Source organism: Thunnus thynnus, chromosome 10 (assembly GCF_963924715.1).
Source record: "Thunnus thynnus chromosome 10, fThuThy2.1, whole genome shotgun sequence".
NCBI lineage: Eukaryota > Metazoa > Chordata > Actinopteri > Scombriformes > Scombridae > Thunnus > Thunnus thynnus.
In genome coordinates this window covers 20,556,660-21,133,375 of record NC_089526.1, presented here as the reverse complement: position 1 = coordinate 21,133,375, position 576,716 = coordinate 20,556,660, and the positions used below count along the sequence as shown (strand labels likewise).

The following is a 576,716-nucleotide window of genomic DNA, read 5'->3' as shown; positions in this document are numbered from 1 at the left end:
TAAAATAAATTTTGACCTACTGTAGCAGAGAGATAGAAGTTGGGTGATGGCATACAGTGTTAATACATGTGTTAAATAATAAACTGTATCGGTAGCAATAAAAAAATAATTAAAATGGTAAAATCCTAGCAATCATGCTGGCTTTGACTGAAAAAGCTGTAGCAGCATCATAAGATACAACTGATGCTTCTGTTTCATCTGTCTTGCTGCAGGTATCTCCTCCCTCGGTGCTCAGTTTGCCAAACTTCGTATGGGGCTCAAGCATTTAAATTTCTCCAAAACCTCACTATCACCCAAAGGTATGTGCTGTCTTCCCCTGTCATTTGTATGTATGCAGTTGTTGAAATGGGTGGATGGGTTAATGGAAACATTTTGCTGTTTTGAATTGGAGTTGATTGATTCAGTAACATATGGAAAAATAATATAATTATTGCATTGTGATCAGCTGGCATTACTGTTTGTGTTTTTATTTTCATTCTCCTCTACAATCAGGTGCAATTCACATCCTCCACTAATCAGATTGCACTTACAGCTGTGATGCTAATTAAACTTAATTATTGCACTGTTAACTGCATGTGAGCGAGAGGAAGACAGAAAATTACGTTTTTTAATATGTGGGATTTGCAGAATGCGTGTTTTCATTTGCTTAAACGCTGCTCACTAAACCACTTTACCTCATTCATCAGAGCTGCAACCTCTTGGCATGATGGAAAAGTCCTTCTGCATTAATGACCTTTAATGAAATGCCATAAAGAAGCTGATTGTGCAGAAGCTTTCAGCTAAAAAAATGCAGAGGATGTGTAGTTGTTGTTGTCATAATTTTCTAGATTAAATGTGGTTGTTGTCAACAGTCACTTACAGGTGAAATTTCCTCTTGGTTCTCATCCAAAGCAAGCGCTCCAGCACCTGGCACTGTCTTTTAGGGATACACTGTAAACATGCTTTGCTCTCAGGCAATCAATAAAGAGCTATCATATTCCACAGTGTAGGGTTAGTGAGAGAGCTGCTTTAACTGAGCCCTGCTCATCTTGCTGAAGGCCCAATCCATAATCCAAACCCCCAAATGCCCCAATGCTCAGAGCAAAGGAAGAGGATTGAGGACATGATTTTTTTCTTTTTGTAGCACTGATTTGGTTGATGTAGCTTGTAATTGAGCAGATTAATCTTTTGCTCAGTTCAATTTCAGTTTAAGTTGAATGTAACCCAAAGGTGTTGAAATATTTGCATCTATTGCAATAATCTCCAATACTATTTATTTTACCTTTTTATTTCTCTCATCTTTCCTGCATCACACTGTTTTTCATCTCTTCTCATCTGTCTAGTCAAATCAGTCACTTCACAGTCATGCCATGATTTACTGGCAGACAGCGTCAGGAATTGACAAAAGTGCAAGTTCAGTGTGACAGCCATGTGACAGACGTGACTCGAGTCGGTGATTGTACGCATAGTGTGTCGATGTCACGCGCACACACTGTGCAGAAGACACGCTCACATTTTCTCTCTCTCAAACACATCCTTATCATTTGAAGCATTTTGTTAGGTTGCGTACAGTTGTTGTACCAATGTTTTAAAAATGATTAAGTACAGAATTATGCCTTTATTACATTTATTTCTTTATGTATCTTTACAACATAAAAATAAAGCCTCATACTCAACATAGCTTGACACTGGCAAAGGCATAGCTTTACATTTACACAACCATGAGAATGCATATACTTTTTACTTTCCATGCATTCCCTCTGTAGTCTGATCCTTTTCTTTCCTGTCTTCACCCACTGCTCATTTCCTCTGCTATTTCCTCCAATACACTGTCAAAACATCAAGTGGAGATTTGATAGTTGTTATAATGCTGACGCTGCTTCTGTATGTGTATGTGTATGTGTGTGTTTGTGTGTGTGTGTGTGTGTGTGTGTGTGTGTGTGTGCATGTGTGTGTGTGTGTGTGTTTTAGGGGTGAACAGCCTTTGCCAGTCACTGAGTGCCAACCCATCCATCCCCAGCAGCCTGGTCCATCTGGACCTCTCAGGGAATATCCTCCGAGGAGACGACATGCAGGTACACACACACACACACACACACACAGCTTCTCACTCATCTTAAAGCTAGTATCGATAACACTTAATTGATTGAAACAGTTCAGTGCTGCAGTTGTGAGGAGGCCTTTTCAGACTGTTATAAATCAGTTAGCATGTCACTGTGCTGGAGAGCATCGACATCTGTTCAGTGACAGGGACTTGGGAAAAATGCTCAACTGTAAGGCTGCAAATCACAGTCCAGTGTAACAGACACAATCACATCCATCACAGTGATATACTGTATTTGTAGCTGGGAAGCAAATCATAAAACATACAGACAGAAGTTATTGTCATCAGTGACAGAAAGTATGATTTAATTTACATTGTGCAAGAAAACACTTACTCCTATTACTGGTGTAGCTGGATTACTAAACAAAGAAATTAATGGTTTCTGTTTTTCCCCCCAATACCCTGAACATGATAAGCTGATATCGGAAATGAATGAATGAAGATTTTTTACTCAACTAGACTATTAACATCATTTTCAATTTAGTTTGAGCTTTAAATGAACGTGATATAGGCTCCATCAGTTTGTAGAAAGACACAATCACAGTGATATGTTAAAGATCAGCATCTAACAAATGATCGGACAGATATGTAGACATGAAATTTGTGAAATATTTGATGGAGGTTTGATGTGGGAAATCAGAAATGATGGAAAGGCTGGAAAATAGTTAACTGACACAAAAGCACTGATACACGAACACATTAAGAAGCATTTGTTATCATGGTCGACACATGCATCAAATTACAAAGATATTTTGCAGAACGGTGATCACATCTCTCTACAGTACATTAACAAGGCATCTGTTTGTTTTTTTAACAATTTGTGCTGTGTTTTGTTTTTGTTTTATGCTTTTTTTTTCCTAGCATTTCTACCATTTCCTGGCTCAACCCAACAGCCTGGCAACCCTTGACCTCTCCAACACCGACTGCTCATTGGACCAGGTGAGTCAGGAGGCATGCTTATATGATATACTGCTTTGTGTTATAGGAATAAAGTAGCTAAATTAGAAGATAAATGGGTAAAGATGAATAAAATTTTAAAAAAAAATACAGAATTACTTTCTGTAAATAAACAATGCAATTAGAGTTGTACCTAATTATATTGCATTGTAAGATGTGTTATCCATTGATATCTGTGTCGCATTGTATGTAATCCAATGGTATACACCCACTCAACCTGTGTTGCTATTCACTGCTTGTGTAGGGGTCTGAATACTGTATGTGATGTATTGACGTTGGTCTGAGAGCCAAATACAGCTTATTGATTAGTCTGAGATGTAGCCAGCTGTCAGTCTGTCACAGAAGATATTGATTAGCTGCTCAATCACGTTCTGTCTTTCTCACTAAGAGCCAGATATAAATATATTTACACACTTTTAAACACACAAGACAGATACAATGAGATGAAGAGAAAGGGTTTTAATGTGTATAGAAAAAACAAAACAAACAATACTTGAGACGTTTTATTCAGTTATGAAGTGAGGATGAAATTGTGTGTCTGTTTTTTCCCAGGTTTGCTCTGCTCTTTTGCGAGGCTCAGTCCAACACCTCTCTGTTCTCAACGTGTCAAAGAGCATCTTCCCTCACAGGTGAGAACCCATCTGGGTTTCATAAAATAGGTATCTGACGACAAGGGAAGCACATTAACCAGTGTGGATCACACAAATTGACTTGTCTGCTTGCACCCTTTTAACCCTGCGATGTTAAACAAGATGTCATCCATCTTTTGATACACTTAGCTGACCCATTTACACATCTACCTCCTCCTCCAGTCACCCTGAGTTCTGTATTATTATTTTTTAAATACCTACACTTTATGGGCTAAAACCATGCATGCATTTCAAATGATGTCTTGCAGAAGTAGTCTGTTTCTCAATAAAATCTTATCCACAGCTGCTACCTGCATCTTTTTGTAAATTTGGGACATTATTACGATGTCAATTTATAATTGTCAGTTGCATTCCAAAACTGTTTTCATATGAAATCATCTCCTGCACATTATTATTCATCAAGTGATTTCTAAAAGAACAATAACCTGTCAGACTTTGCCATAGCACTGTGCAGTGTGTTTCTAATACAGCATCCCACCAGCTGTGATTTTGTCATCTCAGCTCATTGTGGTTCTGTCCATGCACGTCTTACAAAGTTTGTTTTGGCCCCAAAAGGCAGATATGACTTGACATGACAGACTTTTTACAGTACAGTAGTTCCCAGTAGCTGGAAATGCAGTCACTACCTTGGTATGCGACACCTTCTGGTGGCCAAGTGCCATTACAAACAAGAAAGATGAAATACAGGATAGGTGAGTGCATACATTATGTGTAACAGATGGGTGAGGGGTGGAGTTTTCTTCCAATTATTATCTCTCTTTCCAGTGTGTCTCAAGGGAGTTGAGGACTTCATCAAGGGATGAGGGGAGCAGAGGATGGGGGAAGGGGGGTTGGAGAGGGAAGATGAGCAGAGAAAAGGTGAGAAGAGGACACGAGTGTAGCAGAAATGGGTGTATAAAAAGGGAATGGAGGCAAGTGGATAGTGTGGATGAGGTGAACAATTGACAATGCACACAGCACAGTGGCAGAGGGTTATTTTTATCATTGTCATTTAATATCCTTGAGTTGTAGAAGCTAATAATGTATCCAAGACTTCAAGTGCTTCAGCTTTTGAAAATCCCCTCTGTATCTTTTGTTTTGTTTTGTGGAACATTTTCTCAAACAACAGATCAAACCTAAAATGGATCACAGGTTTTCAGGCCATGACAACTTACCCTGAATGTGGGTTGAATGAACTACATCACAGAGTTTTATAAAAGAGGTTTAAAAATTGTCGGAAAAGTTGACATGTTGTATTTGAAGTCCTTGGCATATCCCTCTGGCATTGTTTTATTTGCTGCTCTCTCTCTCTCTTTGTTTCTGTAGGAAAGGCAAAGAGGTGCCTCCATCATTCAAGCACTTCTTCAGCAGCGCCATGTCTCTCAGCTCCATCAACGTGTCAGGAACGAAGCTGCCGCCAGAGGCCCTCAAGTGAGACAACGATTCACTCACATTTAGTGTATCTGAGGAGCAGCTCCTTCTGTCCTTCATGTTCTGTAAATGCTGCAAATGGTTTTAGCTGTAAATCTTTGTAAGATTTTCAGGTAAAAATAATCACACAATGGAGCTGCACCACACTGACAAAACAAAGACAAATATAGAGATGAACTGAAAAATATAAAGCCTTTTCTTAAACAGTACTCAGTCCAGAGAAAGTGAAAGTCACAAATAGGTTTGACCTGCTACCTAAACAATTTCTATATGGTTTTCATCCTCACCAGCTACGATTATTATACTTACAGTAAGTCTGTGGATCTGTGACCAATGTTAAGTTACATGAAGAAAGAATTTCAAAAGTCAAAATTATATCTCTTGATACCTTTCCAGTTTTTCATGATTTCTGATTAATCTTAATGTTTTTAATTGCATGTAATATTGTAGAGCTCTACTGCTTGGCCTGGCCAGTAACCCCAGTCTGAAGGATGTGTCTGTTGACCTCAGCTGCTGTGAGGTAAGACCCATGGAGATGCACTGAACAGTCATTTCCAAATTATTTTATTTAAATTGAACATATAGTATCTTTATATCTTCAATTTGCACATTTATACCCTTCTAGCAGGGCATCATTCTCTTGTAGGTACACTCTCACTGGTTGTGAGAGTGTACCTACTCTCACAATTTTGCAATGTAGTGATTCCTGTCGATGTGTGAAAGCAGTAATATTCATTAGAGATGACTTAAGTGTTTTAAATTGATGAATGCATTGACAAAAGTGTTTTTCCATGAGCATTTGCAGAGGACAATAGGTCTAGATCCCACAGCTACAATTAAATGTCATGCACAGCACAGTGATGCTGATGGTAAATCTGTTCAACACAAAGGACTCCTGTTTTATTATGAAAGCACATTTTAAGTACAATGCTCCAAAATACTGTGAAATCTATCTAGTGGATTTTAGAGGGGTTTCTGTGCTATACTTCATGTTTCTAGTAGTTGTAGCATATGTTGAAGTGCCCGTGTCGGCTAAACTTTGGTGAGTGTGGTTTTTAATAGTTTGGAGGTAATACTCCTCCAAAGCAATCAGCTTTTTTAGGATCCACTCCAAAACCATTTGACAGGCCAGTGACACCGCTAAGAGGCTATATAATGGAATACTTGGCAGACAGCAGGTGGGGGGTGGAGAGGGGAGTGAGGGGGGGCGGTCTCTAATTGTTTCATCACATCTCTCTCTCTCTCTCTGTCTCTCTCTCTCTCTCTCTCTCCTCTCTCTCTCTCTCTCTCTCTCTCTCTCTCTCTCTCTCTCTCTCTCTCTCCTACTCACACACACACCAGTCCCTTCAGCCTTCATCTCCACTCCTGCTCAAACAAGAACAAAAAGACAGCTTGCTGCAAATTCAATGGGATTGCTAAAGATAACACATGAATACAAATTACACAGGAAATCCAATTCCAGATTCCCATAGAAATCTTCCCAGATTGAAGCTGCGGGGGGAAATGATGCGTTCCGTCCTTTCTCGAAGCCTTAATGAACCGTTGGGTGGAGGCAGCAAAAACTGCTCTCTGAGTGGGCTGACAGTGTGCAAAATAGGGACTGCGTATGACTCCCTGTTGACTGCGTTTGTGCAAATCTGTGTGTCAGTGGTTTGTGTGCAAGTGTTTGAATAGGAGTATGATCATTAACCATCTGCGTGTTTTGTTGCTGGTAATTGTTGGCTTGGCTCTGACATGCTTTTCTCTCTACTTAATGCCTCTGTAAGCTTGGCCATTGTGTAAGTACTAACGTGCTCACTCTTAATAATTAACTGCTCGTTTCTCCTCATTTTTAGTTTGCACGCCTGTTTTATCAGATACTTAATTTTCTCATCATCACTGTCATTTTTCCATCAACATTTCACATTCATTAATTTCATAAAAAGATTAATAAGAGGTTATATCCAGAAGCTTCCATCTATGTTGTTATTTTAAATTATATGTCATTTTCCATTTACCATGTTTAAATGATAAATCACACATTCCAAGCCTTCCCGATATGATTCCATCAGTAGTTGCATGTTTTACCTGAAGAAGCTTGTGCGTCTTTTAGTTTGAAACCATCTCCTTTATTGTCTTTACAGGTGCACACAGGTTCAAAGATCCTTGATTGTTCTGCTGTTAAATTTGCACATTGAAGCTTTTCTATAAGCACTATAACCTCTTATATGCATCTACTTTGCAGTCATAGTGTAGAAGTTGCTAACTACTGCCATGGTCCAGCAGCAGTACAGCAAGCAGTAGAGGAATCACATTTTAACATTTGTGTCTTTGTAGCTGTGTATCTAAAGTTTGCCTTCTTGTCTTTACAGTTGCGATCTGGAGGTTCTCAGATCCTTGAAGGCTGCATTGCAGAGATCCCAAACATCTCAAGCTTAGATATATCTGACAACGGTGAGATGGCAGCCAACTTTTCAACTTTCAATAACCCTAACACCTCATTGTTACCCAAATAATATCAACAACACTCAATAACAAAAGTCAATATTGATTAGTCAAATGTAGTATCGTTTCTAACTTGTGTTTTTCTACCTCCAGGCCTGGACTCAGACCTGTCCACTCTGCTGGTGTGGTTGGCCAAAAACCGGTCCATCAGACACTTGTCTCTGGGCAAGAACTTCAACAACATCAAGTCCAAGTAAGAATGAAGGGCGAGAGGAGAGGATGTGGAGCTGGTGTGTGCTGTTGGGCTTAGTTATGATTTAGCTTGATACCAACCCCACTCCAGATGCGTGTTACTAGGCTTTTATAATTGACTAATTAAACCATGCTGTGCAGTTTTAAACTCATTTCTCATTTTCTCATCACATCTCTGTGAGTTTCTTTAATTCCACTTCTTGTCTTTCTTCTCTCTGATTTAGAAACCTCGCTCCAGTGTTAGACAGCCTGGTTCATATGATTCAGGAGGAGGAGTCGGTGAGTTTTTCATTTCCTTCTCTGTCTGGTTTTGTGAGGGACAGTAGCTTAGTGGTAACAGAGGCCTTCCTCCAAACAGATGCTTTAGGTTCAATGCGATATCAGCCGGCACCCAACCAAAGCATAAAGCATCCTTGGGCAAATCACTGAATCTGCACCAGCTGCTCTATTGCTGACCTCTGACCCCTCCAGTGGAGGATGGTGTGAATAAAATTTCCCAATATTGATCAACTGAGTCATATTAAACCAAAACCATCTGGTTTAAGTATGTGAGTGTTCATGCTTTAGTGCGTTCTCGCTCAGTCAAGTAGCAGCTGCATAAAGCTGGGTGTTAACTTTTTGTTAAATTTAACCCAAAAATAAATTATTTAGCTATGAAATAGTTGGGACCATGAGTCGTCCAATTAAACTACAAAAGGACCCACCCAGGTATTGTACATCATAAAAATATGTTTTTAGTTCACTGCTGTCAGTGATTTTATATTTCCTGACATACACATGGATTATGACAGAAGATTTTATACTAACTGGCAAGTACTGTAACATTTTACATCCTTATTACTCTCAGCTGATGGTCATCATCTATACATCATCTAGTGAGAATTCAAAAATCATCGAAGCCTCTACAGCCTTCTGTCCATTGGATTTTCTCTCTTTGTGTCTGTCAATGTCTAATGGCAGATTATGAAAGAAAACCTGCAATGAAATGAAGACAGCTTCTTCTGCTTGTAGCTATCTCCCTTCCTTCCTCCTCCCCTCAATCCATCTAACTCGTTTTATCTCTCTCTCCATCATGGAAGCCGTAACACAGCCCCGATGCCTGTCCTTCTTTGTCTCCCACAGTGCTGGATGTGCTAGATTGATAGTCCTATTGAACTGCTTTGTGCTGGATTGGTCTCTTGGTGCTTGTAGTGCGTGTGTGTGTGTGTGCGTGTGTGTGTGTGTGTGTGTGTGTGTGTGTGTGTGTTTCATTATGTGTATGAGACGATGGCGTAGGGATATGAGCTGGTTATCTGGCTGTGCAGACGGATGCTAGAATACAAAGAAAGAAGGAAGGGATGGAGGAACTTAATGAATGGATACTGAGAAAGAGATAGCAGGAGGTTGAAGGTGTTAGGCCAAATTATGTTTTGATGGTGGATAGAGAGGAAGAGGAAAAAAAATAAGGTAGAAAGGAGAGTTTTGTAACATAAACAATAGAGGTAATCTCTGAAGGGTTTGTTGGTTTTGTTAAAAGAAAGAGTTCAGGGATTGTTTAGACAAGGGGCCCATGAAAAAAATATCTAAGGTAAAGTGTGTGTGTGTTTTGGGTGTGCGTGTGTTTACGTGCATGTCTCACAGTGTGTGTCAGTTAGAGAGAAAGAAATGTGTAACCTGAGCTGACGTGCAAACACCGATAAAAAAAAGGCCTGTGGAGATAACAAGTTGCAAATTCTATTCAACAGCTCATCTTTTCTTCTGCCGTCATGCATAGCCTGTAAAAACACACATAAACACACACTCACACACAAAGTGGGAGACACAGCTCCAGGCAGCACATTTACCCTGCTGTGTTTCCGTGTCCTGGCCTGAGTTCAGGCTGTTAGACCCGCGATGTCTCCTGGCTGCCAGAAGATAAACAGATACGCAAACTGTATTATGTGTTTCAGTGGTGAAAAGGCATCATCTGCTCCATTAAAGGAATAGTTGAACATTTTGGAAAATATGCATACGTGATTTTCTTTCCAGGAGAAAGCTGATATCACTGTGATATCTATAAACAACCTCAAATTCCTCTGTACAAGATTGGAGAAGATGACAAGAGAGGTGTGAAAGTAAAAACAATAAAGAATAATTGTACAACCTCTATTTTCCTGAATTATGGTAATGATAAAATCATTGTGTTTAAGAAAGACTCTCTGCAGTGGTATTGAAGAATGTAGTGGAGAGATATGATGTTACATTGCTGAAGACACACTGAAGGATAACTTAGATCCGTTACAACATTAAACACAATTCATCATTTAATGGATGGATATTAAATAGGTTAATTTGTCTCTGGTATAAGGTCACTTTTATTTCTGTGTCTTGGATTACAATTTCTCATTTTCTCCTTTTTATTAAACAAGATACGTATGTGTATCCTGAGTAATGATTTCATAGTTTTAGTGATAATAAAGGCTGAGAATATGAACTGCTGAGAGTCAGTTGCTTCAGCCATAAGGAAGGATGGGAGTTGTATTTTTGTTGGCTCATCATACAGATGTTGTCACTGTGAACTTCCTTTCCTCTACATTTATTGCTAGATCCAGATGTTATAGGCGCGCTGCTTCTGCTTTTCTGATATTTTTAGGCAGAGTTTTTAATTCTTGTGTAGGTGTAAGAAACAGTGCAGGAACCCAGTGATAGGGATCTTGTTCCTTCTTTACAGCACTGAAGACATAATTAGCTACTGTGGCTACTGGTGCATAAACTTGTATCTATTTAAATTTGCATGTTTAATGTCTGCTCCGTGGCCCACAGGAGCACATGCAGGCAGTAAATAATTCTCTCTGCATCCTCAGACAAGACATAAAAAAGTAATTTTCTGCCTTTATAACCATGTTGATATTATTGCTCATCACCACACACACGCACTCACCACCACACATGCATTGCTGCCCAAAATAATCTATTTATAAAATACAGCTCTTTATCACCCCCCTTCAAAAACAAAAGCTTAAACGAAGAGGGAAATACTTGTTACTATCACAATTCACATAAAATTCATTACTTTGTTTCCCCTCCTCTGTTTATGTCACGCACAAAACCTACACAGATAAACAGATGATCACTGGGTTTAATCTCTTGACTTGTTTTTTTTTTTCTTTTTCATCAGTTGCTGAGCTATAAAACCACTGGGCTAACACAGTGTTTCTTGCATTGCTGTGTGCATTTGCATCCATGTGTAATCACAGAGCACCACATATACCGTACCTCCACACTGTTTTAATCTATGTTGAGATGAGAGGCTCCTATTCAGAATAATGTATTCTGTGCTGTTAAAAATGCTACACAGTTATTATTTTCTTAGAGTGATTTCTAATTTTTACTGAGCATGAAGTGTCTAATCGCTGTAATGCCTACAAAAAGCTAACACAAAAAGGAAACATGTATGTCAGACAGTGAAGACAGTTATTGAAGGCAGATCAGAAGTCTCCAGCTGTGTAGATGACACGCATGTCAGCAGCAGCTCAACACTGGTGAACAGACGGGCTCTGCTGGAGATTTGTAAAACCTCGTATCGCTCTCTCATCATAAGGAAATCCACTTGATCCAGTGCTGAATGTTTTATTTTGCCTCGTGAGCTGTGGATGATAATATCTCTGACATTTTAGAGCGGTCTCTTGCAATTTGCCTAAAATATTCTTACAGTCCACTTAATCCTCTGATAAACCTCAGATAAATGTTTAATTGAAGTTTGCCCTTTTGAGACACCAGCCCCTCCGGGAATTTTTTTTTTATAATTACTGGTATATTTGTGAAAGATAGAGTTAGGACAATCCATTTTGAAAATTCAGATTTTTACTGTAGGAAAGCTTCTATAAACCAGGTAATGACAATGGCTTAGTTAACTACTTATTGTAGTCAGCAAGTGAATCCTTGCAGCTTATGAATGTAATGTTGTTGTAGTTTACAGGGATTTTAAGAAGCTGTAGAGACTTTTCTAATGGTGTCAGAGTTGCTGTGAGGTCTGACTGTCATGGGCAACTGTACACTTTCTCAAGGGAAGTGCCAAAGATCACAGGGTGGGAAAAGAGAACAAACAGAGTCAGCATTAAAATAAATAAAAAAGAAGACACAAGGGAACCAAATGTCCATAGACAGTGAATAAATTCAAGGACACTTTGACAGGAAAACAAGCTGCCAAAAGGAATATTAATGCTCTGAATGACATAAATTACAATAGCTTTTGTTAAAGTTGGCAGTGATTTACAACAAGGGCCAAAAAGACCCTTTCAAATGCTCACTGGTGGTGCCAAAGCTGAATACACACACACAACTGGAAGGCAGCTCATCAGTTCTGCCTGTATTATATAGTCTGCAGGTGGCAGATAAAACTAAAGACTGTCCAACTTTCCAATAACACTGCCAGAGACACACTAGATAGAACAGTCAGTCATAAGATTGTATTTTACCCTTTTATTTCTTGTATGGGGTAATAATATATTTATATATGATAATGTTTTTCTTTCTCTTTCAACACCTTTCGCTTTTCTCCTCCTCCCACCCTACATGTACACTTTCTTCTCCCTCAATCCTTCCCTCCCCAGCCCCTCACCTCTCTGTCTCTAGCAGACTCCAGACTTAAGAGTGATCTGACCATCGTTCTGAACGCGCTCGGCAGCAACTCCTCTCTCACCAGACTTGACATCAGCGGTAATGCTATGGGGGACATGGGAGCAAAGATGCTGGCCAAGGCGCTGCAGATCAACTCCAAACTCAGGTGAGTAAATGCTCAGGGGTCACAGGCTAAGGTCTACTTATCCTACTGGCCCCCTTTGTAGCCCTGGATTTTGATTCATTTATGACGCCACTATTAACAAGTTGACTTGCTACTGCACAGTAGATCCTAAGACTATAAGTAGTTCCAGCATGTAAGGCAGCTTTATTAGTACAGCACCCTTCAGACACAGAGGCAAATCAAAGTGCTTTACAAAAGGTGAAGAAATGCATTTTAACAACATTTAAAAACACAATAAAGCTACATAAATGCAACTAAAATAGGGGAAAAATTAGATAAAATTAAGTAAAATACACATAGACAAAAATAATAACAGACCAGAATTACAGTTATGGTGCAGTCACATATATTTAAGTTGCCTGATATTGTGTGGTCACAAAGCTTCCCAACATGTAGCTTAAGATTAACGCCATTTGAACCTACGTGCAATTACATTGTAAGAAATTAAATTATCTTCTGTAACTGCACCTTTCTGTTAAAAAACAATTGTTATATAGCACAGTGTGTGCTTCTCTGTGCAGGACTGTGATCTGGGATAAGAACAACACCAGCCCTCAGGGTCTACAGGACGTAGCAGCTGCTCTAGAGAAGTAAGTAGCTTTATCTGAATATGTGTACAAATTCATACATTGATATGAGACCATGCTGATGTATTACAGCTCTAAATGTTGAAATCCTGTGATTGTAACAGTGCACTTTTGTACCTTTATTCTAACGGTATACATACATTGTGCTACATGAAAACTGCTGAGGGGATGGATGTGTGGTTAGGTGTTGCAGCCTGGATGTCACTTTGCTTTGTGCTGAGCGGGAGGAAACCTGGAGGTGTGTTTAGACAGGAAGAGTGGGAGAGGGGATGAGAGAAAGGAATCCAGACAAGCAAGAAAGTGACAAACAGAATACAACAACAAAGACACAACAGCAGAAGAAGAGATGCTGAGGAAGGAAAAGTGAGAGAACAGATTAAGAGAGACAAAATTGAGAGAGAATAAATCAGGTTTTTGGCGACAGTTGCTTTTGTCTGTGGATTTGAATGTTCAATTTTCTACACATGTGAGATGACATGTGCATCTAACTAAATTTGCTTCTGGGACACATCTGTACATCCACGTCTCTCTCCTCTCCCATCTTTTCTCTCTGTTTATCATATTCTCCCGGCAGCACATTTCCCCATTTCCTCTCTGAGTCTCTGTATTGCATTATTGAAATGACAGTTTTCATTTTCTTCTGGCTCCTGTTCTCTATTCTGTTCAGCAGTACAGCTCTGTGTGCCTGTGTATATTTTTCTGCCCTTCAGTCAATTTCCTCATGTCTCTTGTGTTCTATTTTGTCATAAAATCTTTCATAATGCTTGACATTATATTCCTCAAAGGTTTCCCCAGACTTTCAGCACTGCTAAATAATATGTGCAAGTCGACATTTTCAAGTGAATATAGACAGTGTATATTTTTCAAAGTCTGCTATATTCACCAACATCTCAAGCTATAGTATGAATGGTTTTCAACCATTACAGACATACTGTACATTTCAAGGACATACATTTAAAGCTTGGTAGTGTAAATAAAAGCATATATGATAAGGACAGCACAAATATGATGTGGCAGCATCGAACTCTGAGTTTGTTCCATGTGCTTGCAATTGGATCAGTAGAGAAAAGGGTTCATATAAAATGCCGCATATTTCTATTTTCACTTTATTTGCCTCTCTTGCTTTTCCTTTGCCACCAAATGCCCTCTATTTTATTTTATCTGCTTTTCTCTCTATTTTTCTTTTTCTATTAATCCCGTCTCCTTCCATCCCCTCCTTTCCGCCATCATGATATGAATATTAATGCTATGTGGTGACCCCTATTTCATGATCAATAACCTCTCTAATGGTGCCAATTCATGGTTCTGTAATGGACCAGTATGAGAGCAGCTGAGGTGCCAAGCCACATCTAGTGCTATCTCAACCTTGTTACCACAAATGCACACACACACACTCACACACACACTCTATCTCTCTCTCTCTCTCTCTCTCTCTCTCTCTCTCTCTCTCTCTCTCTCTCTCTCTCTCTCTCTCTGTCTCTCTCTCTCAGACACACACAGCAATCAAGGGTTCATTTAGCTACATTTCCTGGAAATCCCCCTAATTTAAATCTTTAAATCTGATTTTAATCACGCTCAGATATTAAGAATTCCACATGCTTCATCCGCTCTTCATCTTTTGAAATTTCAGATTATGCTAAGTATTCACTTGAGCACATATTTACTGTTTATGTCATGGTTCAATACGCATAATGGAAAATTATCCTTGAAATTAAATAGAGAGACAGATATTGACATCTTAAATTATAAATGAATATATCAAGAAACACCACAAATGGATGCATTTCACTATATGTTTTCATATTACAATGAGTAAAATTACAAACCCTGAACAGTGCATTGTATTGTATTATGCCATATGTGTGTATTCAAATGCATCATTTTCCTTCATGTTTATACAAATAGAGTATTTGCCTCTATTTCTGCACATCTCTACACCCACGTCTGTGTATTTTCCCCCTCCCTCTATAATGTGAACTAAGTGCTGAATAATATCCTCTGGCTGTGTGTCTGTTAGGAACTTCACTATTCGTTTCATGCCCATCCCCATCATTGATGCCTCCCAGGCTCTGAAGGCCAGCCCTGAGAAAACAGAGGACGCCTTGCTAAAGGTATGCTAACAATTCCCATCAGGCCTCCATCTGTCTCGCAAAAGTGGTACTAGGTTTTCATATTGTATAAAAGGCTGGAAACTAATGGTGGTTAAAACTTCAGGGAGAATCCAATTGAATAAATTGACTAACAAAGTTATACATCACTTTCCCTTTGGTTTATTATCATGACATCATCTTTGTGTTTCCTCCACAGATTGAAAATTATCTGTACAGGAACCACGAAACCAGGAAATACCTACAGGAACAGGCCTATCGGCTTCAACAAGGCATTGTAACCACAACTACACAGCAGGTGTGTAAACAAACTGAGACACACACAAACACAATTATTACAGACTTCATATGCACTGTAATCTTTGACCACAACTAAGCTACAATTGTTGAAGTGCCATTTAATACCTAGAAAGAAATATTTTTTTAAAGCTCATTGCACTCTCTCCCCACTTTGGTATTTCTGTCGAATTTCATCAACATCATGTGTAGACAAAGCTAATTTTCTTTGACCAGTGTATTTAATAAATATAGTTATGTAGAAATTAGTGTTAAATCAGTTGGTCTACCTCCACAGTGTCACACAAATAGAAGTGAGGTGAAAGTAGCTACTAGTTGTTGTTGGATGTAATATTTTCTATATATATAGGTATTAAATTAATACAACATAATGAACCCAAGAGTATCTGTGTGTCCAGTGATGCTAACTTTTGTCATAAAAACACACTAAGCCTTTGACATCTCACATACAGATTTTTATGTCTTCTTGTTCTTTGTTTTCTAGATGATTGACAGGATTTGTGTGAAGGTGCAGGACCACCTGAACTCTCTGAGGAACTCAGAGACAGATGCCATTGTGGAAGACGTCAGATCAGCAGAAAGCCTCATCAAAGATGCTAGGAATTCTAAAACGGTAAGGAGATACATGTTTTATGAAAGAGCACATTTGAAGATTTGTTTTCTAGCACTTTTTAAATCTTATTTAAAAAACAAAAACATATGAAAAGACATCTTTATATGCTCTTGTTTTCTCTCCTTCACTCTCCTTTCTCCCTGTCCTCCTCTCTGTGTCTTCCCAGCTGCTCCCTAACCTCTACCACCTAGGATCTGCTTCCAGAGAGGAGGTGAACAGCTCCTCAGTGGGACCAATTCAGGAGAAACTGGAGTCTATGGCTGGGGAGGTGACTACTGTCATGGACCAACAACTGCAGGTAGGGTTATCACTTTTAATAAAGAGATGATAGAAAGATGCTTTCTTAAACTATGAATTGTAGCCAGCAAAGACTTGGAATGTAGTTTTTACTGCAGATGTGGAACATATCATATCATCATATATATTTGTAGTTTTCATGGTTTGTTTTTAATGAATAGAAGAAAAAATGTACTGTAATTGTTGGTGGATTATTAGTCTGCACACACTTGCATATCCACCTACACCCTTTTCTTCACTCCTTCCAGACACTGTTGGAGTCCATGATGGATGCAGCAGAGTCTCTGTGTCCCCATGTGATGAAGAGGAGTAATCTACGCTCAGATCTGGTGAAAGCCAGCTCAGCCAAAATGGTCGTACCCAAGAGCTTTGTCACTAAAACCCTCCTGGAGCAGTCTGGCGTTGATATTATCAACAAGATCAGGTGTGTGTGTGTGTGTGTTTGTGGTGAGGATGAGGGCTGTACATGTAACTGAGATATCTCTGTGGTTATGTTTGGATCTCTTTGTACTTATCTTGTATCTCCTCTCAAAGTCTTATGTCACCCTCTGACCCTAATTGTCTTCCTCTCTGCGTGTCAGTGAGGTGAAGCTGAGTCTAGCGTCCTTCCTGTCCGATCGCATTGTCGATGAGATTTTGGAAGCTCTTTCCACTTCACAACACACACTGGTAAGACTGCAATCAATCAGAGCTTTAAACTGACTCAGTTCTTACAGTGGTTCATTCACAATGACTCACAGAAAGCAAAGCATTATGTTGATTTAGGATCACAGTTTAGAGTTTATCTCTGTGTCCCTCTTGTCTTCCACTCTTAACCTCTTCCTTTTAAATCTCCATTATTCTCACCCCATGTTACTTCATCCCTCCTCTCCACATCACCTCTGCTCTGTTTCCTCTCCTCTCTCAGGCAGACCATCTGGTGCGGCGAGGTCGCCCCTTGGTGCAGCAGGAGTCGGTGGATCTGGACGTTCCAGAGGAGAAGATTCCTAAAAGGGCATCAACTGAGATCCTGGAGGCTGAGAGGCTGGAAGATCTGGAGACATGCATGGTAGGTTTGAGGACTGAGATGGTTAAGGGATAAGTTTGTGAGAGTGTGTGCTGCATACTTGGAAAGTCGATTGGGGAAGGTTTAGACTTTGTAGTATTCTTATTTGTGAAGATTTTGATTCATAAACTGGTCCTCATGTGTTTTTTAATCTGGCAGGATTCAGATTAAAGTGAATTGTGTTGTAAAATAAGGCTGCAGTCAGCAGGAAGCTGCATGTTCTTATGTCTGTGTCCCTCTCTGTTCCTCTGGTCTCTTACTAAATAGATGTGCTGTTCCCTCTTTTCATCTTCGATCCCTCTGTGTTCTATCTACCATTATCGTGTTTTACATAAAAGGTGCTTTTCGGGATCATGGCTGTCTCCCTCATTTTTCCTCTTTTTGCCTTCATCAGGCCTTACTGTGTGTTGTCTTTCTTTCTCTTCTCTATCTTCTTTTCCTCTCTTCCTCCTTCTCTTTCCACCTTTGCTCCATGGAGACTCTGTGCTGCACCAGTGTAAGTAATTCTGGACTGTCCTTCCACACTCTCCTTTCTGTCTACTTTCTTTTTGTCTTACTGTTCTTCCCCTTGTCTGTCTCACTGTAGCTGCCTGCTATACTGTCCTCTGTAATGTTTTCTACAGTAAAAAATAGCCTCCTGTATTTGGGTATTTGATCCCAATGGTAGAAAAACTACAGTATGAGTATAGTAGGGCATATATATTATCTATCATATCCTTACCCACTCTCTGAATTATATTTTACACTGTTGAATGCTGATGACTGAAAAGTTACATTTTTCTTTATGCATCCAGCCACATTCCACTGCTCCTCTCATCAATGCACTCAATGTCTGTCATCACCACCTTGTAAATGTGGACAAATAAATATGCAACATGTGTTAGGTTGCTACTGTCACCAATGTGCAGTATGAAGACAGTAGAAATATGTGTATGTCTCTTTATAACCCAAACAGCTTTCCTATTTCTCTCACTTTACATTTTAGGAACTTGGAATTTTTAACTTAAGAACGTAAGAATTAGATCAAGAGGTCCGTTATTCTAGTTAATACTGCCATCTTGGCTGTTTATACATCTTACTCATGAAGTTTGAATGTGGACATATGATCTTAATGCCATCCTTCCTGAAACCTCTGAAAATGTATCTTTTATATATACGCATTACAATAAATATATATACTGTATGTGATAGGGATATCAATAATAACCTCTACAGATTTGTTAATAATTATATCTTGATAAAATAAACTGATGTTTGGTTTTGCCGACAATAATATGTGCAGTCCTGTTCACTCAGGATATTTTCTTTCTGTTTGTGCACACACACACACACACACACACAAGAACAAACATGGATTATCAAACTTAAAGCACAAATTTGATCTGATTATCTGCTTCTCTTTCAGATGACTCCAAAATCCAAGAGGAAAAGCATCCACAGCAGAATGCTGCGGCCAGTGTCTCGTGCCTTTGGTAAGAGATTATCACATTTTGTATGACATTAAGCTGTTTTAGTACTACCACTTTGTACTATAAGAGATTTACTAAATGGGTTAAGGTGGCATGCTTAATTATTCTGTATTTGGTTTTTCAAGTAATTCCTTAATATTTATTGAAAGGTGAGAATACACCTAAACATTCAACATATACAGTATCCAGTTACAAACATTTTAATGACCGCCCAACCAACAGAGATGGAGTTTGACCTGGACAAAGCCCTGGAAAACGTGCCTGTTCATGTGGAGGACACACCAGCTTCATCTCAAACTCCACCTACTCCATCTCAGGCATGGCCAAAACTGGAGAAACGCCTGCCAGGTGTGATGGTGGAGCTGCCATCTGAGGAGGAAAAAAAGCTGCAGCACTTCACTAAACTAAGACCTCGGAGGAACAAGAAAACACAGTCCAGCAAAGTACCTGTAAGTAAAGCTTAGCAGAAAAACACATTGTTTAAAGTTCAGTATGGCTAGCCAAAGACATTAGTAGCCCCTAAACAGGCACACTTAAATTAACTTGCAAGATACAATTCAAACAGAAGATTTACACTTTTGTTTTTTTACAAACATGGTGTCAGATTCTTCAACTTCTTCTTTCAGCAAATCAACAGTGCTCCATCTCAGGATGGAGAGCAGAACGGCCTCATGGGAAGGGTGGATGAAGGCGTGGATGAATTCTTCTCCAAAAAAGTCACCAAGATGGATTCCAAGTAAGGACTATACTGTATTTGATGATTTTTCCAGTGGAGACATATTAAAGTGGGCTCTGGTGTTGAAATACATGTAATTATAATAATACATAATATTTAATGGTGTGAAAAGAAAACAATTTCAATCTTGTATTTATCACTCAGGTTTCATAAACATTTTAAGTCTTTGTCCTTCTGAACATTTATCTGTCTGTTTCTCCTCTCAGACGTCTGAAGAGTTCAGAGTCTCAGGATGGAGAGAAGAAGAAGAGTAAAGGAGGATTCCTCAACCTCATCAAACGTTCTTCTAAATCTGACAAATCTGACAAATCTGATAAATCGGACAAATCAGATAAGTCAGAGAAAAACCAGGTGTCCAATCCATCCTCGGGTACATCCTCAGCCTCTATAGGCTCAGCGCCACCTTCCACCATCCCTGAGGAGCCCTCCTCACCAAAGGTGGCAGTAAAGAGCCCAGCACCTGAGCTGAAGTCCAGGTATAACTGAACAAGCTTTGTGCTGTTCTTTTTCTTACGTGCCTTCAGATTTAAAACGGTAAAATTACCCATCAATCATTGCTATCTCCTCTGCAGAGATGCCTCTAGTCGCTCGCAGCCTGCAGACTACAGCAGCAGCTCAGATCGGTCGGAGGAGGTGAGGACGCCGGACTCCATAGACGAGCCATGGGAGGCTTCAGACGGCAGGGGCAGTCCCCAGGGCGGCAGGCGGTACCCAGGTGTGCAGATGATGGGCAGCGGCCTCCTGGCAGAGATGAAGGCCAAGCAGGAGAGGAGAGCGTATAAGGTGAGGTGATGTGGTTTGAGCAGAAAACACTGGGGTCACAGGAAAGCAGGCAAAGAAAGGAAGAGAGATGGCAGAAGGCAACATGTGCCAAAAAGATTTGAACCCTCAGGGGAAAGACAAGATAATAATGCAGACTGCCGGTCCACTTACTACCTTCTTTTGTAGCTTTTGACCATTTTACATCAACTTTTAGGTCAATATGGACGAAAAGGCCTCAATGTTATCAAAATCATGGGAAGTTTTAACATCTGCAATTTGATGGCAATGATGGAATGGCAACTGAGCAAACTCAATCTGCTGATGAGGACTATGTGATTTGGTCAAAAGCTCCAGAACTAGCAAGAAGAGGATCTTGAGCTGAGATTGTTTTATTGGTAAGACCCTTGTTTTCATATGAAAAAACAAAGCAAAAATAAATACAGTAAACATGCCACAAAAGAAGACCGAAAAAGAATGTGACAATAGTAAAATACAATAAAATAGAAAATGATTATTGTAATATGTTAAAATTGAGATAATAAACGGTCTTAAACTCAGTAATTGCATTTTAGGCAAGAGTTTGCAAAGTTCAGTGGTACCCAGGGTCAGACTGGGACAGAAAAACAAAGACTTGCTGCTGCTGCTGGGCCAACAACGTATCTCTCTCACTCTTGTTTTTATATAATGGGCTGCTCAAGCGGCCCACATAGCAGCCGGCCCACCAGGATTTTCCCAGTGCTCATGATGGCACAACGAGATTTCCATCTGTATATCTGAGACTTTGGAAGAAGGACGCTTTAATAAAAGGAAGATATTAACTCCATTATGTAAGCCACATTCAAGCAATAAAATAATAATCAAGACAATCTCATCTTAAAATCTATTCTTAAATCCAACAAAAGATTTTTCCACATCAAAAACAGAAATTTTCTTTTTCAACATATTTCTATTAATTGATGTCAAAAACCATGTGACAGATTTCCCAAGACAACGCAAAGATTCATTACAAAATAAAGTTTCCTCAGTAGTCGTACAACATTACTGAGATAAGTGGTGAGATACTGAGAGATCCTATTCAAATAAAGACACATTCAATATTGTTGTGGTGACAAAGAGCTATAGGTGGTCAGTTTCCACTTGTCACAGCTGTTTTGTTCAACATTCCACTAACTGAATTCCAGCTGGGAGGACATGCAAAATGAGAGGCATCTGCAGCGTGCCCACATGGCAGAGAGTGTGTTTGTATGAAGCAGAGTGTGTGTATCTTCAGGCTAGTCATAGCACCTGGCAACATGCTGATTTAAAAAAAAAAAAAAAAAAAAAAAACTCTTCTCAACCAGACAATGCAGTGAAAGGAGGAGGAGGGAGTGGGAAAGATGGAAACATGAACAGCAAATGGACTGAATGAAAATAAGAAAGAAGACTGATATGCAAATTTCATAAATAAATATGACATAAATGTCTTGGGATTTCACCTACTTTAAATTCCTAAATTCCAAATGTGTTCTCAGTTCGCACATCTTCTTTACTCTCTCCTTTTCCACTTTTAATTGTTTATTTCCTAAAAAGCATAAAACAATAGAAAGAGCGTTTACAATTTGAAATTAATCATAGTGTGATTCGAGGGAAAGCATTTAAGCGAGATAACGTGTATCTTTAAAATGTGAGTTGGTCTTGGCACCTGGGTGTGTGTGTTCACTCGATGTATAATTGGTCTCTAAGTCACTGCACTGCAAACTTTCTGTGTGTGTGTGTGTGTGTGTGTGCAGTAAGAGGTTTACAGGGCTTGTGGCAGGTTTTTTTCTGACCTTGTACGGTATCAGTGGCACTAAAGCTTCTCGAGCCATCTGCTTGTTCTGGCTGGCATCCAACTGTGTATGTGTGTGTGTTTGTGTGTACATGTGCATGTATGTGTGTTTCTGTGTGTGCAGGTAAAATGGAGAGAGCTACTCAGGATGCAGGTCATCAGTAATACAGAGCTTGGGTGTGCAAGCTGTACCCACAACATTTTCTAATACAAAAGCGCCCCCTTCTGTTAAAATGCAGAATCAAACCCCACACCTCTAAAATCTGTTGTCAGGTTAAAAAATTGAAAGCAAAAACAATTTTGTCTAAGGAACAAAAAGTAATGGTTATTTTTACGTTATGTTCAGATTAGCAGCAATGTATCGACACTGTTTTTAAGTTATTTAAATGCAAAATTGACTGTAAAGTACCAATAGGGATAATGTTAATATTTTGTTAAGTGTTTAAACAAGCATTATTTTTACACTAAAGTATATACTGGAGGTTAAAAGTGATGGAGCATTTTGTCCTTATGTCTCTTCCAGTCTTCCAGCCCCGACAGACCTGACAGTAATGCAACAGGTGAGTTGTTAAGATTTATTTGTGTTAATATACTCAATATTAAATTCAAGTTAATTTTATCTCAATTAGTAGACTATTGAGATAAAATTAACTTGGGAAAAGAAAACTTAATCCAGTATTATCACCATATTCTTGGTTCATGCAGAACCAGTTCTTGCAGCTGGTCTTACTTCACATTGGGATTACTTGTTCTTTCTCAGGCAGCTACTGAATAAACATAAATTAAATTATTACATGCATTTTTTTTTTTTTTGGTGTGGCAGCAGCCAAGCCCCAGCCCACCACTCCAGAAAGTAGGTCTCCCAGTGGCTCCGTCAATAAACCTGACCCTCCGACAGGTTCTCCAGAGAAGACCCCACCTCGTGGTGAGACCAAACCTGAACCGGCCCCTCGTCTCAGGGCTACGTCCTCTTCGAATTCTCCCGGGGGACCAGTAAGTCCCAAACCGCCAGTGCCACAGGGAGCGAAGCCTGCCCTGGCAGCCAGACCCACCCTCCCACAGAAGCCGAGGAACCCCAGTAGCAGCAGGAGCATAGGTACTGTCAAAGCCTCTTTAAGTAAAAGTTAAATATGATTTCAAATTGAGCTACTGAGAATTATACATGGACATTTTGTTTTCTCCAGAACTTGTTCTGACAATGTTAGATTTGTTAAAAGGAATATAGACAACTTTTAACACAGTAACCATATTTTGTCCTGCATTGAGATTATATGGCAAACTGGACAGAATATTCATTTTCAGCTGTTTTTTCTTGATCATCTTTCTAATAGATGAGAGCTCAGATTCCCCCAGCAGTGGCAATGTGTCTCCTAAGGTCACAGTTCTCCCTCCCACGCTGAAGAGGGCGCTATCAGAGAAGGAGAAGGAGGGCCAGACCAGTCTGCATCCTGGAGGCTCTGCCAACAAAACCACTCAGGAAGGTGGGTCATAAAATCTGTCATCTGTCTGAGCTTGTATGAATCTTTGTTGAGCCTAATCTAATGATGCTGCGGTGGCAGTGTTGCTTATAAATAAATGGATTTTGAGCTGCAATGAAAGTGCAGATGACCAAAAATAAAATTCAGCACTTAATGTCTTCTTACTAATGCATGGCAGCTGGCTTTTTAAAAAAAATCTCTTTTGGCCACAGGTGTTAGATGGTAGATGTTTGATGTCACTGTCAGGATGTGACAGTTCCCATTGAGATTGACTTTTGTCTATGTGTCCATGTGCAACATGACAATAATCACGCTGATAGATTTGGGTCACAACTCTCGCTCAATCCCACTTCCTTAGCCTGGCAGCTCAGTGATTTTTGTGTGTGTGTGTCTTTTAAATGTACTGTTTTTAATTGTACAGTACAGACAACACTGCTTCTATATCATTTGAGATTTGATGATGTCTGGAACGCTGAACCTGACTCATTATTGCCACTTGATGAAGGGTTCAATAAAAAATAAAGACTGGGTTTTTGGGGGTTTTTTTGTCTGACAGCAATGTAAATATCACTACATATGCAAAGAAGTGTGTGCTTCAGATCATTCAACTTATGACAGTATAAGCCACAAGGTGGCAATATACACAAGAGAAGAGTCTACACGTTTTAGAAATGCCTACAAAAGTTCTACAAAAACGTTCTGCTAAAATTTTCTACACGTAGTAGAAGATCAGCTCAATTGTCTACGTATGTATGTGATTTATACTGAACTGCAATGGTTTCTCAGATCCAGGGGTAAATATCTGTCAGTTTCAAACATCATTTAAGCCCTGTCCCTTTCCTGTCTGGCTTTATTTTTATGCCTCCACGCTGGCGACAGCTGTGGCCAAAGGCATTATGTTTTCGAGTTGGCCGTCCATCCCATTTTCATGAACTCGATATCTCAGGAACACCTGGAGGGAATTTCATTACATCTGGCACAAATGTCCACTTGGACTCAAGGATGAACTGATTTAGAATTTGGTGGTCAAAGTTTAAGGTCACTGTGACCTTAAAAACACATTTTTGGCCATAACTCAAGAATTCATATGCTAATTATGACAAAGTTTCACAGTCTCTAAGAGACAGATTGTTTCTCACTGGAAATTATTTACTGGAATCATACATGTCAATATAGTGATGACCTCCATTTTCCCAAAAAATACACTTAATACCTTTTATTAAATTCCTTCAAAGTCTTCACTACAAATATTATGAGTCTGGACAGACATTAATGTAAACTGCAACTTGACTGGTATACAACTGTGGGACAGTATTTCTAGTTCATTTAATGTGTCTATAAATCAACAGGATTAATTTAGTTATCCATGGCCAGATTCATGTATATTAATTTGTTTCACGTACACACTTATGTGAGTTGTAGCCTGTCCCAGTGTGCATAGGGCAGAAAATAGGGAAATATTCTAGACGGGCAGACCACCAGTCCATCACAGTGACAACAACAAGATTCACAACTTTGACCGATTTAGTTCTAAAATTTCCTGAATCGATATCATTTGGTTTATAGATAAAGGTTGGGTTCCTGTCATAGGTGGAAGTCAGAAAGAGAGGGCCAAGTGTTTCTCCCTAGCTCATTTAATTTTTGTTAAGGGTTGGTGTCCTATAAGTCTAAGTATCTAACTGTATTCATGTAGTTCTTTTTTCAGCAACAGTTTTCATCATGTTGGCCTTTTTCAAGCTGCTTCAGTCAGCAGGCTCCAAAAATATGAACACACTATTGGTATCACTTGGGAGTTACTTGCATGTGCCTTCCTTGTATAGTTTTCAGATTAGCTACGACAGCTGGGTTTCTTCTCTTTGGATACTCAGTTCAGACATTTTCCTAAAACTGCACAGATGAGATAGGATTACGGTGTTTCTTAGTAAGGGAAACTTCATGCCCATTCATGTATGTATCTACATGTATTCCAACTGGCAAGACTGGTAACAAAAGATGACCCTACAGCAGCAACATACTTAAATTTACAGCAATATATATCAATAAATATGTCAAAATATTTATATTTCCTACCTCCCTTCACCTCTTATTTATCTTTCTAAGAAATTCCAGCCCTTGCTGTTTTCTTCATCTTCTCTCCCTGTCTTTGTTCAGTGAAGGCAGCGTCTGTGTCAGACTCGGTTCAGCGACCCAGCCCTCTCCGCACCAACTCTGAGGATCATGGCCCCTTCAAGACCAAGGACCAATCTCCAAACCCAGACAAGGACAAAGCAGCGTGCAAGAAATCCACAGACTCTGGGGAGGAAGCAGACAAAGACTTTATTTTAATATGAGTAAGATGCATTCACTGCAAAAACCTGTTGACAAGCCTCACGTTTTCCTTTAGAAAAACACCTAAGGGGGAATATAATCAACATGTTTTCATTTCTATTAGAAGTTGTACCCGTAGGTCCTGTTTGACCGTAAAGTACAAATCATGTTTGGTTTGCAGAAAGACCTGCTGTAGTATCAGTTAAATACACGGTTTCCAATTAAATTTAATTTGAATATCTATGATGACATAGACATCACATCATGTCACCTAGTAAACCAAACTGTGCTATATTTCCTAAGAGCTTCCTTCTCATACAGTAAACAGTCTTTTCTCATAATCTGGTATCAAGCTTGTTCCTACTCTTTGCTGTCAGGTGAGAATCTCATGTCTCCAAATGAATAAAACTTTTCAGGATTTGAGAAAATAGGTCACATGGATCTTGGGGTGATCCGGCTCATTCGGGCAATGAATAACGAAATCTGAAGAAGACCACTATAAAAGAGGCCACGATGCTTTCAGGAAACAGTAATATTTTGTGCAAGTGACTGTGGTTTCAAAGACTGAGAGAGGCTGTGAAACTATGAGTGTTAATCTGAAATCACTTTCTTTAACTAATAATCTAACATCTTGTTTCTATTTCTTGCAGTAGCTTGTCTCCCAGGGACCAAACACACATTAACAATACCACTATCACTGTACTGTACTTGAAGTCTAATATACACAACCAGGCCTGGACCAATGGCATTTTCTTTCCTTGAATATATTTGTATAGATTTTTCTAAATGATATTTTCAGTATGTGCAAGTTACTTTTCCTTTGTTTTCTCCGGACTTCAGAAGTTACTGAACTCATTATGCAATTCATCATTTTTACAGGAAACTACAGGTTCAGCTGAGAATCTCAGCACAAACAAAAATCAGAAATACACATTTCATATAGCTTGCCTAAACAGTAAAACTGAGTTATTCAGCGGGGGGCAGACCAGACTCTTCACTGAAGGACTTTTTATTGCCAGACCAGCAGCATCAAGCAATCCCAAGCCTCCGGGTCTTAACAGCTGACTGTATCAAACACCCCCCACTGGGCTCAAGTTTGTCTGTCTGTGTAAGAGTTGGAGTGACCATATGAAGTGTTGGTGCTTTTAGAGGACTGTGGTACACTTTAAACTTCCAATCAATCAATAAGGCTTCAGTACTGTTAACAAACACTGTTTTATGTGTTTAGACACTATGGGAAAAAAATCTTATGTTAGCCTTTAACTGCGGTCATTTATTTTTACTGTGTTCATATAAATTGAAGTGACACTCACTGCAATTCAGAGTGCCATCACAAATATTTCAGCTCGTATTTCTCTGGTGTCATTTGTCAAATGAATTTAAACTAAATTTCCAACAACTTCCTTTCTAGCTCAGAACAAACAAAATTATTGGGAAAAAAAAGACTCTGAATTGCTCTTAAAGACACTTTAAGACACACACTAACTTCTGATAAAATACTGATATCTTAATGAATATTCCCCTAATGTGTTGATGGTCCAATGAAAGCAAAGAACTTATCAAAAAGAGGAACGTCAAAAGGTAATCTGCTTGGGAGGCACTGTCATTTGCTTCCTATTTCAATAGCTAATTTGAGCTAGATTTTTGACAATAACCTCTTCAGTATGTTCTTTGTGTAAAAGTGGGACACTGAGGGAACTCCAGCCTTCAAAACACTCTTTTCAGCATCTCCTAGAGAGTTTTACTTCAGAGCTTTCAGATTCATTTGACTTTCACTTCCTTCAATTCAGGACAAAACATTTCTAAGGCATTCGAACAACAAGGAAATTGTGGCATGAGTATTGCTTTTGTGAAAAATAATCGAGAAAGCAGTGCCTGAAGTGAAAGTGGACTGTGGGTAGCTATATGTGTATACCGTTTTCAGGACCTCAGTGCTTCACCACAACAACAGCACAGGTCTCAGGCTTTTCTCTCTCTTTCTCTCTAGCAGGAAATGCTCTTTTCACACTGCTAGACAGTCTGCAATAATCCTCTAAAACTGATTTTGGCAAATCATCTTATTTACAACCTGTAGGCTTTTCTTTCTTTCTTTTTTACTCATTTGTATAAATGGGGGAAGAGAATGCGAGATCCAAATTGGATTGGTTTATCGTATATCAACTTTGGCCACTGTTCTTCTACTTATTATTTTGACCATTTGGTGTTTGTGTGCCAAGCCAACTAAGCATTAATGTTAGATATACAACCCACTCAGTGCAGCAGACCTCAGCTCTTTATGCGCAGTGTGAAAGGGGCACACCTTGCATTTTACTGAACTGTTCTGTACAAGTCTAATTCCAGTCAGGGCCTAAGGTCTTACTGTTCTTTTCCTATGGTGTCTATTGATGTCTTTTTGTAGAGTTATGATTAGGTTTTGCATCTTTATCACTAATAATGGCTTGGAAATAACACTGTTCTCGCTGTACATAGTTTTATCTGCCTCTGATGTCAACAACTGCTTTGAATTTTCAGTCTAACTCCCCGACTTTTTGCCTGAAAATCAGGTTCAGAATACTAAAAAAGAAAACATACACTACCACTTTGCAATACACTTAAAGCAAACACATGTGGCTGTTTGCTGTTCCTGATGCAAGGAAATGATCTGGACATCCTTGACTTTTTTTTTTTTTTTTTTGCTTTCTGTGTGGGGTTTCAGAAGCAGCTGGCTGTGTTTCTGTCATGTTGTGTGAAAGACTGATGATTTCCCTTTATAATCCTGAAAAATGAGCATCCACTTAATTTCTGTTGGCACACAGTGGGGAAAGTGAAAATAATCAGTAGCATCAAGTCTAGACTCCTAAGTCTACATGTGTGTGTGACTGCATGATGTGGCTGTGAGTTGTACTGTATGTATATATGTGCTTTCATAGGTGTGTGTATATATATATGCACATGTAATATACACACTGTGATATATTCACACGCCTATGTGAACGCAGCAAATCCTATATTGTTTTGGTACTAAGTACATTACTATACTAAGGGTTTGTTTGTAACTTATTTGGAATGAAAAAAAGCAAACAGTGGCCGGTGATGTCTTCATCCTTTGTTGTTTTTCCTCTCACATGTACATTGTGTTCATAAAAGTAGAAATTAATTCTTTCTATGTATTGATTTGTTATTAATTTAATGTTACCATCATGATTCAAAAAAAGAAATAATGCAAAACAATGACTGTTTTCCTTGAGCCGGAAAAAAATGCATAAATACAAATGACGTTAGCTCATTATCAGTCTTATTTGTTCCATTTTTATGGTCATGGATCAATATGTTTCACTAAGTCATTCTGCTGGTGTTGGAAATTTCTTCATGCGAATATTAATATTGATTAAAATCATTTTACAGGCTTTAAAATGTCTGCATTGTCTCCTTTGTCAAATCTCCAGTGTCTGGACTATCACAAAATCTTCTGTTTTGTAGTGTAACAATGCAACCACCAGATGGCAAATACAACGCTACACTGTGCACTCTCTTGTGCTCTCTCTCTTACACACACTCAGAGGAGGTGTGGTTTCCACTAAGTCAAAAAGAGCATATGTCAACCAAGCAAGCCATTGAAACAGTGCAACACAGTTGGTGAGATTAGTCTTTTCTTTACTTTGATGTGTGAAAGTTGTTAGTTTTTCTTCCCTTTTCTCTACTGAAATGGAGAGTGCTTTTGATAACCTGGATGCAGCTGGTTTCCTGGAAATCTGGCAACACTTTGATGCTGATGGTGAGAACAGTTTAGTTTTTTCTTCATGTTTAGTTTTTGTCTTCATAAGCATGCTATAGACAGATAGTACAGTACACAATTATAATTGTTTTTCCACTGTTACTAGATATGAGGGAGAAAAAGGCTGTCCTTATTTGTGATGATAAATTCATGAGTCTTGGTTGTAGGAAGTAATTTAAGTTCTTAGTATCATTTTGTAGTCTTAGTATCACAAAAAACATTTGAAAGTAACTATGTCTGATGTTTCTGTGTATGAAGATGGCAATGTCTCATGTAAAAATTAAATACAAGAAGAAATGAGCAATTTCACATAGATGCCATTTCTGAAAGGGGCTTGATACAGAAATAAAGTGCAAAATAATTACCTCAAAACTTAGAATATGAAAAGTCACTTCTCAGTATTAGGTCTGAGTAGTTCTCACTATTTGAATTTTAAAGAAAATTCAAACTTGAATCACTGAATTTACAACAAAAGGACTGGTGCAAATGTGTTTTTTTATTTAACAGATAATGGCTACATTGAGGGCAAAGAGCTTGATGAATTTTTCCGTCACATGATGAAGAGACTGGGTCCACAGGTAAGTTAACTTTATTTGGATGAATTCATCTGCAACTTGTGATTATAGCAGTTCAGTAAAATGCACATCAAGGCAGCCGAACAGGTACAATGCCGCAGAAGGCAACATGATTTAATTTCAGTCTGATACTGATGGATGCATATGATACTACTATACTGCGTCAATTTATATACCACATCAATTACACTACTACTTGAGGTATAAGGAACATATATTGTTGTTTCAAATGACGATGTTAATTGTAACTTGCCAGTTGAAATTTGCCACTAAGTTCAATAATAATATGATGCAAACTCATTTTCTCATGTTTATGTTGGGTGTTTCATGTAACACATGATTTGTCAAAATTAAGGCCTGAATCATTGAGAAATACAATACATCTTTGCAGCACTTCTGATCTCTGCTGTGTGGGCAGCTGAGCCTCTTCGCAGTTATCTGGATGGGTGGGGTGACTGTAACGATATTACAGAACACAATTAAAGAGCTCTGGTCATTGTCAGAAACTCGGCAAAAGGAAAGCCCTTGACTCGGTTAAAAATTGACCTGGAGAAAGAAAAAAAAAAGAGTATGTGTCTGTGTCTTGTGTTTGTGTCTGTGTGTCTGTATCCTGTGTTTGTGTCTGTGTGTATATAAATTAAATGTTTACTGAACAATGTTAAATGCTGTGACACAACTGAAGATTGAGCTCTCTCCTTGACCAGTTAGAGCAGAAACTCAAATGAACACACAACTACAACAACATGTTCTATTGTGTGTGTGTGTGTGTGTGTGTGTGTGTGTGTCAGACTCCCTTGGATACTAATGGGGCTACACTAAAACAAGCAGACCACATGTCACTTTGTCTTTCTGATGTTTGCTTTCCATCATTAATGCCCCCAGGATAAGTGCTGTGTTTTGTAGTTCCTGAGAAATACACAAAACACTAGTCATTCTATTCAGTCTATTATATTCTATTCAGCTGTTGAAGCATTAACCATATGGTGCCTGTATAGTTATATTTTCTTAAGTGCATCATATCGAGTATTTATGCAGACTTTTCTACATGAAATTACAACTGTGTCATGTGAAAAAGAATTTCCATTTGATATACTTTCATCTTCCACATCTTTGTAGAAAATACATGATTATATTTATGCAGTGGGAAAACTCTATGTTTTTCAACCTAAGTGTGCATTAAGTGTTGTATGTAATTTCTCTATTGTACATTCAGTCAAATATTTATACATGTGATACAGAATTTTTGCCTAGCAACAGGATATTGCTGGTGCCTGAGAGAAAGATGGCGCTGGAGATAAATACTTCTCTTTCTGTAATGAGTGAGCGCCTGGCACCTTGTAGTCTGCAGACTGTGTGCTCTGCACTGCATGAAGTGATGATTCAGACCACAGATCAACAGGTTTCTATAGTTACAGTGCAGCAATCAAGGGTTTGCAAAGAGACCCTGGAAGATTTGCAGCTGAATATATTCTAAAATACTTGAACATCTTAAAATATTTTAACCTTCAGCAGCTTTAAACCTCTGTCTGAGCTCTGGTTGAGAGAGAAGCTGTTCTACACAGGAACAGAAAACCTGATTCTTAACTCAGATAAGCATGCAACTGACTGTATCTTTGCAGCTTTTCAAATTATCTTTTGTAATAATCTCCAAGAATATATTTTTCACATGCTTAACATGCTTAAAAGTTTCCGGAGTAAAAGTAGTTCCTGACTCTTTCTTATCTATCTCCAAGAATATATTTTTCACATGCTTAACATGCTTAAAAGTTTCCGGAGTAAAAGTAGTTCCTGACTCTTTCTTATCTACAGCATATGAGCGAGTTACACAGCAGATTATATAGGTTTCATATATTTCACTGACTGAATGAGTCATGGAGGCAAATGTTTGATGTGTAAAGCCTTGTACTCTTTGTTCTGTGTATTAGAAAGAATGGTTATGCCAAGGACATGTCGCTACATAAACTCTTTACTAACTGGGTTAGCCTGAGTTTGAGAAAGCAGACCTTAGGAAGAAAATCGGATATCACAGTATCCATGGTGACATTCCTTAAAATAACTGTGACTCACAGTAAAGTGCTTGTCCTTCAATGTCATTCTTTTTCATTTCATTTTCCCATGACATAAATCTGTGTCCACATTAATACATGTAATATATCAATGTTGTATTCTAATATATTGTGTCTCTGCAGGAGAATGTGACTGAAGAGAGAGTTCAGAGACTGAAGCAGAGATTTATGTCCGCCTACGATGCCACCGCTGATGGGAAACTACAGATTCAGGAGGTACAGTATTTCCTTAACATAAAATGCCAGTATGTGAATGAAAGTGAAATAGGAAGCAATAGGATTTTGTTATATCTTTGTCTTTCTGTATATATATTTGAGTCTGCATGTGTGAATCTGGTTTCATGCTGCGGAAGTGGTGATTAAGCACCCACACCCTCACCGCCTATTCAAGATAAACTGCATTTAGTCCTGTACATTCACCCTCTCATCTCTTCTATGTGTACTCCTTCAGATTTATGGTTCACATTAATAAAAGCAGACAGGCTCCAACACCAGCCCTCTGTCTTGCTCTCTGTCAGACAGCATTTAACCTTTTCACGCTAATTTGGCCTTTATTGTCAGTCTTCTTCCTCTCCTCAGTCTCCTCTCTCTCTGACTTATCTATTCCACTCACCCCTCTCTCTTCAAATTCTACTCATACCTTCTTCTTCCACCATATCTCCTCTTCATCTTTTATTTATTTCTTGTATCCGTGACAATGATACAGCTTGTACCATATTCAGGCAGAGCAAAAACTAATTTCCGGGGACCGCCAAGAGTCATTCTAAGCCATCATGCTGACAGACACAGTCAGTCGGAAGTGAACAGCACTCAAACCATTTGTTCCATACAATACATGATATGCATGTATGTGAAATACCACAATTTACTCTATCTACACAGTATGCATTATGTATGACATTCTCAAGTGACATTTTGATTGGAGTCAATTCATCTGATTTAATCAAACTTGACTGACAACATCTGATGACATTGTTCTCTCAGTCTCCACTCTGTGTAATTGATGCAGTTCCTGGCACAGCAGAAGTGCTTCATCAGTTCTTTCTGGCGGGAAAAAAAACTTGATCAGGCCAATCCCCTTAATGCATTGTACTCACAGACCCCAAATGGTTTGACTTTTACTCATAAAGCTAGGAAAAAATCAATACGTGTCTGCCATAAGTAGCCTGTTGAAGACACTGATTTACGGTGGCTGATGAGGGTACAGCCCAGTGTGGTCAAAGCTCTTTGTTGCTTCATTTGAAGCTATAGTACTGTACACGTCATGCCAACTCAGGACACATTGTTCTCTCCCATTATCTATTTCTATGCCTCAATTCAGAGTATTCAATAGCCAGTAAGAATTCCCGATCTCATACCAGTGCTCTCTTTTTCTCAAATTTAAAATCTGTATACATACCTGTGTGGAACTCATTGGGATCTTTTTATGTAAGCTACAGTAACATTAGGCCAGGGGCTGCTTTGGTGCACTGACTGCAACTGAATTTCAGAATGACAAAAGAAACTAATTCAGCGAGTTGGATCGGTGCAACCCCACTATGAGAATTTACATTCATGCAGTGAAAAGTATGAGCAAGATATCTCTCTACTGAGCGGTTAGTGTCATCTTAATCATTTGTAATGCTGTTTCCCCATATTGTCACTTCTGCTCTACAGACAGCATTAGGAAGGAAGTCAGCAAGTGTATCTTAAAACCACAGTAGTTCCTCTAGTTCAGTGTCTTAAAACTGATCTATTAAACAGCACTTTGACTAACTATCACACAAGAAAATAACGTAAAATGACAAATGTTTATTTAGTCTGTAAATAGTAAATTTCCTCACCATTGTACTTTTATACTACTACAGGGTAAACAACATACCATGCATTTATTGTACTTAAGCATAATTAATAGTAATGATTCCTACCAGGGAAATGTATTTTCTCTTAACTCTAATTTCAACAGCAGTCCTGGATCTTGCAGGGACTGAGGGTTTCACCCTGCCATCCACATTTTAACTACCATGCACACTGTCCAGTCTGGTGTAAGCCATCTTCTCACATTATTAAGGGGACACTGTGTGCTTTGAGTGTACTGTATTCTGTTCACAAGGTGCACTTTCTTTTGTATTTGTATATTGTTGAGTCACAAGTTTAAGTATTAATTGCCAGCAACTGCTCATCTGAACTGTTCTGTGTGTGTGACAAATTAACATAAAACTGCTAAAAACTACTAAACTACTGTACAAAACTACACAAATATGCAAGGGACATTTTGACAAGCAACCTCCTGCAGATCAGCTAATGAATGAATGAATTTCGTCTATTTTCGTCCAATGTGGACATCTATATGTCCTGGTTTCCATTCCATGATCTTCCATAGGATAACTACTATCTTGGCTTGTTCTTATTTATTGGTTAATCATCTGGAGATAAATTAATAGCCAACAACATCAATTGTGTAAGTCATTTATCAAGCAAAAATGCAATTTGCTAGTCCCATTTTCTCAATTTCCTGTTCTTATTGTAAGCTGATTTTCAGGTTTTGGGCTACTGATCTTACAGGCTGTGGGAAATTATGATAGGAACTTTTCACAATTTTCTCAAATTTAAAAGACTAAATAAACTGAACAAAATGACAGATAATTCAATTATAAATTAGCCCCACTTTTATTAATGCTCCAACTGAGCCATATTGTCTGAAAACTCCCTACAATGTCAAAACTTTTTTTAGTTTGTTCGTTGGTATTTCATCCCTGAACATTTGGCTCATCTGCTGTTGGCATCACTGTTGGTGCATTGCGGCTTGTTCAGACTGCAAGCTGTACTTCGGCTGTGTGACCCAAATGGCCGCAGTATCATCTTGTATTTTAATTAGATTAATGATGGGGGCCCAGTTTAATCTGCTAATGGAGAGCTGATATTATTAAAGAAGAACAGTCAAGAGCGGGGCAACATGCTGTGGAGAGGAGCCAGGAGGAGCTGGTGTACAGTAGTTAGATCATCCCTAGTGATGTCTAACCAAACAGATAGTTTCAGATTTATCGGGGGAGGTTTGGAAAATTCTGTGTTTGAGACTTCTGCTGCCACCTTAATATAATAGAGGTGAACTGAATCTAAAATGTTATTTAAAAAGTCAGCAGCAAAGCCTCTTTCCTCTTAACAGTGTCACAGTCCTGATAATCCATAGACCTTAGTGTCAAGTGTTTCATTGGATTTATTTTTTCACTAGAAAACATCTAATAAAAAAACTCTCCCTCTAATACAAAATCATAGATTGCAAGCCCAGACTGTTGTGAAGTTTGTATGGCTGGTGTGAGCTCGGTGGTTATTGTTGGTTATTGGTTATTGACAAGACTTAACTGGTCTGCTCTGACCTCTGCCTTGTTTTCCAGTTGGCCAATATGATCCTCCCTGAGGATGAGAACTTCCTTTTGGTTTTCCGCAGAGAAGCTCCTCTCGACAACAGCGTTGACTTCATGAAGGTAAATTCACAGACTATACCAATTATTAGGTTATATATCATATATATTATAAAGGTTATAATATAACCTATGCTGATATACAGTACCAAAAACCACCAAAAGTACAGAGGTATCCTGGTGGGCCAGTGGTCTGACAATATACTATTGTGTCTAGCGCTGCAACAATTAATTGATTAATCGATTAGTTGATCAACAGACAATGAATTGGCAACTATTTCGATAATTGAATAATTATTTTACTAATTTTTTAATCAAAAACACAAAAAAATTGCTGGTTGCAGCTTCTCGAATGTGAGCATTCACTATTTTTGACATTTTATAGACAAAACGATTCAGTTGATCAATTAAGCAATTAATTGATAATGAAAATAATTGTTAGTTGCAGCCCTAATTATGTCCCAATTTCCATACACGGCAGATACAAAGATATAAACCCGAGTACCGATTGTAAATTCTTTTTGCGTAAAAAAATGTTTCATAAATGTTGATAACTATCGATGTTAATTCAATAGTTGTTTGATTTTGTGAGTTTTTGAAAAGTAAGAACTTAGAGGAACAGTGCAGTGACAACACTGATAAGACACTAGGCCACACATTAACTCCTTCCTGCATAATCAGTCAAACCAGATCAGCCAACAGCCAGCCTGTTCTCATTTTTTGATGAGTATAAGAGAATGTATCAGTGACTTGGGGTTTCAACACATACAAAGAATGAGGAAGTCTTCTGACAGCCTTAAAACTGTGAATTCTAAATATTCATTGAGAAAGCTTAACATTGAGACAGGAACCATGCATCTGAAACAGTGTTGGGGTAACGCGTTACTGTAATCACATTACATTCGTCTGTAACTTAGTAATGTAACATGTTACTGTTCCTAAGTTCAGTAATCACATAACAGTTACTAATCAAACAATTATGCCCTTACTTACATTACATAAGTACTCTAATTATCTGCAGAATGGGTGGATAGAAAAAAATAATCAAACATACCTTCTCATGCACACTTGCCTGACTAGAGTTTGTGCAGAAGATAGGACAAAAATGGCAGAGCGGTCTACAACTTTTTAAGGGTGGAGATATGCACATTACTTCGACTTTGTTGTGCAAAAGGACAAGAATGTGACGGTAAAGTACAAACTCTGCCCAGGCACAACTATCCACTGCTGTGAGAACAACATCAAATCTCTCCAAGAATCTGCAAAGGCAACATGCTAACACAAAGCTAGAAGTGAAAGACCCCCTGACCCAGAGTGATGCTCAAGCTGAGTGTATGCCAACCCCAACCAAACAGCCAAAAGTTGATTTTCAACAGGTAACAAAAGCAGAGATGAACAGGCTTGTAGCATAGTGAAGGAAATGTTGCCTGTTTCTATAGTAGAATCAACGTCTTTCAAAAACATACTCAGCAAAATACAGATAACAGGGAACGGATGGCCACTATCAGACAGGAAAGGCTATGATGAGAACTGAGCTAAAGAAAACATTTGTAAGCTGAGAGTATGTGTCTACTACCGCTGACTTTTGGACTAGCCACAATAAAAACTTCCTAGGAATAACTTCCCACTGGATTAACCCAAGCAATTTCCATCATGGGAAAGCTGCAATTGTCTGCAGAAGAATTAAAGGATGACACACATAAGATGTTGTAGCTGAAATTAAACAGGTTCATTCAACTTATGGACTATCACACAAAGTCACCGCAACTGTCACAGACAATGGGTCGAATTTTATCAAGGCTTTCAAGATGTTTGAGCCTACAGCATCAAATTCTGATGAGGAAGGGCATGAAGATCAAGATGTGACATTCACAGATGTTGGAGTGTTTTCTACTGACCCAGAAGGACAGTTTTCTCTCTCCCCTTGCTTGAGATGTGCATCACACACACTAAACGTAATTTCAAGTAATGATGTTGACAAATGGCTGACAATGACTAATTGTCTAATGACTTGTACTAAGACCAGCCGTTCTGCAGTGGCCTCTGATCTCGTTGAGGATATGTGTAAAAGAAAACTCATCGTGCCAACAACAACAAGATGCCCTATCCCACTTCACTGATATTCCCATCCCAGAGTTGAACACTCCTGCTGGCGACAAGGTATTAAAGCCATCACTGAACAGGAGTATCAATTCCTTAAGGAATGCTGCACAGTCATGAATCCACTCACTGTGACACTGGACATATCACAAGGTGAAGATAACTGCTACTATGGCAGTCTCCTACCAACGAAATTCTTATGTCCAAGACACTGGCACTGTGAAACGGGCTCTCCCAGATTTTTTTTTTTTTTTTTTTTTTTTGTGAAACTGCAGATTTAGGTCACAATCCCTCCTTAACTCACATGATGCTTGTACTGAGTTAATTAATCTTCTAGCAATACATTCATGTGCATGTGCAGCGTTGTGATATGGAAATATGCTGCTTTAGTCAAAGATACATATGAATGATAAATATGAGCATAAGCCTACATACAGTCGTCCTGCATCTATGTAGTCTGCATTTCTTTTAGATTAAGTTAGACTTGATTCCAGAGCTATTCTGTGGCTTAACTGTAAATAGCCAACCTTATCCAGTCTTTCTATATAGTAGGCCATCAAGATGTGATTTGCATCTGTGTTGGACAGCTAAGATGCTCTTCTTGCTGCTATCACATTGAAGAAGTTAAAAGCATGGTGGCTGAGAGAAGAGGAGAGGAGAGAAGCCCTGAGAACACTGCTGACTATTGAGTATTGTGCTTTCCCCCACGATGAGTAGACCCCCACCTCCAGCAGCAGTGAGAATGACTTCTTTGCTTTCAATGAGGAGGATACAGCTTCCTTCAACTCCGACAATGAAGTCATTGAATATTTGAAGTGGGGATGAGAGATGGAGATCCTGAACTTTTTCCCTACAATAAAGACTATATCCATGAAATTCAACACTACGATGCCGTCTAGTGCACCCATGGAGAGTCTCTTCAGCCCCCTTGACTCTGTTTGGCTCGTTAAATGCAGTTCATATGCCATTTAAACATGTTCTTTTTTTCTTTTAAGTCTTTCATCATCTAATGGTGTTACGAAGGCGAGTCTCTTATATTATTTTATTTATTGATATATTATTTTGAGGCAATTAATATTTTTACTAGGCTGTGTTAGGAAGGCCAACCTCTTTTGATAAAGAAAGGCCTGCTTGAAAGGCCTGCCTTGTTCTGACCACAACATTTTTCTGTGAAGTGCTCTTTCAGCTGGTTTTCACCAACTTTGCTGTCAGCATTGTGGTATTACTTTATTAAAGAGCCTTTAAAGCAAGATGTTGTGTATGCCCTCTTTATTAGGACAGGGTTTGTGCTGATATGTGGGAATATGTAAGGTTTAACGTTGTATTATTAACTGGCAACTGGCAATGCTGCAGAGTAACACAAAAATAATGTAACTTATTACTTTTCATAGGGAGTAAATAAGTAAAGTAATGCATTACTTTTTTTAAAGTAACAAGTAATGTGTAATACATTACTTTTTAGAGTAACAACCCCAACACTGATCTATAATTGCTTTACGTTGCATGGAACCATTTGTTGATTCACCCTCTACTGCCCACTATAGATATGGAGGAAGTACGATTTGGATTGCAGCGGCTACATCTCAGCTCAGGAGCTGAAGGTAAGGTTGCAAACACACACAAAAGAACCAATTACAGGTTTCTTTTCTGTTCAAGGAGCCACTCTGAGAGGTGGCATTGGCAGAGAGTGACAGTAACTTTCAGACACTATTTCCTGTGCTGTCATACTGTTTGTCCTTTTCAACTACTGACAAGACAAGACTTTTTACTTTACAATAAAGATTCTTGGTAGATGTTGAGAGGGAGGCATTTAGTCAAGTCTAATAAAGTATTAATGGTTGTGGCTGGTTTGGAAAGGAAATACTGGCATTAGACATTCCTTCATTGACATGAGGGGGAAATATCCTTTTTTTGGAAATAGTGAAATCTGTGTAACAACATAATTTATTTGAACTCACTGGATTTGGTTGTTTTACTGTCTGATTGTAAGATAAATATCTTTCTCAGGCCTTCCTGAAAGACCTGTTCCAGCAGCACCACAGGGAAGTGTCATCTGACAAGCTGGAGGAGTACACTGACGCAATGGTAGTAATACAATTCTCTCTCTCTCACTCAATCTGTCTGTCTCTCTCTCTCACACACACATGCACACACAATCATGCAAGAATCCTGTACTCCACTCATCAAATGTTTATTTCAAATAAAGGCTATATAAGACCAAATGAAAAAGGTAAATACAATGACCTTATTCCTCCTAACAACTCCCAAATTAAACTGCTGTCCCAAAGACGAAAACCACAAATTGTTCACAGGGACTGTGATAGATTATAGTTAGATTATGTGTTATAGATTTCAGTTTGGAAGAGACTGACTCACACTCAAAGCCAGATAGAAGGTCGACTTGGTTGATGAGTCTCAGGTGGTGTGAGGTGATATTTTTCTGCTTCTCAATACATCCTATTTTTCTTGCAGATGAAAATCTTTGACAAAAACAAGGATGGCCGTTTGGACCTGAACGACCTGGCCAGGTATTTTCCAGAGAGCTACTATTTCAAGTGCCAGCAATGTTTAGAAGCAAAGTTTCTGTCACCTCTGATTGTCTGTAATGTATTACACAACACAGGTGGTGCTATAAACCTACTGTATAGTATTTCTGTTGCCAGTAAACAGTGATTTGATCAAATGCTAACACAAAACCTTACTTTGTTTATCCAGCTTTTGTTTTGAGATGTCTTGAAGGTGAATATGGTTCTGATATTTTTATGTGAAAATGTTACATCATTTATTATGTATAAATTCGTTTAAGTACATTTAGGGCCACTACATTTGATTATTTTCATTATGGATTAATCTGTTGACTATTTTCAATTAATCAATTAGTCGTTTGGTCTATAAAATGTCAGAATGTGTAAAAAATTTTGATCAGTTTTCCACATCGTGACATTTTCAAATGTCTTGTTTTTCTCAAACAATCAACAACCAGAAAATATTAATTTGATGTATATTCTATTCATTTGAGAGACTGAAACCAGAGAATTTTGACTTTTTTTCCTGTAAAAAAATGACTAAAAACAATTAATCGATTGTCCAAATAGTTGGCGATTAATTTTCTGTTGATTAACTAATGGATTAATCATTGCAGCTGTAATTAAAAGAAGAAAAAACATACATCTGTACCAATCTGTGGTGAATAATACTTTCAAGGAAAAGTACATGTAAACATTGCTCCATATACATAGATCCACACTCTTATTTTAAGTGTGATTCTGTATCTTTCAAAGAAAAGGAAGTGATTATTTCACCATAACAGATATTTTTCTCTGTGATAGCTCAAACAGTTTTGCAATGTGACATTAGAATATGTATTTTTTTCCTATTAGGATCTTGGCTTTACAGGAGAATTTCCTGCTCCAGTTCCAGATGGACGTACGTGTTTTGTTTTTGTTCTTTATAACATTTTGGCAAATGAAAACATGAGGATAAATTATGTGATGAATTCTCCTCTGTCATTTTTATCTTTATCTTCTTGATTTGTAAAATCTCATCTCCTCTCGTCTTCTCCAGGCCTCCAGTAAAGAGGAGATGAAGAGAGACTTTGAGAAGATATTTGAGCATTATGATGTTGTAAGTACAGTAATACACTGGGAGACAGATGAGGACTTTCATAATCTCATTATACCAAAGCTAATGATTGTTGTGTTTTGCAGGAAGGAAAATGTATTTTGCATTTTCCTTTACAGGACAACCTCTATAATGTGATCATCATGTTTCCAATTTGCAGTGCTTGTACACGCTTGTTCAGTTTGTGTCCAAAGGTTGCAGGTTCAGGAAATGATATGTTGATGAGGAGGACAACTAACAATCTCCCTCAACTTGTTCTTTTCAAAAGGCATCCATGGGCTAAGCACACCCTGGTGCCAAAAGAGCTGCTCAATGGCCAGTTGTATTACTAGTATTACTGCCTGTGGCCAGTTTACTTTTACTGCCAGTTTCCATGAGTTTTGTCTTTGACAGAATGTGACATGAGACATTGCTTCAATATAATTTTCTCTATTCGTTTATCAAAGTCTCTTATCTAAAGGACAATTCTGCTCCAACAGCACAAGGGGAGTTATTTTTTTATACAGTGATGGAAGCAGATATCACTGCCACTAAATGTTTTCCATTTCCAATTTATAACACTTTCACATTTGCATAGTGTGTGGCAGTGTGCATTAGAGGACTTCTATTAGCTCCCTGATTCCGGTAATGAAACATAATGAAATAAAACACCGATTATGTTGTCAGGTCATTCTTGGGGATGAGGAGTTAACTCTTTCAGACTCATTCACCATATAGCTCTGGATAAGAGTCAATAATTCCTATCAGGAGTCACTGATAAACTTCCTCTACTCAGTACAATCATATTTATGAGCTTGTCTATTTTGTCAAGTGGTGCACTGAGCAAACTAATAGTCTGTCTAAAACCTTTTTAGTCAGTATGCAGAAGTGACTTGTGTCCTTTGGTTTCTGCCAGCTTTCAGTCAGCTTTGGTTTCTCATCTGTGACTGTGCTAATGAGAATCTGTTTAAAACAAATCTAGCACACAAGTCTGTGAGTGACATGTTTGACACAATGTTTGTGTTTTCAAGAATTTAACAATACTGCAGGTGGCACTTTCAAGTTTTGCAATAGCTGATTCAAGTAAACAGCAGGCCTTCACACAATCTCTCTACTGGAGAGGGTGAAAACATACTGAAATTTACAAATTTCAACTTTAAAGAGTGTAGGTCTTCCAGCAAGACCATAATCTCTCATTTGTTCATGTATGAAACTTCTTTTAAGCAAGTGTTTTTGCAGTACTGCATTAAGAAGGAGGGACAGAAATGTCATATTTCTCCTGAGGTGTGTGACACTGTCAATTAGCGCTGCTGTACTTTTGCTTCAAATCATACTGCACTGTATGCACCCTGTAGGTATATTAAATGTAAATATGATTATCTTCTGTACATTGCTGAAAGCATAGTCCAGGGTGTTTACCCTCTCTCAAATGTATGCTGGGATGTGTTTCAGCCCCACTAATGACCCTGAGGAATACACCTAGGAAAGGAAAGCTAATGAATGACTGAGTATTGTGAGTGGGATGTGAATTATGAGAAGTAATTATATCATTTTTCTTTCTTTCATCCTTTTTCTTTTGTTCTCTTTTTTCTCTAGAGTAAGACAGGAGCGCTGGAGGGTCCTGAGGTGGACGGCTTGGTCAAAGATATGATGGAGCTGGTCAGGGTAAGACACCATTGCTGCTGTTGTTTAGTATCTGAATTTCAGAAAGCATGTTCACTCAGATCTTGACTGAGTTTAATGAGTATGAACTCATTAGAACAGCACTGGTTTCTAACACTGACAGTGCACAAATTAGAGCTCAACAGATAGAAACAACTTCATGAAAAGGCTAAAAGGCTTGCACATTACCAACACCACATTTCCTGTGTAATGACTTTTAACTCGCCCTCCCCTCCCTCTGTCTGTTAATGTACTGTTAATGTCTGTTTTCTTCCCCAGCCCAGCATCACAGGTCCTGAGCTGGACAAGCTGCGAGCCGTTCTGCTACGCCACTGTGACGTCAACAAGGATGGAAAGATACAGAAAAATGAGCTCTCTCTGTGTCTGGGAGTCAAGCTTAAACCTTAGTTACAATTATAGTATAGTATGATATTATGAAACACTGACGCTGTATTTGTTGTATAGTTAATCAAGTGTGTACTGGGAGTGAGCTAATGGTAGAATGCTGTGTTTTGATGCTGATCAGTCTGATTATTGGATTATTTAAGGTCAATATTCATGTAGCATTATTTGATTTTTATTTATGATTTATGATACAAACACAATTTGATGCTGTTGGATTAAAAGAAAATTAAACGACTGTAAATCTATTACTTTAAGTGACAGTGATTCTTGTGCATGTTATAGGCCAAAAAAAAGAATGAGATATGAATGTTTTTGGGGGGCTTTTTGGCTAAAAAAAAAATGTCTGTGCTGTGAGATTTGTGGTAAAATGATCAGTTTGTCTGTGGCTTTTGACAAGGTAGAAAAATAAGTGTTTTTTTATTGTAATATAAAGTTTTCTTCTCTTAGTTTGAAGCTGCAGGAACGTTGGCCATTATTGATGTTTGGCCATTTGCATGATTCTTGCATGAAAAAAAAAAAAAAATCTGAAGTATGTTGTTCATTGTCCTGTTACCATTATTTGCTGTTTAGAAAATACATTATTATGACAAGTGATGAGCATATTGATTTTTATTTAATTTTTTTGTTTGTTTGTTTGACCGTGCAGCTACTATAATATACTATAATATAATCTTAATAAGTTAAAAAAAACTTAAAACATTAGTACATTGACTAAAGATTATTACTTTTGGAGTAATTAGCAGTTTTAAGTAGCACTCATGCCTAAACAATATAGTCATTAGTCATTGTTCTATCATTTAATAATCTTAAAAATCAGCTCTGATCATGACATACTCTTATTGTTTCATTACCTCTAGAGCTAACTATTATTTTCAATGTCAAGTAATCAATGACAATAACTTTTTTACGTAACTGATGATCAGATTAGTTACGGATTAATTTTCTGGTTATCAACTAACCGTTAACTAATCGTTGCAGCTCTACATTGCTACATTGTCCAAGAGTACACTTTGACAAGAAGCTATGTGTTTTGGTATTTGCTGTATTATCCATCACTATAATTGCAATAATTATATAACTAATTAAAAACAAAAAGCTGAGTTGTTGGTGTTTTGAAAGCTTTTGTCATGTTCAACTCATTGTAAATGATGTTTGGCTGAGTGCAAAGAATGAATTATAATAAAATTGTTGTTTGGATTTCACATTCTTCATGCAATGACTCATTAAATATCTCCCTCAAACACATCAATGCGGACAATTTTTCAAGAGACTGATGAGTCACCAGGAGTGAAGGACAGTATTGTTTGTATGGAGAACCTTCTGGGTAGTATAATTTGATTTTATTGACTCATCATTACCATAGATCCATCAAAAACAAAAGAAAAAAAACGGTGCTCCTGGTCATGTAAGCTTGATATTCTGTTAAACCAATATAGATTTAGAAATGTAGAAGTTGGCTTCAGCCTAAACATTTGAACAGAACCTTTTAATTTCTATCAGATACACTTTCAGGCAGGTCATTGTGACTGGTCCTGTGAGATGCAACAAGCTTTCAGGGCGAGTCTTTGTTTGTGAAGTAGGAGCCAGACAAAGAAAACCAAAGCAGTTAAGGAGATGGAAACCCCTCCGGCCACTAAAAGGGAGCTAATGGTGCAGATCTAAAAGCTTTACTCCACCTCAAACTGCCTGATTGCCCTGTGAGTCTCCACAAAGCTGTGGTGGTGCGTGGTGCTCTGTCTATGTGTATGTGTGTTCATTAAACAGAGGCATGACTACAAACATTAAAAAGAGAGACTATACATGGTGTGTTTAGATACAGTAAAAAGATACACTTGTGTGAGTGTTTGCATGCTGTGCTGTACAGTTAAGGGCTTATAATTGTGTGTATTTGTGTGGGCAGAGCAGCTGCTACACAGCTGCTGCAGAACAAACAGTTTCCCATTTCGGCTGAAAGCTTTGCCTTGAACTGAATCACAGGCCTCATTTACACTGGAGGTTTAACAGCTATTGTGGTGTGTGTGTGTGAACATAGAGTGTGACAATTATAAATGCAAAGTTGTAGTACTCTAATGGATGCAGGATCAATACTGTACTGCCTTTTTTCGCTAAAATACTACAAATAAAAAATAAGATTTCACAGTCAAATGAAAGATGAGATGAGCTGCTTTTCCTGATTTTATTCTCTTTAGACAAATCTGTTTTCCCATCTTTAAAATAAGAGGTTTTACTGTTTTATAACTCTTTTACAGCTGGTCCATTCCCTGTTAGATGAAGGTTTGTTTTAGACTTCAGAAATGACAGTGCTTCCAGACTGTCTTGTGGACTATGTCACATTAATGTCACCGTATCTGCTGATATTTCGCGATTGCCAGTCAACCAGGAAGATCTTAAGTCATACACAGTAAGCCTAGCTTTACGTCTTTTTACCCCTGCTGTGAAATAAATTCAACCCCTTTCTAAAGCTTTAGCCTATAATGATTATATTGTACAGACAGCAGCCTCTCACAATGTGAGGTGACAGCTACAATTACAATCAAACTTCTTTTTTACATACCCATGTTTTTTCCCTGTTTAAATAATATCCAGTCTATGACATTGTTTCTTTTCATACAGTGGTGAAGTGTTGCTTTTAAACTGTGGCCTCACAGCCCTGAAATAGAATTGCTCTGAGCTACAAAACAGGTTATCAAGCAGTTAAGCCAGATAAAATTTTTAAGTAATGACCCTGTTGGATGCATTTATTTAGTGGTGTTCCACTGCTGTCACATTAGCAAGCGCTCCACCTAAGGCTTTATAGCTCTAGTGCGTGATCTCTTGCAAATGAAAGAGGAAGACAACACAAATGTGACAAAATCGAGGAAAGTACAGCGGGGAGCTATGGTCAAACTTAAGAGCATGATTTGTAACTTATAAGACTAAATACACATTATAATTGTGTTAATACCTTTGATTTATTTCTTCATCATCATCATTTATATTTAGGATCCCTCTCTGAGACCATGTTAGATTACAGTAATCTTTTTCATTCCTTTCTATTGTGGCCTGATTTGATGAGAGTTTGAGAAATATAAGCAGCCTTAGGAGCTGTTAGAGAGCAGAGCTGGTAAGGTAACGTGTTACAGAAAGAGCTTGTTAGCAACCTTGGTCACTTCTGTCTGTCACCACAATGTGTCGAGTCCCCATCCACTGAAAATTTGTTTTGCTTATTGTTTGACCTTTATTGAGCAGAATTTGACACCAGATGGTTGTTTTCACATTCATCTGCAAAAGCAGGTCAGAATATTAAATCTGAGTTTAAGACATGTACCTATGATTTGCAACATCACAACAAATTTTGAGCCAATCATGGTCCAGTATGCAATTTGAAGCCTTCAGTGCACATACACCAAGAATGGACTTTTCAGTGAAGTAGGAAATATCTTGTGTCAAACAGAAACTAAAAATTATAAATATCAGCATAATCATAGATTCTGAATTTTTCAATAAATGAGAAAAAGTGGATGTAATTTAAAGAATTTCCACTGAGATTATTCAAAGTATTTTATATGTTTTAATTTTGCATGTGTGTCTAGTATATTCTTCGTATTCAGTTTGTAATCATTCAATAGCTATTTTCTGAGTGAGAAATCATCAGACTGTTGCTGGTTTATTATTGATAGATGAACAATTATATTGTGCTTCCTATGAAGCTGATGAATTTTCACATGAATTGTCATTTACTCTTGACTTTATATGGATATAAATATGGATGCACACTGTGTGCATTATTTTAACCTTATTACAAGACTACATGTTAGTATTATGCAAACTGAGGGGACTCTCAGTATATCAATAATCAACACCTGTAAATTACTAGAGGTCATATAAAGCCTGCAACTGTTTACCCAATATTGGTGTGTTTGCTGGAGGTCCTTTTATTATTAAGGCTGCATCTGTTGAACTAATAATTGTCTGAGTGTGTTTGTGTGTGAGTGAGAGAGAGAGAGAGAGAGAGAGAGAGAGAGAGAGAGAGAGAGAGAGAGAGAGAGAGAGAGAGAGAGAGGGAGGGAGAGAGAGACAGAGAGAGAGAGAGAGAGAGAGAGAGAGAGACCCTCCCTCTCATATTAAAAATCTTTAGTAATGCTGCCCTCTAATGGCCAGGCTGAGGTGTTGCAGTCCATGAATTACATTTTTTGATTAAAATAAATATAGTAAGTACAGTGAGAGTTTCTCTAGAGACATAGAGACATCCCTGCAGATTAATTTGCATTCTGTTTTCTTGCACATCACAAATCATAAAAATAATAATAATAAGAGATTGACAGTGGTATTTTGGACTTGAACAAAAAGTTTAAAATTGTGTTTACTTCTTATACTCAAAATTAAAACATGTCTGCATTAGCCGAACTACTTAGTGAGTTGGTTCATTTTTATCCTCAGAAGATGGTACTATACCTCTAAACTTGGCCATTTGATGGGAACTGAATTCACTCTCTGAACATGTTCAACAAAGGACTTTTTGAACATATCATGTATTTATGTTGTTATTGTTCTAAAATGTATAATTTTACCCACAGCTGTAGATTCACATAAAACCACTGATGGTTCTGTTGTAGAAAAACTGTTTTATATGAACAGCCACTGTCCCACTCATCCTGAAACAGAAACAATGTCTCTCACACATTTCACACAATTTTACAGTATTTTCTTCAAAATTAAAAAGAATTCAAAAACTTTCTTCTGGTTTGCTGCATGAAGCTGATGTGTGTCTATCTATGCTTGTGCCTGTGCAATGAGTCAGCAAATAGTCACATTTATCACATTTATAAAAGGTCATGGTACCAGGCTCCTCACAGAGACAGACGACTGACGCCTTTTTGTGCCTCCAAAGGTTGCTGACTGAGTAAACAACAAATAAGACAGATGCTGTAAATTGTAACCCTTAAAAGTCACCCTCCGCCCTCCTTTAAAGTTGCGTTTCTGTCCTTCTCCTAGGTGAAACCTAACATTGCCATTCCCAAAATGCCATGGCTAAATGGAACATGGAACCTATAAGCTGAATTGTAAACATAATTCACAATGTATGGATCTGCTAGGTCATTGGTTTCCATGGTTGCACCTGAGCACGTTCATGATCTTTACAACAGAAGGTCAGTCAAAGGAAAAATATGTTTTGGCTACAAGATCTTTTATCCTAAGTCAAGTAAAAATAGCATGTATAAGTGACAGTTAGATTGAAAAGTGAAGAGTGGGTCTACTCCTGACCTCTATCCAGCAACTGCCCCTCTTAATCTACAAATGTTTGTTTTTTGGTTGTTTTGTTGTTGTTGTTGTTGTTGTTGTTGTTGTTGTTGTTGTCTGAGTAATTTCTTTTTCTTTTTTTTTAAGATTGCCCTGAATTTACATTTCTTTACTTTACATTAATTGCTATAATGGATCTGATCTAAGGGAGGCTGTTATTGAATTAACTGTCTGATAAATTAGGAGACTTCAGCCCAACACAGACATATGCTGAAGTCTTTCAGATGCTTTGGCATGGCAACAAAAAACAAATTAAAATGAACCATCAACAATTGTTAAATGTATGATATCTGATAATATTTGATAAATGAGAAGCTAAATCCTGTATAAAAAATGAACATTTTGCTCCAGTAAAGGAGCAAGAAGTCTGGAGAGGGTTACAGCTAAGAGATAGTGACATGGTATTCTACCAGTTCTTTTTTTAACAGGATTACTAGTATTACTATTTCTGTAACAATGTAAGCACAAGTACGTCACACAGCACTTTAAAACACTGTGACAACATGTAAACTAAGTAAAGGAAGCAGTATTTAAAATGGCGTTGAGTAAATATTCAGAGGGGCCATGGTGTTTTCTTGGAAAGGTCTCTGAACTTGCGTCATTTTCTACACAAATGGGACAGTCTAGCTGACAAACACATTTACATTAATTTCCCCAAACAGACCAGGAAGTAGGTGTGAAAGTTACTGCATTCTTTAAACTGGAGCAAAATGTGACGAAGCCAAAGACTCAAACCAGCTGGACAGTGAAATTCTTCGTTTTTATTCCAAATACTTTGAAATTGGGTGGGATGACTGGGCAAGTATTACAAATAAGCATCAAGTTTATCTGAAGCAAGCAATTAGCAACAGACCTTTAAATATGACATTTATGGTACATAACTATTTAATGAAATATGTGCAAGGTGCCAATTAAAGCAGTAAACATCTTAAAGTTACACAAAGTCAGACTTGCGGTGACATCACAGAGCAAATGGCTAATCTATCTGCACCAGCCCTTTAATCAATCAAGGCCAATTATGAAGTCCTTTGAACAAATGAAAAAGGAATTTAATCTCCTGCAGACAGATTTCTATAGATATTTACAACTTAGACATTTTCTACACAAAAAAAAAGATGACCTTGATAAGATCCAAGCTCCTAAGGCAGTTGAAAGGCTGTTGATTAATCTACAAATTAATAATTCAATGGGCAAAACCATTTCCAGTATTTATGGTCCATTTTTAAACAACGGTTGAGACTGACTCCCACTATGTTAAAATAAAGAGACCTGGAATGAGATCTGCTCAGGGGCCCACATGGTCACCAGATCAAATACATTGAGAGAGTTCAGATGGAAACTTATTGTAACCTTCTTTAGAACATCTCATATAACATGTAAATTTGATGCATCTGCGTCTGGTGCTTGCTGAAGGGCATGTGGGGAGGTGTCAGCTAACTATGTGCATATGTTCTGGGCGTGTCCAAAGCTTAAGACCTATTGGAACAACATATATTTAATGCTCAGGGATGTTTTTAACATTGACTTACCCAGGGACCCCGTGGTAACACTACTTGGAGTGATACCTGACAGTATTGAAAGATAGGCACATACTTACCTTCTTCAGATTCTATTGCAGCAGCTATCAAATGTATCACTATTTCTTGGCTAGATCCAGATCCCCCTGCTCATGCAATCTGGTTACATAAACTATAGGAATTGTACTGATTGTACTGTATGGAGCAGATCACTCATTACTAATGCTTACAGAAACTCACATTTGATAAGACCTGTTAACAGGCCTGATCCTAGACGATTGTTAAACTGTTGTCTTTTTGTATACTACTATTTGTCTACTACTACTATACCCTGATATAGTTATAACCCCTTTTTCCTCATGATTTTACTGTTATTATTCCTATTTTTATTGTTTTATTGCCACAATTATTAATCTTACTTTTGTCTCCCACAAGCATGAAATGCAACGTGAGCTGTATGTGATTGTGAGTGCGTAGAGGGAAGATGTGGGAGAGTGTGAGGGAGGAGGATGGGGGTGTTCAAGGTGACAGTGTATGTTTTTATGCTTTCAGTGTTATCCTGAATTTGAGAATAAAAAAATAGTTTAAAAAAAAAAGTTACACAAAGTCACAGACACAAAGATTACCCAAAGGATGATAACAGTTGATCTTACTATAAACATTAGACTCTACAGTCTGTGATCTGATCCTCCTTCCAGAATGAAATATTTGTGTTTCATCTTTCCAGTCAGGCCTCCCTGGGTTTGTTCTGTTTTTGGTGTTCTCTGTGCACTGCTAAAAATAACACCTGTAAAAATGTGGCCATAAATTTTAATATTTTTGTTTGTTTTCATATGAGATCTCCCCCAAGTGGCAGCCATGTGTTCGGTCCTCCAACTGAGGAGAAATTCACACAAACATCATCATGGAACAGATGCAGGCTGCTGAATAACTGCGAACACTCGACTTGGTGTCCTGTCAGAGCAGCAAAGAGAAACTTGACAAGAGATAAATGGGAGATTGTAAATCATTTGTTAGCTTGTGGCTACAGGTACCAATAACTGATGAGTATGTGAATAATATGTATTTGACTTTGTAAGAGGTTTCCACAGAGACTATAGCACAATGCCATGAGTAAACTGGACTATTAGTCTGAGGAGCTCCACAGCAGCAATGCACAGAGCTGGCCGCTTTTCACAAGGGCACAAAAGTAGTTTTGAAGTGAGTACAATTTTTCAAAGACACCACTTTCCACTTGCATGAAGCATTTTAGTCTAGTGCTGGTTTCACAAAGACAGACTTTGACTATGGTTTACTTAGATCTAACTAATAGTCAGATTTCAGATAGACATCTACTCACCCTTTGCACAAAGCTGTCTAGTTTTTGTCATGAATTCTGGTTAACAGACAAAAAATAACTGATGACAAATCCTCGCTGCTGTATATTTCCAACAGGTTACTGCTTCTGCTCACACTACAACATGTAAGCAAACCACAAACTGTGAGCCATGTTTTCCTCTTTTTATATTTGGTCAGCAAGTGTTACTTATAGTTACCATGGAAACATGGCTATTAGCTCTGAGTTATCCTGGGGGTAGGTAACTTTTTAAGCTTAAAATAGTCAGTCTTTATTTTTGTAAGACTGTCTAACTTGCATTTGTCTAGTCTATGAGTAGAATAGAAGAGTCTGGTCTAACACTACAAACCAGCCTTTAGTGTTCCTCCTCTTCCACCCAGAATGCTCTGTCTGCTCTAACAGGACATAAAGCCTTTTGACATCCCTCTCGAAATGCATCCTATGAATTTTCCATAGTACATTTCCATGATTTATTAGCAGAGGCTTCATATTGCATCTATCCCATAGACTGTATGGTCTATCCACTGCCACCCACCGTAAGATACAGCTGTCTCTGTCCCAGAGTCTCAGCTCACGTACAGTGGCGTACAAAAAATAAACCCTGGGTGAGAGATTTGTGGTGGCCTCCCAAGCTTTCAAACCCACCGCCTGACTGCCACTTGGCCAGCAAATTGAAATCACACAATTTCCTATGTGAATCTGTGAAGGAAGTAATATAAACTAATGAAATGTGCACGGGGGGAGAGGAGGGAAAAGAGAGAGAGGTTAAGATGGAGGAAGAAAAAGAATGAAAATGAAAAGAGATTCTAAGAGTAGCAACCACACTCTTTCTTCAGGACCTTTCAACTCTCCCTGAACCCAACCAGAGCCTGAGATGAACTCCCAGTGAAATGCAAACTGTCTCCAAACAATCCCTGTAGCAACATCTGCAATGCTTTAACTCACTGGTTGTATAGCCCATTAAGTTGACATTTCCATTTTGTGTCTAGCAACACGGACAGACCAACAATGATTAAAATTCCTTTCAGGAGATGTCATGTGTAAGCCAGTAACAGTGGCTGTGGGGTTACGTGCCTGAAGACTGGAAGCCAATGTTTAATGATGCGAATACAACAATATTTTGTCTAAAGGAAATGCTATTTTAGTCATGTGGAATGATACAAGTTATTAGTCTGGGTTTCCTTTCGAAGATAACTGATCAAACACTCGAATCCCTGGTGTTTAAATTCTTTGATTTACTTCTCAAATGTTTCTGTATCACACACAGTCAAAAGGAGACTATTTTATCATTTTTAAGAAACCATCAAAACATATGATGTCATGCAGGAAATAAGCGGCCCAAGAATCCATGCCTGTAATTACATCATTCGTCTACAGAGAATTCAGTCACTGTCAAAAAGCCAAATTTGGACTTTTGTTCATAACTGTTGTTGTACATAACTGATCCACACACAGTATGACTCATCCCAGATGGTTTTTTCAGTGTTGAATGTTGTTAGGATTCTTCAGACAGTTAACCTATTAAGCCACAGAATTTGAATGAGACATTAAAATGGTAATTCATTTAAATCTTTTGAAGCAACACTTTTTTTCTGCAGTGAAGAAGATAAATGAAAATAGAAAAAAAGACCTTATGAAGTGATAATGCTATTTGACTTACTGAAATACAAAAAACATATAACAAACTGAATACTTTCAAAAATCTAGCCAAGACAAACTTCTTGGTCAAAATTTCTATTTAAAGCTTTGTCTGCTGCTTCAGTTTATGCGTTACACCTGCTAAAACACAAGTACAGCAGTTCCATGATATGCAATTTTTAATGCTGTTTTTGTTTTCATTTGTCCAAGTTTTAGTCTGTGATTAACTGCAAAAATGAGGTCTCAGACAGTGCTGTTTCCAACAGTTACTGACCTTTGTAAGTCGTCATGTATTTTTTTTTTCATACATTTCTTTTTTTCTCTCCAACAAGGATTCCTTTTATGTGGGTCTTTCTGTATCCTGGACTAATACTGAGCTTGCAAGCATGGATTCATGAATAAATATTTGTACATTTTAAAATACAAACAAAACTTTTCCTTCCAAAAGACTTTTGTCTTTCATCCGAATTATGTTATTGTTGCATTGGAATTATTAGGAAAATGTTCCTAAATGAATAGTGGGCTCTAAACTATTGATAAAGAGAGCAAAATACTGACAATAAACTAAAATATAAAGATAATGCATGTGAACAGAATATGTAATTATGGTTTTTATAATTCCCTCAAATTTCAGTTGTGAACAGAACAAAATGCCATCAGTCAAAGCACAAATGAGAGGCTGGATCCTGCATCAACTTCGCCACACAGACTGTTGACCACGAGGGTTACTGTTACTGTAGGATTTGTAGCAAAATCCTTAATGATGTTAGACTGTCTGTGTAAACTCTGAGTAAATCAAGGTGACTTCTCAGAGGCGGCATCCACTGTGTGGCCTGACGACTTGGCAAAAGGCTTGATGCCCTACAGCAGAGTCCAACACCAACAGCTACCGGGCCAACACGCTAAGTGTTAGTTAGCTGTGACTGTGTGATCTTTCTTTGTTTAGAAAAGACTGTGTCAAACCTCAATTGCAAGTGGTAGATAGGCGTTCCTACCATTGGAGGATAAAGTGCATTTTGGGGGTAAACATAAGATGAGCGTGATAATAACACATGGTGTCATATCTCAAACAATTAGTGGTACACAGACCCCCTCTGGACAAAGGAAACAGCCACAGAAAGACTGGAAAGTGTCTACTCAGCCTTCACACTGTCCACTGCATGTGTCTCTGTCATTCTTTTTACGTCTTCCTCACATCCCTCCATCTTCATCTCCATCTACCACTCTGTTTTCTTCCATATGTTCCTCCTGTGTGCCTCCAGTTGCAGAGTTGAGTGCAAATATTTCACAGATACCATGAATGTGCGTATGCAGACTTTCCACCTCATTCCTGGGAGATATCACACTTTGCCATACTGTGCCAAGCTGTCACACAGCAAATAAGCCCATAATGTTTAGTTTTCCAGGATGTACATGTGCATTCTAGGCATTTTCCCAATGCTCCTCAACAGAGAAAGTCACAATCAAATAAAATCACGTTCAAATTTTCAGGGTATTCTGTGAGAAAAATAGAGGCATAGAGAGTATTTTGTACAAAAGTTATTTTAGATTTTAGTTTTTGCTGCCACTAACTAAGACCCCATTTACACTTAAATGGATTGGATAGTTATAAGATATCAAAAAACATAAATGTAAATGCATCCAAGAAGCACTTGAGATGGATTGAAATCCAATTGCTCAAACAAGATGATAAAACTTTTGTCTAGCTCCTAGTTCACACGATTCATCCCTGTGTTTGTGTTAGTTTATAGATAGCTGTTAGCTCGCTAGCTAAACTGTTATTGTTGCAACTAAACTTGCAACTAAAGTGTGGAAGTTATTCTTCTTCTGGTATTTTTGGCAGTTACCACAACAGCTTCAGGAATAGTATTACCACCATCTGGACTGAAGTACAGTAGAGCCAACCCTGATTTGCGGATTGCACTCAGATTTGTGACTGAACTGTGTAATCTATGTGAGCTATCTGTGATCTTTCTAAACAAAAGTGCATTAAATCTCCACTGGATTTTATCCAGATACGAGATGCTTGAAATGACAAGCGTAAATGGGGCCAAAGGGTTGCTGAGAGAAGGAGCCTCAGATGCTAAAGAACTGTTTTGAGGGTTAATAATCAAATGAATCAAATATATTTTGAAGAGATTGATTGAAACTGGGGAGATAAACAATTCAAATGTTTCCTTTAGCCTGTGAACAGCCATGTTTTCAGGTATATGAGGCTGTTGCCTGGACCGAACAGCACATGCTGGATGACAGCAGTGAACCTGACAAATGTAGTTGGGTTCAAACTAGAATATCATGGACTTAATTCATCTAAATTTTTTCAGTACTAGTTTGATCCAAATGATCGATAAAACCCAAACTATATCTGGTCTTTAACAGCTGTGAAAATGTCCATGGTATGTCCTGGACTGTCTCTCTACATGGCTGCAGAACAGAGACAGATTTTACTTGAAAAATACCAAAGTAGGAGCACTAAGGGAGTAGAAATCCACACAGAGTCAGCAAACACAGCCAGGCTGTGAAGTTTGACATTCTTCAACTTCCACTGGCAAACTATTTGAACAGCATTGAATCAAGACTTTGGCCAAGCTACCTACCATTTGCTGGTATCATAAGTCATCTAGAAAGCTTTTCTTATCCCCACTTCCTTTCTCTCTGTCTCTTGTTCACTTACTGAGTGAGTGAACATATATAGACTGTGGATGGACAGAAAGCGCAGACCAAGAACTATTTGAGGTGTTTGGAAGTGAGATCTTTCATTGATGAGGGAAGAAATTTGGAAGGAATTTGATTTGGATTTCAAACTTGGACCTGCATCAAAACATTATCCATAACAGCTGGCTTGCTGTTGACAGTTTCTAGGTCAAATATTTTAAAATTTTGACTTCACTGATAGAAAGAAGATATGTAGCAATAGACAAATATTTTTAAAATGAAATGTCTGGCAGTGATTGTAACCACATGGTACATGTCAAGTATGAAGTATAGAAATGTTGAACACTGATCTGTAACATTGTACGCCTATTTAAATTTTTTTTTCCACATGTATCAGCTAAAATTCAATACTAAATACTATGATGTTTTCTTAAAAGCTGACACATTCTTGCATCTTCTCAGGAATCCATGAAACTTCAACCTGAGCAGTTTGTCTAATCAGCCTGGATAACTGAAAACACCTGTGAGGGTATGCAGGGACCTTAATGAGGCCTGATGCTAATTAATTTCTTTAAAGTTTTACCTTAAAATAAATACAACAAAATGAAAGTGCCTGTGCACATTAAATCTATAGTCTATAGTCTACCTTTGAAACATAAGGGCTTTACCATATAGAAGAAAGAAAAGGTAATCATTCAATTTTGCAGAAGTGTAAACATGTGAGAAGTTTGATTTCACACACAACTATACATTTAAAACACAAACACCCACACTACAGCTTCTCTAACGTCCACTTCATCTCTTCAAAGTCTTTCAGATTTGGATAAGAGGGCACAGATTCCCAACACAAAGGCCTGTGAGCCAACACACAATGCAAATCAACCTCTCCCTCAATATTAGTAGCCATGCTGTTTGCCAAAAAAAAACCCAGATGTCCAGTGCAAAAACAACATATGGCAACATCAGACAGCTGTATGAGAAAGTTTCATTCATGAGCACGATGCATGTACAGGATTTAATAAATAAAGAAAAATTAAAGGAGACACCACAACTTGCTGTCAATGCATGCCACTGAATTACACTGATGACAAAATGTTGTATTGTCCATTTATCAAACACCAATTAGCAAAGCTTTGACCCGAACAAACAGTTGCACTGCCATTAAAGCAACTGTAAACATTAACACAGTAACAAAGCAAGCTGTCTTACCATGAGACAAGTGAATATTATGAAGAATTTGACCATTCTGATGGCAGAGTTTTTAGTTTGTGTTGCTGTGGGGTTGCTGGTGCTGCCACTGTCTTTGTTGAGAGTACCACTGGGTGGCGCTCATATCACAAATGCAGACTGTAGATATGTGGATTTTTATGTTATTTCATTCAGTTATTTATTTGGTCACTGGTGGTGCAGCAGAAAAAGCTGAAAACTCAACAATTCACAAAGCCCCCGAAGTCCTGTAAGATGGTATTTTATATATTTTGTGTGTGCAACATACATTTCGCGCACAAATTATTATCTCATGCACAATAACTTGCATCGTGATCTTGTTTGAACAACATAACAATATAATCTTTTGGGACTACTCATTCATTAAGTAGGAAAAGCATGTTGCCTTGTTTGCCTTTTGTGATCTGCTTGTTTTTTCTTTTTACCTTCACCCTCCATTAAGTGATATTATCATTATAGAGACACAACCCATGAATACGCAATAAATTTTAAAGCTACTTGCAGCATGCAGTTGTTTCTAACCCTAAACTGTTACATTGATTTTTTTGCTCAGGATCCGCAAGTCCATCCACATACATCTGCTCAGAAGAAACCATCACAATCTCTGACCAGATGTGTTGACCGTAGTGTCAGCCCCCCCACTGATTCAAGCTACCGATGAACCAAAGTTTCCACTGTGTAGCTATTTAAGGAAGCAGTAACTATCCTCCTGGGAATAACAAGGTTTTCCACCGTGACTCTCCAGGAAGAGCTCGGGGAGAGAGGTCAAAGGGTCACCACCCACTGTCAGTCTGTCAGTGCCTCTAAAGGGAACCTGTAGGCCTCGTGTAATAACATGAATATCCAGGACTCAAAAAGGGAATCCCCAATAATACCCAAAATAGAAAAAATCAAGGTGTGTATGCAAGAAAATTGTTGTTAATGACTGACTCTTAATAATCTTTTAAATTAACAAGTATAGATTCTAAGTTGGACGCCATATCTAGATATATAAATAAAGGGTTGATTTATTTCTGCAGAATATTATATTGCAAAAGGCTTGAACTCCTCTATGTGATTCCTCTTTGACAGGATCTCACAATAAAATGTGACTCTCGTCTTTCTCCAGCACTCTGGGCGATCTCTCCAACATTCCTTCCTGTTTGTCGTCATGGTGCCAGCAGGACAGCTCCGCTATATAAGGTCCTCCCCTCCTGAGTCCTGAGCCAGAACGACAAAGAGATTACAACCTTCTGCTACACCACCAGCCGGAGAGGAGGGAAGATTCAACCCTGAACCAAAGGACTCAAATCAGACAACTGAACAGTTTCTTGACTACAGATATTTTTGATTCTGCTCTACTTCACATGAAGATGGTCTGTCTGTCTTACAGAGTGCTTTTTGTCTTCTGCTTTACAGCACAGGTAAGTGTTACAATAATTACACTACAAAATGTATGTGTTTTTACTTAGTCTTTTACATTGAATCTGTTCACTGTTCTTATGAAATATGTATCAAGCTCTGAGATTATTTTTCAATCAATAATTTTATGAATTTTCATAAAGTCAATTGTAACTTTAGGAGATGAAAGTGACCGTAACCCCAGAGCACTGAATTATATCTTCATTTGCTTAGTAAAAACATGTTTTATTTGTTTTATTTTACCACTTTTATCCTCATTAAACATCACTTTGACTAAGCAAGACATTGTAGTAACTGTGATTTAAGTTTACTGAAGTTATCATTTGCCCTACTGCTAATGATAGCTGTGTAAAATCCACCAGCTTACAAAATGTTAACCTGCCTTCATATCTTGTAAAATTATGATAAGAGAATTTTCATATTTACCAAAACCATTTTTTTCTCTATGTAATATTTTATCACAGTTCAACAACAAAATTAACTTTCTTTTCCACCCAGGTGTTTGCATTAGTGCAGTCCCAGGTGTGCCCTCAGAGATGCCAGTGCCCTAAAGAGCCTCCGATGTGTCTCCCTGGGGTGCCCCTGATCCTTGACGACTGTGTTTGCTGCTTGGTGTGCGCTCGTCAGAAAGGACAGATCTGCTCTGAACTGAACCCCTGTGACACACGTAAAGGGCTGCAGTGTGACTACACAGCAGATGTCCATAAGAGAACTGGTATCTGTGCTGGTGAGTGATCTATTGCTAGTGATGACATTCACAAATAAAGCTTTTTCTCACGTTAGAGTCCAACTCTAACTAAGAAGCATCATGTTGTTGGCATATTCTTTTTTAACACTATTGAAGATTCACAGTTTTTGCAATTTGAAGAACTTGGTTTGTATGTTTGTGCAGTTATCTATCCATTAAACCTAAAAACGTACATTTCTCAGCTTTCTCAGAGATATAAATGTAAAAATGTAAAAATATTAAATCCATGCTCACAGAATGGACATGAAGCCAAACTCCTCACTATTTCAATAAATGAGGAATTATTTATAGAGTAAAATAAACCCATTATGCCACTTTTCCCTACTTCTGTCCTCCAGCTCATGAGGGAGATGTCTGTGTTTTGGATGGTTCAGTCTACCAGAACGGCCAGACGTTCTTCCCCAGCTGCAAGTATCAGTGTATGTGCCGTGACGGGCAGATTGCCTGTGTGCCGCGCTGCAAAGTGGACGTGATGCTGCCTGGGCCAGACTGTCCCATGCCACGGAGGGTCCAGATACCAGGAGAGTGCTGCGAGAAGTGGGTGTGTGAGCCCCAGGCTGAAGCCAGTGCACTGGGCGGCTTTGCCATGGCAGGTGAGAAGACTGGAAATACAGTGAGATGGGATTAGACCATATACACATACAAAAAAGGTTCCTGGCCCATTCCTCTCTGACGTTGGTGTCACTCCAGTGTGAGACACAAAGCTGAAAGGTTATGTACATTCCTCTGACCTGTCAAAGGAAAGGGTGTAGGAACTAAGGAAGGAAGAAGGAAAGAGGAAAGTAAAGAAATAGAAGACAGATTGATAGTGATAGGTGTGATAGATCTGCAGTCAGCTGAATCCAAACACAAGTATTTCAAGGATTGTGTTGCCCACAGGTTTTCACAGGATATGCTTTAAAACATTTATTTACAGAGAGTTTGCATACCAGAAAAAGCTTGACAGATGTTTCCTCTTAAAACTGAGCACTTAAAATTTCTGAAGATTGGCAAGTTCAACCTTCACTTTCAGTAGAAGGGGAAAGACATTAATAACACTTCACAACTGAGCCGACTTACCATACTGCTTTGTGTTAATTTTCACTCTCCCTTCACTTTCAAGTTTTCTACTAACTAAGCAGCTTAGTTTACTTTTTAAATTGTGGGACAGTTTTACAAGAAGATGTGTTGTTTAACCCACTCTCCTCTGTCCTGTGTGTCCCTGTAGCCTATCGTCAGGAGGAAACAGTGAGCTTTGATGGCTGGGACCCCAGCCTGAACTGCATTGAGCAGACCACAGAGTGGGGTGCCTGCTCTCAAACCTGTGGCATGGGAGTGTCCACCAGGGTCACCAATAAGAACCGCCGGTGTGAACTGGTGAAGCAGAGCCGGCTGTGTATGATCAGACCCTGTGATGACCAGCAGGACCAGACACAGCTGACACAGCTTGCACCAAAGGTACGTTTTGCGCGGTTCTTTGGAACAACCTGGACGCCATATTCTTCAGGTTCTTTATTAGATGCCTGTAGCATGAAAAAACATAGACTAATTTACTTTTTGTTTAGTACAACCCGGATTTTGTTAAAAAAAAATCACATTTATTTTAGAAAAATATAACATACATTCATTCAGTGAATTGCTCTTTCCCTCCCTGTAGAGAGGCAGTAAATGCCAGAGAATGGTGAGGAGCAACAAGGCCGTCCACCTCTCCTATAAGAACTGCACCAGCGTCCAGGCCTACAAGCCTCGCTACTGTGGCTCCTGCACAGACGGCCGCTGCTGTACCCCCCACAGAACCAAGACCGCTCTGGTGGAGTTCCAGTGTGCCAACGGTAAAACCACCAGGAGGCCGGTCATGGTGATCCTGACCTGTGCCTGCCACAACCACTGCCCACGTGACAACACTGCATGGCAGCCATCAGAGCTGGGATACAGTGGAATGAGGTTATAGGTCACATCTGGTATCATAATGTCATAAGGTTATTCTAAGATAAAGTAATGAAGAGGTTATAATGAATAGTAAGTTTGGATAGTCGCTGATGACTGTCTGTAAATCCAGGAATTCCTCTGATATGGGTTGAAGGACAGTAGTATTGTCCTTACTTTAAAACATGAGTTGTATCAACTCTAATTTTAGGTAAAAAGAACACTTAAACTTTGCATATAACTTGCGACATATCCATGGTGGCAAAACAATGTTATCTGCTTATTATGGTCTGAATCATGCTTGCATTCATAGAAATGACTATCCTTTTATGAGGCTGAGATCATAGAGAATCAAATAGCTCCCTATCTCCCCCTCCTGGAGAGGGAATGAATCGTGTAACATCCTGTGGACAAATTAGTGTCATTATTGTCACTACTGCTCAATAGAATCAAAGCACTTAAACATAGTGATTTATTGATTCTCTCCACTGGAGATCATGTAGGGTACACTACTAGCCATTCATAACGGACTTCAGTTGGTTATTGGTTGAAGGTGCTCTCGCTGTAGGTAACTTCAAACAACCTCTGTTCAAGAGATCAACTTGTATGAAGGTGTACAGTCACAGGGTAGTGCAGACATACAGGAGTATTATGGTTGACTGAAGCCTTCTAACCCGATTTTGAGAACGTATCTTCATGTAATGTATTTCAGAATAAATTGAGCTCTTACTGTATTATGAGACTTTGACAAAAAAACCCAATAACAATACTGTACTGTAATCCTGTTATTTTCAGCTTGATAAAAGAAAGATGGAGCAAGAGAGCAGGGATAAAGGATTATATGTTAAGCTGTTACCTTCATCTTTTACTGGCGCTGCAGTGAAAGGTTTCCAACTATTGGACACATTTTTTAAATAACTGGACTGTGTACTTTGACCTGGTCCACAACAAGGGCTCAACCTATGGAAGAGGGGTCATTATTGTGACTTTGTGTCATTTCTAACATCTGCCTGAAATCCTTCCCGTTTCAAAATGCATTATATCCATGAATGCAAATGTATGTTTTTAGGTTATTAAGTGATACTGTTTCTCTGTTTTTTGTTAAAAGTAGTGCCCATGAGCAACACTTATTTTATAATGACAAAAGTTTTGTAAATACTTGCTGTATAGCTTTTTTTTTTTTTTTGACTGAGTGTGTATCAAATACACAGCTTTAATCCGTAACAATGTAAAAAATAATTGCATATATTGGTGTGTGGTATCATTTTTCTTACTACTTGAATTATTCTTCACATTGCTTGTTCCTGTATCTGTCTGTCTGCAAAACTCAACATTTGTAAATAAATGTGTATTTTTTGTATCGAAGTTTGAATCTCTTAATTGTGATTGATCAAGGAAGTCATTATGAAGTATGAAGAGACAGGACCTAAAACGTCTTGCTGAGAGGGAGATATTGTAAAGGTATATGATAAATGAGGAGGGGCAAGTAAATGAAATGGTCTGTAAACTTTGTGTAAAGCTTATAGTTTCTCTCAACAACTGGCCTCTTGTGTTGTCTGATGTATGGCAGATCATTGCTCTACATCACTGTTGTTATGTTATAAATCCTATTTTCATGGATGTGCTATGTAGATTTTAGGTCAGTGAAATGTATGTCAAGTGTTGCCTAACACTGATCAGTATGGCCAACTCATCACTTTTTTCAAAGCTTGTTTAGCCAAAACCTTTGGTCTCGGTATTTCATAGTAAAAAAGGTCATAGAAACACATAAGAATCAAATATATATTAGTATACTAAATATAATTGTTTTTACTGAGATAGACTTATATACCACAATGCTTTGCCTGGAGATGAGCATATTGTACATTTAGACGTATCTGCATTTGGGGTAGACCTCTTCCTGGAGATTCAACACTCAAGGATGTTCATGCTATCACATACGACCCAAGAGCTAAACCTCTGAGCCCCAGTGATGGTACGTTGATGTGACATTTTGACCTCCCCCCCGAACCCTACCTCGTGAGGTCATACGGAAACCCCCGTTATCCCCTGTAGGATTGTTTCTGCTTCTTTAAATAGCTTCACAGTGGGAACTTTAGTGAGTAGCTTGAATCAGTGGGGGGCTGACACTGTGGTCGACACATCTGGTCGCATGTTTATGGCTTCTGCTGAGCAGAGGTGTGTGGTACAAGTTAGTAATGTTTGCAGATATACAGCAGGTTTTAAAGCTCATTCTCGTGTTGCACTCACTACTGTATGTCAGTGGTAGCTGGCAAGGCAATGTCAGTCTGTCTCTATCTAAACAATTATAGGATGGATTGGCACTGAATTTTGTAAACACATTCATGGTCCACAGAGGATGAAGCCCTCTGACTTTGGTGATGTTCTGACTTGCCATGTATTTCAGCATCTCTTTGATGGATTGGCACAAAATGTTGTCCAGACATTTATGGTTCCTAAGTGACATATCCTAATGACTTTAGTGATCCACTGACTTTTCCTATGGTGCCACCATGAGGTTCACATTTGTGGTTTTGAGTGAAATCTCATGAGATTGTCATGAAATTTGGTCATGACCCTCAGATGAAGTATAACTTTTTCTCACCATCATAACCCTTTAATTTGAGCAAGACTTGTCAGCCTCAGCAGTATTTTGTGTTTTAGGGCTAATTAGCAAATTTTAGCTCACTACCATGCTAAACTGAGTTGGTGCACATAATAAACATGATACCAGCTAAATATCAGGGTGTTAACATTGTCACTGTGAGAATGTTAGCATTTAGCTTAAAGCACCGCTGTGGCCTCACAGCGCTGTGAGCATGGCTGTAGACTCTTGTTATGAGATGAGATTAACACACTATCATTGTTTTACTCTATTTGTATTTACTCTATTACTCTAAATGAACATTTAACAAAATCCTCAAAGGGCAAATTTGCACATATCAAACATTCATATTGTAGTAAGGAACATTATATCTTGTCAAATGCATCTTTTCTTTTGCTTTTTTCTCTGAACAGATTTGAGAGGTACAGTAGCCTATCGCTTAATCAAAACTGACTTTGTGATTATGAGTGTGATCATGTCTGTTGTAAGCAGTTTGATACTCCTAATCTGGTTCGCTGACAATCTGCCACACTGAGTGGCTGAATAGTAGCTGGATGAATTTCTGCTTAACAGCCTGGCTGCCACTGCCTGGACGATTGGTTGACTGATGGACTGACTGTTACCTGATGGACAGACTTATTGACTGCGCCTGGCTGTAAAAAGTTAAATATTGAACCAGCTGAGTAACCACCAAGCTGCAGCTCAAACTTCATGACTGAAGTGTTTGTAGGTCATGTTTTCTTTCACGCCTCCCTGTCTGAACTATTATGGGGCTCAAACAGTGACAGTTAAATTGTAATTGTAATTTTCACTCTAGAACTGTTTACGTCACTTTATTAAGATTTAATATTTTTCAGGCAAGAAAATAACCATGTAGATTTCCAATATATGTGGTCAGTTTATCCAAATAACACCTGTTTTTAAATCTGCTGCAACGTTTTGGAGCCACTGGCCAGTTGAGACCAGCTGGTCATCTCACCGCAGCATTTTATTTTTGTTGCCAAAATTTAAGTGTCACTGTTCTAGCCTCATAAGCTATCAGCTGACAGAGCAGACCTGGCCGGTCTCAATTTTGTAACGCTTAGTTCATCTGTTCATTAGTTCATTCCTGGAAGAGTATTAAACCTGGATTTCAGGTATGAGTGGAAATGTGAAATGCTGGGTGTGTTTGGGGATACTGGATTATAAAATGTGACAAAAGTAAACCATCAAAACTCATTAGTTTAGGACTGGAATGCTTTGAAACTGAAAGACCTTGTTTCTATCTTTAAAACTTGTAACCATATCAACAGGTTACACAAACGACACAAGATTTAGAGTTTATCATAGACATAAAATATGTGACCATCTGATTTAGTAACATTTGGAGTTAAACATCTACCCTTAAATCCTGTTTATCCCATTTCAGGGCTTCTCTGATTTTCCCTCCATACTACTTGAGGAAAAAAACATCATCATCACAATAAGAGTTTTGTGTAGTATCAATGCTTTCTGGCCACAGTCCATCACTGAAGCTGGGCTTTACTCCTCCACCACACCACCAGCATCCTCTAAATGGGGGGATTCTACCTCTCCCATCGTCATGAACCTGTGTTTAATGAAGATGCATCAAGTTGATGGGGTCTAATTGCCAAAGTCTTTTTCTGCTGGTAACCTGGTAACCTCTCCTGATTGAACTGACAAATACAACACATATCATTCCAGTGAGTGATGGATCCACTCTACATCAGTCTCCAGTCTGTGCTGCTCAACAGTTTGGTTGTTGAAGAATGTCAGACTTCACAGCACGTCTGTGTTTGCCGTCTGTGTACTTTTTTATTTACTCTCCTTTTTTCTACAGTCTCTCTTATCTCCACTGTCATGAGGAGGCACACAGGACAGTCATAAGTGTTAGACTGAAAAAACCTCTCTTTTTTCAAATGGTGGAAATTGCTACACTTGAAAAAGATAAGGCAACTGAAATGAATTAGAAATGAAAGAAAAAAAGAAAATTCTATTGGACCAATCTTGTAATGTCCAGTGTTTGTAGCTCACTGATCCCTCAATGCCTCCATGTGACCAACAGCCTAAACAATACACCAAGGTTTTGTTGCATTGGTATATTCATAAACTCATAACATGGTGAACCTGTTAATTTAGTTATATCAGATATTTTAAAGCCCCTATAGCCTATTATCAGTTTAGAGTCAGACTTTGAGGAGCTAAGCAGCTAATTTACCTAATGTACAAGTTTAAGGCTTGTACATGACCGCTCCTGCTGACAAAAACCTAATAAAGAGTCCAAATGTGGTGGCTAAGTGTGCAATGAAGTATTTCCTCTGTATAAATTGTCATGTTATATCTCTACCTGAATCTAATAGGGAGTGAGAACAACTGTTATTATGATTTAGTAGATTGCTCCCTCTAGTGGTGTATTTGAATAAAGCCTCTGTCACAATACTCAACACTTTTTTACCAGCTAAACATTATACACTGTTCATACTCTAAATGTGTAGAGTGTTTGATTCATTTCAGAAATTTCAGAATGACATCATATTTGATAAAGAAGGGCAACTTTATTTACATAAATTCTGTATATCAAACACCTGGTATTCAATCCCAATTAACAAAACAAAAATACAAAAGTCTAAATACAATTTCAAAAACATTCATATTGTTAATGAAACTTCAATTTTGTTATATGTGATTAAGTGGCAGATGAGTTTGTGACTGGAAGGAGATGCTGGTTTTATCTGTCCCTGCCTCTGCAAGTACATCCACCACTGTAGCAGTTTTTAAGCTGTTGTACAACATATTCCCAATACATTTTATGTGTTAACAAGGCTTTTGTTAAATGAAAAATTATGTGTATTTACAAAAAATATATATACAGATGAAAGATAAACATGATACTTCATCTCCAACAAATATCAAAAAGCCATTAAAGAGGGAGACAGCAATTAATTCTAGTCAAACTGAGCTTACTCACAGATGTATGCATGGCCCGGTTTTCCAAAATATCCATGAGCTGGGTTTAACATGATCAGATTCGACTAGATTCAGATTTCATCATAATCTATTTCTACTCTGTTTTGTATGTGTCGACAATGACAAGGACAAAGACAAAAAAAATAAAGCTAAATAAGGCTTCCATAAATTGTGCCCAAATATACTTTGCCTTCTGAGCCATCTTTCGTAGCTTCTGTTCCCAGTTTTCAGCAGGTGAGAGGACCAGAGGGGCACAGTTTAGACCATGCTCAGTAAGACCGGGGCTAAAGAATAGGATGATTTTGTCACTGAATTTGCAGCCAATAAAAGAGTAGATCAGAGTTTCGGTGTCTGCATCATAGAAGGACACCAATCCCTTCTCATAATCCACAAATAACCAGACTCTATCAGGATTCCTTATCAAGTAGAGGTGGACAGGGATGTTATGTAGAGCCATGCAGTTGGTGTTATTCCTTAAGCTGATGTTCGAGTTTCTATTCCTGAAGTTAGGTTTGAATGTCTTCTTTCCACGCATCGACTCTCTGACTACTCCTAAATGCCAGCCTGTTTTCCACTTGGTCTGAACCTCAATGTAGAATCGCCTGTCAAAGAGGCCCCTCTCCTGTCCACTTCCAGGGACACAGGAACATCTATTGATTTCGTGAGGGCCTTCATTAGGAGCTTGCAACTGATTAGACACAACACTGTTTGCTATTGCTTCATCCTTGTCTTTCCTTTTGGTCTGCGCTGCTACTTTCTTCTTCTTAGCCTTCTTGTGTCGCTTCAGTTTTATGTACTGTACTTCTGACTTTTCCTTTTCCTCCTGAGCCTTCTTCTCTTCATACTCTTCCTCTAAAGGGACTGTATCGTGTGCCCTATGTTCTGTACAAAGGGCACAAACATGGGTCAGGTCATCCCTGCAGAAGAGCTCTAAAATCCTGTTATGCTTCTTGCATATTTTGTCCTCCAGCTTCTTCACAGGATCAGTCAATTTGTGTCTCATTAAGGCCGCAACTCTCTGATGAGGCTCTAGGTGTGTCTCACAATAAGAGGTCAAACAGACCAAACAGGTCTTTGAGGCTTTGAACTTGTTGCCAAGGCAACAGTCACATGGAACCTCTCCTTCTTTGACTGGGTAATCATTTTTAGCTGTCACACGATGTTTCTTGAAATTCTCCACAACTTCCCTAAATTCTGTGTTAACGCAAAGTTTGAGCCCCTTGTTGAACTTCTCATTGCAAAGTGGACATTGACACCACTCTTTGTCCTTCCAGTGCCTGCTGATACAGGCCTTGCAGAAGTTGTGTCCACATGGAACAGAAACGGGCTCTGTGAAAACCTCCAGACAGATGGAGCACAGGAACTGATCTTCAGACAGGAAACTGCTGGCTGTGGCCATATCTTATCTGAAGGAGAAGAGAAGAGGAGAGGTCTTTCAAATGGCTCTGAATAAGGCAAAGAAAATCATTAGAACTTACAATTTCAAAACACAATAAAAAAGGGAAATCAATTCAATTATATTGAAATAAAAAATAGATCAAGACCTAACCTAGAGTGAGCCATTTTACACAACAAACAATCATGACTGAAAAAGAAATCTGAACTATTGTTCATATAACAGATGTTATATTGATATTCTCTGGTGGCAAAATGATCATAAAGTGACTGATATGACTCTTGTGATGCTCCCTAATGAAGTTTCATAAGAATGTGTAATAAAAGTTTACAATATTCATCAAGTAAACATAATTGACAGCAGCCTGTCCTGTATCTGTATTTAGGTGCATGGAAAATGACATGAACAATTAGATTACGTGTAATATCTATGAATATTCTACAATATCAGAATATTATCAGGTATATAAACAGAGTTGAACTTCACCTTCTTGTATGCAGATTATCTGCTGTGCTGCCTCTCTGAACTGTGTTTACCAGTTACTCAGGTTTGTACAGAGCAACAATGTTAAGTTTCATTTCCCTGTAAACGATGCAATGGTGTGACTCCTCCCATCTACTCTTTCCGCATGACATTAACCCCTTTGAGCCATGTTAAACAAATATGACATGAAATACAATGTGATTGTGAGCATAATTCCTAATAATAAAGATAGTTAACAACCCTTAACTGACTCCTTCCTTTGGGAAGTTTTGTGTGCCTCAGTGCAAATACTGGTTCACTAAACTATAACAGCACCGACTCAAACCACAAGGAACAGCTGGGCCTGCCTCAGACATTCAAAGGAAATCAGGCTCCTAAAATTAGCTGATGCTACAGTATTTGTTAAGTCTTCGCTCTTAAAAGGGTTAAGTTGAAACAAGAGGCATTTCCATGTTTTGTTCACTGGAATAAGATGATTCACTCCACAAATGTTTTGTCTTCCATCTGCACGTTCGGTCCAGTTTTTAATTGAGTGGTTGTTCAGTCACCTGTTGATGTTGTGTGATTAGTGAATGAGTGTGCAGGAGGTTTGGCTGCTTGCTTGTGACAATTTCTTCAGTTTTTTTTTTATGCTGATCTGTATATTGAGTAATAAGCTTAAAGTAACTACAATAAGAAGTGTTAACATGTCAGCTTTTTAGACTATATTTTGTATGTCGTGCATATAGAGAAGTGTGTAAGTCTTATATTTGATACATGCATTAATACTTTCTGATGTGAACCTACACTTTTAGATCTGTGAATGTTTCTAGTGCTCACTCTTTCTAGTGTTCAGCACTGATCTGTACCTGTATCAGATTATAAACTTTGTGGTACTTTATATATTTCTGTATACTAAGAAAATACATAGGAAACATGTAAATCATGTGATATGTTGTCTGTTTCTGATGAGAACATAAATCTGTTGTCACAATAGAACAATACTATAAATCTGAATTTAACTTTGTCGGTAAAATCACACATTCTGAACCACTACATGGTTAAAATGAGCACTTCCTTGTTTAGAAAAAATGTGTATATGCTAAATATCTTTAAAGAGGCAGCCTTTTCATGACTCAGAGGTTTTTGTTTATGAAAGCAAATTGTTTTATTGGCATATAAAATTTCTCCCCACGCCTCCGATTTCATCAGGTGGGGGACAATGATATAGTATAAGTTTTCCTCCTGTCCTCCCCAATTTTTTGAGTCACCAGTCACCACTGTTGTAGACAGAAATATCATGTCTGAAGTGTTTGTAGGTCATGTTTTCTTTCATGACTTGAGTCTCACCTCATGAGTGGAAATGTGAAATGTGTTTGGAAATACTGTTTTGTAAAATGTGACAAAATTAAGCAAGTTTTAAACCACCACAACTCAATAGTTTAGAAAATGTCTTTTGAAACTGAATGACTTCTTAATGATTATGTTTGTTACGGCCTCACCAAGGTGCATGGACACGTAACATTGTCAAATGTGAAATATATTTCTATCTTTAAAACTTACATTCATACTAGCAGGTTACACAAACAACACAACATATACTGTTGAGTTTATCATATGTTACGTTTCTCCACATGCATAAAATCATAAAATATGTTGGCACCTTATTTCAGGAACATTTCGAGTTCACTATTTACACTTAAAGGACGGGTTCACAACTTTTCAAGTCTTTCTTAAAACAATAGTCAGGTGCCCAAATGAACATTAAAATAGGTTTTCAAATTATCATCACATTGAGAGATTTGTCTAGTATGAATGCTGTCTGACTGCAGTCCATTTAATGAAGCTTTGGGGAAAAGAAGATGTCCTCCCTCTCACTTTTCTTCCTATTGGGAATTACAGCTATTACAATAGTGCAACCCACCACATCACCACCTCCAGGATGCTCCTGGAGATTCAAATGAGAGGTTCCATCTTCTATCTGCTGGCTTTACTCCACCACCTGTAGCATCGAGACCTCTCACATCGTCATGGCCATGGGTCTCAGAGAAGATGTATCATGTTCATGGGGTCTTAGTGACTAAATTCTTCTCTGTAGGTAACCTCAGTAAATATTGTTGTCTCTCCTGATTGAACTGACAAAGACAACACACATCATTCCAGTGAGATATGGATCCACTCTACTTCAGTTTTCAGTCCGTGCTGCTCAACAGTTTGGTTGTTGAAAAATGTCAGACCTCACAGCCCGGCTGTGTTTGCCATCTGTCTAGTTTTTTAATTACTCTGCTCTTTCCTACAGTCAGGAATCTGACGGTCATAAGTGTTAGACTGGAAAAAAAAAAATGGTGGAAATTGCTTCACTTGAAAAAAAAAGTAATGTAAAAAAATATGTAATATAAGAAATTTCCATTCATAGGAGAAATCTTGTAATGTCCATGTCATGTATCATGTTTTATGTCTAAGTGAATCTAATAGGGAGTGAAGTCAACTGTTCTTGTGAGAAATTTAGTAGATTGCTCCCTCTAGTGGTGTATTTGAATAAAGCCTCTGTCACTATCTTCATTACTAGTCATATCTGTATTATTATCATGGTTGTTATTGTTATTATTGTTGTTATTATGCTTCTCTGTGTCCCTCTCCCCCCTCTCTCCCCCTCCCTCCTTCTTTCTCTCTCAACCCACCTGGTCAAAGCAGATGGCCGCCCACCTAAAGCCCAGTTCTGCTTGAGGTTTCTTCTCATTAAAGGGGAGTTTTTCCTTGCTGCTGTCCCCAAGTGCTTGCTCATGGTGGAAAGTTGGGTCTCTGTAAATTAAAGAGACCTGCTCTAGACCTGCTCAGTGTGAAAAGTGCCCTGAGATAACTTTTGTTATGATTTGGTGCTATATAAATAAAATTGAATAGAATTGAATTGACTTAAATATATAACTCTCAACACTTTTTAAGCATTATAAACTGTTCATACTCTAAATGTGTAGAGTGTTTGATTCATTTCAGAAATGACACCAGCATCATATTTGATAAAGAAGGGCAACTTTATGTGCATTAATTCTGTATATCAAACACTTGAAATTCAAGCCCAAGTAACAAAACAAACATACAAAAGTCTAAATACAATTTCCAAAACATTAATATTGTTGATGAAACTCTGCCATTTTGTGTGATTAAGTGACAGATGAGTTTGTGAATGGAAGGAGATGCTGGTTTTATACCTCCTTCCTCTGCAAGTACATCCACCACTGTACCAGTTTTAAGCTGGTTTACAACATATTATACATGTATATATATACATATATATATACATATATGTATATATACATATATACATACATACATACATACATACATACATACATACATACATACATACATACGTATATATGTGTGTGTGTGTGTGTGTGTATGTGTGTATGTATGTATGCATGCATGTGTGTGTATATATATATATATATATATATATATATATATATATAGCCTACAAATACACATGCATACACGCGAATACACAAACCAGGCACACTAGCCTTCAGGTAACATATGTTATGCACATCACAGCCAGTCTCCGTCCCTTCAGTTAGCCAGAATGAAGCTGAGTCCAGGAGGATCTATCACGTCTACCACAGGTTGCCAGATCTTAATAAATCCAAGCATATTGTCATGCAGGGCAAATGTTAGTCTTTCCAGAGACAGTATTTTAAATATTTCCCCGTACCAGCCCTCTAATGTGGGACTGTCCTTACAGATTCAGTGTTTAAAAATCACTTTCCTTGCTATATACAACAATATCCTAGTCAGTTTAGCATTATGTCTCCTTTCAGTACTGTCCACATCTGCTGCCAATATACAGTGAATAGGTGGATTATTTTGTCCTTCACTTCTTTCCAAAAGTTCTCAATCTTTGGACATTTCCAGAAAATATGGATGTAGGTACCAACCTCTGTGTTAGATTTCATACATGTGCAAGATATTATTAATAGATTTTATGAGTTTAAAAGGCTTTTGTTAAATGAAAATGATTGGTGTTATTACAAAAGTACATATATACAGATAAAACTTAAACATGCCACTTCATCTCCAACAAATATCAAAAATACATTACAAAGGGAGACGGTGATTATTTTCTTATTATCAAACTGAGCTTACTAAGATGTATGCATGGCCCAGTTTCTCAAAATATCCATGAGCTAGGCTTATCATGATCAGATTTGACTAGATTCAGATTTCAGATTTCATCAGAATCTATTCAACTCTGTTCTTGTATGGATGTGATGACATTACTAATAACAAGGATAATGCCAATAATAATAATGTATAATAAGGAATCCGAAGATTGTGGCGGAATATCCTTTGTCTTCTGAGATGTCTTTTGTACCTTCTGTTCCCAGTTTTCAGCAGGTGAGAGGACCAGAGGGGCACAGTTTATACCATCCTCAGGGGGACCGGGGCTAAAGAATGGAAAGATTTTCTCATTGAATCTGCAGTCAGTAAAAGAGTAGATCAGAGTCTCAGTGTCTGCATCATAGAAGGACACCAATCCCTTCTCATAATCTACAAACACCCCGACTCTGTTAGGTTTTCTTTTCAAGGAGAGGTTGATAGGGGTGTTATGTAGAGCCCTGAAGTTGGTGTTATTCCTCAACCTTATGATCCAGATTCCATTCCTGGAGTTAGGTGTGAATATCTTCTTCCCACGCATCGACCCTCTGACTACTCCTAAATCCCAGCCAGTCTTCAATTCAGCCTGAACTTCATAGTAGAATCTCCCTTCAGAAAAGCCCTTTTTTCCCAGGACGTAGGCATATCTGTTGAATTTAAATGGGCCGTCACTGTCACTCCAGCAAATGTGAGGAGGTTGCACTTGTTTAAAATCCTCAGAAATTACGAGCAGGTCGCTTGCAGTGTGCGGATCAAATGTCACGTCCACTGTATACTGCCGCCGAATTGTGTCCAACTTGATGCCTTCGGGCAGGGACTCTAGATCTGTGACTGTCTGGGCTGGTTTATTCACTGTTTCAGTTTCGTCAGCAAGGATGTTATCAAAGCTTCCCCTTAAATCTTGTCCAACTTGTGTCATCTCTTTGCTGAGTGTCTCCTCTAGCTGTACCAGAGCTCTTCTCACTGCCTCCACATAGTGCTGACTGTTGATACTGATGTCAGACCAGTTCTTGGTGTGTGAAGAGGAGGAGGTGAAGGACTGGAAGCTCTTGATGAACTGGAGGTGATCTTCAATGTGTGAGATGCCCTCCAGCCTTGTGCTTCTCCGCTGGAGCTCAGTGATTTCCTTCTCCAGCTCTGTGACCAACATGTCACCCTGTCTCTCTACTGCTCTTTGCTTCTCTTCAATCACCTGACAAAACTTAGACAGGTGTCTGTGAATGGAGGCTACTAAAACATTTAAAGTCTGAACACTATTTGCTATTGCTTCATCTTTGTCCCTCCTCTTGGTCTGCACTGCATCCTTCAGCTCCTGAACCTTCTTTTGTCGCTCTTGTATCATCTCCTCTACTTCCATCTTTTCCCTCTCCATCTGAACCTTCTCCTCCTCATACTCTTCGTCTAAAGGGACTGTATCGTGTGCCCTATGTTCTGTACAAAGGGCACAAACATGGGTCAGGTCATCCCTGCAGAAGAGCTCTAAAATCCTATTATGTTTCTTGCATATTTTGTCCTTCAGCTTCTTCACAGGATCAGTCAATTTGTGTCTCATTAAGGCCGCATCTCTCTGATGAGGTTCAAGGTGTATCTCACAATAAGAGGTCAAACAGACCAAACAGGTCTTTGAAGCTTTGCACTTGACGCCACGGCAACAGTCACATGGCACCTCTCCTGCTTTGACTGGGGGATTATTTTTAGCTATGATACGATGTTTCTTGAAATTCTCCACAACCTCCCTGAATCCTGTGTTAACACAAAGTTTGATCCCCTTGTTGAACTTCTCGTTGCACAGTGGACATTGACACCACTCTTTGTCCTTCCAGTGCCTGCTGATACAGGCCTTGCAGAAGTTGTGTCCACATGGAACAGAAACAGGCTCTGTGAAAACCTCCAGACAGATGGAGCACAGGAACTGATCTTCAGACAGGAAACTGCTGGCTGTGGCCATATCTTATCTGAAGGAGAAGAGAAGAGGAGAGGTCTTTAAACTGGCTCTGAATAAGGCAAAGAAAATCATTAGAACTTACAATTTCAAAACACAGTAAAAAAGGGAAATCAATTCAATTATATTGAAATAAAAAATAGATCAAGACCTAACCTAGAGTGAGCCATTTTACACAACAAACAATCATGACTGACAAAGAAATCTGAACTATTGTTCATATAGCAGATGTTATATTGATCCTGTCTGGTGGCAAAATGATCATAAAGTGACTGATATGACTCTTGTGATGCTCCCTAATGAAGTTTCATAAGAATGTGTAATAAAAGTTTACAATATTCATCAAGTAAACATAATTGACAGCAGCCTGTCCTGTATCTGTATTTAGGTGCATGGAAAATGACATGAACAATTAGATTACACGTAATATCTATGAATATTCTACAATATCAGAATATTATCAGGTATATAAACAGAGTTGAACTTCACCTTCTTGTATGCAGATTCTCTGCTGTGCTGCCTCTCTGAACTGTGTTTACCAGTTACTCAGGTTTGTACAGAGCAACAATGTTAAGTTTCATTTCCCTGTAAATGATGCAACGGTGTGACTCCTCCCATCTACTCTTTCCACATGACATTAACCCCTTTGAGCCATGTTAAACAAATATGACATGAAATACAATGTGATTGTGAGCATAATTCCTTATAATAAATTAAGTAATTGACAATCCTCCACTGACTACTTCTTTTGGGAAGTTTTGTGTGTCACAGTGCAAATACAGGTCCATTAAACTAAAACGGCACCGACTCAAACCACAAGGAACAGCTGGGCCTGCCTCAGACATTCAAAGGAAATCAGGCTCCTAAAATAAGCTGATGCTACAGTATTTGTTAAGTCTTCACTCTTAAAAGGGTTAAGTTGAAACAAGAGGCATTTCCATGTTTTGTTCACTGGAATGAGATGATTCACTCCACAAATATTTTGTCTTCCATCTGCACGTTCAACACCACAAGTTTATATTTGTAATTATGGTCGCTTGAATTTCGATGTTGAACTTCAGAGGTTATGCCTTAAACCAGTTAGAAATTGATAATGTCACATTTCACCTGATGAATGAGTGTTATTGCCTAATGAAAAATATGAAGCTGAAGTTGTGTATTGTATGTCAAATACATTTTCACCACCAATACACTAAAATGTGTCTGCAATTTGCTTGTATTTTTTCTACTAATGGATACCATGCCACTCCTGTAATCATTTAATGCACAATAATGTTATAAAGTGTTGTATTAATTCCAATCATGAAACCTGATTAAAATAAAGAATATATACTCTTGGATTATATCTGTAGATCTGTGTCAGATCGCCTGTTGGGACAGCTGTGACCAGTGCCGCTATCCAGTGTGTTAAAAGTCTTGCAAAGAGACTGGTTGTCTGTGTTAAAAACTTGATCTCAGAAATGGAAAGTCTTCTTCGACTTCAGGAAGTCTGTGGATTCCAGCAGCAGCAGCAGCCATAACTGAGACGCTGCCAGACCAGTTTCATACCAGGTTCAACGTGACATCTGTAGTGACGTCAAGCTTGAAGTCCAGAAGTCCTGCCTGGTTTGTTTGGCTTCTTGTTGTGACACTCACCAAAAGTCAATCATCCAAAAAACGGTATTTTAATCATTCTTTTGAATATGAGGGATAAAGAAGTGTAGTATCTCATGTCATTTTTTTAACTAGTAACATTGTGTGTTGTCATATGTTAATGCCTTTAATTATACTAACCTTGAATACACAATACCTTTTTACTTTGCATAAATAAAGGTTATGGCATATTTTTGAAAAACTGCTCAAGCAATATTGCATTTTATGGACCTGTATGCCAAGATATTTTACGTACTTGTCCTGTTGTGAGTCTGCCAGCCATCAACTGTCTCATTTCTGCCTGTTATACCCTCTGTGTCCTGCAGTAATCCCCAGTGTTTCATTCAACGCCACCTGACTGCCTTCCCAATCTACTGATAAATCCCCCAGCAAACATACCTGCCCCTTGTTCCCTTCCAGATATTGTACAGTCAGTCTTAGTGGTCCAGTGTGTCTGTTCCTGTTTCCCTTTCATGATATTTCCCTGCTTTTTAAACATTTACCTGTCTGCATACCTTTCCCCTTTTCCTTTTTGGCCTGTCTTGACTGTCCACAGGTTAACAAATCCTGCTTTGAACCATCAAACCACGCTTTTATCTGCCAGTCTCTGAGTTGTGTATCTGAGTGAGGTGGTGAGGGAGAGAAGACAGGAAAGGATAGTTAGACACAAGGACAAGGCCCAAATAGGAAAATTAAAATCATTAAATGCCACAGCTATATGGACTAATGCAAACTGAGGCCTATAGTTTTGCTCTAAGGAAAGATTTGCATATCAGTCATTAATTAGATAAAGTCAAAGTTAAAAAAAAACAGAATAAAAGTTTGCAAAGCTTTAGTTATTCTCTGTTAAACATGTAGATTCAAGGGTGTCTGCAGTCTAGTATACTTGTTCTGGTTTATCTGAACAACATGGCAACACCATTTTTATTTGAAGTTTTATCACCTCCAGTATTTCTTCAGATAACATCAACTGTATCTGCTTCACAAGCTTTTCTTACCTGTAGAAATCTTGGTAATTGTCCTGCGGCAGTCGTTCAGTTGTTATTGAGTGTGACCTCCTACCTGTGCTAACTAAATCTCATTTAAATGTGTTATTTTCAGTTCACAAACAGCCCACTCATAGTATTGTTTTGTACTGACCTGCTGATATGATTTCCGATGTGCTGTCTCTTGTAAACATTGTTGATATACAGTATGTTTGTGCGGGTTCGTCTGTTCCACACCATCAGGTGCAGATAAAATCACAACTATTCTCTTTTTTTTCATTTAAACATGAAAGAGAAGCTACAAACATCAATGACTGACTTCCTGATACTTCAACTGCTGATCAACACATAATTGTTTTTCTACAAAAATATCCTCAATCGTTTATTCACCTGTAAATGCAGTCTCTCTAATGCTACCTCATGGCTTTAATGTTAAATACTAAAAGAACTAATAATGTGGGATGCAGTTTACGGGAGAAGAATTTTTCTCTATAGTCTCATCTGTGAAAACGAACACGGTTGGACCAATAACGACACTGACGCTCATGCCAGTGAAACATAATGTGAAGAGTATGCTTCAGTAACAATGTGAAGGCACAGAGCAAGCATTGATAAAGAATGGAAAGGAACAAGTAGAGCTAAAAGAAGCACGCAAAGAATCTGCAGTCTGTTTTTCTTAAAGCAGAAGGGTCATAACATTTATCATAATTCAACAGAAAACAAAACCCTTCAAGCAGAAAGCTTGCAACACCATCACTGAAGTGCTCTTCAGCATGACGGTTCACTCTCTTCCAAGACCTGCAATACAAACTCATTGTATGAGGGTTTGTTTGAGTATAAGCATGTGTCTCTCTGCAGCTGCTCCCTGCTGCATAGAAGAAGTGTGTACTCAACGAATGAGGATTAAAAAAAGGTTCATTAACAACCTTTAAATACCTTTAATAAGATTGCATTCTCTGTTTGTTTGTTTGTTGTGAAGGTCATTATCACAACAAAGAATTCCATCTGATAGCTAATTTCCATATAAAAGTAAAAATCAATTGTAGCTCCTACACCTCATTAAACCAAAATATTCTTAGAATTTCTGGTCTCTTTCTCAAAATAAATGAGCTAATCCCCTCTTTGGTGCAGTTCAGTAGTAAGGCAGAAGCATGCCTGTGCATTATTATACAGTTTGATTAATCATGGAAAATACAATGACATATACATATATTTAATTATGATTTTGATTATGATTTTATATAATGCTCTTATTTCCCATATATTTGCATACATCCTTTAATAAGAATTAAAATCTAGAACAACTATTGTTTTCAACTCATTTAAATTCATGATAATAAACGAATAATGATAAACTCATTATGCAATTGTTAGAGCACAGAAACTGTTGCTCAAATTAAGAGAAAATACAAAAGTTAATTTTTTGCTTTGCTTAAAGGATAGGTTCATAATTTTTAAAATCTGGCCTAAAACAACCGTCAGGTGCCCAAATTAATATTAACACATGTTTTTCTTGCTGTAATCATTCCTCCTGTTCATACTGTCTTTTAGAACATATAATGCTCTTATAATGTAAATGATGGGGAACAAAATCAACAGCACTTGTTCTATGCAAAAATGTATTTAAAAGTTTATTTGTTTATTTGTCCAAATTAGTCAAATCAAGTCAATATCAATATATATCAATATATCTTTCAAATTCATTGTCTTTTTATGCAGAATTCCCTCTTTTTTACTAGTCTTCTACCACAGCTGAACAGGAAAACAGTTTGTGAAGATGCAAAGAGGTAACTTTTGCTAAAAAAAAAAAAATACTTTAACTGTGGAAGATATCTACTTTATTTGACCAACTCATATTATCTTCAGATAAACTTTTAAGTATATTTTTACTCAAAACAAGGACTATGGATTTTGTCCTCCATCATTTACACTGTAAGCACATTTGGAGGGGATCCTCTAGTAGTCAGTATGAACGGGGGGAATGATTACAGTAAGCAAAACATGTTTCAACGTTCATTTGGGCACCTGACTGTTGTTTAAGGACAGACTTAAAAAATTGGGAACCTATTCTTTAAAGGCCTGTGGTCAAGTCATAGATCTGCACTGTAATCTCAATATTTAGCATGAAGGTGTAGCTCAAATACACAAATATGTATCTCGATTATCTTTTTTTGTGAAAATGTTCATATAAATAAACATCCTTATCAAAAATATATATTTTACATTTAAATTATGGATTATTCTATAGGATTTGGGAAGTAAATATATATGGTAATATTTTTGTCAGTCAACATGTAGTGGCCTCAGGATATAAATTTAGCTACTGCTGTATTTCTAGAATAGAATAAATTTTATTGCACCGGGGCAGGAAATGTGTCTTTGTGCCACTGATATGATGAGTAACAAACTAAAAGAATGAACATAATGCACATAAAATAAAGAAATACTTACTTTTATTCACTCACACTGTTGTTTTTTGGCAAAAGTGAAGATGAAAATTAGGCTGATGGCTGGCAGACTATACTCTGAAGACTGAATTTTTCCCTTTTAACACACACACACACACACACGCACACACATACATCACAAGCCATCAACTATACATACATACACGCAAAAGTTGATTCAATTTATGTAATTTAAATCTCCCATCATGGAGATATTTTTATGCACTTTGTTCATTATACTGATTGCACTTGATGCAAAGGATCCAATGTGTATCTTTTGGTTCCAGAGGGGCTTTACTGGTTTTCATGTAATGCCAGGACAGACAAACAGTTTAAAATGTGACCAGCAGGTGTCATAACTACATTGCTCATAGATCACTGTGAAGCAAGGTTTCCCTCAGCCGTTTATTAAACAGGATGTCATGCTTCAGTGAGAAAGCTGTTACCCAAAGTACAGGAAAATGCATATTTATAGATCTAGGTGTCCTTCGATCCAAAATCCTGTTCAGTAGTGTTGAGGAATATTAGTGGTGGAGAAACTTCTGGGCCTTCACTGAAGCCACAGCTGCTTATTAGTTTTTTCCTAATGTCATCATGTCCTGTTGGCTGACTGTAGTTTGCCCGTATCATCTGTCTGCGTCTTCTCTCAGCCTCCCTGTCCTCATCCCTGTGAAGGACCACCGGTGGCATCAAGCGGCTCCAGTCATCACTGACTGCACCTTCATTTCACTTATTTGAACTCTCACGAGCCAATAAGGTCAACAGGGCACGAGGATGTCCTTTGGAATAACAATAAAGACGGAGAGCAAAGCCTCGCAGGGGGGTCTTTCCATGTCAGAGCTTCCTAACAAAACGCCCTCTCTTTCTCTCTTTTGAAACATCAAAACCGGCACAGGCGCATTCCTGTACGCGCGTGACCGATCTCACTACTCCAACGTGAACGCGGTCAAGTACGGCGGAGTGGGACTCACCGGACATTTGAAGACTGTAGACTTCAGATCAAGTCAAATTTTTCCGACAAGTCTAATTTTTTTTTTTCAAACATAGGGCTATTACAAAATAGGTGTAATTCTCAAAAATCTTTACCATCAGTGAACAGATGCTCTCTTCATCCTATGTAGTCAAAACCCATTAATCATATATCCTATGATTCAACATAATGAATATTAAAATATGCTATGTATGTAAATTTTATCAATATAGTGCACATGAAGTTAATAAAATATTAGATTTTTATGAACGTGATTATGCTTATTATTTACCTCTAAGTCAGTTGTCACGTCTCAAATGTTGTGGGGAAATGATGAACACAGTTTGTGCATGCAGGATCTGGAGATGGGATCGCCTGACGGCGGGGGGAGCAAACTCCACCCATCAGATAGGATCTCTGGCAGGCGGAGCGGTGGGCAGCCTGTGCCGAAAGGGCTCAGGCTGGTTGGAGGGGACGCTTGACAAGTCCCGCAGAAAACTTGAGAGGGGCAAAGTCCAGCCTGAGTGTGAGGGAGACAGAGTGGAAGTTAATGTGTGAGAGCGTGCTGGGCACAAAATCACATGTCATTTTAAAGAAATGCTCCAAAGATGGCGGTGGTAATTGCGACTGGAGTTTCTGGTGCCTCCGGAGTGCAAAAAAGTGGATTTCTGGAGGTTTTGGTGCGGGAGCGGTGGCACAAAGTTTTGGTCAACTTGAACGAGGAAGCGCTCACGTTAAGCTGCGAGGAGAGCTGCGTTAACGACAATGTCAACTCTAACGGCGTTACCAACGGATCTTACCTCGACAACAATAACACCAACTCCAACAACGGCCCCCAAACTGTGCGCACCGCGTTCACGGACCTACCGGAGCGAGTGCCCGAGGCGATCGCCAACAGAAAGCGGTGCGTCAAGGTGGCCAAGCAGGAGGTCGGGGGACTCGGGATCAGCATCAAAGGTGGGAAGGAGAATAAAATGCCCATCCTCATCAGTAAGATATTCAAGGGGCTCGCAGCGGACCAGACTCAGGCTCTGTATGTCGGGGACGCCATCCTGTCAGTGAACGGCATGAACCTGCGGGACGCGACCCATGACGAAGCTGTGCAGGCGCTGAAACGGGCCGGGAAAGAGGTGACTCTGGAAGGTAAGCAGGCTGGGCAGACCGTGTGTGAGACAGGATGACTGAAGCGGTCAGATTCAGAGGCGGATCGAGGAGAGGTGATGGGTCAGGGACTCCCAGACTTTTTCCATGTACATACATGTCCCAAATCATTTAATGAACTCCCACAAGATAAGATGTTGTTTTAGGGATTCCACGTGTGCTTTTGCTTTTATGGATGTCTTGTAGTGAGGGTTTGTACAGCATACCTAGAGAGACAAGAGATGAGTGTCAGATCTCAGGAAAGTCAAGGTCAGTCTGTGTTTGGAAAATATTTCAGAAATGTTGGTGTATTTCAGCCCCAAACGTAATGTAACCCTCAAGGGAACTCTTGACCTTGCTATGGGAACCTCGTCTTTCAGTGAAGGAAACATCTATTGTAGGGTTGAGAGTAGAGCTGCAATCAATTAATCACCAACTATTTTGATAATCGATAAATTGTTTGGAGTCATTTTTTAAGAAATAAATGTCCAAATTTTCTTCTCTTCTCAAATGAAAATATTTTTTGGTTTCTTTAGTCATAGACTGAATATCTTTGGGTTGTGGACTGTTGGTCAGGACAGAACATTTCAAGATGTCATCTTGGGCTCTGGGGAACATGATTGACATGTTTCACAATTTTCTGGCATTTTGTAGACCAATCAACTATTCGATTAATCGAGAAAATAATCAATAGATTAATCGATAATGAAAATAATCGTTGGTTGCAGCCCTAGTTGAGAGTTTTCAGGTTTCCATCAACTGATTTCTCACCTCAAATGGCTGCCTATTGCATTCACTGCTGTTGGCTGTTGGAGATTAAGAATATCCACGGTCAGTGGTCCTCAATCCTGGACCACTGGATACAAAGTACTGCAGGTTCTCTATTGTACCTGCCAGTTGATTGCATTCATTTAGTGTCCACGGTATAAATCACTCCCTGATTAGACGAGCAGAATGAAAAGCAGCAGGGCTCTGAGTGCTGAAGCCTGGGAGTAATAACCCCTGCTGTAAAAAGGCATTGGATGATATGAAAATCTCATGTCATGATTATCCTGGCCAAAACAATTGCGATTCAAGATATTATCCTGATAATCATCAAAATATGCTTAAAACTCTTAAATGGCACTAAAACATACTGGAATCACTTCACCTTACATTTTGTTAAGAAACAAATATTTTTATTGTGTCACAGAAAGGACACACATCCTTTTTTTTTTAGTGAACATCCTTTTTAGTGAAAAAAACAATCAAAGGTAAATAAAAGGTAATATACAGCTTTTTCAAGTCACTCACATGAGGATATTCATGATTATCCCCATTATGGAAGTTCACCACAGTCAACTTATCATGAGTGTTTTAAATCATATATCTTCCCATCCCTAGCTGTAGGGGTTGTGATTTATTTTCCATTAGAGAAAGGAGGAACTGGTTAACAACTAAAGCCAAGAAAGAAAAGATGATATTTGTTTTGCACCAGCCAGTATTAGTCATATCTCATCAAATGTGTTTTCTTATTCATTTACAAAGTCACAATTCATTGTTGACGTACAATCTCTCCCACGGTACCAAATTGAAGAGAAGTGAAACTTTTTTTTCTGGCATTTCTGCAATTTTATTTAATTCTGAGCAGGAGAGGGGAAGACACTGTACTTATTAGGTGTATGCAATGCAGCTTTACCATCAGGACAAGCTTGGTTTATGCAATATTGGAAAACAAGTGACTGACTGGCTGCTTTTTGCACAAAAGAACGCTTCAGATTTCTAAGGAAAACAGTTATTATGCAATCATGGAGGTTCCATGGGAGAAACATGCAAGATCAAACTCATAAGGCCTCCCTTTCCCCCCCTTTCTTCTCTAAGCAAGGCCACTCAAACAAATCCAGGTCTTCATTTCCTCAAGCGTCTCACACATGCACTTAAGTGAAGGCACGCGCACTTACTTTTATTCACTCACACTGTTGTTTTTTGGCAAAAGTGAAGATGAAAATTAGGCTGATGGCTGGCAGACTATACTCTGAAGACTGAATTTTTCCCCTTTAACACACACACACACACACACACACACACACACACACACACACACACACACACACACTCACACACCGGAAAACGTTTCACACAAGTGTCCACTTCTGAGTTTTTAATTCCTGTTCCTGTGAGGACTCTTGGACCCAAAACAGTAAGAACAAAGTGTCTCTCTCTCAGAGATACATACACATGCATGCAAACATGGTGATGATCCTTCCCACGGGTACAAAGGGGCTACACTGCAGAGGGAAAAACAGGTCCCAGCTGAAAACTTACAGAGATAAGAAAAAAAAAGGAAAGAGGGAAGGGAGCAGAGAAAAACCAGGAGGGGGGTGGAGCTGAAATGTGAATTTAATAGGGAAATGCTGAGAGGGAGAGAGATAGAAAAAGACTGAAACAGAAGGACAGCCAACGAGGGAGGCTAAGCTGATATAAAGATGACAGCGAGGGTTACTGTAACTTCAGGGTAACGGAGAGGCAGAAGTTCACCCCAGTTGCACTCTCACAGGGATCATTTGCATTTAGGAAAGCAGTGAAACATGGAGGAATAGTACAAAGTGTGTTTTCAATGGGTTGCATGGATCTCTAGGGGCCATGAGAGACACTTAATATGTTATCAAGCATGTAATGTTTCATTCCGAATTTAAAAAAATGTGAGCAGTGATATTCCCTTTATTCCACTTATTCCTTACTGTAAACCATCTTCTAAGATGTGAGAGAAGCTGTGGCATACAAGGAAAGAGATCAGGAGGAAACATCTGATTCGACTGTTAGGAGAGATAGTACACGTCTCATGGGAGAGGACTGTGCGTCTGCATGCCTGCGTATGTGTACAGGGCACTGTATTTTTGTGTATTTGTGTGTGTGCAAGTGAGTGTGCTGTGTACGTGCATGTTTCTGTGTATTTTACTAGCCATCTTGGAAACTCATTAGGAAGATGGTAGACAAATTGAGCTAAAATAGACAACAGCCGTTCTCTCCCACCTGATGCAGGCTGTAAGGGGGTAGCAGATCGATCCGGTGCTTAAAACCGCTCTCCAAAAAGAGGACCAGGGTTCAAGTCCCCATGTCAGAGAGCAGCTGCTTTGTTTAAGTGTCCCCCAAGCAAGACTATGACTCTGCTGGCTCTGTTCTATGGCTCAGCATGCAGTCTGACAGGCCAAAAGTGAATTTTCCCTATGGGGATCAATCAAGGCTCTGCAGCTGTGTCACAAAGCTCCTAGCAACCACAGCCGGTGCCATTATGGAGGTCCAGTGAAGGACTGGTTTTACTGCGGTGAGACGTTCACATGAAAGATTGTTAGTGAGCTAACGAGGTCCAGCTGGAACACTACCTAATCAGGTCACCTTTAATTCACAGCGTACAGTACTGTAGGTTATAAAAAGGCCACGCTTAGACAGTTTGCTGTGTGTTGCATTCACAAAAGATATTTTGACATGTCACAGTAGGAAAAGCACAGGTGTAAATAATAGAATTAATGATGGCTTAACTTTATTTAGTCTCTTCAGTTTTGGTACCCTGTTATTGTGCACATTCTTCCTACAGTATATGTCTTCTGAAAAAGAAAAAGGCCTATTCTGTGTTCCAAGGTATGTGCAGGCAGGATTTGAACTTCTCTCAAGATTGTTTTTTTTTTTGTTCTACACACAACTTCTTGTTTGACGTTTTGTGTGTACAACTGAGTGCAACACCATGAATGCCTCTGAGGAAAGACTGTCTGACAATCCGCACTGTTTCTCCCATTTTTACGGTTCAATTCAAAAAGACATATAAAATAGTGTAAAAGAGTTCTTGTAGAGAGATTGGGAGGCAGTGCAATGTGGCTTTGGCCTAGGAGGAGGCCATGACAGCAGCTTTTCACCTCGTGTTTGAGTGTGTTTGGGTATAAACACTTTTGCATTTAGATGTGGTCAGACAATATCTCGTACAAACCAGTTTGTTTCAAAAGTACAGAACACTTAAACATCAGAAACATCGCTGAGGGATTCTGGTGTGCAGGTCCTGCCTCAAGCTCCAGTTACACCTGCATTCCATGCAGCCAAACAACAGCCCTTCTTTTTTTGTATCATTTTATTTTGCCATATAAGTATATTTTCTGAATGACAGGTCAAGACCCCCCCCCCCCCCCCCCACCAAACTGGCTGCACATTGGCAAGCCTCACAGTTTCACAAATCAAAGTTCATTCAGATTGAATTCTGCTCAAAGCGAAAGAGGCAGGTCAATTCGCAACTGGAAGCAAATATGTCTCACCCTGTTACACATAGACATGAATGAGAAGTGAATTTCGATCTGACTGTGCCATCAGTCTCCCTCCACTCCTGATAAAAAAGTCCCCATCTAGACAACCTGTGAGGTGCCCTGGGTGGCAACATCAGGACATAATAACGTAATCCCTTTGCTTGCCAGTCGTCATAACTTCATAGGGCAGGAATGAGAGAAACAGGTGTCAACGTTGGCCAAGAGGAGGTCACACAAGGATAAGTGCTCTTAATTGTCCACAGCTGTTATTGTTGCACGGTTTTGTTTTCCTCCTATTGTATGCATTTTTCCATTGTTGTTTTATGCAATGATGATTGATATTTCAGTCCAACCATGTGGGTGCTTAATTTTCCTTCTGAGCATGAACGGAAATTGGGTAAGATAAAAACAAAAAGATGTGAACAATTCATGTGGAGAATTGTGTGGTTTAGTTCACTTGTATTTATGAATAACAATCACTAGTCTAACGTGAAAAACTTTCTAACTTTAGGTTACTGAGTGTTTTACAGACAGATAAGAGAAATTGATTATATCTAACCCACACAAGGAGAGATCAGATTAGTATTACATATCATTATGTAATATTTTAAATGATATTTGTTTTTGTATTGGTTGTATTGTATAGTTTTTTTTCCAAATATAAGTGGATTTAATGCTGCAAGCAGCAATGAACGGGCCCTCACATCTTGTGTTGGAGGGAGCGGCAGCCGTGGTATCGAAATATTATTTCCTGTGCGTGGTAAGTGGCACTGGAGATAACATACTGGAAATTGTGTATACATTTGATGTACTACGTGTCATTTAGGTTTCACTTCCTGTTGCCCGTAGGCGGTGCTACACAAGTGGATGCAGCAATACATTTAGTGGGGATCGCCTGACATGCATATGCATTTTTCATGAATATTGGATGTTGCATGAAGGAGTTAAATATCACTTCCTGTGTCCACCATGTGGCGCTAGAGAACACCCACTAATTATACGTCATGTTGCTGTACATCCATGGATGTATTATAGGAGTTGGATAGTGAACCAAAAATGGCACCCATTCAGTTCAATAAGAATTGCTCGGCTGGTGCAAATGCCAAAAAAAATTTCTAGCTCCATGCTTCCATGTTGTGTGGCCCACTGAATATGCAAAGTAATGTTTCCCCCACAGGCCCCACCCACTAGTTCCTGCTTAGCCCATAAACTTTACGTTGTGATGACATCACAGGATTTTAAATTGCTTTTCTTGGCTCGAGGAAATTTTACAAATATAAAACCTCCAAAAATTTATAGTAGAAAGAGTCATAATGCATAACTTGTTTTCAGTTTGAGGTGTCCTGTCAACAATTTTACAAACATCACTTTTACAAAGGTGGCCTTTGGGAAATATGCTTTTTGGGCAGTGAGTGGCCGTTGGGAAAAAACTGGCTGCAAGGCTGAGAGGTGGAGCCCTATCCAGCTCTTAATAGACATCCATGTGTGTATCATGTGTAGACCACACAATATAAATTTCATGTAAATTGGATGATGTTTGTCACACAAGATTGCCTTACTGTTGTCAGTAGGCAGCGCTATGACTATGACTCAATATGGACATGTAGATGTCTTCAGGCTTGGACTCTTATCCAGCGTGTGAAAATTGGGGCAGACTGGACAATGTAAAGTCAAGTTACAACAGCTTCCTCTGTCATGGTGAAACATGCAAATTTTCTGCATTGCCATGGTAACAGCTTTCCACGAAAACTCCAAAGCTTCTCAATTTGGCATTGTGAAGGTCTTGAGATTTCACTGACTAAATTTAAGGTGGACCTGTTGAATCCTCTAGGAGGAGTTTCAAAAAGTCCGATACCTGTAAAGTGCCTAAAATGGCATGTTGTCACATGACCTATGACATCATCTTTGGAGGTATCAACTATTCCTTCACAATTTAGTGTCACATTAGTCTGAGGGTTATACTGACTAAATTTCAAATGAATCCAATAAACCCTCTAGGAGGAGTTTGAAAAATTTTGTATAAAATACAGGAAAAATGCACAAAATTCAAAATGGCCAACGGCCGGTTGGGTGAAGCTAATGAAAGCCAATGTGAAATATGTCCAAGGCTAAAAGTAATTACCGGGCGTTATAGAGCCAACATGCCACACACAAGCCCAATTGTCATATCAAATCAAAATATTTACTAGTTCGAACATGGGTTTTGTGAGTTTTTGTGCATCCTAAAGGCCTCAAAATGTTAGTAAAATTAAAATTGACACACAAAGTCCAAAATGGCTGACTTCCTGTTAGGCAAAAAAAAATTTTTTTTAATGTATTATGTCCAGAATGATGTGAGCAATGATCCCACTGAATTTCATGAAAATCACAGCAACTTTATCCCAACATTGCATTATTTGGGGGTGCCATGGAGCCCACTGGCCACGCCCGAGCCCATTCACTACAGAAATTTGCAGTTTTCGCCAGTTCTGACATGTGTGCCAATTTTTGTGAGTTTTCGAGCATCCCAAGCCCCTCAAAAATGCAGTGGTGTAGGGGAATAATCTCTACAAAAACAAATTTGTAATCTCTACAAAATGGTCCCTAAAGAAGCAAGAATCATTCCATTGTAAGAACCATATATATTTCTTTGTGCCACTGGAATACAGTTGGGGTCTTAGCTTTTATCCACCAGAGCAAAATGCACTGTCTTGCTCACAGAAGAAGCTTTTTTTTATCAAAGTGTACTGTCCAGAAATGAAGTCCAAGCCCTCAGAATAATGTCCAAGCAAAAACAGTCCTGCTTGTATTTTAATTTCCATATGGAAAATGGCAGTGTTCCCTTCTTATTCTTCCAGTATCAGTTCCTTCCTGTCTAGTCCAACTCCAGTGTCTCCCTCCCATGTACTAATTATTTTATCAATGTTGTTCTGGACAAGAGCCTGTAACTTCTGTTAAAATAAAGACATTAATTTCTTTGAAATATCTGAGGTAAGGAGAAAGTTGTCAATGACAGGTTTATCAGCAGATGTAAAAAATAGAATGAAGAATTTGTAAATATGCAAAAAAAATGCTTGGGGAATTCCACTGTCAGATTATTTATTGAGAACATTTATGTATCACACTAACGGAAAGTGTTATCGTTCATCAAACAAACTGTAGGTAGAACAAAGGCTTCCCAAGGTTCACTTACAGCTAAGAGGCTAAACTAATTTTCACTGGCCTCAGAGTAGTAGAGGTTGTTTTAGTAATACATGGTGTTGTAGAACTAGTACTAGAAAACTTTTACATAATTAGCATTTTTATTATTTGTAAATGAAAAGACTATAATTTTGTAATGCAAACAAAGTTACTGACAAACTGAGGTGAAGTGGAGCATGTAGTGGCTAAAGACACCAACATTGGAGTGGGGAGACCAAAACAGAGCTAAAAGGGGAGTTAATATTGGACTTACAATTGTCAGGTTGCCAGAAACACAACTTTGAATAGATGCTATTGTGGCTCTGTGTCTGCTGGATGTGTAAACAGGAAACTGTTCGCTAACAAGTGTGCCATATAAACTTAATATGGTGATAATATGTGCAAGTGACCAAGAACAACAAAATTAATTCATCTTTAAAGCAGCTGTAATCAATCAGATTTTATAAGGGTAACAATATAACAATGTATTAAATGAGAATGTGTGATGTGAGAGGTGTCGCTCGTATTGATGAACCTGCAGAGAATCATCACGTGAAGCTGCAGCTCTGCTCAGCTTTACAGAACTTTATGGCAAGTTTCAGCTTCAGTTTCAGAGTTTTGACTCACTCTCACCGCGCATAGTGTTTTTGGCTGCAGCTGGCAGCTGTTTTCAGAGAAAAAAACCCACTGTACACTACCTGCTCAGCACTAAACAGTAAACAGACACAGTTAGTTTAGCAGCTAAAGAGCCAGCTATTTCCCTCAGCACTTACATTCACCAGGTGGTCAGAAACACAACTCCTTATGAATGATAATTTTGCTCTATAGCTGGAGGATGTGTAAATAAGCAACTGTTTCCTTCGCCATATGAACTCTGAAAGTGGTGATATGTCAGTGTTGTGATCACAACTTGTTTCCGCTGCCTCAAAGTGGCCAAAAAATCAGTTATTGCAGTTTCAAGTAAGAGTTCAGTTGCCAAATCTACATTTTTGTCACTGTAGCCTATAAAGATGTAGATAGCTACTGTGTGAATAGTAGTGAACAGTAGTGAATATGTACCCCAATATTTGATGGAAATTATGTCAGGACCCTATATTGAAGCAATGGAGATTTTTTTGGTCAGAACTGATTAATAGGATGGAAAATGGTGGGAGAAAACAATGAGGGAAATATTACACTCACACAGCATTTCACGGTATTATTTACAAGCATATAGAGAACTCCAAATCAAGCCTAAACATGAAAGAAGAAAATAAGAATGACAAGTCAGAATACAATAAAAACATGTGTCTCACTTCAACAGACAGGAAATGAGTCAGAGTTGTGTGAGCTCTCCTTTTGAGCTCTTAACAAGCTGTACCTGTCACCACTTGACATCTGGATGGGTCTGTGTATATGTGTATATATGTACCACCGTCAGCTGTATGATGCAGAGTGTGCATGTGTCTGTATGCATGTGCCTACTTGTGTGTGTGCGTGTGTCATTGAGTCTAGTCATCAGCAGGGTAGTCGAGATTGATGTTACAGTCAGTGTGTGTGTGTGTGTGTGTGTGTGTGTGTGAGAGAGAGAGAGAGAGAGAAATAGGAAGAAAGAGAGAGATGTGTCTACCACTTGACTGTTTATGTCATTAGAGAAGCTATCATCTCCTCCGCTACTCTTTGCAGAGTCTGACTCAGAGCAGATGATGGTGATGATAATAACAACAGCTGTGGTGTTGCAGTAGTGATTGTTGTGGCGAAGATAATAGAGTGAATCATTCATTCTTCTCCTCTGCGAATGTTTATACAGCCGGAAAAAAAAGCAGAAACCCTGAGCTTAAGCTGGTGTAATCATTGTTTTTGTCTATTATATTTGTTTTGTCCTAGTTTTCTGGTAATGGTCATCATAAAACTGAGTTATTGTTCAAGTTTACCACTTGAAGTGGAAATTTAAAAAACAGTGTGACCAAAAATGACCCATAATAAAAGTCTGTTAGACTGTTACGCAGCTCCGCTGGCTTCTGTTGAATTCATGTCACTGTTGATGAGTCAACAGCCTACCGGGGGAAAAAAGCCACCATCTGCTAACACTTTCTGTGGTTTTGAGGAAGTATGGTGGTTTAAGTTGCCGTTAATGGAAATAATGTGACATGTACCACACAATTCTCTATTTTAATGCCTGATGATAATTAAGATATCATGCCTTTTACTTTTTCCACGTTTTTTGAGAAGAGTGAGTTATTTTATGAAAACATCTTTTTGGCAATAGGAAGAGATGCCTCTGCAAATTTTGGGCCTTCTTAAGCAAACACTGAAGAAGCACCTTGTTAGTTTGTGTAGTTTATAAGCAGCAGATTTTAAGGTTTTTGCTATGAGGATGATGCACTTACTTTCTATGGAGGATGAATGCAGTAATTGACTGTTCGTTAAGTCTCCTTATCACTAATGTCTTGTCAAGCTTTCTGCTCTCGCATGGCAAATATGGCAGATTTACCACGCAAAATGTTTTGAACAATGGATCCTTGATTTCAGACAGAGGTAGAAAAAAGCGAGCTTTTCATTTCTAGCTGTTGACTGTTGAGTTTGGCTGAAATTTCCAGCTGAAATGACAACTGTTGCTGCCAGCTTTTATCTGTAGCTAGCTATGAGTTGGTTGATAATGCTTGGTTTCATGCTGACTCATTTTAAACATAAATCTTAAATTGTGAAAGGAGTCTGAAATATGGCAACAGGCTTTTTTTTGTAACCTGTAACCCCATAAACTAATGTAGTTATCTAATGGTGTGATCCTTGGCCTCAACACTATGTAAGAATATGTGGAATGTGAGTTGGGTTTTTTTTGTTTACCATATTGGGGAAATTCATTTTGGCTCCATTCAGATTATTGTTTAGTGAAATGGAGATATCACACTTAACCTATCCTTCTGAACACACTGTAGTCTAAACATCCACCGTATTTGCTTCTGCTTATTTGATTTTTTGCAAACAAGTGTCATCTGTCTAGTTCCTGTCTGTGTTCACAATTCAGTGCACGTGTGTGGCTACTAGAAACTGAAATTCCCACGTTCACATAGTCATCAACCTACTTAAACCCAGAACAATATATTATGATGTTCAGTATTATACAGAAGAGCTTTGACATTCATTTTCTTTAATATAGAGCTTCTAAAGTAGCATGCAAGTTCACTGTCACTATCCAACATAAACAGCAGTATGTTGAATGTAAAAATAAGGAAAATAAAAGAGAAAGCTCTAGCTGAGAATTAGCTAGAGCTTATTATAACTGTTTGACATTAAAGTTCAGTTTTAATAAGTACTCCTACCTACGCACATTCAAATTTTTGTCAAATTCCTTCTGTAAAAAAGGACCTTCACCTCATTCAGTGCTCATTGTTCAGTTAAGGCGATATTTGAACTCTTTTGGTTCAAATCTTACAAAAAGATGCCTTGAGGGTGGATTTGTAAAGGCCCTTTGTGCTGCTGTATCCAGCTACCTGCCCGGTGCCTACAAGGAGTGAAAGCCTTCATTCTGTAATCAGAGGAGTCCTTTTTTCTTTTCTGCCTCTTTGACCTGGTCTGTTCTCTTTCCAGCTCCTACCAGTGTTAAACCTTCTATCTTCTCTTTCACAGGCTTAATGAGAGGAGGTTTCTTTTTTCATTTGGTACATTTTCTCACCAGATAAAGATCGGAGCATATGGTAAGAAGTTCAATGACTTCAGACCTCATTAAACATTTGTAAGGACCATTAGGTGAAGAAGACACAATGAGACAAATATAGTCATTACACCTGATGTTGTAGAGTAGAGAGTATGTGAGTGTGAAGGGGGTTGTGCTGCATAAACACACATGGTGAGGAATGCGACTGAGCGAGTGTGTGTGTTCATTGTGAACGTGTGTGGTAGACACATATTGAAATCCAGGGCTCCACTGTCAACACCACTTCTGAAGAAGTAAATTTCCACATTTGTAAAATGTGTAATTGAATGGGGTTAAGTGCAGTTTTGAAATGAGTGAATGATGTTTAACCGTCATCAACAGAAGTGAATGGGATTTTTAATGGGGAGTTGAGCAGCTGGGCTTTGGTAATTCACTGTCATTCTTACATCTGCATCACACTGCTACAGTAAGCTATTGTTTCTAAATGAGATGGAGAGTAGTCACAATGAAAAAGACTGAGCTGTGTCTGTATGTGCATCCTCCAAGTTTATAGAAAAAGGGAAACAGAAAAATTCAATCAGAAGTGAGGGGGAGGGCAACCTCTGATTTGGATCTTATGGTTTGACTTATGTAACAGCAAACCAGCTGCTCTCAAATCAAGGCTTAAGTAGAACGAGCGCTGCATCCTCTCCAAGTTCTTATTGTGCTATTGAGGTTATTGTACAGAGTTGGCTGAGTCGGTGCTGTAATGGAATAGAAACATGACTCAGGGGAATGGACACACATTTACACACTTCCAGCGTAACGATCGCCTGGACTCCACCCCATTTATTTTCCCCTCCTCTGGAAACACTTACAGCTCTATTTCGGGGCACAGTGACGCTGGTCAATGAGTTTACATTTCCTATTGCCAGGCTGTCTTTGTAAATGTTAACTGAAAACAAATGACCTACTGTACTAGATGTAATATTTGCGTTATAGCTACTTATATACCCACCATACTTTCAGTTTCATTTGACAATCATTGTTGCCAAAGTAAAAATCCTCCCTTATCTTTCTCTCAATTAGGCTGTTGGGCTGTTTATTTTCATTACAAATGAACTGATTAGTGGTTTAAAATGTAAAAAAAAGAGTCCATCACAATATCCCAGAGTCTTCAAACTGCTTGTTTTGTCCAACGAGCAGTCCAAAACCTAAAGATAATCAATTTACAATGACATAACAGATATAAAAGCAGCCAATCCTTACATTTAAGAGACTGAAATCAGAGAGTATTTGGCATATTTGAATTGTGATTAATAAACTCATCGTTTTTTCTTTGCCTCACTCCACAAAGTATTCAAGAAATAGTTTGGCATTTTTGAAAATACCCTTTTTGATGCTCTTGCTTATTTTGCTTTCTTGACAGTGCTTCACTTAATGTAATAGTTTTGACATTTTGGGAAATATGCTTATTCACTTTATTGCAGAGAGTTGGATGAGAAAATTTATAGCACTCTTATGTCCATAAAGTAGATATGAAGCTACAGCCAGCAACTGAATATCTTAACTTAACATAGAGACTTGAAGCAGCTACCATAGCAGCACCTTTCAGGCTCACAAATTAACACGTCATATCTTCTTTGTTTAATCTGTAGAAAAAACACAGAAAAACATATTGTGTGCTTACGGCCGGGTGGGGGTTATGTGCAGGAATATTTCTTGTTCGGGCACAGTGACTTCCTGGCACCTAGTCATCCTCATGAGGTTGATAAGCAACCGGCAGATATTTCTTTACCTTTGGATAGAGCCAAGCTAGCTGTTTCCTTCTGCTTCCAGTCTTAATTCTAAAATAAGATAATCTGCTGCTGGCTGTAGATTCATATCTACCGTACAGACATGAGAGTGGTATAAATCTCCTCATCAAACCCTCTGCTAAAAAGCCAATAAGCAAATTTCCCAAAATGTCAAATTATTCCTTTAAGTGAAGCCCTGTAAAGTCAAACAAGTCTTTACATTCAGTATTATCAGCAGCTTACCACGATCTGATTTTGCTTCTGTTTGACACTATCATGAGTTTGATATTGATAGCAGAAGTTTAATAAAAGGATTACAAGCGCGTGTATGTGTGTGTGTGTGTGTGTGTGTGTGTGTGTGTGTGTGTGTCATTTAATGTCCAAAGTCCAGCAATAATGCACACACACACACACACACACACACTATGTTGATCTAAGACATGTGTTCCTGGTGTTACCTTGTGGCATACTGTGTACAAAATCCCAAAGTGAGGACTGGTCAGAGTGTTCTCATTTCGCAAAAATGTCCTCACACACATTCTATTGCACACTTTGTGGATCTAAGGTATTTCCTTGTTTACCTTCCTTATGCTTCACAACATAGAAGATGAGGCAGACTGTGTGTTTGTGCCGCTTTCTATTTGCACAAGTGTTTCTCAGTTATTAAAATCTTGTTACTTTTTCAGATTCGATAGTTTCAATCCATTGAATTAATTTGTTATGATGTGGTTTAACAAACCCATCAGCCGTTTTTCGGTCTTCCTAATCTGATAGCCGCATATCTTGACTGTGTGGGTTATTCTTCTTCTGTGCAATTGGATCATATCGTCACTGGAGGGCCATTGAGGATACTCTCACATCACCCCCGTCTCCTCTGTGTTATGTGTCAGCCTGTCATCTCTCCTCTACAGGTTGGCGGTTAGGCTTGTTACACAGTCTCATAGGGGTCTATCGTACTTCTCCAAAGAATAGTTCACATACTGGATTACAAATGCCATATGCCAATTATATGCGGCACGTACAGTGGGATATGCCAATTAAACATCTATGGCATACCAAGGATTCAGAACATTCAGGACATAGAGAGCATACTGAGCACCCACATTATATCTGCCTCTCTATTTCTGTCTTTCACTGAAACATGTGTCCTCTTTTATCATTCCCTCTCCCCATCTCAAACGTCTTATAAAAACACAAGCTGTTTAAAATCGCTATCAAGCCTCCAGTGATTCAGGGTTTAACAAGTAAAGCTGTCTGTTTCATTGGTTGGACAGTTTCTTGCCCGGCAGCATCAGCTGTGACTGTCCTGACAGGAAATATTGGGAGGCTTTGGGACGACACCTCAGTGTATTCAGAGCCATAATTCTGATGATGCCACCTGCCTGTAGCAGCAGAGACAAAGTGTGAATCATTAGTCCAACTTACAGCAAGAATACTTGCGTTTTGAGGAATTAACTGGGAGGTGAAGAGCCACCTGAGTCTGTTTTGGCTATTAGCATTTTGAAATTTGCTGTTATCATTTCAAATTGAAAGCAGACATGTGCCAGCTCATTGTAATAGCGCGACAAAAGGTAATCACTTCAACAAATGAGCCTCCTGCTGTCTGTGCAGCAAATATGAATTGTTTTAGTTTGAATACAATCCAGTGATAGAATAACATGTAGTTTGTAACTTGGTTAGGTCTACTTTAAAGGTCCAGTGTGCAGAATTTAGTGTGTATCTTTTAATTATTGTATAAATCCATGAAAATAAGAATTGTTGTGTTTTCGTTACCATAGAATGAGCCCTTTATATCTACATAGGGAACGGGTCCTCCTCCAGGGAGCCCGCCATTTTCCACTGGCATGTTTCTACAGTAGCCCAGAACAGACAAACCAAACACTGGCTCTAGAGAGGGCCTCTCACGTTTTTCGGAAGTTCCACAGCAACCGTTCTCCTACACACTTGGAAGGGGAGGGTGAGGGGAGGGATATTCATTTGGTTGCAATCTGCAGCCTCACTGCTAGATGCCACTAAATCCTACAAACTGGTTCCTTAAAGAGCTGGTATTGTGGGAAACAAGAAAAATTAGCTTTGGGATGGATTAAGGTGATGGCGGGGACCTTCCAATACTGTAAAATTACTCAATTCTATCTCCTCTGTCTTTTTAAGTTATTTGAAATTTTGAGCGAGTGTTGCGGCGAAACCCGTCAGTACATCACATCAGAACGACAAATCAAGTACGCAGGAAGCTTTAGCATAAGTCTACCCCTGCTGTAACTTCTGTAGTCGGAGTTTGCATTTCAGCCAGTTGACAAGCAAAGCAGAACACTGAAATTATGCTGTTGCTTGTTGTTCAGCAGCTAAAAAGTCTTTGCAGCCTTCCAGAAAATGGAAATTTACTTCAGAAATGGCTGAAATTCATTTTTGGAGACAATCTTCCCCATTATCAGCAAGTGGTTGTGTGTGTGTTCCGCACATTTTACAGCTGACTGTCTGCTGAACAAGACTCAGGATTTTCAACTTTTTCATCTTAAATCTTTGGATGTTTTAAAACAAACGCACTTGTAAACATTATTTCTTTCTGTTACTCAGCTAAAGGAATATAATTTATATAAAAAAACTAAATCTAATAAAAAATCTGTGCTTAAGCTAAGCTAACAACCTCTGGCAATGTTTGAAAAAATGACTTTTAATTTGTTTGGAAACTTAGACATGATCTTACAGTTCTGAATCATCCTTTTGAAATCTTAACTGTGCAACAGCAGGTTCTTCCCCTTCATTCAGGGTCAGACTCAAGTTCATAGACCGCTATATACTGTCTTATGTCTCTAGCTGCCGCCATTACTCCAGATAAAGATGTATGGAACTTGCATTATTCATTAGTTAGTACTCCAGTTGGCTGGGGGGGCACACCTCCAGCCAATCAGATTAGGTGAGAACAGAGGGGATATTGACTGTAAGGAAAAATGGATTTGGAGAAATCTAAACAACTTTTGGTGAATAAAATGTCACAAATATGTTTAAAATACTCAGTATTTACAAAAAAAAAGAATCAAAAAAGGCCAAAATACCAGATCTTTAAAGAAAATCTATTCAGCTGTTCTTGCAAACCTGAAACAAAACACCAAAGGAAAATACAAACTTCTGCTATAGCCATAAGTTTTGTTACTAAAGAAATGTAAGTTTCATTGGACTACCCACACATCTTTGTGGGCCTTTTCAGCAGAGTTCAAGTGTCATAGCTGTTGCTGAGAATTATCACACTATCTGATGCCCTGGCTGTGATGGTCTGTGATACTTACCAAACACCTTGGTGGTACAGTAATAAGCTGTTTCTATTTCAGCTGTGTATCACACATCTGTGGTATCCCCACATCCTTCCTCCTAACACAGAGACAGACTACGTTTAAAACAGCAAGTTTCTCTTTATTTACTGCTGAAGTGCACATCAAAAGATTGACTCAAGGTTAAAAAACAGACAGACAGATTCTAAGATTTTAATTGGGCTTTGTGTAAAATGATGTTAAAACAATGCCAGAGCCAAGTAACTTTAGTGTTACAGATGTGGCCTTGATGAAGTTTAAATCCTATGAATGTGATTATTTTCAAATCTAATATTTAAAATAATTTGGGTAGTTGTTATATTGTGCCACTTGATGAATAATAAAGAATGTTTTTTCTTATTAGCAATATAATCATAATTAATTCATAAAGCATTTTATAAGACAAAGGTTAGATCATACTGTTGTGTAAAGAAAGGAAAGTGATTTGTAGTTAACAGTATGAATTTACTGAGTGAGTAGTCTGTGTGCAAGAATTGACACATTGCACCCAAAGAGAGAGTGGGTGAAAGACTTTCAATACCTCAAACAATGGAAGGCTTTATTCTGTATCTGTATATTTTGCCAATGTGTACTGTGTTCAAATGAATCATCCACCCTGACCAAAAGTACCAAAATCTCAAAAATGTTCTACTTTCATGTCTGTGTTCAACCTTTAGCATGGCTTATGCTGAAAATCTCTTTCTTTCCCTCCTGTCCAGTCAAATACATGCGCGAGGCAACGCCGTACGTCAGAAAGGGGTCCCCTGTGTCAGAGATCGGATGGGAAACCCCACCTCCTGAGTCTCCCCGCCTTGGCAGCACTCCCATCACCTCCTCTTCTGACCCTCTGAGCTCTCCTCCCCAGCCCTCCCTGTCACTGCAGGGTGACAGGAGGTGCCTACCACTTAAGATGTGTTATGTGACCAGAGCCATGACCACACCAGACCCTGAGAACAGGTAGGTGAGACACACACACACACACACAAACAAAACAGAAGCAGATGGCAGATTCTGTCATTTTTTCATTAAATATTATCTGTCTGCTCTTTGTACCTCTGCTCCTCTTATACTTGTTGCTTTTCATTCACAGACTAAGAACAATTTCATACAATGATTAACCACTCACATACTGTAGTTAAGGCAGCTTACTCCCTTTGGACAGATTATCATGTGAATGTAGAATATGTACAGTGTTGATATATGGCCTCTAGGCTCTGACCTCTTCACTCCTCAAAGGGAAAGCCCCAGCTCAGCACAGCACTGAGTGGGGATTGGCAATAACTTCCCCCCAAACGGAAACATTTACTTTATTCTTTATTCTTTTTTCAGATCCCCACTAGTTTCCGCTACTGCAGCTGCTTATCTCACTGGAGTCCATATAAAATTATACAAACACTGACAGCATACAGACATACAAACATCAACTGACGCCCAGGCAGTCTAGACAAAAATTACATCATTAACAGTCAAGTCAAAGTAATCAAATTATCAGATAACTTAAACAATGCATGTACAGAGGTTATCAAACAAACTAATTAGTCGAAATCCCAAAACAAAATCATCATCATCAACTCTGAGCTCAGTTGGATGCTGCGGTGGACAAGGCAATTATAAAATGCTAGTATGTGGACAGCAGCAGCAGTAGTTACAGCGTTGCTTTCAGGTGAGCAGTGTAGCAGGCAACAATATATCAGCCTTTGAGGAAACATGGAACATATTCATTAATCACCTAAAACTCCACCCAGAATCTAATCCAAATCAATAACCAAAGCCAGAGCCACGTACATGACCACATATCAGACCACATACCCAACCAATAACATTTTTTTAATTTAATTCATGTTATTTTATTTAATTATTTAATTCACTTTTCCTTTCCATTTTTTTGTTTGTTTTTTGTTTTGTTTGTCTTTCTTTTTTTTTTTTTTTGTTTCTTTGTTTTACTTCTTCCCTCCCTGCTCCCTCACATTTCAGTTATACATATATATCATCAATATGTATCATAATAGGCTAATTATTGTTGTTTAGAAACTAAATATCTTTATCATTATTGTTATTATTGTTATCACTACTATTGTCATTTATGCCAGATACTATGAATTATACTATTATTATTGTTATCACTATTATTGTTATTCCAGATATGATCAATAATGCTATTATTATTATTGTTGTTGCTGTTGATGTTATTATTATTATCATAATCATTATTATTATCATTATCATTATTATTATTATTACTGCCGTTGTTCTGGTCCTTGAGTGTGGTGGTGGTGGACGTAGAGGCAGTCGTAAGTCTGGGTAATGTCATATTTGCAGGGCAGTGGGGGGCGTGGGGCAGGGGGCCCGCCTCTCCTGACTCCTTGCCCTCCGGTGGTATGGCCGCGGTCCTTGAATTTATGGTCACCTCCCACTGGACAAACTCTCTCCCAAAGGGTCTCCAAAACAGACAAGCAAACAAACAAACAAACAACAAAAGACAGAGAAGGGGAGAAGGGGAAAGAAGCAAAACAAACAAATACTATAGGAGGAATACCCCTTAGCTGGTCTCAGCTGGTCTGGTCCCTGGGCTGTGGCTGTGTTGCTGGGGGGGGCTGGCTGTCGTGTGGGAGGGTGATGGTGTCCTCCCCTCCTTGGGCTCTGTGTGTTTGGCTCCACCCCCCATAGCCATATTAATTTAATTTAATTGATATAAACTCAAATAGATATAAATTGATATAAATTAATATAAATATCTAATTATTTAACCCATTTTGCTGTTATTGTGGCTGCCTCTGCCGCCATAGGATACTATCAAACAGACTATTATCATTATTACTATATGTTGTTGTATTATTGTTATTATTATCATTATTATTATTATTATAATTATTAAGGCTCTCACTTTTTCTTTCTTCCCCTCCCTTTCTCCCCCTCCTCTCTCTCTCTCCTTTTCTCACTTTCATTCATTCACCCCCTTTTCCCTTTTCCCACAATCAATCCATATTGCTTAGTTGCTCTCTACATTTACTATCTTTTTCATTGTAATATGATGTTGTCATTGCTGTTGTTTGTCATTATTTTTGTTTGTTTGTTTGTTTGTCTATTTGCTTGATTTGTCTTTTTTTTCCCTTTCCACTATGTCTCGTTAACAGTATCACCAATAAAAAAAATTTTAAAAAGGGGTGAGAAGAGCACTAATGGCTTAAAATGAAAAAAGACTAGCAATATTGTATATTTTTCCTATTATCAACCAATCTTGTGAAAAGACAAAAGCATACAGTGAATTGATCCTACTAACAAGTAGTACCTGTGTATCCAGAGCCCAACAGAGTTTATTCCTCTGTACCATAGACTTCCATTATTATCCCAAAACTATTAAAATCCACATGAATGAGACTCACTGTTGAAATGGGATATTTGATCCTCAATTACTATGAAAATGGGCATTATTATTTATTTTTTGTCAATCCCACAAACACCATTCTGATGCTTTAAATGCTAGCACTCCAAATATGTATTAATCCACCACTGAAAATAGTCCCCTACAAATGCACTATTTACTGCTGTTTGACTAATGTTTGCAAAAAACTACAGTGCCCAGATGTTTTGCAAAATTAGTGGCCTTTTTTTTTTTTTAAATGTCTATGTCTATGACCCTGTTTTTTTAAGATTTAGAAGGAACTAATGGACTTGAGGCTGAGTGCAGTGACAGGGAAGGGAAGTTGAAAAGTATTGAGACAGAAAGACTTTTGGATAGCCATATCATTTACATACATGATCATGAAAAGGGCGCGTTGGATGTATGTTGCAATAAGAAGAGTCTGCCATGTGAGTGTAGTGGTGGTACAAGTTGTTTTCTTGATATGTGTTTTTGTGTCAGGCCTCCCTTAGATCGGCCTCTAAAGTTGATTGTCCTGATTTGAAACACTAGTCCCAATTAAAAGGTAGTAGAAGAGGATGGCAGTTTGCTGAAAGGCCGAGTTTTAAAGTAAAATAAATAATTGCACAGTAGTTACGAAAGTGAAGCTTCATTTTCAAGCTGATTGCCTGAACTAGCTGGCGGGCTGCTATTCTGCCATTGTCGTTGCCCAAAGTTCAAGTATGAAGCAACCAAAACATGACCTGCTCTTTAACTCAACAGTGTGACATTGATTGAATAGAAAAGTCTTCTCCTGGGTCTCAAGCCCTCTCCTGCTATCCTGAGGGGATTACTCACTAGTGTTTTTCAGTTGTTCTTAAAGACAGACGTTTGAAGTAGCACTAAGATAATTCTCAGTCAGCGGGGGGTGGTCTGTTAGGAGGTGTCGTCAAGTTAATTGGTTGGTAATATGACAATGGCCCAATCGAGCAGCATGGGGGCAGAAAGCGATTTACTGTTTCAACTCTTTTGGTGTCACAGTCTGTATACACTGTGTTCTTTCTGTCCCTGTTTTCTCTCCCTCTATTACTCTCTTACCATTTTCTTTCCCTTACCGCTTGTCATCACTTCGTCCTCTCCTTTTTTTTTCATGATCTCCTTCTGTGTCCCCTGCTTTCCCTGCTATCTTTCTCTCTGTATCTAAGTTTGTTCAGTTTAAATTTCTTTGTCAGCATTAATGTTGCACTAAATATACTGTCAAGACATTTAAACGCATCAGGATTTGATTAAAACCAAGGATGGAAAGCAAGTGAATGAATCGATTTGTTTTCTTTACTCTCTCTCTCTTGTTCAAAGTGTCTCTTTCTGTCCACTTTTCAGTGTTTTTTTTTTCAGTGTCTCTCCATCCTTCTCTTCCTCCACTCATGTGTGTCACCCTGCATATGTATGATATTAGAAGTCTGAGATAGTTGAACCTCACTAAACTTCAAAGCTTCAGGCGATGGAGAAAACATCAAAGTCAAGTCGAAACAGTGAGCAGTGACTTCAGAGTTTCTCGGCCCGTATAGGCGTCATTAGACTGCTCAGTGCTCAAATTGTAAAATGTAAATGCCAACATGCACAAACAATCAATAACACAAACACAACTGAAACACTCAACAAAATGAAAAATAAGAACATCATCCATAGACAGAGCAAATGGTTCTCTACCAGACGAAGCTTATTTTATTCCTTACTAAACAAAATTAAATAGTAAAAACGCACATTTTTCTTGACAGAAGGAAAAGCAACTGTCACCTCTCCTTGCTGGGCATATGTACAGTCTGTAGAATAAGTTATTGACAGATATTGTATCCATTAGCCAATTACTGTACTTCCTGCCTGTGGCAGTATGATCATGCTTGACCACTTCAAATGCAGACAAGGAACTGAGGTCAAATTGTGGAATTCCTATTTTTGAGGCAGATAAGTCAGTAGTTTGAGAAATAATGTGTATGTGGCATGGCTGAAGCTAAGCTAATGTGCAAATGTTTTATATAATTTATAATTGTTGTTCTAAAGCTGTGTTCAGACAGGAAGCAAAGCAAATTTATGCTTTGGAGAAGGAGGTTGCGCTTCAACAATGGGATTCTCAGTGGAGTGCTAAACCCAAAATCCAATTGGCATGATGCAAATTTATGCTTTGCATCATTCATGCGAAACATTGTCAACTCACACAGACACATTTGCGAATCAGTTCTCACCGCCCTAGATAAATTTATGTCAAATTGCATCTTTCAATTGACTTCATGTGAACTTGTGACTAAAATTAATATCCTTCTAAAATTAAAATTTTTCTCTCTTCTATTTCTTAAAATTAAATTGCTTAAAAACAATGTGCAAATTAGTGAGTGAGCTTTAGAGGTGTTTTTTCGGCGTATTTTTTACATTTTGATAGAGCCAGGCTAGCGGTCTCCCCTGCTTCCAGTCTTTATGCTAAGCTAAGCTAATCGCCTCCCATGTAACCTGGGAAAACTCAAGTTTTTTTTAAATGCTGACATATGATTTTTCCTGCTGCATTTATGAGAGTTTGAACTCAATAATCAATAGGAAGCAGCTTGGTGTCAACAGCTTTTACAGTTTGATATGAAAAGACAAGTTTGGACTGAAAATGTTCATAATGTTGAAGACTGTACACATGTAAAAGCTTTTAAAGACATTAGTGAGGATATAGCTGTAGTTAGACTTTACTAAGCATAAAATTGTGGTTGAACCAGTTAATCCTAGATATTAATCTGTGTAACTAACAAAGTTTTCCTGGAAATGGAAACAGGTTACATAACAAACACAGACAAAAGTATGAAACCAAATTCAATCGCTTTCAAAATTCCCAGAAACGGTGAAAGTGAAAGACTCAGCTGTACTCTCACATATCTCAGTTAATATATTAAACCCTTTAAGAGCACAAAAGGGTTGAACATTCACTTTGTTGGCCGTAACTTTGACTTTATTGGTTAGCCGGTTGTACAAGAAGTCAGGTTCAATATCTCATCTTGTGACATGTGCCAAAGTGAGTTTTTGCTTTGCCCAGATAACACTGTGTTTTGTGGTTTGATAAAACTCTAGGGCAGATTCATAGACACACATAAAGTCCTTTGCCAAATTTACCTTGACCCGCATGTTTTTTTATGAAGTTCCTTCCTAATCCTCGCAGCCAGGACAAATTCCTCTTGGACTCACTGGTAAATATTTAGTAAATGTTTAAATGGAAGGACACCCAAGTTGAAATGTCGTCTGTTACGCCAGAAGTTAAAGATTACAGGGCAAGATTAAATTTACTCTCTGTGTTCCTTATTTTACGGCTGAAATGTTTTAAGAAGCTTTATGTTAAGTGACAGGGAAATCTGGTTTGTCTTGTTGTTTTTTACTAGACTCAGTTCCATGTGGCATCCTTCTGAGGAATTCTCTCTTCATTTTAGCAGATGTTTAAACTGTGTATAAGGAAAGGAGGGGCACAGCGATGAGAAGAGATGATAAAAGACGATTCAAGAGGAGTGAAGGAGACGAGAGGAGAGACTATCCAGAAATCAGTTTAATCATCTTTACTAAATTATTATGCTTCTCCACCTTAGCATACACCGTATACAAAGAAATAAAGTCAGGCTTTCTGTGACATTAGTGATATATTGAAATATGATATGAGTGCCTCATTATCATTTACAGTGTGCATTTAAAAATGTTATGAGGAGGCTTGGAGAGACAGGATAAGAGGAAGTGAGAAGGGTTGGAGGAGGAAAAGGAAAGAAGCGGAGTGAAGGAAAGCAGGAGATGAGTAAAGATAAGGAAAAGGAGAAGACAGAGATGTAAAGAGACAAGAGGAGAAAAAGAATTAGCTCCTAAAATGGATGAAATCTATCTCTTTTTTTTTCTTTCACCATTAGTCTGTGTCATTACGAAAGCAACAGACTTAAAAAACCTCAGTGTCAGCATGTGAGACTTGAATATCCACAGAAAACCTTTAAAAGCGGAGAGATGACTCGCAGCAGAACCAGCATGGTTCCTCACAGTATGACATTTTTCTACAGTATGTCAGTTTAACCTTGACAAGTTTTTGAAAGGATGAAAAGATACACTCTTTCTAATTCTCCTTCTCACACCTGGGTCAAGTGCAAGCCTGCATACTATGAGATGATATGATAAGATTACTCACATACTGGTGCAGGAGAATCTGCCTTACAACTGTAATGATAGAACCTGTTACTGTAGCATCTTTCTTTTTTAGTTTTTAGAGTTTTAACTTTTACTCCTGCATCGTTGGTTTGATGTGGAGAACCTATTTGTATTCCACATTTCATCACATCTTTTACCTTTCTAAACATGCAGCTCTCAACTGTTAGCCCTGCCCATTTACAGCATTTTTAAAATGGCTGCAGATCAGCCGAGAGAGGGCACTTTGTGGCACTGTGACACTGGCCCAATATTTACACACACTTCAGTGTAGGAAACATGATTGTGTTGGAGCCAAGGCTGTAGACCTGAGATGCGAGAGTTGGACTTGGTGAGACTTATTCTGAACCACTCTTCCTTTAGTTGAGACTGAGGTTGAATACCGGGAATTTTTTCCAGAATTTCTCTCCAAAGTCTGGTTTTGTTTCCTGGGAGAATTATCTGTGGGGTCACTGGATTTTAGCATGTGTATGCTTGTGTGTCTGTGTATTCACATACTATGTGTACACTGGAACACCAATGGCAAAATGGCAAAATATTCTAGATTAAGTAAAAGAAGGGAAGTGCAAAATCTGTAAAGGTAAATGGTTCAGCTCAATAGGGACAACAAGAACTCCATCTTAGAGCAGAAGGGCTGATTGCAGACTGGTGTCCAACAAGTAGAGCATCAAGTGCATAAAATCCTCCTAATGTTACAACTAACCTAATAACCTCAGGTCAGAGCAGTAAAGATGGTCCAACACCTTTGTAAAGCCACTTGGATGTAAAACAGGTGAGAAGGCTAAAAGAATTAAAGCATCACAGCAAAACGTTCAACTCTACTTGAGACTTGACTGCCAGAGGACTTAACTTGACTTGATACTCAAAGGCAAAAATGTAATATTTTAATTATTGACCTGGTAAAATCCCAGAACATAAAGTAAATAAGTAATACGGCAATAGGCAGGCTTTGCATGGCTGCGAATATTCAAATTTTGCATTGCATTTATTTTGCATTTTGCCTTTGCATTGAAAGAACCCAAATAAAGTAAAACACACTATTACACAGCTTTAAAAGGAACGTGTTCAAATGTTCTGAGACCTTAAACACTTGTGAGCGACTCGCAATTCGCTTATGAGACTTGATTCGAACCTTGCTTTGTCAAGACTTAAAAACAGCTCTGGTTGCAGCCAGTCTGTGCAGTAGTGCAACAGAAATTATTCCATGTTGAGTCATCATCTGGATTTAGGCAGAAGCACGGTGGGCCAAAACAGACAATAAAGCGACTAATTCTAACCATATTTGTGTGCTTTTAATGTCATCTCATCTGTCAGCGCATTTAATGAGATTAGGGTTTAATTTGAAATAGGCTTATAGTTTGCTTTATTTTATTGAAGACACAAGCATTTCAGCAATAATGTCATTAATGTTATTTACTTTAAAATTTATATTTTGACATTTCTGTCATGGGACTGGTGTTTATGTACACAGGATTGTTCAATGAATAGAATACAATCACTGCATAAATCACATCTGTATGCTGGAACAGACCTACCAAGCTTGGATCTGCATATTTTATATACTGTATATGGTGATAATCCTGTGAGAACAACTACCCTTTGATCAAGTGACGGACTGATCTCCATTCAAGCAGGACCAGACTTATATAATTCCATACATTCAAGTCCATCTCGCGGTCATCTAATTAATGTGCTGGTCCCTAGGTGATTCCCCATGTTCATGGGCCATGCCATGCAAGCCAGAGATGCTAATGTAGCCCCAATATCACTCTGAAACTTTGCCAGAAGATGGCAGATAATGTTCTCTCGAGGTCTAGTACTATATAACGTCAGGGGGTCATGTTGCTGCTGAGAAAAAACACCATCCTTTCAGACTGCACACAACACAAACACACATCTGGAGTCCCTCCACCTTCCTTTCCTTCTGCTCTGCCCTGTCCTTAGTCAACTCGCCTTTTATAGGCATTAGTTCTATTTTTAACCCAGAGCAACACCTGGAGCTGGTCTAGATGATCTCTCCTATCTCTGAGGGTTTGATGGAAGAGCAGATTCATCACATTCACTGGGGCTTTTCCAGGTCCCCAGTGTTGGCGAATAAAGAAAGCTGCAAAGAAAGCATGTTTGCAGAGTTGAAACCACCCTCGGTTTGGAGTAGTTTTTCTCCTAAGCCACTGGGGCCACTTGGACAGTAAAGTTCTGTTAAGAGAGATGTTAGATTGTTTCAGAGTTGGCGGTACAGTAAACAAAATGGACAAAGAATGTAGTTTCATTCGTGTTGTGAGTTTTGAAGTTGAAACCGTACCGTGTACTCCCTGAAAATTGCCCTGGGTAACCCCTGCAGCATTTTCTTACTGACTGCACTCATTTCATTCACCAAACAGCAGCTCCAGGTATCAGGAGTTGATGGTGTGCTGTCTGAAATCTTACTTCTTTATTTTTTTGCCTTACCATATATGTTGTTGTGCTACAAATACTGATCGTACTGGCATTGATCACACTCACAAATGAGTATGTAATACTTTTAATACTGTACAGCAGCAGAAGGAAACCCTAGGCTTTCTTCAGTGTTTCTTATGTGAGTGTAACCCCTATTAAACAGCAACCAGGGACTGCCTGTGATGAACAACCAGCTGATACAAATCATCAAAACAACATCATCAAAAGACAAATACTAGTAAGAAAAATACTAGTCAGAAAAATTAAGTCATAAGAAGAAATATATCACATTCTGTTATTGCAACAACCAGATAAGTGACCAACTGATTTACACACTAACAATAAGAAAATGCAGGTATGTACATATGTAAACTCATCATGTGCACAACCTCCATAGAAAATACAAATCAATATACATCAGTAATACCCATCTGTATTCATAAAAAAACAGGACAAGAACAATTCATCATTTAAACCCTTACGATACTCTGTAAATGGTGTATCTAATAGGCCTCTCTTTGGAGAAGGTTCCTCTCCCTGTCTCCACCTCTCAACAGAGGCCTAACAGCCTCAATATCCATGAACCTACAAACTCCATGGCCAGCAGAATAAAAGCGTCTGGCTACAGGAGACCTCTCATCCCTATTTCTGATGCTACTCTTATGCTCAAAGATCCTCCTAATTCTCAATTCCCTTTTCGTCTTGCCCACATAGAAAAACCCACAAGGACATTTCAATGGTAGACTACATGTGTGGTCCTACATGTGATTCTACCCCTGACTTTCATTTTCCTGCCCATGTGGGGATGTAAAAAAATGGTCCTCTTTGATCATGGCATTACAATTCACACGGTTTGAACAAGGAAAATTTCCCGGGGAAAGAGAGAGAGAAAGAGAGCTTAAAAAATGTGTAGGCCTAACATACGTGTCTGCCCCTCAAATTACTTGATTGCTCAGTAGCGAATATGGGAGGGTTAACAAATTCTCGGTCAACAATGGGGTCACTAGACAGAATATCCCACTGTTTTCTGACAACAATTTTAACCAACTGAGAAACAGGTGGTAGTAGTCAAGTCGGCAGCCATTACACTCTAAAGACATTTGAGTTGAGCCAGTTCTCTTGATCGATCACAGAAGTATCTGTACTTCTCACTTGAGCTTCTGATTCCACATTCTGTTCGTTTTCACTGCTCAAACCTCCTGAGACAAACACACTGAGTTCATATTCTTCAAACATGGCCAAATCTCAGCATGAGGCAGCCAATAGAAGAGTCGTTTACCATGTTTTGTCCTCTAAGCTTGTAAAAATTGGAATATCAGTCTTCACTTTGCATATTTTTACTTACTTTACCTTACAAAAAGGACAGTGGACACTTGTTTTAGCATACCTGTTTAGAATAGTTTTTGCAGCTCTCTAATTTCACTGATGCTACAGTACGAAGCACATTGCAGTATGCACTGTAAGGGCTGCGACATGTACCTTTTTAAAATTCACATTTACTGAGCACACAATCAAAGAGCCGTTCAGTGAGATAGTAAGACATCCTACTGATGTATTTCTCTCAAGGCCAGAAATACTCCCATATGATATAAGGAGATTAGTTATGGAAATTTAGTAGGAGACAGCATTGTGTCAAATGGCCCACAGAGAATACATGAGCAATGCCTTTTCCTTTTTTTATGTTTTGAATTGACTTGAATAAACTCAAATTTGAGTGCACTACATTTCATTGTTCTGACTGAGTCTCCATTTTCAAGTGAATGAAACAAACGAGCATCTGCCGAAGCTGAAACCTAAAAAGAGAACATTTGGTAAAGCTATGGGTCTCAGTCCAAATTGGGTCAAATTAGGCCTGCCTGATAAGGTTAGCAGTCGCTTTCCAGTATTCAAAAACAATTTTGAACTAGAAAAGTTTAGAACAACCCTCCTTCCCTGTGATAACATAGAGGTTAAAGCATTTTAACTTTTCTTATCTCCTCCTCCAGACAACTGGAGCTGCATTCCCCTGACGCCAGGCACACCGTGGTGCTGCGGTGCCCAGATCAACCATCTGCCCTGGCCTGGTTCTCTGCCATGCACTCTGTCACATTCACTCTGGCACAGGTCTGTCTTTGATTTCATTGATTTTACAGGTAATTATCATCCTCATGCGACTATTAGAGTGAGATATTTCAGTGATTACGTACAGTGGCTACTATTCAGCTTCTCAGAGCTGCTTTAAATCTAATGTGTTCTGAACAATCGTATATATACTAAAAATTGTCATCCCACCACAGCGGGCGCTGGCAGAAGTCATCCAGAACACAGCCAGGACAGGGGTTGCTGGCAGCAAAGAGATACGACACCTGGGATGGCTGGCAGGGAAGGTAGGTAGGAGTTTGTGTGTGTGTGTGTGTGTGTGTGTGTGTGTGCTCAGTGCTTCTAATTTTAATGGGGTGCCTTCTGTCTTTATGTGCTCCTGCACTCTACTCTAGTTCTAGCTTTGAGAAGACCAAGTTGAGTTTTAGAACTTGAAAGCGAGGACATTTTTATCAAGTGAGGACATTTTACCTGGCAAACTACTGTTTAATTGTAAATACTTTTAGGGCTCTTTTGTGTGAAACTTATAGATGACACGATATTTGCTTGTTTTATAAGATGTGGGTTTTATTTTAGACATAAGTTTGAAGGTTTTGTTTCATTTGTATTTTGTTACTTAATTGCTCATTTCCAGATTTACTCTTAATGGTCTTGTTTTTAGGTTTGTCACTTATGATCAGTTAATCAATTGCATTTACATTGTCATGCTAATGGCACAGCTCTAGGCGTGACAGTGTCGGTTGGTATAGCTCCACCACTTTGGTCCAGACTGAAATAACTCCACAATGCAAAGGTGGACTGTTATGAAATATTGTAACGACATCCATAGCTTCCAGAGGATGAATCATCATGGCATTGGTGATCTCCTGACTTTTCCTCTAGCACCACCATAAGCATCCTATTTGTGTTTTTGAGTGACATTTCTTGACAACTATTGGGTGAATTGCCATTAAATTTGATAGTGAATAGTGAGTTTGTGTCAAAAGTGTTTTCAACTGTTCCGAGCTGCTGGGTGAAAAGCTGGCTGTCATCGAGAGAAGCGAGACCAGATAATCGTTCAAATTGGGACACACTATTGAACAATCTTTCCTCCGAGATATTCATGACGCTGCACTCATTTGTACTTTAATAAAAAAGTGACGGAAGTAATTGTGTGACAAAATGAAAAAAGAGAGCTTTTTCATTCTGTCACACAATTACTGACAGAATGAATTTAAATATGTCTTTCATATGTTGTCTGCTGTTACCTGTCAGACTGTGCATGGCCAAGAGACATCATGCATAAGATCAGACACTGGATTTAGGTTCACTTGAGGATAAGGGTCGGGGCTGGCACTATGTCATTGAGGGTCCTCACAAGTATAGAATTACATCTGTGTGTGTGTATATGTGTGTGTGCGTGTGCGCGTGCACCTTTACACATGTGTGCATACATCTTTGAAATTCACACAAGCAAGAACACACACAGCTAAAGCTTCACTCTATTTCATACACAGACACACACCTGTACACACACACACACATACCTGTCTAGTATAGTCCTCATGAATTTGCCAATATTTGATCCTTAAAATGCAGTACAATACTGTTACTTAGCAACATATTCTCATTATGTTAAACAGCTGACCCTTGACCCTCTTAATCCCACGATATGATTGGCTGAGGCAGAACTTCAAAGAGCAGCTTAGGATTCCATGGCTGGGCTGCAGATAAGCTCTCATAATGAGAATAGTTATGGAGCATTGTAAAATGAAATACAGGGCTGTGTGTGCGTGTGTATCTGTGTGCTCTAAGTTAAGAGATTAACAGTGTGTGTGTATGTGTGTATGAAAAGCGATGAGGTTTGCTTAATAGGAGGGATGGGTGGGCGAGGGGGCACAGCAAAGCAAATATGTAGAAAGTGTATCTGCACCTGCACACCAGCCACCTTTATTTTTAGCTAATTTCCCACCAGGTACACAATATAGAGCATCCATGTAACTGCCTTATAACAGCCCACATTAGTTTCTCCCTTCAATAAGATCTTGAGAGTGAAAGAATAAGATAAATAATGTTTGCATAGCCAGCCACCCATGGATTATGTTGAGAGGTGGCTTTTACATATTTAACACACACACACACACACATACTATTCCTCCCTTTGACATAACATTAGTCGCATAAAACAACTCGCTGCTGCACATCCATTGATATCTCTGATAAAATACCTGCTTCCACCTAAGGAAGATTTTAGTGTTGGTGACAAATAGAGGAGAGCAATCCTGCAGCGTCAAAGTAATGGAGGTTGTGCTTTATTCAAATTCAAATTGAGCAGCTTTGCAGGATTGATTAATGGCTTGAAGGATCCACTGCAATTAGATTAGAATCCAAGTAATCACTTATTAAATTCATTCATCAACTAAATTCAAACTTTTACTGGGTACACTATCACAATAATTTGCATATGTTTGATATAATTATAGAAATTCATACTTAAGACTCATTTGCGGCCACTGGTGAGACTCAGTAAGCAATTTTAATATATTACTTTAAGCAGTGTTAATTTATGTACTAAACAAAACAGTGAAATAATCTATTGACAAAAATTCAGACAGTTAAATAGCTGAATACAGCAGTCACCCCATGACCTGCACAGGATACATTAAGTGGGTACAGAAAATAGATGCATGGATACAGCCGTGTCATTGTTTGTTTGTTTGTTTGTTTGTTTGTTTGTTTGTTTGTGCTGCAGACAGAGAGTGAGAAGGAGTGCTGGAGGCCAGTGCTGGTGGTGGTGACAGAGAAAGACCTGCTGCTGTACGACAGTGTACCACGAGGCAAGGAGGCCTGGCAGAGCCCGGCACACACTTATCCACTACTAGCAACACGGTAGGTCCACATTTAAATCCACAGAAGTCACAAACACAGTTATTGCACTTCAAAATATTAAAGATACATTGTTCCATTGTCATGTTATAGTATGAAAAATAAGTCATAGCTTGATGTTAAAACCAACACACACGTTGTATATCTATAGATAATTGATATTACTAAATACCATTGCACTGCTGTGGTCCAGACTTGAATATCTTGACACATTTTGAATGGATTGCCATAATGTTTGGTACAGACATTCATGTTCCCCTCTGGATGAATTTTAATTACTTTCTCTCTCACTATCTCTCAACTTTTCATTTAGCACCATTGTCAGGTCAAATTTTTTTTTCAATACTTTGGTTTATGAGCAAATGCCTGCAGAACTAATGACAATCCCCATCAGCCTCAGCTGCACTTTGTGTTGTGCTGATTTGCTTGTCAGCAAATGTGAGCATTGCTAACACACTAATCTAAGATGGAGAACTTGGTAAACGTCATGCCTGCTAGACATCAGCATGTTCACATTGTCACTGTGAGGATGTTTGCAAGGCTTTAGCCATCTTACAGAATTGTTTACCGTGACTATAGACTTACAGTCTTGTTGAAGTAACTCTTGCACAGCTTGTGATGTGTCTTTTGTAACTTGCAGCTTAGTCCTTGATAATAGTTTTGACCACCAGTTTTTATGAAAGTCAGTTCAAGATGTGATGAACTGTTTGATAGGAAAATACCACAGTGAGGAAAAAATATCCTCATAACAAGAAAGTGTTAGTTAGAAAGTTTCTCAAGTTTTTCTTTTCATACAGCAAGACAATAATTTCTATTGTAGTATGGCAACTGTAATTTAAATATTCTACACTATATGACAGTGTATGTGTTTCTCCAGTCTGGTCCACTCTGGCCCTGACCGAGGCTCACCTCACTCTGGCACGGAGCTGTTCTTTGCCACTCGGACCGGCACACGCCTCGGCATCGAGACATACCTCTTCCGAGCTGAGACCACCAAGGATCTGTCCCTGTGGACTCGACATATAGTCAACGGGTGTCACGCTTCAGCTGAGATGATCAAGGAAGTCACTACAAGTGAGTCCAGATACATTACACATAAACATGCGGATTCACTATCACAGCTTTAAAATGGATAAAGACATGTAGAAACAAACACACTCTGACACTATAAACTGTGACAGGAACACTCAAACATGTAGCTGACAGATAAAAGCACGTGTATGGAGTCAACTGAGCTGCACAGGTCACTGTGCTGGATTCTGTGATGCCTCCTCGACGTGTTCAGGCGTGCTGCAGCAAAACATATCCTGAGAGATTTAAGAGGCTGCAAGGGTAAGTACTGCCTGAGGTCTTGCAAGCCTAAAATAACGTCTAAATCCAGCGTATAAAGCCAAATTTATACATACGCACATACTGCACAAGCTCTCACGTCCACTCGTACACTGAGATAGAAGAGGGGTTGTGATATAATATGACAGCCATATGGAAGACGCGGACAAAGCACTTGCTATTTATGGAAAGGAATGCTATTCGTGTATGTGTGTGTGTGTGTGTGTGTGTGTGTGTGTGTGTGTGTGTGCGTATAATGTTTGGCATTGCATATTGGCTGTCCAGGGAATTCCAGCAGAATACCCCCCTCTCCGTCTTTGCTTCCCTTTCTCTCCAAGCACAAAATGTCCTGGGAACTGCATTTTTCCCCTGGGTCCCCCTCCTCTCCCCATCTATAAAAACACTGTGCCAAATTAAGTTTCACTTCAGACTCCACTCATATACGAAACGGAGTGTATCCAGCAGCCAATGATGCAGGGTGTCAACTCCATACCCCCTCTTTCTCACTGCTGTTTCCACATCGTTTGGCGCCACCAAACTCTCGTTAAAACTCTTCGAAATCGTCTCCGCAACCATTGATCCAGGTGTAAATGTTACGCTGTGATGAGCATAGCAAGGCTTCGTTCACGTCTGTAGGGCTCGGTTTGAATTAAACACTATCTAAGGTGTGTGATAATCAGATTTTGTATGTCATGGTTGTTAGCAGGAAAATGTGAATGTTAAAAGGACATCTTATTGAATGCCATGACAAAACGCTGTCTAGACTGAAACAAGCTGCTCAGTATTGACATGGTGTAGCTTTTGAGGCACTGTCACAGTAGGATCAACAGATAAAGTTTATACCTCTGTTTATTGATTTTTTTTTTTTTTTTTTAAATTCATTTTTTTTTGTGGCCACTTAGGGACAGCGGAAACAAGCTGTAAACACAACACTGACGTATTTTCACTTTTTAAGTTTTTATGTTGATATGGCAAACTTTCCAGCATACACTTGCTTATTTACATATCCAGCAGATACAGAGCACAAGAGACGTTTTTAGGTGTAGGTGTGCTGGAGGGGTGTCAAAGATAAGGAAGAAATATTTTGTAGTTAGTTACGGTCACACAATGTACTTTTTAAAGACCGTCACTGACATCCAATTCGTACATTTTGCTGTTAAAAAAATCCCTCTGCTCACTCTGTACTACCTGATGCTGAGAGTCTATAGGGAGTCTGTAGAGGGGCACTCATTGGGGCTGACGCTCCCTGTCATATCATGAACTGTGCTTGCTGGCTGCTGCTTGTTTTGCAACCCTGCAGTTAATTTGCTCACATCATTGTGAAAGAGTCACGTATGAGTTACCAGGTTACTTATTTTCCATGTAAACATCATAATATGATCCACAGCAGGATAAGACCCATAACCAGGATATGATTAATATGTGCACAGGTGCGTCCTCAACTCCAGTCACGTAGTAATCAGTAAGTCAGTAGGTTTAACTAAAGGATAGCTTATAATTATAAATGATTACACCCTGAAAGCTGAAACAGAGTAAGGATTTACAGATCAGGACCAATAAATCCAGGCATTTTGATTAATAGTTATTGGCTATAAATCCAATAATCCATTAATACTCTGACCACACAGCATTGTCAGTAAGTGACCAAAAAAAAGCCAAAAATATATAAAAACAGCAGTCAGTAGTAGGAAGCAGAAGTGAACCAGTTACACAAAAACACCAGAACAGATACTAAATGAACCTTAGTCTGCTGTTTGATGCTGAACGGATAGTGTGCAGTGAGTTTTCAGAGTTTTTCCTGCTAGTATGTCTGGAAGTGATGAGAGTGGGAGAATGAATCAAAACTGTAAAACTAAAACAACAAGCTGACAGATGCTGACAGGCTCGATAAAGCCCTGTAGTTTTTCTGTTGGTCCATCAGTACGAGCGACACCTTTCATGTTGTCATTTGATTCATTGTTAATATAAGAATATTTATCACAGCATCTTTAAATTTATAATTCTGATTTAGGATACATGTCAGTGACACAGGCCAAAAGAATGATCAAAGATGAGAATTGTTTTGAAACCCTATTGCTCACTATTGAATTTCTGCCTGAAATAGATCCCATAACTTTCCTGAAACAGATTGATGTTAGCACCGAGCCCTCGGTTTCTTGTTGTGGAAGTAGGAAAGTAATTTACACTTGCCCGAGGAGGAGTGTGATAATGCATACCAAAGTGCATTCGCTCATTTTTCAGCACTGCCACTTGAGGAGTCATTGCGCTGACCTTGTCAGCTTTTCATCTGTGTTACATTCTGATAAATCACTGTGATGGTTTATTCACTGTCATGGCTCATGATAAAGATTTGCTCTGAAGATAGATTAACTCTCAATCACTCACCGGGCAGCAGGTCATTCTTGGAGGGATTTTAAAGGGGACACTTGGCCTGCTGTCGTTTATGTTATTATTATGTCTAAGGTGGCTTAAACTTCAGAGGTCATATTGATATTTTCAGCAATTAGCTCGATAAGGTCCTGCATATCATACAGTCATAATGTCAAGGTTTGAACCTTGCTTATGTTTACTGCATATCTATTTTTCTGTTTTGATTATCTGTCTTCACTGCAGTATTAACCAATTTAACAAAAATCAATAATCTGACAGCCCTGTGCAGTGTTTCATGAGGTAGAGGTTTATTCTGTTCAAAAACCAAAGTGTCAAAACATCAAGTCAGGGTTTAGGCTGAGCTAAGCTAACCAGCAACTCGAAAACACCAGACCAAATCCTGTGGTTAGACTGTTTTCTCATCAGCTATTTCCGAGGTCAAGAAAGAACTTTGAGCTACAGATTCAACACATAATTTTATGATCAGTTTCAGATGTATCTGCCATTAATTCCACTTCACTTGATTCCTGTATTAGCACAGGCTTGTCGTTAATGTTGTTGTCAAAGGTGACAGCTGTATAACATGTTAGATTGTTTTAGAGGTTGACTGGGACCTCCTTAATGAACGGGTAAACAGCATAATGCCTTGTGGCACTCTTTTATCACAGTGGTTGTGGAAAATTAACATAATTAACCTGCTGTGACACCTAAAATGTAGTGCCATGGGATGCAGTTTAAAAACATTAAGTACTTTACCTGCTGCTAATGTCATTTACAAGCTCAAAACATGACAGTGAAAACTGAGTTCCTGTCCCATAATAACCTTTTAGCAATTCCACTTGTCGTTCGGGTAACCGAATTAGTGCCTCCCTCCTCTTTCATTGTCTCTCTCCTTCCCTCATTCATTTCATTTCCTCTCTCTGTCTCTCATCCCGTCAGAGTTATTACTCTCTGCCCTTCTCAACCTCCTTCTGTCTTTTCCACTCACCGTCAGGCTGATAGAAGGGCTTTTGTTGCAGCCTGAAAAGCCTCTTTCTCTGTGTGTTTGTGTGTGTGCTTGTGTGTGTGCGTGTGCGTGTGTGTGTGTGTGTGTGTGTGTGTGTGTGTGTGTGTGTGTGTGTATGTGTGTGCTCTGGTGGGAAACCCTGCTTGCCCCACAGATCAAGGTTAGATAGAAGAGTAGAGTTTCACTTTTAATTTTCGCTCATGAACACAACAAAGACAACGCACTCTTTGCTTCATTTACAACTGTTATGCCATTAGGGAGACATTTGTCTCGCCAAATTGTTTACACATCATTAGAATAAGAGTTGTAAGATTCATTTTTCATCATGACAGGGTGGTCTTCAGGGTTCGAGGGATATTATACTGCATATTTAGCGGTGTGTATTTGTTTTTCTGTTTGATTCAGTTTCCCTCCTATCAACATTACTTCCTGAAGTTGTAATCAACACACCAGTGTTGTTTTAGTGTGTTTGATAAGGAGAGGCAGGATTAATATTCCACACTGCTCCTGGCACAAAACTGACATTAGCACTTCCTATGTACTGTACTACTCCCAACACCCCACCTGACCAAAGTGGTTTGACGATACTGTTGCTTCTGTGGTGTTGCAATTTAAAAATATGCTGAATATTTTCCAATAGATTAGAAGTACAAGAATGTAATGCAGTAGTTTTTCACATTATATAAGCAGGGGTTAGACAAGATAAGGTAAAGAAAAAAGACCTTCAAGAAAACAAAATCAGCAGAAACACTGCTACAAAAGTTATATTTGTTTGCATGACAATTAACAGTATTTGTCAATCCATAATATTCAGTCCAATTTGAGAGATACTGAAACAAATGAACATCTCTGTGATTTTACAAAGAAAGTTTAGTCACAAACACTTCTGTTAATAAATATGTATTATTATTTTATAGCAAATATCTATACAGTTACATTTGGCTCAGCACTCTGAGTAGCAACAAGGATTCAGTTTCAAGAACTAATCCACTTTAATACACATTCATGAACATTACATCTTAGTTAAATCAGCCCTAACAAAAGCTTAGTACTTGAAGAAGAAGTGTGAGATGGTGGAGGAGGAAGTGCAGCAGCATACAGTAGTTGGTATTGGCGTATCAGTAGGTAAATAGTGAAACGGAAACATGTGGTTATAATGGCCACACTAAACACCTGCATGAATGTGATTGGACATTACTAGTCAGCTGGTAGTCAAGCAGCCAATTAAAGATGGTGAAGGATGAATGAAGAAACTGATGCAGTATTTCATGAGGCAGAAGGAAAATACACTGATCTTGTAAAACATTCAAAACTCTGGTTGAGAAAACAACCATGAGGTACATTTAGTGAATGTTCTCAAGCTTTTTATTATATCACATGATCTTCATTAGCATATGGAGTTTGCCCAGTTATCATGGAATCAGGAAATATGCTTAATTGCTCTCTTGCTGAACGGAAGATAAGAAGATTGATACCATTCTCATGTTTGTATGGTAAATATGTGTTTAATCTGTACAAAACCAAAGTGTAAAAACGTTCAGCTCCATTTACAAATATCAGACTACCCTCTTGACATCATTTTTAAAATTGCAGTTTCATTTTACCAGTGCACCTGCAATTTGGGCTCTGACGAATTTGCCTCTTTGACACCCTGTTGGTTGTCTCATTTTGCTTTGAAAACTTTCATATTAAAGTGCTAATTACCATACCTCCTTTACAGCTGACTAAATGTTGCTAATTGGCAATCAAACTAATTTGACCCACCTTTGTAGTGGTGTTTATGATTGGGGGTAACTTATTTCAACGCAAGAACATTCGTGTTAGTTAGTGATGAAATTGTTAGATTTTCATACATTGTTAAACTGTGCGGAACACAATAAAGCACCAAAAATTCCAGTCACAGAAAATCAAAATCAATTCAGCATGCATTTCTAAGACTTGATAGCATTACTGTGCAGCACAAACCATCCATCTGCCACTCTGTGCAGGGTAAATTAAACTATTTGCAAAATCTGTTTGACCATAGGCCTGGTGTGTGTGTTACTGTGTACACATTTGCCAACCTTGGTTTCATAATCGCCTTTAGATAAAGAGCCGAACGAGGAAGGGATTTAGGTGTGTATGGGGCGATTAGCGAGGTTTGACTGACAACACGGTTAAGTAGTCAAAGAATCAGCCTGTTGATAGTCGGACAAAAGAGGCTGAGGCAGGCCACAGAGAGCGACAGCACACACATATAACACACACACACGCATAGGTATTCTGTAGCCCTCAGGAAGACAAGACACACAAATATGCATCTCCATCTCTCTTTCTCATGCAAGCTAGAAAATACATTCTCACTGTCATATGTACACATATGCAAACACACAAACCGCTCCCTGTAGGTGCCATACACACACACACACATCCTGTTCAGGCTGTCAGCAAACAATGGAAAGATAACAACTCTCTTCTCACTTGCTGTCTCTTTGTCACACAAACACTCTGCTCGGTAGATCAGATGTCGTCAAGAGAGAAGAGCTTATGCTGTAAATGAAGTTTTCAGAGTGCGGCCTTCATGTCTGCCGAGAGGGAGGGATCTCTGCTGTCAAGACACTGAAAAATAAGAATAAATGCAGCTATATCACACTGTGTGGAGATGAGACGGGTCTGTCATGAAAGCAGAGGAAAGTGATGTGTAAATTGGGAGAGTAGATAAAGATAGTACACTTAGCTTTCAGCCCAGACACACGCTGTGAAAAGAGATGAGAGCGGGAGTGAAAGTAATGGGAAATATTGTTGAACGGATAAATGACACTGCGCTTTCAGCAGGATGGTCTCCATGTGAAGAGAGTAGTCTGCCGCTGAAATGTGGTAAAGTGTAATGTGTAATAGACATAGGACACACGAGTGGGAACAGAAGGGCCCTTTTGATAGATAACTAATGTATTAACAGTTGCTCTCAGTTGTCACAGCAGCAGAAAAGATACAAGACAACTGAACACAACAGAATGGTACAATGTGTTTTAACAAGGAGAGCATGAAACTACACACCGTTGCTTAGCTAAAACTAATGCTGTGTTAATAACCCTCAATCATATAAATGAGGTGGAAAAAATATTAGAAAAACCTTTCAATATAATACAATTCTACAGCACCACAAACAGACTCCAAAACAGATATAATGTTGAATTAAAACAGTTTCAAGAAAAACTATATTAAAACCTTCATCAAAGTAAGATTTGTGGGATTGCTGCTAGCTAGGTAAAGCTAATAAACTAGCAACTGAGAGTAAATGCTTCCTGAGCAGTAAGAGTCAAGAATATGATAGTTATGAACAATAGATGATAACAGTAATTAACACCAACTGTACCAATCATTATTCTCTCTGAAACTGAAGAAAGGTCAACTGATGTTTTAAAGGAATATTTGGACATTTTGGAAAAATTCACTTGTTCAATTTCTTGCTGAGAGTTAGATGATCAATGCCAATTTCACACCTGTTCAGTAAATATGTAGCATTAGACAACAAGTATCTCTGACCAAGTAATTTGATTAGACAAGAGGCATCTCATGAATGCTGATATAGAGGACAACAGCACTGGGACTTTTAACTATACATGTGTCACTCCGTTTTACAGTTGTTCTAATAACTGTTAATTACATTAACGGTTGTTATTTAGCTTAGATTGTAACAAACTTTGCACCACAAAGATGAACATATTTCCACAAATTTGATTTTAATTATGAATCGTCATCAGAAGAGGACAAATGGGAGGAGAGAAGCCTAGATACTTCAGTGCAAACCTCCAGGCGTGCTCATATGACATCATCCGACCTAGACAAGTTTGAGAAGAGCAAAAATGAAGCTAACAAACAACATGGTCTTTGAACTGCTTTCAGACTTGGCTAAGTCTCAAAAATGTAAACCTCAACATTCAGTCCATTAAGAAGACAGAGCTGAATACAGTTGAGGCAGTTTTATGGATCCATCCGGGCAACTAAAGGGGTGCTCAACAGCATTAGCAGCTACCTTGGGCTTCGGCCTGGTTTAAATCATTATGTCAACGAGCCACTGGTTAGCCGTTCATGGAATTTAATGCAGGACCCAGAATTCACATCAGCTAATAATGTTTTTTAAGGTGTTGTAAAAGAGATTAGAAGGGCAGGAAAAGAAAGAACAACACACGACCCCCCAATTTCACCTGAACACCAGCATCTTAAAATATTCTGTAACACTAAGTCCAGACATTCCAAAAGGTTTACTGAAAAAGGTCTGGTATGATATTCAGTTGCACTTCGGACGCGGAGGCAAATAGGGGAATCATTCATCCTAAAACATGACAAGAATGGAGCAAAGTATTTCACCAAGACATTTAACAAAGGAAAAAAACCACTGGAGAGAGACAGAGAAAATCTGAGGGGTGCTATGTTTGAAGAATGGGGAAATCTTCTCTGCCAGGTAGCATCTCTTGAAAAATTCCTGAGCAAAGTTCTGCCTGGTGCAAAAGCCCTCTGTCTGCAGCCCAGGAGGGTAACAGCTCTGACAGACAGCGTCTGGTATACCGCTGTTCCCCTGGGAGTAAACCAGCTGTCACAGATGTTACCCAGGATGTGCAAAGAGACAGGGAGACACACGTCTTACACCAACCACAGCCTGAGAGCCACTGCCATACAGAAACTGTCTGATGCAGGACTCGAGGCGAAGGAGATCATGGCAGTGAAGAAAGAAGAAACTGAAGATACTTGTTTGTCTTGCAAGTCTGAAAGCTCACTAAAAAGTTACTGGAGACCATCTATGGAGATCAGGAAACGATGGAGCAATGTACTGTCTGATCAAGCTGTTAACTCATTGGAGTCACACACCACCAAAGCGGCTGTCAACAGACTCTTATTTCACTGGTTGCACAATAAATGGAAACATACAGATAAATGTACATGATACAAAGTAGCTTGCCTGTGGTAACATGTAGACCTACACAAATTAGCAAGCTAATGTGCAGGAAAATGTTTTATGTGTTGCTTGGCAGCAGTCCAGTCGTGGAACTATTTGTGTTGGTGGAGGCAAATAAATGATTAAATAATCAAACCGATCATAATATCTTGTCACTTATTACTGTTAAGTAATAAATGACGCTTGTAGAACTGTTGTATAAAAGCAATATCACACTCAAGGTGGTGCTAAATATCAGCACAGCTGTTATTTGGTCGTAGGTATGAGGCACAGGCCAAGTGCCGAGTGCCGAAAGTAATCATATTATTCAGTACAACAGCACTCCCTCTCATGTGATACTGCTTAAGTGACTCCCTGGAGTTTCCACTTATTGCCTGGCAACTGAACCCAGTAAAGAAATAGTCTGGCAATTGTCATTTTTACACTTCAGTTTTTGTACAGATTAAACAAACAAATTATACCGACTTAATTAAGTAGCTTAGAGGTGCTGATAGGTGGACTTTGTGACCTTTGGACAGAGCCAGGCTAGCTGTTGTCCCCTGTTTCTACTCTTTATGCTAAGCTAAGCTAACCGTCTCCTGGCTGTAGCTTCATCTCTACCATGTAGACGTGAGATGTGAGTTGTTTACATGGTGTAGGATTGGTTTAGTGTTAATGCCCTTTTTGGCACCGTTTTTTCAGCTCATATTTTCTCTTGTTGTTGAATATTCCCAGAAGCAGACTGATCTGTCTCAGGCTTTTCCAACCATATGATCACAGCATGTCACTAAATCAGCTGAAAAATAAATTGCATCAACTTTATTCATCTTTTTATATATTAATATAGTTATAATATAGTTTAATTTAGTTATAGAAACATCCCATTCACATGAATGAGAAAGTGTGTCCAAATTTTTGTCTGGAACTGTACATAAGACATTAATCATATAGAATGGCCCTGTCCTTCCAAGTCACATATTATTTCTTAGGTAGTTTGGTACACACAGTTCATCTTTGGAGCACTGGAAAGCACAGCCTGTAGGGCTCATACATTGTAATTTTTTCAATTTCAACAGAGACCACTCAGATTAAATATTTTTCCCACATTTGGACAGCAGTTTGAATTGAATGAAAGTGACCTAATGTGGTGTGACATTTTCTCAAGAAATCTGAGACATTTTTAAACAGCTAACATAATCCAAACAATGTCAGTTGATAATATCCCTTTTCACTCGTAATTAAACTGAGTTTAAATGTTATTCTTTTTGCCTTTAGGAATATATTAATAACTGTCCCTGTAAGTTTTTTTTTTTTGCTTCACTGATGGAAAAAATGATATCCAATATCAAGCTTACTTTACTGTGGACATGTACAATCCACAATAAATATAACCAGTTCATACCCATTCTCAGGGGTTTCAGAAAGCCTTCTGGGAAATGAAGCAAGATATAAACTGGAGTACACGTATATCAGACAGGCAGTGGGAAAGTGGTACAACTGAAAGTAAATTACAGTACTTCATCACAAAATAACTCCTGAAAAAAAATCAACTTCACACATCTGAGGAGGCTTTCTACAAACAGGGATTAATAGATTTTTTAAGTCCACAATATGCAATTAAAAGTATACTGTTATTTACACAAACAAGTGTGATTAATAGCCTAACTTTGGCCTCTCAGTGTAATTAATTACTCTTTAATGTACGTAGCAGGACAAGGATTCACATTCTGATTTGCACTTTAGCTCCTATTTCTGTTATGCACACATTATTAATACATGGAAATATGGATTTGAACAGGAGGATTTGTTCATGAGCATCTTGTTAGAAAACAATACAAAATGAAGCTCTACAGTCAAATAGATTAGAGCAGTGGTTTTGAAACTTCTTCTTATCAAGGATCCCTAAACTAACACAAATTAGACCACAGACCCCCATCTGGTAAGCTTTTTGCTTTTAGATGTTTTATTATGGAAAATGTATGAAACCCATGACCAAAATAATCACACATTCTGTAATTATATTGAAAATAAATGATTACCCTTTTTGCTGGGGATCCCCTGGAACACTCTCAAGCACCCCTGGGTGTCCCTGGACCCCACCTTAGTTTTCACACTGCATATTCTTAGCCCAGGACTATCCTTAGCCCTGGGCTAAGAGTTGACCCTGGGATAACTTAGCCCCTTTTCACACACACATTGTTAACCCAGGGTTAACCTAAACCAAGGGCTATATGATTCACACTTTACTTCTACTAGCTCTGGGTTAAATGTCCGTTGGCACACATGACTAATGTTTACATTATAGAATGACACATGACTAATCCACAACTTTATCCCTGTTTCACACTAGCAACTTCGGGGCAAACCTTGCTCCGGAGCAGGGCCAGCAAGCCCCAGGCTAAAGTTGGGGTTAGCCCACTTTGGAATGTGGCAGGATTGTGCCAGTGTGAAAGCTTTCTTAGGCTGGGGCTAACAGCTTTCTTAGCCTGGGGCGAACAGCTCCATTAGCCTGGGACTAAGAAGGTTTCTAAGAATGCTTTTAGCCCTGGGCTAAGTGCAGTGTAAAAATCCCTTTCGAGAACCACTGGATTAGAGAAATGTATTAGCTTGAATTCTGTCTTTCTATCTTTCAGGTTGTCTTTACCGGGGTCAGGAGTGCCGGCTGGTGATTCACTACGAACAGGGTTTCTCTGTGTTGGCTGAACCCAAACTTGGAGATGGGGAGAATGGGGAGGAGAGAGGAACTCACACTCCTACCAGACCACGAGTACTCCTCTCCTACCCCTACGAAAAACTAAAGATGTCCTCAGATGATGGAGTTCGTATGCTCTTCCTTGACTTTGGAGGGAAAGAGGGGGAGATTGTGAGTGTCTTCTTACTTCAAGCATTATGTTTTGACACAGACAATGCAACAAGACATGTTACCCAGCCACCTAGCACTGACAGAAACTCAATTGGCCTGTGTTTTGTCCTCCATGATCATGATCCGCTTAATTCAAACAGGGTGAAAAATCAGTTTCTGCTGACAGAAAAACATTCACCTGACAAAATTGTAACTTTATTAAAAACAACTGTTGGTGATGTACAGTCTTGGATCCATTTTATCTATCTATTTATCTATCTATTGTGTACAACTGGGTGAAGACAGATGATGTTTATGACAATGACAATGACAATATTGAAGCCTTTTTTGTTCAGCTACAATAGAAGAAACATCACTTGAGTGACAAGCTAATGTTACTAAGGCAGTAACATTTTTACAAAAGCAACAAACAGCCTCACCATTATCCACAATTTTCACACTTATCACATTGAATCCACAGTGCTTCCACATATTTATTCTTAGATGGTTTGGGTACACACAATGCATTTTTGGAGCACTGGAAAGCACAGCGTGTAGTGCTCACACATTGTGAATTTTGAATATGAGCACAGACCACTCAGATGAAATATTTTTAAATATCTTAACATAATCCAAACAATTTCCGTTGATAATATCCCTTTTCATCTGTGGTTAAACTGAGAAATGTTTTTCTTTTTGCCTTTAGAAATACATTAATAACTGTCCTTTTAAATTTTTTTGCTTTACTGTTGGAAACAACAAAATCCAATATCAAGCTTACTTTACTGTGGTCATGTACAATCCACAATAAATAGAACAAGTTCATGTGAAGCAAAATATAAACTGGAGTACAAGTATATCAGACAGGCAGGGGGAAAGTGGTCCAACAGAAAGTAAATTACAGCACTTTATCACTGAAATAAAATGAACTTCACACGTCTGTAGGTCTTACATGGTAAGAGCTTTGAGAGTGGAGTTTCCTTAAAAAAAAAAAAAACTGTCACATACTGTAAGAGTTTTAATCTGTTTACACTGCTCAGCAACTCACTGTGGGGCCACCCTCAAAGTAATCAGGACCAGTTATATTCAGCCCCTACTATCCAATATGTGTGGAATTTTTGTATTAAAAATTTCAGTTTTTAATCTCTTAGATCTCATTTGACAACAGATGATGAATATTATGTGGTTGTCAGGAGGAGGAGCTCGAGTAGCTCTTTTATAACAGTCACATGGCACTTATACAAACAGCTTTTACCCAGAAAAACAGCATTGATGTTCCATCATTCATAAAGCCATAGCACTGTGATTTACTGTATGATGGGAAATAAAGTGACATTTAAAACTAAAATATTTACTCTCTAGGTTTATGGGATTTAGAAACATAGAAACACATTTTATCTGAACGCCACAATCTGTAGGTATAACAGTCCATATACAGCTCTGTTTAAAACCTCTGTCAGATACATTCATTTTTGACTGCCCAGTTTATGCTGAAGGCAAATAAGCAAAGACTTGGGAGCTTTGATTCAAACCCCTCTGTTGGCTACCTTAGCAGGATAGATTTTGGATTCTGTAGCATTTCCGAATCCCAGCACAGTTAAAGACAAGGCTTTATAAAAAATCCCAAGGCACTTATGGATGTGGCTGATGGCTCATTAGCTCAACATTTGAAAGTGGAATCAGCCGGGTCTATTTTTTCAGAGTGTTGAATATACTGTCATTATTTGGCAGGAACTATGTATGTCTAAATTTGTCTCAGTCACAACAGTTGACAGTTTATCTCCCCAACACAGAGTCTGTTTTAGTTTCTAGAGCTTAGTCCGAACCAAACCATTGATCGTGGCTTGGAAAGCTAAATATTATATGCACCAAGGCGCTATGGTTTAACAGCAGGGCGAAGAAAATAACAATACTAAGGGTGTATATGCAAGCAGCTTTTTGAGGTTGCAATTAGGCACAGCAGTGCTTTGATCTAAATGCTAGCATCAGCATGCAAATAGTAAGAATGCTAACCTGATGATTTAAAGCAAATACACTAACCATGTTTATAGCTTAGCATGTTAGCATGCTAACATTTGCTTATTAGCACTCAACTTAAAGTACAGCTGACGATGATGGTAATGTCATTAGCATGCAGGCGTTTGGTCATAAAACAAAAGATTTAGACGTGATGATGATTTATCCTGACTTGGGCATGACTGTCTGTACCAAATTTCATAAATTTCCGATAGTTGTCAAGACATTTTCCTCAAAATCATAAATGTCAACCTCATGGTGGCGCTAGGGGAAAAGTCAGGGGATCACCAAAGTCATTAGGATTCATACTCTGGCCTCCATGGATGTCTGTACCAAACATTGCCACCCCAAGAGCCACGTCGCTAGCATAAGTTATCCCCAACTGACTTTTTGGATACATAAGACTTTTGTTGCCCAGTTGTAATGTGTAGATATACTCATATTTCATTGCACAGTTTACTGGAGAAGTAGCAGTAGTCACTAAAAGTTCCTCAGTGTTTCATCTGACAGACCAAACAGTAGTTTAAGTGTGAATTTATAGGTTCAATCTCCCTATAGGTCTTAGAAACAGGATGTGAGTCATTGCGCCGGTAAAATCACTGTTGATTCAGGCTATGAAAAGAGCTTTGTTCAAAATGATGTGGTGTTTGTGTGTATACAGTGCTTAGCTCCAGCTTGGACTGTCTAATCCTTGCCTCATGGGGAACTGTTGACTATGGAGTTAGGTTTGAATATATTTTTATGGTTTTATGTGTCTTATAAACCCCCTTTCTTTTACTTCCCTACTGTGCCTCCTTCCCTCTTTGTCATCCTTTCAGCCTTAATGAATTCTCAGATCTTTTAATCATATTCTTTCCTCTTTATCCCTGTCATGTTATCCAATATTCTGTCTTTTAATTCTTTTGTTTTCTCATCCTCCTCCAGCAACTGGACCTCCACTCGTGTCCGAAGCCAATTGTCTTCATCCTCCACTCCTTCCTCTCTGCTAAGATCTCCCGCCTGGGTCTGGTAGCCTGACAGCCTCTCTGAAGGGACATTTCACCTGCTTTGAAAACAGAAATCCACCGTGTTTCTCCACCTCTCTGCAGGCCGCATGCAGTGCACCTCGTTAAACTCCTATAGCGGGGGACCCAAGCTGAGCGAATGTAGCCTCTCTCTGAAAACTACTCCAACTCCAAGTTAAAGAAACACTGGAGAAACCAATCCAGATTGGTTTTGCTTTGAGTGGAATGTGCTCTTGATGGACAGGTTTTTTAGGTTTTAAACCTTCCCTTTTAAGGGCTGCGATGACTTAAGTGTTGACTAAGGAACCACAGAAGAAAACATGGACTGTCACTGGACTTGAAGCAGAGGGATGGTATGATGTATATAGAGAAGGACACACTGAAAGAAACAGATTGGGCATTACTGTCACGTCCAGGGTTGGAAAGACTGGATACGTGCAGCAGGGGTTGAGATGAATTCACTTTTAATTCAATCAAAATGTAATGGCAAACTGCCTTCCATTTACCAATTATATAATTTATTCACCATCAGCTCTGAAAGGACACTCTGTATTTAACTCTGTCATTTTTCTTCACCAAAAACTTTAAACATTTGTCTTTGTTAGTGTCCCCTTGAGATGTCTTGTTAGTTATGTCACTATTCATCATTGAAACTGGGAGGCCCGACTGGCCGCACAGTTTCCCACAATGTGACAGCTGACTCAAATTCAAAATGTCACAGTATTTCTTTAACAGGTTGCATACAGTAACCATGTTGTGGTCATAGTATTTCAGTGTGCAACTGAGTTGACAGTGATCCAATGTCAGCTCTCATGTCTTGAATCATGAAAAACATTGGCATCATTTACATCATTTATAACTTACTCAACCATTCTATTTTTTGTTGTCACATTTGTTTTTCTGATGCATTTAACTTCCACAGTAAAACTTAAAATACATGCAAGTTCATGATTAGGATATCAATAGGTATTAATAATACCACAACTAAATGATGAGATAATATTAAGGATACTTTGGTTAACATGTTTTGGATAATTTTAAGAAATAATTGAAGATTTATTACATACATCAATACATTTATTTGTTTTCTTGTTGAGAGGGAGATGAGAAAATCGATACCGCTATCATATTTGTTAAATATAAGGCTACTGCCAGTAGCTGGTTAGCTTAGCATAAAGACTGGAATGGGGGGAAAAGCTAGTCTGACTCTGTTTGAACCTGTTAACAATCAACAGTCATCGTTAATAATTCATTAAATGCAAAACGTGTTTTTTTTCTCAGTTTAAGTTTACTTTAACAATATTTACTGCACAATCCCAACAAATTAGGTATGTGAAACATAAAATAATGAAGCACAAATAATTTAAACAAACAAAATAATAAAATGACAAGACTGTTACTTGAAATTAATGCTCTTTTCTGCCTGTCCTTATTCAACAAATGGCCAAAGGAAACAAAATCCTACTGACCAGCACCTCTTAAGCTCATTAATTAACAAGTTATATCTTCTTAGTTGAATCGGTACAAAAACTAAAGTGTACAACAAAAAATATTTAAAAAACAGCCAGGATATGTTGACAGCGCTAATTCCAAGAATTTGCTGCTCCTAGACAAGAAATAGTACGGCACGTAGCTGCCTGTGAAATGACAAATTGTCATTTTTACACTTTATTTTTTGTCCAGCTACCAGCTGTAGACTTATATTTAATGGATAGATGTGAGAGTGATTTTGATCTTCTCACCTAATTCTCAGCAAGAAATCAAAGTGTATTTCCTAAAATGTCAAAATCTCCAGTCTGCTCAGACATGATGATGCTGTTCACTCCTTCCTCCTTCATTTCAGGGAGGAGAGTGACTGTTCATGCTTTTAAGCCTGATTTACCAACTGAAATCCTTCTAAATACACATTGAATAACTGAGGATGCTAAACTAACAAACTGAAGTCATGTTCTGCCCCATCAAGCTAACATCTGCCAAAAATACATCTAATATTCAAATTGAAAACTGCCACATGAACTAATGATGCCACAATTACCCAATGAAGTATTATTCATCTATCAATACACAGTAGCAAGATAGCCATCATATTAGTCTTCAGTTCTGCTTCAATCCTGCAGCAGCCAGTGCAGGTCTTTTTGTCTTGGATGTTACAGTATGCAGCATTAAATCTGTGCGCTGCACTGTCTCTGACATGGCCAGCTGCCAGGTCTTTCCTTGTGCCTTCAGATGACTGAGAGGAAAACAAAAAATTGAATTTTGAAAGAAATAAATCACAGGATGAGCATGGAGCAATGATGTGACTACTGTGATGGCTACATTTCGTTATGAGCACAGATTCTCAGCCAGCAGTAATTTTGTGTTTTCTCTCTTTTTCATACACACGTTTTCAATGACCATTTACATACACAGTGACACTGTAAACAATGATTTACACATTGTAATCATACCACACTGTAGAGGAAATATCATCTGTTTTGTTGTTACTAAAAGATAGTGGCAGCATTGTAACACTTATGTTAAGCGACAAATCCAGCACTTACTGATAACCTCAAGTGGAGAAAAGCTCTGTGAGTAAAGGCTGCTTTGATATGTAGAATACTCCGATGCCTTCGGCAGCTACTGTACTGTCACTCAGAATGATAAAGCTTAGTTTTGAACTCAAACGGTGCACATAAATCATGTATTTAACAAAAGTGACAAGATGAGTTTGTCTTTATTGTCTTCACTTGTGATTTATTAATTTCCTATTCTATGAGCTGGGGAAAATTTTGCTTTCAGTTCAATCGCATTAAAGTGTGCATGACATCTGTAAATTGTTTGCTAATTATATTGATGATTCTTAATTATTTTTAATATGATACTATTATTGGAGGGTAGGATATTCAGATTCACAACAAGAACATTTTTTTTAAATTTTGCGGACAGTTGAGATGAAAGGTGGTATACTAATTTACTGTGGTTTAGCGACTGTTCAGCTTGATTTGGGAAATTTTTTCACATGTCATGCATGTGTCTTCAGCCAAAGAACTTGAAGGTAATTGAGTTGCTCAACACAATCGTAACTCTTGACATTGTTTACTTGGCTCCTAGGTAATGAGCTGGCAACCTCTCTCTCTCTCACACACACACACACACACACAGACATACACGGATGGATGGACACATTCATGTTTTTAAGGGTAAGGAGTTTAACCCTCAAACACCGTCATTACTCTTGACATTGTTTACCATTTGACATTGTTTACCAGCATATTTCCGTCCTCTCTGTGTTTATCACTGTTCCCCTTCTGTTCAGGCTTTTAGTGAATCAAGTCAGACTCTCAACGGGGCGCTAAACGTCTGCAGATAGCAACTGTTGCATAATATGAAAGCAAAGCACAAAGAAATCTCTCCAGGTCAACTTTCCCACGGGGACAGGTAGAAAGCAATGTTGGCCTACCGAGACTGTTAATGTGTCGATCTTAAGACTGAAAACACACACACAAATGGACCCACACTGTTACTGTTGCACACATACACACACACACAGATTCACTCTCCCTAATAATCAGCTTTCCCAGATAGCAAGAAAGGGGGCCATATTGACTCAGACTGTCAGCTTTTCATTTTGAGAGGCTGGATGAGAGCCAGATCAATTAGCAATCAGCCAAAATTGCGTGTGTCAAGTGTGTGAGTGTGTGTCTACATGTGTGTGAGCTAATAAATACCCAATCATGTGCGCACAGTGGATACTTCTCTCAGTGACATGCAAATCCATTAGTTTTTTGTTTGTGTGTGTTTGTGTGTGTGAAGGGGCCCTGAATGAAAAGCTTTTCTCTTGGCTCAGTCTCTTGTTGCATTCCTCCCCTGTGGCAAGTCCTCACATGTTTTTTGGACTTCCTCTGTGTGTGTATATGTTTGCATGTGGTTGCATGCAAGTGTATTGCTATGTATGTATGCTTTAATTTGGGGAAGGGAGAGAATGGGGTGGGCAAAGCAGAAAAAGGATGGTGGGAAAAGTATGCAGCAAAAGGAGAGGCTAACAGGTCCAACTTCAGCTGAGCACACATTTCAGGATGATTTGTTTTAAACCATTTTCCAAGCGTTAATTTTCCTTCAAACCCGAACAGTACATACACACTTTAAGGGCAGTTAATGACACACATTTCCCATACAATAAGTCTGTTTTCTGGGTTCATATACCTTTTCAAAAGTCATGCGTGTTTTTGCTCAGGAGTTATCTCATTGTCTGTCTATTTATCCTCCAAAGTAAGCATATTTATACAGTTAGAAAATGAGGAAGAAAGAGGGACAGACAGACAGAGCTTGCAAAAACAGAATGCAAAAAACAGACCTGAACCTTAACTTTTGAGAATTGAGCAACATTTAGCAAAGCAGAGGATATGACAAAGTTACATAATACACTGCAAGGACCACATACACACATACACACACAAGGGCTGCCAGCATACACTGAAAGTGCTACACAGTGTGTCTGAAAAAACAAGGTCAATCACTTGTTCCAACATAAGGTTGTTCTAGAAGGTTCTTTTCAGAGAATTGATTCTCATAAACCTCTCTTTTTTAATCTCTATGATCGAAACCATTTCAGACATCCATCTTTTAAAAGGTAAGGAGGTGAATGTGTGTGATAAAGTGCCTTCTGCAATTTTGCATCTGTCACACTGAAGATATGACACATAAGATATGTCACACTGAGTGACATATCTTGTGTAATCTGGACTAAACATAGATATACAAGCATGGAAACTGAGTCAGGAGGATGCCTGAAAATTTTTGGGTTCTTATTTAAATGTAAAAAAAAAAAAAAAAAGTACGCTATGTTCCTTTAAAGAATTGAAGGGAACACAGATAAAACTCAGCATCACACAGATAGCAGTCACTTCCATGTCCTGCTGAATGCTGAAATATGAAGATCTGCAAAGTGTCACAAATATACAGCGTGTTTGAAGACACCCACTGGGGGTAGGCTATTTGTCGCAGACTTTGCCTAGCCTATGCTCATTTTGTCCAATTTCAGTAATTTTAGGAGGAATTTTATGGGATCAAGATGGGGACTGAGCTGCCCAACCTGTCACTAAAAAAAAAAATTCCTTAATGCACTTGCAAGTCATGCCTAAAAAGCTGTCACACACTTGGCTGGCGTGTCTGCAGGTGTACAAACATATTTTACTTGATCAAGCTTTTTTCTATGCTGCCCTTTAGTGAGTCATGCAGTTGCTCTTTCAGGGCCGCCCTGGTTAGTCTACTAGTTAAACACATTCCGCATTACTGCAACATCAACAGTCAGGTGCACATATGAACACAAAAGAGGTTTTCCTCGCTGTAATCATTCCTCCTGTTCATACTGGCTATTAAAAGATCCCCTTCAAATGTGCTTTCAATGTAAGTGATGGGGGACAAAATCCACAGTATTAAAGTCGATCTGAAGCTTATATGAGTCTTCAGCAGTCTGAGTTAGTCATATCAAGTGGATATCTGCCACATTTACAGTCTTTTTAGCATCAAACTCCCTCTTTGTGTTTCTCAGACAGTGTTTCCCTGTTTAGCTGCGGTGGAAGGCAGTAACAAAAAGAGGGACTTTGGCACTAAAAAGACTGCAATGTTGAAAGATATCTAGTTGATGTGACTCATTTGGACGGCTGAAGCTTCATATTAGCTAAACTTTTAAATACATTTTTGCACAGAAGAAGGGCTGTGTATTTTGTCCCCCATCACTTACGTTGTAAACACATTATGAAGGGATCTTCTAATAGCCAGTATGAACAGGAGGAAAGATTATGGCAAGAAAAACCTATTTCAGTGTTCATTTGGGCACCTGACTATTGTTTTAAGACAGACTTGAAAAATTGTGAACCTTTAAACCACCTGCAGTTGACACTTAAATGTAGCCAGGCCACACAGTATTTTGGCGTGATTGAAATACTTTTTAAAATGCAAAATATAAAACATTATTCAATAAAAAAACAATGATGATACTTAAAAAAAGAAAAAGTCAATCATGTAACCCCTGAAAATGTGGTTTTGTCCAGACCAATTGTCTGTCTCAGACTACAGTAGACCAGACTGTCTCTGCTGTTCAGTAACTCAGGGATTGATAGTGTCATGATCAATAATTAAATATTAAGAGACATTTAATTGATGCATAGTCAAGTTGGTCAAATACATCAATAAATAGCTACATTTAGCCACTGTACAAAGACCAAATCAGTGTTTATGCATTTTGCACTGACCCACCAATCCAACCTATTTTTACATAATTTAGTTGTGTGAAGTGAAACCTTGTCAATGATGAATATATTTCATAAATGCTTCACTTTGTCTATATGTACAGGAACGTTGTTGTGAGGTTGTTGCACATAATTAACTCTTAAAAACAAAACTTTCAAGAGTTCATGATATCATAAAGATGCTGTGGAACTAATGTCTCACATTAATTCTGCTGAGAAATTAGGTCATTTAACAGAGTTGAACTGAACAGAGGGCAAGTGCTGAAGCAAGCTCTGAGTCAAGAAAATCAATTTTTAAAGTGATCCAAAGAAACTTTAAAATCAAACCGTGTAAGGTAAGTAAGTCTGCTTTTCTCTATGATGTTGCAACATTTTTGAGCTCCAGATATCCTGATATAACTCACAGCCAGAGGAGGAAAGAGGAGAGAAATCTGCAAAATTGAGATCACAAGATTAAGAGTAAGTCAAAAGTGGCCACCTATTTTCTCCTATCCTAAATTTAATCCTAGTAAAGGTTCAGAGAGATAATGTGTTTTCCTGTGAAATATGTAATGAAACAAATTAAGCACTTTTTGGTCCCCACTTCACTTTCAGTTGCCTTTGAAAAAATAAATACACTCATGGACAGTTCATCTTCATCGTCTTCCCCTGAGACCTGCCCTAAAAAATCCAACCATGGCTCCAACTCCCCAAAAGGCATAAATTCCTGCATATTCTGGGAGAGAGTGGCTTTGGAATAGTGATCAAATGTGTGACACAGGAAACTCAGACTGTGGCTGTAAAGATCGCCAGACACCACAATGATTTGTGCCAGGAGGTAGAACACTAATAATTTTAATTTTACAGTTGCAAAATGGACCACATGTAAGCACCCTCACATTCAACACTAGCAGCCTGTGTGAAATTCCAGCTGTTTCCTGGCGAAGGATTGTATGTCAAATGCTAGACATACGCCAGATGTCTGCTCGAAAAAAATGACCTTGTTTGCCTGATATTACGGGGGAGAACTACTAGTAGTGACTTTTATGTTGTTGTTGTTGTTTGTTGTTGTTAATGGCTAATCAGTCCTTGTGAACAAACGAATAAACTTGTCATGTTTCCTCAGGCAAACATGATAAATGGTCCTCATGCGCCACAACTTAGACAAGTTTAACATCATTAAGTTTTATAATGAGTTCTTCATGAACAGCAGGATTAGTCTGGCATTTGAGATGTTGGACATCAGCCTACAGGAATACCCACTGGATTTAGGGAGTCCTAAGCATCTGGCGGACATCACAACCGTCATCCAGCAGGTATGGCATCAGCTAGAAAGCAAAACTTAAAGCTTTCACACCGTGGTCCACACTGACATTGTACTTATTCTTGTCCTAGTTAAGTTTTATGATTTAAGCACTTTGTAAGTTTTGCTCAGAATCCTGTTTTCTATAGATACATTTTATAATTATTAGTAAAATTATTACTTGCAGATGGCCACAGCATTCGATCCCCTCAAGAGAATTGGTGTGATCCATACAGACGTGAAACTAGACAAAGTCACCATGGTGGATCAAGTGAGGCAGTCAGTGAAGGTGAAACTGATTGACCTCGGCTTGGCTATTTTCAGATCACAAGCCAAGGCGGGCAGGGTTCACCAAACACCTTGCTTTAGGCGAGGAATGGATCATTTTTGAAACTGAGAAATCTTTAATCAGGGCTCAAACTTCTCATCTGCAGTAACAGCTTTGTACTGAAGCTGGAGCTATGGCGAAGGTTCAGTCAGGAAGACTATCTTTGCATAAGCCTGTAGTTATATTTCTCATACCATCAGCCTTTCACATCTCTCACACATGCTCACTCATAATTTCCTTTACTGTCATTATTCGGGGCTGTCCATTGAGCTATCAGCTGTTCACACCAGCCAGTCATCTATCCAATAGCAAGGTGACACACCTCCATTGTCAGCCTATCATCTTGTGGCTGTCTTTTTAAATATGTTTTTCTCCCTCTTGCTTTCATGCTACCGTCATGCGCGCCCCACCACCTTCCCATCACCACCAACTTTCATAGTTTCATCACTTCATCACGTCATCAAACTCATCAGCCTTATCAGTCTCAGCGGAAGTCATCAGCCACCACAACCACCAGTGTCAGGACTCCATGGGGGGATTTATCTTGCTGCTGCTCAGGACTGATGTCCCTCGATTACAAAATCTCCCTGTAGAGTCTAAGCACCAAAGACTTTTGACAAGACTAATCATCAATATGATCTGAATAATAAACAATTATCTTTGCTTCATTCACTTGTCTCTCCTGATTTAACTAGTTTGGAACTATGTTTTCTCATTCCTTGTAATATTTTTCCCCCACATTCAGGGCTCCTGAAATTATTTTGGGCCTCCCATTTTCAGAGGCCATATGCATCTGGTCACTGGGCTGTGTGATGGTGATCATGATGTATGGCTTTATTCTCTTCCCAGGAAGAATTGACTATGACACAGTAAGTAATCTACTATAAGAGAGCACTCTGCTTGCGTCCTACTGTATTCCTAAAGGTGTGTTCACACAGAAAGCAAAGCAAATTTTCACCTCACATCATTCACGCAAATTTGACCGCTGGCCTGTTTGTGTTTATTCGCCCCAAACAGCTAACATGCCAACGCTGTAGCTATCTAGCAACAGATGCACCAACTGTGTTTGTCGGAGTGTGTCCATCTGTTTGTGTTTAGCTCAACACACATGTCCGACTCAAGCAAACTTGCATCTTTCCATTGACTTAAAATTTTCATCGTGAATGGCTTCATCTTGCCACCTAAAGAATAATTGGGTCGTCAAGGAAAATTATGATTAGTGGAGTAAACTGGCCATTATGAAAATAATGTATCCTTTAAGTAGGCTGAGCATTATGAAAATAAAGCACACTTAAAGGTCCCATGAAATGAAAAATGCATGTTCCCAGTTTTGACTGTGTCCCTGTGTTAACTGTTCATTCATCTCTTGTTATATGCCAAATATCTGTCAACAAATCAGTATCAGAGTATTATTTATTTATTACATCAAAGTATGGCTGAGGTCTAATTCATTCAACTCTCCCTCATCCTCCTCCTGATCTAACAACAGGTGGTGGAGGTGTGAGTGGAGCTAACAGTCCTCTGTAGCTCAGTTTCTCTCTGCAGCTGCATATCAAGCTCAACTCTGTAAGACCTGCCCACTTTTTAGTGTTGTGGTCCGATCAAATGCGAAGGATTTGATTTAAGTCCCTCTTGTAACTGTACACCGCTAAAATACACTGTTTCATTTGGAACTACATCACAGTACAGAAGCTAAAGACACTCTAACTTCCCTTTCACTGGGACTTTAAAAACATGTTGTAGTTGTTGTAGCTGACATTATTCCATTCGGTTGATTTTGGTACAGTAGTACTCATTAGTTTGCACTTTAGATTGTTTGGGTCGGTGCAGTCTAAGCTGTAACCTTGATCCTACAACAATTTGTGAAGTATAGGTCATGTTGCAAGGCTTATTTACAATTAAAACAAGTGTATGGATTAAATTTTTATTAAGGATGCATTATTAATGTATGTATACTGTATTTTCTAAATTGGTTTTATGTTTAGGCCTGTCCAAAGCTGTATAACATGCTAAACAAAATGCTAGATGTATAGTAGCTAACTAACTGGAGACATACTTAGCCATCTCAACCTTGTGGTGTAGTAAAACTTTAAAAGAAAATCATTAGAGTATTTTTTATTCAAAATGCGTTTACAACCATTTAGCTTGGATTAACTAATCACTTGTAGAGAGGGAGATTAGCATTAGGTTACCGAATGATTACAGAATGCCAAGAAGAGACAAACTCTGAAGACAATACAAAGGGATCTTAAAACTGCAGCTAGAGGCAGCGAGAGAGGAGATGAGTGAGATAAGGTATATTTGCATTAGCCATTAGCAATTAGAGGGATTCCCAGTGGTAATTAAACCTCTGCCTAGGCATGTTAAAAAGTTTTTTTTAAATGTATCCTGTCATGAAATCTGGAAGAGAACCTTTTGAGTAACCCTGCTAAGAGACAAACAAACAGAGGGGGTGGAGAGAAGTGAAAACACCTTCCTTGGTCAGACTAAAAACATATTAGTGCAGTTCTAGTGCTGTATGTCAGTTCCTTACCACCCCAAGGAACTGGAAAGGCATGACAAATGACAGAGCTGCCCAGTCTTTCAAGGATGTTTGCCAATTCTATAACACGGAGAAAGACAGTATTGTCACTGCACTTAAGGTGTTCCACTCTTCTTATACTCTCCCCACCAGCAATGTCCAAGCTATGCTTATGTGCCTTAAAGAAAATGATGTGGACACAGTCTTACCAAAGCCGGCAAAAGAGGGAGAAGGATGTCCCAATTGACCATAACGAGGTCATTAACTTTTACATGGTCAACTCATGGTCAAAAGAGTTCTCCTTTTATTTCCCCAATCTGGCTTCTCAAAACAGCTAATTCTCAAAGTGTTAATAGTTCCATGTTTTTAATGCAGATGTGTTTGAGAAATAAAAATTTAAAATGTTACCCATTCCCTTTAAGTTGTATTACAGAGATGTTTACAAAGTAGATGTTTAAAAAGTAAATCCTTTTTAACACAGGTGTTGTTTTCCTTATATTCTGAGTCACCCATAAAATGTCAATCTTAACCAGGGGTGCAGCCTTTTTACTTAACATGTACCGTTGTTCTCTGCTGATGGAGGCCCATTGAATGTATCAGGTGCCCTTTATATTTTTATATCTTTTTTGATATTTTGTGACATGACATATGTTATAACATATTTTCTCATTATTGTGAGGTTGCCAGGCAACCAGTGGAGACTTTGTAAGTCTCTGCAAAACCTCATTTTTACATTTCTGTTTGTGTGCAATTTAAACAAACATGATATAATGTGTTAATGAATAAAACTTAGAGGTTCTGGTAGTCAGATTTTATTACCTTTGGGCAAAGCCAGGCAAGCTGTTTATAGCTGTAATATTTATCATAGTGAAATGAGAGCGGTGTTGATCCTCTCATCTCATTCTTGGCAATTGAAAAAGCAAAGCAACACCAATAAGCATACTTCCCAAAATATCAGACTATTTCTCTAAGCCAAAAACAACTTTTTGAAAAGTACCATTATATCGTGATTACAAATTACTTCTCTCATTATCTCAGAAAAGGTTGTTTTCTCAAGATAATGAAATAATTACCTGTTATCTCAAAATAATGAATACTGCTTTCTTGAGATAAAAATTTTATCATGTCTGCATGAACAGATATGTCTTGGCTTATACTGTACATCAGCTGATTTGAGCTGATAACTTCAGATCCAGGAGATCCCATTATCGATCTGTGCATCAGAGTGTAGGCTAACGCAGAATTGCACTTGTTGGAATTACCATTTAAATCCGACTGAGATTAAATTACCTTTTTAGTCTACTACAGCATACATATCTGCTTTGTAAAGCACATGCCCTGTGTTCATCAATCATAAGGGGGAAATCTATGGAATACCATTCTGTTGTCCATCTATGTGGATTGATAACTTATTTCAATACAGCCAATCAAATCTTGCATGAAGTAATGACATCAGTGTTCGATCACAGGCAGGACAGACAGTCACACTGAACCAGACATCAGCCTGCCATTACTGTAGCTTTCCTGCAAAAGTCTTCTTCTTATCTAACTTACTAACATGAACACATGTCTTGTCCTGCACTTTAGCTGGTTGAGCGAGCCACCAAACAAACATTTACTGGGGAAAAGTACACTGCTAAAGTCAGTTTGCAGGCTACCAGCTATTAGCTGCTCAGCTGCAGCACATTAAACAGCATTCGGTCAACAATGGAGGTCTACGGCACAGAGGAATAAAATATATCAGGCTTTGGATACACACACAATACTTGTAGGTAGGATAAATCGTTGTTGGTTTGGCTCTTCACATGAGATTTGTTGACAATAAGAAAAATATGGAAAATTGCCAGCCATATCCTTTAAAAACAGAAAAATTTGGTATCTTCTATAATGAGAAAATATGTTATAACATATGTCATGTCACAAAATATCAAAAAAATATAAAAATATAAAGGGCACCTGATACATTCAATGGGCCTCCATCAGCAGAGAACAACGGTACATGTTCAGTAAAAAGGCTGCATCCCTGGTTAAGATTAACATTTTATGGGTGACTCAGCATATAAGTTGTGTGTATATTATATATAATATACATGGTATGACTATGAGTGGCACAGATCACAAATGACATGTTTCATGGCCATGGAACAGCAATGTTTAGTTTATGCTGCAACTACAACAACTGACTATAACCGCATGCTAATATTAAGTTGCCAACGTTAGCTTAGTTGATTCCCCCTGATGTATTTAATTCTGTATAGTGTTTATATAGATTTATATTTAAATGTTGAATTGTATCAAATTTTGCATAATGCAGCTAACACTGCCAACAGCTGGCTCTACAGTATTCTCTCAAAGATTTCCAGTATCTAGCCAATAGTTTTGTTGTAGCAGCATTTTACACAAAATTTTGAGCTATGCCTTCAAGTAACACCCTTTTCTCTTTGCTATTTTTCAGATCTGTTGTGAAAACAGCAAATGTGCCGGCAACAAGCAACAACTACCACAGCCAAGCCCTCTAGAAATCAAAAGACAAGTTTATTCAGGTAGTAAACTCAATGCAACTAACAAACTTAGTGTACGCAGATATAAATAGTGTCATCAGATTTGCCTGTGCAATATTCCACATTTATCATATAGCAATAACACAAGAGAACGAGGTTGGCCACCCAACAAATTATTATGAGATATAGATACTGATAGCAGGAAAAACAAAAGCTCTATCCTCCTCTTTTGGTTGCACAATGGTTGGCGCACTTCCTTTATGCCCTAAAACGAGCCTTCATTGTCCCGGGAGATCATACCTGCTGGCAGACAGAATTGCATAGTGAAAGCGAGGCTTATAGGAAACCAATCTAAGCACCGATGGTGTCATTATTCTATAGCCATTACACTGTGCAATCAATATTTACTTCATAATGATAAGTTAAGGCAAAAAAAGTTGTCTATTTCCACTTTAAACTGTGTACTCCTACTAACTGTACACAACCTACCCTTTCGTTGGCAGTGAGGGAGAGACACTGTGTCTCCCTTTCTTTCTCTTCATTACACATGGAAATACAAAGTGCCAGTCTCTGGGAACATGATGATAAAAGAGATGTGGTGTGTGTGAGTGAGACAAAGGAATGTTTCAGGATGCCTTTGCCAAGTCCCCGCAGCACCCCTGAATGCACCTCCATCTCTCTCTCTCACACACACACACACATATTGGGAGAGTGTTCTTTGTTTTTTCCTCTGTCCTGCAAACCTGTGCACAGGGATAGATAAATGTGTGATAAGTGTGTGTGTGTGTGTGTGTGTGCCTTGCATTCTTGCATAAGTGAATGGATCCCATGGGTATGGCACGTAGTCATGAAACAGTACCAACTGGAGTTTGAAGTGGTGATGGTTTGGTTCAGTTTGAACACCAAAGGAACTTCAAGGAGACAAGATTATTTGATCAGCAGAGCAGTGTTTCAACTGGACTTGTATTCTTGTTACAGAATACCTTCTTACTGACATGCAAGCAAGATATATCGTGTTAGTAGTGAGCTTTAGAGGTGCTGGTAGGGGGATTTGTTCCCACAAAGCCAGGGTAGCTGTTTCCCACCACTTTAAGTTCCCAAAATGTCAAATTATTCCAGTTAAATGAAAAAATAAAGCTTTTACTAAAATAAAATAAAGTTTCAGCTGTGTGAAAGAAGCTGGTGAGGTGTTGTCTGGTCACGGTCAGGCTGGTCCAGTATTGTTTTCCAGAGGAAAGTTTTGGAGCAGATGGTGTCTGGCTGCACAGGCTAGATGGCAGTCATGATTGTAATTTAAACGTAATGGCTCCTCGTTTTCATCAAGTCTTATAAAACCTTTGTTGATGTGTATTTTTTGTTGTTTTGTCACCAAAATGAGCACTGTCACGCACTGCTGCATCCATACAAAATTAGCCCCCTATCCAAACTGCCAGACAAAATTAAACACACACACACACACACACACACACACACACACACACTGTGGCTGCTGAAGTGACTTCCTATAGTCTGTTCAGCACTAATTACTGTTCTATAAAATGTACAAGCGCAGCAGTCTGTGTCAGCCTGTTTCTCCTGGGACCGCCGTTTCTTTCAACTTCCCGCTCATTACTGTTTGAGTAAAGGTACGGTGTATCAATCATCGCTCTATGAGGTCAAACTTCAATATGGCTGCCTAAAGACTACAGCAGGCCCTTCTGATTGTAATGTTGGTAAAGTGTCATTTCCTGACCAATCCTCTTATTGTTTATTTCAGTTTATGTACTGAATGTTACAATGTATTTTTACTTCATGTAGATCAAATTATAACCCACACAAACATATACAATATGTTGCAGGGCTGTATTTCAGGGAATTTGGGGGTTTAATGACCAGAAGAGAAATGATGATTATATATCTTTAAATCTGTTTAAATCGACTGTTCTTAGGGGGGGAAATTAAATAAAGTGAAAGATAAAGTTTTGATTTTAGTAATAAACAAGTTCACCATCACATTTGTATTACCACTTCTAAACCTGTCAATGTTCACACTGATTGTGTTAATATCATAAAAATATAAGAATTGATGTTCAAATGAGACAAAATTATATTATCTTGAAAATGTTGTCATTTTTTGATGCTATTCCCAAAGGAGAGACAGGACTGTTTCTTAAAGAAAAAGCAGAAATACAGCAGGGAAGTAAAGCTTTTCTTTCTGTATTGTTGTTTTGTCAAGAAACTACTGTTGTGACAGATGGATTTACTGAGGGACCACACAAGGTAATACCATACTGAATTAATTAGCTCTTATAGATACACAATACTGATCTGAGAAGCCACACTTACACACTGTTGTCATGAAGACAGATATTCTGTTTTTTCATATCTTTGGTTTTTCTAATGAAACAGTTTAGAAATAAGACAGAAGACTGTCTTTTGCTCTCTGACCTCTCGTCCCTCTTCGGTTGTATAAATGTGCTGCCTATTTTTCACATTACACAACTCTCTACTTTCATTTTCTCATCCCTCTATCAGAAAAGAGACCTCAGGTCCCCTGGATGCAGAACCTCCCACAGCCATTAATATCATTTATTTTACATGTTGTAACAAGCAGCGGCGACAACAGATGGCCAACTCATCTAGTCTGTGCTGTAGTCAGTTAATGGGCCCAACAGAACATGTCAGTAAATCATTTAGGGTGCAGAGATTCAAACCAAGAAACCTTGTCTGCTATAACAATGTGACACATTATTCTCTTTAAATGTAATATTGGGTCAAACACGACCCTATCTATCAGTTTTCCTCCAGTTTTGTGTTTGTGTCTTTCTTTGAAATTGATACATATCCTGACATTGTCTTGTGACACAGTCCTAAAGATAAAAAGTGTTTTAGTCTACTAGTCATACAAGGAGACTGATGCTAGATTATTCTTATCACTTTGTACCAAGGACTAGTGATAAGTTGCTCCTCCACTACACAGCAACAAAGTATTTTCCTTCTCTGGTTATTTTCTACCAATGATTTTGTCATGCAGATGTATGAGGTACAATGTAAACTCTATTATCTCCACTGTTGGTCTACTGAGATACAACTAGAACATGCAAATAAAACCCTTTTTATTATCTGCACACACACTGACAATCGGTCATGCTCCCACACACTGATGGATACACACTGTGGCCTTTCCCACAAAAAAATGCACACACAAAAATGTCAGACTATGCAGTTTACATGACCTTTTAATACCCCTTTAATATCCCTGCTATGAAAAAACAGAGACTGATGTTGATTCTTAGCTATCAGCTGACTCAACAGTAGCGCTACATGGTGTCACTTTCCTATTTTTCTGCAGCATATTACTACAGTAGGTTATGTTAGTGCAGACCCTGACATTGAACATAGACTTGTTTTCACAGTGTCAATGTCACAAAACACACATCATGTTAAGTTGGTTCCATGAACATTACAATGAGATAAATTTACTCCCCTGTCAGATCTCCTTACAAAAGAGCACCTTTGGGATGAGTTAGAACAAGAGATGTGCAGCATGAATATGCAGCAGCTGTGTGAGGCTATTGTGTCAACATGGACCAGAATAACTAAAGCAGTTGTCCCCAACAAGTCCCAGTCATGCCCGACTCCACCCATCATGTTTCAAATGTGTGCTTTTGAATGGATTATATATTGGATGTTATTTATAGAAAAGTAGATATTGTTACAATATTTTTTCATTGACATTTCAAGACATTGTCCATCCACTAGGGTCACACACACACAGGGCTGGAACATATTCCAGCTGGTGCTGGGTGAGAGGCTGGGTACTCCCTGAACAGTTTGCTAGTTTATCACAGGACTTTTAACTTTTTTGCTCATTTAGTAACTAGGTTTCACATATTCTCAATCACAGCATGTGGTGTTAGGTTGTTAAAACTGACTCAGGTTGGTGGGAGGTGAGTCCAGAAGTCTACTTATTGCTCTTATGACAAACTAAACCTCATACTTTTATTTTTCCGAATTAGCTGAGCTACTCCACAAACACCACTGCTCTAAGGAATGTTTCCAGCACCTTGTTGAATTCAGTCTACAAAGGAGGTCCTACCCATGACTACAGATGTGTGACCAATGAAATGGCCACAGTACCAAAACACAAGTAGGTTATTCTTGTTCACCCAACAGTGCATCAGCTATCCCTACCTGGCTGAGCAGAACATCGCCTCTCATGCATAACAATGAAACATGTGCAGTGTGTAGACATCTCATTCTACCAGGTAGTACAATGGCAAGTGACACTAAAACAAGCCACTATTCTGTAGTTCAACTTCACACAGAAAAAACAGATTGTTTTATATTGACTTGGCATGAGAGAGATTTTTTTAGTGCTTAGAGTTCCTGATCGGTCTGTTGTGACGACACACTTGTAGGAACAGGACAAATCTGACTGTCAGTGATAATCAGCATATCACAATGTGCCGCACTGCTCATGGCTGTATTTTAATTGTCTGAATAACAGCTACTATCCAGACTGGGCTGTTATCTGTGAGCACTGATAATGTAATACGTATTTCTCAGAGAAAACACACACATACACTCATATCTTTTTCCTTAACACACATACACACTCGCTTTCCCACAGCAACCTGCTCAGGTTGTAATCAGAGTGACAAACTGCACAAAATAAGATGTAAAAAACACTTTATTGTGTTACAAACAGTAAAATATGAAACAAAGATAAAATATGTACATAAATCCATAAAAATATTGTATTTAGAAACAAAACGAACAGGCGGGGGAGGATTTAAAATTACATTGGAAAACAACCACAAAGAAATAATGACTGCAACCTGCTGTGTTTCCGCCAACATCGAAACCCTCGTGGCCTCTCAGTGACTGCAGCCAGAGCTGCGTGTACTATGCTGATTTGTACCCAAGTGTTATTCTCTTTTTCTGTGTCAAAGCTCTGGAGCTCTTGGGAGAATATCAGGGTGAGAGTACACACAACTGCAAACCAAGTAAAGCTCAAAAATCTGGATACAGTTGAAAAAAAATTATATGCCATTATCATTTCCTAAGTGAGAGAAACAAAAAATAAAGGATTACGGTAATTAAAACAAGCTTAATTAAATGATTTCAAACTAATTGTGAAGGCTCAAAGAGAAAACACAAATTCATGTGTTGAAATGTGACATAAGATGAACTTTTTTCTTTTATTTTTTTTTTTAAATGGTGGAACCCTGTTTTACCAATGAAAACAATAACACAGAAGAACAAGATGTTGGTTGAACTAGTACTAGTAGAACTATTTTTTTTTGGATTCGTTAATGTCAAAAGAGATTGTTTCTTCCGCTTTTTCTTCAGGTACATTTTCACTTCTTTGAGGTCTTCTCCAGCACCCAGTCAATGACCTACAATAACAGGAGATATGTTATAAAAAAGTAAATTTAAAGGCTTCTGCTGTAGCATACAAATACATCAAGTTGAAAATCATTGGTGTTTGGTATAGAGTGCTGCACAGGCCAAAAGCCGAGACGTGAACAGGTACCCAAGCTTTAAGTTTCAGACCTGACCCAATTGAACCCGCCTGGTTTCGCAGAATTTGAGACCCAACTCTGACCCGATAACAGAGGCTATATTTGTTTTTATTATTACTATTAGTTTACCTTCAAAGACGAAGTTAAAGGCTTTTTCACACATAGTAAATAACTAATCTGACAACACCCCAACACAGAAATATGGCACAAACTCCCACCAGCACAAAACATACAACATAACTATAACTTCCACCAGGTGATTAGCTGTAAGTTTAGTAGCGATACACACACTGCAGGCAACTACCAGCATGTAGCATCTCATAATAATAAATTATCTGCCTTAACTTCAACTTCACCTTTTCTGAATATTGGCCAGATGAACATGGCTTATAACCCAAAACACCTTCCCCAGCTGAACTTGACAACAATCCAAACAGCTCTAACAGAACAGAATTTCGTATCTGCGATCACAATGCTCGGAGAGTCGGAGTTGTGGAGGAAAGTTGAAGGTTTTTATCCGTTGTCACAATGAGGTTATAATGTCCCCACAATGCAACAGCCCTCTCCGAATCAACCGGGATTTTAAGAAGCTCCCCTTTTGCAAGTTTCTGCTTTATTTCATCTATTACTGACCACTAGTTAGCAAGGCTGCTAACGCATTGGCTATGCTCTGTTTATCTTCCCTGCTTCCCAGAGGGCGTTGTGTATAGGTTTACAACACATGAAACACATCAATGCAGACAATTGGCAGTTGATTAAATAACATTTGTCGGGATCTGTTGGATTCAGGTCAGGATGCTGTTAGGTGGCGTTACCTGTTTCACGTTGCTGTTGGCTGCCTTCTTCATCTCATCGTGCAGACCGCGAGATGTCTTCAGATCCTGGGATCAAACAACAAAGAGGAGGATCAGTCTTTTTGACACAGTAAGGTATATCCACATGGGCTTTACACCAACTCAACATTGAAGTCAGAGCTGAATATAATTGAACTAGGGAAAGAAGTTAGAACAGAGTGGGGAAAAAGAAAAGTGTCAAATCTGTAAGACGCAGTAGTCTATTTAGAAATTAGATGAAAATGTCTTAAGTGGAAAAAAACAGCTAAACAAGGCAACGGTATCTTCAAACTGCTCATATTAAAGTGCTGATTTGTTACAAGGATCTATAGCAGACACAACATATGGTCAAAATTACAATCCGTACAAATAAAGACAACTTCACTGTCAAAGAGAGGACAGTGCTGACTGTGTGGGCAGTAAAAAGACTAACCTTGAGATAGAATTTCGAGATATCAAACAGTCTTTTGCTGCAGGCCTCAAAGCATTTATGCTCGACAGTGATCCCGTGGTGTTTCAGTGTTTTAGCTACTACCTCCTGCAGCATCTGAGGACACAAAAGACAGACATACACAGACACAATTGCATTAGCACAATAGTGAAAACATTTAATCTAGTTCTGTTTATTCCCTCACCACCCGACGTCACCCCGGCTCAGAGAAACTAATTTTAGCAAGGCTTCGTTTTTAAAAGGAAGGAATGTCAAAATGTCTTGTCCTTGCATAGAGCTGCACCCCTTTACATTCACAGTATGAGCTCTCAGATACAAACATACAATATTTTACTGGTAACGTCAAGGGTGAAAACACATTCCTGAAATAAATAGATGTGCCTTTAATCTTGTCACAGCGAGGGAGCACCATAAATTATTGTGAGGAATCATTGGTGCCATTCAGTCTCACGAGGAGTAGAAAGGCAGCTTTTAATCTCTGTCCTGAATAAACTGCTATCATTATTTCTGAATCGTGTGCCAACTGTTCTTTCCTATACTTGGGTTTGGATGATAAGCCTGTTTGCATAGTAATCAGAAATCAGAACAAGTCAAGGTCGGGATGCAGACTGTGAGCTGTGCATTGGACAGAAAGAAGGGTGTGCAGGTGTTAGTGTGTGTGTGTATGTCCATGTATGTGTTTCTGTGTGTACATAGAACAAGCAGCAGGTGATGATAATGATAATAGTACAGTTGTTCAAGCACTTTTGCCATAAAATTATGATGCAGCGCAAAAATTCACAATGCAAAACATAGATCACTGATCTTAGCTGAACATATAGCTTTGATTTCAGATTTTGTAGATTTTTCTTTATTCGTTGCTAAAAAGATGCATATTAAGGAAACTTCACCAACACTGAAATGTTATTGCGAATTGCTAATTTGTAGTGAGATGAAATACAGTAGTGTGCCTTCATGGTCACTGTCCGTTACCAAAGTGCCTCCAAACAATAGAGGCACCCAAATTACTCCCAGAATACACTTGATTGCTCCTGACCAAGTAAGCTAACCTCTGTAGGAGTCTTGCTTTCTTTTCTGTGGAATGTTACAAAGATTGAATTTTTTTTTATCTTCTCTCAGGATATACTGACCTTTCTCACCCCTCCATAGCAAGATGTCAGTTTGACACTTTAGAGAACTATCACTGAGGCTCAAATAACCTTTGGGACCCCTGCTGTGTCATGAAACGAATTTATGACACCCGACTGGGGCACTCACACAGTCTTTCTATTGATTCTTCCGAATCAAGAGAACCTCAGTAGGAACACACACAAAAGGATTAACAAAACTTTTGCAGTAAAAAAGTCTTTAGGTTTGATTAGTGATTACACGCCTCATCAAGTCGGTATTGAGATTAAAACAACCCTGCAATTGTTTCTCTCTCCATGCCTCGTCTTCCCTCTGACACACACACAGACACACACAGACAGACACACACACACAGACACAGACACACACACACACACACACACACACACACACACACACACACACACACACACACACACACACACACACACACACACACACACACACACACACACCTCGATCTCTCTCTCCTCACCTTGATGTGGTCTTAGATAAGACATTTGTCAGGCTGGTCATAAATTACCATTGACTGTGTAAAAGATGGATGTCATGACATCTCGCCAAAAGTGAAGCCAAAACATCTTAATCGCCCCCCTGGTGGCTGTCTGCAGCACAGGTCATAAATCCCGCCCCCTCCATGTTAGCGGATGGGACATGCGCCAAACCAAAAAAAAATCAAAGTACATGTCAAATAAATTTCTCCCAAAGATGTTTGTCCAAGTGCTCATTTTTCTGATGTTTTTTTTTTTCATTAGTTATTTGACAATATAAAACGGGGGTGTGACATCATGATTGACAGCTGTGACAGCCACTCTCAAACCTCCGTCAATGTCCGCCCAACTCTACAGCGCAGACTGTGGCTCTAAATGATATCACACAAGTAAGATGGCAGCTCCCAGAAAGGAGATCTTTCATCTTCAGTTTTGCATAGCAGTAGAAGTGGAGACGTGTTGTTCATATTTATATACAGTCAAAGTAAATTCTGGCTACATTCTAGAGTTTGAATTAACCCTGTTATTTACTTTCTTTAAGCCAAAGTCTGAATTAATGTAACCCAGCTGTCCAGCTAAAATCCAGTTAATATTACTCAGCAAATGTTTTCATGTAAGATGTTTCAATTCTGACGTCTGTGTGATATAAAATGCAGTTCTCCGTTCATAGATTAAATGCATTAAATTCATGGACAAAATAGATAAAAATACATAAAGTAATGGACATGGCCACTATGATGTCACTCATTGGTTTGTGGACTCTCTCGTTTTGAAGCCTCAAGTTCATGGATGTGTTATAAGAGCTGGTTACCAAACCAAAAATGGCACCCATTCAGTCAAATAACTGCTCACATGGCACATACACCAAAAAATGTTTCTAGCTTCCAGGTTTGCTTCCACGTTGTGCAGCCCAATGAATATGCGCAAAACCGTTTCTCCCGCTGGCCCCACCCGCAAGTTCCCACTCGGCACATAGACTTTACATTGTGATGATGTCACAGATTTTTAAATCACTTTTCTCAGCTCGAGGAAAGTTTTACAAATATAAAACCAACATTGATCAAAAATCCATATTAGAAAGAGTCATAATTGGCATTGTTTGCAGTTCGAGGTGTCCTTTCAACAGTTTTACAGATGTCTCTTTTACACCAGTGGTCTACAGGGAAAATTCTTTTTGGGCCGCAGGGGGATTTTTCGCTGCGATACCACGAGTGGCCACTGGGAAAAATTGGCAGCAAGGCTGAGAGGCAGAGCCCTATCCAGCTCTTATTATACATCCATCTTTGAGTTTGGCATTTTGACCGTTGCCATCTTGGATTTTTAGAGCCAGAAGTGATGAGAAGTGACCATATTCGGATGATAGGGTGGAGCTGACACTAACGCTAACTGCTAGCTTGGTTAGCACGGTGCATTTATATGGTTAACTGTGATAATGCTCACAGTAATGCTAGTTTTTGCTAGCAACAAACAGGCTTAAAACCATTAACACAAAATGTGCTTACCAGAAGAACTAAACAGCCGACTCCTTAGAGGATCTTTTAGTACAACCAAACGCTGAACAAGACTTTTTTAGGCAACCAAAATGTTACAATTAACTTTCATGTACTGAAAACACACTGAAATAGCAATGGCTATGGCTACAGCTACGCCTAAACTCTGTGAATCTGGGGTTACACTATGGTTACGTTACCTAACGTTGTCACCGTGGTAGTGACTTGTCAATCGTAGCCACACCCTACCCTGCTTTATCGTCAAATTTAAATTAAATAGGACCATAATTTATAAGATGAACATCATGCTATATTGAAGAAGACTTGAAACTAGTGATTGAGACCATAAACTCATTAGGAAAATGTTTACTGAGGTAATAAATTAAGTGAGCAGTAGGGTCATTTTCTCATAGATTTCTATGCAATCGCACTTCTTTTTGGTGCCAGTGGAGTCACCCCCCGATGGCCATTAGAGAGAATGCAGATTTAGGGCACTTCTGCATTGGCTTCACTTTTCAGACCCGGAACTACTCGCTTGATTGAATTACAGCGTGGCCACATTGCCACCCATTGGTCATCTCTTAGTCTTTAAGTCTTTGAAGACTGAGCACAAAGTATGATTATGTAAACTGTATTTTATATTACTATGTAATCAAACTGATTGCTGTTTTAACTTGTTTTTCATTTATTAGTAGTATGTTGTTTTCGACAAGTGGTGAGGAACTACCATCTAGACTGTGGATAGTTTAGTTCCCTGTAATACTGAGCATAGTTAGCGATTCTGTAAAGACTGCAATTTTATTTTATTGTGTGATCAAATTAGGGTTGTTTAAATACTGTGTTGTTTTTCTTTGAATGTTTGAGTGATGTATGGTGTTATGCGATTCATGTTTTACAACCACTTGCTCATGAGCCATGGTGAATTATTGGAAGTTGTGACACAGTCGCATTAATGTTGGATAAGTTTAATAACCAAATTGAATATAGTTAGTCAAAAGGAAAACACACACTGCCTTTCAGACAAAGGACCAGGAGCATTTCACCGATTTTAGCACAAAGTAGCGAGCCTCCGCCCCAAAACATGCCACTGCCTACCAAACAGGCAAAACAGCTGGGACTATTGTCTTGCTTCTTCTCTCCTGTCTCTGGAGACACACGTCGTGTCTTGGAGTTTTCCCGCCATTTTATTTTTCTTTGTACTTTCTTTGTCTGTTACCATGTGGTCTCTTAAGTTTAAGTCTTAACTGGCATCTGTTTCTTTTCGCCCAGTTGTGCATAGGATTTTAACTTTAATGCAAGAAAGCTTGATTTTTAACATTCTTTCGTGCTTAGTAGCTTTGAAGTAGTTTTGCTCGGCCACCAAAGTTGTTTCTTTTATTTTGTTATTTATTTAGTTAGCTATTTAGTTATTTTGGTGAGGAAGTTTAGTCTTAGTTATTCAGAGCCCTAGCCACCACACTCAAGACGATGGACTCACAGAAACTCATTCAAGGACATAACCAACTTTTGCTGACTCAAAAAAAGGAGAGGTTAAAGGAGCTCTTATTACTGACATCAGCTTTTTTCTTTTACAGTATGTATAGAAGCATTTGTCCAAATGCTGTCCGTGAGCAAGTCTGCAGCTCTCCTTCTTTGTATGGAAGTATGAATGAAGCTTAAGTGTTCTCCATTCTTCCTGTAAACCTCTATGTGAAGGACAGCGTCCTTGAAATGCACAAACAGTTCTCTTTTGATGTGCTGGGATGAGGTCTTGCTTTTCAGGTGACGCTTCTTCTCATTATGTTGTTTCTATTTCACAATTCTTAAAAGCATGAACATGTTTTCAAAAGAGAAATTAATCATTATGTGTAAGGTAACAATACTAACTTATATGTTAAAAAAATAAAATAAAAAGCACACCATTCCTTGTAAACTATAACACACTCACCCTGTTGTGTTTCTGGGAGCGTGACTCCTTGGCAAGTTTGTCCTCTGTTTGTCCATGATGTGTCTTCTGTTGTTGGGATTTGGGTTTGTCAGCAGAGGAGACATTCACCAAACCTGGATAGTAATATCAGGAAAATCAGCCATAAAGCAATGCAACCATGGCAATGCAAATTCCATATTACTGGCATACTATGTCTGAACAGACGAACATTTAATATAAAATTAAAGAGATACATAAATAACAAAAAACAACAACATAATAAGTCAAGTTTTTATTACTAAAATTAACTCAGAAATAAAACAAATAAATACTAATAGTAAGAATAATAGAAGAAAAGTGGTCCCAATAGTGTGTGCTTGATTGACTCCTCGAATCTCCTGCTAGCTTTGTTTCACCTGTTAGGGTGGAGAAACTTTCAACTTCATCATTCTAGCTGGTACATGGAGGTTGTTCCTGTAATTCCCAGCACAGCCCCACCATGGCTCACACCCAGTGTAAAGCAGGAATTCAACTTCCATTTGAGGTTTGGTTGTTTTATTTTACCTGAGGTCGTCCGTCTTGCAGCCGAAGAGGAAATGGAGGAGGTGGAGGTGGACTGGGATCTGCTCGGCTGCTGCCGTAGAGACCTGATGGCAGGATGTGTCCCACTGCTGCCGCTACTCTGAGAACAGAGGGAGTCGCTGCTCTCTGACTTCACCAATCTGAATCATTCAGACAAACAGATAAGGACACGAACATGGCAAACATCACTTACACTACAATGATGACATTCCATGTGAAGCACAAACACAAGATCCACTCAGTTCACCGACACACCGATCCATCCATTCATGCAAATCAAAGGAGGAATTTTGAACATTTTTAAAATATTTGAAGTTAAAACTAATCTAATTTAAGCCCACTTGAAGCATCACTCAAAGTCATTTTGGACATTTGTGGAATGGACAAACAGTACAGTAAACCCATCATACCTTTTGCGAGGATAACCTCCAATAATGTCCGTGTCCCAGGATCTGCGTTTGAGTCGTGCTACGTCAGCATTCTGCAGAGTCTCTCCATCAGGTACACTTCCTGGTTCTGACATCACAGCAGGGGAGGGGGCGGGGCTGAGGGCAAAGGGGAGGGCACAGGGCTCCTTGGAGCAGGTGGTTTGGGTCTCATAGCGAATCAGACGGGACTGAAGCCGTACAAAGGCCTGATCCCGGTCCAAGGAGCGCTGGTTGTCAAGACAGAACCTAGATGAACAAATAAAACAATATGTAATTGAGTAATTGTAATAACAATAAATGAATAAGTCATGGAGACTATCTTGTAGTTACAGTCCAGGCTCCCACTGGCTGACTAAAGTCAAAACATGGAACCACCACCTCACTGAGAAACACACACAGAAGTATAAAATAATGATAATTATTTGTTTTATCAGCGAAGGGTCATTTGATTTCCATCTACTTTTTTTTTTACTGACAACACTTGTAAGTTTGGATAAAGTTTGTGTAGTTAATTACTCATGAAATTATTTTGTATATCAACACAAAAATTAAGGTTTTTCAAGAAATACTGTAACTATTGAGGGAAGCTGGTTCTCTCTTTTCCTACCTTTGATTCATTACTGTATACAGATAAAGAGACAGGGCAGAAGCAGTTTCCTACCCAAATGTAATTTTCAATACAATGGTATCAATATTTTTAGCTTTCTGTTAGTTTGTCATATTGTTAATCATGGTAAACTTTACTGCCGTTGGACCCTGAAAGTATCTGAATAGCTGTATAGTTTGTAGAAACTTACTCTATGCCGTGGTAATGGGAGGTTGAGGCCTTGCTGAAGGACATCTGGCTGAGTTTCCTGGGAGACAGGTCTGGTGACAACTGAAACACATTATTACTGGACAGAAAGAGAAATGTGGGATAACAGAAGGAGTAGGGGTGGCATATAGAAAAAGAGAAAGAGAGAGAGGAAGAAGAAACAAATACTTTGTTAAAGAAAATGTTATGTTTTGCTCATCAATTTAATGTTCTCTTCATTAAACAAAGAAATGAGATTTCACTAATTGACACAACACAGACTGAATTTGGCCTGACAGAATTTTTATTAGCACTAATTGATGAATGTTCTGCTGCAGAATAATGTTGTGTCCCCCCCCAACCCAATAATTTTCCTAGAAATGTAGTAAGCTCACTGAAGAAGGCTAATGATCACAATCAAATCCTCATTATGGGCTCATTAATTGTTTGCCATTCAGAACCATCTCGGAAAAAAACTCATAAAACTACAGATACTGTTTACCTGCCTACAGTATGTGTGTGTTCATGTGTAAATCCGGAAATGTACTAAATATCTTTCTGTACTAACTGAGGTCTGTCTGTAATCATGTTGACGTACTCAACAAGTGGCTGCCTCTCTCTATATAGTTTGTCTACTTATGTCTGCGATGTGAAGGCCATCTATATAGATTTAAAAGCTTCAATGCTCGCTATAGCCAGGCACTTACAATATGACGTCAATGCCCATTATGTAGCTAGGAAAGATGGCTGAACCTACCCTCTATTGACAGCCAGTAGTTGTAGCTCCCCGGTAGGCATGCCATCAGATGTGAAGTGTTTTAGAAATTCTTTGGCATCTAGTAGAGCAGAGGAGCCCTTCTGACTGTCTTTGGGACCCAGCAGGCTGTCACTGGAGCCTGGACCTAATAGACCAAACCTAGGACACAACAAATATACTGTAGATCAAATACATTACATTACTAATACATACTTGTCCAAACATTACTCCCAGTAAGTCTCATTTACCTCCTCTTCTGTCGTCTCTTCTGCAGGTTTTCTATATTGTGGAGGACGCTTCTCTCAGGCCAATCAGATGGCTGGTGGGAAATGGTCTGAGAACCTGTTATGAGAAAACAAAAAGGCTTAGTTTTTCCTCATCATTTAATGTGGAAATTTACTTCAAGATGGCGCCAGCATCTTTGTTTGCTTGCAATTCAGTGATTGAAAATATAAAAATAATAATGAACAATGTGTTTATTTTCTTCTCTACTTCAAAAACTGTATTGGTTGACTTCTAGATCTGAACAAAAATAGCCTTAATTGTGTATGTCAGGCTTCAGTCGTCTGATATGGACATGCCTAAATATTTTTTTAGGCTAGTTGTCCTGCAAACTGTGAACTCCATAACCCCCATTGCGGTATAACTGCAAGAGGAAACTGTTGCTACAACAGCATGTGATGGAGAAACTCGGCTTTGTGTTGTTTGGCATGGCTTGGCTCATGAGCTGGGGTGCTCAGTAGTTGATGCCATGAAAAAGATGGGAGTTATCAATCACTTTAAAATGATGATGAATGCCTCTTTACAGCACCTTAAACAGAAAAGGAATAGAGTTAAGCTCTGCTGAGAAAAATCAGTAGGACATTATATTTGTGGTATTGTATTTTAGAGCAGTGGAATAACTATGCAGAGCATTATAAGCATTTTAAAAAAGCAACAGCAGATCTCTGAAGCAAGAATAAATAAACAGACCCACAGTGCCCTCTTTATGAGAATACCCTGTAAGGTAGGCATAATGCACTATATGATGGATCACGAGAGTTATCGGAACTTTCACTTGAGCCGGGTCAACATGCTGAACTGTTGGCAAACGGGACCCTGAACAGATGAAATGTCAGCATCCGAGATATCAGCAGCTCTGCATTTTTCTTATGTTTGGGCAGAAAGATTGCATGTTATCTCAAGGAGGACAGAGCTGTGATAAACCTGGATACAGCTGGTTCAGTGATGAGATGACGGTGATTTGTGCAGAGCAATGGCCTGAGGTCGTAAGTGTGTTATATGAAGACAATGGAGCTCTCTTCCAGCGGTTCGACAGCCCACGCTAAGTCTCTCGCACCTTTAGGCGATACAGATATACAAATGCAAAAGACATTCCTGATGGATTGCAAAAGCTGTTTGTTTGCTGTAAATGACATTCCCATCACCAGAGCAGAGGGTGGCCATGGATTGTGGAAAAAAATTACCTTCTGTGAACCTTACAATGTCTGTCTATACATGTTTACACCATATCATCATGTCTGTTTTTGAAGCTAAATGCAAATTTTATAGAGCATGAAATAGGAAGGATATAAACATTTTGGACAATTAGACAAGTGTATGGTTTTGTTGGTAAAGGTTTTGTCTAAACTATTACACCTGCTGTGTTAATGTCTCCATCTAGTATAACAGATAATTACTCAATAAACATTATGAAAGTGGATGTTGTGCAGAGACACCAAAAATAATTGACAAATAATGCATTTACGACATAAACTGCTTGGCATGCAGGTCTATAAGCCCCGCAGCTGCATTTATAAAATCAGTGATGCCCTTACTGTTCACATTTAGCTCTAGCTGCAGGCTGAGACTTGTTTTATTGCTTACGATTTATTTGCATACTACAGTATTAGCTGCCATTGTTTCCTAACACTGTCATCCTGTGAACGTGCATAAAGTGAACACTGAACACAAGTTCTGTAGTACTGTATTTCTAGTTTCTATTGTACTTTTCACCCCCTGTACATCCTGGAATTGGTTGAATAATTTAATGTCAGTGAAGACACATAATTCCCATTTTTCAAGTACAATCAGTATCATGTATGCATTATTTATCATTTTGTCATTTACTCAGAGCTCATTTTATTCTAGGTGACCCCTTATTTAAAACACTATTGTGGTTTACAATACAGCTGCGACAATTATTCGCCAACTATTTTGATGATCCATTGATCATTTTGAGCTATTTTTAATGAACTGAGTATCTTTCTGTCAGTCAGGACAAAACGAGACAGTTGAGGTTGCACTTTGGGACATAGCGATCAACATTTTTCACCATTTTCTGATATTTTATAGACACTTTGTCACTTTGAAATTAGATTCATTCAATATTAAGTATTTGATATCACAGGAGGATGTCAGAACGAGGTAGTCGGTGTGTTCGTGTGCACATGTGTGTGGTAGGGTCTTTCATACAGGAAAAAGACTGAGCAGCCTGACAAATTTCCACTGTGTACGCATCTATCTTGGAATGGATGAGAAAATAGTGTTGTCTTGTTTCTGTCTTTTTCACAGGACCCTACTGTACCTGAGTTCTTGGTGGCCGAGCTCTCCTGGTCGTGAGTCAGACAGGGGGCGGCGGAGGGCAGAGTAGAGTCAATCATCTTCAAATACTGCTCCCTGGCCAGACTCAGAATGACCTTTAAGTCATTGACAGGTATTGAGATTGAGGATGATGCTTCTTCTTTCTGTCCTGGATACACAAACAGATACTGGTTTTCATTTTGGGAACAGTTTAGATTTAGTTTACGGCTCACTGGTAAACTTGCAACTGGTGGTCCATGTTCCTGTTAAATAATGAGTGGATCGATGGTTGATTCTCCTCCAGAAGCTAGGTGTACTCCTTTAATCAGTTTTATTTCAAAGCTGCCCTGGGTAATTATACATGTCGGTAGAATCACATAACAGCAATACAATGGCTGCGCAATATGGCAGATATTTACCAAAACCCAAGGGTCAAAGGTTGGCAAATGAAATTACAAGTGGACATTTTGCTTTGTTTCTACATAAAAAGGAAAAATTTGGCCAAACAGTTTAACCTAAATTAGCTTCACTAAATGGAAACTTCATTAGTGTCACAGTAAATATGTCTGTAAAACTGCATTTTAGTCAAGAAAAAGTTATTAATTTTTTTATTTCAAGTTCATCATATGTAAGATAAGTTGAGTTGTAAAATACACTAGATCTTGAGCATTCTTAACACTGTCAACAAAATGTGCAGTGTGACGTGGGTGTGATGGGGCAATGAAAAAAAAAGCTTAATATTACACTGAGAGAGAGATATCCAGAGAAAATTGATGAGGTCTTTGGCACTCATCAGCTTGCATACTTATCACACACATGCAGAGAGAGAGTGATGATAGCCCAGAAGACAAAAAGACAGACCTATGATTGCACACGCACACACACACACACACACACACACACACACACACACACACACACACACACACACACACACACACACACACGCGCGCGCGCGCGCACATACACACGCACACACCACATAATCTGGAAAACTTGTTCAGTACTTCTAACCTTTGCAAGTTATAAGGACTTGCCTTTTCCCAATTTAATGCCAAGTCAGAATACATTGCAATAATTTTCAGTTGGGCCTGTGGTCTGTCAGGACTGTTCATTCTGTTCACAGCCTTTTCAAAGAATAGCCCTATTGCTTTTCCTCAAGTCTGAAGAATTTCTCTCCACTTTCTTTAATCTGGCTCCACTCCACTGGCGTTTCACTATCTTTGCCAGCCAAGGGGACATTATGTGTCTCTGTAAAATAATGATATTTCAACAGAGTCTTTCTATGCACCAGCCTGTCCTGAGGGCTAAAGAGAGCCGAGAATTCAAACTGATGACAGTTCAGTAGGCGTCGAGCGACCACTGATTTTGTCCATTTGGCTTTTACTGAGGTGTATATGCACATGGTAAAGAGTAACTGAATTTATTTTAACAGTCAATGCTGAGGACTCCTGACAAATTTCACGCAGTTTTATGTATTATTTGTTATATTAACTATGAGTAACAGCATTAAAACAGACGTATGTATGTATAGTCAGTAGGGGTGTGGATCTTTGAGAATCTCACTATTCAATTCCAATCTCGATTCAAAACTGATTCTCGACTGAATGAAAAGAAAAGGGGCACAATTTTCAGTCTCTTGCTCCAGTATACTGTGCACCAAACGTTTCACTGGTGTCCTTATTCCACTGAAATACAATATGAAACATAACTGGCAGATAAGATAAATGGTCTGCAGCCTTTTTATTTTAAAAAGTTAACTGTAGTAATTAATTCATTAATTTGAAAGCATCTTACAGTCTCCTGCCTGTATGAGAATAACAGAATGAAGGGAGACGGAGTGCTCTGCTGTGATTTAATGTCATGTCTCCAGCAGTGGAGAGCAGCCTCCCTGCTGTACTGTTAGCTCTGGGGAAAGACATCATTGTCCAAGACGCTGAGCAGGCGCAGGGTTTTTGAGGTGAAACAGACTGAGCACCGAGTTATTTTCTTCACCTCAGAGTTTTAAGTTGTTTAATGCTCAGTTTAGTCTCTGAGTGATGGCATAGAAAGTTAACAAACTTTGCAAACGTTCATCTTGCAAAGGTAATCATTTAGTCATTAAATCCAAAAATGCTTGCAACATCACGTTATGTTGACGGAATGAAAAAGGTGCAACTGTCTTCATGGTTTGGGGCCAAAATACACCAAATAATTTGTAATGGATGGTGTGAAAACACATCCCTCATTGCTTCGTTTTATTGTACATCTCTTCAAAAACAGGTAACAAAAACAACAAAATGCTATACAAAATGAAAAATATTTTGTTATTGCATGTAAAATGTTGTCATTTAAATTAATAAAGTCAGACAAATACTGTGCCGTTGTGCTGTACGTACTAACTGTTAGAGGTGCAGACGTGGACTCTGCATTGATTTACAATTGTCAAAAATCTATTTTCTAAATGTTTGGTGTATTTGATCCTCAAACCGTGACAATCAATTTAATATTAGGCCATGGTTTGTACATGAAGATGATGAGATGGTGAGAAAGAGCTAATTACAGAGGAGTGCGATGCACATTTATGCCAGCAGCCATCTCAAGGGTCAGGAAAAGGTTAGCTACAGTGCATGAGGCCAACACATCCCTCTCAAATAATCTCCATTATTCTGTATAAATGACTGCTGAACCTCTGGCTGGCCCTGCAGTGGGCTGCTCCCACAGGTTTGTGTGTGCTCCTATCTTCAAGTCAACATCAAGTGAAAAATACCTTTTTATAAAAAATGTCAAAGTTCCTAACAATACGGCACACAGCAGGGATTAGACTGGTAAAAAATTCACATAAACCTGTGAGAAATCCGTTCTAATAAAAGCTCCAAATCCTTACACTCCTCTACTATTCTGTGAGAGGTCGCTTTCCCATTCTGCTTGGGTGCAAAATATTTTGATTGACATATCTTAGTGAACTAAAGGTGATGTGCTAAGGGCATGTCTTTGTCATTATCATACATTAGCATGCAAGCAATTAATAAAAGCACAATGGTATCTCCGAAATACAACAAAATCACGATGAAATCAGTTCAGATACTACAGCGTGCAACCATTTGTTGCAGTAGTGCTCAACATGTGCTCTGATCTATATGTATTCTGAGATAGTTCTTCCATCTCACAAGCTCTTTAAATCCAGCACTTACTGAGATATTCTTTGAGTACCAGTGTCTGGACTTGGGTCACCTTCATCTCTCTCTTCAGCAGGCTGTCTCCTTGGAGACAGGGCAGGGAGCGAAGGATGTTGCCTATAGCTCCTCCTGGTTGGAGAGAGAGAAGTAGAGAATGAAAGAAAAAGAGGACAGAGAAGGTGATTTGCAAACCAACTCAACTGTGAATTGTCTGGGATGAACCTTGTAGAACATTTAGACGTTTCTCCAGTGGGGTCAGAGATTATGCAACATTTGACAGTGGGGTACAAGTAGATAAGGCTTCATTTTAAGGTGTCATGAAGTAGTAGGATTAGCAAACACTAACAAAAGTTAGTGCTCCAATCCTTGTCAAACATATAGTTGATGAGTTGATAAAAATGTTATCCCTTTGCTGCTAAAAAAAAAAGTTTCTGTCCAGGTGCAACAACCCTCGAGTGTGTATTTTAAGACTTTCATTTTAAATGAAAACTCTGCTGTGTCATTGCAGCAGTTAAGGCACCTTTTATAGTGTTGCTCTGCATTTAAAAACATATTTTAAAGATGTATCCTGAAGGTTGCATAAAATGTTAACAGCAGCGGGAACTCAAGAGAAAACACTACAGTAGGTCTTCTGAATATGATATAAAGCCCAACAACCAACAAGAATGTTCATCAGAAAAGAGCCTTTTAGTTCAGGGAACAAAACAAAACAAACACTCCCTCAGGTTCTTGTCCATCGCCCATCCATCAATACATGCACCTTTAACTCCTCATTCTCTCTTTGTCTTGTTTTCTTTACATAAGTGTTCTTAAAGTACTTTAGCCACAAAGATGAAGAAATTCTTAACAGAACATATTAACTTGCCTGAAAAGAGTATTCACAACAGTACTATGACAGAGGAGGATGGTCGATGGTGTAGAATACTATCAGTTTTTGTAGCACAGGCCAGCGCTCGATATTAAGGATGTCCCGTTGTCCCGGGACAAAGATATGGTGTCTGGGACAATTCTGGGACATCAGAGAAACTTATGATTAAAAATGAAATTATTACATTTATACATCGTGGAATATTTATAATTCTAATTGTCAAGTGTTCAAATTCAAAAAATGAGCTCCACGCTATGTCACATGAGCGCTTACACACACAAAATCAATTATTGGGCCTTTCTCAATACCAAGTACGCCAAGTTTGGACTTCCAGACATGCTAGTTCGGACTTGGCACGTTTGACTCAGGAATACAAACTTCTGAGGACGAGAGAATGCAGTACAATCATTCTGCAACTGGAATAGCAGCGTATTTGTTGACAGCAGCAGCTCAGTTTCAACACAACTACCTGACTGTACTGTGACAAAATAATCTCAACTTAAAGCTCCACTAACTTTTTTTCCCCCATTACAAAAATAACCTCATTGACACAAAGATGCAGTAAATGATGTTATTCAGTCTGTAATGTAGCTATAATAAAAATCCTGACTGTTATGTAGCTTAATAAAAGAAAGCAGAATTTAATATAGACTGATCTGTTCATTTTAATACATTATACAATATATTTATTGAAATGTGGTGATATCTGTACATACAGAGCCCCAGAGGCAGCGCTGTTGTTCTGTCCAGTGGAAACATGAAGCTTCACTTTACATTCAGACAAACTAACGAGGCGGCTACAGCTGTTAGATTTCATCTGCAGGGCCAACATTTATCTTCCAAAAGGAATTATATCATATATCAAAATGCTACAAAGACATTAGAGCCAGCTGTGAATCACCATAGAGCTGCACAAATCATTTCATCAGATCATGTTCTCCCTGAGATGACGACAGATGTTGAACAGCCTATCAACTCAGGACTCAGGCTGCTAGCGGCTGAGATGAGCGGCTGGTCTCACCCGGCCAGCGGCTCCTCACATCACATCCGAATATGTTGGAGCGAATTTACAAATAAGCGTTATTTGGATAAACTGATGACATATTGAGAATCTAAGTGGATACCTGAAAAAATATTAAAACTTAATAAATTGACATATTAACAGTCCTTCAGTGAAAATTACAACAATCTTGATGGTTTGGGGAGGGGGCAGCAGTAAGGAGATAATAATTGGAATAATGTACTTATGAACTCAAAACAAATTGAACTGAATGTTAAACTATGAAGCTATCATGGTGTAAGTGTTTACTATGTGATGTGTATGTAAATTTCCATTGCCGTATACCAATCAGCAACAGGTTTGCATTTGCAGGGAACAACTAGCAGAACATAAATGGTGGACCAGAGTCCATGAAGTGATGAGAGTTACTGAAACAAAGTTATTAAACTATATTTATTATGTAGAGTGAAAAAAAAGAACTTTGATTTGGGACAACGGCTGGGACAGTTGAAAGAAGAATTCGAGACAGCTGTGGGATACTGAGGAAAAAAAAGTTAATTTCGAGCCCTGACACAGGCTAGCCTGATGAATAATGACAGGCACTCAACAGAACACTTCTGTCAATGAAGCCAGAGGGGCTTCTACTCCAATCAAGCTGAGGAGCTGAGCTTTAAGAGAGCAGGACACTAGCAGGCTGACAAGGAATGACTGCTGGACATTTTTAAACCTCCAAATGTTGATAAAATACTCGAATAGTCTTGAAACTTGATACAAGCACAACGTCGGGGAAAAATGCTTTTCTTGTTTCTAGTCATAATCTGTCTCTTTCTTGCACTTTCTCACACAAGCCAAATGCACTCAAGCGTTCAGTAAAAATCAAAGTGACACCGCAAAACATTCACATTGACAGAGACACACACACAGAAATACACACACACACACACACACACTCCTCAATGAACCCGACAAAACAATATACCTGATGATAACAGAGACTTCTCTCCCAGCAAACCGGAGACTGTTGCCATGGCAGCCGCTCCGTTAATTTGACTGTCTGAGTGCAACATCCTGACCCGGCAAGCTCGAGCGTCGTCTGAGCCCTGGACCAAGAGGAAGTAGTGAGCGCTCTCGCCTTTGACCTCTACATCAGGCACTGCAGGATAAGACAGGAGGGAGAGATTATATTCATAACAGAAACATATTGCTCTGGCTGGTTGTGTTATCTCCCCCATGGTTACTATCCTATGTTGCCCTTTATTATATTTATTTCACGTTTCATATTATAACAATTTCATCCACACAGTCTCTTTAATATAGTATACACTTAACCCCCGCTGTCCAATACTTATTTTTCTCCTTTACTTTTTGCTGCAGCATCAAGGGTACGGTTATATCAGTTGTACCTTCTTTTATAATTCTTTTTCCAGCAGTGTTTTCCAAATGAATTCACTCCCTCTTCCGAGTCTGCTCCCCCTACGGAAAGCTTTATTGTCTATATCAATGCAGTTATAGTTACCAATGTATTTCCCCATGGAAGATGATATGACTCATCGTTGTTGTTGCTGAAGAGTCATCGGTTTAACGAGGTAATGCAAGGACTTACCAGGTAAGGACTTCGGTCTCCTGCCTAGAGACTCTCTCCAGCGCTGGGAGCTGAGCTGGCTGGCAGAGGGCTGGGCGATGGGGGTGATTATACAGGACAGGCTGAACAACGCTCCAACCTGAAGATAAACACACAAACACAGAAATTAAATACATACAGTGCATTAACACACACACACTCACAATCCCTCTATTCATCTAAATGAAATCTCACTGAATCTTCCAAACAAGCTCTTTATGTACATTGAGTTTTAGAGTGAACTTACTAATGTAATTTCAAAAGCAATAAGTTTATGTATTTTACTTCACTGGAAATTATAACTTTCTAGTGCTTTTCTCATTTGAACTGATAAGAATCCAGCTTTGAGACAGATACCTTTCCACGCAGTGACCTCAGCTGGTCCAGCAGAAGTTTAGCTTTCACTGACTTCCCGGACAGACCTCTGTTGGTTGGTGGTGAAGGAACAATACAATATTAAGGTGGTGAAGCACCGTTTGACACCTGAAAATTCCCAAACATCTGCAAGTAAATGCCGCAATTCATTAAAATCTATGTGTAGGGATAAAGAATCAAGAACAAGTCCAGAATCTATGATTACGCAAAGATGTTTCCTACGTCACTGAAAAGTGACGTGTCTCAGATTTAAAGGTGAGCACAGGGAAACTTTTCCTCTTCAGGAGACAAATGTGAAAACAGCATTTTAGTGTCAAACTCTGCAAATACTGTATGTCATTCTGCAAAGTGAAGCTAAAACATCCAAATGGAGGTATCAACAACCAAAACACATTTCTGAGCAGAGGGAGACTTTAAGTTCCAAGTAATATACAAACACACAGAAACATCATGAATGAGGATACAGCTCAAACTGGGTGCTGGACATCAGGAAACCGGGCAGGTCGGAAAGAGTAATCAACTGAACCAAGTCTAAAACTGGTGCGTAGTAATGGAAGACCTGCAAACAAAGAGCAGACAGAGACAGGGTGAGGGTGGAGTGAAAGAGGGAGAGAAAAAAAGACGAGAGAAAAGAGAGTTTCAAGTAAACACAGGAAGGTGGGGAGAAAAAAACAGTTGTGGTTAGCACACAAACCCCACTAGAACTGATTTTTAAAAAACAAACAAAGTGGCTGGTGAGGCAACAGATTCAGGAGTCAAAGATCATCCATCAGCTGGAGGACTGAGGTTCAAGTCCCCATGCTGGCAGGTATGCACACAAATGAAGTGTCCTTAAGCAAGACACTGAACCTTAACCAGTTCAAAGGGGAAATTATGTAACTGACTCTGAAATGTGATCTTCCTGGGATCCAAATTTGGATTTGGACTTCCAATGGCAATGTCAGCCAAAATGACATTTTGGTACATCCAGATGTGTTATGTTATGTGTGAGGAAAGGAAGAGGAGGAAGAGGAGGGAGACAGAAAGCAAAAAAAGACAGAGAGAGAAGGAGCGCAGACAGACTCACTCTGTGACTGTATAATTTTGAGGTGACAATGAAAAAAAAATTGCCCCCCATGACAGCTGCTCATCCAGATCAGAGTTGAAACAATTAGTTGATGATTCATTTTCTGTTCATTGTTATGAATTTGCTTAATTATAAGTATATATCAAATATGATAAAAGGAAAAATGTAATTGTTCTAGCCTTTCAAATTTGAGGATTTGCTGCTTTTCTGCGTTTCCTCTCTTTGTAAATTAAAATCTGTTTTAGTCTGTTTTATTCTATTAGTCAGACAAAACAAGCTTTTTGAAGATACCTCTGGAAACATGTCATGTGATGGCAGTTTTGACATTTTTTTGAAATGTTAAAAGCATAAACTATAACAAAAATAATTGACAGAAAAATCAATAATGAAAATAATCACCTCCATACAAAACATCTTCTGGTTTCTTTGAGGAACTCAGAGTTAGGTACCAAACACACTCTGGCTCACATTTTTAAAAGGGCCTACATTTCAACAGTCCACAGTTGTCCTACTTATCTAATGAGCTCATTATGTTATGAGGAAATAAATAAAATATAAATCATTTGTCACGTTCAAAAAAAAAAACAGATCATTTGCATATAGGAGAAATTACAAGAATAGTGAGGAAAGCCTGAAATCCTGGTCTCATAATTTATTGATCTGGAACAAAAATGAAGTGTCGGCCTCTTCCTGACTGACTCGTATGGATTTAGAGTAGATGAAGATTTTAATGATTGTGGGTCAAATTCCTGGTTTTGCTAGCAAGTTGGGAAAAGTCTATTAATTCCTCGTCCAATCAGTTGAAGAGAATAATCCAGTGAACTAAAGAGATGAGCCAAACAGATCATTAAGACCTCCAAGATCTAATTCAGTTCAATTGATTGGACAGTACAGTGGCCTTCATTCAAACTTCTTTTAAACAAATTAATGGTTACCAACTTGTATTTTCAGTAGCACTAGTAACAACTTTGTATGGTTACTTTCAGAGTCCCCCTCTTCGAGAGTCTATAAATATTAAATGACATGCAATTTCTTTAAATTTATCTGAATAATGTTGTCCTCATTACTCACAACCACTTGAAATCATCATTTAATGGTTTAAAATGGCATTCATAACCTAAAATAATAAGCGTGTTGTACCATGGCTGATCCAACATGTCATTTCTGATTACGATCATCCATTACGTTTACATAAATTGCTGTAATCTTGTCCCATGTACTTCCCCTGTGAAAAGCTGCGCAGTGCGGACCAGTAATTGCTGGCTATTGTCTACTATATTTAATACTTACCTGCAGGTTCTTCCTAATGTACTGTAGATTTCATAAACGTCACACTGAACAAACACAAAGTGGCCTTCCTGCCCACTGAGGCTGAGCACATGTGTGTTTGTAATTATCACGTCATTTACTTCTGACAGTGAGGACGTCTAACAGTTTTTGTCTGAGCAGAGTTTAGATATGCGTGTGTGTGTACGTCATTATATAGTCACTTATCCCAGCAGTGTGGAGATGTGATAGTGTTGTTGTCCTCTGAGTTGTTTTTTTTAATGTGTGCCAAGACAATCACCACCATCTGCTTCTCTGTACAAGGGATCTGATGAGATCACACACATACACACTCACACTCTCCATAGCGCAAGTGAGTATCACATACACACAAACACAACTTAACTACAGAACTTTGCTACGTTACCTGAATAATGAGCACACACAACAACACAAACTCATACTATCTGTACCCAGACACAAACTCACAGAGCAGAAAATGGCTGAGATTGTGGAAAATTGTCGATTTCTTTAATGTGTATTGCAGACATCCTTTTAGCCAAATGTCTTCAATGCTGATGTTATTAAAGCTAATAAACCTCTTGTGTGTTTCTGTGTGTGTGTGTATGTTTTTCACTAACATTATCTTGTTCAATATTGCTATTAAATGCAATATAATGTTAATAATAAGTGTCATTCAATTATGGTTGTAGTTACTGATAAGGTGGCGGTTTGATCATAAACATAGAAGCCAAAGCAGATAATTACTGGTAACTACTTGGTTTGGTGTGAACATTATATGTGACATGTGAAATCGAGCCTCTTCAAAGAAACTGAAGCATGAAACCACTGCTGGCAATGATAACATGCTCATGTTTGGAAATGGTAAGTATACTGTTAACTATATTCACCATCTTGGATTAGCAAATGTTAGCATGCTAACATTTGCTAATTAGCACTAAACACAAAGCACAGTTGAGGTGGATGGGAACGTCATTGGTCCTAAGCCGAAGTACTGGACAAATTATTATTGTGATCTGATGATGGCACTAGATGAAAAACTCATCATTCATCAAGTGATAACAATTCTTTCTTAGAGGACCCTGATTTTTTTCAGCCCCATCCGTGATGGTTACAAAAAGCCAAAAGTTCCCCAGTCTCAGCTTCACCAACGTAATGATTTGCTACTTTTCTTGGTTTTACTATATCATTGTAAACTGAATATCTTTGGGTTTTGGACTGTTGGTCGGACAAAACAAGACACATGAAGACGTCAACTTGGACTTTGGAGAACTGGGATAGATATTCATCACTATTTTCTGATATTTTATAGACCAAACAATTAATCGAGAAAATAACTGGCGGATTTAACAAAAATACATTTGAAGCACTACAGTCGCTAAGCACCAAGTCACATAATATCACAGTTCAGTGATCCCTGATTTAAATTAAAATTAAGACAAAGAAGAAAAGCTTGATGGGGTAGTTTTGATAGAAGGTTATATGAGTTACTCACTTGCAGTGTTGTTGACACACACTGTGTGAAAATCTGAACAATTCTGCTGAAATATGTGGAATCTGATTCTGACACAAAAGAGAAAAGCTGATAATTGAACAGTGATAGATGTGAATAAAAAACGAAGGTGAGGTTTTCCTTAAAAAGTACATGAACTCTGAAAAAACTGACAGACAAAAGATGAGTGCAAACTGCAGGAAGTAACATATGATTGAAGCCTGCAGATTTCCCACAATTGAACACCTTTGGCGTTGGCCTTCTTTGGTAAATTTATATTCTAATGCTGTTTTCTGGATGTGAGGTCATCAGTAGTACAAAAGGTCGACACTCATTTGGCAGATAAAGTACATTTCTGATGATTCTTTTGTCACAGGTTCCTCAGTGTGAACCTTATGAACCTCGTCTCTTCTAGCCACCAGAAATCATTAGGAGATTGGATTGTGTGCAGCTCATTCAACTCTTACACTACGAGGAAAGATGTGGGAAGTACGAGGGTTAAAGGAACAGTTCGCTCCTAAATGAAAACTCACTCATTATCTTCTCAACTTCCTGTCAGTCAAACCTTCCCTGAAGTTTGTGGAAACACAGAAAAACACAGACGTGATTTCATCATAGTCTAGTTGAAAGCATCAGAAATTCAAAAAAAAAAAAAAAAAAAAATTCCTCACTGACATTTTGGATCAAGTACAGGCCCTGCAGCTCTCTGGCAAAAGACTCTGCTTGCTACTGTGGGCCAACTGCTGGCCCGTTAGAGAACAAAGCTTCATCAGAGAGGAAGATAGAAAAAATAATGAGGTGAACATTGGTCTTTCGAAACCACAATGCAATTGTTTGGCAACAAAACACATTAAATTGGGAGCTTGGGGTGTTTGGAAGAGTTAAATGAGATGCAGCTATGACATAGCCTCGTACCAGACTACTGAATCATCGCCCACATCTCAGATTTCTTCAGTGATTCAATTAGCCGAGGCCTTTTGATGGCGGCTTCCCTCAGCTGGAGAAACATTCAACCAATCAGAGCTTGGTAGGCAGGGTTAAAGTGGCAATCTCGAAGAGTTCTGAAGATTTTAATTTAAATAAATGTCTGTTAAGTTACTATCTATCGCCGCATGAGGTAACACAATGGTGACTGAGTCTATGACCCACTGATGAAAGCCTTTGCATTTGCAGTATTATCAAAGAGTATGATTATTACGAACCGAGTGTCGGCGGCAACTTTCCAGCCATGCATTCCAATCAGCGGCGCTAACGCAACAGACTCCCTCTTCATTTGCTTGTGTATGAAGCTGCTTATTTTTTTTTAAAGTTTAATGGCTTTTTACTCGCAAAGCTTTAATGCACGAACAGTAACTGTCTCCCCTGTGCTGCAATAAAACGAGTGCACATAAATTAGGTAAATAACATAAATAAACAGTCTCTGTTGCGTTTAATGTTATTCACGCAAAAAAACAACGCACCTACAATTACCGCTTATCGCCAAATGGTGCCACCAAAGAGAACGAAACTGAGATCTTCGAGATTGCCCCTTTAATAATAGAGAAAGAAAGTGGCCAGAAAAATGGGAACAAACGTGAATGAGACCGATGCACCTGTACAGGTTGTTGTAAGTCAATGAAAAGAAAGAACAACTCTTAAATCTGCATATTTCTTTGATCATCATGAAAAATGCAACAACAACAGCAGCTATCACGTCATCCAAAGATAACGTTGGCAGGAAGGATACGTCACTTACTACTTATTGGTCATAACTCGTCACTTACTACTTATTGGTCATAACTCACCTCAGAATGTAGTTTGTGGTCTGTTGTTGTTGTGTGGATATCTCGCAAGAGACTGGACCCTGATATTTGATGCACTGGAGAGCGCAGAGAAAAGCCATCGAAACGTAGCTCTGACACATACTGAGGCAAACACACACAGAGGAGAGAAAAAAAAAGGTCAGAGACTGTACCTGTAAGTGCTCTTATGCTTTTGATTCAATCACACACACAATCTCTCTCAGTCAAAACTAGTGCCATCAAGTGTTTGCTCTCAAATTAAGCCACAAAAATAGTCATGATACAACACACACATAGTTGTTATGTATTATACAGCAGTAAAGTGGTGATGGTTGTTGTCAAGACAGGCTTTTATTCCTTTGGGAATTCTCCTTTGTTCCGACACTCCCCGACTGTGAAGCTTTTACTGACTGTCTGCTGGAGCCCACCAACTTCTGAAGGCAGTAACTTACAAAAAGGTCACTTAACTGAAGGAGAAGCTGCATGCTTTCCTCAGCATACTCAGAGATGACTGGGGGAAACTTTATTCAAGCGTGCAATAGCGTAGCCAGTCGGCTGGGATATGAGTTCAGCTGTTTTATTATAGCCTAACTCAAGGTTTCCCTTATATGCTTTCAACGCTAAATGAAGGCACTGCTGAAATGTCACACTGTACATAATAATCACGACAAATGCAAACCACTCCACTTTCTCCGCTTCGAGCAACTGACTGGAGCTAGTGGTGATTAAATGGGAATTGGTGTCATTTCAGGTCACGCTGCAGCCTCTCCTCTCTGTCCTCCCCTCTGCTCTCTGTGTCAGTGTTTGACCGAGAGTGGGGCTAAGTTCCTACACACACACACACACACACACACACACAGCAGAGCAGAGCAGAGCAGAGCAGAGAGGCCACAGTGGAACAGTGACAGTGAAAGAGTTGACGACAGTTACACTCAATTAAACTTTCATGAGTAAAAGCCAAGAAAAGCTGTCTGAATGTAGCCCAACTGTTTATCTTAGTTTGCCACATATCTTAAAATTTGGCAAATTCTTGTAAACTAAGCTCCTGGCTGAGACGCAGTCCCCCGTCCCAATCCATCATCTGCAGTGAATCCAAATCAACAGAGGACAGGATAAATGACTGATAGTGACTAGAGGTGTGCCGTATCATATCGTTTACGATAATATGAGTGTAATCTTTATTATGATGATGGAAATATTCTGACCTGTTGACTTAATGATGTCATACCGTTACACACAGCAACAACAAGCATGACTGAAAGCAAAAGTAACATTGCTACCGGCTCCACGGCAGAGGGGTTAGATCCAAAAAAGGGAACAACTCCAGTGGTGTGGAAGTGGTTTGGTTACAAAAGATCAGAAGTGCAAGAAAACCGTAACAACAAAAAGGGGCAATACAACGAACTTATTTCACCACCTTAAGCAGAAGCACCCAGTTGGGTAGTAGTTTCTCATGTCATGAATTATTTAAGAATAGCTTCAGTTAGAAAATTCAACCAAGAAAAAAATTAATTTTGAGGGCATTTACAAGTGTACTATGTCATTATCTTTTGGTACTTTTGGTATAATGGCCATAGAATTTGGATACTATTGGATTGAAATTGTTCACAAATGTTTGACAAAACTTGGATCTAACTAAAAACGTTGGCCCATATATTGCTTTTGCTATAGAAACTGATCAACTTTATAGCCTCAAAAACTGTCATCAATCAAAAAGCAAGGCTATATCTTTAAAAAGTTGACATTTAAGAAATAGCAGCAGTGAGTAAACAACCTATCTCTGTGTGATTTTGAGTCCATTTGTCCTTATTTGACATTTTCTACAGTGAACATCAAGATGTTAACTTTTGGCATTTTTCAAGACAAGCTGAGAATTAGAATTATAAAATTGAAACAGAAACTCTGAGTGAGATTTAAAAAGACGCCAACAGTATGAGACAAAAAGAGAAACTCCGCAGCGAAACAGATTGCTGAATCTCCCCAGAGAAACCGTGGAAAAACAGCACAAAATTGGCCAATTCTGTCCAAAGACAGAAACTACTGCACCTGCCATAGTTTCCCCTTAATGAGAACGAAGTACAAGTGGGCGAGAAGTAATCTCTAGAGTGGCAACAAAAAATGCCGTCAACTCACCTCAGCCTATTCACTTTGACACCAGAAGACAGTATGCGTAGCTACTAGGAGGAAAGCGAGAAATAAAGTAGCCTAGACGGTCATATTTGATTGTTAAACCTCGCACTTGAAAACAATGGCCATTAATCTGCTGCTATGACAGCCTGCAACTCAACTCTTCTGAGGAAGCTTTACACAAGATTTTGGAACGTGGCGGCAGGGATTTGCTCGCAGTCAGCAAAACAAGAGCATTAGTGAGGTCGGCCCACTGATGTTGGGTGATAAGGCCTGGCATTCCAGTTCATCCCAGAGGTGTTGAATGGATTTGAGATCAGGACTCTGCAGTTCTTTCACACCAAACTGGGAAAACCATTTCTCTATGGCTCTATCTTTGTGCATTGACAAGAAAAGGGCCTCCCCCCAAACTGTTGCCACAAAGATGGAAGATCGTTGTCATCTAAAATATTATATATGCCTTAGCAGTAAGACTTCCCTTAATTGGAAGTAGGGGGCCTCTGCCAAATCATGAAAAAAGACCAAATACAGACAAAACTATGTGATCATATGGTGTAGTTTAAAAACATAATCCTTCATCCTTCTAGTGAGAATAATGAGGGTGAGTGCTGTTGTTGAAGCAATTATTTTCACCTGAATGTACTTTTACATTTTCAAGTTCCATAAAGTAAAGACCAGCGCTGTATTTGCATGTCAGGACCACCTGCAATGTCCCAGACAGACACTGCCCGAGGCGTCCTCTAACACTTCTCCTTTGCCTGAGTCCAGAGGAATAATCAATTGGCATCAGGGAGTGAGATCAGGTCAGAACGGGGCCAGGCTGGGTCAAGCTGGGTCAGCTCTGCGAGGGCAATGCCAGCAAGACAGAGCTATTTCTCATGACCCCTCAGTGACCTCCAGTGCTTCCTCTAGATTCATTCAGCGGTGGGGAAAGACTTATCCCCCACTGAGTCAAAGATTCACTCAATTGAAAAAGGAAATTTAAAATTTACCTTATGGCCTTGTGTGCACAGCGTGAGTAATTTCATATTAAAAAAAAAAAAGTGCAGGAACAAATACTGAGGCATGAATCAGGTCTCCGAACTAAGATTAGTCCTGGTACAGAAGGTTCTTAATATGAGAGGAAACGTGTTTTTTTTTTCTCTACTCGATTTTTCTCTGAGCCCAGTGAGCTGTGAGCTCCAGCCTACAGTGAAGAGCGTTCATAATAAAACGCCTTAAGCAGGAAAGACGGTAAGTTCAAAAGGACACAGATTTTTCTCATGCCCTCTACTGTCCGGAATATTCACACACAAATACATACACACACACACACACACAGAAAAGATAAGACTAAAGACGCAATAATAGCAGCTAATACCTCACATAAAGCTCTTTCCTTAATTGCTACCTTTAAATTATGAGCCCACGTGTGCACACAAAACTCTCTACACAGGCTCCAAAACAACCATACATACAAAGAATTACACAGAGAAATGCTTCCATCCAAATTCTCCACTCAACAGCTTTCATCCACATACACATTCATCTAAATGTCTTCTTGTGACGGACAAGGCGTGCACATGCTGTACACACACACACACACACACAGACACACAACCCTCTTGGAAATCCTTATTCTTCCTCTCCCCAAATAAGCCAGACTTTTTGGCCCTCCAGAGACCTGTGTCATAAATATCCACTTTGCTGTTTGTAACCGTTACACTGTTGTTGTTTTTCACAACAAAAACTAACACTGTTGTGCTCTTCTCATGGTGTGGATGGTGGTAAAAAAGTAAGCATCTTAATTTTTCCACCTCTTTCTCCAGTTCAATTTTCCAGTTAAGAAGAAAAATGTGAAATAAATTATGCAAAAAGAACTATATCAGGAATGTATCCTGAAAAACCCTCACTGTACCACACACACACACACACTTCTCCATTATCAGAGATCCTTACCTTCTTCTCTCTAATAACCAGGCCTCCTCTCCACAGTTCGCTGTGATCGATACAGCTGCCCAAATCAGCAGGTTCCACCAGAGCAGCGTTCAGGTAGGACGCAGCTTTCAGCCACCTGAAACAAAAAAAGGATCACTCACTGACAAGTATAGAGGACTTAAATTAGTTTTATTGATGATTCCTGTAAATCAGGAATAAAAGTTCTGATTTATGTCAAGTCTCCAATTAGGCAAGCAGGTTGGAAAACCTGTTTGTACAGCAGCAACACTCTACTTCAGGGTTTTATAGTTATTTTGCCGTCAACTAGAACGAGTACTTATGTATAAATCTTGTTCAGAGTATTCATCCATTACTATAAGTGGACACCTGCTCATATTTACTCTTCTAACTCCCCCTTGTGGTCAAATGTCACAACTTCTCACCCGGTGGTGTGCTGTGTGACTACCGTGATCTTCGCAGCATGCCAGCAGCTCATGTGTTTGAGGGCTCCCAGCAGTGGCAGCAGGTCTTTTAAAGCAGGGGACTGCTCAGCAGAGCCCAACACTAGTACATCCAACAGGGCTTTACCTGAGGGGGAAGAAATGGGACAAACCACAAAGGAATTCATTAAACATTTCCTTTCTTCTTTTTTTTTTTTACATACATATCTCTGTAAAGTAGGATTTCATGAGGAGAGAAGAAGAAGGTAGAATTAATTGTCTACATTTCTAAATATCAAGAACTTTGGAAGTAGTGACTCCAGCTCCTCAGGGTAGCAGATGTTGGACTGTTCTTGAAGTCATGTGGAGGTGGTGTGCTAAGAAAAGTTCTTTAAAAGTGAATATCGCACCAGGAGGCAGAGTTTCTCAGAAGTCGTCAGAGGAGAAGTATCCTCCAAGCTTTGAGTACAGTAAGCCACCTTTTCTATGAGGCTGCAGCAGGCAGGTTTTCAAAACCTAATTGCTTGAAGCGGAGGAGTTTGGCTTCAGGAATAGAGGTTTTAATTCTTCATAATTGGCAGCTTTTGGCTGAGACAAAACTCTCACTTGAGACACTGTTTCGTGTCAGTAAACAGCAACTTATTGTTGCACACTCTGTTCCCCTAAACTAGACAATTGTTGTTCTCATCGTTAATGCAAAATGGAGGAAACTGGCGAGCCGTGCTGTACAGATAATTATAAACACCAAACCATCTGAGAATTAATATGTGGAAGCAATTCATTTGAATAAATTTTATGTTCGTTTTCCTTCATTCTAACTAGATCTTTTGAGAAAGTGACAGCTCAACTGAGCACACAGTTAACATCTCCACGAATGACAGCTAGAAAATGATAAGATGTCTTGCAGTCATGAATTCAAGTACTGTATGTAAAGGCAGTGAGTGCTATGGATTGGTCAACTGTACCTGGAGGTGGTAGCTTGTCGGACAGTACATGAAGTCCTTCTGCAGCCTCCTCCAACAGCCTGTTCATATAAATACACACAGGTCAGATCAGCCCCACTGGTAATTATTTGAGATAAATGAATAACATCTTCATGATATCTTCACATCCTGTTTGATTTTTCTCAAGTCTTATCATTTCAGCAAAATTTAAAGTTTCTGTTTTGCTTTGTTGTTTTTTTACTGTAAAACACTTAGTGCTATATAAATAAAGTTTATTATTTGCATCCTTCTTGTACTTAAACATGAACAAACTGTGAATAAAATACAGAAATGTTTCCCTCCATAAGTTTATTAGAGGGACAGTAATATGCCTGAGTTTATTATGTTCAGATAATAGATGTTATCTGGCACATACCTTCAACAAACATCAAGCAGAAAAAAAAAACAAGCAGACTTATTTACAGTAGAGAAAATATTATCTGTGGCTCACTCTGTCAGTGCCGGCTGGTCAGCTTTTTGGTCCAATCCCTCGTGATTACTCAGAGAACTGAGACATAACTCCAAAGCAGGAGGCTCATCCTGTTCACTGTCAGTTTTCTGATGGCCTGTCCCCAGCTCTTCCCAGTCTGAGCTGCAAAACTACAATACAAGCATTTCTAATTCAGTCTTGTTGATTGAGGTGTTTGTGTGGGAACCGGTATAAGAAATATTCAGTCAATCAAGTCAATTCAAGACTTATCTAGAAAAAGATAGATAGTAGACATTTGTGCCCAGTTCTTTGACATTTCAATAGTTCATGGCAAAATAGTCATAAATCCTCCAAACGTCTTACCTGCGTTACTTCCTGGGTAGCCTGAATAGCGAAGTACCACCTCTGAACTGATGGGCCTCCACTAAGAGAGCAAGCTGGGAAAACATGCATGTTTAAATATAATGGAAGTTGTGGAAAACAACAGTTTATGTGCTGGAAGTCAGAGAGAGACAAAGGTGCATATTGAGGTTTACTCCACCTGGGAACACAGAGATCCCTCTGGCTGATTCTTGAGTTGAGATGTCCACAAGAGTGTCATATATGTGCTTCACTGGCTCCAGACCTGTGAACAATGACAACAGCAGCTGTCAGGCTTCATCACAACCAGGCTGCTGGTTTGTATATTAACATTAAACATAAAAATAGAGCATCCTGTTCAGTGGTGGAAAGTATCTAAGAAGCCTACATTTACTCAAGTGCTGTGCTTGTACTTTACTTGAGTATTTCCATTTGATGCTACTTTATACTTCCACTCCACCTCAGAGGGAAATATTGTACTTTCTACTCCACTACATTTATTTGACAGCTTTAGTTACTTTTCAGATGAAGATTTGACACAATGGATAATATAACAAGCTTTTAAAATACAACACATTGTTCAAGATGAAACCAGTGGTTCCAACCTTTTTGGCTTTTGACGTCTTACAAAAAGCAGTGTGTAGTAGTAGATGTCTATGAGTTGTTAACAGCTCCACCAAATAGTGATTTTTCCCTCTAAACTTCTCACATAGTTTCATTTCAATAAATGTTCAAATGATTCAATATTTCACCAAAAATCAAAGATTAGAGAAAAACTCCAAAAACTGAAAACAGTTTTGCGATTTCTTCTTTCCTCTCCCATTAATCATCTAACGACCCCTCAATTTTATCTGGTGACCCTTTAGAGGGGCCCGACCCCTAGGTTGGAAACCACTGGACTAAACTATCTAACTGTATATAAAGTAATTGAAACTAGCTCCACCTCCAGCAGCTACAACAGTAACATGCTGTTTACACACTGATGCTTCAGTATTAATAATCTAATGATGTCATATATAATAATATATCAGTCAGAGGGACAAAATGAGTACTTTTACTGCAATACTTTAACTACATCAAGCTGATAATAATTATGTACTTTTACTTAAGAAGGATTCTTCATGCAAGTCCTACACTTGTAATGGAGTATTTTTACATCTCTTACTGCAGTAAGGGATCTGAATACTTCTTCCACCACTGATCCTGTGTTAACATAGGTAGACACTGTAATCTCAGAAACAAAACACTGTATGCTGCTAACATCTTGTATCCTTCCAAGTCCTGTCAATTAGTTTTAACACTAACTACTAGCAACACGATTTCTCTCTCATTATAAAGACATGTTGACTGGCTAACTGAAAATGTCTAAAAAGCAGAGCAGTTAGTAAGTTAGGTGACCCAACTATCTGTCAACAAACCTGCCGTATTGTTAGCACTGATCAGCTTGACTTAACTGCCTCTTTATCTCTTTATAATGTGTAACTATAGCAGCCTTTTTGAACCACTAGCGTTAAACAGCTAGCTAACAGTAGTTAACTAATTTAGACTTGGCATCGTTGATAGTGCAGCAATTTACATATGTTTCATTTTGGGAATAAAAACTTACATTTGTAATCTTCCGTACCGTCGTCGTCAGTTTGGCAAAAAGATACAACCAACACGTATCTGTCCATGTCGTGTTATCATTAGTAATGTCACTTACTGTGTTTGTTTATAGTAAAAAACCCGCCTGTTACAGCGTTAAATTTCCCACCAGTTCTTCTTCTGTACAATGTATTATGGTTGGCAACAAATAACACAGCGCACCACCGCCACCTGCTGGCCTGACAATGGACTACAATATGGACATTAATATGGACAATATGGACCTGAACATCTGCATCAGATGTTGTGTACAGTACATTGATACGTTAATATAAGCTGTCTTGGTGGCAAATCCAGCTTAAGGTTGTTTTTTATCCTTGATACAATTTTCTTCAGCAATAAATAAATCCATCTGTACAACATGGATTTTTACATATTACAGCTACATGTGACAGCAATGTCTCTATCACAAGTTCATATGTGACTGCAAGGGTCACCATTTGGTAAAAAAACAAACAAACAAAAAGAACCAAAACATGGTATTTATCACAATGCTATGCTGAGGAGACTTTCTCTTTATTGTCATCATGGCAACTGACCCCTTTTCACACTTCATGCAGACACTGTTCATATCATACCGTGAAACAATAATGTGTCACTTTTGAGTATTGAAGTCTTATTCTTTTGTGTGTGATTTTTGACTCTAATTTTAATTTCAAGCCTTATGTGCAGGGTGTCACAAAAACAACTTTTTATCACTTGAAGAACATCTCCAAAGTGAGACCATTTCTCTCTCTGAGCAACACAGAGACTAATGCAGGCTTCTATAACTAGCTCTCCTTTCTCGTCTACTGAGGAATTCAATAAGTCAGCTACGATTAATCAAAATTCTGCTGCACGAGTGCTGACTAAGACCAGAAGGAGAGCACACATTATAATTTAAAGTCTTAACACTGGTTACCTGTTAGTTTTCGTATTGATTTTAAAGTTCTTTTATTAGTTTATAAGGCACTGCATGATCTTGAACCAGACTACCTCTCAGAAATGCTTTTAGTGTATGAAACAGGAGGGCCTTCAGATCCTCTGGTTCTTCTCTTTTAGCTGCTCCACAAAGCAGAACAAAAATCTCTGAACAGCCTTCCAGAGGATCTGAGAGGAGCTGGAGAAGGAGATGGAGATATATATATATACATATACATATTTAAACTTAAAACTAAAACCCATCTATCTATTTTTTCTTTTATGTAGTGTTTTACAATTTTATGGTTTTATTATATACCTCTTTTACTTATTATCATTATATTTTATTTTATTCTATTTTATTTTATTAACATTTTACTGTTTTATTATAATCTATTCATTTTGTAAAGTACTTCATAATTGTATTTTTCATTGTTATTTTTATTGCTTGTATTATCTCTAATCTTTTATGATCGTAACTATCCATCTTCTATTGTTTTTTTTTTCAATTAACTCTTTTGCTTTTTAATTATTTTGGTGTGCATTAGTCTCTAAATCCATATTTAACATCCTGTACGTTTTTTCAGTCGCTTGTAAAGCACTTTGAGTTGCATTTGGTTTGTTTGAAAGGTGCTATATAAATAAATTTTGATTGATTGATACAATTCAATACATTTCCAAGCTACAAACCACTATCTTGAGATTATAATTCAAGGTGTTGTTTCTTCCTCTTTCATTTTATTCAAAACATTCAGCACTTTCTTCTGTAGAACTGGTACACTGCAAAAAGTCTATACTGTTAGTTTTATCTCATACGTATTAAAAATGTGTCATAATTTGAAACCTGAAGAAATGTTTGAGTTTCATTTTGAGAAACAACTGAACTGAACTCAATCAACAACTTGGACTTAGAAAATGAGGCCACTCGCGTGCATCAACCAGTGCAGGACAGGGATTTTATTTAAATATGCTTTGTAAGTACAAAATATGTCACATTATCACACAACCAAGTATTGCACTTATTGTTTTCATAATTACCAAGTGACTAAAAAATAAATATGATGAAAGGAATTCTTACATTCACTAAATCCTGATTTTATTGCTTATTGAACATTTTATGTTGCTTTACTTTACTCATCTACTGATACTCACTGATCCACCCAGTACTGATGGATCGACACATCCTGTGGTGAAATGCTAGTTGATTTCTACAGTATGTTCCTGGACGTAGACGATATAGTGGTGAGTGTTTTCTCCCTGAGTGAGGACTGTCAGGGCCTCCAAGCCGTGTCCCTCCTCCACCACCATCACCTGGTTACCAGTTAGATCCCCCTCTGCGTTCACCACCATCAGCTGGTTGCTGCAGACTTCCTTCTCCTCGGCCACCTGCAACTTCAGCCACAACTCAGTGTCAACATTTTAACATTTTAACCTCTTATGATTTCCCGAGAAAGACATGTGACGTTGTTGTTTACCTGTTCTACGACGGCGACGGTGCCTGGAGCCATGGCAACCATGGAGGTGACAGCGTTGTGAGCCTCTGAACTGAATTCAGTGATCTGCTGGAGAATATTAACTGCCCCTGCATACGTGCAAACATAGAGACATACATTTGTATTAATGTACAAAATGTATTATATATGACATTACGGTATAACACATACAAACGTAACTATGAACAGCATTTCTCCCAATTATCTGTGCAACTTAAAAAAGGTGCCTATTTGGCTGTTGCTGTTACCGGTGTCCTGCAGGGCTGCTACGTGTGCTTCTGTCAGCTGCTCTTCATCCTCCACGGGCAAGTACTGGGCCTCTACTGCCTCCCCCACCTAGATATTTATACATATGACAGAGACTGTATTATCCTAAAAATACAGGTTGTGACAAATAAAAACGACTGATACTTGTATTATGTGCTGACACGTTCCAGCTAACACGTTTTTCTGTGTTATTCTGTGATATTTTGGCAGCAGTTTTTAAATCTCTAAATCAGAAATGTTAGTTTTAATGACATTACCTCCCAGGTGCCTTCCACCAGTTTCAGGCCATGTTTGCTTTTCAGGTGGCGGTTCAGTTCCCAGTTGGTGCCATAAATAAATTCACATTCAGGACACTTCATTCCACCTAAACACAGGCACATATAAAAGCTATGTATGGTTGTGCTGAACAGACTTTTTGTTCTGCACAAACCCAACACGTCTAATTTTGCCTGACGGTAAGTCCACTTACATGGACACAGCATGTGATTAATAAGAGTAATTATATAGATTCCCATTGCTGAGAGTCTTCACCATAATATCAACCATGTTTTAAAAATGCTTTACACTGTATAAATGTCCCGCTACAGCAAAACGAGTGAGAGGCAGTGAGAGCAGATATCAGACCTTGTTGTTTCAAAGCATCTAGGTCAGCTAGTCCAGGTCCAGCGTTCTGATATTTCTGATCTGGGTGTTTCCTGTTGTAGTGTCTCTTCAGGGGACCAGCAATGTTACAGGAGTAGTGGCAGTGGGCACAACGGAACGGCTACATAAACAGATGCAAACACAATGCAAAAGAAATATCTGTAAGACACGGCTGACTTTGAAAAAGCAAAGATTTCTGTCAACTGTCAACTGATCAGGTTAACGCCATAATCTATTTGTGTTGCTGTTTTATTTAGCCAATACAATATCAAATGGAAATTACTGCTGTCTCAGATTACACCTGATTGTGACTCTCCCAAAATATATTCAACATGGGAAAACTTCAAAATAATACAGAATAATATGGTGGTTACAGTTCGGGGTTTTAGGCAAATTCTTTTTGTTGATATCTTATCATTCCACTGATATTCTGCCACACAGCTGCAGTATGATATAATGGATATTCTACATACTGAGGCTGCAAGTCTGTGTGTATTCTGACCTTAAATTCAGCATGCTGCTCCATGTGTCTGAGCAAGGAAGGTTTAGAGACACAGGTGAAGTCACACTTTGTGCACTGAAACCGTTTCCCTGGACAAAAACAAAATCATAGTCCTTTTTTTAATCATCAATTTGTGCTTCCTAAAATATCTGCAAGTCTAGCAGAACAATAACATACAGTCCATAATCAGTGAAACATGGATATCAAAAATAAACAAATAAATAAACAGGACAAAAATAACAATAAAAAAACACTGTCAGCAGTGACAGAGCAGATGGTGCATACCTTCACTGCTGTGGCTCAGTCTGTGGCTTTTCAAAGTGACTTTAGATTTGAATGTTTTACCACACAGATCACAGACATGACATCTGTCTTTATTGTGTCGATTCATATGAGTCTTCAGGTTACTCCTACTGCGGCCTGCGTAGTCACACATTGTGCAGAGGTATGGTTTCAAACCTACAAAACACAGACACATGACCACAAATGACCACTTTACCAGCAAAACAATAAAGAGAAAGAGCATATTTATGGAAAATTTGTCAACTTATTAAAATAAATTGGTCAGGGAACATCAATAACTGAAAGGTTTGACAGTAAAATATGCTGAAAAAGATGCTAAATATGAGACTGTCTTGGTAATTGGCTGAATTCACTAAGAGCTTCAACAACACCTGTGCTGTATTTCTGTCTGGCAGCTACAACAGCCTCAGGACAGATGTAACTTCAAGGTAAACAGCTCATCAAGGTAATCAAGGGACTGAGAAGAAGAGGAGTAGGACTAACAATTCACTTCCTCGAGACAAATCATTAATTACAGCTGGAGTAGCCATGGTTTATGTATGAAACAATTTCAGCCATGTTGTGATTTCAGCCTCTCATTATATTCGCTTCCCAGAGAAACAAACATACAGCGTAGCAAAAGTTACACATGTTTTGCATATGTAACTTTTGTATCCAAGAGACCACTGTAAGAGAAAAACAGTCCTTGGAAAAAAACAGCATGTCTCATAACTTTTGAGTAACTTCTGCCAATCTTCTTGGCCAGATATCTATTTTTTTTTTTTTTGAGATAATGCCAGCAGTATACACATGGATGATTTTGTTTGTTTAGGTTCTCATCATTTTATAAGTCACTTGACCAACAGGCCAAATTCCTCCTGCAATGTCTGCAGTGTGTTTTCAGTCTAGTCCATCCTCCTGGAGAGCAGCCAGGAGGAAGAGAGACAGATGGGAGCTCAGATCACACAGTAATCAATGTGCACTGACGAGTCCAGATGTGTTGCTCCAGACTGTTTGTGTGTGTGACGTTTGTGTGTGTTTGTTTGTGTTAAAGACAGAGGGGGCATCATACCTTGATGGGCCCAGATGTGCTGCTGAAAGTCACTGCTGTTCTTTAGAAAGTAAGAATCACAGTAAGGGCACTTCTCTGCACGCTTCACCATCAGCCCTTTACCCTGCACAGGCACTGTATCTGTTCAACACACACACACACACACACACACACACACACACACACACACACACACACACACACACACACACACACACACACAATGAAATAGCATAACTGTCAACAGCAAATTACTGTCAATCTAATGTCACATACTGCAGTTATAAATAACTAACGCTTGGCTAAGTTGTACTATAAAACAATGCCATCCACATTATACAGTATCATCATCACAATGAATCTCCTAATAATAGAAATAGATGATGACATGATGCAAAATTAGCGATAACCTGCCCACAGCAGAGCTGTCAGTTTCTCTCTCAGCAGCAGTGAATATTAACACTCAAACACTGTTTTAAAGGACAGGTTTGAAGTTGTTTTTAGTGAACAAACATTAACAGGTTAGTATGTGTGTGTGTGTGTGTGTATGTGTGTCTAGGTCTATGTCTGTAGATATATTTGTGTGTCCTTTACCAGGATGGACTGTTTTAATGTGGTGTTTCAGTCTGTGCTCTGGATAGCTGTGATGGCAGACAGGACAGGTCACACTCTTTGCCTGTAAACAACAACAACCAAGAAAAATCAAGAGTCAATTTTTGCATCTCTTACAGAAATAATGGGATAAGCAGTAAAAGTTTTCCCCCTGATTTAGGCTAAAAAAACGATTTTTGCAGTCAGGTGAAAGCTGGTTACCTGTTCCTGATGCGTCCTCTGATGGGCTTGTAGTTTGTATTTGTCAGGTGTGCTGTATTTACATCCAGGATTAGAACAAGGCAGCAGCAAGCCACTGTGCTTCTGGATCAGATGTCGTTTTAAAGAGCTTTTGGTGATGGAAGAGTAGCTACACTTTGAACAATAATGCAAGTGCTCCTTGGTATGTGTACGTACATGCGCATTATAGTGGACTTTGTACCAGAACAGTTTACCTGTGCAACAGAAAAGAATGTGATCAGAACCAGCTGACACTATTTAACACTCACACCAGATAGAGGAAAGGCTGAGTAATAAATAATAAGATGACCTATAAAGTCACATGAAAGATAAAATAACAGGACAAAACAATAACAGCATGCTCGAGAGGGTTTCATCATCTCACCACAGTATTGACATTCCAGGTCTCCGTAAATTTTCCTGAGCCGTTGGAAAGTCTCCATATCAAGCAGAGTCTTCTGAAGAGACGAAAACACCTGCTGGAACGCACTCTGATGGAAAACCTCTGATACCTACCAGGAGAAAGCAAAGAACGAGTCAGACTGCCAGGACCAAAAACTCAACATGAGGAAAATTAGATGATGATTAAAAGTTTTTTCTTCTTCTAATATGAGTATTTCAAACACATAAATGAATGAATAACTGATATGTAGTCTAGTCTAATTAAATAATTGCTAGTACAGTATAATAGGATCAAGAAAGCATGAGTGTGAAATAGTTAAAGCTAGCAGCCATTTAAAGGAACTTGATAAAACATTGATACATTGGGGTGAGCAAGCGGACTAATCAATAACAGATCAAACACACCTAATCTTCAAAGCACACAGATTTAAAATAATCTTGGAAATAAATAAATTAGAGATACCATAAGACTGGACCAATGGTTTCCCCCGGTTATGTCACCAATTTCTAACAGAAATCTAATGACACATATTTTCTGATTTATCTGTATGCTTATTTAAAAAATTATAGTTTTTCATGCGATATTTATTTTGGCTATTATTGGCCATTCCACTGAATTTAATGCTGATATTAAAGCTGCATTAATTAATAGATTAGTCGAAGTACAAAAAATTAATCAGCAGCTATTTTGATCAATAATTCATCATTAATTCATTTTTTAAAGAAAAATATCCCGACATTCTCATGTTTTCTCCTTGTCTAAGCATATATTAAATGAATATATTTGGGGTTTAGACTGTTGTACGGACAAAATAAGACACTTGATGACATCATCTTGTGCTCTAAGAAATCATGATGGGCATTTTTAACTGTTTTCGGATGTTATATAGGCAAAACTATTACTCCGTTAATAGAGAAAATAATGGGCAAGTTAATTAATTATGAAAATAATTTGTCTGTTTTTTGCAGCCCTATCTGACATTATTGTCCTCCTCAAAAAGACATAAACAACTGCTGGACAAACAAGAAACAGCAGATTATACCTGTATTATTAATTTACCGTTTCTGATTGTGGAGTCTGGTTATCTTCTTCTGGAGGTGCTGATGGCAAAGGTGTGTGTACGCCCAAATTAGACAAGTTTGTATTTACTGATGACAAAGATGCGTTAGTGTCTTTGGCTGCAGATGTGTCGTCATCAGCTGGGTGCGTGTTTTCTGGACTCCTGTGTGTGTTTTCCAAAGGAGGGGTGTGAATTTCCTGGGATGGTAATAAGCTTTGCGTGTTCTCCTCATGTCCACGTGTATTGCCATCTCCAGAGGTGCGTGTGTCCACCGTGTTTTCCTGTGACCTTTCCGCCACTGTCACTTCAGACCAATCAGAAGACTCAACGCGCTCTTCCTCCTGTCTGTCGGAGGGAGTTGTGGTTTCTATAGTAATCGATTGATGGAGCACTTCTTGGGAATCTCCTACTTCTCTCGTCTTTCCCTCTATCACCTGCTGTTCTTCTGCGCTTTCATCCTGAGATTTAGCCTCCTCGTCTTCCCCTCTTGCTCCTTGAAGCTGCTCCCCCTCTCCATCTCTCAACTCCTCCCCTCCTACACCATTTGTTACACCCTCCTCCCTACTCTCATTTTCATGCACTACCCCGTCCTTTTCATTTATCCCTCTCTCTGTGTCCTCCCTCTCTTCATCTCCCCACATGCTTCCTCCAGGCTGCATCAGATAGAAGCTGTTGTTGATGCAGTCGGTAAAAGCCTGCTCTTGGTCCAGCTCAAGGTGAGACTCCTTAAGGTGACTCTTTAGTCTCTGTGAGCTGACAAACTTCCCGTCACACACAGAGCACACGTATAGAAAGGGGTGCTTTCTGACATGAGCAGCGAGGGCGGCCAGCTTGGTTGCAGCATGGTCACAGAGCAAGCAGGCAAAGGGGCGCTGAGGCCCGTGGACCAACAGGTGGCGCTCCCGCTCCAGCTGGTTCTTAAAGCGTCGATTACAGGTAGGACAGTGGTAGAGGAGCTGTCTGAGGCCCTGACGAGTCTTTAGCCTACACAAGAGAAGTAGATTAGAAGGACAGATGGTGGGTTAAATAGCTGGATAGGAAGGTAAAATATTTAGATACTGTGGATCATACCTCAGTTGTTGGTAGTTCTGGGAGACAACAGGGTCTTTCAGGTTATGCCGTTTCTCCATATGTTTCAGCAGGTTCTTCACATCCGAGTACTTTTTCTGGCAGAAGCTGCAGTGCTGCTTCACCTTCAAATGGACTCGCTCTATGTGGACCTGCAGAGCCAGATACACAGATTTACAACCAGGACAACAGTGCAGCTACACATTCAAAATAAACAAGTTAATAAATATATAAATAATAACAATAAATGAGTTCATTCGGACATAGAAACCATTAACAACTGAGAAAGATCCGAAGGCACAATCACAACATCGATTCAACATCATTTCGATTTTCTCAGTGTTGGACAAGTATAACCAAAAAAACACCAACTGACAAATTCAGCTACCACCAATACTACAACACCCACATTTGATCTTGAAGATACATATACAATATATAAACTACAGTTAAAAAAAGTTATAATAAGACCTTGAGGTGTCCTGGGCTGAGGCAGTTGAAAGGACAGTGCTGACAGCTGAACTTCTCTCCTGTGTGCTTCCTCAGGTGAACATTCAAGTTGGCTTTAAAAGATAAAATCAAGTAAGTAAATTGGCAGCTTTTACAGGAATTCAAAAAATATCATAATTGCATTTTTCTTACAATGTATTAACCCTAATGTTGCAGAAGTTACCAGGCTCTGCTACATGTTTTACAAATAATTTTGCTTGCAGTAATTCCTCTTTGCCTTTTAACTACAATTAGTATTGTATTCCTCAGTGGGATCACTTCAATCTTATCCAAACTTATTTACAATTACAGGCATGAGCAGTTATTGTAATGGTGCATGACAATATATTCAATGGAGCAATAAATATATAGTGAGGTCCCCAGAAAGATCAATTGGAAACTACCATAAGTAAGTTGTTTAGGACGCCCTGTGACTAAGGGGTTTAAGACGTTACCTTAATCTGCAACATCAACAGTCCCAAGTCCAGTCGGGAACTCCCCCCTCCCTAAATTCATTCATTCATTCATTCATTCATTCATTTCTTGACATTTCTTGGCTAATTTGTAATTTGTAATATATTATACTGGAGTAAAATGCATCTGCTAATGATTTTGAAATTGCTGTTGCAGCAATGGTGCAGTCACAGCAATAACAAGTATTTTGTGATGGGTGTTATTCTTATATTAAGTTAACAATTTGATTGTGTGTAACCTCTTACTTTCAAAAGATCACACTGAAATCACAGTGTGGACTACAAAACAGTTTCTCCTGTGTGCCAGTGAGCCTGGGTTTACCTTTGATGGCTGACGCGTAATCACAATGTGGACATTTGAACGGTTTCTCCTGGGTGTGTGTCCTGAGGTGGGAAATCAGCGAGTGTCTGAATTTGAAGATCTTGTTACAGAACTCACAGGCGAAGATCTTCAACTGGCTCTGAAGTAAACTGGGAGACAGAGAGTCACAATATTACATTCACCATAATGACCAGTGTCATTATCGCTGCTATTGCAACAGTGGAGGTTATTGTTGTTAAAACAGATGAACTTATTTGACTGGTTCTAGCCTGCACACATAATAACACTGCTGATAAGCAAACAAGCTATAACTTTTAACAGCTCAAAAAAAGCAAAACATCTCTTTATATCTCAGATTTATTTACAGTATTATGTAGCTTGTAGTTTACACAAAAGCACTGAGCACTAGCTTACGTCCAAACACAGCTACAAATACTGTAAAATAAAATGAATACATTTAATAAGGAAATATTCATACAGTACTTGGTAGCATCTTGCTTGATAGAATATTCCTGGAAGCCTCTGCTGGCTGTTACTGTTGTGGAGGTCGGGTTAGAACTGAAGTAGAAAACAAAGGAATCAGACTGCTGACAGCAGATAACATGGATAGATCGGACTGCCACAAGCAGAAAATGGCAGAATCCTGTACAAAATTATTTGCAGTTGATAAGTCAAATTTCAAGTATTGTATTGTGGACAGTGATAAGTTATGCATCAATGTCAGAGTTCCTTTTATCTATAAGTTATTACTACCATCGATTATATAATATGTTTTAAGAATTATATGTGAGATGGACATTTTCCATTATATTACCTTGGCTCCTGGTCTGCTTTAGGGTTGTCTTCACAGGCAGTCGATTCACTTCCAATGTCTTGTGGCTGACTCTGGAAGACTGCAGAGTGCTGAAAGCCCCCCAAAACAAATAAATAAACCCAAATAATATTAGGATACATGGATAAATTCAAACCAAATAAATATTATATAGTAATATAAACCAGACTATAACAAAACACACACTACAACACAGAATCACATTTGAGTTCATAAAGATTTTTCTATATAATTCTTCAGTAGATAGTAGTTTCAATGACTAGTGTTCCGACTGAGTTCTGTGAACTATCCAAAACACCGTTTTTGGAAAGAGATGTTGCTGTTGAAAATTTTAAAAGTAAATTTCTATAACAGAAATTTGCTTTGACTTCCACTGTTCAGGGTGGTGGACCAGAAAGAGACAAATAATCAAAAACTTGGGAATATTAAACTAAAACTATCTGCACAGCAACATACCACTAGAGGTAAGTATGAAAATACAGAATATCTTTTTATAATTTGGGTGCACAGACACTTTAAAGTTCCTGGATTTTCCTAGGCTCACCTGAGGCTTGGCCTGGATGGATACACACTCTGTTTCTGCTGAACTGTCCTCCACTGGAACCATTTTAGAAACACCTGTTGAATTAAAGGTAACACATAATACATAAAACTTAGTTAGCTGTTAGAGAAAATGTAAAAACTAGCTCAAAACAAAGCTCTCTCAGACTGACCTGGGATTGTTTCATCTTCCTTCAGAACAACACTGACGACCGACTTTTTGTTGCCTGTTGCAAGGCCTCCTTCTTTGGAGATGCGGCTTCGGTCCTCAGAAAGCATCCGACTTCTCTTATTGGTTCTCTGTCCGCTGCCCACACCTACAAGCAGAGAGAGAACAAGAAAGGGTCAGACAACAAATATAAAACTAAATAAAACTAAACCTAACTCTACTTAAACAAACACAGGAGTGTGAGTAAAACTGATTATTTATGCAGGTTAAATGCCTGCAGACGTCTTTCAGCAAAACATATATGTCCATCACAATCTTTCACGATTCATCACAGATCACATGTAGTGCTGATTTTAGAGCAGCCACTAGGTGTCTCTCCTGGTCAGGATGAATGTGAAGAAACCACGTCCTGATCTTAAACTAACCTTTTTCTCTCACAAGTCCTGGTCCTGCTGGGTTTTGGTGCATCTGAGTTGGATCAGCTCCCCCAGGGTCCAAATTTTCAGTATCCTCAACTACTGCTCCACCACAGACGCTCCCTGAAAATTATGTCTAATAATCAGAATCCTCGGAATTACCAAGAAAATAAATATGTATAAGTGACATTCCTCTGTACTTTTCATCAACGTCTATGGTTACGACAATAATTTTTAGGAACCTGTAATTATAGTATCATACTCCCTCAGACCACCCCAACTTTGAATGTGTCTTAAACACATATTAACTTTCCTATTCTTGCTTCATGCTTATTTTACATTTCTGCCTTTTCCTTCTTGCTCCTCACCGTTCTCTTCTTCCTCCTCCTCCTCCTCTTCTCTCAGGCAGATGTGTTTGAGGATCTGTCGTCTGTTCCTGAACAAGCGATGACAGTCTCTACATTCCAGCCCTGATATCCCATTATCATTTTCACCTAGAAGTGGAAAAGAGAAAAAAGGGAAAAGGGTCAGAGCATTTGTATGTCATGTTTTTTTAAATTAAGAAAACATTACAAATTGACAAATTGAAAAACAGTAACACTCCAGTCAATCCCAAAATATCAGGATATTGTGATATGTGAGAGCAGATAATATCATGTGTGAAATCTCTCACAACCAGGAGGCACCTTACAATTGGGAAAAAAAGGTTTATTGACTCATATGTCCTCTAACGAAAATCCAGTCTCATGCAGAGGATGCTTGTTCTGTAAAAATAAGTATTATGGAAGACAAAAAAAAAAACAGTACCACCCTCCAGTGATTTACCTTGTCTGTCTGCCTCCTCCTTATTCCTCTCTTCTTCTCTTCTAACTTTATCCTCTAGAGAATGGGTGGAGTCAGCCTTGCCCTCTGTCCAGTCTGTGCGCTTCTTCGTGGAACCTTTTGGTCTTCCTCGTTTTCGTTTCACTGGACTCTCTGAGGGCCAACAAGACAGCAAATCAGATAAATGGATAATGCTGGGTTTATTCCATCTTTTTATTTTTACCAACATATCCCCTGAACAATAATTTTTTGCGTAGCCAATTTACACTACAGTTAACTTCATTGTCATCCAGAGGCCACATGAAACAGCCATAGCATTGATCTTCTGTCACAATCAACATATATTCTTCATTTGATGTTTACATCTTTATTCGTTGCTCACAATTGGACTCATAAATAAGTAAAAGTCCAATGCATCCCTGCCATTAAGAGTTTAATGATTCTGATTATGATATAAAACATGTTTTCTAGAAGCTCTATTAGGATCAATCAAACTTTATTTGGATACCACCTTTCATACAAGTTAGTACACAGATGACTGACAAGCCAATAAGACAAAGCAAATGTAGACAGCAAATAGTAAAACAATTTGAGACTAATGCACACAAGGAGTAAAAATTATGAAAATGTAATAAGATAAAATAGATTTAAGAACTATAATAATAAAAATTGACTAAAAAACTTGATAAAATAGATAAAAGTAAATAAAACTAATAAGAGGGAAAATAGTATTATTAACAATAATAAAATAAAAGATTTTAAAAAATGTAAAACATGAAAACGATAAAAAACTTACGAAAAGTAAATAATGTCTATAAATCATTCTAAATCCAAATCCAGGCTAAAGAGGTAGGTTTTTAGTTTATGTTTAAAGAGTAGCAGTCCTGGTAATGACATGCTGATCTGACCTGCCAGGGTCCCCGCAGGCTCTGCTACAAGGGGCTGTAGTGCAATGATGATGTCATCAGGAGGCTCCTGCTGGGGGTGAAGCTGTGAGCAATGAGCCAGCAGCAGAGGGCGGCTGGGAGAGAAGAGGTTGCACAGCCGACACATGAACACAGAGCCAGCTGGAGTGATAGGGAGAAAAAAATATGGCAGAGCCAAAGGGCAAGAGAGAGGGAAACAGAGAGGAATTTTAAGTAAGAGATAAACGTAGTTTGCCTGCTTCAAAACAGTGGAGAAGATTGTTATTTGGAGGCATTTCCTCAACCTGATATTCCAGTAACTAACTGTCACCCATCTCCAACATCTCATGGCAACTAATTTTTCTATGGTATGACAGAATCTATTTAATCTAAGGTGCCAAGCAAACAAATGAATAAAACTGCTTCAATGTGTGTCACACCAGTAAAATCTTAATCTATAAAACATTCTATAATTAAAGAAACATAAAATGACTATTCTATTCTTGAATCTATTCAAATGTTAACTGCTGCCTACTACATATTGTATTACGCTATGGTTGACATGTGATTTTAGTTTTTAGCTTGTTTGTGTGTCTGTGGATGTCAATGTTGAAATTGTTGACATTTTTTTCTTTTCTTTTTATGTATTTCTATATTATATATGCAACAAGAATTGAAGGTAGGGAGAAAATGAGGAAAATGGCAGGCTTTGCCACATTTTTGCTGCTCAGAGATAGGTGATGGAGGATGGCATGTGTATGTTTATAAGAAAAAACTGACGATTAAAAAAAAGATTCTTTAAAATTGTTCAGTTTCATCTTCTGATTTGGTTTCACAATCCACTTCTAATGAATCAGGCTGTTTGAACTCTAACATTAAAATAACACTATTATTCACTCGCACCCATCCCTTTGACAGATGACATGGGAAGACATTTCTTGGAATTGTGCTAATTTATAACAAAAGACAGTTGCTGAAACACTGATATCAGCCTTAAATTACCACAAGACAACGCAGCTAATACTAAAAGCAGACTAATGTGAAAAGATGAGCCAGCACCCATTTCTGAGTGCTCGTTGGTGTATTTACTTCTTTAAATAAGGCCAATAATCTTTATTTGTCCTCACAATTTGACGCTGTCTCAAAGCTTTCAAACTCTGCAGGCTCTGAAGACATTTGCTGCACATGAAAAAGTCTTAAAATAACCGTGAACACAAAATTAAAGACTGAAAATCCCAGCAGGAACACGTTTAACAATAAGATTTAAACTAAACGCGTTTGTTTATTTTGATTTGGCCCAAGCTAACGTGAAGACCCGAGAAACATATTCGAGTTGAAGCTAGCTCAAAGTCTTACCGCCTTTCTGTCCGTCCATTTTCTCCAGCGTCTGGGGAGCAAAATATACTAATTTATCGATAGATTTGAGCCATAATACAACTGAATATTATAACTGAAATAAGATTTAGAGTCTAATTTTTACTTTACGTACATATAAATTTCTGACGAATCTGCGACACAAGTCCTCCCAAGCAGCGGAAGTGGACAGGACGTGGTGGTACTGCAGCACACAGCGCCGCCTGTGGCAGGAGGACTGTACTGCGGCTGAACACTTAACTACAGCAATGCCGTTAGTTTTCTTCAAAGAAGCACATTTTTGGACAATATTTCTTTCACTAACATATTTATTTAAACTTGTTAGGTTAACACACTGTCTTATAGAATGAAACAAGTGGTGGTAAACATTTTAAAGTCTACATGGTGAAAAAACACAGGCCATAACAAAATGCACCACCTAACACAAGCAGGCTGTAAGAGAAAAATTATATTGTGCTGACAGCTTTCTCATCCAAACTTTTTTTTTTCTGTGCCTGTGAGTTTTTGTTACAAAATTTAAATTTATTCGGCTGAAAAATAATTTCATTAATAGGACAGAGTCACGCCTCCATATATAATCATTGATAATCATATAATCTTAAGAATACATTATAATACTACTGGCCAAAATAAAATGGTCACTGACAGATTTGGAAAGCTCAGGTAAAGCATTGCAATAAAAATAGGACACTGTGTCATGTCGCAGATTACAGATTCAGTCATTCATTTCAGAACTAGCCTTCAGTGTCATTAAAAAGTGAGATAACTGTTCATTACCAATATAAATTCTGGCAAAACCCAAATGTTTTACAAATCAGTTCTACAGGTATGCTCACTTAATTGAGTGTATAACTATACTGAAGAGTGAAAATACACAGAAGCCTGTGGGTGGCGATCTGAGTAGGTTGAGTTATCCCAGTTTTCCTACTTAAGAGGCTCACAGCAGTGCAAGTAGGTTAGTATCACCAATAAGCTCCTGCAAATAGCTAAACGATTAACTCGATTTGATAAACAACCAAGTGAGTACAAATTACATAGAAGGAATTTGTTTTACTATTAATTTAGCAAAACACCAGTATAGGTGTGAACTTTAACCTTACATTATAGATCAATAATCAAATGCTGAGTCCCATTGATGCTCTCTGGTTGAAAGTTGTGATATTGGTAAAATGCCACAGTATTTTTCCTTATCATGCTCATATTCTGAATACACTGAAACAAAACTCCAGTACTTGTGACATCAGTAGTTTTCAGTATAGAGCTACAGTAATGAGGAAATAAGCCCATTTAATTTGTTTTCCATTTTGTTTTATTGGATATTCATGCTCAGTAAAAGGTTTTAACCAATTCTGTGGTTTTGGCTGTAGCATTTGTTTGTGATTTTGTCTAACATTGTATGTTTTATCAATTCCAGAAGAATTTAACCTTATCAGGCTGCTAAATAAGGACCTGCATTGGAATTTGCAAAACTGACAGATGAACAACTGTTAAAATATAGGAACAATGACAAAATCTTTATTAAACAATGCAAGAATTTACAGACATACAGACATTTACAGGATTTTCTTCATTAGAAAAGTGTCAGCTCAGGCCAGTCCCAATGATCAACAATAGTTTAGGCTACCAAACACACACACACATATTCAAACAAACGCACACACACACACATCATATGAATAAGTAGACAAAACTGTAGCCAGTTTATATATTTTGTATTAGATCCCTCCCTTTCTAAATCTCTGGGTTTTTTAACTTTGTTTGACCTCCTCTGCTCTAATTTCTTTCCCACAAATTTTTGTTCGGGACATAAGTTCAGGTTGATCAATTGAATTAATGTTTTTGTAACACAGGTGATGAAAAAAAAATCACAAGGAGACAATCATAAGCAACCTATAATACATAAAAAGTGCATGCTCTATCATCAGCTGAAACATTTTGAAGGGTAATGAAAGAACTCTCTGCAGTTGTTTACATGCATCAAATGGTAAGTAAACTCCATTGCAAAAGTAAATATGTAAGAGATACTGTAACCTAGTCTAAAAGTTGTGACGGTGTACAGCAATAGTAGTTAAAGCTTATATTTATACTAGTCGAATATCTCAATATATCCATATATCAGGTCAATAATGGCCTTGGATTAAAAGTGAGAACCTGGCTAGTCAGTGTCTTCAACTGCTGATATGATGGAATTTTTTTTTTTTAAAGTAATCCCTGAAATATTAAAATTTTCTTTGCACATTTTTGTAATCAGTGAACTATAGGAGTGGTTTACCCTGCCAGCCTTACAGTTGAATAGAAGTGATAATTTCACATTCCACATTTAATATTATTTACATCTGAGTTAACACCTCTCGGTCATTTTTTAATGTATGCCATGTATGATAACTGTCAATTAATTATTATTTATTCCCAATTATTTGCTATTTTACATATACTTTAAATCTGGCTTGAATCAGCTGCTGCAAATGAAGACGTTTCCTTCAGTGGGTGTCAGTAAACACAGCATAATCAAATGCACACACTGATATGTAAACAAATAACAATAAAACAGTAGATGTGAAAACCAAAGTGAAGGCTTCATGTACACCAAAATGCTTCTTGAATTGTGAGAGTTGATTGTCATGCCAAACAAAGATGAATAGCAGAAAATAAGAAAATGCTGGGAGGAAAATGAGCCCTGATATACAAGTCTAAATTCTGCTTTCAAGGGTCTTTTTGTGCCAAGAACAACCCCAAAGAAAACTGTTAATACTGCATGTAATTTTTACTGAATATGTGCACAATATCTGTACAAAAAATACTTAAGTGTCATTTTCTCAAAATATCAGGCATAATCTGAAATTTTGAAGGCCAATACATCAGTACAGTATTGACCTTTAAAAAAAAGTACCTGGTATCTCCTTGGGCACATACTGCACCATGGATTTCTTATGTTGAAGATTAACCTTAAACTACCTAAGAAAGCCTCAACATTCAGATTTAAAACATAATTTGTTATACAATTTTCTCTTCCTCGCCCATTTATTCCACCTCTCTCCTCAGTAAACTACCTACTGACGTAAACATGCCGATATAATGTTCATTAAAAGACAAGAAATCGTTACAAACAACAAGGGAACAAAGATAGCTTCTAGTGAAACGGCTGTAAAAACATTAATAAATTCCCAAGCTGTTGAAGCCTATATTATATATATATATATATATATATATATATATATATATATATATTTTAGTATGTGTGTGTGTGACAATGACACAAGGCTTGTACGGTTCGATTCCTGAGAGCTTTTTGTCGAGGGGTACAAGATGTCTGAGTGTGTGGAGGTCTTGTGACAGTGTGTGTGTGTGTGTGTTCACATGGTGCAACACTTGTTCTTGTGTGTTTGAGAGTCTTTAAAGCGGAGTCTCTGCTTGGATCGATATTTCTCCAGGTAGGTTAGCTGTTTGCTGTTGATGGCTCCGCGGCGTTTCCTGAAACACACACACACAGACCAATATTGTATGGTGAAATTCAGTTGTATTACAATTTAAAATGCTACTTTCAACGCCTCTATATATACTGACATCTTCTGTATATCTCATCCCTTATTATGCAATCCAATTTGAAATTTTAAAAATCCTTCTCCATGTCATCTCTTTGTATCTCCTTGTATATTTGTAATATATTCATTATGGGAAACTGGGAAATCAATAAGGCATTTTTATTAAGGTTTCTCCCTGACATTTTATATATTTACAGTTGAGAAGGAATACAGAATGAAATGGCAAAGGAAGAGGATGAAAATGACAAGAAGAACTCTACATTCTCACCATAAAAACAGTCATGCACATGTATAAATTGTGTTTGTGGTGTAAAGATATACTCTTAAACCATGTTAAGCTTTCTTAACATATTACACAACGGTTTCTTTGTATACAGTATAAGATTTTTTTTAAAAAGACAAGAATGTACTGTTTCAGTTGTCCTAGCTGTGAATAATGATAATTTTTTAGTGCATTATAAAAAATGTTTCATTCTTATGTGCTTTATTATATGTATTCATAAAGCAAAAGAGGTCCGTGATACTGAATTATTTCTGCATGAGAATGAATATACAGGATGTAAATGTACTCACTGTCTGATGAGTTGAATAGCGTCTTCATACTTCATCCCGCTCTCTATCAGAGCCAGAGCGACCATCACAGGAGCCCTGTATGCACACATAGATACACAAACACAGACAGAGTTGAGTTTGACGTCTGAGGAAAAACAAAGATAAACTGTCTGCTTCAGAAATGCTGCTGCAGATTACAGCTACAGTTTTTCTTTTCTTTTCTTTTATAATTATAGTTTTCAGCTTTTGTCTTTACTAATATGATTTATTAATTCCTTCTTTGTGCATACTGTATGTGTGTGTGTTTCATCTATTTAGATTCAGTCCACGCTCTCTTAAAAAGGTATGTGTATATTTTTTTGGATGTGTCTCCAACCTTCCCAGTCCAGCCACACAGTGAACAGCCACACAGCATCCTGGATCCTCCTGAAACTTCTTCTTCAGCAGACTCAACCAATCATCAACCAGCTTACTGGGGGGTGGGGCTCCGTCGTCAAATGGCCAATCCTGAGAGAGAAGCAGGACAGTGACTACTTCTGGCACTCTGTGTTTTGTTACAGGAAGTTTGTGTGTGTGTGTGTTTTCTCCTCACCACCACAGTAATGCCATCTTTCTCCAGCGGCGCTTTGTCATAGGTGATGTCACAGACTCGAACCACTGTGGTGGCACCGTATCGCTTCAGGTCCTGGAAGGGACAACAGTGGTAGGAGATCACAACCAGATTCAATTTAGTTAAAGTTTACATGTCATCAGCAAGGGAAACTATATATATCATACATACATGAAGTATGTGTATATGTACATTTGTATCTTTCCTTAATGAAGAAGCTCCTCAGTGTGCTGATGTGTTTCTTACCTCTATGAAGGAGCTGAGTGTGCTGTCTGTGGGGTTGTGTGTGATGAGGAATCTCATGTTCTTGTGGCACAGTTCCACTGGAGCTGGACGGTTCATGGCGGCCAATGTGACCTTTGAAATCCAAGGGTGTCCTCTGACCTTTGAGTATTAGCAGTTAGTTGTTAGTCATAAGCCCAACATCAAGGAGAAATATACTGAATATAACAAAAACCTGAACATAATTTCAAATATTTGAGCTATATTTACTGAACCTTTTAAAGTTTCTGAGACATATGTTTATGCAATAAGAAGTTAAAGAAAATCCCCACATGGTCTTGAGGAGCTTAAACTACATAGAAAAAGTGTTTTGACCTAAATTACCTTAAAGGTAAAATGTGTTTTAAGTCACAGTATACTGGCATCAATCTTGAAACATCACAAAACGAAATGTGACTAGTTCACATATTGCTGTCCTTGCATGTGAGCCTCACACAATATAGAGAAAAGGCTTGTACTGGGCCAACAGTGTTGAGAAAGAAATGCAATGCAGCAGTTAAAGGCCTTACACTCTCACGGCACGCCCTCACAGCTGTTTTCACTTATTTGCTTGATTAGACTTTGTCTAAGCACTGCGTGGGCGGGTACAAACCACGCTTGATTGACATCTCACATCTTTATCGTTCTTATTGGTGCAGTGAGTTTGGTGACCTCATGTGATTTGCAGTACAGATCCATCCAACTTTAACCTGGTCTGATCAACCAGAGTGAAAACACCTGTGTGCATGGCCTTCAAGAGAAATTAAATGGAAAAAAACATCTTAAAATAAAATTCAGGTGTTATTTCTATTAATGATTTTGGACTGTGAATAAATTTGTAACATTCAACTGATAGGGGTTAATTTTGTAATCAAAAATAATTAATGCAGTGTTAGTATGTAGTATACTGGGTGTAAAACAAAAACATAAAGTTAGTCACCAGATTACTGTCAATGGAGCAGTGTCTTTTCTTATCTTGCATTGCTCTTGCTCACATTTAAAGATAACAGGGATGTGATTGTATTTTAGGATGGAATTTTAATTTCAGTAATCTTAAATCAAGGACTCACATACCCCGAGGTGCCTCCAGCCACTATTTTAGTAAGAGTGCTGATAAGTGCTATTTGGGCGATATCACATGCAAGTGAACAAATAAGGAATGCAACTAACTAAATGTGAATGAACTAAGCCACTGAAGCCAGCAGGCATAAAGGAGCTTGTCATAGTCAATACTGCATATTCATATCACAGTAAAGCATGTAGTAAAGGAGTTTTGCAGCCACAGGTTTACACTTCCCATGAATACAGGAGATGGATTATCTGGCCGATTTACTCTGTTTCTTACAAATACTGATGTTTTCTGTTCTGTTGATGTGATGTGTTAGATAGAGTATCCACCTGTGAGATAATTATTTCAGCCAGTTCTAAAAACCATGAAATAGCACTGAAAAATGGGGAAAGGTTATAAACAGACGGGTGACAAATTAAAGGAAATATTGAATAACAGATTGGAGAAAAATAACAAATGCAGATGCTTTAATACAGGGGACAAGGGGTGGCTGAATGCTTTGATGAGTATGAACATGATGTGGATCATATGCTTGGCTCTTTGTGGTCACAAGATATTAACCTTGTTGAACACCTATGGAAGATTTTGGACCAATGTGTTAGACAGAGCTCTCCACCAGAGTTCAGACAATCCATGTCAAGGAGAACTGAAGCTATTCTGGAGGCTCATTGTGGAACAACACCTTACTTACTACTAAACTTTGTTGTTTTTTCTTTAATTTGTCACTCATCTTTATTTCTCCACAAGTCTGGGACAGTAGAAAGCTATTCTTGGTAGGCAAAGCAAAAGGTTTATTTGAGTTCACATTGACTTAAGTATTAAAATGACTAATATCACAGAAAACCTATAACGTGTCTCAAAGTGCAGGAGTTAAAAAATGTTGGTGTGTCCCTATATTTAGTCAAGATCTGGTGACCTGTCACTCCTCACCTTAAGCTTCAGCTGTAGCAGTTAGCTGCTGTTTCTTCAACTTATATCAGGTCTCCAGGTGATTCTTAACTTCCTGTTTGTTGTGTAACTTCCTGTTGCGAGACCTTGCAGCAGTTCAAGATATTTTCCAAATTCTGAGCTCCAGCTGTCTGGAATACTGTTTTATCCCATCAGTTGACTGTATCCTATAGTCCAGGAGGCAACAGTGTGTCAGTTCTCTCTATCAGTGTCTTTGTTTTTCTGTATGATTGTCACTGCTTCAGTCCTTCTCTGTCTGTCTCAGTATGCTGTCGCGTTCCTTCTCTCTCCAGTTAGTTTCCAGTGTCAAAGCTCCACTTGTTACCCCATGAGCTGGCTGGTTCAGAGGGCGAGGGGGAATGGTTGTTCAGGGTTTAGGGTCCCAAGACTGCATGGTGCAGCTTCATCCCAGATAGGGTCTAAATGTGTTGGGCGTGGCAGTAGTCACCACTCCGCCGCACAAACTCCATCAACCAGCTATTCTATAATAAAAAACACACACACAAAATGTAACTCATTAAATAACACACTTTCAGAAAAGCAGAAATGAAAACTGTTACAAACATGATTTCTCAGTAGTCCAGCATTTGGTCTAGGTAGACCAAACAACCAAACATACTAATGACAACTATCATGAACTGTAAAAAGAAGACTACATAAAGGCCAGCTAACGGACTAATTCACAGAGATAAACACATAAAAAATGCACACATGAACATGTACATATATACATTTTAAATGATTTTAATGAAGCCTATAAATACATTTATAGCACCTGCAGGAATTTTCTCAAGAAAGTGTGAAGCAGAGGTGAGCAAGCTGGGTAAGCCACCCAGATCTTGACACATCTTGTCTTGTGATTAGATGACGCACTAATTAAATATATGCTATTTTCTGTTCTTTCCCCCTGAATGTTAATGTTTTACAGCATAAAACTATATTGTTATGATGTTAGCAGAGGTGATCGTTACTTAAGGCCCACAAGAAAACACTGCGAGAAATCATTCAGCATAAGGTAAAATATTTTTGTATAATAAAAAACTACAGTCCTAGGTGGTTTAATACTAATGAAACCGGACTTTTTGATCCCTGTAATAATTTAAAGGGAAAACTCAAAACCTATTCAAAACCATATTCACAAGTAACTTCTGATTCTGCTTTGTCTGAGAGGGCTTATGCAAAATTATCTAAACTATGAGTGAGTTCCCTACACTGTCGCTGAACCTTAACTCTCTCAAATTAAACAACCACATTGTGCACATTTGTACAAAAAGTGTTTTTCTACTTGCAGGGAGTGGACAACAAAGCTGGGCGACAGATGACAGATGCAGCATGAGCTAGAAAATCTAATACATGATGTGGCTCACAAAATGTGGAAAAAACTGTATTAGATTAGCCTGCGCAATGTCAACAAAATCCAATTTGGCCTGAAGAAAAAAAGAGACAAAATCTGAAAAGTATTGCGTCTGTTTGACGTAGTCTAGGAGGATTTCTGTCTATAATAAACATCTACACAATATTTAGTTCTGGCCCAACAAGGATTAATTTGGCCTGTCTGGGTGTTTAATAGCTTATTTGCCCTTTGCTCTGATGTTAAAGTAAATTAACATCAATTACATGCTCTATTTGGTTTAATATGTTCACATCTGCTACATTCAGTCCAGGTAAATGTAAAGTAGTGAAAGGATGAGGGAATTATAATGAGGCTTCCTCAAAAGTTAATGAGTTATGTTATACAGACTACTTAGAAGGTCTGTTGCATTTTCTTAGAACACAAAACAAAGCCACTTAAAATACCTATTAAAATACAATATTTGCATTTGCAAAAATTCAGAAGAAAATGCAGATTATCTTTGGCTGTAAGATTGTCTACAGTACAGTAACAACAAGTGTTGTTTTGATGGAATTTTAATCAATTTGAAACATAGTGGGTGTTTAAAATGTCCCCTTCCAACTTGGTAAATACAGTGTATTACAAGAATACAAGTACAAGTTGGAAGATACTTCAAAACAAGTCATGTGATTCCCTTATTATTGACTGAGAAAGCGTCTCATAAAAATGAGAGGGGGGGTTGAGGGCGATGAGGAGAGGTGGTGGTGATGTAAACATGAAGGAAGGTGGTCAAAGATGTAACCCTTCTCCCAGTCACGTGCAAAAACACTCAGACAAACAAGCAGGGAAAGCCTAGAGGTAATCTGGGTAATCTGTGGTCACCTCTTCACCTCAGCTCTGATGATACACACACACACCCACTACCTCTCTGTCTTCATAATCACATGCCGACTTACCCGCTCAATGTTCCAGAAGAGCGCAGTCTATTCCAGGTTACTGACTATCTATAATTAGGAAATTATCCTGTGTTGCCACTAATAAGGATAGAATCATTTTCCATTCACTCAAGTCAAAATCTAAATAGAACTTTTTACGATGCTGACTTTTATAGAAATGTCATCTCTGTACTTTAAAGCCTCATATAACACAAGCACAACAAAATATCAACCACTGAGACAAACAGGCTAAAAACTAATTACTATGTATCACACAAAGCATCATGACAATAGGGACTGTCACACATGAGACAAAGCAGTGAATTCACTGAAAGCTCTAAAGCATCTAAACATTAAAAAGAACATGCTAACTCTTTACAAGTACAACTGCAGTCAGTTTAGACATTTAGCTGACATCTATTTGCAGAGTGACTTCATATGAAGCACGTCAGGGAAATGGCTAGACAGAAAGTCCAATTAAAACTGTAAAGCCGATCTTCCCTGTTACCTTAGAGCGCAGTTTAGTTTGTAAAAACAGGTGCATCCACAGTTGGTCGTCACAGGCAGGGTCAGGACCCAAAGAAGTTAAAAATGGATCTGAAAATTACTTTAGAGCCGCGTTGGGCTGCCAAACTTGTCTACAGTGCCTGCAGTGTAAGGCTGAATGAAACATTAAGCTTGTGGGTTAGTAGTAAAGACAACAAGAAGGCAGGTTAGTAGTAGCTTCAAGTAGGATAAATCCTGTTAAAGTGCACGCATCTCCACTGACTTCCAGTTAACACCCACTGTACAGAAGAGGGTTTCTGTAGCAGCACAGATGACAAGTCACTCTGAAAAAGGAGATGTGCTAAATGCTTAAACTTGAATTATTTCTGTAAGCCTATACAGCCTTCCCTCTTACCTCAGTGGATAGCTTGGCTGCTGAACAGGGAGATCCACAAACCCCACTGACTGGCAGTTACGCCAAAGTCCTGCAGCAACAGCAACAGCAGCAGCAGCAGCAGCAGCCCCTACAACAGTTTGAGTGCTGACACCCAACCAGCTGACTGCCTGTTATAGTAAACCCCTGTAGGCACTGAATACCTGCAGCTGTATTTATAGCTGTATCTGTACTAGCGGCCGATTGTATGACACATCAAATTTTTCCTCCCCAATGCTGGTGCATCTCTGCTGTCTCACTCTCAGCTTGTTCCAGTGAAGTTCACTGATTTGTTTGATCTCTAGTAATGCTACTGTGGGAAATGAATTTCTATAGAAATTCTCCTCAGTTGCATTTACATCCAATATCAGCCACATCAAGTTTATCTTCTCAAAAGTTACAAAACCTGTTCGACACCACCATCCTACCACGCTGCTGGCCAATCAGAAATACTATTTGATTATAAGAACAAACAGCAACATACAGGAATATTTGTCCTTACCGCTTAGCTCTTGAATATCATCTCCAAACACTCACTAAACATCAGTTCTTCTGTCTCGTTGCCACAGTAAAGTCCAGCTGCTGTCAAGCCTTTTTCTGCTATCTGTCTATCTGCAACAACCTGTAGCTCTGTTCCACTACAACACTGAACTGTAAACCTCTCCCTGTCCTCCCTGCCCCGAGCTGGTATGCTCAGTACCAGCTGAGGCGTGCTGTACTGTATGTGCCAGTTTGTAGCTCTACCTTGTTGTAGCAGTGCAGTGTGCTGGGCTGAGGATCTGCAGTGAGCTGGTCTAATCAGGCTGAGCGGCCATCTGACCCTGACAGCCCTGTCACCACCAGAACACTCTACAGTTAATGCTCTTAGAGAGAGGAGAAGAGCCCCCCCTCCCCTCCACCACCTCCTCCTCCTCCTTTTCCTCCTATTCCTCCTCTTCATCCACTCTGCTCCTTTCTCCCTCCCTTCTTCCAGCAGTGAGTAAAGACGAGGTGCCTCCCCTCTCCTCGCCCTTTCCTAAAGGCTGATAATCACAAGGTTCAGTCAAAGAAGTCAGTAACTGTGTGATTTGACATAGGCTGGTACATTAGAGCACAATAATACAACTGATGTTCACATTTCTCTCAAATATCACTAAAATAATTTGTGCAATTGTTGTGTTTCCTGAACATTTTCTGTTATAACATATCTGTCTGGACCTGCTCTTGCTTTCCCGTCCTCCCTGCTTTTCCTCCCCCCATTTTCCCCTCCCTGAACAAACTAAAAATAGACGGTCTTTTGAGCTACCAGACAGATTGGACAAGTCAAACCTTTGAGTCCCAGTTCATGGAATTAACTTTCTCCCTAACAGATAATAGTGCCAAGTGGTTTGTTTTCCTGCAGCCAAATGATGAAGTCATCGTGTTGTTGCCACAGGGCATCAGGCAACATGTGCATCCAAAAATAAAATGGAAAAGGTAAATATTGTCAGACACATTTCCCAAATTAACAGCCATTGATGCAAGCTTCCAAAAAATCCATGCAGCTTTGGGTGTTTTTTTTATTTTAGGATTATTTTGTGAGTCCTGTGCTTTATCCAATTTGTTTACAAGGTTATGGTATGTATGTGAGTCCCGAGAGTCACAAGGCAGTCATACTGTAGGCACAGAACAAGCAGGGGCCTCACCTCACTATCAATCACTTTGAGTGGAGGTTAACATCACTGTTCAACCACGCACAGGGCTTTAAAAAACACCTCTTATAGCTAAAATTAGCTGCAGCACTACTTGGATGGACTACGGGATATTAAATTAAATTTTGAATGAACACTCTGCTCATAGCCGAAGTATTTTTCTGTGTATTCGTGTGCTCTCTCAAAGCTGGCGCTGTGTTTGTTACATGACTTAGGATAATACATTTTCCACCCAGAGTTATCTCACTTTCAGTCTTATTTTGGTGACCTGCCTCCTTTCTTATTTCATATAACAAGTGTAAATATAGACAGAAGCAGGTTCCAAACAGACAACAAACAAATGAAGACCTTCAGGAGGAAGAGGAAGATGGAAAACGAGATGACATAACTTTGCCTTAATGTCTTGTAATGAAGACTTTGACTTCAAACAATATCTAAATATAGAGTAGAAGTGAATACTGCTCATTGACATACTGTACATCACATGCATTTTACAACTTTTAAAGCGCAGGTGTCATCAGTATGTATGTGAATGCAGTCGAGAGAGAGCTGAACATGGGGGGAGAGATAGAGGTGTGACACGCAACAAAAGGTTTGAAGTATGTGTCCACTAACTCTCTTTTATAGCATGAATGTCTTTTAACAGCTGAGACTACAAACATTACCAGAGTTATAGATATAATAAAGGTTATTGTGTCTGGTTGATTTCAGAGTAGTAATTTACTAATAACTCTGAAACAAATAATTGCATCATACAGGTGATCAGTATGGCATAATAATTATGAAAAAACTGGTTTCATAGGTTGAGTTATGAATATAACAGAAGACCACAATTACAGATACAATCAAAGTGTCAAAGTCAAATATTTCCATTAGGTTTGATCACACAATTGGCATATTTTGACATGTTTGTACACATCATGTTTCTGTCATATTCAGCCAGGACTTAGTTTCGTTCTCGTTTTATTTTGAGATGTCTTCTCCTTGTGTTTTTTTACTTTCATTTCCTGTGTTTTCTCACCTTTGTTGATTTCCTCACGTTTCACCTGTGTCTCATTTCACTCACCTGTGTTTAATCAGTCTCTGTGTATTTAAGTGTTTCTACTGTTTAATTGCCAGATTGTCTTTGTCATACATTTTGTAAGTCAGACTTTTAGCCTTTACTTGTTGTTTCCCTCGTGTTATCTCAGTGTTCCTAGTGTATTTATTCTTAGTTTCCCACTGAGCTTTTCTTGTGTACGACCTGTGGACTGTTTCTGGGCTCTTTGCCTTCTGCCTTTTCCCCATTTGGATTTGTTTGCAACGCGGACTGACATCTCGTTCTGACCTTAGTAGTAGATTTTTGCTACTGCCTCATCCTCATCTGACTGTTAGCCCGATCTTTTTTTTTTTTTTTTAATAAACAGTATTAATAAACTCATCCCTGGCTCCCTTTGTAGTCCTGCTTTTTAGTCATTCACCAGTGTACAAATGTGACAGTTTCATACTGATTTGTGTGTGTGTGTGTGTGTGTGTGTGTGTGTGTGTGTGTGTGTGTGTTATGTAAATTATGCTACATTGTGACTTTGACTTTGAAAATGAAGTGCAAATTTCAAACAGGACACTTGTGCAGATTAGTAAAGACTTCTCATGTGTGAAATTTGGAGAATATTTGATTAAACTTATGAAAACTTTTTAGTGTTTTGAACCGAAATGTATTTAATTTAGTTACTTTTGACTCCTCTGTGCGTCACCAATAAAATATACACAAATATACACCTGTGACATCATGCCACCTCTGCTTGTGGTAATTGTTTTTCAAAGCCACATACTCTCAACCTCTCAAGGCTCTATTTGATCCTACTGCGGACCAGTCAGTTCCAGTTTACCATCTGTTTCGATGCTACAAACAGCAGCGCGCTGGCCTAAACATGGTTGTTGCAATGGTTTCTGGAAATGTGAGCTGACACCCTGTAGGTCAACCATCAGCTGGCAGTCTTGTGCTTTTTGAGGAGCCTAAAGGACACTTCAGGCACCGGCTGTGGCCTCTCTCCCAGATTCATGAAAGTCACAGGCTGCCAGCACAGACCTCAGCGGTGAATCCTTTTACCACAACTACAGGGAAACAGTCACAAAGAGCTTAGTCTTATTTTTATAAACCTAACATTGTTGATGCTGATGGTAATTATCAGTAAAGTAACAATGAATAGAGATCATTTATAGCCTTTCAGCGTTGACATCTAGTCGTAGCTCTAGCAATAGCATAATCAATGTGAACACTATATGTCTCTTGATCTTAAGCCAAACCTGTCAAGCCACACCCAGGAAAAAACATTTATCCTACACAACATTAATATGTTGTCAACATGTGTGTATTATGGGTATTTGTGTGAATTTGGTACAAAAAAGACTAATTTTGAAAGATATTGACTTGATTTGACTAATTTGGATGACTGAAGCCTTATATTAACTTCAAATTACCTTTTAAATATTTTTTTTCACAGGGGGGCTGTGAATTTTGTCCACCATTGTTTACATTGTGATCTTCTAATGTCCAATATGAACCGGGGGAATTACACCAAGAAAAACGTGTCAGTGTTCCTTTGGGCACCTGACTATTATTTTAGGACAGACTTGAAAAATTGAAAAATTTAAAACTTGACAGCCCAGCAAACTAAAATTTAGGTGGTTTAATTATGGATTAAAATAATATATATATTAATACCATAAAAAGTCACAGATGCTGCTTGCCAAGGGTTGACACGGTTGCTGGAAAAAAAAAGTCAAAGTTAAACACTGTCCCTCTGTTTTGTAAGTGTTTGTTAGTTGGAGTTGTTTCTTTTTTTCCCCCTGTTGTTGATGAACTAGATTCTTCTTGGTAAGCTGTTCTTGGCATTGTGTCATGATTGGAGCTATTTAAACCTCCTATCGCCTGTATTGAGGATCTCTAATCTGGCTCAGTAGCTCCTAGCCTCACTGTTGTATTTCTGTCTGATGAATACAAACATAGCCGGCATTAAAATAACATTGGCTGGCCTACAGTGTTATAACCAGAGTATATAACTCACAGCTGCTACAGTACTACAATGACTATTACAGCTACTATGATAAATGCTCTCCACTACAACTGTCAATACTATGGTAAAACTAAGAGAAATAGTGTTTATTTTACAGAGTAATTACAGATGTTTATCCGCTAACTACATAGAAATTATGTTAATTTGTCATAAATCCACCTCCAAACAACTGATGTCTATATACATTTAGTTCTGTGTCATTTACTCTTAACAAAGGGCTGAGGTGGCAGTGCAGCTGAGTTTAACATTTACAGTGATTTACCATGTGGATATATACAATTACACAGTGTGTCTCACTGCCCCGGAGCAGTTTGTAATTCTGTCCCACAGGCACACTACTCATGCAGCAGTGTGAAATACTATGTAATTCCCAGAGCAACTCGTAAGAAACTGGATATGAAAAGGAAGCATAGTTTCTCCCATCAGTTATATCTATTAAACTGTAAGCTGCCATTTGCTGTTAAGATAGAAGATGTCAGATTTCAGTTTTAGGGAATTTAATGTAGCCTGCAGGTGAATCACTAACATGCTGGGGGGGGGTCTTTGGGGGATTATGCAGATGCTCTTTTAGGGGCTTCCTGTTTAGAGCTGTGCTAAAATTTTCATAGATATATTCCTACAACATATCTATTTACAGTTGCGCCTGGCTGTACATCTTATTGTAGCTTAGGTGGAGGAGTCTCGGATGTGTTGCAAAGTGGTTTAATCTACTCTATGTTATAATACAGTACAATGTAATACAAAGCGATATGATGCAGTACAAAGAGATATATGAGTACTCGGTATTATTAAGTGTAGTGGTTGCCAACCCAGGTCAAGATGCAAAATAAATCTGAGGGGTTGCAAGAAGATTAAGAGGATAGGAAAAGGCAAAAAGAAAAAAAAAACATTTATCCTAAACAAAATTTAATTTATATAGATTCCTCTAATCTTTTCAGGTTTTTGGTTCTCTGACAGTAATTCAAATAAAACAGGGAAAGAATATCATATCTTTTGGTAGACCTGGTCATAACTTGTAGATACATGGAACTGGTGGCAATGATTCACAAGTAGATATTGCGAAGAGCCAAAAAGATTGGAAACCACTGACCTCCGAATCATGCTCACAGAAGAAGTCAGACACACACACATACACACTTTCACAGGACTAGGTTCACAGAAAGATCACACGCACACACACCAGCACACACACACACACACACGCACACATGCACGCGCGCACACACACACACACATACACACGCACAACAAAAACACAAACGCACACGCACACACAGTCAAGCATGTGGCAAGCAGCAGCAGCTGCTGTGTATATAATTAGAGTGTTTTGAAAGCTGAGAGTCAGACCGCAGGACTTTCACCTGAAGACTGAGTGGTTACCACGGCAACCAGTTGACAGCATGACAATACAACTTTACTGTGCAACATGATATACGTATCTGTAAGAAAAAAAATATATATATGTAAGCCTGGTGCCCTGATGTGAGGAAATTATGAAAGGGCAAGAAGAAAGAAAGTGTGTGTATGATCTCATGCAGCCTGCAGTTACAGAGGCAATGACCCACAAAATGTCCACAACGTAAGAGGTTATACATCCATACTTATAACTCAACGATCACTTCACCATATGCTGAGATTTCTAGCTTTCAAAACCCACTTTCCATCTCACCGTCCATGCCTTCTGTTTTGGAACAGATACTTCAACACCCACATGGGAATCATGACAAAAAAGCTCCAAATGAGTCTATTACTTCCTTATTAGATCAAACACAAACAGAAAGTTGCTAAATTATATGTTGTGTATAGGTCAAGTTAGGTCAAGGTACAGAGCACACAAGTACAGACAGGTGACAAATTAATGGAAAAACTGGTACAGGGCTGAATGCTTGACCCTACAGTGAGGGGATCTGGTGGCTCTGTTACGCTGTGGGGGGCATTTTGCTGGCATGGTTTGGGTCCACTTGTCCCCTCAGAGGGAAGGGTCACTGCAAATCAATACAAAGTTGTCCTGAGTGATCACCTTTATCCTATGATGAAACATTTCTATCTTGATGGGAGTGGTCTCTTCAAGGATGACAATGCCTCCATCCATAAGGCGCGAGGAGTCACTGAATGGTTTATAAGAATGAAAATCATGTGAATCATATGCTATGACCTACAGAGTCACCAGATCTCAACCCAATTGAACACCTATGGGAGATTTTGTACTGACGTGTTAGACAGAGCTCTCCACCACCATCATCAAAACACCAAATGAGGAAATATCATTTTGAAGAATGATGTTCATCCCTCCAGAAGAGTTCAGGGACTTGTAGAATCAATGCCAAGGCTGAGGATCACCATTCTTCAGAGCCACCAGATCCCCTCACTGTACGGGTCAAGCATTTAGACCTGTACCAGTTTTTCCTTTAGTTTGTCACCTGTCTGTAATAGTCAGTATCTGGGGCCACTTGAGCTCATCTGAGCCATCATTCAGGCATTTATGTCTAATTATAAATAATAATAAAATGTGACATATGGTGAAGCTGAATTTAGCTCATATCACACATATTACTTGTACAGCTCATATTTCATGTTACTAGAGGAAGTTGTGACAGTTTGTGTGTGAGTAAAGTTAGCAGCAAAAGTTAAAGAACATCAAATAACAAAAAAGTCTAATAGTAAGCAACGGTGATGTCAAAAGCAAGGTTTGTCAGGTGAAAAACAAAGCAGTGTAATGAAATTTTGACCTTCAAGCAGCCAGCTCACAAGCAGCCAGCTCACAAGCAGCGTCCAGAAAGTCATCATGAAACTCCATCTAGTGGATTCAAGCGGGAAGTGACACAGAGGTGCAGAGTTTGCTCATATTAGGTTGGATGACACTGGGATCTCACTATCAGATGAAAAGTTTGTCTTTGGAAGCTGCAGAGAACACACATATTTCTGAGTTACATTTTTAAATTAATTTCAGCATTAAATGGTTCATGTGTGTGTACCTGAGGTTTTTTAAGGAACTCTCAGTACAAATACTATGTAGATGTAATTGTTGTATTACATATTTTCTTATGTAATTTATTATTTAGCAGAATAGCAGATTGTGGGTGATATTAGTAGGCTTAATTACCCTAATTGACGACAGCAGTTCATTGAAACATGTAGGCTTTATGCCTTAGTCTTGGTGAAATCAGGGAATCAGTGCAGTCGACACAACAAATGAAAGGCAGTTCAATTGGCCTGTGTTGTGCATGTTGGCTCACTGTCGAACTGTCACGGATTACTGGGACACCTGAATAGAACAATCATCGTTAATGTCATTAGTAGCACCTGTGCTTTTCCAACTATGACAAGTCAAAATGTCTGCTGTGACCTTCTTTCTTTTTCTTAAAAAAGAATAAGATAGAATAGAAAAAGAAGAATAACTTTTTTTTTTCAATGTATACAGACCTGATGCAAAAAAATTGTTCTATATATAACTGTTTTCTGTGTGAGAATCTTATCTTTCAGTTTTGTCATTTAATTGACTAGTAACTAGAGTAACTTATGATTTATCCCTTATCATATTCCTTAAAGGCTCCCCATCAAATAAGGGGTGACGTGTGGGTAGTGTTCAAGTGAAAATATGACTCAGCATTAAATAATGAAATGTTAATGTTGCAGTCATTTTGCATAACATTACCATCTAGCAGTAGCCCTAAATTCTGTTCTCATTGTGGATTATTGTCAATGTGCATGTTTTAATAAATTATATCTGTTTCATGAATTTTATTTTCAGTTACAGTAAACAGCAGATGTCGTCTTTGAATTGGCAGAAATTCCAGTTGCAGACATACTGAGTATGGATGGAAATAATAAGAACTAGGAGAATGACGACAGGTATACGTATCAGGGTGCTTTAATATGAATTGGTGCACTGACACTGTAATATATACAGTCATCGTAAAACTAAAAGAAAACTGTAAAATACAAGCAAGAAAAAAGATTTACTGCTTACTGTCTTAATGTCACTATTGTTAAATCTCCGTGACACATTTATACATACAAACAGTGCAGGAAAACAGTGATCAACTGAAATTGTTTTGATCATAAAACACTCTACAAAATATAGGACAATGCAGGTCAATGGTGAAATAGGCTAGCAGGCCAGAGCTTAGTCAGGCAAATGGCTTCAGACTGACGTGAGGCTGAGTAAGACCCATCTGCCACCCTCTGCTCTTCAGCCATCGCTAAATGGATTAAAGCTGCTGCACACACAGCTCTCATCTATCTGTGTGTGTGTATTTCAGGAAATGGTGGTATTATGTCTTAAAGAAGATGGACGAACCACAGTCTGCTTTGTTTCCGCTCAGCCAGCTGTTACTGTCTGCAGTAGTCCAGCTACTAATGTCTAGTCCCTCTATTGGCCATTTTGATTAATCAATCAAACAAAAGATCTTTTACTCAAGCAGAAAAAGTCTGCTGCACACTCACAGTTGCAGACATAGACAGTGTTGAGGATTCAGTGCTTTGCTCAGCGCTACATGACTGAGTGGAAAGCCCTCACTCATTTTTAAGCACTCTGCAGCTAATCCATAAACCTTTGACCTTCTGCCATCATAAGGCAAACATCACTTCATCTAAGAGTAATTACATTATCTTAGACAATGGAATGCTATTTGTCAATGTGAAAATCTCTAACCTTCTGAACCCGCTTTTAAAATCACCACAATAATAACTGAATACACCTGTTGACATAAGTAAAAAATAAAATAATAACATATTGAAACCTAAATCATAATCTACTGATATCAGATTTTTCCAACTATAAGTCAAGACTTGACACAAAGATATAACTGCTATGATTGACACCTAAATGTATTTGCAGTGCAAATGAAACATCTGGTTGATATCTCCAGTCATCTGCTTCATGTCCGTAATTGTATTTATCTTTTCTTCACAATATAAAGAATTGCTTTACAGTGTGATGTAAAAAGTGATTAGATTTCCTCAAAAGTTGAATCTGAAACTCCCACAATTGCCTTGAAACTGAGCCAAGAAAAATAATTGTAAAATCAGTTTAAGACTCATATTTGAATGTGAGTTCTTCACTATCGATCGGACAGCTGCAGAGCCCCCAAAGTCTTCAAAGATGATATGTTTTTTTTAATCTTGTGCTAATCTATATCTTGTGTTCTCAAAATAATAATTTGTGAACACAGGTTAAAAAATCTTTTGAGACTTCAGGGACTCCATAGATGGTGAACAACAGTGTTAATGAAGATATGTAACATGTTTCTAAGAATTATAAAGCATTCAGATGCACTCTGGCATTGCTTGATAGAGAGACTGATTGTAAACAGAGCTTGTCAGAGCCACATGACCTCAATTTTCCATCCCTTTTTTTTTTGCTTGTTTGTTTTTTGTTTGTTTGTTTCATGGGATTTTGTGAAAATAAATAAATTACAACTGTCAAAAATAAATGCACAATTCTGGGTGTTTTTAGTTATCAACCATGTGTTTAATGCTAAGAAAATGTTTATTCCCACTGAAGCATCACATTCTCATTTCATTCTCAAACAGTGTAAGATTTGTCAGTAACATCATGACTTGTTGAAGCACAGGCCCCTTTATAAAACAATTTAGACGGAAGACGAAAAATACATTATTAGCAGATTAACTCCTGTAGTGACTCAAAGAGTATCATGACTCTTCAAGGTTAGTGTCAACCAACCTGTTGCACTTTAAAGGTCCTAGGCTATACTCTGTAGTTTATTTTAGCTGGAGTGCTGTGTGAGAACATGCAGAGAGTTCAAAGTAGCTATAGAAATGAAGTTATACCAAGTTAGCAGGAGGGTCAAGGTTAGCTGAACTGCAGGGAGCAGAATGCTTTGCTGTGAGGAACAGATGGCTCGCTGAGATTAGACAGCTGACCTGCTCATGGCTTGGCAGAACTTGTTGTGATTCCACTGACACCTCAAAGCCAAAAACAACAATAACCTGTGATTTAAATTCCCCACAAATAAAGTTTATTACTTTACCTTCTTGCAGAGAGTCAGATAATTTCACCTAAAAAATAATATAGTTTGGCTGGTTTTGGTTTTTGTACTTGAAAAATAAACTATTAAAGGCTTAAGTGCAAATGTCATTATCATAATCCAAGTGGACCTGCTGGGAAAGGTTCATATCTGTCATTATAGATGGCTGTTTTGTTCAGAATGTTTTAAGATGCATGGAAACTCCACAGTGACGTTATGTTTTTGTTAGTGTACAGTAGATGTCCTGGTCTTAATTCCTTGTCTCTGTGGGAATGCAGCAGCCTGGGATGAGATTAAAACAGGAAGAAGCCAGTTGGCCACATCTGAGCCAAGTTGGAGTTAGAGCTTAGTGGCAGATCAGTGTCGGAGGATATATAAACCAGCTCAAACAAATAGTCTGTCACACACAAACGGCGAGCTCTCAGGTGGTGTCTTATTAGGAGGAAAAAAGGTTGCCTCAAAAACCCAAAAGAAGTTAAGGCTCAAAGATCTACTTTACACACAGGATATCTGCTCTGCATCTACTGAACATCTACTGCAAATCTCTCTTGTTTCTGTTGGTCGTCTGTTTTGGTCTACTTTGCATCAGCAGCCATGGTTCTGGAGGAGAACGAGAATGACTCTGTCTTTGAGCCCCAAATCACTGTAAGTAGCCACTCACAGAGAGCTGGTATTAACTGTGATGTTTGATCCTCTGTTAAAGCTGTAAACCTTGCGCAAAGTTTAAGGACTTTTACAAATGATCAGTTGGTTGTAATATTGTTAACATCAGTATCTGGTTTTATTTCACGGTATAAATATAAAGAAACACATTGAATTGCCATTAAATATTTTGTGCCACTGTGCACTCACAAACAATGTTCACTCAAAAGCCACTTCTGTGCTCAGAATATTTTTCTGCATTTACAAATTTAGCAAAATTACAAGCTCTTAACATTTTGACTATCAAGCATTGTTTAATTTGTTCTCAAGAAAAGGTAGTTCTTGATAATACAGTAGTGCCCTCATACGACTGCACTGTGGTTCATGGTGAATTTACATCATGGATTTATATCTTCAGCCACACTCAAACACAAACTAGCACCATGTCCGTATGATCTGAATGTGTTAATGGTTCTCTGTATTTGTTTTAGGAGGAACACATTGACACTCAGTATGGGAAGGTCCACTGCATCATGACAGGGACACCGAAGGCAAACCGTCCTGTGATCCTGACATATCATGATGTCGGACTGAACCGTAAGTCTCACCTTTTTGCCTAGTGACAGTGTTTAGATCCTGCACACAGCTAGAATATTATACACTTGTGTGAAAGAAATTGCAAACATGACAGAAATTGAACACAAAATTTGAATCAACGTCAATCAAAGGAAAGGAGGCTCAAAGGATAAGATGCATAACTGTCTTGACATCCAAGATAATACTGACATATTATCTCATTTCTTATCAGTTAAGTCAGACTAGACAAGCTTTCTTCTGGCATTTGTGTACCTGAAGTAATGCACCTTAATGTATCATCACACAAAACTCTAATCTCTTAGTTTACTTGAACACATCATGTGTTTTCTTGCATCTTATTTCCTCTAAACAACTCCACAACATACATTTTGAATAACATTTATTCAAGACTTTCTGTACTCTTTTTAGAAAAATCACAGTCTGTAGTTATGTATGTTTGCTGTTTTATTACTATATTTTTAATTATTTAAGACAACCTCGCTTGTCAACAATTATAATTAAACTGATTTTTGTCTTCTCTGTCTGTAGACAAGTCATGTTTTGAGACTCTGTTCAAGCATGAGGACATGCAGGAAATCGTCAGACATTTGCCTGTGTGTCATGTTGAAGCACCAGGACAACATGAGGGAGCCAAAACTCTTCCTACTGCGTCAGTAGTCTTAATTATTCTCAGTCTCTCTCTCTACAAGAAGAGACATAAATTTCAAAGTTAAAAGTGAGTGAACCCCACACCTACTGACAGTTATGTTGACATTTGACCCCACAGGTACACCTACCCTTCCATGGACCAGCTGTCTGAAGCGCTGCCTGCTGTCCTCAAACACTACGGGTAAGACAGACCTGATACTCCTCAGGTTTCTCTGAGTTAATCTGATACTTACCAAACTTATTTGAGTAGGCTCTCCTTTATATTAACTTTTGACCTTTTCTCTGTGTTTTTTTTAGGTTGCGTAGTGTGATTGGGCTGGGAGTTGGAGCAGGAGCCTACATTCTCTCTCAATTCGCTGTGAGTTTATATCTCTTCTCTAAATCCCATTTGAACTTGAGACGGAGAGATAGAAAGCATAATGAATAAAGAATAAATCTTGGTAGTGGTTCTCAGTATAAATGGGTACACACCGATCATATCTGTGCTAGAGTTACTGTTCAGATCTTTCTGGTTCAAATAAAGCTACCCAGATACAATTAGACACATCACTTAAGTTCCACACAAATGCCACTAATAAACTTCATGGTACGTTAGATTAAAATTTAAATCAACAGTGGTCTGAACATACTCATACTTGTCAGGAAAAAATAAATAAGAGAACTGCTCCAAAAACATGTTGATGACAGTAAATGAGCTTCTGAAGTCACATGTCTTTTACAATGTGAAGTGTTTCTGGTGTGGCCTGAATTATTTGACTGTAGAAGTGGACACAGAAGAATCACTAATCACTCCTGTGTGTGTGTGTGTAGCTGAATCACCCTGATATGGTGGACGGATTGGTTCTGGTCAACATCAACCCCAACGCTGAAGGACTAATGGATACTTTTGCAAGCAAGGTCAGCATTGTGTGATCAATGTGTGAGTGTGTATGTGAAGATCACTCGACCTGTATGCTGATTCAGAGATTTGCTTCAAATATTGTGAAACTTTTAAAGGATATAACCACCTGAACTGGTAAATATTGGATTAAATTTGATTGATTTTTTTGGGGTGTGTGTGTGTGTGTGTTATAGATCACTGAATGGACCCACACTCTCCCCGACACAGTCATCACACACTTATTTGGAAAGGTAAGTTATCATAACAACAGTAGAGGAAATATGCATTGTAATAAAATCTTTATTCTGTGATAAAATCATACTTCCCGTAAGTCTTACATACAGAATATCTCTGTCTTACTGTCAAACTGACTTTTCAGGAGGAGATCCAGACCAACCATGACCTCATAGCTACATACCGTCACCACATCACAACAACCATGAACCAGACCAATGTGGCTCAGTTCTTCCGCTCCTACAACAGCCGCAACGCTCTGGACGTGGAGAGGCCTATCCCTGGAGGAAACATCAATGTCAGGACACTCAAGTTAGTACAACACTTGACCTTCAAAAAATAAATAATCAGATGTTTATTATTACAAGTAGAAACTGAATTGTTTTGCTAAATTTGTTCTGTAATCAGAAAAAAGGACAGTTAAAATGTGATTTTAACTGACATATTCTTGCGTGAGCAATCAATATAAGGATAAATTTAGCTTAACAATCTCCAACCTCTAGTTACTCACTATTCAACTCAGTGTTCAGGACCAATTTTCAGGAGACTTGCTTCATGGCAACTGGTTCCAGCCTCTCAAATAAAAAATACTGACAACTCAAAAATCTGTATTCTGTCAGGCTCTGTAAATGCTAACCATGTGTCTTAGCTTCTCTGCCTATTTGACATGTCTGTCTGGGTTTACAGGTGTGCCACTCTGCTGGTTGTAGGAGATCAGTCTCCAGCTGTGGAGGCTGTGGTCGACTGCAACTCCAAACTCAACCCCACAAAGACCACACTGCTGAAGGTAACCGAAACCAAACCAAATTAAATAGCACCCATTTGTATAATACTCGATTATATTCTAAAACTGTATGTAGAGCACTTTTCTTGAAGGTAACCACAGTCAGGGGCTGCTAACTTGTAAATTAATTACTAAAACTGATCTTCTATTGTCAAATGTCTACTTATATTAAAACAGTTTCACCTTGTAATTCATTCAACTAAAAGTACATCAAACCTGATACCCAAGGTTTAACTTGAGACTGAAGCTTACAGCTGATCTTTGTGCTTTGCCCCTCTAGATGGCAGACTGTGGAGGACTTCCTCAAGTGGTTCAGGTATGCTGACACATTTTATTGTCTACTGACAATACTGGAGAATCTCCACTCCAGATTGTTTGGAAAATGCATTTCTTATTTTTTTTTTGTCCCTCTCTCAACAGCCAGCCAAAGTGATTGAAGCCTTGAAATATTTCATCCAGGGCATGGGATACTGTAAGTCACTAAAACTTAACCTTAAACTAACATAATATTAAATAAAAAATACTATTACATCTCAGAGATCAGCACTTAAAATACTTCCCTTTGCATTTTAAGTTGTTGCAGGTAGCATTGTCTGTCCATAACTGAACAGAGAGTGCAGGCGAGACTCTTTATTCAGTGATAGCAGCTAACTCATTCTACTGCATAATTATTTCTCTATTTATTTAAAACAAATCATGAATCAATATTGGGCTACATCAGTAGGGAAAACATAACAAGCCTGTCTCTCTTCTTTCTCCAGTGTCCAGTGCCAGCATGACCAGACTTCGATCCCGGACAACCTCCAGCTCCAGTATCTCATCCTTCGATGGCTCTCGGAGCCGGGCACACACCAACGAGCTGCAGCGTGGCCGGACACTCTCACACGGCACAGAGGAGAAGCGTGGGCGCTCACACACTGACATCTCCATGGAGAGCATCTCCAACAGTCACATGGATCAGAGCATCTCAAAGACCACTGAAGTGGCCTGCTAGAGCGCGCTCTGCCCTAAATCCCATGCACTTAACTCAAATTATACCTCACTATAGCTTTATCCTACATACTGTATTTACCTACCTCTACCCTCATCCTGTAATGCCCTTTTATCTGCACTATTTATCCTATATACTCATATATATGAGTATCCCTCTGTAGCTTCTGTGTCTTTCCCTTTCCCTTCATCAATTTAACATCCTTTCCTATGTCTCTCCGTGGCTTCCTAGTCTCTCCATATAAGTGCTCTGCTCCTCCTCAGCCTCTTCCTCTCTGTATCCTACCCTGAACTGTTACTGTATGTCCCTACGTATGTGTTTCTCTTCCTGATTCTCTAATATTTTTTAATAATATACAACACATGAGGAAATCATGACAGCAGAAATGTATTCACTGAAAACTAACATCTGTTCTTAGGCTAAAACTCAGATGCATATTCATTTATAATGAGTAAAATCAACATGTAAAGATATATTTATTAACTATATCAAGTAATTTCCTATAGTGTAACAGCTGGATGTTCATAACTGTAGGAGTGTATGTGTATATGCAATGATGACAACTGTGTAATGTTAATTACAGGACTGTGTTATGAACATAAGTTTTAGCTCATAAAATGTTTTAAACCTATGGGAAATGAAGTCATATTATTATTATTATTATTTTACACTCAGTTCAATCATTAAACCGGGTGACTTGATGTAATTATTTCTTGTGCTATGAATGATTAAACATTTTACTGTAAATAAAAATCAAGCTGGTCCTCATTTATTATAACTGCAGGTGAAAAACAGAAAAATCTGACCACTCTGACATTTATCGCTATTACTGTCAGAGAGAGAAACCTTATAGTTGCCCTCTCACTTCAACTGCAAAATGCTGGCTTTAAATATCAACAAAATAAATACATAAATAAAACAACTATCAAATAGGATTGTAATTGTTACAGCAATTTAACTCTCTGTAATATTTGGCCAATAGAGTCACCAGTCAAAAGATCATGTGATATTTGAGTGGGAAAAAAGGATCAATTTGTTGACCCCGACTGCTGAATGATATTTCTATATAAGTGATACTAGTAGTAGACAGAATACTTTGTACACTCAAAATGTTACATCAGGTGACAAAATAGACACCTTTGTCAGAAGCTGCAACCCAAACATAACTAAATGTATCAGGTACTTTGTTTGAAAGATAAAGAGTAATCTAATTTATGTTGCATCAATCCTTAAATTTGTTAGAGACAGATGATTGACATGGTCACCCAAGACAAACCATAATGTACTTCTCTAATTTTTCCACTAGATGGAGCTCTGCCCTCTTTATCTGTGCACCACTGTTATGTAGCCAAATAATACTCAAAACACACTGTACTCAGTCCTAACTGTATATCCAAAGCATTTTAACAATTACATTCACATCATATAGAAAGCATCTACTTTAATGATATTCATCTAGCACAGCATTATGGATCTTTTTAATATCACTTGTGGTTCATGTTCAGCCTTCCCCAGTGGGGCTGGATTAAAATTCATTTTATAATAGTTTGTTTTAAATCCCTGATTGCACACAGTCCCTGACATACACACTCATGTACTATGTGAGATTCATTCATTGATTTGTTTATTTGCTGATTCCGGTCCTGTTTAATATCTTTTCCATTAATCTAATTATGTGCCGAGCATGCAAAAATAACTGGCTGAGACAGTCTCTGCTTACCTTTAACTACATGTGTTCTGGTCGTTCTTGAAGTAAACCTCTGTCTAAATACTATGTCAAATAAAGGGCATAGTGCAAAAATTAAAATCCCTAAGAAACAGGAATCAATCAAAATGACCTCAGAACTGAAAATGTGACTTCCTCTTTTTCCTCATGTAGTTGAGAGCAAAACACTTTATTTGGCTTCTGAAACAGCATTTTGACCATGTTCATTACTTGAACCCCTTAAGCAGGGATCTGGCTCTGTCAGTCAATTAAGAGGTGAAGGATATATGTGATATACAGCATCAACAGTAGGGTTTTAATGCACACAGTTTATTCAATAGCTGCCAAACAGTGTGACTGCCAACTGTGAAAACATATTTATACTGGTGGCTCAGTGCATACCATATGACGTCATGAGTTTTAATCCACTTCAGTGTTTCATTTCTTTTCCACATAATTTGCATTACTCTTCTCTGTTGATTATAATAATCTTTGAATTGTGTGTGTGTGTGTGGATAGTCGTTGCATGCATGAATGTACTGTGTGTGTAGGTGGGACTGTGTGTGTAGGCCTGTTAGTGGATGGATTGTTTTGGACTGTGACCGCAAACAGAGTAGACACGCAGACCCAAGATAGCATAATGGCAGTCAGCATCAAAGCCACATTAATTTTGTTTGTGAGTGAGTACATTGAGTGGGTTGCATCATTTTTTCAAAGCCTCTTTTGTTTCGCTTACATTTTGATAGTATGATGAATAATATATAACAGAAATTTCTTAAGATTTTATTTAAATATGAGACATCAGCTCTAACACGGCTATGGTTTCTTACACAATCTAGTACAATCTTCAGTTTTCTGTATCATTTCACTGTGTTTTGGTGCAATGGGCTGCAGAATAAAAACTCTATATCCAGCAAGTTTCCAGTTTCACTGGTGGATATTTGTGATTTGTCCTTCAAAGTGAGTCTGATGATGTCCTGCCAGCACAGTAATCACCAGCCAAAAGTGGAGAGCAATTTAATTTCAGATTCACCCAGCAGTTTTACAATGAGATAATGACTATTTTGTTCATAGACGTTATAGTGACCCCCACTACTTTCATCTCCTTCCCTACAGCAAAACAGTCCTGATCCCTGCCTGCAGCTCAGTTACAGTTTATTTAACTCCATTACTGATGAGGCAAACAGCCGTTATTATAGACCAGAAGTGTGGTTGTACTTTCATACTATGTAGTCCCTTGAGATGACACTGACCAGACAACTTGTTGTGTGATTTTCCACCTCTAAACAGATGGCATGGTATGCTTTGATACACACAAACTCCCACATTTAAAATAAAATAATGCCAGATGAATGAACACCTTAGTGCTTGTTCACATTCAAAGCATTTGAGTTAGCTTTGTTTTTGTTGGGGGCTTATGTTTCACACAGTTTGCAGAATATGTTTACTTACTTGCCATATGTTTTTTCTCACCTCTGTATGAAATTGACTTGTAAGCTCATGAGCCAGAATGAAAATTGTAAGAAGACGTAAACTCAGTTGGCAAATGTAATTGTAATTCTAGCCTGCAATGCTGTTATTTAAATGGTTCTTTTAAGGTCAATATCCTCTTTTTTCAAACTGTTTTTATTGTGAAATATAATTTCATGTTGTGTTTATGCATGTTTATATTTCATGGGTATTTATTTCTTTTTTTAAGACTTGCAATTTTTATTTTACAACATAAAATCAGTCATACAACAGATGACATACATGATATATTCTATTTCAAACCAATTCAAACTCCCCATTCACACCCCAAAATTGAAACAAGAGGGATCAACCTGCATGAAGACTGGCTTGTGTATAAAGCTATTGACAAAAAAAGACATATATTTCTTCAAAAAAGAAAAAAAAAATTCAAAAGACAATAGGGCCTATACAAAAAAACAGTGAGCTTCCACCCAATCTTTACACCGATGATGCTTTTATAAAAGAAATATTCATGCCCCACTTAAGGAAATATGTTTCTGTCCTGTCCTGTTTCCTATATGACATTGTTCCATATGCAGCTGCTTTTCCTAATCCAGTTACCCAGTCCTGAACAGGAGGCTCTCCAGGCGTCTTCCAGTCCCTGAGAGTGATTTGCCATCCAGTCATAATTGCTGTCTGGGTCCAATATGTCAGCGATTGTGGAAAAGCAGATAACACCTTACAGTCCCCTAATATATAAAGATTGAGACAGAATACAAATTGCACTTTTATGACATCAACAGTGTAACAGTGAATCCTCATCACCACTACATTTCCAGCAGGCTGCAGAATCTCAAGTCTATATAACCTACTCGGGGTCCAGTAGAAACAATATAAAATTTTAAATTGTATAAGCCTTACCCTCAGATCTCTTGATATTATTCAGGAGTTGCTGCAAATCTCATCCTATTCATGTTCATCAAAAGATAAACCCAAATCTCTTCCCTGTGGGTATTTATTTCTTGACTTAAGCTCTGTAATTTCCATTATTTTATGGCTGAATAAATTGAACTTCAAAACTTAACATTTCTGGCTACTGGCTCTTTCAGCTGTGGACCTTCACCAGATTAGCAACATGAATGGATTAAATTTATATGTTTTGAGAGGGAAAACAAACCAGCAGCTGCATCATCTGGAGGAAGATCACATTGTGCCATATTGCATAGACCTGACAATAATTCCTCATATTTTCAGAAACGCATGATTCCGAATTTAACTACATTAAACACCCTATCACATTTATCAATTTGATGACACCCTGCAAGGTAATGAATTAAATAATGGTGGAAGAAGTAATCAAATCCTTTACTTAAGTAAAAGTATCAATACAGCAATGTAAAAATACTCTGTTACAAGTAAAAGTCCTGCATGAAAAATCCTACTTAAGTAAAAGTACATAAGTATTAGCAGCAAAATGCTGTTAAAGTATTGCAGTAAAAGTACTCATTTTGCCCCTCTGGCTGATATATTATTATATATGACATCATTAGACTATTGATACTGAAGCATCAGTGTTAGAGCAGCATGTTACTGTTGTAGCTGCTGGAGGTGGAGCTAGTTTGAACTACTTTATATACAGTTAGCGAATTTAGTCCAGTCCTTCACAACCTAGGGATCAGGCCCCTCCAAAGGGTCACCAGATAAATCTGAGGAGTGGTGAGATGATTAATGGGAGAGGAAAGAAGAACTATTTGGTGGAGCTGTTAACATCTCATAGACATCTGAAATGTGACCCTGACTACACATTGCTTTTTGTAAGACGCCAAAAGCCAAAAAGGTTGGAAACCACTGGTTTCATCTTTAACAATGTGTTGTATTTTAAAAACTTGTTATATTATCAATTGTGTCAAATCTTTTGAAAAGTAACTAAAGCTGTTAAAGAAATGTAGTGAAGTAAAAAGTACAATATTTCCTTCTGAAATGTAGTGGAGTGGAAGTATAAAGTAGCATCAAATGGAAATACTCAAGTAAAGTACAAATACCTCAAAATTGCACTGAAGTACAGCACTTGAGTAAATGCAGGCTACTTTCCATCACTGGAATTTAGGTATGGACAGACACCTCCATCATGTCATTATTTTACAAGTCACATAGTGTACAACTTAGAGCGGGTACTGTGTAATTGGGGTATCAGCTAATAATATGTGGGGACCCTCGCAGTAGTATTGACCACGTTGGGCCCCTCTCCTCCTGTCAGTGCGCCCTGCCAGCTGCAGCCATGTTGGAGAAGCTCAGGCTCCAGCAACAGCAGCAGCAGCAGCAACAGCAGCAGCGTCAGTGACACCGACAACCGGGCACGGCGCTGTTGTGGACAAAAACAGACAGGGAGAGACAGAGAGGGACCCAGGACGAACAGATACAGCCAGCAAGCCGGCTCTAATATCAACGGGCATATGTGTGAAATTCAAACATACTGACTGGAAAGGGTGCTCGGTGACGGGGAGTGGGTGCGGGCCGGGCTCCAGGGCTGAAGCCGGTGAGTGTTGATCCTTCCTGGGGGCGGATTGAGTGGGAATAGCCCACCGTTAGCTCAGCTAGCTTAGCATTAAAGGGGGGGTAACAGACACAGACAATGGGGTTAACGGCAATGCTAAACGCGGGGTTGTATTATTAGTAGCTGGTGTTGGGATTTTTGTAGAAATATTATGGACTAAATGATAGTAAAAGGTTGGTCATTTTGACACAGCGGAGTCATTTGTATTCCTAACAGAGAGTGGTGCAGTGGCCGAAACCACCCCTCTCTGTTTCTCTGGTAGGTGCAAAGGTCCAAACCAAGGAGGATTTCTGTCATGCAGAGCAACAAAAAAAAAAAAAACAACAAAAAAAACATCTGTGTTATGTTGAAAAAGACGAGTTGCTCAGACTCAGACTCATTGTTGCAAGCAGCGGGTTTGGACAAAAAAAGGAGGTCTAACCCTAAACCTGTGCGTCTCAAGTGTTTTTTGGGCTGCTTGCTGCCTTGTCAACCACAATACTGTACACTTATCGCTCTAGTAGGCCCATTGAAATGTATTAATATTTGAAGGAGGCCCAGGTTTTAGGAGCACAAATCATCAATTTAGCATGCTTGGTGGGATAAGTAGTGCTGCACATGCACAGGACTAAACATAGTGCACAGCTTAGTCCCAGCAGCCCTGTGGATGTGTCTGTTTTTCTTTTGAGTATTTAGAGTCAAAGCTCTCCTGTCATGTCTCCTACAGATTTCTGTTTTCCTGCTCTTTTCCCATCTTGTTTCCTGCCTTTATGTGATTGTTGCCCCCCCCCCACCCCCGTCACATCTCCGTGCATGTCCCCTAGCACGCAGCCAAGCTGAAGGCAACCCATTGGGTCAGGATGATCTCGAAGTGTATCCTCGGATATTTTGACACGTTTGTGGACAAAGGACAACATTTGATATTGGACGACAAGAAGCTGAGAACATATTTTAGTCTTTATATTTGAATACAAGCCGGGCAAGGCTGGTATCGGCTCACTTTGTAGTAAAAAGCTCAAAATTTGATTCATTTTTACAGCTATTCCTGAAAAAAAGTGTGGGACAGCTTTGATTGTGAGTGAGTGAATTATCAAGAAATCGCTGTTCCTGTCATTTTCTATGAAGTCACCTTCCAGTGGACGGACACATGATGTCAGTGTAAATCTTATCAAAGTTAATGTTTGCTAGATTGTATGTCCAGTCAGTGCTGTGATTTGTTCCTGATATATTAAACAGAATTTGTGAATTTCAGTGTCGTCTTAACATGTGTCATTTAGGTTTTTTTCTCATATAAATAGCAATTTGTAAGTAGAAATCATAATTGTTATACATCCACTTCTTATTTTTACAAGAGCTGACTAGGGAGACTTGTATGGTTGCTTTCACTTCTCCCTCATGCTTTCTGCTGTCTGTTGTCCTTGCCTCCTCTCCCATTACTTCCACTAATCTGAAGAGGCAGGGACTGGGGAAAGCAACACTGAGGATGTTAGATCGATCTTTACACCTGTCTATTTTCCGTCGGGGAGAGATAAAGATGAGAGACAGAGAGTTAGAGGATGAAATGGGCAGCAAGCGAGGGAGCAGTTGAAACAAGAGTTTAGAAGAAGGAAGCAGCTGTTTTGAAATGAAACTCAGCCCTCAGGTGTGTCAATCCGAAACAATCAGTGGGCGGGTGTTTTTTCCCTCTCCTATAAGTGACAGAGTACAGTACAACTAGGAAGTGAAGAGAGACAGGAGGGGAACATATACAGGCTTCTGTGATTTAGAAGAGGCTTAGTCCTCTGCGTACCGCCTGCCAACATGCAGTTCTGGGATTTTCTGGGCTGCACTAATGGAGGTATGTACGTGTGTAGTCATACTGATGGCTCAGAGAGTCTGTTTGGCTGTGATTGGACTGGCGTATGGGTGCTCTGTGCTAGGCAGGTAAAGAGAGGGTCTGGCAGGAGAGGCTGAGGGCTGGAAAGGAATTTGTGCTACTCACCGCTGTGCAAGCAGTTGCATGTGAAAACCTCACAGACAGGTAGAGTGTGGAGCACAAACAAAAGACGCAGGAGGCTCTGATACAGTGTCAGCCTGCTCTGTTTTCCTTTGATAAACCTGGATGGTGGCTTCTGACAACATATTTGACAAATGAATAAATTGGAACAAATGAAGTGTTTGTATCTGAAGCCCTGAATGTTTGGATCTTGCTCTCTAGGCTTGCTGTCATGAAACATAGTGATAATGTTTGCTACCTTGTCTGTATAGTTTAGTTTTTGTTCAGTATTTTTTATATCTATAAAACCTAAAGATGGGATAAAACAACCACTGCTACTACTACACTTATTACTGTTGCTACAGCTGTTACTGTCATTGTCATTATAACTGTGACTATCACTACCACTGCGACCACTAGTTCCCAGACAGTGCTGTCACACTTCATAGACCCATAATGACGCTTATGACAATGAAAGACAAAAGACTGTTTATTCTGCTGCTTATTCACTGTAGTCAGTTTGACTGTTTGTAAGGGGAAGATTTAATTCATTGGTTGTCTCATATTATGGTTCTCTTTGCCCTGTCCAGTTACGTTTCAAGCTCGTCCTCTGCGTCTAAACCGGCTTTCACACAGACAAAAAAAGCTCGGCCTATTTTAAATTCTTGTATATGGCTCATATTGTTTACTGTAAGTAGTGAAAAAAAAGCCTTGAATCTGGTCTTCTCAACTGTTCTGGGGCAGCCTTGTCTGGTCAGACCAGTACCACAAAGAGTTAAACATCAGATTTCTGTTCTCGTATAAATGCATTTAAACAACCACAGGCTACAGCTATCAAATGTCACTTTCCTTGTCCACAGGGCAACACGCTACATGTAGTCCTGCAGTTGACAGCAGAGGAGGGAGAGTGTTGGTGAAAGAGTCCAAAAAAACAAACTACAAATGTCTGACAATTGATGCTTGAGTTGAAGTTCTTGAATCTAAAGAAATAAATGATGATAAGTTTGTATTTTGTTGTAGAGAACAAACCCGCATACACAGCTGAGTACTCATGATCCTTAGTTAGATTTATGGAAAAAAATGCATTGTGTGTATAAGAACACACACACCTTCTTAATGTCTGTTTCATTTAAGTTGCGTTATCTGATGTCTTGCCTTAGTTGTGGTTACTTTATTGTGGTGTACTGAATTCCAGGACAGTTCTACCTCCAACTCCCATCCTGTGCCCCGGGCCACGTTTTCTGCTATTGCAATAATAGTTGTTAGCTAAGACACCTGACGGGTGGTGTAGTATTTTTCCTACTTATTAGCTAATATGACAAATAGAAATAATTTATTGTTGGGTGCAGTTCTGAATTTTGAAGTTGCATTATACAGTGAGCTATATTTGTTCCCAAGTCATTTAGCTGATGCTTCCATTCATGAAATAGTCCTGTAACAAGTTGTCAAAAGATAAATTATATAAAAATACACGTTAACGGTCTGGTCGGTCCAGTTGGAGCTGTGGTAGCCTTATTTTGGGACAGAGCAGTATGAGGCTATCTGGGATGACTAGTGAAAGTGTGTCTGGAAATGTCTTTCTGTTGTGTCATCATCAGTCCTCCCCTATTTGCATCAGTGGCTCACAGTTTTACGTAACTCTTTCCACGTGGTTGGCTCTCATTAGCAGGTACAGTGATTGTGAAATGACTTGTATTACAGCTTATCAAAATGTAGTTTTGCTGTCGAGATTTATACATAGTTGTAGATGTATCTTTACTAAGCAACAACAAGTTTATGTGACATATTTGACACTCCACTGACATCTAACATCACCGTTAAGCTGGAAGGTTTAGAAAAAAATCTGTTTGACAATAATTAGAACAGCTGATGTTGTTTAGCTGATATTCATCACATTGGACAGCATTTTAATAGGAAGACAAACTGAACATTTTAGGAATTATTATAGAGAAATCTGACTTAACCGTTGTATCATGATTAAAATTAGGAAATAACACCTGTGATAGAATTCACAATGATGGAAAATAACTCAATATTGTTCAGTCCTCATTACCATAATGTATCATAATGTTTTAAAGTCAATATACACCTTTCTTTAACTTTTGTTGAAGTGCATCTTAAAGTGTTGATTACAGCAGCAGCCAGACGAGTAAAGTAGCAGTCAAATATATTTACAGTACGGATAAACACAAGCCGCACTGGATTCACTTTTAAATATGACTGATGTTTCCACTTGTGAGGTTATTTAACTATGTTGGTGCCAAATCAAGTGAAAGTAAGATACATATTATAATAGATATATTAATCCAGGGCTGGACAGCTCCAGCTGAAAAGTGTTATAACATTTTTGTTTGAATGTTTTTTCTTTTCTTATCACAAAGTTTTGAGTTTCTTATAAAAAATATCTGACAGTGGAAACATTTTTGTAAGTAGCTCGCATTGAGAGGAATCCATATAAAAACATGAGCAATATATCAAAAACAGAATGGGTCTAATAGAAAACTCCTTAATTCTCAGATCCTGAAAGAATTTGGGGAGATGTGAGGTTTCGGCAGGAAACGCGGTGGTTTGGATCAGTGTATTTATGAATGTCTGAATCTTAACTTTGGTGCAGTGCACTGCACACTGAGGTAAAGCCCTAAAAAAGCTTGTTTGTGTAAAATATTGTCAGTTTAAAAAATGACACTATAAATCTGTGGATTCAGAGAAAGATAGGGAGGAAAGGAGGAGATAAAAGGGGGATCTGAGAGTGCAGGCTGCAGTCTCGGCCTGTAAAACTGTTGATTTTCTATAAAGCCAAAAACATTTGCTCCTCAAATGCAATGGGTAATATGGCTCATAAGTCATATGATTGATTTGATCTACTTCACAAACAAATTGGCCTCTTTAAACATAATAATCTTGAACAAACAAATATTAGAATCATTTTATTAGTGACAGATCCTAAAATAATAAAATAATAGGGTTGGGTTCTGAGTGGCAGCTTGAAATTGTTAAGATAACCAGATTTGTTCTGTTTAGTGTCTAACGAATCTGTTATTGAATCACTTTATTTTTATTTGCAAGAGCAGTGGTGGACAAAGTACACAACTCATTACTTGAGTCAAAGTATAGCCTAGATACTCCTGGTCAACTATTACTCCAATTCAAGTGAGTCACATTTTTACTTGAGTTACTGGAGGACTTGCTTTAAACATACTTAAGTATTCAAAAGTACATTTTCTTTTTGATGTCAATACAATGTTATATTGTTGTCATAATTGTCATCTTTATCTGCCGTAGCCATCATAACCACCGTTAAGTTTAAATTGAACTGTTTAAGAACTTTGAACTTTACTGATAGCGTAGGAGTAGTTTACTGTGATTGGCTTTTTTCCTGTGACGAACACAGCACATGGCCTATCACATTTTAGAAAAGAAAAGAAAATTAATCCGCTGACTTCAAAGCTAAGCTTCAAAGTAACAAGTAAAGGGAATCTTCATAGAAATGTAGTACAGTCAAAAGTACAATTTTTACAATTTGTCTTTAAAATGTAGAGTAAAAGTCATAAGTTTCCAAAAAAATTAATACTCAAGTAAGGTACAGATACTTGAAAAATGTACTTAAGTACATTACTCATGTACTCATGTAAATGTACTTTGTTACTGTCCACCATTCTGCAAAAGCAATGTAAACATTCAGGTAGTTAATTAATGTGATACTTCAAAACTTGACTTTTACATCAATCTGTTGAGTTATGTTCAATTAATCTAATGTTCTCTGCATGAAATATTTTCATTGAATCGAGTCTTTCATGCCGTAGATCCAATTAAAGCTGCAACAATTACAGGATTAATCAATCAGTTGATCGACAGAAAATTAATTGGCAACTATTTTGGTCATTGATTAATCCTTCAAGTGAAAATGCCAAATATTCTTGGGTTCCAGCTTCTCAAATGAGAGGGTTTGCTGCTATAATTGTAAATTAAATAGCTTTGGGTTTTAGACTGTTGATCAGACAAAAAGAGCAATTTGAAAGAATCACTTTTAGGTCAATCGATCAATTTAAAAAGTAGTCAATAGATTAACAGATAATGAAAATAATCATTTGCAGTCCCAGACTGAATAAAGGAAAACTGTGTGAATGAGATGTTAGGAAGAAATAAATGAACACGAACAGTGAGTGATAACAGGCTTCATGGCTGGCGATGAACAGATGTGAGGGACTTTACAAACTTCATAAAAGATTTGTACTGTGCGCTGCTGACATCTATCCACCAGATCTGTCTGCATTATGCACTAACATTTATATTGACAGACAGGGAATTGAGTGTACAACTTCATTTGATTGAGTGACATCAGCACATGTAGACACTTTTTCTGCCAAACAAAAAAAATACAGATATGAAAAAGGTGGCTGGTGTAAATCAGAACATCCTCGGCCATATTTTCCTATCTCTACAGTAGTCCCAATACTCCAATAATGTTTTTATAGCTGCTACTTAGAGGGGCAGCTACCTCATTAAAGCTGTAGCTGCTACTGTGGTAACTTTATTCTTTTTGCTGGTGCTGCACTCGGTCCTGCGCCACTCTATTCTACTGTAATCTATTCTGATAGGCGGATCAGTGCAGGGGGGGCTGCAAAAAGCAGTTGTTATTGTCTTGATGAGAATGGAGAATTGTGCAATGCCCTTAGCGTGGTGTCAACTGTAGCGTAGCTTCTATGGTTTATAGCCAGAGGCAATAGTTTTCTACTCTGAGTGGGAGAGAGAAGGAAAAAGGCTGAGAGCTTGAGGGGGGGAATGCGATAGAGTAGGAGTGCAAAGCTCTGAGGAGTGTTTATCCAAGTGAAAATGTTGTAAGCAGTTCTAGTGACAGATGTTTCAGTGCTGCTTTTAATAACAGGTTCTCATTTTGAGTCGTTATTGGTTGATGTGAAAGATTAAAAGTTGGGTTTAAAGCTGTGTCATTTGCGGTAACGTTGAACAAATATGTCTGCCGAGAAGTTTGTTTCAGAAAAGGCCAAATATGTAGGTGTGGTGATGTGCATGTTGTCATACTTCTGTTATTTGGAACATTTGAATGTAAACGTATAAACTAAAAGCAGATGTAGGAGGCTAATTTGTGGACCACTCTCAAGGCAATATGTCTTCAAGCATTGTGTTTATTTTTAACACTATGTTTGTCCTTCTTCACTGAATGTACTGCCAGTCCTGCTCAGTGTTTCACCACCTCAAATGTTACATTTATCAGTAATGAATATTAAGATATACTTGTAAATGTTTTACTTCTATTTGATCAATACTTGTATATGTTCTACTAGTAATTGTGTACTTCTGTTTGATTAGTTGTTCTTCTTTTTGTTGTTGTTGTCACCTACCCTCTTTCCCCCTTTCAAGTGTCTTCTGGCACTCGCCAGGCCGTCATTGTAAATAAGAAACTGTTCTTAATATCTTGCCTGGTAAAATAAAGGTTCAATAAAAAAATAAATAGATAAAAGATAGAGAGATAGAGAGAGTATTGCCAGGAGTGGTGTTGCTTTTGTTAATAGCATCCTACTTGTAGCCAACGTTTAGGACAAAACTCTGCCAGGAACAAATTGGATTATGTGATTAGAGGAAATTATGTGAAGTGTCAGAACACACAATGAAACAGCAGTGAAGGAAACCAAGTGAAATGTTTGAGTTAAAGTAATAACCAAAATTATAAACCCACACAGTTTATCTTTGGACCAGTTTTCATTTGTGACCCAGTGCCATACTCAGTAGTAGTGTGTTTGCACAGGAAAAAATACAATATTGAGCGTATTTAAAGTATCAGTGTCCACCCCACATGTATTTGATTTTTGGGCGTGTTGCATCGCCTACAATGCAGTGCTCAAAGGAAATGTAGGTGAAACTCACTGCTGGCAAAAATAAAACCAATTAATTGTTGGTGAGACAAATGATCTTTTGTTAGTGTTTGTAAAAACATGTTGTACTCTCTTACATTTTAATTAACAGTAGCGTGGTACAAATAGCTAAAGCACACTAGAACTGCAACTAATAATTATTTTCATTCATTTCAATTGATCATTTTTTTTCTATAAAATGTCATAAATTAAAAAACAAATGTGCATTATAATTTCCCTGAGCCTATGGTGATGTATTCATATTGCTTCTGTTGTCTTACAGTCTTCTCTAAAACCCAAAGCTGTTTGATTCACCATCATATTTGATGAAGAAATATCCAAATCCTCACATTTGAGAATATGTAACCAGCAAATGTTTGGCGTTTTCGCTTGAAAAATGGCTAAAATTATTCATCGATTATCAAAATAGTTGTTGATTAATCTTCTGTTGATTGACTAATCAATCAAAACAAACATTTTCAGCTCCAATGCACATTAATTTTGTCTGTAAAAAGTATTAGTATGTAATATGGAATTGGGACATCTTGTCATCCATATCCGTACATGACTGTTGCTAAGTAACAGATGTCTGTATTTTTATTCCTAAACATTTCATCTTGCTCATTTTCCTGTCATTTGTACATAAGTATGTAGTAAAAAGTGAGTGAAGAGGTGAAAGAGAGAGCGGTGGTGAGTTGAAGCTGACTGAGGTTATGAGACAGATTTAAGAGGTGAATGAGGCCAGTGGGTAAAGTTATTACGGCATGACAGAGCAGATATATTCTGCCAAGTCACGATCCGTGCCTCGCTCCAGCTGTAGCACGAATCAAATGCTCCTGATTCATCAGAGCGGCTTCACAGTAGCTGGTTGGTCAGTGCTGACAGACACGTAAACCACTGCATGTGCTTAGTGGGATTGGAAATTGACTCTTGTCAGTCAAGTCAACTAAACGTTGTAATCAGTTTGATTGGAGAGTTGGATTTTCCAAGTGATGGAAGTCCTCTTTGATTTATCAATTAAGTGTTTTGATTTGGCCAACAAAAAATTAATTGATTAATTGTTTTAAGTAATTTGTCATTAAAGTTAGTGTTCTGCCTGTGAAGGGGCTATATTTATGACGTTCATTATTCAGTTTCCCCCTCTCTCAGTTCTTCTGTTGAGCTCTGTCACTGGTCATCATTTCTTTCTGACTCCCTCTCTACCTTTGTGTCCTTCTGCCCCTTTTTATTTATTCTTTCCCTCTTTATCCCATCTTTCCCTCCTTTTTCCATTTCTTTCTCTGTTGTGTTGCGGAGGGAAGAGATGAAGCTCATTAAATTGGACTTGAAGGTCCTGCACATCCACACAGGTGTTTTCAGTTACACTCGCTGATTAGAGCTCAGCACAGGTTAAAGTTGGGTGGAGCTATGCTGGGAGTTACATACTGTATTGCTGTACCAGCTCACACTGTCCTGAGTAGAGATATAATCAGGAAAAATATGTGAAAACACCTGTTTAGGGGCATTAAAGCATTTACAGGAAAACAAGTAGCTCATTACATTACATGCAAATAGATACAGTTTAGTGTTGTATGCATGCAAGACAGTACTGTATGTACCAAGTGTTACAGTAGATATTTGATAGGAGCGTATCAGTTATTACAAAGTATGCTGAATTTGTTGGGGTTGGCCAGGATCAGGAAGAAACACCACATTCTTATACTTTTGGTTGGTTCTTTTTGATAACCTGACTTGACCCGTTACATAAAGGGACTGTGACTGTGAATAATAACATTTTAACACAGTGTTTTGTACACATATTTGAAAGTAAAATCTTGTGTTTTCTCTCGCTTTCTGTTTCAGATATTTCCAGAATATCATACTACACTGGTGAGTACAATATTTAAGACTTGGTTGTCCTTTTTTAAAAAAAAAAAAAATTAGGTGTAAGTATTGTTGAACTGTGCGTCTAATGGTAGAAATTCAACATTTTTACAGTTTTAAAAGTAAGTAAACATATTGAAGTTCTACCTCTAGATTAGAGCTATTACAGCAGTGCTCACCTGTAAATTTTTGAGTGCTTATTGTGTATATATTTAATATCAAGTATCCTGTACTTACAGTAGCTGTGAAAAGTTTGGACACACCTTCCCATTCACTTGAATGAGAAAGTGTGTCCAAACTTCTGACTGGTGCTGTATATAGTTTTGTTTTTGGTTATGTGTCAACCACTTAAATGAAAATGACTCTGACTGTTGAGTTCAATGTGAGCCATCTATTTTTTTATGACACATTGGAGAGATTTGCCTGGTGTTGCTGTGTGTCCTGGAATGGATCGAGGTAGAGCTGAATACATGCAGAGGTATTCAGTAGATAGACATTTTATGGCCCTTAAGCTCCAGTCTCTTTCCATGTCTGTTGCTAGGTAACTGTTGTTCCTATGTTTTCCTGGAGGATGTTGTATATTCGGAGCAGGGAACTTGTCATTCTTGAGGAGGACTGACACATAATTTACATTTCTTAAGATGACGATTTCTTAAGGAAATGTTTCCGAAGTTGAGGTTAAGATTGAGGTTAACTTAAACTTTTAATGAGATGATTCTTTCTATCCTTGCTAGAAAGTGACAGCAGCATGGCTCCCAGTGTCCAGACTGGCTGAAATGAGCTTCTGTGGGATGCACAGCCCTGAGAATACTGAGCATACTCAACATAACATTTAACCTCTGTAATTCTGTTAGGACAGAATTTTGCAAATGGTGATAAGACTCAAAACATGAAGCAGACGGATGAGGAGTCATGGCTGTGAATTGGTCTAAAGCATTATTAACGAGGAATGCTGATGGTCTGAAATCTAGTTAAACGATGGAAACTTGGGCTCCATAACTAACTAGAAAAGAATATAATTATATGAACTACTTCAGTTTTCAAAAAGCAAACAGTCATTGCTTCTCAAAATTGGCTCTTAATTGTGGCATTTTGGTGTTTAGCATTTTTATATGATGTAACATTAAGCAACAACATGTTAGCAATCATCTTCATTTGGTAGAAAATATAAGATACAGGAATATATTTACATACTTCTATATCATTTTATGCTACGATTGCAATATCCACTAAATAATCACAATATGATTGGTGTCAGTGTTTTGCAGCTGGAAGCGTAGCTGGAAAGTGTTCTCTATCATCTTGTGCTTTAGCACATCAGAGGAATTGAGTGTGAGAGTAATTTACTACAAATTATGCCACTGATGCCAATGGGAAGAGCTTGATATGCTGCAGGAGAGAAAATAATGAGGACTAGGGATGGGTTCAATAGCATACTATAAAATTCAAACTCAGTATCAAATCTGCTTATTGAATCCGTATCCTTTTGTATCCCTTATTGAGTCTTATTAGATATTTCTTTCAACATTAAAGTAACTAAAGGCTGAAGTAACATAAACCCAAAGATGTTTTTATCACCTTTTGTTGGCTGAGAAAGCACAGACACTACAGTTTTTAGTGTCAGCCTGATTCATGTTCACAACTTGTACTTACAACCTGAAAATGAGATGAGCAGCATAATATATGAAATATTAATTAAATGTATCTGACACATTCAATTAACCGCTGTAATCTACTGCACTTCACAAATTACGTACTCCAAATACTGAAAGTCCTGATTCCATCTATTTATCAGATCAAAATGTTGATCATGTTGGTATGGACTGGGAGATTTCTCTAGAGAAGAGTTACCACTATGTTGGTCCCTGTTGAACTACAGAAGTCCACAGTCCACTTGTGGTTGTACAGTGGTGTTACTGAGCGGTACGTCCGTAGACTTATAAACAATCTTTGGCTGAATACAGACACTGGCTGCAGAGAGCACATTAACCAAAGAACAGCTTAACTTTTCATTGTAGGCACAAATTAGCGTTAATTAGCTACAGCTGATCTAATCTGCTGCTGGTGATGTTTGTCATATTAACCAATGAGAAGCCCTCAACCCGTATGTTTTCCATTGATCTTTGCTAATAAAAAAAGAGTAAAGAGAGGTAAAAAGGTCTGATAAGATTTGTTAACAAATCTTTTTTATGACCGAGAAACAGATCCATAATGGTACCAGCTTTCAGAACCTATTTGTAGTGAGGATAGAGGGCAGTAGAGACCTGCTGTGGCCTGTGGAGGGACGTAGAAAGAAAGAAAAGAAAGCAAGACAGACGAGGCGGAGGCACAAGAGAAAGATGTAGAAAGGAAAACAAGTGTTTTAAGGGGTCAAAGAGTGGAATGTATGTTTTCAGTGGTTAAGCTCTGATCCTAGTAAAAAGAGGTGTTTGTGTGTGTGTGTGTGGGTGTGTGTGTGTGGCTGCTGGGTTTGTGAATTCATGTGACTGCTTGTTTATTACAGCTAGAGTGTTGATTAAGAGCGTGCCCCTATTAGCATATTTATAAGTATTGCCCAATCAGCTCACTAACTTTCCACTGCATCAAGTCTCCATTACAATATTTCTATCTCTCTTTCTTCCTCCTTTCTCTCTTTCCTTCTCTGCCCTACACACACACACACACGCGCGTACACACACACACACATACACCGTCTTCCCCTCCCTCCCTGTTTCTCTGCCTGTTAGTGAGCGGAGCAGCTTTTTCGCAGCGAGGTCACAGCAGCGTATACCGAAAAACACGGCAGAGGAGAAACACTTGGCTCACACATCCACACTCTCACTTTAAATATCTTGTGGACACATTCACTCCTTTGCTGACACACACACACTTGCTTACACACTTGCTTGACTTCCAATATATCTCTCTCACACATACACGCACTTATCTACCTGCTTACCCACATGCACATGCTCAGATTTTTGCGTACGTAAACCCTTTTCTTTGGCTTACACACACACACACACTCTCACTCTTTGGTGCACTCTTTTCTACTCCTCAAGGACTGCGCTGGATATACAGTGTGTGTGTGTGTGTGTGGCTGCGGCAGTGTGTGTGTTTGTGTGTGATTGTGAAAGACGTGATCCAGTTGCTCTTCCGCTGCTACAGAAGAAAGCGCTCAGAAGCTGGACTGAACGATACACAGCTGACTGACTTCGAAACAGATTTACTGCATCTTTTTTTTTTTTTTTTTCTTCAACCCACTCAGTCCCATCCCGCCTGGCTTCTCATCACCGCTTTTTTTTGTTGTTGTTTTTTTTTGTTCCTGGCTTTGTTTTGCACCACCTCTTTCTTGAGGTCTCTGTCACTTTATGTCTCTCTCTGACATCAGACACCTGCTCTGACCTGGTTAACTCCTGCGGGCTCAGAGCATTGTGGGAAAGCTTTGGAGGATGTGAGGCTTAGCTTCTCCCTAGGATCTCTCCACTTTCTGTCTTCATTATTTCTCCTCCTTTCCTCTTTCTTATTCATATTTTCTTTTTAATTCTTTCTTTCTTTCTTTGATCATCCCGTTCCTATTCCTACTCTCTCTCTCTACCTTTTTTTTTCTCTTCTTCATCCTTCTTTCCTCGCCTGTTTCTCTCCTCCATCGGTCACCCTCATGTACCTCTCCGTCACTATGCTCCATTTCTCTACGCCCCTCTATGCCCTACATTCGCATCTCTTTCTTCACTGATGCCAGTTTCTCTTTTCTTCGTTCTCTCATCGGTCCTGCCTGTCTCTCTTTGGACAACATTGTGGAATTACAGAACAAAACTACAACCTTCTGTGGAAAATGGTGCTTTGATGTGATTATATGGAGTCTTACTTTGCCAGAAAGGGCTGTCAGTGTTGTTTTGTAACGTGGATGTTTGACACAAAACGCTAGACCCTGCAACTTGAGATTTATGGCTGCAGGGAAGCCGCCGCCTTTGAATTTCACATCAAGGATGGATTAATTGGATCAGCAGCTCTTTGCTGAAGACCTGAATATGATATTTTGTGAGGATTTATTGGACTGCGGGAAGGCCTAATGTGTAGAGAAATCATCCTTCAACCACAGGAACCAGGCTTGAGTGTCTGTTTTTGGAGGCTTCCACCCTGCTGAAGTGTCCTCGAGCAAATTACTGAATTATCTTCACCATCAAGGGCTCTGTCTCCTTGAGGTGGAGGGCAAAAAGAACAAGTACTTAAAAGGATCATTACATATCAGGTTTCACAGTGGTGAAGATATTTCACTGGGTTAAAGGTCATGACATACATTGGACAGATTGATTACGAAGAATTGGGCCCTAAGCTATTTCCTCAAATCTTCATGTAAATGATGTATCAGCAAACTGTTGGAGAGTGAGTCGCAGTCTTGTGATCGGTGCGGGATTCCAGCACTGAAAAGTGTCTTTCTGTGGTTTTAGTATTGGATTTTCTTTCTGGCAGATGGAGGTTTGACTTTCAAATCAACTCTGGGATACTGTGCATGTAACAAGCTGAGTCAGTTTTATCTCAGTGTTATTTAAAGGTGAAGCATTTGGAGCATATCTACCAGCTGGACTTGGACCCTGATGTTGAGTGGCTGCTAGAGTATAGACAGCAACAGACTGGTTTATTCTCTGCCTCCTGTGGGGGTACTTGCTGTGTCACCAGATTTTACAGTACAAAGAATATCTGACATCCTCTGTTTCCTCTTATCGGGCTCCTTGCTTCGCTGGAGTCACTTTTACAACCCTGGGACACTAGCTTTGATTGATTTTTTTTTTCTCTCTCTCTCTCTCTCTCTTTCTATTGCATTTCCTCTGGCTGTCAAGTGAGCTGTTTAAAAGTTGCACAATGGATATTATAACCACTGTAACAAATGACAGCGTGTTAACCAGCATAACAGATCTCGACCTTTTTCACAAGATTTTTGGATATCTCTAGTGGCTTTTCCTTGGTGTATTCAAATTTAGCTACCAGGATTTATCTACAGTTGCAGCCAGGTTAAGAGCCAGTCTCTTATGCTGTTTTCAGGGCCCAGCAATTTTGTCTGGGCCCTGTGGCAAGACCCGAAACTGCTCCTTCTACAGAACAAATGGAAAACAGCGGCTGCATCCCTCTCTGCTGGAGCAAGGGGGCCTGCATCTATGCACAGCACCCCTTACCAAGTACGTACTAAAATGTCTATCAATAGAATCATGCCACATGCGAGCTGAAAGCAAACTTGAGTACTTCTGTTTCACAATATCCATTCACAACTATATTAGATTTGTATGATTGATTATCAGATATAAACTATTCTTTAATACAGTGCACGTTTCTTATATTTGATAAAATTATTTACAATATAAAATATTCTTCTGCAATACACCACCATGATTTCTGATTATTTATCATCTCCTCCTCTGCTTGGAAACATTTTTCTTTAGTGTTGATTGGTTGGATATAGTTTAATTGGACTGGTCTTCCTGCTCGATGACGTTAATATCGGACAGTGGCAAAACCGATTTGTACATTTCCAGGGCTGTGCCTAACGATCATTTTCATCATTTGTTGATTATTTTCTCAGATTAGTCATTTGGTCTATAAAATGTCAAAAAATGTGACGAAAAATTCCAAAAAAATGTCTTGTTTTGTCCCAACCAATAGTCCACAACCCAAACATATTCAGTTTATGACCATAAAGATTAAAGAGATCAGAAAATATTCACATTTAAGAGGCATTGCTTTTTTCCTTAAAAAAATGACTCAAAATAGTTGGCAATTAATTTTCTATCTAATCAATTAATCGACTAATTGTTGCAGCTCTATATATCTCATCACTTAGGAGAGATTTTGATTATGACATCATCATAATTTCTGTCTTCTATTGCATCTGTCTTTCATTATTTTTGACAGATGAGGTCTAGTTGCACTTGCAACTAATAATGCTGGTAACCAGTCATTAATATTACATGAACACGCGCTGTCTGACTGCCAAAGAATGAAATAAATGGCTCGGTGTAGTAACGTAGTAGTCCAGCTAGCCGCTGAAATAAACAGATTTTCCCGGCAGGTCTTTGCAGCATTGTCGATTGATTAATCAGCAAATCATTTCAGCTCTAGGAATAACTGAACTACGTTCCATATGAGTTAATTTTCCAAGGTTATAGTTGTACTCGGCTGTAATTTGGTTGGTGTGTGGGGGTAATGGAGGTCCTGGTAGCTCAGATGTCACAGTTTCGAAGGCACACACACACAGTGTTGGTCCCTCTGTTCTTTTTTTCAGAGAGATGAGTACTCTATAGAAAAACACTGTATTCAGCCAAATATGTAAATTACAGTTACGTAGGCCAGAATTTATCATTCACCTGTTTAAATTTACACATATACAACCGATATTTAGATGTGAAGTTTTTCTTCTCTCTTGCCTGGTATAGATAATGCGCATCCTTGGCAGAAGAAAGAGAAGAGTAGCGTGGGGAAGGGAGGAGGGCAGAGGAAATTGTTTGAGGATGAGCGAAAGATGAGAAGGAGGAAGGAAGAGAGGTGGTTCAATAGGACAGGAGGATCAAATGGAGATGTGAAGGAAGGTCTGTGAGTGACAGGGGAGATTAAGAGGGGTGGGGAAGAAAAGAGCTACAGATGAAGGAGGAACGGATGGATAAAGGAGGCTACATGAGTAAAGGCATATGAGGAGTAAAAGAGAGGAAAAGATGCAGGCTTTGGAAATGAAAAGAGGGATAAATGTGAGGTACAGAGGAGAAGGGAAAGGATGGTAAAAGACAGAAAGACCTAGGCTCCCTCAGGATTGTGCCAACCCCAGTAACCCAGATACCAGTTAGGCGAGATAAACCGTCCTGCTGCTGCTGCTGCTACGGGATGGAGCTCAACTCCAGCCTTCTGTGGTTTAACAGGCTAACTGTCAGTCAGTGCAGCCTCACAGAGACAGGGGTTGGTTGGACTGGCAGCCGCCTGCTTCTCTCCTGGCTGCCTGCATGGCCTAGTTGACTTTATTTCACTGCTCTGTGGGAGTGTGCGAGGGCAGGCATGTGGAGATTTGGTGCAGTTGTGTTGAGTTTAAATTGGTGCATTAAGAAATGATTTATCAATCCTGTGCTGTGTAGTGCACCTATTTTAAAATAGTAATGCAAACTTGCATTGACATCCATGTATTGTAATGCCGTAAATCTGAATTTGCAAGCTATACAGTTGGTAACTAAAAGAAACTCTTTGTAATAGAAAGGCTGTGTGTTTGTTGCTTGTTTTGATGTCGTAATGCTGAAGAATGCAGTGACATTTGGCAGCCAACTTCAACGCCTCAGGTGTCAGACCTTCAGAAAAGCAAAAACAAAAGTTCTCAAGCTGCAACTATAAATTGATTCTTTGGCAAAGAACTTTATGTTCATTGAGTCAATCAGCTCCATTCATAAATATTTCAGATATCTCGCCGGCAAACGTGACCTCCTTCCGGTCAATGTCAGAGACAATTTAGCAAAACAACATACTCATAAATCTGTTATTTCTTTAGCCTAACCTACAGTACAGCGTTGAGTAAAGCATGGATTTAGCTACCAGTCTGTCGCCTTAGAGATTTGGGGGCCATATTAAAACTGAACAATGTCTTTAGATAACATACTTTTACCCCATTTCCAAGTAATGTATGACGTAACAGTATTTACAGCATAAAGGCGCTGAATACATGCACCAAGGCAAATGTAGGTAGGTATGCCTACCAGTAGGATTTTATTAAGCTGTATGTGGTATTTAGGTTAGGGGTATGTGTGTGATATTGGATCGATGTATACTATGGTATGTTACAACGTCTGAGCGCTTAATATGTAATCTGATTATTCTGATGTGTGAGTGAGCAGCAGCAGATGGCTGGTTTGTGACTCCATGGCTCCTCTGGTGCAATGGTTTCTATTTGAAACTAGTTGCAGTCAAAATTATGTCCCCAATACATTTTTTAACTTGGCCCTCCGAGACAAGGCATGAAAGCTGTATGCAAACTAAGAGAGTTGCTGTTATAACGACTGAAAGTATGTTGTACAACCGTATTACCGCTTACGGACATTCTGGACAGGGTTTTCCGGGGAGGGGGGGGGTCCACAAAGGATGTTTTGATGATATATTTATCAGTATAACCCACCAAAAATACATAAAACTCTGCTGTGGGCTGCATCTCAAAAACTTAGGTTGCGATTTTGAGCTTAATTGAGGCGAACTCACTAAATCTACAGTATTTATAATTGATTTTTCCCAACAGCAAATGACAACAACAAAAAAATCTTATTACATTAATCTAATACCCACATAACATAAAAGCATCTGATGTCACAAAGTAAACTGACATGACATGTTACAAGGTTAGTAGCAGAACATGATCAGGTGTGGGTTTTTGAGATTGGATGAACCTTATAGATTTTTAATAGTTAGTCACTTAACGTTTTACTATGCATCATGATATTGAAGGAAGGTATATTTAAAAATAATATATGTATATTATTTTGAAATCTAACAGCTGTACTGAAGTGGTTCAGAGTCCATAACTCCTTCCAACTTTGAAATGCAGTACTGATCTTCACTTCATAAAGCTTATAGTGTTCAGGAGGAAGTTCAGAGGATTTGTTTGACCATTTCAAGCAAATACACAGAGCCTATCTCATATATTGTTATTTTGTGGAAAGTTCCCAGTAAAACAACACTAATTGTGCAGCCTTTAATGCATTCACAGTGACAGTTTTCATCAGATAGACAGAGGGGTAGTAGTTACTCAAAAGGCAGCTGGTTTTGTTATAATGAGGAGATATACTGGTATTTTTAATGGACACTCTGCTATTGTAACAAGCCACCTAATAATCTAGTAGTATCATAGCAGTAGTGGTATCTTTTTAATTGATACTAATACTGTAAGAGATAATATGTAATCTGATCTACACTAATCTGTTGTGTTAAAGCCTTGCAGGCCTGTTATACACTGACTTTTCTGTATTACCAGTATTTCTACTTATCTACAGTGTGAGCCTGCTCTAATGAAAGCTACATATATGTAAATACATGGTAGACTATGTTCACCTGCTGTACCAAAGATTCAGTTTTCATTCTGTGCCTCTGTTCTTCTCCAGATACCTCATTATTTTAGCTAATGACCAACTAATCTCCATTTATCTGTCTCTTAAACTGTGGAGACTTAGAAAGTAAATGCATAATAACCTTACATAACCTAATAAAATGTACATAATCTACACATCTTTTCACTTCTTGTATGTTTCAAGGACTTCTTGCCTTCAGTCACTTGAACTTTAATCCATTACCTGATTCTGTACATGAAATAACATTGAAATTTACATCTTTATAAAATCTAAATTAAATATTTGGACAAGAGCTAATTTTCTTGGCAGGTGAATACTTTATTCAGTGTTTACTTCTGTAACCCTTGACAGGTGAGCAAAAGGATCATTTCAGGCATTTCATACACAAAGCATAAATAATGATCTGGAACACGTAATTGGCAAACAGTGTTTCAATCCAACCTTGGTCTCCCTACTGTCTACAAACAAAAAGATAAACTCTTCCCTCAATGCATGTCACTTCAATGAGTGACACTAAAAGTTATGAACAAGAGCCAACAGACCTTTTTAAATAACACTTTTAGAAAAATAGTTTTAGCAAAAAATATCCTGTCTACACATATTGTCTACAAACTATATCTTCTTGGGAAATTAAGGATAACAATAATGACTGATGGAAGATTACAAAAATAGTAGCAAAAAGGTTAATTAAGTAGAAAATACTAAAATATTAGAGTGAGGGATTTCTAGTTCATAACAGTAACTACAGAGAAAATAACTAGTGCAATAGACCTTTTTACAGAAGACATTTTGATATGTCCAAAAATACAGGTGTAAATAATAAACTTAATAATGGCTAAATTCCATTTATCTGCTTCAGTTTCAGGTCCTGGTATTGTTCCTGCCGGCTCGCTGTCACACTGTCATGACTTACTGGGATACTTGAATTGAAACGAGCCAATCTTTTAAAGTTATTAGTAACACATGCTTTTCCTGCTATGACAAGTGAAGTGAAAAAAGCCTCTCCATAGACACAGGATGTAATAGAGTGTATAGAACTTACACAGACGCACACTATTGATACAGTAAGTTCTTTGCAAGAGAGTGCTGAGTCGGGTTATCAGACACATAATGTCCCCTTTTACACTTCTGGTGCAGTCATTGTGCGCACACACACACACACACACACACACACACACAGAGGCATGTATTTCACTTGCTGTCTTCAAAGAGGCAACTGTAGGTCAAGCTGTTAAAAGTGCTGAACCAACTTTCTCTGGATCAGTCTCTATATTTCTTTCTGTGTTTCTTTCTCCCTTTTTTCTCAGTATGAAGTGATCTGGCTGTGACCTGAATGCAATACAGAAAAATGAAAGCACTGACTATTTGGTTGCAATGTTAAAAGCAGTGATTTTTCTGCTTACTACAGGCTGTTTAGGAGCCTGACCATCCGTACTGAAACAGCTATTACAGGCAGTGACTTTTGACTGAAAACAGTTTGTCAGTTGGATTTATTGTCAGTGGATTAGTGGAGGCATCCAGTAAAAATAATCAGACCTTTTGGCATTAAATAAACTGTACATGATGATGCAGATCAGTTTTAGACAGGTATTGTGGAAAAAGTAATTTGTGGTGGATTATGTTCCTGGTACTGGAAATAACCCATGAAATGATTCTCTCAGATTTGGTTTACTTGCGTCTCTTTTGTTACCACATGATGGCCAGAATTCACAGTCAGCTGAAACTCACTGGGGTGATGATGATTCAACAAGGCCTGCTGGGATATCCAGGAAGTCACAATACAGTATGACACAGGAAACGGCAGAGTGCGTATGTCAACACAAGGATAGGATGTGTGAGGATGAACCTACTGTAGAAAAGATGAGGTCAAAAAATAACCTATATGTGAAAGAAAGTTGGACAAAAAGAAAGAATTTGTTCTTGTTTTTCTGTAGTTCTGGTAGATTTTAGGTCCGAATTTGTTAGGTACTGACTGCAGTGTGAATATCATTCCTATTGTAGCCTTATACACTAGTCATATAGTTAATGTGAAGCGTGTTATGCTAGGACTTAAAATTGAACCATGTTTTTTTTTCACGAGGAAGACTGCTTTAAGGAGACTTCTTGTGTTTCTGTAGGCTCATTGTTGAGAATTTGTCACAAAAGAATTCATCCTGTGTTTAGGCTGTTACCCAACTACAGTAGACTAAGATTACAGTGTAAGAGGTTTGGAAAGGTCATTCAAACACCAGTATGTCAGGGAAAAATTTAGTAATCCTCCCACAGCAGATTTTAGGGTGTCAAACCAGATTTTAAGAACCACCTTGCAGTCATGCAGGCAGGTGAGAGAGGTAGAGATGTGCTTTAGAAAGACTTGAGTTTGGCTTGAACTGGTTGGACACATCCTGTTCACTTACAGAATGGTTGCTTTTAGCCGCTTGTTGTCAAACCAAATGCTTGATAAGATTAAATACCTGGTTGATTTAGCAGTTGACTGTCCAGTTTGACCGAAGTGTTTCCCATCGGTTGACAATTTATTTTTTAAACCCAACTGATTTATGTCAACTGTGTGTCCATTAGATCCCTCTAAAAAGACCTTGTGTCAGTATTTTTCTGGTTGACATTGACTCATTTACTGACTGACTGAAACACACATGTAGTCATGCTCAAGTGTACAGTACCAGTTGAAACCTTTGACTGGTACTGCATATTTCTCTGCTGTCTCACTACTATTATTTGTTTGTGTACTGACAGGTTTATTATCTGTACTCCACCTGGATTTGTTTCTGTGTGTGTTCTCTTTTATGGCTTTATGATTATTAATGTGAACTGTTTTGTGTTGTGACAGATGTATAAAGTGCAGTATTAATGACAGACTGGTGGTGACTGAGAGGCTGATTGAGTGAGCGTTTTACTATCTCAGCTATTCCCTCTGCTGTTTGTTTAAAAAGGGTTGATGAAGTAGTTTTCTTTATGTACCCTAATTGTCTTTTTTAGCCTGTTTTTTTTTCTTTGGCTGTGCAATCTCGGAACTCATCGGCTATCTGTCTGATGACGATTTAGCCTCTTGGGACAACGGCCAATATTTAAAACTAGGTCTATCTGCAGACTCACAGTATCTACATTACACACCCACTTGGTTAGGTTTAGCCATGAGCAGTAAGATGATTAGGGTTAGGGTTTAGGGTTCAGGGGAGTGTGCCATTACGGTGACAATATCAGGGCGGATGTCATGTAGTAAAGTGGGTGTGTTGTGTAGGTCTGCAAGGCTAGATCTTTCTCAATATTTCAGGGTTCTGGTGTAGCCAGGGATATCGGATAAGGGATATCAGAGCCGAGACTTCCTCTTCCATGCGCCGGTCATTGTCCGATTAGCAACTTTTTGTTGGTGTTTTAGGTCCAAATGACATGTCGGCTAATCTCTATAAACAGATATCTGTATAATAAATGCAGATAAATTAAAAAGCTGAATAGTCATCAGATGATAGACGATGGGTTCTGAGATTACTATCGGCAAATGCGTTCCATCTCTTTTGCTCTCCACATGGACTATTTACCTGCATGCAACCAAAGCCTGCTCAAACATGATATGTCAATACCTGCTGTGTAATACTCTTTTAACAAAATCAGATCATGAAATGAATTTCCAGTGAGGAGATAAGGCAAGTTGCTACCAATCAACTATTCAGTCACATTTTAACCTCTGTCTTCTCTGTTTTTCCCTCTGTTTTCAGAATATGACAGCCAGTTAGCCCCAGCAGGAACATCTGAGTCAGGCATGGCGTCGTCTTCCTACTTGGAACCCAACCTCAATCACTCCGCAGCGGGTGGTTGTGGGGTTAAATCCCGGTCTGGAATGCCCGGTGGTACCGGTGTTGGTACCAGTGGTTCTGCAGGAGGTCTTGAGCGGCCTCCAGGCTCCATGGACCGGGTTCTAAAGATCTTTCATTACTTCGAGACGAACAGTGAACCATGCACCTGGGCTAGTAATATCAGACACGGAGACGCTACAGATGTCAGGGTGAGACAGAAGCTAAATACAGAATATCGACACACCAACATTTCTTCTTTTACCAGCCTCTATCATCATCATTTCCCTGCTTCTCACTTCTTTTATTCATCTTTGTTTAACAGGGTGTTATCCAGAAGATAGCAGAGATCCACAAATTACGCTGTGTGTCTTCTCTTGGCCTCCGTTTGACCCATCTGCACTCTGAAGCACTCCATTGGTTACATCCTGACTTGGGCGTGTCTCACGTCAGGGAGAAATATGAGAAACAACACCCCCAGGAGGAATGGAGGTAGAATCACAACAAGATTCAATGTTTTTTGCTCACTGCCTTTTCCCACTCCCCATTATTTCCCCCTGTCCTGCTTTTTCCATAAGGGCTACCAAAGAGTATTGTATGTGTATATGTGCATATATATGTGCTAATATCAAGTAACAAGCCAGGCAACATAACATCACTTTATTCTTCACAGAGGAGGTCTAGGAAGCTGATCGGCTTGGGAGCCATTGAGCTGAGAACACATAAGTATAAACATGTCATCATGCCCTATTGGACCATACAGAAACTGCACTTGTTAAGGCTACAAACCTGCCAACCAACAGTACTTTATTAAGCCCACCATAAAATTTGGACTCAAGCTACATAACAAATGTTCCCAGTGAAACCATTTTATTCTTTCCAGGAACCATTGACCAAGACTGTGAAACATACTCATGGTTATTATTGAGTACACATAGTAAAAAACATTATAACCAAGTATGTAATGTTGAATTGTTCCCCTGTAACACAGTTCCTGTCTTGTTTTTCTTGAGGTTTAAAATTAACCCATTTATCTATGTCTCCCCATTGTGGATTGGGAGGAGTTAATAGCTGAAATGAGTAAGGGGCTTATGGTGTTAACTTAAATTGAAATGTACAAAGTGACTTCATTTCACAAGTGCATGACCTGCACGAAGGTACTATTCATTGCCTTTTATTGAATTGTTATGTACTGTGTAAAGCCGTGATGGAGCTGCCTAATGTTGCTCTGTAGGAAAGATGTTCTCTGTCTGATGAAGGGGAACATTTATTTGCCTCGTTATTTGAAAGCAGCTCTGTCCATTTTCAACTTAAACTCAACCTATAAATATACCAGCGTCAGCTCTTGAACATCCTCAGCTGATATTGTTAATAACCTTTCTAACAATTCAGTCTGTTGTTCTGAAGTTCATGTGTTACACCCATAGTCATTAAAATTGAAATGAATTCAAGATGAAGGAGTTGCCCACACCGCTTACATGCAGCGGAGGGGCACTGCAAGTTGTTGCAGCTCTTCCTCGGAGGGTGGCAGAGCTGCAAGCCCACAGGAGCTTCTGCTGCTGCCAAGCTATTGTTAGAACGGCAGCAGTAGCCCAGGGGATGGACTGACTCTGTCTCACTCCCTTGCGTGCTTTCTCCCATTCTCTCGTGCGCTCGCAGTTGCTCTTTTTCACTTTGATCTTTCTCTGCATCCTTCTTTCTCTCATCTCTCACATCTGTGTTTTCTTTCTTACTCGGTTCTTTCTTTTCTTTCCAACGCCATTCATTATAGAACAAGGATGTTTTATTCATTTCATCTTCAGCCTCGATTTCCTTTTGTTATCTAACTATAGGTCTGTAGCATCACAGCAGCTTGGAGCTCACTACTCTCCTGACCCATTTCTCTCAACTGTAGTCACTGCAATATGTCAGTCATAAAATAAAATCACTATAAACAATCATGGCCCATCTGGGTACTTCTACGGCACAGCTAACTGGCAAATGTAACAGCAGGAATCTCATTATGCTTTATGGTTGACACTTTCAGTTAGTTCACTGTCAGCAAAAATACGAGAGCACGTCTCACTGAGCCACCACACAGTAAGGTAGCTCGGTGAATAGAAAAGCCATCTTTTAACTTCAAGACTTGCTTTCAAGCTACTTTGTAGGCAAACAGCCACCCTGCTGTAGTGACTTTGGTTAAGAATCTACCCCACTGTTATTCTGTAGCCAACATGCACTCTCACTTCCCACGTCACGCATGACCATGACTAATTCCACCATAATACGGCAGAACATGTGTGGTAGAGCTGGGTGATTAAAAAGACATACTTGATATTTTAAGCCTTTTGATTTTATGCAATATATATCATAACATATTTATGCATTTTGTCTGAAACGACTTAGAGATTTTATAAAAGGAAACAATGACTAAAAATGCCATTAGATTTGAACAAGACACCATTGACCCCTACACACATTCTTTCATCAAACACAGTAAACATTTTAATATATTTTAGATAAAATAACATTTGAATACAAAATTGAAGTAAAAAAAACAAATGTTTCCACTGATTTTACATATTAAAAGGAAGTGGTGAATTTTCTTTCATATTGTAATATTTTACATAGAAAACAGGTATATCCAATCGGTTGATAATGTTTGACAATGTTTTAAAATCATTGCCTTATCGTGGGCCAACACTTAGATTAATCTAATGTTACTTTTATAGATTTTTTTTCAGACCAAAACATCATGTTTTTTTTAAATTGCTGTGCCTCTCGTCCCTGTTTTACCCCTATCTCAGCCAGAGTTGGAGCTTTAAATATACTGAGGTCTGTGTATGCGTCAGCCGTATGTGTGAGTAAGCGTTGCTCCTTCTGTCTCTATGTCTCACACAGGCGCTGCATTAGGATGCTACAGGTTTATTCAGTCTGTGTGTGGGTGTATGTGAGCTCTGTATGGTTATTTAGCCAAACTGTCTCTGTGATTCTCAGGTATGAGTTGCGGATGCGGTACCTTCCTAAAGGTTACCTCAGTCATTTCTCTGAAGACAAACCCTCTCTCAACTACCTCTATCACCAGGTGAGACACCACAGAATAAGAGGAGACAGAAATGTGTCTTTGTTTTGTTTTTGTTTTGTTTAAATGATTCATAAAGTGAGAACAATCTATGACTGCATCATTTAACTTTATCTAGAGCTACTTATTATTTACAGAATGATTGTTATAAAAAGCTATGCTGTAGGACTGGACAATTAATCAGAATTTTATCGAAATCACAATATGGCCCACTGCAATTTTCAAATCTCAGGAGGTGCAATATATGTTAAAGGCGAAATGTGTTTCAAAATACCATACAAAATAAATATTTTGTGCTGCAGAGATGTCCTGGCTTACACATCATATTCTACAGACTTAAGAAAACATCTTTTTTTGATGTAGATCCCTGAAAACACCATAATTACTTTAATATGTTTTCCAATTAAAATGAGAATAATGATGCAAAAATGAGAATTTCCTCTAATATTGCAAATCATATTGCAATTGCAGTAACAGTCAAAATAATCGCAATTAGATATTTTCTCAAAATCATTCATCATCATTCACTGTGCTGCTACACTTTGTTTCACCAGGTGAAGAGTGACTACATGCAACATATAGCCGATCAGGTGGATCAAGATGTTGCTTTGAAACTGGGCTGTTTGGAAATAAGGTGAGAAAATGCAGTTTGTGTATTCCTTTATATGCCACATATTATTGCTTTTTTCCAGAGTATTTTAACTAGAAATGTATTAATTAATCCTGTGTCTAAACCATCATCCTCTCTCTGTTAATTATACAGGAGGTTCTTCAGAGAGATGCCAGGCAACGCCCTGGATAAGAAATCCAACTACGAACTACTAGAGTAAGATTGATTTGATTGAAACATGTTTGTTTTCATTTGCTCCACACTATAAACTGCATTACCTCTGATTTTAATTCATTTTAACAAATTGTGTTAAGGTAAATATGCAACTTTTCAAAGATAAATGTGACGCTGTAATTCTTTTTTTAGGAAAGATGTTGGTTTGAGAAGGTTCTTCCCCAAAAGCCTGCTGGACTCTCTTAAGGTGAGATAAAAACACTGATGATGTAGTAAAGCAGCAGTGATTTCCATCTCCCTGAATAACTTTAGTTCCATTACCTAATAACAGAAGTGAAAGTGGCAGACATTTCTTTGGCAATTCCAGTTTGGCCTTGTCTGCTGGCTGAGCTGATGACTGTTTGACTGGTGAACTGGCAGGGACACCATCTTGACGCAATAAATGTCTGGCTCAATATCTGATTATCTTACTGTCTGGAATTAAGTTGAACCTACTGTTGTCACTCACAGTGTGCTTTGTCAGTTGTCTGTTGTGTCTCTCCCAGAAAGACAGTTCCTTACCCCTGCTTTTTTCCTCCCTCTGCTCCTTCTCTATCAGGCAAAGACTCTTCGTAAGCAGATCCAGCAGACCTTTAAGCAGTTTGCTAACCTCAATGATGAGCAGAGCATCCACAAGTTCTTTGAGATACTCTCTCCCATCTACCGCTTCGACAAGGAGTGCTTCAAATGTGCATTGGGGGTAGGACAGCACTCAATTCGTTGAGACAAATGTTGCGTGTTTAGATGAATAGTCCATTGACACATTTTCCCTACCTGGAACTTATTACTAAGTCATGGTGGTGGAGGGTAGTTAACATGCACAGGGTAGAAAGCATGCAGGGAGGAATCTCATCTTTAATTTAAATGTCTTGTCAGAACCATGCAAGACGAGGTTAGCAATAGAAGTTGCCATGTTTGTTTCACAGTCCTGCTCTGTGTCTGTGCCAGCACAACTTTACTGTGATGAACATGTTATAATGGTGATGTTACTGTACATGAAGTATATTGCATAGTCCTCATACTGTCCTCTGCAGTAACGTGCTATTAGTGTCATCTACATAAACCCTTCTTTAGTCTTATTTAATGTCAAAACTAGTAAAAACATATCAGAACATTAAAAATGTTATGTTATTACAATTATTAAATTTATGCCATTTTAGTTATTGTACAGCAAAATGTGACTTATAATGAAAAATGGCATCTGTGTTAATCTTGTCTTTCTCCCACTGCCTCTCTCTCTCCCTCACTCTAGTCTAGTTGGGTAATATCAGTAGAGTTAGCTATCGGACCAGAGGAAGGAATCAGCTACCTCACAGATAAGGGCTCAACGGTGAGTATGCAAAATCACAACTCACAACAGAAAATCTAACTTGGCACTCTGAATCCTCAGTTAGTGTGTTGCCATTTCAAAATGTACTTTCTTTCTTTTTTTTTTGATCATATGGTCATTAAGTCATCTATATGCTTATATTTCTGAACTGAAGAGGGCTTTCAACTGTATACTCTTATTTAAGATGATTGGAAGGCCACAGTGACAATCCACCATACTGCTGCCCTCTACTGGTTTGTTTTGTCTCTCCAGTAGACAGATTCTCTCATGTGTCCTCAGTTGTCCAAGTTGAAATTAAGTGTCTTGAAATGGCAGTAGCTAAGTAGTTTTTGTTACAAAACAGACAATATGTGCTGAAAAAATCCAGACGTGTGATTGTCGTGTGATGTGAATGTACTCAAATGATCTGGAAATATGCGCAACTGCATTGATGAGGTGCTTAAAATACGGGAGACAGCTGCACACTTATAACTCCAGTTCTTTAATGGCATTATGCCACCCAGTGCTCAGTGTTTATTGTTGTATTTAAAATGGGCTCATAGGAATAAAGAATAATTTCTCATCCATGTGCCTTCCAATTCACTTGAACGAGAAAGTGTGTCCAAGTGTTACAATGAATTAATTTTGATTTGTTTGTATCTGTCTTTGTCTCTGCAGCCTACACACTTAGCTAACTTTAACCAGGTTCAGTCCATCCAGTATTCTGCTTTAGAAGAGAAGGACAGGAAAGGCATGCTGCAGCTCAACGTAGCAGGAGCTCCAGAGGTAAAAAAAAAAACCCCCAAAAAACAAACACTCACAAACACACACGTTACATACTGTCATACTGTTTACATGCAGCGTGGTTCTTTGTGAAACACTAATGGACCCATCAAATATTTGGCTCCGTCTGCTGTTATCAGACTGTGAAATAGGAAAGTAAATGCTGCTTCTGCTTGTTAAACATTGTGGTTTAAGTTGTAGCACCACATAAATAAGCAGGACAAATGCTGTGAAAAGATGTAGAGAAAGAGGGAAACCGCGCATAGGAGGGTGAAGACGAGTGTCGCCATCTGTACTTGAGTGTCAGCGTAAGTGTGTCTGTCGAGAGCGGGTGTGTGTGTTCGCAGCAAGGCGTACTAGCAGAAAAGCATGTGGGCATATGAGTATCTGTGTAGGGATGTGTGTGTGTGAAGCATTGAATGTGTGTATATGCGCGCTGGTAGGAGACGTTATGCTTAATAAAGCTCTCATTGTGTCCAAGTCCACAGTGAAGCAACTCTCTGTCCCACTCTTACACTAATCCTTCTGTGTGTGTGTGTGTGTGTGTGTGTGTGTGTGTGTGCGTGCGTGTGCAGCCTCTCACAGTCACCACGGCATCACTGACTACAGCAGAAAACATGGCTGACTTGATTGACGGCTACTGTCGGCTCGTCTCCTCAGCTACTCACTCCTTCATTGTCAGAGTGCACAAAGGTAGGACACACGTTTTACATTTGAATGAATTTATACATCATCGTGTGTTTTGCTGCATTCTAGTGTTACAGTTATGTGGAGATAAATGATTGTGGTAATTTATGCATTGTTTAGATGGTAACAAAATGGCTAACATGTTTACCTCATAGCATAAATAGCACTCAGGGCTGAATTTGCTGTCAGCCATCTTTCAAACAGTAGTCAAGTCTGATTGTGGCTGTTGAGGCTTTATGCTTGTCACTTTGAATAACCAGCTCGTGCTTGGCTAGTCTTTTCTAAAAATAACTATGGCTGCGAAGAAATTGTTGTGGCTCTTACATGAAACCATGTGTTCATTTTGTCTTAAAGAGGGAGACAGAGCTCTGCCTTCCATCCCAAAGTAAGTCAACTCTTTTTTTTTTCTCTCTCTCTCATTAGATGCTTTATGAAGTGTCATTTTCCTGTGAGATCGGGTGTAGCTTAATTTCTAGTGATGCATAAGAGATGTATAAGAGCTTCAGATGTTTAACGGTTGATGCATAGCTCTTTATTTTTCACACACTTTGTTCTGCACTTCAGAAAATGTTTGAAAGGAAATTTGAATGTGACTTTAAACCCAAAACATGGAACGGATTAACAGACTAATGCAACATTTTAACATTTATTTATGACAGAATTTAAACTCCTTATATTGTCCATATCTATAAAACATGTTTCGTAATGTTTGACACACGTGACAGGATGCGGGAGGAGCCTTCATTCTTCTTCTGCAACTAAAAGTTCATCCTGAATAATAATTAATTTAGGTTAATATGGACCAAATACCAAAAATAACTTTCTCCTCTGTGGCGCAGAGTTTCAAATCATGAGAGGCGGATGGAAAAACGGATGGACGGAGTACGGACCAGAGCCGTCTGTGTCTCAGGTATAAAACCCAGTCTCTCTTTCTCCGTCCCTGTTGGTCTCTTTCACTCTCTGTCCGCTGCTCTAAATGTCATGACTGACAGTGACTGCTAAGAGTTAGATAAAGCGCTCATAGATATGAGTGTGTGCACCCTGTTTCCCCCTATAAAGCCTCATCTGTGTTTGCAGTGAGGAGTCCTTGTCTGGCCAGATGTCCACATGGAGAGCTTTAGTCACTGTCACTCTGTCTCCGCTCTGACTGTCTACTGACCTCTGACTAACTCACAGTTACACATAATGACCTTAAAATTACCTTGAATGTAGGATCAATGCATTAAATTATAGCTTATATGTTTTAATTTGATTTAACAGTAAAACTAATACCTTTCTCCCTCTCTTCTCTCTCCTTCTCTGTTTGTATCAAACGGTGCATGCAGGTCACACTAGTGGCGATGGTAAACAAATTCTTTCTATTAACCATCATAAAGTAGTAACATATAGGATTCCTGCTGTGTGTCTACATTTATCATATATGTGTATAGTATCTGTCTCTGTATCTGCCTGTAACTGTTGCAGCTTTATCCATGACTCACCCTGTTTTTTTTTTTTTCAACTTGTTTCTCTGGAAAGAACAAACCTTTCCACCCCTCCCTTTTCCTCTGTGTGTGTGTGTGTGTGTGTCTCTCACTCTCTACTGTACCTCACTCTTCTGTCTCCCATTCCTCGTGTGCAGCTGTTCTATAGTACATGAACATTTTACTGTAATCGTTACTGTAGTTGTGCATGTGTTTGGAGTCGGGTATGGTGACAGTCATTCGGAAAGGTACTTCTGTCTGATGATGGTGTGTTTCTGTTACTCTTGTTATTTTCACTCCTTTTTAACTCTGGGAAGGTGTGTTCATTCAGCTTCTTGAGTTGCATGCAGTAATTTGATGCGTTTATTTGTTATTGCTGTTTGACAGTGACGAGGAATATAATGGTAGTATTTCTACCTCTGGGTGATATAAAGCATCTTATATCGATATCAGGATAGGACAGGATGTGAGCTTGTCTCTTTTATCTATCTTTTCTTTATCACCAAGCGAGACTTAATGTTTCTTCACTAATTTCTCCTCTCAGAAACAGACGACTATGCTGAGATCATAGATGAGGAGGACACCTATACCATGCCTTCAAGTGAGTAGAAATACACAGACACACACACACACATACACAAGCACACAAATATTGCAGATAGCTCATATGACAAGTGAAGAGACAAAGTGACTGATCAGTGGATCTCATCAGACTCGCCTGTTTGTGATCATGTAGCGTACTGTGTTTGCGTATGAGGGTTGGTTCATGTGTGTGTGTGTAGGTGGGAAGGTTGCTAGGTTGGGTCACTGGGTGTCTCTCAGTCTTTGTGCTCGCAGTAAAGTTGGGTTGGGATCAGAGTGAGGAGACTCTTCTACTGTTAATGCTGCTCAACTTCATTTTCAATATATTTTACTTAGATGTAATTTTTCGTGGTCTTATCTTGAATATTTTTGTGCGAGGGCAGGTAATTCTGTCCCAAAACTAGATAAACAATCATCTTATTAAAGTATGTTAAAGTCAGATGAAAAACTAAATTCACCTTTTGAAAAAGATTTTATAACTATTGTCCTTCTCACATCAATATAAAGCTGAAAACCATAACTTTTCTCTACACATACAGATGAGCATTTATTTTTGCATTTTGAAATGTTTCACCTCATAATTGTTGATATCACTAAGCAGGTACCATAATCACTAAACACATTAAATATTTTATAACAGGAAAATATGTTGAAATGCTATAAATGAGCTGTATAATGTATTTCACCACGATCATCTATACTAGGTGGATTTAATGACTAATCAGGTCTAATTAAAAATTTTCTGATTGCAGCTTTGAATTGGATTGGTTGATAAAAAGAATGGCTGGTAAAACAGTGACTGAGGTTTGAATGAAACTACATTTTCAGTAGTCACATGTAGTAATCTTTCATAAAAGGGGAAACCACTGAAAGCACATACTGTCTGTATATTAATAGACCTGCAGTCTATTTGAGTTGTCACAAGATTCAGAGAGAATCACAACTTCCTCAAACTGATTTGATATGTTGTGTAACCAAAATGTCTGTTACAGTTAACATTTTTCAAATATGTTGCTACCATACTACAGGACTATATGAGTGTTCAGTGTGACAAATGACAATGTGTCATTATTTCTGTATGAGAGATCAGTGAAGAGGTTTTTCTGCTCTAAAAATGCTTGATGATTAGTAGTGAACAGCTATTAATCATCCCTCTGAATGAGAAAGGTATTTCTATGCTGCTGTTGCTGCTGAGTAGTGCCTGCTCACCAGGTTTAGGACTGTTGTTTTTATTTAGCTCACTGCAATGCTAAATAGTGGCAATGTTCAGAGGCAGCAGAGATGGGCGATATCACTTTCAGCTAGGATGGGCAATGCAGCTGGCAAGTTGTGTGAAAAAATGCCCATTTAAACTGCCTCAAAATGTTGCCTGGATATCATAAGCACATGTTGTTCCATGCAACCAAATTCCAACATGGCTTCTGCTTTTTGACCATTCATAAATTGCCTTTCACCTAAGTCCTGTTGACTTACAATTTTAATACAGAAACACATTCTTCGAGAGCAAGCTAGTCAAACAGCGGTAACTGTATATAACTACAGATAACTCTAAAACACCAAAGAGAAGAAACCTCACTGTATCCCTGCTATTTACTACTGTTAAACATGTCACATCATTGTCTCAGATAAATAAATGACTGATTTAGTCAGAAGATCAATACACTTGTATACATAAGTCAGCCAAGGTCACGTTTAGCTGTTCATGTTCACACTGAGCAGTTTCACTCTTTCAGTGTCTGTTTTGGTTTTGTTAAACAGCAGGTTGCCAAGCAACAAGAGGAGTCCGTTTGGTGTTTAAGTTGTGTTTGTGTTTTAAAACACAACTTTTACATATTGTTTACACTAGCAATGGGTGGCCAGTGGTGTGTGTGTGTGTGTTGCTTTGTTTTGCTCTTTGTATGTGCACAACAAAAATTAACCTTCTTCAAAAAGACATACTAAAAGGCTTTAAATATCCTAAGTTATATTACAGACACAGATACTACAGTATATAATAACTGACATTCAGTACCTCTAACTTGCTCTCAGCTGCGTCACTGTCACATCCACAATCACAGCAGTAGTTGTAGTAACATTGACATAAAAAATAAAGACTCCAGTAACAATGAATGGATCTCACAGCTAGTTATTTCTGTCTCCTATCACTAACCCATTTTCCCAGAATACTATGGACTAGATCAAGGTAATGATTGGAACGTACCATAAGTCTGGTTGTATTGTGATGGCACTTTGATTTGGCGGTTGTTGTGATCCTTATTTTACGTTTGCTTGCAACTGTAAAATAAAATTCTGAATTTATTTGTGTATCTGTACCCTGTTGATTTGACCCCTGTACCTCTGTTGATGTTTGATGTGCTGTCAGTTTGGTGGTAGCTTCAGAACTGAGTCCCAGTTAATGGACATTGGTTCTTTTTGTGTATTTTGGATGTTAAAGAAAAAAGGGTGGAACAAACCTTTTTTTTTTTAGTTAGATGTAGAAGTTAAATCAATACCACTGGACTTGCAGAATAATGCAAGCATAGCTGTTAAAAACCCATTTACTGCTTAGGGTAACAATAACATGGCAAGAGTTCAATAAAATGTTTTATGTTGTTCAACCATGCAAGTTGACTCAGTGCATGTTCCTGTTTACAACTTTGGCCTGGAGGAAAAAAGGCAGCGAGGGTTTAAATAGATATATATATACTATAACATTATAAACCCAAACCACTAACAAATAGGGTAGTCCCACTCCATTGTTAACCATAACGCTTGACTTCTTTAAGATCAAGTTACATGGGCGACATTTAGAGGCAAAGCACACAGGCATTAATTACGTGCATTTTTGTCACTGTACTGTATATTATAGCCCATTTCCACATTTAGACCATTCCCACAAAAGACATTATTGTCCAGGATAATTGTCTCTAAAAGTCGCGCATATGTACTGGACATTTCACAACAGTGAAACTTACAAAAAGAGGAGTCAGACATTTGTCAAACCGTGTAAACTGACACCAATATCTCTATGTATATCCTATCCATACAGTTCACTATATTATATGGACAAAGTCAGGTCAACAGTGTCATGCCTGTCAGGCAAAGCAAACCACCAGCCTCTCAACAGCCAAAATTCATGGTTTCCTTGACAGAAAATATAGAATGAAATTCACCAAACAAGGTATTTGGACCAAAAACACTGGTCCTATATCAACTTCCTGCCAATTATGTCTCACATTTATACAATCAACCTGACTTTATCCATATTCCATTTGGATTCATGTAGAAATTTATGTTCATATACACACTGATTGTTAACTGGCTGTTGTTTGTCTGTGTTACATGGCATGTCCGGCTGTGGTTTGCTGATGCTGTTGCTGCATGCTGTTGACATCGAGCTCTGCTGATCTGCTATAAAACCAAGCTTGCCAGAGTAGGAGTTTAAACTTTATTAATACAAGATAGTTTTGGTTTCAAATAACCCCCAGCAAAGATGACATCTCATAATGTTGCACACATGACGTTAATCAGTTTGTTCTACACAGTGTGGTGGAGTCTCCTGCAAATATTATGAATTTGCCGGAAGAAATGATCCACACAATCAGTTGTAAATGATTTCTCAGCAATCAAATGCAAAAACAAACAAACCCTGCACGCTGTAAAAAGCTCGGACAAGCTTGGTTGATGCAAAGCCTGACTAAGAAGTGTATGTGTGGGTAGTGGTGTGTGTGTTTGATCTGAAGGTCTACTCTGTCTTCATTTGTGTGTCTGTACTGTATGTGTGTGTGTTCATGTCCATGTATATTGTGTGTCTAGCACGTGACTATGAGATTCAGCGGGATCGTATTGAGTTGGGACGCTGCATAGGTGAAGGCCAGTTCGGAGACGTCCACCAAGGAGTGTACATCAGCCCGGTAAACAGCCTCCCTTACACACACACACAGAGCATTATAAAGCTATAGTTGTAAGCTCTCTAACACTCTTATGTGTGCTGTCCATCTTTTGCTACATAAATTGAATGTGTCACAGGGACCCAGTCAGTGTGTGACTCAGCATAGATGCATTAGGCACACAGCACACCCCTAGATATACAAAACACCAGGGGAACATTCTTATTGTTATCAATGACGGTGAATTTATTGAAGGCGTAGCTGTAACGTAGCTTTTACTTATGGTATGTTAAGATCTGAATAATCTGATGAGTATAGCCTTCTATAGATGATCCCCTACCTACAGCTTTAGGGTTTGATTGGTGGGGAAAAAGCAAATCCATACAAATCTTGTGTTAGTCATTCACTCACATGACACTCTGCTCTGTAGATACAGAACTGTAGTTCATCTTCTATAATAAATAATAAAATTCTGCTTCTGACTCATAATACACATGCTGGTAATCCTCTCCCCTGTTGTCTTTATCTCTAACACTCCCTGCAAAGTCAATTTGAAGCTAAGCTAAATAGAAACCAAACTTAAACTCATATCACAATAACGGCACATGTACAATATAGTTGTAACAGAAGAACATTATTGGTTTATCACAGAATAACTCCAATATATTCACAAATCTCTGACTTTGATACAGAAACACATAATATAATGTAAATGAATTTGAATAGACCTTCATTAAAATAAATAAATTTAACTTAAGACCTCAAATAACTTTAATTTTGAGTTTCCTGCCTGTCTATTGAGATATGAGTGGACAGTGGATATACTGTACTTTATGTAGATAATTCAGTTCAGCTGTGATGCTGCCACTGATTTTGCTTCGGTGTATCTGTATCTTGCAGGAGAACCCAGCGCTGTCTGTGGCAGTGAAGACGTGTAAAAACTCAACGTCAGACAGCGTCAGGGAGAAGTTTCTCCAGGAAGCATGTAAGCTCCTTGTGTGTGTGTGTTTGTGTGTGTGTGTGTGTGTGTGTGTGTGTGTTGGTCACATGTTACCTTCCAGCAAATTTTCATTCTCAAGAATTTGCAGGAGCCCTTCAGTACAGAAAAACCTATTTGTTAACTAATCGTCTTCTTCTTTCTCCGCAGTGACCATGCGTCAGTTTGACCATCCTCACATCGTGAAGCTAATGGGAGTCATCACAGAGAATCCAGTCTGGATCATCATGGAGCTCTGCACACTCGGAGAGGTAAAACACCGATTAGTATAAGGGTTTACGTTATCTATTAGTAAATCACAATCTTTCTGTTTCTGTCTGTCTCAGCGCTTTCTTCTGCTTTTCCTGCTTTCTCTCTCCTTGTCTCCATCCTCTGTTTTTCCCAACATCACTGTTGCGCCTTCTCTCTAACATCCTGTCTGTTTTTTTTCTCTCTCTCTGTCCTCCATAGTTACGTTCATTCCTGCAGGTGAGGAAGTACAGTCTGGACCTGGCCTCTCTCATCCTGTACTCCTACCAGCTCAGCACAGCACTGGCTTATCTGGAGAGCAAACGCTTTGTACACAGGTATGCAAGAGGGCTTCCCAAGACTGCGATATACCATATTATTTAAAAATTATAAATGTTTGAGGTTAAGGTTATAGTTTAGTAGAAGTAGTTAGAAGTGCAAAGTGATCCTTCATAGAATATTAATACATATTTAATATGTAATAATAATGTGGGACAGCCAGATCTGCAATACTGTTTTTTTGCAAGTACAAACCACAGCCTGGTTTTGCCACCTACTGGAAGCTTTATGTTGAAACATGTATTCTGCTAAAAAATGGAGACATAGTCTGATATGGTGGGGAAAAGGTTCCTTATCCTAGTATATGGGTGCCCATAATGTCAAATCTGCTTGATTGTCTGGTCAGCTATTTGATTGAAGGATGGTTTCCTGATGGTTTAAGGTAGCTAGTACTACTAACATGACATATGTAAATCATTTATTAAGGTTCTCATTAAGTAGAATAACAGAATAAATGTACATGTTTGTATGTCTTTCTCTTCAGGGACATAGCAGCGCGGAACGTGTTGGTGTCTACAGTCGACTGTGTGAAGCTGGGGGACTTTGGTCTGTCACGATACATGGAAGATAGCTCTTACTACAAAGGTAACAATAACAACTCCATACACACACACACAGTGTGCCCATAAATACACCCTCCACAATTTTCATCTAGCTGTTGTTGTTCTGTAACATCACATGGAGCAAAGCTCCGATATTATTCATCATGTGAGCTGAACTGACCTGTGAAGTGTAACACAGTTCCTCTCGTCCCCGTATCCCAGCGTCAAAAGGTAAACTGCCTATTAAATGGATGGCTCCAGAATCCATCAACTTCAGACGATTTACTACAGCCAGTGATGTCTGGATGTTTGGTAAGTTTGTGCTGTTTTCTTTATTTCTGTGTCAGTTTTGTCCTCATAATGTAACAGTAGGTTTTTTGATTTCAAGTCAGCTTCTGTTTTAGTTTTACTCTCTCGTCTTTGCAGCATCAAAGAGCTCATAGTGGTTGTATTTTGATGTTTTTTGTCTTTCCACAGGCGTCTGTATGTGGGAGATTCTTATGTACGGCATCAAGCCTTTCCAAGGTGTGAAGAACAACGACGTCATTGGCAGGATAGAAAACGGCGAACGACTGGCTATGCCGCCTCAGTGCCCACCTACTCTCTACAGCCTGATGACAAAGTGTTGGTCGTATGATCCCAGCAAGAGGCCGCGCTTCACTGAACTCAAAACACAACTGAGGTATTTAATCATATGTGCTTTGAGAGTGTATGAGAGTCTCTGTGTGTGCATCCTGCAGCTTTATGTCTTTCAAATGTTTGAATTAATCTTGAAAACGTTATGTGTGCATTTGCCATTTTTTGTCCTTTATAGTAGGTTTGGGGTGTGGTGGTATGAGCGAAAGAAGCACAAAGAATAACATGACTTATAGTAACAAAGATTCAGTTTTACATTTATTACATTTATTAAATTTGCTCATAAAAAGGAATGTTTCTACCTAGACAGCTTCCCACTAAATCACTCTGTAATACAAAGTTTCTGCACAAGGTTGATAATAGTTCCAGTATTTCAACATTGTGTAATTATACGTGTCAAAATTTTACTTAGTCTCTGTCACTATCTTTTAAAAGTGAAGATGTGAGTTTTTCATCACTGCGCATGTTTTTACTTCTACTATAAGTTAGATAAAGGAATTTGTCAGAGTAAATGATGTTTTCAGATGAAGCATTTTCTTACGCCTCTCTAACAGCAGGTGTCACTGTCTGTCTGAATTAATCACAGGAAACTGACCCGATAAGTTGAGCAGACAAAGAGCTACTGTACAGCAGATATTATATGTTTAAAATTAAATGACATACCGTCTACCACTACTACTACTGCCTTAGACCAGGACTAAACATTAGAGATAGAATGACTGAAAGAAAGACAGTCACAGCTAAGTGGATAACCAGTAAGCAGACAGTAAGCAGATCTTATTTTTATTTTTAGATGACAAAGTTGATCATATCTGTGTCACAAAAGGGAGATGTTTTGTGTCTGCCCTGATTTAAAGTAGTTTGCATCACAATATTAATTGTTAATTTTAAACGAGGGAGGGGATAAGGAAATCATTTCTATATTTCAACACTGCTGTATTTAACTTTGTATTTTTGACTCTTAACAACAGCTGTGTGAAGTATTACATTTTTGTCTCCTCTTTAGCACTGTTACACTATGCTGTACACTGCAGTCCGTTACAGTGACACAGTAGACAGTGATATTTTTAATGAGGTTAAATATCTGACTTTCACATCCATATTGGGTGAACAATGTAGTATTTCTAGCATTGTTTTTACCCTTTGGGAGATCCATACCAAGAGCTACAATTTCTACATGGTCTATCAAACACGGATTGATATTGTTTTTCACATGAAATGTGCAGGAGTACAGAGCCAAAACAAAGCCGTACAAATACTTTACAGACTGCACTGCACTTCCTGTTTGGGCTGATGACATTATTGTTGGCACCGTAACAGAGATGTGATGATGACAGAGATAGATTAGATGAGATATCTCGGCCACACCTTGCTTCCTTGTTAAATGATACATTGCCTCATTACCAGCTTTGCCTGGAGACAGATTGGCAAAGAGACCTTATCTATCAAGAGACAATATGTCGGGCATGTTGTGATCAGATAAGGCAGAGTTAGACAACACTATTTGCAATTTAAGAACAAGATGAATAAGCCTCAGAGTAATGTGTCAGTGTGATATTCCCCTTTAAACAGGAAGGGTTTAAGCCTATATTCATGAGTCATATAATGTCATACTTATGACTGAGCGAGACAGTTGAAATGTTTTATTAAAAGTACTGAGAGCTGCGCTAACAAGATAATGTACTCAAGCAAAGACCAAAAGAAACCATTGTTTTTTAAATCTGAATAACACTGATTCATGGTGTCATCGTCAGTTGCTGGGACAGAGAAAAAGAGAGACTGTGTCTCTAAGCAAGTAAAAAAACCGATGGCTCTATAAATCTAACATGTTTTATAATTTATGCCAGCCAGAGTAGAGTTGGAGTATGTGATTAATGCTAATCATTGGATGCTAACAGCCAAATTGCCGTCAGCAGCACTCAGATTTTATTTTCCCCCAACACGGATGTAGAAAAATAGGTAAACCACCTAAATCAGGTCAACTTTTTCTAAATGTAAGATATGTTCATGTATTATAATAACAACAGTTTAATAGGATCTTGATTTTGCTTTTTTCATGTAGGAGTATCTGAGACTTTCCCACTGACAACTTGAAAAATTAAAGTAGGTGAAGTAATATTTGAAATTTACTTGAAGAAAGAACTGAACAAGAGTCGGCACTGTATCTTTTTTATCAAGGTTCACTGACATTTTCTTTCTTTTTTGTTGTTGTATAGTACAGTAGGGGCAGAGCTTTTCCCAGCCACCATGACTCAACAATTCAAAATCATTCAGACATGAACAGACCTGTAGTTTTTTGGAGGTGATGTTTCAGCATGGTCTGTGATGGCAGCATAAATCATCATAACAGGAATACTGCCCGTGCTAATAAAAAAACTACCATGAATTTTAGATGGTGAGTTGAGCAAAGGTGAAACTTTGTGACTCAGATTTTACATGAATTACGGGACCAGTGTGTAGCCTGTTCTGGGCTACTGTAGAAACATGGTTGGCCTCCATGGAAGGCAACTCGCTCCCTATGTAGATATAAAGTGCTCATTGTAAAGTAACAGAAACACAATTCTTATTTTCATGTGATTATACACAAATTAAAACATACTTATGAATATTATATTCCATTTCTGCCAAGTCCGTTCCGCTAGATGCCACTAAATTCTACATACTGTTCCTTTAAAGGGACCTATTATGCTTTTCCTTATTTTCAGTCATATATAAAATGTTACAATGTTGGATGTTCAAATTAAACATGACCAAAGTGTCAAATAATGAGGTAAACATATGTAGAAGTAATCTCTGTGAGCAAAAAGCACCAGCTTCAGACTGCTCTGAACGCTCAGTTTCCGATGTTTTTCTCTACCTTCAGCCTGAGCCGACATCAACTTGTGGCGGATTTCCTTATATGGTCATCTGACACAAGGTCACTGCTCCACTCTGCCAACATTATGGCATTTTTCCATTTGTTTTGAGGGTATTCCCATTGAGCCATGACTCAAGTGGAGCTGGCAAGCTGTGAGTGTTTTTCCATTACACAGCACAGCAAAGTAAAATAAGATGCTTACCTGTTGGAGGTGTGCTGGTCGTCTGCAGCTCTTCATCAGACATCATCATCACTGGTTATTTCTGCTTGTGCTATTCCTCCCTGCATTATTTCTAAATAATCCACTGAACAAAGAGCTCCAGATATCTCCATATGTTGTTGTTTTGACCGGTTTTTAGCACAGCTAACAAAGCTCTGCTAATTCGGTTAGGAACATGTTTCATTTCCTTTAAATTCTTCAAGATAAAAGTCTCCCATTGTTTAGTCATTTAGTCATTTAAAAACTTTTAATTTGAATCAGTAAAGCAGGAAACGTTAATGTTGGGTTTGCATCCTTGGTAACTTAACACGACTCTGATATGTGCTGCCCTGAGGCTGAACTGAGGGGCTGCATAAAGGGCCAATATAAGATAAATAAGGACTTTTGAACTGCAAATCATGCAAAGCTACTCTAGTGGAGTCCAAAAATAAAAATATAGAGCTGGAAATAAGTATAATAGGTTCCCTTTAAGTAACAACAGGGCCTCAACTCAGACCACACACCACTGAAAGATGTGATAATTGTGTAGCATGCTTGCTTGCTTTTTAAAAATCTCTTCATTAAGTGATCCTACTTGTCCACTAAATGACAGTTTTCTCATTTTTAAACAGATAGGGATTGTCCTAGATGATTGACCACAACTGATTCTGCGGAACAAAGATGCTTTTATAGCCCTAGTCAATGTTAAATCACTATCTACACACAGCTATTTAATATGATGTTTTTGCTTATTATTAACAATCTATATCTGTTTGATATCTACATCTTAAGAGTTTTTTTGTTTTTTAGGTATTTACAATTGAAATGTTTTTTAAAAAACTGCATGTGAGTGAGTGCAATTATCTAAAAATATTAGCACAGTAGTTAGTAACTTAGTGTACATCATGAAGAAAGGAAATGAGAGAGACTCTTTCCACATTATATGTATTCACACAGTAGCATTTTTTACATCACTCAAAACTAATTCAACTGCAGAAAACTGGATCTGATGTCCATATATTTTAGAGTAATTTTTCCATTTAACATTTCATCACGAATGCTAGGGTTTGAAATGTTTTTCTACATTAAAAACTCATAATAAAACAGAGGTGTAGTACTGTAAGTTCCAGCAGCACAATAAGATGCCATCATTATTTCCTTCAACATGCACACTCTCTCTCTGTCTCATTCTCTTTCTCTCACACACACAGAAACAGGAAAATAAGAGTGCATATTTAACTCCTGTGGTTTTATGAGTTTGTTTAAAACCAGCATGACTCACACCTTAAATTCCACCACGATTCCTCTTCCAATTTTCTTCATGTCAGCTTTCCTCGCTCTTCTACTTATTCTACTCCTCTTACTCACTCTGTTTCTCCTGAACTCTTTCACCTTTTCTTTGTGTCATCCTGATCTTACTTTCTTTATTTATATTTTTGGATCCAAAAGCATCATGGAGATCCATTCATTAGTCTGACACATTTACAGTATGTTTGTGGTTGTATGTCTTACTGGTCTGAAAACCCAGTGTGGAAAAGTACATGTGAACTGCATTTGGGTGTTAAGCTGACAAAATTAAGAACATTTATTCTAATTGACTGTGATATAAATGGCATAAAGCAGAACTGAGGAACCCTTAACGTGCCTCATCCAGTGTCTTGGAGACCAAGTCAATATTGACAATGTTAACTGTAGTCACTGGCTATTAATAGGAGAAATCATGCCATATTCATGCCATATAAGGGTATATGATTTAGTTTACTTTGGTCTGGCCAGCTTTTATATCATAATATCAATTATAGGTCTCTCCTGCCAAATATGCAGCTCTCAGCTACTACTACAGTTTTCCTAGACGGCAGACCAACATGAGTGTGTGTGTGTTTACACAGTGGGCAGCTGCCAGGAGCTATAGCTCTCCAAAGAGCAGAGAGAGAGAGACAGAAAGAGAATGAAAGAAGGAAGGAAAAGGCAAGCAGAGCTACTGTAGCGCTGTACTCCCATAGCTAGCGGACCAGGGCTTCTTATTCTCAGATCAGATTATCCAGATAGTGACGTTTATGTGTGGTGAATAGGCTGTAGTCTAGTGTTCAGCTGCGAAAGAGCATACTTGTGTCATCCTGCCAGGAGAAGTGGATTTAATCTTTTTAGTGGTGCAGTTGTTCATGTTGCTCTTCAGTAGTACATCAGTGCTGAGTGCTGCTCATCCATCAGTGTTTTAGTGGCTTTGTTATTTTCTTAAAAGGGGTTGATTGGATATACTCTGGTGCTATTGGATTGGCCTTGTCTAGAGGTAAAGTATTGTCTTTTTTTCTCATAAGACCTTAAGTAAGGTTGTGGTGTCAGACTATAATACAGCAAAAAGTTTATTCTTCTTTTTCACAACTCTAACTGGGGCTGTGTGTACCAATGCTCTTCAACCAGTGGATGCAACAATATCTATACGTTTCGTCTAAAGCTGTTTGGGAGCGGCCCTTTTATATACATCCTAAATATCATTCATGGTTGTTTTTGAAGATCAGTGGTAGATGGATTTCTTTTTTCTTTGTATGTTTTTCTAAACAAGGATGTTGAAGGTCAAGATTACGGTAGCCACGAAATGGGATTTGCTGAACTGGAAGGGATTTTGTGTCCACTTCAGTAAGGTGGATGCGTGGTGTGTTTTTTGCATAATTGTGAGCCACTTTGCCTCTCTTTGATTTATAATGCTGTAAAGATAATATAATGTAATTTCAGTATTTAGGCCACATCTTTTAAATATAGTCTGCTTTTGTTCTGAAGCCTTTTGTAAATTTACTTCAGCTATTACTTCAAAAATTGTATCTGTATTTCAAAATTTCATGTTTCAGTCAAAGTCAGTTAAAAAAAAAAACATTCAGCAGTGATGAATATTCCACCAAGATTTGTCCTATTGACACATATCTCTGCATATAGTCTTTAAAACTACATCAGTGTTATTATTGTGTGGATCTGCCGCTGTGACAGCTTTAACAAAGTGTGATTGAGAGTAGAGGCCACATGGTATATGGTTTAAATCTCAGTGCTCTTGAGCCCAGATATCTTTATTGGTGTTGTCCATCCGCCATCAGTGGAGGTTGTATTGGGCAGCTCTCAGGTGAGAACTACGTGAGAGTGAGGCAGGGCGTTTCTGAAAAGTCCAAGATTGTGCAGTTAGCCAAGCCTGAGTAAATAAACTCAATAGGCCTTGTTTTTCCAGGTGGTGGCGTGAAGAAGGGGAGGGAGGAGATCGCTAGGGTTGATGTGGCCAGGTGCTGAGGTTGTCGTCATCACACGTATTCATACATGATGTCATTTACTGTTAAACTGTGAGGCACGGTTCGCAGATTTATTCATGCCTGGATTCATTTGGATCAATTTCTTACGGGCTGCCTTGTTAAATGGACTTTAAATAAAAACGTTAAGGACACAAAGTTGGAATGCAGCCACGATGTTTAGACATCACTTATGAAAGAAAAATGCTTTCTCAAGCAGTTATATGGTTAGTTTTTTGTTCTTTTGATGAAAGTTTTTGTGTATTTTAATAATCTAAATTAATCTAAAAATAAAAAAATGTGTAGCAAAACTGAGCTATCCTTTACAATATAATCTTTATTTCCTCCCTATTTTAAATCCACTATTAGGCTGAATAGCATAGAAATGGACTGACGTGGACAGGTGCAAGGACACACATACACACAGACGGCAGGAAACAACAGAAACAGGAGGCTAATGATGTTACTAGAAATAGCACTCACCCTTGTCAAGGAGAGGAGGGTAGAAAGAGTCTGTGTGCTGGATTGTTCAACCACTCTGTTTTCTGATTCGTGGAACCATCAACTCTTCAGCACCAGCACGTTCCTGGGAATCTGGGTTTTGTTTAGCAGAAGTTTCACCAGGGGACAGGTCAGTAAGGGTCATTGTAGTGAGTAAAGACAGTGTGTTCCTCTTGGCTACATTAGAACTAAAAGCGCTGAGTTAGGGGCGTGGAAGCCTGCTAAACCTCAAAATGATTCAATCTGCTCTTAAGCAATATTTCTCAGATTTACTGGTTACTTGCTGGAACTAATATTCCTGACGTCATAGCAGTATCAGTAGTTACTGTGAATTCACAGTGAAGTGTAACATTAGTATGACTAAATGTTGTCTTTGGATGCTCCTGCTGAACATCCTAACAGAACTGCAGGGAAAATTTGGTTTGGTTACTTTGACAAATTGTTTAAATGGAATGGACTGTTATGTTTGTAAAAGACTGAGCAATAAGATGTTATATCACAAAGTTGATTTTTGGCTGTAATTTCCTTTTGACTGTTGTAGTTCAGATTTTGACGCTCTGTACAGACAGTGTGTGAAGAATGCTCTGTATGCATGAGATTGTGCAGACATTTATGTGGTTGACTTCATATTTCTAACAGTAGGTAGAACTTTTGCAGGCAGTTTGCTTTTTAGACAACAACTGTTCTTGGTATAAACCTGTACTGTGGGATGTGTGCATGTGTGGGAGTGTATGTTTGTTTTTTTTACCTGTGCACACATGAGGTGGTCAAGTTAGTTGAAAGTACTCAATGGAAAACCATGTTCTCTATATCAAAATGGTTCAGGTTGGGGTCAAGACCTGACAAAAAGAGTAGAGCAGGATGGAGATGGCATTATACTGTTATATATATAAAACTGCTACTTTCTTTTGATGTGCTTCTCATTTGCAAAAAAAGACAGTTGTTAAGGGGTATTTTTCAAGACTAGTGAAACAGTAGATGATTTCACACCTGCTCTAATATCAGATTCACCAAGATTGTTCAGTCTTACTTGGTTGGTTCATTTCAGTTCACTTTGTACCTGGCCTAACAACATGTCAGGCAATGCTGTACCACAATATTCATGCTTCTTGCCACAGGTTTATTTCTAGTGCGATACTGAAACATTTGCATGTCTTTACCTAAAATCTTTCTTTTGCCTCTTTCCAGTACTTAAAACAACATTGCAGTAGAAACCTTTTTTGTGATACATTATCTTGTTTTTTTCGTTCCTTCTTTCCAGCACTATATTAGAGGAGGAGAAGGTCCAGCAGAAAGAGAGGAACAGGATGGAGATGAGGAGGCAGGTCACTGTTTCATGGGATTCAGGAGGGTCTGATGAAGCACCACCAAAAGTAAGACACTAATCCACCACATGGATTGGTGGTTCTGTCTGTCTGTCTATTCTCTCTGTGTGTATGTTTGTGTGAGTAAAGCAGGTATAAAAAGTCTGTCCTCATGACCTGCATTATCTGCTGTGTTGTTGTGTTTGTGCTATTTGCAGCGAGACATGCTGATCACTGCAAACCCCATGTTCTCTTTAGTTAATTATATGATGACAGTGATCTAATATGCTTTCAAATGGAGTTAGTGATTTATATTCTTTATTGCATTACACATGATTCTAACTGACCACTATTCACAGTGAGATATTGAATTTGAAGTTGAAGAACACAATAATTATGTAGCAAATCAATCGAATTTTCCTCACATTTGACCATTTTGACTTTTTTGACATGCAGGATTTCTGCAGAAGCGAGTTGTTATGTAGGTTTTTTTTCTGCATCATCACCCCATAGGGAGCAGGATGAGGTTTCTGTTACAGTTTACAGGGGAGAAAAAACAATGGAAACTTACTGGGTCTCAGTAATATGACTTCATTAAGCTCCTGACCACTATCAGACCCCTCCACACGAAACTGATAACATTTTTGCTAAACTGCTCCATTTAAATGAGTTAACAAGGTGTATTTCCTAAATAATTTGCTTTGATAAATATAACATTACTTCTTAAATTGTTCCCTTCGTGAGTCCACAAACCCCCATCCCCACCCCCACCTCTACCAGAACCATCCCACCTCACAGCTTGTTGCCCCAGCTGCTGGCTAATTCATCCTCGCCTACTGCCCTCATGCCCCTGCTGTTAGCATCTGTTAGCTGCTTCTTTTGGTTACAACTAAAGCCATATGTCTTGAGAGATTAGTTGGTTTTTTTTTAAGCCTTCAGTGATGCAGTTGTCCTTGCCTAAAACTTGCCAGCTTTAGTGAATGCATTAGTGCATTCGTGCCACTTCATTCACAACAAGGAATTTGATGATTCTTCTTCTGGGAAGTTACAGCCTGTTCACTGATGGTTCAAAAACACTTCATGCTCTTCTGAATCACAGTAACTGTATGGTTTTGGTTTTAGTTGTGCACATTCCTGTCTCTTTCCCCTGTCTACTACACCTCTGTCTTCCATGATACCTTTTATTTCCATATGTCCCTCCTCCACCTTTGTCTCTCTATTGTGTTTGCAGCCCAGCCGTCGTCCCTCCCTGCAGCCAACCTTCAGTCTGGATTGTCTGTCTGCTCCTTCTCCTCACCACCATTACCATCAAAACCAGCACTTTGCCTCTCAGCTTTCCCTCTGCCTTGGAAACCCTCATCCTTCATCTCCCTGCTCCTCCTCTCGCCTGCCCACTCCCACCTCATCATCTCTGATGTTTTCCCATCACTTTTCCTCCTCTCCAAATCCTCAGCTTCAGTCACCTCCTCTTCAAAACACCTCTTACTGCAATCGCTCTTTCTCTCTGCACCACACCAAGTTGAATCCCGAATTGCCTCCACCGTCTCACGCTGACTTCTGTTCTCCACCTCTTACAAATTCAGACAGTCTTCCCAAAGGCAGCTGGCCCCACAAGACAAATCCACCTACTAACAGCCACCTGCCCTGTTCATCCCAGCCAAAGCCAAATAGATCCCACTCCTATGACAGGCACTTCCCTTCACTCCTTTCCCAATCTAGTCCTAACCTTAACTCTCTGTCCAACAACATGTCAAACGCTTGTCTCCACGACCTTCAGAACATCCAGCTTCAGTCAAATTCTCATCTTAAATCCCTGCCGTTGCCCAGCTTTCACCCTGGCTGCCAAACTAATCCCAGTACCCCACCCCAACCTGACTCTGACCTCCAGCCACAATGTGGGAGGCCCCCGCTGGCCCCCCTCGTCCCCCCACTACCCTCTGCTTTTACCCTGTCCGCAAGTAACCCCCATCTACCCAGTCGAAGGCCCAGCCTCCCTGTTACTACCCACATGCCTTTACCCATCCCCTGCACTGAACAGCCCTCCCTGTTCCAGTGCACACCATTGAAGGCAGGTGGTGTATCATTGCATAATAACCACTTAACAAACTCACAAATCTGTATCATAAAAATGTTGCAGCATTCACTGCTGAAGAGCCTTTGATCAGTCTTCGAGGTGATTTAAAGGAAAATTCCACATTCAGTTACTCTGTTGTTGTATCTTGTATATGAGACAAAACAACAAATCTGTGTCCAATGCAAAGTCTAGTAATTTACTTTTTCATTCTCCCCACATAGCATCGACCTACTTTGTATATTTTTACCTTCTTTAGTGAGTTCATATATTTCCCAAAATGCATTTTGAAACCTTATTAAAATTCACCTGAGCATTCATACCTAAAAATTTCAGCAGTGAATTGGCAAAAGCCATGATAAAGTCTGGAAATAAAGTCAGTCAGGCCTCTTACGCAAAAGAAAAACAAAAGCAAACAAAAGCAAACAAACATAAAAACCTTTGTTTTGAATTTTAGTGGCGGAAAAAAAATCTGCCTATTTTAACACTTTTATTATTGATGTTTTCGATATCAGAAAAAATTCATGCTTGCCAAGAGAAATATGTGGGTTTTTCCTTGAAATGTCCCAAAGTTTGATTTACGTTTAGTGCTCATTTCACAAGTGGCCAGTCTGCACTCACAACCCTGGCTTTACTCACCAAAGTTAAAATTAGCAGAGTGTTTAGTCAGCCACTTGAAATAGATCCAATATAAATGTCCAGTTGTGGTTCAGTTTAGGAAACATATTAGTCTAATTTTACCAAAAAAAAGGGAGGGAAGACCTTCACATTTATTTTCAGGATGGGAAATATGACCTGTTACAGGCTTAGAAAAGAATGTTGCAACATTTTTTGGTTTTAATATTTGGCACCTATGACTAAACCCAATCCAACGTATGAATCATTAATGATAACCTGAGTGGAGTGATTTTGATACAGTGCTTGCCAACACTGACTGTGCCATCAGTATGTCTATGCTTATCCCGGTAGCATGCTCTACTTATAAAGGACATGCTGCTGATTGTCCTCTGTCGTGATTAAATGTAGTTGTTTTTGTCTGGTTTGTCTGTGTCAGGCATTGTGTTGATGTGTCCTCGGATTATTGCACCCTATTTCTAGCTCGTTCAGGATGCCTGTGCAAAATCCTTCTTCCACTGAGCAAACAGTCTGACTCATCTAACACACATGGAACTTATACTTTACGGATAAGCCAGAAAAAGCAAATATTCACAGAATTGAGGAAAGAATTTTGTGGTCGACTTTTAAACATCACTGTAATTTAATGAGTGAGATGAGCTCAAAACAGATGTTAACATTTTTTTACACTAGGTGGTGGAACCCAAAGCCTGACCTAATGCTGCTTTTTCCACTCCCCAGTTCTGGTTATCAACTCTGTCCAAGAGCAAAGAGCTCTGACTAACTACTGTAACTTTACAGGAGAGTTAAATATAATGCTGTGAGGCTTATTGCAATTTATACTATAATATATTCTGTATCACATTGATATATTGTGTATTTACTACTGAAGCTTATTGGAATGTGTGAAGCCTAGGACTGAAGCAGTTTCTATAAATACATAACAAGTACATAACAAAGGTCTCCCTCTACTAAAGCCTGTTTATACTGAACTCCTGGCTCTCTGTCACCTTGACTTAGCTGTTGATTGCTCGACAGTAGTGCTACATGTGAGCTTGTTTTGGTAGGTGATCCCATTTTTGGGGTGAAAGTTCAGTCTTCCCCGCGGGCATGTGGCAGCACCCTACCTCCCTCGTGCCCCTTTTTACACTATGAATTATGACTTTCAATGCTGGGAACACTGTGCTACTCAGCATTCCTAAAATTCTTCGTGGAGTTATACCATGGGGCTATATGGTAAGAACAGGAATACTGTATGTGTCTCACACAGACAGGTTAAGTTAAAAAAAAAAAAAAAAAAATCCCACTTACAATGTGTCCAACATGTGCTGGCCTGAAATTGTTGTGTTGTTAAATTACACATCTGCTTGTATCTGATAAAATAATGTTCAATACATAAAGGCAACAATGCATTTATTTTTGGAAGGTTTGTCAAGTTCCATGTTTGAAAACAGTTTCTCTTACAACACAAGTTTTATCTTTATCTTTACTTGGCTCAACAAAAATGTGCTAGTCTAAGGCAGCTTATTCTGCCTGCATACCTGCGGCTTGAGAAATTTTTGTTAACAAAACATACCCATATATTTTCACTAGATACAAAGAACAAGGTTGTAGTAAACCCACAAATATGCACATTTATTTTCAAAAGGTTGAGCTCTCCCCTATGCAGAATCTGCAAACAAAGAAATAAAAAAGGCATCTGTAATACTCGTGGCCTGCAGGTGGCACAATTGTCAAACTTGTACACGCTTAATTTCCTTGCCAGAAGATGGCGCACTTTGGCACATCTGCAGGTCTAAATTGCTGCTGCGATCACTTGTCTTGCCTATACTGTAATAAGTGGCACAGCCAGCACTGAAACGGAAAGTTGGTGCTTTGTCCCTGTCAATAACATTGTGGCTTTATTCATGTATTTATTTGGTCATTCGTTCTTGCTTTTAAATATTCATCCTGAAGTCTCCAGATAGTTATCCTGGTGCGACAGTCGTGTCTGATTAACCTCACCCTCCAGTCCGTCTGTCTGTTGTCCCTGTGTTTATCTTTATATTTTTAACATGGGTATTCCCAGGGAAACCTCCCCAGCACAGGGCTGTGAATGTGTAAGGGCTTGTAAGATATAATTTTGTTCTTGTGTAGGAACCGTGGGTTCTTCCATGTGTGACATGTTCACAAAGACGCTGAACATTTCCCTCTCTGTCTGTCTGAGAGTTTGAAGCCTCTTTTTGTCTCGTCCTCAGTTTCTTTGTCTCGTCTGCTTCTCTTTGTCCTTTCTTCCTTTTCATCTTCCTTGTCTCCCTTCATACTTTTTGCCATCCGTTTCCCTCCCTGTGTTTCTTTGTGTCCGTCTTGCTGTCGGAGGTGTGGTCCAGAGAAAGCTACTATGAGAGACTGTGGAAGGTAGATGGTACAATACCGTTGTGATGGAAATGAGCTCTGTGTCAGAGGGGAAACAGTTCATTAACTTTCAACAGCTTCATCTCAACAAATCACCAGAAACCAACAGAAGAAACTAGGCTGTGGGTTCACCAAGTACCTCTCTGTTTTTAGCTACAGGTACTCAGCAAATGAAGAGAAAAGAATATCAAGTAATAAAATCAAGTATCAGGCTCACTTTTTTCTACTTTTAGCCTGCAGCACACAGCAGAAGCTTGCATTACACAGTATTAAAACCGTCATTTGTCTTGATAATTGGAAATATTTTAAACATCTTTCAGCCTTGTTGGCAGCAGTGCCTCCTTTTTCTTTTAATATGAAAAGGCCAATGCTTGAATGAGAGGTCCTTGGTGAACGTGCAGCCCTAACCTGCATCACATGATCTAACCAGTAATCCTAATGGTCGATAGTCGTTGCTTTATTATCCATGGATATTAATGTCTGTAACATAGGGATACTAGTTAGCGCCAGTTCAACTAACAGCTTGCTGGACTTGCAGCCCAGTGGGTGTTCCCTGTTTTGATTGACGGCTAACACAGCCACACAAACAGCTCCTTGAGGTTTGTGTGTTGATTGTCTGTCTGAATGTTCCAGTGTCCTGTCTTCTAACATTTAGTTTGGGGAAAAAGATGAAGAAGCATCGTAACTTTATTGTTGTTTTTACTCTGTGTCTTTTTCCAACCTTCTCCTCTTCTCTGTCCATCGTCTCTCTTTCGTTCCCTCTCTGTCTCTTTCTCTGTCTGCAGCCTAGTAGACCAGGTTATCCAAGTCCTCGTTCGAGTGAAGGGTTTTACCCCAGTCCCCAGCATCCTGGACACTACCAGGTATGTAGACAACTTCTACAGACTGAACACAACCAATATTTTCTTCTGCTACTGTTATGTCTATCAAATTATAATCTAATACAAATGTACGTGTAATTTACAGGCTGCAGCAATTAATGTTGCAGTTATCAAAACAACGAGAATATCACTCTAACATTGTGTTTTTTTTCTCTCTCTCTTTGTCCTCCCTCCCTCTCTGTGTCAGATGGCTGGATACCCCGGCCCTCACACGCTCCCCTCGGTGCCGAGCGCCCTGTACCCCCCGCCGGCGGCAATGCTGGACACACACCACGCCCACACGCACCCCCGCCACCACGTCCACACACACTCGCATGTACAGCACCTTCCCCAGCCACACGGACAGGACATGGCACTGTGGGGCTCAGCAATGGAGGTAGGAGACTAATGTTGCCCCTGTACACACAAACACACACTAACATGCACAGGTAAGTTATGATAGGATTGTCAACTGAAACACACATACATGGTGCTAAAATTGCATTGGTTGCCTGGCAACCTTAACAGACTTATCATTCCTATTCGTACAGTTCAAGTATTGTAAACAGAAGTTATAATGAATGAAAAAAGTACTTTCTGCATAACAAGTCTAGTCCACACATGTATTTAAAAGTTAAGAGTGAACTTTTTGATCCTAGCTGATAAAGCATTGATGTCTGGTACACATCAACAGTCCATCAACACCCATTATTTTCAGTGTGTGTGTCCACCATCGCTCAGCCTCTCATCAGTTTGGTGTATGTGTCTGTCTGTCTCCATGTCCTCTGTTTGTGTGCGTGCATGCATGTTTCTCATGCGTCTGTGACTGCGCATGTGGTCCCGTGTCGGTGTGCATGTTTGTCGCTATGCCTCGTCTTTTGTTGCACGTTTGTATTTCTGTTTGTGTTTTTGTGTTTGTGTTTGTGTGTGTGTATGTGTGTGTAGGACAGGGCTGTAGACATGCAGCAGTGTGTAGGCCAGCAGTGCCTGTTCATGGAGGAACAGCTGATGATACAACAACAGCAGATGGAGGAGGATCAGAGGTGGCTGGAGCAGGAGGAAAGGCTGCTGGTAACACACACAGCACACACATAGGAAAAGACACTCACACATAAAGTTAATACATACTCAGTGCTAAAAACATAACAGTACATTTAACTTACAATTTGGCTTGACAGACTATACTTGCCTACTATACTATACTCTGTTAGAGGCTTGATATTGCTTCTGTATTTTGGGGTATTTCTATCTCAGAGGTGAACAAAGTTTTGCTGACATATTTCTGCAAGTTAAATATAACCATTTGTATTTTTTACCACTTCAAATAAAATTTAAGACCATTTTCATCTTTAAATGAGCCAGAACCTCACAAACAGTCTCTATATAACAAGGAAAAGTTCACAGTAGAAAAGTAGAACATGGACAAACAGCTTTTTGTGTGTGATCTTGTTGTGCATGGTGCAATGTGTTATTGTTACATGCAAGAAAAAGCTGTGTTGCTTATACGCCATCTTTGACATGTCAGTTGTGTTTTTTTTGTTTTTTTTTCCAGTTCCATGATGCATGTCGTCAATTTATCAATGGACTCTGATATTTATCACACCCTTATCAAGGACAAACACACATAGAAGTATAATAAATGGAAAAATAATAATAAATGAGATGTGTAAGCTTAAATATATCTAAAATCACTTAAGTCATGGTTAGTTAGGATCATGTTTGTGATATTAGTCCTGTGGAGATTTGTGAAGCACAATTGTAAAGGAAACTCAAAATTTGAAAGCTTGGTTTAATCCTGCTGCAGTTGCATTAAATCCTAAACCTTTTGAAGGGCCAGTGTCACAGTGACCTGCTCTGAATTTCAAGGATGAGTAAAAGAGGGATTTTCTTGGATCAACTAAGAATCACATTTTTGAAAGCTTAGGACAGGGTGGAAAATGTTACTATTATCTCAGTTTTTCAAATGAGCAGTTTTATTTTTCATTTGATCAGTTTCCTCAGTGAGCTACTCTTAAAGAACTGTTATGCACAATACTTGCAGTATTTTCTCTCTGCTTTCACCAGCTCAAATTCCTCTTAAATTGGGGCATTAAATTCTTGTTGCTTAGCAACTCAATAATTTGTAACCAGGGATTAACCACATTTGGTCGCACTGTTAGCAAGGGCATCGACTTTACAAATACAGTAAGATATGTGATTTTCAACACCGTGACTCCTGTGTGACTGTTTAAAATGAACATGACATGTAATGCCAACATGTGTTGTGATGTAAACATTCATATCACTTGTTGCACCAAAGAAAATGCATTTGTGTGGCCAACTCCATAGTCACTGATCTTCTGGAGAAAAAAAAAAAAACATGAATTAAAAAAATTGATATGCAGGATTTCTTCCAAAAAAAAAAAATAATTTTCCACTTCTTGATCCTTACTTTTTATGTTGAGAATTATCTGCATGAAGATAGAAATTTCTTGCAATATCTCCTGTATATATTAGCTTTGGAGTGCTAACTGGTTGTTAGTTATTCTACAGTATATTCGTAATGACTGCAAGACCTACTTGCCATCAGTGCTTGTCACTCACACATACATAAACAAAGATATATGAAAACAAGGTTTGTAGCTGGTTCACAGCTCGAGTGTGAGAAATGTTACTTTTTATGGGAAGACCTTCAGACATAAAGAAATGAGAGAAGAGGGAAGAACATTTCACGTAGGATGCATATTTCTGTGAACATTGATTGAAGGAGCTGTCTGGGGTTTTTGCTTATTGTGTGTGTGTGTGTGTGTGAGTGTGTGTGTGTGTGTGTGTGTGTGAGTGTGTGAGTGTGTGTGTGTGTGTGTGTGAGTGTGTGTGTGTGTGTGAGAGAGAAAGAGAGAGTTTGTACGCAGGTGTGGCCTGTGTGAATTCCAGGCTAATGATAGGCTTAGAGAATCTGACAGCCCAGTCAACAGTCTGTCTTTGACCCACAACCACTAACTGACAACACACAAGATTACTGAAAATCTGGGGAGGCGTGCGTGTGTGTGTGTGTGTGTGTGTGTGTGTGTATGGAGGGGCGGTGCACAGGCACTTACATATAAAAGTGTGTGTCGTAGCTTAGCTGGTTTTTATAACACTGTCACTTCAGGGAGGGGCGAGAGAGAGGTGGAGAAAAGGAGAAGTGTTTGGGAAAGAAAGATAGACATGCTCGCACAGTGACTGCTCCATCCCTCCTCCTCCTCCTCCTCCTCCTCCTCCTTCTCCTCTCCTTCCCTACCCTCCGTGCGTCAGAGTCAGATATAAGTGTGCTGGAGGCAGGAAGCTTGAGTTGAATCTGAATTCTTTTTCTTGATGAAACTGCTGGCACGGACAAGGATACAGGCTAGACAGACCGACAGGAAGAAACAGTCAAAGAGGCAGACAGAGCTCTAGTGAGAGATACAATAAGATCAGAACCAGATAGCAAGAGCAGACACAACACCTTAAACAACTCAATTCATCAGACAACTTAGATGAACTCAATGGCAATGCTGGTCTTCAAGTCCTGTCTCGGAAAACTGGTAGGCAAGAGGGTCTGCTGGGAGCATGATTGTGGGGTGGGATGGTTCGTTGTATGTGTAAATGTGGTGGTGGGTGTGTGGTTTTATTCTTTGTTTGTAGGGTTTCTTTTGTGGGGCATCAAAATTTGGGGGGATTAACTGTCAATCTGAAAAGTTGTGCCGAAGTTGTGAAAAGTTTGTTTTGTTGTACAGCGTGTTCCTGCTTTTATTGGAAGTCTCAGGCAGGAAAACCATGTTTGGATACATACTGTGATGTTTTTGTGCGCTGCTGTGATTGAATCATACATTTCTTCATTCGCTGAATCATTGTTAAGACTTTGGATTTAACTTTGGTGAGTTAGTTAACAGACAGATCACATTATAAACTGTAACTCATTAAATAATAACAGGGTACTTATTGTCATGTATTACTGATAGTAAAGGATCGTTTGAGTCTAAACATCTTGAATTAAACCACAGTTTGAAATGATTGAGTTTGCAACAGTCTGAAAACAAAGCATGGGATATCGAGCCGACAGCTTGCCATAAAAGGATATTTGTCTCCGAGCATTTTCCAGGAATACAGACCCAGTACCAAAAGTCCTTTGTGAAATCACAAACAGAAAAGCAATGTGACTTACTTTTTTTGAGGGGGGGGTAAATCACAACTAGTATTTAAATATAGAACCTCGTATCAGTGAATCTCTAATTCGCCTGTTAAATGACATGAAACCAGCACTGAATGTTTATTTTTTTTAATGTTGATATATGGAGGTCATTTTTGGCATTTTTTTAATGTAATTTTTTATTTATGTGTGTGTGTTTAGAAACCAGACACCAGAAGTTCTAGAGGGAGTCTGGACAGAGAAGAGAGTGGACTCCAGCCACCAGTAAGCTACTCCTTTCTTTTTTACTGCAGCTATATTCTGTCTCCATTCATCTCACTGTTAGTTGGGGTCTAAGGTGTCACTCAGACCAGACCAGACTGAAATAACTGTACTTCACTCAGCCCCTCTCTGATTTTCAGTCAAAATCATGATCCCCTTCCTCCCACTCAGCATGAGCATCTTGAAATAGAAGAAAGTTGTTTTTCTGAACTGTTTGTGTTTTTAAGAGAGGAGGATGTCAGATAAAGAAAACGTTGACGGAAGTTCACATTCTGGTTGGACCCTTTGGCTGCAGTGTGTGTGTGTATGTTTTGATTAGAGCCGAGGGGATTGATCCAGGGACAGGAAGTGACCCGTTGGGAGCGGGGTCAGCAATGAGGGGTCAATGGATTCCCATAGTATCACTGGTTATTAATAGAATAAGAAAACAAAACAGCCATGTTTACTTCTCTCTCTGTCCCCACTGTGAGGTAGTCTATAGTTTACCAGGCTCTACCTAAATCTGTTCATCTGTAATTACACACCGAGAAAACACTGTTAAAACATTCAGAGTGTGAAAAGCCACATCGGAGTAGAAATCTTAAAGTATCTTAAAGTAGTAGTTGCAGCCAGAGGTATTTGTCTTACACACTTAAACAGGATATTATTTCCAACATGTTCACACAATAAAGGTTGTTGATTAAAGATCCAGATTAAGTACTTTCTCTAAACGTCAAAGTGTTACATTTAGAGTTTAAAACGAGTAGCAACTATTTTTGCAATCGATAATTGGTGACGTAATAGTTTAACTTCTTTTTGAAGCTAAAAATTCTTAATGTTCCCCTGTTCCTGCTTCTCAGTTGTAATAGTTTGTTGCTTCCTTTGTATTATGTTGTAGAAAATTATAAATAGCTTTGGCTTTTGGACTGAATCTGCAATTTTTTAAAAAAAAGTAAATAAATAAAGGGGAACATTTATTATTATTTTGTTCCCATTTTCCGAAAAATTTAGAAAATAATCATCAGACTAAATGATAATGCAAATAAACGTTAGCTGCAGCCCTTGTCACATCCATCTTTGTGAACATGTTAAAGTTTTTATGTCTGTGAGAGAAGAAACATTTTCTTGGCTTTCACATTTGTGACTAATCACTGGAGGGAGCTAACTTCATCATTTTTTAAAAAATTGCTGTGATGTAAGCGTGAAATAATTTGCAGTAAAACATAATGCTCATAATCTGCGTGTAACAACTTGAACATCTTTTAAGCACCGGTTGTGTTGAAAGTTAACTTCATCTTGAAGGCTTTCCTGATATTAAGGTATCGTTATCCTGGAACAAAATGAAGTAGTTGTGACTAAATCCCAGAGTTGGAATCTCAACAACTGAACATCAAGTTTTATGTTGATGTTGTTGCAGCAGAAGTTGTTGTAGCAGTCTGAAGTTGCCATGGGCAAGACAGATATTTCTGTCTCTGTAATTCATCTCACTGCTTATCCTCCTCCCATTGAATGGCTGTGGTTTGTGGTGGGAAAATCTCCCTCGTTTGTATGTGTGTCTGTCTGTGTGTGTGTGTGTGTGTGTGTAAAATGCTGTTGTAGAGTATTTTTGGGTGTTGGTGGTTGTCAGACCGCAATACTCCGATGGCATCGAGGCTTCCTTAGCCCTCTGTGCTGTTTTCTCACACTGAGAGAACAACAAAGATTCAGTAATAATGCAACAAAGTAAATATGTAACATGCCTGGCAGCACTAGAGAGTTTGTGGCATCATTGTATTTTCACAACCATCAAATTATAAATACACGCAGCAGGGTTTTTTTTTTTCCGGTTTTGAGAGGGTAACACTAACAAAGGAAATGCCAATTTTTTTTTGTTATCCCTTTGTAGCCAAACAGAATATTTTTGTTAACACAGAAGTAGACCACACACCACTGAAAACAGAAACAGCCTCTCGCCTGGAGACGGCTGTGAACTCGCCGGGTTTTACAAGAACAAACTGAAACTCTGTGTCGTGTGACAAGAAAATTAAATTGGATTCCCTACATTTTTTTTTTTTTTAGAGCAAGCTGGGTTTTTTTTGCCTGCAAAGTTTTAATTTCCTGTCAAGCTTCTGATTATGTGTGAGCACTTGCTAACCCAATGTTTTGTTGTTGTGTTTGTTTGTGCAGACAGGAAACCAGCACATATACCAGCCCGTTGGCAAACCAGGTAATAGACAGGCCTGTAACCCTTGAATTACAGTCACATGACCACTACTGCTGTATTCTTTTTTCTCTTTCTGTCCCTTAATCTCCAAACATATGTCATACATAACTCTGTTCACTCTTTGTACACAGATACTGATTCTCCCTCTGCGACTGTTTCTGTCTGTTGCACAGCAGATACAGTGTCAGTGTGTGCGTGTCAGTGTCTGCCTGCAGAGTGAACAGTCTGTTGCCACAATATGACAGATCTGATCGTGAACTCTGCAGCTTATTGGCCTGCTAGCGAGCAAACCAACCTCTGTTTATATGGACCCAGACTGCATGTCAGGCTCAATAGGTTGTGCGCTTGAAGCGTAAATATACCAACCCTGCAAACAGCCGAGTACAGAGAAAATAGAAAAACATGTAGCTTAAAATAGCTTTGCAGAGAGGAGAGAGTTTGACTGTCAGATAACATGTTTTTACATCAGGATCTTTATGTTTTCTTTGTACTCAAAATCATTTTTCCTCATGTTTTGATTATTTAATTGACTGATGTAGAATTGAAACAATTAGTCTCTTTGATCAATCTGCAGAAAATTAATTGGCAACAATTTTAATAATAACTTTCAGTTGTTTTATCGTGCAAAAATGCCAAATATTTGCTTTCCAGCTTCTGTTTTATATCATTTTCAATTGAATCTTTGGGTTTTGGACCATTGGTCAGACAAAACAAGACATTTAAAGACTGATATTTTTGCAGCCCGATGCTCACGTTGATGTGAGCTACCACAGTGTGCAGACTCTTAAAATGAACTGTTGAGAGAATTTTGTATGAGACTGTAAAACTTTAAGGAGAAATCATGCTCACTTTCACATGTTGTGTCCTGCAGAGCATGCAGCCCCCCCAAAGAAACCCCCCAGACCTGGGGCCCAGAGCCAAGTGGGCAGTCTGGCCTGTCTAAACACCGGGGACAGTTACAACGACGGTGTGAAGGTACTTACACACTCACACACACAGTGACACACAAACCCCCCAAAAATAACATCTGCTCACATACCAGTATATGCATACAGATATAAAAACACACACTTATGAATATATAGAAATAAATGCCACCCATAAGAACAGCTTTACACATGTACACACACAACATTTACCACGTATACACATTGCATGTTTTTGAATGCTTAGAGCATTAATATTTTCCTTTTTTCCTCTTTTCGTTTGGCTGCTCCCTCTCTCCTTCCCCTCCTCCCCCTCCTCCTCTTCCTCCTCCTCCTCCTCCTCCTGCACTCTGCCTTACTGTTGACCCTAGCCCTGGCGGGTAAGCAGCACACTGTCTGTGTGTGTTTACTGTGCGTCTTGTCTCCTAGTTAATCACACTTTGATTCATTTTGCGCTCTTCTTTCTTCTGTAATTTAGCAGTGTAAAGAAATTCTGTGAGCATATCAACGCATTTCATATTTCATCCCTGCAGATCTCTTTGTTGTATAGATATCAGTCTAGTTTCTTGATTCAATTGTGTTGTTTTTCCTCCTAAAGCTAACACGCAAATCTAAAATGATTTTGTTTATTTTCTTACACTAACAATATTATACCGTCGATCACACTGGAAATCCTGCAGAATTAATTTGTTTAAATCACACTAGAAGAGTTTTTGAACTAATTACGCACTTATTATTCAGTTTTCTGTGCTAGAGTGAAAAACTAGCAACCTCTATTCTCTATTCCATGTCAAACACATTCTGTCCGCATTCTTGTGGAAGAATAAGTGTGTTTTGTGATACATTTTTGTTTTATTTTCTTTAGATTTAACAGTCTGTGACTGATTGTGAAAATGTAGTTTATTACTGGAATGAGGGGTGGGAACAGTGGGATTGAGAGGAAGAAAAGTACGTACAAACAATAACATTTTATAGTGCTGCAAAGTTCATTTAGCAGCACAGATGGATTCGAAGAAAGCAAGTGGAAGTACAAAGGCAATCGAGTCAGGTGAGGTCAGTGAGCCAGACGCAGAGCAGAGTGTTCAGACAAGATGTTGAAAACACAGACAGAATTAGTCATTAGTCTGTTTCAAGGTGAGAGTCGTGCCTTGTAAGTTTTGAATTAAATTATCATGATTAATATAAATATGTGGTGGTGGCAGTGTGTTACCGCCATCTAGTGGTCAGAATATAGAACTATGTTCAATAACGTCTGTCTACTGACAGCTGGAGCATGTCATAGATGTAGATAACCTCCTCACATATCCGTTCATTCATCCATCACTTATTTATTCATTTACTCTTTCACACAGTTTTTTCTTTGCGAGGTTACTGTTCTCTGCAGTAGTAGCTTTTCTTTTTCATCTGAAAACTATTTTAAAAGTAGTGTTGTCTAAGTGGAAATGATCCCACTTTCTACCACCACCAGATGTGCAAAGTGACAAATGATCCTTAGTTAAACACAAACATGATTCTTGTATGTCTCTATAATTGTGCTGGATGTTTACAGGTAACTGTGTTAGTAGGAAGTTAATTGTTTTCATCCACATTTTCATCAACTCGTCCTCTGTGTCGTTCCCCACTCAGCTCTGCAGGTCTTTGTTCACACATTAAAACCTGCCACTCATTGCTTTTTGTCCTTTCGTCGTTCAGCTGCAGCCCCAAGAGATAAGCCCGCCTCCCACCGCCAATCTGGATCGATCTAATGACAAGGTGTACGAGAACGTGACGGGGTTGGTCAAAGCTGTGATCGAGATGTCGAGCAAGATTCAACCAGCTCCCCCAGAGGAATACGTTCCCATGGTCAAGGTAACCAAGGCACAAGAGCAAAAAAGTCAGTGTTGCTGTTCTGCTCACTACTGATTGAACTTTGAGTTTAAACACATAAAAGCATCAAGTGCAGTTTATACAGTTTTATATGATTTCATATATTTTCAGTTTTCAGAGGGCAGAGTTCTGATATTGATTGGTGATTCATCTGTTATCCAGACAGATCTGACCCCTGACCTCACTAGTGATTTAGTAATTAAAGTCTCCTCATGAGTCATTGAAGCTGACATTGTTGTTTATTTCTGCTGTTCTATATTGTAGGAAATATAATCTGAATTCTAATGAATGGTTACTGGTGTTTTCTAAATCACTTTTTCATGTGTTTTTTAAGTTTACATACAGGATATTTTTTTGAAACACCTTGTAATATATTTTTTTAATATTTAGTTTAACTCCTCCTGCTCTGAGAAATAACGTGTGTGTGTGTGTGTGTGTGTTTTCAGGATGTGGGTCTGGCATTGAGGACGTTATTGGCCACAGTAGATGAGACTCTACCGCAACTTCCAGCCAGTACACACAGAGAGGTAAAAACACACTCTCACTAACCAAATACATATACTCACACACGCGTCATCTGTGTTTATAATCTATCTTGTGTCGTGTGTTTTATTCTGTCAGCTCAGTATTTTATGCTCTGTTGTTTTGGGTTTTTTTTCACAGATCGAGATGGCACAAAAGCTTTTGAACTCTGATTTGGCAGAACTGATTGGAAAGATGAAGTTAGCCCAACAATATGTGATGACCAGGTGGGTACACATACTAACAACATCACAATATACTATAAATGGTTTAATTTCACTGACTCATCTTTGAAGACATCACACAACATGCATGTAAAAGACACCTACTGTCTTTGTTCTTATTCACAGGATACATTATTATTCCATTAAGGGATGCTAATAAATTTGGTAACAGACTGAGAAATATCTCTGTACTAAAGGAAGGATTCATTGTCGCTATGTGTGTCCTTCGCGTATCTCTTGAACCGTTCATCCGGTCGTCTCCACACACAGGTGTTTGCCTGGTGACCCAAGGGAGCATGGTGTCGAATTTGGTGCAGTTTGGACACATGATAACATTTCATATTAATAAACTTTGAATAAACCAGCAATCAATGAGCCGCTCCACTCTGTGCAGGGGCAGGGCAGAGCTTCATGGCTCTGCCAACTAAACACCAGCTGCCAAGTAGACAGCGAAAACAAAGCTTTGAATCATGAATGGACACTCTTACCCTATGTCTAGACAGAAAGCGTAGCATTAGCAGCACGTTTAGCAGATCAGCAGCAGCAACGGCAAATGACTACAGAGGAGGCATTCAGGTACATTGTTGAGTGCTCAGAGCTCAATACACAATGACTGCATAAATTAAAGCCACTAACTAGAATGATGGATTATAGCATCTTTCTCATTATTCTGATGAAGACTGTGCATAGCTGTCTGCCACAGAGACTATCTAAATGCTACTGCAATTCTGCACACTGTCGTTTTAATGTTCTATTCATCTGCTCATGAGTAAGAATCTGTCGTGTAAGTAATGTTGCGTGTTTTGTGCTCTAGTCTTCAGCAGGACTATAAGAAGCAGATGCTGACAGCGGCTCACGCTCTCGCCGTCGACGCCAAGAATCTGCTGGACGTCATTGACCAATCTCGGCTCAAGATGATGGCCCACTCCCGCCCGCACTAGCCACACATCAGCTGAGCCGGTCTGTTATTTGACACACGGACTCAATGTGGTTACTGTTAGTGGAGAACTAAAGACTCCTGGATTAGTGACGTCAGCCGTTACTCCTGACACGTGAGAGTTGATGGAGCCGACAGCTTTACAACAAAAGGAGAAAACAGTGGTGTCTGATATTTTGACAACAAGTCTGTGAAGAATCATTAGTTGTTGAATCCTGTGTACGCCGAGGTAATCAGTTCATTTGGGATTAAACTCTCCACCACTGTGACTTTCTTAGTACTAAGAACAGAGCAAAAACTATTCCTGAATCAGGGACTTGGCAGCTTCACTCTCTTTGGACTGGAATATAATAATGAGTGGTTACAGTAGGTCTGGATTTGCTGACATTGGCCTGTAATTGAGCGGAATACAACTTTTAAGAAAAGCCATCAGAAGCTGATTGGACTCCGTTTGATCTGCAACATATCTGTACGAACCTTCACAGCACCCATATAAGCAGAATCCAGAGGGAGAGGACTGAAGATGAGCCAGCAGCCATGTCAGTGCGTTGGTTGACATCATGAGATTTGGTTCCCTGGATGTGAAACTCCTTCCTCAGTTTGAAATACCTCCACGTTGCCATGCATCAGTGAGCAGATAAAACCATTCAGCTTCTGCGGTTGTAGGCGGATGCTTCAAGAAAATTTACAATAAAGGCGGCCTCTCACCCTCCGTTACTCCTCCTTTTCTCTCTCTTCCATCCGTTCCCGTCTTCCCTCTGTCTCACCAGGTTTTATTTATAGACTCTAGAATATCGCAGAGGAGGAGACGGAAGAAGAGACGAGAAGAGCGGATTAAAACTTGCGGACTATCTCACCTCTCCTCTCTCCTTTTCTCCTCTCTTTTTGCTGTCACCTTCCTCTCCTTTCGTTCTAACTACTCCTCCTCTTTTCCTGCAGTCTTCCTCAGCTCTGATCAGAGCAGGTTTTTAAAGACTCCAAAATGTGAAGAATCCAACCGTGTCTGGGTAAACACAACAGACAGGAAACTCCCTACTCGCACTCTATCTTAGTCTACCCTTTTTATCGGCTGGCTCCATGTTTTGTTTTTTTTGTTTTTTTCGCAGCTCACGGTCTTCTTCCTCTATACTGAAAACTGTTTGTAACACGGAACACAAGCAGATATTCGATCCCAGCATTGACTCTTGACGAGCAGCGAAGAAAAATAAAGACAGAAGGTGGCTATTGAGGGTTCAGTCCGAGTGGCTGCGTACTTTCTGCTCATCCTAGAGGAAGAGGAGGAGCAGACATCATCATCTTCTTGGGCAGGTTCTGGTCACTCTTTCTCTCTCCTCGCCTGCAGTATCGTCCAGTTTGTTCCTCATGTGAGACTGGTGTCACACCTGTAACTGTCCCCTCACCCACTGGTGTCACAAAGTGATTTCCCCGGGAACACAGACGAACCACACGACTTGAACCTTTTTGTGCTTTGAGTCCCAGTTTCTGTCAGGTGTAACACTTTAAAGATATCCCTGGCCTGGTGTCACCCCTGACAACAGTCGCCAGGGAAACAAACACACACACACACACACACACACACACGAAATGTGGAGCCACATGACTGGAACTCGTCTTGTCTTGCAGACACAAAACACTGAACTGAAAATGCAGCAGAACACTTGTGTCTTTGTTAATACTGACCCCACATGGAGTATGACGTACTGCTATATGACATGTACTGGTGACTGTACCAGTATAGCATGATATACTGGTATGGAGAAGAGCATATTTGCACAGCACCAAAAAAAAATCTGATTTGTTTAACCCTATTTTACCCAGATTTGATTTCCATGTTTAGCCAGCAATGAAACTATCAAATCCTCGGGTGTTATAGGGATACAAATATAAAAGAAAAAACAAGCAAACAAAACAATCTATTTTATCTCTTTGTTGTTGCGTAAATCTGCTCATGTTGGTATATTGTAAGCTATACTGGTGTATATCACTGGTAAATTGTACAGAACTCATAATAGTAAACACTGGTTTTTATTTTGTCTTCTGGGCTAAATCAGCCATCTTGTCAAATAGGAGGAAAAAAACAATGAAATAAAATAATGCTGAAATGGAAATCAGACTGTGCACGTTCTTATTCCATTACGGAGATTTATTTGAAATTATTTCTTTTCAGGTTTTATAGCTGCAGTATTAACAGAATTAACAGTTTTTATTTCATGTTCATTAGCGCTGTGGTCCATCTTGTATCTCGTTTTAAATGAGCATTTTTAAAAAAAAGCAAAACAAACATCCAGAACACAAATTGACACTTTAAGTTCTACAGGAAGTTGCTTCTCCTGGCAAGTATTTTGATCGGTGGGCAGAATTAATAACATCTTCACGGTCGTCTTAACTTGGTAAGAGTTACGCTGACATTACACTATATTTTTACTCATTTTAGAATTTAATTTCTCCTGGTCTCAAAGTCTTGATGTTCAATCGAGATCTCAATCTATTCAAACATTTAAGCAGAGTTTTTTTTAGGGTAAATGATAATATTCATGTCCCTGAGTTTTCAGAATATAAATGATAGGACAGTGCTGAAAATCTATATTCAGTTAGAGTCAAAGTCATAATATACCATAATCTACCAGGTTTTTTTAAACATAACATTAGCATTCACATACAGTAGTGCAACCGCAAGAAGGACACTGTCAATATTTTAAAAAACATACATATTAAGAGCTTTATGTGTGTTTACAAGATGTTTACATTTACTATACGGAGCACCAGAGTAAGTTATCTCGTAGCTTCCACAGCTTTTAACAGCTGTGGTTCATCTCCTTTGACCTCAGTGTGACAACAGCAGAAATGCAGCTACAGTCAGAAGCAGCAGTGGCACGTGTACGTGGACGGACTCGGCTCCGCTGAAGTTACACAAGTCAAAAGTGCTGCAGCAGTCGACTCTGTTTCCGTTTCCGTTTGAGTCGACTGAGGCGGTTGATGCGGCTCCTCTGCAGGTGTCCCGGCTGGCACACTGCTTCACTATGGCTTTCATTGTACCTGAACAACACACACACACACACACAAACACACACACAGCAGGATGATGGAGTGAGTTGTTTTAGCCTGAGATCTAATGTTTAGATTTTGGTTTAACCACAAATTTTGAGGCTGCACTGTGCTTCAGTTAAGTCAATTAAGATCTTGAGCACGTTGAACACAATCTTTTATTACAATGGCGTCTATCAAAGTTTCCTTGAGTAAAGACTCCTCAATAATCCAACCAGACCCACTACTAACTATTAATAAAAACATTTAGATTCAATAAGACATTTTAGACATCCCTAAATTCTGCAGTTCTGTATGTTCGTGATTAGAAAAGCAATACTGTGCATTCATTGTTACCTAAAGTGTCGACGATAGTCATGCATGTGTCAAGCAGTGACTGACACGTCTGTGTGCTCATGTTGCATTCTTCATTGGTGGCAGAAGAACTGCACACATAACACTCCAACGACAACACTGCAGATATGAGGCAAAAAAGGTAAAAATAGAGACATGTGAGTTGAAGTCAGACTGAAAAAGATATAGAAAAAGAATTGCAAGCAGTGTATGATAGAATAAGGTGAACAGAAGTAAACACTTTGACTATTTCCACGTTTCTGTAGATTTTATAACGAAATGCTCTCGGATATAAAAAAAACCCAGCAGCAATACAAAGTGTGGGCTTGAAACCAAAAACATGTTAAAAAGCTGCCAACAGTTTGGCAAAAAGTGGACAAACCAGATTTAACATTTCTTTTTTTGGAGTGCGTAATGGTCAAACTTAATGTGAGTTACACATTCATTTTAAGTAGCAGTTTTGTTGCATTAACTCTCTGTGGAGCCACTGAAACAAATTATAAGGACAACAGAGGACTTGAAACATGCATCTAAACCCATGACACATTTTATCTTGATGTTATTTGTCAAGATGAAGGAAGCGTAGTTCTCTATCACAGCGCAGAATGCACCAGTATATTCTGCATTTCCTTCAGCCACACAGGCACCCTGACAATAAAGCTCCTGATGGGTTTTTGTCCACTCTGATTATTTTGTATAATTCATATGTGTAAATCATATTCATCAGTCAGTCACATTCTGTTCATTTGCTCTTATATACTGTAGTAACTATTCTGTTAAAAAAAAGCAGGTCTGTATACTTTCAATAACAATTCTCCTGAGTTTATTACATAAAAGAAACTTTCTATTTCAGCGAGGAGAAATTTTCCATCAGAAAAACCTGATCATTAACCATTTACAGTCAGTTCTACTGAGCTTTTGTCAAATTCACATTTATTTCCAAAAATCAGCATTCTTAACTTTGATCAAGGGTGAGACAGACTGACTTTTTCAGGAAGGAAGCAGTGATTTCATACTTTTCCAGTATGTTTTAGGGGATTTTAATTTCAGCAGCTTCATGCGTTGTTCAACACATCAATTCATCAGTCACTGAGAATAATGCCCTAGATCCCCCACAAGATTTACACATAATAATACTACATCCTCTGGGCTAAGCCCCTGATGTCCCACTTATCTTTATCCTGCCCACGTATTAAAAAAAAAACAGCAGTGAGCTCAACTGTGAGAAAATCCCCCTGACCTTTTGACCTGCGGGGTGAGAAATCAGAATGGCCTGAAGTCGACCCACATACCTGGAGAGACGAGGAGGGAGACGAGGACGAGGCCGAGCAACATCTTCATACTGTAACAGGGTCACTGCTGCTGACTGTTTACCAACTGAACTGTCTGCTGTCACACCCGATGTGCCAGGCTCAATGTGTGTGTGTGTGTGTGTGTGTGTGGTCTCTATTCTTTGTTTTACAGAAGCAGCTCATCACAGCAGTTCCACCCATCATGGCATAAAACTGAAGGCATCTCATACATGTAGCGTGTGTGTGTGTGTGTGTGTTTAGGACATTCCTCGATCTTTGGTTTCACTGATACTGTCCTCTGTTTATCTACTGTCAATCTCAGAGCACGATGCCACTAAGTTAAAGCAGCGTTCTCCGCGCGATTGACAGTAGATAAACAGAAGCAAAATATCTGTGAAACAAAAGCAGCTTAAGTGTTGTTGGCTTTCTTTTCTTTAGTCAGGAGGCAACTCCCATTTCTGTCTCTAAACAACCTTTCAATACAACAAGTAAGGATTGTTCACTTTGCCAAACAAATAAATGTCATAAATCATGATGTTGTAGTATTCAAGTAAGCTGAATATTTATGGATTTTACATCCTCAAGAATTAAGTGAGGACTTGTATAAGCTTGTGTCAGTGGTCACCTGTACTGTAAATGAGGATTACTGTCCACAAAGACTTAAACATAGGATTATAGGACAGAAAATATATAACACACCTGCTATAAAAATTGACTCAATTCTACTACACACACGCAAACAAGACACTCAAGGGTTAACATGACCCTAAACATCACTGACTGATCAATAATTTACCTTTTTTAAATCCAGGTAATATGTTGGAATATAAAAAGAGGTATAGATTGAAGATATTCTGAGAATGACTGCAGGCTGCCACGTCATCCTCATATCTGTCATATCACATCTGTTCAATGTTAACGGAGGAATCCAGCAGCACACACACCTGCTGTAGCACACATGCACTCACACTTTTTTTTTTTTTTTTTTTAGGATTTTCTGTCAATTAACATTCTTTCCCTGAGGCCAAACCCGAACATTAAAGGGACACCGCGAAGATATTTACTTGTTCCTGAAGTGCGAACACAACAGAACACACGCAGAGAGCACACACACACACACAAAGCATGTGAGCAACATGCTACACTTCCTGAAGAGAAACCAGTCGATCAGCTGTCTGAGCTGATTTGTCTCCTGATCGCACGTGTCGACACACACACGCACATCAGTTCATACACGGTAGCTTATTTGTTTAAATTTAAATAAAGCTTAAAGGCAGTTTGTTTGTTTTTTTTATTTACATTCCATATTATCAAAAGTTAACAAGCAGGATGCATTGTTAAAAGAATGAAAAACAAAATAATCTCTAAAAATATTTGCAATTTCTCAATTATCATCCAGTTCAAGCAGTTCATTCAGCAAAAGAGAAGAAATTAGAGATCAGCGTAGCTTAAGCACAATAAACAGCGAGATATGTGAGATTTAGAGCTCTGCATTATGACGTCTGCAGGTAACATAGTTTTATCATAGTTTGTGATGCACTAGTGAGAATATTTTTGAAACACATGCCATCAGGATATTTGCTGCGAGCGGTTAATTAGTTTGGAGTGCTGTAGCCTCTTTTTATACTTGTTGGCAACTTGGATTCAGTCTTTTCTAAATAGATGTATAGTACATTAACAGCGGAAATACCCAGTATGTAATACATGATAGTGGATATTATGACAAAACGCAAATAAAACTTTATCTGATGACAGTTTAGATGTACAAGATTACTCTCTACCTTCACTGCATGAAGAGAAAAAAGTGCTTCATGCTGCTGGTCCGGTGTGACCGTGTGGCTTATCTGCAGGATCCACCTGCGATCGGTCCATCGTTATAAAACTTGTGTCACTGAGCCACACGATGTTCAAACCTCAGAGCATTATTTAAGATTGTAGTAAGGATCACAAGGTTTCCAAAAGCACCAGATATGTTGCGCTGAAGTTGGAGAAATTGTGTATAAAATACATGAATTAATTAAAGGTGAAGCCATGACATTAATTAAGATATTTCAGTCTGTATAAGCAATGTTTAGCTTCAGTGAAATGATGGAACAAGCACAAACAGAATAAACTCTTTACAGTATGTATAAATCTGTTCAAACAATATGTAAAAATTATTACATTATTTTGCAGGTTGTTAAATTACATTTTAAAGGGAGAATCAGTGTTTAAGAAGTTAGGACAGTCGAGTCAGTCATGACCTTAACCCATGACGTTTAAGTCTAGTAACAACACGGTTGAGCTGTATTTGGAGTTGAAGGTTCCGTCCCTCACGATTTCACCAGGAAACACTTTCAATAACACCTCTGCTAGTGCATATGGAGGAGAATAAAGCAAACACACATTACGACTGGTCATACGATGCTGTCAATATAATTCTGGAAAGGTATCCCAGTGTGAAATGTACAGCGACGTTCAACCACTGCAGCGGTAAAGGGTGACGCTCCATCAATGCCTCGCAGAAAGCAGCAGCACCGTGAGTGTACAGCGGTGAGGCGTCTGAAGCGGAGCAGCTCGTCTCGGATCAGTCTGTAGCTGCTGCGGCAACAACACGTGGCCGAGTGTCCCGTCTGAGTCTCCGTCTCACTCCTTCGAGGTTCATTTATTCCCTCGCTGTTTTCCGAAGATGAGTTTTTGTGTTCAGAAAGAAAAGGTCCGGAGTGCTCGGAAGTTCAAACAAGTGTGATGACGGTGCTCTTTGGTAGGGAACACAAAAGTTCAAAAAAGAAGAAGGGTCCGGGGCATTCTCCTGGCAAAAAAAATGTAAAAGCCTTTATTCAGATGGCTATTTCATGGTGGAATTCTTAAAAACACAGACAATACCTGTGCATGCTAAAATAGAGCCTTCTTCAGTGTGTCACCCATCTGAATAAAGGCTTTTAAACTTCTTGCCAGAAGAGTGCCTTGGACCTTTCTTCTTTTATGAGTTTTTGTGTGTTTGTGCATTCATTCAACCGCCTTCTTCTCACTGAGTCTTTACTTTCTTGCTGTGGGTCCCGGACTCTCGTCTTCTGGCCTTAGGGGCGTAACGCCTGGTGGAGGAATGAGATGAAAACAGGATTGTGCTGCTGTCATTTCAGGAAAAAAAATCACTCAGGTGGATGGTGAAAAGAAAGCAGCTGTCAGCAACAGCAAGGAAGAGTCAAAGGACAAGAGGTGCCACTAGCAAAATAGATGCATCAAGTCAAGCACGGAGGCACCGGAGTCCCTACAATACCAAAATGTTCTGCATGAGTGTGCGTTTGAAATATTGTAATCTTACCTTCGCTGGTAGAGGTAGAGGAAGAAGAGGAGCTCGTCTCTGAAGCAGGAGAGTTGATGAGATGACGAGAAGGATCCAGAGGAGGAGAAAAAGGAGGCGCAGGAGCACAGATCTGAGATCAGGGTGTTTACTCCCTGGTTGGAGAAAAGAGAGGTAGAGGATACAATAATGACACTCATCAACTCAAATAGTGTCACTATTAAATATAGATGATCATTCTCTGAATAATATCTAATAACTGTGCAAAAGTCCTGCAAACTCACAGTAAAACAAAGAGTGAGAGCATTTTATAAAATAAAGGTTTCAGAAGAGTTGGAGAATCAGAACGCTGCTCTTGGCTGCATGTTTGTGAATAAGGCAGAGAAATGACGGCACTCACTCTGTACATCAACACTGTCCCCTGCAGGTGGCTCACAGACTTCAACTGATTGAGAGAGAGAGAGACGGGTGGAGAAACACAGTATTTGGCAGACATGTTTATTTCCTTTCTCTCAGCGCTATAATCACATAATCTGGCAAGTAATACATTATTAAAGACCGACCTTGTGGTTGATGAAGAGCTGCGGGGCCATAGACAGGAAGCCAAAGGCATATACTCCTGAGAGAAGAGAGGAGGAGAGTTATAGTGCCAATATAGCACATTATTACATAGGAGTGAAAGCATCACCTTGATTAAAAGTGTTAAAGTAAGAAACTACCTTGTTAAATATGTACAAATGTCAGTGGATCCAAGTCAACTCACCAGTCACCAGGCTGTTGATCATCCAGGAGTAGTAACTGTTAACAAAGTATATCTGAACAATTAGAGGTGCATATTTCCTACCTGAGTTAAGTGTTTTATGTATATCTTATTCGTCAGTGTAGATTTTCTCCACTAGAGGAGAAAAGACATAAAAGTGTGAAGTTTAAAAAAGCTTAAAAATATTCAAGACAAATCCAGGTGGGATTTGAATCTGACTCCCTGAAACACTTCAGTACAGGTGGAGAATTTAGTGCTATCTGGATATAAACCAGTAAAGGTTAAGTCAAAATACACGTGACAAAGCAGAAAGCTGAACTGAGTGATGATGAGCTCACCTCTTTTGACGTAAGTAGGCCAGAGAGAAAATAGCTCCGCTCATACACAGAGGATAGACCAAGTAGGACAAGTATCTGGACGCCTTGAGAGGAAAAAAAAAAAAAACGCAGACAAAATATTAAAATAAAACAAAGCCTTGAGCAGAATTTAAAAATCAGAGCTGTTAGAGAGGTGGAGGATTCAGATAGAAACACACTCGCACCTGTGTGTCATATTCCACTGTCTTTCTTTCTTCTTCATCCAGCTTGTTTACCTGCACATAGTGACAGAAGAGATTGTCATAGATCTTTGAAAAAGCAACACACATTTCTGTCTAAACACATTTGTCTGAAGCTACATTGACCGTAAATAGGTAAATACTTACATGGAGCTTGGAGCTTTTCAACTGCACATGGATCTTAAACACTTTAAACAGCTTCCATACCTACAAGATGACAGATCGTGAGGTGAAACCAATCAATGACCCCAGCTTCATCTGTTGATTTCCGTTGTCATTGATAAATACCTCTACGCATGCTCCTAGACCGACAGGAAGCAGCACCAGAAGACTCGTCTCCTCGAGCAGATGGAGGAAAATCAGCAAAGTACTGAGACTCCGCCACAGAACTAGAAACGAAAGAACATGACGAACTTGTACATAATAAAAGAGGTTCAGTTTGTATCATTTGATGAATATGACAGTTTCTCACCTGACTTCCTGGACATTCCCACCATGCTCTTCTTTTTTCTCCATGAGCTGATGTCATTTTTCAGAGCCAGGAATTCACAGATGAGCTGCAGCAGACCGCAGACAACTCTGTTCAACTTTATTATACTAACCATGATTTGTAATACACCACCATTGTGCCTACATCTAGGGCTGATGTAGGATTATTTATCACTATTGATGAATCTGTCAATCAATTCTCTCAATTCTAGTGGTCAAAAATGGTGAAAGATGTCGATCCCTAAACCCAAGGTGACGTCCTCAAATGTCTTCTATTGTCCCGACCAACAGTCCACAAACCAAGAATATATAGTTTACTATCAAGACTAAATAAACCTGAAAATATTTACATTTGAGAAGCTGGAATCTGAGACATTTTCTTTTAAAAAACTACTCAAAACGATTATCAAAATAATCGGATTAACTTTCTATCGACTGAGTTTCTATCCTTGCAGCTCTACCCACATGACACACTGTATTACTTGGTGTTACACACTGGGATTCAAAAACTAATTCACAATACTTAGGATTATGTATCAGATGCTTTCTAATGTGTACTGTATGTTAAAATATGTGGTGTTGTATTGTCTTACTTGCAGAGCTGTGATGAGTGCAGTCAGCACTAACAGGTAAAGGTTGGAGCCGACCAGAGTTTCTTTAATCTCATCTATGTTTTCCTCTGTGAAGCCTAGATAGACAAAACAGAAGCATAATCTCCTGATTAACTGAAGGTTTATATCCAAATAAAGAAAAATGAAAAACAGTCAATCTCTTGTCCCCAAAACTACCACAAAACCTTTTAATACACCAAAATGTTGCAGACTGGAGACCGCATCCTGAACCCATTTAATGTTCTTTAAAATAATAATTCACCAAATCCTCATATCGCATGATATCTGTTATCTCATTAACTCACCAAACTGCCGCAGAGAATAAACCACATCCTGTAGATGGACCCAAAATCTGAATCTCCTTAAAGAGATTCCCTCATAGGACACAGTCAGAGGGAGCTGGATGGTGCTGCTGCTGATCTCCTATAAATAGATAGATAGATAGATAGATAGATAGATAGATAGATAGATAGATAGATAGATAGATAGATGGATAATTGTTATTTAATTCAAAATACAGCAGTATATGTACATGGTCGTACGAAATGTGTGTCAGCCTTTGAGTGTAGAAGCATTTTACCATGAGGTCTCTGACTCTGAAGCTGAGCTCGTTAACCAGCAGCAGAGGAAGGTACATCATCTGTCTGCCTTCCTGAGAGCTACAAGAAGACACAAGAAGGAAGTTTAATTTAAACAGACACGCCGGCTCGGGGCAGGTTCCTTATTTACAGACAGGAGGAGCTGCGAGGGCAGTAAACATTATCGACAAACACGCATGCATGTAAATGGCTTCCTCAGCTGTAACGCTAACAGTAGTTTTTTGAGAGATGTGACTGTGTTTTGTTTTGTTTTTTCCTTTTGATCCAGATTGGCTTTAGCATTGATAATCCTCCAATCCATTTCTACAGAGCAGTAATCATGGTGGTGTCCAACTTGGGGGTTGGGACACCTCAAGTGGGTCACAAGGTAAATCTCAGGGGTTGTAAGATAAGTAATAGCACAGGAAAACAGAAAAAAATCTATTTACGCAACATAAAATGTTTTATTTGTCTGACTTTTTTCTTGAGAATTGCTGCATTTTATCACCTCAGGCCTCTAAAAATGATATAAATAATTTAATCTGAGAGGGAAAAATTTCTCTTGTTGACATTTTTGACATGTGACGAATGGCTGCAAATAAATATTTCTTTGTTTCAAGGGTTCACAAGATGAAACAGTTGAGAGCCACATATATATATATACAGTGTATACTGTATATACAGGGCATACAGATAGAGTAGATGAAGATGAAGATGAAGATGAAGATGAAGATGAAGAAAAAGTTCCGAACAAAGTTTTCCTCAAGATTGGTGGCTGCGAAAGCTTTTTCTGTACATTATATAAATGTTTTTCATATTACAAAAGAAAATCAGCAACATATTTTATTTCCTATGTTCAAATAATAAATAAAATGTTTGAGTCTACTTGATTTTCTCACATGCAGCCAACAGAGTGTATTTTATTCCAAGCATTGCAGCACTAAATATCATGACAAGCAGCATTCATAAAGCAGAAGCCAGCAGAGCTGCGGCTGATCGATGCCTTTGACCTCCAAAAGCTTCGTGTGACTTACACCCTCATGTAGCGCCGCACATCACTGGGAAGTCCCGCCTTGTTAAAGGTGAAGTCCTCTGACATCATATTAATTGACAGGTGGGGTCTCCAGTGGGATACGGGATTCTCTGATCGGGCGCTTGACCTCTGATGGAGCCACAAATAACGAGGAGACAAAGTGGTTTTGATTATGCACACGTAAAAATGCACTGCAAAGGTAACACGCTGATTGAAATATGAAGCACTTTGACAGATATTGAGTTACCCTCTGCGTGTCTCTCTGCCCTTCTCTGTGTGTGGGAGTGATGTAGATGGTGAGCTGAGCTGCATAGTGGACCTCTCTGCTGTCCTCTAAAGGTGAAACACCGGCCTTGTGAACATACACGACTGCATACAGGGTGCCATTCGCTTGAGTCTCCTCTGGCAGAGACACGTTCACCCGCCTGTGGACAAAGACAGTGAAAGAGAAGAAGACAGGTTATAAGATAGAAAAAGCAGAGAGAGACAAGATGTTAAAACTTCCAGCCTTGAAAACAGAGACGGACACATAATCTTTTTAGCTCTTAATAAATATTCACTAATACTCACCAATATGTAGTCTGTGTTATAATAGAAGTTATAAAATATCTTTTGACTCTGTAGCTACAATACAGGAGATTTACAGTCCTGCTTTCAAACACTAGTCGAAGGTCTTTATCTTCTGTTTGCAGCCACTACAGTGACTGGAGAAACTTTTGATGTCCTATTTATTTCTATGACTTATTTCTATATTACAACAACCATGTCGCTACCACTATGTAAAAAAAGAATTTCATGCCATGAATGTGTTTCCTATACAGTGTTACTCTTGTAGTTGAAATGAGCAGGAACTGACTGATAAAAATGTGTAACACGGTTATAACATCAACATGTCAAACCCACCTCTCAAACGTAGAGTGTGGATCAAACGAGTCTATTTTTACAGCGAGGTTGAGCTGGCTGTTGTCTGGCACGAGGCAGGTGAAGACGCTCAGCTGGATAAAATAAAGCAGAAGAAGAGAAGAGATTGAAAGCAGTCTGCCCTATTTTTTTTTGAAAAAAAGCAACATGAGATGCAACTGCGGTAATGGAGAAATGACTTGTGTTCTGACTATGTTCCAAATATATTGTGTTATCTTGATGACTGAACTGACGACTCTCAAACTAAACTTACTGGGGCTGAACTTACTGAACATCAGTAATGATTTCTTTAAAGAGATCATTGTGATGATGCTGCAGTTTTGTACCAAATCTCAGATTGGAACAGTCTGGATTAATCAATCCTACAGCTAAACCACCACAATAATAAATCTGTGCGGGGATATTTTCTCCATCATGTAAATCACCAAAACATCCCAGGGGTTCAACGTAGACAAACATACTGTCTTTCTATTTTTACATTAAGTCGCACAGAGCTCATTTCATTTGATCTGAGTATGAACTGCATGTGCCCTGGATTTTAGGCTGAGCTAACATGATGAAAAAGCAGAGGCAGTGTGTTGAGTTATCCTCAGGCTCATGTTCAGGCCCATGCAGTTCAGTCTTGAACGGAAGTCTTGTCTATTTGCCTAAAGTAGTAGTATAGAAATAAGGAAGACAGGCCTGTGCTAACCTGCAGTCTGGGTCTTGCTGTCAGGTAGGAGCTGATGCAGTGCTCTCCTCTGCCTCCATCGCAGGGTTTGGTGTTGAGGAAGCCGTACAGCAGCCAGGCAGTGTGGAGCATGTAGACCACAAACACCCCGAGCAGCAGCTTAGCGATGGAGCTCCTCTTAGCGCTGCCGTCCGCCGGCTTGGAGCAGCACGATGGGAACATGGCAGCTTATATATCTACTGATGCTGGAGAATATCAACGACTAACAAACAATATAAAAATGGACGCGGTCTCGGTTGAAGATCGGGGCGGTTTGATGAGGTCGAGTACACAGCGTCGACACATAGGGTGCATCCCAGGTCTCTTAAACTGCATCCACGTTTTCCTCACTTGCGTTTTTTCCTTGCGTCTTAGTCCCTCCCACCGTGGATGCAGGAGAGACTCAAGCCCCCCTCTTCTCATTTCTCAATTTTGTACATCCTCGATTCCTTTCCTCACCTCCTCTCCTCGCGTCTTAGTCCCTCCCACCTAAGATGCGAGCGGAGGAGGCGAGGAAGAGACATGAGGAGAGAGGAGTCGAGGCAACAGGCATTTAATAAAATGAGACATCCTTGCAATCAAATATAACATGCGGCAGAGCTGCATCAACTGTCCATTGTTTTGTTACAGCCTACCGCTGTATTTTATGATCTCTGACAGATGAGAATAACAGTGTTCATGGCCACTTATATATTTACTTTTAATTCAAATCACAACGTGGTATAATATGACAAGAATGACCTTTATATTTTTTATTGTGTGAAGCACAAGTACAAATGGTTTGTATATTCCAGCTGTGTCTCACGCCCCTTTTATACGTCACAGGTGCCGTACAAAAGACTTCCGCAAAGGATACACCTGTGCATCCTCGCTCATAGCTCCTCCGGCAAGCCTCCTCTCTCCTCACTCCTCTCTCCTCCTGATGCATTTTATGAATTGAGACCTCCTTAAACATGACGCGCTGAGATCGAGTCCCAGGTCACGAGCAAGGAACCTTTAAAAGGAGGACGGAGGAGAGAGGAGACGAGGAGGCACAAAATAGAGAAAAGAGAGGAGCCCACCAGTCGTCACGCCTCCTCCCTGCCGCAGCATCCTTCCGGTAATCTGCATCCAGCGGAGAGATGCTGATGCTGACAACATCTACGCGCCCACACTGTGTTTTATCAATCCTGTGTCCTTTTTTGTGAATCTAATCTCGCATTATAACTGAAACCACGCACATATGGCCCACACATTGACTCATATGCCACAAAATATTGTTAAGCAGAAAAACAACATCCAGAGCTTGTCACTTGTCACTTGTTGGGTGTTTTTGTGTGGGTATGGTTTAGGCAGTAATTTAGACTCCTAATAAATATAACTAGGCTACTTTTAGGGCAAGAAAATCAAGAAAGGATTCACGTATTTCTTCATCAGAACCAGCCTGTTTTCCTGGCAGCGTGGTGATGGCTTTGAAACATCATTAAGACCTTCATATTGGGAAATAAAATGGCAATGTATCATTTCACAGTCTGTTATTCCCTAATAATTATGGAATTAATTGTAGAATTTGAAACCAATAGCTAATAATCCTGAAACTGATACTGGACTATAACAAAATATAAAGAACTGGCAAAAGGAGCATCAATAACAAACAGTAAAGGGCAACAAGAAAAAGAGAAATAAGTATGGTAGTAAAATATAATAAAGAAGTTAAATTTAAAGTAGTTAAAGGTTTAAAGTGGCCTATAATCAAATTAGAAATGAAAAAGAAATGTCAAGAAGGGTGGGAGAGAGGAAATGAAGGCTGATACTATTACAGCACTCTTCCTCTATTAAATGAAAGGAAGTAATAGAGATAGAAATGGGGAGAATATTTTATCAAGGATGAGGTTTGGTTGCCCCCGTCTAAACGATGCATTAAATTATATATATATATATATATACACACTTCAAAGGTTTAGAGAAATGTTGCAGATGGAGTTCAGGTGATGTAGAGTACAGGGCTATTTTCAGATTTTTTAGAAAATACAGGACTTAATAGGAGAATTTAATGCAATAATAAAATACCTGTTCTGGTCCTCACTCCCATCCAGAAGGCGGCGGTAATGCGCCTAAAAGCTGTTTTGCCGCCATTAAACATAAAAAAGGAAGAAGAACCTGAACCTGATGTCAACACATGCAGCCCGAGTGATTTACTTTTCTAGAGACGATCTTTGGCAGTCGTCACCGCGGTGCATGATGGGCAGTGCTCTTCATGCTCTGTCCTCCTCATGAATGCTACTTTTCTCCATCATGCTATAATAAGTAGTGTGTCGGACTAAAACAAACAACGCAGCTCTTTGCTGATTCAGGACAGCCTGTAGTTGCCGGCAGGTAACTGAATTGTTTTTCTTGTGTCTTCGTTTACTGTCACAGTTAACTTTAAATGGATAAACTATAATTAACCCTGATACTAGCAGCTAAGATAACTAGCATAACAAACAGAGCTGCATAACAGATAGTGAGATAGCAGTGGTCGACTGACGCTGGCATTATTGGCTATAATCAATATTTGCTCGTATTGTAACTGCTACCTCCGACTGTATTCCTGTTGTTCCTGTGGATCTGGACTGTCCCCTCTACAAACAACCCTGACAAACAACTGGAGGGTATTGAATCACCCTAAACGAGATGACTCAAGTATTTTAGACAGTCAACTTTCATTTCTTATGGAGGCTGACGCTTGCCTTCCTGTCCTGTGGTGAATATCAGCCCTTCAGAAGCTGAGTGACAACCTGTGTGAAAAGATGAAACTACACAGGGTGCTGCTGTCTGGATGCATGAACTGCTCAAGGATGTATCTGCCATTTAGTGGGAACTTTAGCTCTGTTGGTCCTTTCTCCTCAACTGTGGATGGGTATCGAACCCTTATCCTTTGCAGTGCTCGTACAGTGCTCTACCCTCTGAAGTACACTGTACCACTTGGACAGAGAAAGCTGGGACTGAACAGCAGGAGCTACAGTCATGTTGTTTCAAACTCACTACACTGCAGTCAAACACTGCCTGAGTCAAGATGTCAGCTCAGAAGATCTCAGTCTACTCCGACGAGGAAGAAGAACTTGCTGCAAGCAGGTGCAACGTTGCCCGGTAAGAATGAGAGATGGTTACTTACCAGGATCAGAAACAGGTTTACTGCCAACTAGGTTTGCACGTGCAAGGTGGTGCATAACAATCAAATATACACAATATGAAGTAATTATAAGCAATATCAAATAGACATCTACAATAAAAATATATAGAGCTGTTACAATGTTGTAATGTACAAAAGGAGGTGAACTGGTGGTTTGAAAAACACAATCCTGCTGCTTTTACATTTTACAGTTTTGACAGTCTTGTATCTTAATTAATCTGTTGATTATTTCTCTATTAAGTCGATTGGCTGTTTGGTCCATAAAATGTCAAAAAATGGTGAAAAATGTTTCCCAAATCCCAATATGACTTCCTCAAATATCTTGTTTTGTCCACAACCAAAAGACATTCAGTTTACTGTCATAGAAGACTAAAGAAACCAGCAAATATTCACATTTAAGAAGCTGGAATCAGAGAATTTGGACATTTTTTTCTTTAAAAAATGTATCAAAATGATTTATCGGTTATCAAAATATGTGCAGATTAATGTAATAGTTGGCAACTAATCGATTAATCGTCAAATTGTTGCAGCTCTAATCTTCATATTTCAATACCTGTCTACATCAGAGCCTGTCTGGTAAATCAGCAGGCCAGTATTATCTATTCATATCAGTTTATCACATGTATATTTGTATCAGCGTTTTTGTCTGTGGATAGATAACATGAAATCACAGAAATGAAATGAACAGAAATACCAATATGTTTGGAGGTATAATTTAGTAACAACTCCTTCATTACATAGTTTGTCCACCAGATAGCACTGAAAAGTTTATTCCTCACCTGTCTAACAACTGATATGTAATATTATTATAATATAATAACCAAACATGTGTCTTGATGTAATTTATGTATGTAAAGAGAGGCAAATCAATTATGTATAGTGATCATGCTTTATTGTCTTTCACATCAGTATTAGCCTTAAAAATTCAGTCTGGCTCCAGTCTACATATTATTCCAGTCAAGTTAAATAGGTGATAAATAGGTGATACGTGCCATGTAACCATGTGTTGCTTACTTCTTCATGTTATGCACATATAATGAAACTGTATGAAAGCTCAACCCTGATTGAAATATATTGAAATGCAAAGACGCTAAACAGAGTGATAAATTATCTAATTTTACATATTAGATATGTGTCTGGTATTTCACTGCTGGATTGTTTTTTATACATAAAATTTAATTTGCCATTTTTTGTAGCAACTCTAGTTCAGATGTTGATTTGCCCAAATACTTTTGGCACATTGAAATGGGGCAGTAAGTACACAAAGCACGGCAAAGATTCATGAAAATCCACAAAAAATGTTGCTAAATGCTAAAATGATGGATTGGAAAGTAACTGTGGTATGGTCCTGACAATTGTAATGCACAGTATATTCATATTTAAGAATGAACATTTTTGCAGTGTTTAAAACTGAACAATTTTCCATGTTCAGCCTTGCCTGTGAACAGAAATCCTTACCTGTGGCTAAACTTTGTCTTTTTTTTGAACAGTGTCCTTAATCCGTCACAGAATGACAGAAGCTCCTCTTTCCAGTGTGGTCCCAACGTTTGTTGTGGTAAGAGATGTTCTGAGGGCAGTTGGCCAAAAACATTTCATTAGCGACTGACCACTAGTTGATGCTTTATATTCAGGACCATCCTACTCCCAAGGCCTGGCTGGGCAGGGACAGAGATCTTTTTTTTTAGACAGACAATGTATCACAAAATCTGCTTTAAAATATTAGATCTAAGAAAGATGTATTTAATGAAAAGATTTCTGATTTCACAGCATTTACAAGTTATCAGCTGCATTTAACTCAAACACCTACCAGTGTACTGTCATACATTATATACATTTAAATACAGCAAAACTGTATTGAACAGTTGTGAACACCTGTGTGAAGTAATCTTGTAATATTATTTCACAGATGAAGTTTGACCAGGAGGGAAATGTGACATCATTTGGTAAGTGCTGTAAAATAAATCTTATCAATCTGTTGATAAGAACTGATAAGACCTATTGATAATCTGTCTTTTATTTGTTTGATTTGAGCTGTTAAGTTGTCTCTGTGTGTAGTAATGAGCAAAATCAGGATTGTCTTTGAGACTGATGATTGGTTATTTCTCTTGTCCTGTGATGTGACAACTCTCACCAGAGTGTAGGTATTACCTTCAGTATATTCCCCAAGCACATTTTTGAATCTTAGCCCTGCACAGTTGGACACACACTGTCACAGTGTTACTTGTAGCTGTTGACCTGTGATGTGACAATCCAAATGTGACAGTGTTAGCTGCCTCGCTCTGTTATGTTTGTTTTCCTGAAAGCAGTAGATATAACATCTGCTTTTGTTGTAATGTCTTGTCCTATATCAAGTCAAAAATATATGAAATAGAAACATATTCACTTTAGTGTATATTATAATCGTCTGCCTCTGCTCCTCTTATTTCTTTGTTCTCTTACAGAGAAGAGGAAAACAGAGCTTTGCCAGGAGTTAAGTCTTCAGGCCAGAGACCTTCGCTTTCAGCACAGTACCAGCCTCACCGCTCGAAACAACTGCATCATTATACGAATGGAGGTATGCTCCCTCTCTCTCATATAAGCATGCTAAGTGATTGATTTCTGCTCTCAACCAAATCTAAATCACCTTTGATCTAGCTGTTGATTAGGAATCATTCTGTGATCATAAGTTTAAGCCGATCAATGACAATTCTTTACTGTTGTATCTTAAATCAGAGACATTCATTCAGTGTTGGATTCAAGACTACAGTAGCCTGTAGAGACATAATGCTACCAAGAGGATGATGTAGAGCAGTAAAATAAAGAAAACTTGAAGCGCATGTAGCCTGAAGTTTAATAACAGTGTATCATCACAGTGTTTTCAAGGTTGTAATTTTTTTTACCTATTTCTGACAATAATTCAAATGAATAAGGCAGTTTAGGGATTCAGAATAAAAACATTTGAACTAAATGTTCAGGGAACTTAAAAATTCAAAGCAGAAATCCCCTGGTGGATCACTGCCATAGTGCAGGAGAACAATCCTTAGCCTGCACCACAGTCGACTGTCCTCCAGAGGGCGTTTGGGAGAAGGAGTAGTTCATGAAGCAGGAGTCCTCGCGGCTCATCATTTTACAGTGTACAGTTGTTTCTCCTGGTTCAGGCATATCATCTCTGGTCTCCACCATTGTCACGGTGAGGTGGCTGCACTCTGTCTCACACCTGATGACAAGAGGACAGATTCAAAATGACGTTTTGGTAATATCATTAAAGATAGAGGAGATGTTATTGCTGCCAAACTTGACAAACTGAGGCAATTTCCAAATCTAAAGTAGGTTTTTCCTTTTTTTCCTCTTCTATTCTGACAAATGGTCTGTGCTTTATTATTTCAGAATTCAAGGGATAGGTATTGGAAAAAAAAATAGCTTAAAACATTAGCATTGGTTCATGCTAAGTACAGTATGTGTCTTTTGACAAATAAACATTAAGTAAATAGATAAATTCTACTTAATAAAACTAAATAGATTCTACAATTCAATGTGTTTCTGTATTTTTAATTTCTTGTAGTGCTAATATTCTACACATTAACATTATATATATTATAGTACGATACATTTATAGTGGGTTTTGCAAGAAAGTACATGTATGTAATGTAAAGAGTTGGGAGGTAAATGATGTCCGTGAGCATGTCGTCAAAAGAACTTCAGAATGAATCATTTCACTTATTTTATCTGCAGATCGCATCAGTCTCTAGTGTTATTTCCTATGATCACAGCACTCTGTATTAAAAGCAACCAGTTCTTACCTGTTCTTCTTCGCTCCTGTCCCAAACGCCAGACACTCCACGCACTCTGCGTGCAGATGACATACACCCACACAAGAGGGGCAGAACTCGCAGGTGGGGCCTGTGTATGGCGGTTCACACCGACATTTTCCGCACTGACACATCCCTCTCCCGTTACACAGCTGCTGGTTTGTTGCCATACAGGAAGCAGTTTCCATGGAGCAGCTGCAGTCATCATGTGTCCAGTCGTCATCACAAATGCACTGTCCACACTCACAGCTCCCGTGGCCTCCACATATTCTGTTAGATAAAAATTGTAATCGTTTTAATATAAATCCATCTCTGTAATTGAGTATAATTAAAAGTAACAAGATGTAGATATTGAAGACTTTGTAATGGAGATAGAGCTCCGAGTGATGCTTACTAATCTTCACATATTATACCTGTTGTTGTGGTACGGACAGTCAAAGTTGCTGCACTCGCAGTATTGTCCGCTGTATCTTTCTTTCGGGTTTACCCGCTTGTCACATTCACAGAAGTCCTCCACGCACTTCCCTTTACCGCTGCATACCGGGGCGTTCGGGCCTGAGCGACAGCGGTCATCATCTGGTGAAGAAAAAGAATCAAGTTCCCCCCGGCAGTGTTGTGTAGTGTAATCACACTGGCCACACACCAGAGTCCCACGGCCAAAGCAGGCAGGGCTGTTTTCCTCACAGTTTCTCATGCAGTCACACTGACCTGAGGAAAATAAGTTTAAAAAGAACATCTCAATGTTTGATACATATTTTGAGTGAGGCATTTGTGACACTATAAAGGAACATCAAACATTTCCAAATTTTGGGGCTACTGTAATACTAATATGTTTGACTGTATGTTCACTCTAGCCAAGTTGTGCAGTCGTACTCACACTCCAAAAATATCTCTAACTTCACACTTTGTGAAAAGCCTTTGGGTGTGATGTGGACAGACCAGGGCCCAGTCCTGTTCTGGTTTGAGTCATCACTCTCACTGGGACACTGGGCAGCCTCCACCTTCACCTTGAGCAACAAGGATTTATTATTATGAATATTATCTGTAGTTTATAAGTACAAATGACAAGAAATAATCTACTCTCCATATGAGGAAATTGTTCCTAATGTTTCTTTCAGTCTTTTCTGACCTGTATGACAAGGGGGTTTCCTTTCATGATGCTGCCAAATGTGATATTGAGTCCTGCGGGCACAGGGCTGGTGTCCATGGTCATGTCTGTGATTGGCTGGTCTGTAGGCATAGTGATAGTTAGAGGGAAAGACTGGCTCACACCTGGCCTCAAACGGAGGGACAACTCCTGGGGCTGGAGGAGCAGAGCCTGGGCGTCTGCTTGCTCGGTGCTGCAGATGTTCAATAATGATTGGAAAGAAAAAGAATATCTTAGAGGTGACTGTAGTCTTGTACAATTTCAAGCAAATCCCAGTAAAGGTTTGAGAAGAAGAAGAAAAGAGATATCTTTAAACTAGGACACTTACCTGCTGTCATTCCTGACAACTTGCACCCTGCCCTGAGGGTTGTATATGTGACTTTTAGGACAGCCTGCTCTCTGCAGCCCTCTCAAAGTATGACAGGGAGTGTTAGTATGAGGGGCAGTGCACCAAGCGCACTCCGGGCCAGACTGGATGCACTCATTGCAGTTGGAGGCAGATGTGAGACATGTTTGTTTTTTAGCCCAGCTGGGAAACAATAGAGCCAGCAGCAGGCAGAGACAGAGCAGCTTCACAGCCATCCTGCAGTTACAGTAAAGCATTAACAATTAGCAACTTAGTCAATTATCAGTTTTAATTTTTAAAAAAAAATACAGTTCAATATGATAAACAGGCACAATGACAACATTCTGATATATCTAACATACAACATATCACACTTTATTAGGGATAGACTGATTAAATCCTGGACTTATTTACACCATTTTTCCAATATAGAGACATAGAGAAATATTAGAAAAAAGAACTAGAAAGCTAGAAATTATACTATAAAATATACTAATATCTATTTTCTGAAGTATAAAAGCTATGAGAGTTATGTTTCTGTCTGAAATTGGGGGGGGGACGACAACCATTAACCGTTACTATTCCTGTTAAAGTACTTGTGTAGTTTGACAGCTTCATGTCTCTCTGGTTCTGCCATAAATAATATGCCAAATAAACTAAAACAGGTCAAACACAAATACAGTACAGCGCTGCTACATTACCTGAGGTACTGAAAGCTTCCTGTGTTGTAGCTGCTGCTTGAGGCAATCTACCTCTATAGACTGTGACATGCCGACAAGCTCCTGATTGGTGCAGCTATTTTGAATATTGAACTCTTGGTTTAGAAAATAAATATAGCAGTGTACTTCTAGCGAAACAGCTTTCTCTATTTCGCAACCAGACTTTTTCATTGATGAGGTCTGTCACCTCAAATATTTACAGATCAGAGTCAACTGTTGTGCCTGCAGTCTTTCAAAAGTAACCGGACATGCACAGCCACACTGACACGTTCACATTAACACATGCGATGTCAGGCAAATGAACCTATTTATAAAAGCAATGCATCAACTGCTAAAGAAATTAAGGTAATTTCATACTTTGAGTCACTTTTACACAGGTTCTCCACCCTCCATCACACATGCAGTTTTTGACAAATCGCCTGAAAACTTGAATGAAGATGTATATAAATCTGACTACATGTTTCAGTGTTTTGTAAAGCAGCTTCTCTCCCCACTCATCCCTCCATCTCTGCGCAGTCTTTGAAAGCCATTGTGACCACCCAGTGCCTTTTGGTGTTGGATTTCCGTGGTCTGGGATTAGAGCGTTGGTTGGTCCTGGAGCTTCCCCCACAGCTGACATCGCAGACACACTCGCTGCCCTTTGAGTTTAGAGCACTGGAGGCCATACTGCAGCACAAGGTGAAACAGATTAGAAAAAACACTGTGTATATGTTTATTTAAGCATGTTCATGTTCTAACCCACGTAAAACCAGCCTGTAAGATGGGATCAAGACATGGTAAAGCATCTGTTTACGTATATGTGTGTCAATAGGTAAACACTCTACAAGCCAAGCTGAATGAAGTTGAACCAGTAATATTGGACATATTGGAATCTCTAGTGGATCCTAAAATCCTTTCTGCTGATAGAAGTAAACTACATATACTGCTGCAGAACAGCAAGAGGTAACACACACAACCATATTATACAATGACATATAGTGGGAATGAGTTTGTTAGAAAAGCTTTTATGAATGAGGGTAGTTGGCATCAGGACTGTTATCCACTTGTAAATTATGTATTTGAGCAACTGGGTCAATATCTCTGAGACTCGACTGGTTTTCATTGTATCATTCATTAAAAATAATTTCTCATCTTTGATAATTAATATTATAATATGACAGTAATCATATGTGGCATACCTCAAAGCTCAATTCACTGATTGTTACTGTTTTCATGTATGTTTTCTCCTCAACCATAACATTTGTCAGGATAACATCTCCATGGTTATCTTTTTCCATCAACTTAGCTGTTCTTCAACATGGTTTGTCATCCTCGGATCTAATAACTATGAAGTTAAATTTAATTAATTAATTTTCCACACACTGTTACACCTCTGGACATTTACATGTTCAAACATTTTGTTTTGTCTGTCCCTCTTAGTCTTCCTCTTGTCTCTTGTCCCTCTGACAGTTTATCAGAGTTGGAGACGGACATTAAAGTTTTTAAGGATTCCTTGCTGAAGATTTTGGATGAGGACGAGATCATTGAAGAACTCTGTCTTACCAAGTGGACAGACCCAAGAGTTTTGTATGTTACACATGCACTCACATATACATACATGAATGCCAAAAGCAGTTCTCTCGAATGCTCATTTAAAGTCCCAGTCAGTGGTTACAGTATAATATATGATCCCCAAGGTGTCGAAGTCCGTGTCCCCTTTAAATAGTGTCTCCTTTTCCTTTGTTGTGGTTTTCTGTTCTTTTGTCTCCATTGGTTGGGGGAAGGGTTAGGCATTGCAGAGATAAGTGGTAGAGGTTTCCATTCAAATTTAAATCAAATCTCAGAAACGACTGGTTGGGGTTAGGATACAGGGATACAACTGGATTCAGGTTAACCTAACTCTTGTTTTGTTGAGATTGACTTTGATTCCTCCTAATTGTTTGGGGTCCCACAGATCCTGCAAATAGAAAGGAAAAAGAAAAGTATGGAAGTGGTAACCCTTCTTTTAGGTAAATAGGTAAATGACCATAGAGCATTGTGTATATACCAAATAAAAAATATTTATGTTTCATTTGTTATATAGGCTATGCAATGTAATCCACCTCCCGTTCTCTCCTGTTTCCCCCGTTCCCCTAACCCGTTTTCAGTTTTTCGCTTGTCCGTCTAAAAAAATATTTCAGAAGTTAAAAGTCGCTGGATAATTTCCTGTCTTGTCAAGTTGATAACTGCAGTTTTTAGTTTTGCTGCTCTACTCGAAACAGTATGAACCTGGACTTTTCGATGTGTCGAAAGCGGAACATTAATTAATATTAGATCCTGACCGATCCTGTCGGCGTGTCGGAGATATAAATAATCAATGAAGTTACGCTACTGTGCCTCCTGCGTAAATGCGCACAGTGTCTCTCAATGGAGAGACGCAGATGTAGGGAGATCGCTGCATATAATTCTATATTTCTTATATATGTTTTTTTTTTCCGACGCGGCGCTAGAGCAAATCAATAGGACGTGCATTTTATTTTCGTTTGGGGGCACACAATGTATCGTATATTTTTTTTATTCTATTATCAAACAAGTTGAACACAGCCGGTTAAAACGAACGAATCTGGTCTTTGCAAACGGAAATGTTATACGCGTTTATCTGCAAATAGAGCGGGGCAGTGATATCCGATCTTAGGGGCTCACTCAACACGCATATGGAGATGCATGTTAATACCAGATGTAAACACACGTACTTAGAACTGTCCACTTGTGATCGGATTACCCAAGACGCAAGTTAATGCCAAGTGTAAACAGGGTCTCAGACAAACTTTCGACACAATAGAAGAAATGTGTTAAAGTGCGACCACGAAGGGACTCGAACCCTCAATCTTCTGATCCGAAGTCAGACGCCTTATCCATTAGGCCACGCGGTCAGATGATGACGAGGAGAGAGTTGATGACTGGGCTGTTTCCGGAATTGAGTGAGAACAATTATACCAGCAGATCTGTTGTGAAGCTGTAGTAGTAAGTGGTCCAGATCTGTCATACTACATGAACAGATTATGTACCTTTCTTCAACAGGGACAAAAAAAAGTTGTGTTAAGAGTTATGATGCCTTATTCTGTGTGAATTGGGAAGTTTCTATATGTTATCGAAATCAACTAAAAATAAAACTAAAAGGGACATATTATGCACATTTCCAGGTCTACATTTTTAATACATGGTGCTACTGGAATGTCTTTGCATTATTTACAGTTCAAAAACCTCCATATATATCTTATACTGGTTCTTTATGCAGCCCCTCAGTTCAGCCTCTGTCTGCAACAGGCCATTTTAGCTCCTGTCTCTTTAAGGCCCCCCTCACAATGGGCCCACTCTGTTCTGATTGGTTATCTTCTGGAAGCTACGTCACGGCAGACTTCCCACCACTCAGGAGGCCACATAAACAAACAATGAAACAAACTATAGTAGTAGGATTTCACTACTTTTTCTCATTCTTTACTCGAAATGTCCACTTCTCAAATACATCCATACATATTCGAGCTGAAATCCAATCCGCAAAGTGAGAGTGGGCAACGCATATAACACATGGAAAAACCATGCAGGGATCCGCAACGATCTGATGTCAACTCGTAGGCAAAATAGAAAAAACGTTGCAAACGAAGCATTCATATTTTTATGTGCATGTAAATATGTCTGTCCGTCTTTCTAGTGAGGAGAGCAGTTTGGGTATTGACCACGCTGAAGAGATGGAACTGTTATTGGAGAATTGCTATATGCAGGTAATGCTACTTTTCTAAAAATCCCAGAGATCAGCTTTAAAGGTGCAGTATGTAGGATTTAGTGGCATCTAGTGGTGAGGTTGCAGATTGCAACCAACTGAATAGTCTGGTACTTACTTGCACATGTATTGTGCTGTTGGAACTGTCAACTTGCCCCTCTAGTTTTGTTTGTTTAGTATCAAAATCACTGAAACACAATGTTGAAAGTCTTCTACATATAATGCACAGTCAGTGAGCTGTTGACTGTGTTCTGAGTGTTCATACTGCGACTGCTTCATACAGGCTGAGGAGCTGGGGAACAAGGCCAGAGAGCTGAAAGGACTGATAGACGACTCTGAGAGTGTCATCTTTATCAATCTGGACAGGTACACGCACACAAACACATTATTTGGATACGGACAAATTCACAACAACATGATTATTCAGCCAAAGAAGAGCTGTCATTTCAAATTGAACATTCAGTTATATTAAATTAACACAGTTGCATTGGTTGTAGAACATTTGGACAGTTCAAAATTTCTATTCATAAAAATTGCCATCTTTTGTATGTTTTCTGACCATTTATCGGATTTAGTTTAAAACTGCTTTGATAATATTGGAACCTACAATGTTTGTATTTGTTGTAAAAAAAAAAATATATTTAAAACATGTCTTACTCACTCTGAATCTGCAAAAGATTTAGAGAAGATGGTTAAGCTGTTGAAATTAAATGACTTGTCTGTTTTATTGTAGCCATCGTAACGTGATGATGCGCCTGAGTCTGCAGCTGACGATGGGAACCTTCTCCCTCTCCTTATTTGGTCTGATAGGGGTGGCCTTTGGAATGAATTTGGAGTCGTCCTTTGAAGAGGTTAGACAGCTGCCCTTCCTGCTGAAGAATGATATCACATCTTGAGTTTTATAGTTTACAACTTTGCAGATACAAGGTTTTTCTTGCTTGTCTTAATATTATGTTAGTGTAAGTCTTTGTGTTTTGGACCGTTAGTCTGATAAAATGTACAACCTGTGGAATCAGGCATTGATCATTATTTTTTCGATTTTACATAAAAGAGTAATAGATTTCAAATAAAATTGTTGGTAGATAAGGTGAATTTCAAAGTTGTTACTTTTAACTTAGTTTACATGGGTTTAGCCATTACAGTTTGTTTGTGGATGTGCAGACTTGTTTGCACACATCTTGATTTTTTTAGACTTTCCTTGTATCTGCAGCGTTGTCTCTGAGTCTGTATGTTTTTCCCATGTTTGGTTGTCTAATGTGTATCTATTTATTTTGAGCACATAAGTGCATACTGTACTTTTGTATGTTTTTACCCACATTTGTTAATGTGTTTTCCTGTTTGTGTTTTTTACCAGGACGCTCGTATTTTCTGGCTGATAACAGGCTTCATGTTCTTGGGCAGCGGGCTGATATGGAGACGACTGCTGTCATTTCTTGGGCGACATCTAGAGCCTTCAGTGCCCCCACTAGTAATGCACACACGCAAACACACACACACACACACACACACACACAAATACACACTGACCTCTCACCATTTTTTGTTTTTCATTAGATGCTTTATATAATAGTGTATTCCTGTACAGTTCCATGTGTAGAATATGTCGCTATGGCACGTCATATGATGCATAAAAGTCTTCAATCTCGGAGTGCCTTAGTAGTCGAATGTTTACAGCACACGCCACATAATGTCTGCAATGTCCCTACTTCAATTCCAGTTGGGGACCTGCATTGCATGTCATGACGCTTTCTCTTCCCTTGTTTCTTATCCATTTATCTACCATCAATTGTCCAATAAAGGCAAAAAATGCCCCAAAACATATATTTAAAATATATTACAATTTTCAATCTCTACATGTGCATCTCACCCCAAATTGCTGATGTAAATTGCTAAACTTAATTATGTTTGCTAATACCAGTGGAATGAATTGTTAAAAATCAGTTCTTAAGTGTCATTTCTCCTGTTTGTGATACAGATCCCTCCAGTTTGGAAGAGAAGTCTGAAAGCATCAGACGCCAAGTCTGGACTCAGATGATGTTGTACCTCTACTCTGTAAAATGCCACAGACCTCCTACAGATTCTGCAGCTTTAAAGATGATTGTTTTACCAACCTGGACCTCCTGAATTCTCTATGAAGGCTGCATTTAAATGTCTGAAGACCACTGTGCAATGTGTTTTTCTGGGTGTCCTGTTACATTTTACGTTGGGATCATATCGGATGTTTGATTGATGTCCTTGTGTATATAGTGTGGATTAAACATGTGGGCACAGAGTATTACTCTGTCATCACTGGCTTTAGAGCAGTAAGTTTATGCAAGTTGCAGCATTGGAACTGTAAACAGATAACCAAACTAATGTGATAATAACCTTACATGCAGTTGTGCATTCCCTCATTGCATTGTTGAAAAAAAGTGTCAGAAAAGCATAAAATATAATTATTTAAATAAATGTAAACTTTATGAATGTGTAAAGTCTGTTATGATTTATCTCGATACATTGATTACAACATTGTGACATCATGTGACAGTGAGGACTTTTCCAAATTCCTGAAACATCAACTGCTCTGAAATAGGAAGAAGGATTTATCAGATGATAATCTAGTATTTGATGTGAGCGTCAGACCCCAACTCAGGAGGTTACAGTTGATACAAAGGTCTACCACTCCAGAAAGTCTTATAGACAAATGTGTTGGATATCCAACTGTGAATGATTTTTTAAAAATTCTGCATACACACTGTCATCCACTTGAACACAGTAAAATTAATTTTCAATCCTGTTTGTATTTTGGATGTTAAAAGCCAAACATCAGTGAAAACCAGATACTTGAACCTATAACAACCTTTAGCAACAACACATCTGAGATGATTTCAATTTACTCAAAGTTACTGATTGTTTAGAACCAAGCAAAAAAGTAAAAGTATGATCAGAGTATCACAGTACCTTGAATTTACAGTTTGATATCACTTTATCATACAACTGAACTTGATCCACAACACACTGCCTTACAGTACTGTGTATCTTTTCTGACACACTTGGCCAAATTCTTCATCTCTGTGTGTTTTATTGAGGGCCTATAGAGAGTGGCCTTCCTGAATGACTTTAATACCAAAAGGAAGACAAATCACTGCAAATTGACCTAAATTAAGTGCAAATGTAAAATTTATTGCAGAAGTATTCACCTGCTTTAACATAGTCAAGGCATCTTTGGTAGTTACAGCTTTGACATTAAAGAGTGTTCAACAGTTAAACTGTCTGGAAATTTCTAATTACACTAAAAAGTTGTAAAACTATATAACTGTATGCACTGTGTGTAACAGTATGATCACAGTCTGAACAGTGAGTGAGTCTCAGATTCTCCTGTATCAGTGTTTTAAATACGAGTCCAATTTCCTTATCTTGCCGAGCCAAATGTGACTTAAACATTAAGCAGTACAAAAATGTTTTAGCAGTTGATTTGATTTCTGTCTCTTGTTTCTTCATTATTTAACATCACAAGGAATTACTGAAAATGGCCTGTCATGCTGACTCCTTTGATGGATGCAAAGCAACATTTTATCTCTATGCCACAAACTAAATATATGAAAATACATGAATTTGATAGATGTGGAATAATTGTCCAAGAGAAATGGAACTTAATTCATGGTTAATTCTCCTCATACAAAGAAACAAAGTGGATACAAAGAGTATTTTTTGTTTGTTTTTAATATTCCAGTTTCATGTGTGATGCTTTATGTTGTACTTTGCTGTCATAACCACTTTTCTGCACTGGGGGGAGTCATATCTACAGTTTAAAATGCGGTTCATCAGCTTTGGTCAGTCTCGTATAAAAACTACAATAAAACCAGTATGGGAATCTTTATTTATTTATCTTTATTTATGTAGTCCTGACTGAGTAATAAAAAAAGTTCTACGTGTTACCAGAAATGAGATGATCTTCTTTGGTCTACTTAAGCACTTTATATGTCATATGTATTACTAATTTTTCCAAACAAGTGTTTTAGGGAACTATTCTATCTTTTTTTAGAGAACTTACTGTAAGTTCTCATTTTCTGAGATTTTTGTTTTCCCAATAAAGAAGTGTCCATAAAGTAGTGCATTTAGAGTCAGCAAAAGGTGAGGTATTGATATTTTTTTCATACAATCTGCATTAATCCAAGTCTTGTTGCTACTACATCCTGCATAATCATTCTTCACATTACAAGACAGATACTTATCAACCTATATGGGTACGTAATATCTGCTTCTAAGGGGTATAGCAAAGGTTTAACACACCCCAAACTGAGTTCACATAGTCATTATTTGGGGAGAGATACACATAGAAATAAATGTAGTGCTATAAAGTACTGCATTTATGAATGTATGAAGAAAGTAAATTACTTCAAGACAATCTAAGTTAAATTAGGATGATGGACTTAATTGTTTAAAAAACAGTGTGAATTAGCATTTCACCCATGAAATTAACAGTTTGTCAGTGTGTGTGTGTTTGTCTCCTTCTTTATTATACATCTATGGTGTGTGTATATGTCTCTCTCCTTAAAGGATAGCTTCACAATTTTCAAGTCGACAGTTAGGTGTCCATATAAACAGGGAAAGAGGTTTTCCTCACTGTAATCATTCCTCCTGTTCATACTGGCTATTAAAAGATCTTCAAATGTGCTTTCAATGTAAGTGATGGGAGCCAAACTCAAGAGTGTGTCCACAGTTGTTTTTTGCATTTAAAAGTTGATCTTTAGCTTATATGAGGCTTCAGCAGTCTGAGTTAGTCATATCAAGTTGATATCTGACACATTTACAGTCTTTTTTAGCATCAAACTCCCTCTTTGTGTTTCCTCGGACAGTGTTTCCTTGTTGAGCTGTGGTGGAAGTAGAGTAACAAAAAGAGGAAATTTGGCTAGTCTAAATTTACAGTCTAAAAAGACTGTTAATGTGGCAGATATCCACTTGATATGACTCATTTGAACTGCTGAAACGTCATATTAGCTTCAGATAAACTTTTAAATACATTTTTGCACAGAAGGATGCTTGTGGATTTTGGCCCCCATCACTTATATTGTAAGTGCATTATTAAGGGATCTTCAAAGGGCCAGTATGAACAGGGGGAATGATTACAGCAAGAAAAACCTGTTTCAGTGTTGCATTCCGGCAGGAGATTGTCGCTTTAAGACAGACATGAAAAAAATTGTGAACCCTTCCTTTAACACATCCCCGGCGTGTCACATGGACATATTGAGGAGTGTCCATTCAGCTGCTTCCACAATCAACGTCACGTCGTGGTGACGTCACCGCAGGACCACGCTGCATAGCCAGTCCAAACAACTTTTCCAGAGGAACTCCGCACCACAACGCGTCCAGCAGCCGTGCAATAAAGTACCGAGATTTAACAAAGTAGACGAAAAATACCAGCGAAAACGTGACGAGGATTCAGCTGAGCGACATTACTTTTGTTTTTAGAGTGTATACAATTTAATTTTTTTCCGCTTACTGTATATAGTTTTCCCTTCCAACTGCCGTTTCTTTTTTGGAAATTAAAGATGAGGAATCTGTGGTTGTTGTTCGTCGTCGGGCTGGCGACTGGGTTTATCAGTGAAAAAGTAAGTAGCTTTTAATTGAGTTTTTAATTATATTTGGCTATATGACACCTGAATGTTATGTGACTTAATAATGTTGACATTGTGTCTTTCTTTTATCCCGATAAACGGCACAAATTAGCCGTTAAGATGTTAAACCTCCGTAACGTTTAATTTCGTTGTTTCCTTTTGACTCTGTGGGTTTTTCTTACCGAGTCTCTTCACAAATCACAGTGTACCCTACATATAATGTTATTCAGTCTTAGCCTGATTAATATGTTTGTTTTATGGTCATACTTTGCCTAATTGGTCCACCTGAACGTTTTATGCAAAGTCAGTGGTAAAAACGAACATGAAAGTAAGACTCTAAAGCTAACCCAACTGATTTTTTTTAAGCAAAAACAAATGCTATCTTCCAGGAAGCTACAGTATTTACAGAAGAGATATGTTATTTGGCAGACTAATCCAGCGTTTGATAATATTCAGTCACAAACTGTCTTTTCAGCCCAAGTTCAGTCGTCCAGTTGGTGTAAAGTTCACACAGGGCCAGAGTCTGTTCAGCCTCTAGCTCACAGCTTTGACATTTAAACCCAAACCTCCAGACCTGGCCTGAATTTCTCACCAACAAAGGGCTTGGGTCAAGTTTTGAAATGTCATCATTTCCTTAATTAAATTCTGAATTTGAAGTCTGTGTAACTACATCAATAATAAATACCAGGATAAAAATGCTAAGAATGAGAATATCCTTCTTCCTAACATATCAAATCTGTTTTTTCCTAAACTATGAAAATCACTTCCCCTCTTTCCTCTTCTTTCTCTCGCTCTGTTGTAAAAGCTGGAAAACACCTGGAAATGACAGGCTAAAGCAGAGCTCTGTACACTGTCACAAGTGCTAAACGATCCTGGTTGATGATAAAATTCCCATTAAGAGAGCCAGGGAACTTAGCCACCTCTTCAGCAATACATGATAGTCATGATTTATGGACTGTATATTGTGAAAGGGAGAGAGCTGAAACCTGAGACCGTACTGTTGGGTATGTGTAGCAGGAACTGGCAAGGCAGCAAATGTTGCCGAAATACTGACAGACTTGTGGAGAAAGAGAGGGAATGTACAGTTTGTCATTCCTTTCCCACCTTGAATCTGAGAAAACATTTTTTTACAAATGGATGTGACTTCTAGAGAACAACTTTTTAACAGCTAAACCTTTACGTCTATCATCTTTTAAATTGTGGCTCTGTATATGTCATACTCTGCCTCACAAATGTCTAAGTTCTCCTTAAGTTTGTGCCACTAATAGGCGGACTCCAGTCCTAAATTGCTGGGCGTCATGGGTTACATCGTATATATACAAACTGTCTCTTTCTGTGAGTGTGGCTGTAGAATTACTGGTTAGTCAGTCAGTGATGCTGCTCACATCTGAGAGACAAATGTTCAAACAGGCTTTCTGCCTGTGACAGTTTGTGAGCCGGTAGTTGTGTCATTTTCTGGATGGATGACTCACAGTGAGTCCCACTGGGCTAGTCCGGGCAAGCACATAGCTGCGTGGGAGACACACAGTTTTTCACCCACCCGACCATAGAAGGCAAGAGGAAGATTGGGACACCTGCTCTTATTATTACTCATAATTACATAAATAACTCATAAAACATCATAAAAACACACATGAACAAAGGAAGAAATAAAGTTGAAATAAAAGAAATGGATAGATGTTAATCTATCCATGTCACTCATAGAAAATTGGTACACATTGTGGTATCCCTCAAGCTTGAGTTGTAAAGCAATCAGTAACACCATATTAGTCATAAAATATTAGTCACAGCACTGAACTTTATAAAGACAACTGTACACATCCTGTCAGTCTCAAAGCATCAGACTAGATAATGGATTGTTTCCTTTCCGCTCCTAAGCCTTTGTTGTTCATCTGATTTTCAATCTCAGCATGTCTTTGAGGGATTTTCACACCTTAGTCAAACATGGACTAGTCAAAGGTTTTTAAACCAAAGCTAACCTGCTTTTTTACAGCGGGAAATACCAGTGAGGTTTTCTCCACAGATAGATAGTGAGGGTACTCTCACTCTCTCTTTGTTCCACCGTAGACATTTTTACATTTTAAGCCTTTTTAACTGATGCAATCATATCTTTTACCAGACACTGTGGACGAGGACCTTTCATAATACATATCTAAATAATTCAGAATATGATAATCTCCTCTATGTGTTAGACAAAAGTAGATATTGTGTCACATTCAGGTCAAACTTGTAACAAAAATGGTAAAAATTGTCTCCTGTTTAACTTACTGTGAAATAATTTTGCCTTTTTATTAAGCTTTTAGAGATTATTAACTGCGATTAAAAAACAAAAAAGATACACTTGACTTTGTGAGTGAAACATTTTATGACTTGTAGCCTTGGTCAAACATACACCCCCTCAAACACAGCATTGTGCACTCCTGCTGCTGCTGTCTAGATGGTGATGACAGGTCTGCTGTGTACTTTTGGCTCTTACACAACCTCACTCTTGACCCGGCTGCTCTCTCTCATTATCATTGACTTCTATCTCAGTGGGGGGAAATTTTACAGTAATAACTGTTAGCCCTGGAGGCACAAACATACAGGTTTGTTGATCACAAGATTTAATAATGCACATCCCTAACACAATCACACACACCTTAACATGTCTATTGCATGACTGTTGTGTAATACTACTGTGGCCAGTGAATTTTCTTCACTATGATGAGGCACTGAGATACCAGATGGTTATATACAGCCTGTGTATGTGTGCATTATGTACATATGTATGTTTTCCAGATGTGTGTAAATGTGTGAGTCAAGTCTTCCAGTAAACCCGAACGCATTATAGCTTCTTTCTGGCAAGGGGGATGGTCAGAGAAAGTGATTTTATTTTGCCTTTGTGTTTCATTTTGCCAGTTACAGATGTGCATTTGAAAACACCAATGTGTCCCTGGTCTGCTCATATATCAATAGAGATGTGCAATAATTCAACATCATTATCCTTTCACTGCTGACTGAATCATATATCATCGTTCATGATCATATTACGACATGATGTTATCATTCCACAAATTTCTGTTCAAGCAAGCTGCAACTAAAAATTAGCAAATTCAGTGACAGAAATGTATGTTTTACACATTTGAAGAGTTTGGTTGTGTGTAATGTGTAACAGTGGAACACAGTTTATGGTTTTGAACATATATTTGATTATTTTATGTTTTATTTGCCCTATTGTCGTATTCATTAATATTGAAATATGCCCCAAATGATGGTGATAATGACTTCAACCATATCGCCCAGCCCCATATCACAGTGTATGTTAGGGATTTTGTTTTAACTACATATAGTTGGAGGTGGTGTATTTGGCAGTCGGAAGCACCTGAAGTCACAGTTGGACTAGTTGCTGTGGCCTTAAAAAGGAATTCTGCTCATTTTAGTATGTATATTAACTGTTCCATCTCAACTGGGAAAGTTCAGTCACTATAGACATGTTATCAGCTTTCAACTCTCTTCAATCGTCAACACAAATTCTACATTTTAAAGCCGTCAGCAGAACATACGAAACATACCGCTATTACGTTTGTATGCCTGCAGCATGTTCGAGTCGTGTGTGTCTGTGTGTTTTGTTTTGACAAGAACAGCATCTGCTTTTGTAATCCCTGGCTGAAGACGGCAAGAATGCTATTTTAGTCAACCATAGCATTGTCAGACTCCCTTGTCTTTTGAAAATAGATGTTAATAATTTTTTGTCTGTTTCGCCACAATGTACACACAACATCTGGTTTGTCTCAGAGTGTTTTTCTCTCCATATTTCTTGTCATCTTGGTTAGCTCAAACAAACATCAGACATCAAAGCTTAAATGTCTCTCTTGATTCCTGCCTTTCATTCTGTTCCTCACAGTACCAGAAATAAGATGCAGAAAGACCATAAATCCATTAATCACAACAGTTCTTCTGATTTCATTTTTGCCTACAGACGATCAAAAGCATACTGCCAATTAAAATGCTAGTATTGGAAAATGATTTAAGACTTTCTTTCTTTAGCTAGTCTGTTATTTCACTCAAGTGCGAATATTTATTGCTCTAAAAGACAGAAGTGTACACCTCCTCACACATCTTCTCCTCTGTCTTCAACACCTGTTCTATGAGAAACATACAGTACTATCCCTGTCTCGCTCCTTCCTTTCCTTTCTTTTCTCCAGGCTCCCTCCTTGCTCCTTCTCTCAGCACCTGTGTTAGTGGAAGCATAGTATACATACCAGACATACTTCAGGTCTCAATGGGCCATATTCATCCACATCTGTGTGTGTGTGTGTGTGTGTGTATTTGTCTCTCTGTATTACTACCAACATCTGCCCAGCCGTTCCTGTGTTGTTGAATTTCAGACTGATTATTAGGTTGCTTTCCTAAATGTATGTGTTTTCATCTGTCAAGCTGATAAATGTAGTAAATTCACAATTAATTAAAGTCTGAACCACCCAAGTACCTCATCTCTTTTGCTTAAGCCTAGTTCCTTTGCTCAGTCTATGCCTCAGACGACGAGACAATTAGGTTTTTGGTTTTCATCACACTCCTTTGTGTTGGGTTTGGGTTAGTGGGAGGTTTTCCTCGGCTGCAGTATTATATATATGAAACAGTTTTTTTTTTTGTTTTTTTTTTCCCCGCATCTGTTCTGTGCGTTGTCTTTGAAGCTGCTCTATCTCTCCCTCCTCCTCTCACACACTTAGATCTCTGCTGTCTGGTTCTGTGAAGCATCACAAATTACTGCCACAACACAAGAAACCAGCCTCCATTTACATGCCACAGTATGTGCACTCTGGCATATTTGGCCAGCATAGGTCATTGGTTGTGAGAGGTATTGTCTTACTCCAAAACTGTAGAGGCGTTCACATGGTTTCAATTAGTGGAAGGAATTCTGTAAGTGTGAATGAGACAGATTTATGTGTGTCTTTCTCTCTCCTTTCTGTCTTTGCTCTCCCCCTGCTTGCATCAAATGAGTAATAACAATACCTTTTGAATTTTTCTCTTTCCCAGCTCCTGGTCTCCTCCCAGTCACCCTCATCTACGGCAGATGACCTGTACCTAGAGGGCCGACCGTCAGGTGACTTTCCTATAGATGATGAAGATAGTGAAGACAACGGCTCAGGCTCTGGTTCTGGAGACTATGGTAAGGAGACTAACTGTCTCTTGAACTTTCTTTGTTTTGTAATTGTTTTGCTTATATCTTTTTATTGTTGCAAATCATTTTGGTTTTAGCAAATATACACATGGAAGAATGTGAAAATGCATAAATGGAGGGTTCACAAATAAGATACAGAAGTATGATGTTTGTGGAAGAAAGGGTAACCTGGAACTTCATGATTCCGATAATCCAATCGGATTATCTAATTATGTCTCCATTTTCTAATTTCCTTACAAGCAGTTAATTTTTGTAAAGGTATTGCTTATCTAATCTTCTTTCCAAAACCAGAAACTTTTACAATGGGGGAAAAAAGTAGTTAAAATACCAGACATGATTAATTCCACTCATGCACACAGACGTATGAGCAATATGTGTACTGCAGACACGAGTGCATGTATATTCAATCACAGAAGCACAGTGTCTGATGCAGTGTGCCAGATGTTTGTCCTGAGGTGATGTGGAGTTAACCAGGTGAGATTTTATTAGAAGTCAGCAGATGTCAAACGCTCCTCGTCTTTATCATGAATGACTCACCTTTATGCTCACAGTGATAAATGTGCTTGAACCTTCATTGTGATCACAAGAGAAAGTTAAGATGTGGTAAACTGTACTTTGGTAAATTCCAGGGTGTGATGAAACAGACTGCATTCCCCCTGCATGAATAAGAAACCAGTTAATTAACATCCCAAGTGCATATTTTATTAAGCAAATACAGCCTATTAATAGAATTGTGATTGGTTCCTCCTCTTTCAGCTTTCATCGACCTCGCAGATAAAGAGGAGTTACTCAGGAGGTTCTTGAACCTCTCTGACACCACATTCAGCAAGGAAACGGTTCCAGTTCAACCACAGCCAACAGATGATTCTCATCACAACTCACCAACCAGAGAAGAGGACAGCCAGAATCCACCAACCACAGAGGAGCACACTGAGGCAACACCTTCCATATTCCATGAGGACAGGGATGAGAAGGTAGAACAATGCTTTCCTTTCCACACTAACCCTTATGTCGAAAGTAGAAAACCTTCATGACTTGGGTCCTAAGACAAACCATAAATTATATACTGTAGACCATTTAAAACAAACATTTTAAATGCTGTTCATATACTTTCAAGAATAGTTTCTTTATATTGATAGATGTTGTAATTGTATGATTTCCTGACCTGATGATTGCACTATTAATTTCCTATTCCAATTTTCAATTTACACAATTTTTTTCCAATCCAATTTTGTTATACAGTGCAAAATGCATTTTACTAATCAATATATTCCTCCAGGTGCCAGGTATTGGCCCAACAGCTGACTCGTTCACACATGATACCAGTCCCAGTTCCACCAGCATGCCTTCCAGTGAAGCCACTGCAACTGAATTCAGTATAGACACCAGTGTAACCAAAGATGCCGACGAGGATAGGTTGGATGACCCCGCAGCCAAAGACATTGAAGATAAAGTCCTGATCCAAAAGGATGTAAATGACGTTAATGCCAAAGATGGTCGAGACAGCAGAACATATGTGGTAGACAGTCCTGAAGAGGTAACCTCTGAGAACACGTGGGAGAGGACAGAGGTGCTGGCAGGTAAGGACAGATTTCCACTAGACTTCACACACTTATATTTATTGTCCCCATTTCTGTGGTTTAATGAGGTAATTAACTGAGTTCAGCAGTATCTGAAGACTTAACAGGTAAAGCTTTTAATGAACTAATAAAGAATACATTTTTTGAGTTGTGAAGTTAGTATAAAACAGATGATTTTCTGTTGATGCCAAGTGCTTTTAGAATATTAGGATTTGAAGTGATGAATGTATTTTGTATTTAGGCTTCACAAACAAGTACATACAAGTGTCTTCTATCTCAAAGTTAAGAAAGGTCTGTGAAACATTAGCAGCAAGTGTGGGACACTGTCAAGAAAATTTAACATTTTAATATTTCCTCATTTCCTCTCCAGCGGTGATAGCATGCGGAGTGATTGGATTCCTCTGTGCTGTTTTCCTCCTCCTCCTCCTCGCCTACCGCATGAAGAAGAAGGATGAAGGTAGCTATGACCTGGGAGACACCAAACTTCCCACAACAGCCTATCACCAAGCGCCTACCAAGGAGTTTTACGCCTGAACTGACAAACGGAGACTTAACAAAAACTGTCACCTGCCAATCAGGATTTCAGAATGGAAGATTGATCCTCCCGTTGAAGTTTGAAGTCAAGCTCCTCTGCTCTTCTACAATGCTCACCTCTCATCTCTCCTACCTTCCTCCTGTGCTATCCTTCCACATCCTTCTCTACATAATGCTCAGTGTTTGTGAAGAGGAGGACCTAAGGGAACAAAATAAGACTATTAAATTGCATTCCTATCATTCCATTCCAGGGAAGGAGTTCAGACATCAAAACACATCTTACATTTTAAGAAAGGAATAGAGTATCACGATGGATCACAGCCATTCTCGTCTAGGAAAGTAATCAACTCAAGTATTGATAATACTGTGCCTTTAGACCCACAGTACTTACCTAAGCTGAACCCGCCAAGCTCAGCTTAACAACGCGAGGGAATTGGCAGAAACGTATGAATAGGAAAGCTTTAATGCATATTGAATGTCGTCAATTAAAACGGTACCATATAATGGGATTAACATTACAAAGGACCTTCAAAAGTTTGACACCCTTTTCCCTTTATTTGAGGTCAAATTTACTCTGTTTGTTAACATCTTTCATTGTTACATTTCATTTTCTGTATGCTTTCTTTGCTGACTTGAAGATTTTTTTTGTCGTTATATGAGGAATGAATATGTTATTTCATATGCTGTCCAGTATTGGTGTGAGAGATTTTGTTACTCTGCAGGTACATACTTTTGTTGTTTTCTCACAGATATTTGACACTTGCAGAACTGACCAAATATAAATGTGCTTTATTTGTCTTTTGGAAGATTTATTTTTCAGTAGCCTTTTCAGTGTGTTTTTATGTTTAGAGATTATATTTCCATAAGCCATTTAAAAAAATAGAGATTTCAGTCTTTTCATTGTATTCATACAGTGCTTGCTTTTGTAAAGGTCTGTCAACCTTGCATCTGTCCAACATTAGTAATATTTTCAGGACTATTTTATTTGGTTACTGAGTGCAGCAAGCATGTGGGACAGGATTGCTAAGGTAAAGCCAGGGCTAATGACTATAATTCAGAAACTGTAGAAGTGACCAATGTTTTCTGATGAAAGCCAAAGCACATTCCTTTCTGACTATCAGCTGTATACAGCTATAATAGTTGGTTTGAAGTTAAAGGGACAGTGACAGCATTCAGTGTTTCCTACAGTATCTAGAGACAGGGCTTATCCACACAGCAGGGTTAGAGAGATATAATCAGCTATAGATGTTTGTTTAATTCTCAACTGTAATAAGACATGTTGACAACTGGAATATTCCAACGCAGTAATGTAATTCATTCACCACTTACAAATTTCATTTTAAGTGGTTACAGTGCACTTCTAAGTGTAAGCATATCACCTTCTAAATGTAAGTGTCCTTATTATTATTCTATACCTCAACCAGCCAACCAAAGGGATCCTGTAAATTGACAAAGCTTCAAGAAGGATACAGGAGGTAGTTATCAAGGATGACATTGTGGTGTCATTCCCTTTTGATAGCACCTAATTTTAATTGTATTCACCCTGTTAAATATATATATTTTAGACAAAAGAATGTGGATTTGCCCAATGTATAGACTCTGATGAATTTTAACCAGCTACCTACTTCTTATAATGTGTCAAAGAACATTACATATCACACCAACATTATTTGTTTGACTCACTATGTGTTGGTTTTAAAACGTTGCTTCTCATCAATCAAGCTGAATGAGATGTGGGTCTGAGTGAGTTAAAGAATGAATAGACTTATCTCCTGTCCAGTTTTCCGTCAAGACAACATTGATTTCAGATTGCTGTTTTTTTTTTTTTGTTTGTTTGTTTTTTTTTGTTGCTTGTTTGTTTAATTTGAGTTAAACTCATATAGGATTTCAAAGACAATTTATTTTTTTTGTTTTTAGATTTCCCTGTGCCATAGGTGGTTCTGTTAATGTCACTGCCGAATTTGTAGCAGGTTTTGTGTTTGATTTCCTTCACAAGCTAATGTAACATCAATGAAAGCTAACCACAGACATCGTGTGTGAGGCTACATCAATCTTGTGTCTTTTAAATTGTGGCTACTCAATAGTATTTACATAATAGAAGTTTTGTTGCTGTTATAGAAATGACTGTTTTGAAGCAATTCTGAATAATCTGAATGCAAATCTGGAAAACTACCTATTTTTTTATGGCTGGAATAAACAGGAAGATCTGATCACTAACCCACTGTGACTTACTCGACCATTGATAATGCGATATTTGTTGGGCACTTAAATCCATTTAGATCTCGGTGATGCCAGTGGGAGATGAATCTCCAGCTTTTACAGTGTTACGGTCATGCTGTTCTGGGCTAGATTCCTCTGTGACAGTGTGGTGTTAAAAAAAAAAAGACATTTCTGGTGGTAAAGACAGCAGAAATGTCAGACATAAACTATACCCATAAAGGGTTAAGACAATGGATTAGCACTTGCTGGCAATCCAACTCATGATGACACACAATAACCTTTCTCTTCTAGGATCTCTGTAAATGTATACTATATGTTGATGATACCATAATTTATATGTATTAATTTATACTTGCTCAGACTATAATCCAGGTTAATATGTCAGTCACAAATGGGGCTGTACAGTATTTACTCATGGTTTAAGCCTCTATGTGCCTACTGATCAGACTTTTTTAAAAAATGTATGTTTTTAGTATATCTTACAAGCCTTGATTCAATATGTCAGTAAATTAGCTTTTTAAAAATATGTTCTTATGAATGCATTCAATAAATGGTTAAAGTAGAATAAAGTTTCTTGTACATACATTGCAGCTCTAATTTTTATTTTGATGGAAGCCGAGTATGAATTGACTGAAGGTTTTAACAAATTAAAAAGTGCACAATGGTGGTGGACAAACAAAGAACTAGTTACAGATAAAACGGTGACAGAAGCACAAGAGGAGGCCAGTAGAGAGCTGTGTTGCTGAAATGGTGTATCTTATGAGGTTCACTACTGAATAAAAGATGTGGCTTTAAAGCAATGCTGAAATGGTGCTGTTTGTCATTCCTCGGCTTGGGTGGGATTGGTCACTCTGAATATAAGAGCAAACATTCTTTCTTCACTCTGACACACACATACACAGCACAATGAAACAGATGTGTTCACTCAACAGCCTGTGTGCTAACGTTCAACCACCTTCCTATGTCTCTTACTTTCTGCCCTTTCATTGACCCTTTTCTCCTTAATTCCCCCTCTCTGACAAGTATCATTGGCCACTTAGGTAATATTTTTTTGTTTCCACACAGTATTTTGGAGCCTTTGTGTTGTATTAATCTTGTTTTTCATTGCTGGTGTCAAGACTGAGTCCAAATTCTAAGTCCAGTCATTTGACAGAAATTCATGGTGTTTACAGATGAAACAGATCTAAATGGAGTCTGCAGTCAGCTGCAGGTAAAAGCATTCAGTTGTACTTTGCTCCACTTGTTTGCACAGTAGCACAAAAAAACATTTCCTCCTGGCCTCAAGAAACATCCTCTTACAAACGTGGGTGCCAGAAAAAAACGTTTTCAAACCACCATGTTAAACCGAGCCAGCAGCATGTAGATGGAGCCAAATGGTCAGATGTTTTCCAGAACCTGACAATGCAGAGAAGAAAACACAAATGGCAGAGAAAACAGAGTGAAAGACAGGGAGACACTGAACGTCTTATATCATTATGTAGAAAGCAAATGGCTTAGACAACAGTAAAATGCCTCTACATGAGTATGGTGATATACAAAAGTAGTAGATTGTAAGGAAAGTATGGGAAAATATTAATTAGACCTTTCTCACGGGATGAGACATTCACAGAGGATGCTGACACATTGTAATTGAAGATAAGTGGTAGAGAAGGATGGGGGCGTAAAACCACAGATTGGGATGTGGGCAGAGAAGTGATGAGTTTTCCATAGTGTGGATACAATGCATTCCAAGCACTGCACATCTTTTTGGCAACTAGGATCATTGACAAGGAGATCTGGTAAAGTCAGAATATATAAAAATGCCCAATCAAATTGTTACATTGTAATTTGGCTTCTGTGTGATATGAGAATAAACAAAAGTCGGAAGCTGTCAGCTGTGATAGGGAGTCAAAGGGAGAACAATACAGTTCATATATTCAACTGTGTTGTCTAGACTCTATACAACACGCTGCAAATTACGCTGCAAAGTCAGTTCTATCCCTGTAGAGTCTAGGGGGATATGACTGACTTTGCAGCATAAATTGATCCTCCTCTATCTGTTATAAGCCTGAAATGAAAAGGCAACATTCTCTTGCATTCACATTGTTCAAAAACACTTTAACTTATGCTGAATGTATTGAAAAGTGGTTAGTTGAAGGTAAGTATTATTTATCTGTGCCACAGCAGTTAAATAGAGGGTCAGTGTGAAATTTAACCCTAATTATTGAAGGATTAATGTCAATGTTAAAGTGCTGGCTTTTATCATCATTTTCCCTAAACTGCCTGGATAAATCTTGGCCTGTATGACAAACATCATTTGCTATACTAATGAGTAGTAGTATAGTAATAAAATGCATAATCTGAATAGACTAGGTAGCCCACAGCTGGTGCTTTAGAGTGAGTAATTTTTAAAAAATTGATTAGTACAAGTTTACCATATAAAACGTTGTTTATAACAGGCTAATGATACGTTTTATTTATAGAGCTTGAGCTTCAAGATATTCAGAGATGCTTAGTATTTGTGTTTGCATCTTTGAATTGTTGCATAGATACATTTGCAGTTGGAGCAGATTTTTTTATGCATATCATTTTATTTTTCAATTGATATTTTTGCTAATTTTGGAAAATGTTACTGCTACAGCTTTTATTGTGAAAACATTCAGACCGGAAGCTTGCTGTCGTTAGGCACGCGCTGAATGACGCAGACGGAAACAATATTTATTTCCTTGCTTCACTGTTGTATACTTTCAAACTGTTTAAAACCTGTAACTTCAACGATAACAAGGCTACTAACCTGTCGTGAAGGGTTTGTGTTATTTTATGGAGCTTTTTAAGTCAAATGTTATGAACATTGTCGGTCCCTGAACTTGTTAAACTGCTGTAACGTTAACTCTCCATCCTTCGTCTGTATTAAAATTTGTCTAACTGTAGTGTAATGTTTGGTTTTTAATTAAAGATAAAGCTCAGTTAGTTTGTCTTTGTACATACGTTCATCTCAATGGCGGCGTATTTGTATGAATAATAGCCCAATCTTAGACACACTTAGAATTTGTGTCCTAGTCAGTAAGTCCTCGTAAATGTTATTTAAAAAACTAATTGTAGCTAATACACAGGATTAAGTTTGTGGTGCTACAGGAATAAAATTGATTTACAGTTTTTAATCTGCTCAATAAGACGGATTGCAATTAAAAGTGATTCAGTTGTGATTTGTCCCTCATGTATTAATTTGTAGCAGTGTTGGATCAGTGATATACAGCTTAGTATAGTTAGTAGGACTTATCCTGTTAGAGGTTAATCAAGCAGCGATGAAGTCACAAGACTATCACACTGATATATGTCTGTCTGCAGATGGCTCAGGGTGGCAGACTGCCCATCCTCCTCTCCTTCTTGTTTTTCTCCATGTTATCATCTCCGTGTGGATGTCACCCTCACTCTACTTGGGCCAGGGCTGCATTCAATGATACTACAAGGAAAGGTACCTCAAACCCTCTCACTGCCACAGATTTAGATGAGGATGCCAGTGTCTTTGAATTCCTGTAAATATTGTATAAAAAAACAGTGTCACAGAAATCTAATTGTTAAAAACGATCAATTATTATTCTGTCATTTACAGATTAACGTTATATTCGTGTTGTGAAAAATCTTAATTGAAAATGATTCTTTCTGAGCTGTTACACATTTGTGCTTCTTTGTTTTGAGATATACTGAACTGTATCCACATTCCAGCCATTTATCATGAAATGATACTGAATGTAGACTTAGTCAGTGTGGACAGTCTGATTACCACTAATGTATGCTGTGTAGGGTAGTCATCATTTTAACATTGCTTCCCTGACATATCAAGCATAGGTTTTTTTGACAGGTCTGTGTACAAACTTTTGGCTTCCACGCTTTCTTACATAGGTTGCTAGGTACTATTTCATTCCACATTTCTTGTATATCTTATGTACAAATAGAATTATACTGTATATGTTATAGTAGGAGTGACTGCACTCACCAAGCAATATTTTGGCCAATACTATTAACATACATGAGGGGGGCAAAATATTAGGAACACTTCTCAATATAATGCACTCCAGTACACCACCACCACCCACTACAACCTCAGTAATAAACATAAAGTAGAATTATCACCTTTCTGACAATGTCAACAAAAACCAAAAATGTATAAGCTTTGTAAAAGTATAATTTATGGCAGGGTTGTTGTATTGGATTGCAATAGATTGCACAGGTGTTCCTAATGAAGTGCTCAGTCAGTGTGTATACCTACATGTACCTATACGACAGCTGCGTAAGGTGTATTAAGTTATCTACTTAAGTGACTACTTTACTTAAATGATATTCAAGAGGACTTGGACATAAAACCTGAGTTTTCTTTTTTTGTTTCTCTGTGAGCCTCTGACATGGCTGCAGAGGTGGCAGGCTATGGTGATGTGGCTAAACAGATCATTGACCTGGCTGTGTTTGGAGCCGCCAAGCACCGCTCTTACAGACGGCTAGCCGACTTCACCGACACCATAGGGAACCGTGTCAGTGGCTCGCACAACTTGGAAATGGCTATCAAATACATGTCCAATGCTATGATACAGGATGGCTTGGATGTACATCTAGGTGAGTATGCCTTTAACAACACTGTGGGTTGTATGAGAGAGGAAGCCCTTTTAAATTGGACTCACCTGGATGTGACAAAGAATCTCTTTTTGATATATCAAATGTAGCAGTGAGTTTTCTTTTTGTATCTCCTCTTGCGGTTTCTTCTCCAGAGCCAGTCAAAATCCCACATTGGGTTAGAGGGAAGGAAAGCGCAGAAATGACTGTACCCAGAGCCAAAAGTCTGGCTATACTGGGACTGGGCAGCAGTGTAGGGACACCACCTGAAGGTAAAGATCATACTGAATAAAACCCTACAACTTCCTCTGATTCCTATGAATGTCTCATTTTAGTCACCTTTAGGCACCTAGACACTGGAAGATTCTTTAATAATACAATGAGTATTTATTTTATTTATTTATACATATGAATTTGTTTTTCCATTCTCCACCTCTGTCTGTCTAGGTATTGAGTCAGAGGTGTTGGTGGTTCAGTCTTTTGAGGAACTGAAGCGCAGAGCCAGCGAGGCTGCAGGGAAGATTGTGGTTTTTAACCAGCCGTTTGTCAGCTACGGGGAGACGGTTGCTTACCGTGCGTTCGGTGCCTCTGAGGCAGCTAAAGTGGGAGCTGTAGCCTCACTCATTCGGTCCATCACTCCTTTCTCTATTAACAGGTGTTTATCTGTCTATGAAGAGAATATATCACTGGTAAAGTGACATTTGATCCCCAACTTCTTAGTCAAGTAAAGGTTTAATTTACAAAAGTGTGTCTCTCTTTGTCTCTAGTCCCCACACTGGTTGGCAGGACTACCAAGATGGAGTGAAACGCATCCCCACAGCCTGTATCACTGTGGAGGATGCTGAGTTGATGTGGCGTATGGCGCAGAGGGGACAGCAGATCGTGGTCAGACTCACAATGGCGGCCAAGACTCTGCCGGATGCCGACTCTTTCAACACAGTGGCTGAGATAAGAGGCTGGCAGCACCCTGAGCAGGTACTTGTCTGCCTCAATTGTTGTTATGTTTCTCATCAAGCTACAGTCTCTCGTTTCCAGTCTTTTTATGTTGAGGCAAACCTATTTGGGTGGGCCCTCCATGTGATTGTGTGGGCGTTCTGTTAGAATTTCATTTTTGGAAGAAAGGCATTATTATGACTGTTCTTGTCTCTCCCTTAATTAGTCTTTCTCCCTGTCTTTTACTCTGTTTGGTAGCATGAGGAAAGAATGTTGTAACCCCTTTTTGCTGACTGCAGATATTCCCACAGAGGTTTAGTCTGTCTTTATATTGCCTGTCTGTGTGATCTAATCTTTCCAGAGAGGCACGGAGGCTCAGCTCAGCTGGAAATACTGAGAAATATCACTTTTAGTCTGTCAGTATAAAGTAGGTTTCTTTGGAAACACAGCAATGTGTAAACAAACCATTCACCTGTTTATAAATTATGATTTTAAAGTTTTTTACATTCCATGAAATAGCACTTCTTAACTTCTTTTGAAATTCAACAAGCATTGTCCTTGCACTGACTTACTATTCCCAAACTCTGACCATATGGAATTATTTATGGTAATTATTATTTATAAATTACAAACTCGACTGCATTTTTCACAGATCACTAAATTTTTTTCTCTATTGACTAGTCTAAACAACTCAGGCCTGCTGAAATGATCCTGTCCTTTTATGGCATTAATAGAGTTGTGATTTGTGAACACATACTAATATAAGCAAACAGAAAGATAATTTAAGTCCACTTTTGGGCGGATTTTCCAGCACTGCAACCTGCAATTATTCTGAGTGTTTGCTTTTTTGAGAATAACTAGACTACTGTGTATGAACTACTGTATAGGAAACCTGAGTCAAAGGGGATAGACAGTGTTGCTTAGCAAGGACACTGACCTGCAACTGGGATAAAATTAACTGATTCCAGCACGCACTGGGCTAAAGGTGGGGTGTGCCCTGGATGGGTCATTAGTCTGTCACAGGACTAGCAGACTCCTAAAGTATAGAGTGAGATGTAAACTGTAAGTTTACATCAGGGTAAGGAGGACATGTCTAGCAGGTTAAACCTGATTAACGGATAAGGTGCTGCTGCACCAATCTCCGAATGAACGCAGCGTCACCCTGTGTGCAAAGGAGGCACTATGGCTCCCCTGATGGAAAACAACGCACTGTTATCATGCCTGTTTGAATAAAAGTGAATGAGGAGTGGGATCAACATTCACAGGGATAGCCCTAGTTGTGTTGCACTGACATATAGATGAGGGGTAACAGAGCTGTAGCACAGGAGGTAAATGGGGGGAAGCTTCTTGTTAAGTTTGACCTAACTTAATCAACATTTTCTATTTCTATTTATCACACTTGAACTTTCCACAGTGTGATCTATGGATCATGGTGTGTATATTGGTGGAGATTGCCTGGAGCATGGGTGTTTTTGTTGTTGTTGTTAAGGAAGTAAGTACATTGTATGTGAAACAGGGGTAGCTTATGACCCTATTGTGTCTCACAAGAGTTCTTGTTGACAGAAGAAGGCGGATGGTTTTTGCACTGGGAATTTCCCAAGAGTGTGGCTATGACCTGCATATATGTAAGCCTTTACTCACTGACAGCCTCTTGAACCTGCAAATGTGAGGCCTGCTCATTCAACAATCACAAAATATCTCATCCGGGAAGCACAGTTCAAGATGGCCAAAAAATTCCTGACTTTGATTGGTAACAAAGAACATAAAACAGGTCATAATGTCATTATGTCTTTCCAATCCGTGTAATTCTAGTCAACTCTGTTCTTAAAAGCCACTCCCTCGGGTTTAATTTGTGATTTTTTAAGTAGAGCTAACTGAAGAATTTGTCAGGAGACTTGGATTAGAGGAACATCGCTGATGTAAGCTGTTACTATTCTTATCTGGGAACCAACTCTCAGTCCCTCATTATAGAAAAAGGAAATTAAACACATGGCATGGTTGACATCATCTCTGGCTCTGTGACTTAGTGCTCCGGCTGGCAGTAGCAGCAATTGTGGTTAAAGTGTGTGTGTGTGTGGGTGTGTGCACGTTCATAGAAAGATGTACATTTGAGGTTTAGTGAGTCATTTCCACAGTTAAGCCTTTGAGAACCAGTGGGATGAGTTGCTAAGATTTTTTCCACTTACTCAACTTTTACATCTTCTATCCTCTAAATGAAAATGTTAACTTTGCAAAGTCTAAAATGTCCTGATGTGTAGGCTTTCTGTTTATGCTCATGCCTAAAATATAAATGATTTTGTCATACTGTGATTTCGATGAGTGCTGATTATAACTGTTTGTCTGTATTTGTTGAAAAAAACCACATCTAAACATCCTTATTATACTGTTGGTCTCTTGTGATTTGAACTACGTTAAGCACAAAGTATTTAGATGTCTCCACTGTCAACACATTGTAAAAAGCAAAGCAGCCATACTGTAGACTAACTGTCAGTTATCTGTGTCCCTCAATAGTAAGAGGAACAAAGTGTGTCATTATAAAGTCAAGGATCTTAACCAACTTAGCAATCACAATACAATGGAAAAATCATTCATTTTAGGCTTAAATAATTAGATATGAATGTCCTGACCTTTCAACAATAGTGGTTGACTGAATTATTACAAGTGCAGTGTGTTTATGAGCAAACTCCAAACTCAGAAACTGGATTGTAAAATCCCTGATGCATGCTGCAACCTTGGATATAAAGCCTTACATGGAATATGTACATGTTCGAGGTTATGGATTTAGAGGAAGACGGTTCTGGCGTGGCAACAACCACTCCAGTGATTCACAAATCTTGCACACAGCAGCAAGTCTGTGTGTACTTAATGTGTATGTATGATTTATATTCCCTACTGATGTATTCTTAGCTAATACTAAAAGCATTCAACTGTAGGCTACATATTTAAACTTTTTAAATACATCACTTACATTGAAAACGCATTACGGAGGGATTTTTAATAGCCAGTATGAACAGGAAGAATAATTGCATAACCTGTTTCAATGTTCATATGGACACCTTACTTTAACAGTATTTAACTAATTTTAAGTAAACTGGTGGCACATTCAGCTCTGAGCAGGAAGAAATGCATTTTTAAATGGTTTCTTTTATGTATTTCTGTTATGTAGTGGAGGAAACACTGGGTTTGATTTTAATGGAATGCGTAGCCTCTGGGTCATTGTCCAGACTGGGCTTGCATGTTTTGTAACCTTGAACATCAGGTCAGCACAGGAGTATCCCAATGACGGGAATCCCACCCCTTGAAATTCCTGGAAATGGACATATCACTCTGAACTGTGTGCTTGTGTCTTTGCTTTTCTTTTTTTTATGAGTCTGTCTCTCTTTGCTGATTAAAAAGCATTTTTATTATAAAAGACTCAAATTTGAAGCATATCTGGCTATCGTGTGTGTGTGTGTGTGTTATGTGTTTATGTGTGTTTTAATAAAATGTAGAAAGAATATGGGTCCGATAACGTTCTATCTATTCTGTTGTTCTTACATTTGTCCGATTCAAAGTTGCCATGAATACACACCTAGAAAAACTGTTCCACTCTGTACTTTCAGCCTCTCTTGTCTATGATTGTATCTCTCTCTCTTGTATATATGTCCGATCTGCTAGATCGTCTTACTGAGCGGTCATTTGGACAGTTGGGATGTGGGCCAGGGTGCCATGGATGATGGGGGTGGAGCCATGATTTCCTGGGAGGCCCTGTCACTCATCAAAGATCTAGGTAACCCAGAGACACACACCCTCTACAGATATATAGCATATAGAAACACACACATACTGTACATGGAGACACACAGAGGAACTTCCATAGAAATATTTACATACTGTGAAAATGCAAAAAAGCAAATAAAACTGCAATAAGCTTACACAAGCTTGTAAACAAAGATGAGTAAATGATTTACTAATATGTAATCAGCTTGCCCTACTGAGCAGAACAGTCAACAGTTTTCTTTTTAAACAAGAGACCAGGCTTTACAAGTACAACAAGTAAAATATGGTAAAGCTCCATGAAAATAAGGCAAAGCTCCATGATAGAGGGATCAATCTAACCAGTTCCAAACATTGGTGAAAATGACAAAACAATCTCTCAGACTGTAAACCTTCATTTCCCCCAACTTGTCTGTAGAGGAACAAGAGCACGCATAATTAGGGAACAGACTCAGATATACAGTGCAGTTTTTTTATGGACAAAAGAACTGAATAAGCCTATAATCAAACAAGCTTATTCAACCAAGAGTACAATGCCTAGTGATGAAAAGTTTTAGCCAGTTATACAGTAATCTTCAGTGTATTATAAGTTCTAAAGAAATATACATGGCATATATATTTGCATCATGTAACTGGGGATGTTATCTGTCTCCTTCTGTACATATTTGCATCTGTATTGCTGTGTGTGTTCATTTGTGTCTTTGTGTGTTTTTAGGTTTGCGTCCAAGGAGAACCCTGCGTACGGTGCTGTGGACAGCTGAAGAGCAGGGTGGAGTTGGAGCACAGCAGTACTATAATCTACACAAGGTACTACTACTGTTACTGCTGCAGTATGAAATAGGAGACACGAAAAAAGCAAATATTGTTCCTGCTAGTGAGGAGCAGAGAGAGTCAGCTATGATTTCCAACATTTTTAACAAAGTATAGCGTGTAGGAGTGCAGAAATGTACTTTCACTGTGCTGGACAGGCCTTGGCTAGCTACCAGGTTTTTCTCTGGGCAAAAGATCTAAAACAATAATCTACAGTCTTATAGAGTTTCCATATTTTGAGCCTTTGCTGCCTATCAGGAATTGACCCATAGTAATGTACACTCTTAAAACAAAGGTAAAAGGTCTATTTTTTACCTAAGTACTGTAACACCCCAGCAAGCTGTCCAGATCTGTGTAAGAATGTTAATTGCCTCAATCAGCTAAGGCAGCTGCACTAGCAACTCCTAGTGGTTGGTTGAGGCACCTGAGCAGAGGAGGAAGTATATGAGGGAATAGCATGAGCCTTTGCATATGTTGGCAAACATTCATTTTCCTGAGTGTATGTTTTAATTTGAAAGTAGCTGTGCTTAATGTCACTTAATGTCACCTTCTGAGGCCTCTTATGAAGACTGAGTGGCTCTGTTGACTGAAGCTTGGATCACCTCTTTTTCGGGTTTAATCACATCCATACTGTCTCTTCACCTCTTCTATGTGCTCTGCCTCCTTCCTGTGTCTACTTCCTCTCCTACTCAGGTGAACATGTCCAACTATGACCTGGTCATGGAGTCTGATTTGGGGACATTCAGCCCGATGGCTCTGCAGTTTACAGGCAGTGATGCAGCACGAAAGGTAGGATTGTAAACACGACACTGTCACACAATCATTATGTTTTATACATGTTAAACAGACTGGATTCTGCAGAGCACAGATTCTGCAACGTGGGGAACATTTTACTTCCCTGCTTTTTAGTGTGAATGAGTATCCAGTCCTTTGAATGTGTGTTTTACTCTATCACAGTTACACCTCACCTTCAGACAACATTGAACTTCTTCCGCTTAACCTCAGTGTAGAGTGTGCATTAAAATCACAGGAGGAACCAGAGCAGCAAACCCATGCTTAATAGAGAACCATCTTTTGTGTGAATGTGACACTGTAATCCATCACAATATGGTCACAGAAAGTCTACTGTGGACATTTTTCTCAACTTGAAATTATATATCAAGTTTCGAATATTAATTGCATACAACTGAATTTGTTTTCTTTACTTTGTATCCAAGAATTTAAAGGTAAAATTTAAACTCCAGTCTTGCTGTTCTGTCTGGTGTCTATCTTTTAAATTACAATGGTTGTTTAATGTACAAATCTGACAATTCATTTTTGAATTTAAATGATGTTTAACTATGTTTGAAAAGCCCTTGGGGCATTACAGACTGTGTGATGAGCTGAGAAGCAGTTTACTAGTGTGCGTCTATGTCAACAGGTGATGGAAGAAGTGGTCAAACTGTTGGCTCCCATTAATACAACCAAACTGGAGATACATGGAGAAGGGACAGATATCTCACCTTGGATGCAGGCAGGAGTACCAGGTCAGTTTTTAAATGTCTATCTGTCTTTCTGCAACTAGCTTTCACTATAGGGCACAGTGAAAATTCATACTATAACAGTTTAAGAAAATGTGCTATGTCTGATTTAACAATTTTATGTCTGTCATAAACATAGAAAAAAAAACTAAATAGAAAGTAACTCATCCCAATTTCTGTGGAACCAGTTTGAACTTTTCCTGAAAATGCTGTGCACACAGAATCACATCCTCATTGATGAACTATGGTACACCATGGGGATTCTTGGATTCCCGAAAAATTTCACTTGAATCTGCAAGGTATTTAAAGTGTGGGTAGGAAGTTAGAGAATTTTCAAGAAGAACCTCTGAGCCAGACGACATCTTCCCATGAGACTGCTGACTATTTTTTTCAACCTTGAATGGTCAGTATACACTACAAGCCTATAAACACAAAAACTAATTACAGAATGAAGAATGATGTAAGATTTAACAGAATATAATCAATAGAATTAAATTGTATTGTATTGGAACACACAAAACTGAACCAGTGAGATATGAAATCCCCCATTTGAGCAGTAATCAAGAAACTGGATGATACCAATTGGTTTGATTTTCAAGAATTTTTATCTTTCTGAATTGTTTATTATGAAAATAGATTAAACCCTAAACAGTGCTGCTTTGAATAGATTCATATGACAGTCTGTGTCAATCTTTGTGGCTTTCACGGGGATTTAGTGGTCTGGATTTTCTGTCTGCCTTTGTCTAGTTTCTGTGGAAGTGAAATTGTAACATACACAGAAAGACACTGTGGTAGCCTTTAGAAGAGGAACTGAAAAAAGACTCAAAAACATATATTTTAAACATTTCATTTAATAATACAACTAGGCCAGCTGACCAGAAATAACCCTGCTTAAAAGCATCCTTTGTTTGCATCTGCAGCTGGTATTCAGGGATGTTTTTAAAGCCTTCTTCTCTGTCTTCCAAGGCCTTTTAGTGTGTATATTAAATTAAGAACATCTGCACTGTAATGTGTGTAATGTGATAAGCCCAAATTAGTAGCACCTAGCACCAGTTCAGTTTAACAGAGGCTACTGTTAAGCCCATTACACAACTTGATAATGGTTGACATCACTTCATGACACTACTTAACACCATAATCCACATTTCCAGCATGAATTGTTCCTTTCAATAATCTTTCATTCGCTAACTCTTCTCCATGCTGGAGTTTCCAAAAAGAAAAGAATTACAACACTGTCCACATGGTCATGTTGAGTCCTTTGGTTCCTGAACCAACACAGACAAGCTGCACTCCGAGGGTCCTTCTTCCTCGTCTGTCAGGCTGAGTCGAGGTCTCTTGGCTGGTCTGTCCACTATTGTTGGTTGTAGGAACAATAACGGACTGTCCAAAGGGAAGGTGAGGGTCCCAACACCGCAGTTTCTCATTCTGGGCTCTCTCACCTGGGTAGCTTCAATGTACATACACAGAAATCAGTAATCCTGTCATTGGTGTCTGATTTAGCAAAATGAATGAGTACACAATTAAGTTAACTGAGCAGCAACAATAATAATATGACAATAACAATAATAACAGCTTTATTTAAATATGAATTGATATATAACATACTGCGTCACTTCACAAATGTACATCTTGTTTATCTTGTAAGCTGCTCATAGTAATTTAATTCATGCACATCAGCACTTTCACTCTGCTTAGATGCCAGTTGCATCTTGTTTTTAAAGCATTCATATTATGCCCCTTTCCCAGTTTAATATTTTCATTTTTGTGGTCTATTTACAAATGTTTTCATGTTTTTATGGTCAAAAAGTTCCTAGTTACTTTACAAGTCATGGATGCAGCCCCTCTGTCTCACTCAGCCTGAAACAGGCTTTTTTGGCTCCTGGCTCGCCTTCCAAAAGACCCACTCTGTTGTGACTGGTCAGCTGCTTAGAGCATTTCGGAAATGTCACACCCCTTACCATTACCATTGGAGGGTAGCTTAAATTGATAAGAAAGTAGAATATGCGGATATAAGCAATGTGCTTCTGCTTTCGCCTTTTCAGTCATTATGTAATACATAGACTGTTGACTTTGTCTATGCTGTGTAGACTGTTTATACTATATATATATATATATATATATATATATATATATATATATATATATATATATATATATATATATATATATATATATATATATATATATTGTATTGTTTGTGATGACTGAATAAAAAGTACTACTTCTACTACTAAAAAAAAAAAAAAAAAATACTACTACATATTACTGGAATTCAGCTCCTAAGGCTTCCTGAAATGCTAAAAACATTGTTGTAGCAACATTGTTACTGTTGCTACAGTAACAATGGTGTCGGTTCAGCCCTACGTATTCAAGCTGGAGTCTTTTTTTTTTTTTTTTTTTTTAATCTAAGTAGCTAAGAATTAGACTAACGTTGCTTGTGTTGGGAAATACTGCCAAAATTATCCTGATTAAAATTTAGCTACTAACACATGTTCCCTGTTAAAAATCAAATGTGTTTTGATTCCTGACTGTAGAGTGCAGCAATATAAAGAGAGTACAGCAGATTAGAGGACAGATTTCTTTGTTGTATACAGTAACAGTGTTGCTTCCTGGATCAATATTTGTCCTGTGCAGTGATGTTGCCCTGAATTATTATTTGCTTCAGTATAAAACAGTATTACTTGTAAATCAGTGTTATTTTCCTTATTAGGTTGTAAGATGAATGAGACAGATTCCAGCCCCTCCTACATGGGTGGTACACCATCCAGGCCTAGAGCTTAACTGTTTAAATCCCTACACCCTGCAGAACATCCACAACATTAACAGAGCTGGAAGTAGTTTCAGTGCTGACACCGTTGCCTGGGCACCTGTGACTAAAAGGATAAAAATATATAGATATTTTCCGCTCTTACATCATAACAAAGTCAAAGGGTAACCCAACACTCCTGCAGGAAACTGTAACCTGTGCATCTGATTAGAAACAAATATAGTTTTTAGTTTATGATACTATGATGCACGCCAATATGTCCTTATGTTTCTAGTTTATAAACTAATATGATCTTTTTTCTAGTTTATAAACTAATATGACCTTTTTTTCTAACTCCAGCAGTAAATAACACCCATGTTTTGTCTTTATTACATACACACCTTTGCTTCTCACGTGCTGTTTCAGTGTGCCGTAGGACAGCTGTGTGGCAGCAGATTTTGTGGAGGGAGAGTAGTACATCTGTGTGCCAACAGATAACATCAGAGGGCAGAACTGCGTTGAAACAGAGACTGTAGGTTCAGGGTCAGTCTGGCATCCCTTGTGTCTGTATTGTGGTGTACTGTGGGTTGTAGAGGTCTGTTGTGATGTACTCTAATTGGGAAAAAAGACAATAAAAAGAACAACTATAGTCTTCAGGAATAATGATGTTTGCTATGAACAACTAGCTGGTCCACGGGAAACAACGGTGTTAATAGATCAAAGAAGGTTACTGCCCTGCATCATTAGTTGCAGGGCATTTTTGCAGCATAGTTAACTAAAGAACAGGCTAATATTTTAAATCATGTCATTCCTTAATGAAAAACAGTGCAGACAATGAAATATACAAAGTCTTTTATTCTAGCTGTCTTTCCTCACCCTCCCCAAATGCTCCATGTTAGCAAGTTAACGCAGTTACCTGGTTTACTTCTACTTGGGCGGGGGGGGGGTGTGTTCATATTAATCCTCGGCTGTTGTGAAAATATGCCACGATTTGCAGCGGATATGGTTGAACTAAGAGCATATATCTGACTGCTTGGTGCAGGTATTGTTATGTGCAAATCACCGTTAGCTCCCTAAAAAAAACTTTAGCTACCTTGTATAGGCCTGTTATCTGCACTGAAACTGAATTCATAGGCCATTTGGTCCGATTGTCAATACGAGAGTAACATTTCAGTGATATAATGTTACTTACAGCTTGCGCTTCGGACTCCTCGACACGGCCCTTTATAGACGGAACAGATCCGTCTTTTAGCACCAGCCTAGCAGAAAATCCTGCTTCATACTGGGCTCTGTTGAGGAAACAGTCCTCAGTGAAGTGGCGTGAACACACAAACACGTATGCATATGGCTGTTTTTTGCCCGAAAATAGAAATTGTATCCACTTTTGCCTGGTGCTTTCGTCTTTAGGGAAGGCAAACAAGTTTAACTTCTTCTCCTCTCCTTCACAGCCGAAAAAGCACTTTCTGGGAGTCATACTGAACGGCTTCCTAAGAGCTGCCGAACGGACCGAAAATGGCGCCTATTCGGTCCAATAAAAATTGCTCGCCTGCATACGCCATCCATGGCATACACCAAAAAAAGTTTCTAGCTTCCGGGTTTATTTCCGGGGGTGGAACAAGGAACCTATAAATATAATAATAACAGGTTCCTTGGGGTGGAAGGGTCATTACGTCACTGTGTAGCGCATGCATACAAATTGGTGCCGCAGGTGAATGACAAATTAAAGGAAAAATCAGTACAGGTCTGAATACTTGACCTTTACAACAAGGGGCATTTTGATTTGATTTATTGATTGGAACAGTGTGCAGTTTTAAACATTAAAGATGCACTGCACCGGAGGTAGCTCAAAGCTAATTTGCATCTGTAGTCCCCCACAATCAAAACATACAACAGCACAACAACAAACAGTACAAAGCAACAAAAAACACACACAGAACACACCATACAAAATACAAAGCTACACACGACAGCACATCACATACACCCACAATGTCAACTAGAAATTAATAATATAAACTTGTCAAATTAAAAGCAAGACTACCTGCGCTAATGAGAAGACCATAGATGGAGTTTAGACTCAGTGGTCACACAGTTGATTGGTCTTAAGTAGATTTTTTAATTTGGCCTTGAATGTATTGATTGAACTACAGTTCTTCATATCATCAGGTAGGGTATTCCACTGAGTTGTGGCTTTCACAGAGAAAGCTGACTGCCCAAATGCAGTGCGATGAAATGGTATGGTACATGGTGTGGGTCCACTTACCTCCTTAGAGGGAAGGCTCACTGCAAATCAATACAAAGTTGTTCTGAGTGATCACTTTTATCCTCTGATGAAACATTTCTATCCTGATGGGAGTGGTCTCTTCCAGTATGACAATGCCCCCCATCCATAGGGCACGAGGGGTCACTGAATGGTTTGAAGAGTATGAAAATTATGTGAATCATATAGTGTGGCCTTCACAGTCACCAGATCTCAACCCAATCGAACACCTGTGGGAGATTTTGGACTGATGTGTTAGACAGCGTTCTCCACCATCATCATTAAAACACCAAATGAGGGAATATCTTTTGGAAGAATAGTGTTCATCCCTCCAGTAGAGTTCAGAGACTTGTAGATTCAATGCTGAGGCATATTGAAGCTGTTCTGGCGGCAAATGGTGGCCAACACCTTACTAAGACACTTTATGTTGCTTTTTCCTTCAATTTATCACCCGCCTGTAGGTCTATAACACTTTATACTAAAAACTGACTAAATAAGGAATAAAATACAAATAAATGGGCATAATCAGAAAAACACAAGTGTTTTATTACAACACATCTACTGAATCTGTATATGTGTTTTTAAACTTTCCCTCTGTACATTGCTAGTTGAATAACACAACCCACATAACAGGATCCAGTCTTAAAAAGGCCGCTGACATTTTAACAGTCAACTATGAAATTGCAATTTTCATTCAGGCCTTCTCTACGGTCAACAATCTGACACGTTCACACAAAAGCCACATAGAAATCTGTGTGGAAATGTTTCACTATTAGTTATTATTTCTTCATTTTTGACATGAAATACTGTATATAAACTAGCTCGATGCCAAAAACAATCCACTGGTGTTTTCACCTGTTCCACTGGTTAATTGTAAAATTAGCAACGCTTGTTTAGCAGTAATGGCTAGAAACTGTACAAAAAAAACTATACATAGTTTGGTTAGATTTTTGTGGATTTTTGATAGTGTTTAAAACATCGTCTCCTCCTCTCTCTTGTGTTGATAAAAGTGAAATTACATTATACACAGAAATACATTGTGGTGTAACTTGTAGAAGAGGAACTGAGAACAAAAACAACAATAACATTTGAACCTTCAGCCAGGCAGACCACAAGCACATTCCCTTTCTAAAGCAATGACCCAACAGATTATTTAGTTGCCTGAAGATGTTCACAGACAGTCCTCTGTTATTGAACAGTTTAGAAGAGCAGCTGAGGGTTTGGTGCTTTGCTCAAGGACACTTTAGAGGGTAGCTGTCTAGACAGAGACAGTTTGCAGTACTTTCTGGGTTCTGGTTTTTGAAGGATATTAAGAACATGTGTACTGCCATGTGTATCAGAGGGAGTAAATGGAAACCATTAAAACTTAGCAATAGTTCAGTTAGACAGAGGTTACTGATAAGCCCATTTCACTCTGTAAACAATTTGGTGCCTCGGTGCACTGTGACTGGTAACATCGTTCCATGACGCTTGTTTTACACCACAATCCTATTTTTTAGGATTCTTAATTGGTCCATTCACCAACTTCTCTCAGTGAAGAAGTTTTTGAAAAGGTAACAACAACAAAAGAAAAGATACAGCTGCTGTGACAGTGTTACAGTACAACCCATGACAGTGACAGGGTCCGCAGGGTCATGTTGTATCTTCTGGTTCCTGAACCACCACAGATAAGCTGCATTCTGCAGGGCTTTCCTCCTCATCTTTAATGCTGAGTCGAGCTCTCTTGGATGGTCTCTCTACTATTGTTGGTTGTAGGAACAGTAACGGACTGTCCAACGGGAAGGTCAGGGTGCAGACACCACAGTCTCTGCTGGGCGCTTTCACCTGGGTAGCTTCAATGCACACATAGAAATCAGTCATCCTGTCAGTGGTGTCTGATTCACAGCAACATGCATGAGCACACTTAATATTTAAGAAAATGGAAGCAAAAACAGCTGATTTTCATATATAACTTGATGATGTGTGGGACTACAAACCTGTACTTCGGAAGTGATTCTGCAGAGTTTTCATTGATAGCTGCGTGCTGACTGATTTTCTCTCTGGGGGGTCAGTCTGGGAGCCCACGTGTCTCACAGCAGGAAAGATTTGACAAATGCTGCCTTTGTTGCCCTAAATGCAGGGAAAAATGACACTTAAAGCTTCCATCATGAATCATGAGCCAAAAAACTGCATAGCTGCTGTTGCTTTGTTTTGAGCAAAAACAAACCTCAAATTGTGACACCTGTTAATACCACAGTATATATGCTCAGCGAACATTCATTTGTCACCTGAAGTCAATTGTGTCAAGTCTGTTTGATCATAAGAACCGCTGGTGAAGCTGGCAGCTGATCATCGAAGACCATTTCAGATGTGCTTCATTTCAAGAGTCGTAGACTGACAGTGTGAATGAGTCAGTTGTTGAGGAACATCACAGCAGACACAGGGTTCTTCTTACATGTGTCATTATTAGTAATTCTGTGAGCATTGTGATGGATACCCACCAGGCAATTTCCTTATTTGTTCTGACTGAGCTGCTGCTTTGATAAGTGGAACATGAAGAGCTTGACAATCTTCTACATCACGCATTGAGTGTTTTGTTAAGAGTTGGGAGGTTGGGCTGTGAGGTGAGACTCTCCTAGGGTTTATTTTAGGCTATGGGTTGAAAGAAATGGGTAAAGTGGATGTTCTTTGAAGTCAACTTTATAAAAATTAGCAATAGATGTTAATGGATTTTTTTAGCAGAGTGTAATTCAACTGCTTAAATTGAAAGTGGGTATTGAAAAGGAAAAGGCAAAAGAAGTAGGAAAATGAGATGAGAGGGAGACATTACTGTTGTGTCCAAGCTTTCTTAAATAACTATGTAGTAACTGCGATGTTCTTTATTTTTGTTGTCAACAAATCCCATGAAAAGGTCAAAGCAAACTGACAGTCTGTATTTAGTTGCTTCAACTGAAGATGTGGAGGAAGCGGCAGGCACTGTAGGTTTTAACAGACGTACCCAAACAGGGGTAAACTGTGCAACTGTGGGGAATTATTTTTAGGCAGGCATTTGGTGTGCTAGTGAGTATTTACAGCAGCAGGAAAGTGTATGTGGGATTGACTAAAAATAAGCTACAGTGCTCATTTTCATGGTAATGAAGGAGCTGATGTGTTTTAAACAACAATGGAGCTCTATCGCACAGATGAATGACAATAGGAGGATCAGTTCATTATTGGTTTTGGTCTTTTCATCAGATTTGTTAACAAAAAGAAGGGAAAAAAAGAATATCACCATACTAATCTGTGGCTCGAACTGAGGCTGGAGCACTGAGGGATGAATGAAAACATGCATGTTTTGTGAATACAGTATCTCTGAGACTGATCATCATGTTCTTTTAAACTTCAGGAAAAGCAACATACACAGGGAAGCATCGTTTAACGTAGTGTCAGTTTGAGGGATTAATTTTTCCTTTACGACAACTAAAGGGGAGCGAGTAAAAGCTGCTCGGTTTCTCTCAGTCAACAGGAATGTATCTGAAGATGGGAATAGATGATGACGTGTATATTTTTGTCCTGGGGAGGGCAGTAACACACTGAAGGGAAGTGTTTCATTCTGCCCTGTCTCTACACTATCCAGAATAGATGATTAAAGCGTTTTCTGCTGTTTACACTATTTATTAAATCCATCACAGCCTCACATACATGGCATAACGAACACTCTAGCCAGCTACTCTTCCCAAGTGTCTCACTCTAAAAAGTCAGTGTGGAAACAAGCACCACGTAACAGTACTATTGTTACAGCTTGTTGTATGTTACCAGCACTTTCTTTGTGTGTTCCCTCTGAGTGTCTGGATTCAATAGATTTATGGGGATGATGTTACAGATAGCGCAACAATCTATCTGAAACTTCACCAGCAAGTCGCTTCTTTTGGGTTTGTTTCCATGGACCTAATTGTTTGTTTCTCTCTCGAGATCTAGCGTCACTGTTAATGTAATGGCACGGTAATGTTGCTTCAGCTGTGGCAGGCTTTACTTACAAACAGCAGCAATGTAACAATATCATTTTAGATAGTAAAATTAGTACAAATATATTTGGAAAGCATTGTGAGAAGCAAAAGTGTGGCAGTGCATATGTTTGTCTTTTGTAACTGGCATCAAACCTACTACTGTCGATATTTAGTTGGCTTCAAATGAGCCTTAACATTCAGTTTCTCTCGAATCAGCGACTGCATCCTCATCCACTGCATCCTAACAATCGTTAGATAGTGCTAAACGGCAAAAGAAACACACAACACAATTACTTTTTTAAATACTTACATCTCCCTCTTTTGTAGTGTGATCACGGACTGTTGGTGTTGATCCCTCTTTTAAAAAAAGTTTGGCAGCAAGTCCTGCTCGATATGGACCGAGGTTGGTAAAACAGTCTGATGCAAAGTGGTTAGCACAAACGTAAAGGTGTTTGCTAACTTTAGCTGGGACATCACCATTGAAAATAAAGTCAAACCACTCAGTTCTTCTGTCCTCTGCTGCTGGGGGCTGATGGAGTGATTTGTGCTGGTCCTTACAGTCCACAACAGCGCATTTCGCGTGTTTAGCTCTTAGCTTAGACATGCTGTGTTTGCTAACAGTCCGGTCACTTCGAAAATAACAAATGCAGGTAGGTTACCATTAAAATGACGCTCCAATTGACGTAGGAGGGGGCATCAAATCTGAATGGCTTGTTGAATCACGCGAGTTCACAGCAAGTCAGCCCACAACAAACCGGCTGGGTGGTCTTATTCCACAGTTTGTGCGTTAGTAGACACATCAGAGACCCCAATATATACGCACAAGCACTGAAAAGGTGAGATTTTCATAATATGGTCCCTCTAAATCCATCACAGCTTCACACGCATGGCATAACGAACACTTCAGCCAGCTATTCTTCCCAAGTGTTTCACTCTAAAACGTCCGTGTGGAGACAAACACTCCATAGCCACAATATTGTTACAGGAAGAGGAGGCAGGAGGAAGAAGCAAGAAGTAGTAAAAGAAGGATGTGTACATCTGAGCTGGCACAGCTACTCCACTGAGATCTGCATATTTGGAAATAGTTACAGTACACTTAGCTACTTGTTACAAGTTTCCCGTTTTACAGACGGGTCTCGCACAGTCGGAGTCGGTCTTTCCTTGAGCAACAATTTTGCTGTTTGCATCTTGTGTTTTGTTTTTTTTAATAGTATTTCACATTTTCTGGGTGGGAAGCTTTACTCACCGGCGTCACTACTTTTGCAGGGGTAGGGACAGCATCAGGCTTTAGGAGAAGCTGCTTCTTGAAACCCATTTCCACCTCTCCGTAGTTGGAGAAGCACTCTCGCGTAAAGTGTAGATTGCACACGTAAACAGAGGCGCTGGGTATGTCAGCCCGTCCCAAAGCCTGCAGCCAGCAGTGAGCCAGCTCTCTGTCGGACGGCAGAGAGTGCAGTCCATCTGTGCTTTTGCACTCGGGATAGGCGCATTTGCGACCCATATTTGACTTTAGAACAGTTTACAGGAATAATTAGCAAAGCTAAAAACAAACTTCAACACCTTCTTCTTCTTTTGGTTTGATAACAGGTGGTAACCAGCGTTAGGGCGCATTACCGCCACCTATAGACACCCTAACCCACTAGTAAATACATTTTTCAAACGTTGAGCTTCCTGATTTCCCTCTTTAGTATTAATATATCTATCATTTAGTAACAAAAATAAATTAACTCATTCAAATGGATTACTTGCTTTAGGATACTAGGTTATTAGCGACAGTAAGTAGAGCTTGATGGTTGAAAATAAGTCGATTACACAGTCCAGTGAGGGCTTCAAATTCTCACTGCTCCTATGGAGATGGGAGCATTCTCCAAATATAGATAGATAGGTAGATAGATAGATAGATAGATATTACTTTATTGATTCCCGAATCGAAATTCAAATTGTCAAGAGCTCATCAAAATATAAAAACAAAAGAACTATCCAGTCAATGCAGGAGGAATTGAACAGTCGTATTGCTGTGGGGACGAAGGATCTCCTGACTCGCTCCGTTCTGCAGCACAATGAGAGGAGCCGACTGCTACAGCTATTCCTCTGTCACTCCAGGAGGCTGTGGAGAGGGTGTCTGCTATTGTCCATCATGGCTTTCAGTTTGTTCAGTGTGCGTCTCTCCATTTCAGCCACTCCAATTTCGTAGTAGCATCAGAGGGAAGTTTGTCAAAGGACTTTGCATTTAAATTTTGCAGAAGACATGTCAGCTAGAAAAGCTGTCTGGACATCATGAAAGTGTTGACCTTCAGTCTCTCACTGAGACTGAAGGCTTGTAGTAAAATTTTGAATGGCTATATGCAAGTGATCTGTTTATGTCTACTTACACAAGTGCAGCAGCTAAATGCACACACTCCCACAAGAGGCTGCCCTCATAAAATCAAAAGATTTCAGATGTAACTTACTGTCATTTAGGATTGTTGTGTCACGAAAAGAGGTTATAAGACAACTTACAAGTAATATCTTTATTTAGATGTACACCTCTTTTGTTCCCCTTTGAATGGACTATTTCATTTACTATATCCTGTCTATTGCAAGACGAAGAACACAAATCTGTACACAGAGTGACATTTTTAACTTTTCTCCCCGCAGTAATGGTGTTAAAACTGCCATCATCATCATGATTACTTTAGATAGTTGGTGGTTGGCAAACCAGTTTATATATGGGATTAAATTTGTGTTATAATAATTGAGCAAAATCTCCCAAGAATCAAACAAAAAAACAAATAAAGTGAAAGTGGATAAAAAATAAACTGAAACCCAGAATATTACCTCAAAAGCAAAACTCAAGAGCGCTACATTTGATTAGAAATATTCTCACTTTTCTTTCACTGATCAGGATTTCTCTTTTGTGGTCACTTGCAGTTTCAGTTCTGAATTTTTCAGTTTCAGTTCTGAATTGTTTTAGTTGTTGTAAGTTTAGCCTTTGGGGTATTTGTTGAGATTCAATTTATTTTTATTTACTTTCAATTTTTTTTTGTTTTATTCTTGTGAGATCTTGTTCAGTTATTATGACATAGAAATAGTAGTTTGACAAAGTAATTCACAGTCTAGGTCTACTTACAAGCTTTTCCCACATTTTCATTGTCCTTCACACACATGAGCAGGAAACCAAAGAGGAAGAAAAGGGTGGGGGCTATATTGGAAAAACTCTTGCTAAGCTCACCAGATCCAATGTACAATTGAATTTCTCTAGAAAAGGCAAAGAACTTCCAGTAAAGTAGATTAAGTGTAAAATTTTGCTTAGAAACTAACACTAACTAACTAACACTCCTGTGACATAAATACAAGCCTGATGTTGCTGTTTTTCCAATTAAATGATTAATGGTTTTGTCTATAAAATATCAGGAAGTTGTGAAAAATGCCCATCACAATTTCCTAACTAGTTTGATATCTTCAAACTAGTTGTTTTGTACTAAACTCAAAGATATTCAATTCAAAATGATATAAAACAGATAAAAGCAGCAAATCCTCACATCTGAGGAGATGGAACAAGAGAATGATCAGAATTGTTGGTGATTCATTTTCTTTGATTGTTTTCTACTACATTGGTGAAGCAAAGCACGACCACTGTCTCAGTTAATAAACAAAACAAGTAAATAAGCAAATTGAAACAGAAAGGACAGAAATGGCACCACAGTAAAAAGTGGAATTTGTTTTATCAAAACACAAATTAAGCACTTCACTCAGTGTTTGAGTTTTTGGTTGTTCTCCACATGCTAGGGTGGGACTGGGTCTGCAGCTTTAATGAGTTAAGCTACGTTCTCCTTCCACAGAAATGTCCGGGAGGATTAAACTGGATTGATGATGGTGTCTCTTTTCAGATGTGGAATTTTATTACTTTCAGCCCAGGATTGTGTGAACTATTGACTCTTCAATATGTAAAGTTTGTGTGTTTGTCTTTCTCACCGTCTCTCATCCAGGTGCTAGCCTCCATGTGGCCGACAGTCGATATTTTTGGTTCCACCACAGTGAAGGTGACACCATGGACGTTCAGGACCCTCAAGACATGGACCTCTGCTCGGCGTTGTGGGCTGTGGTTGCCTACGTCGTGGCAGACCTGCAGGACATGCTGCCCAGGTAGCCAGGTACCACATGGGATGCTGAGCCTCCAGTGGACTGGAGGAGAGGATTATCACTGTGACCCTCCGCTGCACTGGTTAATTCCAAAACACACTGTCAAATCAAACTTGTTTAAAAATACTTGAGATTGGAATGAGTTTAAAATGTTTATTTCAGTATCTCTTTCCAGTTTAAATGTGAATTGATCCAGAATCGATGAGAGGATTGAGAGAAGAAGTGAGAGAGGATAAAGTATTGTATTATAACATGAACACATTTTACAATTGAATTAATCATGTTTTAAATGAAGATCTAACAGATGTTGTAGCTCAGGGCTCCAGTCAGGACCAAAGAGAGGGCATGTGAAGGTTTATTAAAATCCAAAAGCAACATAATAGATGATTTAATCATCTTTTAAAAAAAATCATTTTACATAAAAATTTAATGCTGAGAACGAGGGAGACATTGCATTTTTTTTAAGCAAAACAAAGATTTTCAAATGCTGGTTTACTGTCTGGAAAAAGACCAAGAAAATGAGATCTGAACATAAGATAGAGAGGTTTCTCAGGTATCGTATTTGTCTTAATGCCTTAATATCATGTGCTGCAGAAAGGATGACAATAGGAATGTAATTTGTAGGTGTGTTTAAGTGTAGAAATTAAAGAAAGTATAAGAAAGTCTCAAAAATCAGTTTCACCGTCAATTATTCACCCGTGGGAGAGAGAGAGAGAGGTATCGTTAATGTTGGCTGTTAGTTAAACAATTCAAACAAGTGACAACAATAAGCTAATGAATGATAAATTGTGTTGAAAAAGTGTGGAGTTGTATAACTCCCCCCATGTTTCTGTCATTTTCCAGTATTATCCAAAAGAACCTCATCTTAAAAAGTTTGTATTTACCTGCTTTTTTATTGTTTTGGTTGATATTTGTATTATAACTTCTGCCCGCATTCTGTTTAACTGAGTCCCGGCACATTTTGTCTTGTAATGTCATCAATAAAGCTCTGCTCTTATGCAGTAATACTTATCATACACGTCTTATATGACTAATGGAGGAAGTCAAGATGATGATAAATGACCATTAAGACAGTAAATGTTTTTAATAGAATGGAGAAGGAAGACGAGAGGAAAGAGGAATGGAGAATGAAGTGAAGTCATGATGTGCGAGTAAAAAAAGGAAGAAGTATAATCCGGAGGAAGGGAGGAAAATTAAAGAGAATTCATCATACTGCAGGCGCCACGTAGAGCATCGCAGCAGTTGCAACACACCCAACAGACAGGTCAGCACTCCCATGGGGTGATGTCAGGGTTAGTCAGCTAGCCAATGCTGATAATGTTATTTTGGAAACACAGATGTGTGTGAGTGTGTAGGTGTTTGTGTTAAGACAGATATTTGTGTGGCTTTCTGTCAACTGCTAGTCAACTCTTCCTCGTCTGCCAGCAACACTGATTCACACACAGACATGTTATGTTAGTGAAGAAACACACACAGTCTGTGGATGTTTAACACACTGAGTCACACATGACTGCTGACCTGACCAGCAAAAAAAACATGATGCATGAATTTACAGACATTATCTGACAGACAGGACTAAAATTACTTTTGAAAATTATGTTTAATTCCTATTTGATTTAGTTCAGGTTCCCTCTAATTATTTATCTATTTTAATCTGACTCCTGTGGTTTGTCACCTTCTGCATCTTGTTTTCATCACTTCTCATATTTTCTGCATTAATATGTCCCCAAAGGCTTTTTGCTCCTCTGTTCTCATAATCTCACTCTGTATAACATCATCTGCTTGGATTGATTTCAGTCTCCTCAATTATTATAATTAAATAATTTAAACATGTGACCAGGGCTGCAACTAACAATTACTGTCAACACCCATTAATCTACCAAATATTCTTGATTAATTGTTACAGAATGTTGGCAAATTACAAATTCCCAGAGCCCAAAGTTACATCTTTAAGTGTTTTGTTTTGTTCCGACCAACAGTCCAAAACCCAAATACTGTATATTAAGCTTACGAACATAAAGGACTAGGAAAACAAGAAAATATTCACATTTGATAAGATGGAAAATAAAATTTTGCTCCTTTTGATTTAAAAAATGGCTCAAGCAACATCGATTAATTGACTAATCATTTTAGCTCTATATCTGAGACTGGGATCCAGTCTGCAGAAAACTGATGGTTTAGAACAACCTGAGGACATCAAGCAGGAAAATAAAAACTGAAAACTAACTGATATGCGTGAATCAATGAATGTCTTATTGTTCACTGTGCTTTCAAACTGGTCTGTCATTTAAATGCATCACATAATAAGCCGGATGGGTGCCAACCAGTACATACTGTACAATACCAGTCACTGTGTGGAGCTGGTATTTATCAGCATAGACCACCACCTTGTGGACAGTCTCCAGCACAGCATCTGGTAAGTTCATGTGTTTACTTCTCTTTTCAAACAAACTCCTGTTAGAGAAGAAAAGAAGATGCTCATTTGTCCAACTCAGGTTCGTTAAGGAAAATAAGTGAGACAACCACCTACGTGAGAATTATATGAAAACTTGTTTTATTACCAATAAGCAGCATTTTTACAGACAAAGTAAAAACTGAAGTAGTCAGGTTACAGCTAGAAGTTTTAATGATTAATGTCTTTGCAATGTTTTCCAAGGCAAACTGTTTGATGTAACTGAGTGATAATTTTGCACTCTGTGGTAAGTGCAAAAGTTACACGGAGGATCCACATAAACACATAAATTTCCACATATAAAGATGATACTGGACAGTCATTATGTTCATGTAGCGACAGGCCTTCTGGAGTTGAAGACCTTGATGCCGTTTTGCATTGAAGATCGAGCGTGTTTGGTCAGGAGGGCTCCGGTGGTCTGTTTTTCTCCACACAGGTCCCTGGAAAACAAATTATAATGCATCAGATCATCTATAACATCAGATTAACTATAAGGTTAAAAACCTCTGCACTAACGTTAGTGAGACAAATGAATGTACTTTTATTTTACATAAATAATCAGGTCATTGACTTGTCACTATGCTCTTGCTTTCAGCTACGCTAATTCCCAAAACGGATGACACCAACTGTATGTACGGCGTGATGTCCTCCTCTGTCCATTTCTCTTTGAGTGTGAAGAGATGGTTGAAACGCTCCAAGGTGTCCTCTGGGAGATCTTCTACCCGCAGCAGCCCGATGGTCTCTGGACGCGAGGTGCGGTCCACGAGGGCGACGCTCTGGAAGATTTTACAACACCGTCAGCACTGGATTTAGTTTCTCAAGAGAGGTCAGTAACAATGAGCAGCTGCAGGGAGTCACCCCTTTGTTAAAAGAGCATAATACTGAAAAGAAATGATTTAAAACCTCTTTCCTACTCAGGAAGCAGTATATAAGAGAGATAGATAACCTTGAGTTGGTCCAACTGTGTGCTCATGCCGTCTGGGACGCTCTGCTGCCAGACCTCCTGAAACTCCCTCAGGTTGAACTTGACAGCGTTGTGTAGCAGCAGTAACGCCGTGGCCCGACAAACTTTATCCTCATTCAGCGCATAAAACACTTCATCTGTACGGATGGTGGAGGACACAGAGAAGTTGGTGGACATTGTAAACAACAGTGTACAGTAGTTATTTAAGCTCAGTTAATTGTTCAGAGAGCGTTTTCTTTACCATTTTCAGTGTAGCGGTTGCCATAGCAGTTTAAACAGTGCTCGATCATCTCTCTGTGAATGAGAAAGAGTATAATATTATTAAAATAACATTAGAATCTATTTTGTTGGCCGACTAAACTAAGAGTCTTATAGATTATACATATCCAGCCTTAAAATAGATACTCAGTCAGTCAGTATAATTAGATTAGTTGTTTTTTGGGTAGTTTTTTGTTTATTTAGTCTCAATGCAAGAAGAGTTAGAAGTTAGTCTAGTTAGAAATGTTAATATGTCTATATTCCCCAGAACAAAGTCAGAAAAACTCCATTGTTAAAAAACAATCAGTAGGCTGACAGATAATATGAATAAATCCATTAAAAAGACTAATGGATTTATTCTGCTGTTTTTTAACTTCAGCGTACCGCTTTCTTTCCTGACTGTTCTGGAGAATATAGACATTGTTTTTTTGTTTTTTTTAAAAAAGGCAGAGCAGCCAGCTCTGCATCTGTTTCCTCTTATGAACTTGTTGATATTTCACCCTTCCTTTTGTAGATCTCTACTAGTGAGCATGAGGATCACAGATGTTAACTTACTTGGGCTCCAGTGGGGCTAACTCTTCCAGACTGATTTGAAGAGGAACCTTGTTGAAAGCCCATGACTCAGAATCCACCAGCTGAGTCACATGACCGAGCAGCTTCATCTCGTAGTCAAAGTCCAGCACGCGCCAGTAGCCTTGAGGAAAGAAAACACACTCTCTCTAAGCATCTGGTAACTTTCTGTATTGTCATTTATGAGTAAGAACTGTGAAGAATAAGAGGAAAGACTGAAAAGTCCTGTACTGTACCGAGCACCATAATAACAATCAGTTTGTAACTTTTTGTTGTTTTTCAGTAAAACCAACATTATGTAAATTATTTTTTTTAATGTCACAGGTTACCATCAATCTGACAGGCGTGGATGGTCTCTAAGTGGGTCCTTATCTCCTCTTCACTGGCCTGGATCTTCTCCAACAGATCCTGCATTGTGTACTGGCAACAAATATGCACACAGTCATTTTGTGCTTTCACAGATATTTCACCAGAACAGATTTTATTTGCAATAATAAAATGTTTTTAGCATGCAAAATTATCTTGAAACCAGCTGAAATTTAAGCTTTTGAACAGGGTTGTTGCTTTATACCTGGCATTATACAGTCCCACTAGATATAATAGTAATAACTTCACTGTAGAAATGCTTTTACCCTGTTGTCTGTGTTCTCCTCCTGCGCTCCGAAAGCAGGTCCTTCATAAGGATTCTCCATTAAAAGCTTCTTCAGTTTCTTCAGTTTGGGGCGCTGTTTCCTCAGTTCCCAGTAGCTGTTACAAAATCCCCAAATCTACAACACAAGTATGGTAGTGTCAGTGTTATGTGACCAATAAGCTGTGTATGTTTGTGTGTGTATTACAGCATCAGTGTGTGTATGTGTGTGATTTCCACACCTGATTGTGCACCACATGAGAGCTGTCCTGGCTGTTAGTTAGTTGGTCAGGTGTTTTGCATCCTGGCACAAACAGCAGCAGGTTGGATGTGTCGGCAATTTTTAGATCATAGGTTTTGTCACCACTACACAGCACAGCACGCTCATCCTTATCTCCTCGAATCACCAGACTGGGAAAGAGGAAACAATGTTGTCAGTTGTCATATAATTATAAGTTATAATTGTCTGTATGTTTATATCCATCCTGATCATCTGAGCATCATCTGTCACTCTCAGCATTTTCAATTAACAGAGTGGAAGACAATTAAGTCTTGTCATTGAATATTCAATATTCAATTAGGGTGATATGGACAAAATCAAATATCACAATAATTTTGACCAAATACCTCAATATCGATATTGCGACAATACTGTAGGGATGACTAATGATGCTTTTACAAAATATTAATACAATGAGATTTTTGATTAATAATCATCAGCAATGTGGCATTTTCCGTCATTTTTCTTACACTTAAAAGTTTAATCGATAGTGAAAAACTGTCAGATAATAAAATAGATCAGACACTTATTGTGTTTCCTCCCAACATACACAGAGGAGGCATCACAGATTCATTAATGCACATTATAAATGTCTGACCTTTGACCAGCTTCTATATGTTTGCACAGCGTGTCGTCCAGCTCCATCAGGCAGTAGTCTGCAGATGAAACGTTGTCCCCAAAAGACAGACAGTGGATAGTTTTCTGCAGATCTTCTTCTTTCAGCTTGGCGATCTGCAGAGTCGCCAGCACCTCTTCCAAAGTCCTCATGTTTGGTCGCACTGCAGGTTAGGTAAACAGTGACGTACCACCTAAATAGACGAATCCCTGTCGACTCTTTTAAATAATAGAGACAAGTTCCTCTTAAGTTTTTAAGGATAATAAAAACGAATGCTATTTAGTGACTACAATCGGTGACTTGTCAAATTTCCCCGCGCTGTCTCTCTGCCGCGGGAAGGAAGTACGTACAGAAGTGACGTCAAAATAAATCCGAGTAGAAAACAAATTTTCGATTGAAAACTGAATACGTTTTTACCTTTTTAAAAAAGGTCAAATATCCTAACATTTAATACAATGATAGCAATGAAATAGCAGGGTGTTGTATTTTAGAACATTAGCTAAATATACATAATTGCGGAACTGTGAATTCTCAGGTCATGTTTCAGCCGAGTAAAAGCTCACAGCGGACCGTCACTCACGTTGAGTTGAGGGTCAAATGTTTTGAGGATGTGCTAGTAGTGTTATCAAAATGTCAAGTTTCTCCAGATCTGCCCAGGTAAATATATATTTTATGTATCACATTATCTCACTGTAGCTACTGTTTAACCGTTATATTTATCTGCGAGGTCGTGTCGTCACATCATATGCTGTTAGCAACCGTTGCTAACGAGCTAGCCACGGTGTGTGTTATGTGATGAAGTTGTAATAAAACTAACAAATCTAATGTTGTTAAACCGTCAGTGAAGGTTAAACCAGCGGACTGTGGGTTAGAGAGAGTCCCCACAGAGCTGAAGCTGTTGTAGCTTTACTTTAGTCTTTTAGCTCAAACGCACTTAGCATCTTTAAACTGTCACCTGCGTCCTAACATCATATCTGCATGTTATGTTAGCTTGAAGCAAGCATTATTTTATTTGTTTTGTTTGTTTTATAGCATGCATACGTTTACAAAATTGTGTAATTGCGTCTATAAAAGCTTCAGACATTGACATACAGTAGTGTGGTGCTCATACCTGCTTTATTACTTGCTGCATATTTTAAGATTTTATGACATTTTAGAAATGTAAGGACCTAAAATTTACGAAATAAAAAGGTTTGATCCGTTTATTCCATGTAGGAGAAGTCAGGGAATTTGATATATTGTCTTTGTGAGTTAGAAAATGTTAAATGCGTCATTTTAATGGAACATAATGTATTGCCATACTATTTTGGCACGTTCATAGCATAAGTTGATGTTTTTTTGTTTGTTTTTTTTAATTTTTATTTACATTTTATAAATACACCAAAGACCTAATACAAACATCACGAATTCACAACACAAGGACATTATGCCAGATGTTACAGACAAAAAGATATAAATATAATATTCATCTTTAGGAGATTGTTGCATCACTAATCCTTCTTGACTGGACTTCTCCTTTTTACATACAAGGTTCAGGTTTCTGTTCATTATACTGGCTTTGTATCTTGAACGGTACAGATCACCTCTTAATCTAAGTGTCCATTATTTATATAGTCTTCTATAAGTGTCCATGTAAGCCATTATCTCGATAAAGTCCTTTAGCCAGTAATTCAAACAAAAACAATTTGATTTCCTTACTTCAATTTATTAGTACAATCCTTTTCACAGAAAGGAATACAGAGTTCAACATTAATGCAGAAATCTTCTTGTCCAAAGTCAATTTTTACTTGCCCCTATACAAATTGTTTTAGTTATTAGCAGTTATCAAATAGACCTCACAACAAAAACTAATGTTAACTGTAATGTTTAATTTTTATTTAAGTAAATGAAACCAAACAAGGACAGAGTGTCATAAATGTGAAGCAACAAACATTCTTGCATATCGAAAATGGCATTTGGTAATTTTTTTATTTCTGGTAATTCTTTTTACCACTTGCCTGATTGAGCAAGTGAGTTGCTAGATTTACCAGCCTGATGTGGCATTTTACTTGCCCTGAGCAATCAGGCACCTTATTGTTGAACCATGAAATACTTTTGTTATCAGGTGTTGTGTTACTGCAGATTTCAATCCATCCACTTGAACTCCCAGCAATCACACTTCTGGGCATAGTGATACATCCACATTTAATATTAAACATAAAATATTTTGGACTCGTACTCAAGATTTTCCTATTTATATGTTATTTAAATAAGAAAAATAATAAGTTGGTTTTAAAGGCACTGCAAACTAGGGCTGCAACTAAGGATTATTTTCATTATCGATTAATCTGACAATTATTTTCTCGATTAGGTGTTTGGTTCATAAAATGGTGAAAAATGTAAACCACTGTTTTCCACAACCCAATGTGACGTCCTCAATTGTTTTGTTTTGTCTCAGCCAACAGTCCACAACCCAAAGATAATTAGTTTACTATTGTAGAGGCCTAAAGAAACCAGAAAATATTCACATTAGAGAAGCTGGAACCAGAAAAATTGTAAATTTTCTTTTTTTAAAATTACTTGAAATGATTAATTGATTATCAGAACAGTTGACAGTTAATTTAATTGTAAGCAACTAATTGATTAAGCATTGTAGCTCTACCGCAAACCTACACAGGTCTCTGGCAGGTGAGAGGTGAACAGAGCTGTGATGGGAAGGCCAACAGACTCTATTTACTAATAAAAATGATAAATTGTGATTTGTACCGTTGTCACAGGCGCAACAAAGCCGTCAGGCATGCGTTAAACATGAGCGTATACACGCAGCATGGATGTTTATTTTGCTGTACGTGTGATTTAACCTACATTCCTTGAGTCTAAATCCTGTGTCTGCCACAAGCTGTGCAGAGGAGGCGTTTGACACTTATCCCTTCCTTCATTGCTGCCCGTGCATAGTAATGTGTAGTGCAGAGAACAGGAATTAAATGTGGTATTTGGTGCGTTTGTTCTCAAAATCTGTATGAGAATGTCATTAAAAGGATAATTTGGGGTGTTTGGTGTTGCATATTCAAGGTTTCAAGGTCATGAACTCTTCATTTTATGACAGTAAGGGTACAGCAACATTAGAAATAAGGAATAATAATTTTTGTTTAGAAGTATTCTGTCCTTGGAATAAGTAGCTTGAAACAGGAAACAAGCTGCCATTTATTGTCACAGAACCTGCAGGGTCTGTCTTGTTCCTGATAGCATTTATCCACACCTATCACTTTATTTAACCTATTCTCTCTCCTTTCAGCAATGGGCGACTTTCGCACGGTCCTGGTTTGTAATCGATGCCCGGATGCAGCCTCCTGGGAAAATAGCGACCATGTGCTCTGTTAGATTACAGGGGAAACACAAACCCATCTACCACGCACTGAGTGAGTACTTCACTCTATCGCAGAACAAGGTTGTCGTGGCATGAAACAGCCACACGATGTCGGTAGTGGATAAACTCTGTATATAGAAAATATATTTTCTTTCTGCTCTCTAATGCATAATACCACTACCAATACTATAAGAGGACATTTGTGTAATGTTCTTTGTTTTTTGGAAGATGTGTCTTTATCCTTAACTTGTTGTTAACCAGAAGAAAACTGCTGTTGGTATAATAATTGTGTCTCTCTGATCATATTTTTTTTTTAACCAAACCTTGAACATCTTGCAGGTGACTGTGGTGACCACGTCGTAGTAATAAACAGTAAACACATAGCTTTCTCTGGAAACAAATGGGAGCAGAAAGTCTATTCATCACACACGGGGTAAGTATATATAACAGGAATCAAAATATAAATAGAAAACAGCTGTGTTGCTGTGGCCTCTTGTTCACACTTGTAAGAAGTGTTTGCTTTTTGGCCACCTGCATCAGTGGTTTTCTAGTGTTGTGTTTTTATTTATTTTCTGGACTCACAGACTTGTTTTCTGTCTAAAAGATGATTTTGCTCATAATGACAACCAGTTATGAAGAGGAGAGCTAGCCATGAATAATCCAGTTTCTTCTGTACTGTAATTTATGCGTGTACATTTGAGAGTCGAGGCTATTTCTCTAAGCTTATACAACACAGAGTGACACATAGTGACATCCGCATAGGATGCTCATATATTCTCCGGCTGCTAAAAAGACATTACTTCTGTGTCATACAAGTGGATAATCTACTTTCTTTGTTTAGATGAGTGAACTGCAGAATCCAAAACAGAATTCTCTCTCTCATCTTTTAAATATATTCATCACTTTATTGTGTTCAGTAGAAGTTTATTTGTGTGAGCAGCATTGTTTCCTGTATGATTATAGAACTGTTAATGGAATACAAGATAAGTTTCAGAGATGTCAAAGCATTGTAGTTTCATATCATCTTATACAGGCAGGTTGAATTACAAAGCACCATGTTTAGCTTGTCATGCTCAACATGCACTCATTTAGTTTTGTCTTCTTATCTAAAGGTATCCAGGTGGATTCAAACAAGTCACAGCTGCCCAGCTCCACTCCAAGGACCCCAAAGCTGTAAGTGTTGTCAATCAGTATTCTGTCAATCAGTATCCTTCATTTTTAAAACATTATTTTCACAAAAAAATATTCTAAACATTTTACAAATACCGCTGCTGCCTTTCATCATGTATTTCTATTACATTGTATGTGTGATTTAACCCACATTGATGGAGATTAGTCTTCATTTCTATGTCTGCCACATGCTGTGCAGAGAAGGTATCAGCTGCTGTGACACTTATCCTTTCCGTCATATGTGCTGTTTGTGCATATTAATGTGAAGCGCGGAGAACTGGGATTTAGCAGCAGTGGATTTTCTCCGGTGATGTGTCGTACGTTCTGAATATCAGTACAAGAATGTCAGTTCAAGGATAATTCCTGTGGTTTTGGTTGTGTTGCATATTCATGGTTTCAGGGTTACAGACTCTTCAGTGTGTGACAGGAAGAGTAGAGTCTGGCTTCACACTACAGCTTTCTTCACACAGTGATAATTGCATTCAGAACTTGACGTGACCTACATACAGTACTTACAAACCACTGGCAGTCGACTCCTTTGTTACGAAACATCCAGGCTTTGGCACAAGAGAGAAACAGCAACTTTTTGTCTTTATTGTCCAAAAAAATCATCATGAACATGAGCACTGTGGTCTATTTTGATTTCATCCACAAAAACAGTGCTGGTGCCATTTTAATGACTCAATAAAACATCAAATGTGTATCAATTCGCGCCTGAAAAATCCCCAACAAATGGACTATTTACTCCTGTTAAAGTAACATTTGCTAAAAACCACAGTGCCCAGGTGTTTTAGGGAATTGCTGAGCTTATTAAAAAAAATAAAAAAAATATTTGTGACCTTAAAAGAAAACGTTGAAAGATATTTACTTGATTTGACTCATTTGGATGGATGGAGCTTCAAATTAGCTTCAGATAAACTTTTAAATACATTTTTGCACAGAAGGAGGACTGTGGATTTTGCCCCCCATCACTTACATTGTAAGCACATTATGAAGAGATCTTCTAATGGTCAGTATGAACAGGAGGAATGATTATGGCAAGAAAAGCCTGTTTCAATGTTCATTTGGGCTCCTGACTGTTGTTTTAAGACAGACTTGAAAAATCGTGAATCTGTCCTTTAACCTGAATCCTGAGCTCTGCTGGCCAAGAGTGGTTTTGATGTTACACAATAGCAACAGGACTGTTCAGAATCATTTAAACATCAACAGCAACAGTTTGTTGAGTGTTTCCACGTGGAGAAGTTTCAGTAAATGGTTCTTGTCTTGTGGGAATCAACGGAGGTAGGTGAGTGACCTGCACTGCTTCCCAATCTGTATTTTACAAAACCAAGAGAGACCCATACTCAGCTGTTGGCTCTTTGCTGATCCAGATTTTAGTCCAGTTTCTGACCACAGACGTTTGTCCTGAAGGTAGTTTAGTCAGAATGAGGTTTGGAGGGTTTACCGGGGTTTGAGGAGAGAGACATGAAATTGGACAGATGAGTGGTTTGTCAGCACTGCCTCTGTCCAACATCTACAGCCAATATTTCTGTCCAGTAACTCTGTCCAAGTTGAATTCACATTTGTGCAACCAGTTTTGCATTGAAAAACAGTTTTTGGAAGCAAATGTTAGAAAAATATAGAAAACCGTATTCGAAGTTGCTATAGACACTGACTTTTATAAGAAACAGTGACTTGACTGTATGTAAATTGTGTTTATGTCATTCTCCTCACCAGATTGTGAAGTTAGCCGTTTACGGCATGCTGCCTAAGAATCTGCACCGGCGCACCATGATGCAGCGATTACACATCTTTCCTGAAGACGTAAGTTCACTGTTCCTCCTTATCTCTCAGGGCTGATGTCCCCCTACATCTTCATCATCCAGGTTCATCAAGGACCATCACAAAGAGGACACATCATCTGATATCATTTTGCAGATGTAGACCTAAACGAATGAGCCAGTTTTCATAAATATGGCTGCTTAACCCCTGTAAGGTATTTTTAAATGAATTAGTGTACAATTAATATCTTTTGTTCCACTGGGTTGGTTCAGTCAAGGAGAAAAAAAATGGATGTTGACTTTGACAGAGTAGAGTAGTAGAGATTAGTGCTTTTCTTTACCTTTTGCCTACCTTCTTTACCTCACATCTTTCTAGTCGGTACGGGTGTTTGAAGTGTGGACGTCCTGGCCAGTAGCCTGCTCCTTTAACATTCAGGCTATTATTTTACAGTGTAATGAGAAAACTGTTCTGTGTTTCTAACTGGTTCTTTCAACACTACTTTAAAAGTTTTTCTTGGTCTCATATAAATTTGAACTGAAATAAAATTTCATGTTGACACACCTCTCAAGGCAGCTGAGAGGAAAAGGAGCATTTCTCATATTTTCCCAAAGACCCGTTTTCCTCCTTTTTTAACAATAAAACAACTATAAATTTTAAAAACACAGAATTTATTTTTAACTGCAAAAAGAGATGAATAAATGTGATTTCAGCTTGACTTGCACTTATCAATATTTTTATATACATTTAAATGTAAATGACTAAATGTAAAGTGAAAGGTGTCACTCGTAGTAACAAACCCACAAAGAATTTTTACCTGACTTTATTGTTTTGGTTTTAAGAGCTGTCACTATATATGGTTCAGTCTCACTGCTCACATCAAACTGGTTTCCAGCAGCAGCAGATGGCTGTTTTTAGCAAAAAAAAGCTCAGAAACCTCACTGTGAGCTATCTGCCCAACCACAAATAGCATCCAGACAAAATTAGCAACTAGCTGGTGAACACAGTGAAGCATTTAACAGGTGAACAGCCAGATATTTTTCTCAGGAGTTGATGGAGACCAAAACGGCTTAAAGAAAAGTGAATACTGGACACAACTCCAAATGAATACTAGTGTCGCTCCGTGTCTGAAGATATACAATTATTTGTCAATATCAGTGTTGTTCTTTGGATTTTCTGTGTTGTGTTGAACAATGTAACTTGTTCTGCTGCCCCCAATTGTATTTTAACATTGGATGTCTAATATGTTTCCATCATAACTGTCTCCTCCAGGTGCATTGAGTCATTGTTGGAGTGAATTATCGACACTGCAGTTCACAGACCTACAGTTCAGAAACATTTTTGGCACTTAAATGGATTCATTTTTTTATTGTTTTAAAAGTACATCGATGAGAAGAACCAGCATCACACATCACAGCTTCTGGAATAAATTGAAAGAAAAAATGTACTTGACAGTCAGTTAATTGTCCTGCATTAACTGGATGTAATTTTTATTATAATACAGTATATATTATTGAGAACACTATTATCAATCAATCCTAGCCATGTGTGGAAAAAGGACGAAAACCAGATCTCTTGTGTTTTGGTTGGTGATGTAATACATGACGTGTTTGGTGTCAGAATGAAAGAAAGTCGGATACCTGTCATTTATTTTGGCCCGGTCCTGTCTTGATATCCACCAGCAGTGTTGATAGTGTGCACTGCAGCAGTGTGCATCTCTAATTACAAACATATGGCTCCCTGAGCCTTGTGAATGTCGACAGTCCCATCAGCAATTCAGAACAGTCCAGGCAGCATTAAGTTGCGTATGAGTAATTTTGAAAAGATGGCGCTTTCTGATCCCTACAGTTTTTTTTTTCAATATCTGTCTCTCCTCTGTCCACCCCTCACCAGGAGCTGCCAGATGACATCCAAGCCAACCTGACGGAGGAGCTGCCTCAGCCCAGAGAAATCCCCAGGAAGCTCAGCGAGTACACCCAGGAGGAGATAGACGCTTTCCCCAGACTGTGGACACCGTATGTTGAAAAACACACACACACAGCAATGCTCACGTAAACACAGATGCTGTATATACACACAGTGCATGTGTAGGTGTCACTGCACACAAACACAAATACAAATGGGAGGAGATGAATGCACTACAATAGTATACACAGGATTAACAGGATCAGTGACTCACTCTCCTTAGTGCTGTCTCCCTTTCAAAGAAACTTGAGTGTGTGTGTGTGTGTGTTTGCGTGGAGTGTTGCACATTCATATAAATACCTCTGAACAATAAGGTCTTTTAATTCAGCCCACACGTACAAACTCAAACTCACAACATTGTCTTGCTTGTGAGCTAAACTGAATCACTGTCATGAACCAGCAATGAGAAATCAACAACAATGTACTTGCTGTAGGATGTAATTGTAATGTCTCATTTTAAAGTGGAGTTGTTATCAGGTTTGATATTTAATGGTAATTCTTTGCCAGCGAGGGTCATTCATTGTGATGATCATATCAAGATGTTAACTTTAGACACACTGGTATTTTTAAAAATGATTTATGTTCAGTTGCTACAAGCTGACACCATGCATAATGGCAAAAGCTGAAATTCCTACAGAGGAACAAACTCAAACTGATACTCATTTTTAGCACTATTCAAATTCAGTTGACTGAACTAAACACAAATTACAAAATGTAATGTTTTAACCCAAACTTCTACCTTCCAATGGCTTTTTTAATTGGCAGACAAACTTCCTACAAATAATTTCCTAATTTATAGTACACACACGCACACACTCACAGTCGTGTTTCCATCTCTTAAGAGGACTTGCATGCATTCCCTGGAGACTTGTCCTAACCCCTTACCCTACCCTTAAACCTTAAGTCTGCACTTAACGATTTACGTTATGGGATTTACTTGCTTTATGTCCCCACAAAAAGGAATACCTGGTACACACACACACACAGACAGACACATTACATTGACTTACATTCATTTCCTGGAGACTTACCCTAACCTTAATATAAGCCTAAACTAACTTTAACTTTAAACCAAGTCTTCACCCTAAAATTAATGATTTTACGTCAAGGGGACTTACTGTTCCCATAAGGGAGGCAAGTCCACACAAGTCTGTGTAAACAGATTTACGTCCCCCACATGAGACACACACACAAACACACACACACACACACACACACACACACACACACACATACAGTCATCTTCTGGTTTTCTGCACTAATAACAAACAGCCAGAAGGGGGTGATGTTGAACTGAGTACCATCTCACAATCCTACTTTTCATAAAGTCAGCTGATGTAACAGAAAGTGTGCTTTGCTAAAGACCCTCTTTGTTTATAGTAGTAGTAGCTAGTAGCTCTTATAAACTAACATTAGATGATATCCTGTTTGGAATAAAGCAGTAGACATGTAGTAATGTGTAAAGACAAATAATACTTTCAGGAAGTCTTTAATGACCTGATCCTGGATAAACAGGAATAAAAGTATTTCACAATCAAAACAAATATCAGGTTTGCAAGCGGATGGAGAGGCACCAACACAGTGGCTTTTTCTTTTAGCACTATCCTTTTTCCTGATATCACAGCAGGAAAAGCACAGGTGTTAATAATAAAATTAATCATGGTTCAATTCCATTCAGCTGCTTCAGTTTCAGGGTCCTGGGGCTAGATTAGTAAATGATGAGTACACACAGAAACTATGAATACACCACTTCCCGCACATAAACTGGTCTTTATAAAAGCAGAATCTGCACACCTCACACATTCTTCAGACCGGGCGTACATGTGTTTTTCTAACGTGATGTGAGTGTGATGTGATGAGGTGGAGATGAAATATAAGCTGAGACACAGAATCTTTTAGTAAAACATTGTTTGTTTAGCTTGATAACCAGCTGCACTGATTGTGTGATATTTGTAAAATGCCAATCAAAGGCGCATTTATTAAGGTAACATTGATAAATTACTTTGTGTGATTCATTTTATTATTCTTTTAATTTATATAGGAGTCGACAGCTTATTTTACTGTTAATATTCTTTTTATTATCTATAGTTGTGACATGGCTTGTAAAGTCGGTTTAGAAAAGAGCGCAACAAATTAATCATTGATTACATTTGAGATATTACTGCCGAAGATGGTTTATGGTCCATGTGATGAATTAATGACATGGACGATATAAAGAGCCTCACAGCAGTGTGTAATGACAGCTGTTCTGCTGTTGGAAAACCTCGCCGGTGCAACACAGTCGGTGAAACTGCACCTCTACTTTCCCCGTTAGTTTCACTGACAGGTGTACAGACTGGCGGAGCAGGCGGCGAACTGATATGAAAACAGCTGGTTCAAAGTGTGTTTTCATCCATTTACGGTTAATTGTGGGAGTGGAAATGAGGCTCGTGCACGTGCGCCCAGTTCCACGACGATTGAGATTTATAAAACAGAACCATGTGTGCGCACGGCTTTTATAAATCTGACAAAAAGAATGCATCTGCATAATTTTCTTTGTGTGCGCACACAGTTTTAGTCATGAATCCACACAGAGTTTTATGCATCTGGCCCCTGACATTGTGCATGCTGTCACACTGTCATGTCATGGCTCACTGGGACACTTGAACAGAACAGAGCCATTGTTAATTTTATTAGAAACACATGTGCTTTCCCTGCTATGACCAGTCAAAACCTCTGCTGTGAAAAAGGTCTGTTGTGAACATTTGGATTGTTGTTGACTTGTGAATTTGACTTTAGAGGAGAGGCTCAGGCGCTGTGTCACTGACACAATCTTGTCAGTGACACAATCTCTGTTAATGAGAATGGGAGTTTAAACTCACCCTTTGCCCTGTCCTGCTCAGACCACGTCAGAGGTGAAAGGCGCTTTTACACAGCACAGCGTTGTTTTCATGGTTTTTTACGAAGCAACGCATGCATGAGTAGATCCAACTGAAAAGCCTGCCAAGCCCTTCTCGTGGCCAGTTTGACTCTGACACTTAATAAGTTGTAACATTTTTTTATTGTAACTATAAACACATGTGGCTGCGGTGTGAATGATTGTCAGCCAACAAAGAGCTGTCCATATGTGACATGATGTACAGAAAGCAACAAAGAGGGGAATTTCCACCAAAAACCACACTTTCAGTGGGAGTTGTGGACACGGTCGCCTCCCTTACCACTCCTGTGTAAATTTAGTTGTAGGTACTTGCATAAACTTGTAGTCCCTATGAAAATAAGCTTTTCCCCCAAGTTGACATTCTTACTTACTGTCTTTGTGGTGTTTTCTCTCACGAGTGAGAAATCTTTCTGTATTCTGGGGCCATGGAGAGTCTACAAGTCAAATACATGTAGCTTTAAGTCAAAGGCAAAACAAACAGCTACTAGACAGAGTTCCTGAATAAAATGATGATATCTTGATGTTTTTCATGTTTAGACTTTGATTCACTTTTTTTTTTTTTTTTTATCACAGTGTCACACAACTGTTGTCTCTAATAATGTGATGTTATGTGAGGCTGTGTTGCCTTTTGTCTTGAGTACATCGATAAAAACATTTTATCGTTTGTTTGTTCTTGGGATTCAATTGTCTACGATCGGTGCTTGTGTTGTGAAGTTTCTTCATGACAGTCAGTGAACTCTTGTCACCATCTTGCTGAATGGTTGAACATCTGAAAATACTCGGGACAACGATGGAAATGAGTCTAGGACTTTATCATTCTGTCCCTGACAAAGTCTGATAAGTTGTTTTTAAAATATTTTGGAATGTTGTCTATAAAGTTACATTACATTACGTTACGTTAGTGCCCTTTGAGTTTCCCTGAAAAGCTTTATAAATGGAGGCTTTTGTTCATTGTGCTGCCACCAAACATCATTGAGGTGCTCTAGAATATAACGGCCTCTCAGCTTGAACTCTGTAGATGTGTCTGTGGTCGTATTGTTCAGCAGGAATCATCTTTTCATCTTTTTTATTGTAATTAACAGCTGATGTTGCATCTGTAGTAGAAAAAAAACGTCCTGTCCCAAACCTTTTGAATATAAATGTCAAAGTGTGACAGACATAGGTGGAGAAAGTTTGTCTGTTTTCCGCCTCCTTCCTGGCTGTCGGGACACACAAGGTGTCTCTGTGGGAGGCGAGAGAGCATCTGTTATTTGGCATAATCATATTCATGGCTTTTCTGAGTGAAGTATTTTCTGGTGGGAGATTAGACTGACATTGTGACCCACGGTTTACTGTCACGATAATGTTGTATTTCTCTTGCTCCACCTGTAATAAACATCATTCTGACAGGTTAACTGAGAGCATTCTGTCCTCCACCTGCTCAGCACGAGCCTTAGCGTCCGTCTTCTACTTCCTTATCCAGGTCAGGGTCGCTCCTCTTCATCTGCAACGGCTGTAGCTCAACTCCGAAGTTCACTGGTGGTCTTTGTTTTAGCTACTCAGAGTGTTTGTGAGCTTGTAAAAAAAGATCAAGTGGTAAATTTAAAAGTTTAGCCTTAGTGCTTAAACCAAAGGTTTGATACACTTTGACTCTCCAGGTTGTTGTATATGGTTCTACTTTTGGCTCAGAAGTAGCACCACATGGGAATATGAAAGATATCTTGGTTTGTGTAACACTTTTGTTTACTACATAGTTCCATATGTGTTGTTTCATAGTTTTTGTGTCTTCAGTATTGTTCCACAATGTAGAAAATAGTAAAAAGAATGATGAAAAACCCTTGAATGAGTAGGTGTGTCCAAACTTTTGACTGGTTCTTTGTCACGTTAAAGAATCAGTTCACCCAAATCACCATCAAAAACTATTGTCAGATAGTGTCTGGCTCTATAAGTCCAGGTTTTTTGACGTTTTCCTATTTTTTGGTCTTCAGAGTATTTTAAAATTACATTTAAAACATTGAACAGCAACAAGTATTTCCAGAAACATCAGCTATCCTGCAAAAACCAAAGACCTCAACGTAACTATTTGTATTGGAGCCACTTTCTACTGAAGAGACAGTTTAAATGTCATGTTTCACACACAAATGTCTGTTCACCTCCACTGTAGAAAGAAATCTCAGATTCTCAAAATCTGGTTAAATAAACCCAATTTATGCCATACTGGCCTGAATATAAGACTAAACAATATAGAATTTATTTCCTCCATGGCAGAAGAACACATTACACGAACCTTTAGACACAGACTCACGATAAACAGACTGTACTGTTGTTTGTAATTTGGGTGGACTGATCCTTTAAACTTTATCCATATGGTACTTTACAATGATCCCAACACCATTTCAATGTTTCTGATCTAGTAAACCCTTCCATAACACGTTTAAACTAAAGATAACCCACATTTGATGCGCATATCTCAGGATACCTCAAAGTTTAAGTGTAATAACAGAATTAAACGAAATTTACACAGAAAGCCGTGATCCAAAAACTGTTTCCATTGTTACTGTCCTCTGTGTGTTTGAGCCTCGTACAGCATGTCTGTATTATGTTCGGCGTTGCTGTCAGAGTGTGCGTGCATGCGGTGATGAATGAGCCACCTCTTATTGTTTACTGGTTCAATCTCCTCAGCCAATCAGTGTGTCCGTTCAGGCCTGTCGCTGTGTGGTCGTCAAGGTCAAGCTAATCCTGGTTTATTTAAGAGATGGGCCTTAGCCTAGTTAATATTCACTCACACTCTTTATTCATTTTACTGATCAAATATGTGTGTGTGTGTGTGTGCCATGGGAGATGGGGTTGAGGTCATCGAGGGCGATTCAATCGTTACCCTTTATTAAACACAGTTAATATTCTCTCAGAAACCTTGGAGCTCAGGCAAAAGATTATTATTGGATATGCAGCCCCCTTTCCTCCCCGTTCATACAATACACACGCACACAAACAAGTACTCAGACAGAAAATCAACAACATAAACATACTGCTGTAGTTGATAGCAGAGCTATTACACTTGATAACATTTTTTCTACTTTGTATCAAAAGCAATACAGCATGACCTGATAATATCTGTCTGCAATCTCTGCTCAAAATTAAAGAGGACAGACACAGCATCTTCTTTTTGTGTTTTGTCTCATTTTGAAAAAAGAAAACGATAAGATCTGTCTGGTTTCTCATCTGTCACTATCTCGCCATGTTTTTCCGTGTAATCGGTCCTTTTCCCCGACTTTTATGCCTCTCCATACTAATGTGTTGTCTTGTGTTTTCTCCACAGACCTGAAGATTACAAGATGAAATGAATCAAAGAAGCCCAACGTGACCGAAGCAGAAAAGGTTTTCATAATAACGTTACACTGAAAATAACAGTTTCTTCGATTTTGTTATGATACTTGAAAAAGTGTTAAATCAAACAGGTTTTATAGGATTTCAGTGACATGTTTGATTTCTTCTGGTCAGATGAAAGATGAAAAAACATTTAAAAAAACAAAGTCAGATGAGTGTCTCTGCTTAAAGGACCAGTTTGTAGGATTTAGTGGCATCTAGCGGTGAGGTTGCAGAGTGTACAGTGTTTGGTTTGTCCATTCTGGGCTGTAGCAACAAGGCGGTGCAACATGGTGGGCTATGTGGATAGAGGATCCACATAGGGCTCATTCTAAGATAAAGAAAACACAACAATACTTATTTTCAGGTGATTATACCCTAATTAAAACATACTTATGAATATTATATTCCATTTCTGCCAAGTCTGTTCCACTAGATGCCACTAAACTCTACACATTGGTCCTTTAAATCCAGCAGTAAGTTCAGTTGGCTGTAGTTTCCTCTTCTCAAAACTGGCATCAAGTCTTGACTGGACTTCTCTAATTCATCTCACCAGTCATAAAACTAAAGCCAGCATCATCAACATAGACTCCATCCTTTTTCTGTGGGGAAATAACAGTGTCCATCTCAGTCGTATTAATCTTGACACAACCACAGCAGACATAAATTATCCAGGAACAGCTTGAGTCTGATCAGAAGGAGTCACATTCTGTGGGTTTTCCTCTGATTATGCAACCATGAAATGATCAGTTCTGGCCCATAAAAACATGACATCTGTTAGAGCTGGTCCTGACTTTGAAGGCTTGTGGCTTCACAGAAAAAAAAAAACTATTTATGTGTTACTATGACAACATTCATGTCATCATTGTGCTTTCGGTAGAAGTGACTTTCATCAGGAAATCCTCAGCTTTCCTTCTTGTCAGTGTGTGAAATAAAAATCAAATCTTGTTGCGTAAATTGTAAAATAGGCTAATAAACAATTTAATACATTCTTGCAGTTTGTTCTTTTTTTACCTAATATTGTAAAATCTAGATTAAGTTTGTCCTCTTTTGTGCCACAAATGACTTAAAACACAATTCTGTTGTCTCATTACAGATTTATTGATTATAAAAGCAAACAAAATAGAAAATAAATAAGTTCATATCATACTAAGGGGCAGGTGGTGAGACACATTCCTTGTTCTAACTGGTGAAAACAGACCGCGGCCAGCTCAACAGCTCAACTTTTGGTTACATTTAGTGCTTGTTTTTTCAGACTGCAGTGCAGGACAGGCAAAGTTTACACTTGTGGGTCAGTCCTTATTGGTTTTCACAGAGAAGCAACAGAGTGTTTTGAATAATAACTGGATCCAGGACTTATTCCAGCAAGAGGTCAGAGGTCAACCAGTGAGCAAACAGCCTCCAGAGTGAACAGACCCCGACTTTGCATAAGACTAAACAAAACAAACAGGGGCAGCTACAAAAAACACAAAACAACACAGATGAGTCTCTTAAATTCAGCACACATCTTGATAATTTCTTTGACCTGACTCAGGTTTGTGATAACAGAAAAGACATATTGGTATACTGGTAACCTGATGTTCTCCATGAATAAAACTCATAATTTAAAAAGTAATAAGTTTGAGTGTTGCACAGTGTTAAAGTAGCAGAAAACTGATGCATCTGCTTCAGTCTACAGTCCTTTGGGGGGGAAACCGCCAATATTAGCTCAGCTAAAAACAAAAAAAACTGGCAAAGAGAAGCAAACAACACAATACTGTACGGAAAAAAATCACTTCAAAAACATTAACACACATGAAATAAAGACAGCACAGAAGCAGGGGAAAACATGTTTCGTCGTTATAAAAAGCAGCCTGTACAAATGGTACCAGCTCATCATCCGTGATCATCTAGCTAATTTACATACGACCAACACAAGATGCACGTGTCCAGTTACACACTCGGTGGTTGGCTCAAAGGAGACATGCAACTTCACACGAAAGAAGGGTTTAGTCCTGAAATCAGCTGTAAGATGAGAGAAGTGGTCTTACCTTTACATTACCACTGGACGATGCTAACATAGATCAGGCACTTTTCGGACCCCCCACCCCCCCCTTTTTTTTTCTTTTTTTTTTTTTTTACAGAGATATCGTACAAGAGTCCACAGAGCTATTTACATAGTTTCACCAGGTGGACAGAACCACTGGATACACGGGGAGGGAGCGGGAGGGGGGGGGGGGTCTCACCACAGTTTCAGATGGGGGGGGGGTTTCAGTTTGGACGTTGTGTATGTGTGTGTCAGTGTCTGGTTTGTATGTGTGGCGTGCAGGGCTCAAGCACTTGAGGTGAGTCCATCCTTCTTCCTCTAAAGTCCTCCTTCCTCGCTCTCCTCCATGACGACGACGTCACGTGAAAACCTCCTGGCGACTCCCGGTGACCTCAGCTCCACGTCCTCGGAGTGGGTGGGGCTCGAGCGGTAACCATGGCGACTGTGAGCCAGCGGGGAGGGCTGTTGGGGGTAGTACTGAGGCGGGTAACCGCGATAATAGGGGTCCTCTTCCTCGTCCTCCTCCTCACCCTCTTCGCCTCCTTGGTCGTTGTTGTAAGCCACTGCAGCAGGGTTGTACGGCTGGTTGTAGGGCGGATTGTAGGACTGGTAGCCACCGTGAGGCAGTGGTTGGACTGGGTGGGGTGGTGGGAATATTGGGGGTCAGTTGGAGAGGAGGTTTCTGGGTTGCCACGGCTAACACATAAAGTTAAAGCTGGCTTTGGGACTACGGGTTTCAGTTTTTACCACCACCATTGTTTAGGAGCATGTCAAGAGGCAGCGTGATATTAAAAGCTACAAAACAAGTTGAATGTAAGTTTGAGCAGAAGCAGGACAAGAATGGGAAGCATGCACAGGTTGGTGATTTTAAGCAGTTGACAGGCTGATATGAGCTCCTTGGTCTTGGAACCCAAAAGTGTCCCAACGGATCAGGTTAGTAAGGAAGTGAGTTAATGAAGTTCAAGAAAAAAAAAAAAAGAAAAAATCAGGTTTCTACCCTGTATAGCCCAGATTGGATCATTTCACAGAAATGAAAGGATCACATCTGGATCACATCAGGGGTAAAAACCGGAGTTTCCGCCCAGTTTATATGAAATGTACAGATAGAGGGGTTGTTCAGTAATGAATGCAGCCAATCAGCATCACAACAACTCATCACTAGTTAGCTGATTCATCTGGCTTTGAAGGATGAGATTAGCTTTGAAGAGATTTGAGCTTGAAGCTGGGTGAAGTGGAGGCTGCAGCAGCAAAGCGTTGTATGCATGAGTATTTGTTGACAGATGGCACTGAGATCAGTGGTGGGGATCATCACAGCAGCATTGAGGGGGTTTTTTCTTTTGGTCTTGTGGGAAGGTGACCAAATCCAATTTTGTCTCTGAGACTCTCAAGTGATGGAGCAGCCAGATAAACAAACCTATTCTATCAAGAAATTTAAGTACATTGTAGAAAGTAATCCAGTTTCTATTCATAACGAGGAAGCGCAGCATCATGTGTGTGCGTTTCTAAAAACTTAGGAGACCAAAATGAGGGCTCAAAGTTGCCTAAAGTCCTAAAATCTTAAAATAGCTGAATAAAAATATTCAGGCTTGTTAAATTTCTAGATAATTTTAGAGAAAAATGAAGTGTACGTTGCAAGAAAAGTAATTTAGAAAATGTAGGTCTCCAGAGACACAAAATTTAAAAAACACTGCTGCAGGGATTAGAGGTTAAACACCGGGGTCAGGAGTAATTATCCATCCCAAGAAATAAGGATGCCTCGAGGGAGTCATTGAATACATCAATTTCCTCAGTTTCTAGTCTTATTTACAGGGCATGGAGGGAGGTGAGCACAGGAGGAGGAGAGGAGGACGATTGGAGAATGCTCCTCAGTAATCATTCCCATAGTCCTGTTGAACTTCAGTCAGAAAGAGAAAGATACAGAGGGAGGGGAACACAGGGAGGATACAGAGTCAGAGAGATGTTACATCAGGAGGAAAACCTTAATGACACCAAAGAGTTAAACCTCTCAAACCGCACCGACAGAACTTTACCAGCTGTTGGGTTGCGGTGTTGGAGGTAGAAGAATTAGTGTTGGAAATCTGCTTCCCTCTTTTAGAGGAAACACACACCCTTAGTCATTCTTATAATAAATTTAGCTCAGATAAATATTAAGACATTCATATGAAATGTTTAGAAAGATGGAAAACGTGTCAGATCTCTATTTCTCTTTCTGCACAGAAGAAAGTAAAAATAAAGATTTCTAACACAGAAAACAGTAGTGCAACATGTGTTTGTAGTTCAGCAAATACCAAGAAAAGCTGAGTCAAACATTGGGAGAAGTCTGCCATTTTCTGCAGATACCACAACTGCAGTGTTTTATATACCATTATATTACTCAAAATATACTCATCTAAAGGTGATGGGTAGCATGTGGGAGAGCTACATTAAAGTATTAATTCAGTGAAATTATGTCTTAATAAATAAGACCTATGATATGCAAAAGTAAAGTATTACACAGCCAATGGCGGGATTCTTACCATTTTTCCTACTAACCACAAGTGTGATAACCTCATAGAGTTCTTTTTTTTGGTTTCTTTCCAAAAGTTACATGAAAAGATCAATACTTCTTTCGTGTTTGTCCATTAAATATGAAGCTACAGCCATGTTTGCACAAGCACAGAGCTAGGCTAACCATTTTCCTGCTTTCAGTCTTAATGCTGAGCTAAGCTAACTGTCGGCTGTTTGCCAGACATATATGAGAGTGGCTTTGCTGCAAAAAAGCAAACAAGTGAATTTCACAAAATGACAATCTATTGCTTTGAAGAACAAGACCTAAGATATGAAGGTAGTGATTAATTACATACGTTAATATTTTGTTCTACTTTTGATGCCATTTTTGTATCTACAAACATTTCCAAGATACGCTCAATGTTGAATTTAGCCTAGCTTAGCTCACTCTCAAAAAAGGGAAACGTACCTTTAACCTATGACAAAGAAGAATAAACTACATTTACACGTTTTATAAAGCTACTCGTTTTTTTTAAAGAAGTTGCAGGATGACCACCATTTCACCTGGCTAAACCTTTGTAAGGTGCTTGAAGCATCAATGAGTCCAAACTTGATAAAAGAGATTTCTGCACACTTAGATCTATGCAGTATTTCACTTTATTTTGAGCTTTTGCTCTATCAGCCCTTCATCAGAGCATACATGATTCATGTATGCTCTGATGAAGGTCAGAGCATACATGACAAGCTGTTAGATGTGTAACGTCCCTGCTGAGATCCAAGTGTGCGGAAATCTCTTTTATCAAGTTTTTCTTTTAAGAACTTTAATTAAATTCAAATTTATTTTCTACAGTATTTGTTTACCCACAGCCAGGGCAGTGGAAACAGTGATTTAAAGAAAAATGATGTAACCCTCTAGAGATTGTGTACGTTCTCCGGAAAACGTTAAGAAAATGGTTCTTGCTTGGCTAATGAAGGTTAAACATTGTATTCCTTGTCTTCAAGCAGCACTGACACTGACCCTGCTGACATCCAGTAACGCCTCGTTCACAAAGCTCATAGCTTTAGGCAACAATGTGTTTTGAGAATATATGGGAAAATATGAGTAAACTGAATTATCCCTTTAGAGGACAAAGATAAACAAAGCACACTTAAAGGCCAAATTTTGGGCTGCTATGAGAGGAAAAATGTATTGCACATACTGTATTTTATAATTGCAGTTTTCCTTTTAAGTGGTCAGGGAGGGAGCGTTTAATCCTCGCACAGTTCAGAAGAACAGGCAAGGCTCTTTGAAGTCATAAAACAAAATAAAAAAAACCCCTTCTGACTGGAATCCATTTATATAAAATAAATCTGTTTGATGGATGAAGTAATGTCTCATCCATCAGCTACTTTTAGCAGATGATATATCATCAAGACGACTTGTCAGAAGCTGTTAGATGTGTAATGTCCTTGCTGAGATGACCCAAGACAATAGAACAATTAAAGTCCTACAAGGTCCTCATCAGTGTGAATATTCAAAGATGTCCTGTGTGTGTGTGTGTGTGTGTGTGCGTGTGCGTAAATCGTATTTTATTAGATCTCAGTACAGACAAACACCTCCAGTCTGTAACACGGTTAACTCCTTAATTCATCAATGTGGACCTGAATATATAAACTTCACAGTGGAACAACTATAAAAGGCAGATTACTCTCCAGTTCTGTGAGAGGTTTATTAGAACAATAACTATCTCAAAGCCTGCTGTCACTGTGAAAACAATATTTCAGTGTCTTATACTATAAAAGCTGTTTTATAAGATGGAAAGACTGGGCAGGGTTCAACAGTTTAAGGTTGTGTCGATAAATTAGCAAATATAAGAATAAAGTAAATTATGTCTTTAGTAGTAACACTGATGGTTGCACTTAACATGGTGTTTTATAAGTGTAAAATAACAGAATTGAATTACTGCTCAGTTGCAAAAGGACAAACAAGGACAACATGAGGTCTAAATAAACAGCAGAGAATGTTTTAGTAAAGTCTGGATATTTTGTGGTTTGACTATATTCAGGAAAATATTCCAGTCAAGATGTTGTTTTTGTTTCAATGCCAGTGTGGTTTCGTATTAACTTGTCTACAGCAGTGGTTCCCGGACTCCGTCTGTCCATTTGAAGCAAAAAGAATATGATTATAAGATTTTCAGGAACTTGTCAGTCAACCAGTCATTTCTGTTGTGTGAATAAAAAACGAAAGCAAAATTTTGCCCAAACTGCCAGTTTGGGACACAAAGGGCTCTTCTGCTGTACTGAATTTGAATAGTAACAGCGCTCAGCACTCCTGTTTGTTTATTGTTCCCAAATATAATCAGATAAATTCATCTTTTGTTCCACTCTCCATTTTTCCTGGTAATGCAGACCCTCTTTCAATGCCTTCCAGTTTGGGAATGACATTTAGCTGATGTAAGAATGTGTTTGTCTACACTCAATGCTGCGACCCAAACACGCCTTCTAGGTTCAGTTTCATGTGTTAGAGCATCAACTAAAGGCTTAAATAGTGTCTGGATGATGGTACTTACCTCCAACGTTGTATCCCAGACATGAGTTCTGGTCACAGTATCCTGGTGGGCCAGCTGGTCCGGTGGTACCTGGGTTCCCCGGCCTACCCGGTGACCCCGGGTTACCAGGCCGACCGGTAGGGCCCTGGCTGCCTGTTCGTCCTTCACCTGGCAAGCCTGAGGATTCAAGAAAAGTCTGCGTGAATAGATGAGCGTGTGCATAAAATCAGTCATCAGTAGGCATTTTGTAAAATGACAGCGTAACACCTGGTGAGCAGGGATAAGAAGGAGAGAAAAAAGTGGAAAATAAACTGGCATCCTCAGTCAGCGTACTATCATCTCTTTAATCGCTCCTAAATCCCTCTCTCTGCTGCTGTAACAACATGACATAAAAAATTAGGGGGCATCAAACACTTGCTTGTCATTTCAGGATAAGGGAGATGATAGTGAATCTCCCGAGGGAAGGCGCAGGAATAACAGTTCTTAGCTGAAATTTAGCCGGAGGGTTCTGCTTTATGTTTACACAGGAGAATCTGCCTCCATCAGGACTCACTTCAGCACTCAGCAGATATATGAAATCAATATTTTGGGGGTGTTTTCATTTGCCAAGTGCTAAAATTATCATCCCACAAATATTCCGGAAAAGCATAGAGGATAAAGACAGAGTGCTCTCCCCCTTGTAGCTCTCTCTCTCTCTCAGAAAAGATTTCCATTTTCACATATTGAAGTTTTTGGATTTTTTTTTTTTTTTTAAGTTGTCTGATCATAGAAAAGTTTCCAGGGAGTTTTGTCAGCTTGTTCTGTGAGTATTGATCGCACAACAGTACACAGAAAATCCCAGCACTGACATGTTTTCATAACACAAACCTCAAACTCCACAGCGCACGGGGAAATCAATACAGAGAATTATATTCATGGTCCAAACCGCCTGCTTGCTTTCCTCAAACGGAGATTCAACAGAGAGTAAAGTAAATCCAAAACGCATTAAGTCTCCGTGCCATTTAATTCTATTGTTTCAATATTTGAAATGTTTTGGGTTTTGTTCAAAGGAAACACAATGAAAAACATTCCACACATAGTACAGTAGCTCCAGCTCAGTCACAGTCTGAAAACACTAAAAGCAAATGTTCAGTAACACAATCGTGCTGCTAAATTATCAGATTCTGAAGTCGCTACAGCATCTCAAAACCTTATTTAAACCTGGAAGGAGAATAAATATGATGAATTGAGTTGGTTGTGCATATCAAGCATCCTCTGAACTATGTGTGTGTGTCTGTGTGTGTGTGTCTTACCTGGAGGTCCAGGCGGTCCTCGAGGTCCCTGACTCCCAACACCTGGACTCCCCCTCTCGCCCTTCTCTCCTAGCAGACCTGGAACACACACAGTTCAAAGAGATTCACATTTAGGTGGAAGTCACGTCAAGTTTGTTGCACACACAGCCTCTTGATGGTTTCTAAAGGGTCTGCCAGCGGTATTGATTATCACACTAGTACATTTACTCAGTGACTGCATGCAAGTACAATTTTGAGGTACTTGTACATTACTTGAGTATTTCTTTTTTTTATTATATCCCTCTACTTCATTACATTTCAGATGGAAATATTGTTCTGGTTACCCCACTAGATTTATTTGACAGCTATGGTTACTTTTCATATTAACATTTGACAAAAACACAGCTTATAAAATACAACACATTGTTAAAGATTAAATTAGTGACTCGCAACTGTTTTTGGCTTGTGATCTCTTCAGATGTGTATGAATTGTTTGCAGTTCCACCAAAGAGTGATTTCCCCTCTAAACTTCTCACATGGTTTCATTTATTTGGGGCCCAAAGAGGAAACAATATTCAGTATATTAGAGAGAATAGTTCAAAATAAAACAAATTTGTGCAGTAGAACTTAGTTTCTTCTTCTTTCTAACTCATTAATCATCTCAGACCTCCCAGGTTTATCTCTTGACCCTTCGGAGGGGCCCAACCCCTAGTTTGGGAACCATTGGATTGAATTACCAACAGTATAATTCTGTTTATGAACTGATCACTAATAAACTTTAACATTAGCGTCAATTTGCAATGCAATAATATATTGATCATAGGCACCATTTCAGAATGAGTGTTTTTAGTTTAATACTTCTTTAATTTGAGTTAAGTAGGAGTTTGAATGCAGGGCTTTTACTTGTAATGAAGTATTTTTACATTGTTACATTGGTACTTTTACTAAAAGTAAAGCATCTGCGTATTTCTTCCACCACCACTGGACTATCATATCAACGGTATTATATTGCAAATATTTGTCTGTCTAAATGTGCTGGATAAATTTTGTCTGGATAATCAGTCTAATGAAATGTATGATAAACCCTCAGAGAGTCTGCTCTGTGTCGCTGTCCAGTGGTGCAGATGTTTGAATGACCTAATGGAATATTTTTCGTACTCTCTAATATTAGAAAACCGCATAAAACTAGTGATCTGCAGATTTTCTGGCCCGCTGACTTAATGCCTGTCTTAATCAATTGAATCAGAGGAAGTAATCAGAATGATGCTGAGGAGAAAACATTTGACATTTACCCCTACCCTGGCAGCCGTGATGTTCTTCTTTTCTGATGGCTACTAGTTGGCCCATAGCTTGTCTCAGTTCAGGACGATATTGTATAAGGAGTCTAATTTGTCAATTCTACTGAAAAACAGAACAAACACTTTATAATTTATCTAAAGAATTGGTCCCTTAGTGAGCCCGAGTGCAGTTTTCTTTCTGATTTTTGTATCAGCTTAACATGGAACACCTGCCTTAATAATAATCTGCCCAATTTTTTTAAACAAGTCATACATCTTTTTATAATATTTGGCCTACTCTGGTTTCAGTTCAGCCCATAAAACAGTGAGGTGTGTATATGTGTGTATGTGAGACCAGTGGCTGCAGGTCATAAATGTTATTGGGGAGAATCAAAAGGTCTGAACCGCAGAGGAGGAGGAAACCATGCTGGACATTTCCTGTCAGCGCTTCGACTGCTCTCAGCTTTCCTAAACCTCTGTGTGCAGCCTCATTCGATATGTAACGCTAGTGTGTGGGTTGCATGTTTTAGCGATGAAGACGATGAAGATGAAACTGCCTTATAAAGGCAGTTTCTCCTCTGTGGGCCTGTGGCAAATGAATGACCTCATGGATATTGGAGTCACTGTCTTCTGGCCTGGACTGAACCTCGCGGGAGCTCTGACCCAAACTGTGAGTTTGTCTGGTGAGTCAGAGAAGAAGCCAGACCACAAAAAGCAGCAAACAAGCAGGCAGGTTGAAGGTCCAACTGCAGCAATGGAGACTTTATTTGGATTTTCACTGTCTATTCAGTAAAAGTCCCCAGCTATTGATGAAGGGGCTGTTGAAGTGTATCACAGCAACAAAATACACTAATACACAATTTCAGTCTTGGCTATGACCATGTTTCCCTTTATCAACAGACAGCAACAGGAAACGCGGATATGGTGAATGTGGAAATGAAATTGGGATGAAATTGGGATGTCTGCTGCTTGACCTACTTCCTTGCAAAGGACAAACACTTTCCTATTGTGAAGAAATCTGGTTCTCTTAAACTGCACTCCACATTTTCTCTGGCATCTGATTTTCTAGTTTAGTCTATCACCTGCTCAGTGCAGTAAGGGCAGTCTAATACATACTCAAATGTTTCCCCACTCTTTCTGATGCTAATATGAAAAAGAGCACGTAGTTGTAGTTGTGTCTAGACACAACACAGACAGTGAAGAAGTGATGATGGACTGTGATCAGTCTGTATATTATCGTATATTACATATAAAGTATATTTTCCCCTGTCTCTCTCTTGACGTGTTGCTCATCCTGTCAGTATTTTGTATACACGTCCTTAAACATCCTTCTCTCTCACCTCTCTCTCCCGGTCGTCCATTCTGGCCGTTGGTACCAGGGAAACCTGGTCTGCCAGGAGGGCCTTGCTCTCCCTGAGGTCCTGGAAGGCCTCTTCGACCTGGCTCTCCTGGTGGTCCAGGTACTGTTCGGACTGACACTGCAGACTGGACAGGGATCTGGTTCAGGATGGAGTTATAGCGAGACAAGTGGCCTGTGAGGAGACAGAGAAGAATGGTTTGAAATGATTCACTTTCTGCCATTTTGAGAGTGTTTTTATTGGTGTGAAGTGAAGAGAAGCCAGTAGAGGTCAGAAGAGACACTTTCAGCAAATAAATGGTGCTTAATAAATGTGCTTGTGTTAATTATTGTTGATTACTCACTCTGGATGAGCTGTTCACACACTTGCCGTGCGATGGCACGCACCGCAGCTTGGGATTGCACATCACCCTGAATAACAAACGCGAGGCTCTTAGTATCACACAACCACTTTTCTATTCGAGCAACCACAGGAACATAAACTTCCAGACAAGTGGTTAATAAATTGGTGGGCGTGTGTTGTTGTGGGTGTTTTAATGAGCGCATGCCACCTTTATTCCCTACTCTGACGCCCCTTATATTTATACTGGCCAGAACAGATAGCACACTTACCACAGCAAAGTAGAGAGTTATTGTAAATGACACAATTAAAGCCAAATAAAAATTTAATCATATAAAGTATTTGGGCACGGCTTTGTTGACTTTGACTGTGCTTCCTCCGAACTGTGTTGGTATTCTGCATAATTACACATTTTAAATCAACAAATTGACTGCTGGAATTAGCAGTGTGAAATATATTAAACTGAACTGTGGGTGTCCTCATTAGAGAACAGCGTTGAGGTCATTTCTGTTAGGATTTTAAAGGAATAAAATCACCCACTGAGAAACTTTTGATATCACTTAATATATGATACAATAGTTGTTGGAAAGCACCAAAATGTCTTAATGGGTGGAACTATGAATGGAGTGAAGAGTGTATGGACGTACTGTGTGTGAGACTCAAATGACAGAACCTGGACTGAAGTCTGACTCAGGTCATGATTTTCTTGAGACTTAATCTGATGTATGAAGGGTCATACTTGATATTTAATCTAGTGATTTAAGACAAGAGTTGGAATTGAGTTGATAACTTCAAAGGTTTCAAACTTTGACTTTTTTGCAATTATATCACTGAAACTAATTTTTAACCCTATTAAGCTAATATTCTATTGAAAATATGTTTTTATTTGATTGCTGGTTATTTACCAGCAATCAAATAAAAACTTGACTTGCACATATTTAGATTTGTGACATTTGTGAGGTGTTTTGAGATGTTAAAGGTGCAGTGTGTAGAATTTAGTGGCATCTAGCTGAACAGACTTGGCAGAAATGGAATATAATATTCTTAGTGTGTTTTAATTAGTGTATAATCACCTAAAAATACGAATCATTGTGTTTTCATTATCTTAGAATGAGTCCTTTATATATAGAACGGGTTCGGGTCCTCTTCCATGAACAGACTAACCACACACTGGCTCTAGAGAGGGCCTTTCATGTTTCTCATGAATATCGCGGCCACCGTAGCTTCTCCTACATGCTTGAAAGGGGAGGGGTGGGGGAGGCGGATATTCACTAAATCCTGCACACTGGTCCTTTAAAGCTGACTTGGTTACACCTTTAATATAAGATGCAGGTTCAAAAACAAAACAGTTCTTTTGCCTTGTACTTATCATCATATAAACATTTAATGTGACTATTGTGTATATAGTAAAAATATATAAAGGAAAAATAGCTTTGTAGCAAATGTTTACTTTTCCCCTGTTCAATTATTATAAGTCACTGAGACTGTGAAATGAGTTTCATCATTGGGCAGATGCACACTTTAAGATACTAACCAGCTTATTCACAACTGGGCCACCACAAATGTACACTGAGGAGAAAATCCTTTCATGCATTTTTTCCAGACACTTTCATGTTGAATCTCCCACCGAAAAATTAACTGCAGCAAGGTACAAATGTCCCTACAAGTTCATGAAATGGGGCAGAATTAGGAATTACAGGTTTGATTCAAACTGGCAAGTTGCATGTATCTCAAGCCTTCAGTGGTGACGGCCTGGCTACTGTGTCAGCAAAAATACAGACCCCGCTCTGCTACAAATTTGAACCATGAACACTGATTTGATTTGGTTTGCTCTAAATGAGGCAGAGGCAGTGAAAGAGGGAAATAAAGTGAATGCTTGTGCTACAAATGAGAAACAGTAAATGTGTACTGGAGAGTAATTTTGGTTTCTTCAAAACAAGGGTGTGAAACATTAGTGAGTAATTGTCAGGAGTTTTACTTCAGCAAAATAATATTTCCATTGCAAAACAGAGTAGTAAACCTTGGTTTGCTCTAAACAGCGGTTGAAGTATGTGAGGGGAATGACTTACTCTTTCTCCCTTATCTCCTTTGGTACCAGCAGGACCCTGGAACATAAAAGCACAGAAGGAGAATAAACATTCGACTGGGATGTGTACTCAGAAAAAGCCATGCTCATCTCTCTACCCTCTCGCTGTATCTCTCTCCTTTAATGTCCCCACCCCATTACTCCCTATTACTCCATCCCCTCCCCTTTTCCTTTATGCCTCTCTCTGCATTGCAACACACTCTCCCTGTATTTTTCTACTTTGATCTAAACGCATTTAAATTTTGACAAAGTGTGTCCACGTTCTTTGTGTCCTAAAGACAGCACATGCATAAGCCCCAAAGCTAGTGTGCCTACAAACAAAAACCAATTTCTGTGCCTTGGACGGGCTCGCTTTCTGCTACTGCCAACACTGTAAAGCACAGAAGATGCATATCTGATCAAAACATAAACACTAAACCTGCCAAGCACATGAAGTCTGTGAATTCATATCAGAGTGTAATGCATTGTAATCCAGAGGCAAATAAAAGACAAATATTTCCTGGCCACAAAACCATGCGCTTATATGATAAATATCAGTTTGATACTGTTACAGCTTTTGAATAAAGGCTTGTTTATCTTGGGGGGAACATGTCCATGACCACCGATTGACTGGCTGTATGAGTTAGTGGACAGAGAAAATGTGTGTGCAGGCCTGGCATATCATATGGATATTATACTGCCGATGATAGAAAGTCTGTGCCAACATTTGACACAGCTGCTGAATTGGAGTGCAGGTCTCGACAATAAAAGTCTTCTGGACCTCCTCTGTGCGTCTGTCTGGATCTCCTGAGTCTTCCTGGGCATATAAATGTCTACCATCTTATCAGGGTGAATGTGGGGGTGAGCCAAAGTAAGTATCTGTGCATAAGAATAGTTCAATATTCAGACAGGAGTATCGCTCATAAAAAAAAATCACATTTCTTTTATTATTTAATCAAAGCATATCTTCCCACAGTGCCCTGTGTTTGCAGTCTGTCCCAAGTAAAGTCAATGTTTTTTCACTCAGAATGTTTTACAGTTCATCCACAGAGATTAGTGCGTTTATGATGTCTTTCCTCTTGCGCAGCACTTCAACGTGGACTGATAAAACAGTCAGGAGAAGATTGTTGCTTTTTTTTTTTTCTTTTCTAACTGGCAAACGTTAGGCAGCTTGCTACCAAGTCAAGCAAGATAAATTAAAAAACCTCAGGTGGTTGAGTCGCTGGAAACCACATGTCTGAATGTTTTGTCAAGGTCAGACACACACTTGGGCTCACTGCCACACGCTCGGGACATCGTGACATTCTTGTGAGGCCAGCAGTAAATCCATATAGAGATATAGATCTGGTGACAAGAGTGGTGAGTTTTGGCCTAAATGTGCGAGGAGATGAAACCAGATTGGAAATGTATTCATCAATCCAATGCCACATCAAGGTTGATTTAGCCGCTATCCACCAATCATAGTTTTAGGTATTTGTCTCCAGACATGTACAATATTCTTGTCGAGATGTAGAGAGAAGTTGTCATGGAGATCTCCTGTTAAGTTTTATATGAATTTGAGTTAGTAAAACTTAAACAATAAGCAACAAAATAAGACATGATTTGTCCTATACTGTATTGCGGACCTTTATGAATATTAGATAGACAGACTATAACATTTCCAGATGCATCAAGTCATTCTTAAAACAGAACAGTTTGGGTTTCACATTAGATGCTGGGACATCAGGTCAGGAATTTGCAGTCCATACATCTTTACACTGTCCTCCTTTAGTAATTCAGTGGCAGCCTCCATATAAATCTACTGTCCTTCAACAAATTTATCATTGCAGTTGGACGGACACGTGGCACCATTCTGTACAAAACTAGTGGGACTAATTTCTTTGAGGTTTCTTCAGTTCAGTTTTGGCATGATAAATGTAAATGTGAAATTTCCCTGCAGATTTAAATGGCTGCTAGCAGATAAAAACCACTTGTTTAAGAAGAAAAATATTCTCTCAGAGCAGCAACCTGGGGAAGGGTTGCAGGGGTCAAAACAGGGACTGAATAAGCAATTTAATGTTGAGCTGAACTTTGAAACTATAAGTTTAAAAGATAAAGCCTAAAGAAAGTGAGATCTGTTTTTTGTCTGTCTGCAGCTGTCTGCGTCTCAGATGGGGCAGATGTGATCCCTCACTGCCATATGTGTATGTGTGAGTGAGTGGGAGAGAGTGTCGGCTAAGTAACCCAAGACTAGATTAGCTGTCACCAACATCACAGTATCATCTGTTCCTGTTAGAATTACACAAAGTTAGGAAACCAACATCATCTCTTCCGCTTCGTGTCACTTACACATCTTTCTTCTTCTTTTGCAGGGCTGACTCATTCTACTTTTGGAATCGAAGTTGGAAAAGTTGTTAAACAAACTCGCACACACTGTCTAATTTGCAATGATTCATTTATGATGCTAGACCTTCATCAGGCAAATGGTTTCTGGCTTGGAAACCATGAGAGAGTTTGTTTAGCAACTTCTGATCCATTCATCCCTCTCCTACGCACCTATCTCATGAAATAGATATGCGGTGTGTTCTTCTGCTCTGTTCATTATGAGATAAGTGTAAGAGGATTTATCTTTTGCTTAATCTAAAAAGATCAGCCTTATTAGCACGGCAGGCTTACGACTAAATAATACAGTTGTTATTACAGGGACTGTGTCCATACTAACAGGCTGTTTCCAGTTAAGAGCAAATGCAAATAAATGAAGATATGATAAGGGAGAATCAGAAAAGTGGAACAGGATAAAAAGGAGATCCTTGTCAGTGAACCAAACCACAACGTTATTTATATTTAATCAAATCTGTATGCTATGTGATGCAACTCTGATATTGTTCTCCTGTAAATATAGGCTGGATTTAGGCATGAGCAGAGAAAATATTTAAAGAAGTCAGAAGGAGAAGAGGGAGTTGGAGGAAGTGGAGTCCTCCTCATTGTTAATTTGGGCAAGTTATGTTTAATTCTACTGGGTGGACTCAGAGGGATAATGTGAGAGACGAGTTCACAGTCTGCACCACAGGCTTCCATGACAACTGAGGAAAGATGTTAATAACAGGGCAATACAGACACCCTTTTTAAGTTGCAAAACTTTGGTGGGTTTGTGTGAAGGTTGGTTAATGAGGTTCAGGTTAAGGTCACAGTAACACATTAACTGTGCTACGAACAAAAATGATTTTTGAACTTGTTCACATTAATTTAAAAGGTAAGTTTGTGTTTCGAGTAAATAAAGGATTTTTTTCAATTCAAAAAAAAAATGAAATGATTAAAAAAAAAAAGAAAAAATCACTCACAGGAAGTCCTTGATCCCCTTGAGCCCCTGATGGCCCACCTGGTCCTGAAGCTCCAGGTGCTCCCGGGGATCCCTAAGACAGAGACAGGAAATGAAAGAGAGACACCCAAACACAAGAGAGGGAAGGTGATGGAAAGCAGAGAGTATCTGTCAGTCCATTAATCAGGTTGATCTGCCAAAGAAAATGATGCTGAGAATAGGAAGAAAAAAAAAAGAGACTTGCAATGGGTCCAGGAGGTCCCTGTCGTCCCTGAGGTCCATTATTACCCGGTAGACCCTGAGACAGAAGCAGAGAAAATACACTCAGTATACTAAATATAAAGCACACTTTCATAATTGTAGGGTAAAGTCTGTTTTGCATGATCCCTTTCTAAATTGCCAGGGGGATTTCCTGTATGTCTCCAGACTAAACAGTGACACTGTTATTTTCTAATACAATTAACATACGTATGTTATTTACACAGGATACTGATGGGAACCAAACTCACTAGCTGTTGCATCAATGGCCAATCTCTAAATATGCCAACATCTACCTCCAATCAAACTTTTATGTTTGGTTTAACCTTTACTCTTTGGCAGATTGTAAAAAAAAAAAAAAAACAAAAAAAAAAAAACAGGGACATTCTTCTCGATTGCTGAGTTTTTCACAATCTACATCTGGGTTGCCTCCAGTGTTTAAAACCATCTCCACCATTTCATCTTAATGTTTTCTCCGTACTCCTACTGTCTTAAGAGAACACATGAATAAAACATTCATACCTATAACAGCTCTGTAGGTCTGTCTTGTTATGTATGACACATAATAACATGATATATAATAGCATGATGATGGCTTTATTGTATTTCAGTATTTACCGGTCATTCAAATTGTACAAATTCTGTACTATTAATACACTATTTGCAAACTGGAATTATCATCAGTCCTGGAAAAACAGCTCAACCTGAGGTTCAGTTAATCCTTTCATTTCAGCTTGGATGTCTGTCTTACTTTGTGGTCACACATTGAGGCTGATGCCCTTTCAACATGGACACTCCTTATATGGCTTTTATTTTAGTCTGTGCAAAGGTACAAGCCATGAGTTGAAAATGGATAAAAATAAAAATATGACACAGCAGAGGATACAAGCTGCTAGATATTTGAATTAAATTACATAAGAAATTACATAAGAATGAAAAACTTGAAAGGAGCATGAAACAAATCATATGCTGTAGTTTGCCTTTTCTTACAAATCAAGCATATTCTGGTAATGTGTTATGTCTTGCTTATACGGTCTGTAATCCCATTTGGTGAAACAAGAGGGCATATCTTTGAGTGTGAGAAATTTCTCTGTGGCATTGCACCCTAATTGCTCCTCATAGCTGCTTAGTTAAATTCTCAAGGGAATCTTTACTTTCCAATTCCAGTGGTTTGACTGCATGACAAAATCTGCATTCGTTTCACAACAACAGACGCATGAGCATGACTGAAAAGCTCAGCCAGTCTGTGACACAATGTGACACACTCTATTTTGAAACTCTTTTCAGCCTGAGCAGAAGCACATCTAGGACGAGAAGAATCTTTAGACACAAAGGTCACAAAAAATTGTGCAGATATAACAAAACACACATTTGATGTGACATTGGGAAACCACTGGCCATGTGGACCAGTAACCTGTTGTCACACTATAAACCCTCCTCATGACGGTAAATCACACTAAAATCTCTTTTTAATGGGACTATTTTAGAGATGTATGTTTTTTCTATCCAGTGCTGGATCAAAATGCAAAAACACAAACACACCATCAATATCTTATTATTATCAAGATGTTCTTAAACTTTCTGTTTGAGTTTCAAATAAGAAATTCAGCCTCATGTCTTCTCTCGTAGGAGTCAGGCTCATGAAAATGTATCACTGCTGTTATATTTTTGAAGCCAAGCGGCAACAGGTTTACAGTCTGACCTATTGCCTGAGAAATTGGAGTGACACTAATCTAATTCAGATTTTTGTATGCATGCCAAAATACCCACAAATAGTGTGCAGGTTCTTTCTGTCTAACCCCTATTAACAACACTGAACTTTTTACTCATCGTTAACTTTCTTTGCGAAGGGCTACGAGGTGCACTTGGATGCAACAAGTGCAACTTTGATGAGAACTGTACTGTACTTCTGTACATCTGTACTTCTTTCACATTATTGTATAATTTACCATTCATCAGTATATCTTAAATATAAAATTGTGAGCCAAAATGATGGACATGTGTTCTTTGGGTCTACACGACAAGACTGCCAACATGTTTTTATGGGCCTGGATCTCAGAGAAAAGCTAAATCTACTCAGTTTAAAAAGCTTTGTAATGGAAGCATCAGTGACAAAATAAGGATTTACGGCTTTCCTTGATCCATTTCACTGAGATACGGACAAATAAAGCACCCAGGAGACAGTTACTGTTGTTTCAACTGATCAAACTGGCCCGTACAGAACAGTCTTGGCCAGACTTGTGTTCTTTTTTACTGTAAGCCAGGTTATTTTTGGCTTGTATAAACCTCACAAAATGTTTTGTATATGCCCAGTGGACTAGTTTGATGCGGATAAGTTTTACAGTGAATCACCAAAGGACTATCTGCTTTCCCTGTTCTGCTTTGTGCACATCAGATGACACAGACTAGCAGTTGGGATAAATTCCTAATCCATTAAAGAAAGTATCGCAAGATTTAAAAAGCAGTTTATGCTCATAATTACTGTTCAGTTGGCATATTCTACTCTCTGTATAACTGTCAAATAAAAGTCAGAAAATGCTGCACTGATAACCCCTAGTAAATTGACTCTTATCAGTAGTCACTGTGTCCCCTTCCCTACTGCTTTCAATGCATTCACGGAAAAAAAAAAACATTTAGAGGAAGTTCAGCCTGACGGCGCTGCAAGAAACATCAGAGAGTGACACTGCAGGTGATTCTGCAGCAATAAAGGTACTGATTTGAGATGTTTCCTCTTTTGCACGGAAACTAAATTATAATTAGCGCCTTGTGATTCCACACTGGCATTTTTTTCTGTAGTTGCTTCTTTAATTACAAATATAAAATACACAGCAGGTCTGTAGCATCTTGAAGAAATATGAATGTGGGAAGCCTGTCATAATCAGTGCTGCAAAGGGGATGCCTTTGCTAATTTTGCAGCTAAAATTGCTCACTGATAAGTACTTTCATGTGATTACACTCCATAATTACATTAGTAAACACACTCTGTATTCTGTGAGTGTGGGTGTGATACATTGCAGGCTGGTAATTCAAAAATTTCGAGAGTACTAGATTCAGTGCACTGCTGAACAGGTCTTTCTAAATTTCTGTGAAGTGTTTGAAATTTACAGTCAAGTTTTATTTTCCATGAAATTTTCCAACTGGTGGACACTTCTTGCATTGGTTACTGTTGGATTGAATGAGTTGCGACAGACAGACCGTGATTACCTCACATAGAGAATCTGAGAACCAGAAAACCCCATTTACACCAACAAGAAGCTCAAGTGTGTAGATAACAGCTCAATAATAAAAGTCTACATAAATATAAGAAATACCTGAAAAATGTGTGGGTGCAGGAAAATATATGAATATTATACATAACAATAGTTTATTTGAGGATTTTCAGTCAGGATTTAGAGCGCATCATAGCAACGGAAACGGCACTGGTGAAAGTCACAAATGATCTAATTGCATCAGACAAAGGACTTCTCTCTGTGCTCGTCTTGTAGGATTTTAGTGCTGCATTTGACACCATTGACCATCACATCTTATTACAGAGACTGGAGCACTTAATTGGCATTAAAAGGAACTGCATTAAACTGGTTTAAGTCCTTTTTATCAGATTGATTCCAGTTTGTACGCGTTAATGATGAATCCTCCATGCATGCAAAGTTAGACACAGAGTTCCACAAGGTTTTGTGCTTGGACCAATACTGTTTACATTATATATGCTTCCTTTAGGTAATATTATTTGCAAACACTCACTTTTCATTGCTATGCAGATGATACCTAATTATATTTATCAAGCCAGATGAAACCAATCAGTTAATGAAACTCCAAACATGCCTTGATGACCTGCAATTTTCTGCTTCTAAATTCAGACAAAACTGAAGTTATCGCGCTTGGTCATAAACACCTTAGAAACACATTATTTAATGACATGGCACTACCCAGGCCTCCAGCACCACTGTATGGAATCTGGGAGTTATCTTTAATCAGGAAATGTCCTTTAACTCCCACATAAAACAAATTTCAAGGACTGCCTTTTTTTCACCTATGTAATATTGCAAAAATCAGGCACATCCTGTCTTAAAAAGATGCAGAAAAACTAGTCCATTCATTTGTTACTTCTAGGCTAGATTATTGCAATTCCTTATTATCAGGCTGCCCTAACAAGTCTCTAAAAACTCACCAGCTGATCCAGAATGAAGCTGCACGAGTGCTGACAAAAATGAGAAAATGAGATCATATTTTTCTTATTTTAGCTTCTCTGCACTGGTTTCCAGGAAAATCCAGAATTTAAAATCCTCCTCACCTATAAAGCCCTTAATGGTCAGGCACAATCATAGCTGAAACAGCTCATAGTACCCTATTATCCCAATAGAACACTGTGCTCCCAGAATGCTTACTTGTGGTTCCTAGAGTCTCTAATGGGAGGCAACGCCTTCAGCTATCAGGCTCATCTCCTGTGGAACCATCTTCCAGTTTAAGTCTGGGAGGCAGACACCCTCTCTACGTTTAAGAGTAGGCTTAAAACTTTCCTTTTTGATAAAGCTTATAGTTAGGGCTGGCCCAGGCTTGCCTTGGACTAGCCCTTAGTTATGCTGCTATAGCTCTAGACTGCTGGGGGACTTCCCATAATGCACTGAGCTCCTCTCTTCTCCTCCTCCTCCTCTCCATCTGTACACATCCATGTACCATTAATGCGTGTTACTAACTTGGCTTCTTCCCCAGAGTTTTTGTGCTTTCTCGTCTCGCAGGTTTCTGTGGATCATGGTCATGGACTGCCTGGTTATGGATCACAGGTTTCCATGGGTCGTGGTTTCGGACCGCCTGCTGCCATTGTCCTGCTTGATGCCCAGGCCTGCTATTATTATTATTAGTCATATTTCTATTATTATTGTTGTTATTGTTATTATTAATATTATTATGCTTCTCTGTGTCTCTCCCCCCCCCTCTTCCCCTCCCTCCTTTCTCTCTCAACCCAACCAGTCAAGGCAGATGGCCGCCCACGTAGAGCCCGGTTCTGCTTGAGGTTTCTTCCCGTAAAAAGGGAGTTTTTCTTTGCTACTGAGTGCTTGCTCATGGAGGAATGTTGGACCTGCCCTATTTGAAAAGTGCCCTGAGATAACTTCTGTTGTGATTTGGTGTTATATAAATAAAACTGACTTGACCTCTAAATGAAGATAAGCTTTGGAAATTTTACTGTAAGCAGTGCGCTGTTTCATCCTTAATCCTGAACCTCTTAGTAATATTCAATACCTCAAATCAGTGTAAGGGAAGAGTCTAACTAAACACTTGGCTAGTTTGAGGTCAAGGAAGCAGAGAAGTTTTAAGTGATTCTAAATCAAATTAGACAGTTTCCAGAGTCACTCCAATACTGTGTTCTGTAGTGGCTGCATTTAGTGGCTGTCTTAAGGCAATTAGGCATTGGTTTTAGCATTCAGGTGGTTGCTGCTTAATGCAAATGTTTTACGTCGGATAATGGTAGTAGTAACTGGAGGCTAGTTTAGTGACATTGGGGCAAATGGAGACAAACACTCTTTGATAGCATCACACTTGTTTGTAAAAGATGTAACAGAGGAGGTAATATTCAATCACCTGCCTTTCAGCTGTAAAACTGGATGCTAGTACAGTATATAAGCTTCCCAAATAAAACTGTAGATAACAAATTGATCAACGCATCAGTGATTAAATCATAGGTTGTCTGTCAACCATGTCTGTACTAGTGTAGTAGCTGGTAAGCCATCTATACTGTGTGAGCATGTGTCTATATCTGCTGTATACAGACTTACACTGACATTGCAGTGGCAGTGAGATAGAGATGAGTGATTACAAGAGGTAAAGGCACAAGGTAAAAAGTATTTACAACGGTATTTTGGTTGCTGAGCATAAAAGCTGACTGATGTGACAGTAAATGTAACATCAGTCAGCTTTTTTCGATCCCTACAAAATGTGTTTTTAACAGATATCATCGAAATGGTGACGCTCCATGTGTGATGGTTCCTGTGAAAACCTTGTATCTCCAAAATGTCAACTTGTCATGAGCCAAGATAAACAGCTCTGTTTTTCAGCTGTGACAATGCATTTTTCAGAGAATCCAGTTGATTTGAAAGTAGTAGGAGAATTTTGTAAACCAAAACAGTAACATGTTTTCCTTCAGTTTATCTGAAAACCACAGATATGTGGCTTTGACTGGACAGTGACGCATTGTTGACAATGTCTTTTTCAGTCAGTTGCCCACGTAATCAAAGATCTTCTGAAATATCTAGCACAGTGCTGCTTCAAAGCAACAAATAGATCGTAGAAACACAGTCTTGCAGGCCACAGATGAAAGAATTTACAACATATCTTCATGAATAAACAATCACAAAGGTCGACAGGCTGAGAATTTAATACAGGTGCAATTCTACAATGTATTGGTTGTAATTGTCATCTTAAATTAAACCAAAACAAAATGTGAATTAATGCTTTCCTCACTAAAAGTTCATGAACTCCAAACCTATCTGGCATGGTGAGAAGAAACTCCATCCAAAACACAACTGCCCTGAAGGAAACCACATGACAAGCCTGAAAACTATGTATGACTTCTTCTGAAAACTACCACTAAGGGGATGCGCGTCTGGTCTTCTGTTAGCCAGCGCAGAGACAGCAGATGGATTATGTGTAGAGTCTTTCACCTCGTCAGAAGCCAAGCCAAGACAAAACTCTTCTGTTATCAATTACGTTTTTGGACAAAACCTCTTTCTGCTCGCCGACACATTACGCTCTGGCCGTGTCTCTGTTTTGGTATTTACAGCCCAATCGGGTATTGTAAAGCATTAATTCACTGTCAGTCAGTATCCGCTATAGACAGCTGGTATCATAGAGCCTTTATTAATGGGATCTTATTTACTGTGAATGTTGTGTTCAGGAGATGGGCAGTCTATACCATTTACCAAAAACATGGTAGAAATACATGATTTTATGAAGAGACATAGAACCATAAATAAAACATGTTCATTCATTTATGGAGAGACATACAAAATCTCAACTAGCATAAGATTTGTTTGTACTCCACTATAACTCCTGAGCTTTACTTCTCTTCACACATTACTTTACCATAACCTTGATTTGTGCTACAGTACCATACCGTCAAGAAACTGTGTCAAAAGTTATTTACAAATCACTAATTGCAGATCATAGTATTACTAAACATGTGATTATAATATTATATTAAAAACTTAATCTACCAAAGACTGCATAATAATTGCATAATTTACATGATTTATCTTCCATCATACATACTGTATGTTCTGTGTATTTTCCAAAGGATATAAATACATTTTCAGTCTGTATATAGTTGTTTGTTGTTGTGCTTACGTGTCTTTTCTCAAAACTATTTGCAAATGGTCTTTTCTCATATCTGAGAGCACCTTCCTTAAGTTGGGTATACGCTGTGTGAATTTGGGCTGTCCCAGACAAAAGATGACCAACGTGAAAGAAATGTGGTGATATCTTTGGTCGTGGCTCCACTGTGAGAAAGGTTCAAAGATGGCCGTTGTCATGGTCTTGCGAACAAAGATAGCCTGGGACGTAATTCTGCCAGGGTCAGAAATTTAGGATAACCATCTCACAGTGTGACTGCTGCTACGACCTACGTCTACTAATCAACCAATAGGAATGCAGCAGTGATCATCGCAACACTGGCGCTAAACCCAATGATGGAGGTAAAAGGAGCAAAACAAAATGTTTGGGATTCCACAAAGAAGAAAATCTTGTTGAGTTGTGGCAGCAGAAGCCTTGTTTATATGATGTGTCCTCCAGCTGTTATCATGACCACGCCAAGAAGGATGTAGCGTGGAAAGCACGATTCTTGCTCGGCTTCATTGTTTACCACTGCAGCGGCGCAGATGGATGATGCATGCTGATGATGTTTTCTTGTATATTGACTTGTGTCGTAGGTGTGATCATTGTACAGTCTACATACATCAAACTTGATGTCGTACTCAAGTTTATTAAATGCATGTCTTACACTGTGGCTTGCAATAAACTTATGAGATTGCTGAAATCTCACAGTCTGTAGGCGCCGTTAGCTAGTAATGATGGTGTCAGCAGACATGCTATTGCCATTATCGTATCATATCCATTGATCTCTGCCCATAGTATCATTTTTTTTCATTTACACCACAACAAATGTCTTCAAGTCACACCTCTTAAGATCATGTTTTTAAACCCCATTTGACTTGAAAAATAAATAAAAAAACATTACCTACATCCTACATCTATATACAGCATCTTCATTTACATACAGTATACTGTATCCCTGTAATGTAGATAAATAGATCCATAATGCTCTCCCAATACCAGTATCACAAAGGAGCACTGTTGCAGAATAAACAGTAATAAATATAGGTGATGACTTACCCTCGCTCCCGGGGGGCCGTCTCTGCCAGGGGAGCCTGGGCTTCCAGGAACACCCTAAACAAAACACAAACAAGCTGGTTTAAATCACCATCACAGCACTAACTGCGGTCAGTATACAGTACAGCAGGTCACTGGAAATTTTAGTTAAGCTTTAAAATCCAGAAAAGCTGCAATCAACTGCTGATGTGAACATTTTGTCTCCCTTCATCTTCGTGACGGCAATTGAAAAGAAATTCATGTTCCAGGAAGTCTTCCAGTCATGAAAAGCTGCTGTTCTTTCAAATCATGTTTTTATAAAACAACTGATGACTCATGGATTCACTTCATTTATTCATTCTAGGCCATTACTCAGTCCAGAACCTGGCTTTTTAAAAAGGCATTTCCTCCCCCAAATTGCAAACAGTCTAACAGGGAATGTTGTTTTTCCTCATGATAATTAAAATGCATAGATGGATTTAACCACAGATTGATACAAGCAATATTTTCAGTGTCCTCCTAAACAATGCTTTGACACTAGTGGACATAAATCTGATTTGTGGAAGGAATCAACCTCTAACCATGTGGATACAGGTCAGTCTCTATACCAGCAGGCTTCCCTGCTGCTCCATCTCCTGCCCCAATTCCCCTTCATCCAACTCTCTGCAGGTCAGTGCGCACAGCTGACTCCAAAATACAGTCATGGATTAAGTGTTGAGGTGATTTATCTCTGCACTTGAGTATTAGTGGAGAGCTCATAAAACAGGACAGTTAACACTGTTAAAGGTTCTACAAATTACAGCACAGGGTCACAGAGGACAGGCCTCGTATGATTAATGAAGTGCTATTGTGTAGATGTTGGCTGATGTGCATTCTCCCAAGACATCAGCAATAATATCTGCCCCGTCATTTTCACACACACACATATCCACACACAGACACAGTGTAAAAAAGGCACATGGAGCAAGGAAGAAAGCCTTCACAATAACACACATGTAGACTGAGGATTTGACTGCAAAAATATCCATCTTATCAAGTATTTTCTATAATTAAGTCCTAAAAGCTTTATTTCTTATAACAAGCGAGGAAATCTGCTGGTGTAGAAAAGTTTTTGTTTTTTGTTTGTGTTTTTACTTGTTCAAAGAATTTATTAGAAACGAGTGTGTGTGTCTTGAAACAAGAAAGAATAATCAAGAAAAATAAACTTCATTAAAGAATTTAGTTAATTTTCATTGGAAACTGAAATATTCTTTTAATTAAAAATACTTAAAGGACTCAATTGTAGACACAAATGATGTGATAAGAAGTTTTTTGTGTAATACTTTATTTAATCCAAATAAAAAATGTAAACAATTAACAAATGCTTTTAACATACATTATAATGTAGTTGTAAGCAGAGCTAGACGGTTTCTAACTGTTTATTAATGTACTTGTTAAGAACCATTAACTTCTCCTCTGAAACATCTGTAACTTGTGTATAAACAGATAATGAATAGTAGACTTTATAATATAATAAAGTTAAGTAATTAATATGAAATTACTTAAATTACTTATTTAAGTATTCATTATCAACAGCAAATTAACTCTTTATAAAACAAAGGATTTGTTCTTGACTGTGATTATATATTACAACTATGACATACTGAGTTATCAAAAACTTATGAGCTGTATATTTACTCATTACAAATACTTCATATAAGACAAATGTGGACGTATACATTAACAAACACTTAAAATAGCTTAAAAAGTCCTTATTTCTGCTGACAAATACATTATATTGTTATATAAACAATGTATTAAGTGTTTATATGCTGCTTATAAATGGTGAAGGGGGGTTAAAGCAAATTGTGCCAGAATACACAAGTACTCAAAACACACACCTATCTGAGCCTCTCAAGCAGGCCTTGAGAATAATATAAATGAAATGAATGTACAGAATCCAACTGTGCGAGTGATTCTGATGTTAAACATTAACTGTGCGAGTGATCTGCCACATAATACACGCACAAACGTTAGTTTCCTACACAGATCAAGCTCGAGTAAGATGGGGGATGAAAAGGGGTGACTATATACATCTGTAAGAGATCTAGAGGAGGACCAAGTTTAAATCATTGCAACACAAACACACAAACTCATATTTCTCTCACAGACAAAACAAAAGGTATTACTTGATAACACACACAAAGAGATAAACAGTATGAAAGTGAGAGCGATGAGAAAGACGGACACAAACACACACGCTTTGCTATTCACTGCAGCTGCATTTTTCACTGTCAAATTGAAACAGAGGTGGAGGAGACGCTGATGACAAGGTTACATTGTATTTACTGCAGCGAGAAACGGAGAGAGAAGAAACATCAACAACAACGAGAGAGAGAGAAAGAGAGACAGGGAGGGAGGAAGAGAAAGAGAGGAAAAGAGAGGGAGAGAGAGAGAGAGGTAATTGATGTTTTAGAGTTGTGATATTCTCTGTGGTCCCTCGTATATTACAACAGGGCCCTGGAAGCTACAATATTCCCCCACTGAGGCACGCACACACCCATTCATATTCCTCTCTCTGACAAAACACATTATTACTCGCCAACATATTGCGGCACAGGGCAGCACTGCCAGCTTTTATTAATAGGACTATGCAGGCAGGTAGGGAGCTAGACAGTGCTGCATCAGGAAGTGTTGCGGCTCTCGGTGGACTGGTTCAGACACTAGTTGTACTTTCCTCATGAGACTGGTTACTCCCTCTCTAACACTGCGCTGAAAATTACAGGTCACATACACTGAGTATGACTTCCAAACACCGCCTGAATTTTGGTCTCTCACAAAACTCTCTACAAACTCTGGTGTATACAGATCTGTGTGTGATACTGCATGTTAACTGTAGTTAGATTGTATATGTATACGGATATATTGTGTGTATATGGCAAGGCTTTGTGCTGCTATGTTCTCTCAAATGCCCGAGACAAATTTCTCCCAAGAGAGACAATAAAGGCTAATCTAATCTAAAAAGAAAGTTGACTCTTCAAAGTAAAGCTATTTCATGAGGCAGACTACAGAATAATAAATATATATGTGAATAAAAATCCTTCAAAAAACTAACTATAATCATCAGGGACATGATTATCAGCATCGGCAAAACAACAAATGGTCTTAACAGCTGCCTCTACCAAAAACAGTTTATCTGCATCAGCACTATGATAAACACTTTTCCAGTACAGTAAATATTGTTGCCATTAACGTCATCATGGTAAAATTTAATTTTTAAAGTTAAGATCCTGCTGACAAAAAAGACTTAAATCACTGCTAATAAATCTACTACTAAAATCATTAAAGATACCCTGCACAGTGTGACCGCCATACTGCAACACAGCATGACAGCAGGAGGTTATTAAAGGCAGCCATTCGAAAGGGACCATCCCATCATAGTATAGTGTGCTCTGATGCCAGATCGATGTATCAGTTTGACATGATCAGTGATCGGCAGATGGGAGCGCTGACTGGAACAAGTTGGGTTCTGTGGTGTGGAAAATAAATAACAGCGCTCCTTTATTCTGTCTGCAGGAGCTGTCTCTCAAAATCAGACCTTTTGCACAGTCAGCTCCACGTGGAGAGCTCGACTGCAGCGAAATCTGGTTACAAAGAATTCTAAATGAGTATACACACACGCTCATCTTATAAAATTGCTTGTCCCTACACAAGATCATTTATTTATCCCGGAGTGTAGTAGGGAGAAGAAAAAAAAAAATCAGCGCTTACAAAGACATGAGACAGGAAAACTCATATTTACATGACAAGGCATCTGAACTGTAAGGAAACCAATACTCAACAACAAAAATAGATCAGAACTAAGATTCAAACCCAGGACCTTTAGAGTTTACTTAGCCACTGATATGTACAAATGAGTACACATTAAATACATGATCTTTTCTGTCCCAAAATGTACACATACACCTTCAAAAATCCAGTGTTCCTTTGTGTATAGGTCAAACTTGAGCCCAAAGTCAAATTGGCTAGCACCTCTGCTTTGTGACATCCTCTGGTGAATCTGGGCTCAGAGCCATAATGGAATCCATCGTCTTATTTAATTTGTTCTGGTCGTCAGACAACACAGCAGCAGACAACACTAGCTGATGCACCTTGATAAATGCTGTATGTGTAAACGGTCCCCTGCTCACTTCAAACCTCACAGGGGATTTTCAAGGGAAAAAAATCCATCTCAGCCAGGAAACTATAAAAGTGGCCTTTGTGTCCTTTTTCTGGTTCATAAGCTTGATAAAAGCCTGAGCATTTGTAGGATAGACCTTCACTATCTCTACAATGAGCAGAGCTTTAGACTGAGCGGCAGATAGTGCTCCATCAGAATGTAGTTTGACTCAGTGTGTGAGAAAGTGCGCTGCATGGCTCCCACATTCTCCACTTTGAAACCACTTAAATTCAGCAAAATATACTATATGTCCTGTGACATCTACAAGAGCTTAAAGGAGACATTTTAATGGAAATGTCTGCACAATATCCATTTTAATAGACTTGATTTAAACTCCTAAGACATTTCTAAATGTGGTGATAAAGAGGTTATCAGACAAAGTAGTAAAACTGAAAATTATCTGGCAAGGAGTGTTCAGCAACTAGTAAGCCAAGGTTTATTGCGTGTACCAATAGTTAAAAGTTAATGTCCACCTATTGAGATACACTGGATGACTTCACAGATCTGTGTCATTTATCCCTTTTTAGTCCAAACTATAGAGTAACAGTAATGGACATGACAATAACAAGTTGTTCCTTGACAATGTCACGCTCACCCTGTTTAGGCTTTTCTTGAAATATTCAAATCATAGTGAGATGAATTATGTTCTGTGTTGTCTAGTCCCTGAGAACTGCTATATTTTCTTTACATCATCAACTCACTGGTGCCTAAATGACATTGAACTCACCAGTGGAAAAAATCCAAGCCTTGAAAAGTCCGCAGATAAACTAAAGGCCTTAACTGCCCACACAGGTGTTTTCACTTAATTTGCCTGATTAGATCTGTTCTCCTGGCCGTGTGGGCGTGTACGCTCTGCTCTTCATTGATCCTCTTGTTGCACAGCTCACAAAAATTCTTATTGGTGCATTGAGTTTGGTGACCTCACATAATTTCTAGCAACACTCCTCCCAACTTAAACCCGAGCAGAGCTCTAATCAAGCTGAAATATTACCACCGGTGATGGTGTGCAGGGCCTTGAGACTTTGAAGCATACCAAGCCTGTTGTTTGTAATAGTGTTTGTTTCTATAATTAACAAAGAATAATTAGATTGTTACCGTGATTATTCTAACGTATACATTAATGGCAATAGGTCATCCTTGAAGAATTCCTTGAAGAAATAAAACCTTCTCCTGGTAGAGAGTTACTACAACACAATGTCCGGGGCTCCCAGAAGAGCACCATTAAAATTAATTCACTATTACCTCTGATTGGTTCATTGCCCAATAATGGAGATGCTGGTAATGATTATTCTCATTTAATGATTCCATTAGCCCGCTCTGTGTCTGTGTCCACGTTCATGTGTGTGTCAGCAACAAAACAGTCGACACAAATGCATACGCGCACGCACGCACGCACGCTCACACACACACACACACACACAGTGCTACTTAAACTTTTCTTCATCTTCCTGCGCTTTAATATTCTACAATATATACTTGTCTACAATATTTTAGCTGCATGAAATAAAGACTCTTGACCTTTAGACTAAATAAGAATAAACAGAAGTGTGGTAGGTAGGTGGCGCTATCTTTGTTGCATCATTAAAAATGCAATATATATGTACAATATAGAAACAGCACTCATTTCAGGTAACTACAAATAAATGAATGAAGGAGTCAACAAATCGCCATGTCAGCAATAACCTACTGTTTCGTTACTGGTGTGACCAGGATAATAAGCAATTTTTCTGCACTTTGGAAGTTTTTTCCACCTCCAAAAGCGTTTTCTCTGCAGTAGTAGTTGTTTAGCGAAATAATTCACACAGATAACCTGTGAATGAAGCAGTATTGGCATACATTTTACCTTTAACAAGTGTTTTGTTATCAGCAGAGTCCCTAAACAACACAATGCTAAGAATCAGGGTAGACAATACAGGGAAGAAAAAAAAGGGGGAAAGAAAACTGTTTCTATTATACTTCGTGCTTTCTGTGGTTCCCTCAGTTAGGATGATTCAACATAAAGCACGCAAGAAGAGAGTCAAAGGTTTTAACACAAGATGAATAATGAAACATGGATTGAAGTTACAGAATTTTGCCTTTATAGGGCAACAAAGTCTCATTTCTGTGAGCCTGCAGGGCCATGGCACCTCAGTGATAATGGATGTAGGACTCTCTTGTATACTCTACACATACACAGAGAGAGAACGATTTATAAACATAGCCACACGCACACACACACAGGCACGCGAATGCACACACAGCTGCGTTTGTTATAACCAAATACTGCTTAGTTCCTTTAATCAAGACAAAAACAGAGAGAGAAATCACTTCATGTTGGTCACATTGGAAAACAGTCACTCCTCTCCTCTGTGCTCTCTTCTGTGATGTTGGGAGTCACATTATCACACGTCACCCGTTTGTCTGACTCAGGGGTCAGCAAACTGTGGCTCCGGAGACGCATACAGCTCTTTAGCCCCTCTTTAGTGGTTTCCTGTGGCTTTCACAAGACACTTATATGGAAATGAATAACAGTTATTTTTTAACATTTTAATTTTCATTTATCATTGTTGTAGGCCTGAAGTGATTCTTAAATTCTCCAACTGTAAAAATGTGTAGCCTATACACTGAATAAACATTTCAGTCAACTAAAATGTGCGTCATAGTCTACGTCAACAGCCCGGCGCCTTATCCTCCAAATTTTGCCAAACCTCAATAGCAGTGGCTGGTCTTGGGTCTCCCTAGCTAGGCTAGCCATCGATTCTAAATCCAAAAAAAGAAAGGTCTCGGAGGAACACAGAGAATTTAATAGTGTGTGGACAGATTTGTTTGCTTTCACTGCAAACAACAAACAAGTCATATTGAAAGACATTTCTAGAACAAGCACATTGCATTTGCTGAAAAGTATCCGGCTGGGGATGAGAGAAAGAGACAGATTTCAGAACTGCTGCGGAAAGCAGAGCAGAGCGAATGTACTTTTAAGAATTGGATCAAATCTCCAAACTCCACTACTGCTGCTAGTTTTGTGGCAGCTCAGGAGACAGTGAGGCTATTATCTTGCAACAAAGTATCTGTTTTAGCAAGTTATGATTTTGTCAATTAAACGACCCGTAGCTGATATCGTTGTGTTTTATGCTGAGGCCTGAGGGTTGATTACTGTACATGGCTGATGAAAAAAGAAGAGGATTACTTCACACTGAACTGGGCTTTAAATTGAAACTGGCCTATTTTTTTTTACTTTTACTATTTTAAAGCTATTAGGCTATATGTTTTATTTATTATCAAAGTAGGCTACTTTGTTTTATTAATTTGCACAAACATGGGGAGGACTCAAAGTAGGCCTGCAGAGCTCTTTATAGCTACTCTATTTCAAAGTAGACCTACACATGCCAGTGGATTTCTCTCCACTTCATAATTGTTCAGTTTTGTGTTTTGTTGGTAATAGCATCCCCCAGTAAGCAAAAAAAAAACCCCAAAAAGTATCAAAAAATGTCAACAGTTTTCTTTATTGTAATTCTATAATTTCATAAATGCAACAAAACATTAATATTGTAACGGAAATGCAAAGTTAAAGTACCAAATAATCATTAATAGCCCTCTACAGAGTAGCCACATGTGATAAAATGTATTAATGGATGCTCATTTAGACCTATTAGTAATGTTGATAGGCTAATTTAGACTTAATAGGCTGTGTTGCCTTCATTATAAAGTAAATATGTTTTTTTCTGCTCCAGACTGATTTATTTATTTATGGTTTTGGCCAAAAATGGCTCTTTTGATATTAAAGGCTGCCGACTCCTGGTTTAACTATTATGTCAGTTTTTTGGGAAATGTCGTCTTACCATCTGTCCGGCTGGACCAATCTCTCCTCTCTCTCCCTTCTCCCCAGCAGCACCCTGTAAAGCAAACAATGCCATCAGATGTCAGCTGGATCAGCGGTCATACTGATAACTACCAAAGGAAATGAAAAACCAACACCAATTATCTTAAAAGATGCTGGGCCACCACAAGTCCCTAGAACAGCTTCAGTGTGCTTTGGATAAGATCCTGCAAGTGTCTGGAAGTGTGAGGCATACGTCATCATTTGTCAGTTTATATTGGCAGGTGTTTGACAGCTCAATAGTAAGTTTGTTCCTAATTGCACACATTTTGTGACCTTACTGCAGACAGGTGGGAGTGGAATGGCACACAACACACATTTTGTGATTGTGGTTCTTGTACCAGTTTCATTTCTAAAGAATACACAAATACTACATTCCTCCTTTACATTGGAGCCACAGTTGTTTGTTTTGAGAGGGACAGTTAGCTAAATTATGCTTAGTTTAATGTTGAAATTATCAAGTAATTTTGGAAATTTCCCTGATGTGGTGTTACACTGTAAATGTGACATATTTCACTGTGTTTCATGCAAACGCACACACACAAGCAAGCCTTACCGGTGGGCCCTGAATAGAGAGCCCGCTGGGTCCCTGAGGACCAGGCGGTCCTGGGGGTCCAAGAGAGCCAATCTCTCCCATTGGCCCTTGAGGTCCCTGTGAAAAAAAAACACAATGGGTCATTCACTGGATCACATTTAATCATTTGATCTGCTCAGAGGAAAGCCTCATTAACACCATGTATTCATAAAAATATTCTTAATTATTGTAAATATTTTGCAGCTCTAATAACAATCCAGCTGCTCTTTACTAATATTAATGTGGAACCAAAGTATCACTTAAACTGTTGTGTATAAAAAGCAGCTCTAAAAGAATTGGAAGGTGGGAAAAGTCTGTAATATTAGATTTATTTTCCAGAAAGCTAAAAAAAAAGTTAAATATCAACAAATGTACATCACAGCTGCAGCTCTCAGCTACTGTGTTTTGTTTTAGTTCCTTAATATTTACCTTTTATTTGTTTATTATATGAAAGTTATGCTTGCATCCACTGAGATAATGAACCTGTGCACATTTCCTCGAAAGTTGCACTTAATCAACACAATGTCCATCAAGTTAAAACCACAAAATCTGGTCACCATCATCACTACATGCTTGGGGGGTTTTGCTATCATTGGCTGCTTTCATAATGAGATCTACCAAAGGAAATAGATTTAGACACTTGTCCATCCATCCATCTATAATCAGGTTGTGCTGGTGTTGCGGCTCATTAGGTCCATGTGTATAAGCTGCTGACAGTGTTCCTGCAGCGGGAATCAGAAAAGAGAAATTCCTGCAAACCACCACTGATTCGCAGCATTTGTAGCTTGTTGGCTCAGCGGCAGCAGTAGCCAAAATAATCTTCACTCCGGCTGTATTTATTGTTTTACTATCCAACCATACAGTTACTGGCTTCATGTCTTTCTTATCCGTGTGAACAATCAAAAGAATCCGTGGATCTGACACACATGAATGGGGAAGGAATAAAAACAAACAGACTGAAATGTGTTATGTTTGACTGAATGATGAATATCACAAAAATATGAAGCTGAATTACTTGAAGAGATTAATCAATTGACAGATTACTGGAAATTACATTAGTCTGAGATTTGTTTTGATAACTGCACCATTTATTTCCCATATCTATCAGTGCTTACACTGTAATAAGTAATGTACCCAAACGGATTACTGAGAATGAATAAGGATAATTTCTGAGGTCCTACAGAACAGAATAACTCAACTATTCAAATAAACCTGGCAGAGGCTGCAGTGGTACAAAATGCTGTTGAGCTGAGATGAGCGTGATCTGGCAAGCATGTAATAATATATACAGTATGTGTGTACTGTATGTGTGTGCAAGCAGGAAACTGCATCTCACATAACACACATGGTCTGTATTGAAGCGTTGCACGACTTTGATTCTGTCTTTATCTCATTCTTGGGAACTTCTAGCAGGACGTGCTAAGTTTTAAGTTCTGGGTGGGCCATTTCATGTTCTGCACTACACTGTCACTCATACACTGTCACTCATCAAAGTCAAATTGGGACATATGGTTGATATAAACAACTTTATTCTCTTGATTGACAGCCCTGCGTGTCCGAACAGAAGTGGCAGGATCCCTGCTGCTTCTTTCAAAGGAGAACAATTTCGAAACATATTTTTCTAGATCGAAGATCAAATAACAATCATGGGAACTGGGTATTGGTATTGACAAATTTCCAATAGCATCAGGCTTTGTATTGCTTGCCACAGCTGGATAGTTTGTTACAGTTTGGAACAGACTGCCATAGCAAAACTATAGCAGATGCATGCTGTGCAGTAAATCTTTCATTAATAGTCCAAAACATGATTTGTTGAAAACGTGTCTAATACAGTCACAGGCTGCTTTAAGTCTGAGGCTAAAAGGAAGATGAGGTAGCCTGAAAAAACTGCTGTGAGCTTTTCAAAATAATGACCTTCAGCCCAAGGGTGCCTTGCATCCAGTCTGAAGGATGGAGCAGTGCAAGTGGGCGGCATTTGAAAAGACTCTTTGTTTGTAGGTCAGGGACATTCCTTCACACCCCTAACTTTTTTCATTTTATCATCTAACCACTGGGATAAACAAAGGATGGGGGCTGATCTCTCCCAGGAGACAGAGGTGTGGACAACATAGTTCATAACTTAAGTGAAATGTATTGTCAGCAAGAGTCCAAGTACAGCACCACTGAGAGAGTTAATCTATCTAGCGGGCGGTCTTCATGCTCTCTTACTGTTACCTCCTGTATTGTAGTGGCTCCACCACATGAGAGATTAAAGCCTCATTATTACCCTATTTACATTGTGCATCTTGGATTGGATAGATTGGATCACAATCTCAGAATAATAAACAATTATCATAAAAGGTAAGTGTAAATGCAGCAAAGAAGGATTAGAGAGGGATTACAATCTGATTGCTGAAGGTGGTTTGAAACCCATTCTAGCCAAATGTTTAAAGGGTGTAAATGCATCCAGCTCTCCAAACCGCATTTTAAATCTTAACTGCTCCCAATCTGAACCATGTCAATGAGTGGAAGTGGCTACTTCTGACAGTTTTGTCTGCCCATATATCCATGTGAGTTATCCATGTGTTTCTGTTATTGGCTGGCTAGCTAAGATATTTTTCTTGAAATATCAAGTGTAAATGGGGCCTGTGCGGCTGAGGCTGAGGGTTTGTATTGGAGAAAAAGGGTCGATAACATTAGGTGGATTTTACTAACCGTCACTCCTGGCTCTCCTCTGTCTCCTCTGGATCCTCTTATTCCTGGACCACCCTGAAACACAAACAAAAAACACCACATAAAAACAGCACATAATCAATGTTTGCAAATCGTGTACCTGTAAAGAGAGTAACAGCTCAGAAACACGGCTCAACAAAAATATGTATTGCTCAGTCTGCCTTTAAAATATGGAAATTACAGTCCATTTTTAAGGACTGAATAAAATCAGAAACAGGTCTTTGATATGAATGGATCATGAATACGATGGATAGAGGCCAGTGCGGATCTGTGCTGTAAACTGTCCTTCTGAGCTCTGGACTTAATTACACTGCATCTGTAACAGCAGGAGTCTGGAGCTGTAAACCTCGGGCTGACCCCTCTAGCCTCGAGGTTTAACCGGGGACAAACTACACACATCTGCTAATCATTGGCCCATTTGGGATATATCCTCTTCCTGTGTTTGCTTAAATAGATCTCCCCTGGGAACGAGGGGGCGACTAGGTAGCTCCTTCAATATTTAGCCAGGGGGGACAGGAGGGATGGTTGCAGTGAAGAGGAGGAGGAATATGAGAGGAGACACAAAGTTGTGGTGAAGAGAGAGGCCAGTCTTAAAGGAGAGATTCTATATCATCTGTTTTGTTTTTACCAATTTCTACATCTATATCAAATTCTACATTTGTTAGCTAATACCAGCTAATACCATATTCATTTTACTATCTATATCTATACCAATGAAAAGTCTAAACCCAACAAACTGTAAAACAAAGTGTAAAGCTACAGCAGGTTGGCTTTTCCATTTGAAAATCATTAGCTCCCACTGTTTAATTTAAATATGTTTTTACAGCTTGTGGGGACAAACTGCTAGACTGACTAGAACATGTATTGGCATTTTTATTAACAATTTACTAAGCTGCCCAACATGATGTTTATGAGGCTTGTTTTCACTTTTGCAATCAATAAAAAATAAACACTCTTAAATTTGACTTTTGGCAGTAAAGAGACAAATGAAACTTGGAACTACAGAGCTTTTGATACAAATATAATTATTGCCCCTTTGTGAGTTCATGTTCATAAAAAAACAAAAGCCCCCAAAAACAAAACAAAATAAAACAAACAAAAAAAAAAAAACATTTTTGCAACGTATTATTCAAAATGATTGATTTTGTTCGCCAAGTTGTTTTTAATGGATTTTTGTAAACAATGGAACCCGTGACTTGTTGGAGGTCATACAAACCTGCAGAGGAACTGAAATTAGCTTCCAACAGCAGCAATACAAATAATTGGGTTTGGATTTTTCATGGGCCTTTAATGGTGATAGAAAAAAAAGCACCACTATTATCATTTAACTGAGCAATTTGATGCCAAAGGCAAATTTCCATTTTTAAACAACAGCTGGATCTCGAACAGCATGGGCACAATTCAATTTTAACAAATGAAGATGGCGAGCGGCGCATGTTTTGTTTTCCTTAATGTCAGATTGATTGCTGACTGATGTTCGGTATTGAGCTGAGTCTGTGCCAAATCAGGCGGCACAGATTGCAATTCAGTTGGGGCAATCAATATTATTTCGAACATGACTCATAGATTTACAAAACTGAAGAGGCCTGCTGCTGTGAGAGACAGGAAAAGACATACATCTGACTGTGAACACAAACATAGAAATTACTTGCAGGAAGAAAAGCGCAACAGTGTTTTAATGGTGATAATAAGTGTGAAGCAGGCTAATGCTGTAGCTGTGATTCATATTACCAAAATAGCGTCATGTCTGCGTAGATATACCTGCACAACAGACATGAGTAAATATTCTATTCAGCAACAAAATGTATGAAAAAGGTGAACTTGAGTGGGAATGTTTTAAATTTAATGATCAGATGGAAACTTCTATGGCTTCTTAATCCTTTTTAATATTTCTTTGTCGTCTTTTCATGGCATTATGGTGTGCGTTTAGATCTGCATCAGGGTTCCCCATAGATGCAGGTATTTATTTAGTTTATCAGCGTGAGCAAAGTCTCAACAGCATGACAACAAATTCTGTACACATCACAGTGAAATCCTGTTTTCACAGTCTGTTAGGATTTTGAAAGTTTTCCTGTTTGTAAGCTTGTCTTCCACAGGGGATACAACATTTATTGTGTTAACAACCATTATATTGCGTAAATAAGGGGAATACAACGTCTATTCATCCTTCCTCGAAACCCCACTGACTGTGGTGTACATTTTTTGCACAGAAGTGGCTATAATTTCTCCATTAAACTACTCATCTACGCCCATATGCTGCAGTTAAAATGTGATTTAAGGAGCCCATTCAATGCCGGAGAGAGAAACAGACGCAGACAGAGAGACAGACGCAGTCACAGAGAGGCATAAAGTGATAATAAAAAGAGAGAAAGAAAAGAAGAGCCTCAGGCACTGGGATGAAGTGGGGGTAAAAGAAAAAAAAATGAAGAAAAGGAGAAACAGGAAGACAATGACAAGTTGAAAGCTTTACAGTCCTGCTATTGATCTCTGGCTTGGAGAGAGAGTAATGGAGTGAAAGAGAAAAAAATGATAGAAAGAGCGAGTAAATGCACAGTAAAAAGAAGAGAAAGAATAGTCCTTCACTCTCCTGCAAACAAGTAAAACAGTTTGTTAATGGAACGAGATAAAAAATAATTGGCAATGTCTTGAAACAACGTGCAGCTTAACTTGCATTAGAAACAAGTGAAATTACGATAGCACGTTATTGCTGAGCTGCATTATGCTTGTACTATGGGTAAGGATGAAAAAGGATAAAATAAAGAGACAAATAAAATAAGAAGGGAGGGTTGTGAGCTGTGGACACCCTACAGATGAGTAAGTGGATCTCGCTCGTCCGACAGGGATAAAAATTGGGGGGGATTGTAATCGGCTGTGATAAATGGAACTGCCATATAATTACTTTCTCAAACTATACCGCTGTTGATCCACACCCCTCTCCTGCCCTCGGCATCAAAGGGTGGAGACAGAGACAAAGAGAATGAGCTTTGAGAGTGGAGAGAAAATAAGAGAAAAGCAGGGATATATAGAGATGCAGGAAAAAAGAGAGAAGAGGGAATAGAAAAGACAGAGCGGCAGATAAAGAGAGAAAGAAAAAAGAGAAAAAGAACAGAGAATATAGACAAAAAGTCTCAGGCCATAAACGAGCTCATTTATTTGCTCTCATCTCTCAGCCTCTATCAGGTTTTACCTGCTGCTGCGTGAGAAGAATACAGCTACGCTACAAGCTCATCCCTGCCTCTCTAACACACTGCCACCTCAATAAAAACACAAAGGTCTGTGATTTTTTTTTTTAACTGACAAGTGTGATTCCAAAAATATCAACTTTAAGAAATTGAGACGTCGATCAAATGTCAGATAAGAAGACCAGATATTAACTGAGCACATGACAAGTGATTAACTATGTTTAAATGATTTTTAAAAATGGTGTATCGACTAAGAAATGCACTTTTTTTTGCCATAATGCGCCTTTTTTGCATCGGACACTGTAGGACAGTTACAACTCTTACGTCTTTTAACTTTTTTAATATTTACACCATCTTATTTTGTTTTTTAATGTGTGTGAATAAATTGTATTGCTGTATGTGTGCATTTTTTTGTGTGTTTCCATGTTTGTAAACCTGCATGCCTCAAATTGCCTCCTTCCAAAGAAAAATGAATTGAGCTGAATTAAATTTAATTAACTTTCTTAACATCCACTGGTAAATTGGTTGTTTCAGTCTGACATTTAACAGCAGTGTCCTCTATAGATGGTCCAAACACTTTCTCTGGAGTAAATACAAACTTTTTTAATGAGAGATGAGAGAGTCAAAGTGATTAAGTGAGTAACTGATGTGAGGGAAGAGTGAAAATGTGAATTTAAAAGCTTGTCATTACATGCATTCAGGTATAAATAAATGACAGTATAGAAAAAGGCAGGTGGGCCAAAGAAATGCAGACAGAAGGAAGGAGACATCTGAGAATTTGCACATAGGCCTCTAGAAAGACAGAAAAAGACAGAAAAAGGTGGTCTTCACGCTGGATTGAGCATAAGAGTCTTGATGAGTAACTAAACGAATGAACAAATGAATGAATGAAAGACACAACGAGTTCTTACGGGAGGTCCGGGTGGTCCTGGGGGTCCCTTGCTGTCCTGGGAGCAGGTACAGGAATGAGGCATAGAAGGACACTGCTCTTCAACTCTCTGAAAATACAAACACACACACATAAACAGAGCATATGATCTGCATTCAGCGTCTCTGAAAACTTCACCTACGCACACCTGGAATCTTTCCAGCGAACAAGATAACGATTATAAAACATGCTGATCATTGGCGAGCTCCTCTCAGGTCTTTGGATCAGATCCCTGACTCCCAACTGGCTGAACCGCTTGAGGCAATAAACTGATGGTACATTTCAATCAGTGTTTACTTGGTCCCCTTGACTACTGATAAACTATTTCATCAAAACAACCTCATAAAACTTTGAAAAACTACAGTACACAGGCTTATACAGATTTTATTTGTCACAAACACTAACTACGGCCTCAATATTTGATTAAATTGATTCAAAAGTTCTCTGAACATTATAAGCTTCATAAAAATGATACTGTAATAGATTACATCAGATTGTACAGGTGTACCTGTTTAAATAAACTCAATGTGTCCGTTTGTGGTTTGGGTGTATTTTAACTGATCATTGGTGCTTTTAAACAGGCACACTCAGACAGACTTGTGTATATGTGACAAAATTGTTGATTCTCAAGATGCTCATTAGGTGCAATTCTATCACATAAATGAAATTACCCACCTGACCACAAGCTCTATTAGCACTGGCAAAGAAATGCCGGCGCTAATAGCCATTCATACTGATCCCGAGAAGCTTGGCTTTAATTCTGGTTCTATCGTTCTGGTTTCATCATAACTCAGTATGATCATCACCACAATTATCCTTCTAATTATCTCAGGCTGAGCTACTGCACACTTGGAGAGGAGAGGAGAGGAGAGGAGAGGAGAGAAAAGTGTGTGCATGTTTGTTAGTTTCTTACCAATGCTGGCAGTTCACAGCACTTATCTCTGCTGGCCCAGGATGTGCTGCAGATGATATCAAACATCTGGAGCTGGAACTAAAAACACACACACACACACACACACACACACACACACATGCATGAGTACACACACCAATGAACATAAACCAATTCCATTAATATAGCAATTACACTATTGTCAGTAAACACATTTCAAAATGCTTTGCAGAAGTAAAACAGAGGCAGCATTAGAAATGGAATATTAACCACAATATTTTGTAAATGAAGTGGTTTTGTGGTTTTTCTGTGTCGATAAGAGACAACAGAGACAGTTTGGCTCCTCATAAGCTCTAATAACGTGCTGATATGTGCTGCAAGACATGCAGGCTGAGAGTGTTAATAAACAAAATTAATGTTCTGGCGGCACCACTAGTCTTAATCTACAGACCAGATTAGGTCATGAGAATGTGATTAATTTCAGCACCTGGTTAAACTAATGGCGACTTCTTACAAACAAGCTAAAATAAAAGCTGTCTGTATGTAGCCTGTTTATCTGAGTTTGCCACGTATCTTAAAATTTTTCAAATTCTTGTAAACTTAGTTACAGACAGAGATGCAGTTCTGCCCCCTCACAAACCAGCACCTGCAGTGAATCCACATCAGCAGAGGGAGGAGGACGGGATGGGAATAACTAACACTAACAATGTCTGTGCTCTTCATACTTTCTAAACTTCACACAGAGATTATAGAGTTTACATACTGACTTTGCTGTTGTAAACATTACAGTTGCTGCTCTGGAAATAATATTTGGTTATATTTAAAATATAAATCTATTCTAATCCAGTTCTGAATTAGGATTACTTCAGGACATGGTGCTTACATTCTTCATTGAACGCATTTGTTTTCTTCTTGCTAATGTCTGAGTATAATATGAAAATCTACAACCAGTGTTGTTGTTTTTTTTAAAATAAGTATTATACGGTCCACAATGATGTGAGAATGCCTAGTTTTAGTGAAATAACATCAAATTTTCTTGGCGAGAACCTCCAAACCCCCCGACTGTGTTGAGGAATTTAATTCTTTGACATTTATTACAACTACAGCTACCTGGGCCTCCAGAGTCCTTCTGGTGTCAAAAGCTCATATAAATTATCACACACACGGCTCAATAAACATGAATTAATGTATATGGAACAATTCTAAAGTACTTTTAAATTATTTCACTGATGGTGTGCACAAATACGGGTCCTAGCAACGTGGACTCTATGCACACAGCAGCACTGCTGCTGAAAAAAATCCTGAGGGAAAAGCACTGAAATATAATACACATACATATCACAGACACTACTTAAACTATGGGAAACTTGGATTAAATGGCTGTGAAACTGTTTTATCTAGGAAGTTAAATACATACAGACACGAACACATGATTGCAGACTTGGACAAAATTCAGTCGGCTAGTGGAAAACTTTGTTTTCCTCTCTGCTACTGTTTCAGTTACACAATCATAATCTATATAACTTAATTCAAAGATCATTTATGGAATCATTGTACCTTGTTCAGTAAAGTTTCATCATTACTTATATCACTTATTGTCATTATAACAGGAAGATTAATTGTCCTTTGTCATATTGAAGCTAAATTTAGCTGGGAAATGCATGACAGGCAAATTTTAGTCAAACACTGAAACCTTATGAAAAATGCCAACATTGTTCATATACCATATTATATTATATTATATTTAGTTTTATTCACACAGATGTACCTTCATTTTTGTAATCCTTCCAATCAACTAGAAGCCAAGTAAACCTACCAATAAGTTTTCATTTTCTAACAGATTTCTTTCTGAGAAGACCTTTCCCAACAAGACAGACACAACATATTTCTGAATCAATGACCATCCTCTTTACTGGCCGGTAAAAGATGATCTGTTGGTAGTGAAGAAAATGTCACATTTTCTTTATTTTCCAGCTGATAATTTTCTTTGCAGCAGTTCAGAAGTAAAATGTACTAATGACACCTCTCAGTATTCCCAGCAGTCCAGGACATCTCACCTTCTCATCAGCCTGAGTCTTTCCTGTGCTTCTTTATGGAAGCACAGCTAACAAAGTATATGTAAAACACTTTGTACGTTTCAACTTGCAATAAATAAAGTGAATTCCCACTGAGTGACTCATTGAAATGGTTTTAGATTTTTATGGTTGCCATTTTACAGGCTGTATGGTTCACAGACACACCAAACCTGATTGATCATTGCAATCACTGCTCAAAGGACAATTATAACAGCTAAACAATTATCACTTGACTATACAAGAATTTCATTTATTTACACTTTTTTACACTTTTAACTGTACTTTACACCTCAGGAATATTAAAAACCACAGAAATACACTTTAGAGTGCACTTCACAATGATGCAGACAAGAATTCATACTGACTGGAGCAGAGTTGTCCCGTCGGCCTCTGGACCGGACCATCCGTCCCAGGATCTCCACACCATCCGTGGTGATGTTACCAGCTGCACTGATGCCTTTCTCCCCAACGACAGAGCAGTCTAACACCACCTTCACAGCTGTCTTGCTGATGGTCACATGGAGCTGCATGAAGAGACGATAAGATGCATTAGAAAAACTTTGGAGTATTTCCCAAACCTACTAACTAAATCTAACACATGTGGAGCAGATAAGTTGCAAAAATGCCTTCAATTTTCTTTCGACTTAAGTCTGAGTCTGATTGCAGGACAGGAGTATTTTTACATTATTGTATTGGTACTTTTACTTCAGTAAATGATATGAGTTCTCCTTCCACCACCAGTTTAAATACATAGATATAGGCTGTCCACATTTTTTAGCAAGTCTCAGTAGTCTCAATGTCTCAGTCGTTAATCCTCATATTTGTATTACTCATCATTATTGCCATAAAATGTGACCAGACATAAACACAAACAATTCAGTAGCTGGAGTCAATAAAACAGAGTTGTTGCACCATTTCAAGTGCAGCATTTTCACAATTCTTGTTTCTGTGATCAGCCAGAACATAAAACATTCAATTGCCACTTACAGTATGTGTTCGAGAGCCAAGAGAGTTTCAGCTCTTTCCTGACTAATCACAGTGAGAATTATTTCCTTTGCTTATGTGTGTTGTTATAAACACAAGCTAAAAGCATCTAAGCACACAAATTGGCCCGTCCAGTCAGTGCTGGAGGCTCAAACTGCCTCCTTAGGGGAAACCACTGCCAGCGCTATGATCCGTGAAATTCATCTGGTTGTGTGGTTAATGAGCAACGGGGGCTGCATCCTTGTGATGGATTGTAATAAACCAGACTATTAGTACCTGCATGTTTCATTATTAAATGTTTTCTCTCCCTTTTTGATTCTCTCTTTTAAACAATCAGTAAAAAAAAAAAAAAAATCATGTACTGTATATCATACTGTAGGAACATGAATGCATGTGTGCAACACATACACCTCTATACACAGTAACACGGTGCAGCTAATGGACAAAGTTCATATTTGAGTGTCAGAGCCCATTCCTCAACTGACGTCTGGACGACTGTTTTATAATGACTTTTGGTTCTCATCCTCTATTATGCACACTTCACTGGGCAGGACTGTGTGTGTGACCATGTGTGCGTGTGTGTGTGTGTGTGTGTGTGTGTGTGTGTGTGTGTGTGTGCGTGTGTGTGTGTGTGTGTGGTCGAAATCCTCTAAGGTGAGAACATTTTGCTGGTATTTTGTGGCATTTAATGGTTGCAGTTAAGGTTAACATTAGTGGTTAGGGAATGAATACAGGACATTGAAATGTCTAATGGTATATAAATGTATATGTTTCTGTGTGTGTGTGTGTATGTACCTGTGTTAAAGCTGCCTGTCACTCTCCTTCAGACTAGCTGGTTCCTCCATTTACGCCAGCAATGACTCAGACTTATTTTCAGTCTGGAGGAAGTTTATTCTTGAAAATGTACTATTTTGAACCATTCGGTCAAGGAACAGTCTGATGCCAACAGTAGCAGGTATCAGAAATCGTATCAGGTATCAGGTTTGTTTTGATCAACAGCTTTGTTATGGCTATGTTCTCACAGATTGATATAATATGTTTAACACCACTTTACACTTTAATGTTTCATGCTATTCAAATGTACCAAACAAAACTATGTAAAACATTCTTTATATTAAATGTTGACATGCATGTGAAAAGAATGATTTCCAACACATTTCCACATACATGAACATACAGGATACAAACAACCACTGTGTTTTAGATTTGTGGATGTGTTTTTTCCTCCATCCATTACATTCCTTTTTTTTGTGGTGTATGTAAGTCAACTTGCTTCAGTTATATCTTATATTTATTGCAACCGTTCTCTTATAAAATTGGAAGATATAAAAAGTATTCACAACATTACCTTCAGTAATAAAAATAGTAAGTTTAACATACCACTAGAACATCAAACTCTTTCATCTTTGTTTTTCAGCAGAATTTTAACTTTCTACTTATTCAACCTATTTATGGAAACATGTTTCACTCAGGATCACAGTCAATATGACGATATCTGAGGGCAGAATCTAGTGCAGATTAAGTGTAAAATGAAGTATATTACAAGTTTGAATTAAAGTACATTATTTGGGCCTCTGCACTGTCATGACTAGATGAGTTAGAAACTAATTTGATTGTTAAAAACACTTATTACAACTCTTTTTGTTGTTGTTTTGTTATTCTGAGATGCATTAGATAACAGTGAGGCTGACAGGAGACAAACCCCCAAACTGAGACTTCAGATCATTTTTTTTTTTTATAGATCAGCACAACAAGGAAAAACAAAAACCCTAACCAGATGCAATGAGGGTGAATAAAATAAATAAAAGTAGCATACTGTTTTTCACTTTGTGCTGCTCCTGGCAGGTCAGATGGCTGGCTGGACTCTACTGGATCCATCCACAGCTAATACTACTGCCAGCACAGGATAAATTTATCTCTCTCTGGAACTACGTGGTGCAGTGTTAACCCACGCTCCAATCATGACACCCAAACATAAAGGAGAGGACTGTGTCAGTCTATCACAGGTGTGAGATCTTTTAAAGCAACAACAAGATGTCTACATGCAGTTACTAACGCAGTGAGAAAACAACTTCAATGGCTTTGTCCAAATCTTGGTCGATTCTACTAACCAACGAATGGACGATATGATTAAAGAGGTCTAGGACCTAAAGATCAGTTTGCATTTCTCCCATAAAGAAGTGGAAGAAGACCTAAAAAAGACTTGCAAGGAGATGACAAAAGTGCAAAGATGCACTCACCGACATCAATACTGTGTGTGAATGAGTCTTATCAATGACTGTGAAGGTCAATCCAAAAGGAATAATGTAACTGTAGAAAGCATTCCTGAGAGAGAGCGGGGAGGAATCTGAGGACGAGGTCTTTGAGATGTTCACTGTAAAGCTACAGATAGATGAAAAGAGGATCAAAGTGGAGCATGCCAACAGGTTGGGAACCAACTCAGGTGACAGGTGACTAGGGCCAATACAATTCAAGGACAAGATGGCAGTTCTGGAAAGAGACCATAAACTGAAAGGACTTAACATATTCCTCAATGAGGACTATACTGAGGCCAGAGGCGAAAAGAACTCATTCCAGCTATGAAAGCTGAAGGAGGTAAAGGGAACATTGCATACATCCAATACGACAGACTCATTGTCCACTCTCCCTCCCAAAAGACTGAGTGGAAAGAGCCAAGTCTATGGGTTCATAACAAACATAACACACACACACACACACACACGCACACACACACACACACACACACACACACACACACACACACACGACTGATGATGTTGCTGTTTGGACTGTCTGTTCTTTTCTACACTATGTCTGTATTTGATAAACTTCCCAGGAAAGGGCTAAAAATAGCCCATGTTAATATATGTAGCCTCAGAAATAAGGTTCAGGATATCAATAATTTGCTAATGTCAGACAACATTCATATTCTGGCCCTCTCCAAGACCCACTTAGATGACTCATTTGATAATGCTGCAGAGGCAATACATGAATATACCATCTAGAGAAGGGACAGGGATAACTGTGGGGGAGGAGTTGCAATATACATTCAAAGCCACATTCCTGTTAAGCTCAGAGAGAACTTAATGTCAAGTGCTGTTGAAATGTTGTGGTTGCAGGTTCACCTGCCTTATTTAAAGCCTTTGCTGTCGGGTTGCTGTTATAGGCCACCAATTCTGACAGTTAGTATATCTATATAATTTGTGTGAAATGCTTGATAGAGTATATGATGTGAATAGAGAGATTTATTTCCTGGGAGACCTGAATATTCATCAAGCTGAAAAGGAGACTTCTCACTGTAACCAGTGCTTGTAATCTGGTCCAGGTCATAAATCAACCTACCAAGGTTTTCATTAATAGTACAGGAATCATATCATCCACATGCATTGATCATATTTACACTAACACTGGAGAATTTTGCTCCAAAGCTGTATCTGTAATCAAGTAGCTATATTCAAGAAAGCCAAAGTTCCAAAGGTTGGGCCTAAAATAGTTTTTAAGAGATCATACAAGGGATTTTGCTGTGACTCGTATCTGGATGATGTTAAAAATATTTGTTGGTCTGAAGTGAGTAAAGAGAGGAACCCAGATGCTGCACTTGATGTATTTATGAATATGCTGCTTCCAGTTATTGATAAACACGCAGCTGTTGGGAAACTGACTGTTAGTGCACCGTGGATTGATGAGGAGTTGAAAAAAATGCATGTTTTTAAAGAGATGAAGCAAAAGTAGTGGCAAATAATCCTGGCTGCACATCTGAATGGCAGACATACTGTAAAATAAGGAACAATGTGACTAAACTGAACAGAAAGAAGAAGTAAATGTATTATGAAACTAAGATAAATAATATAAAGGATGATGGAAAAAAGCTCTGGAGTACCTTAAACTATATCATGGGCAGAAAGAGTAACTCAACTCCATCTTTCATTGAATCAGATGGGTCTTTCATTGCTAAACCTTTAAACCTTGCCCAAATATTTTAATGATCATTTTTAACTAAGGCAGGAAATACCAAAATCAAGTTGTGAGCCATCATATTTAAGTATAAAAGACCATGAAAGGCAAGAATTGTTTTGAACTGTGTAAAGTGAGTATAAACAAAGAGTTGCAGACAGCACTAGAAAGGGTCACTAGTAATAAACATATCAAAGACTAAGAGCATTGTATTTGGTACAAATCACTCCTTGAACTCTAGACTCCAGCTGAATCTGATGTTGAACAATGTAGCTGTTGAGCAAGTAGAAGAAAAGATATAGATTCTCTTGTTGTAAAGATGGGGAGGAATATATCTGTAATAAAGGCTCTAGTTTTATCACATCTAGACTATTGCCCTATGATATGGGCAGGTGCTGCAAAGAAGGATCTAGAAAAACTGCAGCTGGCTCAGAACAAAGCAGCCCGTCTCTCTTGGTTAAAAGTTGAGGAGAGGCTGCTGACAGCATCACTCCTTGTTTTTATTAGAAACATTAATGTATTGACAATTCCTGATTGTTTGTATAGTCAACTCACTTTCAGCTCTAACATACTTACCTACCCCACCAGACATGCCATCAGAGGTCACTACACAGTTCCTAAATCTAGAGCACAATCAAAGCAATGTGTGGTATTATATCGAGCCATTGTTGCACGGAGCTCACTCAGCTCAGATTGCTAAAGCACACAATAAAGTGAGCTTTAAAAACAAGTGAAGCAACACCTAACAGCCCTACGCCTGTAACCACATTAATCACACTTTGTACATTTTTTTTTATGTATATGAATATGTTGTAAGATTTCACTTTGTACGTATATTCAGTGCTTATGAATTTAGTGTATATTAAAGCTGGAGTGCGGGACTTCTGTCTCCCCCTTCTGATAGTGAGTTTAAAAGGGGGTATGCAGCATGCTCTCATGTGCACCCTGAATGACAAGTACACATAGAGGGCCAGTAAAAAACAATATATTTTGATGGTCCACCAGCCCAAAACCGTATTTTTTGATGGTCCACTGACCCACCAGGATTTGTCCCAGTATGCTCATACACCATTGGCCGTAACCTACTGTTGCGGCTGTAAAACGGTGAATAAACCCCGACAAAATGACTTGTTTCACTATCAGAATTGGATCCATTCGGTCCTATAACATTTGGAGAGTCTAGAAGAGCCACATGATTAACGGACAGACAACCAGCGCAGGAATGTCATGCCTGACATGACATTTAAAAACTTGGTATACCATGAAATACAGAGAGATTTATCTGGCGGTGATAGGCCTAATTGGCATTGTGTGAACTTGTTTGGCAAGGGCTTGAATGTAATGGACATTCATTTATGTGTAAAAGTTCTGCACTGAAGGTTTAATATATATGAGTGGATATGAATAAGAATGAGTATAGTAATACGTTTGAGACAAAGAATATTGTTAGATATACTTTTCTGATTTTAATATCATTTGGTTGTTTTGTCTGTAAGTGTCTTTATCTGTCAGGCTTTTATGTTTTGTGTGGACCGAGGAAGAGTAGCTGATGTTCTGCATCATGGGGATCCTAATAAAATCCTAAAATCCTATGCTCACACATATACAGGGAAACAGACATACACACACACATGTGTTTTCTGATGCTAATGTTGTCTTAGACATCAAAAGTACCATTGTGAATTACAAAGCACCTCATTTGTTTGTGTCTCTGTCAACAGATTGTTCCTTTTTTCTCTGCCAGAACTCTTTTTTCTTTTCACTTTTCAGACGCAACACAAATTACTTTTTTATTTTCAAAAGCACTGACAGTGCTACATTATCTTTGTCATGTCGCACATATGACTTTGTAATTATCTTTGAAAATTAATAACAACTCTGTTGTATTTACTAATAGCTAATAACTAAGAGCAAAAACCCATAACACTGAGCTATCAACTTCTTCACTGAGGACAAAGAGAGCTAAATCAACAGGAGCACAAAAACTGAAAGGTTTTCTTTGTGCAAAATGGTACAAAGCCTGGACTTTCTTTAATAGTTTTAATCTCTGGGCATATTTTATACTCACTGCAGACTGCCTTAACATCATAAATAAAATAAAATATCTGAAAGCATGTTTTATTCTTGATTTGAAGAGATGAAAAAAGCAAGTTGATACCAGAATATTCGATGCATTGCTATCTTAACACTGAAATATGGCTGATGAAAAGGTGGAAGGAAACAAGTGAGGATGAGAAGGAAGCAAGTGAATAAAGTTTTAAACACAAAGTGAATTAGTGTCTCTGATACAAAGATGGAACTGGAAATTTGGTGCCCAGACAAACACACACACACACACACACTTAAATTGTTATGGCAGTTTTTAAACATTTTTGTGTGAGATAATGTGGTTGAAGTTGATGAGGTTGTCATCATAGTATCTCTGCTGACTCGGCTCGGCAGTCTCTGACCTGCATTTAAAAACACGTGTTCTTGCCCATGCGTGCTCACTGTGCATGTGTATGTTTGAGTATATGCATACTGTGTGCTTTGTATGTAAATTTATGCTTGTAAAAGTTTGCAGGATTTTTTGAGTATGTAAATGTACTGTATGTTTAAGCATTTACATCCATGCATGTATGTCTACATCTATGCCTGTGTGTGTGTGTGTGCCATATGTGTGGCCCCTTTCCTCTTCACTCTATAGTCAGCAACCATGAAATGCTGCTTTCATGAAGGATGAAACTTTATAGCTTTGTAACTAATAATCCACAAACTGCTCTTTTAAATTTTCAACAAAGTTAGCTGCTCCTGCTCAGTATCTGTCTGATGTCATTAAATCCAGAGATGACCACACCTCTGGCACAGATGTAGCCTATTGCTATGTGGGGAACATTAGAAAGATAAACAAAAGTTTCATTGCAGCTGGAGACATTGTCTGTGCTCAATGAGTAACTTGGCAACGGTCATATGTGGATTTTTTTTTTTAATAAGTAGACACAACAGAAATAACTCTACAGTATATCTCTGAACTGATATTTGTGGAAACAGTTTTAATGATGAATTTCTTTTAAACGAGAGACATCTGCAGTGTTGACAGGCAACACCAAGGTGATGAAGTGATCAAGAAATGGTTTTTGAGGCTAGCATATTGACTATAAAAAGCAGTCAAGATTTTGGCCCAAGTTGCACCTGCTATTAAAATGTGGTCTGTATCTAAAACACCATAATGTTCAACAACATATACTCAAAAACTGAACAAAAGTGTAAGGCAAAAAAATAAATGTTCCCACCCAGTAAAAACATGTCTATCAAAAATATCCTTTGAGCGAGTGTCATTCTTAGAGTACAAATGCTCGTGTGTGACACAAATACTAGACTTCTATACACAGGCAAAAATATACTTAATGTTTATTTTAAGACTTCACATCACTTACTATACAAGAAAGGTGTAAATGCACTACTTGTATTCCCCCTCTACTAATCTTGTATATCCCTTTACTATCTTGCCACTGTCTAAATCCTCCCACCTCCTCAGTCTGCTAAAACCCTAAAACAGATAAGTAGGAGATCCTTATTGCACTTTCTCACCCCGTCATTACAAATATGTGAGCCTGCAGTTGAATTCAAACTGCTCACAGACAACATATATTTTAAACAATTTCACCCATTTTGAGGTTTGAAAATGAAAACCAGGAAAACATTCCTAACTACTACAGATTTAGGCACAAGAAAACTGATGAATCCCATTTTACTTGTTAACATTTAAGCTTCTATCCAGATTAATCATCATGTTGTTAAACTTCAACCAAACACAGCTCCAGTCATCCCAACAGAGTGTCTTTAATGGGCAACACTTCTATTACTAGTTGCTGCTTTTCTGTTTGCATTATTATGTCTTCCTCTTCCTCTGAATGTACAGATGTATAGATTTAAATGTATACTTATAAGAACCACTAATGGATGAATTGATTAGCAGTGAATTTTTAGTTCCACTAATATATATATATTGTGAAGTACTATAAACTGGGGAGCTGGGTGTATTTTTTTTTATGGTGCACAATGACAGCTTTAACTGCTCGCTCACACTCTTAATGGCAGACGTTTGATCATTTGAGGAGATGCAAAAATGGTGTTCATACACTTTTGGAGTGTAATATGGCTCTGAGCAATATGCAAGTTATCCAGAAAATTACTCTCTTTTCTCCTCTGTGTCTACTTGTCTCTCTGTTTTTTTCCATGCGTTTTTCTGCCTGTATTTCTCTTTCTATCTCACATTCAATCATATCTATTGCTTCTTTCCTCTCATTTTTCCCCTCCCTCACCTCCCAGTTTGTGTCTGTGTATGTGTCTGCTTCGCTGAGCAGTGACGGATCCTGCTGGGTATTCCTGCTTCAACACAAGGTGTCTTCATATGGTAATCCCTTTATATCTGACACACAAACATGCACACGAACATGGACACTCCTCTTATTCACTTGTCATCCTGTCTAAACAGAGACATACACTTCCTCTGGTCAGGCAGTTTTCTGCATCTCTTCCCTCTCTGAACATTGTCATGTTCTCCAACAGAAAGACAGACAACTATGGAGAAGACAAAAGGCCCAGAGAATGATGGACAGCTACTCCCTGAATTTTGAGAATCGAGATCAAGACAGAAAGAGACAGAGAGAGTTGGTGTTGGTTTGTTTTCAGCAGAAATCCACAGAGACCCACTGAAGAAACTATAAAAACAGCAGGTCAAACGCAAAAAAATATTGTTTTGAAAGACTTTCCCTGATTTAATTTTCAAGTTATGTTTCCATCCATTTGTCGAACAAACGCTAACCAATCTTTCAAAATGTAACAAAACAACACAAACAATACATGCAAATGTTCATTTCCATCAGCCTTGCTGAAGTAAATACACCCCTGAACAAAGTGCTAATTCAAAAAGAACGTCTGTGAGGACAAAAGAACTGATTACTATTCGACAAGTTATTAATATTTTTTATCAGATAATGTTGATATTTCATGCCAAAGTGTTTTGTAATGAAAATTAGTGATTCACTGGGCTGTTGAGGCCAAACCAATGTTATTATTTATTCAGTACAGGCATTTGCATCACTATTTATCCCATAATTTCTTTTTTCACAAAACACTTTCTCCTCTCAAGTGAGCAGAAAATTGTCTTTTATTGAGGGAATGCCATCAAAATTTGCCATTTCCATTCAGTCTGACTAATTTGATACAACATAATTTCCATAAAAATGTTTGGCTAGAATCTGAATGATTGACGGAAACGTGAAATGTCTTTTTCAGAGAATTTAATAGGAGGACAAACCAATAACATCTCTGGTGTTCCAGTCTGAGGTCAGGAAAACTACCACTGAAGATTGGTTGAACTGACACATCATTTTCATTTGGTCTGTACTTTGATATGGTTGTTTTTTTCTGGCTCTGAGAGATTAATAATACTTTTTTTTTTTTACAAGAGTAATTATTAAGTGTATAAATGTCAATAGTAATGACAAATGTCCACAACGACTTCATCAGATACCACAAAAAGGTCTTAAAGGGTGATGAAATCTGCAGCTTCACTCCCACAACACACACTCCACTAGTTTAAAAAATAAAATAAACTGGGTGTAGAGAGAACAGTGGAGAGTGGGAGGGAAGAGGGAGGAGGGCTATCATCACCTGCACATACTCACACACACACACACACACACACACACACATGCACACTAACCACAGCAGTGTTGACAGGTCAAGAGAAAAGTTCCAGCCAAAGAGCCACTGGAAAACCACCCGACAGGCTCCACAACTTCAAAAACATCAAACTGCAGCAGATCTTATTTTTGTTTCTTTCTCAGCAGCTTGCCAGCAAGCTTCCAGCTCCCTCGCTTCCCCTCTGTGCTGCAGAGTTTCAGTGCAGCAGATCTGAATATTTATCAAGGTGTCCTACCTAAAAACTGCACTGTGGATTTGGACTCTTAAACTGATGTGTGATGCAAACTGGCACATGTAGCTACTGTGGGACAGGCTGTCTCTGGCGTTGATGTGGTTCTAGTTTTAACGGACCTGCACAGTCTGGATATCTACACATAAGCAGTGATTATTTTTTGCCAGAAGCTCAAAAATCTCTACTTATTATAATAATATGAAAAAAAAGCAAGCACATATGCATTTTTGAAACTATAACCAATAAATGCAATGTTTTTACTTTCTACTTGTTTAATGACTAAAATGACCAATCAGTCTTATCATTTACCATTCAAAGTCAAGTAATTAACAATCAAACACTTAAATAAAGACCAACCTTGTGGAAACTGCCATGGAAGATTTTTTTGATTTCAGTTCCTTCAAACGTGACGGTCTGAAAGTCTCCTTTGTAGTCATAGTTGAAGAACGTTAAGGTCTTTCCAGAGTCTGTGGGGTGACAGAGGTGATAGTGAGTGAGGAGAAACAAAGAGAGATGGTTTATCAGATAAGAATTTATCTTGCATGTCACCATCTCTGTTTGGTTTCTACTATTAGACTATTAAAGATCTAGTTAGAAACAACAGTTAACATACAGTAGCAACAAACAACTTGCATTTTTGTGCTGAGCTGCTGTTTCCATTCATTTCATAGAAAATCAAGATTAATATTATTGAAAAAGTACAAATGATCACATGTCAGTTTTATTGATACATGTATAAACTTATCATTTCATATAATTCCATTGTGATATAGATATGAAATCCCTGTCATCTTTAATTTGCAAAACCCATATGATAAGGTTGTTTTTCACAAAGCACTGAGAGCAACAACAGGACAACATAACATTATTCTAAATATAAATGTGATATTTGCCTCAATGAAATGTGTGTGTTTGAAAACTCAAAGATTGTCAGATCATTATTGGAAGATAAAACAGTAAAAGTGTGCGAATGAGTAAATGGATCACTGGACAGTCCACAAAGTCCAGCTTTGCCTTTGATTACCAAAACTTCTGGCAGAGGTATTTGTGTTGTTTTGTGGTTCATTTTCTTATAAAAATTATGATAATTTTGTTGCTTTGCACTCTAATCTCCACTCACCTTTATGCAAATAGTTTACATAATGATGGTGCAACTTCTGCAAATTTAACTTTGTAAGGTTATTTCAAATCTCTGGGCCAATTTACTGAGGTCAAGATGACAAAAATAATAAATATTTTCATTTCATCTTCAATTGTGGATCATAAAACATTTCTCCCTAACTTAATAAATTCTTCAGCCATTAATGTCTTGAAAGCTCTGAGGAGCAGCCGAACATTTACCAAAACTCAAAATACAAATCTATTTTTTCTTGTTGCCGTTATGTAGCTGTATCAGGGTCAACAGGAAAACCAGAGCAGACAAAATGACTTTTTTCCCTTCGGTGTCTTCCAGCTACTCCTGGGGATCCCAGGCTCATCAAGGCCAGCTGGTAATATCATCTCTTCAGCAGGTGAGGGGTCTGCTCTAAGTCTCCTCAAAGTCAGTGGTGTCCGAAACACCTCCAAAGGTTGACGCCTGAGGAGAGTTCTTACTGTGTACTCAAACCACTTTAATTGACTCCTCCTGGTGTGGAGTGTTTCTGTGACATCGCTCAGCAGACACTCCTACTGATACAAAAATCTACTGGACCGTGGTCAATCTTGTGATACCATTTTCATCGTCATCCCATCTGTTTTGGCTTGAAAAAAATGGCTTTTTATCAAACTGTGGTCCCAAGTTTACAATGTCAGGCATTTGAGGATCAGCACCTCAAAGTCTGAGGTCATTGTGTTTCCCCTCATTAACAGCCTGTCCCATTAAAAGAGGGTCAAACAAAGGAGATCGTCTACAAACAGAGGAGAAGGGCTCAGGTATCTCTGTGTCTCTATGTAAATGTCATTATATTGGATGAAAGAAATGCAGTTGTATCCCAGCTGTAATTAGTTATTCTCTCCAGCCCTACGTCTGAAAACTACTGCATTATGCACTCTCACGGTTTATTTGGACGCATTGGTTTTGGACTGCTTATTTGGACTGCAGGAGCCAGCACACATCTGCTGTTTGAGCCTGTACTTGTCAAACTGTGATGTGTTGTGATGCAGGTGAGCCAATGAAGAGATTAAGAAGCAAAAAACAAGTGAAGTGATTCAAACTCACTGTCCAGAATCAGTCCCACCAATGGCTCGCTGTCCTTATTGAGGATTTCCCACAATGCAAAGGGCTCCTGCGGAGTCTCAGGAAGTAGCCGGAGCATCATAGAAATGGTGTAGTCGGAGGGTAAACCTTCAGGGTGAAGATACCTGGTACACACATGAAAGCAAAGGCAAACACACACACACACACATGCACACAGATAGTGAGCTTTGCTGTGCCCTAAAGGCATGTACCCACTAGGTGTCTCTTTCAAAGTGCCATTGTCTCTTCTCAGCTCGTCTGAATGCTTTCAGAGTGCGTTTGGCTGCCTCAGACTGTCTTTGAGCACCAGTTTCTTTTTTGATCAGAGAGCGTAGCCTTTTTTGTGCAGCTGCCTCCAAGCACTTTATGTTCAAATCATCTCTGCTTCAACTTTTCAGAGCTCTCGTCAATGTCACTTTTCACAAACTGAACAATCACAGTACAAGAGTCTAAAACTTAAAGCTGGATGACATAAAAACCACGGAAAAGCTCCCAAATTACAAGATAACAGAAAGAAAGATAATATGGGAGCACATTAGCCAGCCATTGAATATTACTGCTAAGTTTTTGTCTACATGGGTTTTATAGTGCATATTTCCCTGCAGTATATTGCTGGCTGAACGTTACCTGAACCTGAAAACCTCTCTGGTAATTTTTTTCTGTCCTTTGCTTCCAGCATCTCATAATGCTCTGATGCGTGTTATTTTTCTAGTGGCCGTGGTCTAAATTTTCAATTTGAAACCCATTTGAAATGCACAATGTGAACTCCAAATGACACCTGAAGACATGACCACAAAACCTTTAATCTTTGTCATCACTTTATTAATTACTGATTGAACCCAGTCTAATCAAACTGAGCGCTACAATAGCCCCTAAAAGTGTCCTGTGTGAGCTATGAAAATTAAAATCCATGTATATGATCCATAGGAGAAAAGCAGACATATAATAAATTAGAATTTGAGTTTACTTTTTGGGAAGTTTCTGTGTTGCATTGATCAGCTTGGACAAATTGGATTATTAATACTTACAATAATCTAATAGAATTAAAGGACTTGCACTTTAAGTCTGTTCCACAGGTAGCTATAGGGTGTGAAATGTGTACTGGTGGCATTTGCAGCATGCAGTAAATCCTAATAAATGCAAGCATCTATGTTTTTTGCCTTTTGTATAAACTGTAGACCCTTCCAGTTGTTGGTGACATGTTATGTTAATTTTCATACATGACACCTGAGATGCAGTTTTTACATGTAACTGATTATTGTGGCAAAACATGCTTTAATTTAGCAGCTGCTTTCCTGCTTTGAGACAGAAATTGCCAAATTACTTTTGTGTTAGTTGGCTGTAGGAATCGTAGGGATTAGTGAAAATTGCATGTTTAATTCATAATTGCAATGATCTGTTTCCTGCTTCCGTTAAATTGCTTTTTATCTTAAAAATATGATGATTTGTCAAAACTGCAATTAGTGTAAGTTTTGAAAGGGAGGAAAGACGGTGCAAAAACATTTAAGTCTTAAAATGACTTCCACAGAGGGCACAGACAGTGTACTGCCACGTGTGGAAATACAGTCTTGATTCAATAGTATTCAGAAAAGGTTCAAAACCTACAATCTTCAAGATGTTTGTGGCTGTTATTATTTAACACTGGGGACAAGTACTGTATGTCGGACGTGCAAGACAGCAAGTGTACAGTAACACAGCCCAGGTGTTCCTGGTGAACCCTTTTGTCCTAAAGATTATCCAAACAAAGATAAAGGGAACATTTTTGACATGTTAGCTTTTACGTCAGTTCCCCTGTGGTTTGCTATTAGCCAGAAAGTCGAGTCATTTTCATTGGCAGGACTGTGGAATAGTTCTAGGACCGTGTGTGTGTTGCTGGCTGATAATTCAAAGTCTTCTGGTGTTTGTGTCCTGCTGACTACACAGTTACCACACCCCATTTCAAGGAGAGGAAGGGAGAGTCACTTAGCAAGCAAACAAAGATGGATAAACATTAGTAGGCTCAAAATAATTCCTTGAAACTCCTTGAAATTCTGAAGAAATTCAGGGTGAAATGGTAGTGAGCAGAATTTGGCAGTATTAAAAACAAAAAAATCTATGACTTGATGACTGATAATGATACAGACGGATGCTGTGTAGAACAAATAATGACTCACTGGTTTCTGGTACCATGCATGTGTAATGACTTAGAGGTGCTCCTGAGAGGAACATTTTAATGTGCAGATATTTTTGAATATAATGGTGATTTATTAATTAATGCGTCTGTGTGTGGTGATGATTGTTTTGTGAGACTGAATCATCTTCTAACCTTGTGTATTTTTGTTCTCAGGTGTCTGTTGGAGGAGGGATATTGATCTCAATGACACTCGAACAAATTAAACTGTCACCTTCAACTTTGTCTGATATCACTTATTTTGTCTGCCGATGTAGCCGATCACACAGGTTGACCTCTATTTATGCAAACATAACATACTGATTTGATCAAGGGCTTTTTGGCAACTTCGGAGTCACTCTTAACCTTGGTTAACAGATTCCATTTTTGAATTGTTTTCTAACAACAGAAAAAAGAAAATACATCAAGGTGAACAGCTAAATTGTGTGTTCGGCTATAACAGAACACAGTACTAGTGACTATGAAGAGTAGGAGGCAGCAGAGTGGAGGTTTAAGTAAGCACAGCAACCCATGAAAATCTAACCCCTTACCAGATGGTGCCCATATTTCATTGCTTGTCAACTGAAACAGAATTGCTGGAAAGTGATCAGAAAACTGCTGGTGTGACTGAACAAAAATTGTTTTCATATCTTGTGTGTTTGTAGATTTCTCTTGTTCTTACTCACTTGGTGGGCTGTGACACCAGAGCGTCACGGTGTAACCTGTAACAGGGGTAGCTGTTGAACGAACCCGGCTCCAGAGAAACTCCAGGTATGGTGCTGTACTCCTTCTCTACCAGGCCAAACTTCTCCATCATGCGGAAACCTGCAGGAGACAAATCTTTATTATTACCATCATTATCGTCACAACAAGCATCTTCCTCCTCCGTGTGATCACTGTAATCACAATCATTACCGCCACTACAGTGCGCACCGTCATTATGTTGTTGCAATCATCATCATTAGCTTTTGATAGTGTGATTGGACCTGTCTGACCGTTGTACAGTATATATGTATTGTTCCTGTCAATTACACCTCTTACCTGTCATTGTGTTACCACTCATCAATACAGATGGACAAGCTGAAAGACAGAAAAGAGTCTGTTAGTTCATCCCTCATATTTTAAATTCCCAAACATCAAATAAATCTGTCTCTCTTCCTATGTCTCTCCACCAACAAGAGTCCTTTCTCAATCTTCTTTCTGGCTCTTTCACTCTGTCTGACTTTTCTGAACTCCTTTTCCTCCCTGTCTCTTACTGTATCTCTGTTTTAAACAAAAGGTGGTGTCACTCACTGGCAGTGGCAGCCTCGCAGACGAAGGTAATGAGCTGCTCTTCTATTTTCTTCACAGCGTCCAAATCATCCACAAAGAAGACATGTCTATCACTGGGCTTACTGGCTATATTCACCAGTTCCCCGTAATCCGCATCCGCGAAGCCAATTGCAAAGATGATATAGCCTGGGAATGGGATTAAATAGGAAGATTCAACATGTTATGTTTAAAAGTCAATGTAAGTGATAATGTAGCCTAATTTAACAGATGGTTAGAGTTATGGGTTTCGCAGCAATGACTGAGCAGCAATAATTAAATGCCATTAAAATCCTTGTGTTAAAATAAACAAATAAAACATTAACATATTTAAAAACGTAAGGTTTGGGTTAGTGTAGATGATAAGGAGTGGGGGAATAGGATCTATCTTTAATTTCATCTCAGCTGCATATATGAATTACAAGAAAATATGAAAAAACAACACACACAACCCACCAATATCAACAAATTATATACTGTACATAAGCACAGTGTTAATACATTATCAATTTAATATTTTTCAGCACTTACAGTAAACTGACAACAATGTTATTTCTTGTTTGGTCTGTAAAATACCAACCCTCCATCTGCATTTCTTTGGAGACTTTGTTGACATCATCTTGTGAGCGGCCATCAGTGAGGACAACCAGGACCTTGGGAACTCCGCGTCTGGCTCCAGCCTCTGAAGTGAAAATGGACTCTTTCACATGTTTGATGGCTCGACCTGATGAAAGACAAACAGAAACCCACTTGATTAAGAACCATATCACTGTTTTAGCATGTTTTAGTCCATTTACCTCTTTATACTTTAGCTGCCTCTTAGATGTTAGATCTTCCAAACAGTCAGGTCCCAAGAATTTGTTTACAACAGAATCAACTAATAGAGATCTAAATTAGGAAATTCATCGCAGTAAAAATGTCACTTAATTGTCAGTGCAAAAAATGATACAATACAAATCAATCTACACTTATGATTGTGTTGCCAACTATACAGTATATAACATTACATACACAAAAACACATATAACAAGCCAGAAAACTCACTGTGATGAATAAAAAATGTGATCTAATTCAAGCAAGTTTTAAATCAAAGCATGTCTATTTTTATGATGAAATTAATGGAAACCAGTGGCAAAACAAAAATAGCAATACAATGCTTGGGGGCACCATCATCAATTACGTCAAATACAGTGGTGCTTGAAAGTTTGAATTTTCTCAATTTCTGCATACATATGACCTAAAACATGATCAGATTTTCACACAAGTCCTAAAACTAGACAAAGGGAACACAATTAAACAAATGACAAAAACATTGAACTTGTTTATTTTTTTTGAGGAAATTTATCCAATCTTACATATCTGTGTGAGGCAAAAGTATGTGGACCCTTGCTTTCAATAACTGGTGTGACCCCCTTTTGCATCAATAACTTCAACTTAACGTTTCTGGTAACTGTTTATCAGCCCTGCACATCGTCCTCCTTACAGAACAGTCTCAACTCAGGGATGTTGGTGGGCTTCTTTGCATGATCTGCCCACTTCAGGTCCTTCCACAGAATTTCTATAGAATTAAACTCGGGACTTTGACTCGGCCAATCCAAAACATTAACTTTCTTCTGCTCCAACCATTCTTTGATAGAACAATCGTGTTTAGGGTTGTTGTCTTGCTGCATGACCCACTTTCTGTTTAGCTTCAGTTCACAGACAGATACCTTGACATTTTCCTGTAGAATTTGCTGGTACAACTCAGAACTCATAGTTCATCAATGATTGCAAGCTGTCCTGGTTCAGAGGCAGAAAATCAGGCCCAAACCATGATACCATGTTTCACAGATGGGATAAGGTTCTTATGCTGGAATGCAACGCTTCTCATTCAGGCCAAAAAGTTCGATTTTGGTCTCATTTGTCCACAGAACATTTTTCCAAAAACCTTCTGGCTTATCCACGTGGTCTTAAGCAAAGCTTACTTTTTGGGGAGTAGTGGCTTTCTCCTTGCAATTCTGCCATGCACACTATTGATGTTCAATGTTTTCCTGATGATGGACTCATGAACACTGACTGTAGCCACTGCAAGAGAGGCCTTTAGTGTTCTTGATGTTCCCCTAGGGTCCCTTGTGACCTCTGAGACTATATACCTAGCTCTTGGTGTGATCTTTGCTGTTAGACCACTCCTGGGGAGGTTAACAATAGTGTTGGATGTCTTCCGTTTTTATACAATCTGCCTGACAGTCGACTGGTGGAGTCCAAGCTCTGGTTTTGTAACCTTTTCCAGCCAGGTGAGCATCAACAACTGTTCTTCTAAGGTCCTCAGAGATCTCCTTTGTTTGAGCCATGACACACTTCCACAAACCTGTGTTGTGAGGCTCGGATTTTGAAGGCCCATTTCTCTTCTTTTAATAAGGCAGACTCACACCTGATTGTCATCCCATTGATTGAAACACCTGACTCTAATTTCCCCTTCAAATGAATGAAAATCTTATCAAATGAAAATCTTATCACATTTTAGGTCATGTTTATGCAGAAATAGAACAAATTCTAAAGCGTTGCAAACTTTCAAGCAAAACCGCTAGTATGATCCTTTATTTAATATTTAGACCCTCTCCTCAGTATTTTCTGGTGCCATCTTCTCATGCGAGGCTTCACTTCTTAATTTCTGGTGCAACAAGTGAGGCTGGATAGCGAGAAATGCTTGACAGACCAATCTTATTGGCAGCACAGATGTCTTCATTAACAATCTAAAAAATGAATGAATGCTTGTGACCTTGGCTACAATTTTAATGTACTCACTAATTTAAAAACATGTATTATTTATTGTTCCACTTACATTAATAAAACACATCATTGAGTCCATAATTATTACCTGAAAATGAGTGACTTGAATGCCTCTGAAATCAGATTTAGGCCGAGTGTCCATTAGCATTTAGAATAAGTGAGAAAATAGACAATGTCCTATGTATTTAAATGAGACCTAAAGACAGAGATGAGACAAACTAAGATGGAAATGCAAAAATAACATGCAAGTCCCACAAAAAGTTAAAAGTTGATGAAGTTTAGACAGTGTGCGATTAACATCAGCTGCTTAATCAACTTAATCAGTCAATAAAATGTAAGACAGCTTCAAAAGGTTTCAAGACACGCCCACAACAAAATAACAAAAGTGGTTTCAACTACTTATCTGGGAATATAATACCTGTCATATTAGTATGATTGTGCTTTAAGGCCCTCAAAAATACCTGCATTTTTAAAAAACTGTTCAATCAGTTTATTAAGAAGGTGATTTTGCTAAATTATTTGCTCAATTATACTGTATTTTAATCATATTTCTATTGTTCTATGTGCCTCCAAACAGCTCTCTCCATTGCTCACAACAGATGTGAACTTTACTGTTGTAGAAACATGCATTTTGAACAGATGAAAGTGATAATTATTATTGTTTTCAATGCCAAAAATATGGTACAAGGAAAAGTGACTTAAACTACTGGAGAAACTGACCAATCAGCAATGTGTCCTTCATGGCCTTGATTGAACAGTGAAGTATTAACACGCTTATTGGCCCTTTGGTGTTGCACACATGCAGTTCATTTCTATTTAATGCCAATTTTTGCATACTGTCCATCATGATTTGCATTAATAGTTCGTATAATTCATCCCCACATCTCCACCTGACCTTTTCATTAAATAGACGATCGCTGCCATTAATCCTTTTAACTCCTTCTGCTCTTACACTTTCTCTAATCTCACTTTTCGTGTGTTTTTAAGGATGCATCTAAGTTATGAAAAGAAATACTGAGTTTTAGGAAATTTTGCAACCAATGAAAACAAACAAAAAAAAAAACAGATGAAGCCACAAATAGCCCAGAAGATAAATAAATAAATGGCTCTATGTGTGTGTGGTGTGTTTGCCATATAAATCCCGCCAGTGTTTCCCAATTTCTAACCAAACCAAACCCTCAGACCACATCCCAGCCTCCTCCTCCCTTTTTTTCACCGAGCTGTCAGTGATGACAAATGATAGAGAGCTTGGCCTGTAAAGTGTTGTGCTGTCAGATATCTGCCAGTGATACATCTGTTTCTACACTGTCCTCTGATCACACTGGGCGAGAGTGGAATTACAGCAGCTAGCCAGGCATGAAGTGAGACACGGGACCGAGCAGAGGAGAAGGGAGATGAGAAGGAAGATGGGGGGTGGGTGGGTGGTGGAGGAAGGGCAAGGACAGGTAGGAGACACAGATGAAAAAGGTGATAGAAGGTAGAACTGAGGAAGAAGAAGAAGAAAGGAGGCAGGTGGGAAAGACAAGTGTAGTTCAAAAAGAGTAAAAAAAACCGAACAGAAACAGAAACATGTCAGTGGATCTTAGACTAAGAAGCCCATAATTAATCAGTGATTCATCACTTTGTGTGTGTGAGGTAATCTATGTCAGTTTGGATTTGGCTCCTGTCTGGCAAAAGTTTACCAGTTTTCTCACTGTCATTGAAGAAAAGAAACTATGAGAGAAAACAAAAATAGATGAAATAATCACGCCTGTTTTAGCCTCCAACGCCTTAGTGCATCTTAATCCTTTGTTCTTGCAGGAAGATATTTTTCCTCCCAGTGTTTTGTGGCTGCAGGTGAAGTCTGTATGACTGAGAAGAGATTGTAATATTCTCTTTCAGGGTTATTATGAACTGCCATAAAATCCCCTAATCTTTGAAAAGTAAAAGTAAGTTCCTACAGTAAGTTAAAAAGGGTGATGTGAAAAAAAAATCTTTGCAATGCATTATTGAAAATATACAATGGATTTTGAATGGCTTTGACAGTCAGTGAAACACATTCATGGGCAATTCATACATTCATTCTTGAGCTCATAAAAGACTCATAAACCTTGAAGATTCAGTGAGGGTCTCACACAAACTGCATCACCACAGCTGAAGCAGGACTGGCTGCTTAAAGAAAATCATAGAATAAGGCCGATCTGACTAATCTAATGTGTGAATATGTTAACATAAAGTTAAGGATTAAAAGAAATACTACTTTACATTCTGCAAGTCCTCCACCTTAACAAACACTCACAACCACACACACACACACACACACACACACACACACACACACACACTCATACTGTATATACTGTACGGGGATAAAGAGTCTTACAGCAGCAGCTACATTAAATCAATCATTCACTGAGTCAGTCAGAGGCTCACTAATACCTTAATGAATAAATGCATAGTGAAAATCCAAATCCCAGAATATCAGCTTCAACACACTGAATCCTCAACATGCTCTTCCCTCAAACTCTTGTAGGAGAGAGTACAGGAAAAAAAACAGACTGTAGAATCTTAAAAAAGACAGCGTTATTTACATACCGTTTTTAAAATGGGTGTAGATGAAGAAGTTCATTACATTAATTGGCTCAAAAGGAGAATTTGTCCCTGTCCCTTCTCCTTAAGCTATAACTTCTAGAGCACATATTACTCCAGAGGCTACTCTGTGGCCAGTTGTCAGAGATGGTGTGATTAGTGGGAAGCTGGTAACCAGTGAAAATAAGCCTTTATTTTCAATATACATGAACTTTACTGTGGATTTATGTGTGTTTTTGAACATGTTTCAAAGTGCATTTTCAATGTGTTCGCTTGACCTGAGGGTTGTAGGATATGGAATATAAAGTTAGCTTGCCATTTACAGTAATAACATAAAAAAGGCATTAAAGCTGTGGGGTTTCTTGTTGGCTAGCGGTTGCTTCCACACAGATACAGCTGCCAAAGGCTAAAGGCTAAAGAGGCAGAAAGCTACAGTCTTTTATTTGAGGGCTTTGGAGGATTTAGACACAGTGAGGGGCTGGCAGTGGGGGGGAGGGTAGTTTGGATTGGGAAGGTGAAAAAGAGTTTAGGGTTGTAATGCAAGCCTCAGTCCTGAAAGCCACCTCTCAACAGACCAGAGGAGTACGATGTAAGTAAGGAGGTTTAGGCACAGTCTCCAGAACTGTATATCATAGTTTGTATAATTTAACAGTATAATGTAAAAGTGTTACTTTATATTTAGTACCATATTAGCATTCAGAAAATAGTAAAGGAAAAATCAGGAAAATATCTAAATTATGAAAAAAACCTCATTAAATAGGACAGGAAAATAATCAATGAGGTATCACTGAAACAGCCCAAACTTATCAATAAATAATAACTATTTTCACATTTATTGTAATAAATATGAAAAAAAGATACACTTTCAAACAAAAAGGAACTCTTACATACACTAAAATATAAGTATATGGTATGGAAATAAGGACATGGTAAAGAATCAGCATTATGTTTCAGCCAAGAAGAAGATTAATTCTACGCTGAGGATAGTGTGCTGTGCGTGTATGGGTGTATGTGCCGGGGAGAGAGAGAAATTGTGAGTCTGTGAACATTTGCCTAACCTTGTGAGAGCTGGCTGCCTCATCCTTCTCTTTGTGTGGGGAAGATGAAATTTCATGGTTTATTTTCTGTTCTGCTGTAGTCCACATGCACACACACAGACGCACACAGTGCCTTGTCAGCTAAAACACCACCTGTTCCCACCTGTTAAACCATAAGAAAGTACAGTGGATAACGCACAGAAGAAGGAATGATGTGAGAGAAAAGGGGTTACGGGAATAAAGGAATGGATGAAGAAGAACAGTACTGGGATAGAGCAAGATGAGGAAGTTGGAGATGAGAGAAAGTAGGGGCTGAAAAAACAAGGGACGAAAAGAAGAGGAAAAGAAGAAAAAAGAAGAAAGGGCAAACAGAAAGAGAACAGAGGCAAGGAGGGGAGGACATTAGGTGGCTGACAACAGAGTAGAGGAGGAAAGAAAAGAAGCGAGAGGAGAAGTAGAAGGGTTAGGTAGGGATAAGTGGATAGAAAGAGAAGAAATGATGTGTGATCAGCCCTGGAGCTGATAGGTAAGCTCAAGGACACAATTTCTCTGAGCAGACACTGAGCCATGACCCAGACTTTAAGAGCGTTAAAGTGCTCTGAACAACCGGCATCACCTGCAAAGCCGCATTAATGCATTGAAGTTACTGACATTCACCTTGTGCTTACTAGCACAGCTGGATGCTTTCACATGAATGTTACAACAGATTCACAAACTGAAACTGCTTGTTATGTATTCTGGCCCTAAATGAAAGTCTTTCATCTCTGCAATGTGTGCTAGTTTTAACAAGTGTCCTGCAATTGAGGAAAAGTGGCATTTTCAAAGAGATATTGCAAAATTCACAAAACGCTTTCTACAAGATTGCTTGTCAAGATTTGTTGTGGTAAAGTGAGATTAAAAGTTTAATCTTGACCTTGGAAACAGCCAAACAATTTCACTACAAGGCCCATTACTAGCTGCTCTGGAGTTTTGCTTATCAGTCCCTCCAGGAAATTGTGATTTTGTTATCGAGAAATTAAATGAAATGGCAAAATCAGCAGACCGTTTTGGACCAGTTGTCGCATTTCGTATCGTAGTAACGTATGTCATCGCAGCGCACATTCAGGTGGAAGAGGTGACAAATCTCGCCTGCCAAAAAATGCTGCCATAGACCGGTGCAAAACAATTTCCAAATGTTTTGTTTCACTTTGTATATGTAAAAATGGACACTTTGGAAATTAAACTATATGTTAATGGATTTATTTTAATGGCATAATTGACTGATTTGATTTGGTGCTAATGTTGATGGTGAAGTGTATTTAATAAAGGCTTATAAATGGAACTCAAGGACAGTATTTTCTTTTTTATATAACTTTGAGCTCATGGTTCTCATATTTAGAAAATAAATAAAAAAAATAGCACTGAAATATAACTGTTTCTGTGATATACATTATTTTCCTTTGCTTGCAATTTTTCCCAATTCCATGAAATTTACCGCAAAAAGAACACATAAAACATTACAAATTGTATCGCAATTTTTGAGAAAAGTTGCTGCAAAATCAAGCATTTTTTTTAGCCACAATAACAAAACAAACTCACAATCAGCAGATGGACGTTGCCCAGTTGTCATGGAAAGTAGATGTTCAAATTTCCATTTTTTTTGAGCACTTTAAGGAAACTATCTTACCTAATCTTTTTTAGAGAAACTCCATCTGCTGAGGAAGATCATGTGATTCCGTTGAAAGCGCCAGGACAGCTGCTAATGGATCTTGTGGTGATATTGTTTTGTTAACTGGTTGTGTTAACTGGTTTTAGGCTGTGGTACTAACCTGATATCTGAATGTACCTTTCTCGCCTAACTATCACCACATGAATCCCACTAATACACTTTAACTGTTCCTCCCACTGTTCTGACCTGTCTTGGTGTTTCCTCCCTTATATCTGATCCTCTGAATAGCTTCCAGCAGCGCTTCCTTGTTTCCATGGGAACTCAGCTGGAATTCTGTCCGAGCATCGTCACTGAACTGAGCAATGGCCACCTGGAGATAGGAAGAGACAGACAGACAGACAGAAAGGTGAAAAAAGTTCAACTCAAATGATAAAAAGTTTAATTCACATTTCCCTGAACCGCTGCTGTTTCAGGCTTAATAAATTCTTCAATCATCATTCGCTCACACTCATGTCAGTCATACTACAACTGAAATGTGTTTCTATATTTGAGTGTGCAGGTCTGTTTAAGCTTCCTCCAAAGAAAAAAGCAAGAAGCCAAATTACTCCAAGTAGCCAATGTGGCATACTCTAATTGTTATGAAGCCAAATGACTCTGCTTTGGGTCCAAGAATCTAATATTTACCTCATTATCGCCTGCAATTTCTGCATTTATTCTGAACCGCACCAACAGTATAAAACAGATGCTGCCTTTGTTTGCTAAAGGAAATACTGTAATTATATATATAGATTCAGTGTGCTTTAATAATCCCACAAGGTGAATACTGTACAAATGTGAAAGCTAAATAGTAAATGAAACACAAGAAATCAAAATATAATGTTTTCATTGTTTAACTTCTGAGGCATAACCAGTGATGCTACAGATAACACCTTTTTTCGTTGGTCAGTACTGGTGGTCTTAACGTTTTTCACGCTGAGCATCTAAAGTAAACGTTCATGATGTGAAATAGGAATATTACAGCCTTATTTTATGCAAGACTGTAGGTGAAAATGCATTGAAATATATACATCCGAACTCCCAAATCGGAGCTATAATCAATCTAATTGCCTTACTCTAAGAGGGGCGAACAACTACCATTACCTCCAGACTGCTAATGGTGCTGTTGTTGGCTCAGGGAAGCCTACATTTACCAGCCAACTTTCTCTTTACTGTACAGCCAACTCTCTCACGTTACAGCCAGTGTTTTGCTCTTGGTAGTCTACTGCCAGAGGGTTATGGGGCACAGTGAGGGAGGCAAACTGCTTAACAGCAGACACTACACAAATGAAAGAAAAAGGTTTAGCAAGCACCTCTATGGTGTGACAAATTAACCAGCTGAGCTCTGCTGACATAGTGGAGGTTTTAGCAGGGACGGAGCGCAAAGACAATAAGGAGCTACTGCCCCAAGTCACAGCCTGGTATTACTATTGATGAACCTGATATATGAGAAACACTGAGGCAGTGGAGATGGTAACATTAACTGTGGCAACGTGATTCAAAGTATTACTCATGGTGGACTTTATACTAAGAATCAAGATAATAGTGTATTCAAGTATTAGTCTCAAACCCTTAAGGCAATGGTGCATGATCCACTTGATATTTGTTCCAACTTTTAATGCATCCAGACTTAAGTTATTAAGAGCACCATTATTGCCAGAAAAGTAATGTTTTCAGGCACAAAACAAAGTGGTAGCAAATGAGCAGAGCTGATCGAATGCTGCGCAGCAACAACAACAAAAAAAGTATTTCCAGAAAGTAAGAAATGACTCACTAGGGGGTGGTCATGCTGATTTCTCGGGGGATAGCCACAGAAAATTGGGTGAAATTCAGCTCCAAAGCATCCTTCCAGAATCAATTACTGCTAACAGCAGCAGCCCTCCTAAAATAGTAAATGAGCCAAACCCACATAGCTCCAAAGGACAAGGGGTACACTAAGATTATTCAAGATTCTGATTAGGGAAGATCAGTTTGGTTTGAGCAACACTCTTTTAGCATTTCCGAAGAACGCCCATTTCTGTCTGTATTTTAGCAAAGATCTACTGAATGAAAACCTAGTTTTTAGTTTTTAGGATTTGAAACGTTTGCGCAGTAGTATGAGATGAAATGGTTTGCAGTTTATGGAGGACAGTGGGTTGTTTTATATAAGTTTACTGTTTGTTTGAAAGTGTTTCGTGCATTGCAAGTCAGCAAGTCTGTAAAGTATTGCATTCCCTTGCAGATCCTGCGTGGGTTTGTAATCTTTCTCTTTCGGGGTATAATCCCACAAAAATTTGAAAATAAAATATATTGTATAATCTGAGCCACAGATTACACAATGATATGTAATTTTTTTATTTCATCATTATTATGGTTTTCAGTGTGGCTAATTTTGGCGAGATCCCCAGCATCTGTTTTACATTCTGTTTCCCATGAGCATGCATTTCACAGAAGAAAAATGCTATAACAAAGAAAATAAATGACAAAGAGAGCGAACAAAAATTAAAAGCCTACAGCACATTTGTATTTCTGTTGGTTAACTTATATTGTAGTGCTGTATAAATGGGCATGTACAGTAATTTTCACTAGATTCAGACATTTAGACTAGACACAAGAACCACTGGCGGTCATCAATGTGAATACCAGCACTCCAGGAAGACTCACTGTAACATTTTTCAGACCTAGATAGTCATGACTGAAAGACATTTTTATTTCAGAAATCTTTCCCCCAAGTAATAGAGCATTTGGGAAAATGGAGAAAAAGTTACATTACACAAGTAAAACTTACTAATTATCTTCTTCCTCTGAGGCCCAACATTCAGTCTGAGGTGAACTGAAGCGCTGTAGGTGAGGGTGTGGTCACATAACTCACCTGGGTGCCGTCTGGTCCAATCAGATCCAATGATCCCATAGTGCTATAGAGGAAACGTGTAATCTTCATGAAGTTGTCATCTCCGATGGACCAGGAGCCATCGACCAGGAATGCCAGGTCAGCCTTGGCCTCCTTACACACTACACAGAACGACAGACAGACAGATTTGTCTCTGCATTTAAAAAAGCAATCTCATACAGAATGAAGGTCAGTGGAGGACAAAGCACAAGTTAAATGTTAAGGGGCTGCCTCATATACTCAGAGTATGAATAATATATTCATAGTATGAAGCACTGCAAATATATATACCGTATATCCCCTGGAACAGGATAAATATGTAAAGACTGGCTCTACAGATCAATTAGCACGCTGTGGAGTTTAAAGGTTTAGTGCACACTTTCCAAGTCAGAGTTTCAAATTATTTTTTTCTGAAAAATATGCCACTACATATCCAATTGAGTATTTTTTTTCCTTCTGTCAGCTGCTCATTCACATTCCTGGTCAAGCAGTGACTTTTCCTTCTGCTTTTATCCTTCTCAATGACTCCCAGTAGCCTTATATTTGCTGCTGTAAAGTTGTTTTGTGGTTTTAATAACATTTCAAACTCCAATTCTTCGCTAAATTTCAAACCCTGTTCATAACCATGTCAGCTCCCATAAAAGCCCAGAAAATCCTTAACTGTATTTACACTGTTTATAAGGGAAAATGGCTGAAAGAAGAGAAGAGAAGAAAATTTGACAAAAATATACTCTGAAGGTGTTATTATTTTTCTTAAAAGAACCGACCTATTATTGTACAGTTTTTACAGTGGAAGGTCTCATGCTTGTCAGAAATGTCAAGTTAAAGGTCAGCTGCAGAATCTTTTGATTACAAGGTTTTATTTGGCTGAAAGCCATGATGAGACTTATTTATTCTCTCCTCTACCTGTTAATATCTGTCTAGCTCTCCTCTGTCTATCATTCTCTCTGTCTCTGCTTTTATACCGGATGTCTTTTTCTTATGTCTTTCTGGCTGTAGCTACCTTTGTGCCTGTCTCTCCGTTTGTCTCTCTTTCTGTCCACTCCCATCTGCATGCTCTCTTTTTATCTTGCCCATCACTTTGTTTGACACTTTTCCTCTTGTTTTTGCTGTTTCTCTCTCACTTACAGACACACTTTACTCTCTTTTTTCTTTATGGCTCTGTCCTGAGTAAAGGTTGCCTGTCATTACAGACAGAGGCAATGGTCTGACAAAGGTCAGAAACTTAGACAGAAATGCTTACAGACGGGCTCAGCGGGTGTGTCAGATCATGTCTGTGGAGTTTGTGTTGCAGGTCAACCTTTTACCTGAGCCCATCAGACGGGAACAGAGGAGGAGGATCGTCTGGGTAAGTGGTGGAGGGTTGGACTATGAACCTGTACCCCTTTGTTCCTAATCTTCCAAGGCTTGTCAGGCCATCTACAGTGAGAATATTTGCCTGTCTTGTCTCATGAGTAATTTTCTTGTTCTTGTTTAAGTTGCAATTAATTGAGGTTTTCCATTAAGTTGCTATGAAAAAGGAAAAGGAGAGGCTGTCTCACATTGAAATTGGCAACCTCAGAAGTTTTTACTAATGCAACATTTCAACCTGTATGGTCTTTGTCAGGCCAACATTCATGTGAGGCTGTACATACAGACAGCTTCTCCTACAGTTAGGACATCACATATATAATAAGCCCCCCTATCAATTGTTATGCACAGAGAAAACGCACAATGTAGCCCATGAAGGACATGTAAAATGTGTATTACATGTCCCTCACGGACAGCTTCTCCTTTTGCTTTGCTGCTTTTTGAACTGCAAATGTACCCAGTAAGGGTTGGATCCACCTTTTTAGCTTGAAAATTTCTGATTACCTGTAATATTTTAGTGAGTAAATGATGTAATTAACATTAGTATTTCATTGCTGTTAACAAGTTCTTAAGATTATTTTATAGCTTATTATAGTTTTAGAATTACTAGCCAGCATGAACATACTGTAGTTACTAACGGGTTAAACCTGCAATGTCAGCTGGTGCCCATATTGTGGTTGGTAGTTGGAGTATTTTGGGACTAAGCAGAAACTGTACTGAAGCTGGGTGGCAGTGATCAGTTTAGGCCTGCCTTAAAACGATAATAAACCAGGATAAGAGTAGAATTTGTTTGTTTTGGCGTTGGCTGCAGCCCACAGTGGCCTGTGTGTGGCTCACACAATAAATTAATTGTGGAATAAAGTGCGTACATGTCTCAGCGACTTCCTGTGTGAGACACTGAAGTGTTTTTTGACTTTTCCTCTTTGCTTACTATTAAGTTACGATCTCTGATTTGGTTAGAGTGCCCCCAGATTTCCTTCCAGGTCACTGCTGATTGTTTGGAAACTGAACATAGTTTGCAGTTGTGTACAGAGTGCTGTACATAGTAACATAACAAACTTACTCTAATTGCTAGATTATTTTTTCTTTTCTGCTCTCAAAAGCAGGAAAGAGCAGCATGAATTGCGTTGCCAAGAGTGGTGGTGATCACTGTTTTAAATTTCAGCACGACTAATTTGTATACTTTGGTTACATTTTTTCCTAATCAAAATCATTTCATTTTAAGTTTCTGCCAATACAGTCCCTGATCCAATTTCACAAACACTTGAAGTGGATTCAAGTTTGTAAATGCAACAACTGAATAGCTCTGCACAAAAAATAGGCTTTTTTGTTTATTTATGTTTTATTTTAACAAAATATGAGAGTAAAGAAACTAGAAATATCATATATTTCAGATTTACAGATACTGTATACAATATACATCCAAAAACCAACATGAGCAACCAAAATTGGTTAAAATAACATTTAAATCACAAATCAACTTAAAGTGTTGACTTTTTGGGCTCACTTTTGCTGACCTCATGCAAGTATCTGTTGCAACAAGTTACTAAATTATAATGCTTTTCATCAAATGATACATCATTTTGGTGTCAAGTTACTGCAGTTACCATGAGAAGTAATCAGAGCGCTATAAAGATTACCTGAAACATTAGAGAAGAATAATATATGAATGAATGTGTGTGTGTTTGTGTTTGTGTTTAGCTGTTTGCTCACCTTCTTTAGCGGGCGGGATGGTGGGAGGGGGCTCTGTGGGAGGGGGTTCAGTTGGAGCCTGAGTGGGTGCGGGCACTGGACACACACACACACACACACACAGGGAAACAAGATAAGGTCATCGATCATCATGGCAGTGACAAGGGGCACCATCATTATGTTTATCTGCCGACCACACACACACACACAGTCAATAAGCTGTCAATGAGAGACAGCAGTAGCTTGTTCCTATTAAGCTGAAAGTTTCCTAATCCTCTCCCTGCCACCGACAGTCGGGTTCTAGACATTTACAGGAGAAAGATTTCTAGTGCAATCTGTATTTACAACCTATAGGTACATGAGCAATCCAGCTGCTGTGTTTTGTTGTACCTATCTTTGTCTCCATCACTGAGCAGTCACACAGCAGTCAGATTACATCTTTCTGCTTTCTTTCTATACAACTATCCTCCGTTCCTTCTATAAGTTGGGGACAGCAAAAGTATTTTCATCAGTCTGGTATCTGTCTGACCAGAGGCTGTTTTTTAGAGTTAAAAAACAGCCTCAGGTTGAGGTATGCCTCAGTGCCAAGCCAATTACTTTGCAGAAAGCAATAGGTTCTGTCAAACCAGAGCGCAGTGAGTAAATCATGTTGGAAACATCAGCGACTGCCCACAGAAGGAGCACATATGAAATTAGATACAATGTTCTCAACAGAGATTTTCTTCAGCTTTTCTTCAGCTTCCAAAGTAACTTTTTGGGGACAAAACTAATAATTTGTAAATGTGTTTGAATCCGTCATGAACTTTTCTGTTTAGTGGTACATTGTAGCAGAGAACCACCTCATTACAGTTGTTGACGTACTTCCTCTGTCTACTGTTTCATGTCTTTATTGTTTCTTTGTCAATGTATCTGTGGATAGTGTTTGAAAGTAAGTAAATACAAGCAACATACGTGCTATATTTACTATGCTTAAATAACATGCTACTTAATTATTGTACTTTTTACTCCACTACATCTGAGTGACAGCTATAGTTACTTTGCAGGATGTGAACATCTTATAAAATGTTGTACTGTTACAGAATAAACTACTCAATACTATATCAAGTAGTTAAAATTAGCTCCATCTCAACCAGCTTCATCATTAAACTTTAATGTTAATGCATTTAATAACGACCCTTCAATATAATACCTTCATCATAATTTCAAACTCTGAAAGGAGCCATTCTGCATTAGAGCTGCAACGATTAGTGGCTGGAATGATGAGTCAATTGACAGATAATTAGTTGTCATAACTATTTTGATGATCAAATAATCATTTTGAGTCAATTTTTAAGAGAAAATGCTGAAATTCTCTGCTTCCAGCTTCTTAAATGTGAATTTTTTCAGGTGTCTTTATAACGGTAAACTGATTATTGGTGGGTTATGAACTGTTGGTCAGGTCAAAGCAAAACTTTTTTAGTTGCATCTTGGGCTTTGGATGACAGTTTAATCGATAATGAAAATCGTTAGTTGCAGCCCGATTCTGCACAATGAGCACATTTATCTATCCATCTATCTATCTATCTATCCATCTATCCATCTATCATCTATCCATCTATCTATCTATCAATCAATCAATCAATCAATCAATCAATCAATCTATCTATCTATCTATCTATCCATCTATCCATCTATCTATCTATCTATCTATCCATCTATCCATCTATCTATCTATCTATCTATCTATCAATCAATCAATCAATCAATCAATCAATCAATCAATCAATCAATCAATCAATCAATCAATCTATCTATCTATCTATCTATCTATCTATCTAGCTATCTAAACTCATCAACTGACCAATGAATTGCAACAGCAGCCTCAATCTTCACAGACAGAGAGAGAGAGAGAGAGAGAGAGAGAGAGAGAGAGAGAGAGACCCAAGTAAAGAATGCTGAAGGTAGAAGAGACAGTGTTGGACAGATGTTAGACAGATGTAGAACGTGTCTACAGGAAGGGGCGGATGGAGAAAAAGACACTTAAGGACAGATGGAAATTATAATTGGAGAAAACGAAGAAAGGGGTGAAAATTGAGAGAAAAGCAGATAAAGGTTTCAGTGAGACTTAACTTCCTTAAAAATGTTGATGAAAAGTTGAAAATGCAACTCAAAGATGTTCCACTTAACTGTTTTGTCCTGAGTGCAGAGGCATAGATGAGAACATAATCATGAATATATACACAATATAGAAAACATTTGAAACATACGTGTCATGTCAGTGATGGAGACAGCAGGGCCCTCCATTTCCTGCATCTGGGTGTGAACGCTGATCTGGTATTGGCTGCTGGGAGTGAGGTCATAGAAGCACTGTCGGGAAGCCCCACCTCCTAGGCTCACTTCCTGCCTCTGGCTATCTGCACGTAAACAACAAAACAAATTACTCAGAGTAAAAATGTTCCAGTGATCGTCCTGGAGCTCCTGTTTCAAATTAACATTCTTTGCAGAGCCCACTTTCACTTTTTCAGCTAGTTTCTGAATCACATTTGAGCATGGGAGGAGATTAGTATAATCACATTCTTTCAGAGTTGCATAATAAGCAGCTTTACTGGAAGAGTCAGTGGAAAAGTGCCTTGCTCAAGGGTACATTAAGGCTAAGACTCACTACTCTGCACAGACAGACTCAGCTCATATGGGGATTCAGACTCATCTTGCCTCCAGAGAGGCTATCTGCAACATGTAAAAATAACAAAAACTTAATAAAAGTAGCAATAATATTACTACTTTATTTTGTGATAACAGAAGGTAGGATTTAGACACCTTGGTGAAGTTGCATCTTTGGTTGATCCCCAGACTTTCACAGAGAACCAGGTTCAAATCAATTGTGATACATCAATCTCATCAAATCTCTGTCAATTTTATCACAGCTTAGAGTGTCATTAAAAACAAAAACTAGTGACAAACTAGTGAAAAAAGGTGACAAACTGCAAAATGTGCAGCTCTACTCATCTATAGCACCAAAAGAAACAAAAGGTAATTAGATGGTTCTGAAATTAAAAAGACAGTAGGAAAACAATATTATATCCACAGAAAAAGGAAATGAATCACATTATTGATTTCTTTCCTTTTCTCAATTTCCTCTGGATTTCACACTGCAAACACTTTCACTTTAGTGTTTATTCTGGAAAGCTGTAGAGGGAAAGCATCGTATATAACAGAGAAAAAGACTGAATGACAATTTATGTTGGCAGGCAAAAAGAATGGAAACTGGAAACACACATACACACGCACGCACACACTAATAGCTGTCATTTGTCAGTTTCATTAGTCTAATTCTATTTCTTAATGTGTCTCTCATCTCGGAGACTGACAAATTAGCTCCTCCTCCACACAGGAAACAGTCATAGATAATAAAATTTCGGGAAACAGCTGTCACTGAGAGGCTTCACTTTTCCATCTGAGAAGGTGTTTAAGCAGCTGGTTGGCTCTGCGTGGATTAAACCAAATCTCTGAACTCCGGCTAGAGTATCCAGCCACTGCTCAGATGGAAGGGAGGGAGAGACAGAGATTAATACAAAGGAGAGGAAAGGAAGTGAAAAATCTTCCTCTTACTTTTTTGCTGCTTTTCTCTGACATTAAAAGGTGTAAACATGTCACTTACTGTGCATATTTCCTTCGAGTAGAACTGATTTTATTTATGTCTCAAATCTGTACATTTACCAGCCAGCACTTCAGCTTCCGATGTATTTTCATCACTACAAATCCATATTAAAACAGAACTACCATCTGATTTAGGCTTTCTCACACAGGACACTCTGATTTGCCAAAGAGGTGCAACTAATAATGTTAAAGATGGCTGCATTTCATTTAGGCGCGCCGCTGTCATTGTTCATGCTGCCTCACTAGTGGAACAGAGTCATCGTTGACATTATTAGTCACACCTGTGTTTTCCCTGCTGTGACAAGTCAAAATGTCCTTTTATATCTTGCTTAATGTACAGCTTAGTTTACACAGTCTAATAGAAGCAAATAACCCATTAAATTAAGAATGTCATTGAATACTATTAATGGATTAAATTATATATATTCGTGCAATATTTTTTAGGTTAATGTCAATAGTTTTTAAACTTTCATAGTTTTTATCAAAACGAGTGCATTTATAAGATTACTTATACTTATTATTTTTCAATAACATATCTATGACTTTTATAACATAGACTAGAGCCTGATGAATGCATTAATAATCTTAATTTTAATGAAACACTTCTACTGTAGTAAAGTAGCTCTTTAGATGGCCTATAGTCAGTTATTTTCACAGTGGTTTGTATCACATTGACGTCCAATTATGCAACAAATTAAACGTGATAAATTAATTCCTCCTTAATTCTGATGCTACAGGGTATTCTAACTTCTATTCAGACTGACACATTATTGAGTGCATTGTATGACGTTTCATTATGCGGCAGAAAAAGTAGAGAAAACCATCTTTTTACCCTGTGTGTTTTTTTTCCAGAGCTCTCTGTGATATGATCCCCTACAGCACCCACAGAGTAGTCTCACTGGAATTAATGAGGAAGGCCACATTTTTTGTCCACAGAGCTACCAGTGTGAAAGTCCCCGTCCTTAAAATGTTAATGCAAGTGCTACAGGATTTAAAATCAATTGAAAGCAGTAGACTTTCACCGTGTATTGTCATGTACCCATACCCATTATCCTCTCAGAGGTATTGTAAGTGAAAACACATCAGAGCTGCATCTGGTTCTGCTTCCTATGTGACCTTTTGACAGATACTGACATTTAAAAAATAAACTCAGAAAAAGGTTTTCCCACTAAATAATAGATAAATAATCAAAAGAATAAGACAAAATCTAGTGTTAACAGGTTCATGCTTGCACCAAGTAAAACCTTACCTTGTTAGGGATGTCCAGAAATCTATATAACTATATGTAGTTGGTTGCATAATGCAAACAAACACACACAAACAAATAACTTCTCTTCTGAATAGCTCTTCTCTTCTCTATCTGAAAAGTACTGAGAATGCTGTCAACAGTTTCAACAGTGTTTTTTACTGTAGGTTTTATATGAACCTCTGCTGCACAATCAATTGCCCTCTGAGGACAAATAAAAATAAAACTTGAACTTGAAGTTGTTCAATATTAGTAGACCAGCTCCAAAACAGTCTCTTGTCAGTAGAACAGATTCTACAAAGGCTTTGTAAAGGTTTTTATGTTTTAGACACTCGGTGAAAAAGGACAAAATATAAAAGTGATGAAACTGACTGACTTTTTTTCTTTCAGTGATTGATTTGATTAAAATTGATTTTTTTATTAGAGCTCCTTCTACCTTCCCTTATTCTTTTCTTCTTCTGCCCCCCTTTTTACATTTATTAACTGAGTGAGCTGTCCTAAACAGCCTCTAAAGGTCATACTCTTTGTCTTTATTCGTTTTATTCCTGACGAAATGACATGAGAAATTCTCAAAGCAGTTTTCTCCCGTGTTGTTTATTGGTGAGAAATCATGTGCATATCATACCTCTCTGCCTTTCTGCAAAGACAGAGATTGGAATGACTAAATATCCTTCACAATGTAAATCAATGCCTTGTGAAAATGATAGAAATATATAACACTTTTTTTCTCAGATGCTCATATCACTATGAATCCAGATGACTGTGAAAGGTATACTATACATATAACTAATACACATAACACATGACACACAGATATGTATCACACACACACACACACAGACACACACACACACACACACACAAAGTCCTGAGTCCTCAGCTGTCATGTCTTTGTATTAATAATAAATGGAAGAGATGTTTTCATGAGGAGAGACAATAAATCTGTAAGGAATTCTAACAAAGTCAAAAGTGTGACCTGGGTGATGCAAGCAACCTGATAAAGAGACCTGGCACCCAGCAGTCGTCTCCTTTTCATCTTCTCACCTAACCGTGCAGGTCATGTATGTCGTTAGGATTAGCTAGCATCAGCGCCAGTTGAGGCTGGTCCATAGAGGCAGAGGAGGTTGATCCTCCTTTTTTTTGAGAGGCAAAAAGGAGATCGAAATATTAAAAATTTGGTTGAAATAAACCATTACAAATCTCAGTATTATTTATAAAGTATTTTTTCTCTGTTCTTTGGAAAAAATCCATTACTGAAATTCTGTTTAAAATGTTTCAACAGCGACACCTGCAGGGCGGGAGGAGAAAGGGCAGTGTGTGAAGTGGAGGGGGGAGACAGAGGAGGACGGGTGCCTGCTGTCCTCCGCAGGGCGGGATCTCTTACATTGGACTTAATGTATTTCTTTTTTTTTTCATGCTAATCTGTGATTGGCCATGACAGGTAAAATGATGCTCCAAGGGAGGCTGTCCTCCCTTACCAATCAACAACCAGAATGCAACATCGAGTTGGTCCAATGATAGTTTCCAGATTTCATCTCCAATTCTCTCCACTGTAAGGCAGAGTAGCAGTAGATAGCTCCTTGCGTTAGTCAATGCAACAGCTGGCTTGTTGTAGCAGCCTGAAGGACTCTTTATACATCCATGGAAGGACTGTTAAAGACTGTTGTTAAGCTAATGGGAGAAATTATCAGCGCAGCAGCAGCAGGACGCTGCCGGGAGGCTGGAGAGAGAAGCAACCGGAGAAACAACCAGGAGAGTTAGTTTGTTGGTCATTGTTGCTAATGATATCAGACTGGTTAAGCAGCAGCCATAAAGTTCTGTTAACTAACATACAAGATGACCAACAGTCACAAATGGACGTTATGACATGAATACTTCATCTCCATGAAAGAAAGAAGAAGACATCAGATAACGTCAGATACAGCTTCTCTCTCTCTGTCTCTTTGGTCGCTAATTTAATTTCTGATGGTTAAATGTCTCTGTGGCTGTTGTGTGAATTTATCTCCTTAACAAGAATGCAGCAGAGATCATATAATGTGTTGTGGGTAACGTTAGTTTGCTTGTTGAAGTTACAGTGAGCTGTCTGGACTCATTCATTGTTTTTAATTGAGTGGTTGTTCAGTCACCTGTTGATGTGTGATTAGTGAATGAGTGCAGGAGGTCTGGCTGCTTGCCTCTAACAGTTTCTTTAGTTCGTTTTTAAGCTGAGTCGTATATTGAGTAATAAGCTTAAAGTAATTAGAATAAGTGTAATAGTGTTAACTAGTGGTGTAACGGATTGTAGTTGATCCGTGATCCATACAGATCGCCCCCCACGGTTCGGCAGGCATATGAACTGTGGATTAATTACAAAGTAAACAAACTGCTGTAAGTACAAGTCATGGACAGACAGCATGTCGCTAATGTTAACAGGGATTTTGAAGAGCAACGATCAAACCAGCATCTAACGGGTCCGATGTGACATTTGAGTTATGTTTACCTGCTGTTTAATGTGCTGCAGCTGAGCAGCTAATTAGCATCTAGCTGCTAACTGACGTTAGCGGTGAGTGTTTGTTATCATCAAGCTTTGATGATGCGGACAGAGGCTGTTTCATTCACTGTTTAAAAGAGGAAGGTTTCATGCCTCATGTTGCAATAACTGAGCATTGAATATTTTCTATATTTTATTTTATTTTATTTTATTTAAACATTGGACATCTTAAATGTTGTTTTCATTTAAGACCATAGGCAAAAGTTCCTTGCTGTTTCTGGCTGTAAATGTGTTACAGAATAAATAGAAAACAAAGTTTTATTTGTCACCCCCCTTTTTTCCGCTGATCCTAATAATGATCTGATCCGTGACTCAAATCCGTGATATGTTCTGAACTGTGAGTTTTGTGTTCATGTTAACACCCCAAGTCAGCTTTGTAGACTATATTTTGTATGTCGTGCACATAGATCAGAGTGTGTAAGTCATGTATTTGATACATGCATTAGGCCTAATACTTTCTGATGTGAACCTACACTTTTAGATCTGTGAATGTTTTTAGTGTTCAATCTTTCTTGTATTCAGCACTGATCTGAACCTGTATCACATCATAAGCTTTGTGCTACTTTATATATTTCTCTATACTAAGAAAATATATAGGAAACACGTGTAAATCATGTGATATGTTGTCTGTTTTTGATGAGATCATAAATTTGTTGTCACGATAGAACAGTAATATAAGTTTGAATTTCACTTTGTTGGTAAAATGACACATTTGATCCACTCCATGGCTAAAATGAGCACTTCTTTATTTAGAGACAATATGTATATGCTAAATGTCTTTAAAGAAGCAGCCTTTTCACCACTCAAGCAAATTGTTTTATTGGCATATAAAATTGTCCCCCACCCCTCCGATTTCATCAGGTGGGACAATGATATAGTTTAATGCGTCATGTTGGTTTTCCTCCTGTCCTCCCCAATTTTTTGAGTCACCAGCCGCCACTGATCAGCGTTCACCACCTATGTCAATAGCCTCATAACCCATCGGTTGGAGCTATGTGTTGATTACCCAGAGGCTGCATAGCCAGTGCTCATTTCTGCCGGGAGTTTCACCAAACCCCGAGTTGTCAGACTTTTCCAGGTAGGTAGCTACATTTATTTTCCTGGTGGGTGTGTCTTACTAACTTACCCGCTTAGCTTAACACGCTAATAGTTTAGCGCCTCCGCTTATTGCGGGTGATTTACTATTGTACACTTCTCTGATACTTGTGGTTTTTATACTTATCTGACCTGTCTCGCTGGGGTGTTTTCACCTTATTACAACAACTGTGTCAACATTTGGGAAACCATAGTGGAGAGTGTTTTTTTCGCTCCTTGACTTATCACTTGTTTACAGTAATTACCCCTACGGTGTTTAATGTTAAAGTGCTAGTTTAACCGGATTTGTAGCTGAGTGTTTCTTGCTATACTGCTACATCAGTAGCCTTATGGTGTTATAGGTGGCTACACGTGCTGAGGTGCGCTAACCTTGGCAATGTCTGTGTGGGGTAGGAACAGGCTTGTTCCCTCCGTTAGATCATCCTATCCCTTGGGCTACACCCCTTGCTGGTTTGTGACAGAAACTCTGTGCTGAAGCCGATCATGCTCTCCATTTGTGACTCCTGCTTGGTCCCTCTCAGTCCAGAGGATGGTTATGACAGATGTTTCATCATGTCTTGGTATCGAACACCTTGGCAGGCACTGACAGACAATGCTTGCATTAATTGCAGCTGTATGCTGTTTGCCAGGTTTGACAGTGGCGTTGCTGAGGCTGGCTTGCCTCCTTCAGCCTGCACTCAGCCCCCCTTCTGGTTCTAAACGTCACAGGCACACACAGGGTGACGCCTCCAACGCTAAGAAACAGAACTGTGATGAACCTTTGGCTCATCACACTTCTGGACACATTAGCCTCTGAGTTTGCTCAGATTAACACCCTTGTTCTTAATTTACAGCCTGGTGGCCCCTCCACTGATGCTGTCACTGCTGTTTCGGAGCCGTCACCCCAGGCCTGTGATGGGAGTGATGGCCTAGCTACTTCACTCTCTCTTGCCAGTCGGCATGATGAGGATGCACTTTCTGTTGCAGCTTCAAGGAACCTTTTTACGAATCAGGAAGTGGGAGAACAGGAGGAACAGGAGAGGGAGTGCCCCCTCCCCTTGGTGATAGGCTCTCACAGGTCAAGAGCAGACTACTTGCAGGATGCTAAGGCTGGTCTTTCAACAGTTAAGCAAGCCATTCAATTGGCCATCTCATGGCTTGATCTGGATGCTGCCCCTGTAGAGGTTGCTCCCTCTCCCTCTTGCCTTTTTCAAGCTCTCACTCTCACCTTTTTCAAGTGTCCCCCATAACCATCTGCCTTCAAAGTTCCACTCTCTGCACCAGACATTGATGAACTGTCCATGCCCACATTGTAGAATCACTGACGACCTCCTTACTAAGAGCTGAGATATAGCAGTTCACATGGGGTGTATTGGAAACTCTCTTTCGTGCCTTGTTCTGGCTCTATTGCAGACTCTCCAGAGTGCCAGAGTTGATGCCTCAACACAGCCTGAGGGATGCTTTGTTCCAGGCATTCACTTTCATGACCAGAGAGCTCAGAAAACTGATTTCCACTTTGACCTTGGCCTGCAACCAAATGTGGTTTGCCAGTCCCTCTTGTCAGAGTGGTGCAGGAAGACATTGTGCATGCTGCCTGTCTTTCCAGGCCAGATGTTCGGGCCTGCAGCCCAACAGGCCTTGGAGCGTAGTGCGCAAATGAATAAAGTCAGGCAATAGTTTGCTGACTTACACTGGGCACCTTTGTCTAAACCAAGACATCCTGGCACCCTTCCCCCTTTTGGACACCAAGGAATAGGGCACCCAGACACGGGGCTCCTACCAACTGACCCCCCAAGCCGCTCAAGAGGCATGGGAGTCTGACTCCCAGAGTCCAGGCGAAAGCCATTAGGGCTCCTTTCATTGCACCCCTTGCAGATCTGGGTCAGCGTTTTGGGCGCTGACCCCAAGAGGCACCACAGAAGGATAGTAAGTCTACAGCAAGTACCTTCAGCCTCTAGCACCCTGGACAAACAAGGCTTATCTGTGCCACAGTGTTCCCTTAGGCTCACTTACTTCCCGCTGGGAGATATTGGTAACAGATTCCTTCCTCTCAGGCTGGGAGGCTGTGTGGAACCACAGGGCAGTCAGGGGGACCTGGGGTCCTCAGCAGAGGCTCCAGCACATAAATGTGCTGTAGCTGTGTGCAATACACTTAGCCCTAAGACATTTTCTTCCTTTTTTGGAAGGGAAACATGTCCTTGTTTGGTCAGACAACACTTCGACAGTTTATCATGTGAACCACCAGATCCAGCCATTCTTTGCAGGCGGCTCCGAGGCTCCTTCAGCAGGCCTCGCTTCGCCTTGCAAGTCTTAGAAGAATGCATTTAACAGGTGTGCAGAACAAAGCCGCAGACATGCTTTCCTGCCAAAAGCCCCCTTTGGGCGAGTGGAGACTGAACCTGATGGTGGTTCAGATGATCTTGGAGAGGTATGGCAGGACCGACATCATTCTGTTTGTTTCAGAAACATTGACACACTGTCCACTGTGGTTCTCTTTCTCAGAACCAATCAGTCCATTGGGGCAGGACATGCTGGCACACCGCTGGCCGGACTGCCTCCTGTATGCCTTCCCTCCACTTTCACTTCTCATGCTGACTCTTCACTCAGAGTCTCGACGAGAAGATTCTGTAGGAGAAGATTGCTGGGTGCCAGACCCCTTTATCAGATTGTTTGCATCACCCAGGTCACACGTGTGACTTTTATAGTATTACAGTATGTCTCAACCTTCTGCACCATCACGTGATGCATATCAAGGTATTACAAACTATCTCTGGTGGTCATCCAGAATTCATAGAATCTTAGTTACTTCCGTAACTCTTGATTTATTGACTGAATCGTATTCCAGTCACTTAGCTGGCAAATACCTTGTTTCTCACAAGGTGGAACGGTGAAACATGTTGGGATGACTGAAAGTGCACACTGAAATGTTGATGAGAACAGCTGTCAACTGTGTGTCTGTGCATGTGTTCTAGGACTACTGCTTGTAACCCGAAGCTCTGTCTGAAGGAAACTTCTGTCTGAAGATTTTTTGTGTTTTTTTTAAACTGCATTTAAAAGGTGTGATCCAGGCCACATTTCAGAAAAGTTGATGTTGCACTTAATTTGAATTTGGTACTGAAAAGTCAATCAAGTTAGAGTTTGGTGTGAGCCACTTGTCTCAAACAAAAAGTAAAACTAATAAAAAGCACTGAACCAAATAATGAACTAACTTTCACCACTTTTAACAACAGAGATGGCAGAACGTACATGCTCATTAAAATGTACTTACTCAGTGTAGACTGTATGGAGACTCTGTATAATGTAGCATGTAGAAGAGGCTGCCATTGGACACACATGCTATTGTGATGCACCTGGTAGGTTGACAAGCCAGAGACACCTAGGAACACTAGAGAGAGAAAGAGATGGACAGAAAAATGACAAAGAGTCAAGAAAAGTCTCATTGATCACACATCGAGCTGGTGACGGAACTTATCTTTTCACTACATATAGTATTAAAATAAATGCGAAATATTTCGAAATACACATGAAGATTGTACAATCATGTATTTTATTTGAGTATATTTCATACATTCAATGAAGAAAAACATGAAAGCAGAACATCTTCCGTCTAGCCCAAAACTATGTTAATTTATGCTACTTTGCATTTTATGCATGGTGCTTTTAGGTGTCTCTTATTTGAACTGGGATGAATTTAGCAGAGGTATATCATTAAGTAAACTCTTGACATAAATTTAGTCAGTTGGTTATTTGGGGAGTATATGCATATGATACATTATTGAGTGTTAAGTGACACAATAGTGTAAAATGTAATCCATTATCCATAATCCAGACAGCATTAGGACTGGAGTTTGGTTAAGGTTACATTTATGACTACACAGCCATTATGATGCATCAAATAGTCAAGTGGCACTGAACTTGAACTTTCGTCTGAAATGATAGCTGAAAGAAAAACATTTAACGTACTATCCACTTAAAGTGGGAATGATGGAAATCCAGGCACAGTTGGGTAGATTTTTGAACAACGCATAAAGTGCAAAATTAGTGAGGCTTAATGTTTAACTGTCTTGTGGAGAAACAATGAGACACGATGCAGCAAAATGCAAAACACCATGAGCAATTTAAGTAGCTAAAGCTTGTTTGGTAGTGAGATTCTAGTGTACTGGAAGCAAGTAAATCTCAAAGGAGCTACTCTGTCTCTATTTTCCTTTCTCTCTCTCTCTCTCATTCCTTCCCCCCTTGTTAACAGATTTTGCTGATGGTATAAAATAAGCTTGGCTCTTGCGCAAGTAAATGGCTATTTTATGCTGGGACCATATGGCAGGTGCCTTATTTTAAATACTAGTGAATAATGCATATGACAACCCATCATTCCTTTCAATAATATGCAAAGACAAACAAACTCACTCTCATACACTCAGAGAAGCAACATGTACAGTAGCATGCACAGAAGTACATGTCATACATACATATATGAACATATGTGAGCATGTGTATAAGCACATGTGAATGCACATAATGTAGGGACATATAAGTTAAGACTGCTGGGCTGGCAGTTTACTTCCAACAGAATGATTTTGGCATATTCACAGAGGCAAAATGGCAGGTTCAAGACCAATGAAAAGTGTCACATTTGGCTTCGATTTCCAAAGTTGTCCAAAGTTTTGCACAGTCTTGTTTATTGCACCCCAACACTCTGTTACACGCCAAGTGGTCAAAAATGATGACTAAATGGTTTCAGGTCACATATTTTTGTTTCATTTCATAGAGTTAGGATCAAAGTTTTTTATTCCCTCTTTTGAGGAACATCTGAATCACATTTGCCCCCACTTTTGTCTGCAGCAATAATTTATACAAGTCTAAGAAGACAACAAACACATTTTGGTGAAATGGAGCATGGGTTTGCTTGAATTTGCTGGGCTTGCAAAAGTGGAAATACTGTATATAAAGCCAGTTTTGAAACATGAAAACTATGTTGTTGTTTTTTTTACCTTAGTAAATGAGGTAAGGAAAAAGGAAAAGGTGAAAAGTGCAAAAAGAAGAAGAGGGAACTGAGCACTCTGTGTGGTAGTTGCTCATTTTAATTATCCAAAGGTCAGAGTGAAAGGCGTACCATAGATATAAACTATGGTGGACCATATGGAGATACTGCAATCAGTCAGAAATTGCTCTGTGTGTGTGTGTGTGTGTGTGTGTGTGTGTGTGTCTTTGTGCATGTGTGCTGAGGTTGCCAGACTTGAAGCCAAACATTTACACCCATCTGCTGTCCCAACCTCCACACCCTCAGTTACTTTCCACAACACTATGTCTTCTTTCAACTTCTGCTTTTCATTATGTAACCCTTTAACAGTGACTTTAAGTTAAATTTCTCTCTATCTTTGAAAAAAACATATTATTTCCATTTTACGACACTGTACTGATTCTACAAAGTTTCTTGAGAACGGATTGGATGAGCACCCTTCAGCGGTCCTGTGGAAAACTAATTTTACTGCACAGCTGAAGCGCCAACACCGCATTACAAACTAAATAAAATTGCATTTGGAGGAAACAGTTTCATTTCATTAAATGGTCTTCAAGGTACCAATAATGACTTTTTTATGGTACATGCTAGAATGTATAATTTATTGGTGCAAATATGCCAGTTGGCTCCCATGTTAAGGCTGCACTGAATGCAGTGTACCCAGGGAAACATGTCACTGTATCTCCCTTATTAGAATGACAAATGACTGAATGCATCCCCCTTAATAAATCAGACTTCCTCCACTGGAAAGAACGAATATGGACAATGAATTTAACTATGCCCGGTGTAATATGTGAAAATCTAATACATCTGAAATTGTATCGGCACACTGTGAATTGCTTGCATCTAATAGAGTATGTGTTTCTTAATCCCCTCACCAACACTGTAAAATGTGACAAACCATAGGCACAAATAGAAAAGTATGGGAGGAAAATAGCCAAAAATGTATAAAAAGTTTCAATATATATGATTTTTGTACTGTATGTATAGAAATGGGTTTAAAAAGAGCAAAGAAAGTCCTCAAAATTTGTCATTAATTGCCTCACCAGAGACAGACTATAAAGTTCAAATACAGAAAGTTGATAAATCTGTATGTCAGTGTCTATTTTATCTGTGTCTTCTTATGAAAGCGTATTTCATTATGAGAGCTTTATAGAGACAGAAAGGTGTGCAGGAATTGTATTGTTCACTCTACAGGGAGATGATTAAAGAACAGATAAAGGATGGCACATTACTGCAGCACAATTGAATAGAAAAACCTGTGTATCAAAAACAATCCTCTGTTGATTATAGATGATGTGTAAATCACTTATTATATTTACGTATTATTTCTCAACATTTTCCTCCAGAGTAAAAGGAAATTACTTTTCAGAAAAACAAAAAGGTGAAAATCCCTTTTTTTTTCTATGCGCATCAGTGTGCTTGAGAAATTCATTAAAATTAGAGCATGTTTGTTTTCATCCTGCTGGATGCTCCGCCATTTGGTGAGTCCCTTCTGGTGAATCAGACAATAAGCCTAAAAGACAACACTAGATTTTAAAGTACAAGGTGACGCAGCAGTTTTCTGACACACACACACACACACACACACACACACAGGCACATGTTTACATAACTCACTTTTGGGGTGTTTACATAGACTTACATTCATTTCTGATGTGCGGAACAATAATTCTTAAGTGTGAGTTCCACCTGGGACGTTTTGGCAGCGCACCACTTAACTATAACATGCTAGTGCGCTTGAGAAACGGTTTAGAGATGAGAAATCAATCTAAATATCAAATTATTGTCCATATTTCTAAATACTAAAAGCAAAGGGCCTCTACTAATAATTCTATATAAATAAATCAGATTTTACCAGTGCAATGATGTTAGAAACAATGCATCGCAAGTTCATCCCAAATTATATCCAGTGCACACTTTTTAACTTTATCCAGTGCGCTGATGTGAATCAGTAAATCTTCCCATCCGTAACACACACACACACACACACACACACACACACACACACACACACACAAAGACAGTAAGCCCAAAAGACAACAGAAATGTTTGATGATAGATGGTGATGCAGCACTACTTTGAGAGCTTGGGTGAGGGGTTTAAAGAAAGAATGCGCAAAGAGATGCATCTACATGCCCTCACATGTACTGTATGTCTATACAGTTTTCTCTATTTCTCTCTATCACTATGTCAATCTTTCTCTCTCTTGCGCCTCTCTGACAGTCTATTTGTTTTAGATGAGAGAGGCGAGAAGCCAGCATTAGGTCTTGCTGCACCTACTGATACCACATCTATATGCAAAAGGGATTGTTCTCGCCGGCTGACTGCGAAATATTAATATCCTTCTGTCTATCTGTGTGTTTGCTAAAGTCTCAATGGAAATTAAAGCAAATGGTATCAGCAGGCAGTTAATATGCATGTTGTACCTTTCTCACTTTCCTCAAACTTTGTTTGTTTTTCTGCTATTACTGCTTCTGTCTCCTTCTTCTAATAGTCACACCGTCCTTTCTGACAAAGCTAGACGGAAAACTTAAGGAAACAGCGACGTCTCCACTAAAGCTCATTTTGGTATGACTCATTTTGAATTGAGACATGACCTTCCAAAAGGAAATAAGGTTATCTTCAGGGAAAGTTCAATTTAAAATTACATTTAAGTTGTCATTTTTATAAACCTCACTATTATCATTAACAATTTGTCTCATCAAATTAACAGCAAGACAGACTTTTCCATTTACAGTCATGCCAATACTCAATATTACATTTTTTGTCTAGAGTGCCAACAAAAGTTTCATATCTACGAAGGAAAATATAAAGAGTTAATTCCACAATCAGATATCACATACACCATTTAATAACTACTCATACAATGGAAGTATATGATGGGGATGCTTACATGTCTTAGCATTCACTAGCAGTGGTTCACTTTGTCCTGTAGGGTAGGAAGCCGTCACATGAACACTGTACTCCGTCCCACTCAGTAGATTAAGGAGGAGCACGGAGTTCAAATCCTCACCCACTGTTGTCTCCAAAACTGGCCCTGGAACTGAGAAAGACACACACATGTATATGTGAGCACAGGGAGAATGCGGCTGTATTATGTAGGCGTGACACACTACACAAGAATAAAGTTTCCTGCAAATTCAATTAACATAGATTTGTGTTTTTTGTGAGACCATTTTAATCCCATGTAGAATTGAAACTCTCGTCCTTTGTTCGCAACATTATAGATAGCACATTAGTCTTCATCCTTAAAGCTTTTTCTAATGTAGCTAAAATTAAACTGAAATTATACAGCCTGAAAATACTAACAAGTGTTTAAGCATCCAAACAAGGTTTTCTTAGATCGACATAGAAGTCTGTATGTTATATTTTCCCATATTATACTAAACTAGGTCTAAACAAGCTCTATTGTTACACTGCAGTACAAGAACAATGCTGGTTCTCTATTTCCATGTCTTCTGCATGGATCAATAACTGGAAAGGATCCTGGCTTTTTGCCTGGGACATGCAGCTATGGCCTCAGTCTCTTATCACTACACCATGTATTTAGCCATAAAACCTTCTACATTGTTCTCCTTTTAAAATGAATCACTTGGAAACATTCAGTCAGCCACAGACAGCATGTTCAACAAACTGATGGAGTTAATGTTAACGCTGGCTAGACAGTTGTCATTTCAGCCGTCAACATGGTTGTCGGCCAGAAATGAGAAGTCTGCTTTCGTCTAGCTCTGTCTGAAATCAAGAACCCATTGTTTCCAACAACTGTTTAGGGCTAGAGTGGTAAAACTGCTGTGCTGGAACGGAAAGTTTGGCAAGTGTAGTAACAATAAGGTGGACAGGGCTCAGCTGACTGTCACCTACTGGACATACTGTGTAAATTTGGTTAGTTACACAGTTTCTAAGAGAGATAAGTTAGTAGTAAAGTTTGATATACTTAATCTATTTAAGCATCAGTCCAGACAGATTATTGATAGAATCTTATTTGACATTGACCATTATGACAAAAGTCATAACAATAATATACAACGGATTTGACAGAGTCGTCACAATTCCTTTTGGACTCTGAAGCTCATTTCTTTGTTAAACCTAGCCGGTCTGTTGAAAGGTTGCTAGGTTACAGGTAGAAAAGTAAATAAAGCTGATTGACACAGATAGAGTCGAGGTGGTTGTGCTATATTGAGACTTATGGTATTACAGTCTCATTCAAACACACTAACCTGCACAAATACACACACGTCCACCAACCCACACACATCTTTACTGAACTATGGCAATGTTTCATTCCCTGCTGTATGAAGGAGCTCACTGTATCTACACACTTAGGTCACTGAAATTAAAACAAAGATATAATAATAACAAACTTTATTAATGCAGCTTTTTTTCAAACAGCAGCTACAAAGTGCTACACAATAATAACAATCCTGCATAAATATTATAAAGAGCCAAATTAAAACAGAAACAAAAGTCATTCAAGAAGAAAAATAAAATAAAGTAAAGGAGGAGTAGCAATTATCTTTACAGCACACTACCCACTGGAACACTGTTTAATAGTGTGTGCATGTTTTTAAGTCTATTGTAGCTGTATATCTGTGTGTGTGTGTGTGTGTGTGTGTGTGTGTGTGCGTGTGAAGACATTCTCACACACAGGGACTTTTCTTCAATCCACTTTCATAGACTCTCACTATGAAAACAGGAGACTGATGAAATTTATTTCCCTTTAACTTAATTCCTAAAGTCAGATTAATGCAGTCTGTCTGTTTGAAGCTGGATCCCCAGAGACACACTAATTGCGTTTAGATGACAGAAAACAGACATGGAACTATAAAGACTACAGCCTTGTCTTGAAAGGATGAAACAATTAGCACTAGAAAAGTAGCAGAACAGTGAAAATTGGCTTTTGGCTTCAAGACAATGAATAAATAAGGAAGGGTTATGTCTTATTTCAGTTCTGGATTGCAGAGGTTTTCCGTGAAGGCTTAAGCTTCTTATTAAAAAGAAAAAAACTAAGAAGTCACTATCGGGAAAGCCACAACACCCTCAGAGTATCTTGTTTTTTTCAGCTACTACATGTCTGTCACAGGTTTGTTGCTGGTGGATCCTCCCATAACAAGCAGATTAATGTGTTTGGACAAGCTATTCTGGTACTTGACGACTAACAGTTGTCTACCACTTCCTAACCATGTGCCTCAGTGTGTGTCTGCATGAATTTGTTTGAGATAGAAACACAGAATTTAGTAAATGCATCTGTGTGTGTGTTTCTACTCTTATAAGGATCATCACACCTCAACAAAGACTGAGGACACATTTTGCAGGTCATCCCTGAGAGTCTATATTAGGATTACTGCTTCATTATACAAATGCTGCTGGGATTAGCATTAGTTTTCTCCCTCTATGTGTGTGTGTGTGTGTGTGTGTGTGTACCATAGATGGGCTGGTAGACGATCCTGTAACCCTCAGCGGGAGACTGAGGAGGGTCCCAGGTGACCCTGAAGCGGTTGTACCACTCCTCTGACACACGTATGTTTCCAGGAGACAACAAGGGCACTGCCAAAAAAACAGACAAAATCAGAACACAGAAGAGCTCGTCTGCACTTGACTTAACTTTAGATACAAGAAATAAGCAAAACATTGAAATGTTCGATAGTTTGGAAAATAAATCAAATATTCTACTGTAGAGGACAAGTGATGTCATTTCTTCTGATTGTATACGACTCAAAATTATGATTTAAATCAAATAAAAAAAGAAGAGTACCAATCTATGCAGGCAGTAGATGCTAACTTTTGGTAATTGCCTTAATATAATGTATTTATTTCGTTCCTTGTTGCTTGTAGAACTCTATATATGGTTTGTTGATATTTGGTTTAATTATGTCCATTTCAACAAATTGTGAAGCATACATTATGGTAGCATTGCAAAATTTCTGTTTTTTTTGTAAAAAGTGCCAGGGTTGGTTGAATTTGTTGAGGATGTGAATTTCTCCAGGCCCTGATTTAGGTAAGAAGACAGTTTTCCTCCCTCAGAAAACAGAAAATCATGTCTCACTGTACATCACTATGCTGCTTTCCAAGCCGAGAAGAGGTTTTTATTTACAATATGGCGAGCAACAGCAACCTCATCTAAAATGATGACATATTTCATCTGACATTTCAATTCTCAGAACAACGAGGAGGCAATCACTACTGTTTGTAAGAAGTAATCAAGAGAATGGTTGAGAAAATCAATTAGAGCTGAGCAAAATAATTTAATAGTCTCATTAATGAAAGGCGCTGCTGTAATTATGATCAGCCTTCATTAAGACAATTAAGAACGCATCAGTATTTGTCATTGCTATAATTTACATTCTCCTTCAGGAACGTGAATGAACATGAAATTAATACAATGCAAATTAATGTTCTGCTCACTGCAATGAATTTCATTTTTCATTAGCTTTCAGTTTTGATGTGCTTTCATGTGTTTTCCTAAACTGGGAGCTGCATCTTTGTACAGTGAAAATTGAGAAACCGAGAGTTGACCCCGGCGGTTAATAATTTAGAGGAGTGTGTGTGTGTGTGTGTGTCGGGTTTGTGTGTGTTGTGGGTTTGTAAGGCTTACATGTGGCACCCAAGGCAGAAACGCTGATGCCATCTTGTCCGTCAGTGTAGACTGGTGTGACTGTCACTTTGTACTGGGTGTCTGATAGTAAAGGCTGGAGCACTGCTCTCCTCTGATCACCAGGAACTAACACCTAGACACACACACACACACACACACACACACACACACATTTATACATTCATGGCACATTTGAAGAGTACAGGGAGTTTTAAAGCAATGAGTCCTGCTCACTTGGGACTAACAGGCAGACAAGGGGCATACAAATCAGAAACACACGTGCAGGCAAGCACACACACACACAGACATACACAAACATACACACACCAGGAGGATAGATACACACATCATAAAGCAGACAACATACAGAGTCTGTTCTCTTCTCTACCGGCTTATAGGGATATTTGGAAGAAAAGATGAAGGCCAGGCTTAATTTGGTGAAACAGAGAGAGCCTGCAAAATGCTGCGCATACCTTCAGGGATTTGAACTGTTCAAGAATTCTGCTCACTTCAGTTCAGTCAATAAAGTCAGTTGAGGCCAACGGTGAGGCAGAAAAGAGATGAAAAAAACCCATTACTGCTGGGTTTTCATTTATAAGTGTTGAAGTTTGTTCTTTCTCTGCACTTTTTTTTAAGTTCTAAAACTATTCCTTCATTTAGATAAAAGGAAGGTACTTCTTTATTAAAAAAAATAATAGTTGGTTAGTTTACTTTAAGAAAAATAAGCCTCATAACCCTGATGTTGCCGTTTTATAATATAATTAAATCCAGATAGTAATTCAAGATGAGCTTGACAGCTTATTCTTGACCTCAGTCCACTTACTTGCTTGTTCTGGAGCTTTCAACCAATTCACAATATCTTTATTAGCAGAAGAAGTTTGCTCAGCTGACATGCAACTATAGGAGGTCAAAGTCCCTGTTATTCTTTCCACTTTTAGGACTTTTCATCCATGTTGGCTTAAAAAGTTTATCAGTTCTTTCTTCTAAAAGTACTCAGAATAATGGAAAGTTTGAACATCTTCAGATCCATGACTGCTGTCCAAGATAAAAGTCAACATTCTCCTGCTCATTTCTTAATAAACTTTCTAATTTGTGAAGAAAAACATTATTTGATATGCACACCAGAACACCTTCAAACATTCGTCTTTCTGTTCTTAACAAAGAGTCTGCTTTCCAAAAAGAAAAAGACTTAAACACAAACACCAGCAAAGACATTAACTTTTCTTTATTGTGCTAACAGCACTGATCCCCGACCAAATGATGGCCTGTGTGTGTGTGTGTGTGTGTGTGTGTGTGTGAGAGAGAGAGAGAGAGAGAGACAGAGAGAAAGAGAGAGAAAGAGAGGAAGAAGTGTAAAGGTAAGGTCAGGTGCAGCTGTTTGAACCAATGAGGTGGGAGGAGCTGTCCACTCTGACTTTGGTGCTGAAACACCTGTCAAAGACAGGCATGCACACAGGCAAGTAGGCACACACACACACACACACACACACATATGCTCAAATTTATTTAAGTACAAAAACAAGCACAAAAACACACACACACAACCACACCTTGTGAAACGCACACAATTGCCTGTACTGTCACTCTTGCCCTCTATCTGCCTCTCACACACATCCACATCAAAACACATCCGAACTTTCAGAAAAAGGCGCGACCTGAAACAACCCTTATCTATCCGCCAGAGGACAGGTTTAAGCCTTTCTCCCATTTTGTTTAGCAATTGTTTCTTTTTCCACCTCTCTTTGTTTCGTTTGCTCTTTTCTCTGCTGCCCTCCATCTCTGCTCCCAGTGAGGTAAATGGCTGCTGAAAAGATAATGGAATGTCTTCTGGCTTGGCCTGGCCTCTCCATCTTCTACGGCTCTGACACCACATTGGGAAATTAAAACAGGGAGGGGGGGGGGGGGAAGAGAGGGAGAAGGAGGAGAGTAAGAGGAGGTGGCGAGGGAGAGGACAAGAGCGAGGAAAAGCAGAGAAAAACAGAGAGATCGAGGGACAGATGGAGAGGAAGGGAGAGGCAGAGCGAGTATGTATGTGTGTACTGTATGTGTGTGCGTGTGCATCAGAGATCAGGGTCAGTACATGGCAGTGTGCTCAAGGGCTCTTACCACAGATAGATGGATCAGGAAGGAGAGGCCGAGTGGACCGGGACAAAAAGTATAATCAGTTTTCTGATTGGAGCAGATGACCCAACACTGACCACTGCGGTGCCATCCAGTTGGCTGATGGCGTGAAATAACACGACACAGCCTCCAAACACAACTCTAGTATTGTCGATTCCACATAATCGGTGTCCATGACTCACCAGGGGAGAAGTTTGTGTGTGTTAATGCGGATGTGTGTATTTGAGACTATTATGCCCTCTGACTTAAGTGGCAGAGGACAATAAGGAGGGAGATTTTAGAAACTATATGCATGTAAATGAAATAGCTTCCGAGAGAGCAATAATTGAAAACAGAGAGCATTTACTTCCACTACAGCAGATGTCCGTTAAACCTTTAAATCCGTACTTAATTAAGTGTAATCTATAGATGATTTTTCTTTGACAGAAACAGCTCACAACTTGATCAACTTACAGACTCCTCTTTGTGATTGCTCCTGACGCCGGCGTAGGACACCCTGTAGATCTCCACGTGGGGGTCTTCCAGCTCCCACGACGCCTCTAAACTCTGGGTGGTCTCATCACTCAGCTGAAGGTTTCTCACCGCCTGACGTGCCACTGCGCCACCACATCACAGACATCAGTTACTGTACTGTAAGATATACTGTATACATACAAAATTAATAGAAAATCTTGGCTTAAGCCACGTTTCCCCCGCACTTTTAGTGTGGTTCCAGAAACTGTGGATTAGAAAAATCCAGTATTAAACGTCAGTATGATAAAAGAAAGTCAAAGAAACAGCTAGTGTCAGAGTGCCAACATGCTGAGTCAGCAGTAACATCTGGCTCAATGGTGCATATTTTTCACGGTGCGATTTGAGAAAAATCTCAGGGGGGCGGTGTGTTTGGGTGTTTTTAAAATGATTTTATTCATAAAAATAAACCAGAACTACAGTGGGCCTATATAGACCATGAAACAGGCTCTTTCTTGTAGCTGTTACAGTAACATGTATAAAATAATTATGAACTTAAATAAAACAATTACGAAACTTGAACTTGACCACTGCACGAATATTTGAATCCATTTAAAAGAAAATTAATTCATCAAGCAGCGTGATATTTTCACTCTCAGCGATGTGATGTCAAGTTCCTGCCTTGTCCTTTCCTCATGCAGACACATAGGAGATGTGATTATATACAATAAAACAAAGGGTTAAATGCTAATTTAATAAGAATTAAATCCCCCAATGCTCCTTTCAGTTCTGTGGATAGCACCACGAGGCCAGACGTGACGATACACTTAATGTCATTCTTGCAAATCACTGTTTAATTCAGCTCTACGCGCAGGGTGTATGGAAGGGTCATCCGCCGCGTGTCGCCCCTCTTTTACCCACATCTCTGCAAATCTTCGGGCAGGGAAGGAGGCAACCCCTCATCCATGTACTGCGTCAAGACGTAGCCTAGACGCGGTGTCATCTCTATTGCTTTACTTACATTTTCTTTTAAATAGCCTATTTTTATTTCACATATTTTATATGATCTGTGGGTGAAGCAGCATAAATCACTATGAGGAGGATAAATTTTTGTCCCCACCGGGGATAAAAATAACTCAGCAGAGGCAGAGATATATAGACCAGAGGGGGGTAAATCCCCACCATCTCCCCCAGCAAATCTCACCCTGAATTATAGTTTCAAACAAAGCACACTGAGTTCTATTTTATCAGTCCTGATAATGTCTTTAAACCAAGTAGACATGTTTTTTAAAGTCTATTCAGTCCCGAACGGATGAAAATCGCTGTGAGGACACGATACATAATGCAGCCTCGATTTAAAAAACAGCAGACTCGCTGTCTTTTAGCCGACCACTTTAAGTTGTGATTTTCGCAGGAGTACTTGGAGTTTTAAACAAAGCAGATGGGCCATTTTAAAGTTTCTAGGATAGGGAGCAGAGACTTAAGTAAAGGAGACATGTTGCTTTTTAAGTTTGTAGAAGCATGAGTGGAGAAACTGCTCTGACTCGATTAGTTGTGGCCTGCTCCTTGAACAAAACACAATCCAGATGGCCTCCTGAGATAATGAAGTCTGAGCTACAGTCTCGAGGTGAAGCCAACTTGGTAAACACACAAAAGATCTTTAAAGACTTTTTCATAAGGTGCGTCCTGCAATGTTATCAGTTTTTCAGTTTTGCATTCGTCAACTTTAGTTAGAACAGACAGTTTGGAGCTTTTCTAAACTCTCAGTAATTCTGCTTTTACTTCCTGAAACTACACTTGAACTTACTAGAACTGTGGTTGCACTCTGGCAACATCAACACGCACTGGCAACTAGCTTTTCACTATTCAGTGGCAGAAGATTTTCTAGACAGATGCTTTGGCTTGAACCATGATTAAAACTTGGCCAGTCTCTTTAGAGCAAGAATCATTTGATCTTAGCCTGCTGCCGTTTGAATTAAAAGGCCACAAGCAAGCAAAATTATTTTAAGACACACTCTTAAGGTTTTAACATTACTGATATTACCAAAAAATACATTTCATGGCACAATTTAAAACACCATATGTCTAAGTGTATCATGTCATTTCAGTTTACTGTTCAGTCACACTGCACCATGGCAAAGTCAAGGTTAAAGTTGCTTCCCTTTCATTTGCCATACAGCTAAAAGTCAGCTATTAAACTGTCAACATGTATAATATTGGGAGTATGATGCTTTGGGCACTTTCACCACTGACATTTTGGACTTAATTTGGCTATTTGGACACTGCTTACCTGCGGTTGTAGGAGCAATCGTTGTTGTCTCGGTCACTGGGGAAATACAGAGAGCATAAATCAGATAATTAGACTGAAACCCTCCTCAACAACTCTCTATATCAATAACTAAGGTAATTAGATAGAAATACATAACAAATCATTGATGGAAAAACAGATTTCCCTCCTCTGAGATAAGCGGGGACAAACAAATCAATGCAATTGGTCTCCAGCAAAGCTACGCTTTGAACTCTGAAATGCAAATTTTATGATCCTAAAAGGCATATGTGATTGGACTGGACTGTTTTCCTCAGCAGACAGTGGCACTTTGCTGCTGCACTTGAAGCAAAAAGGGTTGGTGAAGAGGGTTACTTAGTTCACAGGCTAATTTCAACATCAGCGCAACCAAGGAGATCTTATTTCATGAAATTACACTTGTCTCCTTCTCTTATCTCTGAAAAGTATCCCTTGACTCTGACTTCTGTCAAGTTTATGTATTAGCAAACACAAGACTGCCTGAGTTAGTAACAACAATACACGGTGCCTGATGCTTCTTACATGTGGTCTCGATGACAGAGATGGTGTCACTCTCTGAATCGTCTTTGAATACAGCCGTCAACATAACTTCATACTCAGTAGAGGGATTCAGACCATTCAGGATGTATCTGTTATCACTTCCACTCAAGACCACCTACAGAAGAGAAACACACACAAGCCTTTGTCTCACATTACATTATTAGACTTCAAAAAATACAGAATATTCCCTCCAAAAAATCTACTTCAGAAAAATGTTGGCTGATATTTCTGTGTTTTTATATTTTCCCCAGTTCATCTTGATTGAACTGAACATTATATAAATTGAATATTTTACCTGCTGTCAGTTCATCTTTGTCTTACTGTAATTGTTGTTTTTAACAATGAAAATATTGTAAGTAAAGATCTCTGTATTACTGGCTGAACTTGCCTGGATATTAGTGAAAAAGTGTAAAAAAAAAAAAAAAAAACCCAAAAAACCATGTCAAACATGTACTAATAAGTACTTTCCATTTTTATCAAATTTTGTCATGTTGTGTTTCATAAAGTGCTTTTGATGTTTTAGTTGACCTTCTATTATTTTGCACTTTTATTTGTTGTCACTATAGGTGCTAGATGGACATAAATAGGAAGAGTTTCCTTAGTTACGCTCAAGATGTGATAAAATTTGGGGCATTAACCAGCAGTCTGACAAGATTAATTATTCTCTAACACCAAGGTCATCACAGAGTTTTAGAGAAAGCTGCTAAAGACAAATTAACAAATCACCTTGGCACTCGTAATTTCAATCCAGAAAACAGCAGGAAACAGTGGCACATATTTTAAACTGGTGTCTATGAAAACAATCAGCTGTACTTTGTAAATAGATTTTGTTGTAACGCTGTGTAAAATAAATTGTAGAAAATAATTTGAACATCAAGGACACCGCATTTAAATGTACTTACTATACTCTGTATGTTAAACAAAAATAAGATTTGAATAAAGCCATTGCAACACCTGCAAAGATGAGTAACAATTTGAGTAATTCAGAAAAGTGTGGTTTCCCCTGAATACAAAAAGATAGCCAGTAGGACCAGCTGCTATTACACAAGTCCAAACGACGTCTATAATTTGTATGACACAAAAAATGAATCAGACCCCAAAGTAAATAACGAAGAGGTCATCAGAAGTACAGCTTGCTTCCACGGAGAGCAACTTTGAATTGGGAATTTACTGCGGATGACTCAATAAACCAGATTATGAGCAGGAATTTGTTTCTTTACAGAGCCCTTCGAGGCTCTGTAACATGCAAATTTCACCGGTGGGGCCAGCCATTTATGCCTTTCCTGGCGCAAGTACATCTTTAGTGATTCATTCTCTCCCTTTTCTTCTTACATTCGCATTTAGCGAGATGTATTTCCATATTTTATTGTATTGTTCTCTTCATGCAAGCAGCATTGCCCTCAGTAGTATTTCCCTGATTAAAAAGAGGAGCCAATCTGTCATTTTACTGATAAACCAAGAGAACAAAAAGACCCAAAATCTGCTTTCAAAAAAGGTATCAGGACACCAGTAATGCAAATGAATCCAAACAAAACAGCATGACGGGCAAAAAGAATCAACAACTATATAATTTACTCTTCTCAGGCATCTCTGGATTATCATAAAATCGTAACATTGGTAATCTTTTACTCTCTCACTGTGTTTCTGTGTGGCTGTGTGATTGTATTGTTTAATCTCCTCTCAGATGTAACAATACAAGGCAGTCGGTGGAGGACGTTAATGTGTGTGTGTGTGTGTGTGCGTGTGCGCACATGTTTACAGTATGTGGGTGAGAGACAGAGAGAAGCTTGCATGCATCCCTTCTCTTGTGCTGGCTGTATTATCAGCCCACCTCTCCAACTCCCTAGAGTGTTATTTTCAGCTCTGATGACTCTCAGTAAAACACACGAGCACACACATACACGTTCACACAACATGCAGACACGCATACACTCTCTATCGCTGCCTCCCAGCTGTCTCTAAACCCCAGATCATGGTAATAAAACACCCAAGCCATTAATTTCTAGATTTATTCAGACTTTATTTATACTCAGCCATGCCAGGGGTTTTACCAGCTACCAGTAGTGTAGTTAAGCTTATATGTAAGTCTATAGAGCGCAAGCTTCCTCTTTATCTGGGCACATGGAGAACAGCCACTTCTTCCTCTGGAAATAGAGATAATAAGAGGGCCGCTGCCTAATTGAAAAATTCAGAATCCATGATGGTTATTTATCTTCTGATGCTAAATTACAAATTTTACTGGAGTAATATTTGTCAGACTGGGGTGGATTTGTGGTTTGCTCATGCAGCAGCTGTGCCAAGGACTCAAACTTAATGTGTCATTCCTATATAGTGTTAATGGATATCGTCTACTGTGTGATGATGCTCTACAGCGTCACGTGCTTTACTTCTCGCTGCTGAAAAACCATCATTAAGAAAACTGTGTCTAAAACAAACACATTTACTTATTGGATATTAGTAGTACTGACCTCGTTTGTATCGCCACCTGTGAACGGTGCCCAGGAGAGTCTGTAGAGGATGATGTCATTGGCTGAGTGATCCCAGCTGACCTGGAAGCTGTTTGTACTGACATCACTGGAGAGGAGATTCAGAGGACCAGGAACTGGAGCTGAGAGAGAGAAAGAAACTTAACTTTATTACACTTTCTTTTGTTCCTCCATTGTTAAATACTGTAATACTCGTATGTTCTGTTTTTTTTAGCATTGTTCTGAATATGCTGTAAGATTGTGTAGATATACACACAGTGTTCTGCATTGTTTTTTCAACTACGTGTTGTAACCACACTTATGCTGATTTTTTTGCTAAGGTTAATACACACATAAGTTTGAATCGTGCTTTTCCCAAAATACCTGCAGCTCCACAGAACTGACGATTCACTTAGTTCTGTGTACCAAACCATCCCAATAGTCTAGCTCTGTGTGTTGATGGAATATGGAGGAAAATGTGTACCAGTTAAAATATTGTGTGCACCACTGTGCAGCATGCAGTATGATAAAAGTCGAACTTCAGATTAGGATAATGGCACATTACCTTTGCAGTAATTAGACTGCTGCTTTTATGACTGCAGAAGCTTTTAGTTGAACAAGGTTAAATTGTTTACTAAGCAAACAACGTCCAGCAACTCTGTTGCACCACAGCAACAGATTGGTGTGACCTCTAATCATGCAGCCTCCTACCACATCCTACAGCTTCACTCAAAAACGTTGAAAGTCGTCGCACACTTGTGTTTGTTTATGAAGCTCCTTCTCTTAGACCTGGTCCATTGAACAAAGTTTGCCAGGAGATAAATAAAAATGAACATAACATTTTAGAGTGAGTACTTTAATAGTTGCTTGCCAGAAATACATTTATTTCAGCTGACTCAGTACTGCTGGTTGCTTAAAGGGATATTCCAACAAATCAATAACTGTTAGCGTGACGGAATAGTCAGGGACAGTGAAATGACCTTTTAATGTGACTGGGCTGTTATGCTGAGGTGTAAATGAGATAGGCAGACCGCCAGAATAGCAGAAGGACCAGTAGGGGTAATAAAATTCAACACTGTTTGGCACTAAGAGAGAAATGGCTCGCCTTCTAATGGTATTGATACAGCTATTTTCAGGAAATTGAGACAAAATCATCCTCAGCAGAAATGGGGATTGGGAAATGGAATAACAGCATTGTGGAACAAAGTGGACTATAAAAAAAATCTAATTAACAAATTTATTTTATAATTACCACTGGTCCAGGATTTGTCATCTACATGATTCATATTTAAAGTCAAGGTTCACACTGAGTCCCAAGACTCAACTAACTTACTAAATAACTTACTAACTAACTAATTAGCTATCTAACTAATGTATCTTCTCATTCATTCTTACACTCAAACAATGACTCTTACTGGTAGTGAATCCATCACCGAGCGGTACCGATTGGCCATTGTCATACAGAGCAAAGATGGCCACTGAGTACTCCATCAGAGATGTCAGCTCACTGAGGTCATAAGAGCTCACTGGACCCACCTCCACCTGCACGATAAAAAAGACACGTTATATCCACACAAAAAAACCCAGAGTTAAGTCTATACAATAATAGAGAAGTTCAGTCACAATCAGCTAAAAAGGCCACTGAGAGGTATTGATTTCTTCTTTTCTTTGTCAAGAAGACAAGAAGACACACATCATATTTGAGTGCCTCCATGGTCCTGAGTGCATGGGCAGTTAGTTAAAGTTAAAAATATATAAAATGACCAAATTTAAGAATACATTTTAGGAGTAACATGTAGCAATGTGCTGCTAACTCCTGGTGAACACACTGGCGCTAATTACCATGTGCAAGTTTTTCCAACTTGCACTTATGCACATGAATGCCCACACACATATCATTCTTGTATAATTACAATATTTGTACATTTTCCAGGAGTATTCTGAACTCATTTCAATCTGATCTTTTCATAATTAGAAGAATAATCCCTGCTATTAATCTCCTCTATCTTTTTTCACTTTCTCATCTGTTCTCATCCAGATGCTCTCGGACACAAATGCTGTCACGTAATACTCTTTAAAATTACATTTTAAGCACCTAAAATCATTGAGAAATGCTTAACACACACACACACACACACACACACACACACCTCCTCTGAGAGTTGGTCATCTGTCTTGATCCACATGATACGATAACCTTTCACTCCTGTGGGTGCGGGGTCCCAGCTGATGTGGGCGGAGTTGTGGGTGATGTCAGAGAACTGAAGGTTGCTGGGAGGGCTTAGTGGTACTGAGGAGAAAGAAAGAGATAGCATTAGATGAATATAAGAGTGTGTGTTTATGTGTGTCATATTTGGTAGATCCAATTTGCATTTTAACCCTTTTAGAGAGAGGAAGGTTTTGCAAATTGAAGAAATTTTGAACCATTTAGGCTCCAAAGGTGTGTTTAAGTACAAATCTGTGTGTGTGTGTGTGTGCATTACTCACATGTAGTTTCCTGGCTTGTCATGGGGTCACTGGCCTCCTCTCCATACATAGCATAAACAGTGACAGTGTATTCAGTGTGAGGGGTCAGCCCATCCAGCTCCAGCTCTGTCACCGCATCTGATACCTTGACCTGCAAGCGAAGACACACAAACTTTAATATTTCACATAAAACCATGAGCTCGATAAGCATTTATCTATTTTTTTTTATCTTTTTCTCTTTTTCTGTTTCCTTTTTTGTCATCACCTCTTTTTCATCCAAGTCTCCACCATCTGTAAGAGGTGCATACAGCAACATGTAGCCAGATACTCCGTCCACACTGTCCCATCTTGCTTTTATGGTGCTGTGAGTCACATCCAGCAGCTGGAGGCCCGTCACTGTGGGAAGAGCCACTACACACATACACATACGCGACCACACACAGAAAAACATGCAGTAAGTAAAGTCCGTTCAAAATTCTTAGCAACTACTAGCTGGTTTCAAACCAGTGATTTACGACAGGTTGCACCATCAGAACTTAATCACTTCATAGGAAACATCTGTATCGCTGTCCAGTCACTGTAGCGTTACACAGTGTTACCTAATACCAAACATAACTGACAGTACTTTGTAATTGTACTGTGGGTACGACTTCGCTTTATTCATATATGAATACATTGAGAAATCTGTGTGTTTTAGAGTTAGACGTTAGTTATTAATGTAGCTAAGAGTGAGAGGGAGGTATCTAATTATCAAACCTAACCAACATTATTTGGTCATTTGGTCTAATGTGACAAGAATAATATTGTAATTTGAGGTGTGTTGTGTTTTCTGTGAAATATAATTGTAAGTCTTCCCATTAACATGATTATTAACAGAACTAAGATCCAGTGTCAGGCCAGACGTGTCGGTATAGCCTACCTCTTTAAATCCTCAATCTAACCTGGCACATATTAGTGAGCTTACGTTAGTTCTGTCTTTTAACTAGTTCAGTCAACTAACAATAAGCAACAGTTACACCAGGCAGTTACTGGATGTAAATATTTATCTAATTTCAGTGGCTTAACTAGTTTGTGTGGTGCAACCAGTCTTAATTTAGTAAAGCATAAATCTCCATGTAACACTAATATGTTAACTGGGCTGAGTTTGAACCTACAAACAGGGGTTTGAGTTTCATAAATTGTGAACCAGGATTTTAACTTTTGAGAAAGGGTGAAAAACGCTGTCTTATCTTCTTGGATGTTTTCATCCTCTTGTATTATGAGTGCATCATTTTCAATATGTCTGGCAACCATGCCTGTCAAACTTTTAAGCTGTGTTAGCCATTGTTATTAACTTGTGATCTCAGATGTTGACCGAAGCATTGGCGTGAGGCTTTGTTAGTATATTTCTGCGTGTATGCGTGCGTGCATGTGTGTGAGAATAAACTTACGGGTTGTTTCTGATCCTCTCAGAGCTTCACTTGCCTCGTTTGCATACACAGCAAACACAGCCAGCTGGTATTCAGTGAGAGAGCTGAGATGCTGCAGCACCACTGAAGTCTCACTGCCGTCTACTACAGCCTGGGGTGGAGGAGTGCAAGTGGGGGGGGGGGGTGAAAGATGCATAGAGGGGACAGAAAGAGAGATGGGGAGCAGAAATGGATGAGAGAAGAGTGATAGAAGTTAGAGAAAGGCAGCGAAAAGGAAAAGTGGGGCAATAAATGGGGGAAGATGAAAATGATGAATGCAAGAGAGGAAAGAGAAGAGACGGCAGGGCAGGAAAGAGAGATTGAAAGAGCACGGGAGTGGTGGGGAAAAGCAGTCGATTTATTGAATGGGATAAAGCACACAAGTCTGAGGCTAAAAAATATTTTTTCATTCTGAATTGAATGGATGACAGTTGTGATAAAGATTAGGACCAGTTCGAGCCAGCTGGAAAGGTCTCTTCAAATACGGCTCCAAAACATCTGGTCCCTGTAAACCCAGCTAAGCAAAAAGATTTAATGGCTTCTGTGGTCAAATGTTCTGGAAAATCAAACAGGTGTTTGGATCAGCCAGAGTATCATTTCTAGTGAGCCCTCATTACCTGCATGGATGTTCTGGGGAGTCATGAATGGAAGGATGAGAGCGAGAGGTATCGATGAATGATACCACCAGTGTCTCAATCCATACACCTGCCCGAAGACCCCAGTTAACTCCCACTGGTGCAGTAAGTATAATGGAAAAGCAGATCCCAGCCTAAACCAACCTCTCCCTGCCCCCCTTTAGTCTCCTGACTCTAATATTTTGTAGCTCCTGCTTATGCATGTATAGCTCTAAGATAAACTGCAGTGACACTGATCTTTTTTAACTCTATAAACAGTTATTTTCATTTTGCAGTGGTTGGTGAAACTTGGTGAAAGCAGTTTTTCAGTGCAGTTCATGTAGCTGTGGTCTTAGCAGAAAACACAGATTTTACCTCCTGTGGTTCTCCTCCCTGTGCAGGGTAATAAACCACTCTGTATTTCTCTACGTCTCCTGGGGAGTGGCTCCATGTAACTCGAAAGCTCCGGGCCGTAACCTCTGATGTCACCAGGTCAAGTGGCGCCCCGATCTTCTCCGGTGTCTGCTCTGAAAAAAGAAAAGGAGAGGGAAAGGGAAGTATAAGAAAACAGATTGCATCAGATTACATAAAATTAGTCCCAGGGAGAAACTTTTAAGTAGAAAAACTCACTCACACTGAAGATCAGAAGATCAGAGTTACAGAGATAGTGTTGAAATAAAATCAAAACACATTAAACAGGATTTATGATGTCCCTTTAAAGACATCCTCTTTCTCTTTTTTTCCCATCCTGCCTCTTTATATCTACAGAAGTGGAAACTTATTGTAGGAAAGAGTGAGAAAGAGAAGCAGGATGAAGAAAGATGATATGTCCTAAAATAATCTACATTTTGCAGGATATAATTTCTATTTGGCTGTGAATCCATGAGCTCATAAGTTACATGACACCACAGTCGCCTGTGGAGAAACTTTGCATTAAGTACCGCAATCTCTGACCACTCCAGCTCCATCTAAATATAGGGCTGCATTTGCACTCAAATAAAACCTACTACTGTCTGAGGCAATAGCTGCTTTTATCATCCAGTCATTTAAAAATGTATTAGAAATAGCTGAAGTGATCACACTGCAAATTGTTGATGTAACTTCTCAAAGACCATTTTATCTAGCCTCAAATAACTGAAAAGAGTTGAAGCTACAGAGCATAGGTGCTATTCTACTTTGACCTTTACTAAAATACTGTGTGTGCATAAAAATGCACCACTGAGTGATTACATATGCATAACTCCTGCACAGTTTAAGCAGTCTCTATCTCATTATGTGTCTCATTTTCTTCTTACTCTGCTTGATGTCCTTGTCTTGCAGCTCCACTTGTTCACACACTGTTTTGGTCAATCCCTCGACGATGGAGCTCATGATGTTGAAGTCGGCCACATTATAGACATGAGTGTTTTCTGGTTCGGAGGCGATGGAGCGTAGCTCATTCTCATCAGCATTCTTTACACCTGGAAAAAGAGGGGAAAATGTATATGATTGCTCAGATGACATTTAGAGAACACGTCTGAATTATAATTATGAGACTGACTGTCAGCCTCAACAACCACTCCCACATATAAATTCTCTGTAGCACAGCAGGAGTGTGGCTAAGCTGAATTCAAAGAGACATTAATGGAAGTATTTAGAAAAAACAAGAAGTGATTTTTAACAGACTTGTCATCTTCTTTTTCACTGTGTTTGTGTGTGTCCATCCTCACCAATAGCAAACAGCTCGATCCCTGCATTTCGCAGGCTCTCTGCAGGTGGTATAACATCATCCTGAGACTTTCCGTCCGTGATGAGGATCCCAATCTTTGGTATACCAACCCGTGAGCCAGACTCAGGCTTGAAACAGTTCTCCAAGATATAGGTCAATGCAAGTCCTAGAGAGGGATCAAAACAGAAAGAGGAGGGAAAGAAAAGGGATAGAATTGGAAGATACAGAGAGAGGAAGCAGGAGGGAGAAAAAAAGACACACAGACAATGAAAATGTGATTTAAGGGAAAGAAGATAAAGGGTAAAGGAGGAGCAGGAAGAGAATGAAATAGCATTATAGGGTGAGAATTTTATAGAGTGAAGACAGAGGGAAAAACAGTATAGTTTTTTTCACAAACTAAACCAGTTAGTTAACAAAAAAAAGTTTGGTATAACATGTGAAAACCAGCACCTGTGAGAGTGTTTCCTCCTTTGTAAGGAAGATTCTTGACAGCATCAATGACAGAATCTTTAGTAGTGAAAGCATTTAGATGCCACTCTATCCTTGGATCACCGCTGTACTGGGCCAAACCTAAAATCACACACACAGACATTAAATTTAAGCCTTTTATTACAACATGTCATTTGCTTATATGATTTGTTCTGACTTATGACTCAAAAAAACAGCTGACTAATACAGAAAAATCACACAGTTATAGACAGATGACTCGATGTGTGTATTACAGTTTTTCTCGATTGCAAAGACACATTTCTTGAAATTATTCTCCATTCCCCAAAACTCTAAACACAAATACATAACTGCATCTTCACAAACTTCAAACTTCCTTTTGAAAACCAAACCTCCCACTCAAAGCCATGTCATCTTACATCTAAACCTTGCCTTCAGACATCACACAAAAGCCATCAAACACACTACAAAAAAGCCATCACACACTGGTGAGATCAATTCAAAACACTACAGTAAAAGCCTGATATTGTAATGAATAATGGCGCAACACATATATACATTTTCAAAATGTTTAATTCCTCAGTGTACTGTGGTAAATTAAACTGAAATTGAGTGAAAAAGTAAATGTACTGTAAAGATATGCAACTGATACAGTAAAAAACATAGAATAACAGTAAAATGATTTCCATGTATTTACCAATATAAACCAAATACAGTTATCCCATTTATTCTGCCTCCGGTCTTTGTGGATCCATTGTTCTAAGACAAGTGAACCAACCCTGTTATCTATCCTGATGTTCTGATGTGGTGTGTGATCTGGTGTGTGTGAACAGTTTTGACTCAGCGTTTCCACTTGGAGAATTGTGTGTTAATTGGGTTCCAGCTGTGATGACTTGAGTTAATGATATTGAATGCCAGCGCTTTCTAAATGAGCGCATGAGTGAAAACAAGGGAATAGTGTTTATGGTTTTGGGAATTGGGTCTGTCTTTTGGTAGATGGCGTCATGGTTTTGGGATGTTTAGTTAATAGGCCCAGTTATAATGTACAAGTGATTGGAAAAAAAACTGCAGAGCAATAAAAACATTTGCACAAACATCAGGAGACCATATTAGTCCCATTTGTTCAAGACGGAAAGAAGCAGGGACCCACCTATCCTTGTCTTATCAATACCAACATCAAAGGCATTGACCAGGTTTTCCAGGAACATGCGGACCAGCCGGAAGTTGAGCCGACCAATACTCCAGGAGCCGTCCACCAGGATCACAATGTCTGCTATGGCCTCAGTGTGGCACACAAACTGATCAACTGGAGAGCAGAGGAGAGGAGAGGAGAGGAGAGGAGAGGAGAGGAGAGGAGAGGAGAGGAGAGGAGAGGAGAGGAGAGGAGAGGAGAGGAGAGGAGAGGAGAGGAGAGGAGAGGAGAGGAGATCCATTATAACTGACATAAATTACAGATAATTGAAAAGATAACTACTATTAAAAACATAATGCTCTCACTTTAGATATGCAGGTTTCTCAGCCAAAACTCAAAACACAATAAAATCACGCTTCAAGTCTGCAGGTTTCAGGTTTTCTTTATTGAACAAAACATAAACAGCAAAGTCAGAGAAGAATTGGGAAATTAAGAAAACATTAAGAAAACATTAAGAAAACTCATAACTTTAGTGAAAGACTCAGGTTTGTTCTCTTCTTATCTTGCTCTAACAACATGTACAATACATAGTTCATAACAGCATCTTGAACTAGAATAATCTCGACAGCGTCTTTTCAACTCTGTCGTATTTATTTCACTTCTTGAAATAAATCTCTTCACAAGCTGATGTGAACTGACTCCCTTTTCATTTGAAAAACATGAAACAGTTTTCGAGGGAAATCTAAACCTGGGGAGAGATATGAGTACATGAGAATATTGTGGAAACACAAACACATGCACACAAAACGATTTGCATAGAAACACGTGCAAATACCAGACATATATACTAACACACAACACCTACATCTAAATTATTGAAGTAGTACACACTCTCTCACACACACACACACAGTTATTATAATCCAACAACTGCTTATCTTGACATCCTGCCAAGTACGATATTCTAAAAATGAAAACATCCACTTAGGTTTCACCATAAATCCCTTATCTGTCTACAAAAGTAATGGTGAATAATCCAGAACATGCTGATAAGGTTGGACATTTGTCTCTAAAAAGTGATAAAGGAGAATGCTGACTAGAGGAAATACAAATCATTACTTTGCATTTTTGTTCACGGTTTAAAAGAGATAAAGATTATAAAGTGGAGTGATAGCATGAGTCAAAGGAGATAATTCAACTGCTGTTTGTTATTATCTGCACCAAAATCAGTCCAAACTAAACACGATAGGAACTCCAGTTTTTTAACCATCTCCATGAGGACTATAGAGTAGAAAGTTTGTTTTCTCACAACAGATGTTACTTTAGTGGCTCGGGTGTGTCCCGGTTAATTGTAATGACCTGGTCCCAGGACCTCTAACTGTACACTCTGAACTGTCAAAGAAAGCAAAGTGCCTTCACACACATCTAAGATGAGCAACGTTCCCAGCTAGTGGCCAAAAGACAGGGAATCATTTCCAAGCTTGTGAATATTTCTCAGAAATGAACACAGAAAAATTGAGTATTTATGGAAGACATCACTGTGACAAATGTATTAGACATAAAGTACAGTACAAAATGCGATGTAAAACATGCCTTTGGCAGGCAGCGTTATATAAAAAATAGATGTCACATTTACTGTACTACTTACACTTCCACCAAAAGCTTGAAATACATGAAAGACACATTGTCTAACGATAAGTGACTCAGGTATTCTTTTCAAGAAGTGATTTTCCAGACAGAGCCTTCTGTCTGCTGTCTGTGTCTGTCTGACAGTTTGAACCATCCATCTGCTACAGATGACAGACGAAGGAGAGAAGACAAGACAACAAGGTCAAAAGAATAGCTGATGACAATGTCATGGTCTGAAAATGCACGATGCAATTGTGGTGCTGGCATTAAAATATTTTCTCCCTAATTCCAGGTAATGTTTTGAAAAGAACATAGGCTCTTTATTGAAAAGTAGATGAAGTAATAAATCATCAAAACTCAATTAGCCCCACGAAGAGAAGAGAAGAGAGGAGAAAAGAAGAGAAGAGAAGAGAGGAGAAGAGAAGAGAAGAGAAGAGAAGAGAAGAGAAGAGAAGAGAAGAGAAGAGAAGAGAAGAGAAGAGGAAAGAGAGGAGCTTAGTTAAGAGTTTCAGCAAAATGGCAAAAGGCTGAGAGGCCAAACAGTGAAAAGAGGATTCTTTTTAGACTCCCCCTTCTTACAAAACAAACAAGTTTGGCCTTTAAAGGAACTCTAAGGTTAAAGAAGAGGGAAAAAAGGACCATAACTAAGCACCAGAAAGGCTTCTTCAAAAGTGATAGAAGACACACAAACACAAAAGACACAGATCAACTGAGGAGCTTTTATATGACAGGAAGTGAGAGACATTCAGAGGGTATTAGTATCTATAGTAACTGCTGTTGACACAATGGGTAAATAGAGAGCCGAGGAACTTAAAGGTACACTGTGCAGGATTTTACTAAAAAAAAAGGATGCATGGAAAGTGATCCCTCTCAATCATCACTGATGACCCACTGGGAGTGTGTGGTGTGTGTATTTATCTGCAGGGACTCTGCCCTCTGCCTATATTTTATTTTCTCATTATTTTGTTGTGTTCAGGACGTCTCAGGGTGTCAACCTTTGCGCAGTGGGTGTGTAGCCCCAAGCCAATAACAGCGTGCATGGTGTGAGGTCGGGGCTTGTAGAGTAGCCACCAGGTTACATTGCAATGTTTTTATTTGATTCAGTGCTTCTCCGTCGCCCTCCTCCGCTGTGTGCTGCTCCTCTGCTCTTGGTGTGTCTGTTTGACCAACACACACGCAGAGTAGAGAGTGGGTGTGTTTATTTGCGCAACGTAACCGCTGTGAAACAATCAGAAAATAATGTTTTATTACTCTGATTCATGAAGCCGTGAACTCTCTCTCTTCATTCACTCTCTAGCTCGCTCGTTGAGCCGGAGAGGAGAAGCCAACTTTGAATGCCGTGTGTTTACAAGCACCAACTGTTCATGTTTATGAGAGAAAAGGTCAGAGATGGAGAGCGGGGGGCTGTGCGATGTGAAAAGCCATCAAGACAGACGAAGGATATGGTTAACAGAGGATTAGAGTGTCGGTAATTTCAGCTAATTACAGCCCACGTTTATTGTTGGCAGGGCGGTGAGAACGTCCTTCAACCAAGCATAATGCTGATGTTTTATATCAGAACCAATAATCATGGTTGTCCCATTCCTTCACATTATTCCTGCTGATGTCTGTAAACAGGCAAAGTAGTTAAATCACAGGGGTCATTTTCCAAGAAGAACCCATTTGTTGACATTCATTTGTGTATAGTATAAAAAACAATTTCCATAATTGCAAAGTTGACTTAAAATGACTGTTATTTGACTCTGCCAAGGTCATACCCATGTGTGCATGTTCAGCTTTCTGTCAGACACTGTACAAGACAGAGAACTGGTCTCTGTGAAACATTGTGTTATAAACATTAATGGGACGTCGTTGTCTTTTTGCAGGACAGTGTTATCTGGATTTGCTTTGTAAATTTTATTAGGTGATGATAACTAGTCGTTAAGGGGAGACGACTCTAAACTCTACTGGTATTCTGGTCCAAGGTCATAAAGCATCTGTTCCACTGACAGGTTCCTGATCACTGAAAACCAGAAGAGCTTATGTGTGAATCATCTAACTGAACACATTTTTTAAAATATACTTGAAGTCCAACTGAAATCACATTTGTTCAATTTTTGCAGTTATAAATAATATTAAGGTTTTTATGTATTGTTAATAGTTTTTTGTTATGAACAGGAAGAAAAAAGGCCCTTGTGTAAATATCACAAATGCTCCTTTTTGTCTCAGCTGGCTGGAGGTGCGTGTCGGTGTCTGTGTTTGATTGGCAGCTGCTGGCAGGCTGCTGGTGTTACGCCACAGGTACACGAGACAAATTACACTTGTGCTATAGCGACACGTCATGGACTAACAGTATGTTTTTATTTTAACATATTTCTCTTTTTTATTTAGGTTACTAACACTGATAATCAATCAAGATTGTATAATAGCAAAGCCCAATCCAGACTGTAAAGGTTAATTTAAAATTTTTCACGCTGCACTTTCATGTAATGTATACTGAATATGTGCATTTGTTTAGTGATTTAGTTAAACTGACTAAAAAGTATCTGTCAGTCTTCCACAGAAGCCTATTTTTAATGGAAACAATTGAAAAACACTGTTAATTGTTAACGTAACCTTTTAAAAGGGGAACTTCGGCAAAATCTATTATGTGTTTTGTCAATTAATAAAGACTAAACGATAATGTGAAAGACAAACAAATGGACAAATTAAGTAATTGCTGTTTTAGTGCTATTTATTTATTCAACAATCTACAAAATCTGTATCCTATTAATGTTGGAAGTCAATCATCTAAATCTTTCTCTAGATGTTGGCTAAAGAAATATTGCTCAGTTATCCAATGTTTTAGCTTCTCCTCTCAAGCTAAACCCAGTCATCCAACAGTACTTTGGTGAAGAGGTGAGTGAATCCAGCTTCTGAATGATTAGCTGGCCTTCATTAGAGAGCACAGGTAACTGTGGTAATGCTAGGGGAGAAGGACGGAGAGTGGATGAGTTTGTAAATGACAACCGGATTTACTGAGGAGAGTCAGTCTTTTGTATAACTGTACAGCAGAGTGACATGGACACTGTGTGTGTGTGTGTGTGTGTGTGTGTGGACAAGTAAACAGTGCCTTCCCCACTAACCTCACGATAGATGAGAACAACACCTGTATCCATGGTAACTGTACACAACAAATATGGCAATAGACATAGCCTCAAAATGCTTTGAAGGGTAAACATTGAAAATTAAAGACTAAAATGAGACTAAAATGACACAGACCAAAACTAGACTAAAACTAAACTAAACTAAAATGTCTTAAGTTTTGTTGATTAAACTTGGACTAAAAATTATATTAACTGGACTAAATAAATTATTAAAATTTGACTGAAGCTTATATACATTTTCGTCAAAAGATTAAGACTAAAAATCTAAATCAATTGCCAAAATGAAGACTGCTTCCCATGCAGAGATGTGTTCAGAACATTTCAGAAAGGAATCCTGTGATTTCAACAATTTTCCAAACTATGAAAACTATGTTACCGGCTTTAGCAGCTTTGGCAGAAATTTATCTTCATCTGGAACTGGTAGCAGCAGCCGCTCAGCCTAGCTGTAACAAAAACTGCCTTCATCTGTATAATCTATCTGAAGAGAATTTGATAATCAACCGACAATTTTTAAAATGAAATTCCTTCAATGTTTTGGAAAATAATCTGCAATTTAATCAGTATTACTTCTGCAATCGTGTCACAGATGTGTGTAAAACAGACACCTACATACAAAAAATACAGATAGGGGAGACAGAGGAGCAGGAAATCATACACATAAAACACATAAACATGCACACAATAGTGTTTCCCTCCCAACAACGCATGTCACAGTGAATGCCTCTGGTATCGAATGTAGTTGTTATTGAAATCCCTTGTCTCTACTCTCCGCCTGCCTGCCTGCCTGCCAGACAACAGCAGGCTGGTCAAAGGTCCCTCTGCTCCTTCTAAGCCCCATCTGCCTTTCTTCTCCTCATCCTTTCCTACCTCTTTTTCTCCCTTTTCTCTTCCCATCTAACGCCCTATCTGCTGGTCAAAGTGCAAAGTTACTGGAGAACAGTGGGGAACAGTGTCTCAGTGCTCGTGAGGGAGACAAAAATGGGAAAAGGAGGAAGAAAAGCGAAGAAAGAAAAGAAAGAGCCAGAGAAGGCAAAACGCTGTTTCGGGTTTGATGAAATACCGCAGATATATTCGCAGACTCTGTGGTGCCAAGTCTTTCTTCTGTCCAAGTTTGTCCAGTTTCTCTCCTGTCTCTTTCCATTTTTTTTTATTTCACTCTGTCCATTTCTGCAGTTAACTAATGACAGACAGGATTTGTTCTGCACCTTCACTCTTTATTATATACTTCACTAACCAAAAAAACTGCCATGGCAGAGCATACAACCTATCAGTTATCGTAATGTGTGTGTGTGTGTTCTTGTATTTCTATACATATGGGGACCAAATGTTAGTATGAGGATAGAAAAAGTAGAAAAAATTCTAACTGTAGAGATGTCAGAGATAGGATCAGATCTGATCTTACAATAAAGTTAAGAGTTAAAGAAACACTTTGCCAAAATGTAAACATATTTTTACATAATCATGGTGTGACATGTCTGTACCCACTGAAGTACACATTCTATGTATTTTCACTTTATTTTATCTTAGTAAAATAAAAATCTTCAGTAATATTATCAAGTAGTATTATTATTATTACCTTTATAATGTATACATTTTTAACATCATGGATGGGAGAAGATCTACTAGTAAAGCTTGGCTGGTTTTCTTCTCTCTGCTGGAGAGCGTGTTACACCTCAGCCAGCTATTGGAGTTGACAAGTGCATTGTGGGAGGCCAAAATGTCTTCAGAATATACAAATGATGGGGTTTGTTGGAGCAAATCTCACCATGGAAACTAAACTGAAGGAAATAAGTTTGGCTTAACTAAAAGGTTCTTCAAAAATCAAGTAAGAAAACAAGAAACAACCAGTGCCAACATGAGCAGGAGAGCTGCTGACTACTGAGCATGTGTTTCTCTGTCCAAAGTCTCTGTTCGTACAACGTAACAATGTGTTATTTAATGAGGTTATGATAGCTTAACATGGCTAGCATAGCTACAAACAATAGCTAGTGACAGTAGCACTGCAATCATGCAAATTCTTTGAACAAAATATTCAAAGATAAGCAGAAATATAGTAATAGTATATTAACAATTTATATTTACAACCAGATAAACATACCTATCCTCAACCTCGGTTGATGTTAAAGGTTCAACATAGCACACATTATAGTCGTCATAACAGGACAAGCACCTATTATGTCCCAGTAAACCATGACAGTGTGACAGAGTCAGCGTGCACAATACCAGAAACTGAGGAAGCTAAATGGAATTCAGCCATCATTAATTTTTATTATCTAGACTTGTGTTTTTCCGACTGTAACATTTCAAAATGTCTTCTGTGAAAAAGGCCTATTGAGAACCTTTTACATAGTGAACTCTAGTAAATATAAGAATTGTAGGACTTCACCATCAATATTAACGGTGCAGGGTTTTTTTTATTTTAGTGGGTTTTACTGAAAAGTCTCTAGACACACAAATACAGTAGCCTTCATGTAAGCATTTCATGACATCAAGCTGAATTTACAGATTTGTGTCCATGTGTTTTAGCAGAACATTGCTACTGAGCCATGAGGTTGGCTGAACTACATTTGAACCTTATTTGCATAGAAGCACATGATTAGTGAAGACGCTGCCATCACTGAACCTATTTACATATGAGTACATAATTGGATGAGCACCAACGATAATTGGCATGCAAGCACGTGATTAGACAGACCGTCCACCTGGTGTCCATGACTGAATGAGCGACCACATTTTACAACGCACAGCCCACAGCACAGTCTGCAGAGCTGTGGGAAAAAAGCATGTGGCTTGGGGACAATTGAATTAACTTGTGTGGGAGTGGAGAAATTGGTATTAAAAATGTGACGGCAACAAAGGAAGCCACTGTTGGCCGCCTGCAACTTCTAGTTGAGCAAAGACAGACATGCAAAGACTGTAAACAGTAGTGAGAAGAGAGAGATGATAAAGACAAGTAGTATAAGTAGCAGTTAGCGGCACTAACAGCTGTAGAAGGGCATAAACACACAAGTAAAGCGCCTAGAGATTTAAATACATACACATAGGCTACATGTTATTCTCAAAGCAGACCAGATTAATTAAAGCAAAGCAGATTGCTCCGTAATCTCCAACTCCCGGGAAGTAACACATACATCAAACACACACACGCACAAACTATGGATATAAATGGGAGAATAATGCATGTGCGATCTTGGAGAGCATACAAATAAATACACACACACAACTCATCTTCAAATGCACACTAATCTAGTTTTGAAAACTTTTCCACCCTCTCCTTCTTCATTCTCTTTGTCTCTCTCTGTTCTCATTAACAGTGGTTCTTCCCAGCCGGTCTTGATTTATTGCTGACCTCTATTTAGCCAGGGATCAGACAGAGTGTGCTGTCATTTCAATCTCTCTCTAGTTAAGTTTTATTTCCGCCGCCGCTGTGATTGTGTTTCAGTGTCTGGAATTAACATTGAGATCAGTGACAGGCATGCAGATAGATGGATAGCAGCAGCAATGGCTCCACATCAGTGAAAACATTTCCCTGATTCTCTTCAAAGTTTCTCTTCAAAGGTGAACCTGCTTTTAGCAAGCACTTCACTTCAATGATAAGGCTAATTTATCACAAAAATAATTGAACACTTATTCCCAAATAGTTTAACACAATTTGATATGCTTGATTTTGATGTATTATTCCTCTCAGTATTAGTAATAACTTCTGTGAAATGATGAAAATGGAAATATTACATAGTGGGTGAACTGCCTCTTTTATGGTCACCCCTGTAAGATGTATCATTTCAGGATGAATAGTAATAAGACCCATTTCTCCCGCCTGCTGATTTATCACGTAGAACCGAATGCTTTAATATAAGCAGTTTCCTGTATGTTGTAGAGAAAGTGTCCACTTTAAATCAATACAGTCTGGTCCTTTCCATCTCATTTGGTCATGTGTAGGTGTGCTTGCTAAGTGCTCTACCAAACTGAGTTGAAAATGGGGATAGCCTTTAAAGAGACAGCTACAATGGAGTCACAATGTGATGGAAAAACTGACCTTGTTGGCCAGTTTTACATATCATAACTTAGTGCACACCTGTTTAACCACAAGTGACAAAGAAGAGACTAAATGTCATGGATATCTTGGTAGTGTCCATTTTATATAATCCAGAATTTGTCACCAGAAATACTTCAAATTATAGAAGCAACACACCATAAAAATGTTCTCTTTAAATGCACAATATGTAGTTTTCTGTTTTATTGGTAGTGTTTCTACATCTCAACTCAATTACTTTTGCTATATTCTACATTTAAACTTACACTAGTTCTGCTCCAGCACTCTTAGCTCTCTCCTTCTTTTAGCAACTTTCTCACACAGTTGTTTACACACTTTTCAGATCTGCTAGTTACTTTAGCTTAGCAGTTTAGCTTAGCTGCTAGCAATGACTTTTCTCTCTCCCTCTTGCTCTCCTGCTCACTCTTGCTCGGTGTGTCTTCTGTTTGGCTATTCACCTGCCTCCTTTAGTGATAAAGGTACATGTAATAAATGTAGTATATTTACCGTGTTGGAGGCGAGGCTCAGTGAATTAGAAGTGCGGCTCTGCACCATGGAAACTACACATACAATTCCATGACAACTGTGAAAAATCTATCAGCTCATGGGGATCATTTGATATGATCAAAAGCTGTAGAAAAGCTACTGAATGGACCTTGTGATGAGATTGTTTTGTCAAAAACCTGTTAGTTGTTTATCATCTCCTAAGTTGAAAACCATGACATTGGCAAGAATCAGACCAACAGTCAGTAAAACAAAGATCTGACAACTGTGTAATGAATGAAATAAAATAAAAATGTAATAGCTGCAGCTGTTAAGAAAAAAAAAAAGTGTCACAAATTCATACCCAAAGCTTAGAGTTGTATGACTACAGAGCTGTTTTAGTCTGCCTACAGCCACAGAGGTTGTTTCTGTTTTTGGCTGGACCGGCCACAGACAGCCCTATAACCCTGAATGTCCATCACTGACTGACTGACTGACTGATGAAGTTACACCATTGGTCGGCGAACCCAGTGTTGGATTTTCCCCATTGGCCATTGCTCTTTCAAAATGAATTGGCATGAACAGTTTCAGCTATTTACAGCCGAGCCCCAAATTAAAACGTTTACTGGCCGAAGCGTCTCACAATGAGGCGACGGAACCATTTTACCAGCCTGCACGGCAGCAAGCAGCTAGTTAGCATGCCGTGCCATGCTGTGTGTAGTCAATACGCTAAGGTGTAGCTGCAGTGTTTCTGGTTTAACCGCACCATGCTGGGCAGGTGAAAGGTGTGTTTACAGTGTTTGTGTGCTCTGAAAGACTTCACAGCACAGATATAAAGTCACACAGCTGACGGACTGTTAGCCTAGCATGCTAATCCTACATAAAAATATGGATGTGACAATAGGTTTATCAGACATCTGCGGATAGAAAGAGATGAAAGCAGGGGGAGAACAGATAATTAGAATACTTATATTTATAAAATAATTAAAATTAAAATAAGTTCTCTTTCAAATCAAATATCCCAAGATATGAGCGGAAAGTATTGTTCTTGCAACTGCATTTAGATCCTTTTTTTCAACTCAAACATTGCTTAACCATGTCATGTGATACTTCAGTACACTTCAACAACAAATATTACTGGGACCACTACAGAAAATTGCAGATGAACATTTAATATCCAGGAATTCACATCTACCACTGACTATCCCTGTAACAGATTGGCCACAGTTACACACATTGACCATACACGGTCCAGCTGTATACTAGGTTTTGACCTAGTCTTATTCCAGAGAACAATGGTGATACACTAGAGCTTGAAAAGCAAGATTTTCTTTGTTTTATTGGTTTGTTTATTCAATCAAGAGACAGACAGCAGATTGATACGCTTGTCATTTGCTCAGTGGCCCTCGGAGCACCTCAGCAAACTCAGCCAGGCACAAACATTCATATTCATCTGTGAGACCTGTGGGCCTGTGTGAGTGAGTGTGTGTGAGAGAGAGTGTGTATGTGGGGGTAAGTAGTGTAATCCAGTGGGGTTTTAAGGTGTAATCCGACAGATGTTTTTAGACGGTTTGTCTCATTCCACTGGAGACCTTTCCCTGCTTGGCCTCCTGATCTTTAATCCACTGTCTTGTTCTGTTCCACCTCACTGAATACACAGACAGTGACAGAACAGACGCTTTATTTATGCTGAAAGCAACACACGGCCTATAAACTGAGTGTTTTTCTCTATTCCTTTCAGTCTGTCTCTCCATCTCTACCTGTCTCTGTTTGCCTTTCTTTGCCTTGCTCTTTCCTTTCTGTTTGTCTTCCTCTAATCTCTTCGTCTGGTACACACACACACACACACACACACACACACACACTTGTTGAACTGTGTGGGCCTCTATTTCGAAAGCTGTGCCCCTCTTATCATGTCTAGTTATTTTTTAGCCCCATGCACACATTGTAAGAACTTTAGAGATGGGTGTGGTCCTCAAGTAAGTGCTTTTTTGTGTCATTATTCAGTACAATATTGGCTTAATCATTAATTCTGCAGGAGGGGAATGAGAGTTTGCACACTAGCCCACCCCTATCTCTCTACTCTCATGTGTCTGTTGTAGCTTAGCATAAGCTTAGTTTGATGGATGTATACATTTATTAGCTCAAGGGAGGGTAAGTGTTAGCACTTCTTTGGTGGAAAATAAGCAAGAAAACTATGTAAGGAGGATTTATTGCAGCTAAACTAGTTATTATGAGCCACTAGAAAATAATGGAAATTTATGCAAAACAGAACTATATAACATATCAGTTTTTAAACCATTATCTGTTGAGAAATGGATTGGCCTCACTTCAAAATGGGGGAATGTGGTTAATTTTACCAACCTAAAAAGGCATTTGGTGCCACTTCAAACAACAGTTTAAGGGCTGATGTGCTTCATCCAAAACAAAGTGTAAACTGGAGGACAGAGGGGTAAAATGGGAGACAAAGGAGGAGGGGATTGACAAGAAAGGAAAGAGAGGAGAGATGAAAGGGGGACAAAGAGGTGACGAAAGGTAAAACAAAGTGCAGAGAGATAGAAAGAGGGAAAGGGGCATGAGGACAAAGATTGTGTAGTATGAAGCAGGAGGTAATGCAGAGCATTAAAGGGGCACTGCAGTAATTTAGGATTGCACTTTCATAAAGTTGGAAGACTCACAAGAAACAGATTTTGGGCCAAATCGAAGCAGCAGAGGCAAAAATATCCTCACTTTAAGACCCTAATATATGTTTAAGAATCTAAAAACACTGGATCCTACATTTCCCATAATGCAACTTCATGATGTATTTTTCAGGCCTTCGCTGACTGGTAAACACCAATGTCTTTCATACTCTACAACTCCAGTTTAAATCCTTCATGTTATATATTTGAAGTCTCAAGACCAATCCAAAGAAACCCTGAGAACATTATCAGGGTTATTTTCTTTGAAAGACTCCGCATGGAGCCACAGAAGTGATTATACAGCTGTTTACTCCTTGTGACAAGTAAACTGACCTTCATTTGTAAAATTAGTGGAGTGCCCCTTTAAGACATGAGTACAGAAAATAAACAGCAGCACAGCAGATGAGGAAAAATTAGCATTATTATTATGGAAAATACAAAGTCTTTTAAAGCATATTTTGGTTATTGATGTAATCACCAAATTGCATAAAATTACTTCTAAAATAATACTTCACTTGTTAAGTTAGCTACATATAGTAGCAGTTTCTTGCCCCATGTAAAAAACTGTTGGTGCATGCACAGTGTTCTTTGCTGTGCCTCCCAAACACAATATTTTCAACTTGGCTCTCTTCTAGTTAAACTACACTTGCAGAGGACTTGTTTCTGCAGAAAACAGGGTGAAATCAAAGTGAAATTGTTCTCACCACAGTGTCAGAATAGTACAGTGTGGTATGAGGGAGAGGGAAGAGGGGGAAGCTATAGAAGAAATTCAGCGAGGAAGTGGACACTAATTATTCTAATTGACCTCCGCACTTAAGAAGTCCTTGCCAATAATGACCCAAATGCCATTAGCACACACACACAGACACACACACACACACATACACACACGCGCACTTGTTAACCACTGTCATACAATTAGCTCAACTCAGCCATGAACTCCTTCTCTTAATTGAGGACAAGGACATAAGTCTGACTAGCATAGAGACCACACACACACACACACACACACACACACACACACACACACACACACACACATGCCCAAGTGAGCAATGGCCAAGTCTCTGAGCCGACATCCAACGTGTGTGAGGATGATATTTCTTTAGTTTCTCTCAACATAAATAATTCAATAGTTGGCAAATGTCCAAAACAAAATGTAAAACACATACTTGTCATGATGGAAAGAGCGTTAAGTGAGACAAGACAAATGTAGGACCAAGTGTGTATTTCTGGAGGACATTTACCTGAGTTTCCACCACGAGTCCTTTCTTTGCCACCTCACTTTTCATTTCAGTTTATGTTAATACATTCTCTTTAAATACCTCTCTTCATCACTCTCCTCTCTGCCCTTCAAACCCGCTCATATTCAAACAATGCATTTTCACATCATCTGTGAATCTCTTTACAATACCAATTCTAAATTTCTTGGCTTTTAGCCATAATATGCAAATCTGTCTATCTCTGCTCTGAACTGGGAAGAATAGACGTAAGGTTAAAAAGTGCACAAAGGAACTGATAACAACACTCACCAGTTATTTTGTAGCCTGTAAATACTTAAACAGGCTGCATGTGTTTACTGTATCTCTTTTTCCACTGGTATCATTGCTGGCCTATTTCCTGCCATCCTCACTCGGTTTTTCATGTTATTTATCAGCCTAATGACACATCTATGTAGCCATAAACCTTTGATATCTTGTGAAGCAACTAAGCATCACATTCACTTAATAGCGAAGCTAAGAATTACATTACATGAAGGGCAAAATGCACAAAGACAGAGAGAGTCTGGTAATTCTAGAAACTAACAAAGCAGTAAAAAAAAAGCAAGACTTATACAGATATGACCACATAGTGCACAGGCACAGAGAGATGGAGAGATTTAGACCAAATTAATGTTAAAGCTGGGAATTAACCAGGCAATAAATATAGAAAGAAGTGCACACACACACACACACACACACACACACACAAACACACACACACAGAAAGTGCCAGAGCTGAAATAAATGATAATGTTATTGTAGGAATTAAGGTTGTCTATAAATACTGAAAACTCTCTCTCCAGGTGTGTGTTTGTTACCCTCTGCAAAGGTGATGGATACTAGAGGACTCTCCCTCTCTCACTCACTATCAGAGTGCTGAATGTCAACAGAATCTCATTGGCCTCCAGTTCAACTTTCTGTCCCTTGGGTTCATTCTGTGTGTGTCTGCCTGTGTGTGTGCTGGTCTAACGCTTCAGTCAGGAAGGGAGGAAGGCAACACTCTGCTCACATCCTATTAGGTAATATATGTATTGAAAAAGGCACTGTAGCATAGAGGAAGGGAGAGGCTTTTGCCCTTTATTGCTCAGTGATTCCCACTTGTGTGTGTATGCTGCTGGCTTGGCACTCTGATTGCTTTATGTGTGAAAGCTGAAACAAAGCAAGTCAACCATTTAATGAGTGGAGTGGTATCGATATCAAGTCTATCTAGTTTAAGTAAGGCATCACTTCCTTTACATTGACATCTGCAACTCTAATTTAAATGCAGGCAAGTGCATCAAGTGTAATGATATATATCGAAATTATATCATATTTTCATTTAGATCATATATCTGGTTATTTTTCTACTAATAATCTTAATAAAACAAATTAAAATCACATTGAAAACTATGCATTAGGAAGACTAAAAACTAAAGACAAAAGTGGACCAGAGGAGTGTGAACAGACAACCGTTCGCTGACTGTCAGAGAAGAGAAAACAGGAATTTACTGTTTTCAAGCCAAATTTTTCTGTGCATCCAAGAGTTATGCTTTGATTATGAGAAACCAATGATGATTTACAGCATCTGTTACATCTTATGTCTTTCACGATGGTCACCATGTCAGATTAGGCAATCATAGTGTCATAAATTCTTGCTGTGTCTTGGCTGGGAGACGGGCAACACTACCAGTATGACCCCGATCAATCATTATTCACGACCTTGTGCAAGTTCATAGGCTGTCATGGAGGAGGGTCAAGAAATTGTCAATCCCGGCTACAGAAATGCTCTGTGTGATGCTGGCGGTCTTGTGTTCCGAAAAGAAAAAGAAAAGAAAGAAAAAATGATTGTGGACCCGTTCTGGAGGTCACGAAGAGGAGAATATGGGAGTTGTCAAACTAGGCAGGAAAATACATGCTAGACCTTTCGTCAGGGTGTCGTGGGGCGTCCCAGCCGCCACATCACTGTTCTTTGATTATGTCACACTACAAGACGCCCATTCATCATTCCTAACGTTCATATTCAGGCCCAATGCTGGAAATTTGTCAGTAACCACAAAACTGTGTCAAAATCTGGCTGAATTTGTGTAGTCTGATAACGGCATCAACCGCAGGGCGACAACCATCTGTTTTGGCTACTGACCCACGTTTGTAACAAATACAGTGATTGACACATCTACAGCACACACACACACACACACACACACTGTAACACAGATGTCCTCTGATCTAATATTGCACAGCTGTCCAAATAATAGCTATTATTTTTGAAGAAAGGTTGTTTAGGGCCAGTTTCCAATGAAAATATATTACTGTCTTGCACAAGGGACCACTAATGGATTAGTTCTTGCTTTGATAAGCAAAACACGGATATTTATTGTTATTGGCTGCAGATTAACATACTGACTTTATTTTGGATGAAACACTAATGAAACCAGCAGGAAAGGCTAACATAATACAATAGATATTGGAACATAAATCTATGGATTTTAAAATTATTATGTGAAGGACACCTAAGTAGGTTGAACTTTGGCAAATTAAAAGTTGCCAAATATCTTTTTTGTACAGTTTATAATAAAGAACGAGAGTGAGATAACATGCAAATGCAACAAGTTTACTATCTAAACAGAAAAATATTTTCATTTTTGACTCCCTTTCATGTTAAGTTTTGGTTAAAGGATAACGCTGGTAAAATTCTATATTGTTTTTTTTTTTGTCAACAAAGCCATGAAAGGACCAAATCCAACAATTAATTGATCCTACTAACAAATATTGTCTGTGTAGTCAAAGACTGACATACTGCAGCTTATTCTTCTGTGTCATAGAGCTCCGTTGTTGTCAAAAAACTATTAAAACACATCAGGGAGACAAACCGTTGCACTGGGTGACATTCTCCTTCGTTACAATCAACATGGGCACTGTAGTTTATTTCCAATCAATCCAATATACACTGTCTTGGTGATGTATGAACTCAGTAGCACATATTAATTCACGGCTTAAAATAGTTAACAAATCCACTGCTTAGAGCAAGGTTTGCTGAAAAGGAAAGATTAGGGAAAGATTGTAGTTTAAAGGTAGAGTCAGTCATTCTGGAGAAAGACTGCTGATATTTGAACTAAACACCCAAACAAATAGACCCCTCCCTTCATGCTTCTACAGAAGCTCTGCCCCCCAAATTCATAAGAGACCAAAAGAGAAATATGGCAGAATCCAGAGCGATGCGTCAGCTGTAGAGTCACTTCTGTTCCTCTCACACATTATCATGAGTGGAAAAGAAATTCCATCTCATGTGAGCACAACAGGCCATCCACACTCTCCGCCTCTCTGCGGCCTTCCCACTTCTCACTCAACCTGTGTTCAGTGTCTCTGTCCACAGAAGCAGCCGTCTGTCAGCTGCAGCTCCTGGAGAGCTGAGAGGACAACAGACGGCCAAACTGCCTTCACCACGCTGACTGACAGCAGGAATGAAACCAAAATAGTTTGTATGTCGGCTTCACAGGAAGAAAACAACAGTGTTTGTATTTATTGATTCATTGATACGGTTCAAAACAAGTTCAAAACACGTATAAAGCAGGATATTTGCGTGATTTAAAAAGCTGCCTGCTCAGATTACGCTTCATTAAACATGACAGAAACAGACTCAGAGCATAAAAAAGTCGGGGGTCTCCGTGAGACTGTCTCAGATTCAGTGTGGATTGATACATTTAATAAATTGAAGTGTATCTGTTCACTGAGAAAACGCTTTCTATGTGAATCGGCCACTCTCTCTCTCTTCAGCGGGTGCTGGAGACGGGGGAGACGGTCATGTCCTCACACAGACAACTGCTCTGATGACTCGACGAGCACAAACACCCCCTGTTGCTGATTGGCTGGAATAGTGTCGTGCAACTTGGTCCAAGTCATTTTATTTATTTCCCATTTACAAAGCCAGTGCTGTGTATGAACGCTGGATTTTTTTTCATCGTACACACAGAACGGACAGCTCGCTGAATGTGACAAAAAGTGTACTGAACAATCTTTTTCCAGAATCGCTGATTCTACCTTTAAAGAAACCGACAATGACCTTTTCTTCTCATAGACAACTAATTACTCATAGAACCACAAGAGTTCACTTGTTAAAATTAAATATTTTAAATGTCTGAACAACTGACCAATGCTGTAGTTTTTCAGGTGAGGACATTCTGCAAATAAGCCTGTAAGTATAAGATATACTATAAATCATTTGGTCCCGTGTGTAACAACATTACACAGTCTTTGCTCTGCCTCCTTGTCTCAATCCAAACTGCAAAGAGCAGATGTTGATGTTTTGACGCTTTGGACTGTGAGACTACAGTAAGAATGTCAAGCACTGAAACCGCCATTTTTTATGCAGTCAGTTGATTAAGGAGCCCTGAGAGAGTCCTTTGTTGGCGGAGTTCAAACTGACAGAAATAAGTGGAAAGTGAGTGTATGACAGACCTTACTTGGCACTCAAGTTGGCAAGTAGCTGAAAAAATAGTTTTCTATTATTCATTATCATTTAGTAGCTGTGAGGGCCCTTGTGTTTTTGTGTATCTCCATTTAAATGTTGTGCAGTTTTATGATCTCTAGAATTGTCTTTTTCCTCTCTCTATGTTTCCAGCCCAATCAGGAGCTGATGACATATGTCTTCATTTCATTATTTTTTTCTCTGATAAGCATGTTTTGTGTCTGTAGATCTTACAGTCAAAACTTTATAGTTACAGAAACAAATATGCTATACAGTCAGTAAGAAGACAAAAAGTGAATATTTAAGACTAGACTGTAATCTAACTGCTACACACACACACACACAGTCTATCATGCTGTGCTCTCAATGAATCAACTTCTCTTTTTCAGTCACTGACCTGCTGAGATGTCTTTATAGAATTGTGAATGATTCACACATACTGTATATACATTTTCAGAGAAGAGAAGTTGATATTTTCCCATTTCCTGTCTCTTTTGCTTTATGATTCACCCAGTGCACCTCATTCTCTGAGCTGCACTTTCAACAATATGAAGAAAAGAGCTGCACATATGTTACTGTATTTAGGTTTTCAATTATCTCCTGTAGAGGGAACCACAGTAGGTGTCCTGTGAATACTAGAAATTACTGGAGGATGGTTAAAGGGTATAAGAATAAGGTGATTATGTTTCACAGTAATTATGTTTCTCTGATGTTACTCATTTACAAAGAGTACATGAATAATAACTTCACTGATTTGACAGAATGATTTAACACCTTATTTAACAGCAAATGACTCAAAGGCTAAACTTGACTCCAAATTTCCCAGATGAATCTGATTCAGCAGTTAATTTGTAAATTTATTATATAAATATGAATTAAACTTTATAAATAATGATGTCTTCTTTGCATGAGGCTGAGCATTATCTGCAGAGGAGTCTGTAAGTTTTTAAATCTTTGTAGCATCTTTGTGTTCATCCTGTTTTTTCTCTGCAGACAATGACACAGCAGAGAACAAAAAAAAAACCCAAAACTGAGGCACCTCAACTCAGAAACAGTAACTTACAGCATCTGAATCATGTGCTCTGAAGATCTGTTGATTTAAAGTCTGTGAAAATGCTTCAGCCCTCTCTCTCTAAACTGAGATCCAACTCAGGAGTCCCTGACCGATGATTCAAATCATCGACTTGGAGGTGCAGACCTACAAATGACTGACATCAATGCAGGAAACTTGGACAGACTGCAAACTACAAAGCAAGGTAAAAAAAAAAAACAAAAAAAAAAACGTTTAAAACCTCTCCTATTTGCTCAGAGCCAGACTCAGTCAATGACACCTCAAGAGCAGACAGAAAATTAGCTTCATTTAAAGCTCCTGGAATGGACAGTCTGTATTTAGTTGAGAGCAGCTTGTTCTTATGCTCTGCAAGATGCAGTTAAGTAATTTGTAAAGTATCTTTAGGACAAAAATAGGAGGCTAAAGTGGTTATTTTACCTCGAACGCAAGAAGTTTTATGACACTTCCTTCAACTAAGGGCTACCTCCCCTCTACTTTAAAACACATCTGAGGAACTTCAATCCAGCTTACGAACATGCTCACAAACACTCGTGTGTACATACATAACAACACACACACAAACTAGCAGGATGCTTTTGATATCGGCAGGCAAAGATGAAAAGCTAAAGCTAGATAAAAAGTTTGCTGCATATTTTCTTCTCCTTTTCTGCACTCTTTGACGTCGGTTTACCAAGTTTAAATGCAAAATATTATGAATGTATGTCATGCTAGAAATACCTGATTATTATTAAGTTTCTCATATGACTTTTTATTTACAATCGACCCAAACTAATTTGTCACTATATGAAAAAAAAGCAAAAAAAACCCACCTTTACAAATAATACTTTGTGACTGAAACACACATGCAGAGGGTATCATGCACACACAGCTTGAGTGCAAAAAGGTAACTGACTTGTCTGATGTGTGCCCCCCCCCCCCCCCCCCCCCCCCCCCCCATACACACACACACACACACACACACAGACAGACACACACACACACAGACATCAGAGAAGAGATTTTGAGCCCGCTGTTAATGAAAGGTTTTGTAAACAACACACCCTGACATAAAAGCGAGCTGATCACTACTCTGGAACAAAGCGGTGATGGACTGTGTTGCATAGCTAATACACATACACACACACACACAAACGCACACATACGTATGCAACACAAGGCATTATCACTGTATAACACACACACACACACACACACAGCATGTTAGAGAGAGAAAAAGAGAGAAGCACTCACATGTTACAGTAACACATAAAAGAGCACCTTCTATTGATCCGCCATGAGACATTATAATTATCAATACAGTACACAAAGCTGCACACACACACAGTACATTCACAGATTCTATTGAAGCACAGCAGGATATTATTATAATCCCCAACAGATATGAGACAGAACACCAATCAAGGTCACCTCTGCTGCAGTGAATAGTGAGTGGTTGTGATGACAGCAGACCGAAGGAAATCCAGCTTTATAATCTACCTACTGACAGGAAGAAGAGGAGGGAAAAGAAAGAGAGAAAAGAGAAAAAGAAAAGATCTAAACCTGTGTGTATGTGTTAGTGTGTATGTGTCAGCGTTATGAGTTTTCGTTTGTTTTTAGTTTCAGTGTGGGATCAGCGGTAGTTCAAGTCACAGAGATGATTTTTGGTCATTTTGTAACCAGATGTGTTGGCCCAGAGGCACAGCTGGAAAATTCTCCCAAAACAATAACAGCCTGAGTTCTGTCATGTTGTTGTCTGTGTTTGAGGAATGCACAATTCAAAATCTAATTTGTCTTTCTGAAACAAAAAATAAAAATGTCTGAAGGTCGCCACACAATTTATGATGTTGAAGTTTTACTGCACCATCTGATTTTAACTGTCACAATGAACCACATAATTAGCCGATGGGAACACATCCATTGAAATTCTGGTTAAACAACAAGGCTTGTTTACGTTTTTCATAAATGTGTTGATTTAGCTTTTATTGTGTCTCCGCTGTAGGTTTAATACTTTTTGAGAGGATGGCATAGTGACAGTGCAGTATTTTCCAGAAAGAAAAAGTCTGTTTACTGTGAATCCAATACAAGCTTTGTATGCAGGTTAATACATTGTAATAAGGACACTTAAAGTGTTGCCAGAGATTGCAGTCAATATAAAATTTGCTTTGATTTACTATCGATGTGTTTTCATCTCCACCTAAGAGCCAATTAATTTTGTATTCATGCAAAGTGTCTATAAATAAGCTTTATAACATGGTTAATTCCTTAGTGATTGATTCTGTGAGTGTGTGTGTGTGTGTGTGTGTGTGTGTGTGTGTGTGTCCCTCTCTTGCTCCATCAGCAAATATGAAGTGCACATATAGCATTACAGAGTAAAATTATATTGTGAAAATAATATATAAGGGTTACAGTCCATAAAAAATGATGACATGCACTATACAGTTAAATGGAGGCTGGACCTATTTAAATCATATTCAATAGTCGCAACTTCCTGAATAGCTCTGAGCCCCCACATTCTTTTACTGCCCGATGATAAATGATCCCCTTGCGCACAAAAATACGAATAATAAGCCAGCCTAAAGCAAGTGTGCTTAAATAATAAGCACCCTACCCTACCGCTGAGTAATGAGATTCTGCCGTTGTGTACACTTATGGCTAGAAAGCAATGGTAAAAATGTCACCAAAAGTGACTTTTAAATCTTGTAAAAACAATCATATTCATACATCTCAGATTCAACCACGAGTTCATGTCTGAGTCGGCAAATAACCAGCTACATCTTTCTCACAAACACACAAAAAGGCACACACATACACAGAAAACCATATTACAAATGATCAATTATTCTCAAGGCAAAGATTCCCCGCTGAACACGGTTATGGTAAAGAAATCAGCAGACATAAGATAGTTTTTATGCAAGCACACACATACATTGAAGACAAAAATGAATGCATTCCTTTCTTCTCTCACATTTCATAGAATAGAGGTTGAAATATTAGGTATTTAAGTAAGAGGACATGAGTGCTGCCAACTGAAAGAACATCTTGGTTTCAATAACAAACAGACAGAAAGCCAGACAGCCTTGTCGGGGAGGGGTAGCTCAAATTAACAGGCAACCGCACAGACACAAATGAACAGTGTGGGTCATTCATCGCCTAATATCAGGATTCACAGCCACCGAATATTATTCAACATTGCAAATGCTAAAGAGTTTCCAACAAGCACTAAGATGAATGGTTCACCAATGAAGCATAGATGGTTTTGGCATCTGTGCTCTCACTTGGTGGGTAAGTAAACCACCAGGCTGATGTCTGTCTGGGTATTGCTTTAAAAAGGTGGGTTTTTGTTGTTAATCAGTTGCCGCACAAGCTCCGCACGGGGGAAACACTTCACAGTCAGATCCTCCAGGACATGGACAGATACCAGGCTCATATATTTTGGCCATTCTGATCCATGGAGCTGGTGTGAAAGACAGAGCTAACCACCATTTTGTCCTACCTCCAAACATCACTATGGCAACTGACTGGAGGACTCTTTAAGCGGAGTCCCACTCAGCGCAGTTCCTTTTATTTATACGTTCATGTGAGCACTGAATTTGTGTATGGCCTCCTCTCCTGGAAACCGTGTTTGTGAGCGTTTGTCCTACCTCCGGAGATCTCGTTGGCATCCTCAGGATGTACAACTGAATCAGTCAGCCTCTGGGGTTCAGTCTTGTCTCCTCCATGACTCTCACCTCTTTCAGCTACAGCAGGTTGAACAGATTCGGTAAGCAGAATCCCAGAGAACAAAAAGCAGTGATTTTAGACGGTGCTCTCTTTATCTGTGTGTACATACTAATATAAGAAAAGAATACACATACAATAGATACTTAGAGATTACAGTAGAGCAGAATACAGTGCAGAAGAGTAGAGTAGCATTACAGAGAACAGAGGAAAGGAGAAAAGAGGAGAGGAAACAAGAGGATAGAAGAGGAAAAGAGACAAGAGGAGATGAGACGAGATGTGTGAAGAGGAGTGGACAAGAGAGAAACGAAAGGAAACAAAGGGAGAGGACAAAAAAAGCTGAGAAGTGAGGAAGGTAGAAAACAATTTTAGTAGGAGAGTAGAGTAGCGTAGCATCAGGAAGAAGCACAGTAGTATACAGAGCAGAATAGAGCAGAAGTGAACAGTACAGTAGAGTACAACAGACAAAAGTAGGGCGACAGAATGCAGTACAGCAGTAGAATAAAAAGCACAAAACATAATATGCATGAACACACCTTTATGTCTACCCTTCAGTGGTCTACTCTGCTGGTTGCTGCTGACAGCGATGACACTGACGATGTAGTCTTTAGAGGGGTTGTAGTCTGTTATCAACACCTTGCTGTCAGATTTAGATACTATGATCTCCCTCTGACGACCACCTGGCAGAGAGAAGAAGAAGAAGAGGAAAAAGAGGGGTAGAGGTTAGATCCATGGATACTGTTTTGATCCATGTTGTTCATTTCTTGTTGCTACATTCAGTTGCTTGGAGGCAAAATATTAGTATTCTCAAGGCTGAGCTAATATGAAGTTAATTCAGCGGAAGACGTGATTAAAATTCTCTGTTATGACGCCAGGTCATGTCAAGCTCAAGGTTGAAATGCTTATTTTATGGATGTGGATTTGCTCCTCTTTTCTTCCACTTCTGTTCTTTTAAAGAGAAAATTTCTTCACAAGAATAGCATGTGACAAAAAGATGAAAAAATTCCAACTCTAGCTTTGTATTCGATTCAATTTAATTTTGAGTATTTCTATTATTTCTGGGAAGGAGGATGAAGCTTCGGGAAATAATAAAGGTTAGTTTGGGGCAGGAGAATATGACTTGCTTTTCAAATGAATTGTTGAGCCTCACAAAGAAACAAGCGTGTGTGTGTGTTTGTGTGTGTGTCGGTGTGTGTGTGTGCTTGCGTCCTCTCCTCTGCAGTTAATCCCCGTCAGGCCAACACGTCACATTATCAACCCATTAAAATTTTGACCCTGCAATCAATCCAGTCATCAATAAGGCGTGTGTGTGCTTCCTCAGCTCTTCTGTCCCCTGTCCCTGTAGGGTGATGACTAATGACGCCTTTAGGAGAAGGGAGATAAATCCTACTGAAGGGAACTGCAGGTCAGGTGAGGTAGCTGCATGGATCGGTACTAACGCCACACACTCAACTGTCAACACAGGGGAACCAAACTACTGCCAATCAACCTGGATGTCAGGGCTCAGTTTGGAGGGTGGACAATCACCCTATGAGCACTGCTGCATTGAGAGTTTGTGTGACAGTTTTCTCAGGTATAAAAACCCTTTTATAATCTTTTGAGTCCTCCCTTCCTTTGTAGACCTCCCTTTCATGACTGAAATACATTTATTACGTGACATCAGAAAATGACCTATCCTCCTGGAAAAAACCTGTCCTCATTATTTTCTACACTTGGTGTGCGAATCATCCTTTCTCATTTCAATTTCAGTCCGAAAGTGTTGAAGAACACCTTACCTGGAGGAGAAGGTTAGCTTAGGTGGGCATAAAGAATGGAACAGCCACTCCGGCTCTATCCAAAGTTCAAAAATATGCCCACCGAAGCTCGCTAGTTATAAGCTTTCAGTCTTTATGTAGAGCTAATCAACTCCTGGCTCTAGCTTCATATTTCGCACGCAGAAATGAGGATGTTTTCAGTTTTTAAATCTAACTCTGCAAGAAAGTGAACACGCAAATTTCCCAAAAATGTTGAACTATTCCTTTAAAGTAGTTGCAAGTCTTTCCAGGGAGCAATGTTTGAAACTCAAACTACATATATGTTGATTTGTTTTCCATGATAACCAAAACAGTTTGCTTGTGGAAAGACTCAGTTGTGGAAAACTCATTAAAATCATCATATTGTTTAATTAAGTGGATTCTGGAGCTGATGTTTTAGCTGCTTCCAGTACTGTTGTCATGTTCATTTTCAACCGGAATAAATACAGAAAGTTGGCTGGAATTTCAGGGTATTCTGCTTGACAAGAATGTTTCATCACGAACGTAAAACAGGCCTGGTTCAACCATCAGAAAACAAACGCAGCCATGTTGTTTTTCTTTTGGTGTCCAACAAAGTGCATTTCAGGCATCAATGAAAATACTGTATAAAATGCTGCAAGTCAAAATTAGACACAAGAGCACAGTTTTCACCAGTTTGTGTCTCTCATGTATCAGCATTCAGGTCACAGAGGCAACTATCAGTTTCTTTAAATGATAATTAACCATTTTCCAGAATCCCTAAAGACTATTCAAACCATCTGGATAAAAAAACATTATGTCCGCTGCACCATAAGATTTTTAACTCGTTTCCAAATTGTGACTCTGTTTCCTGTCCAGGTAGCTGCCATCTTTGTTTTGATACAGTAAGATAGGGGCAACTTGGGAACAGGTTAAAAATCTTTCTTATAATGCAGCAGGCGAAATATTTTTCATCCAGATGGTTAGAAGAGTCTTTGGGGATTCTGGAAATACCTTCAGAACAGCAGTAAGCGTTTTTGAACGACCTTCTGGGTTTTTAAAATATTGCTGATTAATTATCTTTTAAAGAAACCGATGGTTACGTCTGTGACACCAATGTATGCTAATACATGAGAGGCACAAACAGGAGCTAAGCTTTCACAAGAGTTTGACCAATCATAAAATAAGATAGTCCCTCCAGGAAACTGTGATTTTGCGGTCGTAATCTCTACTATAAAGAGCTTGCAATTTTGCTAAATTACTGCAACTTTTCCATATGATATGAATCAGTAGACTGCATGTGATTTGGACCAATAGTTGCATTTCGTGTTGTGGTAACCTATGCCATCGCAACTCACAACGCGCATTCAGGCCAGTATTCAGGTGGATGACAATAATAATTGCCACAGACCGAGCAAAACAATCCTCAAATGGTCCCAACTGAGGTTTGCATTCAGTTCGTCAGAACAAGACAAGTTGATGTTGTTATTTTCACATTTTCACATTATTTCCCTTTGCTTGCAATTTTTCCCAATTCTCTGTTATTTCACCACTCACTTATGAAAGAGTTTTGACATCATAGCAAAAGCTTTAACGCTATTTAAACCCACTTTCAGATTTGTGAAACCTTTATTTTTCTTATGAAAATGAAAAAAGGGTGATTTCACTGATATTTGATATTTTTTAATACATTGATATTCTTTTGTATTTTTAAAGGGCCTAAAAATCACAGTTTTGTGTTTTCTGAAATCCATATGTAATTAATGGTTGACGGCTAACTAGCCGTTAACTACTAGCAAACGCTGCACGAGCCTGAGTGACTAAACTCAACCTGCTGTCATGGCAACACCTCATTCTGATTGGCTGTCTACATTATACGAACCAGTTGATAAGGCAAATTAAAACTTCTCTACTCAAACTTAGTTACATGATATATTAAAAAGTTGATCTGTACAAAAATGCAGATGGTTACATTTTTACTGTCTAATGCGTTAGTGCTGCAGTAAATTTATGCACATTCTCCTACACTGCTGCTGTAAATTTTACAACCTATTTTACCCCTCAGTAATCACAAATGTCTGAAAATCAAACCCATTTTCCAATACCCAAATTATTCCTCAAATCGGTTGCGGCTACAGTGTAACAATAAGCTGAAGTTGAGTACAGTAAAACATTGAATTTCAATTTTAAAAGAAGAAAAAGTGTGCTGGGTTTGGCTTCATCTCCACTGACATTTAAGAGAGCAAATATAGCCATCTGGCACTGATAACTGAACACGCAAATATGAAACTACACACAGAGAAAAACCACATTATATGAATTTCAGAATCGCTGGCAGGCTATTGAACAGACTTCCAATATGTGCTTATTTTAGTTTAATTCATGCGCTGTCATATTTAAGAGAATAAAGCCACTGGAGAGAGAAACTCAGGCTAAAGTTAAACACTTTTTGATGCAATAAGACATGGACTACTTTTTCTACAAGGATACTAATATTGGGAGAGAAATTTGACAGTGGACCATGTTTTAAGAATGCATATATGCAGAGAAAATGTCAGTCTTTTTTTTTTTTGGATCATAAAAATGAGTCATCTGCTTTGGTCTACAACCTCAATCCTTATCCAGTTGCATGTTAGTTGCTCCTTTTTAGAGAAAACTCTGAGAAGAAACAGGATATTATGTTGAGACAAAAGGTTAGCTGCCACTCTGACAGCCTCTTTTGTGATCCAAAATGGTGTTTCATGTCTCGACAAAGGGACTTCTTCTATCAGTGTTAGCTTTACTCTGCCTGGCGTTCCCCTCATTTGACTCAGATGCTGTAGGACGCAGAAGAAAGTGTACATCAGGACTCAGGACAGGTATTGTAGAAGGGTTTATTAAGCTACTCAGACACCCTAACAGTCATCAGAGCTCATAGTGTGTATGGATCCAGAAAGGACACTGTGGAAGTCCAATGTTTTTTTTATTGCATTTGCTGAATGCCAGTGAGATACTGCTGCACTCTCACTCCTCTCTGAGAGGAAGAGGCCATAAATTTCAGTTTTTGTTCTCTTCTCAGCTGTTGGAGGCAGCAAGAAATAGTTAGACGAGGCGTTTCTCACAAAGGGTTGTTTGCGAGAAACAAGTTTTATGTTACAGAGTGCTTATTCAGTCCTACTTATTCATTTTTACAACTGCTATGAAAGAATTGTCTGCAGCGTTTAGCATTAATACAGAACAAATGTAGGCAGCGGTGCAGCAATAGTCAAGGAATTGATGTGAAGGTGATGTATGGCCGTGACGGTAGCAACGCTGTGATTACTTGATGGAGGAGACGTCAATGATAATTAGGGTGATTACTGACTATATTGTTCATACCCAGAAGTAGACAAGGTCATGCCCTATGTCTTTACATTGATCTATGACTGACAAGCTGGATAAAAAGCAGGCGTCAGGCGTCCATCATTCCCATAACTCCATACTGTGATAATGCTGAATGAATGACCGGACTGAACTCCATCATAAGTCAGTGTAGGTCTTAGAGTCCTGTGTACCTGTCAATCCCATTTTCAAATCTGCTGACAGGTCTTACGTACTCAGAAAAAACACTCCTTTGTCTCAAACTTGGCAGAAGTGCAGGACAAACTTTGAGTCTACCACATCTCTGAAGCGTGTAAATCCTTCAAGGGAGACTTGATAAGAAATAAATTACATAATCCTTCCTGACAGACAGAAAATCCAAGTCATAATGGGATCCTTCTCCCAGAATTTAAAAGTCAGGTCCCACTGCTCTTTAGCATAGAAGTATTTTCTCTATACATTTGTAATGCGTGTTTTTGTGGCAGGTTTTTGACAGGTGTCTAAATCAAAATCATCCTACCTGGTATGCTGTTGTAGAGGAACAGATAGCTGTCAAAGTCTCCTTTGGGCTCCTTCCATGAAACAAGGAGTTTGCTTGCACTCAGCACTTTGAAACGAAGCCTCCTCGGAGATGGAACTGAAAAACACATTTAAATCAGCTTCAATAATGTTCCCAAAATCATTGGAAATAAATATGTTGATGAATGAAAAATATATTCATCAAAAAGCTCCCAGCCACCAATCAACACGTGTTAGCATGATGACTAAGTCAGTTATGTGAAACCCAGAAACAGGACCCAGACCACAAAATCTGCTACAAAAAATGACTCAAAATGAAGAAATGAATGAATGGATGGACAGAGGGAGAGAGAAAGAGATGACGACTTTCCTATTTGAAGTTCTTGCAACCTTGAGAGCAACACATACAGCAGGTCAACATGGCACAGAGCTCAGTTTCCATTTGCTTGTGTTCAAAACGGCATGAAAAGGGTTTAAAAAGGCACAGATTAAAATGAACTGTTTAAGTCAAATCCTCTTTATAAGATACATTACAAGGAAAAGTGAAACGAGGAGGGATGATTTAAATCTCTGTTATAATCCAATGAAAAAAAGTAAATAAAGCAGCTGTTTGTGCCTGTGCCAATGTGTGAGTGTGTGTGTGTGTGTGTGTGTGTGTGTGTGTGTGTGTGTGTGTGTTTGCACATTCTCGATCTATACAGTTTTGTGGAGAAACGATTGGTGTACAAAAGCCTCCTCAGCCGCTCACTATACTTTCAAAGCTCTCTGTCAATGAAAACAGATCTGCAGTGGCCTGTTAAAAAATAGTGACAGCAGCCATTCTCTGCATGAATGAATGCGTGTTTGTGTGTGTGTTTGTGTGTGTACAGTCTGTGGCTTCTTTAACACAGTTAGACGGCAGATTTTGCAGGATCAGGAGGGTAGCAGAGAAGCGGAAGAGCATTGGACTGTTTCTAAATTTCCCGACAGACAGACCAAAGATGAAAGGACGACAGCAGCAGAGTGAATGAAAGAGATGTAGTGTAAGTAAAACAGATACTGTGTAGACCATAATGTAGTATTATGGAATACTACATATTCACCTCAGATGCACAAAGAAGTCGCAGACATAACCTTTATGTCTGCGATACATATCACCATTTGGTATATTCAATGCTCGTTTAAGTACAAAGCATTGAATATGTTCCCACAGTTTTTTTCTAGAGGGCCAATGTGAAGTCACTTTACCTGCCAGCACTTTTTAAAAACAGATCAAAATGAACTTGTTGACTTTTACAGTGATACTTTGACACACGGTAAACTATGTTTGGGGTCAGAGCATAGCTTGGATTCACTTAATAAGTAGATGAGGTTGCATAAGATTTCTAAGATATGTATATTACTATTTTTGGTACATTGTTGATTAAAAAAAATTTAAAAAATAGGTTCCATCCATGCTATTAAAAATATGATTCCTTTCTAAAATTCACACAGTGGATTCACAGCTCTGTAACTGTTGCTGTCATGACAATTTTAAGACATGAACACAGGTCTTGAGTCAGAAAAATGTTTAGAGTTTAACATAAAACAGATATTGAGTAACCTCTTCACTGGACACATGTCAGAGAGAGAGATCTCTGCAGCAGCTACTCTGCACCGTGAGATATCCGGGGAATAATAATGAACATCAATTTCAATGCCAAAGAATCCCTTTAAGCTGTAATAAACTTTGAGGGAGACCTCATCTTAACTTCTGACCCAAATAAGCGATTCTTTGCCTGCAGACACTGGTGCTGATCTGTTAATTAGTGAGTGCGGACATGTAAAGACTGTACATCAGGCATTAGGGAGAAATTGTGTAGAGGAAAAAAAAAAAACAGAATAACAGGTGATATGATGTTGACCAACCTGAGGTGTACTGCGTAGGATTTTCACTCGCTGATGAGAACAGACCTCCATCTTTCTCAGTGGAAAATCCCATTAAAGCCATAGCATGAAATTGTAAATTATGTACTGTGTTGTTATATTGAAGGTAGAGATAAAAATGCTCCACTCGGTTAATTCCCACATATTAACAGATGACGACCTTAATTGTTATCTTCAATCACTCATCAGACGTGATTTTTGTATTTTTTCTTGTATTTTTCTTTCTTCTATGACCCTTTTCTTGGTTATACAACAAATGATTAGTTGAATGTAACTCGACTTAATTATTTCATTCAATTGACACCAAGTGTTTGAGCTGAGTGACAAAATTTCTTTCTTGGTTCCTTCTAAGAAATGTGAGACCAAAATGAAACAAGTCATGGAAGCTTCTCCAAAAAAAAAACATATTAAACTGTAGATTTTGTCTACTTTTATTATCCTAAATATGTCGGTATGTTATACATAAGTGAAGTACATCAATCTTACAGTTTTTCTCTTCTTTAGTCAATCATTAAGGTAAGGTTAAAAGTTTAAGTTAAAAAGTTTATCGCTTTCCAAAAGATGTTCCAGCTACAACCTGCTGCATGCCAAACATCCTTCAGATTTTAGTCATGGTATTACATCATATGTTAAAGTCAAGTCACAATACGTAACGGAGCCAATGAGAGATTCCGGTTGCAATTCACAACTTCTTGAACTTTTCATCACAATGTCTTCTGCGTCCGTTTGATCAGTTTGTAGAGACACAGTGCAGCACTTCAGTTTTACATTTTGCTCACTGCTTTTCTTAAGTAGTCACACCACGCCACCTATCAAATACTCAAAATGCATCGCATGAAACAGTATAATTACACCACACAATAAGAATCTATGAATAATTTAAGTGTATGATAGAGCCGGGTGGATTATTACTCCCGTATCCTTTCATGTGTTCTTGATAGTAGGTGAATTGAGTTGGCAGGCAGGGTGCTAATAACCGGGTGAAAATTGCCTTGAATACCTTGATCTTTGCTTTGCAAGTCAATGAACACACACACACACATGCACATACGCTGAATTATAATAAAAATCTTGTGTAAAAAAATGAACAAGCCAACTATGACCCTCTTCAATGCTGTGAATGCATGTCAAGGTTTATAAGATGGAGGCAATTTCAGAGACAGCGAATATGATTAATGAATATGGACATAATAGCTTCAATAGCTATGGATGCTGACAGAACATGAGGGTCTCGGATACAAATTACCCTTCACAAATCGAAACGTCTGCTCTTGTTTACCACCGCGCAATCATAAATGCGATCGAAGCTAAACAATTCACACTCTTTCTCTCTGAATCTCAGTGCCAAGACGCTTTTGTGAAACACTTCACGCAGCGAAGAGACATCCACTCTCTGTATCTCACGATAAAAAACCTGTAGACACTGTAGATGGCTTAAACTCTCCTCCAAACTTACAGTGCTTATAGTGAAACAGTATATTACACAAACAAGAGCAATTTATCTGAAAGAGCTACAACACTGGACTCAGCGAGCCCCCCAACAGCTCCTGACTGAGCCTTGCATAAGCTTCTTGCCAGGTAGTAAATGAAAGTCCAGCCATTTGGCAGGACTTTGGCGACTACTGCTTAGCAACAAAATGCAGCTCCAGTAAAAAGAGTAAAAAAAATAAAAAAAAGTCACTGAAGCCTCAATGAAAAAAATTATAAACTGTTGTGCCTGCCAGAAAATTATTGAAAATCCCTTCAAAAACAATATTTAACATGTTCTTTCCTCATGCAGCTGAACCGTAATACAAACATGCTTGAAAAGGGGGCTAACTTTGAGTAATCTCCTGACTCTGTAGGGAGCGTGAACCAGAAAAGTCTTTTAACTGGAGGCCCAGTATGTACTGGAATTATCTGGGTTAGAGCAATGCAGGCGCAGCTTGACGCCCCAGTTTGAGAAGGGATGACTCTTCCCAGGATTAGCAGCGGTGAAAATCGAGCAGGGATTCCTGGTAAATGAGTACATGCTCGCTGTCCAATCTTCTGCTTCACTTCATCTTCTCCTCGCTCCATCCCTCCCCTCATTTCTTGTCTCTGTTTCAACTTCTTCCGCAAGCTTCCTCTTCCCATCTCCTGATTTGGCTCGCCATCCTGCTCCGTGTTGGCTTCTGTCTTCTCTTCTTTCATCCTCCGCTCAACAATATCTCCAACTTTTCAACTTCCATTCAACTCTCTTCTCAGCTCTTCTCCTCCTTTTGTCTTCTCTGAGCCTTCTGGTTTTCCCCAGTTTCCTTTCTCGTTCCCAGTTGCCTCTTCCCTGCCCTCCCTCTCACCTCTTTTTATCCTCCTTTCTTTTTCATTGCCATCATCTTTCTCTTCCAATCATCCTCTTTTTCCAATCCGTTCTCTCTCCTGCCATTGTCTTTGTTCTATCTTCTCTTTTCCCTACTGCTTCTTTCCACAATACTTTGATTGTCCCTTCCTCTTCTCTCATCTTTTCCCCTCCTTTCATTTTCCCATCCTTTCTTAATTCCTTGTTTTCCTCTTCCTCTCTTTCCAGATTAGCCTACTGACTCCACCATGAGTGTTCAGGCTACAGTAGCTTCACTAATACTCAGGATTTATGGATGACAACTGCTGGCTTGCACTGTCACCACAAGATAGCTACTGTACATGAGGGAGCTGGGTGTGTGTGTGTGTGTGTGTGTGTGTGTGTGTGTGTGTGTGTGTGTGTGTGTGTGTGTTTAGTGCCTATCCAGCGCTGCAGCACACGTCTTTTGATGTGGTCTGTGTCTCGTTGGTACAAGAACTACTCTGCTCACCGAGATAGCACTTAACCCAAATCCACTCTGGCTTTTTCTTTCCACCTCTCCGCTTTTTTTTTTTATCTCCTCTGCTGCTCTTATGGAACACTTCACTCCTTTATCATATCTTCTCTTCTTATCCTTGGGTTTTAACTCTCTTCTCCCTCTCCTCCTCCTCCTCCCTTGTCTTCTCCTCTCCCCTCTTCAGCTCTTTTATCCTATCTCCTCCTCTACAGTACAGTCCCCCCGCTCCTCCTGTCCTTTAGTGGCTTAACGCCTTTTTTGTCTCTTTCATTCGCTTACCTGTGTAAGTGATGCCTTTTCCCTCAACACTTATCTCTTTGCTGCATTGTGCATGCACAGGATGTGCGTGCATGAGTGTGAAATCTCTGTTAAGGACTGGCTGAGTATTAAGAGTCTGTTGGATGATCCGTCCCCATGTGCAGTCTGGTGAAGGGAGCCATGATATATAATATCCCGCCAACCAAAAGTGTATAGACATTAAATTCTTAACTAGGTCAATTATGCAGGAGATGACTGATTAGATGTGAGACTCTAATTAGGACTGCAATACAATTTAAATTCTGGAGTCTGCAATAATAACACAGAAACAGGTCTAATTTTGGCCGATTGGTTTTGGCAATCATATCAATAATAATTACAATACGCTATACTCAACTATTTAAAGTAAAGGAATCGTTCGATATTTTGTGAATACACTTTTGGCTTTACTGCTGAGAAATAGATGTGAATACCAAAACCGTATCTCCTAGAAATTACTTTCATATTCTACTGAATTGTTTTCCCAATTATGTTACTGTAGCAAACATAAATGCTACCTGGATTGTGTAAACAGGCAATGCGAATGAATGAATGAATGAATGAATGAATACATGAATGAAGTGCTACATTAGTATATCGCTGTCGTCAAAGGGAGAAGGTCATTGTAGATGGGGGCCTTACAAGACAAAGGACTCTGATGCCAGAGAATTTCTAGGAGACAGGGTTACAACACCGATACCACTTTCATGTCTGTCTGTTACATATAAGGTAGCCAGTTAGCTTAGCTTAGCATAATGTCTGGAAACGGGGAGAAAGCCAGCTTCACTCTTCTGTCTGCACCTCTAAAGCTTAGTAATTAACATGTTCTATCTTTTTTTGCTTAATTCATATAAAAACTGAAGTTTGAATACATAAATTTGTGGTTTTACGGGGAGTTATGTGCTGGACTAATTCTTGGCCAGATGCAGACTATTTCCTCACGGTGACAAAAAAACAACTAACTCACAGGCTGTTGACTGTAGCTTCATATTTAACAGACAGATACATGAGCGTTGTATCAATCTTCTCAACTAGCTCTCTGCAAGAAAGTGAAACAGTGTAAAGTGTCGAACTATTCCTTTAAACAGTAGTTTAAAAACATTATATCCATATTCTAGACTGCAGGAGATATTGCTTTAATAAAGCAAGAAACACAAGCAGTTAGATAATCATACAGGTTTTAACCAAACCCACAGGTTAGATAGACTTATTTGGAAGAGAAAAAGAAGGAAAACAGCAAAATTACTGTATTTCACCGACACACAAGTTTCATGACAGCTTACACATGATTTAATAGTCCAGATCTGACCCACTTTACACTATAACAGATTATTACTGTCATTACTGTTGCTCTCACTTACGCTTTTACCTCCAAATAAAGATAATCTAGCTAAACTGTTGGCACCTATCTGATCGTCTGACTGCTCATGTTTCTTTCTCCGTCGACACTTTTTATATCGTGGATTCTCATATCTCAGCAATTACTTCAGTGAGTGCAATGTTATCATGTCTGATAAAAATGATGGCCAGAGCTATAAAAATAAGACCCAAGATGTGATAAACTAGAATTATCCTTCAAAGCCTGTTCTTAAAGAAAGTGAAAAAAAAAACAGCCAGTAGGCTCAAAAAGCTTTTTATTTTCTCTTTCTCTCAGGTTAATCTCTCAGGGATTATATATATGGAAGAAATGATCATCCCCTTTACTTTAAGATGAGTTAGCTCGATTCACAAAATGTTGAATTGCATTTTAAACAAGTGACATTTTCTAACCACTCTGGCAGCTTTTCTCAGTTGTTTCAAGAAAACCAAGGCTTAAGGAGTCGATTCATAGCGTTGTACTACTACAATATCTGTTCAGCTTTAAGTCACTTCAGGCTCTGCACACTATTCCACTCTGTGATTTTAGGAAGCATGTCTACGTTTCCAAAACGCCTGAAGCTTATTTCATGCTTTTCAGAGAGCAACTGCTTCACCTGACACTATTCCTACCTACTGTACACTGTGTCATTTGGCATATGTATGCATATTGGATGTAGAGTGAACTGAATAACCAGAGAAATGTTATAAAGTGTAGCATCTATGATATGTATTGTCCTTTTGTTTCTTTCCAAAACCTCATATTTCGAATTATCCTCATCAGCTCGAGTAATTAACATTCATTTTAATTTATTTTTTTTTACAATCGCAGAACATTATCTACATGCTTTAACAGCAGGGCAAAATTACAGAGCGTCCTGAACATCGCATATCAACGATTCAATGCTCCATTTAGTCCAAAGTGGCTGATGATTATGACAAGCTGGATTACCATCAACAGCCGTCGAGTGGCGAGGTCAAGGCAGTCGAGGTTTGGATAATTTAGCAGTTTTTAAATTCAACACAGGTTGTTCCATCTCATCCTCTCTTTTGTTTGTGAATAAATGATTTCTCATCATTGGCTTCTCTCTCTGTGCATTATTACTGAAATTACCGGCCAACACTTTCACTCATACTAATTCACCAGTCTGCCCTCTAACCGCACACACTCGCCACACAAACGCACGCATTTACACGTAAACACAAAAAGTGAAATATCTTTGTAAATGTGTTCTCAAGCACGTAATCCGTTGTGATGTGTCCTGAAGCACAGTATTGACCCGAGCTGTCGGCTAATCAACGAAATCAATTACAATAATTCACTAAGCACACGGCAAGCATGCACACACACACACACATACACACAAACACACACACAGGACACCTGTACAATGACTGACTGCTTCATCCAGGCAATGGGGCTGAGTATAAAAATAAATGCTTAATTAACAATAAAAGGGATGACAACTCTTTTTGTTTCCTGAAAATGAGGTCAGAGTTCAGATGCGACAGCAGCCATCTTTCCTCAAACTATCCTGCTTCTGTCACTGCTGCACTGGAAACAGCGACACAAGGTGCCAGGTCACCTCTTACACCCTCTGAGGGCTGAACAGAGAACAAAATTTACATTTTTCTTTTCTATACTTTTCAAGGCTAAAGCAACAGCCAGAGAAAGAAAGAAAAAGTGTTGTACACTGTTCAGTTTAAAAGCAGATTTCTACATTAAAAACTGTATCACATCTGCTAACACAGGTCAAAAAATATACCTTTATAGATAGTACAACCAATATATACCAAATACAATTTCTAGGAAATACACGGCCGCCAAGAGTACTTTTTAAAAATAGTTTAATGTGGAAACACTTGCATTGAATGTTCACTGCCAAAAACACAAAATGTTCATACTGAACATATCTGCAAAACGTTCACATTGTCAACATGTTTCATTCATTTCCTCCAACTCTTAAATCAACATTTTTAGATATGTCTGAGGAACCTCTAAGCACTTGGTCACATTTTGGGAAATAAACTCACTCACCTTTTGCCACAAATCAGATGAGAAGATTGACACCACGCTAATGTCTATATAGTAAATATAAGGCTACAGACAGCAGGCAGTTAGCTTAGCTTAGCACAAAGACTGGAAACAGGGGGAAACAACTAGCCTGGCTCCGTCCAACAGCAGCAGCTCTACTGCTCTCTAATTAACACGTTGTATCTCATTTGTTTAATCTGTATAAGAAAAAAAACAAAGTGTAAAAACGCAAACACTGTCGCAGTTTCTTCCTGGTTGCTCTGCTGGTTGCTTGGAAACCTCAATCTCAGCAAGAAATGGAATAAGCCTGTTTCCTAAAATTTTGAACTATTCCTTTTGAGGTTTGAACAAGATCTTTGTCTTAGATATTGGAAAAGTCAACTCTTGACTTGAAGCACGAAACACCATATGGTGACTTTTGACGTCTGTACAATCACTTCCTACATTACAGCAGGAAAAAAATGATAAATAAATTAGCAGTAGATAAACATATATTGTAGAACACAGTGTTTCAGACTGTCAAGTTAACTTTAATATTTTCAATTCCAGCAGCCATGTAATTTTGCAGGGTTTTTAAAAAAAAAATCACTTCAGATTTTATTTGTGAAAGCAAATGTTTCACAATGACTCCTTGACACAAGGCATGTGCAACAATAACATCTGCAATTTCTTTCATAGGATGAAATTATGCATCAGTAAAGGGATATTCTTGGACTTTAAAAATCTTAACTATAGCTTGTTGCTGTGGATCTGAATGCCAGATCATTTGCTAAATTTAGTCATATCTTGCAGTGAAAATGCCTCCCTGGACTGGCCCACTCTCTGGTAGTGGGAGTTCCTGATGATATCCAAACATTTGTGTTGTATATACAAACATCCTGCATGGGTAGAGCACATACTAATCCTCAAGCTCAAATCCCCTCTGACCAGATGTTGCAGCTCACAGGGACAGAAGGGGCAAAATTAATGGCTATCACGTGCTCCCTAATGAGGGGATTGAACAGGGCACACTCCCATAGTGTCTGGGAGGTCGTCCATGTTCTGCTGTGATTCACTGGGATCAAATCCCAGCCTAATTTATGCTGTCACACTTCTGTCTCACTTCTCGTTCCTGTCTCCCTGCGATGAAAAGAATAACCTACGGACTTACTGATGAAAATTGGAATTAAATGTTCAGGGTGAAAAGGAGTAAAAAAAGATAACTAAAGGAAAACAGAGTGAGAAGGATGGAAGGAGAGAAGAAAGGAGAAAGAAAAGGGAAAGTGAGAAGAGTGAGAATTAAATGAGGGTAGGAAAAGAGAATAGTGTCATTGCAAGGAGATCACTGTTTATTAAAGATTCCTCTGGTAAATAAGCAGACTAAACACAAAGCAGCCACACGCTGAACCAGTCAGGATTTACAGTAATAATGGACCTGAAACAAACCTCTGGACTGTAATTATTATTTTTTATTATTTTGGGGTGGAATTCCTCTTTTAATTTAGCTGTTAAAACAGATCAATACAAAGATTGTGTCACATGTGGATTATTGATTCTGACAATAACGTCAGAGAGAAAAAAAAACATCTATTTGATTTTCTTGGTGGAGCGTTGCTTTAAATCAAGACCTGCTTCTTCTCTGCTCGTCTAACTCCACATCCTGGAAGGAATGTGAGCTACACACACACACACACACACACACAAAGGAGGGTCAGCTAAATGTTTACGTGTCCCTTGGGGTCATTTTGATCTCTGTCCAGATAACTATAATGGTCTGACCTCCTGCACTTCTTAGGCTGCCATTAGCACACACACATTTTATAAATGTACACACACTGCAGTCACAGGATTCAGTATAGACCTCTTGGATCAGTTTAGATAAAAGCGTGTATTTCTCAGTGAAAGCATCCTACAGCTGCAGTCTAAATATTTAACATCTATCACCTAAATCACCTGACCTCCTGGTCTCGATCACATGATAAGACCAGGAGGTTTACCTCTGAAGCCATAAAGTTTTAATAGAGCCGGAGGAACATCTGAGTCTAATTCAGAACAACACAGATCTGTTATAATTTTAACACAAAATGCTAATTAAGATTTAACAAGCTATGACTTATTAACACACATTATTTCAACAGTGTTTCTGTTTTCAACACAAAACAGACAACATCACACTTTTTGATGAGGCTCAGTTTGATTAAATCAGGTTTGCTGAGGTGAGTTTGATTACCAGGCACACTGGAGCGTTATATTTTGTGCGCCACATTGCGCAGCAAATCATCACAGCTTGAAGCGCCACCGTTACAACACATTTATTAAAACCCCTCTGAAGCGTGGCAGCATCGGCAGCGGGGGTTTGCACACGTTGCCATGCTGCCGGGGTGAAACGGCATGATGATATGGGGTGATATGATCATGAGTGTGATGTGATCTGATTGGACTGAGCCTGCACATCAAACGGAGAGGCTGCAGAGGGAGGAATGATGTGTTTACGGAGGAGGAGAAGACACAGAGAGGTCAGCTGAGGAGAGGGAAGAGGAGATGGAGATGGAGAAGGTCGGAGAGGTGAGGGTAAAGGCTTGAGGGAAGGTGAGGAGAGAAGAGTGATGAGGGGAACAGGGATGAGGTTCGATGGCCAGAGTTGGAATAGTGGAGTAAGATGTGAAGAGAAAAGAGGGGAAGAGAGAGAGGAGGGGATGGGAGGGTGAGAAGCAAAGAGAGAAGGGAAAAAAAGTACTTACCTTGACCCTGTGCTTTACTGGGGAAATGGGAAACTAGGGCCAGTAACACCAGTGGAGCCCACAAACACCACCTGATCTGTCCTGTAGACAACATCCTCACAACCAGCAGTCTAGACCTGCAGAAAGAGAAAAAGACCATGTCAAGAAAAAGAACAAAAAGTAAAGCAAAGCGAGAGAAATGTAGTGAGTGACAGAGAGAAAGAGGGTTTTCAGTAACAGAGACACCAGGAATGCCATTCAGCTGCAGAGAGCCTCTGTGGGTCAAGAAGATCCACCTTACCCACAAACCCTCCAGGCTCTGATCTGGAATCAGTTACTCCTGTCTAACGTTCACTGTGACACAAATACAGAGCAGTAGTCTTAACAGTCTATACTGACCGCAGAGCAGCAGCCGAGCTTCACGCCTACACAGAGCAGGCAGAGGCCGAAACAGTGGAGGACTTTGTTTGAGAAGAGGGAAGAGAAAAGAAGAGAAGAGAAGAGAAGAGAAGAGAAGAGAAGAGAAGAGAAGAGACTCACAACTACAAATTAAGAAAAGCATTGAAGAGATGGAGGACAGACAGACAGACAGACAGAGTGATGGACAGACAGGGGGAGAGCAGTTTGATTGACAGTCCACAGAGGGAACATTTCATGACTGCCATTGTCCGACCACAGGAGCAAACACGACAGCTCCTGTCCTCTTCCCCCCTCCTTCTCCTCCTCTCACCCTTCACTTTTTGTTCTCCGCACCCCCTCTTCCTCTCCTCCTTCACCTCTCCTCCAGTCTGCCACTCATGATTACACACAGAAGATGGACGGAGACATCCTATCATTTCTCTCCTGGGGGGAACACACTCGCTGACAGTCGTATGAATAAAACAGCACGTGCAACAAAAGTTGTTTCAAGATTGAATTATTCTCTGATGTGGAGGTAACCCTGTGGTTTCTAAAGAGCGGCTAGCTCCTTCAATCCAGACAGTGTCAAAGGGCCAGAATATGACAATGCATATTAATAAGCATAAAATACTCCAGGAAATAGGATTTGATTTTTCTTTTTTTTTTCATAGATCAGCCTCAGGACATGCAGAAGGAAATGAGAGGGATTAAAGAGAAATCACTCTCTTATTCTCTCTCTGTCTAGCACACACACACACACAATTAATTATACACACACAAATGAGAGTTAAGTCTCACTAAATCTCTCTTCTTTCATGTGATCTTTATGATAAAACATAAAATCAGATTACGGTCAAATCTAATGCACATTAAGCCCCAAAAGTTTTTCTAGTCTTGAGTTTGCATAATTCCCTCTTTGTCGCAGTCCAAAGGGCAACTTTGCGACTGGTTAATTGGTTAATGAAAAGCAGGCTCACGGCGCCGCCTTCATGAGAATTAAGCAGTCTATATGCTCAATGTGCATGCTCATTTTGATGCTATTTTCACTCACATATTAACTGAAAATCGACTGTAATTACCGCAAGAGCATAGACGACCCTTAATCAGTACGCACGCACATAAAGAACCAATATTTCTAAAGGCTATTTAAGGAAAACAGGTACTTATTTTACTCTTGGGAAAAGCCAAAATAAAAATCAACAACTTATATTTGACATATTCCACCTGCGTGTGAAACTGCACAAGTTTGATTCACTGACCACATATGTCCTCGGTATTAATTTCAAAGTGCTACTGACTGGTTTTTAATCGGGTTTCTCAGCCAGATTTGGGTCAAACTACCAGAGATGTATTCAAATTGACTCGTTATGTTCAGACACTCCAGCTCACCTGAGACCGACTCACACACACCGCGCAATGAATGAAATCGTCTCTCATACCTCTCCAGTCATCAATACCAAGCGTCCTTTTATCCCCAAAGGAAATCCTCTGAATACCAAAGACTGCTGCTGCCTCCCAAAGGGTTCCTCTTTCCTCTTACTCTCTGTCTCTCTCTCTTTTTCTTTCTCTCACTCCTTCTCTCCAGATACAATTCGGTCAGTCCGGGGTGGGTGTTTCTCTCCTCGTTATTCAGCCATCCCTCCCTCCAGCTATTCCTCCCTGTCCCAACCCTTTCCCTCGCCCCTGTTCAACAGAGAGAGAGAGAGAGAGAGAGAGAGAGAGAGAGAGAGAGAGAGAGAGAGAGAGAGAGAGAGAGAGAGATTTGGAGAGAGAGAGAGAGAGAGAGAGAGATTTGGATGAAAAGACGCGACCCAGTGCCGCTGCGCAAAAACCACCGCTGCCAACCTGCAGGCTTCAATCCGGCTTCAGCCCCTCGGGGCCCTTTATGTGCGCCTCCGCGATCACGACTGGACTTGTCGTGGGGACATATCCGGAATCTGCGGCTTTAAAGGAGCCACATGGTCATTTGCTGAAACTCAGGGTTTGTGAGGGTGTGTGTGTGTGTGTGTGTGTGTGTCTGTGTGTTTGACTTGTAGAAAAAAAAGTCCGACTGGAAATGGCTCTTTGCGCTCGGAGCAGGTGGCTGCCCTGCTGCGCTGCCAGCTTTTATGTTAAAGGCACAATGACGCAGGTTTTCACTTCAGCTGAAAGTTGGATTCACAAAAGAAGCAATTTGACCGTAGCTGTGAAGCCACAGAGAAAATTTCACATAAGTAACAAATTTTCTTCATTTCAAAAATGTAAAAAAAAAAACACAAATATATATTTTTGGAAGAGTTTCTTTCCTCAGAACAAACAGAATATATGTAATACAGTACAATGATTCCTGTTGGGAGAACTATGTTGGATCCAGTGATGTTGAAATAGGCCTCAAAGACAGATAACCCCACTTGAAGTCACTTGATGCAGAAGAGTTCCTAAAACAAGTCAAATTTCATCTTTATGATACATGTTGCAAAATCAGACTCAAAACATCTAAAAATAAACCTTTTTGAGGGGCACACACATGAAATATGGAAAGATATTAAGATTTATCTGAAGACTTGTGAACCTGAGACTGGATCCTGCACCTCTGGGTGATTAAACCTCTTTTAATTCAGTGGTGCTTGTCAATTAGCAGCAGTGAGTGACACAAAATTGTCAATGCAAGTCCCCGATCACTTTTAAGGGTGTCAAAGCAACCTGTGGTTAAATATTGTTGCCTTTACAAAACTGTTATTGAGGTTCTAGATAGAAAAGAGGGTTTTTTATGGTTGCAGTTTGGTCTGATATGTTCAGTAAATACATATAAGCTATATACTGTAGATGAAATCAATCAGCTGACATTTTTTAAGGAATAGTTCAATATTTTCAACATTTTTAGTTCAACATATTCACTTTCTTAGTGAGAGTCTGATGGGAAGATCAAGACCACAAAACTGTCCATTAAATATGAAGCTGAAGTCAGGAGGCGATTAGTTTAGCTTAGCATAATGACTCTGAATGAAGCTAGCCTGGCTCTGTCCAAGGATTTAAAAAAATCAGCATAGAAGCACCTCTAAAGTTAATAAATTAAAACATTATGTCTTGTTTGTTAAATCTGTTCAACAACAGTGTAAGAATGACTGGTTGCAGTTTTGTGGCGGGTTGTGAGCCAGGCTAGCTGTTTCCCCTTGTTTCCAGTATTTATGCGAAGCTAAACTAACCGTCTCATTGCTGTAGCTTCATATTTACTTTACAAACATGACAGTGGCATCTGTCATCTCATCTGACTCTATGCAAGAAAGCAATAAGTGTATTTCCGAAAATGTCAAATGTTTCCTTTAATTTAAACTAAATGACTTGGTGAATCCCACTACTTTTCTCTATTGGGCTGAGAAACAAAGCTTGAATGCATTTTGTTATCCTGTTTATACACTTGGCTCCTCTGCTGTTGAAGGGACTTTGTGACTTGCCCCGAGGGGGAAGAATGGGAGTCATGGGAAACAGAGGCTGATGAAATGTGCCAGTGGCTAGCTGGGCTGAAACACCAAATAACTACACTCCAGGTGTGTCCCTGGAGCACTACACACACACACACATCCAAATGCTCTTGACACACACACACACACACACACACACACACACACACACACACACACACACACACAAGCATGTTCGCCTTAGCCAGACAACTGTCCAGATGCCATAAACACTATAATCAAGAGGATAGGGATTCTCTTTCCTCCTCCCTCCTTCCTCCTCTTTCTTCCTCCAGCCTCTTCCTCCCTTCCTGTCCGTCTGTCATCCTCTTTCCCCTTCATCTGCTGCCCGTGACCACACACTAAACAGACGCAGACACCACTGCACAGTGAGTGTACACAATTAGAGATGGATAGTATTACCTAAAAGTTACAGTTCATAGAGAGAAATGAGCAGATTTGCCTCAAAAATTGTAACATGTAACAAACTTTTTTCAAATATATCAGTTAGTTTATCAGTTCCCCATGTTGGCTCATTTTTGATATGTGGTTCTGTTTATTAAAGTATTACCAAAAAGACAGCACATATCCATGGTTGTTGTAGCTATAATAAGTTTAGAGACATTTATAAAAGTTAAATATCAGGCCCATAACTCTGAGCTGCCACAACAGTCCATGCAACAGTGTCAAGACTTGCACTTATCTAACTATGGCTATTCTTCTAAATGATAGAAGGTGACTTGATAGATCAATTAAATTAAATAACTCAGTTAAAAATCACAGCTCTAATTCACCTGGATTTACTTGGTCAGATTAGATGGAAAGAGCTGATTTATAAAGTCCCTCTCCACTCAAAAAATGTTTTTCTCCTTGTTCCTGCAGTTGGATGTTTGAGCTTCTCTGTGCAGAATGATGTATGATACTAGAAGGATGTTTTCACATTCATCTGCTGAAAGTGGAAAGTTTCTCTGTGCTCACCTTAAATCTGAGTTTAAAGCGTGTAACTATGAGCATGATTTGTGACATCACAAGTAGTCTTGAGCCAAATGGTGTTCCTGTAAACAATTTACAATAGTGTGATGTGGAAACTTGAAGCCTCCAACGCACAAACCCTGAGAATAGACTTTACAGTGAAGTAGGAGACATCTTGTGTCCAGCAGTTCAACTTCTGAAATGTAATATATTTGCATATTTATAGATTCATAGAGGGAGAAGGAGAAGATATAACTTAAAGGACTTAAACAAGGTAATTTAACTTTTTTTTTTTTTTTGGTGGAAAAACCATATTAGACACAAATTATTCTTCAAAGCAGAGTAATTTTTATATTTCTTAAAACATGTCTGGAGGACTTCTTTAACTTTATGCATCACATTTAAGACTCCAGACTTTTACTTATGACTTATATATTCTCAGAAGTGGTTAAATAAATAATTCAGTGAATTTAATGTGATGTTAAATCCATCGCACAGTATGTGATACTGAGGCTGGGAAATAATGTGAATAATATGGCAATGAGGACAAATCGGCTAATTGATGATAGCTAGTTGTGCTGTATGAAACTTACCAGTACAGTTGGAACATGCTTTTCTGAAACAACACATTATATAAGAAAAATGTAACAATCTTGGTTTGTATACTAAATTGCTGCAGTCCCAGGTGGCTTTTGACTGCCTGCAGGGCAACACACCTAAAGACCTGACCGATGGATGAACCATGCCACTGTCCTCCCTGTATATCCCAGCCATTTTTCTTGCTGTCCTCTCTGTTCTCTCTCTCCCTCTATCTGCCCCCTTTTCTACTTTCATTTTTTTATTCATCTCTATCTCTCTCTCTCTTTCCCCTTTTCACCCTATCCCTAATCTGTCCATCCCCCTTCTGTCTATCTCTCCATCGACTCCATCCTCTCCCGACTGCGGCTCTGTTGAATAAATGCATCAGTCACATGGTAGAGTTGACCATCAGGTCATTCAGCTCAGCGCCATATGGTCCAACTGTGATGCTTCATAAAGTTTTTGAAGTCACTGCACTGCAACAAATATCTGTTTACTGCAAGGACTCGTCTCTCCTACAGTGGTCAGGTTTGATTCGAGGATATTCAAATGTTGCATACAGAAGAACTGTTTAATGCTACTGTTAATCAATAAAATCTGCTGGCACAGACATGGAGGTGGCATGGAGTAGAGAGTCTTAGTTTTCATCTTCAACATCTGTGCATGTATGAATGTAGTGCACCTCAGGAATTAGAAGAATGTGTGTGGTTTAAATCAGCTGTCTCATAAGGTGAGCTTTGCTGGTGATCTCAGATCTCTGTGACAGATCTCACATTTGTAAAACTCAGATGGAACAGCGCTGCAGAGTTTGAGGTGAGACTAGGTGGATAAAAAGTTAAAAACCTGACAGGCAATTATATTTGACCTGACACTGATAAGGTTTAAGAAGTGTTATCCACATAAAATAGATTTTTTTTTTTTAAATGAAACTGTATGCACATAATTCTTCTTTTTTCATGTTTTCTACCTCGAAGATGCAACTGTTTTGGAGAACTGAGCTTTTGCACAGCGAACCACACACCTCTTGATCTTCAGCAGTCAGCTGGTGTTTAGCACTCCCTGTTTGCACTGGACCAACATATTAATAATAAAGGTGATCAAACCCTACTGCGGCCTCTTGTATTTCCTCTGCCGTCCTATAATTATTACAAAAAAGCCATCATTGTTGACCGGACAAACCTAGACAGCATTGTTTCCTGTGCAGCAGAGGATTTCTCCCAGGAAACAGGAGTCCCTCTCATTTGTTATTATAAGAGCGCATGTTGAAGCTTGAACTGGGTGAAAGACGAGTCTATATTGGAAATCAACAATAGTGAGTCTCAAAGACTCTGATACTACTGTTCTAAGTACAGTATGAAAGACTTGAGACTCATTAAAAACATCACAGAAATAAAGTGCAACCTCTTGCAATTGCAATAATGTGATTTTTACAGAGACAAAAGGCTACAATTCACAAACACATTTAAAAGTACATTTAAACTCTCTTTCACCCATAAACACAAACACACACACCTGAAGCCCCCCGCCCTACATTTTTAAGATGCAGAGATAACCTGAGGCGTGGGGGCTTAGCGCTCCACCACAGTGACAGACGACCCAGATCATTGTGTCATTTACACACACAATGAGCTGCATTTAAACCAGCAGAAGAAACATGGTTTGTTTGTCTTATAAGCTGAAGCAAAGACCTGGACAAGTTCAAATAGAGTTGACACATACAAGGGCATACATACACACACACACTGTGTTTTCTGCCGGACAGATACACACACACTCATCTTGAGCCCTGTGTTAATAACAAGCAGCAGGTTAATATGAGGGCAGCAGTGGACTGAAGTGACCGCAGCCTACTGATTAGTCCGACTAGTCACAGTTATTAGCCGGTTTGTCATCTGGTACCAGGCCTGCCGTTCCCAGAGTGCCGCTGCTTTGACAGCTCTTAAGGTCATGATGCATTATGCAAGTTTTCACAATTGGACGCATGGATGGAGGCGATTTATTCAACATTAATAGCGTTATTTATTTAAAAACTAATTCAAGGCAACTGGCAGCTGTTTAAGTACTTATGACCAAAGGTATCTTTGACATGCACAGCCGTTTGCTTGAACCGTCTAGTTGAACACAGTATGGTTTCTTTTTTTTTCATGTTTTGGTCATGCTGGCGGCATGGCGCTTAAGGATGTCAACGTTGGTCGGATGGTCAATCCACCACATGAACCGGCACAAAATTTTGTACAGACATTCCTGTTCCCCAGAGGATGAAACCTTAATGACTTTGTTCATCCCCCAAGTTTCCTGTATCTAAAAATCTACTGTACATGATGAAATGGTACAGAATTTTGTACAAACACTAATGGTTTCCAAACAATCCTGATGATTTTGTTGATGTTCTGTCTTCTTCTTTATCAACATTTGTGGTTTTGACTTGAATGTCTCAACAATTATTGGATGAATTAAAGTTGCAAGCAGCGATGAACGGGCCCTGGCGCCTCCATGCACGTCAGGCCACGACGCAATCGAAGGTCCTCTGTGACGGGCATGTAGATGTCTTCAGGCCCGGGCTGTTTTCAGACAGTGCAAGAAGGAGATAAACATCACTTCCTTTGTCCACTGTTTTGCCTGCTGCTGGGGCTGCTTCGCTGAAATTTTGTAGGGGGCGCTATTCAGCCAGTTTGCATCATGTAGACGTGTTCAGGCCAGGACTCTTATCAAACATGTAATGTTTGGTGCAGACTGGGGCATGTACAATAAAGTTGTAGCAACTTCCTCTGTCATGGCGAAACATCAAATCTCAATGGTGCGAGGATGAGAATTTTCTGCAGGGTGAGACATGTCTTGTCTTGCTCACACCTGTGGCATCAAAATTATGCAAGTTTTGGGCCGATTCACTTCAATTTCAATCAGTAAACAAAACTCTTACTGAGTTTGTGTGTAAAACAAACTAATTTCCTAATTTTCATCAAGTTTATTTTTAGAAAAGTAAAGACTTTTAACCCACATGACCTGGTCAAAGTTTGATTGAAATATGTACTGTCAGGTGTGTAGAGACAATAAGTAACTGCAGCTGGACACAGAAAAATACTCATATATTTGAATGGAGAGTGTGAGCGAACCGGTAAACTGTCACTCTCACTCAGTGAGCACCATTCAACCCCCACACCCATCCCCCCTCACTCTTCTTGTGAAATATAATCATAAATCCCATGACTTTGGCCAAATTCTACATTAAGAATCACATTTTTTGTAGGAAATTTCGTTGCAAATCCATTGATACAGGTTTCAAAGTGGTCAGACTTATAGTTTAGACATCAGAACCATTTGTTTGACACAAAGTCCATGCCCAGAGGTTGCCTCCCCATTGGTTTACATTGTAAGGTGTGATGTGGCACTACAACTTTCAGGGCTTACAATATGTAAACCGTTCGAGTTATTACAAAGTTTTTAACAACTTTTGTTCAGCACAGTGTCATAAGTCACCCTTTGGGGCTCAGGCCCTAATAATAATAAGAAGAAGAAAGTAACAAACACACGAAATACAATAGGGTCTTCGCTCCTTTGGGGCTCAGGCCCTAATTACCATGAAATTTGGTACATGGTGGTTCCCCTCAAGATGAATTGTTAAAACTTTGATGAGCCCTTAACATTTAATCTGACATCAATACTTTGGTTTATGACCTTATACCTGTAAAACTAACTAAAATTAATATTCCCATTAGCCTCAGCTGTGGCTACTTTGTGTTTTTTATGCTAAAAGGCTAAACTAAGATGGTGAACATGGTAAACATTATACCTGCTTCAGCATGTTAACATTGTTGTTGTGAGCTTGTTAGCATACTTACATTAGCATTTAGATCAAATCACAGCTGTGCCTCAGTACAGCGTCACACGAGCTGTTAGCATAGCCGCAGATTCTTGTTACTGTGTTATTTTTCCATCTCCAGAACTGAAAAAGTCATGCATGAATCCACACAAGGATACTTTGGTCCAACAAGCAATATGACAGCAAGGATATAGAACAGTAATGAAGCAACTTGTCATGGAAAAATGCAAATATTATTAGTAATATCTTGGTAAAATGCTTAAAAACTACTTTAATCATGAATTAGATTCTGTCACTCATGGCCTGCATCCTAAGCAGGGCCTGAAAAACTGCTTTTCAATCACCCCTATTGTATCAAATGTGTTAATTTCTTCTCATTTCACCATTTAGTTGGTAAAATCAATTTTGAAAAGTAAGTTGAACAAAAGGTGAACTCCTGCCAGATTAGCTGGCCAAATTCACAGAGCTGGCAGCCTTAGCCCAAGAAGCATTTGGCAGGTGGCTAGCATTTCTGCTTGCTGTGACTCGCCTGTCCTGAGCTCCGCGCCTGCAGGGAGGGAAGTGAAGGACAGGAGACAATTCACTTGAAAACATGGTAAATAACCTCAAAGGCATTCAGTCCATCAACCTGAGGAAGCACAGAAACATTCATTTTTCTCAAGCTGAGTTTTTGATGAAGCTTCTCTTCTTAATATTCAAAAAGCTTCCTATTTCCCACATGTGATAACACTGATAACCTTTATTTAATCAAGGCAGTGGTCACACTTATTGGCACTCTGTGTCATAAAGCTAATTAAAGTCTAAAGGATCTTGTGTTTGAGTGAATCTTATTACATTTTTTTCTGGTATCACATTATTTGCTCTGTCACATTGTAGCCACAACGAAAAAAAAAGGAATACGATATGAAAAATGTAATAATAGCCTGAAACCATGTCTTTAATATCACCAGGCATTAAGATAAAGGCTGTGAGGTTGTTTTTTTTCAGCAGAGTTTTGATCCTCAGAGAAATTTGCAAATAAAAATCTTTTCGGCTATTCGGCATGCAACCATAGACCCACTGTAAGCAGGGTAAAATTAAAGGGGAGAGGTTCATAAAAACTGTTAAAGATAAGTAGGCCTATATATAACATCAAATTATCTGTCATCTGTCATCATGTCAAATTTTCTCCTGGAACAAATATGCAGGTCATTTTCCTCCTGAAGAAATTCAGTCACAAGAATCAATGTGAAGAGCAGAGTCAAGATAGAAATAACAAATCCTGTTTTTTTGTTTTTTTAGTTTTCCTTGTCCTTGTCTAACATTCATTTTGGCTGCTGTCACTGTCATGAGAGGGATTTTTTATGTGTGTTAATTATTTGATCTTGGCTTATGCTGCCTGCTTTGGTATTGCTTGAATTGGACCAACTGGGCTTTTCAAACCTTGATATGATCTTATAAACAGACCAGTGAACTCTTTTCTCCTGCTTTTTCCCAGGTTTCTCCCATATTTTCACCCCCTCTCCTGCCGTGCTCCCGTTTCGTAGTTTCCCCCATAAATCTCCTGTATTTCCCTTTTTTTACCTTAACATTTATACACAGGGTTGTAGTGGAGACTAAATGCATGTAAACACCGTTTATCCACCTCTCAAATTCAGAAGTAGCGTTTATGCAGACTGTCAATCACTTTACAGTTGTTAGCTCAGACCGGCTTCCCACCGTAGCTTCTGTGGTAGCATCTTGGAGCGCTCATTTTGTTTTCCGTTTGAACACTGTATCCTCGTATGAGACACTGAGGTAACTGTTAGTGTTAACACGAAGCAACCGAGAAGGGTTTGTCTGAGGACTGCAAGAGAGGGGTGTAATGTGAAGTTGTCCAAATCACACAGAACCACATAAGATGTCAAAAAAAGATGTTGTCGACAAGATGGCAAATCAAATGCATCTCTTAGCCAGTTTGCCAACCGCCAATAAACACTAAAGACAGTATACTCATAAGTTGTAATAGTGACACCACATCTCTGCTCCAACATTAAATTGTAAAGTTATTTGTTTGTTTGTGTTAGTGTTAGAAATCACGGAGAAGATCAGCACTGTGAAGCTGCAGCTGTAACGTTGTTGCGTTGGCCGCTTTCTACTCCACAGTCTGTTGTATCTGATTCCATATTTGGCCACGTATCATGAAACTAGTTTTCTTCCAAATATACTGATTCTTAAGTATTTAGCAGTGTGATATTTTAGTGTCTGCTTTTCCCATCAGTAGCATAACATGGTGGGCAGAGTGTTTTGGAAGATCCACATTTGACTGTCTTTGAAGGCACCACTACAGGTATAGTTTGTAGTTCTTTCTTGCTCCCAACTACATCATTGTACATGTCAAATGATGGCGCTTGTGCCAGAACAAAAACATATTTTTCAGCTGCGCCCCAGAGACACAGAGAACATTAAAAACAATTGTTGTTTTTTGCACTATATCCCTAATTGGGATAAGGTTGAAAATCGGCAAAGTGGTCCTTTAAATTTATTAAAGCTGGGGGTTGGAGTTGTAGTGTCACATAGCCAGCAAAAACGGTGAAACAGAGGATTTTTAGATATTTTATCATACACAGACTAAGCCTTTGACCAGGTGTGTGCAGACTCACAGCTTTCCATGGCACATGGTTCTTTATCTCCGGCCTAGTCAGATATATCGTTGCATTTTGAATAATACAAGATTTTTAGTTGTGGTTACTGGTTGGATGTTATTATTCTGAAGTTTATTCTAAAGGTCTTGTCCACCCGCACAGGTGATTTCATTTATTTTGTCTCATTAGTTTGGTTGAAGTTACGTAGGTCTGTGCTTCGTTGCTGAGGTGACTGCATAGTCCCCTGAATCATAAAATTTCAAGTTGTGCCACTCTCTACAGGAGTACTTCAGCCTGAATAGAGAACTAAATCAGCTTACTGAAATTATGTGGGTGTATTGCACCTTTCAAGAACATGACTCTTTTGGAAACTGTAAAGTGTTTTTGATGAAATGTTGATGTGTGTAAAAATGAAAATCTCACTTTTTAATTTGCTTCCAGCTTCATCCAACAGTTTGTAGTCTTACAAAAACCCATCTGTGAAGGCCCAAACTACAAATGCCAGTTCAGTTATACATATGTTGTGGCATGTATGCAGACCCACGAGAAGTCAGCTCTTAAACATGGAGGCATATCTCAATTCAAATAAATGTTGCAGATCTTGTAAAATGTACAAATTGTCCACTAGTAATGTTAAGCTTTTATTCCAAAGTTGATTTGTATACAGTTTTAATTTTGAACATTGCCTCAAGAATGAAGTATGTATGAGTTGTTTCATAAACCAGATTTCTCTTTGTTTGTAGGCTACAAAATTTACAGATGGTGGATGTGTCAAAAGTCACCATTTTCACTGCTGCTATTGTACAAGGATTATAACCCGTCGAAATTCATTTTTGAGCAATGCACAGAAATGTGGGTTAGCTGACCTGTCAACAGGTCCATGCGCCTCTGCCTCCTCTAGCGTCTCTGCAGCCTCCATCGCCTCTGCAGCCTCCATCGCCTCTGCATGCTCCAGGTAAATTCCTTGCTGTGGTGGTGCACCACTGCTATATGAATACGGAGGAAACACTAGTGAACTTGAACTCATTTTCAGAGGAATATAGAAGGACCTACAGAACTCTGTATCTAATCTCCTGTTGCATTCAGTGCAATTCTCCTTACAAATACTGTGAAGGCTACAGGCGATGTGGACAAAGAGGAAAACTGCAAGGATTCTACACTGAAAATGATCTTACAGGATACTGCAGCATTATGTTTTTATATGGCCGGAGGCACTTTGTGAGTAACCTCTTCAACTCTACCATCAGTGAGTTCATCATTACTGCACGAGTGCCCAAATATGTCCTGAATATATGAATTACAGGGAAATGTGTATAAAATGATGCACAAGAAATCTGATTTTCATTTTGATGTAATGCTGCAGCCATAAAACAATGGCATCTTGGCTTTGCATATTTCACTATACTATAAACATCCACATGTTCAGCAAACATCACAAATTGAAATCTAATATTGTAGGATCATCAAAAGCTGAGTAAACTGGAAATTGTTTGTACCTGATATAAATGACAGCATTATCAATATAACGTAGCTTCAATGAAGTGCTGCAACTAGCAAGACACAGAAGTGACCTTTTTATGCAACAGAATATGTGGCATTTTCATACCGTGTGGAGAAGTTTTGTCCCCCCCTCCTCCCCGACTTTGAGGCTACTTTAAAGGAAATCACTTCAAGGTGTTGAAAGGCTCTTTCCAAGAGAATAAAACAGATACTGTTGGTGTTGTGTTGTCAAGCAAGGTAATCATAAAAATGTGTCCAAACTGAGAAAATAGATTTCATTCTGTTCTCTGAAGCTAGTTGGTTATATTTGCCTCATCAACAGTCATTTACTTATACTTTGGCTAATTATCCTTCTGAGCTTGTCTGCACCATTTTGACAACATAGCAGGAAGTGCGTAATTGGCATATGTTTTAAATATTGCCAATATTGACATTGACAAATTGTATACTCATTCATTACGTGCAGTAAATGTATTATTACAGCCCACAGGAAGGTATACACTGCAAAAGCCAGTAACTTCAATGTGTGGTTGTGCTAGTATTGGAGATTTATCTTCTTTATAGATGAGGAAGGTACCCTGCTGTCCACAGAGGACACACTCATCCACATATTCATTTAAGCCAAATAACACTTTCAGTTATTTAGTACTCTGCAGTGGAGGAGCTCCATGCACGCTGCTCTGCACAGTTTTGCTTCTCTCCTTTTGCACCTGCTGAGATGAATTTTAGGTGTGCAGACACCTGGAGCCATCAGTACTCTGGAGAAATGACGTACCGCAGTATTTCGATCCACAATAGAAAAGCCCAGCTGCACTGACGTTGATCAATCATACACTCATCACATCTCTGGTGAGCTGGACAGAAGAGGATAAAATTTACTGTTTTAAACCTGTTTCCCTTTTTTTAATGATTTGATGAATAATTACCACCACTGCACATAAATAGAGTAAAAAATATTATAAAATGTATCATTGTGATAAACTATCATTTTTTGATTTATCAGTAATTAGTTATGCTCTTAATTCTTTATGCAAATTCTGAATTTTAAATCATCATTGAACACCATACTTTGATTTTTTCTTCAGTTATTTATAGCTGATTAAAATAGATTTGAACGGATGAAAGAAAACAAGAATGCCACAATGAGAAACAGATGAAAGCCAGACTGCCCTCAGAGGGTCATACACCTTTAAGAAAGAAGGGGGCGTAACTTGTAGTCTTGCAGGCTGCAGACTGACTCTTTTTGGCAGACTGGAGTCACTTTAATGGGACAGATGAATGTATCAGAGTTCATATGATTATATATGACATTAACTGTGCAGCATTAAATAATAATGTCAGAAAAAGGACCACAAAGTAAGTAGCTAACAAAAACTCCAGCAAAAAGTGGAGCTTAAGTTTTTTAAATTGACGTTAGTGTTGTTTTAACCATCCAGTTTATCTTGTGCTGCTGTTTTACATTAATGTTAATGTAGCTTGATAGTTTGGATAGCTGGACCGCTGATGCATTCCCACTGTGTGTTGTTTCCCCACAATTACTGTAATTAACAGCATACAAGTTAAAGTTCTGCTTCATGCTCTGTCAGACTTTTAAAAAGCAAAGCTTTTTACATTTTCACATTGAAGGAAGGAATTAGGAGAGACGAGACAGAAGTGAGAAAGAATTGCAGGATGTAACGTTAATGGTGTTGAAAGAAAAACAAGGAGAAAGTAAAGAGCTGATTCAAGATTTAAAGAAACAGTTTAAGGAGGAAAAAGAAATATACACAGAGGCAGCCCAGGTCTCAGGTGATGGAGACATGAATAAATTCAGAGCAAGAAAACTGAACTTACAACTGTATCTAGATGAATTATTTTTAAAGACACAATCTGTTATCCAAATGTAAACTAAAGGGCATTCCCACTAAAAAAAAGTTAAAAAAAAACAAAAAAAAAACAAGATTAAAACCTGCTATAGAAGGACTTTTAATACAGGTACTAACAATACACAACAGCTCTATTAACATGATGTTTTCTTAAGTTATTAAAAGGTTGTTGACCTGAGTAACTGGACTTTAGTGTTGGTCATGGTGGGAAAAATGATGTTAACCAGCTTGTTAGGTCTGTTAGCGGCCTCAAGAATCCACAAAGAACACATCAACCATCGGTTCAATTACAGCAGGGCAGGCTGTAAAGGCACCTGGTGATTAGATCTCTGGAGCCAAGAGAGGAAACACTTTTCATGATGTGAAAATTACATTGAGGTGGGGTCCCGGAAAATCTCCCTTATGTTCAAAGCCCATTGCTGACATGTATGCTCATAATATATGCCACTTGGTGAACATTTTTATTGTGTTGGCAGCAGCTGGAAATGAACTCCTAACATTGGCAGTGTGGCTGTGATGCTGTATGCAGCGAGCTGCGCACGTCACATTGTCAACACATTATACTCTGAGGGCCCGTGATGAATAGGATGAAACTTGCTAATAAAAATACTCCCTGCTCCTCCAAAAACATCATTACTGTTTGCTACACATTTCTTCCAACACAGACAACTTTGAGTAATTGAATTTAAATTAGAAACTCTTGAGTCACTGGTAGTTTTAATGTTATACCCTCATCTCTTTCTTCTTGATCTTCTCCACAAGCAAAACTGTCCATCAGCAGGCTGTCGCTCCCATGATTCAATAAGTGTGTGTCTGTGTGTGTGTGTGTGTGTGTGTGTGTGTGACAGTTTCTAATTTCCTGTGTGTGTACATATGACTCTGTACACCAAGCAGAAACACAAACAAAGGATTGGACGGATAGATGAATGGATGGAGGCAACGTGAAGGTTGCTTACTGAGCTAATCAATAGATGTGAATGCAGGGACAGATAGGTTGAATGAAAGGTAGTGATGGTCTCATCTGATAAGGCCTATTCTAGTGGAAAAAAGAGAGAGGAAGGAGTCTGGCTTCCTGTATAACCACTGTGAGCACAGTGTACAAAATGACAAAACAGTGCAGTATCGATCAACATTAATCCATTTTTTTCCAGCTCACTTAAATTATGATTAAGTCATTTTATCTGCTTTATCAGAATGGATAAAACATGCAAAAATCTGCTTCTTATTTCACATATTTTCAGACACACACACGAAAAACCCCATAAAGATTTCCATCATGATGCCTGAGGATAGCCATGTGTGTGTGTGTGTGTGTGTGTGTGTGTGTGAGATCAGGAATGTCAGTCCAGGTGAAACTGCTCATTGAGAAACCTGCGGAGAGGTCAGACAGCAAAGCAGGTCATCTTTGCTGTTAGCAACAAGCAACAAATAATGAGGGAAATAAATAATGTGACCTGACATTTACAATAATAATTGCTTGCATCCTCCTTCACTGGGAAGCTGGTTTTTTCATTCTTGTAGATTGCATTTTTACCCAGACCTTTCACAAGACAAAGCTGGGCAAATTGGACCAAAAATGTAAAGAATCCCTACACTGAAATCCATAGAAATGTCCAAAAAAATTACACTACTCACAACATTATATACAAACTATATGTTACAGTATAACACTACTCCCTGCTGGTAGGTTTGTAGTAATACATCTGAACAAGGGGGAGAAAGAGGGTGTCACATTGTACTCTCCAGTCTGAGAGGGGAGGAGGACGAGGCAGTGTGCTCATAGGTTCAAATAAATCTTGTGAACACAGACAACTTGCAGCAGTTAGTTTGATATTTCACACATTCTCTGTCTTTTCAGATTTCCCATAAATATTTCAATCAAAATTTCTTAAGACAGAGTTTTCCAACATTTTTGACTTGGGACCCTTTAAAGGATAAGTTCACAATTTTTCAAGTCTGTCTTAAAACAATATTCAAGTGCACAAATAAACATCAACACAATCAATGAGCAAAACCTCTTTAATTGTTCATTTTGTTTTGACTGTTGATTTAAATGGCCAGTGTGTAAGATTAGTGGCATCTAACAGAGTGGACTTGGCAGAAATGGAATATAATACTGATAAGTATGTTTTCATTAGTGTATAATCACCTAAAATTAAGTATTCGTATTCGTATTTGTCACGGCCATGGTTCTCCTACATTCTTGGAAGGGGAGGGGAGGGGTATTCATTCAGTTGCAATCTGCAACCTCACCACTAGATGTCACTATATCCTACACACTGGTCCTTTAAGACAGACTGTGAGACAATCCTTTAAAACAAAGAAATGTCTACTTGTGACCACTCATCTGAGGTTACGGCCTTATTGTGAATATCATTTGTTAAATTTCGTTATTTTCTCCTCTCAAATTTGTCATAACTGAAGGATTTTTCATAGGCCTGAATAGGTATAAGTGTACAGTACTTCACAAGAAAAAAGCAAAAATTTGAGAAAAACAATTTTCTGATTTTTTTCCCCTCTTATCTCTTTGATCCTCAGTGCCTTAAGATATCAGATGTGTGTGAGAGAGAGAAAAACAGACATTAAAATCAGGAATGTCGAGTGGAAAGTCCAGTGGAAAGAAGGCGCACATCAAACGTTTTGGCCAATCTGAGATGGGAGGACAAGCCTGGCAAAGTGTTCACAGATTAAGCTACATGTTGACCTTGTGCTGAAGGGAAAAAGTATTAGAGAGAAACTTTTATCTGTCTCTGAAGTCAAAGTTGCCCTTTGATTTGATTGTGCCAAGCAGAGAACATGATGAGTTCTATTTAATCAGAACATGACCTTGTTCAGTCAGGACACTGCCGCTGCACTCATTGCTGTATTTTCCATGATTGTTTCAGTTTAAATAGAACATCTACTTCTGTGTGATTTTTAGACAAGCAGTCAACAAACACATGGACTCAAGCAGGTCCAAAAGCCTGAAAAAGGATCTCTAACTCAGGTAAAAGTACAAATAAGATTAAATTCCACCAGTATTGAAGAGAAAACCACAAGAACAGAGAGGAATCAGTTTGTTTATTAAACACTTAAATCAACTTTTTTATACATTAGAACACCAGAATGAGCTTTAGCTGCTTTGTCAAAAACAGACTGTGGTACTGTGAGCTTATATTGTCTTGAAACCAACATTCAATCTCTGATATCGGAGGAAAAACAAACACACACACACACACGCACACGCGCACGCACGCACACACGCACACACACACACACACACACACACACACACACACACACACACACACACAGAGCTGTACCTGCTGAATACATCTGGGGCCTTACTCCAGCCTTGTGAGGTGAAAATGAAGCAAAAGAATCCCTTTAATTAAACAAGTGAACCCATCATTAAAGATGAAGTATAAAAATGACAATGAACAGCTCAGTGTAGAAGATGTAGGTGAGATACATTCGGTCAGACCATTGTTTGTGAAACCGCTATTGTGCTATTTCAAAGGTGGTGTCAATAAAACACTGATTGTCATTTCAACTGAAGCGTGATCGCCTGATACAATGTGACTTTTAATATGCAAAGTCAGAGATGACAGAGCTGAGAGCAGAGTGAGAGATTACATGACCACAAACTGTGATTAGCAGCAAAATAACTTGTTAAGGCAAATGCTTTCTGGTTTAATAGGTGAACAGTCAGTGAACCCGTTTTCAACCACAAAATAACTTGTTCAAGAGTTTAATACATTTCTAGACGGAGTGAAGATTTTTCACTTATAAACAGCCTCGCTTCTGCATATTACTATTCCCCCAAAAATAATCACCCTTTGTCGCCTTCAGACAGTCAAGGGCGACACTTTCCGCAACCCTTTATCCAGATTATTTACCAGACACAATTAAAAAGAACAAATACTGGGTTGAAAAGCGCAGGTAGGCGAGTTGTTGATGTAAGAAAAACTGAGAAAAAAAAAGCAAACCCATGCCGTGTCCAGATATGAACTGTTATAGACTAATGACGTCTCAACTGTAGACGAATGAAAATCCTTGAAAGTAATGTTAGAATCACTTATGTCTGTGGTTTCTAAGAAGTTACTTTTCTTATGTTAACTGTAGAAATTTTCTGAATGGTTTTGTGGAAAAATTAAACTGCAAAAATCCAAAAAAAAAAAAAAGAAAAAAAAAAGTATATCAAATCTGTGCCTGGGGTCCCTTAATATATCTTCTTTACACAGCAAACCATTCAACAAAATATCGGTCAACTTAACAGGAAAAGAATTAAAAATGGTACATCGTATGGCGTCGTCCATGTCACCACAGGAGCGGACAGTTGTGAGATCAGCAGCGACATCAAAAATGTTTAGCAACGAGTAAGTAAAGTAGAGAATATGACCACTGTCCGAGGAAAAGTCACAGATCACCTTGATCTAAAATATGACACATTTTATAAACTACTTATTTACGCAGTTGAGGAGGTTTTGTTCAGTTCTGTTTCTGCTGGAGGAAGCGAAGACTTTTTGAAGGCCCGAATCTACTTTAGTTGAGAAATGATTTGTCAGATAACTCAGTCCGAAGAGTCAATTGACAGAAGAAGAGCTTTGGATTGGAAACTAATGCTACATAGTGTAAGCACAGATTTATAAGAGTCATGCATTTCACTGCTTACAACATCGAAGCACATTGGCCACTACAGTAGATAACTCACTTCAGACACTTGGAGGCAGTTTACAGATTAATTCTACTGTTTGGCAAAAAAAAGAAAAGATTTCCTGAATAAATCTTCACCATGAATAGAAAATGGCAAGTTTACTGAACGCGATAAGTTTTAAATCCTGGACTAAACTAAGTATATGTCCACTGAACCAGGCAGAGACAAGCAAACAAGTGTTTACTCAGGAGTCAACCATGGATTACAGACATATATGAGCAATATGAGACATATGAGCGCTTATCTATGCTCTTTTCTTTTTTTTAAAGTTATTATTCTATAGCTTTAAATATAATCCTTCCATGCTACTACTGTCTAAGCAGGATAACATGATGGCACAGTCTACACATGTACTGCACTGTACACTTAATTCTGGTGTTAGCTGGAAGATAATAATGTACAAATCTATTAATCTAAACGTGAAGCCTGCTTAAATCATTAAAGTTAACTTTAGGATATACTTACTGTTCCTCTAGTGGTATCTAATTACTTAGATAGATTAGATTTCATTTGCTCAGATTTTAAGTTACCCTTCTTTGAGATTTCTACTGCCACCCTAATAGAAAGGTCAATTTCATCTGTGAATATAATATTTAAATTCAACAGCAACATCAGTAATGTCCCTGTTGCTCTGAAAAATCCACAGAACGCACTGTGGACATTATTTATCATGACAGTTTCTTCAGTAGAAAGCTGTTCCAATGACAACTATTTACAGCATTTTTATCCCGATTGTGCAGAGTAACTGGGACCATTTGTTTGGAAAGATATTTAATTTTAATTTAATTCACTTCCATTGTATTAGGGGGGAGGAAGAAATCTCAAAAACTGTCTGCATGGCTGAGTTTCACAAGACGTAAGTAAGAAAATGTCTTTTCTATTTAGGTGAACTTTTACTGCTTTCACTGATCATACTGGACATGTAATTACTATACATGTGATTATTATCACACATTATATAACACAGATAATGAAGGATGTGGGGGGAAGCAGGAGGGACGTTATTCCTTCTTATTAGTTTCAAATTAGGGATGTCAGATTGTATATACACAAGGTATATAATGTATATGTACATATACAGTGAAAAAAAAAAGTCACTCTCTTGCCTCCGGCTGGTTCAGAACGCAGCAGCTCGGCTTCTTACTGGTTTTAACGGACAATATCACATCACCCCAGTCCTGGCTTCTCTCATTGGCTCCCTGTTTGATTTAGAATTGATTGTTAGATTTTACTGATCACTTTTAAAGCACATCTGGGTTTGGCCCCAAGCTACGTAACAGAAAAGTTGACACTGTATGAGCCAGTTCGCAGCCTCAGATCCTCAGGTGGGGCCCTTCTGGCTTAAAGCTTAAATCTAAAGGTGACCATGTTTTTGCCGTCAGGACCCCTCAGCTTTGGAACGACCTGCCTGAGGAGATGAGGCTCGCAGAATCACTGACTTCTTTTAAATAATTTCTTAAAACCCTTTTTATAGATGTGCTTTTATGTGACATCGGTTTTTATTGATTTTATTTTTTTTTTGTATTTATTTACATTTACATTTTTAATGTTAAATGTATTGTCTTTTATTTCTTTTACCTTCTTTATCTTTTATCATCCTTCTGTCTTCTCTCTGCTGTTTCTGCTTCTTTTGTCTTGTTTTAACTTTATCTTAATCTTAATTTTGTCTCGCTTTTGTTTGGCCTTACTGTTATATCATTTTCTGAGTATCCTGCTTTTGCTTTGTCTGTCAAAGCACTTTGTAAACTCTGTTTTTAAAAAGTGCTACATAAATAAAGTTATTATTATTATGTATATAGATTCTAACTGAAAAGGTTTCATCAGTTAAGTGCTTTTATCAATTAAAACTATTGTTTAATGGTTCAAGTGCTCATATAGTCATAACATACAAGATTTACTCTTTTAAACTCTTCTGTCATCACGCTCTTTCTTTTGAAAAGAAAATATGTAGTTATTAGAGAGTTCAAGGGTCATTTATCCTGTTTATTATCTATAAAGTCTTCAATATGATCTCAGTACTGAAGAAGTTTTAGTTTGAATAGTAGTGATGTTACAAAATAGTACAACTGCTGCCTTCCTAAAGCCAGGCTTCTTTCAGTTTGAGTGTAATGTCTGGTAACTATGTACATTGTGCCTATTGATGTCATACAGTTTACCACTGCATTTTTATTATTTACACTTACATATTCCTACTAAATGTAAATACATCTGGGGATTAATTTACCTTTGATACTGTGGGTAACTCTTCACATGACAATGATACAAATCTTTTTTTTCTTAGGTAGTTCCCAAGCAAGGAAAAAAAAAACATCAAGAAACCTAAAACCAAAGAGTTTCATATCAAATCTGTGTCTTCCTGTTCTTGCCAGCAGAGGGCAGTGCAGGGCCATCAGGAGCTCCAGTCAAGAGTTGAGAACTAACTGGGGGAGAGGTCACTGAACGTGGCAACATGAAATATTCCTCCTCATTGTTACGGTTGCAGCTTTTTTACTTGTTCAACTCCAGATTCAAATGACAAACTGCGTCTGACATCCTTTAAACACTCTCATCTGGTTCAGCAACAGATTCATCGTACAGTTTTGGTTTGAAACTCAAACCACAGAGATATGGATTTTCCTTCCTCCACACATAAAGTCAGGAGACTGAATCTTTTTGGGTACGCTGAAGCTGTTGGATCGTGATCTGCGGGAGTAGTGGATCTTGCACGTTGCCTCCAAACACAAAGAAAGAAAAAAAAAGGAGAACAAACTGCGTGTTTTGTCTAAGGGTTGAATCATGTACTCGACTACCCACGTTCTTGAACACACACAGTTTCTCAGTCATCCACCTTCTCCAAACAACGTTGGAACAGAAAGAGTGCGAAGTGCTTTTCGAGTCGTCCACTTTCTCCATCTGTGCGGTTTTGAGGTCAAGCACTAAACCTTCTAGTCCTCAGGTCGTTGCTACACCTCTCTTCTATGAATATTACGCCTCCTCCATCACCTCCATGACGATTGTCCTGGGTCCAGTTAGGATCAGGTTGCTGACGGTCCGGTAGTCATGAGAGAGCACGTTGAGTCCGTTCACTGACACCACGAACTGACACACCTGCAGAGAGACGGACAGAGAGAGGAGAGACTCTTGATGCTTTGGCTGTAATGTTCTGAACTTTTATGCCAATTACGCAAGTTAAAATGGAGTCAGAGATGGGTGGGAATGGAAGTGAAGGATTGATAACAGAGAGACATCAAAGAGATAAATACAAGTCTTTAAAAGGACATTAAGGGAGTGTAAGGGATTGTTTGGAACGTAGTGAACATTTGGACCAACAGCGAGGAAGTAGATTATGTTGCAGAAGTGGTTTGGAAAGTTTATCTGGATGATTTTTTTACCATGACTCATGGCTACCACTGGAATTCTTGAAACTTCTGTAAATCTAACATGAGTACAAGTGTTATTGAATGCTGGATTACTAACCGCAGACGAAGCAGGAAACTACGCCGGGACCCCAAACTTCAGAGTCAACTGGCTTCTGCTGATTTAGTTGAAAATCGTATTTAGTGCTAAATTTGTTGTTTGGACATACGTACCATGAAACACATCAACTGACATAATGAAAGCCTTAAAGGGATAGTTTGACATTTTGGGAAATATATTTATTTGCGTACTTGCATAGAGTCAGATGAGAAGTTCAATACCACCCTCATGTCTAAGAGTGGTATTGATCCTCTCATCTAACTCTCAAAAGAAAGGAAATAAGTTTCATTATTTCAGTTTTGTGCTTACATAGTCAATATTCCTAAATGTTTGTTTTTACCACGCAGCAAATTTGACGTCGGATATTGAAGAAAAGAAAAAAAACAGCTCATTGCACAGAGGGTTGGATGAACGAAGTGGGTTAATAGGGGCACAGAAGCTAATTTTCGCCCTGGGGCCCTCTAGCAAGTTAATCCAGCTATGCTGTTATCCTGCACAGAGGAGCAAGCTTCAAACTTCTCAGAGAAAGATTGACTTTCAGTGAAGTGTTCCCCTAAGAAACATTTCACAGCTTGCAGATTAACACATTTCATCCAACAGATAAGGCTTCAGTATGCCAAAACAAGATACAACAACATACAGCTCCAACAGAAAAGAGGAACAAGTAAACACTGATAGCGCTGCTTGACATAAAATGCTAAATTACACCAGCTGCAACATGACAGCCACGCTCCAATCACTCCTCTGTCACGCCTGGACCCCTCCCTCCTTATCGTTATTTAACCCCTGCTCCAATTCGGCAGCTCTGATAAAAAATAAAACTCGTTGTCAGAGCCGTCTTCTGGCTGCTGCTCCTGCAACACGATGCTGCTGTTGCGGTTTGTTTTTTTTTTCAAGCTATTACAGGCGTGCACGCAAGCACACTCACAGAACGCTTGTTCCTTTAAGTTTTCCAGAAGCTCCCAAAGAGGCAAAAAAAAGCATGATGCATGTCATACAGAACAAAGCAGCAGCTTCTCATGTAATTATTTGGATGCTTATATAGCCTATAAATCAACAGTGTGAGAGTAAACTGCTGATGGACGTTTTACAGATGTGTTTCGTGAACTCAGGAAACATCACATAGTATCATTTTTAAGGGTGCAACTACTCTAACCTATAAAATGGAGAATAGTGAGTACCATACATGCAGCTAGAGGTTACTATTTTTACGTATTTTCACCGCTATTGCTCTTAAACGTTTTTTCTGGCACTCCTAAACATTTCAGGAAAGCAGAGATCAGAATAATCAGAAGAGGGTGAGGGGGAAAAAAGAGATTAAGAGGAGGATATAGGGAAGGAAAAAAAGCCCAGACTGTTAATCCTGTGTTACGGAGGAATGCTGGACTCTCACTGTAATCACATCTAAACCTCTTCAGCCCATATCGCACTACTTGCAAAGTCACAGTACTGTCCTTCACACACACCTGGACAGACTCTCTACTTCCATTCACTTCCACTCTCTCATCGTTCCACCTTTCCTTTCAGCCTTTTAACTCTCTCTGAACAACACCTCCCCCCCTCTTTCTCTCTTCCCCACTGATGCTTCTCTCCTTTCAGGCTGTGGGGTTGTTAGTCTTGGCTGAGGCCCAGCTGGACTGAATGGCTCCTTGCAATGAGAGGGTTAAAAATCAGTCTCGCACAGAGAAAAGAGAAAGAAAGACAAAAACAGACACAGAGAAGATGTAAGGAGAGAGAATAAACACATGTTAAAACGGTCGTGCTGAGATATTCAACTAGGCATGCAGCGATAACAGCTGTATGCCATGTAGAGGTTACTCTTTGTTTGCAAAAATACTCTGAGGCCATGTTTGAATGAATGTCCCTAGAGGAATCAGAAAGCCAGAGAAACAATAACTGAACTGAACTGAAAACACACATTGTAAAGTCACTGTGGTTGGTTTAAACCTTTTCTACATGTTTATGAGTGAATTTTTTGTGTTCATCCGTTCCAATCTTTAACATTTGGAATCACCAAACATTGGTATTGATCGGAACTAAATGTTTTGTATCTAAAATTTTCGTTTTTAAAAGTTCAAATGCTTTTAAATGAGGTTGAGAGAGTCTGAGCTACACATACTGCAAGAGCACAAACACACTAATGGTGTGCAAACACGCGGTAAGGCACCGGATGCACAAATGGACACAAAGTGAGACAAACACACACTCTGCTCTACCTGCTGTCTTATAAAAGTGCATTAGAAGTGGCTCAAAGAGTGATGTGTCGGGCAGTTATATAAGCGTTGGGATCCATTATGGTCAGGACTGTACTTATGTGTGTATCTACGTGCGGTGGAGACAGACAGAGACGCAGTGTTTGAACGTGTATATGATGAGAAATGCTGAAAAGCCTTGTAATGTTTCTCTGACAGGTTTCTCCTTTCACCTTTTGCGTGGATCGCAGTGCCAACACTTTACAGTACGTCATTCCTTGCCTGGATTATGTTATTGCTTGATTACCCATCAATAAAACTACTCAGGTGAGGTGGAAGAAGATAAACAATCTAGGAACTGCAGGGAGAGCAACAAACTCCTCGTAAATAAAATGTTTCACGCAGCGCTACGTAACAGGAATTATTATAGGAGCTCCGATAATGATGCTATGTGATCATCTTATATCCAGAACATTCTGCTTTCAATTTGGATTTTATAAAACAAAAAAAAACAATCAATCAATAAAATTTAAAAAAGCAAATCATACTTTAGTTGAAATTATAATATTTGGAGTAAAATGTTTACATGATGTAATAACAGTACAAACATAAATCAGACAATCAGCTGCTTTTAACACAGCTAATAACAAACACAGCGACATAAACACACTTTATGAGTGTCAACAATTTTTATGACCGACTGTGAACCATTGTACCTGTTTCCATGGTGATAAAATATGACGGTTTACAGTAACCAAAGCAGAAGTGATAATATTTCCACTGACCATTTCCTCTTTCAGTGCTAATAGTTAAGTTGTTCTGCCTCCTTCCTCATCCTCTACACTCTTCACTCATCAGCCCCATGCATCTTCTTTCTGACCCCACTCTGTTAACATCCCCCGCTTTCCTTTTATAAGTTTCATTTTGCGGCCATCACGAGAAAAGCAGCAGTAGTTGTGTTAAGAAAAACCCTGCAGAACCACATTTCATGTTTTTTTTCCCCTCAACTTTTGCTTTCTTTAAAAAAATGAAACACATAATTTCAGGCAGTTGACAAATGATATGAAAGCTAGTTTTCTTAGTGCCTAAGGAAACATTTTAATGTTCACTGTATAATTTTAAGTAATTACTCAAAAGCTGACTTTTTAAAAAAACACAAGATTTTCAACCGATTTTGAAGTTTATTACAGGCTTAATAGCTTTATGTGTCTTCTTCCAGTTTTCTCCTCCAAGTCATATGTTTCTCTGCTCCTCCGGCTCATGCCACTTGTTTCATTCAGTCCTTGTTCTCTCCGTGTTGTGGCTAAAACCGCTACGCTCTGCATTCCCAGGATTCCTTGCTGCCACTCTGCTTACATACCTTCATGCCAGCTGTGGCAGCGCAGCCACCATTACCCTGCTTTCCTCCCACAACACTTCTGCTCCTGTCTCGACCCTTTTCCTCATGCAGACCGAAGCTGCAGGAGGCCTCCACACGCTGTCGCTTTTCCTCTTTATCAGTCTTTGTTCATCACTTCTTACAGATATATTATCTAGTTAATGAAAAAAAAATCCACTCCACTCTCAACAACCTAACACAGCTACTGGCTATCACTTTGCATTTCAGGAAGTATTTGATTTTGTGGCGTACATTCTTATTTCTGCAAATAATTGAACTGATATACAAGAAGCTAACAGAAGCATCAATATTAAACATCAGGTTTTGGCTTCTTTCTCCACTCATCATACTGCATTACAGGCACAATGGGCCTCGCGCAAGAGGACAGATTTGTGCTTAAAATGCATACGAGTGATTTAAGAGCGTTTGTGGCATTCATAAATTTTTGTCCTCTTAGGTACAAACAAAAGTTACGCGTGGTCCAGACCTGTCGTATGTGTCATGAACACACACGAAACACTTGTTTGACTTACAGTTATAACGTCTTAATCTGAATTAATTTTGAGTTTAAATGTGATACTGAAATTAACAAAAAAAATTTAAGTAAAACAAACTTATTGCAAAATTTATATTCTGTTTACCATATTTTCATCATGGCTGCCAGTTTACGGAAAGGTTTTTTTAGATTGTATGATTATTATGGCCATATTTTGGCGCAGCGACGTCTAAATTTCAGTAATTGACAGCTGTCTCTGAGTCTCTCTGCAGATCAGCTTGTGTTGCAGCTGACAGTGTAACATCACCTGTAGAATATAATATTCTCTCGTCTAATATCTCTGTGATTGTCAAATCCCTTGAATTCCTCCAATTACAGAGCGCTTTGCTTTAGAAAGATGTTAGCATCTTACTTCACATCAAAGCATTCCCTCTTTATTTCTGTCACAGTGCAGAGATGCTTTGATGACACGTTAGCTGGATTCATATTTTCTAATTGTTTCAGGTCTCCTTTTCTCACTCCTAAATTTGTTATGTGTTTGTCTTCTGATTTCTGAAAGCGGGACTTTGCAAGTTGCAAAGTGTTTCTACTCTTTGGGAACTTTTTTGTGAATGAAACTCGCCCACAAACGGAGGGGAACATGGAGCCTTATATGGCAATTTTAAGAGTGTGGATTATGCTAATGATCACATCTCACAAACATGCACCTCTTCATGAAGAGGTGACATTCATCAGGCTGAAACAAGCGATTTATGACAAGTTCAGGCATCATCCAGTTAGCAACTGAAAGCCCATGTAGTCACCAAGCTTCCAACACCACATATTTTGCAAGGATGTGTGAATTTATTTCACTGTGCAACATTTTGATGTAAGCAGGCATCAGAAACTCTAACCACTGTCTCAGCTAAGCTCTTCCTCTATATTTAATTCTACCCGTACAACTTTTCTCCTCCATCCAAACTGCCAACATAAAACATCTCACCTTCATGCCAGCAGCAGCTGCAGGTCCACCAGGGTCCACAGCCTGGATGTGACAGGGTTTGCTGCCTCGCACCACAAAGCCCCAGCCCACAGCATCACCTACAATCTGAAGAACAACATGAAACATTGATATGGAACAACAGCTCTCTGTTTTAATACATAACTAATCAAAAATTATGGCATTTGTTATAGATTTGTGGCTGTAAGACTCTGCAAGATTGATACACATTTGGTACTTTGTGGCAATTATCTGTGACAATGTCCAGAAAATGAATGAGCATGTGTGTGAATATGTGTGTTTGTGTGTGTGCCTAAGCTGCCTGCATTTGCACATGACTTGAGTGGGCAGCTTTTCAAGTGTGTGTGTGTGTGTGTGTGTGCATGCATGAGGGTATGTGCAACTGCCAGTATGTGGGAAGTAGGTAGGCTGAAGTAGTGTTTCTTAGAACTCAGTCAAGGTAAAGTGTGAAAGTGTGTGTGTGTGTGGATGTGTCTTAAGTCACTTTCAGGGACACAAACCAGACTTGAGACCAGTTGATTGGGGACCGGATGTGCAACTGGGGACAAACGTCGTGTCCCCAGTTGGTAAAATGCTGATTTTTGAGTCAGTGGTTAAAGTTAGGGTTAGGTTAAGTCTCCGGGAATTTAATGCAAGTCTATGTAAATACCCCAAAAGTGACTTAGATAAACCTGTGTGTGTGTGTGTGTGTGTGTATGTGTGTGTGTATGTGTGTGTGCCCTACAGTGAATGTCTTCTTTATAAAAGGTCCTCCTGGTGTCTGGAGCTCCTCTGGACTCACTTGTCTCTTCAGAACTGTTGAGACAGGAAATGCTACTCGTTACCGTGACGATCAAACATATACATCTGCACACACACAAACACATATAACGTGGTTACCACACATATACAACCGCAAACGGGCACAAACATGCATAAACACACACAAACACATAAACATAACATTGTTGGTTAAAAAGCGTGTGTGTGTGTGTGTAAAATGTGCTAATAGCGGTCACATGCTAACAGGGCCTGGAGGCTCCCTGCTTCCTGAAACAGTATAGCTCCCCTTCCCCTCCTCCAACTTCCCCTCACCATTACTCACTTCAACATGACTCTGAACAGCCTTTAACTTGGCTCGTGTGTGTCAAACATGATTTTGATTTTACGTTTGAATTCAGTCCGTTAATACAAGTAATAAAAATGGAAAAACTAGAGAGCTGAGAGGTTACATACATGCTGTTTTCTTTAATAATTGAACGTGTGCCAAGAATGTGTACAACTCTCAAGCTCATTGCGGACTAGGTGTAGACAGTTTTCAGAATGAGTGTAATCATATGGTGAGACTTGAGTCCACTCACCTATCTATAATATGCCAATCAACAGCACATTGATAAACTTTACTTCGATAAACTGCTCAATTTTTAAATTACTTTATTCAGCCTTTTTTTCTTACTTCGTTTTTCTTCTGCTCATTTTTTTCTTTAAAAATGAGGAACTTTGGAAACTAAATCATTACTGATTACCTCTCTGAAGTTTAAAGATTGAGCGATGATGGTTTACAGGCACATGTGTGATGAATTAACGAATGACGCTATACTGTAGCTTCTATTAAAAAAAAAAAAAAGCCTGGTGGTGTGTATGAATTCTTCTTTATGGTGACTAAGGGCATGTCTGACTATATATGGATAAATGTGGGCAAAGAAAACAGACTTGTGTGCTGCAGTTTCACAATGATTGAGATTTATAAACCAGATCCAAGAGCTTGCACTGCTTTATAAATCTGAAACCAAAATTGACTATATGTGCAGGATTTCTGCATCTGCATGAACGCAGTTTACAATTCAACTACTGTTCAATCAGTTTTCCTTTATGTTGGATAAATGCTTAAATAACTTTGAATGCAAACTTGAGCACAGATCACCTACGAGAAGCCTGTGTGTGTGCTTTTAATTTAAATATCAATGTGTGTGTTACAGCCATGTTGAACCACTTGTAGCACTTCTTTCTAATCTGATGAGAAAGGGGAAGTCAAGTGAGAAAGAGCGCTTATCCTCTTGATCTATACATTTTCCTAATCTCTCTGTGGAAACCCTAATCTGATCAGATATTTATTTTTAGTATCATGTCATCTTTCATTTCTCCCTCCTCTACATCTTTTTTATCTGTTTGGTTTAAAAAAAAAAGCAAACTTGAAATAACGTGAACCACAAACCTCTTCATTGGAAAACTTTTGAACCAACTACTGTGAATTTTGAAGAAAAAAAAGTGACTCCATTTCTTCTTCTAGCATGTAATATTTATAATAACTATGCTTAATGTGAAGCACAGTGGAAATACCCCTGAGTGTGTGTGTGTGTGTCTGTGTGTGAATGTGTGTGTGTGTGTGTGTCTGTGTGTGTGTGCCCCTTCCTTTTCCTGTTCATTGTGTATCGTGTGTGAGTGCTTATGTTGAGGGGCTCCGCTGCTACAAAGAGACTTCTGTCAAGGACTCTGCTTGGATTAGACACATCAAAGTAGTAAAGACACACAAAACAGAAAATACACACACACACAAATACACACAGCTCAAGGGCGTCACAGCTCCGTTCACAAATTTGCACACATTTTACAGCAGTCCATCTCTAAATGAGGATTTTTTTTTTTTGAGATGGATTCATTTTTTAACAACTACACTGAATACAATTTACAGTTTGTGATGAAATAAATCTAAGTGGTTGCTTTTAATGTTAAGTAAGCGTTGAGTGAATGTTCTCACAAGAAATCATACAGTTATACAAAAACATACAGTTGTAAGTCAAAATGAGATTGTGAAACACGCACTGCTGGAAGTGGAACAAGCTATACACCAACATCTATTAGGCTTCACTGAGGAGCCAATAATCTGTCAGTTAGAGCACAAAATGTCCACATTTGTCCACCATAAAAAATTTCCCTGATGAAGGCCCTCTGCCAAAACTCATTGAAATAAAGAACATTCTTCCAGTAAGTCAACTTAGTGTCACCAAGTTGTTTTTTCATATTTGTTCTTTTTTTTACTCGAGCACCTAGTTGGCTGTTAAAGTAGCAACAGCTCACTCCAACAAGATGTCTAAAACCAGCTAGAGCTACAACAGTTATTTTCTTTAAAGATTAATCTGCAGATTATTTTCTTGATTAATCGATTAATTGTCTTGTCTATAAAATGTCCGAAAATAATGAAAAGTGCCCGTTCTAATTTCATAGGGCCCAAAGTGATGTCTTCAAATGTCTTGTTTTGTCTGATCAACAGTCCAAAAACCCAACGATATTCAGTTCACTATCATGTTTGACATATAAGAGCTCAAAATCCTCACATTTGAGAAGCTGGTACCGGCAAATGTTTGGTATTTTTGTGTTAAAAAATGACTAAAATCATTATTCGATTATCAAAATAGCTTCTGATTTATTTTCTGTCAATCGATTAATCATTGCAGCTCTACAACCAGCAACATTTCATACAACATCCAGTTTTCTATGATCAGAATTAATTTCCATTCAGACTGACAAGGTGGAGATGAGCTTCACTAACAATCACAGACTCTGTACAACATAAATTAATAAGGAGCTAAAATAAAACTATTATTATTATTATTATCATTATTATAGAAGGTGACACCTAGACTAAAATAAAAAAAAAACATGAAAGGTGAAATAACCTTTTGATATAATAATAATAGAATATAGAAGTCTGTGTGTGTGTTTTCTGACCAGACTTGGGGTTGCAGAGGACCGGTGGGCTGCTGCTGAGTGTAGGACTGCTGCTGTAATAACCGCTGCTGCCACAGCTGCTGCTCATGCTGCTCCGACGAACTCCAACCACCACCTTTATCTCTTTAGTGGGACTCACTGAGAAACACAGAGACCAACAGAGATGTTAGACTAGAAGACAAACAGCAGAAAACACCACAACACAGAGAGGACAAAGCAATGAAGAAGAATCAAGACTAGAACTAATACAACAGTTTATTAACTTTTCTACGTGCAGTTTGATGAACTGATGAGCATAAAAAGTACTTTAGCAACCTCAGCTGTGTTTACATAGTGCCTTTTAGTCCACTAATATTCAATATAAGAGCTCATTCTCATAAAAAAGTCTACATTTATGTCTCAGGTAGTCAAGTCACTTAGAATAAACTTTTTTTGAAAGGGCTGCTCCTTTAACTTTTCATCCCATTTCAGCTCAATTGAAGATGTTCCCCTGGTGCCTCTTTCTCGCTCCGATAGTTTTCAGATCATAAGTGCTGTGATCTAATGTGTCTACTAATGTTTCCCAGAGGAATGTCTTTAAACAAGTTGTTCTTAAATTTTGGAGAGAAAAAAAAAAATCAATGTCTCCAGTTGCAGTATATTCAAATACTTCAGTATGAAGCTCTAAACCAGGTCTTCCTGTTCCCCCGTGGTGGAGATCTGGATTATGCATTCTGCATTTTAGAGCAGTTCTTTCCATTCACAAATACCTTTAAGGACATTGTGAGTGGATTTTATTACACTTGGAAGAAAAAACCTTGGAAACATCCACTGTGGCAGAGTTCCCAACACAGACATTTCTACAACAAGTATGATCTGAGTTGCAAATCTTTACGACTCTTTTTTTTTTTTTTTTTTTTTTTTTTTTTAGGTCAAATGATCGGGCGATGTAGTTAAAGAACAGAACTCAGCACTTTTTGCCCTGTTCTTCTGCTTGGCAACTCAAATACTGCCTTACTCAATTATCTTTGTATGTAAGATACCACCAAGGACATCAGTTATCGTCTGTGTGTGCACGTGTGTGTGGGTATGTGTGTCAACAGAAGATAAGGCAAAAAGGGGTAAATATGTAAATACTGTGGGTTTTGCCCAGAAGACAGAATCCATTGACCAAGGGAAACACTGTAATTATATAATAACAACTAAGAAAAATCAGTTTCACTCACAAGTTCATAGAGTACATGAACATTTAAAACACACACAAAGTTTTCTACCCTATCAGCCTCAGCGTCTCCCGGACCAGAAACCAAACTATGATGATTTAGTATAACACAGTGCAATTTCATAATGTTGTATAAAACTGGACATGATCCCTCCGCAGACAGGCACTTGTGTCGTCTACCTGAGAGGAAGCTGGTGTTGCCTCCGTCAGAGTTCTGTTTGCGGAGACAGAAGGGGCTGTCATGGCTCTCGGGGATGCTGCGGCCGCGCTCCTGAAGGAGCTCGAGCAGTCGCCGCCGTCTTCTAAAGTTCATCCTGAACTGGTAGAGGAGGGGCCCGTCCACAAAGTGATGCTTGTTGGTGACTGGTGACAGAGAGTTAGGAGATGGAGAGAATTAATTAACTGTATTAAAAGAAGGAGAGAGAGATGCAGGAAGCATGAAAGGATTTCATATTTCACGATGTGCCATGATGAATATTCACTGGTGTCGGATCTAAAGAAATAAAGGAATAAAATCCTGGCGTTAGTGCCAAATACCCTCACGACTAAAAGAACACCCGCTGTTTGTTATGACATCTCTGTTTTAGCATAAAATATGCAGGAGTCACACAGATGTGAAGTATGAGGAGATGGATTCATTTCCATCATTAAAACATTAACGGGGAATAAGAGACCGATCTTTTGTCATTGTAAATTCATTTTTACTCCGGCTGTGAGTCAGCATCTCACATCTATATTTAATTATTTTAACAACTACTGTATGAACATGTGGAATCATTTTTCTGGAGGCCAGCTCAGCTAAAAAACCTCAGTGACTGATGTCACCCAAATGAACTGTGTTCAGCCACCCCCGAAACACACTAAACAAACTGTCCACCGAGCTGAGATCACCTGTTCCAAACAAACATGACCTGATCTCAAAGAGCATCGACCTCAACTCAGCTGATAAAACCAGCTGACCTGAACAGCTGCCAGTTTGATTTCATTTAATTTAATAAGCTTGTCAAAATGAAATGATGTTTCATTCTACTCTGAGCCCTGCTTGTGTTTTAGTGACGGTTTTTCAAGAATTTAAAAGTATTTCCTGATATCCTCGTATTCAGAATTATGAAACGACAGTCAAGACAGAATTTTGGAAAACTTGGAGATAAAATGTGTTATGAGATATACAGTTAGCATCTTTCAAACTATTTCTTAAAAACAACTTTTTATAGGCTTGTTTGTATCCATCGCCCCTTTTTAGTTGCCGTTAACTACTATTTTTTTTTTGGTTCTTGCAGTTTAAAGCCTGTTATTCCCATTTTTATCTACCTTGTTGATTTATAACTTTGTTTATTCATTTCTTTCAGTCAGTAACCTACTTAGAAACTTAAACCCAACTCTGTGTGTCTGGTTATGCAAGTTTAATAAGTAAGGCCGCATTCCCCCTAAGCTGTCTTCAACACAATATTATAATTTGTATTATGTGTAGTTTAAACTGACTCGGGGAGATCTTGTGGTAGGAACAATGTCAGTGTAGGATTTATAAAGCCTTACTCAGCATGATTACAGCCTGCCGTTGGCCCGGCGCCTTTGGCACAGTGATACAGCAACTCTTACCACTTATGTGATTTTTATTCTTAATTTGCTAATGCACATCACCTGCAACTCTGTTTTTATTTACACTGCCTGTAACTTTTAGGTCTGTTTTAAAGCTGCCTGCTCTAATCTCTGCAGGTCAGATGCACAGCGTGGAAAAACAACCGTCCAACAGTTTGTTGACCAAACACAATGTGGATCTAACCAGACTTGCCTTCTATACATTATATGTATGAATGTGTGAGGTTGACCTCAGAGCAGAGAGGAGGAATGCAGGCTAACTGGTTATCTCGTGCTCTGCTCTCTTTATAATGTTTTTTTATGGGACCTGAGGGCCTGTAAATACATTATCTATAAACTGAATCATTTAATATCTTCATTAAATTACTGTCCTACTATAACAGAAAGGTGTGTAACAATATGCACGATACAAAGTCCACATAAAAAATCAATATAGTGGAGCTGGTGCAGCGATATGTACAGAGAGGATGACACTATGAAGTCTCTGTGAGGCCAGCAGGAAGCAGATTAGGCTCTGTATTACATTAACTGAGTGAAGTGACAACACACACACACACACACACACACAGTGCTGCAGTGTGTGTGTGTGCGTGTGCTGAAAGCGCAGCACATTCCTAGCCCCTGGAGATGCTCAGCTCTATTACAGCTCTTGAGAGATGGGAGAGAGGAAGTGAGCGAGCAGATGGGCCGACTGTGTGAGGAGGAGCGATCAGGCAGAAGAAGAGAAGCAAGAGGAAAAACGGGAGAGAGAGAGAGAGCAGAAATAACTTTCACTCTTCATCGCATGACGAACCATCTCTTCGCCAATTCTCAGTCGTATGTGGGGAATCATTTCCTCTCTTTTTAAAACACTCTAGATAAAAAAAAAATACTGTGAATAATAATGTCCGGCAGTAGTATTTTTATGCTGCGTTGTTCCTTATGGCTACATACAGTCTCACAGTAGCTCCACATATCAACCACCAGCTGTGTTGAAGCTCATATTGTATATATTCAACTTGACATTATTTATTCAATCTGGAGCTGCAACAATTAGTCGATTAGTTGACAACAGAAAATTAATCAGAAACTATTTTAACTATTTTAAAATGCTGAAATTCTCTGGTTCCAAGAAATTTTAGGTTGCATCTTAATCTTTGTGAAACAGTGATTGACATTTTTCACCATTTTCTGGTATTTTTAGACCAAACTACCGATCGATTAATCGAAAAAATAATCGATAATGAAAATAATTGTAAGTTGCAGCCCTAATTCCATTGTACATCTATAAAAATACAGCGAGGTGACATGTGTGTCATGAGGTAGAATTAAGAGTGAACACGTGTGATCATGTGCAGCGAGAAAACTATATAAATATTTGTTCATGAAAAGAAGAAACAAAACCTCCAGCTATGAGGACATGTGACTTCTCTGCAGCGATAAACAGTCTAATTCAATCAGACACGGGTGTGAACCACAGACATCAGCTTCAAATCAAATTTCATGTCATGTGGTGACCGAACAGAAACTCATTCATGATTCCAGATCCATTGTTAAACCAAATGACAAACGTGAACAGCTGTGGACTCACTGTACAGGGGAGAATACACACAAATCATAACAAACTAACTGGTATTCAAATCATTCAAAGCATTGACCTTGAAAAAGCTTTCACTCCCTGCACTGGTATTTCCACTGTTTTTAGTTAGAAATATTCTTAAAATACCTTTGAAGCCTCTTCAGCCAGAAGAGATCAACAACTTTAGTGATAATCAAACAGCTGGTGCTAATTATGCCTTTAATTGGTTCGATTTAACAAACACAAATTCACACCTGAGAGCGACATGTTTGATCACTTTGCACACAAAGGAGAAGCAAGAATGCTGCTCTCAAACAAATGAGTTTTCAGTTCCTCTCAGAGGAAGATTTATGTAATAATGCAGAAAAAGAAAAACAGGATATCTGCCTCAGTTTTATAAAAGCTTCTAGTTTAAACTGAACGGCTTTGCTAATACATTTATTTTTTAAGTTGAGAAACCTTTCAGAATTCACTTTATGAAAAGTTTATGAGTCATTAATAAACAAAAATTTCTTGTAACCTCTGATCGAACTGCTTTTCTAAAGCTTTTTCCCACACTGGAACTCAGACTAGAAGCTGAACATATCACATAAATGAAGTGTGCATGTATCACACATGCTGACAACACGATAGCCCTGCATGGTTCCCTATAGCCAGTTGAACTGGATGACCTCCTGATGCCTGTGACATTCAGGTCACGTTCTCCACAGGTTTATTACTCAGTAACATTCTGTAACTCTACTCACTCTTGAACGTAGCCCCGAGCCAGGTCAGGTCAGACGTAGGAGACGCTGAGAATCCAGACTTGAAATACAATCTCAACCGATGCGAGAGATACAATGTGGGACAGTTCAGAAGCCCAAAATGAGCTGTGATGAGTTTTAGGAGGGGATGAGAGTGGGTGCCGAACTTAAAGAGTTTCCAGTTTGCCATTTGGGACTATGTTAACCTATTTTTTTGTTTTGAGTGACAGCTAGAAGTTTTTTTTTTTAAAGATTTTTATAGAAAGGTGTGTTTGAGTGTTCAGAGAGGGCTGCAAACATACTGTAAATCTACAAGAGTTATCAGATTGCAAGACCCAAAAGAGCAAAGCAAAGAAACATGTGACACAGTGCTATAAACGGCAAGGTCTCCAAGTTAAGGAGGAGCCGTGAAAGAGTGCGGGAAGAACTCAACATCAGAGGTAAGATAGCAAAATCAGTCACCATGATGTACCGGCAGAGCTCTTTGACAAGATCATGTAAGGGCCTGAAGCAGACACAGCAAAAGGAAATAACATCGTGAAATACTTGAGATTGTGTGAAAACATTAAATGACCAAAGTTTTGGTCGTGATTTTGACTTGAAACTTGCAGGTGTTGGCTGATACTGTTTTTAGCGCATAAAAGAAACATTTCAGTGGGGGAGGTTTAAAACAGCGCCCTTCCTCACCGTGCTGGATGATGCCGTGTTCAAGAAGTCGTCGTCCCAGCTGCTCCGTCTCCTCCCTGGTCGCCATCTCGCCCTCCTGCAGCAGCCAATCGATGAACTCGGAAGCCACCAACGTCCGCTCAAACGTTCCACCCTCCTCCTCCCTGGTCTGCAATAGGTTGCTCTCTATGTTCATCAGCCTATGGAGAGAAAAGAACATGAATAAATCTCAGTTATTATGACTGGTTAGGGAGTCAAAAAAAAAATAGTGTACCTAACAACTTTATAAGACACTATAAACAAAGGGTGTCTAATGGTGAGGCGAGACTGAACTATTTGGAGACTATGATAAAAATGTAGCTGAATCAATTTGGTTTTGGATCAATTTAGCCTCTTTAGAGTATTTAGTTCAAGAAAGCAATGTGAAAATGCTACAACATTGAATATGCAGCTCTGGATTATGTGTCCATAGTAACAGATGGCTCCTGTTGGTAGTGTTATACACAGTTATATACAGTAACTGCTGGAAAACAGTGAGTTCTCAGAGATGTTGCAACATTTATAACCGATGGCTATGACATAACACCTATAGTACTGTTAAATTATCCAAGAGATCTGTCCTGTGTTCAGTAAAAATTAGGTTTTCATGAACAGTAAACTTCCTTGAGCGAGAATTTCTGACAGGGAAAATCTTCCAAACCAGTAGCACTGCTCATTTTTTCCATTCTTTAATCTGCATAGTCAAAATGCATAAATACTGTACTGTGTATTAGTGCTTTAGCCACATAAGTGGAGGCGTTGAGAATGCATCTGAAAACTAAATTCACGTTATTCCTAGAACCTCATACATCTTTACATTTGTTGGTGATTAGAAACAGCGTTTGCCCAACACTACAGATCAGATTAGCAAGAAAAACCTTCTAGACCTGCTCCACTGACAATAAATGGAGGTTCGACTTTGTGGACTCAACTCAGTTGGGTGAAAAAGTGTTTTTTTTTTTTTTTACACAAGTGGAGAAGATTCCTCACAGTTTTTAGTTACGATAAAATACAGTATATCACAAACGAACTTATGTTTTACTGTTTAATTTACCTCTGAATAGTCCATAACAAAGGATCATATGCAATAGGTGGTGTGATCCCTTCTGGATGGCACCAGATCACACACACACACACACTCAAACAAACAGACGAGTACACACATGCAAAGAACAGAATTGCTGACTCTTTCCCTGCGCTGCACTCTTAAAAAACACATTCACACCCATCACTCACACAGTCACACTAAAACAACACAAAATGTGCTCATAAGGCAGAAGAAGCTTTATGTAGTACAACTGTACATGTCAAAACATGTAACTGAACTGTACCATCAAAGAGAGACGGAGAGACAGTTAACTTTCCTTTGTTTGGCTGAGTTTCACTGGCACAAACTATATTCCCACATTCTGGTTTAATGGCCATCAATCATTCACTAAAACTGTCAACGCTACACAGCTCACAGTGTAATGCAGACACATGGATATCACTTATGGGCATAATAGTGGCTCTGCTCTGAGATTTGTGGGAATGCTTAGAACATTTAATAAACTGAAATTATGGAAAATTTGCCATTATTATTAGATAAAGACACTGAATATTCGCACCACCTGACACATCCTGCAGCTGGATTTAGTCTTCAGGTTTTAGGACAATCACCAAACCTTTAACAATCACCAAGCAGCCTAAATGACGTTGGTTCAGACAGGATAGAAGAACAAATACCCAACAGATTAGTCAGTCAGTCTACAGATTAAATATGACTCTCCAGTTAAAAAGGTTGATGGATGATGGTTTGAAGGATAGGTTCTCAATTTTTCATATCTGTCTTAAAACAACAGTCAGGTTCCCAAATCGACACTGAAAGAAGTTTTGCTTGCTGTAATAATTCCTCTTGTTCATTCTGACTAATTAAAAGGTGTCTTCCTAATTCACTTCAATGTAAGTGATGCAGGACAAAATCCACAATCCTTGTTTTGTGTAAAACTGTATTCAAAGGTTTATCTGCACCTAATATGAAGCTTCAGCTGTCTGAGTTAGTCCAATCAAATGGATATCTTTCACCGTTGTGCCTTTTTAGTACAAAATTCCTTCTTTTTTTCCTTGGTTTCCATGTTGAGCTACAGTGAAGGGACAGGAACAAAAAGAGGGACTTTGGCACTAAAAAGATTGTAACGCTCAAAGATATCTACTTGTTTTGACTAATTGAGACTGCTGAAACCTCATATTAGCTTCAAATAAACTTTGTAAACAACGAAGGCTGTAGATTTTCTCCCCCATCACCTAAATTGAAAGGACACTTGACGCAAAACCTCCACAGCCCAGGAAAAACAGCTTCTACTTTAATTAAGCTAAATGGGTATCCTAATAAATGAAATCAAACTAAATGAAACAGGTGCAGCATGTAAAAAGCCTCCTCTTTGCAGAGAGCGTACTTAAACAGAGTACTTTCTGCCTGTACCTTCCTCTCATATGGTTCATTAACCTATGACTGATGATCCGGAGAGGCCTGCAGACCCACATGTCAAAGGAAGAATTATACTGTCATTAAACCTGGTCTCAGGGTGACGCTGTATTCCTCAAATTCAACCTTGGGTTGAGTAAAAAATAGAGCCGCAGATTAAATGTATTTAATAAAGTGGCCTGAGGTGCACGCCCAAGTCCTTCAGTCATGTAAAGTCAACACACTACAGAACACATGAGGTTCAGATGTCAAATTTTGATGCATTAAGACCTTCAGTAGAGCAACATAATACAAATGTTGAAAGAACTGGACGTAATGTTCCATGAGACCTGGCTGTGTACACAATAATCCATTTAAACATGCTAAGTCAACAGCTCATGTGAATGTTAGCTCAAAGGGATTGACTCAGACGTAAAGCACAGTGCCTTGAATAATAGCATCCAAGTATTATGTGACGTTAGACTGTATATACTGTATGTAAATAGATCATGACATCTTTAAGTGGGACAAGGGAAGCTGCTGTGACCTGGATATGCACTCAGCGTAGTTGTTCAGTCAGCGTACCTAACTCAACCTGAGTAGTGTCCATTGAGACATGGCTGTAGGATAACCAGCGTTTTCACTGCCAGGTGGGACGCTGATCACCGTCTTGGGCTATGCAGCAAATTTGAGATCCTAAAATATGACTTCAAGGGTCATTTAAGGGACATGTGGGTGTACTATACAGCAAGCGAGACACCGTAGCAAAGCAGATAAACACAGTCTAAACTATCCAAGATGGTTGATGATCTAAAAGGTGATAAGAAGATGACGCTAAACAACGGACTACAAGAACATCAGAGCTATACATCAGACTTGACAGAGGTTTATATCGAGGGATGTGGAGGGGTTTCTCTTTAATTATTTAACAATGTACATAAGTGATTTCTAACTATAGAGTTCAAATGTCAACAATTCAAAATGCATTTGCTTTCCTACTGTGGCACAAAGCCGTGGTGTTACTTCTACACAGTTTGGGCTTATACTGACACTTTTTATTACCGTGGTAGATTTTCTAAATAACAGAGAAGGATCTGAGGAGATGCTACTACTCTACATGATGATAAAGGTTTATCTTTTCTTGCTTATTCATTGCCCCTGGGTTTCGTCTGAGGAGGAGAAGGCTCAATTGAGCTGTAAAAATGTAATAAAAACAATATTGTCCCTCATTTAGAACCTGTAAGTAAGAAAATAGAGACCAGTTACTCTTATTTGTCTGATGTCTCATAATGTTATATATGCAAACACATTTTCTCACTTGTGTCGCAGCCACTCCACAGCTAAATGACTACACACACACAGTGTACACACACTGTAAATGACAAGAAACTTTATTTGTACAGGTTGCTAATGTAACATATGCCTCTTGCATGTTACATTAAATACATTAGTTGTGCTTTAAATGGTCACTATGTCTAACAGCAAAATCTTTTAATATAGAATACAATTTTGTCAGTAATTTTAACTTTATTTAATAGTTGTAAGGTGTACATATTTGTGTTAATTTCATTATTTTATGCTGTTATCTTATATTTAATATTTAATACTTGGCTACATAGTATCCAAGGTAACGATGCAGCTATAAAGCCCATCACCGGGGGAACAAGTCAGACCGGGCTTGTATCCCCCAGGTGAATGTGTGACTATTAAATGGAAACCTGTAAATAATAATGTATAGCTGATCTGAGAGAGAATTAATTACTAATTATAATTATATTGACATTCAGAGTGATTATCTATGTGAACTGATTCATCTGTATCAATAGTGTGTTTGTGTAATCTGTAATATAGTGAGTTTTTGATCCTGGTCAAGGTTAGACTGTTGGCCCTGTAATTTGTTATTTAACAGTTATTAAGCTTTGTCACAGAAATAATTTGTTAGTATTGTAAGTCTCCTTTGATTATGATTTTATTTATGTTAAATAGTTTTACTGAGACCTGGCTTGTATCCCCCAGATCCCGAAGTGCTTGTAAGCCATAAACAGACATCATTGAATCGACATCGGAGCTGTCTGGGTGTCTTCGTTGGAGTCAACTGATGTTACTAACTGTCAGCCATTAGTCCACCATCATCATCACAACACAACACAGAGACTGTAGGCTGTCACTATTATCAGCGATATAAAGGAAACTTAACAGGGGCATTATAAAATGTGAGGCTAATATAGTCCCCCGTTGCACTAACAGTGACCTTGTAGAACAACAAATGAATTATAACATTACTCACTCGACTTATCAGGGCTTTCAATACAGAGTAGCATTACTTTAGGCTTGCCTATGCTAGATAAAACAAGAAATGTTCAAATGACTCATGGTAAACCTTCCTTAGTTAATTACCTGGTATGTTGACCTTCCTACTGTAATAACCAAAGACATTCTTCGAGTCATCAGTGAGTCATGTGGAGACGTTAGGATCCAATCTCAGGCACAGAAAGCAGCTAATGTACAGTAATTATCCAAACATTATCAGTTTAGTCTAAACGCGCAGTAATACAGACAGATTATGTCAAGTAAGCAATGGTGCGTTTTATTGCTTCTGAATTCAACTTTTCATTTGTAAAAAGAATGAATATCTCCTTTCAGAAGTTACATAGTTTTACTTTAAGGATTGTTGTGCCATGAAGCTAACGGAGGCTCAGATTAAGGGTCTGGGGTATGAACAACAGAGTCATTGTTGTTTTAAACTGAGGTGTTAACTAGCCTTGAAAAGAGCCTTGGAACCGATAAGAAGCATTATCTGTCTGCCTCTTCTTCTCTCACACAAACACTAAAGCACTACGACACACTGATGCAGAAATACATGATACACAAACATTAAACCTGCAGTGCAGAACTTTTACCTTTAAATGAACGTCAGTTACATTCAAGAACTTGCCAAACTAGTTCAACAATGCTGATAAAGCCTATCACCGCCAGATAAATCTCTCTGTATCTTACAGTATACTGAGTTTTTAATCTGGTGTTGTGTTTGACATTCTCACTCTGGCTGGATGAATGCATGAATGCAGATTTCCGCCAGCCGTGCAGTTAACTTGTGGTTAGCTCTATGCTAACTTGAAGGGGGATAAAATAATTTAATCGTGCGGCTCTTCTAGACTTTCCAAATGTTATTGGACCGAATGGATCAAATTCTGATCATGCAACGAGTCATTTCACAGGGGTCGTGTGACGCTCAAACAATTCCACCGTTTCACAGCCCCAACAGTAGCGACAGTGTCAACAGTGTTTTTGTGACTACGCTCCCTGCCAGAAGGGGGAGAAAAAATCCCCACACTCCAGCTTTAAATAGAAATGCACGCACATAGACGATGACAAGTGCTAATGCCTACATTACCCATAATGCAACTTAACTGCTAACAGGTCAGTCGAAGATTCGGGTGTGTTGTGCTAGTAGCGGCTGACGTAGCCTTGAGCTGCAAGCCTCAAGCAGAGAGGAGTGGAGGTCTGGTAAACCCACTTCTTTCCAACGTCACACAAACCGACGTTGCCTCGATTTATGTCACTTGAGGCAACTTATCAGTCTTTACATAGTTCCCTCTGGAGCCACACAAGGCTTTATGCAACTTTTTCCACACATGCAGTAATATTCCAAGACCTGTAAACAGACTTTGATGTATAAAATCTGTGCAATTCCCCTTTAAGTAAACTGAGATTGAACTGGAAAATACATATTTGAAATTACAGGTATAAGGTTTAATTTCTTGCTAAATTCACTGTCAAATTCAACAGACGTGGGGCTAAAGAAGCAGGCATTCGACCAGAGGGTTGGTGGTTTAAACCCTAGACTGACAGACTAGATCCTGGCACAGAGGTAAAAGAGCAGTGCCTCCCTCATTACTGCTTAGGTGTCCTTGAGCAAGGCACATAACACACAGCTTCCCCAGTGGGGCTGCTCAGTGGCTGACAGAGAAGAGGACGACATTCATCCCTGAATGAATAAAGCTTAGATAAAGTGTTTGGATTCATTTATGAAAACAGCTGTTTTTCTCATTTGAGGGTCTAATATGAGCTTGACTAAATCATTTATATACACAATGTACAGTACACAAACACACAGTAAACAGTCCAAATGGTAAACAATGCTTTGAAAGACCTTGTAAATCTTTGCCCTCTCTGTCGCCTAGCAACTGCGGACAAAACAACAGTCTGAAATGACTTCCTGTGGTTTGTTTATTGACTCTGTTTATGCTGATTTGACACTTGACACTGTCAGAGATTAATGTTTGAGCCATACATGTGTGAGTGCTGTTTATTTTTCCAATAGGAAAAACAACAAATGAAACTGGCTGAAAAGACTTAATGTAATACATTATATGGTCAAGTAGTGTAAACAGTGTGTGTGTGGTTTTTGCATATATAAAGATCTGCAGACTTCCAGTGCTATGAAGGACAGTCTAATCTTGACGTCCAAAGGGCACAAAAAAGTGACAACATGTCACTGCATGAGACAACTGGTACCAAAACAAAAATCTTTAAACCAGTCTAACCATGGTCCCACTTTCCTGCTTCACCAGCTGCTGGCTTACAAGTGAATTTACAATTTAGAAGACTTTTTTTAGATATTTACTGTCAAAAAATATCTCAGCTTCAAACTTTTAGATCTACTTTTGTCAACCAGCAATGAATTTACATCAGAATAAAGTTAAGAAATGAAACATCCAAACAACATGGATTTAAAAACAACCAAAAATACAAGCGAGCTATACAACCTGTTCATCTCTCAGACTGAGAGAAAATGTCCTGTTCATTTAAAAAAAGAGCTTTTAGGTTTACATCCAGGTCATAAAAGGTCAACGAAATCTTTATGTAGTACATAAAACTCCTAATGTTGGAATGTACAACCACTAAGGTGTAAAATAATATTTTGCTGATGAGCTGTGTGCCATAGCAGACATCTAATGAAGCCAAGCTTGAATTGGGATGTTAGTTTCATTCATTCATAGCTTTAATGAAAAACATCTCATTCATTCTGTTCAGTTGTGTTACAACTCTGCTGAATTTTTTTTTGTACAAAATTGTACATTATTGTACTGTTAAAAAAAAAAGCAATAATCTTTGCTGGATGAGAGATATCTGCACTTAGACTGGGAGATGTTTATGTTTTATGTTGTAGGACTGTTACTTGCACCATCAGTGTAATTGTGAGGCAACGCCAGTTAGCAAGAAAGCAACCACCAAAGCATGCTTGAGGGGCGTGTGTGTGTGTGTGTGTGTGTGTGTGTGTGTGTGTGTGTGTATCCGTCCTGGTCTGCACCATGGTGATTACATAAACACACAGCTTTGAGAGCTGAGACGACAGATGTCTCCCCTTGGACTATTTCTTCCTCTTATGCAACTGCTCCGTGTGTGTGTGTGTGTGTGTGTGTGTGTGTGTGTTGTCTAAAACAGACATGAAAAATAGGGCTCTGTTTATAAGAGTGCGTCAGTGTGTATGTGTTGTTCATGTGACAAAGAGGTGGCAGGATGTGTGAAATTGGGAAAGGGAGTCAAGCTGTGTGTATTTTGTACAAAAAAAACAAAAACAGATTTTGAGTGTGTGTAGAGATGCCACTGACACACCACCAGAAAGAGAGAAAGTGGAGACACACAGAGAGACACTTTGGTGTTTCTATAGAAACAATTAGTCTCATCACTAGTGGAAAAACAGCATCATGGGTACAAAGCTGATGACAAACAAAAACAGTCCCATTAGTGGCATTTATAAGTCATCTCTTGTCAAGATGCTTCCAATATCCTTTGATTTGCCTCCATCCTGCAAGCTTTTCACATGTCAGCACAGTAAAACTGTCACTACGCAAGAAGACTAATGTCAAGAGACTGAAGGGCATGAATATGAAATACAGCTGTAAAAGACATGTTACAAAACAACATCATGAAAAATTAACATTTTGCTATTACGCAACATTTTCCATATTTGATGGTAATCTTAATGTTGTATGCATTTTGTTTGTAAAAACAAACGCAATCATTAAATCACATAACTAAAGCTAAAATATGACAGAAACTCCTGCCAATGGAATCTATGACTCCCTCACATAACTGTGCGTGTATGTTGGTGGTTGTATTTGTGTGCGTACGTACTTCTCATAGATCCTCTGCCCCCTCATGAAGACCTTGGCTTCGCTATCCAATGGGAACGTGCCATCATCTTTGCGGAAGCGGTAAAACAGCTTCATGTCTTTGAACTCCCGGTGCTCGTCACACACTAAGAACAGACAAACATGCAGATCTCATGATATGAGACTAGATATTGTCGATTTTGAATACCATAATATCGTGATATGGCATAAGTGTTGTCTTTTCCTGGTTTTGAAGGCTGTGTTACAGTAAAGTGATGTCATTTTCTGAACATACCAGACTGTTCTAGCTGTTCTATTATTTGCCTTTATCCACGTAGTCATTACATCCACATTAGTGATGATTATTTATCAAAAATCTCATTGTGTAAATATTTTGTGAAACCACCAAAAGTCATCCCTACAATATTGTAACAATATCAATATCAAGGTATTTGGTCCAAAATATCGTGATATTTGATTTTGACCATATCGCCCAGCTGTTATAATGAATTACACACAAGTAAGAGAGAAACATGGATTATCTGTGACGAAGAGACAAAAGAAGAAGAGTTAGTTACTCGCTGCCTGTCAAGAACCAGAGCCTGGTTCTGACCAACATGTAGGGACCTTTAAATTTAAACTATTTTCCTCATGGTACATGTGATGAGAAATGCTGTTGTTAGATTTTTTTTTTTTGTGTTCATTATTTAGGTAACTTCGAGAAATTGAACATATACTTTTCAGCTAAATCAATTTACTTTTATTTTATCCAACTGTCTGCTGTAAAAGCTTTTAAGGTTACAACCAACCAACCAACTAACCCACCAACCTAGTGTTTTATGATGGTAGAAAATAGCAGTGTCTGGTCAAATGTAAAGCAGGTAGAGACGCTACGTTGGAGCCAAATTGGCTGGGAGACATGGAGAGTCATCTACTGAGAGGCACTGATCGTTCCCAGAAAATGTCAAGGTAGAAAGAAAGTAAGAGAGATCAAGAGAGGGGGAGAGACCCTGTTATAGCTGTTATAAGAAACACAACTAAAGCACATATGTGACTATTTCCACACACTTGATATATGCACACACACAAACAGCTCAGTCTCACCATGGTGAATGATGCTCTGGTCTAAAAGTTTCTGCATGATCTTGATGGCCGTCTCTCTTTCTGAGGCCTCCTTGTGTTCGATCAGCCAATCAATGAGCTCCTTGGCCACAAAGCAGTTTGGGTAAGTTCGCAGGTGGTGCCGCCGGTCCTTGATTACCTTCCCCTCGTGGAGCCGCAGCCTGGAGCACAGCAAGTAGCAAAGGAGAGAGAATCATTCAGTGTTGAAAATTAGATCAACGTTTTTTAATGTGAGGTGGATGATTGTAATGACAGGTGTGTAACATGAAAATAAAATGAGAACAGGAGAATATTACCTGAAAAATCCATATAAGTATATATTTATGTACTAAATTTGATAATAGTAAATTGACTCTAATTAGTAAATAAAAAAGGTTTGAAATTAAAATAAAATATAAGTACCATCATCACTCTACATTACATGACATATTGAAAGATTATGTTTCAAATAGGCTAAACTATTAAAGCATTAAAGGAAAAGGCAGGTTTATTCTATTTTTCTAGAGATGGACATCTTAAGCTAACGATGTCCATCTCTCAGTACTTTCTGACTTTCCTACTTTGTATCTCTCAACTCCAAGACCATTCACTCCTACAGAAGACAGAAATCTGAGAAAACGGGTCTCAAATATGAAGTTTCACTTTCAAAAAAGGTTAAGTAAAATCCTAAAACAGGTGGGCATCATAGTTTTATTAGCAAATGTTTCTCAAACAGAGGTTAATAGTGCTTATTGGGACTATTTTCAGCTGCAGATTAATATGCATTTGGTACCATAGTGAGTGTATCAGTAGGACAGAGTATGTAGGATTAAGTCAAAATAAACTACAGTGTCCATGTTCATTGTAATGTAGGAACATGTCACCCAGTGCAACAGTGTGGCTCACTGATGTGTTTTTAATCATTTTTGGAGAACAATGGAGCTCTACAGCACAGAGGAATAAACTATACTAGTATACACAGGCAATAACTCCTGGTCTTTTGTTGACAACGATCAAATGATAGAATAATGCCAGCCTTCTCCTTTAACATTAGTGCTTTATTTTGATGAAGGAGAATCATGTGACAGATTGTCGACTAGGAAATTTAGTTTTTTAGCTCCAGAAAACAACTGCTTTTACAAAACATACTGACAAAAGCTAAATGATTCATGTTGACTTTGTTCAACTTTTGGTTTATCCATTCAAATGTCACTTACAATAAGAATGCATCCAGAAATTAAAGTGTAACTGCACGTCTGACCCTAACGCCACTGCATAATTTTTAAAAAATGCTAAAAAAGTGGGCAAGGGGTTGAGAGGGGGGCAGGAGGACAGGAGTTGCTCAGTGACATATAACAATAATAATAATAATAATAATAATAATAATAATGATAATGAGAGGAAGAGAAACAGTACAATGACTTTTAAATGAAGTGAGAAGTCAGAGCTGGCAGCCACAAAAACAACAGAAATCCTCTTCACATTTCACCCTGCAGCTCCTCTCACTTTTGCTATCTGTTCATGCAGTTATCAGCTGGTAAAATCTTGTTTTAAAATGTTAAATCGCAGTGTAACCAGAGCTGTTACTGAACCTGTCTGACCACAGCTCTGCAGCTCTGCACTGCAGCTGACGGGTTCAGCTGACAGACAGTTTCAGCGAAGCATCTAACAGTAAACGTGATTTATCTAAAGAACAATCTGAACATTCATATGTCTTCCTTTTTTTTTTTTATTATATTTCAGCCCTCTAGACTCAGGGTGAACTCATAGTATTCAAACACCATCTACGGGGATCTACACTGTCACTGTATTGCATTGATGACATGATGAACCGTTTATGCTTCTATAGATGGTCTAAATGCTGCTTTCACATCATCAGGTTGACCTCTTGCTGAACTCGAGCATTGTGAAATAGCCCACTACAGCCTTAGCCAAGCTTCCTGCAGCTAGCTAGTTCCACTCCATGCTGAGTCTGTGTGCAGCTGGCTAGCATCACTGCGGATTAGCTATGACAGCCTGAGCCCAAGTCTGCCCAGCGAGACCCACACACTGTTCTGCCAAGACTCCAGATGAGCAAACAACTTACAGACTTCACTTCCAAACAGGGGTAGCATCATCTTTTCTGTGTATTCTGCTTCGGAGGGTGATACTCTTTACAGTCTAATCTACCGATAAATCATCTCAAATACAGCTGGAAGCAAAGTCAGCCACCTTGCGGTTTACTTTTAGGGAGGCTCAGGCGCCAAACTTGTTGAGTTTAGGTGAGCTCACACTGTTTGTTACTCTCTGTAAAAGCATCTCTGGAACTAGTGTGTGGATCAGCAAACAATAGGCAGGAGTCTCTGTCTCCAAGGATGACGGCAATGATGCCAAGTCCCAGGCTAAAAACAATCACACTCTACATGGTGTTGAAGAAAAGTTCCTTGTGCACAAATGTAACAAACTGTCTATTCACAACTATAAACTAGTCACAAGACTTACTACAGCAGCTGCATGTGTCTGTGTGCCATCACGACATCCGTCTTTCTTTCCATCTGTCTGTTCAGCCCTGTGCCTGAAACAGATCTGCTCCAAGATATGAGCAGTCGACATGATGGCACACAAATGTCTGATAAGATATTTTAAAAAAAAACAGCCAGTGTTGCTGTTATCAGTACCAGGAACTGTGTCACGTCATGTTCTATGAGATTGACTTGTGATAAAATGATCAAACAAAAGAATGTGGAGTAAGTTCACTTCTTCAGCAGCTGTGTTTAATATCAGGTCTAATTTTATTTATTCATAAATACTGCCATTAATTATCTCCTGCCATAATTTGGTCTCAACTCATCAATTCAGACCAAAGGACAAAGCTAAAGCAGGGGGTCAAGGTAACATACCGACAGACAACATCAATCATTAAACTGTCCCGTGTGTGTTTTCATACTGAACATTGTGAAAAGCTCTCATGTTGACTGCCACGTCTGGGAGAAGTGGGTAAAGCAAAGACAGACAGAGACAGGTAGCCAGCCTTGTACGTCACAACCTCAGGGCACAAAATTAGCACCAGCCACCAGCCAAATGCTGGCAAGATATGCAAGTGGCTGATAGATTTGCTTCACTCACTAGCTAAAAAAAACAATGATTATCTATTGAGCAGCTACTAAAATATGAACATTCACTGGCTATTTGGCCGGTGGACAAAAAAAAGTTCATTTTGCACTCTATACAACCTCGAGTCCTTTCCCCCAGAACAGCAGCGTCTCAGAGGAAGAGCGCTCTGGGACGGCCACCCCAAGCAACCCTTCGTTCACTGACACCAGCAACACTGCCAGCTGGCAGCCGTAGCATACAGCTGTGCCAGGGACACTGCCACACACACACAGTATACAATGACCAACAGGGAAACACACACTTGTGCTAAAGCAAAAGAAGAGTATGTGCAGACACAACATATTAATCTCTCGAGGTGATGACTAGTGTTACTTTTTATGGTTCTTAGGAACAGGAGGATGATACAGTGTGTGCTTCTTCAGAAACAGCAAAACCTCTGCTCCACTTACGACAGCCAGCTGGAAAACGCTGTTCAGTAGCATATTTTCCTCATAGTTCAGCGGGGGGCTGAAATTCCAGGCATTGGTGCCATGTTTTACCTACTGAGCCTCTATTCATTGCTGGGAGTGTGAGGCAGCGACCGCCATCGGGGTTATGGGGCCTTTCTTTACGTACCATAGGTCAAAGGGTACAGCATGTCAACAACACTGCCAGGGTTAGAGGTACAATTCCCTGATGGGATGAGCGGCCACGGCACGATACTGCTAGGGTTAGTAGGTTCATTATTCTCTGTGCAGCTCAAAGGGCACTGTACTACCGGAGCAACAAAAAATCACTCATGTGCTCTGTCCTGAAACGGTGAAGCAAATCAGGCTAAAACGCAGCTTTACTATAACATACTGTATCAGTGAGGAGCAGCAGTTGGCATGGAGAGGGTTGTGCATGGGTGCACGCCTTTGTTTGGCTGTGCATGCTGCAGTGGGGCTGAAACTGCCTGTTGTGCCAGTTTCCAGTGAGGGAGGACATGCATGATCATTAACCTGCACTCTAGCATGTTTGCAACGCCCACTTTTTAAATGTGTCACGTCCTGTTATGTCCTGATCTGGGCCACAAAATCAGAACAAGGAGGAGCATAAAAAGTAACCACACTAAGATAACATTTTAGTAAAGGATTTATTGTTTATCATTCATTAGATATATGCAAATTTCGTTGTCAGATTGGGGATGATCCTGACAAAAAAATGACACTTCCTTCAAACAATGTGTGACCTGAAGCACTCTTGAAGGGTCACCCGGGGATCTGGACTCAGACCAACCGACCTACCTCAGCTGTTCTCCGGTGACGAGCACCTCAGCCAGCCGCTCCAGCTCTGCAGCCTTCTTCTGCATGGTGTTCCCGATCCCGTCCATCTCTCTGCTCACATAAAGAGACACATACTCGAGGTGTTTTTGTTCGCAAGTAGCCACACACAAAGACATCATGCTGCACTGGGAAAATGCACCAGACGTGCATTTGTAAATGTGTAAAAAATAAAAATAAAACAATGCAGTCCAGTGCAGCAAAGTGTGCACCGGTAGATTAGCAAACATTCACAAAAAGGAACGAATGGATTGGAAAAACAAAGAATAAACAATGCACTAACACTGACCCGGTTTTTTGCTTAACTTACCTTTCAAGAATCATAGAGAGCCAAAAGATAAGTTTATCAGCTATTATTCCTTTGATGGTTGAGGAGGAAAATTAATCCATCCCAGGAAACATATGAAACAATGCAGGCAGTCACAAGTCACAGCCCAGGCAGCTCCATCAGCAGCGGTGTACTTCTAATTCCTCGAAATCCTCCGCCGCCTCCATATATCTGCACACACTCATACACACACAAAGACATTCATGCATGCCACTTTCCTTTTATGGATCCATCTATTTAACTGATGCGCTTCGGATGCAGCGTTAATGAATCCGGCACACTCCCCTTCCCTGCGCTCCTGGGTTGGTTTGTTTGTCACTGACACACCACACAGGACGAATACACGTTTTTCACCACGGCGCAGCCAGTACCCATCCTCAAAGGCCCCGCATTGGGAGGACTCTGCTGTCGTCACTGGGGGAGTTAACCAGAGGGGCGGAGTTAGAGAGGCATGTGGTGGGTGCGCTCGATTCGAGTTTTTTTTTTCCTCCATCCGCATTCTGAGAAGACCCGCCCCTTCTCTGCCTGATTGGCTCTGACCCTCTAACTCTAGCCAATCGCACTCCTCATGCCTAACCCTAACCAATCTGACCAACGGAGGCAACGAGTACTAGCCAATCAGAGGCAGAGGAGGGC

The 576,716-nt window shown here is 38.8% G+C and overlaps 21 protein-coding genes and 1 non-coding gene across 48 annotated transcripts in view; 10 read left to right on the top strand and 12 right to left on the bottom strand.

Annotated features, from left to right (window-relative positions):
* Nucleotides 1–29,437, top strand: part of LOC137191730 (F-actin-uncapping protein LRRC16A-like) — a 76,244-nt gene extending 46,807 nt beyond the window's left edge. Inside the window, exons 12-38 of one of the 3 annotated variants that reach the window (XM_067602075.1) lie at nucleotides 213–299; nucleotides 1,951–2,054; nucleotides 2,945–3,022; nucleotides 3,593–3,669; nucleotides 4,996–5,100; nucleotides 5,551–5,620; nucleotides 7,452–7,533; nucleotides 7,678–7,777; nucleotides 8,001–8,055; nucleotides 12,348–12,520; nucleotides 13,060–13,128; nucleotides 15,143–15,236; nucleotides 15,433–15,531; nucleotides 16,015–16,143; nucleotides 16,310–16,441; nucleotides 16,689–16,864; nucleotides 17,022–17,109; nucleotides 17,348–17,488; nucleotides 18,891–18,957; nucleotides 19,177–19,403; nucleotides 19,581–19,690; nucleotides 19,897–20,166; nucleotides 20,263–20,473; nucleotides 22,783–22,819; nucleotides 23,158–23,355; nucleotides 23,591–23,740; nucleotides 25,889–29,437. In XM_067602075.1, coding sequence (XP_067458176.1) covers nucleotides 213–299; nucleotides 1,951–2,054; nucleotides 2,945–3,022; nucleotides 3,593–3,669; nucleotides 4,996–5,100; nucleotides 5,551–5,620; nucleotides 7,452–7,533; nucleotides 7,678–7,777; nucleotides 8,001–8,055; nucleotides 12,348–12,520; nucleotides 13,060–13,128; nucleotides 15,143–15,236; nucleotides 15,433–15,531; nucleotides 16,015–16,143; nucleotides 16,310–16,441; nucleotides 16,689–16,864; nucleotides 17,022–17,109; nucleotides 17,348–17,488; nucleotides 18,891–18,957; nucleotides 19,177–19,403; nucleotides 19,581–19,690; nucleotides 19,897–20,166; nucleotides 20,263–20,473; nucleotides 22,783–22,819; nucleotides 23,158–23,355; nucleotides 23,591–23,740; nucleotides 25,889–26,067 — 3,308 coding nt within the window. In that variant the 3' untranslated portion in view covers nucleotides 26,068–29,437. Of the gene's footprint in view, nucleotides 1–212; nucleotides 300–1,950; nucleotides 2,055–2,944; nucleotides 3,023–3,592; nucleotides 3,670–4,995; nucleotides 5,101–5,550; nucleotides 5,621–7,451; nucleotides 7,534–7,677; nucleotides 7,778–8,000; nucleotides 8,056–12,347; nucleotides 12,521–13,059; nucleotides 13,129–15,142; nucleotides 15,237–15,432; nucleotides 15,532–16,014; nucleotides 16,144–16,309; nucleotides 16,442–16,688; nucleotides 16,865–17,021; nucleotides 17,110–17,347; nucleotides 17,489–18,890; nucleotides 18,958–19,176; nucleotides 19,404–19,580; nucleotides 19,691–19,896; nucleotides 20,167–20,262; nucleotides 20,474–22,782; nucleotides 22,820–23,082; nucleotides 23,356–23,590; nucleotides 23,741–25,888 lie in introns of all 3 variants that reach the window. The other 2 variants (XM_067602074.1, XM_067602073.1) reach the window with 2 other exon arrangements.
* A 183-nt stretch (nucleotides 29,438–29,620) lies between these two features.
* LOC137191729 (secretagogin-like) lies at nucleotides 29,621–44,809 on the top strand. Its single transcript, XM_067602072.1, has 11 exons — nucleotides 29,621–29,798; nucleotides 30,306–30,376; nucleotides 32,563–32,655; nucleotides 35,814–35,903; nucleotides 39,485–39,541; nucleotides 39,948–40,025; nucleotides 40,413–40,468; nucleotides 41,321–41,366; nucleotides 41,505–41,564; nucleotides 43,137–43,205; nucleotides 43,482–44,809. The coding sequence occupies exons 1-11, from the start codon at nucleotides 29,729–29,731 to the stop codon at nucleotides 43,608–43,610; spliced, it is 819 nt and encodes a 272-aa protein (XP_067458173.1). The 5' UTR covers nucleotides 29,621–29,728; the 3' UTR covers nucleotides 43,611–44,809.
* Nucleotides 44,810–58,455: 13,646 nt separating this feature from the next.
* On the top strand, nucleotides 58,456–62,679 carry LOC137191728 (CCN family member 3-like). Its single transcript, XM_067602071.1, has 5 exons — nucleotides 58,456–58,663; nucleotides 59,160–59,388; nucleotides 59,748–60,002; nucleotides 60,617–60,846; nucleotides 61,046–62,679. The coding sequence occupies exons 1-5, from the start codon at nucleotides 58,607–58,609 to the stop codon at nucleotides 61,337–61,339; spliced, it is 1,065 nt and encodes a 354-aa protein (XP_067458172.1). The 5' UTR covers nucleotides 58,456–58,606; the 3' UTR covers nucleotides 61,340–62,679.
* A 3,035-nt stretch (nucleotides 62,680–65,714) lies between these two features.
* On the bottom strand, nucleotides 65,715–68,884 carry LOC137191727 (zinc-binding protein A33-like). The gene is made up of 2 exons (XM_067602070.1): nucleotides 68,769–68,884; nucleotides 65,715–68,292 (listed from the first exon to the last, which is right to left on the bottom strand). The coding sequence occupies exon 2, from the start codon at nucleotides 68,283–68,285 to the stop codon at nucleotides 66,981–66,983; it is 1,305 nt and encodes a 434-aa protein (XP_067458171.1). The 5' UTR covers nucleotides 68,286–68,292; nucleotides 68,769–68,884; the 3' UTR covers nucleotides 65,715–66,980.
* Nucleotides 68,885–71,757: 2,873 nt separating this feature from the next.
* LOC137191726 (E3 ubiquitin-protein ligase TRIM39-like) lies at nucleotides 71,758–75,456 on the bottom strand. The gene is made up of 2 exons (XM_067602069.1): nucleotides 75,328–75,456; nucleotides 71,758–74,851 (listed from the first exon to the last, which is right to left on the bottom strand). Exon 2 carries the CDS (start codon nucleotides 74,842–74,844, stop codon nucleotides 72,985–72,987), a length of 1,860 nt encoding a protein of 619 aa, XP_067458170.1. The 5' UTR covers nucleotides 74,845–74,851; nucleotides 75,328–75,456; the 3' UTR covers nucleotides 71,758–72,984.
* Nucleotides 75,457–81,270: 5,814 nt separating this feature from the next.
* Nucleotides 81,271–131,265, top strand: sntb1 (syntrophin, basic 1). Its single transcript, XM_067602068.1, has 8 exons — nucleotides 81,271–82,016; nucleotides 98,877–99,114; nucleotides 110,125–110,242; nucleotides 110,416–110,505; nucleotides 112,950–113,086; nucleotides 113,961–114,157; nucleotides 125,337–125,566; nucleotides 128,486–131,265. The coding sequence occupies exons 1-8, from the start codon at nucleotides 81,482–81,484 to the stop codon at nucleotides 128,576–128,578; spliced, it is 1,638 nt and encodes a 545-aa protein (XP_067458169.1). The 5' UTR covers nucleotides 81,271–81,481; the 3' UTR covers nucleotides 128,579–131,265.
* A 14,816-nt stretch (nucleotides 131,266–146,081) lies between these two features.
* mtbp (MDM2 binding protein) lies at nucleotides 146,082–179,029 on the bottom strand. Its single transcript, XM_067602066.1, has 23 exons — nucleotides 178,867–179,029; nucleotides 177,442–177,525; nucleotides 177,264–177,337; nucleotides 176,922–177,070; nucleotides 176,453–176,511; nucleotides 175,491–175,635; nucleotides 175,069–175,183; nucleotides 171,007–171,126; nucleotides 165,842–165,936; nucleotides 165,360–165,426; nucleotides 164,985–165,102; nucleotides 164,361–164,534; nucleotides 161,529–161,642; nucleotides 158,360–158,524; nucleotides 156,042–156,135; nucleotides 155,794–155,952; nucleotides 155,041–155,136; nucleotides 154,226–154,489; nucleotides 153,798–153,955; nucleotides 153,255–153,367; nucleotides 148,201–148,314; nucleotides 147,750–147,815; nucleotides 146,082–146,808 (listed from the first exon to the last, which is right to left on the bottom strand). Exons 1-23 carry the CDS (start codon nucleotides 178,931–178,933, stop codon nucleotides 146,770–146,772), a joined length of 2,649 nt encoding a protein of 882 aa, XP_067458167.1. The 5' UTR covers nucleotides 178,934–179,029; the 3' UTR covers nucleotides 146,082–146,769.
* A 1,717-nt stretch (nucleotides 179,030–180,746) lies between these two features.
* Nucleotides 180,747–193,943, bottom strand: LOC137191722 (zinc finger protein ZFAT-like). Of its 4 annotated transcripts, XM_067602064.1 has the most exons (25): nucleotides 193,861–193,919; nucleotides 193,728–193,758; nucleotides 192,375–192,533; nucleotides 191,470–191,619; nucleotides 191,013–191,138; nucleotides 190,654–190,767; nucleotides 190,233–190,376; nucleotides 190,064–190,137; nucleotides 189,502–189,590; nucleotides 189,171–189,245; nucleotides 188,688–188,836; nucleotides 187,875–187,966; nucleotides 187,407–187,555; nucleotides 186,335–187,319; nucleotides 185,258–185,384; nucleotides 184,855–185,087; nucleotides 184,636–184,717; nucleotides 184,063–184,182; nucleotides 182,994–183,167; nucleotides 182,709–182,797; nucleotides 182,189–182,327; nucleotides 181,822–181,928; nucleotides 181,546–181,633; nucleotides 181,280–181,386; nucleotides 180,747–181,196 (listed from the first exon to the last, which is right to left on the bottom strand). In XM_067602064.1, exons 2-25 carry the CDS (start codon nucleotides 193,744–193,746, stop codon nucleotides 181,002–181,004), a joined length of 3,786 nt encoding a protein of 1,261 aa, XP_067458165.1. In that variant the 5' UTR covers nucleotides 193,747–193,758; nucleotides 193,861–193,919; the 3' UTR covers nucleotides 180,747–181,001. The 4 variants fall into 4 exon arrangements, with proteins under 4 accessions (XP_067458165.1, XP_067458166.1, XP_067458164.1 ...); XM_067602065.1 differs by lacking the exon at nucleotides 193,728–193,758 and having other exon boundaries at nucleotides 193,861–193,943; XM_067602063.1 differs by lacking the exons at nucleotides 193,728–193,758; nucleotides 193,861–193,919 and adding an exon at nucleotides 193,499–193,678 and having other exon boundaries at nucleotides 180,747–181,190.
* Nucleotides 193,944–195,232: 1,289 nt separating this feature from the next.
* Nucleotides 195,233–204,796, bottom strand: LOC137191721 (protein tyrosine phosphatase type IVA 3). 7 transcript variants are annotated; one of them, XM_067602061.1, is made up of 8 exons: nucleotides 204,417–204,762; nucleotides 200,710–201,209; nucleotides 199,056–199,617; nucleotides 198,696–198,833; nucleotides 198,432–198,524; nucleotides 198,216–198,346; nucleotides 197,861–197,935; nucleotides 195,233–197,216 (listed from the first exon to the last, which is right to left on the bottom strand). In XM_067602061.1, the coding sequence occupies exons 4-8, from the start codon at nucleotides 198,789–198,791 to the stop codon at nucleotides 197,099–197,101; spliced, it is 513 nt and encodes a 170-aa protein (XP_067458162.1). In that variant the 5' UTR covers nucleotides 198,792–198,833; nucleotides 199,056–199,617; nucleotides 200,710–201,209; nucleotides 204,417–204,762; the 3' UTR covers nucleotides 195,233–197,098. The 7 variants fall into 7 exon arrangements, with proteins under 7 accessions (XP_067458162.1, XP_067458158.1, XP_067458156.1 ...); XM_067602057.1 differs by lacking the exon at nucleotides 199,056–199,617 and having other exon boundaries at nucleotides 204,659–204,796; XM_067602055.1 differs by lacking the exon at nucleotides 199,056–199,617 and having other exon boundaries at nucleotides 204,417–204,761.
* A 10,226-nt stretch (nucleotides 204,797–215,022) lies between these two features.
* Nucleotides 215,023–220,159, top strand: LOC137191720 (protein NDRG1-like). Its single transcript, XM_067602054.1, has 12 exons — nucleotides 215,023–215,275; nucleotides 215,764–215,869; nucleotides 216,398–216,518; nucleotides 216,636–216,698; nucleotides 216,815–216,875; nucleotides 217,328–217,414; nucleotides 217,592–217,648; nucleotides 217,777–217,943; nucleotides 218,319–218,418; nucleotides 218,696–218,731; nucleotides 218,836–218,887; nucleotides 219,177–220,159. The coding sequence occupies exons 1-12, from the start codon at nucleotides 215,225–215,227 to the stop codon at nucleotides 219,407–219,409; spliced, it is 1,134 nt and encodes a 377-aa protein (XP_067458155.1). The 5' UTR covers nucleotides 215,023–215,224; the 3' UTR covers nucleotides 219,410–220,159.
* A 4,672-nt stretch (nucleotides 220,160–224,831) lies between these two features.
* Nucleotides 224,832–290,216, top strand: LOC137191719 (focal adhesion kinase 1-like). Of its 12 annotated transcripts, none has more exons than XM_067602046.1 (36): nucleotides 224,832–225,099; nucleotides 234,784–234,810; nucleotides 247,580–247,866; nucleotides 247,980–248,146; nucleotides 250,631–250,718; nucleotides 251,270–251,349; nucleotides 251,479–251,541; nucleotides 251,692–251,746; nucleotides 252,098–252,238; nucleotides 252,791–252,868; nucleotides 253,526–253,633; nucleotides 254,206–254,323; nucleotides 254,672–254,702; nucleotides 255,157–255,227; nucleotides 255,643–255,660; nucleotides 256,325–256,381; nucleotides 258,524–258,544; nucleotides 260,158–260,255; nucleotides 261,132–261,216; nucleotides 261,379–261,479; nucleotides 261,679–261,794; nucleotides 262,280–262,380; nucleotides 262,560–262,649; nucleotides 262,815–263,019; nucleotides 271,061–271,172; nucleotides 272,335–273,171; nucleotides 276,969–277,046; nucleotides 277,252–277,440; nucleotides 277,989–278,114; nucleotides 281,392–281,454; nucleotides 283,597–283,636; nucleotides 284,505–284,608; nucleotides 286,252–286,407; nucleotides 286,872–286,952; nucleotides 287,089–287,174; nucleotides 287,986–290,216. In XM_067602046.1, exons 3-36 carry the CDS (start codon nucleotides 247,624–247,626, stop codon nucleotides 288,110–288,112), a joined length of 4,134 nt encoding a protein of 1,377 aa, XP_067458147.1. In that variant the 5' UTR covers nucleotides 224,832–225,099; nucleotides 234,784–234,810; nucleotides 247,580–247,623; the 3' UTR covers nucleotides 288,113–290,216. The 12 variants fall into 12 exon arrangements, with proteins under 12 accessions (XP_067458147.1, XP_067458142.1, XP_067458148.1 ...); XM_067602041.1 differs by lacking the exon at nucleotides 224,832–225,099 and adding an exon at nucleotides 226,828–226,933; XM_067602040.1 differs by lacking the exons at nucleotides 224,832–225,099; nucleotides 234,784–234,810 and adding an exon at nucleotides 239,817–239,960.
* A 3,838-nt stretch (nucleotides 290,217–294,054) lies between these two features.
* On the bottom strand, nucleotides 294,055–302,319 carry LOC137191716 (lipid scramblase CLPTM1L-like). The gene is made up of 17 exons (XM_067602036.1): nucleotides 301,701–302,319; nucleotides 300,992–301,083; nucleotides 300,336–300,513; nucleotides 300,090–300,217; nucleotides 299,058–299,136; nucleotides 298,783–298,900; nucleotides 298,460–298,554; nucleotides 297,850–297,934; nucleotides 297,666–297,766; nucleotides 297,525–297,584; nucleotides 297,363–297,413; nucleotides 297,160–297,242; nucleotides 296,825–296,859; nucleotides 296,625–296,680; nucleotides 296,462–296,506; nucleotides 296,083–296,216; nucleotides 294,055–295,852 (listed from the first exon to the last, which is right to left on the bottom strand). Exons 1-17 carry the CDS (start codon nucleotides 301,899–301,901, stop codon nucleotides 295,786–295,788), a joined length of 1,608 nt encoding a protein of 535 aa, XP_067458137.1. The 5' UTR covers nucleotides 301,902–302,319; the 3' UTR covers nucleotides 294,055–295,785.
* A 1,556-nt stretch (nucleotides 302,320–303,875) lies between these two features.
* Nucleotides 303,876–317,079, top strand: mrs2 (magnesium transporter MRS2). 2 transcript variants are annotated; one of them, XM_067602038.1, is made up of 13 exons: nucleotides 303,876–304,073; nucleotides 304,452–304,826; nucleotides 306,360–306,424; nucleotides 306,776–306,812; nucleotides 307,311–307,423; nucleotides 311,386–311,547; nucleotides 311,681–311,811; nucleotides 312,319–312,435; nucleotides 314,540–314,609; nucleotides 314,892–314,974; nucleotides 315,342–315,459; nucleotides 315,963–316,076; nucleotides 316,584–317,079. In XM_067602038.1, the coding sequence occupies exons 2-13, from the start codon at nucleotides 304,487–304,489 to the stop codon at nucleotides 316,641–316,643; spliced, it is 1,410 nt and encodes a 469-aa protein (XP_067458139.1). In that variant the 5' UTR covers nucleotides 303,876–304,073; nucleotides 304,452–304,486; the 3' UTR covers nucleotides 316,644–317,079. The 2 variants fall into 2 exon arrangements, with proteins under 2 accessions (XP_067458139.1, XP_067458138.1); XM_067602037.1 differs by having other exon boundaries at nucleotides 303,876–304,826.
* LOC137191718 (integrin beta-1-like) lies at nucleotides 307,682–310,256 on the bottom strand. The gene is made up of 6 exons (XM_067602039.1): nucleotides 310,133–310,256; nucleotides 309,787–309,997; nucleotides 309,535–309,664; nucleotides 309,071–309,365; nucleotides 308,649–308,927; nucleotides 307,682–308,065 (listed from the first exon to the last, which is right to left on the bottom strand). The coding sequence occupies exons 2-6, from the start codon at nucleotides 309,895–309,897 to the stop codon at nucleotides 307,861–307,863; spliced, it is 1,020 nt and encodes a 339-aa protein (XP_067458140.1). The 5' UTR covers nucleotides 309,898–309,997; nucleotides 310,133–310,256; the 3' UTR covers nucleotides 307,682–307,860.
* trnar-ucg (transfer RNA arginine (anticodon UCG)) lies at nucleotides 313,688–313,760 on the bottom strand. Its single transcript has one exon. It is a non-coding gene; the product is annotated as a tRNA-Arg (tRNA).
* A 2,818-nt stretch (nucleotides 317,080–319,897) lies between the features above and the next one.
* Nucleotides 319,898–330,508, top strand: LOC137191715 (syndecan-2-like). The gene is made up of 5 exons (XM_067602035.1): nucleotides 319,898–320,199; nucleotides 325,222–325,354; nucleotides 326,123–326,340; nucleotides 326,646–326,946; nucleotides 327,317–330,508. The coding sequence occupies exons 1-5, from the start codon at nucleotides 320,140–320,142 to the stop codon at nucleotides 327,478–327,480; spliced, it is 876 nt and encodes a 291-aa protein (XP_067458136.1). The 5' UTR covers nucleotides 319,898–320,139; the 3' UTR covers nucleotides 327,481–330,508.
* A 1,847-nt stretch (nucleotides 330,509–332,355) lies between these two features.
* On the top strand, nucleotides 332,356–355,413 carry LOC137191710 (carboxypeptidase Q-like). The gene is made up of 11 exons (XM_067602028.1): nucleotides 332,356–332,485; nucleotides 333,028–333,154; nucleotides 334,075–334,290; nucleotides 334,443–334,559; nucleotides 334,735–334,942; nucleotides 335,055–335,262; nucleotides 338,878–338,989; nucleotides 339,692–339,783; nucleotides 340,480–340,575; nucleotides 341,207–341,312; nucleotides 354,246–355,413. Exons 2-11 carry the CDS (start codon nucleotides 333,028–333,030, stop codon nucleotides 354,404–354,406), a joined length of 1,443 nt encoding a protein of 480 aa, XP_067458129.1. The 5' UTR covers nucleotides 332,356–332,485; the 3' UTR covers nucleotides 354,407–355,413.
* LOC137191713 (uncharacterized) lies at nucleotides 342,138–352,108 on the bottom strand. Of its 2 annotated transcripts, XM_067602032.1 has the most exons (5): nucleotides 351,524–352,108; nucleotides 348,289–348,421; nucleotides 345,245–348,144; nucleotides 344,454–344,664; nucleotides 342,138–342,753 (listed from the first exon to the last, which is right to left on the bottom strand). In XM_067602032.1, the coding sequence occupies exons 1-3, from the start codon at nucleotides 351,776–351,778 to the stop codon at nucleotides 347,945–347,947; spliced, it is 588 nt and encodes a 195-aa protein (XP_067458133.1). In that variant the 5' UTR covers nucleotides 351,779–352,108; the 3' UTR covers nucleotides 342,138–342,753; nucleotides 344,454–344,664; nucleotides 345,245–347,944. The 2 variants fall into 2 exon arrangements, with proteins under 2 accessions (XP_067458133.1, XP_067458132.1); XM_067602031.1 differs by lacking the exons at nucleotides 348,289–348,421; nucleotides 351,524–352,108 and having other exon boundaries at nucleotides 345,245–345,641.
* A 1,517-nt stretch (nucleotides 355,414–356,930) lies between the features above and the next one.
* On the bottom strand, nucleotides 356,931–360,518 carry dscc1 (DNA replication and sister chromatid cohesion 1). Its single transcript, XM_067602030.1, has 9 exons — nucleotides 360,150–360,518; nucleotides 359,514–359,682; nucleotides 359,276–359,410; nucleotides 358,973–359,063; nucleotides 358,629–358,767; nucleotides 358,057–358,109; nucleotides 357,798–357,952; nucleotides 357,479–357,627; nucleotides 356,931–357,291 (listed from the first exon to the last, which is right to left on the bottom strand). The coding sequence occupies exons 1-9, from the start codon at nucleotides 360,317–360,319 to the stop codon at nucleotides 357,180–357,182; spliced, it is 1,173 nt and encodes a 390-aa protein (XP_067458131.1). The 5' UTR covers nucleotides 360,320–360,518; the 3' UTR covers nucleotides 356,931–357,179.
* Nucleotides 360,519–360,665: 147 nt separating this feature from the next.
* On the top strand, nucleotides 360,666–375,657 carry mrpl13 (mitochondrial ribosomal protein L13). Its single transcript, XM_067602033.1, has 7 exons — nucleotides 360,666–360,824; nucleotides 363,442–363,565; nucleotides 363,853–363,946; nucleotides 364,626–364,686; nucleotides 366,400–366,486; nucleotides 368,335–368,456; nucleotides 374,622–375,657. The coding sequence occupies exons 1-7, from the start codon at nucleotides 360,798–360,800 to the stop codon at nucleotides 374,644–374,646; spliced, it is 540 nt and encodes a 179-aa protein (XP_067458134.1). The 5' UTR covers nucleotides 360,666–360,797; the 3' UTR covers nucleotides 374,647–375,657.
* Nucleotides 375,658–377,903: 2,246 nt separating this feature from the next.
* Nucleotides 377,904–526,184, bottom strand: col14a1a (collagen, type XIV, alpha 1a). 3 transcript variants are annotated; one of them, XM_067602026.1, is made up of 48 exons: nucleotides 526,030–526,184; nucleotides 523,807–523,922; nucleotides 512,682–512,798; nucleotides 507,608–507,751; nucleotides 506,996–507,091; nucleotides 484,665–484,820; nucleotides 483,518–483,637; nucleotides 483,069–483,233; nucleotides 482,655–482,819; nucleotides 481,735–481,886; nucleotides 480,728–480,857; nucleotides 479,563–479,708; nucleotides 479,319–479,448; nucleotides 478,982–479,121; nucleotides 478,247–478,373; nucleotides 476,835–476,974; nucleotides 474,349–474,481; nucleotides 473,812–473,847; nucleotides 471,525–471,667; nucleotides 468,951–469,083; nucleotides 467,780–467,902; nucleotides 465,252–465,401; nucleotides 460,607–460,723; nucleotides 451,099–451,245; nucleotides 448,874–448,948; nucleotides 445,793–445,932; nucleotides 443,152–443,275; nucleotides 435,464–435,607; nucleotides 434,869–435,033; nucleotides 434,617–434,655; nucleotides 434,262–434,400; nucleotides 431,409–431,551; nucleotides 429,569–429,678; nucleotides 418,716–418,874; nucleotides 416,297–416,374; nucleotides 415,367–415,453; nucleotides 411,256–411,309; nucleotides 408,544–408,639; nucleotides 407,950–408,003; nucleotides 399,958–400,011; nucleotides 391,562–391,615; nucleotides 391,340–391,411; nucleotides 388,024–388,059; nucleotides 385,959–386,025; nucleotides 385,598–385,789; nucleotides 383,002–383,079; nucleotides 381,731–381,886; nucleotides 377,904–378,588 (listed from the first exon to the last, which is right to left on the bottom strand). In XM_067602026.1, exons 2-48 carry the CDS (start codon nucleotides 523,898–523,900, stop codon nucleotides 378,560–378,562), a joined length of 5,349 nt encoding a protein of 1,782 aa, XP_067458127.1. In that variant the 5' UTR covers nucleotides 523,901–523,922; nucleotides 526,030–526,184; the 3' UTR covers nucleotides 377,904–378,559. The 3 variants fall into 3 exon arrangements, with proteins under 3 accessions (XP_067458127.1, XP_067458126.1, XP_067458128.1); XM_067602025.1 differs by lacking the exon at nucleotides 526,030–526,184 and adding an exon at nucleotides 525,624–525,799; XM_067602027.1 differs by lacking the exons at nucleotides 377,904–378,588; nucleotides 526,030–526,184 and adding exons at nucleotides 378,605–381,315; nucleotides 525,624–525,801.
* A 15,822-nt stretch (nucleotides 526,185–542,006) lies between these two features.
* On the bottom strand, nucleotides 542,007–576,475 carry deptor (DEP domain containing MTOR-interacting protein). The gene is made up of 10 exons (XM_067602024.1): nucleotides 576,063–576,475; nucleotides 575,717–575,806; nucleotides 571,362–571,540; nucleotides 570,280–570,403; nucleotides 561,678–561,856; nucleotides 557,271–557,453; nucleotides 555,890–556,027; nucleotides 552,906–552,976; nucleotides 552,164–552,268; nucleotides 542,007–546,746 (listed from the first exon to the last, which is right to left on the bottom strand). The coding sequence occupies exons 1-10, from the start codon at nucleotides 576,074–576,076 to the stop codon at nucleotides 546,624–546,626; spliced, it is 1,206 nt and encodes a 401-aa protein (XP_067458125.1). The 5' UTR covers nucleotides 576,077–576,475; the 3' UTR covers nucleotides 542,007–546,623.
* Between the last annotated feature and the right edge of the window lie 241 nt (nucleotides 576,476–576,716).

What these genes read in the sequence shown, in the direction of transcription:
- LOC137191729 (XM_067602072.1), top strand. Translation starts at nt 29,729, where the DNA reads ATGGAGAGTGCTTTTGATAACCTGGATGCAGCTGGTTTCCTGGAAATC. An exon ending in TATTTGAGCATTATGATGTT is followed by an intron (nt 41,565 to 43,136) that starts GTAAGTACAGTA and finishes TTTTTTCTCTAG; the next exon opens with AGTAAGACAGGAGCGCTGGA. An exon ending in ATATGATGGAGCTGGTCAGG is followed by an intron (nt 43,206 to 43,481) that starts GTAAGACACCAT and finishes TTTCTTCCCCAG; the next exon opens with CCCAGCATCACAGGTCCTGA.
- LOC137191728 (XM_067602071.1), top strand. Translation starts at nt 58,607, where the DNA reads ATGAAGATGGTCTGTCTGTCTTACAGAGTGCTTTTTGTCTTCTGCTTT. An exon ending in GAGAACTGGTATCTGTGCTG is followed by an intron (nt 59,389 to 59,747) that starts GTGAGTGATCTA and finishes TCTGTCCTCCAG; the next exon opens with CTCATGAGGGAGATGTCTGT. An exon ending in TGACACAGCTTGCACCAAAG is followed by an intron (nt 60,847 to 61,045) that starts GTACGTTTTGCG and finishes CCCTCCCTGTAG; the next exon opens with AGAGGCAGTAAATGCCAGAG.
- LOC137191727 (XM_067602070.1), bottom strand. Translation starts at nt 68,285, where the DNA reads ATGGCCACAGCCAGCAGTTTCCTGTCTGAAGATCAGTTCCTGTGCTCC.
- LOC137191726 (XM_067602069.1), bottom strand. Translation starts at nt 74,844, where the DNA reads ATGGCCACAGCCAGCAGTTTCCTGTCTGAAGATCAGTTCCTGTGCTCC.
- sntb1 (XM_067602068.1), top strand. Translation starts at nt 81,482, where the DNA reads ATGGCGGTGGTAATTGCGACTGGAGTTTCTGGTGCCTCCGGAGTGCAA. An exon ending in TCACATTCACTCTGGCACAG is followed by an intron (nt 110,243 to 110,415) that starts GTCTGTCTTTGA and finishes ATCCCACCACAG; the next exon opens with CGGGCGCTGGCAGAAGTCAT. An exon ending in GATCAAGGAAGTCACTACAA is followed by an intron (nt 114,158 to 125,336) that starts GTGAGTCCAGAT and finishes TCTATCTTTCAG; the next exon opens with GTTGTCTTTACCGGGGTCAG.
- mtbp (XM_067602066.1), bottom strand. Translation starts at nt 178,933, where the DNA reads ATGGACAGATACGTGTTGGTTGTATCTTTTTGCCAAACTGACGACGAC. An exon ending in TGGTTATTAGAGAGAAGAAG is followed by an intron (nt 171,127 to 175,068) that starts GTAAGGATCTCT and finishes TGTTTGCCTCAG; the next exon opens with TATGTGTCAGAGCTACGTTT. An exon ending in CTACTGGCTGTCAATAGAGG is followed by an intron (nt 155,137 to 155,793) that starts GTAGGTTCAGCC and finishes CTTTCTGTCCAG; the next exon opens with TAATAATGTGTTTCAGTTGT.
- LOC137191722 (XM_067602062.1), bottom strand. Translation starts at nt 193,547, where the DNA reads ATGTCTTCAGAGCCTGCAGAGTTTGAAAGCTTTGAGACAGCGTCAAAT. An exon ending in GCCTGCGGGGACCCTGGCAG is followed by an intron (nt 191,620 to 192,374) that starts GTCAGATCAGCA and finishes GTTGGCCCTCAG; the next exon opens with AGAGTCCAGTGAAACGAAAA. An exon ending in AGAGGACGCATCAGGAACAG is followed by an intron (nt 184,718 to 184,854) that starts GTAACCAGCTTT and finishes TGTTGTTTACAG; the next exon opens with GCAAAGAGTGTGACCTGTCC.
- LOC137191721 (XM_067602057.1), bottom strand. Translation starts at nt 198,791, where the DNA reads ATGAACCGTCCAGCTCCAGTGGAACTGTGCCACAAGAACATGAGATTC. An exon ending in AAGATGGCATTACTGTGGTG is followed by an intron (nt 198,347 to 198,431) that starts GTGAGGAGAAAA and finishes CTTCTCTCTCAG; the next exon opens with GATTGGCCATTTGACGACGG. An exon ending in TGTGTGGCTGGACTGGGAAG is followed by an intron (nt 197,936 to 198,215) that starts GTTGGAGACACA and finishes GTGTGCATACAG; the next exon opens with GGCTCCTGTGATGGTCGCTC.
- LOC137191720 (XM_067602054.1), top strand. Translation starts at nt 215,225, where the DNA reads ATGGTTCTGGAGGAGAACGAGAATGACTCTGTCTTTGAGCCCCAAATC. An exon ending in ACATTCTCTCTCAATTCGCT is followed by an intron (nt 216,876 to 217,327) that starts GTGAGTTTATAT and finishes GTGTGTGTGTAG; the next exon opens with CTGAATCACCCTGATATGGT. An exon ending in CATCCAGGGCATGGGATACT is followed by an intron (nt 218,888 to 219,176) that starts GTAAGTCACTAA and finishes TTCTTTCTCCAG; the next exon opens with TGTCCAGTGCCAGCATGACC.
- LOC137191719 (XM_067602040.1), top strand. Translation starts at nt 239,888, where the DNA reads ATGGAAAACAGCGGCTGCATCCCTCTCTGCTGGAGCAAGGGGGCCTGC. An exon ending in GAGACGCTACAGATGTCAGG is followed by an intron (nt 247,867 to 247,979) that starts GTGAGACAGAAG and finishes TTTGTTTAACAG; the next exon opens with GGTGTTATCCAGAAGATAGC. An exon ending in TCCAACTACGAACTACTAGA is followed by an intron (nt 251,542 to 251,691) that starts GTAAGATTGATT and finishes TTCTTTTTTTAG; the next exon opens with GAAAGATGTTGGTTTGAGAA.
- LOC137191716 (XM_067602036.1), bottom strand. Translation starts at nt 301,901, where the DNA reads ATGTTCCCATCGTGCTGCTCCAAGCCGGCGGACGGCAGCGCTAAGAGG. An exon ending in CCACACTCTACGTTTGAGAG is followed by an intron (nt 300,514 to 300,991) that starts GTGGGTTTGACA and finishes CTTTGTCCACAG; the next exon opens with GCGGGTGAACGTGTCTCTGC. An exon ending in TTATTCTCTGCGGCAGTTTG is followed by an intron (nt 298,555 to 298,782) that starts GTGAGTTAATGA and finishes TTGTCTATCTAG; the next exon opens with GCTTCACAGAGGAAAACATA.
- mrs2 (XM_067602038.1), top strand. Translation starts at nt 304,487, where the DNA reads ATGAAACTACACAGGGTGCTGCTGTCTGGATGCATGAACTGCTCAAGG. An exon ending in AGCAGGTGCAACGTTGCCCG is followed by an intron (nt 304,827 to 306,359) that starts GTAAGAATGAGA and finishes TTTTTTGAACAG; the next exon opens with TGTCCTTAATCCGTCACAGA. An exon ending in TGGAGTCGTCCTTTGAAGAG is followed by an intron (nt 315,460 to 315,962) that starts GTTAGACAGCTG and finishes GTTTTTTACCAG; the next exon opens with GACGCTCGTATTTTCTGGCT.
- LOC137191718 (XM_067602039.1), bottom strand. Translation starts at nt 309,897, where the DNA reads ATGCCTACAGACCAGCCAATCACAGACATGACCATGGACACCAGCCCT. An exon ending in GTTAGAGATATTTTTGGAGT is followed by an intron (nt 309,366 to 309,534) that starts GTGAGTACGACT and finishes TATTTTCCTCAG; the next exon opens with GTCAGTGTGACTGCATGAGA. An exon ending in ACAGGAGCGAAGAAGAACAG is followed by an intron (nt 308,066 to 308,648) that starts GTAAGAACTGGT and finishes TCTTGTCATCAG; the next exon opens with GTGTGAGACAGAGTGCAGCC.
- LOC137191715 (XM_067602035.1), top strand. Translation starts at nt 320,140, where the DNA reads ATGAGGAATCTGTGGTTGTTGTTCGTCGTCGGGCTGGCGACTGGGTTT. An exon ending in CTCTGGTTCTGGAGACTATG is followed by an intron (nt 325,355 to 326,122) that starts GTAAGGAGACTA and finishes CTCCTCTTTCAG; the next exon opens with CTTTCATCGACCTCGCAGAT. An exon ending in GAGGACAGAGGTGCTGGCAG is followed by an intron (nt 326,947 to 327,316) that starts GTAAGGACAGAT and finishes TTTCCTCTCCAG; the next exon opens with CGGTGATAGCATGCGGAGTG.
- LOC137191710 (XM_067602028.1), top strand. Translation starts at nt 333,028, where the DNA reads ATGGCTCAGGGTGGCAGACTGCCCATCCTCCTCTCCTTCTTGTTTTTC. An exon ending in CAATGATACTACAAGGAAAG is followed by an intron (nt 333,155 to 334,074) that starts GTACCTCAAACC and finishes TTTCTCTGTGAG; the next exon opens with CCTCTGACATGGCTGCAGAG. An exon ending in GCTGGCAGCACCCTGAGCAG is followed by an intron (nt 335,263 to 338,877) that starts GTACTTGTCTGC and finishes CCGATCTGCTAG; the next exon opens with ATCGTCTTACTGAGCGGTCA.
- LOC137191713 (XM_067602031.1), bottom strand. Translation starts at nt 345,526, where the DNA reads ATGACTCCCAGAAAGTGCTTTTTCGGCTGTGAAGGAGAGGAGAAGAAG. An exon ending in AGGAGTCCGAAGCGCAAGCT is followed by an intron (nt 344,665 to 345,244) that starts GTAAGTAACATT and finishes TTTCCCAATTAG; the next exon opens with AGTACATCACAACAGACCTC. An exon ending in ACAGCACGTGAGAAGCAAAG is followed by an intron (nt 342,754 to 344,453) that starts GTGTGTATGTAA and finishes TGTACATTGAAG; the next exon opens with CTACCCAGGTGAGAGAGCCC.
- dscc1 (XM_067602030.1), bottom strand. Translation starts at nt 360,319, where the DNA reads ATGAGGACTTTGGAAGAGGTGCTGGCGACTCTGCAGATCGCCAAGCTG. An exon ending in CTCATGTGGTGCACAATCAG is followed by an intron (nt 359,411 to 359,513) that starts GTGTGGAAATCA and finishes CTTGTGTTGTAG; the next exon opens with ATTTGGGGATTTTGTAACAG. An exon ending in CACAGTTGGACCAACTCAAG is followed by an intron (nt 357,628 to 357,797) that starts GTTATCTATCTC and finishes AAAATCTTCCAG; the next exon opens with AGCGTCGCCCTCGTGGACCG.
- mrpl13 (XM_067602033.1), top strand. Translation starts at nt 360,798, where the DNA reads ATGTCAAGTTTCTCCAGATCTGCCCAG. An exon ending in ACCCATCTACCACGCACTGA is followed by an intron (nt 363,566 to 363,852) that starts GTGAGTACTTCA and finishes AACATCTTGCAG; the next exon opens with GTGACTGTGGTGACCACGTC. An exon ending in ACTCCAAGGACCCCAAAGCT is followed by an intron (nt 364,687 to 366,399) that starts GTAAGTGTTGTC and finishes TCTCCTCACCAG; the next exon opens with ATTGTGAAGTTAGCCGTTTA.
- col14a1a (XM_067602026.1), bottom strand. Translation starts at nt 523,900, where the DNA reads ATGTTGTCTACAGGACAGATCAGGTGGTGTTTGTGGGCTCCACTGGTG. An exon ending in GAGAGGATCAGAAACAACCC is followed by an intron (nt 479,709 to 480,727) that starts GTAAGTTTATTC and finishes GTATGTGTGTAG; the next exon opens with TGGCTCTTCCCACAGTGACG. An exon ending in TGGACGACCGGGAGAGAGAG is followed by an intron (nt 383,080 to 385,597) that starts GTGAGAGAGAAG and finishes TGTGTGTTCCAG; the next exon opens with GTCTGCTAGGAGAGAAGGGC.
- deptor (XM_067602024.1), bottom strand. An exon ending in CCAGAGCATCATTCACCATG is followed by an intron (nt 570,404 to 571,361) that starts GTGAGACTGAGC and finishes GTCTGTTCTTAG; the next exon opens with TGTGTGACGAGCACCGGGAG. An exon ending in ACACGGCATCATCCAGCACG is followed by an intron (nt 557,454 to 561,677) that starts GTGAGGAAGGGC and finishes CTCTGTCACCAG; the next exon opens with TCACCAACAAGCATCACTTT.